At 39.7% G+C, this 501,293-nt stretch overlaps 21 protein-coding genes and 1 long non-coding RNA gene across 32 annotated transcripts; 9 read left to right on the top strand and 13 right to left on the bottom strand.

The window, feature by feature from the left end:
• The first annotated feature begins 93,494 nt into the window (after positions 1–93,494).
• LOC137257662 (uncharacterized) lies at positions 93,495–95,051 on the top strand. The gene is made up of 3 exons (XR_010954601.1): positions 93,495–93,565; positions 94,179–94,340; positions 94,894–95,051. It is a non-coding gene; the product is annotated as an uncharacterized lncRNA (long non-coding RNA).
• Positions 95,052–98,882: 3,831 nt separating this feature from the next.
• LOC137257721 (protein MTSS 1-like) lies at positions 98,883–387,216 on the top strand. Of its 9 annotated transcripts, XR_010954602.1 has the most exons (16): positions 98,883–99,310; positions 119,685–119,746; positions 124,549–124,622; positions 162,231–162,315; positions 163,036–163,127; positions 163,361–163,435; positions 177,779–177,936; positions 178,454–178,615; positions 180,761–180,904; positions 182,755–182,871; positions 186,008–186,446; positions 187,085–187,233; positions 191,431–191,617; positions 193,678–193,806; positions 194,886–199,306; positions 387,202–387,216. XR_010954602.1 is itself a non-coding variant. In XM_067795122.1 (15 exons), the coding sequence occupies exons 1-15, from the start codon at positions 99,233–99,235 to the stop codon at positions 195,773–195,775; spliced, it is 2,832 nt and encodes a 943-aa protein (XP_067651223.1). In that variant the 5' UTR covers positions 98,883–99,232; the 3' UTR covers positions 195,776–201,148. The 9 variants fall into 9 exon arrangements, 8 of the variants coding, with proteins under 8 accessions (XP_067651223.1, XP_067651222.1, XP_067651220.1 ...); XM_067795122.1 differs by lacking the exon at positions 387,202–387,216 and having other exon boundaries at positions 178,454–178,609; positions 180,764–180,904; positions 194,886–201,148; XM_067795121.1 differs by lacking the exon at positions 387,202–387,216 and having other exon boundaries at positions 178,454–178,609; positions 194,886–201,148.
• LOC137258189 (NADH dehydrogenase [ubiquinone] iron-sulfur protein 3, mitochondrial-like) lies at positions 201,640–208,937 on the bottom strand. The gene is made up of 6 exons (XM_067795767.1): positions 208,847–208,937; positions 208,259–208,324; positions 205,096–205,343; positions 203,938–204,063; positions 202,747–202,866; positions 201,640–201,968 (listed from the first exon to the last, which is right to left on the bottom strand). Exons 1-6 carry the CDS (start codon positions 208,905–208,907, stop codon positions 201,804–201,806), a joined length of 786 nt encoding a protein of 261 aa, XP_067651868.1. The 5' UTR covers positions 208,908–208,937; the 3' UTR covers positions 201,640–201,803.
• Positions 209,106–222,688, top strand: LOC137257739 (cyclin-dependent kinase 10-like). 2 transcript variants are annotated; one of them, XM_067795155.1, is made up of 17 exons: positions 209,106–209,197; positions 209,451–209,631; positions 210,274–210,346; positions 211,322–211,393; positions 211,925–212,027; positions 212,589–212,670; positions 213,323–213,390; positions 213,716–213,768; positions 214,095–214,164; positions 215,053–215,112; positions 216,544–216,667; positions 217,037–217,086; positions 217,514–217,603; positions 218,695–218,747; positions 220,044–220,125; positions 220,564–220,621; positions 222,563–222,688. In XM_067795155.1, the coding sequence occupies exons 2-17, from the start codon at positions 209,530–209,532 to the stop codon at positions 222,581–222,583; spliced, it is 1,161 nt and encodes a 386-aa protein (XP_067651256.1). In that variant the 5' UTR covers positions 209,106–209,197; positions 209,451–209,529; the 3' UTR covers positions 222,584–222,688. The 2 variants fall into 2 exon arrangements, with proteins under 2 accessions (XP_067651256.1, XP_067651255.1); XM_067795154.1 differs by having other exon boundaries at positions 209,116–209,179.
• LOC137257365 (ubiquitin-conjugating enzyme E2 variant 2-like) lies at positions 224,316–238,882 on the bottom strand. The gene is made up of 4 exons (XM_067794692.1): positions 238,678–238,882; positions 229,045–229,190; positions 228,286–228,408; positions 224,316–226,932 (listed from the first exon to the last, which is right to left on the bottom strand). Exons 1-4 carry the CDS (start codon positions 238,706–238,708, stop codon positions 226,792–226,794), a joined length of 441 nt encoding a protein of 146 aa, XP_067650793.1. The 5' UTR covers positions 238,709–238,882; the 3' UTR covers positions 224,316–226,791.
• On the top strand, positions 244,540–285,901 carry LOC137258581 (uncharacterized). Its single transcript, XM_067796290.1, has 26 exons — positions 244,540–244,937; positions 246,922–246,983; positions 247,623–247,729; positions 248,153–248,281; positions 249,224–249,275; positions 250,681–250,733; positions 251,985–252,119; positions 252,305–252,373; positions 254,158–254,226; positions 254,405–254,525; positions 255,012–255,110; positions 256,926–257,091; positions 258,253–258,388; positions 259,235–259,293; positions 259,912–260,062; positions 267,291–267,476; positions 268,632–268,808; positions 269,867–270,003; positions 270,595–270,640; positions 270,881–271,035; positions 271,590–271,713; positions 279,476–279,595; positions 279,824–279,965; positions 281,222–281,412; positions 282,406–282,472; positions 283,274–285,901. The coding sequence occupies exons 1-26, from the start codon at positions 244,540–244,542 to the stop codon at positions 283,354–283,356; spliced, it is 3,234 nt and encodes a 1,077-aa protein (XP_067652391.1). The 3' UTR covers positions 283,357–285,901.
• Positions 287,182–297,035, bottom strand: LOC137257725 (uncharacterized). The gene is made up of 5 exons (XM_067795133.1): positions 296,316–297,035; positions 295,568–295,773; positions 294,425–294,510; positions 293,964–294,138; positions 287,182–287,464 (listed from the first exon to the last, which is right to left on the bottom strand). The coding sequence occupies exons 1-5, from the start codon at positions 296,860–296,862 to the stop codon at positions 287,348–287,350; spliced, it is 1,131 nt and encodes a 376-aa protein (XP_067651234.1). The 5' UTR covers positions 296,863–297,035; the 3' UTR covers positions 287,182–287,347.
• LOC137257730 (membrane frizzled-related protein-like) lies at positions 298,712–303,320 on the bottom strand. Its single transcript, XM_067795142.1, has 4 exons — positions 303,166–303,320; positions 301,604–301,810; positions 299,316–299,456; positions 298,712–298,989 (listed from the first exon to the last, which is right to left on the bottom strand). The coding sequence occupies exons 1-4, from the start codon at positions 303,242–303,244 to the stop codon at positions 298,781–298,783; spliced, it is 636 nt and encodes a 211-aa protein (XP_067651243.1). The 5' UTR covers positions 303,245–303,320; the 3' UTR covers positions 298,712–298,780.
• LOC137257790 (uncharacterized) lies at positions 306,022–309,882 on the bottom strand. The gene is made up of 4 exons (XM_067795226.1): positions 309,627–309,882; positions 308,417–308,632; positions 307,509–307,649; positions 306,022–307,297 (listed from the first exon to the last, which is right to left on the bottom strand). Exons 1-4 carry the CDS (start codon positions 309,706–309,708, stop codon positions 306,843–306,845), a joined length of 894 nt encoding a protein of 297 aa, XP_067651327.1. The 5' UTR covers positions 309,709–309,882; the 3' UTR covers positions 306,022–306,842.
• Positions 315,400–320,715, bottom strand: LOC137257729 (uncharacterized). The gene is made up of 4 exons (XM_067795141.1): positions 320,553–320,715; positions 318,976–319,191; positions 317,847–317,987; positions 315,400–315,913 (listed from the first exon to the last, which is right to left on the bottom strand). Exons 1-4 carry the CDS (start codon positions 320,635–320,637, stop codon positions 315,666–315,668), a joined length of 690 nt encoding a protein of 229 aa, XP_067651242.1. The 5' UTR covers positions 320,638–320,715; the 3' UTR covers positions 315,400–315,665.
• Positions 324,428–329,916, bottom strand: LOC137258411 (uncharacterized). Its single transcript, XM_067796085.1, has 4 exons — positions 329,742–329,916; positions 328,215–328,445; positions 327,007–327,153; positions 324,428–326,731 (listed from the first exon to the last, which is right to left on the bottom strand). Exons 1-4 carry the CDS (start codon positions 329,833–329,835, stop codon positions 326,472–326,474), a joined length of 732 nt encoding a protein of 243 aa, XP_067652186.1. The 5' UTR covers positions 329,836–329,916; the 3' UTR covers positions 324,428–326,471.
• On the top strand, positions 341,925–348,919 carry LOC137257864 (uncharacterized). Its single transcript, XM_067795351.1, has 4 exons — positions 341,925–342,140; positions 344,160–344,396; positions 346,032–346,181; positions 347,216–348,919. Exons 1-4 carry the CDS (start codon positions 342,062–342,064, stop codon positions 347,455–347,457), a joined length of 708 nt encoding a protein of 235 aa, XP_067651452.1. The 5' UTR covers positions 341,925–342,061; the 3' UTR covers positions 347,458–348,919.
• On the top strand, positions 350,410–356,756 carry LOC137257863 (uncharacterized). Its single transcript, XM_067795350.1, has 5 exons — positions 350,410–350,671; positions 352,884–353,120; positions 353,698–353,841; positions 354,092–354,324; positions 355,061–356,756. Exons 1-5 carry the CDS (start codon positions 350,581–350,583, stop codon positions 355,124–355,126), a joined length of 771 nt encoding a protein of 256 aa, XP_067651451.1. The 5' UTR covers positions 350,410–350,580; the 3' UTR covers positions 355,127–356,756.
• LOC137258060 (neuropilin and tolloid-like protein 2) lies at positions 359,855–366,715 on the bottom strand. The gene is made up of 5 exons (XM_067795609.1): positions 366,553–366,715; positions 364,354–364,593; positions 363,915–364,061; positions 361,953–362,185; positions 359,855–361,320 (listed from the first exon to the last, which is right to left on the bottom strand). Exons 1-5 carry the CDS (start codon positions 366,626–366,628, stop codon positions 361,228–361,230), a joined length of 789 nt encoding a protein of 262 aa, XP_067651710.1. The 5' UTR covers positions 366,629–366,715; the 3' UTR covers positions 359,855–361,227.
• LOC137257728 (low-density lipoprotein receptor-related protein 3-like) lies at positions 369,455–376,533 on the bottom strand. The gene is made up of 5 exons (XM_067795140.1): positions 376,186–376,533; positions 373,793–374,026; positions 371,912–372,058; positions 371,031–371,257; positions 369,455–369,963 (listed from the first exon to the last, which is right to left on the bottom strand). The coding sequence occupies exons 1-5, from the start codon at positions 376,259–376,261 to the stop codon at positions 369,904–369,906; spliced, it is 744 nt and encodes a 247-aa protein (XP_067651241.1). The 5' UTR covers positions 376,262–376,533; the 3' UTR covers positions 369,455–369,903.
• LOC137258847 (neuropilin and tolloid-like protein 1) lies at positions 380,570–385,659 on the bottom strand. 2 transcript variants are annotated; one of them, XM_067796544.1, is made up of 5 exons: positions 385,564–385,659; positions 383,627–383,863; positions 382,827–382,955; positions 381,839–382,074; positions 380,570–380,998 (listed from the first exon to the last, which is right to left on the bottom strand). In XM_067796544.1, the coding sequence occupies exons 2-5, from the start codon at positions 383,856–383,858 to the stop codon at positions 380,927–380,929; spliced, it is 669 nt and encodes a 222-aa protein (XP_067652645.1). In that variant the 5' UTR covers positions 383,859–383,863; positions 385,564–385,659; the 3' UTR covers positions 380,570–380,926. The 2 variants fall into 2 exon arrangements, with proteins under 2 accessions (XP_067652645.1, XP_067652644.1); XM_067796543.1 differs by lacking the exon at positions 385,564–385,659 and adding an exon at positions 385,159–385,236.
• Positions 387,217–390,977: 3,761 nt separating the features above from the next.
• Positions 390,978–395,827, bottom strand: LOC137259042 (low-density lipoprotein receptor-related protein 3-like). The gene is made up of 5 exons (XM_067796748.1): positions 395,752–395,827; positions 394,706–394,948; positions 393,568–393,699; positions 392,095–392,330; positions 390,978–391,301 (listed from the first exon to the last, which is right to left on the bottom strand). The coding sequence occupies exons 1-5, from the start codon at positions 395,825–395,827 to the stop codon at positions 391,221–391,223; spliced, it is 768 nt and encodes a 255-aa protein (XP_067652849.1). The 3' UTR covers positions 390,978–391,220.
• A 6,245-nt stretch (positions 395,828–402,072) lies between these two features.
• Positions 402,073–406,468, bottom strand: LOC137258452 (neuropilin and tolloid-like protein 2). The gene is made up of 5 exons (XM_067796137.1): positions 406,267–406,468; positions 405,120–405,353; positions 403,954–404,097; positions 402,963–403,201; positions 402,073–402,322 (listed from the first exon to the last, which is right to left on the bottom strand). Exons 1-5 carry the CDS (start codon positions 406,340–406,342, stop codon positions 402,248–402,250), a joined length of 768 nt encoding a protein of 255 aa, XP_067652238.1. The 5' UTR covers positions 406,343–406,468; the 3' UTR covers positions 402,073–402,247.
• An 8,791-nt stretch (positions 406,469–415,259) lies between these two features.
• On the top strand, positions 415,260–423,891 carry LOC137258764 (neuronal acetylcholine receptor subunit alpha-7-like). Its single transcript, XM_067796452.1, has 6 exons — positions 415,260–415,374; positions 416,168–416,310; positions 416,507–416,551; positions 421,843–421,952; positions 422,589–423,124; positions 423,493–423,891. Exons 1-6 carry the CDS (start codon positions 415,284–415,286, stop codon positions 423,756–423,758), a joined length of 1,191 nt encoding a protein of 396 aa, XP_067652553.1. The 5' UTR covers positions 415,260–415,283; the 3' UTR covers positions 423,759–423,891.
• Positions 423,892–426,660: 2,769 nt separating this feature from the next.
• Positions 426,661–433,250, top strand: LOC137258323 (neuronal acetylcholine receptor subunit alpha-7-like). Its single transcript, XM_067795958.1, has 7 exons — positions 426,661–426,987; positions 428,389–428,714; positions 429,313–429,455; positions 429,925–429,969; positions 430,841–430,950; positions 431,731–432,269; positions 432,591–433,250. Exons 2-7 carry the CDS (start codon positions 428,660–428,662, stop codon positions 432,902–432,904), a joined length of 1,206 nt encoding a protein of 401 aa, XP_067652059.1. The 5' UTR covers positions 426,661–426,987; positions 428,389–428,659; the 3' UTR covers positions 432,905–433,250.
• Positions 433,251–438,029: 4,779 nt separating this feature from the next.
• On the top strand, positions 438,030–448,892 carry LOC137258397 (neuronal acetylcholine receptor subunit alpha-3-like). Its single transcript, XM_067796066.1, has 6 exons — positions 438,030–438,130; positions 442,306–442,445; positions 444,882–444,926; positions 445,553–445,662; positions 446,402–446,940; positions 448,063–448,892. Exons 1-6 carry the CDS (start codon positions 438,070–438,072, stop codon positions 448,398–448,400), a joined length of 1,233 nt encoding a protein of 410 aa, XP_067652167.1. The 5' UTR covers positions 438,030–438,069; the 3' UTR covers positions 448,401–448,892.
• Positions 448,893–464,500: 15,608 nt separating this feature from the next.
• LOC137258901 (acetylcholine receptor subunit alpha-L1-like) lies at positions 464,501–480,613 on the bottom strand. Its single transcript, XM_067796598.1, has 5 exons — positions 480,482–480,613; positions 478,160–478,204; positions 470,980–471,089; positions 465,721–466,262; positions 464,501–464,952 (listed from the first exon to the last, which is right to left on the bottom strand). The coding sequence occupies exons 1-5, from the start codon at positions 480,599–480,601 to the stop codon at positions 464,501–464,503; spliced, it is 1,269 nt and encodes a 422-aa protein (XP_067652699.1). The 5' UTR covers positions 480,602–480,613.
• Between the last annotated feature and the right edge of the window lie 20,680 nt (positions 480,614–501,293).

Here is a 501,293-nt window from a genome sequence, read left to right as displayed (position 1 = left end):
TGCACCGGAAATTGGCCGAACCGGATACACGTGTCCTGTTGGTGACGTCACGTCCGGTGATTTGATGCCCCCTGTAAGGTAGTTTTGTTGCGATCTTTATCAGTCTGTATTTGTGGTGCAATATTTGAAGTGCTGAGACCTTTGACATCGAAACATGTAGGAAATATTCTCAGATTGATATTTTGTCAAAACAAATGTAACAAAAGGTAATCCATGTTCGGAGGAAGTAAATTGTCCTATTTTCAACCACGCTGAAAAGGAAAAACAAAAAGACAGCGATTTAGATGTCCAAACGAGAGGTTTCAGACAAAGATAAACAGTTTATAGTAACTACTTTTCAACCACAAGAAACAGCTGTTATAGAGTGTGTAAAATTGTAAAAGAATCATTCCTATGATTTCAGCTGAGAGAAGCACCTCCGGCATTAAGGAAGGCGTTTAATGTTTCTTTTGCGTCGATCCACGGCCCGTCGATACAGTGAACCGATGAAATATTTTACACTGTCGTATATCCCGATACGATACATCGAGTGGGCCACGATATATCGATGTTTTAAATTTGAATATTGCCGAAGCGCTATATCTGTCAAGAAACAAGATTCACTTTTGTTTGAGGATTTTTGCATGCTTGGTTGCTCTTCATTCTCTGCTTGGGTCGTGAACTGCATCAGACATACACAAACCGAATTATCTTGTTTTCCAAATGAACGTTGAACAACGCTGACGAAATTCTTTAAAATTGGTTTCGTATTGATCTTCTTGTGTTTTAAAGTCCCTGTTTAGTATCGCGATGTATCGTGTCGCTTGTTGTATGTCTATACCAGCACTCGTAACGGAGCGAGCCACAGAAAATCTGATAACATGTGAAAACAACCCCGATGTTTTCAACCACACATTTCCTCAATGTGAGCACTTCAACACTTTCCACCGTATATTATCCAGGTTTGTCTTATAAACAATCTAAATATTACCACCCGTGTCTGAGAAACCTTCAGCAAGATCCATATTCAAATTATTCAGGTAATTTTCTTAATGACAGAGAGGGGGGCAACGCCAAAAAGGCTATTACCCAGTGCTTCAAAAGCTGTTTTATTTTGATGACTAGGACGACAAATGGCCAAGAGTTGTTAGTTTTACACCAATTCATTCACATCAACCCTTGTAGTATTTACTCAATCGATTCCACATTTACATCGCGGATAAAGCAATGGTCCATCTCCCCTGGGTAGACATTATCAGCTGTTGTTAATTCCCAACCATCATGCTAAACCTGTAATCAGTGCTTTCAGTCATCGACCGATCAAATCCCATGAGATCGATGTGTTCAAATATCGACCAGCCACACGGAGCATCGGGTCAGCTTGACTCGACGGATGAGGTCAAGGGGTCATGATTTTATCGACCAACGACGTTAGGACTGCATGCTGCCGCTGGAACTAGATTAAGGGGTCCTCGTGACGCAACGTGGTCGTGGACGTACATCATCGATGACGTTCATCGGGCCGATGGGATTCCTATTATAGCGCTCGCTTTACTTTTGTGGTCTGGTTGTCGGTATCAGGGCCTAAGAATCGATTCCAGGAATTTAATCATGAAATTATGGGTTTGACGCTGGGAACAGACTAGCGATAAACGAATAATGGCTGGAAAAATCGGTGTATTATACAACAAAGGAGCCTGGTTGTGTTGGCATGGCTGATTCAGGGTGAACAACCGCGTGATTACGCCGATAATAAATCGCAGCGGTTTCATCTGATAAAACAAGAATATTTAAATACAGTCTCTACATGACGGACATTACACAAGTCGCGTTTCTCTTTAAAATATATTGTGTCGATGATCAGAAAATATTGTGACATTGGGAAATAAATATGTATATGAGTGTGTGTGTATGTGAACGCGTGATAAAATGTGTGCGTACGCGCATGTGTGCGTGCGTACGTGCGTACGTGCGTGTGTCCCATACTCATCCCAGCCTGTGTAGATCCGGATTAGATTCGGTCTTAAGAAACCCATGCTTGCCACAAGAGGTGAAATACCGGATCGTGTCGTCAGGCTTTCTGACTTGGTTGAAGCATGTCATCGTATCCTATTTGATCGCTGCTCATGCTGTTGATCACTGGATTGATCCAGATTCGATTGATTACAGGCCGTCGTCACATAAATGGAACTACCATGGCAATTCCGGAATTGAATGTATTAAAAGCAATTAAAATTCAACTGGAGACGTGCGAGTATAGTTAACCAATAATTGCAGCGTAGGACACTTTGTGGCAGTAAAGAAATCCCGCAGGAAGTTCATTTGTCGTACCGACATGGAACGTTTCCATTTTGACCGGTGGCAAGTGAGAAAGCTCCCTGTATAATTCATGAACGTTTTGAAGTGAGCATCTGCCCGCTGTTGGCGACGTAATCTGCCAAAGTTTCGATTAGATTTTACATTATTGATGTACATGCTGAAGCTTGCGAACTGTAGATTGCAGGCTGCTCGTGAATTGTGATAGAAGAGGAGAATTTCTTGGGAAATAATACCGGGCCAGAATATTTATAACCAAAACATTTTTTCATTTGCTGTGGCAAAAATGTCAGATGCTCTTGACTCCTCAGCAAATGTTTTTTTCAAGGGCAGTCTCTGCATTTCTTCGTTTCCAATTACGAAGGGGGTTTGGGGTCTCTGGATCCACTTACCGTGCTTTTGTGTCTCTTGGGCACTCCAGAAACATGTCATTGTTGATTCGAATCCCAGTTCTTAGGTTTGTGAGCTCCATGCCCCTGCTCGTTGCTTTCACAACAGAGGTAAAAACAGCATCAATTCTGGTTTTCTTCGCTCATACCTCCGACCAGCCATGACACAACTGGAGCGCCATTTAAGGGGCATTAAACCCAACTCACTCACTCACTCACTCACTCACTCACTCACTCACCCAATCAGCTTGTAATGCGGTGTAGTGTATTTTCATTCGACCGTAAAATAAAATTTTGCATTTATTTTAAAAGGAATGTGAAGGGACTGTCTTTCTTTGTGACATTTACTTGGAGTGAATGAGTGAGTTTAGTTTTATTCCGCTTTCAGCAATATTCCAGCAATATGATGGCGGGGGACACCAGAAATGGGTTTATTACATTGCACCCATGTGGGGAATCAAACTCGGGTCTCCTGCGTAAAGAGCGAACGCTGTACCCACTGGGCTATCCCAGTGTACTTTGTGTACTATTTAAACTGCACAGACTGAAGGTCCATGTTAGAAATAGTCCTCGGCATCCCATGATCAATCCTGAATGGCTTGGCCTTAGCGCGACTAGATCAAAAATATGTTAATTCAGAAATCAAAATAAGATTGTACAGTGCTATGCACATACTGGTCGTAGGTTCGAATCCCAGTTGGCTTCACGCTTTGTACCCATGCTAGGAATCGAAACTGGCGTGACGAGCGAACGCACAATGGCCACCCATCGCCACCGCATGTGATTGAGGTTTCATAGTTTCATTCCTATAGAGCATTGTACCGCAGAGTCGGCTTTTGTGGTCGTGGACATAGTTTACAAAACCTTTTTGATAGCATGATGATAGAATCCACGACGAAAACGTTCACTCGTTTTACCCATGTGGTATTCAAACCACGTACGAGCAAACCCCTAGACCACGATTCTAGTCTAAAGATGATTAAGGACAATGACATGACATTGATATGCCAACATCGAGCTACCCTTTGATTATAATATTGACATTAGAATTTCTGATCACTGAAATGCAACTTTTGCCACCTTGAAAAAAATGGGGGGAAGGGATATCATGAATATTTTATGAATATTCTTAAGGAAGCTTGAACAAAGAGTTATAGAAAAATACCTCAAAATATTTTTACTCCCCATTTAACAATCAGCAATTATATAGTTGTTCAATTTCCTGCCATTACACAACATTGAACTAGTCACAAAATGGTAAATATCGTCAATTTATTTCACCATTTATTTCTCAGTGATAATTACTTTTCAGGGAAATAGACCGTGATGGATTTCGTTAAAACGTCCTCTCTCCGACTAATGGTAACTTGTTTCAGTTCTTCGTAAATGTGGTTATCCTTCATTGATTCCATTTCCTTTCAAGAGTCTGCAAATTTAAACAGCTTGATGCAGAACGGAACAGCACCACGGGGGATGATGTAACCAGTGATTGATTGGTGAAATGCGTGCCCAAGTCCGCTTGTACATTTCACTTGGAACACTTCATCACATGCGTCTTGGCAAGGGCAGGATAAAATTTGGTTCACCGTTCCCGGGTGAAGCTAGTGAGTTTGTTTGGTTTTATTTTTATGCCCGCTGTGTCATTTGCTGAGAGGCCGTTGTTTTACGCCACTCATAGGAACATTAAAAACCCAGATTCGACTTCCTACCTGGGTACAATGTGGTAAGCCCATTTCTGGTGTCCTGGGCTGTGATATTGATGGATTATTGCTACAAGCGTCGTAAAACTAAAGTCACTCACTCATCTGGACATCATGGGACAATATCAGTGAGATCTACCATTTTGTCCAACCATTTCTCAGTTTAGTTGGTGATTACGAATAACATTACTAGGTTTTTCGAAAATATTCACAGACCGGAAACGCAACAGTAGAGCAGTGTTTGTAACGGTATCATCTTCTTCATCTCATCATCAATCATCATCATCATCATCATCATCATCATCAATGCTGATACAGGGTTAGGCGTTTCCGAGATTTCGCCTTCTGAGGTTTTGCCTAACAAGTATTGATCTGAATTGCGCCAGGTCACACTAGTGCTGCTTGTTCAAGTCCAACTCGAGATTAAACCAGCAAGAAATCTGTGACAAACACACTCATACAATACCTTCAACCTCAACTCCATCTTCTTAATACTCTGATGGAGTTATTTATTGCTATAAAAAAATCCTGGAGGCGATATGTCAGGGCGCGGTTGTTCTAGCTGTTTGAACACAACCATTAGATTGTTTATTGTTATGGTTAATGGTTTTTCACTCTTCTCACATATAGTTAAACCTGTTTATACTGAAACCTGTTTATACTGAAACCTGTTTATACCGAAACCTGTTTATACCAACGATCCACCCGATCCCATTATCACCTCTTACGATAAGCACATTTTCCTGAAGACCACCTCCAACCCGGATCATAACGGGTCATTAATATTGTGAGTGTGTGAATTTTTGTTTTATGCTGTGTTAATAATATAATGTAATTAATAATATTCAAATATTCAAACAGAGGAAGACGTCAGAAATGGGCTACACGTTGCACCCATGTGGGAATCCCACCGGGTTCTTCGTGATGAGCGAATGCCTTAACCACAGGCTACCCCGCCGTCCCTGTTATTGCATGTATGACTAGACCTGAATCAATCACCCACTGTCCGTATATTTAGACCATTTATCGGGCCAGTTTGGCACCGAGAACCTGGAGCTTGAAAAATCAAGCTCATCAGGATTTTGTGGTTATCTTTAAGTGTTTATTGGGTTGTTGTGTTGAATTTCGTGCAAATGTTTCCTTCTTCAGACGTGGAACGGTCAGCGATCATACGTCAAACTGCCAACCTCCAGCGGTCTCAAGTCGGTCGTATGTTATTTCGTAACATCTGCATAAGCGCATTAAATCGGGACATACACTGGCTTCGCATGCAAGTGGGAGAGAAAACGGACCTTAATTTATTGTCAAATTCTTCTTCTTTTGCATTCTTTTTCAAGTTCTTTTTTCCTTTTGTTGGATATGTGATTTTTAAATAGTTTTCTTAATTAGCTGATATTTATGATGATTATTTTTTAAATATTGCATGCACTTAAAACCCAATATAATATCAAACAAAAAACTGAAACATTATGACAAATTAATACGCTCTACTTCCAATTTGATTACATGTATATCCTATTGTTTGTGCTGTCATTAGTCGGGGCGGTAGGGTAGCCTAGTGGTTCAAGCGTTCGCTGGTTGCGGCGAAGGCCCAGGTTCGATTCCCAATATGGGTACTATGTGTGAAGCCCATTTCTGGTGTCCCCCACTGTGGTGCTTGCTGGAATATTGCTAAAAGCAGCGTAAAACTACACTCACTCACTCTTGTGTCATAAAGATGTTGCAGTTTATGGTTGCGTCCATTTGCTACGCAAGGATCCTCTAAACGCAGGTTTTAATATTTTATTCGGCCATATCATGTTGATATACTCTGAACTAACAATGGATGATCAACTGCATGGCTGGTGTTATATTTTAATTCAAAATAATCTTCTCAGATGTCCGATTATTCTGCGAACGGCAACAAACCGAAGCCACCATCTTGCAGCCCCTTGGAACACTGAGGCTGCCCGCCTCAAGGCAGCTGACGTGATATGTGTTTCGTCTGTTGTTTAGTCTGTGCCTGATAGTGGTGAGTTTATGACTTATCCATGGATATAATCGCTCACCTACATCAACTGGACCTGCTTCAAAACTACGTAAATTCTCGCGAGATATGATAACATAGACGACGCCGATGAGGATGATGTGAGGTTGTGACGTGTGTAAGCCGTCGATCATCAATAATCAAGTCGTGTCATTCATTTGCATTTTTCACACCGAAGACCCTGGTTCGATTTCTCACATGGGTACAACGTGAGAAGCCTATTTCTGGCGTCCCTCGCTGTCATATCCCTGGGATATTGCTAAAAGCGGCCTAAAAAGATGCTCATTCACAAGGGCTTGTTGGTTTTCCCGACAAATGTTTTACATGTGCTTTTTATTGCATTCCCAGAAACTGAAAATCTTGTTCAAAATAATATTTAACTTTACTCCCTCCCTCCCTCCCTCATCAATTTAGTCTGAAATGGGGTGGTGGAGTAGCCTTGTGGTTACAGCGTCTACTCCTCACGCTGAAGATACGGGTTTGATTCTCCACATGGGTACAACGTATGATGCCTTCCCCGCCCTGATATTGTTGGAATTTTGCTAAAAGCGGCTTAAAACAATGTCACTCACTCTGAGATGCTACACACAAGAGTCATTGACGATTAGTTCTGGTCCTCGTAATCGGTTCGATTTCCTATAACTCACACCGATCAAGTTGTGTACATAACATGCCCAGCGATCGTTCCACTCAAGGTGTAAGTGTTTATGCAGCCCTGCATGCAGAGTATATTGGATTCCATCGAGTACTTCACCCTTGGAGGTCGGCCCACGTGGTGTTATAGTGGACGACCATTTAATTTGTTGTGTAATCCAGAAATCGTTATTTCTTATTGACAGACACCGGCTGGTTTGCCATGGGTTTCTTGGTAAAGTCAAATATTTGAATTAAATGGCATTGGTACTGACAAACCAAGATTCATAATCAAATTGAATCTAGATTCGAACACAGCACTCAGGCCATCAGATAGGCCATCTGTGCCGCCTCGGGTTCGACTCCCCACCTTCGAACGTCTGAATTGTCAACACCTGAAGGTTCGGGTTAGACTAACGGGATCTGTGTGTGAACCCGGGTTTGATTCTTCTCATGGGTACAACGTTTGATGCCCATTTCTGGTCATCCCCTCCGTAATGTTGCTGGAAAATTGCTGAAAGCAGCGTAAAACCATTGGACCAACTTCCCTCATCCACATCCCTTGAAACAACATATCTGGTGGTCCATCACTTGCTCACTCACGTACTCACTTGTACATCGTCCCTAAGTCAATGAACATTCAATAGCATCGTCGCAGCTTCTTTGTCAATATCGAAATACAATCTATCGTTCAATGACCCCTACATTACAATAATCTATCAGATAATTACACATACTATCTGTTCTATCAGAATAAAGCACACAATTGCATGCTGAGCCAAGCTGCAGTTATTGCCACTTCATTGATAAACCATTAGCCTCCAACTGTTATGTAATATAGCCTGGTAAAATCCCCCGGCTTATTATGCCATTGCGTTGTCTGGTGTTACTGGGTCGTTGTGAAGCCGCGTTTGAGTGGGTGACGTAAATAAAGTCAATGTCAACAATGAACATTACAAACTTTTCATTTGCTGTATTTGCTCAGTCGGTTTCTGAATAGGTAGGTCGATCAATCAGTTTGTCCAACTGAGATATTGCGTGTGTGGAAAGAATATGTTTACACTTTTGTGTAAGAGAGATGGCGGGAAAGAAAGAAAAGGTGAGAGACGTAGAGAGAGAGAGAGAAACGGAGAGAGGAAGAGAGACGCACACAGGGAGAAAAAGAAGAGAACAAGAGTGACAAGAGGGGTAGAGAGACAGGATTGGAGAATGCAAAGTGTGAAAGGCGAAGAGGGACAGGGAGAATGGGCGGGGCGGGGACGGGGTAGGGGGAGGATAAGTGAGAGAGAAAGAGACTGTCATAGAGATACAGTCAGGGAGAGAATTGAGGGTTAGGGTGCATTATAAGGAGCTTGAGGAAAAAAGAGGGGAAGATAAACACAGAGAAACAAAATGACCGAGATGGAGACAAGGTGAACAGGGAACGACAGAAAGGTATAGAGTTAATTCTATCTGATTGAGTAGATCTGGTTAAAATGTCCGTTGCGACATGAACATGGGGAGAGTCACCACCGCATCATGTTCCCATAGTGTGAGGAATCGAACCCAGTTTGTAGCATGATCAGCAAACACTTTAACCACTGTCCAACGTTTACCTGACCAATACTCGATGATTTACACCACACCTTACCCTGAAAAATGTTTTGCGGCATGAAACAACGTTCCTTCAAGTACATGCGACGCATCAAGTATATCCACCGCATTTACGAAGAAGCATTCCCAGTGCAAACCAATGCCATTGAAATCTTTTTATTTATTTTGCACTTCAAACCATGTCAGCTCCAACAGTTGCGGAGGGGTAGTCTAGTGGTTAAGGCGTTCGCTCGTCACGCCGAAGGCTCTGGTTCGACTCCCTACATGGGTGCGGTGCGTAAAGCCCATTGAACCCGGATTTTCGGCTTGAAATTGCTGACCTATTGCTAAAATCGACGTAAAACCAAACTCAGTCTTTCCCATCACAAACTATTGTCATTGAACCAGATGGACAGCAACTGTGATGACCTAGTGACCACTACAAGCCCCACTCTACTGGCGACTGAGAAGACTCGTCCAGACCCTGAACACTGTTCTTTAGACCACATTGTAATTCACTAGGATGTAATGTCGCCTCGTTTGGGGGAGTTTACGTGTGATGAACTCTATTCTTGTAGTTCTGTTTCCTTTCGATACATTTACCGCCGGTGCTAGTCACTTGATCCAACTTCTGACAGTCTGACAGTGTTCATATGGGATGGTGGACTCTCTCATGGCTTGACCAGAATCTGTTTCCTCGAATACTTGAGACCTACGCTCCTGCTATATTACCCATGTTATTCAGTATGGGGGATTGGTGGGCCTGTTGTAATTTGGGACTTTCATGGTTTGGTTTTTGATGTTATGTGGCCGTTTTCGCTATCCTAAGAAATACTGAGATTCCATTTGGCGTAAAGGACACAATATCTGTAAATAGGCTACTGAAAATCAGCGATGACACAAGGTATTTGCAAGAAGGGAAGGAAGTCCTCTATTACACTAGCACCCTTCATTTACACAAACTCACAAAGAATGTAAGCATTTTCAACCTGAAGCAACACAGCAGTACTTTGGCCATGCGACGAGGGCCTGTGAATAGACCAGACAATCAGGTGATCGATGAACCAAAATGTATAGTTGTTAAGTTGACTAATCGATGACTTGTGTATTTCGGACAGATACAGGATCCAGGGTCATTGTGAGATTCAAACCCACGGCCATGAATTACTGACATGTAACCAACTGAAAGAGCAGAGACGTGGGCGGACCATCCTGTCATCCTTTACATCTTGTCATAACATCTTTGGGTAAAATCAGTGCAAAACTGGCTGAAAAGATTTACACTGTCTCGTATATAACGCTAAAATTATTTGCTTTCATGAGTGAACAACTATGAATCGGACTTCAATTCATTTAACCGAATTATACACAGAGCAGTGCACCAAAGGAAAGCTATTGTAAACTGCTGGTGTCATTCTTCCCGCAAGAAGAATCAAAGACAAGACCACAACGCACAGATCAAACTAGTATTCATCTTTCACGTAAGTGGGAGTAGCTTATGTCTAGCACACGTACGCATAGAGCAAATCAAAGCTCGCCGAGCACATTCCTGCCCAGTCAACAGATGAACACACGTCTGATTAAAATAGTCAGAGCAACGAGGGACAAAACATGACATGTGTTCTTTTGAGGAAAGGTCAAAGCAATTAATTTGACAGTGATGTCAGAATCGACTGCGATTCAAGTTTTAGCTTTGATCAGCATTATATATTTACAGCTCTTCCAACTTTGGAAGAATTCAGTACATCTTGCAAACGAAGTTTTTCTACATCATCTTTACTGTACCAGGAGTATCTTGTCTTCCACTGAGTGAGCGCTATATTTAAAATTCAATAGATCGCCGAAATGTAGATGGTTTATGACAGTTCTTTGATATATTGACTCGGGTTATGGGATGAAGCAACTAGCATGACGTTTAGAGACGATTTTATGTCATATATCTTTGTGTTTTATTACATCACTTTACAGTTTTCAAACTGAATTGGGATTTCGATATTCAGTTCTCGTGGGATTAGAACAGAGAACGTTGACTCCTGGTCAACGTTCAAAACAATACAGCAAGGTGAAGGTTGAACTTTACCGAGTGGTCTAGCAGACATTTCATTCACTGGGAAGATCCATCGCCTAATGTGTGTTTCTTTAATTTGATACAGTGGAATGGTTGAGGTAAGATTTAACCCTTTACGTTCAAGGTTCCACAGTTGTACACTCAAACTTCGAGCTATTCCGAAAATGTCTGGATATGGATCCAGCTCAGCAACGCCAATTCCAAGATGGCCGTCAATATGGCGGAAATCTCTGGTGAGTAGAGGACAGAAAAACAATTGTGCCAGATTATATTATGTATCACATAGAAACAGCAATACTAGTCATTGATAATAACACAGTCATTAAGGGTTCCGCAACATCTGGGAAGTCTTTTGTCTTCATAGTTGAGTATATACCTGGGCAGAATGACTGAGTGAACCAGAACGACATAGTCCTTTGCGCAGAATTATGACCCCTGAAGGTTTTAGAAATCTGTAGTGGGTTCTAATCTAGATTGCTACCAAGTATCAGATCCGGGGTGGCAATTCATTTTTCTCCAACGTTAAAGTGAAAGACAATAAGTGGTGCACTTGTGCCCAATTCCCATGTCTTTTTAACAATAAAATATGATTAACACCAATACTGGTTGGATGATATAGCTGGAATAAAGGTCCAAGAGTCGATGAACAAAACTCACTCACTCATGTTGGACAAATGGCACAACTCAGTTTGGGGCGGTGGGGTAGCCTAGCGATTAATGTATTCGTTCGTCACGCCGAAGGCCGGGTACCATTCTCCACATCGGTACAATGTGTGAAGCTCGTTTCTGGCCATGACATTGCTGGAATATTGCTAAATGCAGCGTAAAAGCCTACACAATCACTCACTCACCTACTCACAAGCTACATCTCAGTTTAGTGAATGGCATCTAGATGAGTTGAGATAAACGTGATCTGATGATTGCCTCTGCTATCGATCACCGATTTGTCTATTTTATTGACTACTCCCATAAAGCTTGAACACTCAAGCTTTTTTACTCATTCATTAATGTTCGCTCTCACGCACTCACGACGCTCAGCCCTCACTCATTCATTCACTCACTCAATCACTCGTCCACCCACACTCTCACTCACCCACTCACACAATTATGCTAAAATGTCTATGAATAATTTGGCGAACTATGCCATCTAGACAAAATCATGTTAAGCGGCAACATGACCTCTACAAAACCTCGCATTATTAGAAAACAGAAAGTAGATGACGTTTCCGCTCTATATCTAGCCTGCATCGCGACATCAAAGATGAGTTCCATCTTGGAGGCATCAAACAACGTCCAACCACGTCAGCGTCAACGGCAGTATTGCACCACCAAGGGCACGTCCGACGTCATCAACTCCCTTAAACGACGACCACCGAAGGCTTTCAACAACACGGTCTGTCCACTTAACCGAGTTAATAATAAACTCTATCACAATGGCCGGATTTGTCATGGTCACTTTATTAGCCCTCACTACCATCAAACAATGTTGGCCTTTACGATGACCCTGAAGGATATCCTCAACCATTTTATAGAATCTATTCATCAGATTACGGCTTATCTGTCTTAATGCTGCTTTATATTAATGTCACATCCTGGGGGTAGTGTGAGAAAATGGCGGATGTCCGTGGCATGGTCAAAGACCATTCTGGGCACATGGTCTGGAACTGAAATTGACAAATGATGGTCAAACATACACAGCAGTGAACCAACAGACTGGGACATAGAGCCCCTTTAAATCGATGTATTTAAGACGGTGTCGGATTTTGTTCACGAGATATCGATAATCGATAATACTGGCATGACCAGCTTTCCGCTTTCTACCACTAAAGGTAATTAGGTATACGTTTGGTGTATAGCCAGGTAAATTGTTGACAACTGACGGAGGTAGAACTAAAGAAGACAGGGTATTTAATTCAATTTTAAGTAAATTTTGGAACTGAGAACTGATAAAAGCAAGTTATGTTGGGCTTCGAACCCACAATCATAGGTTTCTGGCACGCTCAACTGACAGAACTCAGCAGAGTGAATTACCGTGACTTACACACCAAACACTCCTCATCCAGATGAATGTATAGTTGTGGTGCTTTACTGTTTCAGAGGATAGCGCCAACGAATGAATGAATTATGAAGACGCCTGTGTGGACAGTCTTGCATCATGGAATCTTCATCGATGAAATCTTCGTCTGGGATAAAGGGCTCCTACTGTTGTGGACAATCTTAGGCAATATTACAACAGCAATATAGGGATGCATACATGATCAAGTCATGGACAAAAGTCCTGGGGTACAGTAATGGTCATCTTACATTAATATCACACTCTGAGGGATTTGGTGATAGATCGGCTGATGGTTGCACGATGATAAGGCGCCTTGTTTTATTCACATTGCACTAGGAATAAATGTGTTTTCATGCCGATTTTGTCTTGAGGCCACATTGTTACTGTCATTTTGCTGAAATATTGCTCGTGCGGTGTTAAAAATATTTGAGTTTCAAGAGCATATTGCTACAGTCCAGATAAGATAGAACCCATTTAAACATTTGCACTGTCGAGGTGAAGACATCAGTGTTTCTCTGTTTTATGTTTGTCTTTTGAAAAAATATTTAGCAATAATCAGCGATATATGACGTTGGTCTGTAAATAATCGAATCTGGACCAGACAATCCAGTGACTGATATCATGAACATCGATCTACGCAATTGGGATATGATAACATGTATCGACCAAGTCAGCGAGCCTGACCTCCCGATCACGTTGCCTCTTGCGGAAAGCATGGGTTACGGAAGATCAACTCTAATCCGGATTTTCACAGGTACAGAATAGAAAATGAAAGAGTCAGCGAATCGATGACAACAGTAAGAAGATACCAACCTAATGTAATTCCACCTTCACTCGTCACAAAGCACGGGAATGTAATGCCGACCGTGATAAGAGTAAATTGGTGTGATGTTGAACATCAAAGTCTCATTTATCTTCAATGTGATGTCTAATCACATCTTGTCGCTGATTTGATGTCATTCCTGCAATAAATCAATGTATATATCAAAACCACGGCGAGGCGTCTTCACATGTCATGTCATCATGGAGAGCGGAGACGTGTACATTTCTGTCATGAAGAGATCAATTTCAGACAATGAATGTCATTAAGGATCCTAATAGGACACCCCGTTGACGTGACAGCCATTCCTGTACATTTCACATTTAACCACATGTCTTGGTTTACCTGAAGAATGAGGAGTATTTTGGTGGATGTACAACTTCTTTATTCTGCAATGGAGGCGTTTCGACATAGATTCTAACGTCGTTGTCAAGAACCTGTAAAAGAAGTTGTTTATCCATAAAAATAGTCCTCATTCTTCATCTACTCAATCTCTACTAAAGAAACGTTAGATCTGCGCTACTTGTGGTTTCAGAATCGACATGTATTTCAAAAAAATTTCTTCTTCTGAATTTGCGAATCAATTCTAATCCGGAATTCTCTTTTCTTTCTGAAAGCAAAGACAACTGTACTACGGCAGGTGTTTTTACGTAATATTCAAACACTTTCAGTTTTGTGAAAAGTCTTAAGACATGCAAACTGAAATCAGCCATTTAATTCCTTACATGAATTGAAACTGTTTTAATTATGACTGACACAAAGGTCATCTTATTTCGCCCACGCCTGACCGGCACGGACCCGAATAGCTGTATTCTCGGAGATTGGCTGTATTCTCAGTCCAAGTGGCTGAATATTATTGAGATAAAACGAGTGAACGACAATCGTCTGTTAATCCGTGGACAGCTCCACACACGGTACAGAGTGTGAGGATTATGTTTGGAGTTTCCAATCTGCGCAGATTCGCGTGAATCTTCGTCGTCAGCTCTAAGTGTCGAATAGAGCTTCTCCCCTGAACACTGGTTATAACGAACACCAGACGTACCACGATTAGAGACATTCGTTATTCCGAAAAGCTGAATAACCAACCGTTGGTGTCGACACTTGATACTTCCAACGCCTGGTGAAAATGAGAATATGTGGTCGACACAGGCATGAGCGAACATCAGATATAATTGATCCTATTGCCACTCAGACAAATGGCGTTTACAAAGTATGTGTTTCTTAGCTCACTCCTCCCAGCAGGACATCAACGGTTACACATAAAACCTGAAAAACCAGCCGATTGGAGTCGACACTGCTTATATCTAGTTCCACATACAAATGACCCTCTGAACTGAGCACTGGTTATACGAAAACCTGAAAAACCAACAGATTGGTGTCGTCACTGACTATATCCAGAACAGTAAATATGAACCGTTAACGAAATATGGCGTAGATTTTTTTAAAAAAGAAAATTCCTTGAAAATGCGTTTTGTTGATATCAAGAATCCCTTTCAAACTAAAACCTTTAAAAAGTTGTACTACCATCTTTAACTATAGCGTAGCCAATACAGTAACACTATAGTTATTGAACAAGATAGTTTGATTTGCTTTCGTGTTCTAAATTTATGAATATGTACAGCACTGTCACAAGACAACCCCAGAACACTGACATAATTACATATATCCGTAACTTGAACTATGGTCCCGAAAATCGAGGCGAAAGATGGAAAACGGTCCTTCGGTGCCTAGCTGCCGTGACCCAGGAAGCACTCTCTGGTCAGTGTGACCTTGACCTAGGGACAAATTATTCAAACTCTTCATTGTTTTTTTTTTCTTCTTGAAACGTGCTCCGAGTTCAAGTCGCAGGTTCCTAACTGACACTGCCCTGATACCTCCATTGTCTCACAGCGGTAGTAACAACTTCCATTAGACCAGCATAGAACGAGAAATTGATTCCTCTGTTGGTTGGAATTAAGATCGACTCACGGGTTCACAATGTGTGCTTGACAAGATGTCCCCACTGAGGTAGTTATTGGCATGTAGCGTGTCTTTGATGTTCCTGGTAGCAAAGTCCGGGGTGCTAGACTAACATCGCATGTTGGTTCTGTTTATACCATCAGACAATTGATCGCCGTGTTGAAATATTCCATGAAAGGGCAAGGTGCGATCTAGCGCAGCAGATTGAGAGCTTGTCATCTCGCGTCCTTACTCGTAATGGAACATGTGGTGATTGTTCCCCTAAGGTTCATTTCACCTCAAACTGGTTACAAGCACACTTTTAGATATGTGTTGATTTCACACAGGTTGTTGATCTCGTTAAAGTGGAGCCTGTCATTCCGGAAACGTCTCCTTACGTGTTGCGAGGTTTTTTTTTTAATTTTATCATTTAACTATTGCATCCAAAGCTCAGCCATGATCTTCAAGCTGGTTACAAGTACAGTTTTAGATCTGTGTTGATTTCACACAGATTGGTGATCTCGTTAGAGCAGACCCTATCATTGCGGAAACTTCTCTTTACGTGCCACGTTTTATTTTTGTTATTTCTACCATTTACCTATTGTATCCAAAGCTCAGTTTTGTATAATTTCGCACACTGGCTTTTAATTTATCTTTATACCAAAACATTGCTTTGTGTGTTCAGTTATTTTTAAATGCAACTTCGAATAGCAATTCCACCTCACCTCACTCCACCTCCCCCAATGTTGCTGCACTATGCAGGTCATCGGTGAGTGAGTGATCAAGGTTTTGCCCCATTAATTTGCTGTCTTCCACCAACATCACGACTAAGGACACCAGAAACGGGCGTCACACAATGTACCCATGTGGGGAATCGAACCCGGGTGTTCGGTGTGACGAACGAACGCTTGAACCACTCGACTGCATCCCAACCCCGATGTTGTTGGTGTCGTGCTGACAGTGTAGTGTCATGTTGCTTTATGTTGCTATCATAATGAGTTATATGTTGTATGTGTAACTATGTAGATAAACATCTCATATATCTTGTTCAACAAACAAAGGCCATGTTCCCATTTCCAATTCTTGACAGCTGACGTCTTGTACATATACATGGTATTAATTTCAGTATGACGTGAGAGTGAATATTGCTCAACGCCGCACCAACTAATTAACAGCCTTTCGCGCTAATTCGCTGTAAAGAGGAAAGTGAATAATTTCATACAGCGAAGATCTTTATATTGATTAAAGTCTTTCGAAAATATGTTATTGGTGTCTGGTGGTGTTCTGCACCTAGTAGCTGTTTGTTTAGTTATGTTACCCACAAATTCAGATGCTACGATGTAATTCAACAATCAACCACTAATCCTATTCGGAATTAGAAAAGATTAACGGTTGAGAATATCCGAATATCCCAGGATTCAGCTTGCACAAAGGACAAGCTACAGGTGCCAAACGGTATCATTTCATCACTGTGATTCCAGTTGTCCAATTGCCCATTTCCATTATTGTTATTAACCCCGGTTATATCGAACTTCGAGATATTCATGTCTAACAACTTGTTTCCTTTAGTTGCTAACAATAATACCACTATCGTTAGTTCGTCACAGCAATCTGTTCGTTACATTTGACCCGTGAAGATCAGTGTTAGAATGATGTGTGTGTGTGTGTGTGTGTGTGTGTGTGTGTGTGTGTGTGTGTGTGTGTGTGTGTGTGTGTGTGTGTGTGTGTGTGTGTGTGTGTGTGTGTGTGTGTGTGTGTGTGTGCTAAAACCAAACTCATTCACTCACTATTCGCTAAGTGGAATCAATTAATCCCAAGTCCAAATTCAAACGCAAGATTTTCAATCAATGTTCTTTTACAGAAAAGCCATCCATCGGTTTTGGCTCTCCTTAATCAAATCAAGAAGAGACAATCACCTCTAGGTGGCGGTGAAGGTCGTGGTGACTTCTGAAGGTCGTCTGGTCACAAATCCACATGGGCCCGCCTCAACAGATTGAACATATTCTATGCCAGTTTCCCATGCTCATTGCAGTTGGGCAGACATGTTGTTGTTTGAATGTCTCCTTTTTCGCAAAGGAGAATAACGATTATATACCTTGGTTAAGTTTATTGGAATGTGGTGACTTGACAGTCGACAGTTTGATAGCCTACTCCAGTTCCTTATCTCTGAAGCGGTGACTACCTTCAAAAGTATTGACGTGATTGATGAGAAAAGACAGAGAAGACGTATCGTGTGTTGTGTAACGACACACTCGGCAATATTCAACTTATATGACAGTCTTCTACATATAATCGAGTCTGGACCAGACAATCGTGAGCAAGACATTAAATCCCAATTCACTTTACACAAAATTTCAAAAATGTGTTCATCAAATGGTGGGCATCAGAGGGAATTGTCAAAATTGGACTTGTAATTGACTAGCCTGTGCGTGTGTCATGACTAATGCAGGATGCCCTCACTGCCTGCACCTGGACTTATCACTGATACTAACTTATATGCGTACAATCAACTGGACATTTGACTGAGGTTTCAAATGATGTGCTGGGAAACGTTTTTGTTGTTTTCATGTAGTTTAATGTAAAAGTGTCAACATGTTTCCACGTTTTCCATCAACTCTCCAGGGGGTTTTGCTTGTTATATTTTGTTTTCTTAAATATTATAAGCACTATCAATAGGAACTTCAAGTCTAACGATTCGTCAAAGCTGAAACTTCAGAAATATCGAATCAGTTCAAAAACAAAAACAAATTCTGATGATAAACGTCATTTATTTTTGCATTTTTCTTCAAGAAGATCTTTTAAGAATGTAACCATTTTCAAATTGAATTTTCGGACGATTTTAGATGACATCCCCAACAAACGGTGCTCCTGAGACAGGTGAGAACACAGGATAATGTCTAAATGCATTTATATAATTCTTCTTTATCGTCCCGTAATTGGACTCCGAGTGTTATTACGGAATTGATAGAGATGTGAAAAATAATTATCTTTTCATCACGTAAGCGTGTGCAACGTATCAGCTACTGATGAAATTGATACGGGCTGATGCAAAATCAGTCGCCATCGAAAGATGACGTCACTTCGAGAAATAAACCAGCATATCATTGCTGGTGAAGGTACATTACGAAATAGTTCATCACAGCTTGAGACTACACTATACTAGTTCCACTTGCAAGTGTCCTGACTCGTCGAATGGTCGTGAGATTGAAACATGCATAGAGTGTGTGATTTCCCCAACAAATTTCCCCAAATTCATGTCCATATATTAACCAAATAACATATCAGATCAAAACCTTTACAGAAAACCTAATACCTTATAGCACAATACGATACAACACACTTACACTCAATAACATACTGACAGTTAAGACAATTGCATATAAATATACAAGTGAACAATGCCCTGAAAACGATGAATTGTACAGTTCTGTTTTAAATAGCACTCCACAATCAAGCCATGTCCGGATTGGATCTGGATCGCGGTAAGGAACAGCTGTTAAACATGGATTTCTTGTTAAAACATCACATGAAAAACGTAGGTTATATATAGTTAATGCACATATGGGTCGTAGGCGGGTTTTAAATTTGAGCAGATTTCAACCAGCTGGCAATATTGCACTATTGAGAGTTTCTGGTCGAGATAAAACGGTAATCGCGCGACTCTTCTCGCGTGGCTATGAAGTCATCCTGAGAACCATCTTGTTTTTAACCACGCACATTCATTCCTCATCCTATCTATGGATTTCATGCTGTGTCCCTTTACAAATACATGTCTTATCAAAATAACTAAAATAAGCGTGCTTAAGATGTTTAATGATTTAGAAAATGAACATCTGGCATAGAGAACAACATCGTTTTTTATTGCCTAACTGTGGAATAAACGCAAAGCTGGTATATATTTATAGTGATGTAAAAGGATTATATTAGCAGTGTTTTATATGTTAATGGCAAAGAGTATTAAACATGTAATCTTTGGGTGTGGTAATAAAGATTACAACAACCTCGTGTATGTAGACTACCTGTTTAAAAGTATTATGAAAGAACCATCAAAAAAGATGGAAAACTAAACGACGGTGTTTCTTCTCAAAAAGTTTCCGTTCTCGTGTGAAGCTTAACGCCAAAAGTATATATTATAACTGCCCAAAACCCACCAGATAGGCTTATTATCGAAATAGCATTTTCCCATAACAGATTTTACAAACATTGATTTCTTACAATCATGGTTGACGCCTCGGTTGAGAAATATCGTGCTACTTTCATGCAACTACCCTTCTTTAATCAGATCAAGAAAGCGTCAGCTGAACTAACAGATAAAGCATGGCGGACCGGCAATTGTGTGAAGAGTTTTATGTGTTTTGACCTCTCACGTTTGCGGATACGATTTCCACGTCTAAACCAACTGATATTACTCGGCATGAAATATTATTTGAGAAATTTACGGCTCTATTGCCGGATTGAGGAAGCTTGTTTCTTACACTGAGCTCATGTGATTTACTTGAAACAGTCACGACGGATCGCATTCTCCTTACAACTAACCATGGTTACACTTGGAACAGTCTCGAACCGACGATTTTGCAAACATATCGATTTTGTTCTTTTTGGTCTGTTTGTTGCTGAACAACATTTGATCAGAAAAAGTGCAGGACAAATTGACTCTGAACGCTGACGCTTAAAGTGTTATTGATTGGATTTGATTAGGAACTACGGCAAAGATTTATGATATTTTATGCATGTTGATATTTGCAAGTGTGTCAAATAACGTATGATACCCAGTTCTGGTCTTCCCCGCCCTGATATTGTTGGAATATTGCTAAAAACCAATGTCGCTCACTCTGAAATGCTACACACAAGAGTCATTGACGATTAGTTCTAGTGGTCGTAATCGGTTCGATTTCCTATAACTCACACCGATCAAGTTGTGCACATAACATGCCCAGCGATCGTTCCACTCAAAGGTGTAAGTGTTTAATCAGCCCTGCATGTAGAATAGATTGGATTTCTTTCGAGTACTTCACCCTTGGGGGTCGGCCCACGTTATATTAGGCGATGATCATCTGTTGTGTAATTCAGTAATCGTTATTTCTTATTGACAGACACCGGGTGGTTTGCCATGGGTTACATGGTCAAGCCAAGGATATTTGCTATTTGAATTAAACGAGCATTGGTTTCGACTAACCAAGATACAAAATCAGAGTGAATCTGGATTCGAACACAGCAAGTAGATCCTGGTAAGGCTAACGGACGCAGTGAATTTCACACTCAAGCCATCAGCTAGACCATCTGTGCCGCCTCAGGCTCGACTCCCCACCTTCGAACGTCTAAATTGTCAACCCCTTGTCAAGATCCGGGTTAGACTAACGGGATCTGTGTGTGAACCCGGGTTTGATTTTCTTCATGGGTACAACGTATGACGCCTATTTCTGGTCTTCCTCACCGTGACATTGCTGGAAAATTGCTGAAAGCGGCGTAAAGCCATACTCACTTACTCACTCACTCACTCACTCACTCACTCACTGAGTTGGACCAACTTCCCTCATCCACATCCCTTGAGACCACATATCTGGTGGTCCATCACTTGCTCACACACGTACTCACGTACTCACGTACTCACGTACTCACGCACTCACGTAGGCACACACTCACTTGTACATCGTCCCTAAGTCAATGAACATTCAGTGGCATCGTCGCAGTTTCTTTGTCAATATCGAAGTCTGTCGTTCAGTGACCCCTACATTACAATAATCTATCAGATAATTACACATACTATCTGTTCTATCACAATAAAGTACACAATTGCATGCTGGGCCAAGCTGCAGTTATTGCCACTTCATTGATAAACCATTAGCCTCCAACTGTTATGTAATATAGCCTGGTAAAATCCCCCCGGCTTATTATGCCATTGCGTTGTCTGGTGTTACTGGGTCGTTGTGAAGCCGCGTTTGAGTGGGTGACGTAAATAAAGTCAATGTCAACAATGAACATTACAAACTTTTCATTTGCTGTATTTGCTCAGTCGATTTTTGAATAGGTAGGTCGATCAATCAGTTTGTCCAACTGAGATATTGCGTGTGTGGGAAGAAAATGTTTACCGTTTTGTGTAAGAGAGATGGCGGGAAAGAAAGAAAAGGTGAGAGACAGAGAGAGAAAAACGGAGAGTGAGACGCACACAGGGAGAAAAAGAAGGGAACAACGGGGAGAGAGGAACAGAGAGAAAAGGAAAAACTACAGAAACTGGCGTAGAGAGACAGAATTGGAGAATGAAAAGTGTGAAAGGCGGAGAGGGACAGGGAGAGGGGTGTGTGTGTGTGGGGGGGGTGTATAAGTGAGAGAGATTATATACAGGCAGGGAGAGAATTGAGGGGTTAAACTGAGCTTGAGTAAAAAGAGGGAAATAGAAAGACAGAGAAAGAAAGTAACCGAGAGGAAGACAAGGTGAACAGGGAACGTAAAAGCATACAGTTTAATACAACCATTCTATCTGGTTGAGTAGATGTGATTTAAACGTTCGTCGGAACATGAACATAGGGAGAACCACCACCGCATCATGTTCCCATGATGTGAAGAATTGAGTCCAGTTCGTGACATGATCAGCAAACACTTTAACCACTGTCCCACGTTTACCTGACCAATACTCGATGATTTACACCACACCTTTCCCTGAAAAAATGTTTTGCGGCATGAAACAACATTCCTTCACAACTGACGCATCAAGTATATCTAACGCATTTATGAAGAAGCTTTCCCAGTGCAAACTAATGCCATTGAAATCTTTTTTATTTATTTTGCACATCAAACCATGTCAGCTAGACATGGAAGGAAAAGCGATTTCTACAAGCATAGTGCTGACAAACCATATATCTGGGATGCAAACCACCGACTGTAGCCTAGTGGTTAAAACGTTCGGTCGTCACGCCGAAAGCTCTGGTTCGACTCCCTACAAGAGTGCAATACATGAAGAACACTGAACCCGGGTTTTCGGCGTGATATTGCTGAAATATTGTTAAAACCGGCATAAAACCAAACTTAGTCAGTGTTCCCATCACAAACTGTTGCCACTGTGCCAGAAAGACAGCAACTGTGATGACCTACTGACCACTACAAACCCCACTCCACTGGCGACTGAGAAGACTCGTCCAGACACTGGACGCTGTTCCTTGGACCACATTGTAATTCACTGGGATATGATATCGTCTCGTTTGGGAGAATTTACGTGTGGGGAACTCTATTCTTGTAGTTCAGTTTCCTTTCGATACATTTACCGCCGGTGCTAGTCACTCGATCCAACGTCTGACAGTCTAACGGTGTTCACAAGGGATGGTGGTGTCTCTCATGGTTTGACCAGAATCTGTTTCCTCGAATACTTGAGACCTACGCCCCTGTTGTACTACCCATATTAGTCAGTGTATTGGGGATTGGGCAATTTGGGTTTCTTTAGTGTTTGTTTTTTGTTGTTATGTGGCTTTTTTTTGCTATCCTAAGAAATACTGAGATTCCATTTGGTGTAAAGGGCAAAATATCTGAAAATCACCGATGACACCAGGTCTTTACGAAAAGGGAAGGAAGTTTACACTAACTCACAAAGAATGTAAGCATTTTCAACCTGAAGCAACACAGCAGTACATTGGCCATGCGATGACGGTATGTGAACAGACCAGACAATGAGGTGACGGATGAACCAAAATGTAAAGTTGATAAGTTAACTTATGCGTGTGTATTACTGACAGGTCCAGGATCCGGGGTCAGTATGGGATTCAAACCCACGGTCACGAATTACTGCCATGTAATTACTTTCAACGTTCGCCCAAACAACTGAAAGAGCAGAGGCTCCGGACCGTGTTCTAAAACCGACATTAGTATGACTAACAAGCGAACATGTTATTAGTTCTAAAAGGTCGACGTCGAGTTTTTACGTCCTGCCATAACAACTTTTTACTCTCTTTCGCAGGGAATGCAAATGTTATTTATTTTCATGAGCGAACATCGATGAATAGGACATCAATCCATTTAACCGAATTATACACAGAGCAGTGCACCAAAGGAAAGCTATTGTAAATTGCTGGTGTCATTCTTCCCGCAAAAAGAATCAAAGCCAAGACCACAACGCACAGATCAAACTAGTATTTCTTTCACGTCAGTGTGAGTAGCTTATGTCTAGCACATGTACTTATAGAGCAAATCAAAGCTCGCCGAGCAAATCCCTGCCCAGTCAATAGATGAACTCACGTCTGATCAAAATGGTCAGAGCAAAGAGAGAAAAAACAATTAATTTGACAGTGATGTCAGAATCGACTGCGATGCAAGTTTTAGCTTTGATCAGCTCACTGTGGAGCTCTCCCAACTTCGGACGAATTCATCTTGTAAACGAAGTTTTTCTACGTCATCATGACTGTACCAGGAGTATCTTGTCTTCCACTGAATGGCCACCATTTTGAAATTTCAGTAGATCGCCGAAATGTAGATGGTTTATGACAGTTCTTTGATATATTGACTCGGGTTATGGGATAAAGAAACGAGCATTAAGTTCAGAGACGATTTTGTGTCATATATCTTTGTGTTTTATTACATCACTTTATAGTTCTCAAACTGAGTTGGAATTTCGATTTCAGTTCTCGTGGGATTAGAACAGAGAACGTTGACTCTTTGCGAGTTCAAAACAGCAAGGTCAAGGTTAAACTTTATCGAATGGTGTCAGACGGAAGATCCATCGCAAAATTTGTGTTTCTTTAATTTGGTACAGTGGAATGGTTTAAGGTACGATTTAACCCTTCAGAGTCAAGATACCAAAGTTGTACACTCATACTCGAACTATTCGAAAATGTCCGGCTCAGCATCGTCAATTCCAAGATGGCCGCCAACATGGCAGAAATCTCTGTTGAGTAGAGGACAGAAAAACAATTGTACCATGTTATATTATCTACCAGCTAGCACGACATAGTCCTTTGCGCAGAATTATGACCCCTGAAGGTTTTAGAAATCTGTAGTGGGTTCTAATCTAGATTGCTGCCAAGTATCAGATCCGTGGTGGCAATTCATTTTTCTCTCTCCAACGTTAAACTGAAAGACAATAAGTGGTACACTTGTACCCAGTTCCCATGTCTTTTTAACAATAAAATATGATTAACACCAATACTGGTTGGATGATATAGCTGGAATAAAGGTCCAAGAGTCGATGAACAAAACTCACTCACTCATGCTGGACAAATGGCACAACTCAGTTTGGGGCGGTGGGGTAGCCTAGTAATTTATGTGTTCGCTCGTCACCCCGAAGGCCCGGGTACCATTCTCCAAATCGGTACAATGTGTGCAGCCAGTTTCTGGCTGTGACATTGCTGGAATATTGCTAAATGCAGCGTAAAAGCCTACTCACTCACTCACAAATTACAACTCAGTTTAGTGAATGGCATCTAAATGAGTTGAGATGAACGTGATCTGAAGAGGTTGGATGATTGCTTCTGCTATTCGTGTATTTTATTGATTACTCCCATAAAGCTTGAACACTCAAGCTTTTTTACTCATTCAATAATGTTCGCTCTTACGCACTCACGACTCTCAGCCCTCGCTCATTCACCCACTCACTCAATCACTCACTCACTCGTCCACCCACACTCTCAAGAAAAACACAAATTATGCTGCTATAAAATCTCTATGCCTCATTTGGCGAACTATGCCATCATGACAAAATGACTTTAGGAGTCAAGATGACCTCTACAATACCTCACATTATCTTCAATTAGAAAACAGAAAGTAGATGACGTTTCCGCTCTATATCTAGCCTGCATCGTGACATCAATGATGAGTTCCATCCTGGAGGCAACAAACAACGCCGAACCACGTCAGCGTCAACGGCACTAATGCACCACCAAGGTCACCCCCGACGTCATCGACTCCCTTAAACGACGACCACCGAAAGGCTTTCAACAACACGGTCTGTCCACTTAACCGAGCTAATAATAAACTCTATCACAATGGCTGGATTTGTCATGGTCACTTTATTAGCCCTCACTACCATTAAACAATGTTAACCTTTACGATGACCCTGAAGGATATCCTCAACCATTTTATAGAATCTTTTCATCAGATTACGGCTTATCTGTCCTAATGCTGCTTTATATTAATGTCACATCCTGGGGGTAGTGTGAGAAAATGGCGGATGTCCGTGGCATGGTCAAAGACCATTCTGGGCACATGGTCCGGGAGAAATTCCATTTGGAACACTTTCTCTGGAACTGAAATTGACAAATGATGGTCAAACATACACAGCCGTGAATCAACAGACTGGGACATAGAGCGCCTATAAATCGATGTATTTAAGGCAATGCCGGGTTTCCCCTCGAGATATCGGTAATCGATAATATTGCCGTGACCAGCTCTCTGTTTTCTACCACTATAGGTAATTAGGTTTGGTGTTCGTTTTTGAATAGCAAGGTTAATTATTGACTAACTGAAGTGGTTGAGGCTACCAAGGAGGGGATATCCAATTCAATTTCATGTCAGCGTTACAACTGAGAAACTGCTAAAAGCAGTTGTTTCTGACATTTTTTTTAGTTTATTACTGAAGACGGTACCAAATGAAGGCGTGAGTGTGTTTGGTTGTATGCCACCTGTAGCTGTGTTTCTACATTCAGCATTTCAATTCCATATACATCTTGACGTAAAAAGAATTCTGATGCAGGTCTTAGACGGTTACCATTAGGTGAAACCCAAGATCGCGACAAACTAAAACACGTGATAGGATCCAACTGGGATTCGAACCCAGAATCGTAGGTTTCTGACACGCCTAACTGACGAAACTCTGCAGAGAGAGAGTTACCGTGGCTTAGACTCCGGACATTCCTGATCCAGATAAATGAATGGTCGTGAAGCTAAATAGTTTCTGAGGATAGCACCAACAAGTGAATGTGTTATGGAGACGCCGGTTTTCACTCGGGTCTCGACAGTCTTGCATCATTAAAAGGATGAAGCTATGAAATCGGGGATAAAAACCCCAACTGTTGTGGACAATCTTAGGCCATATTACAACAGCAATATAGGGATACAGGATCAAGTCTTGGGCAAAGGTCCTGTGGCAAAGTGATGGTCATCTTACTGTTATATCACACTCTGAGGGATTTGGTGATAGATCGATAGATCATTGTACGATGGCAAGGCGACGTGTTTTATCCACATAACACTAGGAATGGAATTAATTACGGTTTTGTGTCATCCCTGGCAATTTTACGATTGACGATGTAATGATGGTGTATTTTAAGCCGTTTCTATCTTGAAGCCACAATGCTACCATCATTTTGCTGAAACATTCTTCTTGCAGTGTTAAAATATTTGCGTTTCAAGAGCATCTTGCTACAGTCAGTACTTCAGTCACCGCATTTAATAAGATAGAACCCATCTAGACATTTGCACTGTCGAGGTGAAGACATCAGTGTTTGTTTGTATTGTTTGTTATTTGTTTGTCGTTTAACGAAACACTTAAAAATAATCCAGCGATATATGACGTTGGTCTGTAAATAATCGAATCTGGACCAGACAATCCAGAGACTGATATCATGAACATCGATCTACGCAAGTGGGATATGATAACATGTATCGACCAAGTCAGCGAGCCTGACCTCCCGATCACGTTGCCTCTTGCGGAAAGCATGGGTTACGGAAGATCAACTCTAATCCGGATTTTCACAGGTACAGAATAGAAAATGCACTCCTTGTAAGTGTCAGCGAATCGATGACAACAGTAAGAAGATTCCAACCTAATGTAATTCCACCTTCACTCGTCTCAAAACACGGGAATGTAATACCGACCATGATAAGAGTAAATTGGTGTGATGTTGAACATCAAAGTCTCATTTATCTTCAATGTGATGTCTAATCACATCTTGTCGCTGATTTGATGTCATTCCTGCAATAAATCAGTGTATATATCAAAACCACGGGGAGGCGTCTTCACATTTCCATGTCATCATGGAGAGCGGAGACCTGTACATTTCTGTCATGAAGAGATCAATTTCAGACAATGATATATTATTGTCACAGGAATGTCATTAAGGATCCCGTTGGACATAGGACAACCCGTTGACGTGACAGCCATTCCTGTACATTTCATATTTAACCACATGTCTTGGTTTACCTTGGATCTGCTTAATGAGGAGTATTTTGGTGGATGTACAACTTCTTTATTCTGCAATGGAGGCGTTTCGACATAGATTCTAACGTCGTTGTCAAGAACTTGAAAAAGAAGTTGTTTATCCATAAAAATAGTCCTCATTCTTCGTGTACCCAACTGTAAGAAAAGAAGCCTTAGATCTGCTTTAACTGCTGTTTGAGAATCGACATGTATTTCAAAATATGAACGTGTCTGCCTACATTGCGTTTCAATTCTAAACCAGAATTTGGAAAGACAACTGTACTACTGCAAGTTTTTTTACGCAACGTTCAAACACTTTCAATTTCGTGAAAAGTTTTAAGACATGTCAACTGAAATCAGCCCTTTAATATGTCACTCGAAGGAGAAAAAAACGTTTTAATTACGACACAAAGGGCGTGTTATTCCGCGCGCGCTTGTGTCCTTACACAGGAATTGTTGTATTCTCAGAGATCACTTATCACAGTGACGATTGTGCTCTTGCTGTTAGAGGGAGTATGCACGTGATTTGTTGTGGAGTAGTTCAGGCTACAATACCACTCTGTTATTACTGAGATAAAACAAGGTAACTACAAGCGCTTGTCACACCTTGGTCACGACGAAGCTGGGGAATCGCTACATATTACCTTAAGAAGTTCAAGTGAACCTGTCTTCAGTTCTAAATGTCAAATAAATGTTCTCCTCTCTCTTCTCCTTATCACCACACCAGATATTCAACAGTCACAGACACTGGTTATACAGAAAAGCTGAATAAACAACCCTTGTGACGACACTGGCTATATCGAACACCTGGTACAATATGTGGTCGACACTGGCATGAGCGAACATCAGATATAACGATGTCAGCACTGCCACTCAGACAAATGGCATCAACAAAATACGTATGTCCTGACTTGACACCGCACAACAAGCACCTCTGCCATGTGTCGTCCACATGTAAACAGACCAGACAATCCAGTGATTAGGCTCCACAGATCTGGTCATACCACAGAGTATTTAACTGATTTTCTTGAAACTTCAGACGTTTTGATAGTTCTAGATCATAGCGGTGTGCGGTTAGGGATAACCTACGTTCCAACTTCTAATGGTAAAGAACGATATTCAAGAAATTGTTGTACAAAAAGAGAGACGGAGCGAAGTGGGGTGCGGTGTAGGTGCGGCGGGGGTGACAGTTCTCTTGTCTAGGTTCAGACATTTCTATTAATGGTTCAAACGCCAGTGTCAACTCCATTCTCTCCCATGCCTATGCTTTTAGGCTGTTACCGTTAATATGGAAAGTTACGATACTTTCCGAATGAACATATGCTTTCGTAACACATTTAGACAACCCCACACCAGAAAATATGTTTACTAGCGGAATATGTAAAACATAACTGTTTGACCTTAACGAAATATGGTTTAGAGTTTTAAAAATTCCTTGAAAATGCATTTTGTTTCAAGAATCTTTTCAAAGTGAAATCTTAAAATACCCTAGTGCCATCTTTGACTATAAGGTGCAGTCAATTTATAGTCAATACAGGTATTAAACAAGACAGTTTAAATAGCTCGTGTGTTTTATGAAAGTGTACAGCACCATCTCAAGGCAACCCCCCAAACACTCGGATCTTTTCGACAGTTTCCGTAACCTGTAACTACCGCGCGGAAATCGAGACGAGTGATGGAAAACGGTCCTTCGGTGTCTAGCTGCCGTGACCCAGGAAGTACTCTCTGGTCAGTGTGACCTTGACCTAGGGACAAACTCTTCATTGTCATTTTTCTTGAAATCTGCTCCGAGTTCAAGTCGCAGGTTCCTAACTGACACTGCCCTGATACCTCCATTGTCTCACAGCGGTAGTAACAACTTTTATTAGATCAGCATAGAACGAGAAATTGATTCCGCTGTTGGTTGGAATTAAGATCGACTCACGGGTTCACAATGTGTGCTTGACAAGATGTCCCCACTGAGGTAGTTATTGGCATGTAGCGTGTCTTTGATGTTCCTGGTAGCAACGTCCGGGGTTCCAGACTAACAGCGCATGTTGGTTTTGTTTATACCATCAGACAATTGATCGCCGTGTTGAAATATTCCATGAAAGGGCAAGGTGCGATCTAGCGCAGCAGATTGAGAGCTTGTCATCTCGCGTCCTTTCTCGTAATGGAACATGTGATGATTGCTCCCCTAAGGTTCATTTCACCTCAAACTGGTTACAAGCACACTTTTAGATATGTGTTGATTTCACACAGACTGTTGACCTCGTTAAAGTGGACACTATCATTCCGGAAACCTCTTTTTACGTGTTACAGGTTTTCTTTCTAATTTTACCGTTGTAACCATTGCATTCAAAGCTCAGCCATGTATGATTTTGCAGACTGACATTTAATTTATCTTTATACCCCCCAAAAAACCCATTGCTTTGTGTGTCCAATTATGTTCAACACAACTTTGAATAGCAATTCCACCTCAACACCCCTTACCCAATGTTGTTGGACTATGCAGTTTGTCGGTGTTAGTAGGTTAGTACCCCGTGAATTTCCAATCATTGAAAACGGGCTCCACACAATGCACCCATGTGGGGAATCGACCCGGATCATCGACATGACGAGGGAACGCTTGAGCCACTCGGCTCCCCTCACAGCCACGATGTTGTTGGTGTCGTGTTGACAATGTAGTTATCATGTTGTTCCATGTTGCTGCCGTCGTGGTAGCCAGGTGCGATATGTGATGATTAATTTCGGGCAATAGTCACGTGTTGTGATGTTGATGTATTAGGACATCCATTGTCATTGTTGATAAGCTTTATGACAGACACGGCCAGTCGATAATATTTATGTTCTCATGTAACATCCAGGGGTAACACTGTAATAAACACTAGTCAGTTGTGTGTGTATCTATGTAGATAAACATAATTTGTTCAACAAACAAAGGACGTTTCCCGTTTCCACCGACTGGCAGCTCTAGTCTTGTACATATACATGGTGTTAATTTCAGTATAAAGAGGGAGTGAATATAGCTCAACGAAGCACCAACTAATTAACAGCCTTTCGCGCTGATTCGCTGTAAAGAAGAAAATGATTAATTTCATACAGCGAAGATCTTTGTAATGATATAAGCCTTTCGAAAATATGTTATTGGTGTCTGGTGGTGTTCTGCACCTAGTAGCTGTTTGTATAGTTATGTTAACCACACATTCAGACGATACGATATAATTCTACCATCAACCACTAATCCTATTCGGAATTAGAAAAGATTAACGACTGAGAATATCCGGCCTTAAATATCCCCCCCAAAAGGATTATACTTGCACAAAGGACAAGTTACAGTTGTCAAACGATATCATTTCATCACTGTGATTCCAGCTGTCAAATTTCCATTTCGAGTATTATTATATTATATCGAACTTCGAGATATCCATGTTGGTTGACATATACTACCGACAAGAAATAAGGGTACTAATGAAATAATAGCGAATTTGAAACTGCTTTAAATATCCACTAAATCAATTTTAGGCGTCAAGTTCAATATCTGGTGTGTCCACCATGTTGGGCAACACATTCACGGCACCTTGATGGCATGCTGTTAATCAATTTCCGGATGGTTGCCCGTGGTATTGCCCGCCATTCCTCTTGTAGAGCTGCACCAAGCTGGGCCAGGTTGGCGGGTCCTGGGTCTCTGGCGTACACCCTTCGACCAAGAACGTCCCAGAGATGTTCAATTGGGGACAGGTCTGGGGACTTAGAGGGCGAGTCCAATGTCTGGATACCTTCTTGTCTTAGATAAGCGGAGACAATTCGGGCCCGATGTGGTCTGGCATTATCATCTTGGAATACAAAATTTCGGCCGATAACTCTAGCAATGGAGCCACAACAGGACGCAATATTTGGTCAACGTATCGCTGACCAGTCATGGCTCCGTTAATGATGATCAAATCTCATCGTCTGTCATGTGTAATCCCACCCCACACCATGACACTACCACCTCCATATCGATCATGGTCAAGAATTGCTGCTCTGGCATATCGCTCCCCGCTCCGCCGCCAACAACGTTTTCTGTGAATCTGTGAATCGTAGGCAAAACCTTGACTCATCAGAGAACATGGTGTAACGCCAGTGGCGCATAGCCCGTCCCTGATGCTGCCTAGCCCATGCCAATCTTTGGCGCTTATGGTGAGCTGAAAGGGTGACACCCTTAAAAGGCCGTCTAGCTTTCAGACGAGCTTGATAGAGTCGGTTTTTAACGGTTGAGGTTGAAATGCGTCTTCCAGTGAGTGTGCGGAATTCTTTATTGATGGCAGGGGCCGATTTAAACCTATCGCGTAGAGCAATTAACTTAATGAGACGATCCTGTCATGGTGTCGTTGATTTTGGTCTACCACGCCCAGGTCTCGTTGCAACCCCACCCGTTTGACGGTACTTATCCCACAGGCGTGAAATTACACTTTTTGATTTACCCATCTGCCGGGCAACTTCACATAATGATCCCCACAATTCTCCATTTTGTTGCTTCACCGAGATACTGCCTCGGAGGCATTTCTGTCGGTAAGTGTCAATCTCTATTGCATTAGTGATTGCGACTTCTCCAGTACATTTACAGGAGTTAACTTCTGTATTCACGTGTAGCACGTGCTGGGCATGCATTTTGCGAAATTCCATTGTCACTGGATGTTGCGTTTGGGAGATACGCCACGATAACGGACCCTGTCACAGTCAAAGTCATCTACATTCAATTTCTTGGTTCCCTTATTTTCTGTCGGTAGTATATCTCATCAGGTCCCATTTGCGTAGATCGATCTGCGTTGGATCTGGTCCAAACTCGATTAATTCCAGACCACCGCCAAATAGCTGGAATATTGCTGTATGCGGCGTAAACCTAAACTCACTCACTATTCGCGAAGTGGAATCAATTAATCTTAAGTCCAAATTCAGACGCAAGATTTTCAATCAATGTTCTTTTACAGAAAAGTTACCAATCGGTTTTTGCCTCTTCTTATTCAAATCAAGAAGAGACAATCACCGCTAGGTGGCGGTGAAGGTCAAGGTGACCTCTGAAGGTTGTCTGGTCAAAAATCCACAGGGGCCCAGCTCAACAGATTGGGCATATTCTGTGCCAGTTTCCCATGTTCATTGCAGTTGGGTAGACATGTTGTAGCTTTGAATGTCTCCTTTTTCGCCAAGGAGAATGACGATTATATACCTTGGTAAAGTTTTTTGGAATGTGGTGACTTGACAGTCGGCAGTTTGATAGCCTACTCCAGTTACTTATCTCTGAAGCGGTGACTACCTTCAAAAGTACCTCGTGATTGATGAGAAAAGAAAGATAAGACATATCTACCGGTGAGTGAGTGAGGGAATGAGTTTGGTTTAATACCGCTTTGTACAGTATTTCAGTAAAACTTGGTTTATTTATTGTGTAACGCCGCACTCGGCAATATTCATGTTATATGATGGCCTTCTATACGTATTCGAGTCTGGACCAGACAATGGTGAGCACGAAATTAAATCCCATTTCACTTTACCTTCTTCAGAATTTCAAAAATGTGTTTTTCGAACACTTTAGGAGCAAATGTTAAAATCAGTGTTTAAACACTTGACTAGCCTGTGCGTGTGCTATGATTAGTCACTCCGTACACTTGGTATTATCACTGATACTAATTTATAAACGTACAATCAACTCGACATTTGGCTGAGGTTTCAAATGATATGATGGGAAACTTTTTTGTTGTTTTCCTGTAGTTATATTTAGAGGGGTTAACATGTCTCCACGTTTTCCATCAACTCTCGAGGGCTTTTTGCTCGTTCTATTTCTTATCATATCAATAGGAGCTTCAAGTGTAACGATTCGCCAAAGCTGAAACTTCAGAAATATCGTATCGGTTCAAAAACAAAAACAAATTCTGATGATAACCGTCATTTATTTCTGCATTTTTCTTCTTGAAGATCTTTTAAGAATGTAACCATTTTCAAATTAAATTTTCGACGTATTTTAGAAATTAAGTGCTTTTAAATGACATTCCCAACAAACGGTGCTCGTGAGATAGGTGATAACACAGGATAATGTCTAAATGCATTTATATAATTCTTCTTTATCGTCTCATTTGGGTTTTTCCTCCCCGTAATTGGACTCCGAGTGTTATTACGGGATTGATACTGATGCGGAAAATAATTACCTTTTCATCACGTAAGCGTGTGCAACGCATCAGCGACTGGTGAAATTGATACAGGCTGATGCAAAATCAATCGCCATCGAGAGAAGACGTCACTTCCAGAAATAAACCAGCAGATCATTGCTGGTGAAATTATATTACGAAATGGTTCACCACAGTTTGAGATGCATTCCACTTTCAAGTGTCCTGACTCATGGACTGGTCGTGAGATTGAAACATGCATAGAGTGTGTGATTCCCCTCTTTCTCCGACGTCAGCAACAACTAGTGGTTACTGACGCGTACAGCTCATCGTGGAATCCTTTTAAAGAGTTTGGATCACGGTTCCCGCCAAATGGGATTAACATGGCAATAAATCGGAATGGGTTAGATGGTGACTGGAGAGTTGGAGCATGTTGATGGACATCTGTGTATTGACAAGGCTGCTGCTACAAGACAAAGGGGTGGTGGTGGTGGTGGTGGTGTGTGTGTGTGTGTGTGTGGGGGGGGGGGGGGGGGGGGGGTACGGTGGCTTATTTTGGGGATAGCGACCTCAAGCAGATGGATCCATTGGACCTTTTAGTGACATCCATATATACGTTGTTCAAAGGATGTCATATTGCTCTGTCGAATTTATAAATAATAATATAAAATAGTTATCGAGGGATCAGGACTGACTGCGCAATCGATAGAACAGCACTGTCTGTACAATCGACGGTGTAGTGCCTGGAGTCTTAGAACAGAGAACCTGACTATTAATGTAGTGTGGTATACAGAAAAATATAGTTTGGGGATATCGGCAGTGTTTTACACATGACAAGATATGAAACAATATCATGGAAACAAATGGAAACGTATTAAAATCACAATAATTGATAGCTATCAAGTATTTACAGTGGTCATCATTTGCAGACACACATCCCTCAAACAACTCATACACTAGGTTCAAAAATAGCAGTCAGTGTGAACATTCGATTTTCAAGCACCCCACAGACGCACACACGCAAAACCATTGTACCCACGTGGGGAATCGAACCGGGTCCTCGAGCAAACATTTTATCCACTGGGCTACCCTACCGATTACTGAGTAATCAAATACCGAGTCAGGTCATCGTTCTTTTGAGGACACCAGTATATGAAGTGTTTGTTATCTGTCCGCCTGCAGTCATTACGTTACTATCGTGTCCTTCTCATATCAAATAATATGTCAGATTAAATACAGAAAACACAGTACACTGTATCACAATACGATATAACACACTTAAATTCAATGACATACTGATATTTAAGGCAATTGCATGCAGAATGTATATACAAGAGAACAATGACCTGATAACGTTGAATTGTGAAGTCCTGTTTTAAATAGCACTCCACAATCAAGTCATGTCAGGACTGGATCTGGATCGCGGTAAGGAACAGCTGTTTAACATGGATTTCGCGTTAAAACATCTTGCGAAAAATGTAAGCTATATATAGTTCATGCATATGTGAGTCGTAGGTGGGTTTTGAATTTGAGCAGATATCAACCAGCTGGCAAGAGAGTTGCTGGTCGAGATAAAACGGTAAATGCGTGACTCTTCTCGCGTGGCCATGACGTCATCCCGAGAACCCATAATTTTTAACCACTCACATTCATTGCTCTTCTTATCTATGGATTTCATGCTGTGTCCCTTTACAAATACATGTCCTATCTAGATAACTCAAATAAGCGTGCTTAAGATGTTTAATGATTTAGAAAATGAAAACCTGGAATACAGAAAAAACATCGTTTTTTATTGCCTAACTATGGAATAAACGCAAAGCTGGTATATATGCATATGGATGTAAAAAGATGATATTACGAGTGTTTAATATGTTAACGTCAAAGAGTATTCAAACACGTAATCTTTGAGTGTGGTAATAACGATTACAACAACCTCGTGTATGGAGACTCTCTATTTAAAAGTAATGCAAGAACCATAAAATACGATAGAAAACTAAACAACGGTGTTTCTTCTCAAAATGTTTCCGTTCTCGAGTTAAGCTTAACTCCAATAGTATTTATTATAACTGCCCCCAAACCATCGGATGGATCTAGGATGGATCCACTACAGATTTTACAAACATTGATTTTTTTCAATCATGGTTGACGCCTCGGTTGAGAAATATCGTGCTACTTTCATGCAACTACTCCTCTTTAATCAGATCAAGAAAGCGTCAGCTGAACTAACAGATAAAGCATGGCGGACCTGCAATTGTGTGAAGAGTTTTATGTGTTTTGACCTCTCACGTTTGCGGATACGATTTCCACGTCTAAACCAAATGATATTACTCGGCATGAAATATTATTTGAGAGATTTACGGTGCTATTGCGGGGTTGAGGAAGCTTGTTTCTTACACTGAGCTCATGTGATTTACTTGAAACAGTCACGACGGATCGCATTCTCCTCACAACTAACAATGAGTACACTTGGAGCAGTCCCGAATGGACGATATTGCAAACATATCGATTTTGTTCTTCTGGGTCTGTTTGTTGCTGAACAACATTTGATCAGATGCAGAACAAACTGACGCTGAAGTAAGTCGATGCTTAACGTCTTATTTATTGGATATGATTAGAAATTAAGGTAAAGATTTATTATATTTTTTGCATGATGGTCGTTGCAAGTGTGTCTCCAGATGAACCGCGAGTTACACTGTGTGGCAAGTAAGCACTGGATAGTGTTGAGATGGGTATGTAGAGTGTGAGGATATTAAGAATAAATAATGGTAGGTAGATAAATGAATACAGGCATACCTCGTTATTCCGGACAGTAGCTTTATCATTCAAACTCCAAATGTCTATATTAACGCCAAGTGGTGCAATGAAATTAAGTGTGGCTGAAATGTTCAGAACCCGACAATGAATGACGAATGGCTAATTATTTTCAGGAACTACCAACCATGTCTGGATTCCAGCGGTGTAGAAGGCTTCCTGTAGGTGATGTAAATCGCTGTCTTCAGCAGAAATGGAACTTCTTGATCATTTACATAATGCATATGGTTGTCAGACCTTTCAGTTTTTACTTTTGTGCCATTCGTAACAACTCGCGTTATTCCGGCAAGCCGGATAGCGTCACGTACCCTTCTTCATTCATAACTACCCGTGTCATTCCGGGAAGCCTGATAGCGTCTCGTACTCCTTTCGTGGCCATACATATTTTCGACTGGGTCCTGTCTAAGTGCAAACGGGCATGGAGATGAAAATAGTCTAGTGCTATTATCAGGGAAAGATAACTCTGAATTTCCAAACATGGCTCATAGAATATCGTACATTCAGTGGACAAAGCAGCAATACGGTCATTACTTTGCTTATGTGTTTTAGTGTTGAAAGTTGTTCATCCTTTAGCTCAAAGTTTATTTTTAAAACGCGCTTTGCATAGTTTGGCGAAGTTTCAAACTTCAACAGTTCCGTCATTTTCATGTTTTGAAATCCGCTTTACTACGCGCGATTTGATTTCTTTACCACGATTCTTGGCAGCGATGGCGTACGAGAGTGGTACGGAAAGAGACGAGTTATTACGAATGACTTTTGTGCCTGAAGATTAAGCTGCCCACAACCATGGGAAGTATCGTTCTTATGTAGTAGTAGTAGTAGTAGTAGTAGTAGTAGTAGTAGTAGTAGTAGTAGTAGTAGTAGTAGTAGTAGTAGTAGAAGAAGAATCAGAAGAATCAGAAGAAGTAGTTCAAAATACACTGATCACAGAAATGCATTGAACAACAAACCGTCCACAAGGAGAATCTTTTTTTCAGAAACAGTTTTCTCAAATAAGATAGAATAAATCCAAAAAGTATCTTTAGCCTCTACAAAAAATATATTTGATCTCACTCCTGACCGACCGATCAGTTATGCAAGGTTATTCTGACCTGTAGAAAGAGACCAAACCATTCAAACTGTTCAAAATCTGTTGGGAAGCCCCGAAACCTGTAATGTCGCAGAGTGTCAGAACAGGATCCGCTCGTTGTGGGTTCAAATCAAGATTACCTCTGATTATGCTTCTTTGAGTGTTAGCACTCTGTACTGAACAGCAGTTGCGTAGCCTGCTATTAACCCGTTCCCTCGTCACGCCAATTGTCCGGGTTCGATTCCCTTTTTGGTATATTGTGCGACGTAAACAGCGTGGCGTGCTTTGACACAATTGTTTCAGACCCGTGAAGGTCCCGGGGTAGAATAGGCCTTCAGCAACCCATGCTTGCCATAAATGGCGACTATGCTTGTCGTAAGAGGCGACTAACGGGATCGGGTGGTCAGACTATGACTTGGTTGACACATGTCATTGGTTCCCAATTGCGCAGATCGATGCTCATGTTGTTGATCACTGGATTGTCTGGTCCAGACTCGATTATTTACAGACCGTCGCCATATAGCTGGAATATTGCTAAGTGCGACGTAAAACTAACATCACCCACTCACCCACCCACAATTGTTTCATCACGCCAACAGTTCGGGTTCGTATTCATTTTCGGTAAACGGCAGTACCGTGATAAGCGAATAACTGATTCTTTCGTCCCACCAAAGTTCCCAACACGATACACTAACTGGATAGTTTTCCAACGGTGCAAACAAAATTCACCCTTCACTTCAGCTGTCCTGTCAATGAAAGTGTGTTTGAGGACGATCACCACCGAACAAATTCACTTCCTCTAGCGATCAATGAAGAGGAAAGGTTCGCTATGCGTCCCTAGGGTGTGCTTGTCTCTGATACAACGCAATCCACAGTCTACAACTGCACCATCGACAGACAGTTGTGTAATCCAGAGATAATCGTTAGTGTAATACTAACCTATATAGCGTTAAGGGCCATCTTATCGTGACAACTTTTCTCAAGGGGGAAATCGTTCACATATACCGTGTATAGTTCACAGATACCGTGTATAGTTCATATATACCTTGTATAGTTCACATATACCGTGTATAGTTCATATATACCGTGTATAGTTCACATATACCGTCTATAGTTCACATATACCGTGTATATAACCCAAACTCCTTTAAGTCATGAAGGTAGTACTGTATCATACAAGGTCGAAAGTTGAAAGAATGTGTGTAGGTATTGTGCAGGATGTTGCATCCTCGATATCCCCAGGGTGTACGTTCTGATAAATCTCCTCTAGACCCTACGGCACGATGAATGTATTACCTCCCTTTTCTGGCTCCGCATCTTCTCAGTAGCCAATCAACTAAGCCGTGGTTACAACCGTGCTCAACAAAGATAGCAGTTGCAGCTACGAAGGTTTGTTCGCAGTGGGGAAACCATACTGACAAATTAACAGGTTTTACAACATACGCAAGAACTTATTCTGCCTCTTTCAGAGTACGTTTCCGTCACTTGTGTTGCCAAGTTTAACCGGTTAGATAATTTAATAAGCCAAAGTGAGTTATGATTGGTTCGCTCACCTTCCCAGTATAGACACCTGATTGGATAAAAAGTCAGCGAAGGGAGGTAATAAATTCATCGGGCCGAGCCGTAGATGCATTTAGGGTAAAGTGGAGATTTATGGGAACGTATAGCCAGGAGACATCGAGGATGAAGATATTGTTGAACAGACTGATCTGAAAAAATGCCGACTACTAAAAAATAATCATGCTATACTGTACCCAAATACGCACTTCAGAAAAGACCAGAGTGGTACAAGATTTCATTGTTTGCCACTTTAGAGTAACCGACAATAAATAGTCACGTCCGGATATACAAAGGACTGTAATCCGTGCTTATCTACAATTCGATATGAACAGATAATGGGTGACAAATTGGTCGCGATGACTTAATAGCCAACCTTTAACTCGTAGCAGAAAGCTCAGGGGTCATACATTCCTTTGAAGTGAGAACTAAGGTTTTACACCGCTTTTAGTCCAACTGTATCATGACATGAGGACGCCAGAAATGGACTCCACACACTGTACCCATGTGGAGACTCGAACCCGATCGACCGTTTAACACTAAACTTTTTGAGTCTACACCAACCACATAATTCATGTGAAGGTATCAATCGAACGGTTAATTCGCGGACGGTGTGGATACGCACACGGGAAGTGACACACAAGGTGCAAGTAGATATTAACACCGTTGTTTCAACACATATGATGATCTTCAAAATGCTATACGGTGTTGTGCCCCTTAGGCGAGCGAGGAACCAGTGATCGTGGGTTCGAAGCCCAGTGCTGCACCGACGATCATGCTTAGTTTATCACGGTTCCTGTACACATTGAATTCCCCAAAGATAATGAAATGTTACAGGCATGTATTATCCCGGGAGTCCCTCCCACTTTAAACAAACCACGATGTAACTGAACTACGATTCCATACGCAAATGACGTTCAACCCTCTTTCAGGAGTATTCAGATTAGCAAACTCGTGAACATATTATACTTGGTCGTCAACAACCCACACTTAGCTTAAGAGGCAACTGACGGATTCGGCTTATGAGGATCACTGACTTGGTTGACACATCTCATCGGTTCCAAACTGCGTAGATCGATGCTCATGCAGTTGATCACTAGGAAGTATGGTCCAGACTCGATTATTTGCAGACCGCCACCATATAAATTACCTGGACTATTGCTGAGTGCAAGAATTTAAATGATAAAGCTCTGCTTTTGTAACAGTAAACTCCCGCTGGTTTGAAATAAAGCCAAAACGTGCTACCTACAATCGTGATTAGACATACTGGCCCAGAATCATGCACGTTTGTTACGACTCTTTAAATATTTGCCTGCCTTCAACTCAGGACCGTAAAGTGGCGGGCGATATGGCCTCGTGTTATATAGATCCGAACATGACATAAAATGATGGTTTAATAAAGCATGGGTTATTTCTACACTATTGCCCAGTGTCGATTTATCATAATATGTTATTAATCAACCGGATACGGGATGAAATATACCCTTGATTGACGAGGCACTTATCGTTCAATCACAGTATTACTCCACAAGGCCGGGCCGTATCGTTATCACGTTGCACCAGCTGGTAACGACATGCTGCAATGTACACGTGAAATCAACAAGCTAGACGAATGGCGTATTTCCGTGACTGGGTCTCGCCGTGTTTCTGGACAAGTTTAAACGATGCTAATAATTCATCCTTAGTCCGGTGTATATATGTCAGTCCGTTTTTCGATACACCATAACGTGCATTTCCATGAAAATATACCGTAAATTAGAATTTCATGTGTGACAATTATCTTTTTATGAGCTATATATTGTTTCTTTGCAGCTGAGAACCGAATCAATGGTTTGGTGTTTGTTAGTTGGTTGTTGTTTTAATGCCGAATTCAGCAATATTCCAGTAATATGGCGGCGATCTGTACATAATCGAGTCTGAACCAGACAATCCATGCCAGTGATCAGCATCATAAGTATCGATCTACTCAACTGGGATACGATGACATGTGACAACCAACTCAGCGAGCCTGACCAGCCCGATCGCGTTAGTCGCCTCAACTTCAAGCATGGGTTACAGAAGATCAATTCTAATCCCGTTCAACGGGCTAGTAACAGGGCATCTACCCGGAAAGTGATAGGGCGGTTCTATCCCCAACCCAAAATCATTTGGATTTAATAGAACAATAGGCCAATGTACTTGAAGGGACCTTTTCGTTTTTACTGAAACGTAGAAATTGGTAATCAGATTGATTTGTTAGTCAAAAGACATGTCACTATCTTAGCAGTCGGTATATCTGTATAAAGAAGAAAGAAAAGAGAAAAAATGGCTATACAAATAAAGTCAAGAACGTGCACGCTCTAATAACGATTGAGTTGAGTTTTGTGCCGCTGTGAAATTCATTTTCAGCAGCGTCAGCCTGGGGACCGAATCCACAAGTGGAGCATGTGCATTTTTTGCTGAACAGATCTAAAAAAAAAATTGGGCGTGACAGGTATTCGAACCCACGGTACAATGGAGACCCAACTCTTCACACTGACAAGGCAACCTGCATCACCATCATTACTTCCTACTTCCCTGGTACGAAAAACCATAGCACTATAGCAATGACCTCATACACTATGAACGTCTTTAGACTCTAAACAAAAATACCTAAACTCGACCTTTATCCCATGATGTACATGTGCTCGGAGACCCAATGATGAAGGTGTTTCAGATGTATTTAATAATAAATACATATTTAGACTGCTTTAGATATTTAGATATTAATGTTATCTAAATGGGTTCATAATATAGGTGTTTAGAGACCAAAGACCGCATTGGGGTTGCCAAGTAGTTCAAGCGTTCTCCATCACGCCACACATCCGAGTTCGAATCTTATATTGATATGATGAACTGTCATATATAATGCTCATAAATGGTCACAATCTGTGTACGAGTGCATATTAAAAATAGCACCTATGGTAGAATACCCATATAACCCTTAGTATTTCAATTCAATTCTCTTTATTTAGTACAATGTGTTGGGCATCGGCCCTGTCTGCGACAACAAGGCCCATGCATTAAATTTATGCAAGCACAGTAAAGCTGTGGAGGCAATACAATCAATTTAGTAGAGGATTTATCCATGAAAAAATATAGCATTCCACAATCCTAAATGTCTAGTTTTATACTACCAAGTAAATAGACAAAAGTTTAAGACAGGGCCCATCGTACAGGACAGTCTATGCATCACACAGGAGTGTGTGCAAAAGCATCAAGGCTATATGATGATACAATCGATCGGTATTGCAAAATAATTATCTGTGTATTATCTCTAGTATTTTGGTAACGAAGATGACATTCACAATACTGTTTACACTCCATCACTGAGTCTAACAAAACCTAGTAAAAGGTCGCGTCAGGTAACCTTTCAGCGACCAATGACCGTCCAACCAAACGCGAGACTGTCAAATAGATTGAACCAATCAGACAATGGCTACTATTTATGGATCGGAGGGACTTTCAAAATATTCACGTCACTGGCACAGATCACTGATTCACGTCACTCTCCACAAACAAAAATCCGCATATAACACAGTTATTTGACCAGCAGTATATATGCTTTGGGGTTTCTGTTGACATGGTTACCATTAGCTAATATTTCCGCAAGGTAACACCCTTGAATATTGCCAAAAACACTATTTTCAGCGACTGTTTACTCACCGTTGTCATGGTTGTACGTGCGCCGTGTGCATCACCAGGAAGCGAGCGTACGCTAAAAAGCATTCGGAATCGTTCGGGTACCAACCTTGTCGAGATAAAAAGTTCAAAAGGTATGTGCGAATGTGCACTTTCGCGATTTGGTAATCTGTGTTCTCATTGGTCAATCTCAAAGGTTACCTGACACGACCTCCCATAAGGTTTAGTTAGACTCAGTAGTGGAGTGTAACGAAAAGTACTGAGGATAAGTTTACTTAGACTGCTGTTTTCACCAAGGGGAATTCTTTTTATATTTGACAGTGATGACATAATGAAAATTTTAACAATGGCATAAAGTCATTAAAGGTTAAGAAAACATAAAACAACACAACAAACAAAGTTAAGTCATTTAAAGTTCTAAAACGGGGCATTTGGTATTGACGGTTTGAAGGTAAAAGATCATGTTCACAAAATATAATGTGGCTGGAATCAGATATTTAAAATTCTCTCATCAAGGCCAAGAATTATTATAAAGCGAACGAAAGTCCGGAACAGACAGCGATTTTACTTACAAATAAAATGATTTGTAAGTACGATTTTCTTTTGATATTAAGAGAGCCATACCAGCATTGATTTGAAAAGATTAAAGTACTTTTAAAAAACAACGATAAAACTACAGCATCAGTTTTCTGCTTATGTTAAATGATCTACAGTTATATCATAGCCTGCAGAAAAAAAAATACACGTGTATCCTTCGAGAACTTTGTGTCTGGTGAAGCAATCTCCAGGGCGACGCCAGACACAACATCAGCAATGAAGATACTACACGTGCTTTACCTGCATACCGTGCTTCCTGTCTACCTTCCGGGAACATGTGTTTTTATGCAGTGAAATGTACATGATTGCTTCCCAGAGCTACAAATGTTTGCTTGTATAAGCATCGATACAGATCTGCTGGGAACTGCTTGCAGAAGCATTAACGATGGCCGAAAACACATTGCTTGATGTAATGGTGAAACTTGCCCGGTGAGCTGTTTCAACAACCCGACAAGATCGGATGGTGGAAGTTTTCGTCTCTGGTAGTAGCAATCGTACTTGAAAAACAGGACCGTGTTTCAAAGGGTTTCGTCAACGTTCCAATACTTCCATACGAAACGAAAATGTGGTTTGTGCTTGGAGAAACGATTCTGTAGATCGCTGGTGGGCTCGGTTTTGTCTTGGTTCCTTGTTTTTCAGTCGTTTTTCCAGTTACAGTGGAAGCTGTCTAAACCGGCACTCACCGGGAAGGAATAAATGATCCAGTTTAGACAACGTGCCGGATTGCAGAGCTGATGATAAATGTATATGTCATGGATGGTGTTGACAACTTACCTGATTGGACAGATTTGACAGCGTCCACTGTACATAAAAGCGGTCGGAAGAATCTGGACCAGTCAGGACTGGAGTACCAAGTCTCAGTCCAGTGATTAAAATCATGAGCATTTATCTACTGGGATCAAGACTGAGAAGGTCAACCAAATGTCCATTTCAGCTTTGTTTTAGTCAAATTTTAGTCAAAGTGAAAACAATGATCAGTCAGTCATCATTACGATACGTGGAATTCAGGGTATGGGTGACAGCATGAAATGTTTTCATATGCACAGAGGGGGTGTTCATTAATTGTCACTGTATTATCTCCTGACAAACTGTCACATCCACCCACTACTACTACCGCTGAGTGAGTATAGTTTTACGTCGCTTTGTCAGTATTCCAGCAATATCACGACCAGGGACAGCAGAAATGGGCTTCACTCATTGTACCCATATGGGCAATCGAACACGGGTCTTCGACGTGACGAGCGAACGCTTTATCCACTAGGCTACCCCACAGCCCCAAGTATGCAAAGAGACTTGTGCGTTCATACATGTTCTTGTCGTACCAACTGCTTGGAGTGAGGGAAACTGACTCATAGATTAACTCAGAATGACCCTCCACTGAGTGGGTTCATATTGTGTGGCATTTTGCTTTAAATAACCACAAATCAAATAAACATCAAGCTTATTAAGCATCGCAATGTATTATTAATATACCAGCTGTCACGGGATGTTTCAGTGGACGGAAAGGCGGAAAACCGAGGCGAAACGTGACAAATAAATTGCTAAAAGTCATCCTAAAATGATTCATCTTAAATATACTGAACAGCAAAAGAAACGTAACTCTGTTCTGTGTCAGGTTTTTGAAGAGATGACACGAACGAGTACATGCGTTTCTTTTTCTCTTCAGTGTACGTGTTTCATGAGTATTAGATTGGAGAGAGAGAGAGAGAGAGAGAGAGCGTGTGTGTGTGTGTGTGTGTGAGAGAGTGAGTTCGGTTTAAGAGTACTATGAATAATATTTCGATTACTACGGCATGTGGCGTCATGCATTTTTCAGACGTTTTACCGCCACATGAAAATGGATAAAGTGCAGATAAACATTTAAACATAGAAACATAATTAAAGAGAGTCGTGAATTGAACCCGCAACAACGGATTCTGGGGCGGCAAAGGGCCACAACTCTGTTCCAAACTGCACGGTATCTCACATAACTTGGCAGGCCGTGACCCCTATACAAATTCAAAGAAACAGAGTGTATTTTCAAAGACACCACAACTGTCCGCATTCATCGTTGCATTTTCAGCCTAATGTAAAGAATGTCGAAGAGCAGTTAATTTGTAAGTGACTTAATTAAATGTAGGCTGAATAGTTAATTTGCTTAATATACGTCATGCATAAGCAAAGAAATGTAAAACAAATACATGATTTAGCATGTACAATCCAGTGATCAACAGCATTAGCATCGATCACGTTTATTTATATACTGACGTACAAAAGAAACTACACATCCGTTGTTTTGGAATTATTGTACACATCAAACGAGTGAATATTTTGGAAAGTATCCAACATCACTATAAAGTATAGCGGATTGAGCAATAGGCGCACAATGTCTGTGATTTGTGAGAGACAATCAAATCACGTTTCAAAACATTTACGTCGTTTGGGGGAAAGTTCTGTATTTTGTTTTGTATAAGAACTTATGGCTGCCTTTCACGTCAGATCGACAATAAATAATAACCACGTGCATTTACAAAATGACATGTTTTGGATTGTAGGTACGCTCTCGTCGCCAAACAATTTTGACTTGTTATGACAGAAAACATACTTCATATACTATAACACAAAAACGTTACAAGCACAGATGATGTGTTCAAACATAGCTATTGTAATTATTAGACGTTCACGTGCAGTGAAGTGTGTCCAACCAGCAGCCGTAATACCGTAGATAACACGAACAATGACGCCTTAAGTCTACCTGATAAATAAATTACGTACGGTAAGTTATTTATGTAAGGGCTAGCTCCGTCAATGCTGAAACTTGTAAACCCTCTTTATAAAATAAACACACATGGGTGCGTTGTATCACTCGTTATAAGGCGTCAACGAACCGTGAAAGGTAAAGTAAGTAAAGTATGCATGAATGCAAACAAGCCCTAACCCTCTCCTCCCCATCCCCTCCCCCCCCCCCCCCCTATTCTATGCACCAGCCGAACTGAGTTCTTCACCACAAAAGTTCAGTGTATGTTTGTCAAGCCTGAGTTGTGCCTTAAATCGGTGTGTCTCGACACGATGCAATAGATGTAATAAATAGATTTAATACCCCAGGGTGGGACGGTGGGTCATGTCAACCGTGACCAGGTCTTTCTGTTTGCATGGGTCGCTGCCAAATTGTACGTGACTAAGATTTGCATGTTTACGTACGTTTTCAGTTTGTGAGATAAAGTAACTGATAATACGATCGTCCATATTTTCAGGAAATCTAAATCTGTGGCTTACATAAATTGTACAAAGTATGCTTTAAAATGACTATGATTCAACATAAGTGTGTGTATTTATCTTTGGTTTGACTGATACGTGTTCAGATAATGCTGACGCTCTTTAATTTCAACTCTTTTGAACTGTCTCGTTGATGAAACAGTGACTCGTATTGAACGTATTCATAAAACTAAAAGTGCTTTGTCAGTTGGAATTGATTGATTGATTGATTGATTGATTGATTGGTTGGTTGGTTGGTTGGTTGGTTGGTTGGTTGGTTGGTTGGTTGGTTGATATATCACTGCACATAACTGCACATACTGCAGTGACAATAGCGTCATCACATTTGCTAAACCAAACATGCTAACGATACCTAATTAATGTGGTCATTCATTTGCATGTGTCATGTGTGCGGTTTCATGGCACGAAATAAATATCAACGCAGGTGTCGGTGTTGAAAAAATAGTGGGGTGGGGGTTGGGGGTGGGGGATGTCATTGTTTACATTTCAGACGTCTAACGGCTTTAATGTCTCGAAAATTCAAATAAAGTTGTACATCTGTAAAGTAATGGTGGGCGTTATTCTGGTGACATGTACTATGCTGTAGTATCGAACAAAATGCGAACTAACAATTCTAACAATCTGTTATTAGCTTTTTTTCCTATGCATGTACAGCGGAAGTTGTCTAAACCGGCACGCAATGGGACTGAAGAAATAATCCGGTTTAGACAAAGTGTTTGGCTGTAGAGCTGATTATTAATATACAAGTCATGAATTGGACTGAGATTCTATGCCGGTGATGACAACTTGCCGGATTGGACAGATGCCGATTTTGACAGCTTCCAAGTATTTGGCGTGTCGCCCAGTAGTGGAGGCCGCCATTGTGCAGTCCTTGCTTGGGTCACTGAAGCGCAGGATATCCAGAAAACCATCGAACACAAATTTGGTAAAGACAACCAAAAAAACATTACTAGGGAAACCGGGATTCGAACCACCCCGGTGAGTTGGAAGAATTATTCGGTTTACGTGTGTCCTTTGAATGTTGGGGGAAAATAACACAGGAATTGGACGTTTGTAAAATGAATAAAAATATCACAATCAGAAAATATTCGGGATTCTAACACACGTTCAGCTGATTAAGGGATGCAACTCCGCACAGCAACTGATGGTAGGCAATAAAATCTTTGCACAAGAAAAATGATAAAATTAGTAGCATTAACTCCCTGGTAGTGGCCCCTTCATTTTACAATTAAAATAAAAAGTATTATCTTAACCATTCCCTTAAGAGAAAACAGTGTCAACTCCATTTGGATGTATTCGATTGGTTGGACACCATCTATAAATTATTATTGGTCGCGATGATAAAAGACATAACACATGAGCATAAACCATCCAATCGAAACGTTCCAAGCAGAAAGAAGATTCAGCCGTACTTATGTGACCTTTAATGTATTCGTTACCCTGGAGATTTAAGTAAGTGTAGATAAATGCTGAAATTACTAAAGCCGTTATTGCCAGGTCCCCAAAACACTCATTCATCTTCAGATAGCATTTCAACTGGTTTTACCAGTTACACTTTCAATGCTTCGTTCTTCCGTCTTTTTGCAATATGGTAAATTAAGCACTCAAAATGGCGATTCCAAAGTTACCAACGGGGAATAATTATGTTTAGTTATCAAATATGTCATTACTCATTACTGATAATAATCCAGAGAAAACACAAAAGGGATAAGAGTAGCTGTGTTCAGTGACGTGTGATGATTTACTCGGGCGTTGAGAGATTTCATCGATATATTGATCCGTTTAATTCTGCTTCGTCAGCAAATCTATTTACGCACTGACCTTGACGCTTTCAGGGCGACGTGGGAATTGAGTCAATGAACGCTCTAGTGTTAGGATGCGACATGTATTTGTATAACAAATAACTTGAGAGATTTCGCACTTTTTTAAAAAGATATAACTTGACAGCATCATTTGTTATTTGCACTTCAACAGTTATTTCATCATCGGATGCTTTTGAAGATTTTTTTTACACAACCCCTGAAATTGATTTCTCTTCTGCTACTGTAGTACTTTCTTATCAAGTGTTCGTATAGCCTTGATTAGATACAAAATATTTTATACGTATAAGTAGATTTGCCTTCTTTTATTCTATTGTACAAAACATATTAAGAGGGCATATATATCAGTCTCTGTCCATATACAGTACATTTGAAATTATATGGAGTGAATGTTCCGTAGCTCACCTTTTTCTATAGTATTAAAATTATATGATATATTATATATATATACACAACGGGACAACTATCAGGTTACGAGGGACAGAAACCACGTCGTCTTCTTTAATTTCCAAATATAGGTGAGCTACAGAACGTTTCGCTCTACATAGATAGATATGTTCTGTAGATGGGCACAGATTTAACGTCAAAAGTAATTAGGTTTTGTAGCACTGAATATAGAGAATAAAAAAATGGTACAAACTCAGAGGTACAAGCCATAATATTTACAGAGTCCTGCTTATCAAATATATCAAAACACGAAAAAAAACTGCTTGAGACATTGAGGAAATATATTTTCTAAGGCTGCCATTGTGGTCCAGTTAGAGGAAAATACTGAGAGATAATTTTCATTCATACCCATGAGTTGTTTCATAGCAACGGTGGGGTTGCCTAGTGGTTAAAGCGTTTGTTCGTTACGCCGAGGACGCGACTGCCCATATGGGTACAACTTGTGAAGCCTATTTCTGGTGCCCCCGCCAGAACAATGCTGGAACATTTCTAAAAGCTGCGTAAAATCATACTCATTCACTCATATTTCAGAGGTGTTGCGATGGATAACTTGCCGCTTGCACCTTCACGTGAATTGCAATTTGGACAATCAAATAGTCCTTCTGTTGTAACCTAACATTCTTTTTCTTCATCACCCAGAGAATAGGAAGCGGTGATTGCCACAAACAATAATCTTGTTGTAGCCATCATCCGTGCTGTTCATTTGTCAGAGAACAGAAAGAGGTGATTACGACAAACAGATAAACCTTCTGCTGTAGACTAACATCCGTATTGTTCGTCAGTGTAGAGAACAGGAGGCGGTGATTAGGACAAACAAATTTAATAATCTTTCAGTTGCTTCCTAGCATTCTCCTTCGTCACCAAGAGAACAAGAGGAGGTGATCACGACAAACAGACAATCCTGTTGTACCTTAACATCCTGGATGTTCGTCACTGGAGAGAAAGAATGCTTAGTGTCAGGGTGCACAACGTTATCGCATCCTGTTCATCGAAGATGTTTTCATTCTCACTGACATCTGTATCCGTAGATACGTAAATGAAAGCCCGACTGCTACCGCCGTCTCTGAATGTCTCAAAAAGCATCTGGCGTTCTTCAGCAGAGATGTAAGAAGGGCTGGTGATGACTGTCATGCGCTGCTTCGTCGCATCCTGTGCAGGAAGCATGTTTACATCTCATTGTAAGTAAACAAGGAAAAGAGACTCTGTTATCTTTGAATTGTAAATAAATAATGCCTCTGACTGACAACTAGTAGGCTAACAACTAGTCTCTGAAATGAACATATTTTGCTGAAAAAAGTTCAGAGTAAAAAACAAATAATATGATGAAATGGAACCCTAAGACTTTCTTCATTTTCAGAAGCTAAGGAAATATAAACTTGCCACATTTTCTAGACTTGCGTGGGCTTTCTTGGATATATTTGCTTCAGGGTCTGTACGACAGACTAACTGTCGCGCGTCATGGCAGTCTTGTGGTTGAAGCTTTCGCTCGTCACTCAGTAAACCCGGGTTTTGTACCCAAAATGGGTACAATGTGTGGAGCCCATTTCGGATGTACCCTATCGTGATATTGATGGTATGTTGTTAAAAGCGTCGTAAAACTAAATTCACCCTCTTCTTCGTCATATCATTGTTTCAAGCCATTGGTACTCTCTTCACTCGGAACACCGTAGTCAGCGCCTCAGGCCGAACAGCGATAGGTCGGTGGATCAGTGATACACGTTCACTTGCTCGGTCGTTCAGTTAAGGTTCGGACTATTACGGGGCACGGAATAAATTCGGGCTATAAAATATTACCCTAATACAGATCACGTTTTATCGGGACCTTAGGGTTTAAAGTATCACAGTTACCTACTCCATTGTTAGCGTTTAAAATGTAGTTTCCAGACGGCAAAAGTATATTCCTATATAAGTATATTCCTATATAAGTATATTCCTATATAAGTATATTCCTATATAAGTATATTCCTCAGATAAAGCTGTAAGCCAAGCGATGTGAGCATCACTGGTAACCATGACAACCATCAAATATAGACCTCGAAAGGAAACTTCAAGAGTATTTTATATATCTGAGTACACAATGAAGACGATGCGAAGCAGAAATAGCTGACCAAACACTGGTTATCACATATATGAACGAAAGTGTTCCCCAACATGCAGTAAATGTTCATTCGCGCAAATATATAAGACTGTTGATTGATGAAAGACGCCGACGTGTCAGATATGATAGAGCTATCGATCCCGACACACCCGATGCCTCCCTGGGATAGAGGTCACTTCCCATTTATCTGTTATTGTCAATTGATCATCGCCAGAACACGGATCGATGAAATTAGTGCACTTAAGCGGACGTGGTGTGCCAATCAGGCTGTGAACTAGGTAGACTATATCTGACTGCACGATCCTGGATCTTGAAGAATGGTTCAAAGACAATCAGGAACGATGGCACTGAGGTCATGTTCTGATCGGTTCAGGGTTCGGTTTTGATATACTTTACATATACAGTGGAAGCTGTCAAAACCGGCATCTGTCCAATCCGACAAGTTGTCAACACCAGTATAAAACGTCAGCCCCGTCCGTGACATATACATTTTCATCACCTCTACAATCCGGCACGTTGTCTAAACTGGATTATTTCTTCAGTCTCGATGAGTGCCAGTTTAGACAGCTTCCACTGTAGTAGTAATCAACTTCAGATGTATCAATGCTGTCTTAAAGAAAGCTGATATTATCTAATCAATTCTGTAGGGTAGCCTAATAGTTAAAGCGTTCGCTCGTCCACACGGAAGATCCGGATTCGATTCCTCTGTGGGTACAATGTGTGAAGCCCACTTCTAGCGACCCCGCCGTAATAGTGCCTGAAAATTGTGGAGAATGCAGCTGTAATCATAAGTCGGAGGTTTCAAAATAAATATTCCCGTGCCTCAAATACTCAATAACACCCGGAAATGCATGATGTTTAACACAAAAGTAAAGGGTTTTACTGCCTACACTCGTATACATCGAGTACAGGTACAGTAGTGAAGTGGCATCAGCAGGCCGTTTCAGCTGGTTCACCTGAAGTTGCTCATTTGTGACGTCATTCTAACTTTACGTCACAATATGATTTGAATGACATCACCACTGTTGATGACACAACAAAACAATTGTTTGCGATGTTTCTACGTGCCAATACGCTGTAAATAGTTTTGCAGTTTACGGGAATCTAATACCATTTGATCCACACTCCGGCGCAGCGATGACTTAGCATAAGATCACTGCCACAGGCTAATTTGCATATCACGTGATCGGACTTTTCTCTTGTTTACAAACAAATGTTCATATTCGTAGATAAGTTGAGACTGGCATAACGCAAGCGATTCAGCGAGGTTTTCATATTATTTTACACTGTTACATAAATATTCTTCTACATCTACGTCAATAAGGTTTATGACAATACATATTTATATTTCAAGCCGGCTATATCGTTTCTTCTCCATAAGGCTTCGATGACAGCTCGTGGAACCGTACAACCCATGTAAACAAAGAATCGCTGAGCAAATCGAAATAGTGTTACAAGTTTTAGGATATTTTTTCAGTGAAACTGAACCATTTTAACCACGATATGTATTTCACATGTGTAGACTCATAAAAAATAAAACAGTTATGAAATGTGCACTATATATTGAATGAACTGTGTAAGATGTGAGGAATCGTCACATCTTTCTGGCCTGTGGCAGAGATACTATGCTGGCTCGCCGCATGGGTAGGAGAGTGCATTTGATCATGTTTTTCAACCAATCAGATTGCAGAACACAGCGACTTTTGGTTTACAATTTAATATTTATTCCTAACTTTCTAATTTCTGAGTCGCAGTTACAGCCTTTTCTTCTGTGACGAGTTGGTCTCTAACTGAAGTTTTGCCTCCAGGCCATTGGGAGCAATGGTTCGTTGGTCGGACATACTGTTCGCATACAGCAAAGGGCGCTTTATCAACATGGCAGTGTTGTGGGAGTGAATTGTACCAGGGCTTAATGCGAGTGTGGTCTTTTAACCGCGGGGGTAAACAGTACAACAACAAACAACTATTACGGTCTGCATTCGCGAAGCAGCTAATAGGTTGAAGCTTCCGTCATCACGAGGACCAGACGTACAACCATCGGGGGTTAGCTCAGAGCAGTGCTGGCCGAATCAGTATTCGTACCATGGCTGGTGAGGGAGTGATGTTTCAATGGACGGATGGGCGGTGTTGGAAGTAAGACAAGGGGCAGTGTTGACTCATTGCCATGTTTTCTGTTAAGGAGAAGATATGAAGAAGAACATCATCATCATCATCATTATCACCATCATCGTCGTCGTCGTCATCTTCCCACTGTTATTAATACCATATAATCCCCTTTCTATACAAGTAATGGCAAGTAATCACGTGCTTCATATCACTGTCAGTGACATTTTCTGTCACCATTGACACCAATGTGATTGACACGATTCAGGAAAAACTGCATATATGCGGACCTCGCTAACAACAGGTCATGTTTGCGTCCTTAGTTACAAGGTAATAAAATAAGCTGTTTATTACCGTCACCGCCATGTTTGTGGTTTTGACTCGAAGTCCATCCATGGTGCGACTTTGAGAGGAGTGAGTGAATGAGTGTAGTTTTACGCCTCACTTAGCAATATTCCAGCTATATGGCGGCGGTCTGTAAATAATCGAGTCTGGACCAGACAATCCAGTGATCAACAACATGAGCATCGATCTGCACAGTCGGGAACCGATGATATGTATCAACCAAGTCAGCGAGTCTGACCACCCGATCCCGTTAGTCTTATGGCAAGCGTAGTCGCCTTTTATGGCAAGACTCTGAGAGGAAGAGGGCGTCGTGGAATATGACAACTTTAAACACTTTGGAATATCCCCATATACATGTACTTCGCCAGACGTATCCAACCCAACAACGCAGACGTTGTTGTGTATCATGAATTAATGAAATTATTCACACTATTGAATATTCAACCCAAATTTGACTCAAATGTGAATGACAAGTTTCAGGAAAAACAGGTGAAATGTGTGGATATCACTTATGAAATGTCACGTTTGTATCCATGTGCCATGTTTTCCGACTGCCTGTTGTTCTTGACACCTTAGGTTTGGTACCTCCCAATCTCATGACTAACGAGAGGAGACTGTCCATGTTTACTGCCAAGAACACAATCTTCTGACAATCTGGTTAATGCAGAAGCGAGTCTTTAAATCCAGCTAAATGTCCCTGCAAGTGGTAGGTTCGCCACAAGACATCGCCTCCTGGAAGACGGACATCTGTACAGAGGGTCAGCTTTCTAACCCACTCAGCCACTGCAGGTTACATTAAAATGGAAGTCCTACAACAGCTTATGCAGATCACGTACCTTGTACTTCGGACAAGTGGAAATTCGCACGGCGCCAATTGCCGAAGTTAAGAATAATACATTAAATAGAAAACTCAGTGTATAACATGTTCAAGTGTAGCATATGTTATATATAGGAGAACCGTTTCTCTGTACAGATTTTATAACTTTGGGGGTTTGCAGGTTTGGGGGGTTTACATCGTGGTGTGTTAGTGGACAAGTCCTATAAAACCAGCATATGTCTGATCTAGTACAAAATAAAGAAGATCATCCGTAACGACCTGTCATTCCTACTGCTTACAACTTCTAGAATACCTCTAGAACAGTTTAGTGTCATCAGCCACACCTACACACGTATCTACGTTGTTATATGAGCGAAATATTAAAATCCATTTCACCTCAACTTCTAAAAGGCAATGTGAAAACATGCAACCAGGTTTTCTAAACGACCGCTCCCCGGATGGGCGGGGCCAGTCATCGGTTGACCAATGTCCTGTGTTTGCGAGGGGATGTCTGACAGGACGTAAATCTGCCCCTTCCGGCTCGAGGGCTGACTTATGACACAGGGAGCGTGCCCCGACACCTTGTCTGCTCTGCAAAATGGTCTACACTCACTTACTTTTGTACGGTAACGTGAATGGTGAACCTGGCGTTTTACTTCCATTCACATTAATTCTCATACATTATTTGTCGCAAGGAAATAGTGGAGGCAGGTTCTTAGGCCTGGGGCGATGGCTGACTGTAAGACAACCCGGGGCTGAATCGTATCGAGAAGCTATTTCGATAATGCGATCTCAGAATCGACTATCGTTAAGTATGTGTGAAGTACGCCATTGTAATAAATAACGTGGAACAATTCCCAAAGCAGCTACGAAAGTACCGTAAATATTCTTATATAGCTTTAATTATTTGAATTAATTGTAATCAATGATTTTGTCAAATAATTTAATTCAATTTTATTGTTTATTGTTTCAAGGCCAACTAATCCATAATACACTACATTAAATGTACATGAATATATTCACATGCGTATCAAAGGAGGTCTCCATGGATACGAAAGACATTATAAAGATATTTTGCTAACATGAATTCATAATCACATGAATTCATGATTTTGTCAAATAAGTAGTGTAGTATGGCTGATAAATCACCACTTGCCACCTGAAACCTTAACCCAAGTTCAATTTAATTAAACTGCAGACAACTCGGCCTAGAGCCGCTGAAAAACAAATTTGAAATAACGCCTACTTTTAGAAAGTATAAACTTGACATCAGCTGAGCAGTTTACACATATTTCAAGTAAAAGATACATGCATAAATGAGAAGTACGTGAAATACGCAGTTTTTTCATTTCGTTACAGTTCATGTTACGAAGGCACCATCTAGATGTCATATTTGTATTTTGATCATGTCGAAGGATATTGATCGCAATAAAGTGCTTCTATGGCATCTAACCTCTCACCTCTAGGTACTGATTCCGTTGATGAAATTGGTATGTCTGGATGGGATTGCTAAGACGGGTCGACGAGAACAGGAAACAGTTCCAGATAGTCTGAAACACATGTTGGTATTTCTGAAATATTCCAGTATGTTAGCTGTTAGCAACGGTTTTGTGATATATACGGAGTTATGAAGTTTATGACGATATGAATGAAGATCTAAATTAACAGGAAGACGAAGTGATATAAATGAGAGAGAGAGATAGAAAGAAAGAAAAAAGAAAGAAACTAGCAACATGAAGTTAGAAACGGTAATCTTGTTTGAATGCTGGTTTAATATACTGTTGTTCACTAAGAAGGAATTTATATAAAGGAAAACGAGGTTTGGTACTTTTCAGTAAGTAACTGCACTGAAGAGAAAAGGAACATATTAAAAGAGAACGATAGGTCAAGTATTGCAAAAAATATATTCCAAGCCATTAACTGGAAAACAATGCCCACCACTTGTTTGTTTGTTTGTTGTTTGGCGATACAACCGCAAAATCAGGAATCGTGACCAAGCTTTTCTTTCAAGTCACCTGTAAATTCGACACATCACAGTTCGGCATATCCATGTGTAACTGTAGCTGAAATATTGCTGAGTTAAACACGAAACAAACAAACATGCAATGATGTAACCAACAGAACCACTTGGAGTTCCACAGACAACGCAGCGGAGAAAGAAGCAGGTGTCTTTATCCACTGTCGCCTTGCAAACTGTATTCCGTAATGTAGTGGTGGTGACGTTGTATCTGGGCATGAGCTTAACAAATTAACTGAAGTTGAATAAATAATAAATATGAGTAGTCCTCCATGCAAAACAAAAACAAAGATAAAAAAGTATATTCACTGTCTAAATATGTTGATGAAATGACAGGATCTTTTGCTTAGTGGTATGTATTAAATATCTAGCAATTATATTTTGTTTTAGAAAAAAACCAAAAAAAACCAATATGATGCTCGTTCAACGGACCGCACAAAATCAAATTGAAAAAGAAATGTAAAGACGATCTAAGAGCAACAAATATGTTTGGGTTATGTTATGCTTAGATTGTCTCATATTTTGCCTGACGCAATAACGTATCCTAATATAGCCAATGGGATGAACCGTATACGATGTTGGGGCCCAATGCTGCAGAAAGGGAGAATGCGTCGTTTTCTCAAGCACGGCACTTCTAAGATTTCGTCTGATGTCAATATAATGGGGACACTCCAACAGGTACTGACTACAACACAGAGTTAACTCCCTTGCTCAGAAGCTTTGTCTCTGACAGCGCTTAAGACACGAATTTCACCCACCACAAATATTCATTGACAGTTACCGAACGTGTTATTTCATCATTTGCCGCAGACAAAGGTTCGGAGACATCAACATTGCATTCGACATTAGACTACACCATATAATGCAAGAAACAATCTTGCCAAATCCCCGTCACTTGAAACGTACAGGATTCTTCCCCCTCGGCTCCTTCAAACAAGGGCAATGTCTACACCGTTGTCGACTTATTGACACACACGCCAGCGTGGGTTGTTTATTTGATGTTGAGACAACCTGCCTGGCTCGTGCATTCTGTGAAAAGTCATCGGATTCTTCACTTCCGGGTTGAGCAAACACCGCGAGGTGTTCGACAAGGAGCACGCTTTGGGCGTATTGTCTTTGTTGTTATTGTTGTAGCAGCCCTGAAAGCCAGTTTAAGTGTCCCTGGAAATTCATGTTTCTTGTATTCTTCTATTGGTGTCTGTTGAACACATTCTTAAAGTTTCTTCCTTGAAAATAAGCAAATTAGAGTTGTCACACTAACACATGTTTGGGGCAAGGGGTCGAGTTTAGTAGAAACGTTCACTCGTCACGACATCATGTTTAAAGCCTGTTTCTGGTGATATTGCAGGAATATTGTCAAAAGAGGCGACCCGTGAAGGTCCCGGGGTAGAACAGCCCTTCAGCAACCCATGCTTGCCGTGAAAAGCGACTATGCTTGTCGTAAGAGGCGACTAACGGGATCGGGTGGTCAGACTACCTGACCTGGTTGACACATGTCATCGGTTCCCAATTGCGCAGATCGATGCTCATGTTGTTGATCACTGGATTGTCTGGTCCAGACTCGATTATTTACAGACCGCCGCCATATAGCTGGAATATTGCTAAGTGATGCATAAAACTAAACTCTTCGCTCGTCAAAAGAGGCGTAAAACAATACTCGCTCATTCACCACGCATTACTACAAGCAAGGCCTTTAGTGAAAAGAGATTAATCAGTCTAGAAAGATAAATACAAAAACCACACAGGGTAATGTAATCCTTTTGTAGTTCCTCTTTCAAATAGACTTCTTATTTATTTTGTTCAAAACAGCTCTTCGAAATACACGCCACTGAATTCGCTTGAATTAATTTCAATTCAGATTCCACTCCTTGACGATCTATGCCCAAATGATTCTGCGGACGTCAGCTAACACAGACATGGGGTTGAGGGTGAATCTCGTTAATCTAGCGTTAAATATTATCAATTCATCTCACAACCCATCGCGGAGCTGCATGAAAACAGACCCACTGCGTTTCTAAACATTATTCCTGCCGCATCACGCTATTTCTTCAACAGAATTCCATCGATGCTATTTTTTCAGATGCTAATTTAAATGTTGCGACATTCCCAACACGGTTTTGATTTCACCCCATCGTTTGAAATGTGCTTCTTTCAAACACGTGAGGTCTATAATCGCCACCAGATGGCGCGGCACACGAGCTCCCACAGCAAGCCAATGACAATCCAGCACGGCACGAGCTTGTTATTACGTTACGTAATCGGCGGCAATGATGCAATGGCTTGTTTGTCTGCTCTGTGTATGCCATGCCTCTGACACGTAATATGTAATGGCATGTTTAGAAGGAAATGGTTTTAATATCTGCATTGGGATACCAGTATTTATATTTCTTGCAAACAAATCTTTAAGTAATTTCGGTAATATTCCCAGTTTGGTTGTTTCTGTGTCTTAATATCAGTTTATTTTCTGTGTTTGAGAGGATTGTTTTTCAAGTGTTGTGTGTGTTTGCAAAGAGTCTTTTGCATGTTAACGATCCGGAGAGGGTGCTTTGTCAATACAGGCAACCCCGTCGTCTACGCTTTAGGGTCGGTAAGGTAGCCTAATGGTTAAAGGGTTCGCTTGTCAAGCCGAAGACCCGGGTTCGATTCCCCACACGGTTGCAATAAGTGTGTCTCACTGTCTCAGAACCACATTATTTTTCGTACTGCTTATCCTCTATGCAATGCTAAAGTTTTCAATGAATCAAGTCTAGATTTCCCAAGGTTTTAATCTCTGGTTTTCCTGGGTCTCCTTTTTAATTTGTATGGGTTTGTTTGTTACTATAAAAATCATATATATTCAGAGACTAGCCATTTGTCTGGGGTACAGTGTGTGAAGCCTGTTTCTGGTGTCCACAGTCGTGATATTGCTGGAGTATTGCTAAAAGTGGCTTTTGAACTCACTTTACAATTTACATTGATTCTATATGAGAATAAAAGATAATAATACCGAATACATGTATATTACCGACTATTACCGTATATTAACACATCGCCCAATGTTCGCCTTTGGTGTTTTGAGGCCCGTAGGCCTGGTAAGATTCCGTGATTGAGGATTCGAACCAGGATTTATCCTGCTTGTCTGTAATATCTTACCAAGACGGTCAACATGTGGGATCTGCATCACATCGGGGTTTATTCCCACATGAGTGAGTGAGTGACTTTGGTTTTATGCCGCTGAGCAATATTCCAGCTATATCACGGCGGGAGACACCAGAAATGAGCTTTATACATTGTACCCCGGTTTTCTGCGTGACGAACGAACGTTTTAAACAATTCTACCCCACGTGAATCTTCAACGACATTATTTACTTCCAGCACTGCCCAAAGCAGCTTTAAAGCTCAGTCATCTGCCCAAATTACCATCACAGTGAGTCAGTGAGTTGAAAGGTAACATGACCAGCAATGAGACGTTGGGACGCGTGGTTGAGCTTCCGCTCATATGTACATGGATATAACTATATTCAATGTGATTACTCAAACAGACTCAGCTCAACAGCTGTTTTGTGGAACAAACCCAAAACATTTTTTCTTTAGAAGCAACTGCCACGAGTGAAAGGGAGTCATTAAGCTGAGTTATCATTCGACTCATTTACGTGGGTTAAGTGACAAATGGTTGTATGAAAGGCCCATGAACCGCAAATTGTTATGCGGCGCTTTCACACACAGGGGCTGTAGGTCACCAAGCGGTTAAAGCATTCGTTCGTTACGCCGAACACTCAGCTTTTACTCTCCATATGGGTACACTGTTTGAAGCCCACTTCTGGTGCCAGCAGGTATGATGTTGGAATATTGTTAAATGCGACATAAAACCCAACTCAATCACTCAATCACTCAATCACTCACTTTGGCACACAGGAAACCTGTGTTCGGATCCCAGCTTCTGTTCAGGGTTTGCCTGTACCATGCCCATGCTTGCTGGTTTCAGTAAACAGCTAAGACCTTCATTACCACAGGCGTTCCTCCCACATGAAGCTGGCACACCGTGAGTTTAGTTTTACACAGCAATATTAAAACTGTATGGCGGTAGCCAGTAAATAATCCAGTCTGGACCAGACAATCCAGTGATCGACCTTGAGGATCGATCTGCGCAACTGGGAACCGATGGCGTGTCAACCATGTCAGCCAGCCTGACCACCCGATCCCCTTAGTCGCCTCTTACGACAAGCACAGTCGCCTTTTATGACAAGCATAGGTTGCTGAGGGCCTTATCTACCCCGGACCTTCACGAGTCGCTGACACATGGTGATATACAGGGATAAAAGTGAACAAGATGCTAAACCAGTCTCAGTCACAGTAATTTGCTAGGAGTACCCATCTATATTGAGTTTTTGGTTTCACGGCGAGGCTCACATGTACAGTTCTGTACACATGCTTATTCATTCCCCCAGTGGAACATAATCTGTCAAAAATCCCCTTCGGTGACTAGATTGTTGATGAGGTGTTGAGGCACGATTACGTCATTGTATATTCACTGCGGAGTAAACTTGTAAAATACTGCGTTGTATAAGAATGACGCATGGCTGTTGTCACTGTTGTGATGACGTGCTGTCCGTCTTCTAAAGAACTGGAATGTAAGGTAAATATATATAAATATATATGTCCTTCCGTTGGATAATGCGTGGCATATATCATGGAGTAATAAGGACCTCGTTGTGTACTCTGGGTGAAGAGCATGTGACTGAGCTTAAGGTAATGAGACGTTTAACGGTAACACGACACGGGGTGAAATGTTGTCGAGACCCGAATGCTAAGTGCTGATAGAAGCTGAACATGTCGTGTGTGGCAGGGCATGGAGATGATAGTGTGAGATGGATGGATTTTGATGGATACTGTCCTCAGTATTACAACGTATCGTTTTCAACGTATCGTACCTTATGATGGGGCTGGAACAGGGGCTGAAATGTTGTGCTACAGAGTAAAAAAGAAGCTGTAACCAAGAAAAACATATCTGTGTGTATCTTTGTATATTTTTCTAACAATACGATGTTGACTACGATGCACTTTTCACTTCGTTACGATGAGTTTTAGGATGACACTTTTCTCGTATGGGACGTCAAGTCTCGTAAGGCGCTACTTCCGGTAGTAGGCTGGTTCCCGGCTCCCTTTACGCGAGCCTACATGCCATAAGCGAGACAGGGCCCAGCTTACTTCCGGAACCAGAATTGCGGTGACAAGGACCAGTTCTGGTTCCAAATTGCGTGACCGCCAAATATGACTTTGCCAGACCGGACCAAGTGAACAACTATACATCGCGGTCGCAGCTGTTGACACTCATTGTAGTTTGACTAATTTGTGGATAGTTAGATCGGAAATTTGTTATTCCCACAAGGATTATGGGTTCCTTACTGTCAACTGAAAACCAGGAAACCACTCAAAAAGGTATGGAATGTTGTTTGGTATGGAAAGATCGTCCTACGGAATGAGATGACCCACTAACGGTCTCTATTACGATACACGATATGTATTACGATACACGATATGTATTACGATACACGATATGTATTACGATACACGTTTCTCCATATACGATGCGTACAACGATTCAATTTTGATGCGTATAAACAGAAAACCATTTTTCTCACAGTAAGATGAAACACGTTATGAAACAAGATTTCGAAGCATGAAACATGATTGCATACATTCCACATTATCCACAACATCAGACCAAAATGTCGGGGAAAGAAAACCCCCGGCCATTAACACAAGGCGGCATACAGTTTCAAAAGTACAGTTGTTTCCTATAAATAACCAGTTGTCTGAAAGTGTTTCCAAGTGCACTGAATGTAAAACGGTAAGCTGTAAGTAAAGGACACGTTGTATCAGGCTCCAGACAGAAGGTAGGATATCTTGGTCTGATCGCCCGACATGCACGCGCTGTCTGTGTCACACGTGCTGTCTTAACTGTTGCCCCTAAAAGAGCATCACTGGCATGCCCCGAACATATTGTCTTGATCTGCCCGTTAGAAAGCTGACATACATGTTCCCTTGCAGGTTTCGCGAAGGAGGTGATCATGAAACGTGATTTAACGCCATTGCTGTTGGACGCGTGCATGAATCCGAAGTTCGTACGTGCGTGTGTGTATATGTTTGGTTGAATATTTGTACCTGTCCTGCCTAAAGCCGTCTTTAAAGTGTCAGCTTACTGACATACCCTGCCCCAAACTAAGATCGGCACCGCAGTTACACAGTATACCGACTCACAGCTGATCAAGGGCGAAGGGGTAGCATGCTCGTCACACAGAAGACCCGTGTTCGAATCCCCTAATGGATACAATGTGTGAAGTCCATTTCTGGTGTTCCCCACCGTGATGTTGCTGGAATATTGCTAAATGCGGTGTAAAATTAAGCTCACTCACTCACAACTGAATACTCTTTAGATGGCGAGCTCCAGTTAGGATAACAAAATATCGAACTGTCATGTACGCACGCAGGCACGCATGCATGCATGCATCTAGGCAGGTGCGTGCGTAGATTTGTAGATACACATAAAATTCATCATTATCTGTATATGAATTTAAATATTTGGAATATGGTATTTCAAGGCATCGTCATCATACGCACAAGACCACATCTACATCACCACATGAAATTAAACGTATTGGTCTTTCTGTGTGTTATCTTTACGACTGTATCATATATTCAAAAATATGGATATCATCCCCTGCTACTTTGATATCAGTATCGCCATCACGAAATGGCCATAAATTTATCTTCATCGTTCCATTACCGCAATCAGTATACAATACACATCTGCAAGACGGTTCACAGAGGACAATACAATCTCGCTATAAACCACAGGACGTCTGTATATCAAATAACAGATTGACCCACATTCATGGTAATCGTCCTATTAACGTGTTATTAGCTCCACAATGGACCATTAGCTTCATCACACCGCCAGATACACATTTGTAACGGAAATGGCCAAACGGTGTATTGGTCAGTGTTTTGGCCACAGACCAGGAGTTACTTATGTCTGGTAATGACCGAAGCTGGAATGCAGGACGTGTATTACAGATGACCTGAGCTGACCTGATGAATCATAGTTTCAGGGATACAATTACAAGACGTAGACGCACTCACCAGGTGTGGGAGGTTTGGGGTACCGTAAATTGCCGCTATGTGCTACCTTTGTTTTTCCTTCATTTTTGTTAGTTTGTTAGTGTGTTTGCTGTTTAAAGTCTACTAGAGATATTCCAGTTGTATGACTGAAATCTGGAAATTGTCGAGTCCAAACAATCAAGTGATCAACTGCATGAGCATCGATCTACGCAACTGGAAACCGATGACATGTGACAACCAACTCAGTGAGTCTGACCATCCGATCCTGTAAGTCGCCTAATACGATTTGTTGAAGACAAATTCTACTTCAGATCTTCATGGCTTTCTTCCTTCTCCTACTTCTTTTACTTCTACAGTGCTTCACGTTTGCAATATGCTAGCTGAATGACATTGTTTGTGGACATTCAACCTGTGATTGATGTTCTGAGCACAATAGGATATCCAATGAACCGTGCAATTTATCACTATACCGATAATGCCCCATTGATCCAAGAAAAGGGGTAGGGAGGGGGAAATTGGAAGAAGAGAGGGAGGAAGGAGAGGGAGGGGGAACGCAGAAGGAAAGAGTGAGAGAGAGAGAGCTAGAGAGGGGTGGGGAGAGGGGGAGGGGGAGGCACAGGTGGAGCGGGGAGGGGTGTGTGGCAGCGAGAGGGGTAGGGCATGCGAGTATGTGCGTGAATATTGCTTAACGCTGACGATGAGAGGGGGACAAGGAGACAGAGAGAGAGGTCGACGGTTAACATTTAACTTCGTCATTCCTAAGCCACAATATTCGTTTTCAAAAACATTCTCCTTTCTCATATTTCGCTTAAACAGTTTTATCAATTAATCATACATCAATATAGATTTCTGAGATTCTGAATATCATACATTCTGAGATACCGTCATTCGTCGAATTGCCAAATCATACTTACACGCCAGTCTTTCCAAGTACGTGTTCATTACGCAAGTACATACCTTTTCTACAAGCATCAAAATACTTTTCTCTCGCTACATTCAAGTGAGAAATATTTCTTCCTGTAAACAATACTAATTAATCAAAATACCAGTCACATTCCACCCCCTATTACGTAATTCATTCATATTTATTCTCCTGATCGCCGAGGAAGAGATTAGGTGGGCGGCCGTTTTGCATTATATACGGCAGTTCATATTAATAACGAACCCCACGCACACACCAAGCGAACTCCTTCACCCAGAGTGGGTGCCAAATATCTCGCCTTGATTACAAACATTAACGTTTTTAAGAAACAAAGGCAGGATGTGGTCTTATTTCATAATCAGAAACATCCTGGAGAATTTCTTTGAATATTTTTCTTGAACTTTACTCAGTCTATCAAGTGGTTTCTTGCTTTGAGTAAATATACTAAAAAACACGTGTGTTTAAGATCAGTTAAATAAAGCCGCATTTGTAAATATTTTTTCCATTAAAAAGGTGTGTTTCAATTAATTCTGATTTATTTCAGAGAATATTGACCTTGCAAGATTATTTTTACATGATGTAGGTCTTTTCTGAGCGTGTTGTTAAATATATCGTCATAATTCATAACTAGAGCTACAGGCTTTGGGTTGATGATTGCGATGAAAAGCCACAGCCACAGCCAAAGCCAAAGTCTTAACTAAGTTGAACAGACATAAACAGGTTCTCTTTAGCACACACGCGCAATCTTTTACAATCACACACTCTAAAGATCGCACACCTAAATTCACAAGAGTATAATTATTATGGTTCTTTTTTGGCAGTTTTAATGCGATCAATTTTACCTATTAAAATGTTTCAAGCCTGTATTTGCGTAAGTTAATGAATGCTGTATGACGCAGCAGATTTTCCATAAATCTTCATTAAAATGTGGGCCATGGCCCTTCTCCGCCAGCTTTTCCTGTCACTGTCTGAATTGCGCTAATTCCAAAATATACTGATGTACAAAAGAAGGTTCGCATATAGCAACTGTGATACACATATAGAACTGTGATAGATTATTTTCACGAAACAAAAGCAGCAACAACAAAACCAAAACAAATAAATATTTTGATAGAGGTCACTGTCAAAACACTTGACTGTTTTTCTTTAAAAATGATCCCTCAATACTAGAAGCGTACTTTCTTTCAAACGTCAGTATATGTCTTTGTGAAAAGGTACGAATATACACTTGACACCTTTTTTTAAAACCCCTGACAATTTGTGGGGGAGACTGTTATTCTTGAATATGTCACGGTGGTGTTTTATATGTTAATTCAGGCTCCAGAATGCTAGCGTAATGCTCCATAAAATATGACCAGACACATTCCTGTAGGCGTGAATAATGTTATGACTCCAGAGATCAGGGCTGTGCCACTAACCTACATCTGATGGTTTTTGTGCTATTATTATATATATTCTCCTCATACACCACATGGAAATTCGGAGCTAGTCTGGGGGCAATATTGCCATACTGAAGAACTAGTATTTACTAAAAAATATTCTGGCGATAACGAATATTCCCTTTTTGGCAGTTGTGAGTAATATTCGTTACTACAGGGCCGACCCGTGAAGATCCCGGGGTAGAATAGGCCTTCAGCAACCCATGAAAACCCGTAAAAGTCGACTGTGCTTGTCGTAAGAGGCGACTAACGGAATCGGGTGGTCATAGTGACAAAGACAAGAAGCTTTATTTGTTCTCACATTTATTTCCTAATACTTTACTAATTATCTGTACAACCCTTGAAAAGACGGTTAGAATTGATCTTGAGTAAACCATTCTTGTCATAGGAGGTGACTTACAGGATCGCGTGCTCAGGCTAACTGAGTTGGTTGACACATGTCATCGGTTCCCAGTTGCGAAGCTCGATGCTTATGTTGTTGATCACTGGATCGTCTGGTCCAGACTCCATTATTTACAGACCGCCACCATATAGGTGGAATATTGCTGAGTGTGGCGTAAAACTAAACTCACTCACTTACAACAGGGCCCGTGCGTGAGGCTCCAGGACACACGCACGCACACACGCACGCACGTGCGCACGCACGCACGCACACACACACACACACACTTTTTTGTCTCGAAAGTTTATTAAACGACCATTGAAACTCTCTTGAAAACGGGTGAAAATGATGTGGTGTGTACCCTAAGACCCATCTTGTTAAAATAAAATGAAGCATTAATAGAAGGAAACATCCAGGGCAGATTACAAGATATGCCTTCTGGCCAGGAGAAGTTGTTAAGTTCGTAAGAATCAATTCTGTTTCATTATTTTGTAACATTCTCAATTAATATAAAAACATTTAACCTACTGTTCATGAGAGACACGAACTACCCACATGCAACCGACAGGAGATTACACTATCCACGCTGCCAACTCATCTATTGGTACACCCGATTCGGGGTTCGTTTCAGTTGATATTTGGGACTGAGCACATTTTCCTTCTAATGATATCTTTTATCGAGTTATTTTTGTTCATTAAGTTACCTTTTAAACGCTGCCCTTTAACCAACAATTTTTAATAGACTAGCAGCTAGTCTTTGAAATGAACATATTTTACTAAAAAAGAAGTTAACAGTGAAAACATTAGTCTGTCGTACAGACAATGAAGTATATATATCCAAGAAAGCACACGCAACTCTAGAAAATGTGGCAAGGCTAGATTTTGATAGCTTCAGTCTGAAATTGAAGAAAGTCTCTGGGCTCCATTTCATTATGTTATTTTGTTTCACTATGAACGTTTTTTTCAGTAAAATATGGTCATTTCAGAGACTAGTTGTTAGTCTATGAAAAAGATAATATAATGGAATGGAGCCCCTAGACATTCTTCATTTTCAGAAAGTAAGGAAATCTACACTTGCCACATTTTCTAGACTTGCGTGGCCTTCCTTGGATACATTTGCTTCAGGGTCTGTACGACAGACCACACTTTTAAGACGTGGGATGTGTGGGATTTAGGTTGAGCAATGGGGTTCAATGAGATTCAGAAGTTTGGGTATTGATGTGCTGACAAGGGGCTGGCACCTTCATGAACTAAAAAGTTCAACAGGTCAAAGCTCTGCTGAGACGCCAGAAACCTTGCATAAATGTGTTTGAAACCAAGTTACAAAGCGGCGTAAAACACTATTCCTTCACGCGCATAAATATCGTTGTTTCTACTCGAAAGCAATATCCGACATTCTTTGTACCTTCTACCCATCATCAGACTTGTCGCCCTGTGGATGATAGGGTCAAAGCGATCCCTTGAATAATTACCATGGACACCACCCTGTCTGCCTATTGACGGAGTGCACACAACCGACCCACTGTTGAATTATGCAAACATTGTAGACCAGACATTCGTGTGTGCGGGGCGGACGCTGTTGCATCTGACTCACGTGTAGCTGGAGACGTTTTTAATCTGAAGTCTAGAGAAAATAATGTGGTTCAGGGACTTTGAGACAGACAATTGTTGACGCAGAGAGTGTTCAATTGGACGCAGTCGTGATCAAAGTCTTTAAAACGTCACGTTCTGCCTGATGATCGGCGGTTCTTTATTATTGATAATTCTGTATAATGTCTGTCAATGTTAGTCTGTCTTTCGGGGAACATAATGCGATGTACAATGGACAGTGACAGTGTCATCGGACAGTGTACGTGAAACATGTATTCTTGATAATGACCATTCTCTTCCCACAGAGGTTACTTGTCATATCTTCCTACGAACCTCTGTTCTAATACGACCATATTTCTCGGTTTTCATAAAATCCCCTAGCGGCAGAAAATGGCAGCAGATTTATCTCCCTTTTTTCTGTCCAATCAGAACACGTGTTACATCGACTTAGATTCAACTTGACAAATGCAAGCAATGTGGAGAAACAAAAATGACATGACTGAGATCTGTCTAGAAGAAACATTTGAGTATCGCGATCGGGAAGAGGTTCTAGTTTTCACGATGCATCCGGAAATTACCGAGATCTTTCGAACGATCACTTTTGAAACAAGGTCGCTGATTGCACTACTAAATCTGATTGCCTCCAATCACGAGTCTTGAATACTCGCACCATGAAAGGGTCGTATTAGAACAGAGGTTTAGTAGGAAGATGTGACAAGTAATCACTGTGGGAAGAGAATGGATTATGACTGACAAACACATGAGGTAATAATGTGGACATTTACGAAACGACTATTTATCATCACTGTGTATATATGCCTAACTGTTACACGAATTGGACCAGATAATCCAGCGATTAACATCATGAGCATCGGTCAGCACAGTTGGTGTATGATGACATGTGTCCAACAACACAGTTAGCCTGAGCACGCGATCCTGTAAGTCACCTCGTATGACAAGCATGGTTTACTTAAGACCAATTCTAACCGTATTTTCAAGGGTTGTACAGATAATTTGGACAGATACAGTATTAGGATATAAAGGTCAGAACAATTAAGGCTTGTTGTCTTTGTCACTATAAAATATAGATGTGTACAATATTAGCGAACAATAGAAAACTTGTGTCATTGTAACTGTAAAAATGTATATATGATATTGTATAATATTCCGAAAAAAAATCACATCAACTGACATTTGACATGAATGTAAATGTAAAAAATAGACTAATATCGAAACAAAAGTTGGCAACATCTCCAAACGGGGCTGCTGTGCAGACAACGAGACTCCATCGACCACAACAGCCAAATGTTTTTTGATCATCACGGAAAATGTGTTCCAATATAAGTCAGCCATCCGCATCCCCGTGGAAGCAAAGAGCTCATGAAGAGAAAAATAAATACGCATCCAATCGGCAAGAACTATTTCCCCGTCCAGCAATCATGTATTTCCCTCCTTAGCCAGCTTCCCCGTCGTTCTCCCATCGTAGCAATGGCCGCCCAGAGGAACACACAGACAAATAATTCAAGCACTAAGTGGTGCTCTTCAGCTCCCTGTGAAAGACACATTAAACAACAGCCAGCAATCAGTGTTCCTGTGAGGCAGGGCAATACATGAGTCTGGATTCTCTGCTTGCATACCGTCGGATTGTCTTATTGACAAAGGAACAACAGGGTTCAGCATTATGTCTGGAGTTAATGAGGATGTGGGATTTTCAGTCGCTTCTGTTCTAACCATTGGTTCTGTTTGGGAGGTTCTCTAGAATGGTCATCTAAGTTCAAGGTCAGGTCCTTAAAGTCGGGGGATCTGCATCCCTACCGTTGATACAAGCTCGCCATGAAGATCCGAGTTAGATTTGTTCTCTAGAAATAACGACTAATGAGATCGAGTGGTCAGACTCGCAGACTTGGTTGACACAGCACAAACTACTAAATGGATGTTCATGACATCAATCACTGATATTCCATGTTCAATGATTTAAAGACCGCTCTCCTGACCAGACAATCAATACGATGCCATGCGTCAACCAAGCCAGCGAGTCTGACCACCCGATCCTCTTTCAAACATTGGTTGTTGAGGACCAATTCTTGACTGGACTTCACGAGATCATTACTGGTTTCTTGTGTCATATTCCATAGTACTTATGAAAACAGCGACAAATTTATATACTCAAGTCATCTTAATAAACTGAGAAACAAAAGATATAATTACGACATGTTTGTTTTTCATGTTATTGAAACTGAAATAAATGTTGTTAATTTCTATTATGTCTATCTTACCATTTCCAGTTCCTGCAGCATTTTTGTTAAACTTGATATTGGGTGTAGAAATATATTGGTTTACCTTACGCAATTTTCACAATTTCAAAAAATGGAATTTGCAGCCACATAACGTCTACAATGATTGACAAACTCTTGTCTATTACAAGATAAGATATTAGAGATTGCTAACAGCATTTGAGCATAACGCGAATGATATTTTTAGCTTTTTAAAGTTTAAAATCAAATTACATCCCAAGAATAAGATAAGATTCAATGAATTGAAAAATCGTTTGAGATGTTACGGAGATCTGGTTTCTGACCAGTAACACTCAGTTTTGAAATTTGTAATCCAAATTAAGCGGATTTTGTTGAGTCTGTGTTGACAGAGACTGTATATGGATATTCAAAGGGTACTGTTACTTATGTCTGTTAGAATGGTGTTGGACAGACCTACCCATGATTCAAGAAGGGTTTACATAATGTATCATTTGAAGAACTGAACCCTGGTCTCCATCGTAACTGGGCTACCTTGCAAAGTGTTACGGAAGAAATGAGTGAGCCCAGAAATGGGCTTCACAAAGTGTACCCATGAGGGGAATCGAACCCGATATTTTGGCGTAGTGAGTAAACGCTTTAAACACATTGCTACTCCATCGCCCCTACTGAACAACACTTAGAAGCAAGAAATTTTATCTAGCTCAAAAAATAAACCGCCAGGCAAACATAAGTATGGCAATTTGGTGCAAAAATAATATACGATAACCGATAACACTTTGCAAGTCTGCAAACCAAAGGTCCAAGGTCACATGGTTCCATGCATTCTCATCGAGTTACTATTTCCTGGCTTTTTTATTTGTTTTTTATTATTTTTTTTATTTCATTTTATTTTTTTTAATTATTTATTTATTTATTTATTTATTTATTTATTTATTTATTTATTTATTTATTTATTTATTTATTTATTTATTTATTTATTTATTTATTGGGGGGGGTGTTTTGGGTTTTTTGTTTGTTTGTTTGTTTGTTTATATCATTCTAGTCACCATGAATTATTTGTGTATACATGTACTTTCGATCCATCCTACCTTCTTAACTTTCTCGAGATTCCAACCAGGATCCTGATCGTAACGAACCAACTCTCCAACCACTCAAATATACGCACTAAATGTTAACAATATTAAATGGACGAAAAACGTGTTTCTCCTAAAATATGTTGACTTTTAAACAATTACTGTCGCAGGCGTTTCTTTAATAATGCGTGTCAAATAATACCATTCAAGACAAGAAATTACTCTTTATTATGCGGGTGTGAGGAAGTGTACATGTTGGCCCATTATAAAGAAAACGCTAAACACAATGGCGCACCAACGTCAGTGTGTATGTAGGCCATCAAAGGCATTGTTAGTTAACATTTACACCACTATGCAGTCGAATGTGGAAAAGATTAACGAACCTAATTATAACCCATTAGACATTATTTTAGTCTGAAGAGGTCTTCCTTTCAGGATGTCAAACTTTAAGCTGACCTCAAACCATATGAGACCCTCGAGATAACAACTCGGTCGCAATGAGGTTCTAAGTAGTTTCTTGCTATTCTGTGCAGTCTCCAACAGAGAGGGGTTCTGGTGTTTATTAAGGTATTTTGCTGATTTACTTCTACAAAAGACGTTGTAAAATTGTACAGAGATTGTGAAGCAGGTCCAAAGAGGTCCAGGAAATATGTTCATCAATGATTAAAGGGAGAGGTCAGTAGATGAGGCTCATGAGGAACAACTGCGAGTCATAGCTTTGTAGTTTGGCTTGGATGTGTTTGTTGTTAGTGCCGCATTCAGCAATATTCCAGTTATATGGCGGCGGTCTGTAAATAATCGAGTCTGGACCAGACAATCCAGTGATCAACAGTATGAGCACTGATCTACGCTTTTGGGATTCGATGACATATGTCAGCGAAATCAGCGAGCCTGACTACCCGATCCCGTCTGTCGCCTCTTACGACAAGCATGTGGTACGGAAGATATATTCTAACCCAGATCTACACGGGTCTGAAGAGGTAGTAGAAACAAAGCGACGGACGCTCACCTACACCCGAGATATAGAGAGAGAGAGAGGGGGGGGGGGGGGGGGTGAGGGAGAGAGAGAATAGGAATGAAAGGGCAATGCCTGACACAGACACACCGGGGATGTACTAACAACAGAACGGTCAAAAAGAGGCACATATAGCAAGAGACACTGTCACACAAGCAACAGAACAGTCAAAAGAAGACACATATTGGAATAGGTACTTCAACACATGTGAGAGCGGATAATTCCCCGGAGTGACATTTTCAAGCGTGTTGTTCATATTCATAGTTTGTAACACATTCCTTCTATTTAAGTCTACCACTGAACATTTATGCATTTCAGTCATGTCAAACCGTTGATTTAAGATTGTATGTTACACATTTCTGAAATTCAGATGATATGAATTATAATGAGAGAAGTACGCACTCACATTCACTGACATGCAAAGGGTAAAACGTGTCTGATTGGACATAACCACTTGTACCGAGCAAGGACGACAACTTGTCTTCTGAAGAACAGAATATCAGTTTGTTTGTTAGTTGGTTTGTTGTTTAGCGCTGCACTCAGCAATATTCCAGCTATATGGCGGTGATCTACAGAAGCTCATTGACGTCATAACCTGAGAACCCATTCGCCAGGGGTGATGTATTTGTGAGATCAACCATTGAGACAATCAGTTGGCAATATATGAAATACCTCCCATTGTGTGATTAGTTTCAAGACTGTTTTAAATAAATTATACTGGTGCACATGACGATATGCAGTACTACAGCCCTGACCAAGCATACAACATTCGGTAACTGATATATAGTTTTGTGGTGCTGCCAGCGGCTATTGCAGTCAATGTCTATATTGAGAAACTAGGTTTTTGTCTTTAGGCGCTGAAATGTTTCAGAAGATATGTCGGTCAGCTGTCAAGGAAAGACACACCGATTTGTACTAGAAATAGTGCCAAGCGTATCCTATACTATACTATCCTATCCTTAGTACGTAAATCGTGGTCTGTGATTATAAGATGACCGGTGTTCTGCAATAGTTAATACGTCTTAACGGAAGTCGATCTGAACTGGTTCTGAGCATGCGTTAATTGCCATCACGATTAGGGTATAGACGCATTCGTAACTACTCATGCCATTCCGGCAAGCTTTTCGGTCACGGAAAGACACGAGTAGTTACGAATAGTATAGACGAGATCACATAAGCCGTAAATGTCATCAGCTTGAAGTTATGTTTGCTTTTTTATGTTCCACAACTTCACGGGGACTTTGAAAGTATGTGTTTTTTTCACAATAGCACTTGGTAGTCATAGCTACCAAAGGCGTGGCCAGATAATACTTACATATGGGGAAATGAGATAGTTGATGGACTGATGGTTGATGGATGGTTAATGGGTGAATTTTCGGATTGTTGGTGGGTGACTGAATCGATGGATGGATGGGAGTATTGTTGAATGGTTGAAATGGATGAATTACCGTATTGTTTAAGGGTGGGTGCCAAAACAGGGACATAGTGCGCGCTCACAGGTATCTTCTGAATGAATGGGATGTGTGAGAGAATATGGCTTTACACCGCAATTAGCAATATTCCAGCAATATCACGGAGGAGGACACCAGAATACAAAGTATTACATCAGGTGGGCAGACATGACGGGCAGATAACAGACCAGGTGAGTGATGGACAGATATACAGGCCTGGTGAGTGATGGGTAGATAACAGACCAGGTGAATGAAGTATAGATGATGGTTGATGAATAACAGACTAGGTGAGTGATGGGTAGATAACAGACCAGGTGAATGAAGTGTAGATGATGGTTGATGAATAACAGACCAGGTGAGTGATGGGTAGATGATGGTTGATAAAGAACAGATCAGGTGAGTGATGGGTAGATAACAGACCAGGTGAGTGATGGGTAGATAACAGACCAGGTGAATGAAGTGTAGATGATGGTTGATGAATAACAGACCAGGTGAGTGATGGGTAGATGATGGTTGATAAAGAACAGATCAGGTGAGTGATGGGTAGATAACAGACCAGGTGAGTGATGGGTAGATAACAGACCAGGTGAATGAAGTGTAGATGATGGTTGATGAATAACAGTTCAGGTGAGTAAAGGGTAGATGATGGTTGATAAAGAACAGACCAGGTGAGTGATGGACAGATATACAGGCCTGGTGAGTGATGGGAAGATAACAGACCAGGTGAATGAAGGGTAGATGATGGTTGATGAATAACAGTTCAGGTGAGTAAAGGGTAGATGATGGTTGATAAAGAACAGACCAGGTGAGTGATGGGTAGATAACAGACCAGGTGAGTGATGGGTAGATAACAGACCAGGTGAATGAAGTGTAGATGATGGTTGATGAATAACAGACCAGGTGAGTGATGGGTAGATGATGGTTGATAAAGAACAGATCAGGTGAGTGATGGGTAGATAACAGACCAGGTGAGTGATGGGTAGATAACAGACCAGGTGAATGAAGTGTAGATGATGGTTGATGAATAACAGACCAGGTGAGTGATGGGTAGATGATGGTTGATAAAGAACAGATCAGGTGAGTGATGGGTAGATAACAGACCAGGTGAGTGATGGGTAGATAACAGACCAGGTGAGTGATGGGTAGATAACAGACCAGGTGAATGAAGTGTAGATGATGGTTGATGAATAACAGTCCAGGTGAGTGAAAGGTAGATGATGGTTGATAAAGAACAGACCAGGTGAGTGATGGGTACATAAAAGACCAGATGAGTGGTGGGGAGAAAGCAGACCAGGTGAGTGATGGATCGATAACAGACCAGGTGAGTGATGGGTAGATAACAGACCAGTTGAATGAAGTGTAGATGATGGTTGATGAATAACAGTTCAGGTGAGTGAAGGGTAGATGATGGTTGATAAAGAGCAGACCAGGTGAGTGATGGGTAGATAACAGACCAGATGAGTGATGGGTTGATAATAGGTCAGGTGAGTGAAGGGTATATGATTGCTGATCAAGAACAGACCAGGTGAGTGATGGGTAGATGGTGCTTGATGAATAACAGTCCAGGTGAGTGATGGGTAGATAACAGACCAGGTGAGTGATGGATAGATATATAGGCCTGGTGAGTGATGGGTAGATAACAGACCAGGTGAATGAAGGGTAGATAACAGTCCAGGTGAGTGATGGGTTGATAATAGGTCAGGTGAGTGAAGGGTATATGATTGCTGATCAAGAACAGACCAGGTGAATGAAGTGTAGATGGTGGTTGATGAATAACAGACCAGGTGGGTGAAGGGCAGATAACAGACCAGGTGAGTGATGGGTAGATAACAGAGCAGGTGGGTGATGGGTAGATGATTGTTGATGAATAAGAGACCAGGTGAGTGATGGGTAGATGGTGCAGAATGCATCAGATATGGGTAGATGATGGGTGAATGAATGGTCGCGTGACCGATGGCTGATAGTTTTATGACGCACGAATAGTGGCCGATGGATAGACACACATACGTTAACAGCTACATAAAATATTTTGTAATAAAACATTACCATTCTACATACACAGACCCTAAGACCAGGTCAATACAGCACATCGAACGCTGATCTCCCATCAAAGTACGTTCTATTTACAATATCAACTTCACAGGATATCGGTCGAAAAGTGCCACACCTATGCAATGTTATTTCAACCCATTTACACTGTCACCTAATTAGCCATCTCACTCGAAATGTGTGAATAGAGATACTACCCGATAAACGAACGTGTTTCATTGACAACTGGAAATTCCAAATTGTCGCGTCATAATTGTCCTCACCTCGCATGTGTGAAAGGATAAGGTGGTGTGAAGTAGAATCGAGTGATCAGTGGAGACCAGGATATCGCAGATAATCTGACAATACGCTGACAATATTCTGACAATGGCAGACGCTGTATGAAGTGTCCCTGTGTTGGTAGAGAACATACATCTCTCTGTTTGAGTGGTGGGCAAATCCATATGTATTGTCAGTTGCACGCGTGCAGTTTTCAATCACTACTTCTTGTTTAAGATTTGCAAATGTTTCACGAATAGATACAATCTATTCACGCCACACAGAAAATAGTCGATAAAATGTGTAACCCAAGCGTGACTATGTGTCTGTATACGAGTGCGTGTGTGCGAGCGTAGTGTGTGTGTCTGTTTATGTTTGGCCCTCTCGTCCCGTCAATGCCAAGACACCCGTTCACCACCAAAGTTCAAACCGGTGAAGATCCTGGTCAGAATTGTTCCTCAGTTACCCATGCTTGTTGTAAGAGGCGACTAACGGGATCTTGTCTCATTCCCTTGGCTGCCACATTCCATCGTATTGTGTATATTGCGATGTTCATGTTGTTGATCACCGGATTGTCTGGATCAGATTCTATTCTTTACATACCACATCCATCTAGCTTTAAAATTGCTGACTGTGGCATTAGACAACAAATCAACAAAACCAGTTTATAGTTTATATAATATGCACACGCCCATATTGTCAAATCCCCACTGAGAGGTGGTACGGTATTAAGTCTAAAACAGCATCAAAATTCCCAGCTTCTGGATACCCATTTCACAGCTGGGCAGATGATGTTGAATGAAGTACATTGTCCGTGTGGCCAAATTTGATTTCTCAACCTTTTAATTTTACGTCAAATGATCTCCCTCAAACTCAACGACTGTAGAACGGAGCGGTAAAGAAAGGACAATGGTGCGTGATTGTTAAGATGACAGGACTAATTTTCAAATGACAAATCGTCTTTCGCTAACTACGAAGAAAATTGTTAATAACTGAACATTCAAGATGGCCGTCGTGTAAACAAGATGGTTGACAAAGTTCTTTCACACGACACGGTTTTGTTCTGAAATCTAATCATTCTGTAGTCGGATGTTTTGTGCCTCAATTTTACGATCAATACTTATGTCCCTCAAAGGGTGACAAGGATAGAATAATACTTTTTGCATAAACATTTACTCTCGCTGTGTGGGTATACACTGACAAGCACGACGTCTTCTTGCACCTTGTAAATAATAGACTGTGAACCAGACAATCTACGCAGAAGAGGCAGTTTTACAACTCCTGTCCTCCATTCGATCTTTGCACAAAACTGTGGTTGCTTTCTGCTCCACTTAACCATAACCATCACACACAAGACAAGGAAGATACATCATCGAGATTTGAAAAGGGAAAAATATACTAGAGACATCAAAGAAACGTGCTGTTTGTCTAGGCTTGTTCACATGACGCAAGCCCGTCGGAGAATAATCACCGTCAACCTGCGTATATCTGTGGGCCAACAATCAACAAACAGTTGACAATACTACTTTAATCAAACATATATCTGTGGCCAACCTCAAGGACATCACTGAGAGATGCGGCCAATGATAACAACGTTGAGGTCAGTATCACGCCGTTCTGACAGTCAGGACGGTGAGGTGACTCCTTGTTGGCCGTAGTCTGGTTGTCCAGGTGGGACGTTGATGTTGATGGCGTGTGTCAACCCGAGAACGCTGTGGTCACGTGTGACGATACACGCGAGGACGATGTATGTAGGTTAAGGTCCGAAGATAACTTAAGGTCGGGAAGACTGGCGCGCGACGATTGACAGTTCTGTCGTCAAGATCAAGCCTCCATGCTAATCTCGATATGACCGCTGGATATTTATAAGTTTTTAAATCTTAAAAGGTGCTTTAGGCGATCATCGTCACTGCCAAACAAATCTTTATTTTTATTTTTATTTTATTTTTTTTTATTATTATTTTTATTATTAATTTTATTTACCAGTTCTAACCCGGATCTTCTCTGGGACCATTTCAACTGCTTGCCATTACCAAAGTACAAAGAGTTAATTGTCTTCACGGGTCCAGATTCTGTGATATGACCAACGAACGCTATACTGAATGGTCTACCTCCCCTAAACCCTCACAAGAGCGCATTAAGTGCAGCGTAGATACAAGAATGCCTCATATCATTCATCAACGTCCACATTATTCCTATACAGTCAGTACTATTGTCTGCAATGTGAATCCTGTCGTATTTATCACCAAACTGTTTCATGGAGCAGACACGGACTCATGGACAACAAAGAAAAATCAATAGTGCCCTTGCTACGTTATGCTGTATCACTGTACAGTGTTGCCGTCACACAATTCCTCAGTCCAGATCTCAAAGGGAAATCTGGTGCAAAGTAGGTCCCTTGTTACACGCCTACTGAAATCCAGCCCAATCCATTCCTGACCACTCGCCTCTTTCTGTAACCAAGATGCCATTCGGATTGTCCCGGAATGAAACGAGTGATTACGAAAGGGACGTACATCTTCGTGTATGTATTGCCAGTCCCTGATTGGTTGCATCTCGCCTTTCCTGACTGCGGCTTAAAATAACATTCGCGCGGTGTTTGTAATTTTTAAACACAATAAATCACTTTCTCAGTAAGAAATAAAAAAACCCGACGAAGCAGAAGGATCTAAAAGCCTTGAGATATAAAACAATCAAACCGGCACACTCCTTTTCGAATTCGTTTTGCAGTAGACACGGTGAAAACAGCCCAGGCATCTCCAAGTTACTCTTCGATCAGGGCCCCGTTCCTCAAGGCGATCGTAGCGCTACGACAGTCGTAACTCCCATACGTTAACATTGACTTACGACTACCGTAGTGCCTCGATCGCCTTGAGGAACGGGGCCCAGGTGAGTTTCAAGCCGACTGACGTTACGATTGTCGTAAAACGAAACCCATTCACATGATCATGTGACAGAGTTTCAAGCCGACAGACGATTGTCGTAAAATGAGACCCTTTCACATGATCATATGACCGAGTCAGTCTCCCGGTTATGATTTCATTATCATCATTATGAAACAGCGATGACATCAGATGTTGGCGACAAGGTGCTTCAGTCATTTGCTGGACGAAAACGACACGCTCAATAATGGAATAGCCTCTCTCACTTAAATTATAAAATAATCAATTATAAAATAATAACGCAAATGTAGAATACATTTGGCTTGTGAAGATCGTTCCAGTTCTCTTACATTAAGCATTTTTGGGTTCCATTTTCTATTCGGCCATATAATTTAAGTAAGATATATTTATTTCAAAGACAAATGTTGTAGGGCTAAGATACCCATTGGAAACGTGTCCAGTTGCACAACGTAACATCGATAAGGTAGCGTAGCCCCAAATTCTTCAAGACTTAAGAGAGTCGTGTGGCTGAGTGAGTGAATGTGGTTTTACGTCGCTTTTAGCAATTATAGAGTTATACCACGGCGGGGGACACCAGAAATGGGCTGCTCACATTGTAACCATCGAATCGAACAGGGATCCTCAGCTTGACTATCCCATCGACCTGAGATGAAAATACTTAGTCAGAGGAATTGAAAGTACATAGCATTGCAAGTAGGTTTGAATATCACTTTACCTTTAGGAACTTGTGAAAAATGAACCCAACATTCAACTTTCCAAGTTTCTAGGTCCCTGCGTGTTGTTTACCAAGCCAAGGTGAAGGTCACGGGTTCAGAAGGGTCGTGTTCAACGAAACCGGAGAATGAAATAGACAAACACAGTGTAGGAATCAAATTAAACCCGGATCTTAAGATGTGGAAAGTGTGCAGTGGTTTCTGAATGTTGATTGTGTAAGTTGCGATCGAAACTGACTGGGTGGGAAAGTGTATACAAAGTCATGGCAAATCTGTTTGCATATCATGGCGTCAGAAGGTTATTGGATCTGCGGACAACTGTAATTACCTCCCTGTATGACTCAACACGATTCTCTAGCAAGGGAGTACAAAAAGCTTCGGGCACAATCTGTTTGGTCCGCGGGTCAACATTCAAGATTAGGGAATCAGTATCTCAGTGACCATTCTGTACCGGAGTTGTACACATTTTGATTTGATGTTGTTTGTTGTTTAACGCCGCACTCAGCTAAATTCCATCTCTATGGCGGCGGTGTGTAAGTAATAGATTTTGGACCAGACAATTCAATGACTGACAGCATGTTGGTTGGTTGGCTGTTTAACGTCGCAATCAACAATATTTCAGCTTGTGTGTTGGCAGTCTGTAAATAATCGACTAGACAACCCAGTGGTCAAGAGCATGAACATCGACCTACACATTTCATGATTAACCAAGTCAGCGAGCCTGACCACCTGATCCCGATAGTCGCCTCTTACAACAACCATGAGTAGTCGAAGAATATCTCTTACCCGGATCTTTACGGGTGGAACATTATGAATTTGAGCAAGTGAAGCAATCTGAATATTTCTTATTTGAATAATATATCAGTGTTTCATCTTAAATTGATAATTAGATATTTTCGGTTTGACGAAGAAAAACTGCGACTTTGTATTCACTGATTACAGGTTCGTATCGGTTTGGTTGGCTATTGTTTAACACTGCACTAAGCAGTATTCCAGTCATATGGCGACAGTCTGTAAATAATCGAGGCAAACAGGGATTCAAACATGCCGTCACAGGTTTCTGCCGAGCCCAAGGGACGCAACTCTGCCTATCAAATGGGGCACAGTGACCCGTAATGAAACACTGGTTTAATATGACAGCTAACTGGGGGTGATCTGTAAAAATATCTGGATCAGACAATCCAGTGATTAATTACATGATCAAAGGGAAACAAACACGAGACAGCATCCGTCTGCAGTCAGCATCCAAGCCTGCACAGCATCTGCTACGTTGCTAGGGTGTTTTTAACAGTGTCCAATGTTCCGAAGGAGTTGACGTGTTTCCCTATTGTTGTTAGGTGTTGACTGTGGTCAACTGTCATGTCGGCCACTAATCCCCATGTGGACACTGGGTGGCAGGCTAATCCAGGTGCAAATATCACAGGTAAACTCTAATTGTACATCTCGGCTGCTAGGATACTGGGTGTACTGCAACGCATGAGCGTTATGCATGTATGGAGATTTTCAAGTAGCGATGAATGAGACCTTCACAGTAAAATAATGTGTGGGATTTCACCTCAAGTTATACGAACCTGCATATTACCACACTCACATGTTTTAAATGTGAAATACGGATTTGACAAAAGTTTAAAATTAATTTGAAATGCTTTTAAACTTTAATTTTAATCATTCATTCTTTACTTCAAAATATTATGGGACTGCCTCGTCATTGTTTTAGTTCAGCTAAAACAGAATCAAACATCGAATGATAGCAATATTCCAGGTACCGCAAGAGACTCCACAAAATGGTCCTCCCAGACTGAGGAATCAAACATGTTTTCGATGCGACGAGGCAACGCTTTCTGCTCTTGGCTACCCAATCGCCCCAACCTCTAAGTAATAACACATGGGTTGATTTGAACCCGACAAAAAATATCTGTAATTACAGTGTATTTGACTTAATAGGAATGGTCACGGAGGACTCGTGTTCCTTTGAAAACCATCAGCTGCCTTGAACAGTCAGACAAGCCGAAGTATATGATCAATCACGACAAAGGGACTCGTCTACTCTCTCTAGTCTCTTTGTTGTCTATTATGCAGAATCACGCTACCCAATACTAGACGTACGCAAGTCTCGTAATATTATCCGTATCCTATTTGAGAACGTTCGAGTCCAGTTTTGCAAGTTGCCTGTGAACGAAGCAAGTACTCGTACTGTGGTCCTTGGACACAGTACTGCAACGAGTTACTATTATGGGCGCCTGTGTCACAGCTTGTTTGTATGTACATCTCAAGTTTACCAACTCCATGCAGGGCTGATCAGGACTCGGCGTTTGCGTCATACGACTTAAGGGATTTCGGCATGCTTAATCTAAAGTTTGTTGACATTTGGCTTGACTTTCATTCGCTTGTCCGGGTGTGTTGCTACCGCACAGAAAATAGCGATAGGGCGAGGTAGGCAAGGTCTTGATATTGAATGAAGGCAGTTTCAAAGGAATCACAGAATATATCATGGTGGTAAACCCAAAATGACGCGGAGCGAGACATTTAGCACTTGTGTTAAACACAAAAAATGGGTATGGTCCTGGCAAAAGGTCACAAGTTAAACGGGGTCGTGGTAATCGTGATCACTCGTGTTTTTACGTAACAGAATGGCTACCGGCAGTGAGGAATTGCGACAAATCATGTTGTCATGTCTACTGTCCTGTTGGCCATGTCTAGTGTCATGTTGTCATGTCTAGTGTCATGTTGTCATGTCTAGTGTCATGTTGGTCATGTCTAGTGTCATGTTGTCATGTCTAGTGTCATGTTGGTCATATCTAGTGTCATGTTGTCATGTCTAGTGTCATGTTGGTCATGTCTAGTGTCATGTTGGTCATACTAGGAGCAAGGAGGACAACTATGCACAATTCAGTTTATTTCAGTTCAACTGAGACCCGTGAAGGTCCCGGGGTAGAATAGGCCTTCAGCAACCCATGCTTGCCACAAAAGGCGACTATGCTTGTCGTAAGAGGCGACTAACGGGATCGGGTGGTCAGGCTCGCTGACTTGGTTGACACATGTCATCGGTTCCCAATTGCGCAGATCGATGCTCATGTTGTTGATCACTGGATTGTCTGGTCCAGACTCGATTATTTACAGACCGCCGCCATATAGCTGGAATATTGCTGAGTGCGGCGGACAACTAACCCCACTCACTCACTCACTCACTCACTCACTCAGTTCAACTGATATTTTTTTCTGAAACATTTCATATTTTGTAATCGTATTCCAGTCGTAGCTATATGCTCATGCTGTTGATCATTAGATTGTCTGCTCCAGAATGACGCCATATAGTTGCAATATTGTTGAGCATGGCGTTAAACAACTGATCAATCAACAAAGCATCTCAACGAGTGAACGCTTTTGCCCCACCATGCCTGGGAAGCATTGAAATATGTGTCCCATTTTATTACACAGTTCTGTGTAAACTGACACAGCGTTGACAAGTCACACTTTATTATTTGTGACCCTGCTTGTCACGTGCATAAAAACATCTGACAGATTGGGGAAGTTCGTTGTGGTAATATATTCAACCTTCAAAAATATTCTTATGTTATCTGTATCAAGTTGAGATACATTTAATCAATATTCATGAAATTATTTCTTCCTTTAAGGAAGGAAATAGTCCCCAATATGTGTCATTTATGCCAATTTATTATTTCATATTTATAATGCAGTTCACATAATATGTTAAAAGTCGAGAGTCGGGATGCAGTGAAGCTAATCCTGTCTGAAAGGTGACTGAGATGCCCTATGACTATGCGGCTGAGTTATGTTGAGACAGACACTACCGAACAAAAGAAAGTACACACAAATATCCGACTCTAGCTTATAACGATAAAATGAACAATGGTTATTCGACATAGTTGCTTTTCGACAGTTTGCAAACTATCGTCAGCTGTTTACAGTTTAATAGCGTTTAATAACATTTGCAAATATGCTTGTATATATATATACTTTGTGTATACTTTCTTTTGTCTCTCAGTATATCCTCGCTCTATTTCCCTTACATACCTCCACTTGCTGAAGTCTCGTCACCTCCTATCCCCATAGTGTGATGAATGACATCTGAATATCAGATCTGTGGTATTTAATGTTTATGACAGCTAAAAATATAACAGTTCTCTCCGCCATATTACAAGTGCCCGCCCCATTACGCGTCTGGGCGGTGGGGTAGCCTAATGGTTAAAGAGTCGGTTCGTCGCCATTATGGCATGGGTTCGATTCCCGATATGGGTACAACTTGTGAAACCCATTTCAGATGTCCCCCTCCGTGACATTGCTGGAATGTTGCAAAAAGCGACGCAAGACCACACTCACTCACGCCAAATGGCGTCTCTGCTACATGCGTCCATGTAGTAGGCGTTTGCTCTATACTTAATCCATACTGAATTTGATTCTTATATCACACAAATAAACTATAATCACAACCGTTATAAATACTTTGAATACTCCATCTTATGTTCAACGAATTTAAACCGACCTATAGCGTATTGCACAGCCGGCTGGGCTTTCCACAAATTTAAAAATTTCAGACGGTTTCACAATAGCCGATGTCTGCCAATAACCTGTCTGGTACATGTTTAAAATATTCATCTTCACCTTGTGTGATGTGAAAATGAAAACGTGCACTTTTGACTCCATCCCGGGGTCGGCATGGGAGCCAAGTGGATGAAGTGTTCGCTCGCCTCACCTAAATTCTTAACTTGGGAATACTATGTGAACTCCTTTCTGGTATCCCCCAACGTGATGTTGCTGCAATATTCACGTGGCGTTTAAACCCGATATTCCAGCTATTTGGCGACATATTAATGAGGGTGGACAGAGAGCACAGCAATCTACCTGATACCCGTAAACAGATGTGAAAATGAACGGAGTCACCAGACATGCACCCGTCTAGGGAATCGAACCCCGGATCGTTAGCGTGACAACTGATACTTTAAGAGCTACAAGGATACCCCACCGCCTCCTTAATATCTGAGAGGGCACACAGAGTCATAAATGTTTATGTGGCACATGCACTTTTAGATCTGCAATAATACACTTTTATTCGGCATGCCGTTCGCGAAATCCGCCATGCGGACTATTTTTTAACGCACAATACTTTTTGAGAGACTGACAAGAGGAACATTTTCTCTCAGTCAGGAGTGAGAATCAATCCAAGATTTTCTCTCTCCAATTCCATTAACTCGAAACTTAAAGGGAGACATCGATCTATGTTAAAAGGCTGGAAGACCTAAAGAAACATCTGACATAAATACGTCACAGTGGGATTCATCACAATTAGGACCAATGTGAACAAAAGCCCAAGACGCTAAAATTACACAAACATGTAAGCCTCGTTAAGGTATTAAGTAAACACTCTTATAACACACACGTACGCACGTACGCACGCACGCACGCAGACACGCACGCACCTTTAAACTTTAAGGTCCTGGTAGAATTTTTATTATTTTCACTCTGCTTGTCACGAAAAACGAATATCTGTCTGGTCAATGAAGTCGAACAGACTTGGTGAAAAATCCTAGATTATTAAAAGTCTGTTTAACCACATATATCTTGAAAGAGTACGATTGTGAACATTGTCGATCCATTTCTAGAGAACAAGTGCAGGTGATATTAATTTTATGGCACTAATATACCCATGTAAATATGTTTACTTTTTTAATCATTAATGCAGCATTGTCAAAAAAAATTCAAATCTCGTTAACGAAACTGTAGTTTCACAAAAGAGACTGTAAATGTTTCATGAGAAAGTAACATCATTTCCCTAACCATTTGAAACTACATACGCATGAAAGGTCACTTTGTATTGACAAAATCCCTAAGAAGACCTTTATTGCAAAAGATAAATAGATGTAGCAGTCAAATCTACATTTTTTGTAGATTATTTATCATATATATTTTCAAAAACAGTCGCGTACTTTATGTTTGACTATTTAAATTTACTTACCTGGGATTCCGATTTTGATCTCCCTTAATGTAGGGTCTAATCCAATACAGGAAAGAATTGCTTTGTGTTTTATGCTTATGCTGTTTGTGTATAGACATTTAAATGTTAATTAAATGCTTGGCGTTAGAATCATAAAATTGTGAATAGGGGTGTCAGACTGGGTGACCACTTTGATCGTGGGTCATCGTGTCCCGACGGCATTCATAATATCAACCACTACCCCTCGTCATACAACAAAAAGTATTGCAGAGTGCCAGTTTCAGCCACATATTCTCATACACCGATGGATGTGATAGAGTAACTGATTTGTGACCTAGAGTAACCTATATTTGTAACCTAGAGTAACCTATTTGCAGCCTAGAGTATCCGATTTGTAACCTAGCGTAAACTATTTGTAACCTAGAGTAACCGAAGACCCGCGTACGATTAACCAATTTCTGTGAGGACAAGTTCGGGTCTAACCCGCCTTCGTTTAGCTTGGATTTTGTAAAAGAAGCGCAAAACTATACTCACCCGCTCAGATACTGATATACAAGGAAAAATAACCAAGAAATCTGTATTATTTCCTGCACTATTGCCTGAATCTATCTGACCCCACACTTACGGATTATTCTCAATCTGTTTCATTGTGAATATATGGCCAACACAGCAGCTAACTAAACCTTTAAGAGACCCCTATAGGTTAAAGAAGACCCCAATACGGTTTAAGTGTCTATGTCCCTTTCATCCCACTGTTTCGTGGCTTTGGTCAGCAGGGGTCTGCGGTTACGGCGGTGGGCATGGATGTGTGACGTCTCCATGGAGCAGATATGATGGACAGTGAAGGTCAAGACGTGTCACGTGACAGCAGGCAGTACACTACACGTGGATGTAAACCGGAATAAGAACGGTGGATGATTTGAGCGCATCACATTCTGTTGTAGGTTCAATGTTGTACTTTAAAACTGATACAAAAGTGCAAAATAGGTATTTTCACGTGTATATGTTTACTTGTGTCATTTTATCTGTTTAGACATTCAGAAGTTATTGGCATAACTAACTACGGTCTTTACGAGTATATTTAAAGTTTGTGATAGACACGTTCGTGATATACACGTTTCAGTCTACCTACTATTCGTGTATAAGCACATTAATTCAAATCTGTGTTTGCTATAGACACGTTCTATTATAGCCACTCTTCGTTACAGACAAGTTCTAGCCTATCCATTGTTCGTTACAGAGACGTTTTACTATAGCCACTACTCGTTACAGACAAGATCTAGCCTATCCATTGTTCGTTATAGAGACGTTTTACTATAGCCACTATTCGTTACAGACAAGATCTAGCCTATCCATTGTTCGTTATAGACAATATTTACTCAAGTCACTATTCTGTGGAAACGTTTTACTCTACCAAATATTCGCTACAGACACGTTGTAGTCAAGTCTCTATTTTGCATGCACGTCGATATATAAGGTGCAAGTTGTATGCGACGTTAAACCATATATCTCCTACCCTCCTGTCCCTGGAATTCGAACCTGGTGCGACTAAGGGAAGTAATTCGTCATGTTACTTTAACTTTCGTTCTTTTGGTCATTGTTTTATGCCGCAGTATCCCAACTGTATAAAGATTGTTTGAAATTAATCTGCATGGCAACGTTTGGTACACTGATACATGATTACGTGTACATGATTACTTTGATCACAGAGTCTGAAGCTGTGGTTAAAGCGTCCGCTCGTCAAGCCGAAGACCCAGTTCAATAACCCACATGGGTATAATGTGTGAAGCCAATTTCTGGTCTCCCTCGCCGTGATATTGCTGGAATATTGCCAAAGCGGCGTAAAACGTATCCCACTCAAAGAGTCTGAGTACCCTATGGATGATGTTGCCCCGAAACGCCGGATGTATTATGATCATTCACGAAAATACCTGATCAAAGCTGCCAAAACCGGCATCTGTCCAATCCGGCAAGTGGTCAACATTGGCATAAAATCTCAGTCCCATCCGCGACTAGTACATTTATCATCAGCTTTAAAATCCACCACATTGCTTTAGCCGGATTAATTCTTCAGTCCCAGTGAGCGCCGGTTTAGCCAGCTTCCCCTATGCAGTGTGAGTAAGTTGAACAATAGTATTCCTGACATATCAAGCTTATGTAGGGGAAATTCCCAAGTGAAGCAGTCTCACCACTTTGTACAAGGGCACGGTGCCAACAAACCAAGAACCGAGAGTCGAACCTAGGATCATAACTTTGTTGCCTGCTATCACCTCTCCACATAAACAGCAGACTGGACTTATCCACCGTTGGGGTTTGTACGGAACTGACCACAAGTACATAACTGGGTCGCGAAAACTACAGAGACAGTAACGGTGTCTATACGTGAGGAATACACAATCATCCATTAACTCACATTTAATTACCCGATCATCTTGATGGTAAGTCTATTTTGTGGGTGTCCATGAAGAGTCACAATGGAATTGATCTTTAGCAACCCATGCTGGTCGTAAAAGACGACTGACGGGATCGTGTGGTCAGGATCGCTGACTTCGTTGCGACAACAACAGCGAGACCATCATTCGTGACAACAGAATATAGATCCTGTACCAGCGCTGATGAAATTCATACTGGCCAACCGAAACCTCAAGATTGTGATTAATGGCCTTACAATCCTTTTACATTACAGCTGATAATGTTCCCCAAACGACGCCCATCTTTAATAAGGCGCCATACCCAAAAGATAACGAACAGACATAACCACGCATGACAGTATTCTGTGACCTTGACGGTCACTTGCCAAAGGGAGATAACTGCTTCTCTCGACGAACAAATTACCGAGTAACTTCGGTTGAAAATGCAAAGCGACATTATTAAGTGGCAGTTGGCTGTCGCTCAGACTCGACCCAACAAATGACGGTAATAGTTATGTATGGTACGTACTTGACACTGGCAATAGGTCAGAGAATCGCTGTCGACACATGGTGGTGTTTCCGTCAAATACCGCCGAATGTGGACCTCCCAACAATCTCCCAATGTCATGTGTTAGAGCTGTGGTGACAACTGGCACACACGCGTTGGAAATATCCTGCGCTTCTGACATTAGCAATGCTCGTTACTAGAGATATTTTTTTTCGGATCCTGCCAGTTCAGAACGTGCATTTTAAACACACTAAACTGACACAACTGAACCTCATAATGAAAAATTACAAAGAAAACATGAGTTTGTGAAATCATTCGAGTTTTTTGCCTCTGAAAGTGGAATCAACAGGTTCTTGTGCCTTGGTACTATTAACGTATGTAATATTTGTGTATAAGTTGCAGGTATCATTTCAATATCATTGTATGTGATTGTGGGGCAATGAGAATAATATATATATAAATTTAAAATATAACAGGAGCACAAATCTTCACTCACTCAAGATGTTATACTACTTCTGACCAACATCCATGGCAAGTATGTTTCAAACATAAAAGAATAAGAACAAATATAATAGCCACAAAAAAACCCAAAAAAACAACAACCACAAAAAACAGGCTCTTGTGATTTCTCTGTTAAAAAGTATTTCTGTTTGCTCTAGTTCCTTGTGCTCGTCACGTTTTTGGCAAAGACAGTAGTCGGCTAGGCTGGTGGTTAAAGCGTTGGCTCATCATGCCCGGTTCGATCCCAATCTTGGTTATTGCTGGAATATTGCTACAGACTGTGAAAAATTATTCACTTGACCTTCCTCATCTTCATATAATCTTACAGCGAATGAATGAATTTGTGTTTTATTCGATTTTGGAAATACTCCAGCAATATCAAGGCGGGGAACATTAGCAATGAACTTCACATATTGTATCCTTGTTGGAAATCGAACTCGGATTTCGTGCGTGTTGGGCAAACGCTTTTACAACTAGACTACCCTATTAGATCCTTATTGCAGAGGGGCGGTGGGGTAGCCTAATGGTTAAAGCGTTCGCTCGTCACGCCGAAGACCCGGGTTCGATTCCCCATATGGGTACAATGTGTGAAGCCCATTTTCTGGTGTCCCCCGCCGTCATATTGCTGGAATATTGCTAAAAAGCGGCGTAAAACTAAACTCACTCAGTCACTCACTTATTGCAGAATGGGTAATTATGGTATGTGTATACAGGATTGGATCAGTTGACACCTGTAATTTTGTAACCGAAAAAATAAATGAAAGAGAATGAATGTTATTTTGGAGCGCAGTCAGCAATATTCATCGCAGTCTGGATTCACTCGTTGGGTCTGACATTGTTCGACCCGTATCGCGAGAAGTGGGACATTCTCAGCCCTCGGATAGCCAGTGGGCGCAGGGACAGTGATTAAAGCGTTCGTTCGTCACGCTCAAGATCTGGGTTCGATTCCTCATATAGGTCTAATGGATATAATGTATATTGCCCATTTCTGATGTCCCCCACCTCGATATTGCTGGAATATTGCTGAGCACGGCGTAGAACTGAACCCAATCGGATATTCATATGATACTAAAGGTACTGATCCGAGTTGAGGTTGTTGGGGTTTTGTTTTTCTTTCCTTTTTGTGGGACGGTGGGGTAGCCTTGTGGTTAAAGCGTTTGATCGCTACGACGAAGAGCGGGTTCGATTCCCCATCTGGCTAATGTGTGAAGCCCATTTCTGGTGTCTGTGGTGTTCTGGAGATGAGTGGTTCTTTTTTTTCTTCCTCTTATGCACATTTTTCTTCCTCTTATGCACACATCCCGACCAAGTTTCACACGATTTCAAAGCTCCTCCACCATAATTGCTTACCCTTTGAAATGTGAGTCTCTGACATCTCTTGCATAATACGCTCACTTCAAACTGCGTATCCAAATTTTAATGCAGACAATTTAAATTCACAATATCGTTTCAGTATTATTTTTTAAAACCTGCCGTGTAACGCTGTCTATACAGTTGTTGAATAAACACTTCCCTTTATGGATGTGCTGTTGAACCAGTACTTCAAAAACACCATCGCCGATCACTAACCTTTTCACATTATTCAACAATCAATTCTCACGTAAAGTTATTAGATAATCTTTGCCAAGCCGAGGACATTTCACCCGTCGCTACTGCTTACGTCACGACGAAAAGCTTGCAACCCTCTTTGAGAGCTTTCAATACGCTTAGCTGTGGAAATATCCTCCGGGCGTTTAAGTCAAGACACTTTCACAAAGAGAACTGTATCAAGTGTTTAATTTCACTGAGGCGTTGTTCGGATATGTGGGGAATATTCATTAAATACTTACTGCGCTAGTCGGTAAAGAGGTAATATAGCTTAGTTTAACAGTTAATCGTCATATGAGGTGGCAGAGACTAGGCTGTACTTCTGTATCTGAATGCTGCAATGCATTGTATAACAGCTTGTATAAAAGCCCGTTGTTGAAGGTAACTCCGTACTATTGAAGGACTAAGGGCGATATACAAATGGATTCTATTTCTGTACGTGTTCAGGGCGGTGTGGGTTGCCTGGGTTTACTACATGTTGTCTACACATACAAGACACGTCTGTCTGTCTGTCTGTCTGTCTGTCTGTCTGTGTAAATCTGTCTGGCCGTCGTCTGTTTGTCTATTTATTGTTTGTTGTCTAACGTCACACTCGGCAACATTAGGGACAGCAGTCTGATAACCATCGAGTCTGGACCAGACAATCCAGTGATCAACATCATGAGCATCGATCTACGCATTTGGGATACGATGGTATGTGTCAACCATCCACAAGCCTGGAAGACCCATTCCATCCCGAATCTTCACTGAAGCGTTCTTTATCAGTAAACCCACAGTTTTCTATTCCCCGCGTGTACAATGTGCCATTTCTGGCGTCCCCCGTCGCGATATTGTGGTAATAGTGCTAAAAACAGTAAAACCATACTCGCTCTATTTTCATGTATTCATGTGTCTTTTTCTGCTGCACAAGGCTGTACTTACTCTCCCAGAGCATAAACCTCTGCCTGGCGTTTGAGAAACGAAATGAAAGCTTAATTAAGATTTAATCCGGTGCTGAGCCAGTGTTGTTTGTTCGGGGGATGGATGGCACATTTCATCTGTTTGGAATCCCAATGTATGACAATAGATTCAATCAGTCATATTCTTATCATATTTTAGAACTTGACACATTCATAGTTACACACTCAAGCTATTCTTGGGTTCTTTTTTTTAACGTTAATATCCCAGCTTCATCGAGTCACGGTGACGTGTGCACCATGTGACAACGACTGACCACCTGGTCATCTCGACAAACATGGGTGTCTCTGACCCAAAGTCTCACTGCTAATGCGAGGATCAGTTTGCATAATGAAAGAAATCTGACCACAGAGGATCAGTTTAAAATCTTAATGCAAAATGACCATTTAATTATGCGTCTGGCCGCAGTTGTTACTGCTATGTATAAAAGGTGGACTTTTCAACTTGGATTGTAAATAGTGCACTTCTGACGAGGCACTGGTTACTGGTTGTTTTGTTTGTTTGTTCGTTTTTGGGGTTTTGTTTTGTTTAATTTTTGTTTGCTTGTTTTGTTTTTTGGGGGTTTTTTTGTTTTGTTTTTGTTTTTGTTCTGTTTGTTTGTTTGTTTTTGTTTTTGTTTCTTTTTGTTTTTGGTTTTTTTTATTTGTGTGTTTTGGGTTTTTTTGTTTGCTTGTTTATTTTTTGTTGTTGTTGTTATTTGGGGGGATGGGTTTTTTTGTTGTTGTTTTGTTTTGTAGTTGTTGGTTTGTTATTTTTTGAGCATACACAGGCTTTAAAGCTACATTCTCACTGGAACATATGTTATAATTGGGATCACTTGACTCTTATTGTATTCTGTGACCCCAATGATATATCGTGGCTCTTAGGCCTTGCTAGACTGGTGGTGTTTATCATGAATCTGCCCTGTCTGTATATCCATACGTTTGTATACCGCGTGACACGTAAATGAAATATTTACTTACTTTTACTTATATACATAATTTTCAACTCGATTTTTACCCACACCACGTAACCAAGCCGGACAGTTAGAAACTGGTAGAACATGAGTTTAGTTCCAGCAATATCACGGCGGGGACACCAGAAATGATCTACAAAAACATTGTACCCATGTGGGGAATCAAAATCCAGGTCTTTGACATGACGAGCGAGCGCTTTAACCGCTATGCCACAAGACCGCCCCGGAAAACATGAATTTCTTTATTGTGGTAACGTCCTTTCTGGGTTTAGTTACCTCGTAATATGTGCATCGATGTTTCAAACACCAAAGAAATCCTTATCGATAAATGTGTGACGTCAGATTGGTTACAATTTACTGAACAAACTACACAGAGATCTTGAATATTTTGGGGGGACATTTTTGGCAGTTCAACTCGTAGTTTCATAATTCACAATACTCACTCAAGCTACACAGGTTGACAGGCAGACGAAAATGAATGAGTGAGTGAATACGACAATAATCCAGCAATATTACAGCTGGGGACACCAGAAATAGGCTTCACACATACCCGTGTGGGGAATCGAACCCCGGTTTTCAGTGTGACGAGCAGACGCTATAACCAATAAGCTACCCCATCGCCCCAGGTAAAAGGAACAAGGATTGACAGACAGACAGACAGAAAAGCGTCCCTAATATATATCGTTGAATTTAATACATTGTCATTCAAGACTTGGCCTGATATGGCGATACACTGGGCCTAGGTTCTATTCAGCACAACAAACGCCTCCGTGTTCCCCCAACACTGGAATGTTTGCCATATTTTGCAGTAATTCCCCATTGTACTGCCAAACCCGTACATCCGAAAATAAACCCATGCATCACACACACCTCTAATGAGCAATACAACAAAGTGCGTAATACGTTCTATTCCGAACACGTTGGCGGGAGAATATTGTATGCCGAATACTTATCCGCCATCACAAATACCCCTACATGCCTCCCCATACAAGGGCAATACACGTTTGCTTTCTTAAGTTCAGTACAAACTCACTTTTAGGCAATTCAGATTGCTACCATTCAAACAAGGCTTATCGCCGGACCAGTTTGAATTCAAACTGTGTCACTTTGACACCGACACAGGCAATAGCCAAAGGCAGTTGTTATTATTGTGTTCGTGTTCAGGAAATGCAGACTTGGGCGGAACGGTTTTATCCGGAGATTGTTAAGGAGGTATTCTCTTAGATTGTTAATTTGACACTTCACAAATGTTAATTATGATATAATTAGATCTAACCCTTCTAATCAAAATAATTGTGGTTGTTGTATGAAGATAAATGCTTTACTATTACCGTAGGATACTATTTGACTTTACATTAACAATAATACTGAATGCATTAACCAGAAACCAATCCGATGCAGTATATAGCGAAATTGTGGGAACTAATAGTATTTATTACTAACTATCCACATGATACGTTTTTTGAAAGCAAATGCTCAATTATAACGAGGATATTATCGGAATAATATCAAAACGCCTATGTGTTGTAAAATAAAGAAATTAACCTAAATTGAAATGGACAAAGACAGCAACCCTAGCTGAGTCCAATATCATGCCACACAGAATGACGTACATCTCTAGTCAAACACACACTCGTGCACTCTTCGAAAGGACCTTGTTTTTCCTGAGAAAGAAGTATTTACCTCAAGCAAAGTCGAATTCCCCTAATCATTTGTTTGAGTTCCTTCTGCTCAACCAACCAGGCCGACCGGTCCTGCGTTTGTTTTGAATTTAAACTTTGCTTGCAACCTTGGCGGGACTCGTAGGTTGAGCATCTTTTTACAGGTTCAGATACAAGCATCACAGCCAGGCGTGCGTCATATCATGCGGTAACGGTGTCTGAAATAGTGCAGTCTGGACCACACGATTCTGTGACTGACATCATGAGCACCAATTCCCAGAACTGGGATACAACAAGCTACAACATAGGAAGTCAGTGAGACGCATGTTAGTCAAGGATATGTTTATTTTGAGAGTCTCTACTGGGATCTGCATTGCTCCGCAGATCCCACGAGTGCTTGGTTAGGTTTACTTTTGATACAAACAAAGGAGCACGTGATTTTCAGCGTCAGTTTGAGGGTTACAGTCATCTGGCATAACGTGTCTCTAATGTAATACATTTGACAAAAATCGAATTTTAAAAAGTCAGTGTTTTTTTTAAATTTTATTATGCAAATATGTCAGGTAATCTCCAGGGACCATGTCCATAAAGTAACGTTACGTCATAGGTTAACGAATGTCGTAGACCTACCAACGTCTTAGGATAGAGAACCAGTACACCAACGCCTTAAAGACATAGCTGGATGTGGATAGAATGATTCTAATACTGACATGGCAATGAACATCATAACAGTCATCAAAGCCAACTCAACCATTCTTTAGCAGCATGAAGGGACTCAATCCATTGCAAAAGTTCTGAGACATCTTGGGATAATTATCTATAATTTATTATGCCGGCAAAGAATAAAGAGATCAATGTACGATTCTTTCTTATCAACAGGTCTAATTTATTGGTGTCGCGCCATATAAATCTGTGGCCTTCATCCGCTCGGCAGACGGAATGGTCCCAGGGTTCCAAGGGTCAACAGGTCAACCGGAAGTCCATCCTGGCACCTGCGTGCTAAACTGACCGAACTAATAATTATTTAGATTCCAAATTTCCGCTTTTCTTACATAACTAGTCATGTGGTGCTGATATTTTATTCCGCCTTGATATAAATGTGAGTGTCTTTCTCCTTACTGCAATACCATTTTGATGAATACAAAACGTGGGCTGTTATCTTGAACTCTGAGACTTGAACAGTGGCCTTGTACATCTGTAAGGGTAACATTAAATGATCACTCCGAATTACGAAACTGAAAACAACATTCATTTTCATAACGGTGATGCTAAAAGACCCAAGTTGAATTTGTTGAATAGCCTAAATCTGTATTACCAATAAAGGCACACATACATTATTATATCTTGTTTGGTTATTGCTTAACGCAATAACACAATTGGGATACGATGACGTGTCAACCAAGTTCATGAGTCTGACCACCCGATCCCGTTGGTCGTCTCCCACAAGCATGGGATACTGATAACTCTCATCTTTACGGGCATGTACTCGAGGAGTTAAGAGGTCTTTGAGTTAAGAGGGCTTTGAGTTAAGAGTTAAGAGGGCTTTGAGTTAAGAGTTAAGAGGGCTTTGTTTCTGCCGTGCATTATACACGATGTCTCCCTAGGCAAGACACTCTGTTTTGAATTTGCCTCTGTTCAGTGAATGGGTACCCGGTGGGATGCAATGGTGGTGTGAGTGATAGCAGTATTACATTGACCCTTACAGGGTTTTCTCGCGGCTGCATACATTATCAATGAAACTACGTATACAATAAGTGTAAGAGACATCACCAATGAGACATTCAATTCAATGCTCCATGAATGCAGTGAAAATTCGGTTTAGGATTGGCCTTCAACAAACCATACGTATGGGCAGCTAACGGGGTCGGGAGGTCAGTTGTCTGTCGTACAGACCCCGAAGTATGTATATCCAAGAAAGAAAATGTGGCCAGTCTAGATTTCCTTAGCTTCTGAGAATGAAGAAAGTCTCAGGGCTCCATTTCAGGACATTATTTATTTTCACTATGAACGTTTTTTCAGTAAAATATGTTCATTTCAGAGACTAGCTGTTAGTCTAGGAGGTCAGGTAAACTGACTTGGTTCATGCGGCATCGTATTCCAATAGCGTTGAACCATTCGTTGTTGATCACTTGATTATTTACTAACTACTAACCAATGGATGACTATGGACAAACTAATGTCCATATGTAAACATACTGAACTTTTACGGATGAATAACCTTTTGTTCACATTTTGAAGAAAGTTGGGTATTATTCGCTGCCCACGTGTATGTAAACAAACCTACCCAGCTAAATTTACATCAGCCCTATAGGAGTGTATATTCTAGATCTGCATACCCTCTCCGTGCAGAAAGTGTACCTGTGTTGTACATATGCATCACTTCAACTGTAGGATGGGCTTTGCGACATATTCATATCACGCATTTGTACCGATAAGTAAGAATACACAATGTATGCGTTATACCTACACACAAACCTGTTGAACAAGGTGTGGGAGATTCACTGTGACGTAAACTTTCACGATGTGTAATGCGCATGTTTTTATTGTCGTTCGGCGCCGGGCAATAGCACCAGGGTGTGAAACTCGAGTCACGAATGTTCAGACTTACCTCCCGTTGTTTTATTGCCTCGCCATTGATGTAGAAGGGCAGGTTGGGTGTGACTGCGCTTTACGAGGGTGTGTTGGTTAAAGATTGGCATTCGTAAAGCTGAAACTCGTTAGTGGAATAATTTTATAGCAGATTTAGAGCTATAACTCCCCCACTGACTCAGCTCTGTACAAAGGTCGATAAGATTGTTTACTCCGAGCTGTGGTTTTATGTTCGATTTGAAGGTCGTGTTACAAACGTTTTGTATTGGGTTCATTCAAATATTACATTTGGGAAGGAGCTTTGGAAATACATTGCAGTCTAACATGTGTCTCTGTATGTGTTAAAGGGACATTGCGCTGTACGACTTATTTTTATATTTTGTAACGGCCATAACGAGACAGTGGGTAGTCTAGTGGTTAAAGCGTTCCTTCATCACGCCGAAGGCCTGGGTTGGATTCCGCACATGGGTACAATGTGTGCAGTCCATTCCTATTGTCCCGTACGGGAAGTTGCTGGAATAATGCTAATAGCGGCGTAAAACTCACTCACTATTACGTGTAAGATATACCAAATTTAGACACGTGTTATCGTATCCCAGTTGCGAGGTTTGGTGCTCATTCTGTTGATGACCGAATTGTCTGGTCTCCATTGTTAACAGGCGTTCTCTCATATTTCTAGAAAACACCAGGGCCATTTTGATATACATTAAACTTCGTTTGTAATGATATAACGAACCGTTTTGCATGGGTCCCGATCACTGGCAGGTTACCTAACTCAAAATGCGTATAACGAACTTCGGTTGTCAACAACTAACATTGTTGATCCCTTTGGGTTTTTTAAAGCCGGAATCGACCACTCCAAACAATACTCCAGCGTGATGTATGTGCGTGTGCGTGTGCGTGTGCGTGTGCGTGTGCGTGTGCGTGTGCCTGTACGTGTGCGTATGCGTGTGCGTGTGTATTTGTTTCTAGTCTGGACACGACACCCCAGTGATCAACATCAATATACGCAGTTAGGATACGAACTAGTCAGACCACCCCTTTCCGTAAGTCGCTTCGTCGGCCAATTCGATCCTGGATTTTCACGAGGTTCCAATGCGGAGTGAGTGAGTGAGTGAGTGAGTGAGTGAGTGAGTGAGTGAGTGAGTGAGTGAGTGAGTGAGTGAGTGAGTGAGTGAGTGAGTGAGTGAGTGAGTGAGTGAGTGAGTGAGTGAGTGAGAGAGTGAGTGAGTGAGAGAGTGAGTGAGTGAGTGAGTTTAGGTTTACGTCGCACTCAGCAATATTCCAGCTATATGACGGCGGTCTGTAAATAATCGAATCTGGACCAGACAATCAAATACGGTGCGAATATGAAAATAGTCTTACAGGGGGCGTATTATGATTTTGAAATACATGGCTTGGGGATATACTGAGACCCCCCTACCTATCATATCTGGTTCGACACAATGTGTCATTTCCAAACACACACTGCTTCATTGTGTTCTAGATTTGACAGCAGTTATATATGGGGCACGTGCCAAATGGAGGATATGTCTCTGACGAGTGCTGCTGATTAGCATTCTGCTCAGTTCAGAGCGTGATAAAGTCAATGTTACATACACGGACAAGTTCACTTGGACTATATCTATCCATGACATTGTATTCCTATCACGAATCTGAAATAGGTTTGTTGCTAAATAAATGTTTTTCTTTGAAGAAAATATTGGTATGAAGAATACTCACAAATGCCGTACACAAACATATATGTAAAATATTTGTTGTTTCGTCTGAAATTGTTGTGACGAATGTTTGACAACGGAAAAGAAATGAGAACATGAAATTTAATGTCGATTAAACTTTATTGTGATAATAAGTAATAATTACAAAAATCTGCCACACAACACTATAAATGTTTGGATAAAATCACATGGAGAGATTCGAAAAGTAAAGTTCACGATAGTGTTTCAGCACTTATTAATGATATTCCTAAACTGCAGAATATTCTTCCGCTGTTTATAGATATTATGTTATATACATTTATCAGTATATAATTCGTCGATTGAGCTATGGTTTTATGTATATTCGATGAAAGCGATCCGGTATCGTTCAATACAACTACATTAATGGCAAACTATGAAGAAGATACGATTCACCGGTATCACTGAAATCAATTACTTTGTGGTTTTATATATGCTAATGGTCATAAACCGATATTCTGCACCACGGCATAACCGATATGAATTCGCCAACCCCAACAAACCGAAACCCAATCAGCGAGCGCGGTCAAGTCACGTGACTCCAAAGGAAGCAGCTCTCGCCATGTTCACAAACCCGCATGATGGCGAAAGGAGTGTACTGACGGGAGTTAGGATTTTGTTGAGTTTTGACAGAACGTCATAATGTGCAGTTGTGCGATCGACGATGGATATTTCAGGAGAACTTGTGTACATTGTGTCTAGTGCTGGATAATATTTCTAGTGGATTATACGAAAAGGAGCGGCCTATTTGATAGTCTGATAGAGCACTCGTGCAACCTTCCATTCATTGTCAGGGTAGAAGATATCCTGTACTGAATCTTCAAATTTCAGACGAAAAGTCACTGGAATAATTATCATCGTCCTTAATTTGTGTCACTACACAGAAGCTCACCATGGATGGAAATATAAGTGTTGAGAAAGATTGCAGTGCCCTTGGCGGTCTTTTCCAAGCGGTTATCAACGATATGAGGGTAAGTTACTCAGATCTCGACAGCTGGGTTTTCTAACGCTACTGTCTCGCTCTGCTGACTTGCGGTTTACTATTCATTCATATGTTATTGCATGTTGATTGCGGCAGGTTATTCGCATTCTCCACAGACAACCACACTTTCAATCAACGGTCTTTAGTGCTCATTATTTTTCAGTTATGAAAGTGTTAATATTACAAACAAAGCGACCCTACCGGCTACGAGCATTTCCTGTGGTAGATGACTTGCCAATTAACCCCTTGACCCCTGTTTATTTTACTAAAGGGTTAAATGTGAACGAAGCATGTTACAAGTTAATATACAAGCATAGGTGTTAAATACTGGGAGTGATTTCACACCGGCTAGATTGTCCGTAGTGTACAACGTGTAACACAGTGACCAACAGAATTTGTGACCATCACAATTTGCGTTCGTCTGTACAGTACCCTTCTGTGTGTAGTGCACACACACACACACGTCTTTCCCAACCCCTGACTCTCCATTCATCTGTTAAGCCATGTACATGTACTGTCTTATATTTTAACTACTAGGCTATATTTAGCGCTATTGATCAGGAGGTGCATTCACTATTAATGATGATTTGAAAGGATTTTTCTAAATTATTTAGATGGAATCCCAGATTACAGGTGCTTATATAAACAGTTGCTAATTCCTTATCAGTGTATTATCACAAACCTGGTACAGTCATAATAGAAAGCTTATCCTTTGTAAGTATGGTTACATAAGGTCAGCACAACCTGGAAACAAGATGGGTTACTCACTGTGACATCACTATCTATGTGTGAACACATGCTGAATACAACTATCTTGAGTATCTACGGCACTATCATGGCTGAAAGACATTTGATGTCATTTTGAAAAGAGCTTCAGATAGCATAAACATGACTTATCTAATTCATTACAGGATAGAAATGCCTGAATTGTATTAAAAGCAAACATTTAACCTACTACGTTGTTAAGGACTGATTTGGTGTGATTTTATTAAATGTGTGTGGTTACATCCTCTGATATGAAGAGTCTGGGTTTAATGTCATTGGTTTTCTTTTCCAGTAATATATCATATATTTGTTTTTCTTTCTTTTGTTTTTTAATCGGGAGTGGGGTGGTGAGTGAGTGGGGAATTGTACAAGAGATATCATTGACATATTGACATGTCAGATTAAGATATGCAACCTCGGGTGGATGCCCTTGGAATGTGTTTGTTAATGCTACTATTAATTGTATTGATTTGAAATTTATTTGCAATGGCAGTAGATTTGATATGCATCATTATAAATTTTGTATAATGGGCTTTGTTTAGGTCCTATAGAGCTGTTCTACATGACTAGTTATGCTGAGTGATAGGGTTTAAAGAAATAATGGCCATGCACATTCTTTCATAATTGATTGTCACTAAGCGTATACCCCAGTACAATGCAATTGTTTTATTAAACAGTTAAAGGGTCAGTGCTTGTTTTGTGAGTTCTAGTTTAAAATGTTATTGATTGCTTTATTAGTTTAGTATTGTTGCTGTATTAATTCAAGATTCCATTTAACATGCTTGAACAAACCTAATGCTGAGTTATTTAAATTACAGCAATTCAGGAGACATTTTGGATAAAGCTTCACATATAATAGTACATGATTGGATTTTGGCCTTCTCAGTATTTGTGATATTTAGTATTTGTTGCAGGATTCATGAAAGAAAAGTTTTTGTGTAGAGTTCCCTTTTTTGTGGATACATTTGTGACTGAGTCAGTTGTTCATTTCTTTGTCCTACTCAATCTCAGAGTCCAGGGATGTTCTGTTAAAAGCTTGAAAGGTCTTATCCATGTAGATGTGCCTGCTTGAATTAAAAACAGTTTCATTGATCTTATGCTTAAATGTGTAATGTATATGTGCTTGTTTAAGTGGTGATTTAGTTTTAGATCATAGATGGCCTATCACCGATAATAAAAATGTTGAGTATTTATTTCCAGACTAGGAATGTCAATAAAGTGTAGCAATAAATCTGCAATTCTAATTATTCAAAATATTCAAAGAGCAATGCTTCCTTGAGTTCAAAATATGTAAAACCTATTCATCTGTTTTTGTTCTTTATACCTATAAGGTATAGGACTAAACAGTTAGTGTCCAGCCAAATCCTGGTCAGGGGACTTAAACCACTACCAGTGAGAGAAGAATAATGAGTAATGTCAGAGATATAAGACAAGGGGGCCCAAATTACTAACAAATGGTGGTCATTTGTATCCTGAGGCATGTTTGACACAACCCCAAGGCTATATGTCCTTACCATGCGTCAGTCTTTTACACTGGTGTGATGACTTTGGGTGAGTGAAAGTCATATTTCTCTGCAGTCAGCAGTATAGTGGCCATTCTGCAGCTGCTTGTAGATGAACTGATAAGACAATGAGACCTACCTTCAGTACCCTAAGCTTGTTGTAAGAGACATCTAATGGGATTGAGTGGTCAGGCACCCCAACTTCTTGATCAAGTTGATGCATATCATCATGTCCTACTTGGGGTGAATGTATGTTCATGATGTCAGTCACTGGTTTGTCTGATCCTGATTGAGTTATTTACAGCCTGCTTTATATAGTTGAAATGCTACTAAGTGTCATGGAGTAGTCTATTGGTAAATTCTTTTGCTCTTATGCTGAAGACCTGGGTTCGATTCTCCTCGTTGATTTAAAGTGTGAAGCCAGTTTCTGGTATCCTGCTTTGATATTGCTGGAATATTGATAAAGAGCAACATAAAACTATATTCACTCCCCCAGTAAGTTTACGATAATCCACATCACAGTCAAAGAGAATGTGTCATGTATTTCTTCAAGACAAGTGAAGGGTAGTGGTGCAAAATGCATGTGACTGATCTTCACAGTACGTAGCTAGTCATGATGTTATGACTTGTATTATCATCACAGATTGGGGAACTGGTAAATTGCTAGAGCTCTAAACTGATACTAGCCAGAAGGACCTTCTTCACAAGAGGGATGTGGTGAAGTCTAATTATTAAAGTGTTTGCTAGTTCTATAAAAACCAGTTCAATTTCCCACATGGGTACAATGTGTAAAGCCTGTGATATTGCTGGAATATTTCTAAGAGCCACATAAAACTTACTCACTCACTCTTTGCAAGATTTAAATTCTCTTCAGCACAAATTAATAGTTTTACTGACAGGAAAGAATTTCGAACCTAGGACCACAATCTGCAAAGTCACTCAGGCACCTGATTTCCTCATTAATTTGAATGTATATCAGACAGTTGTTTTATGAAAGCTTCTGGGGACCAGCCTTGTGCCCTATCTTTGCTACCTATCTTAGCTGCTATAACTGTCAGGGTATTGGGGTTGGGGTTGGGGTTGGGGGGGGATGTTCAGCTAAGACTCTGTACTTATGATAAAAATACACTGAAAATTATGAAACCATTGAATTATCTCCAGCACAAGCTGTATTAAAAATATGTTTCCAGACCATATGCAGAATGTGAGATTTATGATTGTAGAAGTTTATTAAATGCATAAGTAACCTTTTCACGTTTATTAGCCCTCCACAAGACAGATTGCACTTTCAGAAACACTGAGGGACTTTAATCCTTTAATGGGGTCTTGACAGAGTTGGGCATTGCACAGGAAGGCCGGATATTAACTGGGAGACAGAAAGTTGTACAGTGTATAACTTGCATGATGTTGAAATTAAAGAAATGATTTTATTTTTGGAGGAAAACAAGAGTTTACAGACGATAATGGCTGTATTCAAGATTGTAATACATCCTGGTTTAATATGGGTAACTGTTTTTGTTTGTCGGTGAATGAAACAGATACAACAGAGAAAATATATTTGACATGAGTGAATTATCCTATGTCTTGGGCCACGTGAGGTAGTCTAGTGGTTAAAGTGTTAGCTCATTACACTGAAGACCTGTGTTCGATTCCCCACATGGGTATGGGTAGCGTTTGAAGCCCAGTTCTGATGTCCCACACTGCATGATATTGGTGAAATATTGCTGAAAGTGGCTTGAAACTCACTCACTCAGTGTAAGAATCGGTATGTTAATGAAGTGTGTATAGGTGGATATTAAAGTCATGTTGCCCTTGTCGAATATTCAAATATTTTTCATATTGCTTTTACTTTTGTAAAACACAGTTCTATGGTCTATGGTGATGGTGTATGACTGATGATCTGGATCAGACAACTCAAATCAATTTTTGAAAATGTTCTTTTGAAAGTATTTTAAACATGAAAATGTCTTTCTTTACCACAAAGTCAGTTCCGACACTTCCAAGGACATGAATGTGTAATACAGTCCTCTTACAAAGCAACTAAGTATTCCTTGCTACGACTTCCTCCAAGTCTTTCACCTTCAGCCATTCATTCTTTGAAATGAAAATTTAATGACTTACATGGTCAATGTTCAGCTAACAGAAGGTATTTAGGTCAAGCAAAAACTGTATGGTAATCTGAGGTCTCGGTGATACAGGGCAGATTCTCAAGAACGTAACAACAAAAGCTTGTGTCCTCATTATTTCACCATAGAAGAGGCAGTCAGTATATCATTGAGGATTACGCAGCATTTTTAATCCAGATACACTCCTGTAACAATCCCTTCCCACTTGTCACCTGTCGTTAGTCGTTACTGGTGGGAGTGTTGGTTGCACCTGTCTCCCATTGTACCCCAGTGTAATCATGCAACACAACGGCGTATATTTCAGCAATGTATTGAATGCATCATCGTCTATAACATGTAGTTGTCACCTAGGTAGCTCTGGAGCATATGCCAGCTGTCAGGGGAACAGTACACGTGGTAGGGTTAGAGGTCATGGATGATTGTGTAACATTATGTTATCGCTTGTCAACTTGCTGAACCAAGTTTTTTGAATTTGTAAATATAAAGGGCTATGTTTGATTAATATTTGTGGGTGGTGGTGGGATAAGGGATGGCATTTGGATATTCATCAATGCGAATTTCTGTCTACTGAACCTGTTAAGGTATTTGCTTACAGGTTCTTGTAAAACATTTCAATACAGGTAGTTGCTCTTTTCTGAAAATGGACAGTAGGGTAGCTTAATGGTTGGTGCATTCTCCCATCATGCTGAGGACCTGGGATTGATTCCACACATGGGGACAGTGTGTGAAGCATTATGGCTTTCACTGCCTTGCTATGGTTGGAGTATTGCTAAAGGTGGCGTCACTCACTCACTCACTCAACCAACCACTCACTCAACCACCCACCCACCCACCCACCCATCCATTATCACAAAATGGTACAAGCCTATTCTGCTGTCTCTTTCAGAAAACAAAGAAGTTGTAATTAATTTTTCCCCCTATCTTGATATTACAGCTACTAGAGAATTTAAAGAATTTAAAAAGTTGAATTTTTATTGAAATCTTTTGAAGTGAAACATGATACAACTTTCTTCATCGCTTTGGCTTAGAAGATTTTCTGTAATGAATATCTCCCAGCTTAAGTTAAAAAATGGTTGCGGTACATTTGTTGTGCTGCATGTATTGTAATAGTGTGAAAGACAACCACCATTGTTCACAGGTGTAACAATATCTTGACAGTCTTTTTCCTTTGCTGATTTCTTGTAAACACATGTGACATGTATTATTTCATGCAGTGACATGATCTTGTAATGTTTGCTAAAGGAAAGTGAATTTGAAATGTGTTTTTTGGAAAGCTACCCCTGCACCTTACAATTCTTTTATTATACAAATGTGTATGCGGTAAGAAAGGTTTGGAAAACCAGTTTCAACACTGAAATTCTTTAGATGTTTAAACTTGCAGTGAAAGTGTATTGATAGGATTTTGAGAGCTGGCGGCTTGAATTGAAGAAATAGATGAAACTAGGTCAAGGTCGTATTGATTAGTTTCAAAATGAATATAATCTATTTCACCCAGGTACGTAGGTGTTATGACATTATTGCCTGACAAGGAAATATTGCCTATATTATTTATTGATATATGTCGTCAAGCTTGACCTTGTTTGGCATTCATCTATATTGTTTGTTTTGTTCAGTTTCCATGAAGATTATGAATACTCCTTGATCGATGCTTTTTGCATCATATTATGGGAAAAACATGACAAGAATTGTGTTGATGCTAATGAGGAGAGTGTTTCTGTGATATTTTTCAACAGGGTTGATGGTTTTAGTTTCAGTTTTAAATAGGGCGGTGGGGTAGCCTAGTGGTTAAAGCATTCACTCGTCACGCTGAAGACCCTTTTTTGATACCCCACATAGGTACAGTGTGATGCCCATTTCTGGTGTCATCTGCAGTGATATTGTTTGAAAATTGCTAAAACTGGCATAAAATGCAACTCACCCTTGATTCAATTTTAAGTGTGCGGTTGTTTTCCTAGAGGTTAACGATGCTGGCTGTGATGAAGCAGATGGCTTGTTACAGGATATGTGGGAATGTGAGAGGAAGTCTAGTTTTATTTCCAGTGCTTCATTGAAATTCCTTCTGGATGAAGATGAAACGCACATGCAGGAGCATGAAGCCTTTATCATATCCGGATATTTGCAATCACATTTACTACCTGGTAGACAAATCATGAGTTCACATAAACAGTCTGATGTACGAAGAAATACATTAGTGAGGTTGAAGTGTGTATGTTTTAGGGATATCAGTGGACGGACTTGAGGAGGTGGAATCTCGACTTCCTGTCTGCATTGTTCACAAAGATTCCTCAGAGAGACCCAGTTATGTTTTTCCAGCTGTGTCAGATTCCAACCCCTTCAGCCCCTCCTGATGCTCTGGTTCCCCCTTGTATCACTATCACCCCCTCCTGTCCAAATTGTTAGCTTACCTCTGGTTCACACTCCTGAACACTGACTAGGCTTACTAGATTCACACTCAGTCCCTGAATTCATGTATTTTGGACCATGAGTAACAAACAAACCCATTTATGTTAAAAGGAGCTCTGTGAGATGGGAGATTCTGATACAATCTAGACTTGCTCCATTTGGGGCTTTCATATTGCAAGGATGCGGTGGGGACAGTAATGCAGTTCAGGGACTGTGAGACAGAGATAGGCATATCTTATTCATAGTTTCATTTGACTTCCAAGTCCTTTAATGCAGCTCCCAGATTAGTTGAAAATCGAGCTATTATAAAAGTACATGAATATATCATTTTTGAAATTAAACATGAAAGGGCATTTGTCTGTGTTGTTAAAAAGCTCATGTTAAGGGCTCTCAGGATCCAGACTGAAGATATCGCTGACCTCTCTCCTTAGTGTTGGTCATGAAGATCAATGGATTGTCTGGTCTAGACTTGATAATTTACAGACCTCCATCATAAAGCTGGATTATTGATGAGTGTGGCATTATACAACAAACCAAACAACCATCCTGTGTTTTAAATTAAACATTGGGTATGTTTTAGAAAGAGAAAGCTTTTTTCTTGCCGTAGCAGAATGAGTTCAGCATTGTCTGTAGGCATAAAGGGATGAAATTTGATGTTTCATGGCACACTAGGCTGGTCTTCACCTTTGTTTCGGGTCATTTTGTGAGGAGTTGCAAGGCATGTGGGAATATTAAAAACTTCATGGATCATGTTTCATGGTGTATAAATAGTACTTAAATACAACTTTCTCGAGGTGCATTTGAGTTCATGTAAGTATATATAACATTCCAAACTGCTATGGTTTATTGAAGAATGACAGAGCCTGTTTGTTTTGGTGCAGTGAGACATGAGTTGTACTTGTAGGTCCTGCTCCAGCAGGCCTGTGATGCTACACTGAGGGTGTTGTAAGGGTAGGGCTTATGAATATTGTATTTGGTTGTTGTTCTGGACTCAGTTTAAGAGATGTCAACTTACTTGCACCAGGTGCAACCTTACATAGAATCATAGTTGCACCACCTAAATTCCAGATGGACTGCTTTTATTGCAATATGTAATGAAATAAATATTCTCTTGAATTATTTAGATGCTTTGATTTGAAGATTACTCACTCAGAAAATGACTTTCGCCTGGTGCAAGTGAGACTAACAAGAAGATTATAATATTGGGTTGCACCAGTGCAAGTAGCAAAGCACCAAACTGAACCCTGAAGTGTTGTATTCTGTTCTTTGCACTGATCCACAGAGTCAGATAAGAAAAGTGTGCGACATATCAATGTAACTGTTGTCAGACGAATAATATGGAACACATGGATGGCCAAATCGTCAAGGGCATTGCATTAGGTGAGGGACAGAGTTGTGTCCCTTGAGCATGCCAGTAGCCTGTGCTTGTTGGTTTGAATGCTGGACCTGTCTGTCTGTTTTATGATGTGTCTGGGCCATGCTTGCATTAGCAGTGGTGAATGTTTTTAGATATTGGGCATCACTTCAGTCATCTGCATGCTCTGATATAATAATAGTAATGCTTGCTTGCTCCCCTCCCTCCTTCCCTCCTTCCCTCACTCACTCACTCTGCCCTAAACAGTGACTATTGGGTGGTCAGGCTTGACTATTTACAGAACTCCGCCATATTGCTGTAATATTGCTGAATGCAGGGTTTAACAACCAACCATGCACATACCCACCCACCACATCAGCTGGAAAGTCCTGGTATTAAACAATTAACAAAACCAATAAACAGAAACCAGATATCACATCACACGCAGAGAATGCAGTTGTCAGTCTGCACCATTTCAAACTGAATCGTTGTTGGTTGTAAAAAATCTTGTTCGTGCCAACCAGTGGTTGCTATTAGCAACAATGCAGTCGTTGAGGTATCACGATGTGCAGTGAACCAAGCTACTTGCCTGACCACTAATCCCATTTAGTCTGCCTTCTCCACAAGCATGGGATAATAAGGCTGTGCATCCCGGGATTCTCCATGGCGTTAATGTCACATGAACATGATGTGCAATTAATATAAACCAGTGATGAATTAATGATAGTGGTTTTATGACTGATAGTCACCGTCTCTCTGACCTGCCCTGCCCTGCCCTGCCCTGCAGTCCCTCTAATAGTGATGCCACAGTTCATAAATACATCGATGCATCAATACTTTGTCTAAGATGATACTATTATCAGTACTTTCAAAACTGTATTTATATTTAGTTTTGAAAGTGTCAGTTTAAATGTGTTTATGTAGTGTTTATATTTTGCATTTTTATCATGCTTTTTGATGTTTTGAGTGATAATTGATTATTTTTCATGCACAGAGATGCGAAATTAGAGCATCAAAATTTTAAGCTTTTCATGGAGAATTAGATAATATATAATATTAATGTTCAAAATGCAAGTAAATTTCTGTGAAAATAGGTATCGTGACATGTTTAGGATCTTGACATGGGTGTCTTAATGTATGATACCATCTACTGAACTGCCCACCTCTGTGGTCAAGGGACGTTTGATGATTCAACCCAACCTGCATAATACCGAACAAAGTGTTTGTTGGCTTGTTGTTAAACACCTTGAACAGCAATTTCCAGGTGTATGTAAAGTCTATAAATTATCAAGTCTGGACCAAATAATCTAGTGATTGATATCACAAACATCTGTCTACGCAATCAGGTTATGATGACATGTGTCAACCAAGTCAGCACGTGTGAACACTCAATCCCATTAGTCACCCCTTTCCACAAGCCTGGGGTGCTGAAGACCGACTTCATGCCATGTCTATGCTGGCAACAAAGGAAGTTTAGAGATATTCATTGTTACCCAATAAAGTGCTTCGCAGTAAGTAAGAACGAGTGGGATCTGAGTCAGTGAGTGTCACCTGGCACTTTGTAACCACCATTAGCTGTGAATAGTTACATGGTCTGTGTAGGGTATCACATACAAAGCTGTGATGATCGCTATTCCAGAAAATGATTACAAGTATCTTGAAAAATGAGAATGCTTTGTTTCTGAATATCAGTGCTTTGTTTGGTTCAGAAAAGTTCGCAAGATAATGCAAGCAGCTTATATAAACAACAACACCTTTGTTTACTCATTGCAGTTTGCCTCTAAAATAGTTCATTTCTTGTTGTTTATCTGAATGTATAACTGCTTGCAAGATAATGAAGTTAAGATTCACTACACACTGCCCTTTGTGTCCTGTGTACTGTAGTGTAAACACTAACTGGTCCTTGTCAGGCACAAATCGGAATCGGATTACTTCAATTCATGGGATGACATGAAAATATTTGTACAAGGAAGAGGAACCAAAGGGTCAGCCTCTTGATGCAAGGTGGATTTCATTTTAACAGGAAGTCTCAATGCACGTCATAGTTGATTCTCCAGAGGTAAATCCCGTTAACTCTGTTTGAAAGATGCTATCACCCAGGGTTGCTTCATTGTCTGGGGTCTCTGTCTAAAAGAACTGAGTTATGTTCCTCACTGAAGGAGACAGAGATGTTATCAAACCAACGACAAATTGATTATTGCAGGTAGTCTCTAGTTGTGTCATTGTGTTAATGGAGCTCACCTATGGGGTTGACACAAAGGTGATAGAACCTCCGCTGCTTGGCATGTTATGGATCTCAAGTGATCTGGGGATTGTGAGGTTCTTAAGACCTGTCAGCATAGCAACAGACTGGTTGGATTTGGGAGGAATGAAGTTGTTAAAAGACTGAAGTAGAGGAATTGAGTGAAAGTCGAAGAAACATGTTATTTCTTATGCTGTAACCTTGTTAGTTATTAATATTGACAGACTAAGCTATACGCCTGATAGTTTAGTTGCAAAAGGTGCATCAGTTTTTATACTATATTACCGCAAAATGAACTTTGTAATTTGTAAGATTTATTTATTTTCGTAATTTGGACTGTGTATGTGTGATGTTTATGGACTGAAATATAATATGATTTTTGTGTATTTAATCAGGTTTTGGACCTTGGGTGATATATCATGGTACTGAAAATAGTGCTGCTTTATCAGATGATAAATATATCGATACTTTTTCGTCTCATGATGTACATCATTGACCTAAAAATTGTGAATTTTCACTAGGTTATGTCAAAATTTATACTGTTACTTGCTACAAACTATGCATTTTAAAGAAAATAACTGAAGACAGCATATTGTGATATGCATTGTTTCATATCGTTCCAAGATATCGCTATATGTATTGTGTTGTGAAATTTCTACATCGTCACACCTCTGTTAGTTTTGTCATATAAATGTCATACTAATGTCGCACATTTTGCGATATGAAATCTAAGTTCAAGTGAGTCCCTGATTTGCGTGTGAAGGGGTTATTTGTTATATTTAATTAGTTCATTAGTGAACGTTTATGACAGTTCCAATGACTAAATTATGTGGAATATTCTGTGTATATCATCTGCAGAGATGTCATCAAACAGAAGCAAAATGGCAACGGTGATAGGGTCATGTTTTTGTGACAGGGGAGATAATTGGGTTAATTTATGAGATTTGCTAATGAGATAATCATGTTGATGTTATAATGTGGTGTAGCCTGTCTGCCACATGGCTAATTACCTGTCACCACACTACAGAGATGTTGGTTTAGTGTCAGTTCGATAATGGCTTAATGCTTCCCTAAGCTGCTGCTTATAAATGAAGGAACCTTTTTTTATTGTTGCAGGAGAGAAATATTAGGGAGTCATTGTAAACAATTATAATTGGTTTGAAGATGTCAATTCCATTATGCAGCGGATCCGGGGTTTGATTCCCCACATGGATACAGTGTGTGAAACCCATTTCTGGTGTAACTCACTGTGATATTGTTGGAATATTGGTGTGTGTAAGACTAGATTGACATATTGACTGACTGACTTACTCGGAGCCACCAAATATTAAGTTTTATTTGTTGGAGACCATCTTCATAGAATGCTTGTGTTTAGCTTTGTTTTGAAAAATGTGTTCGATACACCTAGTCTCAGTTTAGGCAAGTATATTTGTTCAAACTTTCACCCAGCTGAAAATGGGTACCTAGTGGGATGTCATGTGACCGTTAACCATTTAATACTTCCAAGAAGGTTTTCTTATCAGGAGTAATAATGTGCTGCTCTTTGAATGGACTTTTGTACCTTACAAATGCACTTATAAAGAAGAAAATCTCGACTTGCATCATTTAGACTTTTGCATTGTAGAAACAACTGGGCAGAAGAGAAATTAATCTGGTTCACGGAGGCTGACAGACTAATAAATTTCCATTCTTCAGCATGTATATGCTCATAACAGCACATGTGTGTCTTGACAATTTCAAGTTTACACCATGGAGACTGATTGGATTGACTGCTATTGATTTTTGACACCTCAGTTCCTTTGAGTTTTTTTCAAGCATAAACTTACCTGATGAGATACCTGAAATTTAGTACCGTACAACATGGGTGGACACAATACCTGCCTTTTGTTCTCTGGCTTGTTGTATTGCGTGTGGCTTGACACTGGGGATAGCTCATGTCCTGAAATGGCCAGTGTCGCTAACGAGGCGAGTCTTTATAGAAGTTGGTCGTAAATCCTGTCAGAGCCTTGTAAGGATTGGGTTGTTAATGGTTCGAGTCTTATTTCAAGTGCAGAATGACCGAGGTCCAGATTGGTGGAGAGTACATGTAGTGAGGTGATAGTTGTACCCATTGTTGTGGGCCCAGAATATTTTGTTCGAGCATTCTTCAGTGGAGTTACAAGGAGATTAGGTTTTAGACAAGTATGCACACAATTTAGATAATTTGTGTTACCACTTATCAGAGTAGCCAAGCAATTTGGCCTGGTCACAATCCTAAATTTCAAGACTTCAGGGGCTTAGACTGTGAATACTGTCTGGAAAGCTTAAAGTGTCTTCATTTATGAAGCCAGATTTGAACCTAGTTACAGTATATGAAGAGCAAGCACACTTACTGCTAGACTATAACATCAATATTTAGTTGAATGTCTCTTCATGATTCATGTGCCAGTTCTTGTGGGTTTGTATTGGTTTTGTTACAAACTTTGGTATACAAGTTTAATCATATATCATTATAGGTGTCCTGGTGTGTGTAAACTGTTAATATTGTGACACAGATTTTAATCTATCATTATGGTTAAAATAGGTAATCATCAAACAGTATGGTCTGCGAGAGGCAGATTATGGTTGTCATGGTTCCTGATGATGTGGATTATTGCTCATAATATCAATTATTTGATCAAGACATTCGGATGCAGTGTTTGAAGCTGGTTGCTAATGATATTGCTGAAATATTGCTAAAGGGACATTATACTACTCACTCACTCACTCACTCACTCACTCACTCACTCACTCACTCACTCACTCACTCACTCACTCACTCACTCACTCACTCACTCACTCACTCACTCACTCCAGCCTTGGCAAGCACCAGTCATACTGCTGCTTACAACATTTTTTAAACTGCCGATCAAAGTTTGATTATTTTGAAAGGGCATACATAGCTTCACAGATACAGTTCTTTTATTTCCTGAGTACGGAGGGCACAATTACCTGTGGCCATGTGACTGACATTTGGTGGTAGTTCCCTAGTATTGGTTCATGTGGCAGTGCTGTGCCCCGGAGATTACAGGCTGTAGACACGCTAAGATTACATTGAGCTTGGGGAAATGTTTGATTCATCACCTAAATGCCAAGGGGAATTTCTTTGTCTACATGAAACCTATGCAGGGTAGTTATTACATGAACTAGGTGTTGCTGTAACCTGTACGATGTTGAATGTTTGTTATTGCAATTTAACAGAACAGTAGCTTGGAATGGAGCCTGGATAAGGTCTTGTATGTTACCTGCTGATGTTTGACAGTATTGTGTGATGTAACCCATGAAGACCAGTGTTATAATTTGTCAGTCACCAATGCTTATCCTAAGAGGCGACTTACTGGATTAGATGATTAGACTTGGTAACTTGGTGGACACATGCCATCGCATTCCAGTTTTGCAGATCAGTGCTCATGTTGTTGATCACTGGATTGTCTTTTTCAGACTTAATTATTTACAGTCTGCCACTATATAGCTGGAATATTGCTCAGTGCAAAATTAGACTCACTTGATCACAGTTCCAGTTGGACTTAAGGAACTCTGAGGACAATGATTGTTAAGAGCAGCCCACATTTGAGGATGGAGTATATGAAGGGTATGCGAGCAGCCCATACTTCGTGGAATGGAGCCCAGGTTGTCCCAAGTGTTCTGTCATAATGCCTGGTTCAGTATTCCATGTGTATCTCATCATATTATTGCTGAAATATTTGTTTTTCTAGAAGTAAAGTAAATTCTTTTTCACTTGCTCACTTACTAATTTGAGGTTACATTTAGTGAAAAGCAACACTTAAATGCAATTTCATGACAGGAAATAAATGTAAGGTAATAAAAAGTAATTTTTTTATGTTAGATATAATTAGTTGTATATTGTTACACATATCTGGGGTTTTCTCATCAGCAAAATAAGAAAGTAGTATAGTCTAACCTCATGAACATTTCAGTTCAGACAAGTTGGACTTAAATAAAGGAGGTATCATCAACGCTGTCTTGACTTCTACATTTGAATGTAATAATAATTGATTGATACTGCTTAGATTGGGATTGTCATTCTAAACCCATCTTCCACGATGAGAACGTTCCCTCTAGGCACGCTAGATACTCCCCTACCTGTTCAGCCGGCCCAACGTAAGGGTTAATAATACCCTGAAGGACCATCCTGGACAAATGATGCAGATCAATGTCCTACCTGCTGCAGGCACTTTCATCCACCTGCTCCCTTGATGCATGTCACAGTGATGGATGGACCTCAATCAAATTACTAGCCATTGTGATTCCAAACAAATCCACTGAACTAAATAATGAAATGCCAGATGTATCTTTAGGCTGTCTGGGCCTACCAAAACAGACCTGGATTTTCAAGAGATTTAGTAATACCAGTTCTTACAGATCAAAACTGAAGTTGGAATCGATATTGTGTTTGAAGTGGTTTTAATGCTGTTTTGACAGGATTTATGTCATTTTTATGTACCATTGTAATGATAGGTAATCAAGCATGAAAGTCAGAGAGATGTTATTTCTGATGTTGAATGTGTAAAATAGAGGTTGTTGTATTCAGATTTTGCCGAAAATACTTAGTCTCCTAGATCTCTTTCAATTTATTGATTAAACCTGACATATATTCCTACCCCTGATCTTCAGCAACCCATGCTTGTAAGAGGTGACTAATGGGATCGGGTGGTTAGATTCGCTGACATGGTTGACGCATGTCATTGTATCCCCATTGAATGGATTGCTTTTGTCTAGTCCCATCGATTATTTACAGACCGCTGCCCAGTAGCTGAAACATGCTGAGTGTGCATTGAGCAAAAAACAAAAGTATATTCCAACCTGGTCTTTGTTCCACAAATTAACCTCGTGTTTTTAATAATCCCAGTGTTCCAGTACTGATGCAATATGGAGTATTGCACTGTAACATTTAATAATTAATTTTATCTATTTATATTTCTTGTCAAGAATTTGGAACACTGAGTATTGTTGTACATTCTGGGGACACAATACATACTATCCATTCTATACGTTTCCACATGCTGGAGGTACATGTGTTGCTTATAAGCTTATTATATTCTGCCATAGTGTATTAAATCCAGTTCACACACTCATTACCTGTCCATTGAAACTGTTATCTGCTATAGTATTGATGTCATCCATCATTATTATACTGATGTTGGTTGGTAGCCATTAGGACGCGGACAAGTGCAGTAAATCGATAGTTTGATTCGTTGTAAGTACTCTCACCATACCCTGTGTAGAGGAGCTGTAGACCCGCACTTCCCAGACACCTCTGTAAACCTGGACAGTGCTGTATTTATTGGTTTGACCAGTAAAGGTGTGACCGAACACCAGTATGATCAAGGAACAATTTGGGCTATTTTGATCTTTGTGTCAATATTGGCTGATCTCGTCCAGGTGTTGTGTTATCTGACCTTTCACCTCACAGTCATAAGTTAAACACCCCTGTTTGTAAACTGTTTTCTTGTGCCGACTTTATGACTTGTGGGTAGTGAAGAAATATTTTGACTATTGGGGGTAAATGATTGTGGATTATGGAGGCAACATTTCTGTTAGGGAGTGAAGGATTTTTTTGTCCGTTGTGACTTATCACTTTGGTTTTAAAGTTTTTGTGTTACTGATTATTTAGAAATGTTAGTGGTCTTCCACAGAGGGATCTTAGCACAAAGACTATCATAAGTCTGTGCTAAGTTGTGAGAGTTAGGATCAGTGTAACAGTCCTATCATCTCATGGAATGGGCCCACCGATTCTAGATTGTTTTTTCTTACTGATTTGAAGGAAATTGTTTCTTGTGATCTTCAAAGTGGTGTTCTTTGTATGAACTGTTCTCATGGACATGGAACGATTTGTTGAACTATATCATGAAATTCATGTGGACAAGTTATGACTGAAACCACTTGACAGGTCCCTCATATAAGTACACTCTCACAACTACACATTTGAAGATAGATTGTTTGTAATTCAGATATGAGTGATTGTCCCAGTTTTGTTGCTTAATCTGTCAGCACCTGACCCATGCTCGATGTTGTCACAAGCATCATATATTTAAGCTGTGTCACAGTTCAGGTTTTTCTCAAAATATCACTGACCTACTGTTATGTAACTTGACTGTCGATCAAGTGGCATAAAATCCAACTCACTCACTCACTCACTCACTCACTCACTCACTCACTCACTCACTCACTCACTCACTCACTCACTCACTCACTCACTCACTCACTCACTCACTCACTCACTCATGCAAATAGTGTCAAATAGCGATAATACCTGGTTTCACAAAGTAGTGTAGCCTGACCACGTGCCAATGGTCACAAAGACTTCAGACCATGAGCAGGATTAGGCAACAATGTTAGAATGTCAACTGACTTAATATCAGACATTAAGCCAGTACAGCTGAACACATCAGTGGATTAAAATGTATTTATTGTCTGGAAAGGGACAAAGATTCCATATAATTCAAGCATTGTGACCAGACTGCAGGTAATGAGGAGAAGGTGTACATGTGCTGCCTGACTAACTTTGTATACTGCAGGAAGAAGGACACCATTGAACCTGTTTTCAGCCCTTTTGTTAGAATTGTATACCAAACACTAACAGGCATTTTAAGAATTTCCTGAACCTTTGACCATGCAATGCTGGGTATGTTGTTCTAGAAATGATTGCCCTCAGTGAACTGGTAGCACATGATTTGATTTTTGAGGTCTACATAGCCACCTGATGACTGAAGTGTTATGCTGTAGATGGTTTACTCAGTGCAGGCAGTGACACGATGGGCAAATGTTATCATAACTGTATGACAGCCAACACCTGCTTGTTCCGATAAGATAATGGCTACCACTAGGTTACCTAAGACAAGTTTCTGATCATGGTAAATTTTGGAAATTCTTAAAATCTTTTATAATTGATGGTTGGTTCATTACAGCCAATCGTTCATCAGTGATAATTGGTTAGCATTATTGATCAAATTTTCCTGGTTGTTTGTTATAAATAATAAAGAAAAAACATGTAGTTCTTCTGGGGTTTTTTCAAGTTGCATAAAATGCATTTGTAAATTTGACATCCTCAAAGGAACATAAATTTCCTGAAGTCTTTAAGATAACCTCAGTCATGACTTGGAATGAACTTATGTAGTGCTTATGAAATGTTTGTGAAGGGTATTCTTTATGCAAACAAGTGATCCAGAATTATTTGAGTTCGATTATGAGAAATCATGGTCGATTGGTTGGTTGTTTAGTCATTTTGACCAATCGTCGATTATTTCAATTTGTCAGACCAGCACAAGATCATGGATCTATCTGACATGTTATATTTGGGATTATGCTTTCGTAGTAAAGTGCAAAATCTAGTACTGAAGATAAAATCAAAGTAACTAAATATATTTCGAGTTGGCCTGGTAATCTCATTCTGTTGACCATGCTGTTTTAAGCAGAGTCAGCTGAAATTTGGGCATGGCTGATGTGAGAATACATGTGGGTTCACACCTGTTTCTCTTGATGAGTAATGTGATGAGTCTCATTGCTGGTGACTAGTTTTATGACCTTGGCCATTCTAAAATATTTTTGTGTTTTATTTATTATTTTATTAAAGTTGAATTGTGATAAATACACGGTTATCTTTGATATGTGTTAACAAGTATTTATCAGCACGGAAACATTGTGCCATACAATAAACAAGAGGTTGTCGTCCATATTATTTGCCTTTTAATAAATATTTGTTAGAGCCAAAATTATTATTGAGTCTATCTGACTTGTTTATAAAGTATTGAATGTTTGATTTTTGAGGTTTTTTTGCCTGGAATGGAATGAGAGAACAAAAGTTGACAGAATGTTTGGGATTTGTAGTGTTAAGACCATCTGACCATGCATATATTCCAGAATTTTGTAGTTTAGTAGTTTTCAGAATATGTTGAGCATATGGTAATTAAGAAAGGTATCATAATGGTATACATAATCTATTTTATTCAATATGTGATTCATTTGGTATATATAGAAATACATACATTCAAGAATTTTGTTGTTTTATACTTTTCAGAATATGTTAATCGTATGCATAATCTGTTTTAACACAACATGTGATTTATATTTTGCATACAGAAATGTATACGCCTTTTGGCGTATATCAATATGAATGTCACTGCTGACATGAGATTATCACATGATCACAAGTAGGACATCTGAGTACTTGCAATGTCGCCATGCTTGACGTGCCATCGAGGTCGTGTGTTCACCAATGTATTTATATAAACACCTCCTTACATTATAGGGCTTGCTTATCTTGCTCAAACATTCGTACATGTTGTCAACATTCCCCTGATGCAACTAACATAAACACTTAGGACAGGATAATAAAGGTTGGTGTTAAAGGGACATAGGTTGCTTGTCATTGTTTTGTTTTTTCAGTGGACACTGGGCAGAAGATGTTTGTCACTGCTTAGAACATCAAGGATTTATGGGACGCGAAATTTCAGTGTCCTGTACACATAAAAATTGACAATAGACACAACGAAATTTATTAGCACATCCACAGGAATGCAGAAAAAATCCAAATACTTGTTGAAAAAATTTCAATCAAGTGACAATGAGATAAGGTCAAACTTTAGGGATGAGCAACTTCTTTATTCAGGTGAAGCAACGTTTCGATACAGCTTCTTGTATCTGTGTCAAGCAAGTGACAGTGAGTTATCACTGAGTCTGCTACCATCTGGGTTATGATATTATTTGCAATTTAATCATTGTAACAGTATGATTATCAAGATACACAATACATTATCAGTAAATGAATTACAACAATGCTACAGCATAGCATTAATAATGATATTTAAGTGTTAAGAACCCTAATTTTGTAGTCCAAGATCATTTAAAATGAAAGTATGAATGGACCATCAAATATAGGACTTAAGGTAAATCCATGGGATAGATAAGTAGACAAAGAATACAGGTTGGGTCAGTCCCTATGTAGCCTTCTATTGTTGTATGTATCATATTGCATGTATTAACCCTTGTCTCATGATACAAACCTTTTGTGCTGCTGTCATAGTACATGATCAACACAACTGTCCTCTTGTGACAAGATTCCTATTTTTTATGTGAAAGATAGAAAAGTTGCTAGTTGAAGGGATGATTGAATGAGGTTTGATCGAAATCCAAAGTCCTCTTCTAAAAGTGATTTTATTACTAAGAAGGTCTAACAACCATACTTCAGCTCGGACGTGGTTACTATTTGAGCAATAAGAATTCAGTAGAAATTGTGCCATATTGTCTTATGAATTTTACATGTCCTTTGAAAATATATTCATATGAATATTCATAGCCAGATGTCACATTTCATAGCCTGTTTCTATTGTATATTGCTTGAATTTTGCTGACTACAACCAAAATATCTCATGTTACTATGTAATTTTACATATATTTACAATTAACACTATCTGGATATTCCATAACTTCGGTCAGAAGGAACGACAGATTAGTTTTACGTTGCACTCAGCAATATTCCAGCTATTTGGCGACAGTCTGTTGACAATCTAGTCTGGTCCAGACTATCCAGTGTAGATCAACAGCATGGGCATTTATCTATGCAACTGGGATTCAAAAACAGGTGTCAACCAAAGCAATGAGCCTGGCCACCCGATCCCGTTGGTCTCTTCTTACGCTAAGAATGGGTGAATGAGACAATTCTGTCCCAGATCATTTTTTGGTTTATGATGCATGTCAGTGTCTTGACATCCTAACTGTGTTAATATATATGCTCATGATGTCAATCACTGGATTTTCTGGTTCAGATTGGAATCTGGATTGTCTACAAATGAAACTGGAATATTACTGAGTTTGGCATTAATGACAGACAATGACCACAACACCATCATGTTTTCTTATTTGAGAGTTGAAATATGAAAACGTTTTGTCCCTGTAGCTGCCAGCATGTTACATGTTTTCTTCTTTTGTTTCAGGGAAGTTCGCCAATATGGGAGGATTTTGCTTACAAGGCAACGAAAATGCATTCTTCTTTGAAGTAAGTAGTTCATCATTTGTCAACAAAACAAATGGCCATTAATATTCTTTTTCAACCTGAGCTCAGTAAACTGGAAAGAAATTGTTAAGATTGCTGTGAAATGTTTCTTCAAGAACATCAGTTACCTTACAGACATATGTTATGTGAACAGACCCACGGTAGCAATGATGATGTCTTTTATGACGTCTGGTGGAAAACAGACACAGACTGAGTTTTATCATATTTATCTGATGTACATCAGCATACAGCCATCAAATTATCACAAGTACTGTAGCGGTAAATATTACAAAAATATCTCATGAAGCAAACAATTCTGTCCCTTGATGTAGGGTACCATTAACCTACAAAACACTTTTTGTAAAGAAAATGGCAACTGGGTTTTAAATGGCGGCCATTGATGTGGAAGTTTTGACACATTGTACTGAGTTACTCAGTGAACTCATCCATCTGTACCATGCTTGATGTTGCTTTGATGGTCCCAGACAGTGTTTATATCCAGCCTGTCCCCCTTGAATGGTCTAGGGACCTAATATTGTGGTGTGCTATGAGTCATCTTTACATTGTACTCACTGCTGTGGGCCTGTACAATATACTGGGATATACACTGTCTGTATTTGGAAGTTAACAGTCTGAAGGGATGTATAGTCTTGTACTGACCTAGATACAGTCATTGCTCTGGGACTCTGAATTTAATTACTTGTTCATTGTTAGTTGGCGAGATAGGTCTAAAAATAAAGATATGTGATATTTGGTTTATACTGATCAAAGAAATATGAAATGAGATAGATTATTGAATTCTTACATGTGTATAGATTTTCTGAGGGTGTTTGCAGTTCAGAGTCTGTATGGGAAACTAAGGATAACAGAGATAAATTAGGACTTTGATGTTTGTAGATTGGTGTTGATGACATTTGGTAGATTGCTTTTGGTGATGATGGTAGATTCGTGTTTATGATGTTAGTAGATTACTTTTGGTAATGTTAGTAGTTTGGTGTTTATGATGTTTATAGATTACTTTTGGTGATGTTAGTAGATTGGTGTTTATGATGTTAGTAGATTGGTGTTTATGATGTTAGTAGATTGGTGTTTAAGATGTTAGATTGGTTTTAGTGATGTTAGTAGACTGGTGGTTATGGTGTTAGCAGACTGCTTTTAGTGATGTTCGTAGATTAGCATTGATGATGTTAGATTGGCATTGATGATGTAAGTAGATTACCTTTGGTGATGTTAGTAGGTTGGTGTCAGTGATGTTTAGCTGATGGGTTGCTTTGAAGCTTGGTGAATAAAAGTCAGTGGGATGTTTAGTAGTTAGTTTTGAGTTTAATGGATCACATTTGATTCTGACAGTGAGTGAGTGAGCTACACACAGCAATATTCCATCTATATGGTGGCGGTTTGAAAATAATTGAGTTTAAAACAGACAATCTAGCAATCAGCAGGTTGAGCAGAGATCTATGTAAGTGGAAACCAATGACGTTTGTCAGCCAAGTCAACAAGCCTGATGTTTATGAAGTATCAGCAGTGTTTCGAAATGCCTGCTTGCCCAACTGCCTTGGATGGGTTATTTCCAACAAAAACTGCCAGATTCTCAAATTCACCTGCCTGACAGTCAAGTTAAAATTTAGACATGTATTACGAATTCATGTTTTTTCGTGGGCAGTAGCTTTTTTTCAGGGCTGACAACTTTCACATCTAACCAGCCTTGTCTGGCTGAAATTGTTTCGGAGTTTCATACCTGGATATCATTCAATCATGTTTAGTTTTGTTGCTGTTTGTTTGATAAGTTAGGACATTGCTGTGATTCATGAATTAGTGAGTTTGATTTTGTTTTATGTTGCTTTTAGCAATAATCCAGCAATGTCACAGTGGGGGACACCAGAAATATGCTTTACATATTGTACCCATGAGGGGCATCGAACAAGGGTCTTTGGTTTGACAAGTGAATGCTTTAACCACTGGGCTAACTCACTGCCCAGCTCAGATTCATGAGCAGAGAACTTGTGTACACCCTGAATTGAGAGGGAAAAAAAGAACATGTAATGGAATCCTAGGTGTAAATGGTCCCAAGAAAAGTACTTCAGGAATAGGGATGTCACAACAGGTAAGTTTCATGAATCGATACGTATCATGATACCTATTTTCAAAGCATTATTACATACATTTACCTACATATTGAATATTAATCTTACAAAAAGATAAAGAGGTCAACAGGTTTGAATGTCAGAGATTCTTATCTTAAACATATTTAATCCGATACTTTCAAAACTAAATATTGATACAGTTTGGAATGTATGGATAGTGGTCTTGTAGAAAAGGTATCGATGCATCATGGCATCCTTGTTTTGTAATACTACTTATAAGAAGGAATATGGAATGGATTGAGTGCGATTGTCTCATTGTACCCCAAGATCATGGAACACGGTCATGGAACATTACTTTAGATATTGATCATAGATTTAGTCTGGCTAAGATTTGGTTATTTATTTGTGGCTGCCATATAGCTGGAAAATTGCTGAGAGCCTTGTAAGACAACAAACAAAACAAGCAGTAGACTTGGCGGTCTTCAGCTGGAAGGAAGTGTAACAAATACTGTACTGGTATCTGACATAGAAGAACAAGAATCAACATGTGACAATGAAGTTCGGAAGGAGTGTTTTCTTTGAAATATGAAGCTTTTTAAGTTATCATGCATTGAGATATTAAGAGTCATATGTACTGTGAAAATATGATTATTCAGCAAGTCTTGCTTGGTTGTATTTTGACAGTGCAAACAAAACATACATTGAGTGACTACTTTTGAATGAATTGAACAGATGATTCACCTCTTCATGTAAGTGATTGTCAAAGAGCTTGATATGATCAAAAGATTTGTAAAAAAAATTAACAACATGGTGATAAGACCTGAGTCTCATGTAAAGATAGCGTTTTGTAAATGTTGAGAGATGTGTTTCTCTATGTACCAGTTTGTCGTGTGCATGTGCGATGTAATGAGTCATCCCCAGATATGTGAAAGGGAGAGAAAATGGAGGAATTTCCCAGGAATATACATGTCTTGTGCAATTCTACACCTCAACAAAATGATCTTTGCAGGGCAATGTGTGTGTCTCTTCTTTTTGTTCGGTTGGTGTAGAGGATAGAATGATGGGCAGATGTGATGCCACACTTTAAAACATGGCTGTGTTCCACAGTGGAGTGTTTGAAAGTTTAATTTATGGGTATTTTTTGAGACAAGAGATTACTTTTTCATGTCTTTAAATTTTATGTGTTTTTAGGTACTATATTTTTGGGGTTTCCTTTCTTTTTTTTTTGAGTTTGTTCATTCTTTCTTCCTTAATTTGTGTCTGATTCAAACATCCCAACTTATTTACATCCCCCAGTAGTAGTTGTTAAATTACAAGCCTCTACTTTCAGTTTTTCTCTGTATGGAAGAGTGATGATAAACTTTCATTCACATTCTCACTCACTCACACGCTTGCTCATCCCACTCACCCAACGCACGCACTCACTCACCCAAGTCACTGACTGACTGTATTGGACACAGTGCGTAATATCCAGAGTGCTGATGTCAAGTTTATAGTGTTAGCATCTCAACGTACTTTTCAATATGTACTTCTTCACTGCTGCCATGATGTTTCTTGTGGAAGACTCCAGTCCACAATTTTTGTTCGTAAGTTAAAAACAAAATCAGACTCCATCATAAACACTACAGGGCACTCATGCTCTGTATGCAGCAACATACAGTTGGTTTGAATGTGATCCCCTCTACAGCTTGATATAATGACCTTGTGGAAATATGATAGATCAGATCCTGTTAAATGGTGGTCTTCCTTGTTCAGCAGGTCACTGAGCATTCAGACAGTTGATTGTTTGTGTGTTGCATGTTGCACTAAGCGATATATGACCTGGTCTTAAATAATGAATCTGAACCAGACAATCCAGTGATCAGCATGACCACCAGTCTACACAACTGGGATATGATTACATGATAAACAATTCAGCAAGACTGACCACCAGATCCATCAGTTGCCTCTTGGTGCAAGATGTATTTGAACCCAAATCTTCACATGTAGTATTTGGACAGCAGAACAGCTTGTCTGTAGAAATGAAGGTATCTATAGAAGTGTAGCAGTTACCATCTGTTAGAAGTATGATCTTCTGGTAGGTGGGGTAGTCCATTGGTCAAAGTGTTAGCTTGTCATGCTGAAGATTTGGTTTGAATCTGTGCAAGGGTACACAGTGTAAAGCCCTTATTTGGTGTCGCCTCTGTTGCTGTCACTGACATATTGCTAAAAACAGTAAGAAAATGTTCATAATCCTTGGTTTTTGCATGACAAAACTTTGAGTCCATTATCACCATAATGAATAATGAAGAGTCAGCAGATATTCATGGTTATTCATGAAGATTTGAGTCTGCAAACACGTCAGAGCATCGCATGATCACAAAGCTCAGTCACCATGAGTAATTCTATGTATAACTGCTGGTATTACTCAATAATGGTCTACGGCCGTTGTTAGTCATTCTACCCCTGATATTTAATATGTAAGCCCAGACAGACAGTGTGACAGTTTACTTACATAATGTAACAACACTCGTACTCCTCCACCCAGGGAAAAAAAATCAATAACAAAATTGCCCATTTTTATGTCCATACATACTGACTTCTAGCTGTACATAAACATTTAAACACTTGATTCCCAGCTTCAAGTAGTATTTGATTTGTGTAAGCTTTTAGCCACCTGTTTATTTATGTCTGATTTACAGCCATGTTCCTCTAGATAACAACTGGTTGTTTTTCCTTCAGATCCACCCTCATAGCAATCAGCGCTTTCCTGGATGCCTTTCAGAAAGTGGCAGATATGGCCACCAGCTCCCGAGGTGAGTGAGTTCAAGGTCATTGCAAGGAATGCTTACGCAAGTGAGGATGATCACTTGCAGTCAAATTGAGTTCAGGTGTTGAATGAAGACGTCTGTTCAGACAGTGACTTCAGTGCTGGAGTACGTTATTCAGTGTTTTAGTCAATCAGTCAGTCATACGGCTCTTACGATACACTCACGTATTCGGTGAATTGAACCGTAGCACTTCATGAACGTAATTTGTTGTTTATGGTCACCTGAACCAAGCATGAATGAATATTTAAGATTTTTCATCTGAGCATGTTTTTCCTGAGACCTTAATTGAGATGTGAAATAATGGAATATGTACTAGCGTACCAGTAGCGCAAGTCATGTTAGTTTGCAATGTCTGCCCATGATACTGTGGACTACAGTGATCGAAATAACGGCCTGCCCGACTGCCTGTGGCCGGTAAATTGTGAATCGGGCTGCCTGGAAATTCTCTCCACGAGCCTGATTGTCTGGCAGAATTTTCTAAGGTTGACCTACTTTCAGTTCACTCTCAGGACGATCATTCCATTTTAATTAACATGTCATATTTTTATTTAAGAAAGATGAATGAAAGCTGTACTGGACTACAACTATTAGTGTATTACATACCAAATATAAAAGTCTTGTCAGATCACTAGTTAGTGCTACAACAAATTAACAGTCAACATGGGGTTCCATATTGTGCATCAATCACTGAACTACAATATTGTATTCATGAATAATTATTCGTATTCATTATCCAATATTCGTGATACATATCATATTTGCCATATAGTGTATTCGTTGCAGCCCTAGAAAGTTACTCAGGAAATCATAGGGCTTATGTCACTGGACAACCCCAACATGTTTGGGCTTTATGAGAGTGGTTTTGATAGTTGTGTAGCATAGCTGTTGTCAACTGTGTTGAAGTCTATCAGTCCATCAGTCAGTCAGAATATATTAGGCCATGGGATCGTATCCATTCACTGGACAACTGCAATGTGTTTGGGGTTTTTATGACAGATAGGTTTTGATAGTCGGGTAGCATAAACGGTTGACAACTCTGTTGTCACAGTTATGACGTCATAGTGTCGATGCCAGTGTGTCAGCTGATGAAGGGATCTGTAATGATCCCAAAAAGTTGTGTGGGAAAGAATAAAGAAGCTTAGTATACCTTGTCATCTACAATAACTTCTAAATGCTGCAAAAAGACAGCAACTCTATTGGAGTCAGTCATTCTGTCAAGTCTGTCAGTCACTGTCAGGCTGTGGACTCATATCCACTCACTGAACTCAAATTATTCCACAACTAATGTTTTCATTATGTAATTACGATCATCAACAAATAATCTCGAGTTACCAGATGTCACAGGAGACATCAAATAGTTTGTATGTCGTGATGAGGTGTATTCTTCACATGTTTGTAACCCAGACTCAGGTCAAGTACACAGCAATGGAAATTCACATGTCCTGGTTATAAAGATTACGAAATTCTAGCTGACATGGCACAATTTCTCTTCAAAGTTTTTCTTAATAGTCTGTGCTGCATTCCAAAAATGTCTTTCCCGCTTCTTCTGATTTGACATCTCCAAGATAGGGTGCAATATGACATAATTCTTTGAGCATTTACTTCATATCAACTTATGGTCAAGTAATGTCCATTGTTTGGATGGTGCTGGCAATCTCATTCTGCATTTGGCCAATCGGTGATCCTGTTCGTGGCATCCTCCGTAGTACTTGCTGCAATACAACCAAGGTTCACAACTTCTTGATACAAGCTCAAGAAAATATGTTGGAATGCTGTTTGCCGATGTTTATCTTCCAAAGATGACATTATAAAGTTTCAATTTATGCCCACATTTTCCAGACCACTGCAGATGTGAGTTAAAATTTTGAAATAGTTTTGAAATCATTTCATGAATGAGACTTGAAATGTGAACTAAAGTGACCCAAATAGCATGACGGTACGTTTTTCATGGCTAAAGTGCAACACAGTGTTCAAGTTCAACCCTTCAGGTTGACCAAAAACATTTTTGTATTCAGAATATTTTTGGCACAAACTTTGAAATTTGCATTATCAATGTGCCTGACATTCCATGACATTGCGAGAACTATTTTTGTCAAGTCTGATCGCATGAATGGCACTTTCTTAACAAACCCCTAATGCTACACAGAAAACAGATCCCATTGCTCAAATTAGCCCCAAATGTGTATTTACCCTGTGCACTTTGTTTGAACGGATGGGAAGGAATGCAGGGGTATGTTTTTATTTCTAGGGTATTGAAGATATTTGTGCAGACAAAGAAACAAGGCATGCATCGTACATGTGTGTCAGACAATTGTAGGATTAGCTGTTAGGAGCTTGGAACTCAGGGTAAACCATGATAGCACTGATATTTGAGCTTGTTGCAACCATTAGTCTTACACTTGCAAATTTGATTGTATGACATCAGTTTTATTTGTTTCAAGGGAATTTTTAGAAACTACTTTGGGAAGACATGTTATTATTTGAAGTTTTTATTGTGAAGGAATTTTGTTTAAACTGTTGAAATTTGGCCAGTGTTTGAAAATGTTGCTGTGCTGGGAAGAATTTATGGCTTTGTTAATCTTATGTCAGAGTGTTTTTGTAAAAGTGTAAAATTTTCGAACTATAGCAGATCGTATTTAAGCAATATCTCCACAGCCAGCTTCACACCAACTCACATCAAACAGAAATTGAGAGCTCAGATGCATGTGTTTCTTTCATCCTGGCCACTCTTGAGTGCTGGGCTGCTGATGAATCATTTTTTCGTGGTTGACAATTTTAATGGCTGTCTGTGTTTGTTTCTGTGCATGTGCATGCTCCACATCTGTTGGAAAGAGAGTTCAAGATGGCTGCCGAACCTGTTTCTGAGAGCAGATGTGATGACCAAATCTCATCTGAATCACACATGGCACCTGACCTATCCTACCTAGATGCTGAATCTTTGAATCAAAAATTTTGTTGTACAGAGCACTCTCACACAAATAAATATGCCGGCTCCTCTGTGTTAAGCTCATGTCTGAGCTGTGATTTTTGAAGGTCAACAGAAACAGTGTCATGAGTCAGATCACTGTGAAATTTGAAATTTGATAGGACTGTTTTCTGTCACTGGTCTTTGTCATAATGAAAGGCCTGGGTTGAGCTATGACTCAGAGTGTGTTGGAGAAAGGTGTTTATGGGCATGAGATGTAGTCTTATGAATGGATGATTCTGCAGATATAACCATTGCATCAAAAGAGCCTCCTAAAATGGAATATTGACCCATCAGGATGGGACTGTTGAAGGAAAATACAGATTCCCTGTCCCTGTTTACAAGAAATTCAGTCTTTAATCTGATTCATTGAGGAAGTTTGCACATGTGCCTCATGTAGATATGTTACTCAAAAACCCTGCAAGAATAACAAACAGAAATTACATTGTTGGATGGCCCAAGATTATAGTCTTTTTAAAAAAAAAATGGAGAAATCTTTGAAAGATGTCAGTGTTACATTTGAAGATATTTTGATTTTATCAACTGAACCTCAGAACCATTAGCTTTCATATTTCCTTTCCTTGAAGTTGAAGTTCCAAGCATTGTCCTCCTGTGTTTGGAAAATCCAGGAAACTAATTTGTAACATTTCTGTTTGTCAAAAATTGTTGATAAATTTGATATTTCAATATTTGCTTTCTCCTCTGTTGTAAGTGATAAAATTGGAAATAAGGTATTACTATAAATTCCATGTCAAAAGTAAGGCCAGGGCACATCCTGTAAATAACCTGATTCTCTTTCCTCGTCCAACAGAGTGGCGAATGGCAACAGTTTACAGATTAATCAATACACGCGAGGTGCAAAAACAGCATGTTGTCTTAGGAGGAGATCTCATCGACAAATCTTCAGTTGTCTGTTCAATGATTCCACAACAGCTCTATTTGAAGCGCTGGGCCAAATCTTTACTCTTGGCAATTTCTATTGCAGCATTCCCCAAGATTTGTTTTTATGACTTGGAGGGAAGAATGAATCAGGTCTTGAGATCTTGGTCCTTTGGTTGGTTCGCCTGAGTCTCCAAGCATCAGATTGTGTTGGAGATGTGAGTGCTCAAGTATATTGTTCTCTGTTAGTGGGGCTGCAACAGCCAGAGTGAATTGGTGAAGATATGTGTGGAGTGTTTTATCAAAGGTTCATGACATTGTGGTTCTCAAAACCAATGTGAAACAGATCAAGTACATACCAGACATGAATAAACCGTATGGTCGTGTGAGACAAGTTTTATGATACCTCAGAAATGTTGGATCCCTAGTTGAATGGTCAGTGGCATGACACTAAAATATAACATACTCTTTTGGTATTATTTTTTATCCATCTTTTTGATGAGTCTGAAGGTAGTTATGTTGTCACAACATTAAAATATTTGTGGGTGTTTTTTTTAGCTTTTTTGCATAACAGAACCAGTGTAGACATTGGGGTTTTCAGTATGTTTAGGAATGTTGCATTAATCTATTTGTGTTAACATGTTCCTGAATTTCAGAACAAAATCAGTTTTTTTCCTGACACCTTTACATGCCAGGCATGCTTCGTTTTATGTAGTAGATATATGCATGGATATTCATCTTACTCATTTGAGCCATGGTTTGGTTATGGTTTCTGAATCTATGTACCAGCATTTTCTTCTTTCAAAATGCCTGAAACCTGTCATGTGAAGAACAGTCCGCATTCAGTAACTTGTGTAAGCTTCTTCAGTCCTGAAACCATACCTAGTTTGATGGGTGTGTGATTGATACGTTGTGACAAAATTATGTATGACTTACCACAGAGACACTCAATCATCTGAATTAGAAATAGATTTTCTGACGTGTTGTCTGGGGCAACTACCATGAACCAGATACCTCACAGCGGTGATGTTGAAATGTTTTTATCTATATTCAATAAACATTTAGCTGTGCAATGTTTTTAAAGTATTCAGACTACTCAGTGATTGATATTGTGAGCAAGAACTTGTTAGGTCATGGCGACACCCAAACCATTCGACACCTTTTGGTAGCAGGTCATGACAAGCATATGTTGAATTGACCCTTCTTATCCCAGAAAATCGAATCTACATCATATTGAACATACATTGATAATGTTAAAAGAAATTCACACAACAGGGTCATGATGACACTCAATCAACCCTTTGGCAATTCTCAGTAATTATGACAAGTATGGTTTGCAGAGACTCTCCTTTAACCTGCCATCCCCCCACCTCCTCACCCCCTCTCCCCCCCACCCCCATTCAAATGTATACATTTAGTCAGTGAGAAATAGAGAATGTGAAAAAATGTCTGGGGGCAGTGCCGTAGCCAAGTGGTTAAAGGGTTCACTTCTCTGGGTTCAAATCCCAACTTAATGTAAGTGTAAAGCTCATTTTTAGTGTCTGCTGTTGTGATTTTGTTGAAATATTTTTAAAAAGACATTAACTCATACTCACTAACTGTTAGGTCTGTGGGTATTTACTGAGATTTGAATGTTTGATGTCATTACTGTCATTCAGTATTTTTACCCTTTCCTGACTCAGAAACTCTTTGAGTCCTACTGGCTTCCTGTCCAGAAAAGCTGCAACATTTAACTTTCACGCTTGATGTGGTAATACATCAAAAGAGAGTCTTTTAAAACAAATGAAGAAATACTGATGATGTTTGCAGATGATGTGAATGATTTGTTTCTTTTTCTTGACAAGTTTAAGCCTCAAACTACTGATCGTGAATCTCTTCCTCTGACTCAGCTGTAGCTAGATTGATTTCTCCTTTCACACTTGAATCTTCTTCTTGATGGAAAACTGTAAGAAAAACGGCTGATCTAAAGTTAAATGAGGGTACAATTACTGTCCGCCAGGTCTGGTAGGGGTGAGTGTAATCTCTGTCATTAAGCTAGTGCCATTGATGCTAATAAGTGGCCCTCAATTGCCCTGATATATTTGATGGGGAGTGAGTTTGATTCCTGATCTGACTACTTGGCAAGCTAGAAGGATCATTAAGCTCAGATTTGTAGTCATGTTGGTGGAATTTGTGGAACAAGTTTTTGTAAGGGTTGCAAATCCTGTCTGAGAATGTTTAGCTTCTTGTTCATTTTTTGTAAATTGATTTTTTAAGTCCAGGCTATGTCGAAATAGAGAATCTCACCCAAGTGTATACTGATATCAAATAATCAACACGAGTTGATAAACTAAGAAATATCCGAGGCCTGCAGAGGATATTTTTACCTTTATCAAAGAGTGTTGGTATAATTGACACAAGATTCTATTTATCGTCCGAAATCATTCTTCATTAGTTTTCAATAAAAAATGTACATCTCTGAACACAGCACTGGAATTAGATTTGCAGTTCAACGATGTCATAGCATTGTGACGTCATCAAGTTCTTGATGTCATAGAATTATCAGGACATTATGCAAAATCTACTGTCAGAGTGATATCTCTTTGGAGATATTGTCTGATGTCACACAAGCGATATCTCCTGTGGAACAGTTTTGGGTGATAAATATAGATTCTAGATTTGCCATTTCTAATCGAAATAAGATGAATGAAATTGTTGTGGTTGTTATATGTTTCAAAAATACCTTGTTCAGTGTATGATTAAGTCTCCTACCTACATTTGATGTCATTAATAATTTTCAATTTCTGTCATGCACTGCAGTGCATCTTTTTGGATGAAAGAATATGAATATCATAAAATAAGAGAGCCTAACAGTTTTGTCATTGCAGATAAAGGGGGTGGGGGTGGGGGTGGGGGTGGGGGTGGGGGTGGGGAAGCATAGTGGTTAAAGCGTACCCTTGTCACAATGGGTTTGATTCCCCACTTTGGCATGAGTGTCTCTACTACCACAATCCCACCGCCCCACCCCAATCTTTCCCCACCCCAGTTGTGATATTGCTGTAGTATTGCTAAAAGCAGGGTAGAACTAAATTCACTCCCTTGTTACGGCTATACCATTTCATTGTGGTTGCAATAGTAGTTGTGTCCGACATTGATATCCATTGCAACAGAAGTTTACAATGTTAGATGTGCAGAAAGATAATAAATTTGTGCCCACACACATTTTCAAATGTTGCATTTCAATTTCTTTTTCCATTTCTGCCAAAATGTAAAGAAATCAAGTTGACAGTGACATGTAGGATTCCCTTCTCTGGCATGTAATATTTATCTTTAAATGAATTCATGACAGCATCTGTTCCCAGCCATGATGTTTTCGTTGTCTGTGAACCAGAACCAGCGCTGTGTTCCTGAGTATAAATGTCAAAGACAGGATTCAGTGATGATAACTGTCAAGCACCTGTAACTTGAACAGTCCTCAAAATACACACAAAATGAATTTGTGCCTGAAGCTTCAGTGTTTGAGGATTATCTTGGTAACAGACAAAACTGGAAATAAAATCTTCTTGACCTGTCAGTGAAGTGAGATGACCCTGTCCTATTTTCATGACCTCTGTATTCAGCCTCCTTGTTCAGGTAATCAGGGGGATAATCGTCTTTGCCTTTCTCACCTATCGTGGTGACAAATATTGTAGGACTGATGATTTTGTTTCTCATGATGATCTTTCTGTTTCTCTTCATGAAAGTATCGTTTCTTTTCATGAAAGTATTGTTCTCCTAGTGACAATGTTGTGTCTCATGATGACTGTTGTTTTCATGATAGTGTTTCTCACAATGACAGTGCTGTTTCTGATGTCTGCTTATTTTCACGGGTGTTGTTGCTAGTTGTAATGTTTTTTTCTGCCTGACATGATAAGATATAGCCATTAAGTTCTGGGTTAGAACTGATCTTCACTAACCTATGCTTGTCCTAATAGGTGACTAACGGAATTGGGTGGTCAGACTCACTGACTTGGTTTACATTTTATCCCACTTTCGTAGAGCGATGCTTGTGCTGGATTGTCTGGGCTAAGTTTGATTATTTGTAAGATTATGTTTTATGATACGGTTGAGTTCAGGATGAGGTTGATTTTCATGATATGGATTTTCATGCTAACATGGTTTTTCATTCCAACAATGTGAATATTATCAAAACTATGTTGCTGCATGACATGTCAGTTTCTAACCGTGACAGTGCTTCACATAATTACAGTGTTGTTTTCTCAAATCAGTTGTTTCTATGTACTCCTAGCTTGTCAGCATGGCAAAACACTGAATCTGGATTTAAGGGAGCAGTTAATTTAGTTCCAAATAGCGATGTCTGTAAGCCTTGGTGAAGGAAGATTTATGGCAAAAACAACATGTGCCTTGTTTCTTGGTTGAGTTGAAACATTTTAGGATTTGCTTTAGCACATTATTTTACAGGACAATAACCTTTGTTGTGTTTTGTTCCTTTTCTTATCCATACCTAACCACATAGTAAATCTGTAATTGTTATCAAAAATACTCTTTTTCACTTTTTGACCTTTGGTCGTTGTACCCTATGTGACTGTAGATAGGCCCATTTTATAAGCTTCTATGTTTACCCTTCAAATCGGTAGCAAAATGGTTGGTTTGCTACATAAGCCGGACAACTAACTAGTGTATATCTTCTTGTTGTGGTCAGTTAATTATGTTGTTACAAGATCATGTAATAAAACAATCTGTGCAGATCTGGACTAATATTTGCAATGTAGTTTATTGATTTTATTGAATTATATTACTTGCAGCCAAATTATGTGGCCCATCTGATACATACTGTTTAACTCATTTACAGCAACTAGAGTCATATTGCCTCTATTCATGCCTGCACTGTTTTTCTGATCACTGCATCACATTCATATCCGTTATATTATTGGGTATGTTAGAACTGAATCACCTGTAGATTGGTGAAACGTGTGCACAGCTGATTGCTATTTCCGCCTCAGTTTACAAGGCAAATACACTCAGTAATATTAATCCTTGCATATAATAAAATGTCTGGCAAAAACTGATTGGAACTTAAAAGGTAAATCATCATTTCTATTGATGTTTACATGCAAATTTGACATCTCCAGTGACTAAGTCATTTTTGCTTGTTCATTCATACAGAGCAATGAGATGTTGGGCTTTCAAAACCAGAAAAAAGGTTTGGTTAAAGTGTAACCTTTAGATAAACCGGCCCCTTTCTACTGATTATGTGTGTTGGTCCTCGAAATTTAGCTTATCAGTGCTTGTATAAGGTGTATTTGTTAGTAACCATTGACATTGCCTCTGTTAACTGAGTGATTCTGCTTGTCGTATAAGGCAACTAATGGGATTGAGTGGTCAGGCTCGCTGACCTTGTTGACATGTCATCGGATTCCAATAGTGCAGGTCAATGCTCAAGCTGCAGTGTTCACAAATGATAATTCAAAGTAACAGGACATTCGGTCCTGTAAGTTTCAGATGTCTGTCTGCCCCATTGAAAATTCACAGAACCCACAGAATAAAATTCAACACACATTTCAGATTTAACATTTCTCATAATTGTCATTGAAATTATTAACATTATATAATGACAAACATTATAAACATAAATTTATAAACAGTGAACAAGTGTCACATGCCACAAATAACAACTTCAGACAAAGTTATTGTGATATATTCAGTCAGACACTGGGGCCAGCAGGTTGGGGACTTCAGCCGGATTTGTCAGAGGGTCAGACACTATTCGTGAACACTGATGCTGTTGATCACTGGATTATCTGGTCCAGACTCGATTATTTATAGACCGCCGCCATATAGCTGTACTATTGCTGAGTGTGGTATAAAACAAAACTCATTCACTCACTTGTGTTAACTGAAGTCGTTAGATAGTACCCTTCAGTAATTGGGTGGAGATCTTTATATATTTTACTTTAATGAGTTGATCAACACATGAGCAAGTACATGCATGTTGAAACACATGCATTCACACAAGTGGTACTGTAGCAGCCTAGTACAAGCTGACAGACACATATGAACACATGCACTTACATGTGCACATACAGTCCCTTCCCAGCATACACTGATAGAGGCTCAGATTCACATGTCACGATGTAAGTGTAATAGTCATGAATGCAGCTTTTTGACCTTACTCACACCTAAGTTTGGCCTGTAGCTAGGCAAATGTCATTCGATGAACAGTGTCCCAGGTAGACACCGCTTGTAAGGTCGGCAGAGGTAATCAGCCTAACGGTAGCAGGCTAGCTCCATGCTGGGGAATAGTAATCAACTCTAGCTAACTGTCTTCTCTTGGAGTCCCGTCATGGTGGACTAGGATTCCACATTTGGAGTTACTTTTGTGTGGAAATAATTGAAACAGTTTGCTGTTGGTTGATTTGTGTGTCAGACATACTTCTCAGTTTGAGTTTGCTTTCAGGAACTGTCACTGTCTGACAGGTTCAGGAATAGTTCTCTTCTTCAGTGATGGTTTAAGAGCTTTTGAGTAGACAGAAGATGGTATGTGAGAGTTGAGAGTTCGTTGGTGTGAATTTGACTGGTGTGTTAGACTTGTTTGGTTGTTGTTACACATCTCACTTTGCAGTATTCAAGTCTTGTGTGACGGTAAATAATGAAATGGCTGTTGTGGTAACCAAACAGCCATGTTTCTTTCTTTCTTAGTTCGTGTAACACTGAACCTCACAACATTCTGTGTATATGACAGTGGTCTGTAAATAACTAGTCCGATCCAAAGAACCCAGTGATTGATATCATGAGCATTCACATTCAAAGTTGGGAATGGGTAACAAGCATTATCCAAGTGAGCCTGATCACCTGTAGACTTTTTCAACAAGCAAGTCTTGCTCAACTCAAGTTCTATACAGATCTCATGCTGTTAAGCTTAAGCTGAATTACTCTATCCTATATGACCTGCATGTAATCACTGCTAATATACTTATATGAATTGTGTGAAGGCAAGAAATCAGGTGGGGCTGAGAGGTTAGATGGTCATGTTGAACTATGGTCATGTGACAAAAAATTCATTGAATCATGCAATGTCCATGTTAGAATCGGTCTCCAACAACATGGTCTTCAGTTACATTGTCTGGTCCAGACTTAATTATTTACAAACAACTGCCATTTGCTGTAATATAGCAGACCCGTGAAGGTCCCGGGGTAGATTAGGCCTTCAGCAACCTATGCTTGCCATAAAAGGCGACTATGCTTGTCATAAGAGGCGACTAACGGGATCGGGTGGTCAGGATCGCTGAATTGGTAGACACACGTCATCGGTTCCCAATTGCTTATGTTGTTGATCACTGGATTGTCTGGTCCAGATTCGTTTATTTACAGACTGCCGCCATATAGGTGGAATATTGCTGAGTGCGGCGTAAAGCTCAATTCCACTCACTCATTGTAAAATAGCACAGTGCAGCATTGAAAAAACAAACAAAGCAATCCATGTTCCTGGTATTTCTGAACATGTTATGTAAGGGTTTATTATCCAGATTAGTAACTGCAGCAGATGAAAGCCATCGTTCACTTTCTCGTATTTATAAACCTGATGAGTCAACAAGCACGACCATCACCTTTGAAAGGTTGCCCACGAAATATGTGAGCTTTGTACAAGCAAGAACCTGTTCCAGCGTGATCACCTACCTGTCTCGACACCTGTAAATTACCTGTGCGACACTCGTAATGTTACATCTGCAGGTAATAACTCACCAGACTGCTGCTGTAGGTGACCACACATCATCTAAGCTTGATGTATTGAGTGTCACCTTGCCTCCAGACGAGAAGCGCTTTGTGTGGGGGCTTGTCCTCAAGGAAGGTCTTCAGTCATTGGACTACTCCTTTCAAGTTTACAGATGGACATAAATTTATGTGTATAGGTTTTTCATTTTGTGCTGACAATGCATTTCAGGATGGTGGAGTAGCCTAGTGGTTAAAGCATTCACTCCTCACACCAAACACCTGGTTTTGATTCCCCACATGGGCACAGTGTGTGAAGCCCATTTCTGGTGTCCCTCTCCATAATATTGCTGGAATATTGCTAAAAGTGGTGTAAAACTATACTCACTCACTCACTCACTCACTCACTCACTCACTCACTCACTCAATGTTGGCATTTCTGGATTGTTGACTGCATTAAGTTGTTGTTAATGTCAATGACTGCTTAAGGCAGCCCAGTTTAAATTCTACACAAGCTGCTTCCCTACGACTGGAGCAAACATAAAACAACATTCACTGACTTAGTCTTATGTATTGTGTATTACTATATATATTCAATTTGTGGAAATTTGATGTTTCATCTGGAAAATGACACAAATGTCTGTAACAAAACGTCTGTGATAAAGTAGAATCCCTAGTGTTACGAATCATTTCAGCCGAATATGTTGTCCTCATTTTCTAGAAAGTGTGTTTCGGTAATTCAGAGTTCTTACAGGTGAGGAATTTTATTTTAAAAAATCTTATACCAGTGAATAATATCTTATATACTTAATGAGCCTGAAATGTTTGAAGTATATTCAGTTTAATTTGCTGTAAACCAGACAGCGTTGTATCAGGGGAGCTCGGGTTGACTTAATGTATATGGTTTGGAGATCCTAAATATATGGTCCTCCGAAATTAACATTAGGGTCACGAAGAGGACCCCTTGACTTACATGGTTAAATCTGAGCACTGCCATTCATCTGGATAATAAGCCACACACACAAAGATTTATGGTTGTTGAAGGTAAACACAGCTCCCCTGAGAGGCTTTCGGTGTCCTTCGTGAAGTCCAAAGCATCCATGCCATGTGAGCAGTCATTGTGAAGAGGCCATATGTTGTTAAGCTATGGGCCAGATATCAGACAGAAAAACAGTTTTATGGCTGGGATACCTTGCGAGGACAGGTCACCTTAGGGTTAACTGAATACATGACAAGAATGACCACTAATGATGGTCGTAGTGCTGTTGTTATCACTGAAGACAAACATTTGACATGGGTTTACGGTCATTTTGTCATAGGGTTATGAGATGGGGAATTAAAGATCTTTGACACTGCCCACTGCCGTAAGTGTTTGACTTGGTCTTTAGGGGTAAAGAGGACTTTATTAATGATGAAGTGGCCTTTCCTGACATTTGAAATGTGATGAAGTGGATGCATGTATGCTTGTTAAAGGAAGTTAATGGCTGCTTGATTCTTTTTAATTATAGGTATCTGCTAGGTTGTGCTTGACTTCTTTTGAGTAGTATGCTGGCTGTTTAAAGGCTTTCCAAATTGTGTGGGATCTTTGGTAGCTGAAGAGGTGTTGGATAACTGCTTGGAAGGTTCAATTTTGAAAATGATCACAGGAATGAGGATATTTTGGAATATTTCTATGTGTTAGTAAAACGATGTGTACTTTCAACTGGAGGCTAATGTCTGAGACTTACTGTGGTTCTTCTTCATTGCACAGAAGGACCAGTTTAGGAGATGATATATTAGCAACCCTCATTTTCCATGCTGCTGATGTATCTAGGATACTGAACCCACTCACTCACTCACTCACACTGAGTTGTTCTGAGGGTAATGAACTTTACATAAAGTACCTGTTGTAATGCCCCTGGTGGAAAGCACTGCTGTAATGATGGCTGACAGAGGAGAGACTAGAGCTGGAGTAGACAGCCCCAGGCAGCTGAAGAGATGGTGGAGTGTTGAGACAACAGCTATAAAAAGACAGTACATAGTGACAGATTTATCACACTAGATTCATTTGGTCATTTAGTCTGAGCAGTGATGCTTGTTGAACAGAGTTCTCGCCCTTTGTTGTATCAATATCTCCTTCCAATCCATCTTCTGAATTTAATCCATGAACTTTAAGCACTAATAGTGAGTGGTTGGGTGGTTCAACACTTAAATTTTTCAACATGTTTCTGAAACATCAAGGGATGCTGGGGTGGCCTAGTGGTCAAAGCGCTTGTTTGTCTTGCAGAAGACATGGGTTCAATAACCTCATGGGCACAATGTGTGAAGCCCCTTTCTGGTGTCTCCCTCTGGTATTGCTAAAAGTAGTGTGAAATAAGCTCACTTGCTCACTGAAAAATCAAGATCAGTGGAAAGATTGTGATGAAAGTGTCCATAACTGTCAAGTTGACCATTTATTGGAAGCACAAGACATTCCCATGTAGCAACCAAAAATACATCATCAGGAATGGTGATGAAAACCATGTTTGAATTTGTAGACTCAGGGCCAAAATCAGTAAATATTTAGCTTCATATACCGGTGTATTTTTTCATGGGTAACAGAAAAATGTTACAACTTAGAACTTCAGGGTTTCACTCACGTAGTGAGGTTTTTAATTTTCCGAAGGAATCATTTGACATTTTTCAGTCAGGAAGTTGATGGACTCCTCTCCACGTGCTGTTACCATCAATGATGTGTTTTTGGACATGTAAAACTTGAGCAAGATCTGTAACAATATTACCCCAGAATAGGTACACCATATTTGCCTCAAGTAAATAAACCATTCCCAGGAGAGTTCCCAATTGCAACCCATTAGTAATGATCAATGGATTTGCCCTTCCTCCAAGAGCTCCAAGAATCCCCTTGGGAACCAATATAGATAAAACTGAAGACTTTGCACCCATTGAGCCCTTCAGATATCTTGTGGAGGTGTGAAGAAACCCACTGTTTGATTTGGCCAATCACTGGATTTTCATGGATCATTTACAAACACAGGAAAGCCGTGTGGAAAGTAATGTTCTTGTTGATGATAGATTGCCTCAAAAGTGAAAAGTTGGCTCTGTGGTGTGTGCTGGTATCTGGCCATTTCAGGTGATAACCATTATATCGGTTGGTGCTGATAATGGCAACATTGGCTAGGGCTGATAACTGTAATGGAGAGAAGCAGTTTCATTGATGTTTTTATTCAAGATTCCAAGGGCTGAGCAGTATTGATTAAAAAGCATCCATTTTTTTTCTCTCTGAGCCAAAGTTTGTTAAATTTCTCAGGAGAGGCAAAGTTCTGTTTGTATTGTGCGGGATTTCTTTGAGACCCAGAACCTGAATATTTTGTCCTTTCTTGTGGATCTGGAGGGATTCAGTTTTCAGTTACTTGCTCTGGATGAAAGAAGCAACTTTTCAGTGACTTGGTTGTTGTCAGCTGATTGTGTCTGAACTGTGCTGGCATGGATGGTTGATCATGATGTCAACCATTGGTTTGGCTTGTAGAGTCCCATTTGAGTTGAATTATCTTCCTTAAGATAAAACATTAAGTCTTCTTTATGATAGGTTATAATTACTATACATTCATGGATGTATTCAGGGGCAGTAGGGTAGCCTAGTGATTAGAGTGTTCAGTTGTCACACTGAAGACCCAGGTTCGATTCCCCACTCTGGTATAATGCGTGAAGCCCATTTCTGGTGTCCCCTGCTGTGGTATTGCTGGAATATTGCAAAAAGCAGCATAAAACTTAACTCACTCACTCATGGACGTATCTATCATTCAGTATAGTCTTGGACCAAGGTTGTCAAGCTGGTGAAATTGCTCATTCGTATGCTTGTATAACAAGAATTTTGTTTGTAGTGACAATACAACTAGCGTTTGACAACCTAAAAGGATATGCTTATCTCATGATACTATTTCTGTCACAATATATCTGGAATCTGTTGCACAGCATTGAAGGAATCGCTTCATTAAGTTTCTTAAGGATTGAGTCAATCTGTGGCTGTTTAGCAAGAGATATAGTGATTACCTCTCAAGGTCGTTTTGTAAGAGTGCTACATAACAAAGCTGCACTCTTTTGTGAACAGTCCACAAAAGTCATTATTCATCCTGATATGACATAGCTGTTTTTGATTATATGAATTAACAATTTTCAATCTTTTAGATCATTTGTTGTACAAGATTTATGGGTGTAGTTGTTGTAGTCAAATAATGTCTGTTCTGAGTTTTGATGGATGTTAGGTTGTAGGATTAACTGTGGTCATGTTTCTGAATCAGGTTTTGGTTGGAGACTTCAATTATTCTTCTGTCATTCACGGGTTATGTCCAGGTTTTTCTTCTTGTCTCCACAGTTTCTGCTTGTTTCTGCTTATGGTCGCCCTTGTTTCTCCCAGTTGTCTCCTCTGTTTGTGCTTGTTATCTTCCCTGTTCCTGCTTGTGTATGCAGGTGGTCTCCCTTGTTTCTGATGGATGTCTCTCTGGAGAGCCAGTTCATATCACCATAACTATTTGATTTTAGTGCTGAGACTTTTGCATCCTCATATATATTGATTGTTTTATTACTTGTAGAACCAAGATCTTTTACACAGGTTTAGAGGACAAATGAGACTGTCCAACGACAATGCTGTCAATTTTTGATGTAATTTCACATAGGTAGGTGCTTGTCCTGTGTCAATTCATGAATTGTATTAAAGCTAGGTGTTGTTCATATTCAGGGAATTAATGAATATCTGTGTCGCCTGAGATGACATTTATTCACGGATATATGGTAATCTCTGTCACCTTGTCATGTTTTACCTCCATAAAGCAAGTAGCTGCAGACAGTGTTATATTCAAGTTAATGGCTGATATATACGAATATCTTGAAGGCCATTCAGTAAGCATCTTGATATTCTAGTTAAACATCTTGATATTTCAAGATAGCCCCCTGAAATTTCAATGTAGTATCTAAAAGCGTCAAGATAAAAACAAAACAAACTGAATGGCCCTAAGAGACTTTCGTAGATAGATGTGCTCACTTGTTTCAATATGGCACCCCAAGAATAAGTTACAAAAGGAGCCCACTTCATGTCCAGTGTCACTTGGCAAGTCTAGAATACCTCAATGCTGAAATATGGAATTGTTCTAGGCGCCACTTGGATCTTGATTTCATATAACAAAATTGTACAGATATACTTTTTAACAATTTGACATTTTTTCTGGTACTTTACCAGTCTTGGATATTAATAATAGATGATGGATACTTGTCAGTGTTTGAATGTATGTAACATTTTTTATCCTTAGCTGATCACCTGTTTTTGTGATGGTAGAGGAGATGAGTTTTATCATTCTGTCTGTGCGTCTGTTTTGGTGGTTGGATTGGGGTCCCCATGGTTATTAAGGGTGGAGATCTGAGGGTCGGGGCTGTTGGGTAGCAAGAAAATATGGGGTACAGATATGAAGTGTGGCTTGATCCCTGGCAGCTTCATATCAAAAGACATTATAGAAATACTTGTTTCTAGGTTGAATGGCACTCGGCTTCAAGATGATATAAAGTTCCCTGGGTGGCTCATCAGTTTAATGTGTCTGATTGATGCATCTTAGTCTGTCGTACAGACCCTGAAGTATACGCAAGACTAGAAAATGTGGCAAGTCTAGATTTCTGTAGCTTCAGGAAATGAAGAAAGTGTCAGGGCTCTGTTAATTATATTATTTTTTTTCACTATGATTGTTTTTTCAGTAAGATATGTTCATTTCAGAGACTAGCTCTTAGTCTAGATGCATCCATGCTAAACTGCAGCCTGGTAACTCAGTACCTCATAAAACCAAACTTAAGTCTGGATTACAACGACCTTCCACATATCGCTACATGACTGTAATAATCCTGAGCAAGATGCTAAGCCCCATTTCACCACAGCTCACCGCACAATGAAAGTATTTACCATACAACTAATTAGACCTCCAGTGATAGTTTTTCTGTGCATGATTGATGGCAGCCTAAGAGATGTGAAGAGAGTAGCTTAAAACAAGAAAAGAAATGGCAGAAGCCTTTGAAACTTCATCAAGCGAGTCAATATCCCCCGTCCTATCTGACAGGCAGTTTAGCCATGGATGTTACTCAGATCCCTGAAGCATTGCTTGAGGAGAAGGCTATCTGTTGTGCTCAGCGGAGATGCTTCTTGGCTGTGTTGGTTAGCACTGATGGAAGACATCACGCATGCAGGCAACAAAGTTTTGTTGATTTGTGATAAGAGTACTTATTATTTAAAAGTTTCAGAGCCTTTGTTGTATGGTATTGTGACCTAATACTTTTCGCCTTTCTTGCTGCACACATTTTCATTTTTTGCTGATAAACAGTTCCCTTGCATTGTCATGTGTTTGTGATGTTTGTTTTCACCTGAATTTCTTGTATCATCACTATTTGATAGTGATTCATGCTGGTGGTTTAGTACTGTCATATGAAATGGAATCTGCTTTTGGTGCAGACTTCATGTGATTGTTGAAATATTTTATGTTGCTTTTCATTTCAATGAGATTAGCAAATGCATTTATGTAGTTTTGAAAAGTTCAAGAGCAGCATGCCAAGACAGGTGCATTTATGTCTGATTGATTTAGGCATTTTTTGTCGCACAGAACTGTTTAAGATTGCATGCATTTCAGTGCAAGTAAACTTCAGTTCCATGTACAAAGTTGAAGATAAGTTTTGATTGATTGACTGTTTGGTTTGCATATTCCATGAGACATGTTGGTATTCTTGGTGAGACAAAGGTCAACTGGATTCTTTTTTGAAACCATTCTTAGTGCTGTGACCATTGGAGATGCCATTTTGTGAAATGACCCAGTACTGTATGCTGGTCATGAGAGCTGACTGAAAAGAAATATCACATTGTCACAAGTAAGAGCTGATTCAGTGGATTGGTGGTCATACTTTCAACCACTGGTTTGACTAGCATAGATATATTTACTTGCAAGCTATAAACATAGTTTATTCCTATCATAGGGTACTGAAAAGGATAGATCACAATTTGGCTTACAAATGACTTTAGATGATCCATCTGTTTTGGTTTAAGCCTGAATAAAGTTTTCATTATGAGGCCAAACTTTTTAATGGCTGACTTCTGATGTTGTCTTTAATGTAGCTACGCAGGCTTAGCCAGGTACTCAAAGACGTTTATCTGATACAGTTCTGAGAAAAATACAGCCATTAACCAGTTCAAGGGCTAGTTAGTCTGGCAGAAAATTGCATCCCAATATTGAAGTGTTAGTTTAGGCTGGATGTCAGTCTGAATAAGGACAGAGTTTGATTTGTGGCTCGTAGAGTCAGGTCTGGCCAATCTATTATGACCTGAAGTCCAGGTGTGCCGTTTTATGGCATCGGGGTTGTTGGAGGATGGTTGGGTTGAGGTACCGGTCAGGCATTTGTTGCGGCTTGTCTGGTAGACATTGACACACAAATGTAGTAGTGCTTACCTCCTGCTTGTGCTGCTGACTGATCGCTGATCTGGTGTGCACATGCGAGGTGAAATTGGACTGTGCCTTTTGATTCTTTTCTCAATAAATCTTCTTTAGTTTTTTTTGAATTTTGGACAGAAGTTATAGAAGTTTTTCATCATCTGTCCACGCTGTGTGTATTTTCAGATGAAAGTTCAAAATTGAGGGTGTATATGATTATTGTTCAGTTGACTTTTTGCTTATTTCCTTGGAAATTCAGAACATTGCTTATATCTGGATGGGGTTTTTGGTAGGCTTTATAGTTAGATTATTCAGTTTTTATGGCAAAGATCTGGGTCCCATTCCTCACATATGAAGCCTGCCTGTCGTATTCCTTACTATCAAGTTCCTGAAGTATGGCTAAAAGTGGCATACCAGGGTTCTGGTTTACTGTGTTCTGCTTGTGAGGGATAAGTATCAGAACAGACTGTTTTCTTTGGCTTTGGATATTCTTAACCTGCAAGGTGGTTGGAGTAACATACGTCTTGTTACGATGAAGGCCAGATTTGGATTCCCTGCATGGTGCAAGCATGTTCAACCAGTTCTTTGTGACCCACGTGAGGGTATAGCTGTTTTATTGCTAAGAGTGACATGAAGCCCTACACACTCACCCAAACTGCAGTGTACCGAGGAACTGTTGTCAGAATGGTGTCCAGTATTCCCGCTGGGCTCAATCAGTTCTCCAACATTCCTCACAGGCCATATGCTGGCCCTGACTTGTTATGGATAACTCCAGGCATCTGTCCCAAATTCTCCAGCCCTTATGTTTACAGGTGGCCATTTATGTGGTCAGAGCTGTGGGGAATTTGGCATGTGTGTTTCATGTGATCATTATCAGGCTCTAACTGCCCTGATCAGGGAGCTGGTGAGGTTTTCAGAAGATGCCAGTTGAAATCCCAGAAAGGTGCTATCGTTCAGTCACTGGTCTTCAGTAACCCTTGTGTGTAAGAAACAACTAAGTGAACAAGGTGTTAGGGTTTGTTAGTTACTATGGCATGTCGTTTTATTTCAGTCGTATAAATGTATGCTCATAATGTCAACCACTTGATTGTCACGAGTAGCATGAAACAACAAACAGCCATTCCTACACCCACATCTATCCAGTATACAGCTGATAAAGGTGACAGTTGTCCTGACAGGTCAACCTTGAACAGATTTTAGGTATTCTAAAGTAATGCAAAACATTTGTGATCAATTTAGTGGCTCATGTACTTGAATGGTAGGATAGCCTAGTGGCCAAAGTATTGTCTCATAACACCGCTGACCCAGTGTTTGTTCAGCCCCCACTGATATGGATGGAATATTGTTAAAAGTGACCTAAACACACTCGCACACTCGCTTTTCTTGTACTGGCGTATGTCTGTCAAAAATGGGTTTAGACCCCTGCTACTAAACAGCATCTATCAAAAATGGTACATTTTCTGGAAATGGCACTGGAGTATGTTGATTTTGTGAGTGTCCAACTTTTTTGGCTTCAAGGACAAGAGAGGCTGCAGGCTGACTGAGCATGACAGGAATAAGATGCAAAGGATTGCTGATATCAATGTAATGGGTGTGGTGGCGGCATGGTCTTCAGATGGTGTCACATCATTGATCATGGAAGAATGTGAACAGTATTGATCAATAGTAAACAGTATTATATATTCTGTCAGTCTTAGTTTTATCGACTCTGTTGATGTATTATGTTCAAGCTAAGCCACACCCAATGATATCATACAAGGGCTGATTATTTTTCCTCTAAAATGATTTGTTGTGGGTGTAGTTCCTGTTATCTGTCCCTGAAAGTTGTTAGGACAAACATACTTTTGTGGACTAATTATCTTAGAGATAAGTCAAATATTTCAAAAGAAAGTTATTAAGTGAATATATTTTGTTTCCAGAATTTCGTTTCCAGAATTTCGTTTGTTGAGCCATGATAATTATTGCTCAGGGCAGGTTTTATTTGTGTATATTTCTGCCTTAATGATAATTTTTGAAACCATCTCTCCATGGATGAAACAAATCCATTTCCCTGAATTTATTGGTCATTGCCAAGGGAACTAACATATTTTGCCTGAGTACTGCAGCTTTTCATCTTCCCCTTTGATGTGGGTGGCCATGGTTAGTGTGACAGGAGAAATAATAAGCCCTCATCTTGGGACAGAGCCGAAAGGATAATGATCCCGACACTGACATTCATACACTCTGCCAAGGGAATTACCTTGCCAATATCTCCTCCTGAATGAATACTATAGCTAGTGATGGTTTAGTCACCCTGGGTCGCCATTCCTTCTCCTTCGGCCTTGGCAAGCTAAACCCGTTTGTGATCCCAGTAGAAAGGCTTGCTGTTTCTGATGTAGGTACCAATATGATGCGACATTATTAGGGATTTCTCAGACCATAAGTGACAGGGATTAGTAGAAGGGCAGCATTTTCTTAACTTCTGCCTCATGAGACAACGGTGGATAGTCGAGCAGGCGGCAATTACCAGCATTGGAGGGAAACCAGTCTGGATTACATAATGGGTTTACCTTTGGTCTTGCTGCGTTTTAAGAGCCAGTTCTGACATTTGCAGACTTCAGGACTGACCTCTGCAAAGCCTGTTGGGTAACCAGCCTGCACTGCATGGTTTAAAGTCATGAGTAGAGGCAAGAGGATTGGACAATGATGAGCAAGCACAGGCCTTATGGTTGTCGACCTTTGAAAGGCCTTTCACAGGAGTATGTTCAGATGTGGGATACAGAGTAATCGCTAACATGCAGGAAGTGTTTACATGCCGGTTACATAGTTCCACATGAAACGACCTAGAGGATGATCTGACACAAGGGCAAGGGACCACGATTGTGATCGTGGAACGTTATTTGAGCAGGAAATGCAGCTTGTAGGGAAAACTTTGTGTAAGAAATCCCAGCCTAAAAAATGGTTTCAAGTTTAATTAGTCATGAATGCTATTTTTCGTCAGGGGGATGACTAACTGATGTAGACTGGGAAGTTCGTTAATTTGAAATTGCAGAAGTTACATGTGAATGTTTAGCTCTTTGATTGCATAGTTCTAACGTAGTTTGAGAAGATTAGTGCTCATAATTTCAATCACTGGATTGTCTGGTCAAGATGAGAATATTTACGGAGGGCTGTTGACAACTGGAATGAGTCAAGTGCAATGTTAATAACATCATTTTGCCAATCCTCAGTCAGTCTAATGATTTTTTCTGTGCAATGTTTTTGAAATAGGAAATGTTACATGTTATAATGTTTTTGATGAACCAGATCCATGCATATTGTGCTGTTAATGGTAGCATTTGAATTTGGTAAAAGAATGAAAAAGTTCTTGTGTTCATCTGCTCTTGAGGACAAAAACATGGGGTAAAGAAGGCTGTTACAAATAGGGATGGGTGGATGTAATTCCTGTAATTAGTTTATAGCAACTACATGCACATTGATAAAGTTAATCTGGTATAGTGTAGATATTCATAATGTCAGACCATTGGAATGAGTCCAAAACTGGCAAGGAGCAGGCGTCAAAGACTCTCCCCACACCCACTGATAGGATACATTCAACAGTGATGGGATTGTTTACATATGAATAAACACTATCATTGTAGAGCTATTGTCTTTGTTTAGAGTTGATGCTTGGTAAACCAACTACTGCCTCTGTTGTCAGTTAGGCAATGTCAGTGGTCTTTGAGGACTGCAGTGTTGTCATAATTTTCTTCATTCTTTGCCAGATACTAAGCAGGTGGTGTGTGTAATGAAAAGTTGGTGTATGGAGCTTGTAACATGCATTGTTGTACATAGCATCCCTGTGAATCACGTTGTTTAACAAACATTGCTCTTGATGAGTGACTATAGCAAAACATTAAGAGCTGCAGGACAGACACACTTTATTTTGAAAACTAGTGACACGAGAATGCTTTGTATTAATTATTCATGTTTGTGTGAAGTCAACATAATGAAATTTCGAGGACAATTGGAACTGAAAAAAAATGTTTGTTACTGGGAGAAAAGGGCCTGTTTAGAACTGACGCATTGTGGAGAAAATAGACAAAGTTTGCAGTGCAATCCGAGATGACAAGTCAACATAGAATGGTTACAAACAGCCTCAGTGTGAGCCTGGACTGAGTCATGGCAATGCTCCTGCACTCATTGATAAGACTTTCAGCTTCTTAAGCTTCTGTGCATTCAAGGTCGACAAGGTCGTTTACGTTATAGCTGATACAGCTTTTTCTGCTGCAAGTGGTAATTCAAACAGATAAACTTCAACCTGACTCTAACTTGTGATAAATTTATATGCCAGACTTATGTCAGTGTTGCCTCCTGCTCGGAGTGGAACTCTGCCAAGGTTTAATTGATCTGAGAGTTACTCACACACACTACGTACGCATCGCACACTACAGGTACAGATTACTGTCTGTGAGGTGTGTAGTGTACTGGTTACCGGGGAAGGTACAGTGCAATGTGAATCACGAACTGGTAGTCAGGGAGAAGGGATTTCAGTCCAGAACCATCCTTTATTGGGCTGGCAGGGAGTTTGTTTATCGTGTTTCATTCTTGCTGAGGAGGCATGGGGTAGGCTGGTTGCTGGTCAGGCAGAACCCTGCAAACATTGTCCTGGTGTTTATATTTCTTAGGGAATTGACCACATTTGTATAGAATGAAAAGCTCATGGTTAGTGATGCTCCCATGCTGTGTCTGTTACAAGGGTTCTCAACATGTATTTACAGTGTCCTACTCATTCTATCAAAGGATGGTCGGCTGTTAGCTTGAGATTTTATTTCAGCTTTTATTCTGAACACCTCTCACCTGGAACTGGATGATGACCCATTTCTGGTATTGCTTGCGGTGATATTGCTGGAATGTTGCAAAAAAATTGTGAAACCAAACTGGATGAAGTCCAGTTGTTGCAATATGTGCTTGCTTCATCATGTGTGCTTCTTGCTCATATTCAGTCAATTTTTCATAAAGCTAACATAGTTGACTCAGACACCTCCTTCATATAGCTTGACATGTGGAATATTATGGCCAGATACATTTTGAAATACTCACTCATTTATTCTTGAAATTATAGAAGGATGCTTAATGTGGAAGGTGAAGGTCATATCTGACTCAACACCGACAATCACTCATCTGACAGAGTTTCAATTATCCTGTTGTTTGATATGAGCATCAACAAAAATTACTTATGACATATTATGCATTCTCTGTCCAGGCTGCCCGTCTATATTGCATCTGGGATATCTGTCACGATGCATCAGCTCACCTTCTTATCAAATATTGAGTCAATATGTACATGTGTCATGGCAGTCGTGAATTATTCCACACGACTGCTGATACTAACCTCAGTCTCAAGATTGGTATCTTACTGCATTACCTGAGGGTTGGAAGGTCTTGGGCAAGTTGGGGTTACCATGGTGATCATGAAACCTCTGGTTGCTTGGTGACCTGAAAAATTGCTTCTTCAGGAATTTGGGTATGATTCATATGAGTGATCACAGGCATGCCCCATGATGGCTCCCTCATGAATAATAACAGTTGTGTGAAGTAGTATATGTATATATAGTACTACTTTCCTAAAGACTTAAAGTAGATGAGATCAGTATTAAATTGGGAATCACAAAAAGATGGAAAATACATGGTCCATGGATTTTCACAAGATCAGGAAATAGAATAATATTCAGATTTGGCTCATGTTTCTCAATGCCTACCCTCTTTAAGTTTAGGAAATAGTTTAACAGAATATGATAGCATTGCTAGGAATGTGTGGGGGCCGAGCTGGAATAATGCAACTGCTGCGCTCATAGCACCACCCTTTGCAGAAACCTAAGACAATTCTGCTGCTACCAAGGCTTTGTGAAACAGGGCTCTTGTCCATTCTCCTAATTAAATTCTTAAATTTTTCTACTGAGGCAATTTTCCTGTGAAAATAGACCTCCGAAACATTTTTGTAACCCCCTGTGTGAATATTGATTGCCAAGATCAATGATTCCACCATTCATATGCAGTCACTCGACATCAAAGTTTCTAGCAGCCATTGATAAAGTTCCATATCGGAGGAGAATGACATTGATTTTGTCACAAGTGTTTTGATGGCCTGTAATTATCTTAATCCTCTTATAAAATGCAGAAGCTTTAGAAATAGTCCCCCCTTACTCATCAATGAAGGTGAAGGGAAAACGAACAAGTGCGAGTTTGGAACAGATTGGATAATATAAGAGGGTTTGAAACGAGATGGATGAACTTTTGACCAGATGGAATGCAACTTATTAAAACTGGGTGGATCAATAGTAAATCTGATGTGACATGTGTTTACGGACATAATTGTTGGAGATGGCATGTCCTGCTCATGGCAAGCATTGATGAGATTGCGGATTTTAAACTGCAGCCATTTTGTTTAATTTGATCCATTATTTCAGCAATTGTTTCCTCAGCAGATCCTTTGGGAAAGTATTGATGATGTGGGGTTTAAAAGGATCAGACGTCTTTTATTGTCCTTCTTTGTGGGATATTTGAATTAAATGGTTGAAATGGTCTCAGATTTGATTTGGCAGTATTGAATATTCAACTGAAGTGAATCCTGCTGTTGGGTTTTGGATGCTGATGAGGAAAGCAAATTAGTCAAAGCAAGTGGAATGTAATTGTTTTGTGTCTAGCATGAGAGGAACAGTCAGTTATAGGGCTTTGTCACGGATCCTGATGCATAGGGGACAGTGATAATGCATTTGTCGTGTCGGAGATTTTGTTTTGATTCTGCGTCTTGATGTATTGGGTGAATAACAGGTGAATAGTGCACCATGAAGGATGGTCATTCTGATGCTGCACTGTGGAATGTGAAGCAAGGCGGTTGTAATCCATGGCCAGTCACTTTGAAGGACTTGATGAGGTATCAAGACTAGGTCACATTGAAGCAACTGGAGGGATAAAACCTTGATCCATGAATGACAAACATAAGCATATGACGAACTTTCCACACTGATACAGGCGGTTAGTTAGCCTAGTGGTTAAGCGTTTGCTTGTCATGCCGAAGACTTGGGCTCGATTACCCACATGGGTACAATGTGAGAAGCCCATTTCTGATGTCCTTTAGCATGATATTGCTTGAATATTGCTAAAAGTGGGGTAAAACCATAATCACTCATTCTACACTGATCCAGATGGTCACCAGAATTGTGATAGGTCTGGATCGACTAAGCATACAAGTCTCACATGCTCTTTTTGTACAGACTGAAAATGAAATTGCCTGGTAAAATGAAAATTGACACAGCCCAGGTTAGTTCTTAATGACATATTAAGATGTGCCAATCCAGCAGATAGGATTCTTTGTCAAGTGGTTGTCAAGGAGAGGATAAAGTTTCAGGGAGGGAGGGACCTTGGTAATGGTATCCAGGATGACCTTGAACTGTTGACTGATGCTCTTGATGAGCCATGGACTCATTAGAAATAGTAATTGACAAAATGTCCTTTGGTCTGACATTATTCTGCTTCTATTAATTTGTGTTCACTTGGAAAATGGGATGCTTTGTCAGTGGATGACCTGCAATTGCTTCTGTAACGATCCATTGGACCCTTTGTTCAATCTTAGGTACGATTGATTATTCCAGCAATTCATAATACATGTATGTTCTGTTATTGTCCTCCTTATCCAACTCGCTGCTTCGCAATGCCCCCAACCAACCCAACAATCAACTTCACCATCCTCTAACCCCTCTTTGCCATCATCCATGATCACCATCCTGTTGAGGTAGTGGGATAGCCTAGTTTGATCATCATGTCCCCATCATTGGTTTGATTTCCCACTTGAGTACAATGTGTAAATCCCATATGTGGTGTCACCCTTTGTTGGAATATTACTTAAAGTGCAAAAAAACTACACTTACTCATGCACTCACTCACTCAGCTCAAACTCAGCTTTATCATCTCACTTCACCATTCAACTTACTGGTTTCCACCCAACATCCTCACAGCGCTCAGGTTACTCCTGACTCACCCCAGACTTCCAACATTGATGAACATGATGACAGCTGGGTTTCTAAAACTAGTAACTTGAATGGTACAGTTTAGTCATACCCAGACACTTAGTTGCTGCTCATGCTATCAATCACTGGTATGATCATGCTTTGACCATACATTTCACCATTAGTTACAAGACTATGCCCTCATTAGTGGAGAACACTGGCATTAAGCCATGATTGTGATACCCCTGGTCAAAAGAGCAAGATACTGTTTCAGGTCATGCTCATTCTTTTTCTTCTGTGTTATTCATAATGTTCCTATTTCCTGCAGTGTTTTGAAGTGACACGCATTGCCTTTTGACAGGTTGTCTTTTGATGAAGTAGAGTGACTGACAGACCTCTAAAATAATCTGCCATTTCACTTTCACTCCGGTCCTGCTGCTTATTCCATCACTTTGAAACTCATGACAAAATCCCATTACACCCAGTCGTCATTTCCCTTAAAAGGAATCATATTGATTTTGAAAAGTTATTGCATTCACTTCATAATTCTGAATTTTGATTGTAGTCTGTCTGGGTTACATATTGATTTTTCAAGCCAGCATCGCTCACATGCTCCCAAGCCAACACTTAAAACCTTGTCACAAAGATGAAAGGATAGATGTTTTTCTTTCAAAATGTTTTTCCAGTCCTCACTTTTCTGCATTTTGTGCATGATTATTTTCCGTAACCTGAAATTTTCTTTTGAAAGTGAAAGTTATTGTAAATGTGCAACCAGTGGTATAAAGGATGTTTATATACAGAATAACCCTGTTCCATCACAATGTCATCTTTCTTTTCTTTTAAGAAGCTGTAACCGATGCACATTGTGTTGCAACACAAGACCTGACAAGCCTGGCATAATTACTTGTGTCAGAAGCAGTGGATTAAGTGCAGTGTTTTCTCAGAGGAGATCTGCATTGAGACCAACATAAGAGGGCCTTGTTGTCTTTGACTTTAGATTGATACAGCCGCTGCCGGAAGTAGATGAGCTCAAGGGTGGTATTATGCTTGACGGGACATGTTTGAGTTACATGGCCTAGCCAGCCAAGAAGGGTCCTTCCTGTTTATGTTTGTATGAAGTTCGGAACTGGACAGAAATTGAGATGTCGGCCTTTGCTATGAACATATAGTGCTGTAGGGCAGAGTTGTGGGTACCTAATAGGGAGAGCAATGAATTTCAGCTTTTTGCAATATTGCTGTATGTTGTTCATAGAGTCAGGAATGATGGAGGACATTGAAATCATGCTTTTTGTGTGTTTGCACCTCAGCGCTTAATTTATTTGTTGTTCGTTCAAAACAAATTTTGAGACCTTAAGATGTGATCGTCAGGGAGGTTTTTTTTTTTCAACAGTCCTCAGAATTCACTAACTGGAATCTTGTGTGAGAGTGATGTTTTAACTGGCTGATTGTGTCTTTCTGTCTGCCACCATTGGTCATTGGTCATGGCTTCCTGTCCTGCTGTTGTCATGACTGTCGGACAACCGGAATAATACAGGTCTGGTTCACTCATTTAGGTAGTTTGCTGTTATGTGTGCTAGGTATGCCATAAAACAACATTCAGTCAAACGTCCGTCAGTAGAAGGTATTGTAAACTTGTTTGAAATGTTAATGTTTCTGATCCAAAGGTTACTTTTTTTGGTAAATTCTCCATATTTCCTTGGAACAGAATATGCAGCCACGCTCATGTTCAGCACAGACTATGTTTTTGCTCATTAATCACCTCACAGATTGCTGTGCAGGTCAATAGCTTTCACATATCCTGTGGAATGCCAATGCATGTTCAAAATAGTTATGGCATAATCTGTCATCGGAACATGAACAGCCCACCAGGTTTTGTGCATTCAAACATGGAATTTTCTCAAACATTGTTTCTTCTCAAATTACCTTGGTGCTGAGTTTATCAGGTAAACACATGGCTGTTTTTGCTTCTGGAATGGATTAGCTCTCCATATCTGTTCGGTCTGCCTTGGAACCAGATACAGTCCCACCATGGGCAGGTTCTGGAATGTGAGATCAGAGGGATGAAAGCGAGAATGAATTGCATTTATGTGTGGAAATAGGTCCGTGATATGTCTGTGAGTTTCTTCCTGCCCACTCCATTACTGAACTGTAGACTCACCTTATGGCCTCATGTATCTATGGATGTAGAAAATCACACACATCTTGTCATGTTGACATTTTTAGAACACCACGTGGATGAAATCTGCTAAACGTTCATTGTTAATTTGAGTCACATCTGAACAGTTAATGTTAATGATAGATTATGTAAAATTACACGTCCCTGCATTGTAATGTATCAGGGATTGGGAAAGAAAACTTCGATAATGGGCCATTTTCAGGATTATTAGCCATTTTCTGAATATAGAAGGGGCCACTATCCTTGTGTGAATAGTAAACTTAAAAATTTTAATGGGCCATTTTCCATTCTAATGTGCAGAATGGCCCATGGCCCCTTCCTTTTCCAATCCCTGATATATTCAAAATTTGGATGAAAATGGATAGTTTGTTGTTGCTTTAATGTCAGTGAGAGAAAAATTGGTTATATGACAGAAATACTCCATCTATATATATCATGATTGGTGTCCTGAGTGAGTGAGTGAGTTAGTGAGTGAGTATAACAATATTCCAGCATTATCATGGCAGGGGGCACCAAAGACAGGCTTTACACATTTTACCAATGTGGGGAATGAAACCTGGCTGCTTCACAAGCTTTTTATGTGTCCTGCACCACAAAGTGCATGAGAGTAGCCAGTCAGCCATGTTGCAGATCAAGACATCCTCATCCAATCAACCCTGTGGCTGAGACTCCCCACAGAGAGGGAATAAGTAAATGAGACAGACCATAGAGTAGAAGCTTGAGACAGTCCTTGTTTTACTAGAATGGTATAGGATATATTAGTCTGTCAAAGCTGACCATATGATCAGATGGTTCTGCTCTGAAAATATGGCAGACAACAAACATGTCTTTCCCAGAGTACATCTTTCGTATGTTCTTCATTGTGAAATAGAGTCTGTACAATATTTTTGAGTCATGCTTGGTGAAGGAGTTTGTTTCGCACCAGAAACTAGATGATTTTAAGCTTTCCTGGTGTTGAAATGGTTGTAGGTGCCATACATTAACATTGACTGACAGCTATCTTCGCTCGAAGAAAGCTTTGAAAAACTAGGTCCAGTTTTGTCCAACTGGCAGCAACTTGACAACCCAGGAATAATACAGGAATCGGTTTCAGGTTTGAGTTAATCATGAGTAATGGCACCTGCTTTTAATGGATTCTTTTCATGTATTACATGTATTATATATTCATATACATCAGTGAATCTTTTGAACATGAAAGGCAACATCTGTCTGAATAGGCCACCATACAGTTCAGCAGCAGCTGAGTAATCCCTGTATCTATCTTTCACGAATTTGCTGACTAATCACTCTAGCTTTGGGCTGTCATCAAAGAAGCTAGGAATAACTGGGTATCTCCTTGTGGGGCTTTATCAGCCTCTTTGCTTGACCATCAGTATCAGCTCACTCAGCCTTGACCTTGAAAGGGTAGAGGTCAGTGAGTCAGGAAGTGATACTGTTTGGAGTAATATTTAGGTTGGTCAACATTCCTCGTGTTCAACAGTGTTGCCAACTAGACCTGAAGGGTATAGCCTGACCAGCTAGCAGTGTTGTGTCACTTGACAGGATCACCTGGAGCAACATGATAACTGTACTACTGTAATTACAGAGGTGTCAGTACAGGAGACCCTCACTGTCATCAGCCATTGTAGGACATTGACTGTTGGGGAAGGGGATGGGGGGTTAGGTTGCTGCTGTACTGTAAGGGGTAGCCAGATGTGGTATCCTGTTTCCATAGCCAGGTATGGAGAAGTTATCCAGTCCTAGACCCACCTGTTATCCTGATCAGTTTGGGTGGTGGAAAGGAATACATTTTTGTTCATTTTGGTTTGATCAATCATTTATGAATATGATCATGACATTGGATTTACGCTACATTAGTATGGACGACTGAGAAATGTTAGAGAGATTGAAATGTAAAGGTTGATCCTCTTGAATATTTGATAAGCTTCTGATCATGTGGACAAGTCTTCCTTTCAGTCATATTGCTAGTGTCTCGCTGAGATATTACTGAAATATTGCCAAAAGCTGTGTAAAGCTAGAACGCTCACTCACTCATCCTCTCACCCTCTCACTCAATTGCTGACTCACTCACTGACTCACTCTTTCTCAACTCTCTTACTTTCTGTCTAACTTTGTTTGAGCTAAAGCCTTCGTGTTGTTATGATGTTAATACAAATGTAAATGTCAAAGACTGATGAGTCTTATCATAGAGCAAACATAGAACAAAAATGTATTCATGGAATCAAATGTATTCATAGACCAGGTGTCTGGTATCTGATCGAAAAGACGGACAGATATTGCCTGATATCCATACAGGCGATCTTATACCATGGCTGTTGTATGAATATGGCAAAATATGGGAGTAGCATCATATTACTGGCAAAATCACTTTGGAACATGGGCTGTCTGTGAGGAAATCCAAAACATATTGTCTGTAGATTTTTTTCTGCTGTCAGTTTTGGTGTCTTATCAGCCAGTCTTGTTTTACTGGTGTAGATACCATGTGTGAGTGGGTTTTATCTGCCTCGGAAGCTTCATTAATTTCCTCAGATGCTGCTGTTTACAAAGGGAAAGGGTCTGATCTTCAGGAAACGTCTGTGATGACATGCTCAACTTTCCAAAGGCCATGTGTGTGCTTGTGTAATGTATAGATGGAGTGGATTCTTTATGGCGAGTTTGAAATGATAACACTGTTTGGTTGATGAACATCTGCTGGATGATCGCTTAGTGGAACATCTAAGGAACATAGGAAAAGATAAAAATTCCTGTGATGGTGAATGGGCATGAGAATAGGTAGGGTTTGCACTGCTTATAGCAGTATTTAGCAATATCACAGCAAGGGACGGACACCAGCAGGGGTGCAACAATTTAATTTGATTTGATTTGATTTGATTGTCGATATTTGACCCTCGATTTCATCATTTTTTATTCTATTCTTCATATAAGTAAAAACATCAGATTTCATGAACTCTCAGAGCTGGCTTTTTAACTGTGACATCCAGTGTCAGCTGAGCCGTGTCTGCTGACAACAATTTCCATTGGATGATTAGCCTGTCCTCAACCAATCAAGTTTTGCCTTATTTCAGTGCTCAAAACTGCCGGAGTTGTAGTAAAATTTAGTCTCGCTGTGTGGAAATGATTTGAATAAATATTCTAATATCGCACTGAAACAGTGATAATGGTTATTGGAAATAAAAATTTAATGTTTCACATTCAAATTTTGATGAATCGAATCGAAAGGAATCATTGCAACCCCAGAAACCAGAAAGTTTATGTAGACATCATACCAATTTAAGGAATCGATCCCAGCCCAACGGAAGGAGCAGATGCCTTAACTACTGTGCTACGATGGACCCCTACTCTCTATAAGGAAACCAAGGACTGTCATTTTATGAATTCTTCAAATTGCTCCCTCACTTGATTAAAATCAGAATAGGCCACCTACATTTGGTCTTGTTGTATTAGGTGGGTAATGGGAATGAAGATGTTCGAGTCACCTTGCTGTTTGTGAATACTAATGTTATCAAACACTGGTTTGCCTCTTCTTGCTGACTGCGGCATAAAATATAATCCACATGGATGAGTACTATCTTGAATTTGCATCATTTGTGATTTAAAAGACTTTAATAAATATCAAATTTTTGTTGATAGAAAAATATTCTATGTATTTCTATGTGAAAGCTTAACCAGTTTAAGTGCAGACAATTTTGTACATGTAGACATTCACTGTTGTTTTATAATGTTGAAGGAAACACTCCATTTGGAAATGCAACATATCCCAATTGTATAAACTGATGCTCATGATATTGATCATCAGCAGGCTGCTTTCATGTAGCTGGAATACTGCTAATTGCAGTGTTCACCTAAAGATCATGAAACAAACTATTTAGAAATGAGCAAGGGGTTACAGCCTGGGGTTTGTACCTGACTGTACAAACAGGGTCACCTGGTTGGGACAGGTGTTCGCTGTTACCTGGCATACCTGTGACAAGGGGAGGCAACACCTGTCTGTGATCACAAGGAGGTAGATAACTTTGTAACACAGTCATACTGAGAGATGCCTTCTGTGGGGTACTAACAGGGGTCAGCAATCTCCTCACCTCCATGCTGCTTGCCAGTGGTTTAAAAAAGTTAATACCAGATAAATAATAGTTGTTTCCTAACCAGTATAGTTTGTTTTCTGAAAGAAATTTGCAGTTTCTAAAGTAAGTGGCATTGAAAATTTCTTATATTATGGAAAAAAATAATTATTGTCAGGGTCTTCAAGGGGTCTTTTGATTTTAATGTTTTTGTTGATTTCTTCTTGATGATACTGCTGTTAAGATTTTTTAAAATTATATTCAGATGCATTAAATAAAGCACCACAAAACTAGACTGTTTGCACTTTGGCTTTGGTAACAAAAATACTGTCCACACAACTAGTTTAAACTTTTGATCTTAGCTGCATACGTTTATGCAAAAGGGATGAATGTGATTGTTTATGTTAGGTTGCTGTGAACTTGGCCAACAGTTGGTGGATTAACCTCTATACAAATTTAGAAATTATTCTTGCAGAAGACTTTTAGAGGCGATTCTGTTATTTTAAGAATGTCAGTCCACTGGCTTTAACTAGATCCAAATACAGGTAATACTCTTTTATTAGGTTTGTTTGTTTAGAAAATCTGTTGCAATCCATCCATCAAACATGTATTTTGCTTTAGTTATCTCCCCTTTCTTTTGAAATGTCTAGTTAAGCCCGAAGAGAATTACCCCCTATGAAGTGTGCTGTTACCTGTTAACGAGCAGTGGCTTGCCTGTATTGACACTAACCAGGTGTGCATTGATCACCTGTGTACAGACATAAACCAGTAGGTAAATAGACAGGTGTGTTTCATAGTACAGGTAAAAGATACGCTATCGTTGGCTGCGTTTGTCAATGAGGAGCCTGGGTGAGCTTCCATTGTGTCTGTGTTTGATATTGGTCGGACGGAGGTCGAAGGTCAACTGTTCAGACATTCATGATGTGCCTGGTGTTTGCACTGTCCTGTAGGGCAGTCACTGTTTGGTGATAGTGTTGCCTCCATGTAGGTGGTTGTCATCATGTCAGGAGAATGGTGGTGACAAGCGGGGATTTGGGAGACTTGCAGGATTTAAAATAAATTACAGTTGGTATGCAGATAACTGGTATTTTGTGACAGGAACTCATGATTCTATCATCAACTTTAAAAGGTTCTGTGTGTTTTGACACAAAATGGCATGATAGATGTGATTAGTAAAAATCCCAAGACTTATCCCGAGACTTATTCCAAGACATATCCCCAAATCTCCTAAGCAGGTCTGCAATACCTTGACAGGATAGATTTCTTCTATTTTCTGAAAAGATTCTCTGGGCTCCTTTCAAATAGAGGTATTAAGTGGCACTTTATTTCATAGTGTTCACATATTTTCATTATGGAGGCTTGGTAGGATTACCTGGAAATTATCTTTGTCCTGGCAACATAGTGTAAAAGGTTCAGTTTACAGTACAGAGTTGCTTCCCTTGGGTTAGAAACAGGTTGTTGTTGGGTTCAAACCCTAGTTTGGCCAGATTATGTTTATGGGCATAAAACATCTGAAATCTGTGTCACGTCTTACATTCCCACCACATTAAGATGAACTACTTAAGTATTGTTCAAGACAGTGTTAAACTCGTCTCACTCACTCACTCACTCACTCAAACTGTGATCCATGTCTGATTTGATCTTCAGTAACCTATGTTTGTCATAAGAGACGGCTAGCGGGATTGGGTGCTTAGGTAGACACGTCATCAGTTCCCAAATATGTTGATTGATGCTCATGATGTTGATCATGGAATGTTTGGTCTTGTCCTGATTTTTTTACAGACCGCTTCCATATAAAGGAAATACTGCTGAGTATGATGTAAAACTAACTCACTCACTCTACCTGTGAAGGTCCAGGTTAGAATTGATCTTCAGCAACATTTGCTTGTTATAATAAGCGAGTAACAGGATTGGTTGCAAAGACTTGCTAGCATTTTAGACATGTCATCAGTTCCCAAATGCATAGATTGATGTTCTTGATGTTGATCACTGGTTTGTCTGGTCCAGACATGATTTTACACACTGCTGCCATATAGCGGGAATATAGCTGAGGATGATGTAAAACTAAACTGACGGACTGTCTGACTCACTCACTCACACTCACACTCACACTCAGTCACACACTTTGTTGTGTCATCACACACTGATGAGGTATGATCTGGGATATTGATCAGGCTTGTCTGGTCCAAGTTTTAAGCTTCCATTGCCTGCAAGTTATAAGAGTACTGCATGAAAAGAAAAGTTAAAACCAGCTGTTTTTCTCTACCCTGCTTTCTTCTTTTCTTCCTTCATAAGCATTTACTGATTATCAAACAAATGGTAAAATGATTCAGTTACACGATTTATGTGTTTTGTACAAACACTCTACAAATATCATGTCCACTCGGGGAGCACAAACTCAGATTCCTAAAATTGTTCAATTCTTTGGTCAAATGAGCAGATTATATCTACAACTGTTTGTTCATTGTCTGTGATATGGACCTGTTCTACATAAACTGTGTAGAATTGCACGCCTACTACAGGTAATGGTCAGAACACCCATAATAAACCATGTACCTTAGACAAGTGTTCAAAGCAATCAGCTAGACGATCTAAACGAGAACATGCTCACTACATTCTTTACCTTGGGTTTACCTATTGAAATACATTTGACAATGAGGAACAAGGGACAAGAAGAAGATGTAATTTAACACCCATTTCACACTTAACTGCTCATTGGGACCAAATGTTTTGCAGCTTATTGTAGTTAGTTGTGAGGGGAATGTAATGTCGATATCTCTGCTGTTCACCAACCTTGAAGGTTGGCAAGAGGTCTCATGTTCGGTGCAAGCAGGGTTGTGGAAATAAATTCTGTGTTGTTTATACCAACATGGTAATGTATCTGCTAATGTGGCTGGAAAAATGTTGAAGTTTCACCTGAATTGTCCCAGTACTCTGTAACAGATGGTAAAAGGCCTAAAAAGAAAATTATTTTATTAATGTTTCCCAACAGATCTGTTCCACAAGCTCTTTCATTACTTTTTCATTTTTTAAGTTGTAACATGGATATTTTTCTACCTAGTGAAAAAATTGTTGTGTCATACAATAAATAGGCATGTATGATCTTTAGAGTGGTGAAACATGATTGTCCTCTGAAAGTAGTTGTTCGGGGGTGATGCCAATTCTGTATCTCCATTGTCTGTTAAAGAGAACATCAGAGTGTTTGATGATATCTTTCAGCATCACAGCATCCCCAGTGATTCATTGGGTCATATCAGTATAGTTTGTATCAATGTTAACCTACAGCTTGGTATCTCAGTTGGTTAACACTGTAAAACTGAAAGAAGTTCAGAGGTGTGCAGTGCACCGTTTCATGCCATGTGACCTCACCTCATTGCTATACTGCCTAATCCAAAAGGATGTTAGGGGGTAGCTCAGTGGTAAAAGCATTTGCTCATCACCCTGAATACCTAGGTTCCATTGACTATATATGGTTTCAATATGAGATGCCCATTTCTTGTGTCTCACTCACTGCCACACACAAGTATAAATTGGTGGTTATAGAGCTGGGTCTGGTGAGATTGCGAATTCCATGACGGTGAATTCTGGTCAGGCATCTCTCCGATTTTCCAGGCTTGTGTTGTCAGTCAATAGCCTTAGGAAGAGTATTTGAAAGAAGCATTTTTCAACTTGATAGTGTCTTGTGTTTTCATCAGATGAACATACAGATGCATTCATGAAGTCTTTGACTTAACAGAAATTGTGTAACTGTTTGTTTCTGGATTATGTAAGATAGTGACATGTTTGTCCAATTATTGATTTGTTGGATACAGAGATGATGGGAAGAGTCCATGCCAATGGTCTATTCTGTTGATGAAATGTGTGCAGCAATGCTGTTTCTTGACAAAATAAATCAACGATCGGCTGATGAAGTAACTGCTTGTTTTCAGCCCTTGGTGTGTAATTTCCCTGGATTGTGTAAATGTTGTTATTCAATCAGTTGATACTGTGATAGTAAATAGTGTTTGCTGACAACTGTTGGTATGGTCAATCATAGGGGTAGCCTAGTGGCTAGAGTGCTCGCTTGTCATGCCGGAGACACAGGTTCGATTAACCACATGGGTATGAAGCCCACTATTGTGTGAAGCTCATTTCTGATTTCCCCGCCATGATATTGCTGGAATCTTCCTGAAACTGGCCTCATTTAAAATGATACACCTGTTTCTTACAAATAGTTACTTCCACACAAGATGCCCCTAGGGACACAACTCTAAACCAGAATCTCCACACATGCCTCTTGACAAACCTATGATTGTTTTTACCAGATTCCATGATTCCATGATAGGAACTGACAGGCTTTTGAACAACAAAGCAGCATGTTGGTACATCCTTGTCACTGAGCAAGTATTTTATCTTTCCTATTTACTGATGATTATTCTTTGTTTTCCAGGAGCCACCAAGGAAATTGGATCAGCTCTGACCCGACTCTGTATGAGACACAGAAGTATAGAAAGCAAACTGAAGTCATTCACAGGGTAAGCATGCTGCTTCAACATTGATTGAGATATTAAAGATTTATACGATATTGTCCTCTAGGAAGATCTAGTGCTGTAGAAGCACACTGACCCAGTCGCTGGTCAGTTTGACCTGAAAGTGGTGACAACACTGACAGACTTCCTGTCCTATAACATCTCATCAAGTCTGATGTGACCTGTTGACATTTACCTTGTGGCGTTTTAGGAGGGAACAAGTAGGATTGAGTGAGTGAGTGAATTGGTAATTGTGGGAGGTGGGGTTGGCAGGGGAAGTGAGTTTTGGTTAGCAGTTGGTTTGGTTGTTGGTCAGTGCAGCAATACAACTTGAATATTTAATATACGCTTCATTTACCTCATCCAGCTATTTACTCACTCAGGTGGTAGGGTAGCCAAGCATTTAAAGCACTTGCTTGTCAAGCTGAAGCTCCAGGTCTGATTTCCCACATGGGTACAATCTGTGGAGCCCATTTTTGTGTCCACCATGTGATAGTATGAAAAGCAGCGTAAAACTCACCATGTCATGATGTAAGCAAGGATGAAAATGATGCAGTAAAATTGTGTGTGGACAGTTGTTCGTTGTTTGATTAATGCACCATTAGCTATATTCCACCAATAGGACAGCAACGTACACAGTAATAACTTAAGAATACCACATGCGGAGTTAGTCCAGTTATTCTGTCTTGCTGGAGATTTTATATTCCTGTATGCATACCTCTGTAGATGCATGTTGGATACCCTAGTGGCACCAATTCAGGACAAGCTGGAAGAATGGAAGAAAGTCGTAGCTCAACTGGACAAGGATCATGCTAAGGGTAGGTAACTCTTGACTGTCATGCCAATTAGCTTTTTGCTTCACAATACTGGCTTTCTTGGATTCCTGGTCATCTGGCTTTGAATACAGTGATGTATGATGTAAATGTTTGGATCTCACCATGCTTATGGAAGAAGGACGATGTTAATCTTTAAAATTGTTTTGCTTGCATTAGAACTATGATGTAAATGCTTGTTGTTGTTAGCTAACATATGGATGATGGTTGTGTTTCAGAATATAAGAAAGCCAGACAGGAAATAAAGAAAGCGGCTTCAGATACTGTCAGATTACAGAAGAAAGCAAAGAAAGGTAAGTTTAGCTTGGATGGAATAAAAAAACTGAATGATCTCTTATCATACTCATAAGTACTATATAGCCTCATTTCCTGTTATACCCAATCAAGGATGCCATCATGGCAGGAATAGCAGTTTCATACTACAGACAGTGCTCTGGGGTAGCCTATTGGTTAAAGCGTTTCATCGTCATGCCAAAGACCTGGGTTCAATTCTCCATGTGGGATGAATGTGTGAAGCACTTTTCTGGTGTCACCTGCTGGGATATTACTGAGATACTGTTGGGATATATCTGGGATATTGCTGGGATATTGCTATCACTGGCGTAGAACTAAACTGACTCACATTCATTTCACAAATACCCTGACAGAACCTCTGAGAATATATCCTGAAGCTTACCCATCCAGATTAGTTGATTTTCATCTCTCCCTCTGTGTGCCTTTTGGTAATTTGTGTAACCATTCCTTGTTATTCCTCTTCACAACCAATAAGTAAAACATGCTATTTCTGAATATGTCCACTGACATGGACCACAAAAGTGATACGGAGAATTTATTGAATAGAGAGTCCAAATATTGACGCTCTGGAATGGAATTGCTCCCTAACCACAAAATCCATGGGAAGTGTCGGTACAGCTTCAATTAAGGTGGCTGCCATATTGACTCTCCAACACAGGATTACAGGGTTAACAGCTTGGATATCATTTAGAAGAGAAGGCTGGAATAGCAGAGTATTTACTCTCCACTAACAGACAGTATCCCAGTCCAGCTTTAACTGGCTTCATGTGTTTGGTAAGAGCTTGAAATGCTGTGATCTGCAACACTTGGCCGTTAATTCCTTCTCTGCCTCGGACCAGATCAGTGAGCAGATTCTGGAGAGTTTGGCAAAGTTCATGACCTTGCAGTGTTCGACCTTAAAACTATCACCAGTTTATCAATATTTAGATGTAGGACATGGCACATTGGTCTGGGGAGTGGTGTTATCTGCAGTACAGGGTTATGTCTCTTTGTCATACCAGGATCAGCTAGTAGTGGACTTAAATGTTTAACTCACCCTGCTACAGTCGATGTCTGGAAGAATTTGGAAGTGTCTTTTAGGAACTTTGGTTCATATGCTCCAACATTTCTTAACATTGTCATTCAAAGTCATTCAGACTTACAAGAAAGAAGATTTGACGTTATTAATTTCATAAACAGATATGTTCATTCTGTTAGTTAGAGCGTGTTTGTTTACCTTACTGACCTGTTGTGTGTCAGTGACAACACACAGTGTCATTGGGATAATGCTGAAAGCAGCTTAAAATGTACTTACTTTTGGAACATAAAAAGTCATTGCCTAATTCCACCATGATGAGGCGATGCAGATACTGAACTAACATAGTCTGCTAATATCTTAAAAGCATTTCCTTAATTCAATATTTTTATTGTATTATATAACCTGTGTTAAAACGTAAAGTTAAAACACTTGTGGAGCATGTTATGGAGCATGGACATATGACTCTCGTTGGTCTTGGTGATATGACTCTTATTCCTATGTAAAAGTACAGCAAATACCACAGGTTCGCAAACCCCAACATGGGCAACAATGCAAATAACTTTATCTTACCTTCATACCAGAATATAGACTTCTGATTGGTTCCTACAATCTTGATAAAATAGTGCATGAGAGGGAAAGATATTTCTCAGTGGATGACTTGAAAAGGAGAATATATGCAATACACCACAAAAGGAATGAAAACTACATGTTTTGAAGTCACTTGACACAGTTTTAGTTAGCATAACCTGAAACAGCATTTATCAAATTTTAATTTGTTTGAATTCTTTTACAATGTCAGATTGAAATATGTCAGTGAGATCGATTGTTATGAGTCTCGTGAGGATATATGTGTTTTTGGGCATCTGTGTTTGGTTTTATACCACTTGGCTCATATAAAACCTGATGGGACTCATGAAAACACATATAGCTCTCAAGATGTTGTTAGAACTCGTACAACTTATATTAATCCTCTCAATGCTACCGTCGAACCCATTCGACAGGAGTGCAGGATAATGACATCTCCAAATAAAACTTGCAATAATTATTCAACGAGTCGGATTTACGTGTCATATGAATGATGTATGGAATGTGCTAATTCTCACCTTTTTAAATATGTAATGTTCAATACGTTTATATACCTTAAAACGAAACGCCCGAGAATTAAAAATGAGATCGCCGAATTTCTCGGCACGCAGTCGAAAATAACGGCCATTGTTGACTTCCAGCGCACCACGCCGTGTGGTACCCAGTCTAATATTTTCTTCATAATGAAATATTTTTTGATAGTTTAATCGATATTTTTTGTTCCTTGACGAAGAGAAAGCTCATAAGTTTCCCATTTTCTAAAAATTAGTAACTTTCGGCTCAAATAAATATAAACACAACCAATCTCAATGTTATATCATCGATTGGACGAATAGAAACGATCATGGCAACGGCGGTAAACAAACAACTCCACATGTATCGTGATGCCGAAGAAAATGTGCCATCCTTTTGACATATCCAGTTATTTTATCTGGAATTAATTACACGGTGTGAATAGGTAAATGTTATTGCCTCTGCACAGAAATTACCAGATTTAGCGATTTTATTTTGATTTGGTTTGATAAACCTTCCAACATTCACAAAGTTGACAGCCGTTGGTGACCCGAAAGGGCGCGGCCAAACTCGCGGTCTTTCTAAGTGACAAGATACGAAGGATGTTTGAAAATATGCGTTCATAAGCAGAATCTGAACTCATATACATTGCAAGAAAACGACTCAATACCTATATAATGCAGATCATGAAACAGTATCACAATATTTGTAATTGTACCCACCCTTGATGAAACCGGAAGCACGTACACGGCATGGCACTCGTGGAAGTAAAATGTGAACGAGTTGGAAAACGACCATTGATACATTTTCTAAACTGATTCAAATTCCCGTAAGATCAATACTATACACCAGAATTACCTTTCAGTCATCCTCAGTCATTTACTGTTAGTTGTGTTCAATAGCAGTTGTCATTTGTCGCTTGTGTTGTAGTATTTCTCCTGAAGTTAGCCGTCGATGTGTTGATCTTTAGTTTAGCAAATCCGAAGTCGATGATTTTCGCGGTCTATTTTTTCAAAGAATGTTCTGACACGGGGAGACATATAAATTGTCAGTGTGTCGTAACAATAACAGAATATTCTTCCGTGTATATCGTTACAAGAAGTACAATTTTGATGATTGAAGATGTCATGAAAAAAAATCATTTTTCCTTTTGCAGAAACGAACGAAACCAGAGCTAGTGTGAGAATGTAACGTACAGTAAATGTATTTCATAAAAATTAATTACTGCTTAGAAAACAACTGTCATCGTCTTTGTGAATCAGTATTTATTTTAGACATTAAAACAGCTAAACATCACATCTTTTGTTCACGAATTTGGAGCAAAATTGAAATTATTTTGTTACTCCAAACAGCAGAGCTTTCGGAGTTAATTCTGCCTAGTATAATGCAGGTAATGTTTCAGATCAAATTGTTTGACGTGTGTGCATATTTGTATTAAAAAATCATGTCATGTGGCTCAGTCCGTGGTTCCATAGAGCTTTTAGATATTGCACTAGTGCAATCTGAACTGCAAAATGTACCTCATGTTTATGGCCATACTTTTTACCTACTTGCACACTGTCTATGTTCATATTTTACTGTTAAAACAGACTTCATCTGGGAAACAGACTGATGATCCAAACTCTTGGAGCAGTGATTACACTGACAGTGATCGAAAGACAGACTTATTTTTTTCTTGTGATGAAATTTCATGAAGTAATATGAAATTATCATACCAGATCTAGAATAATTTTGTTGTAGTGATGTTTTGAATATGGAATATCAAAACTACAAGTGACAGATAATTAAGTGTTGAGTAGGAGGTGCAACCTATGTTAGTCTTTGGCATCAAGGTAATCATGTGGTGGCAAGTAAATTTCTTTTTTCCTAATACTGAGCTCTGCAGTGAGTGGTTTTTGTTGTCCAGTTTGGAGATATTCTTTAAGATTTCAATTTGGATTTTTTTCATTGCCATGTGTATATGGCAAAGACATATATATCAAATACTTCCAGATCTTTAACGGAAGACTGCTCAGTCCTTGGCATTTTGTTATTCAAGGAAGACTGTTCTTCATGTTTCTTGTTTCATGATGGTTTAGGCTATTGAACACTAAATAATTGGAGTATATCATCATCAGACACTTCAGCAAACAGAAACAATCCTTGAAAGTTCATTAGACCCATTTCATATTGTGACATTGTTCCTAAACCCAGGAAAAGACAATAAGGTAGAATAATATATATTTACAGAATATGAAGCCTGTTTACTTTCACCAGAGACAATATAACTTCTTATATGTATATGGTTTCTCTTTTATCAAATGATAACATTTTCTGATAAATTTACATGTACTGTTACTTCAACAACATAAATGACATTATTTGTCATGTGCGATTCAAAATAATTCAGCAAACAAAGTGGTACTGTTGAAAACAAAAATAACTCATCACCCATTTGTATTTGATGTACATTTTGGCACGATATTATGAAGAAATAAAATACACAAAATAATTTGTAACATCTATCCATATATTTTATGGCATACATGTAGTTGTAATAAAAAATTGTGCAAAACTGTCAGCTTTCCACATTACTGAAAGACATTAATTAAAATTTGGTTATTTACACGTTGCTAATGCATTGACAGATTTTAAGTGTCTTTGCCCTTGTCTATTTGAGAGAGAAAAATAATTGTCATATTATTAATATCATTTAACATATTAAAGTATATGAAAAGATTTAAAGTTGTAACCAGTTATGAAACATAAAGCACTGACAAATCTATCGTAATTATTCATTAAGAACGTTAATTCATTGCATAAAATTATGAATGTAATTCAACTTGTTCTAAAGTGAGACATATAATTTTCCCAATCATGTAATATGAAAGCAATTTTTATCAAATCATCTCCGATTTCATGTGAAACTATAACTGAAAATATATTTTTGTTTATAAAACATGTATACTGCAGTTCTTACTACATTACATCGTCATAAAAAGAAAAGCATGAATGTTATTTTAAAACACAAATGCCACGCCCATATCCGCGCACCTGTTGTTGAGAATGATGTTTGTACACGTTTCTGTGTTGGACCATGTGAAAAAAAGAATAAGCTGGGATCAACATGCATCACAATTATATCTTTGCTATCTTTATATTCAGTGGACAATAAAGTAATGTGCCTAATATGAACAAAAATTCAAATAAAAGATACTTAAAAACTTGCAGCTGCAGTGTTGATCGACTACTGTTTCCGGGTCACGGGAGCATACAAGGTCAAACTGGTTCGGCTATGTGCGAATTATATAGTCAAAAATACACCAAGAAAATTCTATGAGCTCTGATTAATCACTTTAAACAGTTATTTGTGCTAAATTCAGACGAAATATCTCCAACTTTTCTGTTCATATTCAATAGCGAATGAATTTCATCAGGCAATCCCCGTCTGTGACATCACATCCGGTGACCTTTGCACTTACTAGAAAACAAGTTAGATTTCACGATCTTAATTTTCGTCCGTCTTTCGTCATGCTAAACGGAAAATGATACATGGAACACTTGTAGAATGAGAAATTCTCCCTTTTTCACCAGGTCTTACACAGAAGAGTTCTGTAATCTTTCTTCTGACCAAAAAAGCTATATTTTATGTAGGAGTTCGACGAAGCGCGCCATGTTTGTTTTTTAGTATGCGTAACACGATTTAACACTGTCTTTTTGTGGGTTTGTGCAAAAATTAATGAACCATAAAGCTTGATATTTGCACTCATGAATGCTTATGAATCATGTATTTTATTCTGCTATTTTCATTACATGACACGTTTAAATAAACGTAATAGTGCCATTTCAGTAAGACCTGTCATGACATCGAAAATGTTATTTGTTTACGACGAACGTTTTCGATTATTTTTTTTTCAGAATTATTTTTTAATTTGTCGTCGCGCGGATATTTGCCGATACAAATATACGAAATTAAAGTCAGATACTTATGAAATATCAGTAGTAAGAATATTGAAATCGGTTTGCGATAATTGGACAATTTATACGGTTCCTAGTATAAAACGCATCCGGCTACCAATCGAGTAATTCAGGTAAATTCAGGAAAATGTACTATATTTATGTTTGTCTTGTAATTAATATCTGTACGTTTGAAATTATCTGGATATTTTTTGATAATAATGTTTATTTTTGTATGTAGTATTAATGAGCTGAATATTTTTTCAGTTGTCCCTTATTTAGTGACGCACTGAGTGTTTGAAATCACCCACCCTCTTATTAACGGCTTATGCTGAAATTAATTCAGCAGGCTAAAGGTTAAGAGGTAACTTCTTAGATTAATGATGCTTGAGATGTATGAGATGTTTAGTTTAGTGAACACTTTGTGGAGAAATCCAATTTCCCATTGTTTATATGATGTGAGAAGGTCGCTAAAAGGGAACATGCTGAATGAATAAACTCCCTGCATCTTGCCTCGAGGCTTGTGATTAGTATGCGTCCATTCATTCTCAGCCGAATCTGCAGAGATTGGAATAACTGTCAGTCCTTTATCATTAAATTGTTTTTAAAATTCTTTATGAAATTTGATTTGAATTAAAATTTAAAATGTGAAGTTTGAAAATGTTTCTTCTGAATTAAGCATTTGCCAAGTTGGACTTTATTTTAGGACAGAGGAATTGTTGATATTTGTCTTTGCATTTCTTTTCTGATCATGTAGACAAGGCAGAACAGGGCAGCTGAAGATTAGAACAGATTTGGAAGTCATCCTGTGGATGTATTCTGTTTTGGCTGATTAAAACCAGTGAAGGAAGCATTGTCAGAACAGAGGATCTTGGACCAAGTTCCTTTTCCTTTTTAGAGTAATGGTGGAACAGGCGTGGTCAAAGCATTTGCTCATTGAACTGAAGACCTGGTTTCATTTCCCCACATGGGTACAATGTGTAAAGCCCATTTCTGGTGTACACTGCTATAACATTCTCGAAATATTTCTCAAAGTGTCACCAACCCAACTCACTCACCCAGATATTTTTAGATACTTAATACAGATGTTTATTTCATACTATGCAAGTAGGCATTGTCGTCTGTGCAGTAATATGACAGAGGCAGCGGAAATTCAAATTGGGTGTACGCAGGATATTATCAGGACAGTAAGAGTTCAGTGCATGGCCAGCTGAAACGAAGTATGGTAGGACAGTCTCTGTTCAATGCCCATCTTGTTGATGTTCAATACCCATCTTGGTGATGTTCAATACCCATCTTGGTGATGTTCAATACCCATCTTGTTGATTTTCAATACCCATCTTGTTGATGTTCAATGCCCATCTTGGTGATGCTCAATACCCATCTTGTTGATGTTCAATGCCTGTTTTGGTGATGTTCAATGCCCATCTTGGTGATGTTCAATACCCATCTTGTTGATGTTCAATGCCTGTTTTGGTGATGTTCAATGCCCATCTTGGTGATGCTCAATACCCATCTTGTTGATGTTCAATACCCATCTTGGTGATGTTTTTGCTTCAGTACTCTACTATTTGAGAGGTTTTTCTTTCATGTTTTTAATGTGGGTATGAGTGTAGCTGACTGTAACCCAAGGCCTGAAGCTAGTGGTAAGACTTCTTTCAGTACAGTGATGTCTGGTGATACTATGATACTAATCCTGTGTCTGAGCCTTTGGGCTTTGTGGGTTAGACAAGATTCTCAGCATCCTAATATGATTGCTACATCAACCATAGAGATAGAGCGGTTAGACTTACTTGATTACATGAGTTCAGATTGTTGCTTACAGTATCGTACCCATGAAGGTCCAGTCTTCAGCAACCTGTACTTGTTGTAAGAAGCAACTAACAGGCTCAGGTGGTCAGGCTTTCTCACTTAGTTGACATATATCTTTGTATCCCAGTTGTGTTGATTATTACGGCAGTAAAGATCCAGGTTAGAACTGGTCTTCAACAACCCAGGCTAGATATTCTCGAAGCATTCGTAGCCCTATGAAAGGCCCTTATAAAGGCCCTGGTTTGTCTCAAGTGGCAACTAAAAGGATTGGGTGGTAGGACTCGCAGAATTGGTTGACTCCTGTCATCATAATTGGAATATTGTTAGGTACAGCATTAGACAACAAACAAAGCAAGCTTACTACATCAATCATTGGATTGTCTGATCTGACTTGATGACTTATGACCACTATAGCTGGATAAGTGCTGAGTGACTATGAGCAAACAAACAAATCTGTGTCTCTGTGTATCAAACTGAAATCTGCTGAAAGTAAGTTACATGACAGTTGGCTCAAAAGTCCCTAATCCTCCAACCTTACATAACACACTAGTCATTGCTCTGGGGATAGGTAGGAGGTCAAGTCAGTGCACATTCTTTAGTCACCACTACACACTGCCTTCAGTTCACAGGCAACATAACTATCTCTCAGTATAATCTTAACAGTTGAAGGCTCCATTGGCTGTTACATAAGGCCTCTGACCTGAGTGTGGAAGACTTGTGATGATATCAAAGGAAATTAGATATGTTACCATGACTGATGCAGACATGAACTGGATGTGACAAGGATTGGTGGGGCATCCATGTTCAACTACAGCTTGGTAGCACACTGCACTAGCTCAATAAATTTGGCATCAGTCCAGACCAGAACAAGCACACAGGCATGCAAATGAAATTATTGTGAATGTGACGTTGAACCCAATCTCACCTCAACAGAGTGATAACCATGCATAACTCCTATACCAGGTTACATTTAATCACTCGTGGTAGACTGGTGGTAGACATGTCATAATTTCCAGGCTGGTGGCTTCATTGTGGTTTGATTTCCTCACTGTCTGCCCGATTGTAGTCTGAGTGTGGACATAAGTGACATGTCCCAAAAGTGCGTTGACATCACCCCTCATAGCTACTATGTGTAAAACCCATTTCTAGTCTCCTGCGATGTGATATTGCTGGAATATTACACTCACTCACTCACTGACTCACTCACTCACTCACTCACTCTCACTCGTTCACATAATTGTCTGCGGAAGTCCTAAAGTACTGTAACATTTATACATCTGATACCTTATCTGCTTCAGTCCATCGGGGAACAGTTATGTGAAAAACATATATTAAGAACTGAATGTAAAAAGGGAACAGAAAGTATAGTGCTCATTGTTTAGACACTTAAATATGAAAAGAGGTTTTTATTTTCAGAAGTGGCATTGTGTGACTTCTTGTTGGGGCAGCTTGTTTCCGCAACTTCCAATTAGCTGAGATGACTTATTAGTGGCTTGTGCCTGTGAACGGAAAGTGAATACTTCTCTCAGTACCGCAGGCATTCGTTAATGTATTTCCCTTAAGCTTCCCTTGAGCTTCACTTGAACATGTGTATGTTTTAAATATGCATACATATAGTTATCTTGTGTTCTCAGAATATTGCAAGGATTTATGTTGAATTGATGATTAAAGGTATAACTTGGAATCATTTTTCATGTGAAATACATTGTGTATGATGTAGAACTGAACAGAAATGTGAAGAGCACAACATTGCAAATAATATGGAACAGCACTGTAAGTAACTCTTTTGTACACCAAGTCACTGTGGATAATAATGTGGAACAACAGTGCATTAGATAATACAGAACAACCGAGCACTATAGATAACAATGTGTCATGGTTGGTTTAAGTTTAATCCATAGTGACAGTGCCAGCCTGATTCATTGTAACCGTAACTTACCATTCCAGACACTATTTGACTAAACCACCAGACACTGTCGTCACAGTCCCAATCACTCCTTACCTTGTTGCAATTAAACAAAGCAATCTTGGTGCGTGGAACATCATGACGCCCATACTCCCATGCTCGTAGCACTGATTTACGATAGTTGTAGCACTATGCATTCTTTTTGCAAGCAGACTCATCTTTCCAAACACACTCTCTTTGTACACTGTTCTTTTCAGATCATGCTTTATAAAACACATCTCTCAAGATGATGACTCAAGATATTTTGTTGTGACCCACAGTCTGGAAACTGAAAATACTGACCAAAATTTTGGTTTTTAATGTGGTGTTTCCTTTTCTTATGTGATTAATTGATTGATAATATTTACTGCTGATGCATAGCCTCTGAAAGATGAGTCATTGCTGTAAGATCCATGGGTTCTGTTACGTCTGCTGCTGCTTGAATAACACCAACCTGTAACGTCTGCTAGCCACTCTGCAATATGAAGCGTTGTTTAAAACAAGCCTGGAAGAGTCTTGGGTAGAGGCATCAAGCAGTTGCTTGTTGCTCCAGAAAACTGATTACAAGGGTTTCGTCTGGGGAACTGACCACAATTTCTCCAAGATTGGGGATATTTGTTTAACAACAGGTGACTGAGAATGATGAGAATGTGTGCATGGGAAATGTTTGAAAATCAAACTCAGTAATTCATATGAGCTGACAACACATAAATTATCCTCATCAAGATTCAGATTATCAAATCCAGACCTTAGCTTGAATGAAAGCAATCCTGTAATCAGTATTAAACCATGGCTGTTTAACTGACCACCAAAGCAGTTAAACCCTGTACAGGAACTACTTTCTAAACAACAAACAAGTAATATGCAGTAAAGTTTTGTTGGGGATAATTTACATATTTTGGTGGTTCAATATTGAGGGTGATCTTCACACTGAGGTGAACACTGCTGGAGCAGCCACTGTGATGGTTGTAACAGTTTTTGGTAATGTTGCTGGGACACCCTGCATATTCTTCAGCTTAAGTGTACTCACAGGTACTTGCTACATCTTTGTAACTGCTTGAATTCATCGTAACATCCATATCCAGTCCTATTTTTGAAAATGGATTCGATGTCACTGTCAACTACATGTGCGTCCATACTGTACACATGCTCTGACCAAAGTGACGATATGCATGCACCTGTAGTGATGTATTCAGATAACAAATAATCACTCATGTTAAATGGACCAAGCAAAGTAAATAGCAGCCCGAAACAAGAAAAATTAATTGTTAAGAATTTGAGGTTGTTCGAAATGCATGTGCAGGTCATTTAAAACATGTTGGCCTGAGTCATTGACTTTATAGGGATTCACAATATCATGAGAACGAAACATACAAGATTTAGATTGTTCTTTTAACTTAAATTCACTGAATAATCAGGGATGTTAAGACCATCTAATGCTGGCCATGGTTTAAGCAGGCTAGACCACTCGGACTCGGTGTTTAACTGTTGAAATGCTGAGTTCAATTCCTCGGTACGTTTCAACTCAGCATTTCAAAGGTTAAACACGGGGTCCTCATGGTCCAATCTGTGCATAATCAATCTTTATATTGGTGTGACTCTTGTTGAAGAAAAGACAAACCATTATGTATACATGAATTTGATTAAGTATACAGATGAACATCTGAATACATTGTCATACAGTTTGTAATATTCGTAAGAATTATAGTTTACACACTGATATTAACATCCTACTGTTTCAAAGTTTTAGACATAAAACACATCTCACAGCTTCCCTTCAAATAACATTTCTGTGTGTATTCACATTCCTTGGCAACAGCGGAATTTTACCACATCTCTGACAGGAGAATTGTTCAATGCTGGTTGATAAATTGGAGTCCATAGATTAGTTCAACAGTGTCAAGGAAAAATTTGCTTCAGGCGACCATGAGTTCGACAGGTTTTTTCAGAGAACATTTTTAGATTTTTGTTCCGTGTTGATCGCTGATTATCAGTTGAAGCTGTTTAGTACATACAGTTATAAATACATAATATTCCTTTGTATTCATCAGAGGGCACAACACAGTACATTGTCTTATGAATCTTTAATATATCTTGTATTCAAGCAATCACTTTGGACCAGCTCTTCCTGAGGTCTAGAATAAGGGACATATATATTGATTAGGCACCATTATGTAAATGAAGCACCCCATTAGGGCTCTAGGAGCGATTGCAGTTTGCTGACATGCCTCATAATGGGTTAATTGGTTGTGTCTAGGAGATAGCCTGGTTAACCCTAACTACATTAGCTGATTAGAGCAACACTCTGGTGTTGCTGATTGATAATGCAGTGGCTATTTCCATGTTGGGCATGACGTAGAGATGCTCTTTTCTAAACATATCCTCACCCATGGGGAATGGGAATAAATCCACTTGAGTAGCCGTGGCGTGAAAATAGACCGAGTTTTAGCCATTAATTATTGGATGGCCTGGTGTGTGATGCTTTGTGATGCAGGGAATGCCTCGCAAGCTGCTTTATCAGTTACTTTTGTTTCCCAGAATTGATAGTGTTGTCATCCTGCAAGGAAAATCCACAGCCCAACGTGTGATCTGAATGAAGGTGCATGTGTCTTGCCAATATTGTCATCTCTGGGTAATGTCTGTCCTTGGGCCCTCAATGGTGATCAGCTGATGTGGGTTCACTCTGACATTCATGGCCTGCTGGCATCAAACCTGTACATGTTGGTGTTAACCAAAGTTGTGAAGCGAGTCATGGTTTTTAGCAATAATCCAGCTATAGTATGGTGGGCGACATCAGAAATTGGCTACACATATTGTACACATCTGGTGTATCAAACCTGGGACTTAGGCGTGACAAGCAAATGCTTTAACCATAACGCTACCCCATTGCCTTGGAGTGATGAAAGTCCACTTGTGTCACTTCAAAGTTTTGTTCCTACAAGTAACTGCTAACCAGTGATATGAACAGATTGATTAAACAGTTGTGAAAAATGTAACTGACCCTGCCCACTCTCTCAAGATCATGTCCTTAAATATTACAATTGAATGAAAAGAAGACTGGCTCCAGGTTTGAAAAATGAAGACGATGTTTCTCACCTAACATTTTTTGCTTAGTCATTAAAAGTAGTGTCTACAAACAGATATTGAGCTGAAAGATTCGTTCCCCTCTTGAATCACCTCAGGAAGATGTAACAATTGCCACTTCTGTTCAACGTCTGCTCTCTCTCTGTGGTAAAGTCATGTCTTTGATAAGAGAGTTTATCTACTGGATAAGATCTGGTGCATCCTATGATGGCCACGCTTCCTGTAACTGTTACTGTCACCTACAAGATAGATCTGCTGTCTGCCCTCCATTTTGTTTTTTGTTGTCTGCATGTCACTATGCCCCAAGAGCAGATGGCTTGGAACAGATGTGAAGCAGACGTCATCTTCAGCACTGTTGCTAGTCAATGAATACTGCTCACTGATTACAGGACTGTGCCAGAAGCATCAGCTTTGGTAGAAATAAAATGATTGTTGTCTTTGAGCAGACGTCATGTTCAGCCCTGTTGCTTGTCAATGAATATTGTTCACTGATTAGAGGACTGGTGCCTGAAGCATCAGCTTTGGTAGAAATATGATCATGTCAGGGATTGATATTGAATAAGTTCTTTTTTCATCATGTTGGTGTGGAAAATCAATATCAATTTGCATTTAGTATCCTAACCCTGTTTTCTCTCGTTTATGTTGTTAGTTTTTTTAGCATTGCCATTTTGTATTTAAGAAATATATTAATATTTTGGTAGGTATTATGTTGGTTATGTGTGCTTGCAAGACATATACCTGGGTCTGTCTATGGTTGTGTGGTGAGATCTTCTCAGATATTAGATGGTTGTTGAATGTAGAAATAATGGATTCCTGACTGATAACATGTTGAGTATTTCAAGTTGATTTCCAGGACTTTCACCAGTGTCTTGTTATAAACCTGCTACGAAGTAAAGGGGGTAATAGCGTTTATTCCATCCATTTTACTGTCCATTCTTCTGTCCGTCTTTCCTTCTGCCCCGGTGTGCGTGCGTGCGTGCATGTGTGCGTCTGTGTTTTTGTGTTTTTTGGGGAGGAGGATGTCGTAGATAATGTAAGTATTTTTCAGAAATCAATTTCAGAAAACAATATTGATTTAAAATATAAAGTAATGAAAGTAATCATGAAGTAATGAAGGTGGATGATTTTGTCCTGATTTTATCCTTTACATACATCATATACACAAAAAACGCCAACAGATGTTATATTTCGCTCTGATGGCAGCCTTGGAGTGCACTATGCTCTCTTTAAACATGATGTTCAGTTGTTAAGTACACCAGTCTTAAGACAGAGATATTAATATGAGGACAGACCACTTGAATATTGGTTCCTTCATGGTCTTGCCTTTGTTTCATGCAAGGTAGACATGCAGATGTGAATTGTCAGTTGCCCAAATGGTCTCTCTTGTTTCCAGGCAGTAGAAATATGCAGGTATCAGTCACTTCACTTAATATCTGCTCTTTGTTTCAGGCAAGGGGGACATTCAGAGCAGACTGGACAACGCCATGCAGGATGTAAACGACAAGTATCTTCTCCTGGAGGAATCTGAAAAGAGCTGTGTGCGGACAGCCCTCATCGAGGAACGGGCCAGATACTGTGTCTTTGTCAGTGCTCTCAAACCGTTTGTTGTGAGTAGAGCCAGGACTGAACGCTGAACCCATAACAAGATATGAACAGGAATCATTAGTTTCTTCAAATTGACTAGACTGTCATTTAGTTCCATGACAAGATATGCATCTACAAAATATACAATAAAATCCAAATGTATCCAGAGCAATGATTAGTTTTCTAGAGCAGTCTAGTCACTGTCTAGACTTGCCAGTCATACTTGATGTTGCTGAATTCCTTTCTTAGTGTATTCTTTATGCTTGGGCAGACTCTAACTGTTACTGATCAGATATATATTTCAGACTGCATTTAGTTGCAAGATTTCTGATGCAGATTTTAGTAACTCATTCTTTGGGGAAAATCTGTGAATTAATCAAACAGATTTAATTTCATTTCAATGAAATATCTTACTTTGGGTAATTTCAGTAAAGCAGAGCTGTTGAATGTAAGATTCTTTTTCTGAGTACAAGTGCAGTAATGGCTCACTTTTGGCAAGCGTGATTCCGCTTTGATAGTACACACGTCTGTGTGTTTCAGGACAGTGAGATCAGCCTCCTCACAGAGGTCACACACCTCCAGGAGATCATCGACAGCCTGTGTGCGCAAAGTTCCGACCCCAATACACTGCCGCCATCTAGTGAGCAGGTGATAATGGACCTGAAAGGGGTCGACCACAGCGTGTGGAACTTTCAGGTAAAGGTAAAGACCATCTGACAGGGAGTATCGTTTGATGTGACTGTGGAGTCCCGTCTCAGTCAGGATGTATGGTAGTAGTTGCAGGCAGACAAGAGTTCAGATATTTACATGAAGTTTTCATGCCTGAGAAGTCATTCAAATATATTGTTTCCAAATTTAAGTATGTCTTTAGGTCATTTTGGATAAGTCAATCCAAAAATAATGACTTTATTGATTCAAAAAGAATATTTAGGATATACAAAAATAATACATAAAAACATTACTTTTAATTAACAGTTCCAGATAGTGCATGTCTTGGACGTGTTTGATATGTACTCCTGTGCAAAGATAGTGTGAAAGTGTTATAAATGCTATCTTGTATCTGAAATGATCTTGTAGATATTTGGAAAATGAACCATGTCTATTCATGTCAACTTGGTAATATATGAACATGAAAGAATTTCTAAGAAATCTGGGAAACTCGCCATCAATGCTGTTAAATAGGGATAAGTGATATGTATTTGATCATCCTGGATGAGACATGTGTGGAGTTTGTCTCACTTTGCAAACTTTCTCTGCACCCTTTGATCTTTACTTGGTGTCTTCTCAGTTTGATACTCCTGTCTGATCCACTTCAGTCCTTAGATACCTCACTTCTCACCCAGTTCACTGGTTTGACACCCCTCTGCTGAACCAGGAGGTCATCAGATACCTCCTTTCTGACTTTTATAGCCCTATTCTATTTCTTCTGAAACCCCTCCTGACTTACATCAGTGGTGTTATACATCACCTTGGACCCAGTGAGTAACAAGCAACCAACCAACACACACCCATCATCACACATCCTTATCCGCCCACCCTCTCGATAAGACCTCATTATGAACCTGTTTTAGTGAACTACCATTTGATACCCCATTTTACTGCTTCATTGGTTTGATACCTCTGTGAATTGATACTCCTGATCCACTTACGCTGTTTGATACACTTTGAAGTGTTCCCACTTTCTAGCCCTGTGCAGAAGCTAATGGATGCTCTGAGGGTAGAGGTCTTTAGAATGGTTGTAGTTAAAACATTTGATAATCATCAGTTTCCATGTCTGTTTGAAAGAGCAGCATAACTAGAGACTTAAGCCGTGTTTACAGTAGAGTACATTACATTGGGATTTGACTGATCTGAAGAAATCTGCAACCATACGTAGTAATATTACGAGCCATGTTCTTCTCATTTTACTACATCTGACCAAAGTCATGATTTTAGTCAGTTTTGTTTTGTTTCACCAGTAGACACCATTAATTTATTCAGGTGGGTGGATGAGTGAGTTGGTGGGTGGGTGGGTTTTGGGTGAGTGAGTTTCAGGGAGATAATATTGACTAGTGGAATTAATGATGTAACAAGAACAACAACATCAACAACAACAACATAACAATGTGAAAAGGGAATGAAAGATATACCATGCATAGTGATATTTGATACAAATATTCAGAATGCAAGTATCGCTGACACATACACTACCAGATCTGACACACTGTGTGTTGGCAGGAAGGAAGTACTTGTCCTAGCGCCAGGCCGCCCTGTCAGCGGAAGCTGCTCAGTGAAGGCATTGTCCCTGATGCTTCTATCATTCTGTTGTGCTTCTTGTGTTCTTTGTTAACAGCTATTCCTTTGAAGAATAGAGTTGTTAAGTGTATTAAATATAGAACTCAAAAGAGGTTAAGAGACGTCTGATTCTTTCATTTGACCACAGATAATCTGACCTGGCTGCATAAATAGACCACAATTTATTAATAGACTCATTATGAGTATGTGTTTCTGAACAGCTTCAGTCTAGCTTAGAATTTGGTTTTGAATTAAATCAAAAAGACATTCCTTTCTTTTATTATTAACTTTCAGGAATATGGAAGTCAAGATAGTCATGGTTATGGGAATAAATTATATATTAAACATAATTCTCTGGAGGAGAATGTCTGAATTGTTCAAAGGGAGATAATTCTGTATAAACCTTTCATTCAGTTTTTCTTTGAATTTTCAAGATCATGAAAATAAGTCTGTCACTTGTTTTGCTGAAGGAGTTTGTGTGTCATTCTTCTTTATTTTGCTTCTGAATATTTAGTCTGTTGAAAAAATGACGAAAGACACTTTGAAGTCATGTGGATTGCTTTATTTTTCCAGCAGACGCCACCAAGTTCACCCAGCTCATTAGGATCGCGCAAGTCTAGCATGTGCAGCATCAGCAGCATCAACAGCTCCTCCAGCGGCTCCACGCAGTCGCACTCACCCAGCCACCACAACGTGCGCAACCGCACAACTTCACAGGTACACCTCCAACGTTATATCTGTCAGTGCTGGGTGAAATTCGTCCTGTGAAATTGTTTAACAATGTGATTTGTTAAACCATATCTTTGTTTGTTATACCATTTTAACACCTCTTTGAATTTGTGTTATACAATTCCAGGACTACACTAAACCATATCTCGCCTGGTGTGCCATTGCCAAACTGATTGCAGCTGTTGGTTATTGGCTTTTATTTAGATATAAGAAAGATGCTCATAACGTCAGATACATGATTTGGGGCGATGGGATAGCCTAAAGTGTTCGCTCATCTAGCGGAAAACTCGGGTACAGTTCCTGGGTTCACATGTGCACATTGTGTGAGGGCAATTCCTGTTGTTCCCAGCGATGCTTTTGCTGGAATGTTAGAAACTAAACGCACTGACCAACTTACGTGTTGGCACATTCAGGCTTATTTATTTACATTCGTATGACTCATGTGGGGTGTTATGCAACAAATAAGCACTTTTGTACAGTGTAGAGAAAAAAATCTTTGTTAGTCTGGTAATGTTTGATCTGTGCCAAATGGAAACCAGTCTGAGTGCTTACATCATGGAACACCCCCTTGCAATGTTACATGAAGTCTCTCTTACAGATCCCGGAGCATGTCTGTGGTATTTATCCCAGGTTTTACTCACTTCCCCTTTTCAGCTTGAGGATACTTGAGGGTTCCTTTATGAAATTTTTATATTTTCAGAGACTATGTCAATCTGTGTGATATGCTGTGTGAGAACACATTACATTGAAGCAATACTGTATCAGTCTATATTTGTATAGATGGTAAAACGTTGAGAGTTGTCACAATTTCTTATAAATATAGAACTATGATGACATCAGGGCAACAAGTCTTGTATTTTTGCTGTCATCAAACAACAAAAAAGAATTTTATGTTTTCAATTTTCAACTGAAATCGACCTCACTGTAATGTACCTATTACTAGTTCTGGTACTTTTACTACCAATAGTACAGTAGAATATACAGTTGTTTATTGATAATGCTTTTTGTAACCCCATGATCACTGTGTAGCTGAACGTTTAACAGACGTAAACGATGTTACTTCCTCTTCCCATGATTCCCTTCATCACATGATCAGTCTATCCTGGCACTGCATATTACCTACATGATTGCTGCATGCTTTCATACCATCCAGTCAATCATCATATCTGCTGAATCGTGTCGCCAGCTGGGTCGATGTCCATTTATTTGCAGATGTTCATTATTTGAGCTACGACATTGAGCTACTGGTGCATGCTATATTGAATCATGTTTATGGTGTCTGCAGTCTATGCATGTTGCAGTCAATCAAGACGCTTGCAGTATGCAGCGCAGCTGCTCGTTACGCTGTTAGGAAATAAAGCTTTCCAGGAAATTTATGTTTCTCTGACTGATGTTTCAGTTATAGATGAAGTTTGTAGATTTTGATAACGGTTCTTGTTTGTCTGAAATTGTCCTAATTGAAAATATTACATTTCAGTGTTTCACAGAAATGTAAGTCACATCTCTTAAAGATACCTCGAAAGATTGTGATTTTTGAACAATCTTTTCTTGAAACCATTTCTCATTTAATATTTGTGAGTTTTTGGGCGAGAACGTCATGAGCTGTCTTGGCAATTTTACCTCGTAAGATTGTGATTTTTGAACAATCTTTTCTTGAAACCATTTCTCATTTAATATTTGTGAGTTTTTGGGCGAGAACGTCATGAGCTGTCTTGGCAATTTTACCAATTTGCACCGATTTTGAATATAAGGCATGTACGAGCAGCTGTTCTGAATACCCATCAACCATCATGCATTTGGGCATGTGTATGCTATTTTTTCTCTCTCCACGCACACAGCAACCGACCGTGGGAACTCAACGCTTAATGAGCGTGTCGTCACAGGACTCCGGCTTCACGTCCCAGGATACGCTGTTCTTGAGGCCCACTACTCCCCTATCCCTTAATCTGCCACAGGTAGGCTTCGTCCCCACACTTCGTCTCGACCGTACACGCCAACAGTCGGCAAACTGCCTCTCAGCATCTAGGCGTTAGTCATAGATCTGCCTGGTTTTACCTTCGTCTTCACAGAAACCTTTACTCTATCCAAAGTTCTCAAATATATGCCCCGAGTGAAGATTACCTCTTTGCAGCATGAGGAATGAAAATGTATTCTACCTCTGTCATAAACTTGGAAAATGTTACACCATCCATCCCTTCCTCGAATGCAGCTGGTGATACATTGATATGAATTACTGTTCATCTAATCAGTACTATGCAGGGCCAAACATTGTTTCCTGTTTCCATCTTATGTCCTTCAGAGTCATTTGATCCCCCAATATTGTAAGCATATTCCTGATGATGCATGAGTAAGCACTATAGAAGAATGAGGATCCTTTTAGGGTATACAAATCAGTGAAAAAAGGGCAAAGAAATACTGTTGTACACGCAAGATGAGTCCGATATTTAGAATTAATACTGCTCTTTATTGTTGTCATACAACAGTTTTTGTATGTGATTAGGTTCGACACCAAAACCAGTTGGGTGTTTCATAACAAGAAGGGCGGTAGGGTAGCGTAGAGGTTAATGTGTTTACTAATAATGCTGAAGAGATTTGTGAAGGTCCGGGGTAGAATAAGTCTTAACAACCCATGCTTGCCATAAAAGGCAGCTATGCTTGTTGTAACATGCAACTAATGGGATCGGGTGGTCAGGCTTGATGACTTGGTTGACACATGTCATCAGTTCCCAATTGCGCAGATTGATGCTCATGCTGTTGATCACAGGATTGTCTGGTCCAGACTTGATTATTTACAGACTGCCGCCAAATAGCTGGAATATTGCTGCGTGCGGTGTTAAACTAAACTCACTCACTCACTCACTCACTCATAATGCTGAAGACTTGTTTTCAATTTCCCATGACCACATGGCTGCTCCGTGTGAAGCGCATTTCTGGTACATTCTCTGTCATGATATTGATGGAAAGCAGAGTAAAACCTGAGTACCTTCAAAACATGAATTGCAGTTTTACTGAAACGAAAGTGGAATGGTCCCTATGTCTCCATACAGACAAACAGTCTGCATTCTTGAAATAATTTAGTATTTTAATGTTATAAGAAGCTTCCGAACTATTTCCCTTTTCCTGCTTCAACATCATTTGTTCAACCCACAGCAATAATCATGTCTTTTCATAGCATCTTCATGGCAACAGGTGCCCCTTGGTTCTATCATGTCATATGCTTTGTCAGAAGTTAGCTCATTGCTTGCTGTGAAAGTGCCTCAGTCATCTCAGTCCTACATAACACTCATTGAGTCATTTGTTAAAGCAGATGAGCTCTGGAAATGCCATGATCTTTGAGACAAACAATTGTATCATACACATATAACTGCTTGCAGTTGTGGACTACTTTATGTTATGCCCAGTTTTGACATAGATCATGGTTACTTACCTTAGGTTCATTAAGCAAAGAGAGAATAAATTTGTTCAGCTCTTTCTTTCTTATTGAGTCTATGTATGCCATCGGTCGATAATATAATTATTTTCAGACAACCAACAAACAGCTAATATGCAACCTGTTTGCAAAAAATAAATACTTGTACTGTTTCTAGTGCAGGATGTTTAATGTGTTGCACAAATGTATACATGCATTTATCAAATAGGATCACATACAGAATGTCCCCTCAGCATTTCGTGCTTGTCTTTAGAGGCGACTAACAGTTGATGCTGATTTGTCTGATGCTTGTTGTCACATCCTAGTTGAGCGTAAGGATGCTCATGGCGTCAGTCACTGGGTTGTTTGGTCCAGCATTAAACATACACAGACAGCTGTCATATAGGTGGATTATTGCTGAGTGACTTTCAAAGAAGGATTCCTCCCCATTAACAATCACCACAGACTACTTGATATCCATTTGATCAGACGTTGCACACAAACTAAACTTATTTGTTTTTTCCAATCTGTGATCAAGTGATCAAGTAAAAAAGTATTGAACTGAGTTTTATTCATTTTTTGTTTATTGTGGCTGTTGTCCCAGTCTGTAACAAAACATAAAAGCGTCGCTAATCATCCCGGAGAGTAAAACCAGGTTTATAGTGCATTTTACTCAGCTTCCACTAGAATGTTCCTAACTACATAGACACTAGGCATTGATATGTCAAATATGGCAGGACGGGAAGTGTTTGAAATTTTTACAGGTGTTGGGGTCCTTGAAGTTTGCCACCTTAGTATTTGAGTCTAGGGTCTAGGGTTTTGAGTAACAAGGACCCCAGAACTTCACGTTTAATTTCAAACACTGTCTTGTGCTGCTTAGGTGCATTAACAGTCTACTTGCACACCTTCACCAAACTATCAGATGATTTTGTGGGTGTAAGTGTTGTATGTCCAGCTTGCATTTGACCACCATCACCTGCCCACCCTCAATGTTGTGCGTTTTAACCTCTAACTGCAGCTTGCTGCTTCTTAATGCTTTATGTACATTGATTCTGTAACGTGCATCGAGTGCATTGAGACAGACAAGATGAGACAGACCTCCGGTTTTTGGGTGACAGATTTTGATTTTTTTGAAAAAAAAAAGATATATTTCGATTTGATTTGTTACATGACAAGAAAATAAAGAAAATCTATTGTATTTTCTGATTTTTTGATTGCCATAACAAACATTCCTCTGATAATTTTGGTCAAAGAAATTTTTGCAGTCATTTGACTGGGTTATATTTGGGTTAAATTTTATCACTTTCCAAGTGGTATTGAGTATCGTATTCATATTTACAGTCATTGTTGAAAATGAAAAAGGCTTGTTATTCTGATATTTTCTCTCAGTTTGTAAGGTCAGTTGATTCATAAACCAAGCCAAAACTCAATAAAACCTTGTTTTCTGGTTAAGATTTAGTTCCAGTGTTGTGAGATGGTAATATATTGTTATTAGCTTACCTGCCTTAACATGTGTACCATCACCCAGTTAGCTGAAGACAGCAACCTGCCATAGAAAGTCAATGTGTTATGTATGGATCTGAAGTATGACTCTTGTTAGTTGAAACAATTGTTGCTTGTTCATGGTTTGATGTATTTGAATAATTGAATAATTTGTTGACAAGAAAGACAACTATTTTCAGAACTCGGACAAGGACAGTACCAGTACTGGTACCCCTGACGTTGACTCCACCCCGACCACACCCTCAGAACACTACCCGGCTACCCCGTCTGCAAGCTCCACATGGAATAACTGGCCCAACGCCCCCAACAACGCTCAGAAGGGAGAGGACTTCCGCCCACACACGATATCGTCTGCCTACGAAAAGTCACATCACAATCGCCCGGCTCTGAAAGCAGAACTTTTCCAGCCTCCAGCACCGGAGATGTTAGAAAAGCTGAAGGAGGCCGATAGCCGAGGAGCTCAGGGTGGAGCTAAACATGGACGTCCACACAGTACTGTGAGTGCATCGCCATACTCGCGACCGTCTGCTACAATCAACAAGATGCAGCCAGTCCTCCCACCGCTTGGGCCCAAACCCAAACCCAAGGCTGTGCCACCTCCTATGGTGCCTCATACAGGTGAGTTTTACAGGATGGTTTCATTTGCTGTATGGAGTTATGTCAATTAGTAATGCCAAGATATACTGACAGAGGAATTGTTTGACGAATGCCGATAAGTCAGAAGATGATGTATGTATTATGCAGTATTATTAGTTTAGTGGAAAACCTTTTAGGGAATAATTTAGACTTCTATTTATTATTGCCAAATGTATAAAGGGCAAAATCTGATTAAAAAAATCAGGGGACAGTGGGGTAGCCTTGTTGTTAAGGCATTTGTCATGCTGAAGACCTGGTTTGAATCCCCATGTGGTTACAAAGTGTGAATCCCACTTCTTGTGTCCCCTGCTGTGGTATTGCTGGAATGTCACTAAAAGCTACGTAAAACTCACTCAAAAAGGCTGATCAATGTAAAATGATTTTGTAATCCTCAATAGTATGGGTTGCTCTGTATATATTTTGTATTCTCTAAATTAATTGGGTTTGCAGTGTATGAATGTTTTAAATGCTTCAAAAAGTGGGTGTGTTTGATGTAGATTTGTTATTTGCATCATGTAACTGTGTCTTGCTTTTGTCAATAGGGAGTTGTGAGTGTGTTGGTCTGCACCAGTACCTGAATGATTGCATGTGTTACTTTTCTGTGGGTATCCCTGTTTCAGTTTCCCAGACGCCAATCTACGCCAATGCAGCCGAGATCGCACAGATGGCTGCCGATAAGAAGAAGGATGTGGAGCCAGTAATCGTCCACTCCCCCGACAGCGACACATCGTCCTCACCCCCAACTCCTTCAAATAATGCTGCTGCACAGGTAATGACAGGACTCTGGAGGCACCACCTGGCCATGTCACTCATATAGCCGACTCATACAAGACTTAACTACTAGGCTTTTGTGGATGTCACCAAGGGGGACAACTCCTACAGTACAAGGGGGACAGCTCTTACAGCTCAAGGGACATAAATCTTACAGTGCAAGGGGGGTAACTCTGGCAACCCAAGAGGGATAACTATTTTTATGCTTTATTAAGCTAATCATTAACTTTTACATTTCATCCTATGCTGTTATATGTTATCTTGGAGCTGCTTGTATACACATTTCATAAAGATACACATTTCATAAAGGGACATAAGATTTCTTAGACATCAAATTGCAACGGTCAAAGCCATCTTATCCTTAAAATGATTGTATTTGCGATATTGTTTCTCAAAAGGTTGTAGTTCGAAGATTGATTTTGGAGCAGATGTTATGACTGGGGAAACCTATATGCATTAAAATCTTTTCCTCATTTCTTATGAACTGATAAGGAAATTTTGTGTACTCCAAAACCAAAAACATCTTGAAAAACCCACAAAATTTGTTTCACTTATATTTGTTTGGTGCAGACTTGCATTTGAACCCTAACATGGTGTAACATGTTGTTACCTCCAGAGGCAGTGGGGAAGTGTAGTGGTTTAAATACTCGCTCCAAAGACGTGGGTTTGATACTACACGAGTACAGTGACTGACGCCCGTTTTTGGTGTCATCTGCCATAATATTGCTGGAATATTGCGAAAGTGGCATAAAACTAAGATCATTTGCACATTTGTTATCTCCCTTGGTGATGTTCACTACTTTATAAAACTGTCTCGCCATTATATGCGACTAATTCTTGTCTGATTGCTAACACTGAAACCAGGTGTAGAGCATGCTCTCTCAGTGAAGCAAGCTGGAACTTTCCTTTGTTTGAGACCTTTTTCTTTCAAACTCTGCTCTTCTGGAAACAGCTTGTTTGATCTACTTTTGTATGCTTCTAAGACCAAGATAAACTTTATGGAGATTCATTTTTAAAGAAATGTGTTTAAACACTGAGATCTATTTACTAGTACGAAAAATTAATATGGGAAGTAGTAGAGACGTTATATGGAACCCATTAATTTGAGCTGAAGTAATCCCAGCTTGACATTTTCTGATGTTTGGCATTCCTGATACATAAGTCTTCTCACTGATTATTTTTCTCACTAATTTTGTAAGTTTTTAGAAGCACATTTGAAAACTTAGCATCAAAATGAAAAGTGAAAACTTTGAGAAAGTTTTGTCGTAATTGGTCTTCACTTGAAATTCTGCTCAAATGAATGCTTGGCTTATTCTTAGTTTGCAAGTCTTGTGTTTATGCTGTTTTTTAACAATGTGTGTAGAGCATGTTACTGCTTAGAACGATGGACCTCAGAAGCCAACACAGTATGTTAATGGGTAATATGGGTTAATTCAGACTTTGACATTCAGATTGGGGATGAGCCAGACAGAAACTCATAGGGGCAGTGCAGTGGGTAAAGTGTTCACTTGTATACATTGCATTGAAAAACCCTCTGTGGTTGTTTTCTTGTTCAAGGATGTGTCCTCCTTTCTAAGCAGTGATATTTAGTCATACTTTCTTGTCGGACACGCATCCCGAATTCACTTGATCTTAGGTGTCTCCTTCACTGTCTCTCGACTCTTTTGCCATTGTCTTTGATTTCCTGGAAGATTACTGGGCAGCCATTAGTGTGGGAGGAAGGCCACATCCGTTTTCATAGTAATGTTATTAGACATTAATTTTGATTTTGTTAGGATAAGTTAGGTATCTTGATCAACTAAACAAATTATCTCTGATGTCTCAGATGTCTGCCTTAGTGGTCATGTTGATTAGTGTCAGTCCAAAGAGAAGGGCTCTCATTCAGTCCCGGACATTTTTTTTCAAAGTATGTTAAAAGATGGCATTTGTTGTTACCTTGCGTGGTATTTTGCACAGAGAATACAACAAGGACAGATTGCTGCCAAGTCAGTGTCTATCTTGAAACAGCATCAGTATCCATCTTAAAACCAGCCACAAATTCATCCAGGTAGCAATATAACTCCATGAAAGCTGTCCTCTCACACTAATGACTACATCCTTGGGTTTTTGGCAAACTTCGCCAAATCAAGATTATCAAGAAGACCTATATGTATTCTTTGGATTGAAATAGTGAGGTTGAAATTGTTAATTTAAAAGCAGTGTCTGACAGCAAAGTTCTCTTTTAACTCACTCTCTATAGGTTGAACATGCCTGTTGACTTGCCAACATGTTTTAGTTTCTTTTCGAGCTATCTTCTTGGTTTGACCTCTGACCTTTGACCTCTTACTCCTCTGAACAGCCGTCCCTGACTCAGTCAGATATGTTGGACCTTCAGGAGGCCATCAAGTCACTTGATAGCTGCACCGCAGCCTTAAATGTTGAATATGATAGCGAGGAGGACGATGTACATAAGGCAAGATTGATTGACGTCTGTCACCATCGCGTGTGGAAAGTGTGCGCTCCAGATCGATTTGCTTCTGTGGTGTCGAGGGTTTTTTTGATAATGCACATCTTTCTGGCACTTTTGGATTGTTTTGTTTTGATTCAATTTATAGTAAAAATTGTTTTAAATTGTTGTCTTTTTGTAACAGTCTGTGATAATAGATTAGAAAAAAATAACTATGTCAGTGCAGTATCTATAGTATGTCTTGTGGAATTTTTGTGAATTGTGAAGTTTTCAGTAATATAATTTCTTTTGACTTCTTTATTGATCTTTAACAAGACAAAGGAGTTTTCTTGTAGTGTTTTTTCCTTATACTTGAAATAGAAGTTCTTTGAGAAGGGAGAAATTATCCATGTTTCTAGATGCTGAAGTATTTAAGGAAAGCTTAAATCATTTCATTTCTCATTTAGATTAGAAACGGAAGTCCAGACAGTCTGGTAGGACATTTTTCACATTAAGACCAAACAAAGATGCTTCTCTTCCATCTGCACCTCTTCTTCAAGGTTCACTTTATCAAGGCCAACTGCCAAAAATTTAGCAGTTCATTTTATTTTCCAATTTATATTGACATCATAAATTGTCACAGTTCAACAAATAAAGTAAATTACTCTCACTTAGGGTTTATCAGTAATGTTTGACTGTAAAATTATAAAATGATTTCATTTTTTATGTCTCAGCATTCTTATTATTGTGAAATATTTGTGTTTAAATGAAACAAGGTAACAGTAAGGACAAGCTGATATAAATTTGGAATACATTCCCAGTAACCTCCCCTGCCTTTACACCTTTCCCCCATTTAAGTAAAGTTTGTTGTTTCTGGGCACAACATGAGAAAAATGACACATGTTCACTCACGCTTTGATCGTGCACTGCTTTTTGCTTTTGTTTCTGCACAACACAGGGCCAACTTGTCAGTAGTAATTGGAAAAATAACAGTGAACTAATATAACTAATTAGATTCTGTTATGAATAATTAAAATATGTGTTTGTAGTATTATTGTTGAATATTGTGGTTTAGTTTTCATGTGCTAAGTTAGCAAATATTGTGTGGTTCACACAGGTGTTATTAGTCTGTGAGAAAAAAAACAGTTTTTTATCCAGTGTTAGTGAATTCTAGTTTCATGTGCATCATAGTCTAAACAGAATGTTGACATTTTGACAGCTAACAGTTTTCTGAAAGAATGTCCATGTTTGTGCATGAATATGTTTGTCTCTTCTTCATTGTTACTGAAACAAAATACGAGATCATGTAATTGAAGTTTTAGATTTGTAAATATGTTTGTGAAAAAAAAAATGTATCAAGGTATATATGTCGAACACTCTATAGGTGCTTCATATGATATTTGCTATGGCTGTCACTGTCATTTCATTCTTAAATTTTTAACTAATTCATATGAATATCTGAAGTCCAGTTAATTTAATGCTTGAAAAAATTGTAACAGATTCATGAAGTATTTTCCTGTACATTAACAATTTATTTGAAATATTAATGTGAATAGAATCAGTTGAAGCCATGATATTATTGCAAATATGAAATTGGTGTAATCAATTTGAATTCCCTTTTCATTTACAAATCAAAAATGTCATATTAACAGAGGTGCTCCAGCTAACCTGTTAACTATTGTTGTGAGGAACATTGATCACATTAAACCTATGACTCGTGACTGACTGTCTTCAGCCAATGCTTCATTGTGAACTTCTGGTGTCTTTCAGCAACAAATGCAACAGAATTCTCTGGAGTTAGCAGAGGCAATCCGGGAATTGGAGGCGAGTACCGCTGCTCTGGAATGTACGTACGACACTCAGAGCCACACCAGCCACACATCTCTGCAGTGCTCCAGTGGCTATGGCACCATGAACAGTACACCGTCAGGATCAGAGGACACCATTGCCTCTGGAGGTAGGCAGTTGCCATGGTTACAAAGTGATGTTGTCGGAGTGAAATGATTAGCAAACTGTTACACTTTTTGATGAGATAACCTGAAAGGTATATTTTTTGCAATTTATCTTGTGATATTTTGAGTCATCTTTTTGTTTAGAATGAAAAATGTATTTTAGAAATATTTATAAAATGTCTTGATTATCTTAATTCGATGATCAGCAGGTGCTTTGATTCTGAAATAAATCATTTTAGAAATTGGTCTGCAGTTCAGTTAATCTGTACAGAAAGTGTAACAACTTAGTACCAGGTTTTTCCCCCTTGTTTTGAATAGCAGTTTTTGGTTAGGAGTTAACCCCCCTTTGCTTCAATAAGATTCCCATCTTATCCCTCGTGTTGAAGTTGTTGATTGATGTTAACTGTGCCATATAGACAGAATGCATGTTGTTGGATGATCAAGTGTTCATTTTTTGTTCATTTTCACGGATATGTCAAGCATATAGCATGTCTGCAGATATTTTATTTTTAGGAAATAATATTTTTCTCATGAATGCCAAGCAATGTATGCATGCAGCTCAAATTTTCATAAAATATATTCACATTTTAAAAAGACATGGCACCACTTAAAGGATCACAGCTTTTGGCATCTGGACGCCAACTTCAAAACATGGTACTGGATTTCGATAACTTGATCAATGCCATGGCAGATATTAATTTGCCATCCAAAGGTTTACTTTAAAAATATTCTTGGATTTAAAAAGTTCCTGTTTTAATGGTATGATGCCCCAAAAATTAGGTTTGGTTTTTATCATCCAGATGGTTGGTTGGCTCAGAACACACTGATTGATTTTCAAAAACTGGTACAAAACAATGGTGTAATAACCACACAAATATCTTTTTGACTATTGCTTCAAAATATATTAATTCTCAAAACATTTCAACAAGAACAAAAAATAAAAAAAAGAAAAAGAAAAAAAAAGATCAAAACAAATCAAAACTGTCAGTGCTGAAAGGTCAAAGGAATAAGAAACTAAAGTTTCAAGTTTCTGTCAACAAATCTTTAATTAGATAGTCTCAGAAATGTATTCACTATGGTTTGTGAAACCTTGATCAACTGTGCCTGCATGTTTGACTGTTGATTGATATTACTTGTAGCATGTGATTGTGATATTTATGAATGTATCCACGTTGATATTTTGGTCTTGCAGTGGTAGGCAACTGGAGTTTATTTTCTTGTCTCCGTGATAAAATTGGTATGTGTTTTGTTTATTATAGATACACAAATATGCTGAGTTACTTGTTAAAGAGAACACTCCCAGGAATCAACATTCGTGGCACTTGGAAATTTGGAATTAGATACCACATGAAGAAAGTGCACCTACGTTGGTCTTCTTTGATTTTAGTGTCGAGTAGTTGGGTTTGTCTTGTGATTAAAGCCTTTACCGAAGTCCCAGGTTTATTTCCTAAATACTAGTACTTGAAATTCTGGAATTTCTCGAAAGATACTTAATGTCCCTGGTAGGAAGATTTTGTCTAAAGTCAGTCTTTGTTCTAGATTGATTGTTTCTCATTTTCTGAAATTTAGAGACATCCTAATGCTTTTTGAGTCGGCATTAATGCATAAATATATAGCTAAGATTAAACAACTCCTCTGTTGATTGGTTCTGTTATGAGTGAAGTAAAAAAACCCATAAAACTAGTGATAAGTTGTATGTATTAAGATGAACTGAGAATGAATGAGTATGGTTTTATGCCACTATTAGCAATAACATGGTGGGGACTCCAGAAATGGGCTTCACACATTATGGAGAAATAACATGGTGGGGACTCAAGAAATGGGCTTCACACATTATGGAGAATGGAATCCAGGTCTTCTGTGTGACAAGCAAACTCTTTAACTACAAGACTACCTGACTGCCCAACATGTACTGACAAATTGTTTACTTGTGCATTCATGTTGCGGTAGTAATTGCAACCACTGGTTTCCTGGGACGTGTCACTCTCCCAGCAAGTACTGCTGCATTTCTTCACTGTTGCATCGTGCCTGGCTGTTATGTTTTGTTTTTTTGCTATGTTTGCAGATTTTCAAATAGCTCCTACAGGCGTCGTGGAAACTGATCACGAGAAATATTACACGATTCCGCGCAGTCGGGATGTGTATACTGCCTATCGTAGTGTATTGCAACCCAAACGCCCTGCGTCAACAGCAGGTGTGTCTCAGTGTAATGGACTATGTGTATATTTGGACATGGAGTAGTTGCTGCTCCAAAATGCCCGTAGAGTTTCGTGTAAGAATAGGTCCCAGTACAACATGCTATAGGTGTGACCACTGAGTATAGGGTGGTCACTATGATTTGGCTGAGTGTGTGTCTTTGTACCCCAATTTCTCATAAACCATTGTAGCATTGCTTTATTATTTCTGGATCAGTGATTATCAGGAGTATCAACAATGCAAGATATAATGTGACATATTTAATTCTCATGGTATTTATTAATCTAGAAATATTATAGCAACAAAACACTTGGACACAAATGGATGGACATGTGCTCATCATATTGAGCATCAGTTGGCCTACATAAGATTTGTAAACCCATGAAGATCTGGGTCTTCAGTAATGCAGCACTACAAGTGGGGTATTATGACATGTTTCAACCTAGTCAGCAAGCCTGACCACCCAGTCGCGATGCCTCAGATGGGTAGCTGAAGATCAGTTCTAATCCAGATATTAACAGTTCAAATTCTGTGTTTCAAGAGGGCCAGTAACGGAATTCAGATATAGCTGAATAGATGGCTGCTCCTGTAAAAAAAGTAATGCTTTCATACGTCTTTTACTTTGGGCTGTAACAGGATTGTCACACAAGAGTATGACTGAAATATGTTGAAAGTGGCGTTAAACTCTACTTACTGTAAGTACATGTTCAAAGTGAAGCTGACACCTTCTGCCACTAACACCTTGAACCAGCATGCTTTGTGTTGATGTCAACTAACATTGCCATTCCGTGCAGCTTGAGCCTAAACGTACATCCCATCAATCCTTCTGCTGCTTCCTGTATTATGATTATCCTTGTTGAAACATATGGATTATGTATTGAATAAGGAACACCTTTCAATTGTAATATATTATTAAGATTTACATCGCTTGTAAATATATTGCGATTCTTTAGTGTTTATTCAGAATACTGTTTGATAATGATCAGATTTCGAGATTGATAGTCATAGGGTTTTTAATAATATTCTATTGTGATGTGTAACCTTTTTCTTCAGCTGATTTTCTCCTTTCCACTGCAGGCATCCCGACCCCTACAACCAACAACAGTCTTTCACGCCGCACTTCTGCCAACAGCGCAAGGCCCCCTCCCCCTGTAAGGAGGACAGTATCTGTAACAGGCGCGTCCCCAGCAGCCCAGAAGGTCCGTGCTTCGCCCCCAAGGGAGATGTCTGCACCACCTCAGGGCCCAGTTATGCAGCATAAGCGGACTCCAAGTGGGGATAAGCACTCTGACGGCCCTTATGCTGAACTGCAACTAATCCAGCAGAGTATCCATGATACTAAATTGAGGCCACAACACCAACGACAAGTTCATCCTCATCCTCAAGGACACTCGACTGGCCACCCACAAGGTCGTGGCCATCATCAAGGTCACCCTCAAGGCCATGGCCCAGGTCATCCACCTGGATATCCTCAAGGCCATGGCCCAGGGCAACATCAAGGACATCCTCAAGGTCATGGACCAGGGCAACATCAAGGACATCCTCAAGGTCATGGACCAGGGCACCCGCAACGACATCCTGCATCACCCCACAACCATCATCAACAGAGACGTATCCCACAACATCACCGCTCACAGCAGCAGCCGCCGCACCAACAGCACAGTGGGGGATCAGCTTCGCCAAGCAGAGCGCCCCCAGGAAGTAGTCCCCACTATGCAGAGCCCCATGTTATACCAGAGCAAACACATGGACATGCCAATGTTATACAAAGCCTGACACGCAAGTTTTCCGAGTCGGTGGTAGAGGAGCCGACGGCAAACGATGACTTTCCGCTGCCTCCCACTGAGGAAGAACTGCAGGAGATGGAGCAGATCTACAGTAAAGCTCCGCCTCCTACCCGTGCACCTACTCAAGACTCACTTGTGTTAGAACTGAAACGAAGGGTTGCTGATAGTTCTGAAGTTTAATACATTGTGGCTTTTTGAAACTGTTGTTTTGCTGGAACCATTGCAGTTTGTTACTTTGATGAGTAATGTACGTGTGATTTGTCAGATATCTTCTTGAGATGTACATTGGGCTCTCGCAACGTTCTCGAAGTTTTGCAGGCAGTAGTTGGGTGCAAATAAGCATGATTAGCTTCGGCTGTGTGACAATGCTTTGCATCTTGTGAAGCAGGATTTATTCAACACTGTGTCAAGATTGATGAAATGTTGCATGGAATTTCTACTTTTGAATGAAGAAATATTAGTGTTTAGATGAAAGAAAAGTGTAAGTGACATCAAAGATGTGATGTTACCATGGTAACTAATTGCAGTGGAGTTAGCGCTATTTTCCCAAGAACTATTTCCACCAGCTGGTGAACTCGTCTAGCAGCAGTTGTATGCAGTCTTTCAATGGATCTAGTGTTCCCGGGGTAAAGGAACGATAGCAGTTGCAGAGGTGGCCATTTTCCATGATTCTGCAGGTTTCCATGGAATTATGCCGATTAAGTTGATCTGGAGCAATATACTGCTTTCAAGACGAGGTTACCCATGGAGGAGACGTTCCAGGTCCTGTGATCAGTGTCTTTGCTGTACAGATGATTCTAACAAGTGTCCAATGTAGTAACGGAAGCAGTGTTTCCTGCTGCCTTGAAAATACTCTTGTGATATTCAAGGGGAATGATACTGGGATGCTGAAGATGTTTTAGCGCAGTTATTTTAAATTTCAGATGACTTCTTATCCAATTTTACCACACTGCTTTTGTACAATGCTCTTACTCTTATCGCCAAATCACTTTAGTTGATTTAATTGTTAACTTTTTATTTACACAGATCTTTGTCCAGTTGTTGTAGAGGTTCTGTTATGTTTTAGAAGCATTTTTAATAAAGACCTATATGCACGTAGAGAATCATGCCATTGTATTCAGGTTAAGATGACTGTTCAATAGACAATTTATTTACGACTGGACATGAATTTTGTTATCTGAATTGGAGTTAATTGCAATAATCATGTCAATTGCGATTTCTCTTCGCTCTTTTTCATCTGAATAAGCATCTCATTCTGTATCAGTGGTACAGTAGTTATTTCATGTTATTTTCAAAGGTGCTTTTGAACGCAATATGTAGTCACATGATCTCAATGTATCTCCAATAGCAGGAATCTTCTCGCATGGACTCAAGAACTGTTGTTTGTCAACTTTGTGTGAAAGTGCATATGCACAAAATGTTGCAGGCTTTTGTTTCAGAAGGAAATATTTCGATCTCAGTGTCCTGGCGAAATAATAATTTTCCCAAATTGTGCTTTCTCAAGAGGGGAGAAATTTGACTTCTTTCATAGATAGCAGTTTATAATCATAATGTGTATCAAAGTTTTAAAGAGGCAAAATAAGTTCTTGCTGGTTTGTTCTAGTGTGCCAGATTCCTTCACTGAAACTCTGATTCTTGGTCTCTATGATCCCTTTGTGAGTGAATTATGTTTTACGCAACTTTCCTCAATTTTCCAGCAATGTCATGGCGAGATTCCTTTGTAATATGACTCCACACAACAGTTTATCAAGACTACTGTTCCTTGTCTGCTCAGACAACCTTTATGTACATCGATTATGTGAAGCGGTGAATAATATGCAATAATTACTTGTAATAATACCAGCAATTATGCAAGTTTCAACACTGTGTTGATTTCCATTTTTTTTTGCTGAATTTTCCAGAATTTGCTTGTTTTTCCCCAAAGGCTTGATACATTAAAAATGGCACAGGCTGCATAAACCAAATGAGATTATTAATGACTGGTTTTCATATATTATAAAAATATGAAAATAACAAATCCATGCTGTCATCACTGTACAAATTTAAAAATATATAATTTTTCCCGACATAATTCTTAGTCAGAGAATATATGCAGCTTGTATGTGCTATTTTTACGGTGTCTGTCAGTTTGATTTTGTCAAATGGTACGTTCCTGATGTTTCTTGTTTTCATTTTGTGGTGTATTTTGTGCAGTTTGTTGTCAGTATATAGTGCTGTGTTTGAATGAAAATGTTTTCATGCAGTCTTATGTTCAGGTACCAGGATTTTTCTGTTTAAATTAAAACTGTTTTCTCAACTTCACTCTCTGTCATTGTAGGGCATTTATTCCCATGTATAATGGCTGTTAAGGCTCCAATTTAAGATCTGTTTCCATATTCCAACCCATCCCAATAGGGAGCAGTTAGTTCAGGTTGCAATTTTTTCCTGTTTTGAAGTAATTTGGTGAAAGGCCTGCTCCACTAACATGATCTTAGTGCCACAATGGTGCACTAGTAAGCATATACGTATACCTTAAACAGACTTATGACAGAGTGCCATGATCATGTTCAGTGTTAGAGTTTGTTCATGTCTTCTTGTTGTGAAACAGAAACAAAATTGGTTTGAATTTCAGACAATATTGGGATAAGGACATTGTCGTGGAAAAACTCAACACTGTGTTATAGTCAGGATTCCATGTCGGGGTTGTTTGGAAAATGGAAAGGCATTAACAGGAGCCTTAACAATTTACTAAACAGTAATTAAACCAAATGTTTGTGTGAAACTATTCTCAGAAAACCAGGTGCATATTTTATCAGTTGCCGTTCCTGTACTACCAGTCATGTGTAAACTAGCTAAATGGGAAAGGACTTTTGATAATCAGTTAAACATTTTAATCAGAAATTACAGTTAAATAATCACATACCGGTACCTCATGATCTGTTTACAACTGTTAAAGGTCTTTACACGATCAATTCATACTCACATGCCATTGGGAAGACAGAAATGTAAGAGTTGCAAAACTCTGCAGCGACAAGGCACTTGATGCACTCCTTAATGTAAGCAAGAAATTTTATTATTTTTCTGAATTTACTAATACTAAAAGCTGTTATTCTGTATAATTTGGAATTGATCCTTATTGCAATATTTCCTGCAGTGTTGCCCCAGAAGTATCAGGTTTATTTATTAATCAAAGGATCATGCAGATATATCGGCCAATGGCAGATTGAGATTACCAGTAAATATAATACATAGTGAACAATGCAGGGATAGAAATTTGCTGTAGTCTTAATGTTAAAGGTATCCTTTATTAAGTAACAAGTTTCAAACATTTGGGAAGTGTTGCTTTAAATGTGAACTCTTGAGTTGTTAGACTTCCTTTGTTAATTTCTATCCCTGATTATTGTGTTTTTTAATACTGCTAGCTACAACAAATTACAAATGTATATAACTAATTAAAAGGATCGGTCTTGCCATATTACCAGTTTGATCGGACAAATCCTGGCTCAAGCAGTGTTTTGTGTTGTCAGGACCAAGGAGATTTAATTCCAGTAAGCTTTGAAAATGCCAATGCCATTCTACCTTAAACAGCTATGACATATATTGTACTATATGACTGAGAATTTTGATTTTATCATATTTATGAACTTTGGGGGGATAGTTTTCCCCTAATTCAACACTTACATCCATGATTATGGGTTATTTTGTAAATAATTATGACTCTTTTCCCCTGTTGTAAATATGTGTATTAACTCCCTGTTGTTCACGCAGCCACTTTTGAGGAGGCAATGCTTGGATTCCTAGAAGTAATGGATGATCTGCACTGTCACTGAACAAGAAGCTCCAGTTTTGAATTTGGAAATAAAAATGTTGAAATGAAGGTGGAATAATAGTATTGAACTGAATTTAGCTACTTGTTCAGTGGCAGTACAGAGTGCATCTTCCAAGTTTTGGGCTAGTTTTCACAACCATATGCTTTGTACAAATTGCAGCTTGCCCTGATGTTAAATGCATGATGTAGAGCTCAGGCTAGAAGCTGTAGCGAGCTATGTCAGCTCCATACAGGGTGCTGCTCAACAACTCCACTCACAGCTGATAAGGATGCCAATGGTTTGAGTGCAGGGTGAGACCAGAGGTGTGTTCAGAACCACAAGCGCTTGCAGGAGGCACTGAACGGATTTGAGTGCTTGCTTACATCCAACCATTTGTGACAAACTCGTGTTATTCCGGGAAAAGCGGAATAGCTTTTTGTCCTCTTGTTGGAGGTTACGGCAAGGGGCGAGTGATGACAAATTACAATGAACATGTATACCACAAAATGTTATGGATGTGAACTTCCTCTTTATGCTTTACACAGCATTTCTTGGCTATTCCTTGCCCATTCGTCTGGTGGATGCTAACAAATGACAATGATTTGAATGTTTTTTTTCTATCAAACATGGTCGCCATCTTTCTTTGCTTGGTGAGGCAGCTGTGAGGATAGTTTGTGGGCACTTGTCCGGGCACAGGCGTTCAGGATCGAGCGTTCGCGGGCGCTACCAATTCTGAACATGCCTCAGTATTCACATGTGTTCTGAGGTTTCAAATTGACATTTATGCAGTTAAACACTCATGCATAAATAATTTTTGCATTGACTAGTTTGACACAAGGTTTTGACAAAGTTGTTTTAGTACGCATTTAGTGGCATGATTTCATGAATTTGTATTGCATTTCTTTACTGACACCTACAGGCTGTTCAGCTTGACTGTATCAAGTTAATACTAATGCATTGTGTGACAGTGTCACAACTGGTTGGGTCTATTATTGTGAAGGGGTGTGCCTTTGTCAGGTGATAGTTAACATGTCCAAACAGCCGAGACAAGGTCGGCATTCGACATCTCAGTGTCGAGAAATTGTCAGTGTGCTTTCCTTAAACCATTAGCTGCAGATGGTTTAATGTTTCCTATTTGGGCTTTTAGGCAGGGAGCTCCCGTGTTTAATAAAGATAACTCGACCAGCTGTTTGACCTCCTGGGTCATGCATATATAGAGTAGCTCAGGTCAAGCTGAACAACGTGTAATTCTGTTAATTTATTGCAAACTGTTACAGCGCACTGTAACCATGTAACAGGCTACCATAATTATACAGAGGTTTTGTTTGCTCTTTTGTTTCACATGGAATAAAATCTCTATGTCAACACAGATTGAACAAGATGAAAATTGGTTCTCACACAGTCAGATTTATGCTTAGAAAATTATATCACCTGTTTTCTGAAGTAAAACATTACCCAGTGTGAATGTTTTTGTTTGTCAGGTAGCTAAGGATATTGCTGCAGTATAATTTTATTGAAGCATGGAAACTTATTTTTCTGAGAACCAGTTTTGCGTCATCAAGTTTCTCAATTTTTTGCATAAGCATCAAGTTTCAAACTAGTTTGTGTAGACACCATAGCCTGTGTGGGGGTGTTGAGAGTTGCCCTAGTGCATGCATGTACAATGTCGGTACCTGCAACAGTGCTGCACTAACCCTGGGGTTCACGCACTCACATGTTGTACAAGTTTTAAGATCATAATAAAAATCTGATGAGTGCTACTATGCATTATGAGTTCTGTTGTTTTTGAGTGTGAAATTGTCAGTCAAGACATGGAACAATTAATGACAGTTTGATTGTAAGATACATCAGCTGATCTATCCATACAAGTCTGTCTTTGGCATATGAATATGTCGCTATGGTTACAAGTGTGATCAGAAGAATAATCCATTAAAAAAACTTGAAACTTCGTTTGAAACAATGCCATCAAAAACTTGTGCAAAGAACTTGGAAGCCGTCTCTAAAGGAGAAAGGCTTAATCAATATTCAGCTGATTGGTTGCTAACAAGATTGAGATCAGGAGTGAAATAATTCATGAACAGGTCAAAGAATCATTTGCACCATGCTTACAAAACCTATACATTTCTATTTGACAATTTCACTTTATACAGTATCCAGTTGTCCAGTCTATTGTTAACTGCAAATTAATGTGATCTTAACAAATTAGAATTTCTCCTACAATACAGCTCTTCCCCAAATGACAATCCAACAAAACAGCAGTGTTAAGATGTTTAATTCACATTTTGTTTCTGTACATCCTAAACAACAGCCATCTCATCTATGAACCCTCTCATGGATGAAACCAGTGTGAACGAAACTTTCAGCACTAGAACTGGACACACATATTTACATAGAGCAGATTTCCTACTTCAGATAATGTCTCACTTCTCTGGTGCAGGGTCTTCTTTGATGGGAACTTCCTCCTTGTTGGCTTTGTTGAATGGTCCAAAAGTCTCCCAAGGCGTGGCATATTCAAACTTCCTGAACTCTTGGGCCATCTCAATAGGCTCGATGACTACACGCTTTGCTTCATCATCATAACGTACCTGTTGTGCCAAAAGTGAGCAAGGTTCTTATACCACTATTTCATTGGGGAGAAATGGGATGCACACTCTGTGCACATTAAAACCTATATTTAGGGCATTACAAGTGATCACTCAATCAATAAGGCTACCCTTCCACCCTGTTGTGCCATGAGGTTTCATTCTGGGATTCAACTCTCTACAACAAAATTACATGTCCTAAGGCAACTCCACCACCAATGCCCCAAGTAAAGAAGAGTGAAATTTGGGTCAATGGACCAGACAGTTTCATTTTGAAATTTAGACTTCAGCATGATTACTGACACAACTCTAAATGACAATTCACTTTCAAGAAAGGCTGACCCATGGTGGTTCAGATGGCTTACTGCACAGCTTTAGCATAGTGAAGGTACGGGGCTTGGACATCTGGAATTTCAACAGTACTACAGATAGATAATGGTAATGTTTATTCTTCATTGAGATCACTTGCCAGTACACAAAGCTCTTCCATCATTCTCTATATGGCAGAGAGTCAACAAGGTTGTACCCTGTCAGTTTAGTGCTGTAGACTGAAATGTCATATCAGTGTAAGCTTGTTAAGTAATACTGACTGTTACACCCACAGGGTTTCAGTTGGGATGGGTGGGGGGGGTGCGGAGGGGAAATTAAGGGATATCAACTTCTTATTGTAAGGAATACAACATTTTTGAGTTGATGCTAATACCACTTCTAATTTATTCCCAACACCTGTATAGTATTGGGGAGACATCATCCTAACTGCAGATCACAGATAACGGCTTACCTCTACATAACCTGAAAGGGGGAAGTCCTTTCTGAACGGATGGCCTTCAAAACCATAGTCGGTGAGGATACGTCTCAGGTCAGGATGGTTGGCGAAAAACACACCAAACATATCCCAGATCTGCACAATAAAAAGCACAATAACCTAAAATTTAGAACATGGACCTAAACCACAAACATGTTCTCTCGTTCAAGTCTGCCCTTATGACTGAGTGATGAAGAGAGAATGCCTGATGATCAGGTCATACAAGATCAGGCCACGCCAGACAGCCCTGACGTGTGACCTAGTGTTCTGAAGGTGATATGCTGGTGAACGGATGGCGATGAATGGGCTATGTTTACAAAAAAGTGGGGTTTTTTTCATGCTAGAAACTTTGTTCTTGGAACTTTTCCAAAGGAAGAAATGTATTCACATGGGAACCCAATGGGTACCCGGTGGGATAAGTCATGTGACTATTAACCTTCGCTTCACAGACAGCTTGGTTCATCTGAGTAATAATAATCAGATTGTTGTGCTTCAACTAGTTTAAGCATGCCCCGCCGTAGTGTGGAAGTCAGAGCATTACAAATGCCTTGTTATTATTATCAGTATAAAAGTATGTCATCTGTACCAACATATAGTAAATTGTCAGATATTCGTAACTAAGACAAGCTTTTCAAACTTCATGGAAATGAAAACATTTGACACCATATGAGCAGTTCCTTCTAATTGTATTGATAAGTCTAAGAGAATGAGTTAGTACATCGTTGTTACTGTTATCTGCTGTAGATAATGGTAAAGTTTTAACATGATGGAGTGGTCAAATCAGAGACTGAAATCATGAGAAACAATCCCTGATATCAGTCAGAGTCACAGAGCCACATGAGCGTTTATGCTGCTTTTAGCAACAGTCCATCAATATCGCAACACGGGACACCAGGAATGGATTTCACACACTGAACCATTGTGAGTATTTCACCTTGGGTCTTTGGCATGACAGGCAAACACTTCAACCACTCAACTACCATGCAGGTCAAGTCTCGAACAAGGAGCAAAGTAATGCCAATCACCATTGAAAACTAAACTGAAATTGCAAACATTGGAAACTTATTAGACCCACCAATTTTAACCTTTCCATGAACACTGCATCGTGTGCATGTTGTCTGGGTGCTATTTACATACCTGAGTTTGAGACATTTTGTGGACACATACCTCTCTCTCATACCAGTCTGAACCTTTGTACACCTCAAAGGAGGAGTCGAGTGGGGTTAGTTCATCTGTGTAGGTCTTCACTCGCACACGGGAGTTATATCGGAGTGACAGCAAGTTATATATAATCTGAAAACAAACATTGTCGACTCAGCATTTAATCTAACAGCTCATGCTTACACAACATTCAGATAAAAAACAACATCACGTCAATCTGTCCTCACTGCTAACTTTATATCATATTGATCTCATTCAATTTTACAGACTGTCCCCCAAATATGATTTCCTGGTTTTATCATAAACAAGAGGGTGAGCATGGTTTTACATTAATAACATGGCTGGTAACACAAGAAAAGGGCATAACATATGTACACAAGTACTGAATTGAACCCTTATGAGCACTGATTTATGCATTCAGGATATAATGATGTTTCAACGAAGTAAGTGAGTCTGACCACCCAATCCTGTTAGTCACTTCTTATGACAAGCACAGGTTACTGAAGATCAATTCTAACTCACTCAAATTAAGGCTTACAAAAAGACCTATGACTTTCTCCTTAGCATACACTTTGTGTAAACACAGATATTGTCATTCTCTAGAAACTCCTAAATTCTCTAAACACCATGTTATTCCTGTTCAGAATCATTACCTTAAATGCTGCAATTTTGTAAACATTGTCCAGTTCAAGCAGGACTAGCAGTAAACTGATGAGTGATCATTGTGCGGAGTGAATGAATGAGTGTGTGAGTGAAAGAATTTAAGTTTTGGCTGCAGTCTATAGATAATCGATTCTGGACCAGACAATCCATTGATTAACTGCATCAGCATTGATATGCGAAATTGGGAACCGATGTCATGTGTCAACCAAGTCAGGGAGCCTGACCACCCGATCCTGTTAGCTGCCTCTCACAACTAGCAAAGTTGCCTTTCATGGCAAGCAGGGGTTGTTTAGACTTATTCTACTCCAGACCTTCATGGGTCCATTGTGCACTGGCTGCAGTAAATGCATAAGTGCTGGAGTTACAACAGTCATAGTGGTATGACTGCTTTCATGGACACAGACAAATACCGCACTGCTAACACTAAAAATTGGAAAAACACACTACATTTCTAAGACTGTAAGTGTAGTGTAGGCTGGTGCATATGTGTACTTGACCTACCTCAAACCTGTACTCTCTCGTTGGGACATCCATACCAGCAATGTCTGCGATGTTGAGGTACTGAGCGTTGGTGTGATCCCGGAGGAAGGTGAGGACTGGGATAACCCCTTCAGGGTGGATCATGATGTCCAGCTCATCCCCGTTGGTCACTTCCACTCGCTGGACATACTTGGGAATACATTCAGCTACATACTGACCAAAGTCCTTCAAGTGCTGCTGGACCACTGCGTTTGTCGGACGTATCGTAGCTGTGGACGCAACATGGATATTCTTCATTCATAAAACATTAGCAGTGGCTGCTGGAAAAGATCATATGATGAATGGGATCTTCTTAAGGAAACTGCTGGTTTGATATTAAAATTATATTTTTTAATAGATATCATGACCATCGCAATTAACTACCACAACTTCCTGTATTAATGCCTGCAAAAAACTGGTGTAAAACCTGGATTTTCTCATGTTTGGGCCCACAAGCCAAAATTAAGATTATTTATTTCACTGTCAGGAGTGGCATCCCTTGGTAAATGGACATGGTGAACATCAGTTACAACACAGATAGTGCAATAAGGAGATTCCATGTGTACAGGGGCGGTCTCCGTGTTGTACTGGTTACAGCATCTGCGCAGAGGGTCGCAGGTCTGATCTCCGGACACGTCATAAAAAAACATGTAATCAAATCATACCTGTGCTTGCCTGGTGCTTGGAATTGATGGGTACAAGGACATGTCGGCTTGGGGTCAGTATAACGTGTCTGAGTGGGGTATTCAGTCTGAACTGCAGCATGGTATCAGTGAATGAAATAAGCCAAAATCCAGCCACAGCTTGTAAATTCAAAATGTTACCAGTCCAAAATGGATTAAACCAGACCGGACACCAACATATGGATTCTGATGGTTAGTTGTGCAATTCCCTATATTGACAGGCTCTGATGATCTTTGGCATTGTCTTGACAGGGGAATGGATAGAATGAATATTATTCTACAGATGGGCAATATACAGTCTAGTTTTCAGCTGCCTGTTAACAGCACATAAGCCAAAAACCCACCCAGACATCAGGGCTGGTAACTTCAAAATGTCATTAGCTCAACATGGATTCAACCAAACCAGACACCAAAGTTTACCCAGATGTATGGAACGTCTAAACTTTATACCAAACCATCAGGCTGGTTAGCTGTAATTTTAGATCGCCTGTGAGAAATCTAGCCTGTCTCTGACGGTCACATGGGCCTTATTTCATATTTCATATACCGCTGGTATCTCTGTGAGTCGGCACTATAAGATCAGCTAGTCTGGAATGGTACAAGCAGCCATACATACACATGCATGATGTCATAAGACTGATGTCATAAGACGTTAATCTTCATTTCACCTCACCTCCCCATGAGTACAGGACTTGCTAGAGTCCAGAGACATGACACATCTAAAAGTGCTATATGAGGGTGGAGGGGTGAAAAAGCCTTCCATTGCTAGACTGGCAGCTAACCAACTCAGCTACATCAACACTGCTATGAGTAAATTTTTCTAGTAGGTCCTAAGATGAGTGAGTGAGTGAGTTTAGTTTTATGCCGCACTCAGCAATATTCCAGATATTTGGCAGCAGTCTAACAGCAGAGTCTGGAACAGGCAATCCAGTGATCAACAACATGAGCATCGATCTGCGCAATTGGGAACCGATGACATGTGTCAACCAAGTCAGCCTTTTATGGCAAGCATGGGTTGCGGAAGGCCTATTCTATCCCTGGACCTACACGGGTCCGTTCCTAAGATGAATGGAAGGAGTCAAACAGGTACCCTCACAAAGAGCCAGAACTCGTCTTACTACAGTCAGGTCGCGTTAGTCAGGACCCCGACAATCCGATTCCCGCGATATCCAAACAATGACTAGCTGTAACCTATCTTGTTTACTATGTAAACTCATTACCTGTTGATTCAATAATCCAGTGCTTCACGCACCGTATATGGACGTTAATCAGCCGGTAACAGATTAGCTAATTACACATAGTTTTGCTTCATTAATCCGGCAGTACACCAAAAAGGTTTGGATAATCCCTTCAAACCATGAGCCCCATTCAGTGGTAATTGTTAAGTGACACTTCCAAGTTGAAGATGTTGTTAGTTTGTGATTTTGATCAATTAGTAGGTCTCACTTTTGGTTAGTTGGAGTAATACCTATCATGCTTAATTCCTCAATAAAACACTGATCGTGTCAAAATGAGATCAGCTGATGCTTGTCAGTCATAATGGCAAGTCCCGCCCCTAGGGGTAAAAGATGTGAAATTACTGCCGCAAAAAAAAAAGAGAAATTAGTAGATACAAAGAGAAAACCCTAAAGCCAGTTTTGATCTTATGTGTAAACATTTTGGTCAAGAATTCTGACATTCTATCTGCAAGAGCACAATTTTGGACTTCGGATATGTTTTGTGATTGGCTACGAGCATTTGACAGACAGATGCAATCACATGGTTGACACATGATCTTACTTTGTGACAATGCTGCCAGTCACAAAAGTGTGCCAATGTCAAACTGACCAACGTGAAAGTTAATTTCTTGCCCTCAAACACCACATTGCACATTCAGCCAATGGATACTTGCATCATGAGAACTTTCAAGGCCCACTACAAGAAATATCTCGTCAAGCATTTCATCCAGTGTGCCAACCGGCCACAGACGCTCTATCTCCGAGAAGCACAGAGAAAACTGCCTGGTCCGAAGTGAAAAGTTCCACTATTTAGAACTATTACTGTCATGTAGATTTCTTTCACAAGTGAGTTTTGTTATGTGTATGTATAATCTATCCAGAGACTCGCTCTGCTACTTGGTGCTGGTTTTGTAACCTGAGATTTGTTTACTTCCGGGCATATGTCCTGACTTCGTCCGAGAATGGATGGTAAAACTATTAAAAGCTTTAAATGGAAATAAAATCAGCAGGTAAGTGATAAGCAAGGTATTCTACAGAGGCCAACGGAGAATAAATTGGGCAGTTTTTTCAACGATCAAAGCTACAGAAGCGTTTATCAGACTGAAAACAAGACGAGGCGAGCCGGGCTGCCATTGTTAGTCTCACACCTTTCTATATCTTGTATATTTAGGTCATACTTCCAAATATGTACCAGTATCGAGCACCTGTGTGTAAATGGTAAGAGAAATCACAATATTCACTTACGTCTTGTTTCCTTGACGTCGCTGCTCATCCATCGTGAAGATGTTACAACAGCTGGTCGGGAGACGGCTGAAAATATACCATCACTGTTGATGTTGTTGTTAGAAAGGTATTCTGCTCTAAAGGAACTTCCAAAGCAAACCGGTCAACTTCTGAATGCTTAGAATACTGTTTAAAGAGGTCTAGGTGTAACACTGCATTTCCAGGCATGCTGGCACTCCAAGTATTGGGCGTTTTGTAGGGATGTAATTCTTCAAACTTCATTGGTGTCTTTGCCAATTGACTCATTGAGACACTGTTAAATAGAGCTGAGGGGTAGGGGTACTACAAATGCCCCCAAATATAGTGCGGGTTACAGTGTCATTTTGTGTAAAACAATCATTGTAACTGTTTCATTATTACACTAACAAAGCCATGCTGTCATCCCTTCTCGGCTTCTGAACACCGCAAAATTGAAAATGCTCAACGCTGAATCTTGTTGCATTAAGCCCTAGAAATAAATAACAAGATTAATGCGTTGCAACAATTTCTCTGTTAACTGTAGACGATGGAGATGAGAACATGACGAAGAGGAGTATTCAATTAATTTACCATGATTCCGTAACAAAGTTGTTGCGATAGGCCGCAAAGATCTCCACAACCTTGACGCCATTTTGTTGACCGAATGATTTCACGGATGGTTGTTACCGGGAGGTAACAATTAACACCAATATGTGCATCCAAAACGCCGTTCTGTTTTCTCATAAAGAAGGAATTTACATTAGTCTCTATTAACTACCAGGTCGTTTCATATCCGCTCACAACAAATTATGATTCTGTGCATGTGAATTAAGCAACGTAATATTTGCCCGGATTTTAACTTTGCAATCTCCTACCATAAAAGAGTTGGGAGTATGTACCGCACTCTTACACTTCTACCTACTAGTAAGTTGTTTAATAGCGGTATGTGCCTGTTTATTTCTTATCACATTACGTCATACACTTGCAGATATTCGTTTGCGGCTTAGCTGCATCTTTGTAACCGAGTTTTAGGCTCCAGATCCAAAGAGTTTGCCGGTTTGTTAACACTAATAACAGTTCTTAATTTGCAACGAAAATAGCATTTTAACTGTATCAAGCTATGTAAAAATATTATGGTCAGTTTTGTTTGTTTTTTTCAGCCATATATGTTTTCATTCTTTGTATTTTGTGAAAGGGGAGAAATGTGTCAATGATGCCTTGGAGTAACCTAGAACATCAGACAGAAGAAAGTAAGGCCTAGAACTTCATGATAAATGATGTCGCAAGATTCGTACAGAAGGAGCACGAGTCAAGAGAAGCCGGCCTTGTACTCCATCTTGACAGGGGAATGGATGGAGTTATCTGATTCTGCAAGGGTAAGCACAAGAGGTGTCAGGAAATAGGAGTTTTCCATAGTTATAACAGCCTTGGCCTTAGGTACCATGGTATTTTGATCTGAAATGGCTGGTGTTTCAGATACTTTATACCTTTCATTGTTTATAATGAAATATTCCCCCATCCCAAATAATAATCATAAATTGATACATGCTAGTTTTATGGACAAGACCTAGCACAACAATTACTATAGAGGACTCACAAAAATAACTAAAAGCCCCCAAATCAAGTACAATATATTGGATTGAACCACTTGACTTTGCGTTACCTTTGTTAATCTGCAGAAAAGAGAATATGGGAGAATGGAAGATCAGTGTTAGAATTGGTCTTCAGCAACTAATACTTGTTGTATGGGATGACAAATGGGATAGGGTGATCAGAGTTGCTGATGTGATTGATGTACCCAGTAATTAGATATATATCATTACTGATACTATCGGTATCAGTGGGGCCTCATGACTCAATCATAGTATCATGTGAGATATGCATATGTGGACACCCCATGGCTGACTGAAATAGAACTCAGTACCTCAGTACTATGGTAACATCACCAGAACAATATAGGCCAGTACATCACTCAGTCATTCAGATAATTTGAATACGAACCACTTCCTTTGTTTCAGCTTGGGAAGTCTCGACCTGTCACCGACTTTGAAAAACTGAATCGCGTGGGAGAAGGCACCTATGGCATCGTTTGTATGTTTACAGAATGTTGTTGCTATGACCAGTGAAGTAAATAAAAATGTGTTGATGGCAGCATTGCAAACTCCCACCTGCCTGACTGTCCAGGACGGTCTGTTTTGCAACCAGACACTCAGTTTTAAAAAGTTGCATGCCCAATCATGCCAATGGTCTTTGACAATTCTGACTTTGAGTATAAGGACTAAATCCTTGGTTTAAAAACATTAACCAGTTTCCCTCCTCTTATTTACCTTCTAATTATTTTTTTTAATCCGGAAAATTCTGAATGGGCAACAGTTGTCTGGCAGAAATTTTGGGGAGTTTACAACACTGGTTGATGGTGAGGTTTAAATGAAACCTTTCTTGGGGGGAATCCAGTCAGCCTTGCCAAAAGCCAAGTTTGGATAACATTTTTTACGAGTTTTGATAAAGTCTCAAAGGGACCCAAAATTCAGAATGTACTTTATTATTGAACACAGCTAATTAAGATCTTTTAAAATGAACAGCAGTCTTTGTTTGATACATGCAACGCCAATGATTACTTACAATGCCATCTTAATCATTTGTTTCACCACTGGCAAACTGTAGCGCAAATGGGGCTGCGCAGCCCATAGAATATGACAAGTCTTCTTGTATGCGAGCAAAGCGAACAAAGGTTGGCAGCGTACTTCCTTCGCTTCGGTTCGAAAATATTTTTCATGTCAAAATAAAATATCGCCACCTTCAAAAGTATATACCCATGTGTTTGTAGCCCCATTTGCGCTACAATTTGCCTGTGGTTTCACTAACACCGGTGTTTTAGGTTTAGTTTTGTAATGGTGGAAAGCAAAAATTGATTTTGTTTTGGTGTTGGCCTGTGCCTATGCCTTAATTTCAAATAAAAGTTTCTGACCTTAGATCAGTGACCATACTTTGAAGTTCAAAACACAGCAGTTCGTCTGTATAAGCTGTCTTTTCTTTTCTCTTCATTCCAACTTTTGTGACATCCAGATCGGGCCAGAGATACAAGAAGTAACAAAATTGTGGCATTGAAGAAAATGAGAATGGAGAAAGAAAAAGATGGTAGGTATTTGGCAGTCTTGTGCTGAAAACAATTCCCAGAAATAAATGTTGGGATGAAATCTATTTAAGAATATAATTGATATTAAGTTAGTGTATTTTTTGCATTAAATTATATTATGCAGTACTGATTCATGTTAGGAAAATATACTGAACCAGTTCAAATTCTTGATCTGGACAATTTCTTAGGAAGATGCAGGGTATAGTTATATACAACATAAATACAAAGTAACAAATACAATGTGTGGTCGATTATTCAAAACTAAATATAATCTATTCAAAAATATTTGTTGCTGGTACCTTTTCTTTCTGTTTTTTAAATATGTGTCTGGCTGTAAATTGTGTAAGTAAGATGTACACCATCAGATTGATCAAGAGACTGACAGTATGAAAGTTTATACAGAGTTGTGTCCCTTAGTTGTACCAGAATGTGATGATCATGTGTACAGTCCATGTTTACATAACTGATGATTCTTGGTTTTTGGACTGGTGAAGATCTGGGTTAGGATTGATCTCTGTCACATGTCATTGTAGGCATTCCTATCAGCGGGTTGAGAGAGATCAATATTTTGCTGAATCTGCGACACGAGAACATTGTTGAGCTGAAGGAGGTAGTGGTTGGCAAGAGCCTTGACAGGTACTGAATCACCTTATGATATTACAGTTGACTGGACGTGCACATCTGGTTTTCATGACATTGTGTTAGATTATTTCACAAACTGGTCACATCATATCTAATGGTTTTTGTACTTCATGATTAGAATCGGTCTTCAGTTACCCATGTTTGCCATAAGAGGCTACTAATGGTATTGGATGGATTGGTTGACACATGTCACATATATCTGTGCTCATGCTGTTGATCGCTAAATTGTCTGGTCCAAACTGAATTATTTAGCGACCACAGCCATATGGCTGGAATATTACTGAGTTCAGCATTAAACGATTCTTATATTCATGTATTTAAGACTGTGAGTTAGTTAACATCATTTGAGATGCATTTAGTAATATCCCAGCTGTATTGGGCACCAGAAATTGACTTCACACATTGTACCCATGTGGGGCATTGGACACAGGTCTGTAGCCAAACAAGCAGATGCTTTATCCACAATGCTGAGACTGGCTACTCCAGTGCCCCTCAGAGGACATGATGTTCCTGAAACCACATCCTCACTGGTGTTCTTTACCTGCCATATTTCAGCATCTTCTTAGTGATGGAGTACTGTGAACAAGACCTGGCTTCACTGCTGGACAACATGGCAGCCCCATTTTCCGAATCCCAGGTACGTCACGCTGTGTTGCAAGGCAACAGATCTTTCGTATATGCTTTCTTACAAGCTGAATGATGTTGGTCAGATTGTTCATCAAAACAATCTAATGGAAATCAGAGCTTTTACGGAAAAATCATCTTTGACTCTAAGGTACAGTTTCTATCAATGTATAGGGTACTTAAATGAACATTACAGAAATTGGTTAATTAAACGGCACTTCTTGGATCAGGACTCTTAATACAGAGTATGTGAATGTTCTTTTAGGAGTGAACTTTCTATACATACTCTCTACAGCACTATCCTTATACTTATAGGGGGCTTATAGCAAAATTTACAGATTGATCTGTTTGACGATTAATTGGCTGGGACCATATGTCATTGTCTCTGATAAGCCTTAACTGGTCAGGACTCAAAATCAACTGTATACAGTGGAAGCTGTCCAAACCGGCATTCATTGGGACTGAAGAAATAGTCCAGTTTAGACAGCGTGCTGGATTGTAGAGATAAATGTACAAGCCACGGGTGAAACTGAGACTTTATGCTGGTGTTGGCAACTTGCTGGATAGGACAGATGCCAGTTTTGACAGCTTCCACTGTATTGTATATATGTTTAGTTTGTTAGTATTTGGATGCGTTTTCCATCATTGACATCGTTACTTTTCAGGTGAAGTGTATCATTATTCAAGTGTTCAAGGCTTTGAGATATCTCCATGAAAACTTCATCATTCACAGGTAAGCAAAGACTTTGAACCACCCAGGGGGAGTCTGGATTACAACTGGAGCAACAGATCGGATAAAGCTACATGGCAGTTAGTGTCATCTGATGGTGTGAATAATTTCTCTTATCAAATACGTGAAAGGCTGGGTCCCCTTCTAGAGAACAGCCTTAACCCTTAACCTTATCCTTAACCATGGATACTGCCCCCACTCCTTTCTCTCTCCTCTCTATCTCGCACACTCACCCCAGGACCTGCATTCATCAGTTATCAGATTCAGTCCTGTGCATGCCGACAGGGCTTTAATGTAGCTGCAGCTGATGGAGACTTATGTGTTACAGGGATCTGAAAGTGTCCAATCTACTGATGACGGATAAAGGATGTCTTAAAGTGGGTGAGTCTGACTGCATTAGTAACTTCACTCCATCTTCAGGATCTCTATCTGATACTACTGCTTGTGAGTCCAGGATCTGCTATAGAACATCACCATGGCAATGACAGGATCATTGCAGGACGTTCACTTCAGAGCTATGTTATTAAAGCCCGCCCAAATGTTACTTTCTGTCTTGGTTTTCTAACAAATTTTGCTCTGTAGTCTTGTTTGTTTTCTGTCTGTACTCTTTGTTTTCATACAAGATGTATGTTTTATTTTCAAACCTAAATACTGTTGATGGTATCTTATTTTGAACAATGTTCAAATTAGTTGTTTTCCTGTTCCAGCTGATTTTGGTCTGGCGAGGAAACACATTCTCCCTGTGAGGCCTATGACCCCCCGGGTTGTGACCTTGTGGTATGTATTCATACTGGGCTCATCCTTGATAGTCTAGGGTATTATGTTGCTGCTGAATTATGGTAAATACCCTGGGCCCATTCAACACTATAGCTTGCAGGAAAGAAACCTTTAAAAAATTCCTACTTGACCTCAGGACCAGTGACTGGATTATAATCAGCAGTCCTGTCTGAATGTCAGTGGTGAAAAATAACATTTGTAGATTTACTCTGAAAATTTACTGGCCAACTGGACCACTGCAAACTTGTTATCTAGTGTTCATGAATAATGTTTACAAGCCAAGGACGATGGGACCATTGTAAATTTCTTACTCTTGTTTTGAAAGTGACATCACTTTAATTATATTATTGCCATCCTATTATTGTTATCATGAAACAGACTATTTGCTAATTGAAATGACTGTAGAGATCTATTCTTGAGCAGTATTCTCTTGTGGTCTACACATTATGGAAGAGCTAAGTTATTCCCCTATGTGTTCTGGTCGTTGTTCTATTTTTATTTTTGCTGCTTCAGACTCTTTAGTGTGCTTGGATTCTTTATTGTATATATATCAGTTTATAATACTATGTAATGATATTTTAATGAAATCACATTGTGGGGCAGTTTCTGTTTTTAGAGCGGAAAAGAGTTGGTGTGTTCTCTTGGTCACTTTTGTAGTGTCAGTTTGCTGCAGAAACACATAAAACTGCTGATGTGATGCTGAACAATCTTTAGTCACCCTAAATGTCAGTTGCTTGTAGTTGATTGTAAATTGTATTTGATTTTAAATAGATGTAAAATACATGTGTTGACTGTTGAGATGTGTGATCCCAGGATAACATATAAGGGCATACTTTTTACTTTGAGATAACACATCTTGGCATTTACCATCAGTTTGTTTGTCACCAGGTACCGAGCACCGGAGCTACTGTTAGGGTCTCAGATTCACACGTCAGCCATTGACATGTGGTGAGTAACCCTTCTGAAAACCCCCATTTTGGGGAGACCATATTCATGTCTCTTTCTGATATGTGACTCCCCCCTTCACAGCTAGGATTGATTGTTACAATGTGAGACCTGTCTGAATGTATGTCACTATGACCTGATGGTTAGATTGTTGTTCATGCTATCAGTCTGCGGTTTGCCAGAGTCAGTCAGAGTAATGAGGCAGACTGTGTTGAACATCTTAAACCATTCATGCACTGTTGCCAGTACTTAAATACATATCCATTGTTTTGTGTGGGGTATCAAAATGGACTCTGTCCATGTGGGCATCTGAGCACATTTGTCTTTTCTGGAGGGGAATTTTAAAACCATTCAATACTTCTTCACCAATCTTGGCACATGGATAGATCTGGAGGTGTACTACTGGTGCCTCGTGGTAGTTTGGATTTCTTAACATAATATTTTTGGCATTTTCATGGAAACAAGTTTGATTGAGACTGAAATTGGTGATAGTACTCCTTTCTGGAACTAACCCTTTCAATGCTCTTTTACCACTTTTCTACATACTCACAAAAACATTTGACATGATCATAACTTGTAGACATGTTCATGAAGACTGTTTTGCTATAGCATGGGATATTGATGACTTTGTCTCCTTGTTTGTATCTTCAATTATTGGCAATATTGAATTACAGCAGAACAGTTTCTAGAAAAGTCTAATACTATTTGATTGTCAATCTAAGTTTGCTTTAAAAATAACTGTCATAATGGTGTTGACTATGTTGACTATAAGGTAATTGATGAAACAATTTGCAGATAAGAAGTTTTGATGTTTCATTCATTCACAATTACATGAATTGTTACCAAATGGCCATTGTTTGTCATTATTCTCATAAGTCCCATGCCATCAAGCTATACGTTCCAACCTCGACAATGTGATGCAGAAGTTTCTGGTTCACTGTCCCATCTGATCCTACCAGGTACCCACTAACTGCAGTGCGAACACAGGCAAAACTCTCTGCAACTAAACTGACATTCTCCAAAGTTATAACCTTATGGCCTTATAGCCCAGTGATCAAAGCGTTCGTTTGATATGCAGTAGACACAGATTTGATTCCCCACTTAGGGAAACATGTTTGAAGCCCGTTTTGGGTGTCCACCGCCACAACCTTGTTAGAATCTAGCTAAAAGCAACATAGAAACAAAAGCCACTCACTCACTTATAAACTTATATCAAGCCCTGGGTTCACTCCCACTTTTCTAGTGCCTCCAAGTTAGGAGCTGTCTGAAGTTGAAACATCGTAAACTCAATCTCTGACTTGTGACCTTTGCATTATTTGGCTATTCACAGTTCCGTTCAAATGACTTTCATTTACCGTTACATGTTTTCCTGGATACATGTTTTCCTGGTTACATGTTTTCCTGGTTACATTTTTTCCACATGCTTCTGTGCAGGTCTGCAGGATGTATATTTGGGGAGTTGCTGGCACACCGACCTCTACTTCCCGGGAGATCAGAGATCCAGCAGATTGACCTCATTGTAGATATGTTTGGTACACCAACAGATGCAATCTGGCCTGTGAGTAGAGTCAATGATAGTGATAGTAAGAATCCAATTTAGCTTGATAGGAAGAATCCACTTTAGCTTCATAGCGGTGTAAGAATCCACTTTAGCTTCATAACAGCGTAAAATTAAACACCAAAACATTGCTGTATGTAGGAAATAAGAATAAAGTTGTACGCTTCATTACAGAGAAAGTAGATTCACATTTTCATTTTGTTCAGTCTCAATGACGTCAACTTCATTATGCCCTTGTAACACAAAACCAGGCTAAAATTTAATGTTCGAGGTCAAGGAGTATTTGTCTCTTTACCAATATCAAGATAACATTTCAAGAAATCATGCAGTGCAGAATTATTTTCGTTAAAAACAATCTTCTTGTTTCAGGGATTTTCAGAATTGCCAGCCTTGGAAAATATTACTCTACGAAAACAACCGTAAGTGTTAGAAAAAGAAGATAAATTGTAGAAAAACAGTCCTTTTATTATTATAGATCCTGTGAGAATCTACCCTTGTAACAGGTAACTAACAGGACATAAATATCTCAAGCAAGTCTCAGTAGCTTTATGAGAAAGAGACTAAGTAAAAACTAGCCAATATGTCATCGTTGTAGCAAATTACATGTGAAATAAATTGTCATTAGACAAACATTCTGTCACAACTAAAACATATTGGTGTTTGTTAAATTGGGAAACTAGGTTATTTGCAGGTCATTGTACCCCAACTACTTGAACTGATGTTTTTAATATCAACCACTGGCTTACCTTGCCCAGACTGGGTTATGTACAAACACAGCATACAGCATATATTAGTGTTAATCACACAACGAAGAAACAGATCTCTATGAGACCATACTGCCTTCAGGTACAACAACCTGCGACACACGTTCCCTTGGCTGTCCGACTCAGGCATCAGACTACTCAACTTCCTCTTCATGTTCGACCCAGCCAAGAGGTAGGTCTTTTGTATGCTTGCTTCAACAGACCCAACCTTTCAATTTCAGTCTTTGACAAATCAAACTCCAGTGTATCTATGCAATTTAAGCTTTAATCAAGATGACTACAATATTTCCAAGGATGTGTGACATGATACTGGATGAATAATATAGGGAGGGGGAAAATATCAGTATGTTACAATTTTGTAAAAAAAAATATATCAACTTGAAATTTGAACTATATTGAAAGGATAGGTGTTCCTTAATTTTTTTCTAGGTTTCATCATAAACTTTGTATCGCATAGCTTGTGAAGAAACCTTGAAAAATATAAGGAGCACTTGTGCTTTCATTGTATCCCCTAATTTTTTTCCCTCAGTATACTTTTGTTTTGTTGGTCTGTCTGCTTAGTTTAATGTCACTTGTCTCAGATGGTTTACATGTATGAAATCGTTTGTAATGAGGAGTTTTTGCAGTAAAATGTTCAGCCAGAGACAACCTATTTAATCAAAACCACAGTCATATGTATTGTTATTACTGTTGTATGGAAGAAAATAATTCCTAAAAGATCTGATGAGTATTTGTCTTGATGTGACTATTGCACCTAGCTGGTATCCAGATGTAGGCACACAAAGTAGTGCTGTGTGGTTCTGTATGTAGAGCTCAGGTCACAAATCAGTTGAGCAACGTCAAGTTCGGACAGTCCTTGGATGGGTGACCATGTTTGACCTCTGAGAGTTTCTAAGACTTCAGTCTTGCACAACAATGAAGCACTTGTGATACATGTGGTCTCACCCTAGGGCAAGTGAGTTTGTTCAAACTTGTCCCTGTTCACCCAGCAGAAAGTGGGTACCAGGTTGGAGAAAGCCATGTGACTATAACCTTCTAGAACCTAACAGGCAGCCTGGGTTATCTGGGGTAATAATCAGATTCAAATTACAACGTCCAGTGAGCAACTAGTTAGATGGATACTAGGCGCTATATATATGAATTATTATTATTAATAGTAAAGAAGGTTAAAATAATTTGACTTCATGAAATTTGGTAATATTGCAGATAATGCAAGTCCCAATTTGGCTTTATAATGTGGCCTGATTTGATTAATACTTCCAGGGCCACAGCAGAAGACTGCCTTGACAGCTCCTACTTCAAGGAACAGCCACATCGTAAGTATTTTGGTGGATCTTTAGAGTGTTTTCTAGTCTTCAAACATGTCAACTATGGGATTGTTTTTGTTGGTGAGTGTTGATATATCTGAAGGTTTAAGACGCCAGGAAAAAAGTATCTTTATCCTCCCAAATCATCTTTTTCAGTTTGTAAACAGTAGGGCTGTCATGAGTCTAGCCTGTATTGTAATTTGAACCATAAACTTTCATGAATACAATTAATTATTCATGATCACTAGAATTAGATATTCAAGACCTTTATGGAAGGTATTTTTTGTCGAATCTGGATGTTGAGAGTCTTTGAAGGGCATGTAGAAGTGATACACATAAAGGCAAGAGTTTTTTATGGATGAAAACTTCTTTATAGTGAAGAATCACGCCGTTTCGAAGTATATTCTTACTTTTTCATCAGGTGAATGAAACAATCAAGTACAGCCAGCTATTTATGTACATGTAGAAACAACAACAGTATAACAAAGAAAGCCAGTAGTTAATTGGTGGATGGACAGGAGTGGAAGCCAGGGGGTTGTTAATCCAGGCATGATTGATAAGATAAACAATAGGAAGCCAGAAGTGACTGGATATAATGGACAGAGGGAAGCCAGGAAGTGTTAATCCAGGCGTGGCTGATGTGGTAACAGTGGTGGCATGTAACAAGTAGTAAGAGACAAGTGGGAGTGGGCCTTATTGGCAGTAGGTACAAGGATGAAGTGGGCAGCAAGGATGATGAATTATCCCAGTATTAATAAGTCCCAAGCGCTAGGGAGATGTGTTCCTTGGTCACGGTTGATAGCTGGTCGGCTTCTTCTGATGTCTATGGCCTCTTGCAATTTCCTTTGCCGCCAGTTGCTGTTGTTGACAGATAGAGCCTTGGTGGCTTCCCATATGATGGTTACAGTCCTGGTTCTTGCTGATGTGTTCGGACACACGCAGATTTGCAGTCAAGTTTGTTGACGGATGCCTGGGTGTTAGTGAGATGTGCAACATCAAATATATTGAAACCAGGCACCATAGTAAACAATAGTCTTCTTCATTAATGAACTATCACTATTAACATGGTGAATACATGTCGAAATATTTATTTGGATTGTTTCACAGAATATTATAGATAATTCATAAACTGCTAAGTTATTTTATTTGTTTCGCATTATTTAAATTTGTTACCCATTATTCAAAAACATATATGTTGCAGTCGAAGTAAAGAGTAATTACTTGTTTCTTGACCTACAAAAGTACACCTAATGGCCTGTCTAGATATACGTGATGTTATTTGATATTTTCATTGTGTGCTTGAAGCGTGTGACCCTGAGTTCATGCCCTCCTTCCCTCATCATCGACTCAAAAGGAAAACCACACAAGATGCATCAAAGGACGACCAGTAAGTAGCTCTGCAACAGACTCGTGAGAGTACAACGTCTCCGTCAGATACTTTAAGTCTTACAGGATGGAAGAGAAATGGTATCATTGGATTACATGTTTTCAGAAGTCATACATTTTCAAATGTCAGTGCTCATATGCACTGTAGCAAGGCAAGCGAGGATTTCCCCAGCGATTTTGGTGCAGATTCATAAGTAGCTGAATATCAGACATATTTGAACCCACTGGGTTTACAGATCTTAAATATAGTAGGTAAAATCCACGCAGTTGTCTCTGAAAGTCTCTTACACTCTTGTGATTGTTTCAAACATCAAGGTCATAATGAGGGAGTCAATTATTGTTTCATTGTTTGTTACAGTTTGTTTTCCAGCATAGGAATTTTGTGTTTTAAAAATGTTATGTATTTTTTTTATTATTTCTTTTATGCTTGTGATTTCAGGAAAACAAAATCAGATTCTTTCAAAGATTTTGGAAGCAGTTCAGGTCTAAATTTGTCAGTAAGTACATTTTGTTGAAACAAAGTCAGTTTTGTCAACTTAATGTTGTCAAACAGTAAATACAGTTGAACCCAGTTTACTTGGACCCCAAATATCTGGAAACCTTGCCTTCCGGACGATTTTTATGTGAAATGAAACCTACGTTCATTAATTGTACTCGTTTACCGCACTCCATGCTTCCGGGCCCAGACGGAGAATTTTCAAACAATTCCCATAGAATTCCATTGAAAAATGATCCAGTTATCCAGACGGAGAGATCTGTGCAAGGTGCATATGCATTTGTCATTTCAATACCGTTTACCGCACAACTAATTGATTTCATTCTTAATCTATCAGAAGGCATTTGATTAAATAGACATCAAAACACAAGGGAAGCGTGTCACTCGGTTTCATTAGGATTTGGCAGGTGTGAGGACATCTCATCAGTAATGAAAACACATGCTAAGTAGGATTATGGTAAACTACACTGTAATTGTACTGTATATACCACTTATAAATCGACCCCTACTTTCTGTCATGATGGAAGTTAAAATTAGCCTGCCACATGATCTAAGTCATGTGATCCCGTGTGGAAGTTTACTTTCTGCAGGTAGCATACGTTCAACGCAATGACAAATGTTTTTAGGGCATTTAACATTTAAAAAAAGAATATGCAATTGGCAAAATAGAGACTTTTTGTCATCAATTTATGCCGTCGGTTCCAAAGGTATTCCTGGGCTTCAAATACTCAGTAACACCTAGAAATTGGCCAACACATGATGTTTATCTCCTAAGTGAAGGTTTTTCACGCCCCTCAAATATAACACCCTCAAGGGGCATCGATGGCTCATTTGTATTTCAATTCATGGATTCACTCTGAATATGGTTTGTCAGTACCACGGCCACCTACTGGTTTCTTCGAAATGGGTAATTTCTTACATGTCGCCAATGAATGAAACTGCCATTGGCCCACAGGCCCATGGCTAGTAATATTCCAGCAAGGCCAGTACATCTACAGTCACCGACAGGCTAGTGAATTTTAGAGGGGTCACTTTCTGACTTAAGTTAAAATACAATTGTAAATCATATAATACGACCTGATAAAAATGTTCATCTTATCTGCAGCTTGATGATGGATCCCTTATCATGCCGACAATATTTTATCTATTTTTGTAATCTTTGTTTACTTGCTACGTTCAAATTTTGGGCTAGTGAATTATATTGTGGGCTAGCAACTTTGAGGCATTGCTGTTTTGCACACTGCATGTGGCTTGCTGGTTTCCTCCAACAACTGACACAGACATGCCTACCTGGCGTATTTTGTACGATTTTTTTACTATTAAATATGATTATACGCCCACAGAGCTGAATGTCTGCCAGTTGAGTTATATTCGTCAAAAAATATTTTCATTCCACTGTGTAGTTCAGCTTTTATTATCACCCATCAATCAGAATGTCCTTGTCTGTTCTTCCACTAATGTTTATCGTCAACATGCATACCCAAGTCCTACCGATATATTCTGATTACTTAAGAATGGCAACAGAATGGCTCACCAAGCTTTGACAAAACACCGGATTCGAAAATCCAGAAGTTATCTTTTGATGGGAACTTTATTCAGAAATACACTTCCATCCCAGTAAAAGCAGGTCAACTAAAGGAGCCAAAAATGTGTATCGTACATATTGCTGCGCAGATATTAATGTTTTGCATTTGGGAGTCATCAGTCATCAGTTCCCAGCTGTGCAGATGGATGCTCGTGCTGTCGATCACTAGATTGTCTGCTTCAGCCTCGATTATTTTCAGACTACCACCATACAGCTGGAATACTGCTGAGTGTGGTGTAAAACTAAACTGAATCACTGACATGACACAAGTGGAATGGCATTGAAGGCACCATAAAACTTCCTTTAATATGTGTGGTAATGTTTCATGTCTAACAACATCTTCTCACATTTATACAGGCAAAGAAGAAGCGGGTATAACAGAACCTGAAGATGGAGTTGAACTCCTCATGATGTTGCCCAGAACAGACCAAGTCATTTTGTATCATCCTCATTTACTATTGTAAATAAATATCATCCAAACAATTCCCAGTTCCTTTAGTTCTTGGAGTGAGGGAGTGAGCAAGTTTAGGAATAGTGCAGTTCAAGATAACAGACCCACACTCTACCCATGTGGGGAATCTAACCCAGGATTTCAGCATAAGAGAATGATTTAACCACAAGGCTACCAGTTTCTTTGAATTGCCTTCGATAAACTAAACAGAAACAGCCTTGTTACACTATACCTGACTTAAATACACATCTCTGTTCTGAGCAGTAGATGCTTTTTCTGTGGAAAGTGTATGTTCTCTTGAGTTCAATGCCATAAAAGGTGACTATGCTTGTCGTAAGAGGCGACTAACGGGATCGGGTGGTCAGACTAGCTGACTTGGTTGACACATGTCATCGGTTCCCCATTGCGCAGATCGATGCTCATGTTGTTGATCACTGGATTGTCTGGTCCAGACTCGATTATTTACAGACCGTCGCCATATAGCTGGAATATTGCCAAGTGCGACGTAAAACTAAACTCACTCACTCACTTGAGTTCAAGCAACAGCTCACACAGGAATTGACTTCATGTAATGAACAGTCTGCAGAAGGTTTGAAAGAAATATTTTAATTTTACAAATAAGTTTAATGTTTGGAAGCATCCTCTTTATCTCCAGGGTATAGGTCCACTATACCCTAGATGCATCTACGGCCTCTGCATTCTGACAGTAGCCCATCAGTTATGATGCAGTTAAAACTTTGAACCCTTCTTCCCAGGCTGGCTGACATTTGGGGGAAATCATACGACAAATTGTCAGGTCCAAACGTTTTTAAAAAATATATTCAAGAACTCCTCCTACCTCTTTCAGAGTCCTTCTGCATGAATGGTGTTGCCAAGTTTATTCAGTAAGATAAGCGAAAGTGAGTTTTGACTTGTATGCGACTTGCCATTAGCGAACTATTCCTTCAAATTCGCATGATTTTAATTGTAGTCTTTAGATGGTTTGACTTGACATATCTTTGCCTATATTCTGTACATTCCCCTGGGACAAGTGGGCTATTCCTTGCCACTCTGTCAGGTGGATGACGACATCCGTAACATTTTGTCTGTTACTGGAATACTGACTTCGACATGCCTCTCAAAAACCTCTTCCCCTCCGTTATTTTTAAGATTTTCATGCACAGAGAAAAAGAAGCGATACAAATAACATACTAACCCTGACACTTACACAATAGGGCTCCAACTATTCACCAGGACCTCAATTCAATTTCAATTTGATTTTCGATAATGGACTCTCTGTTTGATCAATTCCAATTTGATTCGTCATACAAGTAAAACATTAGATTTCATTGAATTCTCAGTACTACCTTTCCTGACAAGGTATGCTAACAGCAACTGGCATCAACCTATTATGTTTCGCCTTATTTCAGCACTTAAAACTGCTCGAGGTGGATTCAAAATTACACTCTGGCTGTGGAATTATTTTAAATAGGCATTCAAGTATCAAATCAAAATTGTGACAATGGTTATTGAAACTTAAGGTGTTAAGATTCGAGTTTTGTTGAATCAAACCAAATCCATACCGCACAACTCAACAAGTTCTGTATCCATGCTTCACTCAAATCATTCCTGTAATGTTTTATAAGTTGTCTCTGCAAAGATAACAGTCTGCACAAACAATTTATTGAAACAAATGCTTTATTTGGGAAAGTGTATTTGAAATAGTCCAAATTTACAAAGGTCATCATACATATCATCATCATCATCATCATCCTGATCTATTGTCTACAAAAGCACAGCATTATCAGCAAAATTCCACCTCCATCCCTGTCCACATTCTCTGTACAGTATACCTCAAGGAAAGTTTATAATGAGCTACAAGAATAGGGTTTCATTATATGTCTAAAAAGAAAGTGGAATTTTGCTCAATGATCTATGGTCACTTGTTTTTTTTCTCCCGAGTAAGCTCATGAAAATAGCACTGATTTAAATACTTGATTTGAAATTTGTCAATTAAGAAAATTTACAAAAATATGTTTTAAGAATAATCATTTGACAATCGTGTGACCATTTGTTTTCTTCAGAAACTTCAGAAAATGTCCATTCTGCATTGCATGGATCCAAATAAAATTAATTTTGATCAGCAATCGGTGACTTTTCTAACCTCTTAATGCTTACTGACAATACTGAAATTTCACTTGTTCCAGATAAGTTATTCACAGAGCTGAAGCATCACTAAGTGGAAATATTGGTTACATGCAAATTACATGGGCATTACAAGTTAAATACAATGTCTATCAATATGATCTTAACATGTGACACCCTCAAACTCCAAGGATATTTGTCAAAGAGACAATGATTTACATCAGTATTACTGTTCTCAGCCAAAATAGTGGAACTGAATTACCAATAGCCTTGAACTGATAGTGCCACAATTTCTGTAAAAAACCACACTCAGCAATATTCCAGCTATATGGCGGTGGCTTATGAACAAGTTTGGATCAGATGGGCACTTATCCACATGTTCAGGATAGCTATTCTGAAAATGACCATAGCTGTTGAACTTCTTAAGCCCATTCATAACACATTGGCTACGATCAAAGCAGAGAATTCTTAGGTCTATGAACATTTAGAGGATAAGGGCCCTCGTTACACACAACTGACTTCATCGGAGAGTCGGATCACATGCCGAGCTAAGGCTTCAGGAATCAATTTTAACCTGTATTATCCTGAGTCCAAAACAGGCCATGACACTTGTCTTCCTGGGTGTAATGCCCATCCTAAAGCTCTTTGGCATTGTTGTGTCTATCTAGGCAAGTTATCTCAATCAAGCTTCGTAAAAGAGACAAGTATATCAAAGTTCAGAAACAAGACAAATGCCCAAGGACTTTGTGGGTGATGGAGTGGTGCCCAAAAGAATATTTTGCATTTTTCAGTGATGCACTCAAGAGATAGAGCAAACATCTAAAGGACAGATGAAAGATTGAAAAGACTCACAACAAAAGATACACTAAAGACATGTACAAAGAATCCTGAGTGCATCACTGGCCTTCTACACGTGGGGAAAGGAGGATCTTTGGTCAACCGTGGTTATACTGAATAGTTCTTTAAAGAGAATCAAGACTGAAATGTGACAATCATTGACATTAATTCTGAAAAGAACACGTGAAAGAGAAAAAATACAAACAAAGTGTAACAGAGGAAACACACAATCTGGAATATCTAGTACCAAAACGGAGCCTTGAAAGCTGAGAACCTTCTTTGGTCCGATATCAAACTTGAGAAATCAAACAATCTTTGTCACCTGACACGTGTCAAACCCTCTGAACCGAGGTGATGTATAACACAAGACAGAGCCCAGTTGAGTAACAGTACCAACTCAAACAAAAACCACACAAGGATTGAACATGTAGTGCCCATGTGTAAGACATCTGAAGTCTTATGATGACTTTCTACATGTACAACACTATTAAGGTGAGAAGCCGTTATTTAGTACACTGAGGAACTAGCTTCGAAAATGGACACATACCTCCCATGTGGCTATTGAATAAATACAGGAAATTGTACAAATAGACGAAAGTAAATTGGCTCAGTTTTCATAGTACGACTAACCAGTTGTTATCTTACAGAAGAGATTCTGTTTTTGAACAAAGAAACTATAGAATGTACATGGCCATGGATTTGAAAGGAAGCCATCCTTAGAAACAGATGGACATATACTATATGTACAGTAAAAATCTAAAAGTCCAAAAATAACACCTCTCACAATATTATTCAGAAAGGAAAAGCTATGAGCACATAACAATAAAGTAATGACAAATACAAAAGCAAAGTGTTCATCAGAAATTTACACATGACATGGGAAACATGGCTACACAAAATCTTTTACAAAGAATCGTTATTCTTCCTTTGTGTTCCATCGTCAATCAATTCTCTACATCTTGGCAATGTGATATGTCAATAGTGACAGGTACAGGGTGCCATGCTCAAATATCTATCCTTACGTGCGACAGCTTAACCCGACAACTGCATCTCAAACAATATTGTTACACCCATAAAATGACCCACATCAACCTTTCGGGGGGAAAAGATGATGCTGAGATGTTGCGCGATGTCAAGAGAAACACTGCAAAGTGAACCGTCATATTGTCTCTGGTTAGTTGTAGGTGCATCCTTCCGAGGGCTGTGTGTGTTTGCAGTTGTCCTTAGATGACATCAGTCTCCGTAAAGAAAGCAGTATTGTTTTAAGGCAGAATCGCCCTTTGTGTTTACAGTCATCAAGCTTTTTTAGATCAACCTGGAAATGAAGAAAAGAAAGTAGTCAAAATAAACACAAAGTTCCTACTAATATGCATCTACTCCAACGCACACCCTCAGAGTCAGGCACCTCATGGTCAGCAAGGTCAGCTGTCCAACCCACTCAGCCTCAGAGACTTTTGCAAAAACAGAAATTTCACAATTTGTAGTCTAGACCACCGACTTTGCGCACCCCTTGGACGAGTGTAAATTGACACAACTCTAATGGACAAAAGGTATGAATGCACAATTTAGGTAACTGACTGACATCCTTGATAAGCTCCTGGGTATATGTTACGATAAATCTCCACTATACCCTGCATACATCTATGGCATTCAGGTAATTTTATTACCTCCCTTTGCAGGCTCCACATTTTTTCACAGTAGCCAATCTGCAATGCAGCTACAACCGAGCTTGCCAGTATCAACAAAGATGGCTGTCGCAGCTATGAAGGTTTGTTCACAGTGCAACTCAGATTTGGGGGAAATCAATACGACAGGTCCGAAACTTAGAAAATATATATGCATGAACTCCTCCTACCTCTTTCAGTGTACGTCTGCATCATTTGTTAGATAACAATTGGTTAGATAACAAAAAATATGAAAGTTTGTAGTGATTGGTACGCTCCCAGCGCAGACACCTCATTGGACAAAAAGCCAGACAAAAGAAATAATAAACTCATCTGGTAGAGCCGTAGATGCATCCAGGGTATAGTGGAGATTTATCAGAATGTATACCCTATGGATTATGGAGGATGGACTCGAGGGTGTGGGTCCAAATCCTAAATGGGACTCAAACCATCAAAAGTGCTAGAATCTCTAGAAGAAAGTGTAATATAATGTGTTGCATCTGAGCAATTTCTAAATGACCTTGCGTTTTCAACGCTTGGAACAGTACTTCAGTCCTATCATGGCATATCGTACAGACGGAGAGCGAAGCATCTTGTGCGAGTTATCGTTCACAATATGCGAAATTTAGTTCTGTAAATAGATCAATCATAGATTGATCTTCAATCAAACCGTGTGCCCAGTTGCACAATGTCATCTTGTCACTACAGCTATCGTAAGCCTACATTACAGAAAGGGAGTTACAATCATTGTAGGGTTAAGATCACTTTATGCAAGTGTACCCAGGTCTTCACTGTGACAAGCCCATGCTTAAACCATTAGTCTACACAATCACCCCTATATAAACAGCACCCCCTATTTTGTATTCTAACAAAGTGGCACAGCATTTTACACCACAGAGTGCACCAAAGACTACAACAAATCTTAGCTGATATGCCCTGTCTTGTTGATCACTGACAATTGCACATTCCCTAGAACATGAAATATCTGTGCAAGAAATACTTACAACTCCTTTAGAATCTACACAGTTCAAATTGACTTTAGTAACAAATCTCAAAGTTGGGCATTCATCAGGGTAGTTTTCTCCACAGTAAATTCGCAGGTTGTATATTCTTCCCTCAAATGGTGACTGCAAAAAGACAACAAAAACAAGGTCAATGGTTCTCAAATTTTCTCAATACCTAGCTAAGAATAGATAATACAGCGATTATGCAGGCTACTTCAACATATCATTTTGGAATTTGGAAATTGAAACAATAAGTTAATATAGAAATCTTGTTATACAGCCAACAATTTCTAAAAACAAAAAATTATCTAGGTTTAGCAAACGATACAATTTTTTTTTGACTGTTTCATGCTCTCTCACGATATTCCAGCTGTATCACGACAGTGTGTAAATAATTGAGTCTGGACCAGACAATTCAGTCACTGACACTGTGCACTGATCCACACAATTGAAATCTGATGCATCAATTAATCCGGCAGTTTCACTTTCTGCTGCTTTTAGCAGATTCCAGCAATATCACTGCAGGGAACACCAGATGGACCTCATACATTGTACTTATGTGGGGAATCGAAAAAGGACATCATCTCACAAAGCTAACATAGTCCCACGACTGTCATACCTCCTATACTTCAACATCGACTTACGATAGTCTTAGAGATACAATAGTTTTAAGAAACAGGGACCAGGTTCTTTGGTGTGACAAGCAAAGCCTTTAACCACAAGGCTAGCGCATCAGTCCAAATGTTACAAACTAAATACCCTGGGTGGTCCAATGATAGTGCCAGTCCATCTGCTTAAGAGTCTGTCATCTTCATCCTCCAAGCCCCAACTGATTGTGCCATCACCATTGCCCTTCTGTCCTTGTTCAAGCTCATCTAGCAGGTAGAACCCTCGGGGCATCTCCACTGGAAACACAGACCAACATCATAACTTGGAAATAACAGAATAATACCTTAGTGCCTTTTCAGGAACTTGTGTTACATCAACAGAGCTACTGACAGTGACACATGAGAGAGATACCAATACACTCAAGTCTTGTTAATTATCGTCCGTTGCACAGCAAATTGTCGGATTAATGAGGATGTTGGACTTAAATGAAACTAAATTACATTTATTCAATTGTAACCAACAAAAGCATAGGATAAAGCCGATTGTCAGACAGGAGGTTGGATTAAGGTGACTCGACCATATGTAGCATCTATTCATGCATTTAAGTATCTGTACATTTGTTTTAGAGAGAAATGGTATTGGGAATAAAGGATGTATCTCCTGATATTCACAAATGGTGAAGTGGTGGCTTGAAGGAAGGAGGCTGTACGCCTAATTTCAGTAGCGAGTTGGGTAAAGGCCACCATTTCAACTTTGAAAATAGGGCTGTGAGAATTCTCAGATAAACCACAATACATTTAAGTTTGATAAAGCTATGGTATCGTCGACTGTTGTATCGACACAAAACGATACACATCCTTTTTTAAAAATAGTATTATCTTAAACATGTTACAGTAGTTATTTAGAGAAAAATATGCAAGTTAGTTTAGAACAATAGTGTTTATGTTATACACAAGTACTTTGAAATAAATCATTTTGAATCGTAATATTGTGTCATTCTTTCAAGGTGTATGTATTGTGATATGTATATTACAGGTAAAATATTGCAATATGTATGGTATCGTGACAGTGTGTATCGTCCCAGTCCTATTTGAAACAAGTCCACCATTTCAACTTCAAATTATGAGAGTGGAAGTCAATCCTGTGTTGATCCTTGCAATGGCGCTGCAGGCAGGACCTACTCAGACGCCACCAGTTTTTATGGTTTTTTTTGCTTCATATGCAAGCCTCGTTTTGAATTCTGAAAATTTTAATATTTTGATTTCCGAATGTTTGACATTAATTTCAATGAAAATAGTCATAGTTTGAAATTAATTACACAAATGATACATAAAAATGTGTTATGAATTACACATCTGTGCCACTGTTGGAGTATACATTTATGAAAGGAAAAGGTAAGTACCTACAATTAGCTGGAATCCCACAATTATGCTGTGTGACTGCAGCTCTGACCATTACAACTTTGAAACGAGTCCACCATCATAACCTTGAAGTAAGCCCACCATCTCAACTATGAAACATGCTAGTCAGTCAGTCTATGGTCCCAAAGTATTTTCATACCACCTTATCCACATCTGCACTACACTCAATATGCTTCAGCAAAGTACGTGTCGTTATAATACAACTTTATGCAACATTATTCACTTCCTGAGAACTTCTATTTAAGACATGATATCATTATTTCAAATAAACTTTGTGTAGGATATAGAATTAAATGGTGAATCAGTAATCTTGTGCTTTATGTCATACATGCGTAACACTGCTACTCTTGTGTAAACAAGTCGATAAACAATAACACAAGGCACTGGAAAAGGCATGAGCTATTGCCCATTTTGCATATTATAATAAAAAAAATTGCCCATTAAAATTTTGAAGGCTACTATTGACACAAAAGCAGTGTCCCATTCTAAATTCAGAAAATAGCTACAAATCCTGAAAAGGGCCCATCTCCGTCCCTGTAACATAATATTTTTTTCTTCAAACAAATAAATAAAATGATTCAAAGACTGTACACCACTGCTGTGGTGCATACCTGCTTTGTTTTCTAATTTATTTCCTACCACATTGTGAATATCTGTTGTCCAAACATATGCCAATATGGCCCTTTTCTGGTGCCTTGCATACTGTACCCATGTGGGGAATTGAACATGGGACTTGAGCATGATGAACCAACACCTTAACCACAAGTACCTCGTCCAACACAAATATCACATGGCATCCAGATGGTCTGCTGCCACATGTACTATTGATATGCTGTTTCAAACCTTTACAGGGATATACAAGCACATCCTCCATATTTCCAAGGTATATGTTAAACCAATCTCTACTGTACTCTGGATGTATCTACAGCTCGACCCAATGAATTTATTATCTCCCCCGGTCCGTGTTTTATCCAATCTGGTGTCTACTGTGGGAAGTTGATCATAGCCAACCCAATCACAACTTACTTTCGCCTCTTTAATCATCTAACCAATTAAACTTGGCAACACAAATCACGCAGGGATACTCTGAACAAGATATGAGTTCTTGCATATATATAGTTTTTAGAGGTTTGAACCTGTCAATATCTCGATATGATTTCCAAAAAATCTGTGAACAAATCTTCACAGCAGCAACCACTATCTTTGTTGACACTGGCAAACTCAGTTGTAACTGTGGCTCACCTGATTGGCTACTGTGAGAATGCTGAACCAGCAAAGGGAGGTAATAGGATTATCAGGAACTAGCTGCATACAGGGTATAGTTGAAATGTATCAGAATGTATCAGTGTTTGCCCTTGGAATGAAAATTTAGGCATCATCATGATTGTTTAATAACCACAAAAACAAGGTAAAGCAGGTCAGGTATCCAACGAGCACTGAGCAGTTACTGAAAAACAATAAACTAAGCAGTTTTAAACAAGATTGAATGAGTGAATTCAGTTTTACACTGCTTTAGCAATATCAGAACCTGTGACATTACAAATGGGCTTCACACATCGTACCCTTGTAGAGAATCAAACAGGGTTGATTCAAGCACTCAGCTACCCCAATGCCCCTACCTGTTTGCGCAGTTCTGACATGCAGTTACACTGGGTGCATGTAGAAATATAAATTGCATTTCAAAAAAATGAAAACGAAAGAAAAATATGCAAACAAGAGTTGACTTCTTTTCATTTTTAATTCACTGGTTTAAACACTAATCTGGAAGTTAATGTCTATTATGTTGTTGGGAGCACCAACTGTCACAAGAAATATACATTGAAATCAATAAATTTCAAGTACTTAGAACCATATGCTGAGATCCATTAATGAACACAAAATATGTCCTACAAGTTATGACTGCACTATTAATTTACATTTCAATTCCTTTCAAAATGTGAAAATTCTTAACCAAATTTATAATAATATTTGTTTTCATTAGATTTTCACAAATAACAATTCCAAAAAGCAAAGGAATTTCATCCTACATAAATATTTCACAAGTTCATTGTACAATGTTGAAACTTCAAAATATGTACAAATATGTGTTCACTCTCAGATAATAAGACTCAAAATATGTCTAAATCATCTACCTGCCACGGGAACAAAGCATGAATAAAAAGTCCTTGACAAACGCCTGAGTACATCGTCAGGTCAGGCGGTCTGTCTCAGCAGGTGGAAGTGGGTCATCATAATCACGACTGAATGTTGTTTATTTCTGCTGTCATGACTAAGCAATATTGCCGCCACATCATGCTGTGTAACTGATCATGTCATTGCCAGGACAATGAGTGATTGATCTGTGGATCAATGTCCCACGTTGTTACGGTACAAGTATAAGCTATCAGCCAACTCACCAAGCTTGACCAATTAACTAATCCAACATGGCTGCTAATAAAAGTGTAATCTTTTACTGATGTGCTGGTTATTATAACTAACTAACTAACTAACTAACTAACTAACTAACTAACTAACTAAATAAATAAGACAAAAATAAATCAACAAACACGTTTTACTTCTTAGATATTAAATGTGTTACCGTGGTTACATGTACTTTCATGTACTTTCATGTTTGCTTCGATCACAGATTAATGATAAATCATCTTGATCATCACTGAGGTTAGTTATTTTAATGACAAATGGGCAACAGACAAGTTATACCCTTGCATATTGTGTCCTCATCAACTGCATATTTTACTGTTTGGCTAACATGGGTCGATGGGATCTCTTTGAAAAGCAATTCTCAGAATTAATGCATCGTTTTGCAGGGTTTCATATGACAAGCAAATGCTCGTCCAAATTTAACAATGAGAGCAGTTATGTATATCATTTCATCCCCGTGTCCATAAGACCAATGATATAGTTTCCTACATTGTTACTTCACAGTACCCTCATACAGGGTTTGCCCTAGACATCTGTCTTTGGGGTTCAAGTAGACTCTCTAAATCTTTTGAGGAGTCAAAATCAAAATTTGAGGGTGAAACAATTTACAAAAATAATTGATTTTCAACTAATAATTTCTTTTTTTCCAGGTATATGCCTCTAAGTCCGTGAATATTAAAGAACTATCTCCCTTCAATAGTTTGTTAAATGATAGTGGTCAAATCTAGCAATTCATACAAGTTAACTAATTTTTAAATAAATGTTACACAAAAGCTAAGATTTCACTTACTCAATCCAGTGCCAAGTGGTCACTGATCAAGAAAAATGTTCGAACAGTTAACAATGATCGTAATACAAGAGCTCAAAGGGAACTTTATAAACTTGGTTTGATATACAGATAAACTGATAGCCAACTTCCAGGTATCTGAGTCACTCAACTTCTAGTAATTGAAGTTCAATTATTTACTGGCTACTTTCATCTTTGCTTTATTTGAAAATGCAGTGTTGCATCCAGGAATCTGGGATTAACTGTTCCAAAGACGGGGATCTGACACTAAGCAGTCCGGAGGATCACATAATGACTAAAGATAGGTATTTACTGTACATGCTGTCACAGCAATGCTTACGCTCATTCTCCAGAAATGGGAACATCTGATCATATCAAAAGTCAAAAAACAAAGTTAAAGTATATATGTTAACTATAAGTTTATTACAGAGTGGAGCAATAGGTACATAATATACAAGAGTTGTCAAGTAATCTTTGTTTTAAACATATCACTTTGTAACTCAAAGTAATGCATCAAGTTTCTAAAACTGCAGCTAAGTAATGAACGATACGGTGAAGGCGATTCTTCTGTACACAGATTAGTATTAGACAGAAGGCATTAAAGATATATTTTTGTCTTCCTTACTGTAGTGGAGAATATTCTGTCGATAAAAACCAAATAACTATCATGAATATCAAACATGAGTTGCAGATGAGATCTTCTAAGAGGACTTTTCTTTTCAGCCAAGAACCATATCCACAAAATTTCCAACTACATTTGGTTTGTGTGATCTTTACAAAATACACATTTGGAGAAAAATACATTTTCAGAAGTCGACACTATAATCTAGGCAATTATTTCAAAATGAAGCAGTTAAATGTGTTTGTTTCTTAAATGAATTCTATGAACATGTATACATTAAATGTCTGCCTATGTGTGACAGTTCTGAAATTATGAATTCTTGAACAAATATTATCCATTTCACTTTAACAGAGATAACAAGTAAAGAGGTAAATGCAACATAAATCATTTCAAGCAACTTTGGTAATATTTTTAAAGCGGTGAATTCATAAAGTGCATTTCTCACATCATGTTTGACACCACATTACCCCACCATGACTCCCATTCATACTGGACATTTTAAATATGACTGTGGCTTTATGAACTGTTACGCTCCATACAGTCAGTAAGGCTTGATTGAGAAACAAGCAAAAACTCTTTAATTATTCGACATATTTCACTGCACACAAACCTAACACTCTCTGCTTTTCAACAGCATCTAATTTCAGCATTCTTTGAAATCTGACTACAAGTTCATCTATCTTGCTCGAGAAATCAGAATCCATGTGACATCATCTCGTTCAGGTTTCTTGCCAAAAGGGTTATTTAACTACCTGTTTAGTTTCTTTGATAGGCAAAAGAAACGTCTATCATAGCAAAATACTACAGTCTTTTCTCTGGTTATCTGTAATGAAAATAATATTTGGATTGTCCTTTAAAGTGTGACAGTCTGGTACGTTTCAAAATCACTCTAAGTAAACTTTGCCCCAGTGTTATTCGTTACCTTTGTACACTGGGTCTAACAAAACCTAGTAAGAGGTCGTGTCAGGTAATCTTTGAGACTGACGGAACAGAGCACAGCTTACCAAATCGTGAAAGTGGACCTTTGCACATGCCTTTTGAACTTTTGCCCATGCAAAGGTTTTCACCATAACGATTCCAAATGCTACTGTCCCAACGATCACTTCTGGGCGATGCACATGGAGCACATCACAATAGTGAATGAACAGTTGCTGAAAATAGTGTTTTTGGCAATATTCAAGGATGTCAGCTTGTGGAAATAATAGCTAACAGTAGCTGGTAACCAGTTCAACAGAAACCAAAAAGCATATATACTGCAAGTCAAATATCAGTGCTATATGTGGATTTTCATTTGATGAAAAATCAGTGTCAGTGACTGGTGCATTTTGTAAGTCCAACATAACCCGAAACAGTAGCCGCTGTCTGATTGATTAAATCTGTTCAGTCATCTTGCATTTGATTGGATGGTTATAGGTCGCTCAAAGGTTACCTCACACGACCTCCTACTAGGTTTTGTTAGACCCAGGGTAGGAGTGGAACAAGTAACACCGGGGGCAGTTTTCTTAGACTGGTTTCAAAATTAACAATCAACTGGTTATATTCCATTTATTCCTGACATGTGGCAGATACATGCTGTTTAAATCTTTATTACTAATATTAGGGGTGGTGATATGTAACAAAATGTAAAAAGGAACCACTAAAACGGAAATACAGGAAAACACTGAGCGCTGGAAAACAAAAGCGCCATTTGATTGTGTGTGAATGAGTTTCCTAACCTGGCCTTTGGCTCAACACTTGTGAAATAAAGGACACTAGACAAGACTCTTTACCATTTCAGTTGCTTTTTCTTTGCCCTGTATCATTTGCAGGGATTATGTTGACCGTGTTTATTTTACCCGTATTCAAAGCCAGAAATACCGCTGTGCTCACGTTCCCAAGATTTACAAGATGAATTCTGATGCAGTGGTCAGGAAAATATTTAATTTAGTTACGTTTATGATCTACTATAGTACGGATAACTGTATCATTTTTCAATGGAAATCAATAGGAATAGTTTTGAAAATTCACTGTCCGGGTCCGGAAGCGCGGGGTCCAGTTAAGCGAGTGCAATTAATGAACGTATGCTTCGTTTCACATAAAAATTGTCCGGAAGGCGGCGTTTCCAGATATGTGGGGTCCAAGTAAACGGGGTTTGACTGTATATAAGCATGGACAGTTTTTCAATTTAATATGATACCTATGGTAGGAGGTATACTGAAGGTAACATCTGTACATCTGTACCTATCAGCTAAAGCCAGCGTTTCTACTGATATTTCAAACTGTCGGTACAGTGTACCAACTGCCATGAATTTTCTTGGTATGTTACAATTTTCAACAGTACTGTACCATAACATGAACCAGATACAAATCTCCAAAATAATAAATAAACGAGTAAATCCATTCAATTTTGGTACATAACCCGCGAAATTCATAAACCAGTCATTATTAAACCGCTTGACTGTCTTCTTATCACTAGTTGAAATATTCTGCTGTCATACTTATTACTAATGTCACCAGTTGCTTCCTCACTTTCATCAGCCTTACATTTCAGTGAATGAGCTTGACCCAAACAAAAAAGATGACAGTGTCGCCTGCTTTCGAATTTCCATTTCACATTTGCTTTGAAAGTCAGTTGTAACCTCTTGTATTTTGTGCCTGACAGGGAGGACATGAGGTGTTGTGAATCACTTTTTTAGCCAATCAGAATCAAGGAACATTGGCCTGTCAAGGTTACTTTGGGGACTTCTATGTACAGATCATGGGGATTTCCACACAATCGTTTTTTTCCATTGTGACAAGACCAAAAAGACAGATGATTTTATCGCTCAGGGCTTTCTTAATGTTTGGTTACCACCACTACTCTGATAGCCAACCAACAGCATATCATTTTTACCGGTATCCTGAACCGACAGAATTTGAAATTACCTATACAGGGCATATCGTATTGGTAAAATACTAAATACTAATTACCGGTAAACAGAAACACTGTGAAGCTGATAATGAAAGAACCATGAAAAGTTTTAGTGAGCCATGATAGTCTGGCATCCTTAAAAAAAGCCAAGCTCACAAGCCTGTGGGCCATGATTGTCTGGCATCTTTAAAATAAAAACCCAATGATCTGATTGCTGCGTGCATGACAAGAGATGTATACACACTACTAAGGGACCTGTTCAAAAGTAGTCGGGGTGAAACTGTATCCTGTTATAACTGTATGGTACATATTGCTCTATAAGGTCTCTGATTCAGTATATATATGAGACATGATGATAATGCAGAAAACTGACCAGAGCAAAACCTACATAGGTTCTAAAAAAATGATTCCATGGCGAGATATTTTTGAAAAGATTTAAAATGTTATTAACATGGGAAAAAAAAAACAACAAAAATACTGAAGTTTTGGACTGCATTAAGGCATACCGAACTGGATGCAAATACTACGGTTCCACTTATATCACGGTATACTGTTTCACCCCGACAATGTAGGGTAACTTAAAAATTCCTCCAGTTTTGAGAAACTCCCCACCCCATAACATTATTCTGAAAGAGAATGTTAATTTCCTTTAATTTTCAGATTCATGCTGCTTTGAAGAATGACAAACATATTTTACTACTGCTCCAAGGGCAATTCAGATAAAGAATGACAAATGAGTGTTGAAAAGTTCAGTCTGGATACCTGATGATAGAAAAAAGAAGATTGGTCAATTGGGTTGGAAGAGTTTGCTTATTTTAATTTAAATAATATGCAAAACATTAATATCATCAGCTAACCAGTTTTAGAAAGACTATGCGAAAGAAATGCTATGGTCACCAGGTGTGATTCATTTGTATCATGGCAACAGTCAATGTCACTTATGTGAAGACTAACATGCCAACGGAAAAGATGATGATTTTCACAGTTTCTGGGTTTATACGGCTTCATAAACAACAACAAAACTCAAATATTTCCACTGACTCTCATTTGGACAGTCAATAAGTTTCCATAAATTACAACCCAAATATTTCCTCACTGCTTCACGACCAAAAAGAAAACGTCCACTGTGGTTCTACATGTTTCGCTTAAATCAATTTGATTAAATTAATGCATTATGTGCTGTAAGAGAAGGCGTTTGTTTAGTTTGGACAATATCTCACATAGTATAATCGTCAACAAAGTCTGAACGAATATTATATCCTGATAAAGACATTGCTGGGGCCCCTTTGGGGCGTTACTAACTATTACTCCATTATTACGCACTTAAATCTAGAGAATTGTGCTGAATGGTCAAGCACGTAACCCTAACGTAAAAGTGAAATTATTAATTTCGCACAATAAATAGCACCACTGGCAACCGTGACGTCTTGATTCGAGAATTTTCTGCGATGATCATGTGGCTAAATTCATGTGCAAGAAAATGGCGGTACCATCGCTCAGCAATTCTTCGAGTAACTCAGTATCAAAACGACAGTCCACGATGGTGACATATTTTCCTCGTTTGTTCAGTTCCTTGTGTACTCCATTTACTTCTCAAAATGAGCTTTCTTTGGTACAGTTTCAAAATATATATTCCACAAACCTGAGTTCTGAGTCTGGTGAAACCCCGCCATTTTGTTTTCTCTGCTGTGTGTGGTGTTCCGGAATATTCAGTAAATAATCTTGTTCAGAATATGTTTGTCCCGAGCAGTGAAAAAAAAGACGTCTTTAAAAACATTCAAATTTATTACGTGGTGCTGCGCGAAATCGCAACTACTTTTCGCATAGAATAATTCAGTGCGGAATATGAAGACCGGAGTTAGAACCCGGGATTAGTCATAAAAGTATAAAAGACAGAAATCAGAGGCGAAACGAAATATGTTACTAAAACCAAAAACGGACGTTGGTGCGATTGTTACTTGTTATCCTATCACTCATCCTAGGAAACTGGACTTGAAAACCGAAAGATGTGATGGATTAGGCGGCAATAACAAATTGAGGATTGGGTGTCTGTCAGGGTAACATTGCTGGCTGACAGAATGCTGGACATGCATAAATGTTAATAGTTGTTACCCGTATTACTGTAAAGGGGAAGGTATGATACATTGGCACCTACAACAAGGCATCTGGAGAAATGAAGAATACTTGATGGCTCTTCTTAAAGGGAGTATGGTTCTATGCCGCTTGTAGCATTATTCCAGCAATATCACGGCGGGGGATTTCACCCATTATACCCCTATGGAGACTGGAACATAAGGTAATAACCTTGAGGCATCAGACAAATAGGTTGCATCTGCTGTCCAATATTATCATATAAAATGACTGAGTTTTGGTATTGATGGTTTGGAACATAATTTCAACAAAAGCATAATGGATCTGATAAGATCATGCAATCTTACTCAATAACACCTCACGACATGGGTGGTAACAGACGTCTGTTCGGGTGACGATTACAGTCCCTGATTCAAGAGTCTCGTTATCTTCTCCAGCTAAGTATTGTATTCTGTGCACTTCAGAATATTGCCGCATTTAGTGTATGTTGGTGGAGATATGAGGTATTTTACAGTCTCGGATTTCACCAGTGCTGGATATGAAATGCTTAAACCCAGCCATGTAAATGATGGTTCAACATTGGTCCAAACCTTATGCTTAAAAAGGTAGGGAAATCTGAACTTTCAATTTGGATTGGAAATATAAGTGTTAACACACTTTTCAAAGACAGACATCTGATGAACGCACCAACATTTCTCTTTATCACCACGCATGGGATGCATGCATGGGTTATCATTCTTGATTTTTGATGCTTGATGAATCACTTCCGGTCATAAGGAAGTGCAGGTTTACTCTCAAAACATTCCTTATTATCATATCAACATTGACCGCCTACAATGCATCTCTCCATTTCTTTAAACGTAAAGTAAAATGCCGCTGTTGTACATTTTGAGACTAGTAAGTCCATTATATCTAGTCTTTTGTAATGACCCCCGTCTATAATAAGTCAACCACTCTTTAAAACGTTCATGGTTTATTTTTTGTGTGCATAATAGAAGTTCACAGTTTTAGTTTTAAAACAAAATGGCGACTCTCACCTTTCACCTCGTCATATACGCCCAAGAGCGTCAGCGTCAGTGATAGCGCTGCACAGGTGGGAGTTCCTAGCTGTACTGCATGACATTAAATAAAGAATATTCTGTTTATGCCTGAAAACATAAGGAACCCAGATGTCCATGGTCCTTTTCTCATATCTTTTTCTTTCTTACAATGCTTCTCTCACAGCATTTAAACAAATGTGAGAGTGATCGAGTGAATATGATTTTACGCCACTTTAAGCAATATTTCAGCAATATCATGGCGGGGGACACCAAAAATGGGCTTCACACACTGTACCCACGTGAGAAATCGACTCGACGAGCTGAAGAGCGTCAGTGGAGCCCCTATGAAGGATACTGCTGGGCAACCTTTGTTGAATAATTTATCCATCCCGATCAAACCCTGGCGTTGCTACAACCAGCAACGGGCTAAATCACAATGGTTTTGCGTTAGTCTTGTTTTATTTATCTTAACATTCTCCAGACGTTAGGGTCATTTTCGCTAAAGTGCTGGGTCGGGGGCATTCGTTTTCAAATGATTTAGACGTTTCGTTTTTGTAGGGATAATCTGCAACAAGGATAGGTCACTCGCTTGCTTTCTTTACCATTTGTACTAATTAACGTGTGCCTTGTCAAGCTCCAATGCATTTAGTGACTTTTCTCGTTCCCAGCGCAGTTTCAGCTGTGTTTAACAAAACTTCAGCCAGTTTATTGTATCAGTCGGAATTTTACAATGAATGAATTTTAGTAATAATTAAGAGCAAGAAGTATGTGAATGAATGAAAGAAAGAAAAAAAGAATAAAAGAAAGAAGTACATATGATATGTGTATGAATGAAAGAATAAATGATACACTGCGGCCTTCCCACCCAAAAAAGAACGCAAAAGTATCGCGAGAACTCATGTGTTAACATCATCAGCTGTCCTTTTTAAAAAAATGTACTTTGCGACATTTTTGTTTACATTAATAATTAATTCAGATTTCTTATTGCATGATGGGAATGGAATTGATATTAATAAAATCTTAACTGAGTCTGCCACACACACCTCAAAACCAGAAGTTTAAAACTATCACAAAGCGTTTTAAAAACCTTTCCAGTTTTGTCAAACAATAAGGTCAACAAGACAGGAGTTATGGAACTATAATCCTCAAGCATTACAAGCATCAATGGCGGATCGGATTAGATCAGCGATAAGTCATATTTGCCACACACCTCAAATACACCCTAACATTCTTTTTTTAGATTTTGAAACTATCACTGTTACTTGCAAACACATTTCACCTGATAGTATATTCCCCTCGTAAGAATTAAAAGTGTATGTGAAAGATGTTTTTGAGGAAGTAACTAGGAATATTCAAACAATGGCGTGTAGCATTTCAAAGGCGGATTAGAACAGGTCGGTGATATGTCATATTTTTCACACACCTCAATTACACCCTAACAATTTTTTAAGTCATAAAACTATCACAATTACTTGCAAGTACCTTTCACCTAAAGGTATGTTTCCCTTCTAAAAATTAAACGAATGTGTCAAAGAAGTTTTTATCGGCACAATCTAGTCTGTCTTTGCGGTGAATCGAGAATGGAAGCCAGGGAGCTATAACATGACAACTTGAAACTTTACTACACATCTAATGTCCTAATACTGACATTAATACCAATAATTAGACATAAACTGAAGTGACAAAATAGTTAACTTATATTCTACAACACTCAGCGAATTGAATCAGCTGTTGAAAATAAACCGGGCTCAATCTTAAATACTACTCTGCCGCCATATTGGCTACACTGCTTACGTAACGACCCGAGACATACGTTCAGGGGCTTTTCGGGGAGTTTCTTCTCCCTCTATATATAGTCTCCCTGGTTTTTGAAAAACACAGGCGCTGTCAAGTACAGTATCATTTTACACTGACTGGTTTCTTGGCAGCATCTGTATTGCGTCACTTTTGTTCCTTTCGCAATTTATCGTAACCTCATAACATTCTGGAATATATCATGTTTGAGTCGAGTTACGTTTACCTCTCGTTTTTTTCTGTCAAATTACTATGTGTTGATATTTACTAATGATTTGATCTTGCATGTGCTATGTGTCATGGTTGTGAAAAAAAAGAGCTCACAGTTGAAACGTTCTATCTATTCCTATTTAGGGTGTGTAATCTGACAGATGATAGTTAACGTAATTACAAAATATAAAATCTCACAAGCACCAGAGATCGTGATAGATTATCTATTATATAGTCTCTGCATGCACTAACGATATTCAGCTCATGACTGAAAATCACCAGGCTTTTTATCTTCTTATTCCGTTTACCTTTTCTCTAACCATTTCTACTTTTTACACCACTCCATTCCGATGCGAATTTACATGTCCGGATTGTATTGCTAGTGACGTCATGACATATTTTGCTTTCGCGGGGATGTCAAAACATTCAGTTGTCATCGTTTTGTGAATGGGCATCTCACATATAATCGTGGCAGTGTCACCAGAAATGTTTATGTTGACGATATGAGAAATGTGGACGTCAAGATGGCTTTGATTAATTTTAATGATGAACTGAATCGTACAGTCGATAAATGTAGCGCACTTCTTCACGGGACCAAATGCCAATTCAGCTGTCATGTCGTTTGTTATAGCAAAGCATCACAGAGAAAACAGCGGTAAGCAATAACGTTATATTTTTTATTCCTTTATATGTTTATATGATTATCCAGCTCCAGTGTTTACATTGCCGTCAGTGTGGCAACAAGATCTCTCCGTGTAGTTGTACAGTTTGCCTGATAAAAAGTATGCCCCAGAAATGATTTGAGGTCAGTCATTACATGTTCAGGAGCATGTATGCATCACCTTTGGAAATACGAATGTTGTCATTGCTACTGGTTTCCACTTCATGACAGATTTGACTGACTGCATCACTATTTCAACAATTAATGACCTTGCTATTGATTGCTAAGGCTGTAGTCATGGATACTAGAAAATGAGAGTGAAAAATTATATTTGTTTCAGGGGCTGTATGACACATTTACTGGGTTGCTACCAAATAGCTGCAAAATCGTATGATAATGTGTCAAGGAGTATGATGCTATTTCTGCCTTTTTTTTTCTGCACCCCATTTTTCAATATTCTGCAAAACATTCTGCGGTTTAAACACTTAGAATAAAATAACAAAAACATTATACAGACCTTCATAGTTTAATTCTCAAACACAGAGGGGCGGTGGGGTGGCCTAGTGGTTAAAGCGTTTGCTCGTCACGTCGAAGACCCGAGTTCGATTCCCCACATGGGTACAATGTGTGAAGCCCATTTTCTGGTGTCTCCTGCTGTGATATTGCTGGAATATTGCTAAAAGCGGCGTAAAACTAAAACTCATTCACTCACTCTCAAACACAGATATAAAGTTAAGTCGACAGTACGCATCACATCTAGAGCACGTTTGAAGACAAAGCACCAACACCTTTTTCTGTGTTTGCGAATTAAACACTCCCTGAAAGTTATTTCTCTCCTGTCTTTCGTAACTTGATGCAGACGAAAAACTGGTTTCATGCAAATAGCACTTTCTTGTTTAAACGTAATCTGAAGTAATTTCTATTTTCAAAACGATTGATTTTGTGAATGTAACTGCAGTGTCAAATTCATCTAATTTTATTTGAAACATGCCTAAAACTTGCTTTATTAATAAACTATCTTTAGTGAGTGAGTGAGTTTAGTTTTACACCGCACTCAACAATATTCCAGCTATATGGCGGCGGTCTGTAAATAATCGAGTCTGGACCAGACAAACCAGTGATCTCAACAAACATGAGCATCAATCTACGCAATTGGGAACCGATGACGTGTCAAACCAAGTCAGCAAGCCTGACCACCCGATCCTGTTGGTCACTTCTTACAACAAGCATAGACGCCTTTTATGGCAAGCATGGGTTGCTGAAGGCCTATTCTACCCCGGGACAGGTTTTACTCAATTTTTAAAATAAGCAAATTCTGCGTCAGAAAAGTGGCATATTCTGCACGGATTCTGTATGAAAATGTGTCTTCCGCGGACCAGACGTATTTCTGCATGGAAAGGTAAATTCCGCAATTTTTTCTGCAATCACGGAATCCAGGAGGGACTGTAAGTAGGTGGCTGGTACACAGTGAGGATTGGCTGTCTTGTGGCTAAAAGTTTAATTTTCATGCTGAAAACCCAGGTTTCTTTTATCATGATGGTATGTGTGAAGCCCATATCGCTAATATTTGGTGTCCCCCCCTCCCACCTCTACAGAAAGTAACATAAGAACACTCACTCTTTTACTTTCAGAAAGAGTGTGACATGACACGGAGAACAAACCCTCAACAAAATCTGAGACTGGCAGAATTAGTATGTCATCAGTAATAATGTCAAGTGACAATGGTGTGCTCTCCAGCACATTCACCGAGGTCTTCGAGTGCAAGTCTCTGGAGAAAGAACTTTCATTATGGAAGCATGTGTATCAAAGTCTCACTCGTCCAACAGAAAACACAGAGGATTTCACGCTGACCAATCACAGGACAGAAGAAGCTGATGGTGGTCATATTGCTTCAACACCTGGTCCCCACATTCTCAGTCTTACACAAACAGAAATTGACAGTTTTGTGGTATACACATTCATGAGGAGGTATGGATGGTCGGAAGGGGTCAGGTTGAGTCAGACTGATGCAAAGATCGTGGTAGAGAGTGGTGTGCCAGAAGTGAAATTTGTCACAAAACACCAAAGACAACAGTTGGATTCACAGCTGGATATGATCATTGAATGGTGGGATTTTGCAACCTTATTTTCAATGTTTGCCAAGTCTTTTGTGGATATGGAGGCGGTGGGATAGAACAGTAGTTTAAGTGTTCACTCGTCACGCCGAAGACCACTAATGTAATCCTAGACGTATGTTACACCGCTTCACAGTTATGACGTCACAATGCTAATGCTACTGTTGCAATGGCACTAGACCTTGGTTGACTCACGGAAAGCTGAGAGTCATCACACTGTGGGCCATTTCTATCAATTTGTTTTGCTTGGTAATAAACAGAATACTAAACTCGCATCTGTGAAATGCCATTTTTATTAAACTCGTGAAAGATTTAGTATCAAACTCACTTTTGCTCGTTTGATACCAAATCATTAACTTGTTTAATAAAAATTGTATTAAACAGTAGGTCGTTTAGTATCCTTATTTTTGTTGTTCCTTGCTGCGATATTGCTGATATTGCTGGAATATTGCTAAAATTGGTGTAAAATCAAAGTCACATTTGTGGATTTGGTGAATCCAGAATAATGGTTACTTCTTAGTTGTAGAAGTACACTGTGAAAAGTATAAAATTGGCATTTTAGTTGAACAATAGATTAGCATAGTATGTACAACTAATGGCAATCAAGGATAATGTGGGTGAAATATTGCCATATTTGAAAACCCTCGGTAAGGGAATCTGTATCTTTCACAATGGTTGACTGCTGATCATTTGTAAGCTTAATTCCTTTGCGCAGTCTTGGCAAAGTAAGGGCTGTAATCATTTGTCCAAACCTCGATTCATTCAGATTTTTGATATTGGACCCATGCTTCAATAATTTTCGATTCAGTTCTTCCCACGAGTAAAAACCTCAGATTCATTTAACTCTCTGAGTTCAAGTGTTGAGGCCTTTGCGTCCGATTTGATTTTCGATGAGTCAAACCGAATCATGCAGCCCTAGAAATCAGTGACTAAGTAAGAGCAGTCAGCTCTCATCAGCCTGTGGGAGACTACACTCAAATGGATATGCAAATGGTGACAGAGGTGTGAAACTGAAAAGTTTTGCTCACTTTATGTGGCTTGAGTTTTAGTAGCCATTGCGTAGAATGTGTACACTTGACTTTAGGGATATCACGATACAGAAGTTTCATGAATCAGTACGTATCACGATACCCATGTCACGATTCTCTACTTATCATGATACCTATTTTTTGGGCATTATTGTGTAAATTTAATTCCATTTTGAACATTAATATTTCATATTTTATAATTGGCTCTGAATAGATTAACAGTTTTTATTCTCAGAGATTGAACAGTTCAAATTTCCCATCTTTGAGCATGAAAAATAATCATTTCTGCCTCTCCTAGCATAAAAAAACCATGTATGCAATTGGAAACTGTAAATGATACATAAAGATATTCAAAACGATACTTTCAAAACTAAATAACGACACAGTTTTGAATGTATCAATAATTGCATCATCATAAAAAAGTATTGATGTATCGTGGCATCCCTACCAGACTTTGATTCTATGACTCGGATGGAGATTTCTAAACTCTGTTGAAATTATTGTCACAGACTTCAGTTTGTTTACATGCAGTTATCTGTAAATCACCCACATGATAGAGAGCTCCCTGCAGTGATCACTGCTCACAGTATTACCACTACATCAAGCCACAACTCCGTACAGTGCATCACAAATATACGTGTCAATACATTTAGGATCTAGTGGATATTTTAGATGTTCTTCTCCTTGTACAGAACCATCACAAATATACATGTCAATACATTTAGGATCTGGTGGATATTTTAGATGTTCTTCTCCTTGTCAACTGGTGACACCAGTGTTACTGGTTTGGTACCATGTCATGCAGGATCAAACCTGGTGTCATTAGAAGGGAGATAACTCTGAGTTAAGGGGATAACTCTAATGAAGATTGGGACAAAAGCAAACCACCTGTCAGCTGTGAATGGACAAAGTTTGTCATCCTTGATAACATGCTTCTGTTTCCTCCAGGCTGTCCGAGCAACATGTGTGTTCTGAGTTACTGAGGAGTTTCGTGAAACTAGTCAATGAAGGTGAGTCAGATGGAACGAATCTAAAATATTGAATGGATCTATTTGTCTTTCTTGTTACACATAACTGGATGTCTTTTGTACACATTTTGTGACATCAGCTCCCCATGAAACTAAGGCTTAGTCTTGGGAACAATATATATTTGACAGAAGCAAGTAACAACAAATTGAAAATGAGCCCAAGTGATGGGAAATGCAGAGGAAATTCTAGGCTTGCATTATTTATGGGTTATGCACTGCAGAAATGGTTCAGTGATTGCGAGACGGAGTAGTTTCCCTTTGGTCCCTGTTGATGTCCATTTTTCAGTCTTGCATTTGACATTCAAGGCTCAGTCGGCAGTTCAGTGTTTTCTCTCTTGCAAGATGTTTCTTAGATTTGGAAAGAGTGTGAGTGTGATCAGGACTAACATTACAAACTTGACAGATATCATTTCTTTTGATAGTCAATCTTGATTCAACTTTCAAAATAAGTAAGCAGGAAAGAGGCACATTCTGCAGATATTCCGTGTGAAAATATGTTTTCCATTAAGAAGACGATTTTTCTGTATCGAAAGGTAATTTCTGTGACTTATTCTGCAGCCAAGGAATTAAGGGATCCAGGAGGGGCTGATATACATATGGTTGTGAATGTGTGTGTTTCAGCCTCAAGCCTGCCAATAGTGAGGAACAGGTCAGTGGTCCACACTCTCACCTGGCTACAAGGGGCAGGGGAACAGTTAAACAGAGCAGACGTTTTCCCACTTGTGAAGGTAAGCAATATGCTCAGCTGCAAATGATTCAAATATCCTCCACCTCACCATAAACGGTGGAACAAAATATCCTTTTTCATTCATTATGTTCTGTCAATTCTGTGGCCTCACACCAGTTGCTTCAATCATTGATGATCAAAGGTAAAAGGTGCAATGTTGTCATGATTGAGATACAAATTAATCTGGGCCCTTATTCTCGAAACATCCACAGTCCTGAGAGTTTTTAAAGTTGATCATAGCCAATGTGTTAAGAATGGGCTTAAGAAGTTTGTAGGACTACAAATGTTTTGAGAATTGCTAGCCTGGAACAGAGGTGTTTGTTGGTTCAGGCTTTAGGGCTTCTGGCAGTTAGTATGACTTTGAAAAATATTTTTATGTTTTTTTCAGTACTAATTTCTAATGTGAGCTAGTTTTCTTTTACAGGACTTCATATTAGCAGCGTTAACAGATGTCTGGTCAGCTATACGTAAAGTCAGCTGTAAGAAGCTGGGAGATATCACAGACTGCTTGTCTGATGTACATCAAGAGATGATGTGGAACAGCCTCATCAAGGTATGTGCCTGGAAGAGACTGTGCATCACTTCAGCATGGTTGGTATGTTATTAGTTGAGTAGGGCATGGGTTGATGTGCCCTTGATATTTGTTTATGTTCCCTGATACCGAACACCTCAATGTTAATTTTGAGCTGTTTGATGCATGGGTATCGGATCGCCAACCTTCAGCCATCCTTGTGAATCAAACAATTTTAATCTTTCATCCTGCTGTTTTCCCACAGGTATTGTCTAAATAAAGTTGCCACGGTGTAAATTCCCTTCTTAATATTCACAGGGACTACATTTGAATGTTTTTTCAAAATGTATCTGTTGGAATGTGAGGCCGATCTTTTCATGGCCATTGCTAGATTTTGCAGACGAAGCAAAAAAAACAAATTTAGTGTCATCTCCCTTCCATTGATTTGCATTAGCACAACATTGGTCATTTCTGTGTAACATGCGTGATTCAATGTTATTCAAGATAAATTAGTACTACAACGAAGTACTGAATGAGTTGCCACTGGCAGCAGGGTACATTGCAGTGTACCTCGCTTGTAAGTGGGGTACATTGAAAATAATGGAAGAGTGCTTAGCCAATCAGAAAGCGACATTTATGTGTGAGGTAAGATAAATGGTCTTGTTATGGTGGATGGGTATATATGGCTTTATAAGGATGGGTATTATGGCCTTGTAAGGATGGGTATTTATGGCCTTGTAAGGATGGGCATAAATGGCCTTGTAAGGATGGGTATATATGGCCTTGTAAGGATGGGTATAAATGGCCTCGTAAGGATGGGTATTATGGCTTTGTAAGGATTGGTATTATGGCCTTAAGTTTGGGTAATATGGCCTTGTAACGATGGGTATTATGGCCTTAAGGATTTGTATATATGGTCTTGTCAGACAGATGTCATGATGTGCATTGTTGCATCTCTGATCAACAACCATATTTCCTCCACAGGTCTGTAAGGATGAAGACGCATCCTGGCAAGCAGTTGATGGTGCCATGTTAGGTAGGATGACATCATATTTGTATGATTATTTTTGTGTTAGGACAGTTTGGCAGGACTGAAGAGTTCAGTCCCTTTTCCATGTCAGGATTTGCTGAAAGTGGGTGTGATTCCCTGATTTGTCATGGCTCTGATCAGCACCATTATCATGGTGGAAGCTTTCACCCGAGCAGTGAAGGTCTATGCTTAAAGGTCACATGCAACATAAACACAACTTTGCAGATTCTGATACCTTTCGTTATGCACGTACTAAAACAAATCATCAGAAATGCCAATTCAACCTATAAAGTTGGGATAAAATGTGACGATAAAACTATTTCCTTCAGAAAACAGGTGAATTTAAGATCAAATAATCCCCCATCAATGTAATTTTAGTCGCTTGCACTCACTTTGTAATTGTTCAAAGTCTGGGATAAAGTTAGGTCCTCAAACTTTCAATTCAACTCCATAACCTCACCAACATGGGAAAGTGAAAGTTGTTTCAGCGTCCTCCATGGTTGAGAAGTAAGTTTTGAAGACTTGAACGACTGAAAATGGCGTATATGAATTGACATTCATGACGTTATATGGTGCACTAATTTTCACACCACTTTGTTTTTAACACACTGGTACAAGTCTTTTACCCCAACCATGACTGGAGGTTCCTTGTGCCCTACACTTGTCAATCAGAAGCCAGGACAAACCGTATTATGTGCCAGTGGGGTGCCTTCACCTAAACTGTAATGGTATTTCTTCAGTGTTTAGTGGATCAGTAGAAAGCACAAAGATCAGATTTTAATGACAAGGTGAAGTCGTTAACCTGGAAGTCATATTAATATTATAAGCATGTACTGCTTGAAAGGTATTAGATAAGACAGTGCAGTGAATGCGTTTGTGACAAACAGGCAGGGCAAGTAATCTGGGCGAATACACTTGGTTGCTACATGTAGATTGTAGCATGTGCAATACATGCTGACTGTGAAATCAATACCAGTACTGTTTAATATGTGTCTCGTAGAGCAATTTAGTTCAGCAAAACACCATCACAAGATGATTTGCACAAAGAAATTGAACTTTTCAATATTTAGACGACAACCTGTTTCCTTCTTGTTTCAAATGGAATGTTCCTGATTGCGTTCCCATATATGCAAATTTTGGTCATTTGTCAGGTCATGGCTCATCTAATACTTGTCAAGCAGTAAAAATATATTGCATTTCTTCATTTCATTGGGGTAATTGTAGTGAAGTTTTTAGAAGACATACATTTCATCAAGTAATGGTAAGACTAGAAATATCTGGTCAGAGAAATTATCTCAGTTGCAGACATGGGGATGAAGGCGCTGCTTCTGCTTTTCCAAAATGTTTTTGAGACTTCTCTGATTACTTTGATTTGTCTACAATTATGTGTTTTCTGAATGTTTGTTTCCAGGTATCACTGCTATAGTACAGCATCTACACTCTGATGGAACAACCAATCGGAAGGTGAGCTCACTGTTGTCAATCACTCTGCTTCTTTCTCTGTTTGATCAAGGATGATGAGAGTTGTCTTCCTTGACTGTTAAATCTTTTATCCTATGGTTGTGGTGATGCGAGGTGGTTGTGGTGATGCGAGGTGGTTGTGACTTGTAAGTACATGATGATTGTTCTTAAATAGTGATGCATATATGTGTGTTATGATAGTATTTGTGTCCGTGAGAGTATGTTATTTCTATGTGTGTGTGCTGATTCAGCTTCATAGATACAGTGTGTCTATCTAACATTTGTTCCCCACTTAGACACTCACACAGTATGAGCTGGCGAGTCTTTGTCGACTGTGAGCAGTCATCACTTGTTTTATCCCCATCATGCTACCCACTCAGCAAGTTAACAGGATGTGCCATGTTTTTATTGTCCTTTGATGTGAGAAGGATGGGCGTCAAATCTCTAGACTTTGTCTCTAAAGACCCAGTGTTTGAATCCCAGTTTCATCCAGGTTGTGATCTTTGATTTCTGAGCTCCATGCTTGTAATACACCAGGTTGGTCAGAATCTGTGTTCCAGATCCTGATCCACAAGATTACATCACGTAACTCTGTGGTTCGTCATAGGCTTACAAATATTGTAGATCTGCAAACACCTTTTGACTCGGCTCTAGCCTCATTTAGGCTTTCCTCTGACACTATGCTGGTTTCTTGTTTGATTCTGCACTCAACATTATTCCAGCTATATGGTGTCGATTGAGTGTTGACCAGACAATCCAGAGATCAACATCATACGAATCCATCTATGTGATTTGGATACAGTGACATGTGTCAACCAATTCAGTAAGCATGTCCACTTCCTGTTAGTCACCTCTGACCCCAAGCATGGGTTGCTGAAGACAAATTCTGATTGAGACGTTTCTTGTAAGACACTAAACTGAAACAGTAAAATAGCTGAAATATTGGTACAAACAGCTTTTTGTCAACTCAGATGATGAATTCTTCTGTCAGTGACAACTGCATCTGGACCAGACAATCCAGTGGTCAACATCATGAGCATCAATCCTGCTGAAGACCAGTACTGAATCCTGATCTTAATGGGTAGAGACATTGCTGAAATAACCAAAATACTGGTCCAAGCAATATTATAGCAACTCACACACTATAAATTATGACAGTGTCAATTCCATTTTTATAATGTCGTCATTGACATGCTCTTTATATGTAATACAGATGTTAAATCCCTTATTATTTCGGCATTTTCTCTTTGACAGGTGTCTCCTATTCCTGGATTTGTACAAAGAGATATTCTCACAGTGGTGTTTGGAGTTATCTCCCATTCCCAGTTGCCCATACGAGAGTCGGCGGTGAAGGCCATGTCGGCCTACATTAGTCTAGTAGATAAACAGGTACATCTTTCCTTTCATCATCTCTGCAAAATTAGAAAAAATGTTAGGTCAGTTTAAAGGTAATGCTTTTTTCAACCCTTTACAAATATTGTTAAAAGGAAAATGCTACATACAAAAATTCCCTCTCAGTTTGGGGGATTGACATAAAACACTGCTGCACATTAATTCTGCATTGTATCATTCAGGAATCATTAAGAATCCTGGAGAAGACGTTAGACCTGTTGAGTGGAAGATATCATCAACAGGATGACCAGGTTTGTTTTCTGCTCCAGTCAGTGTAGTTTATATGTATTTGTCTCCTGGTTTCTGCTTGTTTGTTGCCAGTTGGTAGGTCCACATCATTCAAATATTGTATAAACCCAGTTCTGGTGTCTCCCACCATGATATAAGTCGTAATATTGCTAAAACTGGCTTAGACTTAAAGGTCACATGCAACGTAAAACACATCTTTGCAGATTCTGGTACCTTTCGGAATGCACTTACTGAAACTAATCATAAAAAATGCCAATTCAACCTATAAAGTTGAAAAAAAACGCGATGAAAAAAAAGCCCACGAAATCGGAGTTCAAACGTTTCACTAAATTCCCCCCAGTGCTGGGGGGAAAACTGGTTTCAACAGCTGTGCTGCCTTGCGTCCATAACGCATGCGCAGTGAATAGGTTCGCGGAGCTTAAAACAGTATGCATGCACATCGTCTGAGGTCGTGAGCTGTAGTCTCATCTTGGTTGTGCACACAAACAAATACATAATCTACTCGTTACGTAAAACAACTTGTTGATTGTGGTAAGCAGTCTCTGTCACAGAGAAAATTCAGTGTCTGGTTTATTCACACCTATATGTCTGTCTGCCTGTCTGCTAAAGACAACATGCAATACACAGCTTCAATCACTGACCACGTGCAATTTGAACTTAACACCTATCAGACTATACGACATACAGAAAATAAGTTGATTTATGACTCGTGCACCAGAGTCCTGTCTCTGCCACATTATGTAATTAGGCACGTGTGATACACATGACATGTTTTTATGTCTGTGGGTTGCAAACAAACTACATTCATGTTTTGCGGATGACTGGATCTGAGGGAAACTGGTGCAAACTCTTATCGGTTTCAAGTCCTGCGTTGTACTTGGACGAATGACAGATTCCAGCCACGCAGTAGTTTACCATCTCTACTGACATGATTTTTTATTGGATCGAGTGCAAATTCAGGGAACATGCATTTTCCAAACCCAACATCTCTATATACATTCTTCATGGATAACTACTTCTTTTCGTGTATATGATTTTGTTTGACAACAGTATATGAATCCATACTGAAACAACGCATCAAGTACACAAAATGAAGTTGTTATCCATAAAGAATCTTACTTTCTTGTGACTGGCTATACTTCTAAAATGCCCATCAAACAGATCATCTTTCTGTACACACAATGAGCCCTCAGCATATCAGCAAATGAAACAGCTAATCGGAAGCCGTTGTTACACTTGAGTGCATATGACTGGTTTCGGTCTCCTGATGGCTTCGTTTCGGGGGAAGTAAGCCCAAGTACAAAATATTGCACTTTTGAATTGCGATTGTGCGCTTATAATTGTGTTTATTTGTTTTTTTAAAAGCAGCAATGTATATTATATGTTATGAATAAGTGATAAATGTGTTTTAATTATATTTGATTTTTTGGTTGCATGTGTCTTTTAACTCACTCTCTCAGTCAAATATTGCGTTTTTATTCTTTTTTTTAATCTCCAATTATTAAATGAAATTATGTATTGCGTGCTGATAAACATTGATGAATTCCTACAATAAAGAGTCCATAGAGGTTGGAAGTTAACCATTCTTTCATGTAGTTTTAATGTCCACAGATCAAAAAGGCTGTAGGGATATTGTTGAATTGGAGGCTAGAGAATTGAGCACGAAAGGAGTTTTGATGGACAAATATGTACGTTGAAGTGCAACATTATCAGGAACTCTGGTCACCAATCTTACCTTTTATGGAATCTGAAGTTATTGATATGTTTTTTTTTCTGTGATTGCCAGGGAAGTCCAGAGTTTGTTGATGCCTACAAAGCAGAGGGTCTTCTCAATGTCTGCCAGTCTGTGATCAAGGTGAGAATGTGGTCTAGATTTGTTCATTGGCAGCTGTAGTTTTGCCATAACTTTGTTTGAACTAGAAACCCAATTTTTCCAGTGCCCTACCAAATGGATGTGGTGCCTCTCCTTAACTAACAAGGTTTCCTGTCCAGATTGTCCAGATTTTGTTATCGTTACATCTTCCCTGTTACAGAGTCTTTCGCTGCCCTCTCTTCTACCATGCTGGGATGGTTATCTCTCATCATTCCTCCATCACCTTGCTCATCCTGCATCCTCAGTTCGGCAGTCAGCAAGCTCCGTCTTTAAACTCTTGGGTAAGTATAGTCCTGTTACATTTATGTGTACTTCATTGACTAACTCAGGACCAGTGAAGATTTGGGTTGGAATTGGTCTATGGTAACCCACACTTGTAGTTAGTGGTCACTAAAAGAATGAGGTGGTCCAACTCATTGGGTTGGTTGGCAAATGTCATGGTATCCTAATTTGTGTAGATTGATGCTCATGCTGTTGATCACTGGATTGTCTGGTCCAGACTCAGTCATTTGAATAGATCTTGAATACCTCCTTACGTAACAATCTGCTACATTTTATATTTTTGCTGTGCTTTTCAAATAGCCTCCTCCTCCTCCTCCTCCTCCTCCTCCTCCTCATCATCATCATCATCATCATCATCATCATCATCATCATCATCATCATCATCTGATATGGTTGCATGCATGATGCAAGTTTAAAGTGACCCCTAGACTGCCATGCTTTATGTCAAACACTGCATGTAACATGTCTGCTGTGTTGTGTTTCAGTCCAGAAATCGAATGACAACGTTGTGTTGTTGTGCCAGGTTTTGCACACTCTTACTGAAGGCTGGACTACGTCTATGTGTGATGAAGCCCCGGTACAAGGTGAGAATGTGTGTTGGACAGTGTTACTGATGTGATTCTTCCGTTAGGGCACCTCTGTGTTTGATCTGATCAATAACCAACTGAAGTCATCTAGCAGGAGATGCAGAGATACACTTGACCTTATTGGTTTAGGAGACAAGTTATGTTGTCATGACATCATGATGCATTCACTTAGTTCAAGCAAATAAATTACAATGCAGGACCTAGATTATGGAAGCTGTCTTTGTGCGGTAATGTTAATGTATGGCACTATCTTAATGCTATGAGAGCTTAAAAGTCTAGGTCCTGTTTTCATTTGGGAATCGATTACGAAATCAGTCAGTGTTGCAACAAGTCAGTACGTAGGGGGATGTTACTACCATTAAAGGAAAACCAAGTTGTATGGATAGTCAACATTATTGCAATGAGTGCGACATTTCGGCGTCTGCACTAACACTGTTATCAAGCAAGTGATACAACAATTTGAAGAATATATACATTGCTGCTTACTGAGTATATACAATTATCAAGGCTGATGTATATTGGATATCTGAAAGTGATTTGAGCAGAGCAGGCTGATGATTGATTGTGAGTGATTGATTGTGAGAGAGTTCTGATTTTGATCCATGGACTCCACAAAGGGAAGTGAAAAAGAGTGTGGGCAGTTGGGGTCGGGGGTGGGGATGGAGCGGTATGGGTAGAGTACCAGCTCTGGTCTGATTAGGGTGTGATCGGCCTGAATATTGACATAGCCTTTATGATGATTCATAGTGGGGATTGAAGCAATGGATATTTATGGCTTCAAGGATTTTATTAATTTTGTAGTCTTCTCAGTTGATTTCCAAGATGTAATTGCTGTTCCATAGGATATCATGGTCAGGGTTGGCTGTGGCAGATTTGGAGGGGTTTTTAGGGCTGAGGTTTTATGTTCTTTAATATGTAGTGAGAGCAGGCAGGACATTTCACCAATATAGGTGGCTCCACATTCACAACGGATCTGGCAGACTACTTCCACGGAGTCATGTTTTGTTGTTGGCGGGAGTTTGCCTTTGGCTTGGAGGAGGTTCTGGATTGACTTGGCTTACTGGAACAGAATGTCCAGAGGAGGTGTTGTCTTAAAGCAGGCATTACCATGGCAATAAACCATCATTGTCCTCCTTTGTGAAGATCTTAGATAGAGATAGCATTATGTACGTGTAAATTTAGTGTCATTGGAGCATGAAGCTCCAGTTTGGTGTCAAGTTATTTATGGTAATGGCACTTAAGTAAATATGAGGATTCAACTATTATTTAGGAAATGCTTATTCTGATTGGTCAGAAGTCTCAAAAACGTTAGATTAAATCGGCTGATTTTGTGTGTGGATCACCACTAATACTGATAGTTATAAGAAATGATTTTAATGTCTAACTGTCTGTAGTTATTTAGAAATTTTGTCATATCGTATGATTTTGTACGATGAAAAAAATTTCACCCTTGTGTCTTCTGATATCAAATATATGAACACTTGTTGATTAAAGTGAAAATATACTCAGCAAAAGTCGGATATTTGTAACTGGAATCAACCCACGTTGACACTTCCATCAGAAGACACTTGAGTGAGATTCTTCATATAATTTACACCGTCGGTAATGAATGGTTTTGAACTAATCCCACAAGCGCTGCTTCTTTTTCTTGATGTCTGGAGTTTATTGTTTTACACACAACTAGTTTGAGTACATATTGGTTTAAAGGTAAGTGCTGATCCAAATCAACAGTTGACTCTAACCATTCGGTCGCCGCCATGCCTCATATGTTTGCTGCCTCTGCTGTAGAGTCCAGTTTTGTTTTGTCTGCAGATTCACAGACTCTTTCTTGGGAGGCTAAGGAAGGTCGGATGTTTGCCTTTGAGGTCATCTGTAGTTTCCTAATCAAGAATCACATCAGGCAGATGTTTTTAAGGAGGAAACCCAACAAGCTGGAGAGTGATCCCCATTTTCCAGAAACCAAGGTCAATCACCACAGGTAGAAACATGCCGTTTTCATAGTAGATGGCAACACATGACTATTTATAATGAAACGTATGACTATGAAAGAAGGAGATTGTTATACAGTTGCCTTTCAGAGATTTCAACTTACAACAGAACTCCAGCAACTTTTTTAGGTTAAGAAAGGGAACAAGATGGATTTGGTAGTCAGACTTTCTTGAATGCACATCACCGTCTCTGTCATGCATGTAATGGATCTCATGTCTACCACTGGTTTGTCTAATCCATTCTTGATTATGATACTAAATGAATAAATGGTGAGCGAATGAGTTTAGTTTTACGCCACACTCAGCAATATTCTATCTATATGGTGGTGGTCTGTAAATAATCGAGTCTGGACCTGACAATCCAGTGATCAACAGCATGAGCATCGATCTGCACAATTGGGAACCGATGACATGTGTCAACCAAGTCATCAAGCCTGACCACTCGATTAATCACCTCTTACGACAAGCATAGTCACCTTTTATGGCAAGGATATTGTTGAAAATTATTCTACCCCAGACCTTTACAGGATTGAAATGAATGTTTGAATGCAGATCATCCATCTATGTTGCATACTCCACAGGGACTAATGTAATTCAGTTTTAATGGATTATAGTGGATGAGTGAGATCAGTGTTATGCTGCTTTTAGCAATATTTAGCCTGTAAGTGGGTCATGGCACTTGGCAAGACCTTAATACTCTTGGTGATAGACAACATACCTTTGGTCTAGTAAAGTCATATTTGACGGTGGCACAATTTGCAAAGAGAACTGGTTCTTGAATATTTGTTTGTCATCGGAAATCTGGTTTGGGATGTATGCTCACATATCTCGAGTTGCTGAAAGAGCCAGGAACCAGTCGGTATCAGAGTAGTTCCTCACAAGACCTACAGGCCCTATTCCAGCAACTTTACAGCTGAGGGACATGATCAGAGGATCCTCGCGTAGCAAAGGGACACAACTACGAACTTCAACATCTTCATGACATTTGATTGAGTGAGTTTAGTTTTATGCAGCTTTAAGCAGTATTCCAGCAATATCACGTCAGGGGAGACCATAAGTGGACTTCACCCATAGTACCCATGTGGGGAATCAAAATCCAATGCACCAATATCAGGGGTTATATTCATGCCAAAATATAATGATTCTTCCAGTGACCGTGTATCTGGGACCGAGGAAGAAGGCAACATGGCCACCCCAGGACTCCAGGTCAGGACTGACAGCAGGCAGGAGTTTCCAAGCCTTTCTGTCATAGCAGCCCTGAGACTGCACAGCAAGACAGAGGGACAGGTCAGTGTGAGACTGCATAGGCCAATCCAGAGGGTGATTGCAAGGATGCACACCTACCCTTTTGTCCTGAAAGTTTATTAAATGACCATTGAAACTCTCTTGAGAACAGGTGAAAATAAAGTGTGCACCCTCCCTTTCAAAACATTTGGTCACATTTTCAACACCTTTGCATCATCTCTCACAGCTGTCATCCCTGACAGAATTCTGGAAGCATGATTGAATTATGCAGGTGAGCTACAGAACCTGAGGTAGTTTGTTTCTAAGCTGTCACAGGTTATCTCAAGGTTATCCCAATCTGTGGCTAAATTTCCATTTAAACATTGATGTGATGTTTGCATTAGTCTGCCGGCCTTTGTCTACTACTGCTAGTTTTACTGACATCAAGTAATGGAGAACTGACCTATACAGAGTTGCTTCCCTCAGCTGTCCCAGGCTCTGCTGTATCATTAAACAAAACTGTATTAAACACAAACCACACTACAACTCTGAATGAGTCTCTTGTTAATGTAAGTAATACAACCCTTAGTTAAAACATGCGGAGACATATCTGTTTTTTTTGTGTAAATTCTGGCATGTTTTGACATAACATTCAATAGTCATGTCTAACTAAAAATGACAACTTCATCCATTTTGTACCGGTATGCCTGGAATCCATGGACTCCACAAAGACACACCATGAATACCATTTGTTAAAAGTGCTATGCTTAAAATGAGGAATGATTTGATTCCAGTTTAGGCATGTTGCCTGAGACTTTGATTACTTTATATCTCATGCTCACTCTCTTATAGCAATACCTGAATTATGGATGGCTACTGAATATCTTACATACCGTGTATCTGTTGTAGATTCGGACTTCTGATGAGATCTCCCACAATTTCCCTTGTGCCCGAGATGGAGCTGGAGAGTAGGTTCATGATCATGGAAAAAACCTTGCCTTGTAGGGAGTCAGCCAGAATGGTGCAGAAGTTCCTGATGTCTGTTTTCAGAGATGTTTCTTCTGGAATTTAGGATTAGAATTGGACCCAAAGAGCCTAAACCTGCGATATGTTACAGTTGGTCAAGTCAGTGACTCAAGTGTCATCAAACCTTTTTTGGATTAGAATTTAGTCTTAATTTTAGTCACTGGTTTGGTAATACTCTCAATTAGTCAAGCCTTTTAAAACCATACATTATTCATGGTCAGTCTTCTGGAATATGATTTAGAATGAATTTAGTACAATCATATTACAGTGATACCTTTCACTTTCATATGATACCCTTCTCATCTTGATTTGAACTCACTGAGAAAGGAAAAAGGTAAAGAATGGGTTTTATGTGCCTTGGGTTTTACAGTTTGAGGTTACATCAAGGTCCTTGTTGGATAAAATTGGGCTGTGTCATATTTTGATTGAGAGAGGTATTGTAACAGAAAGAAATATCAAGTCGAAAATGAGGTTTCAAATTGATGAGAGGTTTCAAATCTGAGAAAGATATCTGATGAGATTGTGTCAAGTATAACATTGCTGTGTTTCTGGTTGCACAGGATTCTGTCAAGCCAATATCCAGAAAAGACACAAGCCAAATCACGAACCAAAGATTGTCCGAGTAGCAGCAGATTGTTTGTGACGATACTGTACCAGACCATGGAGTGTTTAGCTGACGGTCGTTGGGAGCTCCATAGAATTGCTCAACAGGTAAGGTGCTACCAAGGAAGAAGTGGACAAACACTGACCAGTGTTTTATGGTGATGTAATGTCCTGACAATATGTTCACAAGGAAGATATGACACTCTAATGCCCTACTGAAATTTGACAGGTTCTTCACAGATGAAAGCTGGTTCGTATCAGGACTGAAGTTACTGGAACAGTACTTAAAACAGAGTCAAATATCGGAGGATTTAATGTCTCCTATTTTCATGTGTTATCACAGGTCTTGAAAGACTGCTGTAGTATGGTGTCCACTATACAGTAGGGCTCCAGATCAGGGCTGTACCGGTGTATGTACGAACAAAATATATGCACTGAGGAAACAAATCAGAAAACCTAGCGGATATGCACCACAGCAATGGTGTAAGGTCTTAGATTCATTTACGGACGTATTTATTGCAAAAAGTATTGCTTTATTGTTTACTGACCTGTTTACACAAGAGTAGCAATGTTGTGGCGCATATATGAAATGGAAGGCGAGATTACTTACACGCCATTAAATTCCCTTTAGTAACTTTCACCTGTACTCATAATTTTTAACTTACCTTACCATAGGTCTTATGCATATTACCTCTAGCTTCGCTAAACGAGATCAGACAGTCGTTGATTCGCCATCCCCTCGATGGCTACCTCATGTAATCTACGAATGTAGTCACGGAAGTGACGTGATCTCTCCACTCGCGCGAGAGCGCAGAATCCAAAATTCACTTTTACCTTTAGCGTTCGTGCGAACGGACGTGTTGGTTTGCAGTTTTTTTTCCTACTGTGTGTAGTTTCAATAAAGTTGCTACTCCTTGGTAGGTATGGTTTGTATCCCCTCATTATGTATCAAAGTCAAGTCATACAAGCATTTAATGTGCTTACCTTGCTACCTCGTGTTGTTCTTTTCTCACTCAGGCTTGGCTTGGCCATGTCGGAGGTGAGAACGACATGGCGTCCATGAGGGTAGTTCATCTTGTTGGTGGTTTGCCCGTCATGTTTCTGCCCATGCTTGGTCATTTTCACTTGTGTTTTCGGTATTTAGCATACTTTTTTCTGCCATGAATTTCAGCGTAGCGAAGGCAGCCATTGTGGTTGTTATTTTTCGCTGCCCCGCACTTACGGGTGTGCCTATTTTTTACGTAGGGGTGCAACTACTTTCTACATTTTTATGTAGGGGGTTTTCCTCCTAGTATTGTATTAACATGTCGTCAAGTCGTGGTTTCTTGTCTGTTACAGTTCTGTGTATGACTCGACACTATTGTACTGTCTGCAAGGGGCAGAAATCAGCCAAGGACCCACATCCCTGGTGTCCGGATTGTGCGTCCGCTGTTTGTTCCATCGATAGTCGGTGCCTACACTGTCAAGCGTTATCTCTCACCGATTTCAAGACCTTTTTGGCGGTTCGGAGGAAACGTTTTACGCAACGTAAGAGAAGAATGTCGTCGCCAGCGTCTTCCTTGGGATCCTTACCTGACGACCAAGATCTACCACCACCTTCAATACCACTATCAACGCCGAGTGTGGAGCGCTCATCTATTACGCCGGCGCGCTCCTCTCCAGAGCCTACGCGTTCGGACGCCTTTGTAGATTTATCTCACCCGGATGCCTTATCCCATCCTGAAGTTCAGAGGCTTCTGCGATCTCTCTTGACGCCGGGCGCTGCTGTACTCCCTACCTCGGTATCTACACCTTTACCAACGACAGCGCCTAGACTTACGCCAGCGCCGTTGCCTGTACCAGCGCCTCTGCCTGTCCCGGCGCCACTGCCTGTCCCGGCGCCTTTGTTTACATCAGCACCGGTGTTTTCGTCAGCGCTTATTCCGACGCCAGCGCCTATTCCGACGCCAGCGCCTGTACCAACGCCAGCGCCAATATTGTTGCCGGACCCTGCTCCTATAACTACGTCTTATCGGATCCCCAGAGTGTCTCATACGCTGACTAAAGAAGAAATGTTACAGCGCCAGCTGGATGAAGATCGCGCTCGTCGTTTAGAGGCTGAGCGCTCCCGGCGCAGATCTCGTTCTAGGTCCCCGAAGGGTCGGCGCTCTCGTTCTCCACGCCGTAGCAGGCGCCGGCGCTCCCGGTCGGTTTCCCGCTCTCCAAGGCGCTCCTTAGAGGAAGACTCACGTACCAGAAGTAGACGTAGAGTGCGATCTCGGTCAAGATCACCACGACGTCTCTCTAGATCCCAGCGTTCGCGATCGCCGGAACCACTGCGGACTTCCGGCAAAGAATTTAACACTAAGAACTCTGCTTCCAACTCGAGTCAGCGACGAGAATCAACCTCTATTTCCTGGGAGGAACACGAGGAACAGTTCTTTTGCCCAGACTATGAGGAGGAACCTGGCAATGTTGGTGATAGTGATGGCACCTATCTTCCCTTAACTGCTGTCTTTGAGTGGATTGCCGACAGATTACCGGACTGTCCTTCCCCGTCTTCGGATTCAAACAACCCGGCGTCGATTCACTTGACTCCTGAGTTACTTATTCCACCACACCCTATGGTGGCGGATGCGATTACTTTGTTAGACTCGGACTTTGCGAAGTTATCCTTAAATCCGACCATCAAAGCGTCGAAGTCTAAGAAATCAGATTATAAAGTGCACAGTCTGGATTTTGCCGACAACGGGGCGGCGCTAGACGATTCAATTAAGAGGTTGTCAAGTTCAACTCCGTCATCTTACAGAGTTCAGGATTCAAAGTTAGCAGCTGTTGATACTGAACTGAAACGTATGCTTAAACCTATCTCGGCGCTTGCGTCAGCCACCTCCGCTGCAGCCTTGGATTTGTCAGAGGATAATGCCTCGAGGGTGGATCATTTAACTACCATTTTTGCTTGGCAAGGCAGAGTACTCCATGACCTACTTGGACACTTACGTGCGGCGCTAGCCATGACTACTACTATGCGCCGATCTGGATTTTTAGATGCTTGTTCTTGGCAAGAGGAATTTAAACGTCAACTTCTTCGTGCACCATTTACGTCTAAGTTCCTCTTTGATGAAAAGATACCGTCGGTGTATAAACAACATGCCGAACTTACTAACACGGAAGTGGCGCTGTCAACTTTCGAGGCCTTGGGCTCTGCATTTCGTGGCCGAGCCAGGGGTAATGCCAAGAAAAGATATGTACCCAGGAGAGAGTCGATCCGTTCCTCGTTTGGGAGGGGACGAGGTCGTACCAAAGACTCAGATGTCCAGCGCAAGCCTCAAGAACGTGGCAGGGATGCCCCAGCTACGTCCGGTCGAGGTAGGGGCAAGCGTCCCTACTCCGGCCGCTGAAGCCATGGACTACTACGACTGGGACCTCCCACCCCCAGTCGTACCAGTTCATCCGACCCCTGTAGGTGGGAGACTAGGGATCTTCTGGGCCAACTGGACATTCCTGGAAGACCCGTTTGTTTGCAAGATCCTGAGAGCCGGCTACAAGCTACCACTAGCCAGAGCTCCGCCGTTGACTACCACTCCCCTGTCACGAGGGTACTCAATAGATCAACAGGTACTTATCCTAGAAAACATCAACATTTTATTAACAAAACATGCTATAGAGATAGTGTCAGAACCCCATCTCTCCCCGGGGTTCTATTCACCCATCTTCCTGATACCCAAGAAAGGTTCCACCAAAATGCGGATGATTCACAACATGGCGACTTTCAACAACCTGTATTTAGCCGAGCCCCCGCATTTCCGAATGACATCACTGGATCAGATCCGAGCCAAATTGTCACCCGGAGCTTGGATGGCCAGCCTAGATTTACAGGATGCTTACCTGCACGTTCCTGTATTCCCACGCCACAGGAAGTTCCTGCGTTTCATATTCAACGGAGTACACTACCAGTGGCGAGTGCTGCCGTTTGGAATTTCTACGGCCCCGTGGCTTTTCACTCGGGTCACACTGCCTGTCACCCGGTTTCTGCACCTCCGGGGGATAGACTTCGATCCTTACATCGACGATTGTTTTCTAAATCACTGCAATCCTCAGTTGCTACGCAAACAACTGGACTTCTCCACACGCCTACTTCAACAGTTGGGATGGATTATCAATTTCGAGAAGTCGCAACTGAAACCAACGCAGGAGTTAACGTTCATTGGGGGGTTGTTCCTGACTCGGCTCAATCTAGTCAGGGTCCCTCCCGATCGATGGCACCCCTGCACCTGCATCAGTACCTCAGGTGGTGGACGGTAGAGTGGAACGTCTGCGCCGGTGTTTGTTTGACAAACTTCAACCACGACCACGAATTGTTTGTAGACGCATCCCTCTTGGGATGGGGTGCTCATTTGAACGGCCAGACAACCTCAGGGCTGTGGTCAGACGCCGAAAAGGAGTGGCATATCAACAGCCTGGAGATGCAAGCAGTCATCCTAGCGGTTCGCCACTGGCTACCGGTCCTAACAGACTCCAGACTCCTGGTAGCGTCCGACAATTCCACGGTCGTGTGGGTGATTCACAATCAGGGTACAACCAGGTCCAAACAACTTCTGGACCAGATGTTCCTGTTAGCAGATCTGGTAGACAGCAACGGCATCGTGATCGCGGCTCGTCACATTCCCGGCTGCAAAAACATTCTGGCAGACGCCCTGTCGCGCCCCGGCAAACCATCCCCGACGGAGTGGATGCTTCATCCGGACGCATTTCGCCAGATTTGCTGGCAACTCGGGAGACCACTGGTAGATCTTTTTGCCACCAGTTTCAATCACCAGTTACCAACGTACGTATCTCCCGTGCCGGATCCACAGGCGTGGGCAGTCGACGCGATGTCTCTATCATGGGAAGGACTGGACGCATATGCGTTCCCTCCTCCAATTCTTCTCTCGGATGTAATCGCCAAGATCAGACTGACGCAGAACCTCCGACTGCTTTTGGTCACACCTTGGTGGCCAGCCAGATCGTGGTTTCCCGATCTTCGACGGCTCGCCAGCGGAGACCCTTACAAACTTCCAGAGTGGTTGCATCTGCTTCGACATCCACACAGTCGACAGCTGCATCCGGATCCACGGCGATTCCATCTTCACGCATGGGTCATCTGCAGAGAGCAATAAAGGCTAAGGGCTACTCTGCGCACGTGGCGAACGTTATAGCTCGCGCGCATAGAGTTTCTACCCGTTCTTTATATGACGACAAATGGCGCTCTTTTGAGAATTTTTGCGCACGAAGATCTCAAGATCCCATGGCAGCATCTCCTCAGTTTGTGGCACAGTTCCTTCTCTACCTACGGAACTCTAGACATCTCAAAGGCAGTACCTTAGGCACCTATTTGTCAGCTTTGAATTCTGTCCTTGCTATCAAGTCAGATTCACAGATCTCCAAGATACCGGAACTTATTGCGCTTCTCAAAGCTTTCAAGCTGGAAGACCAGAAGACCAAGTTTCGTCCTCCAGCTTGGGATCTTAATGTTGTCCTTCAACATCTCAGAGGGCCGCCGTACGAGCCATTAGAAGAAGCCTCCTTTGAACATCTTTCCAAGAAGACGGTTTTCTTACTATCATTGGCAACAGCGGCTAGAGTCAGCGAGATCCATGCTCTTGACGTTACTCAGATCCGATTTGAACAGTCAAGACACGGACGTGCTCATTTGGGTTTGCTTTGGGATTTTGTGGCTAAGAACCAGCTTCCCGGGCAGCCTAACAGGTTATTCTCCATCCCTCCTTTGTCTACGATCTTGGGTCATCATGACTTGGAGGAGGAGCTGCTATGTCCAGTCAGGGCTCTCAGATGCTATATTAAAAGGTCAGCCTCTAGGAGACGATCCCGCAAAAGGTTATTCATTCCCTTTGCCGTGTCCTGCAAAGGTGAAGTAAACAGAAATACTATTGCCCTCTGGCTCAGATCGACTATCCTGGCGGCCTATGACGACAAGCACCTGCCTCATCCGGTAGCAAGTAACCCGCACGAGATCAGGGCCTTGGCGTCTACGATGGCCCTCCATCGGAACTGCACAGTACCGCAGATCATGGAGGGCTGTTTCTGGAGGTCATCAACTGTCTTCGCATCCCACTACTTGAGGGACTTGGCAGTTGAAGACGTGGAGGGATTACAGTCATTTGGTCCATTGGTGGTTGCTCAGCAACTTACCCGACCATCCGCCCATTAGGTAACTACACTTCTACTTACCTTTGGTCTTAAGATTAACCTCACCCCCAGGGTGCGTCGGTTTTTCTTTGGAGTTCTATTGGGTTGCTCTTTGTCCTGTTCCAGGTATTATCCTGAGACCGTTGACATTGGCTTTCCCGAGTTCTCCTGATGCATGTGCACTGTTTGCTGAGGGATGGTCCTCTGGAGTCCACACCACCATCCATCTGTCGAAGCCATATGCATAAGACCTATGGTAAGGTAAGTTAAAAATTTATTAAAATCTAAATATTTTAGATATTTAAATACTTACCTTACCATAGGGCGGTGACTCCCTCCCAACGCTGGATGCTCCTCCCCACTTTGGACTCTTCGGACCTTCCGGTTGACAGTAAAAGTGAATTTTGGATTCTGCGCTCTCGCGCGAGTGGAGAGATCACGTCACTTCCGTGACTACATTCGTAGATTACATGAGGTAGCCATCGAGGGGATGGCGAATCAACGACTGTCTGATCTCGTTTAGCGAAGCTAGAGGTAATATGCATAAGACCTATGGTAAGGTAAGTATTTAAATATCTAAAATATTTAGATTTTAATAAGATATTGGAAAAGTAAGGTGTAGGTACTCCTCATGTTGAAAATTATCTGGAGAACTGATACAGTGCAAACTGTGATGATTCGGGTTGGAACTGGTCTTCAACATCCCATGCTTATTGTAAGAGGTTACTAACGGGATCCGGTGGTTAGACTAACTGACTTGGGTGACACATGTCATCATACCCCAATGGCGTAGATTGATACTGATTGATCACGGGATTGTCTGGTCCTGACTCTAATATTTACAAACCGCCGCCATATGGGTGGAATAATGCTTACATTCAATTGGCACATTTTAAATGGACTTGCTATTATTTTGTTGAGTTTGAAGCATGTACTTTGTAGAGATATGACAGCTTATGTCCCACAGAGTGAATATGAAGGTCGAAACTTTGAAGTATGTCGGTGTATATTGCATAGAGACTCAAGTTTTTTGTTCCAGTTTTGTGATGTGAAAGCCATTTCTGGTGTCTCCCACTGTGATACTGCTTTAATATTGCTAAAAATGGCATAAAACTACATTCACTTATTTCAGTTTTATAGTGTACTCATGTATGTGTTTTATGCTCAGGTGTTGCCATGTTTGGCGGAAGTGATCCGGTGGTTTGACTGTGACTTGGTGCAGCACATCTGGGACAAGCACTTACGTATAGACACCAGTCTCGCGACGTACATGTGTGTGTTCTTATTGAAAGAGAGTCTCTATCACTGCATTCGACTGGAACCACTTCTTCAAAAATCCCTGGAGTCCGTCCAGGTAAGCAGTACTGAGCACATTTCAAACAAAATACCAACCATAAAGCCATTTCCAGGTAATGAATAGAGGTGTGACGATACAGAAAATTCACGATACGATGTGAGTTTCACTGTTATATCTTATCGGCAATATGGTAGCCGTATGGTAAATTACATAAGCTGCAGCAAAGCTCCTGTTTGGGTATAATCACAAACGATATCCTTCTGCAACTTCTTTTGATACAGTCAAACCCCGTTTACTCGGACCCCACATGTTCAGAAACCCCGCCTTCATTAATTGTACTTGCTTAACCCAGCCGCGGGCTTCCGGACCTAGACGTATTTTCAGATCATTCCCATAGATTTCCATTGAAAATGATTCAGTTATCCAATACCGTTTGCCGCATGACTTTATGATTTTATTCTTAATCTATCAGAACGCATTTGATGTGAATTGATTAATTAGCCATCAAAACACAAGGGACTTGGGTCACTCGGGTTGTTCATTAGGATTTGGCTTGTGTGAGAACATCTCATCAGTAACGAAAACACATGTTAAGTAGGATCAAGGTAAACTACACTGTAATTGTACTGTATATAACACTTATAAATCGACCCCTACTAGCTGTCGTGATGCAAGTTAAAAATAGCCTGCCACATGATCTAAGTCATGTGATCCTGTGCGGAAGTTTACTTTCTGCAGACAGCGTAAGTTCGACACGATGTTATATATTTTTAGGGCATTTGAAATTAACAAAAATACGCAATTGGCAAAATAGAGACTTTTTGTCATCTGTTTACGTTTTTCATCTAACTTACCACCTGAAGCTCCACACGCTACATGATTACGTCCGAGACAACCTAACAAATGGTAACCTGCGTTCCGCCGTCCATGTATTATTGGTACACTTATGTGTTATACTTTCACATAATTTTCACATTTTGCTTATTTGATCCAGTTAACTGGATGTCTCACTATCCGGACGATTTCTGAGTGAAACCAAAACATCCGGATTAACTCGGTTCGACTGTACTCATTGGGCCAGAGATCTATCATTCTTGTTACAGAAATGTTGCTCTTTTCCCCTCCTAGAATAGCTTACTGTGAAAGATGCTTGATGTTTGTAATGTCTGATACTGTGTTTTTAATGGCTGGTGTATTCTCCTGTTTGCACAGACTGTAGAGTTGACAGCATCTGTTAGAACCATACTAGAGTGTGTCAAGAGGAACACATCACAATATCTGCCTGTCGTTGACCTCCTGCTCAAGCGGCCATGTTATGACAGACTGTCCGTGACCTCTGCTGAGGTCATTGTCATGGCTCATCGACTGTTTGATATGGAGGCTGATCAGGTCAGTTGGCCATGTGATATTGCTGGATAGGCCACTAAATGTGTTCAAGTTTTTCTTCATATTGGTTGGACAGAGGTGATACCAAGTTTGGTTTGCCCCCATTTAATTATGTTTGCCTTCAGAAATGAACAAGAGTGGAATGAATGTTAAAGGGTTTGCTGTTCAAGCGGAAGACCCTAGTTCAGTGTGAAGCTAGTTTTATGGTGTCCCCGTGTGATATTGCTGGAATATTGCTTTTAGTGTTGTTAAACCAGGCCCAGTCAATCATAAATGGACATCAGTCAGTAGTATCGATGTGCAGGCACCTTTGTGTTGTTTAGAAGGGGTGCAAATGAGTGTAGGCCTGTGCTTTGTTTTAACCAGCATCTGCTAGTTCCAGTTATATGGTGCTAGCCCTTGGAGACAGATATACATGAAATCCCCCAGATGGAATAGATGTAATTCATCAAACATTCTTGAAACTTGAACAAGGAACGCTAATAGATACAACTGCATCTTTGGGAAGTCAATTTTACTGCTCTTTGTATATTATTCCACAGAGTTGTCCAAGCTGTTATGTGGTCTGCGGTGTTCATGAATGGTGTTTAAAAGTAACAGGACATTGGGTCCTTTAAGTCTCAGATGTCTGTCTGACCCAGTGAAATTTCACAAGACCCATAGAATAAAAATGAAACACACTATTCAGATATAAATTTTTTATAAATGGCATTGAAATGATTAACAAATGTAAAATCTGTAAACTGCAATCAAGTGTGATGTGTTGCATATGACTTATGACTTTATATCAGAGTCCCATAAATATATGCTCAGACACTGGGATTCCTTGGTATAGACTTCCATCAGACCATCAGCGAATCTCCCGTATCTGTCAGAGGGTCTTCTGCTATTCGTGAACCATGGGTCTGCCCGTAATGAAGTCATGGACAGCTTCAAACAGAAGCTGTCAGTAATGAATCTACATCATCACAGGACACATGTTCTGATCATAAATGTTTCAGAGGAAAATTCCCACTGTAATAGTGTTGTTGGATGGTAATATTTGATGTTATTTATGACAGAAACAGAGTCAGAGCTCATCTGTGCTGAGTTTCTGGAGAAGTGTGTTCATGTTCGCCCATCCTGGGAGTCGGATCACACGGCACATGGTCGAACCAGCACCCAGGCCGTTCATATCGCCTTATGAAGGATACCTCAGGTAAAAGAGGAAGGGGAATTTGTCATCTACTGTTGACTTGTTTACTATTACAAGTATGAATCAAGTTGTTTTTTTTGTTTACATGGAACACAGGATGACTTTGAATCTTGCCACAAGTTTCCACCTAATAATAATGAATACACAACGTTATTTGGAAAGTAGTGAAATGTAGCTCATGTTATATTTGGGATTACACTTTCTTAGTCTTGTCTTGTACTTTTGTTGGATTGAGTCCAATGCAGGATTTGACCTCACACTGTCATACAGGGGTGGTGGGGTAGCCTTGTGATTAAGGTGTTTGCATGTCATGCCGTCAACCAAGATTCGATACCCTACTTGGGTACAATGGGTTAAGCTCATTTCTGGTGTCCTTTGCTGTGATGAGCTTGATTATCGATAAAAGTGGCTTAAAAAAACTGACTCACTCCTGCATGCAGTGGCTGGGTGGGTTAGATTGCTGACTTTGTGTGATAGTGATTACATGGAGGAAATAGTAAATAAAGTACCAGCAGGCACCTTAAAATTTAATAATACCACTTTCGTGTATTTATTCCGACCAACTATTTAAAGATATCTGATATCTGTCAACAGTTGCTGCTTGGTGAAGCCAGAGGGAGACAGTCAGTGTGCTCGACAGGTAATACCATCTTGACGAGGTTGTGTGAATGGAAGTTGGCAATGTACCAGATCCTCATAAGTCACAACCTTTTGATGTTTTGTTGACGACCTCTTGACATTTGTCTCTTTCCTATATTGCCTCATCACAATTTAAACCAGCAAGGAATGCACACATGATGTTCCTACAACTTGTAACACTGACGTCACTTTTCACTATTTACATACATTGACTGGAAGCTTGTGTGATATTGTTTTGTAGGTTGAGAAGGTGTTTGTGAAGACTGTGTGCTGTCACCTTCAGTATTACCTGAGTTGTCTCCCTTGGACAACAGTAGCAGGTTATCTCCCCCTGGTCATGTACAACAGTGGACTCATTGTTGATGATACTCGTATCTGCAAAGCTCTTTTACGATGGTGAGTCTCAGTTGTGTTTAGATGTTTAGATGTTGGTTTATTACATATTCCTCTTTTCTAAATTATGGAGTGAGACAATGATGTCTTAAAACTACTGGGAAAACTATGCTCCAAGATGAAAACTGTTCACTGGACATGCTGCATGTTTCTGAAACTATAAATTTTGAGTTAAATGTGTTTGCATCTCTCTTTTAATGAAAACTATGTATTTATTGAAATGATGATTGAGTATTCAGTGTGCAAAAGTCACAGTCCCTTGGCACATAAAATGATCAAATTGTGGAACATTACTTATTTTTGTCAATGAGTTCTAGAGTGGTAAAATATTTGATCCCAAGTATTTTATAAACGTATTACAAAACCACTGTTTATATTTGTCTGTGATGTGAGCTGCCAAATGTATGTTTGGGTTGATAACTCAATGTGATGAATTCTGTTCTTATCAGTTGACACATTTACATGACAAAAGTATCTACTTTCATCATTTTAGTAAATAGGTTAAAGTAATATTTTGTAACTGACTAACTTCTAATCTTGGTGTTCCTGATCTTCAGTGTCAGCAGTCAGAGCTCTCGTGTTGTGTGTAACCTTTTGAGGGAAGAGTCGTCTGAACGCCAGTTCTGCCTCAAGTGTATCTACTACTCTCTGAGAGAGGCTTCTGGTATAGTGACTATGAAGGTGAGAGACAGGTATACCATCAGTATCTACTTCTGTCTGAGGGAGGCTGCTGGTATGGAGGCCATGAAGGTGGGAGACACATAGGTCATCAGTATCTACTACTGTCTGAGAGAGGCTGTTGGTATGGTGGCCATGAAGGTTAGAGACACATAGTTCATCAGTATATCTACTGCTGTCTGAGAGAGGCTGTTGGTATGGTGGCCATGAAGGTGAGAGACACATAGTTCATCAGTATATCTACTGCTGTCTGAGAGAGGCTGTTGGTATGGTGGCCATGAAGGTTAGAGACACATAGTTCATCAGTATCTACTACTGTCTGAGAGAGGCTGTTGGTATGGTGGCCATGAAGGTTAGAGACACATAGTTCATCAGTATATCTACTGCTGTCTGAGAGAGGCTGTTGGTATGGTGGCCATGAAGGTGAAAGACACATAGTTCATCAGTATATCTACTGCTGTCTGAGAGAGGCTGTTGGTATGGTGGCCATGAAGGTGAGAGACACATAGTTCATCAGTATATCTACTGCTGTCTGAGAGAGGCTGTTGGTATGGTGGCCATGAAGGTTAGAGACACATAGTTCATCAGTATCTACTACTGTCTGAGAGAGGCTGTTGGTATGGTGGCCATGAAGGTTAGAGACACATAGTTCATCAGTATATCTACTGCTGTCTGAGAGAGGCTGTTGGTATGGTGGCCATGAAGGTTAGAGACACATAGTTCATCAGTATATCTACTGCTGTCTGAGAGAGGCTGTTGGTATGGTGGCCATGAAGGTGAAAGACACATAGTTCATCAGTATCTACTACTGTCTGAGAGAGGCTGTTGGTATGGTGGCCATGAAGGTTAGAGACACATAGTTCATCAGTATATCTACTGCTGTCTGAGAGAGGCTGTTGGTATGGTGGCCATGAAGGTTAGAGACACATAGTTCATCAGTATCTACTACTGTCTGAGAGAGGCTGTTGGTATGGTGGCCATGAAGGTGAAAGACACATAGTTCATCAGTATATCTACTGCTGTCTGAGAGAGGCTGTTGGTATGGTGGCCATGAAGGTGAAAGACACATAGGTCATCAGTATCTACTACTGTCTGAGAGAGGCTGTTGGTATGGTGGCCATGAAGGTGAGAGACACATAGTTCATCAGTATATCTACTGCTGTCTGAGAGAGGCTGTTGGTATGGTGGCCATGAAGGTGAGAGACACATAGTTCATCAGTATATCTACTGCTGTCTGAGAGAGGCTGTTGGTATGGTGGCCATGAAGGTGAAAGACACATAGGTCATCAGTATCTACTACTGTCTGAGAGAGGCTGTTGGTATGGTGGCCATGAAGGTGAGAGACACATAGTTCATCAGTATATCTACTGCTGTCTGAGAGAGGCTGTTGGTATGGTGGCCATGAAGGTGAGAGACACATAGTTCATCAGTATATCTACTGCTGTCTGAGAGAGGCTGTTGGTATGGTGGCCATGAAGGTGAAAGACACATAGGTCATCAGTATCTACTACTGTCTGAGAGAGGCTGTTGGTATGGTGGCCATGAAGGTTAGAGACACATAGTTCATCAGTATATCTACTGCTGTCTGAGAGAGGCTGTTGGTATGGTGGCCATGAAGGTGAAAGACACATAGGTCATCAGTATCTACTACTGTCTGAGAGAGGCTGTTGGTATGGTGGCCATGAAGGTGAGAGGCACATAGTTCATCAGTATATCTACTGCTGTCTGAGAGAGGCTGTTGGTATGGTGGCCATGAAGGTTAGAGACACATAGTTCATCAGTATATCTACTGCTGTCTGAGAGAGGCTGTTGGTATGGTGGCCATGAAGGTGAAAGACACATAGTTCATCAGTATCTACTACTGTCTGAGAGAGGCTGTTGGTATGGTGGCCATGAAGGTTAGAGACACATAGTTCATCAGTATCTACTACTGTCTGAGAGAGGCTGTTGGTATGGTGGCCATGAAGGTTAGAGACACATAGTTCATCAGTATATCTACTGCTGTCTGAGAGAGGCTGTTGGTATGGTGGCCATGAAGGTGAAAGACACATAGTTCATCAGTATCTACTACTGTCTGAGAGAGGCTGTTGGTATGGTGGCCATGAAGGTGAGAGACACATAGTTCATCAGTATATCTACTGCTGTCTGAGAGAGGCTGTTGGTATGGTGGCCATGAAGGTGAAAGACACATAGTTCATCAGTATCTACTACTGTCTGAGAGAGGCTGTTGGTATGGTGGCCATGAAGGTGAGAGACACATAGTTCATCAGTATATCTACTGCTGTCTGAGAGAGGCTGTTGGTATGGTGGCCATGAAGGTGAAAGACACATAGGTCATCAGTATCTACTACTGTCTGAGAGAGGCTGTTGGTATGGTGGCCATGAACGTGAGAGACACATAGTTCATCAGTATATCTACTGCTGTCTGAGAGAGGCTGTTGGTATGGTGGCCATGAAGGTTAGAGACACATAGTTCATCAGTATCTACTACTGTCTGAGAGAGGCTGTTGGTATGGTGGCCATGAAGGTGAAAGACACATAGGTCATCAGTATCTACTACTGTCTGAGAGAGGCTGTTGGTATGGTGGCCATGAAGGTGAAAGACACATAGGTCATCAGTATCTACTACTGTCTGAGAGAGGCTGTTGGTATGGTGGCCATGAAGGTGAGAGACACATAGTTCATCAGTATATCTACTGCTGTCTGAGAGAGGCTGTTGGTATGGTGGCCATGAAGGTGAAAGACACATAGTTCATCAGTATATCTACTGCTGTCTGAGAGAGGCTGTTGGTATGGTGGCCATGAAGGTGAAAGACACATAGTTCATCAGTATCTACTACTGTCTGAGAGAGGCTGTTGGTATGGTGGCCATGAAGGTGAGAGACACATAGGTCATCAGTATCTACTACTGTCTGAGAGAGGCTGTTGGTATGGTGGCCATGAAGGTTAGAGACACATAGTTCATCAGTATATCTACTGCTGTCTGAGAGAGGCTGTTGGTATGGTGGCCATGAAGGTGAGAGACACATAGTTCATCAGTATATCTACTGCTGTCTGAGAGAGGCTGTTGGTATGGTGGCCATGAAGGTTAGAGACACATAGTTCATCAGTATATCTACTGCTGTCTGAGAGAGGCTGTTGGTATGGTGGCCATGAAGGTGAAAGACACATAGTTCATCAGTATATCTACTGCTGTCTGAGAGAGGCTGTTGGTATGGTGGCCATGAAGGTGAAAGACACATAGTTCATCAGTATCTACTACTGTCTGAGAGAGGCTGTTGGTATGGTGGCCATGAAGGTTAGAGACACATAGTTCATCAGTATATCTACTGCTGTCTGAGAGAGGCTGTTGGTATGGTGGCCATGAAGGTGAAAGACACATAGTTCATCAGTATATCTACTGCTGTCTGAGAGAGGCTGTTGGTATGGTGGCCATGAAGGTGAAAGACACATAGTTCATCAGTATCTACTACTGTCTGAGAGAGGCTGTTGGTATGGTGGCCATGAAGGTGAAAGACACATAGTTCATCAGTATCTACTACTGTCTGAGAGAGGCTGTTGGTATGGTGGCCATGAAGGTTAGAGACACATAGTTCATCAGTATATCTACTGCTGTCAGAGAGAGGCTGTTGGTATGGTGGCCATGAAGGTTAGAGACACATAGTTCATCAGTATATCTACTGCTGTCTGAGAGAGGCTGTTGGTATGGTGGCCATGAAGGTGAAAGACACATAGTTCATCAGTATCTACTACTGTCTGAGAGAGGCTGTTGGTATGGTGGCCATGAAGGTTAGAGACACATAGTTCATCAGTATATCTACTGCTGTCTGAGAGAGGCTGTTGGTATGGTGGCCATGAAGGTTAGAGACACATAGTTCATCAGTATCTACTACTGTCTGAGAGAGGCTGTTGGTATGGTGGCCATGAAGGTGAAAGACACATAGTTCATCAGTATATCTACTGCTGTCTGAGAGAGGCTGTTGGTATGGTGGCCATGAAGGTGAAAGACACATAGGTCATCAGTATCTACTACTGTCTGAGAGAGGCTGTTGGTATGGTGGCCATGAAGGTGAAAGACACATAGTTCATCAGTATATCTACTGCTGTCTGAGAGAGGCTGTTGGTATGGTGGCCATGAAGGTGAGAGACACATAGTTCATCAGTATATCTACTGCTGTCTGAGAGAGGCTGTTGGTATGGTGGCCATGAAGGTGAAAGACACATAGGTCATCAGTATCTACTACTGTCTGAGAGAGGCTGTTGGTATGGTGGCCATGAAGGTGAGAGACACATAGTTCATCAGTATATCTACTGCTGTCTGAGAGAGGCTGTTGGTATGGTGGCCATGAAGGTGAGAGACACATAGTTCATCAGTATATCTACTGCTGTCTGAGAGAGGCTGTTGGTATGGTGGCCATGAAGGTGAAAGACACATAGGTCATCAGTATCTACTACTGTCTGAGAGAGGCTGTTGGTATGGTGGCCATGAAGGTTAGAGACACATAGTTCATCAGTATATCTACTGCTGTCTGAGAGAGGCTGTTGGTATGGTGGCCATGAAGGTGAAAGACACATAGGTCATCAGTATCTACTACTGTCTGAGAGAGGCTGTTGGTATGGTGGCCATGAAGGTGAGAGGCACATAGTTCATCAGTATATCTACTGCTGTCTGAGAGAGGCTGTTGGTATGGTGGCCATGAAGGTTAGAGACACATAGTTCATCAGTATATCTACTGCTGTCTGAGAGAGGCTGTTGGTATGGTGGCCATGAAGGTGAAAGACACATAGTTCATCAGTATCTACTACTGTCTGAGAGAGGCTGTTGGTATGGTGGCCATGAAGGTTAGAGACACATAGTTCATCAGTATCTACTACTGTCTGAGAGAGGCTGTTGGTATGGTGGCCATGAAGGTTAGAGACACATAGTTCATCAGTATATCTACTGCTGTCTGAGAGAGGCTGTTGGTATGGTGGCCATGAAGGTTAGAGACACATAGTTCATCAGTATCTACTACTGTCTGAGAGAGGCTGTTGGTATGGTGGCCATGAAGGTGAGAGACACATAGTTCATCAGTATATCTACTGCTGTCTGAGAGAGGCTGTTGGTATGGTGGCCATGAAGGTGAAAGACACATAGTTCATCAGTATCTACTACTGTCTGAGAGAGGCTGTTGGTATGGTGGCCATGAAGGTGAGAGACACATAGTTCATCAGTATATCTACTGCTGTCTGAGAGAGGCTGTTGGTATGGTGGCCATGAAGGTGAAAGACACATAGGTCATCAGTATCTACTACTGTCTGAGAGAGGCTGTTGGTATGGTGGCCATGAACGTGAGAGACACATAGTTCATCAGTATATCTACTGCTGTCTGAGAGAGGCTGTTGGTATGGTGGCCATGAAGGTTAGAGACACATAGTTCATCAGTATCTACTACTGTCTGAGAGAGGCTGTTGGTATGGTGGCCATGAAGGTGAAAGACACATAGGTCATCAGTATCTACTACTGTCTGAGAGAGGCTGTTGGTATGGTGGCCATGAAGGTGAAAGACACATAGGTCATCAGTATCTACTACTGTCTGAGAGAGGCTGTTGGTATGGTGGCCATGAAGGTGAGAGACACATAGTTCATCAGTATATCTACTGCTGTCTGAGAGAGGCTGTTGGTATGGTGGCCATGAAGGTGAAAGACACATAGTTCATCAGTATATCTACTGCTGTCTGAGAGAGGCTGTTGGTATGGTGGCCATGAAGGTGAAAGACACATAGTTCATCAGTATCTACTACTGTCTGAGAGAGGCTGTTGGTATGGTGGCCATGAAGGTTAGAGACACATAGGTCATCAGTATCTACTACTGTCTGAGAGAGGCTGTTGGTATGGTGGCCATGAAGGTTAGAGACACATAGTTCATCAGTATATCTACTGCTGTCTGAGAGAGGCTGTTGGTATGGTGGCCATGAAGGTGAGAGACACATAGTTCATCAGTATATCTACTGCTGTCTGAGAGAGGCTGTTGGTATGGTGGCCATGAAGGTTAGAGACACATAGTTCATCAGTATATCTACTGCTGTCTGAGAGAGGCTGTTGGTATGGTGGCCATGAAGGTGAAAGACACATAGTTCATCAGTATATGTACTGCTGTCTGAGAGAGGCTGTTGGTATGGTGGCCATGAAGGTGAAAGACACATAGTTCATCAGTATCTACTACTGTCTGAGAGAGGCTGTTGGTATGGTGGCCATGAAGGTGAAAGACACATAGTTCATCAGTATCTACTACTGTCTGAGAGAGGCTGTTGGTATGGTGGCCATGAAGGTTAGAGACACATAGTTCATCAGTATATCTACTGCTGTCTGAGAGAGGCTGTTGGTATGGTGGCCATGAAGGTTAGAGACACATAGTTCATCAGTATATCTACTGCTGTCTGAGAGAGGCTGTTGGTATGGTGGCCATGAAGGTGAAAGACACATAGGTCATCAGTATCTACTACTGTCTGAGAGAGGCTGTTGGTATGGTGGCCATGAAGGTGAGAGACACATAGTTCATCAGTATATCTACTGCTGTCTGAGAGAGGCTGTTGGTATGGTGGCCATGAAGGTGAAAGACACATAGGTCATCAGTATCTACTACTGTCTGAGAGAGGCTGTTGGTATGGTGGCCATGAAGGTGAGAGACACATAGTTCATCAGCATATCTACTGCTGTCTGAGAGAGGCTGTTGGTATGGTGGCCATGAAGGTGAAAGACACATAGTTCATCAGTATCTACTACTGTCTGAGAGAGGCTGTTGGTATGGTGGCCATGAAGGTTAGAGACACATAGTTCATCAGTATATCTACTGCTGTCTGAGAGAGGCTGTTGGTATGGTGGCCATGAAGGTGAGAGACACATAGTTCATCAGTATATCTACTGCTGTCTGAGAGAGGCTGTTGGTATGGTGGCCATGAAGGTGAAAGACACATAGTTCATCAGTATCTACTACTGTCTGAGAGAGGCTGTTGGTATGGTGGCCATGAAGGTTAGAGACACATAGTTCATCAGTATATCTACTGCTGTCTGAGAGAGGCTGTTGGTATGGTGGCCATGAAGGTTAGAGACACATAGTTCATCAGTATATCTACTGCTGTCTGAGAGAGGCTGTTGGTATGGTGGCCATGAAGGTGAAAGACACATAGGTCATCAGTATCTACTACTGTCTGAGAGAGGCTGTTGGTATGGTGGCCATGAAGGTGAGAGACACATAGTTCATCAGTATCTACTACTGTCTGAGAGAGGCTGTTGGTATGGTGGCCATGAAGGTGAGAGACACATAGTTCATCAGTATCTACTACTGTCTGAGAGAGGCTGTTGGTATGGTGGCCATGAAGGTGAGAGACACATAGTTCATCAGTATCTACTACTGTCTGAGAGAGGCTGTCTATATTTTATTTCAGATGTATTAAAAGTTACTAAGAGTTGACACAAGACAGAAAGAGTTACTTTCAAGGATGGAAATTACCTATTGCCTGACGTCCCAGTCCAGTTTTTGATTTTCTGTTTCACAAGCAGATTTGTACATCATGCTGTACTGATGTCTAGTTGACTTTCCAGTGTTTCAGAAATCAACAAGAAAATGAACTGATGTAGTAGAAAAATGATGGCAAGTGATTTTTGCATGTGCCACTGTACCAAAGTACACTAGCAATCTTGAAGTTATTTCCACCCCTGACTAGCATCATCAGTATGACACACTGACATGAGTATTTATCTGTGATCCTCTCTCACTCACAGAGTCTCGACACTCAGCTGCTTCAGAAAGTTCTCAACATTTACCTCAGTTTATGTCGTGCCATCAACCCTACCAGACACCTCCAGATGATCTTCAAGGGTATCAGTGGTCGGATTGGGAAGGTAAACCTCTGCTTCTTCAAGACACCTGCAAATGATTTTCGGTTGGCTGCTGTCATTTCAGTAAGATAATCTTAAAATGGAAGAGAGAGACAGGCAATTAAGCATGAGTCAGGATAAGTGTAAAGTATCATTATTCGGAAAATTACATGGTTCATGATTTTGGGTGATAATATTCCCCCCATAGTGTCCAAAATATATTTCCTTCAACAAGCACTTTCTTTGTACCAGTCTACCAACCTGCATGAAAGCATAGACCTGTCTCCCCGACCTGACCAGGACCTGACTTTGTTATGGCAAGAATCGCCGATGTTGCTGTGTGAAGCAGACCCTGACAAGGTCGACATTGAGGAAGAGGAAGATATATTTGCAGGTAGACTTGCCAGATAAGACAGTGAACCAGTCTTTAGGGATATCATCTTATATTTTGTGTGTGTTGAGATGAATTTGGTTTCAACTTGATTGCATTTACGAAGCTGTGTTTGTGGATGTGGATTTAATAGTGTCAGCCTTATTAGAATACCATGTTCCATGGGCTTGTTTCACAAAATGTTTGAAGCTCTGCATCATTCAAAGCCTATGACAAGCTATACAGTTACAATAGCTGGTATCAGTACCAACACTGGATCATGACTCAGTTTTGATACTCTAGTCTCACTGATTCTGAGTGGAGCATACTTGTTCTTTCCACATATAAACCAAATTCAAGGCAGGGAAATAACATGTACCACACTTAATGTCTTTGATGTGACAAGCTTTATGTGATTAAACCTATAATAATATGTGCATTTATAATATGAGCACCAAACTCCGCTCTCGAGGTGAATGCTGATAGCGCTAACAGTCAAAGCAGACATATCCAAGCTGCCTGTTAGGTGCTAGAATGTTACAGTCACATGAATTAGCCCATCGGGTACCCATTTTCTGTTTGGTGAACAGGACTGAAGTCTTAGAAACTCAAAGGTGTCAAACCTATGACTTTCCACATTCGAGGTGGATAATTTTTCAGCTAAAATGTATTTGTAATGACTCATAGGGATGGTTTCTGTGATCCAAATAAATGATTAGTGAGATATTTAATGCATTCATTCTCAAGAGTTAGATAATCCATAATTTCAGTACGTTATTCCATACATTCGAGGGGGCGGTGGGGTAGCCTACTATTTAGAGTGTTCGCTTGTCACACTGAAAAAGCAGGGTTTGATTCCCCACATGGGTAAAATGTGTGGTGCCCAATTCTGGTGTGTCCAGCTGTGACATTGATGGAATATTGTTCAGAGCTTCATAAAACTTAACTCACTACTTACATTCTATATGTTACAGTCTTTGTGCAACTTTGCTGACATCAAGTAGTACAGTTCAGATGATGCATTGATATGAATTCGTTAAAAATAGTGAGAATTACTATAAGGCATATGTGCAAATCCTTACAAGTCTTGTAACTTGATTCCTTAGATGGCAAATTTGTTTGACAGTTGTCATTCCATGATATCAAACACTGGGTTGTCTGGTCCAGATCTGATTATATGCAGATGGATGTCCATAGCTTGAATGTAACTGTGAGTGCATAGTTAAATAAGAATCCAAAAAAAATGTTAAAAGTTGCTAAATGGCTTTTTGTTTTCCAAGGTGGAGATCTGTCAGCTTACTATGCTGAATGCCTTGCACTGAATGTGAGCAACACTAGTGGCCAGTTGAGTCTGTCTGGGAGACAACGGACAGTGAGCACACAGAGTGAGGGGATTGAGGTGCAGGACACACAGGATCAGAAGGAAGGGGAAGAGTCTGATGATTGGGACAGTTGGAGTGACGATGATCAGGTGAGTGTCAAGTTTAACTGAACAGAGTAGGTAGGTGAAGGTTTTCTGGTTGATTAGGGAGAGGTGTTGTAGAAGGACATTTGGGCTGGGTCCAGATTTTCTACACGGGTACCCCACCCCCTGTTACCCTACCCAACCCGCATACCCACACTGTTAATTCCTGACATCAAATTTGCAAGAAATTGCTATATATTCTTCGGCTCAGATTCTAAAATGTTTTTCATTATCTTAACCATATCTTATTCAGATTCAAAAGAAGTGACTGAATTATGTCAAAATCTTCAAAGACAATACAGCCCTTTAATCATAAGAGAATAACAAGTGACATTGTTTAATCTGTTAGTTGCATGATCATAACGAGTCCAACTCATTACCCACCCATCCCGAGTCAGAGATTCCAACCCTTTCGCTTTTTGCGTAATTACTGCAATTTTGACTAATTAATTATGCCATCACACTTAATATGTGAAATTGCGCTTTTGTACTGGTTTTACGAAAATGAATAAAGTGGATAAAATTTCACAAGGAAGTGTTTCGTTACACACTCCTGTTCTTGTTAAGAAATGGCCTTACACTGATAGAAATCACCTGTTCATAGAATATTGCTCATTCGAATTAATCTGACCTGACCAATAATTTTTGATGAATGGAGTTTCAATTTGATTTTTGACAATTTCTGTCAAGAATATTCCTTTTGTGAAAACGTGTGCTATGTCGAAGCGACCAGAAGACAAGTATTACACCTTTGGGTCTACATTACACTTTTTGACTTCCATTATTACACTTAGGCCCAAAATAGGGTTGGTATCTCTGCTCGGTATCCGGGGTACTAATCAAAACTCTGGTGCAGATGAAGGGATGTCTGATGACGGGGGACAATTGGAGGGACTGAATTGTTAGGGGAACTTGCAGTGGGGACATATTTTTTAAGTATGGCAAACAGTTATATCCAGCGGTTGGAGAAATTGATGATTGCTTGTGTTTTTATTCCAGGATGATGCTACAGTTGTTGAGATGTTTTCCACCTTCCTGCATCAGTTGAAGCGGTCCTTAGGGCAAGGTAAGAACATTTCCAGTCTGTGCAACAGTGTCACAAGCTCAGCACATGAACAAATGACAATAACAGAATGGCATTAAAGGTATTTTTGTATTCCAGACAACATAGTATTGAATTTTTTCTGGTCAGGCTAGGCGATTGAGTGAATTTAGTTTTACGCAGCATTCAGCAATATTCCAGCTATATGGCGGTCTGTAAATAATCGTGTCTGGACCAGACAATCCAATGATCAACAGCATGAGGATCGATCTGTGCAATTGGGAACTGGTGGCATGTGTCAAGCAATTCAGTGAGCCTGACCACCTGATCCTGTTAGTTGCCTCTTACAACAAACATAGTCACCTTTTATAGCAAGCATGGGTTGCTGAAGGCCTACTCTACCCTGGTACCTTCACGCGTCGGTCAGGCTAGGTGGCATTGTTCATAGTGTCAAAAATGTGGTTGGGTAGCCTGATGGTTAAAGCGTTTACTCATCATACTGAGAACCTGGGTTTGATTCCTCACATGGGCACAATGTGTGAAGCCTATTTCTGGTGTCCCCTGCTTTGATATTGCTGGAATATTGTCAAAAACCTAAACCACTCACTTATAATGTGTCTGTGTGACTTGACTCTGATTGATACTCATTATATTAATCACGGATGTGTATAGTGAAGACTGGATAATATATAGGCCTTTGAAATATGGCACCTAAACTGCTGAGTGCTGTGTTAAACAATAAAAGAGAATGATAAATTGCTTATAAAGGTGTATGGGGTTTAAGTGTTGTCACCCATATTTTTGTAGAAACTTTATGATCAACAGGTGCTGTGTCAATATTTGATGAAGAGCTGATGCTGCTTGATGAAGAAGAGAGACGATTAATTAACCGCTTAGTATCTGATTGACGACAGTTTGCACTGCCACAGTGTCAGCTCATACCATTACTAAATCTGAGGATGGTTCACGTTTGACTGTCTTCTTAACTTTACATTAATATTTTTACAGGAAAGAGAGATGTTAAATATGTCATGATTTATTTTACTGAATCAGTTGTCATTTGTTTTGATGCACTTTGTGAGTTGTTTTATTTTTAGCTATTGCCAGGCTGTTGTTTAGCAAAATGACCACAGGAATGAGATTCTCATACATGTATGTGATAATGATAAGGCCATTTATATAGTACAACACCACATAGGCATGCTTTATGCACAAAGAACATGATGGACATTTATATGATTTATCCTACCAGGTACCCATATTCTGCTAGGTGTCAGGGGCAGTTTTGAACAAACTCACATACCTAAGGTGAGACCATATGTGTCATGTGTATGGGAGTTACATCATCTTAGCGCTAAGATCAGTTTGTTTAATGGTGCCCTGAGACTCCATTCACACTGCAACCTCTACTTAAATGAACCTAAACTCCCGTTCTTTAACACTGCACTAAGGTTACCTTGGTAATAGTGCTGTGTGAAAAGGTAGCCCTGATCAACAAATGTGTTTATAAGAGGAACAGGGCCAGCCATTGTCGTCCTGGTTGTGTGACATGATGCAGAGTTGTGTCCCTTGGCCGTCCAGGTTTGCACAGTTATGTATCTATAAGATTGTACTGTACCAAAGTGAGACCTGCCTCACATCAGGTTTACCCAACATAAAGCTCACAAGCCTAGAGAGACGTGAAGATCAGGGTTGGAATTGATCTTCAGCAGCCCTTGTCGGTCGTAAGAGGCGACTAACAGGATCAGGTGGTTATGCTGACTGGCTTGTAATATAATTTTGTCCCAAGTGCATACGTTGATCAGTGTTTATGCAGTTATTTATGGACTGCTGCAATTTAGATGGAATATTGCTGAGTGCGGTGTTAACAATAAACAAGAAGACAGAATGACAGGACTCATAATGACAGGCGATTTTCAGCACCCTTTTCCCTCAGGAATCACAGTGTCCACCAGAGGTTTCAGAGCTTTATAGATCTGAATTACAGAATCACTTGGGAAATTATGACACTCTCTGTATAGAAGCACATAAAGTAGAAGTTTTTAAACGTTAATGCTGAATTAATTATTTCTTGTTTTCTGTTATTGGCAGACATGAATTTATTTTGAGGAGTGAGTGAATGAGTTTGGTTTTACACCGCTTTTAGTAATATTTCAGCAATATCACGGCGGGGGACACCAGAAAATGGGCCTCAGACATTGTACCCATGTGGGGAATCGAACCCGGGTCTTCTATTTTGAGGACAGAAGCAGGGCAGACATTGTGGGTTAAATCAAACTTGTCTGCAACTCATTTGGATGAGTGATTTGTGTCAACAGCTTCATTTAGTAGAAAGTAATGATGCTTTCCGTGTTTTTTACTCCTCACATACTAATGAAGAAATGGTGGTACCTTATTGTTTGTGGGCATTTTGTACAGAGTTACAGAGTTACATCCCTTGGCATGCCAGGAAGCTATGGTTTTCAGCACCACACCTGTGTTTGGTTTCACTGAGGTGACTTAAGGTATTCCTCTCACATTAAACAGACCGAACTGATCGAATTGAGATACTGTTCAAGAGGTCCTCTGGGGTAGCGTAGTGGTTTCAGTGTCCACTCACATGACAAAGAACTGAGTTTAATTCCCCACATAGGCATCATGTGTGAGGACGTTTCTTGGTGTCCCCCACCTTGAATTTGCTGGAATGTAGCTGAAAGAGGTAGAAAACTCAACTCCCTCTCTCTAAGTGGAGTTGAACGCAAATGACTAATGATTAGACTTGACTGTGTTCTTGTGACAATGTTGAGAAACAGGCATTGATTGTTCTTACACTGGTTTTTCAGCAGGTGTCAGTGTTGCCTTGGACATCTGACTGACTCTGTGCCCACATTTTTGAAAAAAAAAAAATTCAGGTGCAGATGTTTACACAAGATTAGAATACCAGGAAATATTGAATGTAATGTGCCCAATGCCTTGGAGGTGTATCCATCTGTCTTTAGTTTTACTTCAGTAACTGATGCTTGCCGTAAAATGGAACCAACATGTATAGATCAATGCTCATGCTGTTGATCACTGGATTGTCTGATCCAGACTCAAATGTATACATTGCATGGCCATATAGCTGCAAAATCGCTGAGTGCAGCCTTAAACAACAAACATACCAGCTTTACTTGGACTCTTTGAGTTCAGCAAATCTGAAGAAACTTTCTCACAAGCTGATTTAGTACTTTCAAAATACTTTCTTAAACAAATTTAATTAAGTGTCATGCTCAAAGTATTTATTTTATATATGTTTGCAACTCGTTATTGCATTGTATGTGTGAATATACCAACATTCTGTATTATTTTGTGTTGTTATTGAAGATATATCAGAAAATTTGGTTACATTAGTGTTTCCGTCCAGATGAATAGTTGTGAATTGTTTATGTCATGTATTTTACTGTACACCTAAATCATCCATGAATAAATTCTTCCAACAAATATTTTGTTCTCTGTCATTCCACGCTGTCAAGTCGCGGAAATCTCCCACGACCTATATAATAGCAAGTTCAAGTCCACAAATCCGTAATCTACTGTGAAAGAAACACTGAAATAGTCACAGTCAGTTGTTTGAGGTTGATATGAATTATTTTTCGAATGGATTAAGAAATTCTGAACGGCGATAGCCATTACGGTTGTCAGAAAACATCTATTTATAATGCCATGATTCCCTTCCACGCAGATATATAAAAATATGATCGGCAGCAGTTGACATAATTAATTCATTAATTACGAGCCCGAAGGGCGAATTAACAAACAAACCTCGAGGGTACACGAGCCCATGGCCCCCTCAACGTATACTGTAGTGTTGAGATCCTGTTAGTGACAATGGATACATTGATGGCGATTTCTAGCGTTAGAAGTCCCTGTGGCTTGAACTGAGAGGTGATAAACGGGATCGGGTGGTCAGGCTTACTGACTTGGTTGATACATCATCGCAGACTGATGCTCATGTTGCTGACCACTGGATTGTCTGGTCCAGACTCGACTATTTACAGACCGCCCCCATAGAGCTCGATTATTGCTGAGTGCGGCGACTATTTACAGACCGTCGCTATAGAGCTTGATTATTGCTGAATGCGGAGTAAAACTAAACGCACTCACGCTGCTTGTCTGTAAAATGACCGGACTATCACGAGCAGCCACACGCATTTGTCCATTTGACTGTATCAGTGATGATTGTACCTGTAACACGCCTTCACCGCTTCTTAGGAGTATTGCTCACTTGTATGGTATAGATGCATTTGAAAAATTTGTCTGATTGACATTCCTTCTAAGAGTAGCATCTTCCTGTTTCCTTCAGTTCAGCATGGAGCGGCAGGGTAGGTTATTGGCTAAAGCTTTATCTCATCATGCGGAGGACCCGTTTCGATTCCTCACGTGGGCTCAATGTGTGTGGCCCATTTCCGGTGCCCCGCCATGTTGGAATATTGCCTAAAGAGACCTAAAACCACACTCGCTCAGTTCTGCAACTCAGTGCTCGCTCGCTTCACTTAGTGATTGAGTAAATATGGTTTCATATCTGAAAAAATTCCAGCAAGGGGGACAGCATAAATGGGCTTCACACGTTGTACCATGTGGGGAATTGAACTCGGCGCAACTCTTTACCCAACAGGCTACTTGGCTACTTCACCGCCTCCACTATTGTTTGTAGTATATATCGACGTCTGTGATGCTAAAATCTGAATCCTGATACAAAAGCATGATGAAGCATGTTTACGTTCGTGACGTCAGGACGGCTTTATTTCACCACCACCAACAACAACAACAAAAATACTAAAAAGAAACAAAGAAAAAAAAAAGAGAGACCAAAAAAAAAAAAGTAAAAAGAAAAATCCCGGATCGTATCTCCGTCATGCTGACAGCCACCTTTGGTCAAGGTCATTGGATGTACGCCACTTCCTTGATTGTGAGTGCTCTACTGATGACCAGCCGGCCAGTGTGGATGGACGGGTATGTGTTGCACTGTTCCCCGATGAATTCTCCGTTAACTATCACCTGAAGTGATAAAATATGTTGCCAGACTTGATGCCGCAATTTGAGAAAATGTGAGCATTAGAATTGGTACTCAACAACACGGACGCTCGTATTACTGCGAGGATTAATTTTTTTTTTAAAATAAGAAAATTTTGAGATAACCCCCAACTTGAAACGCTTCACACTACAATATGTTGCACTGTGAAGCCGTTCAAGTCGATGGTCATCTTGAAATTTTCACGTTTTACTCCTCGCAGTGACACGCCTGTTTTCAGCAACCTATAGTTGTTGCAATAAGCTACTAATAAGCTGCCTGTCTCGCTGATTTGATTGACACATGCCATCGTATCCCAGTTGCGTAGTTCAGTGTCCATACTGTTGAAAACTGGATTATCTGGTCCAGACTCATTACTGACAGACCGCCGCCTTCGGGCTTGAATGTTGCTGAGTGGGACGTTAAACAATAATCAATCAAGCAATCAACTTAGTGACATGCTTGTTAATATTAAAGTGTTCGAGTTACGGTTGTATTAGTTTGAGTGAGTGAATAAGTGAGTGTGGTTTTATGCCCCTTGTAGTAATACTTCAGTAACATCACGGCAGGTGACACCAGATTTGGGCTTCACATATTGTACCCATGAGGAAATCGAACCCGGGTCATCAGCGTGACGAGCGGGCGTTTCAACCATTAGACTACCCCATTAAGTAAGTGGGAACATCTCTTTGTTGACATCGCCTTTCTTGTTAACAACTGGAGTAGTATAAATATTGGGGGTTCTGGACCAGCCCATAATCCATAATATAATAACCTATCCCCCCCCCCCCCCTCTCACTCATCTTAATTTATAAACCCCATAACATGATCACTTTTCATCTTCCATGTAAAAGTGATAGAAAATGCACTATGAGTGATTTTGGACCATCCCCATATAACTCATGATATAAAAACATATCCTTCCTTTACTCATCTCAATTTATAAACCCCATAATACGACCACTTTTCATCTCCACTGTAAAAAAGTACCCAACAGTCTCCCTAGTGAGAGGAAGACTGTTGTGGTACGGGACTAGTTTATATAAGATCAATCTTAAATATTGACTTCAGCGAAACAGTTTAACATGTAACTTCTATTATGTCATTGGTTTTTGTAATAAATGTTTGTTGGACTTGTTGTATCCCTTGTTTTATATATTTTTTTCTTATTGCTTATTGCAGAACTGTTTTTATTACGAATCTCTTCTTTCATTTTGCTGTATTTTTTAGTTCACTTAGTATCAAATGAAACTCTTCTTCTGAGATTTTATTGTCATTGAGTGCGGTGGAAGTATGATCTTCTATAGTGTTTACCTTTGCTTCAGCAAGTATTCTAATTTCATTGTGTTTCTTTGCTTTACAATTAAATGTTTGTTATACAGATTTAAACACCGTCCCAGCTGTTCCTGTAATTATAGCTGCAAATTCACCACAGGTGCGGGTACGATTGTTGTCAACAACGCAACTCCTACTGCTCCTAATCCCATACTAGTTGTCATTAGTGTGTTATCGGCACCATCTATATAGTGTAAAGCTCTATTGTATTTTTTATGTACTGATGCTCGATTATCATGCTCTTGTTCTAGCTGTCGTTTTGTTTCACATATCTGTTTAAGTTGAAACCCTTCTATACTCCCCTTTACATTTCCTTCTTCATCTAGGGCTGGATACAGCCCCATTCTGTGTGTCTATAATATATTTTATATATTATTTTTAATTATCTCTAATTTAATTTTTGATTAATATATTTAAGGCTTATGAGGTTTAGATTATCGTACAGGTAAATGGGTGAAATATTAATAGGTGTGTTTTTATCTACAATGCGAACCCCATCTGGGTGTATTAATATCTCATAGCCTTGCCTTATTATAATTTGGCAACGTTTATTCTCATGTCTTTTAAACCAAATTATTCTCAGTCCATCTAAAAGTATTCTTGGCTCGGAAGTCTATGTGAGATATACGTCTATAATTAATGTGGTGTTTGGTTTCATACCATAATTTGAATCCAAGAAAAAAATCACGTTTGTAATCATAAATACTGCGATTGATTAAACTGGTATTCATGTTGACTGGCGCTAACATGTTGCCAGTGTGACCTGGTATTCGTAATACTTGTATCGTATTATCTTTTAAGGGATTAAAGGATGTGAGAAGGATCCCGTTGTTAGTAATTTTGGAAACAAAATAATTTTGATTAAAAAAGATGTAAGGGTTGGCTAGTGTTATTTTAATTAACCATTCAAGCTCTGTAAAATCTGCTAATGGGATTCATTCAAATGCGCCTTTTTTTAAAGTTTAGGAGGTATGGGGTGTCTTCTTCACCAGGTGAATTAAATCGCTTTGTGTCTACTAGATCACAGAGTGTTACATTGAAATGATTGCTTACCATTGTTTATATAATTGTTAGAAAATAGTTTCCAATTGTTTTTCTGATAATGTCTTAGGCATGAACTTCAAACTAATCAAATTTATGTGATTGGATAGAAAAGTCTTGGTTAGAGATATAGTGTCTTCTGAGTTAACGTGAACACCTTTCAGGATTGTTTGTGATTCATGCATCACCCGCACATAAATAGAGCAAACTTGATTCTGTTGTTTTGTTTCCCAAGAAAGTTTGATTCCCTTCATGATCTCAATAAGTTCAAAGCGTGATTGACCAAGGTAGACCCGGATGGCCAGCGTTGACTTCTGCGGTAGTTTTTCCATTAGGGAATACACACCGATAACCAACTGCAATACTTCGTTTTCACCGGGTTTACCTGATAGCATGTGAGCTGCCATATTCGTGACTGGTTTAATTAATACACTTTGCCTCTGTACTGGGACGTAAGCTACGAGCATGATTCCATTATTTACGACTTTGTTTAGGTAGTGGTCTTTGTTTTCCGTGAAAACGCATGGTGAACTTAGTGTTATGCTGAGAAGCCAATCGATTCGAGATGGTAACATCATCCTCTTGTTATTGTCAGTGAGCATTAGATAGTATGGTTTGTTTTGTTTAACGTTCATTCTCTTAAAGTCTTCTAAATCGAATAATTTACCACCAAACAATGGGTATATTCTCCATTCATCATCGTTGTTGTGAACTATATCATATCATGTGTTGCTGATAGATCTTGATGTATCTAGGTTAAAAGTACTACCAGAATCACCACCGAAGGCGGGAACTTCAATGCGTTTGTAAATGTTGTTCATAGGCTTAAAAGCGTATATTTTGCCATCTATTCCTGAGTCATCAAACCCTCTAGTATCTCCTAGGTCTGATACACCTACATTAATGCATTTTTTGTTATTCGCATTCCTTGACCTTGATTACTAGCCATCATTGTATATGTAGTGTTACACTTAAGTATCCTATATTTATATTATTATTTTTTGTATCTAAAATTGATATTTTTAATTCAGAAATATTACAATTTATCAATTTCTTATACTATCTCGATGAAAATGACTTGGTTCGTCCATCATTGTATTTTTCTGTTTTAACCAGGATGGCCCACAACAACTTGGAAGGGTTTTCACGTTTTATGTTAGCAGTTGTGCTAAGCTGATCGAGATGAACATATAGCTCACCGTATGGAACTAGCTCTGGTAATTTCCTACCGGTGACGGTAATATGAGGTTTTATTTCCTCTGATGGTAACCCTAGTATATTCGCCAACGGTCGGCCTAATCTCAGTTTGTTTGCACCTGGGCCTCTATAAATAACGAGAGTGTTAGTTTGTCCATCGCAACAAACAACCACATACCCGAATCCACATGCTTCATGATCCTGTTCTCTTTGTGTGAAACTTTGATCAGGGGATTGAGATACGGTATCAATTGGTTTAATGACAGCTTCGAAATCAGCGTAGATAATGTATGGTACTGGCATTTTATTTTTATGGTTGGTAAATTCCAAAATATTGTTGTTTTCTTCCGGCATATCTATTTGTACGGCTGTCTCCCCAACACCTAGGCAATCATCCCTGTGTGAATCGAGTAGATCTGACGTAGAAAACCCTTGAAGGCACCTTTCACAAAAGTGTTTCTTTTCCCTGTGTCTCGATTGATTATACAACAGTCAGCTAAATTGCTTGATCCATGTGTAGTGATATTTTTCACCTTGTTGTACCATAAATATATTGATAATTTTACGATCATCCTTATACATTAAAGGACTTATCCTGTGTACCACTACATTTTTATCTTCATGTCCGAATACATTTATACCTAAGTCTGGATTATGTTTTTCTATTTTGGGGACCTGAGAGATAGGGGTGGGTTCATCGATACCTTCCCAATTGATTTCATCATCTTCTGGATAACTGGAAAGTCCATCAGAATGTTTTTCAGCTTGAAATTTAGCAGATCTTATCACTGTCCTTATATAGTTATCACCAGGGTTTTTAACGTTAACCATGTTTTTACTTAAAATACTCAGGCAATGGTAAGTATTTTCCACCTCTCAATGGTACATAGTTTGCTTTACTCAGATAAACCATGTTAATCTTATCAACAACCCAACCAGACCCCCTGCTGGTGTAACGTTCTAGAGTTTCTCGATTTTTTCGAATGATCTGCCTATAGAAGAGTTGATAGTATCTGCTTGCGTTGTAACTTCTTGATTACCTCTGAAATAAACATTGGTGTATTCAGTTGCTTTATTCACCTGTTGTTTCTCTAGTGGCATCTTTAATGTGAGCTGAAATTTAATACCTCTTAAATCTTTCATTTCTTGGTTTACTTTGTCAAACACCAATTGTTGTATATCTTCAACGTCTATGTTCCTTTGAATTCCCATCTTCCAACAAAATATTTACCTACAGCATTCTCAGTAGGCGTGAATTGTAATTCTATAGGTTTTTGTTCTTGTAGTAAACGAGAATGACCATGGATTCCTCGTTCACAAGCTTGTTTTATAAGCTCTTTCACAGTAGGTGTTTTTTGATACTTTAAACCTAACAAATCTAATAACGCACAGCGATTATAATATATGTGAAATAATTCTCTAAATGATTGATTGTGTAATCTAATACTCTACCTGTTAAATTAAGCTTACAGTTCTCAGAGCATGCTTGCTGAGTACAGTTCAGGTGTGTGTTAGTAATCTAAACATTCACATTTAGACTTTTATGTTTTTATTACTATGCTATTACAACACACGTCGTGTTACCGCTTGTGAAAAAGCAATTGAAAATGATACATTACCTGGCATGTTAACGTTTGATTGGGATAGGGTAACAACAAGGAATGACACAAGTTATGTTAAAATTTATTTTAAAAAAGAAACTACTTAGACCTAGGTTCAAAAATGAAATACAAGCAAACAGAATTTTACCTAAAAATGACAGACCTTATGGCTTGACTATCTCAATAACAAAAACACACACAATTCCAGATTCAGATGAAAGTCCACAGGAGTCTTCATTATTTAAAGCTATTTCATATATTTCTAGGGCAATCCAAAAAGAAATTACAAAAAAGTGATAGATAAAGCTTTATATTTTCCACACAAAGAAAAAGATACTGTTTTACCACGGAATGGAATAAAAATTTATAAACTTCAACTTTTCACACAATTTAAAAAAACTGTTAAAAATGTAAAAAAATGGTACCCCTTTAGATAATCCTATTCTAAGAATTAAATTACACGAATTACCTCATTAATCTCAATTAGCTGATTGGGTAAAATTATACGATAAAAATAAAACAATTATTATAAATGGGTTACTATCTGGTTATTATCCATTAAGGGAATATGATAAGGAACCTGATCAGAATAATATTCATAGACTTCTTATTAAAGGCTAAAACTATTCAGGGGTTGTTGATGTTAGTTCTTTATGTATTAGTAGCTATGGTACTTCACTTGAGTTAAATTTCAAACTGTGATTGTAGAAAAGGGCGAAGATAAACAAAGAGATACTTTAGATGAATTACTATATGGTGACATAGAAGAGAATGACACTGAAGTCAATTTTTTAAATTGAAACTAGTCCCGTACCACAACAGTCTTCCTCTCACTAGGAAGACTGTTGGGTACGTTTTTACTGTGGAGATGAAAAGTGGTCGTATTATGGGGTTTATAAATTAAGATGAGTGAGGAAAGGATATGTTTTTATATCATGAGTTATATGGGGATGCTCCAGAACCACTCATAGTGCATTTTTATCACTAATCGAAAACTTTTACGTGGAAGATGAAAAGTGATCATGTTATGGGGTTTATGAATTAAGATGAGTGAGGGAAGGATAGGTTATTATATTATGGATTATATGGGCTGGTCCAGAACCCCCATTATTTATACTTCTACTGGGGTGGTAGGGTAGCCTAGTGGTTAAAGTGTTCGCTCATCACGGCGAAGAACTAAGATCGATTCTCCACATGGGTACAAGGTGTGAAGCCCATTTCTGGTGTACCCCGCCATGATATTGCTGGAATATTACTAAACACGGCTTAAAACTAAAGTCATTCACTGTTAACAATATTTGATATAACTCACTTGAAAGGAGTGAACTTGTCGAACTACCACCAGCCGGAACTGCGTGCCCACTGTAAATGGATGTATGTTCAACAGACTTGATGACAGGTAGACCTGGGGGTAGATGGATGAGCTAACACACCGGACTTCCATGTGGAACAGACGGATGTCAACGGAGACGAGACTGATCGTGAAGCTAATTGGAAAAGGGTTAAATTAATAATAATTTAACAACAACTTAAGGTAATAATTATACTGTTATACTGCTGCCGTAAATAGTGCAAAGAGAGAGAAAGAGAGAGAGAGAGATAGATAGATAGATAGAGAGAGAGAGACAGAGACTCAAGTTAATAAAAATAATAAAAAGTACGTGGAAATAATGGCGCACAGAGTGATATAAAGCCTTTATCTATGCAGCACAATCACAAATAAGAATCCTATAGTTAACATTACGAGTATTAATACAATCGCTCAAAACGTACCTTTGGCGAACCGTTAGCGTGGCTACTATCTCGAGCGAGTACTGGTTAGTGACACCCCAAGGTAGTGACACGTCAAAATCAATTCCCTGTAAGTTAAAGGTTAAGTAACATCATGTATTCAAGCACATATTCAATGTAAAATGAATAAATATAAAACTGCCCCTGAGAGTAAATCGTATCTGATCTCGCTTATTTCTGCTAAATATACTGGCTTACACGAACGGTACATACCCGATGCTATGGAATTATTCTCCCATCTTACAGGTCACAAACATTGTGTAGATGTTGCCCAGACAGTGTGGGAAATAACCATTGGTCCACTAGCCCGTGTCTAGTAAAATTTCAAACGGGCAGTAAATTTCCACACGGGTTCGACTAGCTAGTGAATTTTCATCGCACCTTTATGTACATGCACCATTCTCTATGACTCGCTCAGTTATAATACATTTTGAATCGTGCAACATTATGTCTGGATATAAATGTTTATCATATTAGGAGCTTAATGATGAAACTCTTGCCTGTCTACAATATCTTATTCTCATGAATTTTTGTAATCTTTTGCTCAGTTTCTACATTCAAATTTCGGACAAGTGAATTACTTTGTGGATAAGTAACTTTCCGGCGTAAGTAGACCGACTGGCAATATGTACCAATATATAGCAGTATATAGCAATATATAGCAATATATAGCAGTATATAGCAATATTTGAAGACTATTTCTCACAGTGTGCCCAAACAAAACGAAAAAGATCTTTAACGCCAGATGTATGCTTTCTTTTGTACGTCGATATATACCACGGACCAAAACCAACTCTCGTACACATACAATGTTATATCTTGATAAGTAATTCTTTGCAACTCTGGGCCTAGATTTTCGAAGCTGTCTTTTCGATAAGATAGCCGTAAGTTAATGCAAGGCGTAAATTAAGTTAATGTAGTGAGTTTTACGCAGCACTCAGCAATATTCCTGCTAAATGGCGGCAGTCTTTAAATAATCGAGTCTGGACCAGACAATCCAATGATCAACAGCACGAGCATCGATTTGCGCAATTGGAAACCGATGACTTGTCAACCTAGTCAGCGATCCTGACCATCCGATACCGTTTGTCGCGGAAAATGCAAAAAAATCAAATGCCCTCCTACCTGCTGTGGTTTGTCCCATCTTGTCCTGAAGCACGATCCCTGGAGGCCTTCCCACTCCCCTGAGCTGGAACACCTGTGTTTGGAACTTCCCCCACAGAAGACGTAGTCGGGACGACACATGTATGTTGCCGTTGCCCCTACGTAGCTCCCCTTGTACAACACGTCCGCGTTAGGTAAATTAGGGGGAGACCCACATACATCTGCGTCTGTAATTTGAAATCTCTTGCTTTGTATGACTGCATGTATGCATGTTGTTATGCCTAGCGTCTGTATTACGCAAAGTGAGTCAGTTTAGTTTTACGCCGCTTTTGGCAATATTCCAGCAACGTCACGGCGGGGAACACCAGAAATGAACTTCACACAATGCACCCAAGTGGAGAATAGATCCCGGACCTTCAACATGACGAGCGAACACTGTAACCACTAGGCTACACCGCTGCTCCTTACTCGGCCATTCTATGCATAGATCTACACATTTATGATTTGTCTTTTTCGTTTGATTGTTGTTTAACGCCGCACTCTATACTCTAGTAGTTATAGTTGAGTCTGGAACACCGTCAAGTGACAGTGTAATACCATGACGTGTCGGCTAAGTCCTCGAGCCTGACGTCCCACCCCGTTAATCGTCTCATATGACAAGCCTGGGCTGCTACAGATAAATTCTAACCCGGATGAGGTTCAATTCTAACTTCACATGCATATTCGCGGTCCATGATCCCTTTAATTGTTTAAGATGACAAAATATTACCTGGATCACATTCCCCGAAAAGAGGTGTAACGGCCTGTGAGCCCGTGTTCTGGCAAAGGCTGTCGTCATCCTTGTCCTTGCGGTCAAGAGAGAACGTCAGGGAGTCCAGCTCCACCCCATACCTGTCCCCGAGCACACGGATGGTCAACTTGTGATTGCCCGCAGCGGCACTAACTTCATCACCGAATTGTTCCACTTCCAGGATCTGGTTCCACAGAGTACCGTCTCCAAATTTTTGTCGCGTTGTCCATCGTCCAACCTCCTCGCCATCGAGGTCAAAGGTCAGAAGGTCGGCAAGACCGTCATTGGAGTATCGTAGTTTTTCTAGCGAGAACGATTTTCTTTTCTTCAGACAGAAATTATGTATCAATATTTCGTCATCATAGAGGATCACCGTTTCGGAATTAGATGCATTTCCACGTGGTCGCAAACGACAATTTTCAACACCAGCTTTGGAAGCGAGTCGATCAAGCTCTACCGTGACTTCATGGGCTACCGTCGCCTGCAGCAGAGGGAGCAACAGCAGAAAGCGGCACGCTGTATTCATCTTCCTGTTAAGCTGTTCGAAACCTCCTGTTAAGCTGTTCTATACCTCAAGTCCACTTATTTAAATATTTATGGAAGATCCGGTATAATACAGATGACATGTTTTGTCCTTATAAGGACATACAAACACAGCTTCATACCTCACCTACTCAGAATTTCTTCTTGGATAAATTTAGAACAATATGTCACCTTATCGGCATTTTTAACTCTTCATTTTTAATTCTGCCGAATAATTGCCGATGTCATATATTCTTCGATAAATTTCCGACAGGAAAATGAGTATTCTCAAGATAATTCATGTTAACATATGATACTTCTATGATTCATATCTAACCTGATCTGCATTTTTAACCTTAAATAGATGTTGTCGAATATTTAGTTGCTTTAAATATTCTTTATGTCACGATAATCGAACGATTATTCTGCAGTAAGTCTACGATAGCTTTATGGCTAGTTTGTGGTAATTGCTTTCAGTAATGCTTCCGTGGATTTTTATCATAATTTTATCCCTTCAGTTGTAATTTAGCGAATCATATATATGTAATATCCAAAAATACATGTTTGTTCGATTTCATATTGTATCAAGCTGCAGGATGTAGGCCCTTTATCATTTTAACTCGGTCTGTTCAAACCAGGGGCCATGGTGTATAGTGGTGAGTGAGTTTTGTTGTACGCTGCTTTAGCATTATTCCAGCAATATCACTACTGGGGACACCAGAAATGAGCTTCACACATTGTACCCTTGTGGGGAATCGAACCCATGCCTTCGACGCGACGACCGAACGCTTTGACCACTAGGCTAATAATAGCCTGGTTGTTTCACTCACTCACTCACTCACTCACTCACTCACTCACTCACTTGTGACATGTGACAGCCTGTTCGTAAATGCGTTCGATCATTGCAGCAAACCAAACAGCGACCACCGGGTTTCGATTCCCCATATATGTCCAGTAAGTGAAGCCCGTTTCTGGAGTCCCCCACCGTGATATTGCTGGAATATTGCTAAAAGCGGCGTAAAACAATATTCACTTTAGAATGGAATCTGTGGTAGCGGATAGGACCAAGTCATTCTTGCTTGGGAATTTCAAGTCAGAAGAAATTCCATTAAAGCAATGATTGACATATAATATCCGTCATTACGCAAATATTTCTGATCGTGATGGAGGATACATGTTCACCATTCGGAAACAACGCGTCCTGTTTATTTGAATTTGATCCACATCAACCACTGTTCAACCCGTGTTGACCCGTGAGGATCCGGGTTGCAAATGGTCTTCAGGAACCCATGCTTGTCGTAAGAGGTGACTGACGGGATCGGGTGGTCAGGCCCATGCTCATGCTGTTGATCACTGATTCGTCTTGTCCAGACTCGATTGTTTACAGACCACCGCCATTTCACTTTCCCCATGTTCACCCAAACACAAATGTTTTACAAATGTACTGATGGGCCGACGAAACTACACATATAAGTTAATGTATCGTATTTATGTTTGATTGGGGGTTAAAACCATCCGAGATAGCGATTTAACATTTATCTTTATCATATAACGGTGATAGCGACAAGCGAAACGCAAAAACACTAAGCATCAAATAATTATAACTATAGCTGTGATAGTGATTGGTATAAGGCAGTATCATAATGGTTTTAGGTCGCAATATTCCAGCAACGCTACGGCTGGGGACACCGGAAATGGGCTTTACACATTGTACATATGTGGGGAATCGAACCCAGGTCTTCGGCGTGACTGGCTGGCCCTTTAACCATGTAGGTTACCCCACCGCCTCTGGTACAACGTAAACAACACACACACTTTTGTGTCTTAAAACATAACAATGTAAAGACGGCACAGAGAAGGAACAAATCTGTACATTCAGCAAAAAAACCCCGAAAGTAACGAAAATATGAGAATTCAGGGAATCATGTTTGTCCTCCAAATGAGCTTGACATCCATGCCAGAAATGTCACAACCGCTGTGAATAATGGCATAGAGGAGAGACGGGCCTGTGAACTGTCGCAGCCCCGAGTTTCGTCCGAATTATCAGCGCATTCGTCTACACCATTGCAGACTAACGCCTTGGCTATACAGAAGTGGTTGCTGCACCGAAAGGCGTCGTCAAAGCAGCTTCCTGGAAACAACACAACAACATGAAGAACATGAAACAACACAATGATGGAGTAAAACAGCATTGGTGGTCCACAGACAAATGTTTTCATAAGTAGTCGACTTTGTTGTACTATAGACAATGAAATTTAAGCATGATGTTTCCTTTGATGTTTAATTTTTCTTACATTATTTTAAAGAGTAACCGTTAATTACCTTGTGACTAGGAACATCATCCCATTAGCATGAATCAACACAGTTTGGATGCGACATCGATGCCATGGATCACCAGATCACATCAATCAAATTTTATTTTTACCATTGTACCTCAGAGGTAAACTAGGAAGTTACCTATTGGTCCTCGTTTGAGCGATGTCAGTATGATACTGAAGGTAGCGTCTGTATCCGAAGTGTCTGTCTCATACTGCAGCTCAACGGAGGGCACGGAGGTGTTGAACACCTTGGTGGACAATTTGGTGCCACACAATTTTCCTGTTTGGTGGAGAAAAAGTACACTTTATATACACACTCTCAAATACGTGTAATAAAATATGCTTCATTTAAAAAAAAATAAACTCACTTTGCTGTACGGTTTTGAAAGAATTCGCCAATTTTCACTGATTTCTATCATTTATTGAACTCATAACAGTAATTTTTTCAACATTACGAATTTGTTATACAAAACATCAGTTCAAGTGTAAACGGTACATTTAAACAGTATGGAATATTTTGCAATAGTATGTTGCAACAGACCACGGCTATCGCAATAGTATGTCGCATTAGACTACAGCTATCGTAGACCACAGACTTTCCCAATAGTATGTCGCATTAGACTCCAGCTGTCGCAATAGTATGTTGCAATAGACTCCAGCTATCGCAATAGTATGTCGCAATAGACTACATCTATCGCAATAGTGTGTTGCAATAGACTACAGCTATCCCAATAGTATGTTGCAATAGACTACAGCTATCGGAATAGTATGTTGCAATAGACTGCAGCTATCGCAATAGTATGTTGCAATAGACTACAGCTATCCCAATAGTATGTTGCAATAGACTGCATCTATCGCAATAGTATGTTGCAATAGACTACAGCTATCCCAAATAGTATGTCGCATTAGACTACAGCTATCGCAATAGTATGTTGCAATAGACTGCAGCTATCGCAATAGTATGTCGCATTAGACTACAGCTATCGCAATAGTATGTCGGAATAGACTACAGCTATCCCAGTAGTATGTCGCATTAGACTACAGCTGTCGCAATAGTATGTTGCAATAGACCACAACTGTCCCAATAATGTGTTGCATTGGACTACATCTATCGCAATAGTATGTTGCAATAGACTGCAGCTATCCCAATAGTATGTTGCAATAGACTACAGCTATCGGAATAGTATGTTGCAATAGACTACAGCTATCCCAATAGTATGTTGCAATAGACTACAGCTATCGCAATAGTATGCCGCAATAGACTCCAGCTATCCCAATAGTATGTTGCAATAGACTACAGCTATCCCAAGAGTACGTTGCAATAGACTACAGCTATCGCAATAGTATGTTGCAATAGACTACAGCTATCGCAATAGTATGTCGCAATAGACTGCAGCTATCGCAATAGTTGTTTCCACCTCAATAGAAATGGGCTTCACATATTGTACCCATGTGAGGATTCGAACCGGGTCCTCCGCGTGCTGAGCGATTAGCAATAAGCTACCCCACCGCCCCCTGATCTTACCGAGATCCAAAGGATACCAAAGGTTTGATGAACGTTTCTTAGTTGGACGTACTCGCACATGAATCTACCTGCACATGAATCTACCCGCACATGAATCTACACCCGCTCATGAATCTACGCGCACATGAATCTACCCGCACATGAATCCACCCGCACCGGTAAGAATCCGTTTTAGGTTCCTTCACGTGACTGTCACATAACTCGCACGTGAAGAATTAGGGGTGTGCTGAATTATGTACTTCACATCGCTGTCAAGTCTACATTTACTTACTATATGACGGTTACTTGCGTTGTTGCAATAAACAGATCAGATCAGTTTAGTGTCTTTATCCGATGAAGATGACGTCACATAATAGGAACTACATGTAGTGCTACACAAAACACAAAATGTTCTGACAACGTTCCCAGTATGCTAACGCGTGCGTTTCGCAAACGTGTCGCCGTGTCTCTTTAAACAGCTGCAAGAACATCTTATATCAGAATTATTAAACTGCGTTAAATTAACTGTTAAACTGATGAGTATAGTCGTACTATCCATCAGTGTCTGGAGGGAGACACCGAAAATGAGCTTCACGCCTTGTACTGATGTATGAAACAGAACATAGGTATTTAGTGTGACAAGCAAGCGCTTTACCCACTTGCCTACCCTCCATCCCTTTAAAATCAAAAGAAAGGCACGGCAAGGTAGCAATGTGTAATCAAGTTAATCATCACTAGTGGTTGCAGCGTCCGTTCGTCACGCTGAATTCCTGGGTTCGATTCCCCACATGGGCACAATGCGTGAAGCCCATTTCTGGTGTCCCCAGCCGTGATATTACTGGAATATTGCTAAAGACGGCGTGATACCATACACACATTTCAAAGTGGATCCCAGTGACTCATTAATGCAGAATGTAATTTACCGGATATTCGAGGTCCAAGTGGATGTACGATCTCCAGCGTGGTGTTGCATTCCGGGGGGAGGCTAAAGGATGTGATGTCGATGAGGAGGCCCAGGGCGTCTCCGTCTGTGGCCACGTCCATGCTGCACGATGACGTCAGATTTGAGCCAGTCAGGATCATGCTGTCCGAGAAGGAAAGTGTTTGGTCACAGTTGCTCTCCATGGAAACTGCAAAGAGCGTGAGGTCCGGCTTTGTACTTCGCGGATAGAATGCAATATTGCCTCTGAAGGTCACGACGGGCTGTCAATCAATTCTGTTCGAATGGGGCCGTTGCATTACTGTGAGTGAGTGAGTTTAGTTTAACGCCTATTTCAGCAAATTTCCAGCAACATCACGGAGGGGGATATTCCAGCTACATCACGGCAGGGGACACAAGGAATAAGCTTCGTTGAAACTAATCATCATTAGATAAAAACTGTACATGTTTGTTATATTGATGATTTTTATGGAGTTGCATTACAAATTACAATGCGAATGACTCCCCCAAAATAATGTACAAAGTAAGTGACCCCCCCCCCCCTGCTTGCCATGTACAAAATCAATGAAACTACCCCTTCCCCACCCACCCCCACCCTTCAGAACATCTGCACAAAATTGATGACGCTCCCTACCTCAAGAAAACAAAATGGATGACCCCCTATAATCATCAAACCCCATCCCCATCCCACCACCATCATCACCACCAGCCTTAAAGCATGAACGGGCCCTAAAGAGTTGTCAGTTTCCTTTCTTTGACCTTTCGTTGTTGTTCTATGCATCGCTTTCAGCACAACATTCATCCAGCAACATGACTGCGGCCTGCATGTCATGGGTACAATGGTACGTGATAAACCCAATCATGGGGCTTCCCTATCCTATACCCTATGTGGTTGTGTTGTCTAGTGGTTATAGCGTTCGCTCGTCACGCCGAAGTTCGATTTCCCACATGGGTACAGTGTGTGAAGCCCATTTCTGGTGTCCCCCGGTGTGATATTTTTGGAATGTTTCTATAAACGGCATAAGATCAAGTTCACCCACTTACTCTAACCGGTGTTAAGCAAACAATTGTTATCGCAGTACCCAGGCACGGTGGGTGGCCATGTGGGTATAGTGTTTGCTCGGTACATCAAATATCCGGGTTCAGTTCCTCATACTGATATAAAATATATTTCTAGAATATTTCAACAAGCGGCGTAAAACTAAATTCATTCACTGTGCCGTTTTTTGCCAATAGCCCCGGCTACTCGGGATGTATGGAGACATGGATTTAATTTACAGTTAATTACTAAAAACATATAGTCAAGAAAATATAATCAGGAAATATAAAATCATGTATTCTCAGTGAACCGCTCTCAAAGAGGACTCAAACTTCATATGAAGAGAATGAGAGTTCGCAGGTCGTCTCTTGCGAACCCGTGAAGATCCGGGTTAGAATTTATCTTCAGTAACCATGCTTGTCGTAAGAAGCGACAAGTGACTATCCGGGTCAGGGATATATTTAAGCAAGGGCATAATGTTGGCTGTTGTCACAGTGTTTACTTACATGTCGTTGGCGTCTTGGCATCGGTAATGCTGCATGTTGCCAAACTCAGCAACAGAAACATTAAAATATACACAGACATATTATTGCTAGAGTGACGAATAGCAGACAGGACAACCTGAATATATCATCTGTACATTGTGTATGCTGTGATATCTCTGCATGAAACGGTGTGATAACAAAGATACCTCGGCTATTGCACGCAGGGTGAGTGAGTGCGTTGTTTGTAAAGCCGCTTTGGAACAGTTTGGTGACATTACGACATGTCTGCATATTTTGGAGTGAATTAGCGTTTAGTGTTACTCCGAACTCAGCAATATTCCAGCTGTCTGTATATAATCGGTTCTGGACCAAATAATCCATTGATCAACAGCATGAGCATCGACCTGCGGAATTAGGAGCCTATGACATGTGTCAGCCAAGTCTCACCACGCGATACCGTTAGTCGCCTTTTACGAAAACATTGGTTACTGAAATAGTATTCTAACCCGGACCTTCAGGGGTCTTAACTTTGGAGGGAATTCCGGTGTGTTGGAGGTCTTGACCATTTACAGTTTGGGTGAACCCCCACCAACACGGGTACTGATAAAAATAGAACATAATTAGGCAGCTAAAGTGATCGGGTGGTCAGGCTTGCTGACTTCGTTGAGACATGTCATAGTAAACCACTAGCATAGATCGATGCTCAGGATTTTGATCGCTGGATTGTCTGGTCCAGTTAGGTTTCTGGTGTGATAACAATAATAAAAACATCAGAGTGTGGGATTCTTTGACGTTCTTGCCATTCTTTCAGCTGCCATTACACCATCTTGGTGTAGGAATCAGGCCTTGATACTGATTGTTTACACAGCCTACAGGTATAATGCTTACAAAACAGCGAATCTTGGGTTCGAACTGTCATAGAATTCTTACACGCATAAGGGACGCAGCTCTGCTTAGTTTGTTTCCTTACGGTACTGGGTGAGTTTAATTTTATGAAGCTGTTAGCAATATTTTAGCAATATCAATGCTTGGTTTCATAGACTGGCCACACGTAGGGAATCGAACCCTGGTCGCATGGCGAGCGAACGCTTTAACGGCGTTATGGTAGATCGAAAAAACCCGAACTGTATGCCAATGAGTGGAGAGCAACGTCTTTCACTCATCAAATATTACAGTTATGTTACACCGCTGAATGTTAATGTTCGAATCTGAACCAGGGAAACCGCGAAAAACAGAGCTAATACTGTTACATCAACCGAGCCATGAAATGACAAATTCTAAGTAATCTCTTTCCTAAACATGTTAAACAATTTATGAGACTGAACAGGAAGGTGTAATGATAACGTTCTGAGCGAACCTGTGATGTCATATCTGTGTTATCGTATCTTCGGGTATATATACCTTGTCTCGTCTTGACAAATACACAATCAACAATTATGGTAGCCTACTTTGGTCATGATGATACAGGATATCGGTTGTCCTCTCGATTCTCGCGTTCCATCCGTACCCCGGGCTTCCTGTCACATCGGGGCGGTGGAGTAGCCAAGTGGTTAAAGCGTTCGGTCGTCATGTTGATGACATGGGTTCGATTCCCGACATGGTTACAATGCGTGAAACCCATTCCTGGTGTCTCTGTCGTGAAGCTGTTGCATTATTGCTAAAAACGGAGTAAAACTGCTCACTCACTCCTCTCACTCCTTCCTCACATTTTATTTTGTGAGTGCGACGTTTCGGTACAGATCTTGTACCATGGTCTGTGAGGAACGTAAAATGGAGGGGATATTTTTCGTACTTGGTCGCTGAAATCAAGGGAAAAGGGGCCAGCACTCAGATATACATCACAGCTCTACGATGGTTATTTTTCTGGACCAGACAATCCAGTCATTCGCAATTGTGAGCATCAATCTCCGCAAATGGTATACGATGCATGTGTCAACCATGTCAGTGAGCCTGACCACCTGATCCTGTTAGTCGCTTCTTACGACAAGCATGGGTTAGACCTACTGAAGACAAGTTCTAACCGGTATCTTCACGGGTACCGACTGTTCGAATGATTTGCATTATTACTATTGGATATTCATATATCCATGAAAGTAAGTGCTTGCTCAAGGCGCTGATATATGTTTCCCTCCATCACTGGATGTCAATCTACCTGGGTAGTATACAACTCTTGCTGCCACTAGGCGCGCCGAGTTTATTGTGGCTTTCGCATCCTAACGGGGTGCCCAAATTCTGGGACACAAAGCCACAGTACTTTGTCCAAGTTTGCTGTACCCGCAACTGGGTGTTTCTTGGTATTCATGTGGCCACTATCTGGTCATATACCAACGGATTCGAGGGTTCTTTTAAGTGTACAGGGTTGTGTACTGTACACTAGAGGTAGTGACAACACTGAAAGAGTCTGTACACAAAGCTGACTCCAAGGTTTTTACACCCGGTCACAGGTGGGCTCGATCCCGACACCTCATTCTCGCTGCATCACTGGACTGTCCTTTTAGCCGGCTCACCCATCGCGCCCTTACACTTATTGCATGTATTACACTTTAGCTGAAGGTAAGCGATTTTGTCAGTCTCCCTACTGATGTTACATGGAGATATTTTAAGATGCTACCCGGAGGGTATCGTTTCGGAGTCAAAGCCGTCGAGATATTAACTGATGCTATTGTAACCAGTTGTAGAACTAGTAGAATGCGCCCAGTGACATGCGCACTGGCCTGAAACATTGCTCAGCTTATCTCAGGATGGTTCCCTGGGTCCGTTGCGCCTGCGCTAACGTTCAATGTCGGAGCGTCGGCGCTAGCGCAACAGACCCATTGAACCAGGCTGGGTTTACCTGAGTAAATGATGTGTTAAATACATTTCAAGTGAAATATGTTATTAGATCATTGGATATTTTATTCAAAATCACTGCTATATTCATAAAGTAATTAATTTTTATTTTAAGAGACAATAAAAACATAAGAGCCGTGAAAGAGTACATTGTACAAGACACTCGATTTGTGTGTAAATCCAGACACATTCCAAGCGAACATCGAACTGGCAGGCATAATACATATCTGTCTTTGCACCTATCATTTAACCCAGCATCGTTAATCCCGGCGGTGGGGTAGCCTCGTCTTTAAAGCGTTCGCTCGTCACGCCGAAAATCCGGGTTCTATTGGCTGCAAGGGTACAATGTGTGAAACCAGTTTCTGGTGTCCCCAGCCGTGATGTTGCTGGAATAGTGCCAAAAGGGGCGTAAAACCATACTCACTCACCAATCCTATACCTATCCGGAATAACAAGGTCTCATTCTGTTACAATGGCAGCCTCCATCACTCAAATCATGAATGATCTACCAATATTATCATTCTTGTAAGAGTAGAGGGTCGGTGGGGTAGCCTAGTGGTTAAAGCGTTCGCTCGTCATGCCAAATGCCCAGGTTCGATTCCCTATATTAGTACAATGAGTAAAGCTCATATCTCGTGTCCCCCGCCGTGATATTGCTAGAAAATTGCTAAATACTGCGTAAAACTCGACTCACTCACTCTGACACTGCATGATTATCAGTCACCATTCCGTTATAAAATGACAGAGTAGAGCTTTACGTCGTTTTACCAACATTCCAACCATATGCGACGTATAGTAACCATAGTAACCATATACTGGTTGCAATTAGTTGCAAATGTTTTACAGAAATTAGTCTCTTGTTGTTACCTTCATTTGATAACTGAACTTATCGCCGGCTTGCCAGACCAGAATGACAATGCCGCAATTAGACCCACAATCCACAACTTCAGGGAGGTTAATGGTGGAGATGTCGATGTTGGTGTCGGGGTAGGTGGGGACCGGTTAGATGAAGGCGATGTTGAGGAAGGAGGAGATATCGAGGAAGAAGCTGATTTGGAAGTAGAAGCTGATTTGGAAGTAGAAGCTGATTTGGAAGTAGAAGCGGATTTGGAAGTTGAAGCAGATTTGGAAGTAGAAGCAGATTTCGACGAGGAAGATGTCGAGGAAGATGCAGATGTCGGGGACGGTGTTGTCGAGGCTGCGGTTTTATGACAAACAGCTGTTTCGTCAGAGTCATCAGAACACTCGTTGTAATTGTTGCAGACCAAGTCCTTAGAGATGCACAGTTTGTTGTCACACTGGAACTCCATCTCGGAGCAGGATCCTGGAAATGTAAGCCACACCGTTGTCACAGAAATAGAAAAAAGAACCCCATTAATACCCGTAATGGTGCTCGTGTTTTCATGGCATCCTGACTTTATAATCATTGTTTCCATGACTTCCGTATATGTATAGCGAGACGTCCCTTACCTCTGGAAAATGCGGAAATGATAACGTAACCGAGCATATGTGACTATTACAGCCTAAACACTCACCCTCGTTGGGGGTGGTGAAAGCAGTGATAATTATTGACAGTGATTTCCCCTCAGTATTCGGTGAGTCAGTTCTGTAGTCAAACTGAGCGATGTTGCTCGGCGCTTTGAAGACGTCGGGGCTTCCCTCCTCGCATAAAGGACCTGCATCATATAGTAAATCAATATTATTCGCCCGAGTGAGTGAGTTTAGTGTTACGCCGCACTCAACAATATTAGTCACCTCTTACGACAAGCATAGTCGCCTTTTGAGGCAAGCCTGGGTTACTGAAGACCTATTGTACCCCGGATCTTCAAGGGTAGTGTGTTTTGTATCATTTGGGATGCATTGTCACTTTATTCAACAAATTCATAACTGAACTGTTTGAGAGGCATTCTAGAAGATGCAAGTAATCACCACCTAAATCCTCATGATTCTAAACGGTAAAGGTGTCAATACCGAAAGGTCGCTTTTGCACAATAGAGAAGCTGATCATCCATATAGACTTACATCATGAATAGCTATTCATACTTTCAATGTTAATCATCTTGCTGCCATTCATTGTCTTTATGAGCCCTCATTTACCATATAGTGGGCGAGTGGGTTTGGTTTGTTTAATGCCGTTATTAGTAATGTTCCAGCAATATCACGGCGGGGACATAAAAAATGGGCTTTACACATTTTACCTATGTGGGGAATCGAACCTGGGTCTCCGGCTTGACGAACGAACGCTTTATCGACTAGGCCTCACGTACCCTACATACATGTATGTATTGTTGTACCCATTCGCCGTCTCATGATTTGAAAACGGTAAAAGCATCTATATCGAAACGTCGCTATTGCACAACAAAGAAGTTGATCACCTACAAAGAATTGTCTTTCAAAACATAGAATTCGGAAATATTTCTGAAATTAGACCTGTCAATAATACCTGCAATGCTGTTTCCTAATGTATCCACGATGTCCAGATAAGTGTTGTTGCAGCTGTCGACGAAGTTTAAGTCGATGATGTCAATGAGGAGCCTGTCGGGGTCCATGCTGCTCTGTATCACGAGGTCGCATCGTTCCACCGTCGATAGATTGGACATAACCAACACCATGCTCTCTGAAAAGGTGATGGTACCATCACAGTTTTGATCGAAGACATCTGAAACATATACAGACAAACATTATAGTTTTTTAAGTTGAACGGACCTACGTAAGTACTTCGGGATATCCGGGATTCGACACTGCGCAAAGTGATGAGTATGGAGTACACAGTCAGGGGCGTAGCTACCATTATAAAATTCTAGGACTTACTCGTGATTGTTTCTAAAAGGTTGGGAAAACCGTCAATACTATTTGACCACTAGGCTTTGCAACATATCGGGCTTACACGAACACAATTGGTTTGCTAACAGGGGCCCGGTTTTACTTCGTGACAACCGTCAGTTCGACACATCAAAGGTCGACGCAACGGTGTTTGGTTGGAAGTAAAATAGGTTTGTGGATGACAAATACGCATTGCATTTGATGAAAACGTTCAGTACAATTACATCGATGCAGTGTTCTGACCGTCAGCACCATCAAATATATTTCATCCAGAGGGAAATCATTTCAATAAATTCATAAAACAATGTATCAATACCACCACCCACCACCCACCCCCACCCACTCCACTCCCACCTCTGAACGTTCTTTCTGGCATGGAAAAATATGAAAAAGATTACCTGATATCCATTGTCATTGCTCTTTCGGAAACTCATACCAAGGCGTGGCAAACAGAGTTCACCTGCCACACTCATCCCTGAATGACTCGTACTTTCATACTCAAGAATCATTTTGATCTTTGCTCTTTATCTACTGTTATGAAAAATGCCGACGACTTGGTCTCTTTCATTAATAATTATGATTTGTATTATCAAGTGATATATGTCAAAATATGAGTGAAACGTTATTTTAGATTTTGAAAAATAGTTTTTTGTCACCGTTCTCTTGCTGGTTGCGTCGGGAGAAGAGAAACACACACTGAAGTACCTGAATGGCCTAAACGAATCTTGGTGAGGGAAGAAAAGTTGTTGGATATATCGGATAAAGCTTTTTGGTCTATATTGCGCAAAAACTGAATATAGCTAGACTGGAATAGACAAAACATTACTTACATTGTTTTGGTGTGTAAGTGCCCCACACGGACCCCTGAGAAACAAGTGCTAAGAACAGGAGAACGATCTCACATGACGCCATCTTGAATACAGGCTGGAGATAACATCAGCGGTTTCAGATACCAGGGATGGAGCTCTGATAACATGTGATTGTGTTCATTTGTTATCAGTCAGTACTGAATATGTGAATATGTTTGTTGTTGAACACCGCAATATTCCAGGCACACACACGCTGGGCTAAAGAAACTTATCTCCTGATGTTGTGGCTCATAAAGATGACTCCAAGACATATATGACAGTAAAATTGTTTATTATACAAAGTTTAACCATTTACCAAGCCTGAAACAGCATGTCCAATCGATAATAATCTGGTTACAGATGCCAGCACAAGAGACGTGGGGTCACGTGATATGTTACCCAGTAACATATCATCCAGAATGTGTATTGCAAACCACGTGATGGAACTGCTGTTACGAGAGTGTGTTTTCTGTAAACTGTATTACTATTTAAGTAATAATTATTATTTGGGTCACAATGTTTAAAGTTTTAAATGATAATTATTATGAGTCACATTTCGTATCATAAATGTTCAGTACTTTTCGTATGTTGGCAGCAGGCTTTAAGATAAAAAAACGTTTTAGAGTTACTTCCTCTTGAGTTTGTGTTTAGATTTAATTTAGTAGAGCGTTCTTCCGGGAGATTACGAGAGAATTGTACGTTGATGGCGATGGTCGTATGTGCTCGAAAATTCAAGAACTGGTGACTTTGTATATAAAGGCTGGTTGTAGTGTTGAGACACGGACACACTGAGATTAACTGGTGTATGTCAACCTGCCTCTGTCAACGCTTGACCAACATAACCGCTGCCTGACCGCCCGTTGTGTTACATTCAGTAAATCAGTTTCTCACTCTCACACCAAGACTTCGGTGAGTTGATATTATATTTGCGACCCATTACTTTAGAAATGACTCAGTTGTATTGCACATGAAACCTCTCTTGTGAATCTTTTGTATCTTGCCATTGTTTTTGCTGAATACAAATTATTGAAAATATTAGACTTGTCAGTGTTATATTTTGCTGGTTCTGGGGGGATTTCTTAACCTTTTGTCACGTTAATTATTCAACGTAACACTGTCCAAGCCTTCAGCGGTGTGTGTGGTGACCTCTTGAATCGATGATGCCAAAATACGTCTCCTCATGGATGTTAGTCGCCGAATGACGTCATCAGGAATTCTGTGCCACAGATCCAACGGAACTTGTTTGAGCTGGTATCGATTTGCTGGTGGAGGTGCCGTTGTCTCAGCTGTCTATCAAGGTGATCCCAGAGATGCTCTATCGGATTCATACCTAGAGATCGTGCTGGCCAGGGCAATAGCTAATGTTCACACTGTTGAGGTAGTCTTGTACGAGTCTGGCAGTATGTTAACGTGCATTGTCCTGTTGCAAGATCAATCCCTCGGCAAGTGACGTACCGATGGCAACACAGCTGGTCTCAAAACTTACTCTCTGTACTTTTGAGCAGTCAAATTTCCATGAAGGATGATAAGCCGTGTTCACTGCTGACCACACATCCCGCCCCATACCATGTCATCGACTCCATCAAAATGGTGCACCTCTTGCATACAGTTTGGCGCCCGTCGCGCACCCATACGTCTGTAAACATGAACTCGCCCATCATTTTGGAAAGCGTGTAATCGACCCTCGTCTCTAAACAGAACTCTCTCCCAATCACGTCGCTGCCACCGACGAACACTTCGAGCCCAAAGTACCCTGCGTTGACAGTGTTGACGAGTCAAAGCCTTCCAGGAAAGGGGCGGTGAGCTCTGATACCAGCCATACGAAGTCTCAGTAATTCGGTTCGTCTGCTGATGGAGTGTCCCAGAGGCCGTCGCCGCCGTTGACGTCGCCTTGACGAATCTGTTCTGCAGGTGTATTGTCCGGATGTATCGGTCTTCAGCTGACGTGGTAGCTCTTGGTCTAGCCGTTCTTGGGCAGTCTTGTGTTTTCCTGTCTGTTGTAGCGGCTCAGAAAGCTGCTGATGGTTGCTTGGCTGCAACTGAAGACTCTTACAGTGTGATGTTTTGAGGTCGCCATTTCTACCAAACCAGTGGCTCTGTCACGTTCGGGTTATGAAAGTCTCTTTCTGTCATGTTCTTTATACTGCATGGCTGCACTGTTCCATGTTTTAAGCAACAGTTGTGCACGGGTAATTTCAGCAATGTTCATCAATGCTGTTTTTTTCATGCAAGCACTGAATTCACGTAATGACGGACATATGCCTTGCTACTCGACCACAGAATGTGTTTTTGGCAAATGTTTTCTGAAAATATTTCACTTTGTGGCAGTATCTGAAATTGCAAAAACGTTCATTTAAAAGTTTCCTTTGCCAGATAGCTTATATGGTGGGCGTCTCTAAATAACAGACAGTCCTGTGATCAAGACCACCGACGTCGATCTACACAACTGTTATTCGATGACATGTGTCAACCAAGTCGGTCGCCTCAACAAGATGGGTTGCCGAATATCAGTTAGGAGCTCATATGATTACTTTCATTTTATCCAGCCTGGTACCTGATAGTAGCTTGGAGAGCACAGATATTGTTCTAATAGTGTCATTTGAATGACAGTCTGTTTGTCTCAACGAGGACGATGAATCGCAAAATAACTCAAATTCGGGAATTGTCAATTAAATGTCAAAACAGTAGAAGAGCTTACCGTCTTCCGACAGCTCCTAGAGTGGGGACTTTACTCAATATTTACATAGTATTACACATTTGAAGTGACAAGGAGCATTGTTGGTACAAAACCGAACTAAATAGGTTATACAGCCTTGTCAATATTATTCAAATGTACCCAGCCCACTTTCCGGACGAAAAGAAGTGAACCTTGCAACTTGCCCAAAGGTGTGCACCACCATTTATGACGTCACGTGGATCCAGAGACAGCAAGTCGAAGCATTACATCTGGCATCATATAGCTGAGCCAAATTCTATATTAAAAGTTAACTTTTAATATTATTCAGGGATGGTGTAATAGCTTTTTGGTTAAATTGTTGATTTGTACACACCTAAGATCCGGGTTCGATTCCTCATTTTTTTACAGCGTATGAAGTCCATTGCTGGTGTCCCCACTGTGATATAGCGGGTGTACTAGCCACTATGCCGTAAAACATCACTCACTCACATTAATTTGATTTGGTTCATACAGTTTCCAGATCGATTTTGCTTTTGATACCTCAGTGAACCGACAATAAAGGCCTCTGTCAATTCTTAAAATTAAATTCGACACATATAGTACCTACAGTAGTTTAATCAAAAACAAGCACATAAAAAAAACAGAAAATTAACGGGCGTGACAAACATTACAGGCGAAGAAACCATACTATGGCGTCAGATTATGATCGTAACTTGACACACCTATGAAATAAGTAGCCAATCAGCAGAAAGTAGGATCAAATCAAAGTACATTGGGGACTAGTACCCATCTCGTTTTTACGACTGGGCCTTGTCTGAGCGCCAAAGGGCATGGAGATTAATATAGACTAAACTCATGGGCAAAAGAAACTTATCACTTTAAAGTTTCCATTTACGCTTCTAAACAAAACTGAACTAGGTAAAACATACTGAGAAAACATTCGCTAAAACACATTTTTAAGCTGAGTAGCAAGCAAAAAACCCGAGATATTGTGATTTTCGTGAAAGCACGAAAAACAGTGAAAAAGGTTTTTTGAGTGTAACCAAAAGTTCTCGTGCACATTGGTTGCATAAATACAGCTGTTCGACAGTGCAATCATGCATTATCAAAAAGCATATCAAAGTTATGCCACGACTGTCATCGGAGCAACGCAATAGGGCCATCGGTATGGCCCATATGGGGGCGTCACAACGTCAGATTGCCAGAACATTCCACTGCAGCCAGGCAACAATCAGCAACCTCCTGAGACGTTTTCAGCAGACAGGTCAGACCACTGACCGTCCAAGATCAGGTAGACCAAGGGTTACGACGCCCGCCGAAGACCGCCATATCCGTACGATACACCTACGGAACAGATTCGTCACAGCGACGTCAACGGCGACCACAGCCTTGGGACACCGCATCAGCAGACGAACCGTACTAAGACGTCTCCGTGCTGCTGGTATCAGAGCTCGCCGTCCATTCCGTGGAATGCCCTTGACCCGCCAACATTGTCAACGTCGGCTGCAGTGGGCACGAACAGTACGTCGGTGGCAGCGACGTGACTGGCAGAGAGTGCTCTTCACTGATGAAAGTCGTTTCAACTTGTACAGAAATGATGGCCGAGCCCGTGTATACCGACGTAGAGGTGAGCGATTGGCGAGGAACTGCATTCAAGAGGTGCACCCATTTGGAGGAGGTGGTATCATGGTGTGGGGTGGGATTTGTGCTGATCAGAGGACACAGCTTGTCATCCTGCATGGAAATCTGACAGCCCAAAGGTATAGGGACGAAGTCTTGAGGCCAGTTGTTTTGCCCTTTGTGCGTCAACAGCCAAGAGGTGTTCTTTTGCAACAGGACAATGCACGTCCGCATACTGCCAGAATCGTTGAAGATTACCTCAACAACGCCAACATCAACGTTTTGCCCTGGCCAGCACGTTCCCCAGACATGAATCCCATTGAACACCTCTGGGATCATCTCGACAGACAGCTAAGACAACGACAGCAACCACCAGCAAATCGCCAACAATTGGAGCAAGTTCTCTTGGAACTGTGGCAGAAGATTCCTCCTGACGTCATCAGGCGTTTGACGACATCAATGCGGAGACGTGTACTAGCGTGCATTGATTCAAGGGGTGGACACACTAGGTACTGAGTGCTCAGACACTTCCAAGATTCAGTTTTCCACACACTCTGTGAATGCAATCCTCTGTGTAAACTTTCACGTCCACCCCATGTGTCATCTACCTCACTTCCTGCATGCATGAACATTGACAGGGCATCAACAAATACAGTTTTTGCTGTGTAAATGGCTTATCTTTCTTATATAAACATTCTTTCTGACATTTTTTTGTTTTTGTCGTTTTTAACACAAATAATGTCGGGTGATAAGTTTCTTTTGCCCATGAGTTTAGTTTAAATCTGAATTTCCATAGTTAAGCGAGGTTTCAAAGTTCGAAGATGCCGGCATTTTCATGCTTCAAAATGTGTCATCAATCACCCACGCCACTGAATCGGGAGGTCGAATCCCCTAAACACCTCACCCCATCACCCCACGGAACTGATATGACGTCATGGAGAACCAGAGATCCGCCAGTACTCTTTGATGCACTGCATGACAGATCAGAACTGGTGAAAGTAGAGATAATGTAAATTTCATTCTTGTCACTGAAACATGTTGCCGTTGTTCGTTGATTGGTTTATGGGTTAACTAACTTGGCACAGACTGGGTTTAAACACAATGTGTAAGCGTGAACTTGCACAAAAATGTGATCTATTGTGATTCGTTAGTGTCAGAGGATACCTGTGAAGATCCCGGTTAGAAACGGCCTCCAGAATCCCATGCTTGTCATTAGAGGCGACTGATGAGATCGGGTGGTTGGACTCATTGACTTGTTGGCACGTGTTTTCGTATCCCAGTTGCGTAGGTCGATGGTCATGATGTTGAACACTGGATTGTCTGCCGCCCAGACTCGATGAGTGCTGCCATATAGCTGAGTTCGGCGTAAAACGGCAAACAAACCTAAAGATGCCACCGGACCATTTTGACTTCGGGATTAATTTGGGTAGAATTTACAACACTACTCCGAGAGACGTATTTCTGGTAATATATTTTATTTATTCTGATAGAAAAATATAAAACCCTCAAACAAAAGAGTCATGCTGTCTAGATCGTTGGTATGCTGATCGAATCAAACGTATCACAGTTGATTCCTTTCACAATAATATTGCACTCAAAGACAATTCACATATGAACCGACATTCAGTCATACTGGTAAATGCTTGAAGAAATTGACAATATGACAAAATGTTGCAATCATCCCGTTGCAACATCTGCAACACCAGCATCACTTTAAACGTTGTTCAAACACTGTCGTAACCGCGCTGCCGCTTAAATCGTATAAAAAGGTACAATGCCGTCACACCGACGACCAGCAGACAAGCGATTGTCACGCCAACAATAAGTCCCGTGTTCTCGCCTGGGGGTGTGTCACCTGGGCCACAGTCTAACTCATCGGAGTTGTCCGAGCACTCGTTGAATCCATTGCACACCAAGTCTTTGGAGATGCACAGTTTGTTGGCGCATTGGTATTCAATAGAAGCACATTTTCCTGTAAAAACATCAAAAATATTTGATGAAATACACATGCAGTATTATCTTACCTCACACATAAATGTCTCTGTCTGGTTGGCTGAGCGCTCTTCTATTATTTTCAATGCACCCTGTGTACAAGTGAGGTGTAGTGCCATACAACTTATAAAGTTAGTGGATAAGTCGGCTTTTCGCCGCTTAAACACCATTCAAACAATATTAAGACGTCAGGCTCAAGGTATATAGTGTCCTTTATACCAATATGAGGAATTGAACCCTGGTATTTGACGCATCGAGCAAACACTATAGCCACATGACCACCTGCCGGGGTTAGGTATAGGAAAGAATGAGATTATGATACTGCCATAAGAACACCTGTTTGCTTTACAACGTTGTGAGTGAGTGAGTTTGGTTTTACGCCGCTTTCAGGAATAATCCAGCAATATCACAGCGGGGACACCCGAAATGGACTTAACACAATGTGCCCTTGTGGGGAATCGAACCCGAGACTTCAGCGTGACGAGCGAACACTTTAATCCCTGGGCTATCCAACAAACGCTACAGCAGTTAGAGCTGAAGCAATGGAACACATTAGTTTGCAGAGTGAGTGAGTATGCATTACACCCGTGTAATCAATTGAACCCGGGTCTTGGGGGAGACGAGAGAAGGATGCACCAAGGAAGGTATACATGTCATTAATTGTCAGTTACTTTGTTTAAAGCCACTGTCCGCAACATTCCAGCTTTACAGTCTGTCGGTAAATATTCGTGTATTGAGACTCTAGTGATCAACATCATGAACAACAATAACGTAATCGATATTTTGTTGTTTGTTACTGGATATTTATATAGCGCACATATCCATGAAACTAGTGCTTGCTCAAGGAGCTGATATTTGTTTCCATCGATCACGGGATGTCAATCTCAACGTCACATAGCATTATCAATCTCAACTCCCTGGGGAGTATACAACTCTTGCTGCCACTAGGCGCACCGAGTTTATTGTGGTTCTGTCATACTAACGAGGCACCCATTTCACAGCTGAGTGGACAGGGACATATAGTCACAGTACTTTTTCCAGGTTTACTTTTAAACGTGTCTGCAGGTATTCATATGGTCAACATCTGGTCACATACCAACGGATTCGTGGTTCTTTCAAGTGCACCGGGCTGTTAAAGGTTAAAGCCTTTGCTCACAATAGCAAAAACACGGGTTCAATTCAGATCATTTCTGTCCTCGTCGCCATGCTATTACTGGTTTGTTTAGTAAGGCTATATTCACTCATGGACAACTAACCCGTTCATGGAGCAATCTCTAGAGATAACTAATTAAGTTAAAGCGATGATATGATGATGTTGGATATTTTGTGAATGATTTTGCTAGGTTATGAAGAGACTTGTTTATACGTGGTGGTACCCGTGAAAGTCCCGGGGTAGAATAGGCCTTCAGCAACCCATGCTTGCCATAAAAGGCGACTGTCCTTGTCGTAAGAGGCAACTAACGGAATGGGGTGGTCAGGTTCGCTGACTTGGTTGGCACATGGTATCGATTACCAATTGTGCAGTTTGATGCACATGTGATCACTGGATTGTCTGGTTCAGACTCGATTATTCACAGACCACCGCTATATAGCTGGAATATTGCTGAGTGCGACGTAAAACCAAACTCGAACTAGTTTGGTGGTACGCTATGATCATTTTTGAAAAGGTTACCTCCCTTGGACCGCCATGCGCCCTTTAAAATTACAACCATAAAGAGCTGGCAGACAAGGAAGGAACACATCGTGACGTTTTGATTGTGAATGTGAGTGAAATTAACGCAAATTAGCACATCATCGTGTTAGCATGTCAGTAGTGTATTTTTTGTGTATCGGCCGCCAAAATAAACCCTAATTCACAGTCTCGTTTATGAATTTGTCACGTTCTCTCACGAACAGATGGGTTAAATAGTTACCATTAACTCCTTCGTTAAATGAGGTGATGATAATCGACATAGTTTTCCCCTGGGTGTTAGGAGAAGTTGTCCTGTACTGAAACTGGGCAAGGTTGCTCTGTGCCCTAAACACTGTTGCGTTTTCCTCTTCACATAATGGGCCTGAAATATAAGATTGGCTATTAAAGTTTAAAACAACAACAACAACAACAACAACAACAACAACAACAACAACAACCGTTTCCATGGTGCTGTGTTAACAGTAGGCACATAAAACTTAACTTTTGTTTTTAGTTTAAAACAGAAATTGTAATTAAAAGGAAACAATGCTTGTTTGTTTGCTGTGTACCGACGCACTCAGCAATATCCAAGCTAAATGACAAGTCTGGACTAAACAATCCAGTGATGAACACCATCAGCGTCGATTTACGCAATTGGGATACAATGTGTCAATCAAATTAGAGTCTGATCATCCGATCCCGTTAGTCACCTTTCACGACAAACTTGGGTAGCAGAAGCCCAGTTCCAAGTTTAGTTTTCGCCGCATTCAGCCATATTCCAGGTACATGGTCTGTAAATAATCGAGCCAGGACCACACAATCCGCTGATCAACAGCATGAGCATCGATCTGCACAAATGGGAACCGATGACATGTGTCAACCAAGTCAGCGAACCAAACCATCCGATCTGGTTAGCCGCCTCTTTCGACAAGCATAGTCGCCTGTTATGGCAAGCATGGGTTGCTGAAGGCCTATTCTACCCCGGGACCGTCACAGGTCAATACCGCAGTGGAGTTATAACAGTTTAGTGAAGAGATATTACATTTTACCGTAGTGTTAATGCTACTTACTGCTGTGTGTGATAGTTTACCACAGTGTATTACCATTTACCGCATGTTGTTACAATTTACAAATGTTATTACAAATCGCCGCACTTTTTAACATCTTGCTGTAGTGGTATAAATGCATTTTAAGTGGAACAACGTCTGCGTTAACAAGAAACCGTTGAAAAACCGTCTATCGACATGTCTGTAAATGCCTACATTTTTAAAGGAAATATTTGTACGTTTTTATCCTGTCTGTAAAATATAGCCCCAGACCTGTAGGATATGATCCACCCTGGTGGAATAGAAGGGACCTCACTCTCGTACCTGCTATGCTGCTTCCGATGTCGTCGAGGATGTTCAGTGTGCTGTCGGTGCAGTTGTCCACAAGGTCTAATTTTGTGATGTCGATGAGGAGTTTGTTGTTGGTGATGGTGCTTTGAACGATGACGTTACACTGACCCACTGACGTCAGGTTCGTCACAACCAACACCATGCTTCCGGGGAAGTTGAGGTTGTTGTTGCAGTTGTCCTCAAGCACTTCTGTGGAAACGAATTATTTTTTAACAAAAACAAACAATCAAATTTCTAATTGTTAAACGACATAAAAAACAAGGAGCCTGTGTTCTTTTATAGGAGGGGCGGCGAGGTACCTTTATGGTTAAAGCGTTCGCTCGTCACGCCGAAGACCACGGGGTAGAATAGGCCTTCAGCAACCCATGGTTGCCGTAAAAGGCGACTGTGCTTGTCGTAAGAGGCGACTAACGGGATCGGGTGGTCAGACTCGCTGACTTGGTTGACAAATGTCATCGGTTCCCAATTGCGCAGATCGATGCTCATGTTGTTGACCACTGGATTGTCTGGTCCAGACTTGATTATCTACAGACCGCCGCCGTATAGCTGGAATATTGCTGAATGCTGCATAAAACTAAACTTACTCGTTCACTCACTCATAACAGTGATATTATCAAGAAGTCACGCATATGCGAGCGACCCGTGAAGGCCACGGGGTAGAATAGGCCTTCAGCAACCCATGCTTGCCATAAAAGGCGACTATTGCTTGTCGTAAGAGGCGACTAACGGGATCGTGTGGTCAGGCTCGCTGACTTGGTTGACACATGTCATCGGTACCCAGTTGCGCAGATCGATGCTCATGTTGTTGATCACTGGATTGTCTGGTTCAGGCTCGATTATTTACAGACCGCCGCCAAATGGCTGGAACAATGCTCAGTGGGACGTAAAACTAAACTCACTCACGCAGATGTGAGTGGTATGCTGGCCCACAGGCTAAACCAGTCACAAACACCTGCCAAGGCAGGTCAAGTAAAACATGCTTCATATATTTGATTGACTTCAGTAACCTGATCCACTGTAGAATCACGGTCATTCTGGTGGATACTCTACTGTAACACTGTAGATATATAATCTCATCTACAATCATCGTTATCAAGGGTCTAGCGACTGAATGTAATTCACACTGCAAACAAGCAGTCAGGGTGACCTGTGACCATATCGATGTCACACCATGACAATGTACCCGGTCATCCAATCCACTTTAGTCAGTGTGCATCAGGAATGAGTACGAATGACGTATTTTTCCATTGATTCAACGACTGTCTGGTAAAGTGACCAATGTAAAAAATCAAACATGAGTGAGTTTAGTTTTATACCGCTTTTAGTAATATATCGGCGGGGGACACCAAGAATGGGCTTTACACATTGGGGATTTGAACCCGGGTCTTCGACGTGACGAACGAACGCATGAACCACTAGGCTACCCCACCTTGACAGTGTAAGCAGAAACGTGTACATGGATTAAACAGTGCATACTCCAGTAGGTGCCGAGGCTTGACGAGGCAATTATCTTAAATAAATTCATCTGTAGGCATAATGTATGTACGTACCCTGTTTAGGTTTTGTCCCGTCACAAACTGACGCCGTAGAAATGAAAATCACACACAGAAAAGGGACCACATAACAGGAAGCCATGATGGACTAGGAGACGCAAACTGGGCCACGCCGTCCCTGTCACAGAGTAGTCACATGACAGAGGGCAAATCTTGGATCAGCCGTATCCAATGACAGTAGCGTGATACCTGTTGCCTCATTGCAGTGATAACAGGTGCGGTAGCTGTTTAGATGTACAGGTATTCAGAATATATTTGCTCAGTCATGCAAGGCTTTCTGCATTTAAGTAGCCTGTGCGGTAATAGTACGTGTAGTGTCTGGGCTCGTTTGGTTGGTTGGGAGGGGGACTTGGGTGGATTTTGTGTGTGTGGTCGATTAAGGAATTAATGATGGTGGGGCTATGGGCCCTTTTGACGAAGAAAACCACACAAGCGTTGCTGCAACTTGCGGTCTTGAGGGAGTGTCTGAAAAGCATGTTCGATTGTGTCTCCAGAGTTGTGAAACGTAGATACGGACGTATGAAAAAACGCATAGGATCTTTTTCGTACATTTTGCAAGTAAACCAGGTATATTTACAACCACCTATATTTACATCCCGGGTATAAATGTCATTTAAAATCCACCCCACCCCACCAGCCACCCCCACACTCGTGACACACGCACGCGGGCATAGACACCAGGATAGTATGGCCAGTAAGTTACAATCACTCCGACTCCGAGTTGGAGCAACGGTAGTAAAATCATAATTCAGGTAACCCGTGAAGGCCCAGGTCAGAACTGGTCTACAGTAACCAATGCCTGTCTTAAGAGACACTTAACGACATCGGGTGGTCAGACTCCCTGACTCGGTAGACACATGCAAATTGCGTAGATCGATGCTCATGCTGCTGATCACTGCATTGTCTGGTCCAGACCCGGATAATTAGGTTTGCGGCGTTGAAAATTGAACGAACCAAGTAACCTAGCGTCCAAACGAAACGCCACCAAAATAAAATTTATCATAAAATGTCAAAATAATTTCCAATCTGCTCAAAAACGGCTAAAAACACCTCCCTCGAACACATCCTGTCAGTGAACAAGTGCACGAGATGTTGATTATTGTGAGTTAAATGAATTCGCACAGAAAAAAGGAAATTGTGCACAAAGTTACCCGTATGGCAAGAGGAAATAAAACCGGACTGGATTTATTCTCCCACATCATACGATTAACAGTAGCCATCTTGCCTCGACTGACCAAAGAACCAGAGAGAAAGAGCAGTTGGTATGCTTCAGATGGGCGCAAAACAGGAGCACGTGGCCAGGATGATTGGATGCTGCAAGACCACCATCGCCAGACTTGTCATACGTCACAGACAGACTGGCAGTATTGCTGACAGACACAGGAGTGGCAGCCCCAATGTCACGACCTTGGGAGATTGCTGTTTACGGGTCATCTGAGAAACCACTACCTCACTGTGACGCCATCAAGCGTCAATAGCCTTTGACATGGAGTCAGCAGATAGACCGTGGCAAGATGACTCCGTCAGCTTGGTGTTCGTGCCTATCGACCTTTCAAGGGCATGATGTTAACGTTCCGACACCGACGTGTCAGATTGAGGTGGGCCAGGACCCTAATGCAGTGGCGGCAGCGAAACTGCCGAAGAGTGCTCTTCAGTACGAGAACAGGTCCCTACACTTCAAAGCTGATAGTCGTGTTCGAATCTACCGCCTTCGGGGCGTACAGACGGCACCTGCTTGCATCCAACAAGTGGAAGCGGTGGAAGCCTTATGGTCTGTGGCTGAATTTGTGGGGACCGGAAGACAGATTTCGTAACCATCAACGATTATCTTCCCGAACATCGTTACATCGACGAGCTTTTACGGCCTGTGGTGCGGCCTTACCAGCAAGGACGTCACCCAAAGGCACTGTTTCAACACGACAACGTCACACCTCAGACAGCTTGGATCACGAGTGACTTCCCCAACACTAACAACGTTAACCTGCTACAGTGGCCAGCGAGATCACCCGATCTGTCTCCAATCAAACACCTCTGGGGGAACGTATTCGGAAACGTCAGCAACTGCCATTGACTAGGAACGCCTTGGCAGTTGCCCTCCAAGAGGAATGGCGCCGAATTTCCAATGATGACGTCAGAGGGCTCGCATACTCAGTTCGACGCCGCGTTAGAGCCTGTATCACAGCTGGGGTGGACACGAACGATACTGAATCATCTATGTTGTTCAGGACAGTTTAAGACCTTAAAGACGAACCAGCGTTGGAGATCGAATACCGGACACTGTGTCATCCATGTGCCTTTGGAGCACGAACCGTTTCGTTTTGTTTACTGAAACTTTTCAAGAACTGTTGCTGAATGATTGTATTTTACAGTGCAACACTTCTTGTTATTATGGTTTGCTTTTGTTGTATTTTAGTGAAGAATACATTTTTGTGGCGTTTCTTTTGGACGCTAGTTTACCTTCATATTTCAGATGCCCTTGTGAGACCTGTTCACAGCATTGGTCGAAAAACTGTTCATTACTCAAATATCTGAGTATGCCCGTTAGAAACCCAGGGACATGTATCAAAGCTATGGCAGCGCTTCTACTGTCGTAAGTATATGTTAAAGTGTGGGAGTTACGGTCACCCTAGCGCTACGATTGATTTTTGAAACGAGTCCCTGATCACTCATGAGATCGATCAAAGATCAATAGATAGATCTGAATGTTACAGGCTTTTCGATTATAAATTTGAACTGTTGTTGTGTTTATGATTAATATCATTTCGACAGTGTATTGCTATTAAAGCCAATATGGTGTCAGTAAGTAGTGTTTGTCCTATAAAATATTGAATTTGGTCACTCTCAGTACTAAACTACGGTGTTTCTCTCTGAGGTTTCCGTACATACTGCCAAACCCTAAAGTGTCGAATTCGGTTGAGACGGATCATTGGTTGTGTCGAACACATCTCTCAGTCCTTGCCTATTTCCTAATACATACCATTATTCTGTGCTGACGGATGTGTCGAACACCCGGATAAGTCGAACAGTTCCCTTGGTCCTGACGAGCTCGACACAACGTGGCTGGACTGTAGTACTAAAATTCTTAATACTCAGTTTCCATGTGACAAAATCATTTCTCTTTACTAACCGATACAAGGAAATCAGTTCTATATACAAGACAAGCATACAAACAGGCAATGAAACCTGCAAACACCGACACTTGTCAAATCCGGCTCGTTGTCACAACCGGTTTAATACTTTGCTCCCGCCATTTCGCAACGATATTTTGATCATTAAAACATCATCTAATCCGGCACTTGTCTATTCCGTACTCAGGAACGACTTTCCGGTCCCAACAGGCAGTTTTAGCTGTAATTAACGCTGTCTAAACCGACATGGGTATGTGCAGTCCGATGAAGATCCGTAATCCAAAACGATGAAGATCCCTTAATCCAAAACAGTCCTCTCGGCACGATAAATAATCGTGAAGTAGTGTTTGAAGTGGTGTATAAAGAGAGGATGTCATACTTACATATCTTGTTTTTGAAAAAATGTGAAATGATGAGACTTAGTGTGTTGACTTGACAACATCCCAGCAACATCAGGACGGGGGACACCAGGAATGGGCTTCACACATTGTAGCATGTGGAGACGCGAAACCGGACCTTCGGCATTTCGGGCGGACGCTACAGGTACCGAGATACTCCACCTCTCCCGTGAAATGTCGAGGCAAAATGGATTTGTTGTTGATATATTGACAGAAATTTCCGGTTGGATTCCGGTTACTCATTTGCATTTTTTATATTGCATCATTAGCTTTCTTAAGTATCATTATATTTCAAAATCCATCTTTCCAAAAACATGTCATCAATCTTGACAGAACAAATACATCATTTATAAAGAAATATTTTGTTTATTTATCTGAAATAGTAATATTTGAACACTTCGGCCAACAGTTCAGTAAGGAGATTCCCAACTTCAATGGGTAACATCTGCCAATCTGGAAAAGCAATACCTTTCTCCCTCATATCTTTTTATAAATGTTGATCTATATATACTACCTATCAAAAACGTTAAGACTCACTAGTGTAACTATAGTCACTTAATTCAGGCAACTGTTCGAAACTAAAATTGGCTAAATATTCTATGCTGTAAAGGCATTGTTTACACATGATCTACTGTATTGCAAGAAAACATTCCTAACGTTGATACGATTAGTGCCATGAGGTCAATAAATGATAAAAATTAGTGCCAATTGGCGAATTGTTAAGGAAACTTTACACCAAAACGCAGTTGTTCACTTACATGATGTTTACACATGCTTTACAGCAAGTTGACCCTTGTGCAATTCATCTGCATAACGTTTGCAGTTGGTTCCCCTAAGTCAGTGGAGAATCAGTCTTCGACGTAACCATATTTGTACACAAAACGCCAAAACAAAGGTTACCCTCTTTCCTTAATGAAGGAGATACCTATCTGCAGGTGGGGTTTTAATGGACATCCACTTCCTTGTCTGTCTACCATGACCCCAGTCTATAAGTGACTCTCAGTAGGTCTTACATCCGTGATACGGTGGCATCCGAGGGCGTTGGCAACAGCTTTATATGTCGACCCCATCTACACCATCCAAATGTCTCTTCCGCTCTCTTCAGCTAGTAATCGTGGTATACCTGCAGTACTTGTGTATCACATCATGTATTCTAGTGTCTCTCTACACCCTATAAAATTATCCTACATTTGGAATGGATGCACATATTGGTTGACTATTGTTACGTTTTGGTGACTGATATTGCCATTTGTCAAAAAAGTTACTTTGCATGCACAAATGTCCAGAACGATAATTTTAGATATCTCTAAACGCTTTTTCACAATATCAAAGACACGTTTTACTTGTTTTCACTAATGCAAATCAACAGAACATATTTGAAAGACTGAAATCATGGGAATGATTCTTTTACAATGTCTCTACAACAATTGTTTTTGTTTTTTTAATAGCTAAAAAATGGTGACTTTAAATGGTTTATCTATGTCACCAAGCAGAATTATATTTCAACCTTTCTTTTGGACATCTAAATCACTGTTATTAGTTTATTTTGGGGTAATCGAAAATAGGACAATTTAATTTTCCTGAAAAAGATGCATCAAACCTGAATATGAATGCATTTGAGAATAATTATTAGTTTTAGCGATATACATGAAACTGTGTTGTTCAGCTTTCTTGTAATGCCTTCTAACATATCTTTGATAGATTTTCAGTGATTCATAAAGTTAGGAGGGTAACGTTTAATTAGGCGTTTAGTATATACATATCACATAATGAGTGTATAAAGTGAGTTTAATCTTTTAGAAGGAAGCATTTGATGGTGTGAATTATGGTAAAACTATATCAGAAGTCGGTTACGCGTAGTGAATGTACTACAATTCCATTCGGGATCACTCGCAGAATTTAAGGATGGACTGAATGTCGGCTCGCACGATAATCAACTTTGTTCCGTCTTCCGTAAATGGGCATATAGAAAATATACACGTGAGTTTCTTATTTGTTATTTGTAAGCATATATTAAACTGTAAATGTACTGTATTCTGAGTCGGTATATATCATTTCATACAAGCACAAGATATAGAAATATATTAAGGAGGACCAGATCATATATTTGAGCATTCTGAGTGGTGTTCAGAAGAAGGTGGCTGAGTGAAATTTGTCGAACGCATCAACAGCAATTTTCATCCATACGCGGCGATTACGGATTGAGTGGCGACGAATGGTATATAACACAAAAACATCTGATTATAATTAATCTCTTGTGGCATGTACTTAACTTCTTTTGAGTAATATGTGTGCACTGTTTTTGTAGATTGAAACAGTGGCTGTAATAAAATCACACACAAAAAATATCAACACAATTTGTGTTCGTGGCTATACGCTGTTGGCACTAATCAGTCCACAGATAAATAGGCCCCGCGTCTGTTCCTTGCTCGGTGTATTTTAATGGCGAAGACACAAACAACAGCGAACAGAAACATCCCACAAACTACTGACACAATCACAATTTTCTTCATCAACTGGTCCCCATCGGTTGTGTGGCAGCCTATCGTCTCATCGGAATTATCGGAACAGTCGTCGTAGTTGTTGCAGGTCATGTCGCTGTCGATGCATAGGGAGTTGCTGCATGTGAAGTCGTAGGATGCACACGCCCCTGTAGCAAAGAAATCTTTCTTATTACGCGACTCGGGTATTCAATCTAAAAAGGTCAAAGTGAGTCAGTCAGTGGGTGGATTGATGGGCGGTCAGGTGGTCGGTTTGAGTGAGTGGGTGAGTGAATGAAACGTCAACGACGGAGTGACTGATTAGGTGCGTGAGGGAGTGAATTGAGAATTAAGCCACTCTAAGCAATATTCCAGTAATATCAGCGTACCCTCGTGTTGGAAATAGTAACGTGTGAGAAGTTCTGTTTTACTTAGTAATACCTACCGTTGACCTGCTCGTGAAAGGATGAGATAAGTAGCGTGAAAACGTCTTTGGCAACGTCCTGGTCCTGGCGACTGACCTCGTACTTCACTTTCACTGACTGGCCGCTGGTGTTGAACACGGGGATGCTCATATTGCCGCAAAGATTTGCTGGAATGAAAAAAAAATGACATAAGCAGACACATTTTCACAGGAACTGCATTTGTGTAATTACGTTTTAAAGAACATTTAAAGATACAAGTAGCGTTCTATTGGGTTGAGACCATTTCTTAGAGATTTCCTCCCACACTGAAGGATGATTGGGTAGCCTAGTGGTCAAAGTGTCCGCTCGTCATGCCGAAGACCCGGGTTCGATTCCCCGCATAGGTACAATGTGTGAAACCCATTTCTGGAGTCCCCCGCTGTGATATAGCTGGAATATTGCTAAAAGTGACGTCAAACCAAACTCACTCACTGACATTACACAAAATGATGACTAAGTATTGAATAAACAGGGACCCGGTTTTACTTCGAGTCAGCCATCAGTTCGACACACCAAAGGTCGACGCACAGTGTTTGGGTATAGGTAAAATCAGTTTGTGGTTGACAAATACGCAATACGTCTAATGACAAGGTTCTGTAAAATTTATTGATGCACTGTTCTATCTCGATCAAATATGTTTCAAACGGAGGATAATCATTTCAGTAAGTTTCATGAATCAATTTTTCGATCAATGTTTGTATTGACTGGAGTCTTTTTTTCAGTATGTGAGACACACTGTCACATTTTAAAAATAAAATGTCTAATTTCTGTTTATTCTTGTTCCTTTTTCCGTTGAACCGGAAGCTGGCGGGTAATGGAGGCGAACAGTCTGATATGACAGGTGTCTATCTTAAAATGTTGAATTAAACATATTGTACGTGAGTCATTCTAAAACATGAGGTTGGAAATCTGACAGCACAACCCAGTGAGGAAAAGAGTGTCTTTCTTTGATGGTGGCAATTTTGTATTTTAATATTAAAAATATTTCGAACCAAAGCGAGGGACGTACGTTGCCACCATTTGCTCGCCTCGTTCGCATACATACAGAAAGACTGGTAATTTTCTCTTTGTTGCGCATCCCTATTCACGCTACAGTTTGCCTGTGCTTGCAGACAGCCGTCATGTAGCTGGAATATTGAGCGTGGCTCTGAACAACAAACAAAACAAATAACGCAGTTCCTGGTCTCACCTGCAGAATGTTTGCCTTCCATCTCATACAAGCTGACCCTGGCCTTCGAACATCCTGGACTTTCAGTGATGTTGATATGGAGGAAACGTAGTAACAAGCGATTGCCGTCCACATCGCTTTCGACCATCGTGCTACACGCATCTCTTTTTCTCCTGGTCTTGTTTACAGATAGTTGCAGCAGCATGTCCTCCGAAATAATAATCTTCTTATCGCATTCCTCGAACAACTCAACTGAAGGGACATAGGATAACATGGCAATATAAAAAAGTCTCCTTTCCTGTCAGCGATATCTAATATACGGTAAATACTTTGACTTCATTTTGGATAAAAATAGGAGAATAGAAACTAAAGGCAAAAGTATTAACATAAAGGCAAGAATTTATGGATGCCAACCTTTCTATTTTGAACACAACGTTTCGGAGTGTATTCTTACTTCGTCAGGAGAATATACTCCTAACCGCCGTGAACCTCAAATTAAAGTTGATATCCATAAACCCATGGCTTTATGTGTAACACTTCAATTCGAAGCCTGAACGATAAAATATGTGGCATAAGTGATAAATGGAAAAAAGAGAGAAATTATGAAGAATTTTGAAAACCCACAAACTATAAAGTATAAAAAACCCAGTACAGACAAGGAAACAGTGACGCAGTAAAAAAAGGGTCCAATGTGACACAAAATGTAAAGAGGACTTGCGATGTCAAGCGTCTCTAAATAACGATATGCCATGTAAAAACAATATGATGTAATGCCGTTGAGTGTTATGAACAATTGCCTTGCCTTTGTATGTGTTTGTGACGAATGTCACCGTGGGGTGGGATAGCCATATGCAAGATCCATCTGATGCATACTACAATCAAAAGTTTAGACTCACTAGTGTACATGTAGCCACTTATTCCACTCGACTGTTCTAGACTAAATTTTGCAAAATATTCCGTACTGTTTAACGGTACCGTTTACACATGAACTGACGCACTGTGATTCGTGATGTTGAAAATATCGTTGTCGTGAGTTAAATGAATGATGACACTCAGTGATAACGATTCCTTACGCTCTTCACACGCACGATATTTGCATAATTATGTTTTTTTAGCAATGTGATGCACGACCCTCGTGCAATTTATCTGCTCAGGGTTTGCAGCTGGGTCCCACACATAGTAGTGAAATTCGTCTTCATTATCATGCAATTCATCTAAGATGTCAAAAGCATCAATCTATACTATACACATCATGTTTTGCGGTACACAAAACTTTTGTAGTTGAGGACCGATGGCATTCAGGCACAATACGTAAGTCCATTTCTGGTGTCCACTACCGTGATGCTGCTGGAAAAGTCAAAAGAGGCGTAACATGTCACTCACTCACTCTGATGTGTATAGAAATGGTTTCATAAATATTCATTCGTTCGATCGTTCATATACGTAAAACTTTAGTAAACATAGCTGGCGCTTCATAAGGAACGCACCGCACTCTCTTGATTTCAATGTAACTCATAAATGCTGGACAAATGGTAAAACAGTACTTACAAGTCGTTGGTGTGTACATTTGAGCCACGCTGACACCGCAAGTGCCAATCATCACCATCACCATGATGTTTATGTAAAACTCCATTGTGTTCATTGTGTCGTAGTACAGTCCACATACCGCGCGTTGTCACTGTACAGATTTGGTGTGACAGGGTATAAAGGTTGCTTGAGAAGTAATCAACCAGGCCTTGATAACACACGTAAATACGGACCATGTAGCACATCTGTTGTTATCGTAAACAGCTTACAGAACGGCTATTTTTGGTGTGGGCGTGTTGTGATCAGTCAGTCGTTGAGTTCGAATCCTTCCAAGGAATGACCTTTTATGACGCGTGGTATTTGTTGACGATACGGTTGTAAACACGTTATTTTTCCTCATTCTGAAAATATCAGGTTTGCTCTGAAAACACGACCATTGTGTTGAACATGTTCTGAACATGGATTGATTGACTAATTGGTTGATTGATTTTGTTCTGAATAACATTGTTTGACCGATTGAAAATGTTCTAAATGATATCGATTGATTATGTTCTGAATAACATAGATTGAATGAGAATGTTCTGAATAACATCGATCGATTGATTGACGCTCTGAATAACATTGTTGGGTTGATTGATTAATTGAAAATGTTCGGGATAACATTGATTGATTGATTGAAAATGTCATGAACAACATTGATTGTTAGATTAATTGATTGAGAATGTTGATTGATTCGCCGAAAATGTTATGTAGAACATTGATTGATCGATCGATCGATCGATCGATCGATCGATCGATCGATCGATCGATTGATTGGTTCGTTTGTTCGTTCGTTCGCTCGCTCTTTCGTTGGTTGATTGGGTCAAGATAACATGTGAATCTGGGTTCCATTTAGATCGTAAATCCAGTCTTTGATATGACCGTGATATGACTGAAAAATATCAGAACGGCGTAAAACAAACAATGATAGATATAAACTACTTGGTTATGCTTGCTGCACTTAAGGTACAGGGCTATTCTAAGTAGCAAGCTGGGTTTTTCTAACTGATATTCAGTTCGACCTTGAACTTGAGATATTGAGTGAGTCTAACTGTTTATAAGGCTACACTAATACTGACGCCACACAATTTGTATTCCATAAAATGAAAATCCCAAGCGTCAGAAAAATGCCCTTTTAAATACACGTCCATTAATATTTTTAGAGGAAATTAAAAAGTCAGATGTATCCATTTTTGAAGCTGTACTTTTCATCTGGCAGAACGCGCGTCAAAGGGTGTTACAGCTAATGTTAAGTTGCACACATCTAACATGCTCTCGCCACATCTGAAGTCAGTTCACAACAAATATTTTGTGTGGAAAATGGACCACCTATATATAAAGCATCAAGTCGGTTCATAACAAATATTTTGTGTGGAAAATGGACCACCTATATATAAAGCATCAAGTCGGTTCACAACAAATATTTTGTGTGGAAAATGGACCACCTATATATAAAGCATCAAGTCAGTTCACAACAAATATTTTGTGTGGAAAATGGACCACATTTATGTAAAGTATCAAGTCAGTTCATAACAAATATTTTGTGTGGAAAATGGACCACATTTATGTAAAGTATCAAGTCAGTTCATAACAAATATTTTGTGTGGAAAATGGACCACCTATATATAAAGCATCAAGTCGGTTCATAACAAATATTTTGTGTGGAAAATGGACCACATTTATGTAAAGTATCAAGTCAGTTCATAACAAATATTTTGTGTGGAAAATGGACCACCTTTATATAAAGTATCAAGTCAGTTCATAACAAATATTTTGTGTGGAAAATGGACCACCTATATATAAAGCATCAAGTCGGTTCACAACAAATATTTTGTGTGGAAAATGGACCACCTATATATAAAGCATCAAGTCAGTTCACAACAAATATTTTGTGTGGAAAATGGACCACCTATATATAAAGCATCAAGTCAGTTCATAACAAATATTTTGTGTGGAAAATGGACCACCTATATATAAAGCATCAAGTCAGTTCACAACAAATATTTTGTGTGGAAAATGGACCACCTATATATAAAGCATCAAGTCAGTTCACAACAAATATTTTGTGTGGAAAATGGACCACCTATATATAAAGCATCAAGTCAGTTCACAACAAATATTTTGTGTGGAAAATGGACCACCTATATATAAAGCATCAAGTCGGTTCACAACAAATATTTTGTGTGGAAAATGGACCACCTATATATAAAGCATCAAGTCGGTTCACAACAAATATTTTGTGTGGAAAATGGACCACCTATATATAAAGCATCAAGTCGGTTCATAACAAATATTTTGTGTGGAAAATGGACCACCTATATATAAAGCATCAAGTCAGTTCATAACAAATATTTTGTGTGGAAAATGGACCACCTATATATAAAGTATCAAGTCAGTTCACAACAAATATTTTGTGTGGAAAATGGACCACCTATATATAAAGCATCAAGTCAGTTCACAACAAATATTTTGTGTGGAAAATGGACCACCTATATATAAAGCATCAAGTCAGTTCATAACAAATATTTTGTGTGGAAAATGGACAACCTATGTATAAAGCATCAAGTCGGTTTATAACAAATATTTTGTGTGGAAAATGGACCACCTATGTATAAAGCATCAAGTCAGTTCACAACAAATACTTTGTGTGGAAAATGGACCACCTATATATAAAGCATCAAGTCGGTTTATAACAAATATTTTGTGTGGAAAATGGACCACCTATATATAAAGTATCAAGTCAGTTCACAACAAATATTTTGTGTGGAAAATGGACAACCTATGTATAAAGCATCAAGTCGGTTTATAACAAATATTTTGTGTGGAAAATGGACCACCTATGTATAAAGCATCAAGTCAGTTCACAACAAATACTTTGTGTGGAAAATGGACCACCTATATATAAAGCATCAAGTCGGTTTATAACAAATATTTTGTGTGGAAAATGGACCACCTATATATAAAGCATCAAGTCAGTTCATAACAAATATTTTGTGTGGAAAATGGACCACCTATATATAAAGCATCAAGTCGGTTTATAACAAATATTTTGTGTGGAAAATGGACCACCTATGTATAAAGCATCAAGTCAGTTCACAACAAATACTTTGTGTGGAAAATGGACCACCTATATATAAAGCATCAAGTCGGTTTATAACAAATATTTTGTGTGGAAAATGGATCACCTATATATAAAGCATCAAGTCGGTTCATAACAAATATTTTGTGTGGAAAATGGACCACCTATATATAAAGCATCAAGTCGGTTCATAACAAATATTTTGTGTGGAAAATGGACCACCTATATATAAAGCATCAAGTCGGTTCATAACAAATATTTTGTGTGGAAAATGGACCACCTATATATAAAGCATCAAGTCGGTTCATAACAAATATTTTGTGTGGAAAATGGACCACCTATATATAAAGCATCAAGTCGGTTCATAACAAATATTTTGTGTGGAAAATGGACCACCTATATATAAAGCATCAAGTCAGTTCATAACAAATATTTTGTGTGGAAAATGGACCACCTATATATAAAGCATCAAGTCAGTTCATAACAAATATTTTGTGTGGAAAATGGACCACCTATATATAAAGCATCAAGTCGGTTCATAACAAATATTTTGTGTGGAAAATGGACCACCTATATATAAAGCATCAAGTCGGTTCATAACAAATATTTTGTGTGGAAAATGGACCACCTATATATAAAGCATCAAGTCGGTTTATAACAAATACTTTGTGTGGAAAATGGACAACCTATGTATAAAGCATCAAGTCGGTTCACAACAAATATTTTGTGTGGAAAATGGACCACCTATATATAAAGCATCAAGTCGGTTCATAACAAATACTTTGTGTGGAAAATGGACCACCTATATATAAAGCATCAAGTCGGTTTATAACAAATACTTTGTGTGGAAAATGGACCACCTATATATAAAGCATCAAGTCGGTTCATAACAAATATTTTGTGTGGAAAATGGACCACATTTATGTAAAGTATCAAGTCGGTTCATAACAAATATTTTGTGTGGAAAATGGACAACCTATGTATAAAGCATCAAGTCAGTTCACAACAAATACTTTGTGTGGAAAATGGACCACATTTATGTAAAGTATCAAGTCGGTTCATAACAAATATTTTGTGTGGAAAATGGACCACCTTTATATAAAGTATCAAGTCAGTTCATAACAAATATTTTGTGTGGAAAATGGACCACCTTTATATAAAGTATCAAGTCAGTTCATAACAAATATTTTGTGTGGAAAATGGACCACCTTTATATAAAGTATCAAGTCAGTTCATAACAAATATTTTGTGTGGAAAATGGACCACCTATATATAAAGCATCAAGTCAGTTCATAACAAATATTTTGTGTGGAAAATGGACCACATTTATGTAAAGTATCAAGTCGGTTCATAACAAATATTTTGTGTGGAAAATGGACCACCTATATATAAAGCATCAAGTCAGTTCATAACAAATATTTTGTGTGGAAAATGGACCACATTTATGTAAAGTATCAAGTCGGTTCATAACAAATATTTTGTGTGGAAAATGGACCACCTATATATAAAGCATCAAGTCGGTTCATAACAAATATTTTGTGTGGAAAATGGACCACATTTATGTAAAGTATCAAGTCAGTTCATAACAAATATTTTGTGTGGAAAATGGACCACCTATATATAAAGCATCAAGTCGGTTCATAACAAATATTTTGTGTGGAAAATGGACCACATTTATGTAAAGTATCAAGTCAGTTCATAACAAATATTTTGTGTGGAAAATGGACCACCTTTATATAAAGTATCAAGTCAGTTCATAACAAATATTTTGTGTGGAAAATGGACCACCTATATATAAAGCATCAAGTCGGTTCACAACAAATATTTTGTGTGGAAAATGGACCACCTATATATAAAGCATCAAGTCAGTTCACAACAAATATTTTGTGTGGAAAATGGACCACCTATATATAAAGCATCAAGTCAGTTCATAACAAATATTTTGTGTGGAAAATGGACCACCTATATATAAAGCATCAAGTCAGTTCACAACAAATATTTTGTGTGGAAAATGGACCACCTATATATAAAGCATCAAGTCAGTTCACAACAAATATTTTGTGTGGAAAATGGACCACCTATATATAAAGCATCAAGTCAGTTCACAACAAATATTTTGTGTGGAAAATGGACCACCTATATATAAAGCATCAAGTCGGTTCACAACAAATATTTTGTGTGGAAAATGGACCACCTATATATAAAGCATCAAGTCGGTTCACAACAAATATTTTGTGTGGAAAATGGACCACCTATATATAAAGCATCAAGTCGGTTCATAACAAATATTTTGTGTGGAAAATGGACCACCTATATATAAAGCATCAAGTCAGTTCATAACAAATATTTTGTGTGGAAAATGGACCACCTATATATAAAGTATCAAGTCAGTTCACAACAAATATTTTGTGTGGAAAATGGACCACCTATATATAAAGCATCAAGTCAGTTCACAACAAATATTTTGTGTGGAAAATGGACCACCTATATAAAAAGCATCAAGTCAGTTCATAACAAATATTTTGTGTGGAAAATGGACAACCTATGTATAAAGCATCAAGTCGGTTTATAACAAATATTTTGTGTGGAAAATGGACCACCTATGTATAAAGCATCAAGTCAGTTCACAACAAATACTTTGTGTGGAAAATGGACCACCTATATATAAAGCATCAAGTCGGTTTATAACAAATATTTTGTGTGGAAAATGGACCACCTATATATAAAGTATCAAGTCAGTTCACAACAAATATTTTGTGTGGAAAATGGACAACCTATGTATAAAGCATCAAGTCGGTTTATAACAAATATTTTGTGTGGAAAATGGACCACCTATGTATAAAGCATCAAGTCAGTTCACAACAAATACTTTGTGTGGAAAATGGACCACCTATATATAAAGCATCAAGTCGGTTTATAACAAATATTTTGTGTGGAAAATGGACCACCTATATATAAAGCATCAAGTCAGTTCATAACAAATATTTTGTGTGGAAAATGGACCACCTATATATAAAGCATCAAGTCGGTTTATAACAAATATTTTGTGTGGAAAATGGACCACCTATGTATAAAGCATCAAGTCAGTTCACAACAAATACTTTGTGTGGAAAATGGACCACCTATATATAAAGCATCAAGTCGGTTTATAACAAATATTTTGTGTGGAAAATGGATCACCTATATATAAAGCATCAAGTCGGTTCATAACAAATATTTTGTGTGGAAAATGGACCACCTATATATAAAGCATCAAGTCGGTTCATAACAAATATTTTGTGTGGAAAATGGACCACCTATATATAAAGCATCAAGTCGGTTCATAACAAATATTTTGTGTGGAAAATGGACCACCTATATATAAAGCATCAAGTCGGTTCATAACAAATATTTTGTGTGGAAAATGGACCACCTATATATAAAGCATCAAGTCGGTTCATAACAAATATTTTGTGTGGAAAATGGACCACCTATATATAAAGCATCAAGTCGGTTCATAACAAATATTTTGTGTGGAAAATGGACCACCTATATATAAAGCATCAAGTCAGTTCATAACAAATATTTTGTGTGGAAAATGGACCACCTATATATAAAGCATCAAGTCAGTTCACAACAAATATTTTGTGTGGAAAATGGACCACCTATATATAAAGCATCAAGTCGGTTCATAACAAATATTTTGTGTGGAAAATGGACCACCTATATATAAAGCATCAAGTCGGTTCATAACAAATATTTTGTGTGGAAAATGGACCACCTATATATAAAGCATCAAGTCGGTTTATAACAAATACTTTGTGTGGAAAATGGACAACCTATGTATAAAGCATCAAGTCGGTTCACAACAAATATTTTGTGTGGAAAATGGACCACCTATATATAAAGCATCAAGTCGGTTCATAACAAATACTTTGTGTGGAAAATGGACCACCTATATATAAAGCATCAAGTCGGTTTATAACAAATACTTTGTGTGGAAAATGGACCACCTATATATAAAGCATCAAGTCGGTTCATAACAAATATTTTGTGTGGAAAATGGACCACATTTATGTAAAGTATCAAGTCGGTTCATAACAAATATTTTGTGTGGAAAATGGACAACCTATGTATAAAGCATCAAGTCAGTTCACAACAAATACTTTGTGTGGAAAATGGACCACATTTATGTAAAGTATCAAGTCGGTTCATAACAAATATTTTGTGTGGAAAATGGACCACCTTTATATAAAGTATCAAGTCAGTTCATAACAAATATTTTGTGTGGAAAATGGACCACCTTTATATAAAGTATCAAGTCAGTTCATAACAAATATTTTGTGTGGAAAATGGACCACCTTTATATAAAGTATCAAGTCAGTTCATAACAAATATTTTGTGTGGAAAATGGACCACCTATATATAAAGCATCAAGTCAGTTCATAACAAATATTTTGTGTGGAAAATGGACCACATTTATGTAAAGTATCAAGTCGGTTCACAACAAATATTTTGTGTGGAAAATGGACCACCTATATATAAAGCATCAAGTCAGTTCATAACAAATATTTTGTGTGGAAAATGGACCACATTTATGTAAAGTATCAAGTCGGTTCATAACAAATATTTTGTGTGGAAAATGGACCACCTTTATATAAAGTATCAAGTCAGTTCATAACAAATATTTTGTGTGGAAAATGGACCACCTTTATATAAAGCATCAAGTCAGTTCATAACAAATATTTTGTGTGGAAAATGGACCACCTTTATATAAAGTATCAAGTCAGTTCATAACAAATATTTTGTGTGGAAAATGGAGCACATTTATGTAAAGTATCAAGTCAGTTCATAACAAATACTTTGTGTGGAAAATGGACCACATTTATGTAAAGTATCAAGTCAGTTCATAACAAATATTTTGTGTGGAAAATGGACCACCTATATATAAAGCATCAAGTCGGTTCATAACAAATATTTTGTGTGGAAAGTGGACCACATTTATGTAAAGTATCAAGTCGGTTCATAACAAATATTTTGTGTGGAAAATGGACCACATTTATGTAAAGCATCAAGTCGGTTCATAACAAATATTTTGTGTGGAAAATGGACCACATTTATGTAAAGCATCAAGTCGGTTCATAACAAATATTTTGTGTGGAAAATGGACCACATTTATGTAAAGCATCAAGTCGGTTCATAACAAATATTTTGTGTGGAAAATGGACCACCTTTATATAAAGTATCAAGTCAGTTCATAACAAATATTTTGTGTGGAAAATGGACCACCTATATATAAAGTATCAAGTCAGTTCATAACAAATATTTTGTGTGGAAAATGGACCACATTTATGTAAAGCATCAAGTCGGTTCATAACAAATACTTTGTGTGGAAAATGGACCACCTTTATATAAAGTATCAAGTCAGTTCATAACAAATATTTTGTGTGGAAAATGGACCACATTTATGTAAAGCATCAAGTCGGTTCATAACAAATATTTTGTGTGGAAAATGGACCACCTTTATGTAAAGTATCAAGTCAGTTCATAACAAATATTTTGTGTGGAAAATGGACCACATTTATGTAAAGTATCAAGTCAGTTCATAACAAATATTTTGTGTGGAAAATGGACCACCTTTATATAAAGTATCAAGTCAGTTCATAACAAATATTTTGTGTGGAAAATGGACCACCTTTATATAAAGTATCAAGTCAGTTCATAACAAATATTTTGTGTGGAAAATGGACCACATTTATGTAAAGTATCAAGTCAGTTCATAACAAATACTTTGTGTGGAAAATGGACCACATTTATGTAAAGTATCAAGTCAGTTCATAACAAATATTTTGTGTGGAAAATGGACCAGCTATATATAAAGCATCAAGTCGGTTCATAACAAATATTTTGTGTGGAAAGTGGACCACATTTATGTAAAGTATCAAGTCGGTTCATAACAAATATTTTGTGTGGAAAATGGACCACATTTATGTAAAGCATCAAGTCGGTTCATAACAAATATTTTGTGTGGAAAATGGACCACATTTATGTAAAGCATCAAGTCGGTTCATAACAAATATTTTGTGTGGAAAATGGACCACATTTATGTAAAGCATCAAGTCGGTTCATAACAAATATTTTGTGTGGAAAATGGACCACCTTTATATAAAGTATCAAGTCAGTTCATAACAAATATTTTGTGTGGAAAATGGACCACATTTATGTAAAGCATCAAGTCGGTTCATAACAAATATTTTGTGTGGAAAATGGACCACATTTATGTAAAGCATCAAGTCGGTTCACAACTAATATTTTGTGTGGAAAATGGACCACCTTTATATAAAGTATCAAGTCAGTTCATAACAAATATTTTGTGTGGAAAATGGACCACCTATATATAAAGTATCAAGTCAGTTCATAACAAATATTTTGTGTGGAAAATGGACCACATTTATGTAAAGCATCAAGTCGGTTCATAACAAATACTTTGTGTGGAAAATGGACCACCTTTATATAAAGTATCAAGTCAGTTCATAACAAATATTTTGTGTGGAAAATGGACCACATTTATGTAAAGCATCAAGTCGGTTCATAACAAATATTTTGTGTGGAAAATGGACCACATTTATGTAAAGCATCAAGTCGGTTCATAACAAATATTTTGTGTGGAAAATGGACCACCTTTATATAAAGTATCAAGTCAGTTCATAACAAATATTTTGTGTGGAAAATGGACCACATTTATGTAAAGCATCAAGTCGGTTCATAACAAATATTTTGTGTGGAAAATGGACCACATTTATGTAAAGCATCAAGTCGGTTCATAACAAATATTTTGTGTGGAAAATGGACCACCTTTATATAAAGTATCAAGTCAGTTCATAACAAATATTTTGTGTGGAAAATGGACCACCTATATATAAAGTATCAAGTCAGTTCATAACAAATATTTTGTGTGGAAAATGGACCACATTTATGTAAAGCATCAAGTCGGTTCATAACAAATACTTTGTGTGGAAAATGGACCACCTTTATATAAAGTATCAAGTCAGTTCATAACAAATATTTTGTGTGGAAAATGGACCACATTTATGTAAAGCATCAAGTCGGTTCATAACAAATATTTTGTGTGGAAAATGGACCACCTTTATATAAAGTATCAAGTCAGTTCATAACAAATATTTTGTGTGGAAAATGGACCACCTATATATAAAGTATCAAGTCAGTTCATAACAAATATTTTGTGTGGAAAATGGACCACATTTATGTAAAGTATCAAGTCAGTTCATAACAAATATTTTTGTGTGGAAAATGGACCACATTTATGTAAAGTATCAAGTCAGTTCATAACAAATATTTTGTGTGGAAAATGGACCACATTTATGTAAAGCATCAAGTCGGTTCATAACAAATATTTTGTGTGGAAAATGGACCACCTATATATAAAGTATCAAGTCAGTTCATAACAAATACTTTGTGTGGAAAATGGACCACCTTTATATAAAGTATCAAGTCAGTTCATAACAAATATTTTGTGTGGAAAATGGACCACATTTATGTAAAGCATCAAGTCGGTTCATAACAAATATTTTGTGTGGAAAATGGACCACCTTTATATAAAGTATCAAGTCAGTTCATAACAAATATTTTGTGTGGAAAATGGACCACATTTATGTAAAGCATCAAGTCGGTTCATAACAAATATTTTGTGTGGAAAATGGACCACCTTTATATAAAGTATCAAGTCAGTTCATAACAAATATTTTGTGTGGAAAATGGACCACCTATATATAAAGTATCAAGTCAGTTCATAACAAATATTTTGTGTGGAAAATGGACCACCTATATATAAAGCATCAAGTCGGTTCACAACAAATATTTTGTGTGGAAAATGGACAACCTTTATATAAAGCATCAAGTCGGTTCATAACAAATATTTTGTGTGGAAAATGGACCACATTTATGTAAAGCATCAAGTCGGTTCATAACAAATATTTTGTGTGGAAAATGGACCACCTTTATATAAAGTATCAAGTCAGTTCATAACAAATATTTTGTGTGGAAAATGGACCACATTTATGTAAAGCATCAAGTCAGTTCATAACAAATATTTTGTGTGGAAAATGGACCACCTTTATATAAAGTATCAAGTCAGTTCATAACAAATATTTTGTGTGGAAAATGGACCACATTTATGTAAAGTATCAAGTCAGTTCATAACAAATATTTTGTGTGGAAAATGGACCACCTTTATATAAAGTATCAAGTCAGTTCATAACAAATATTTTGTGTGGAAAATGGACCACATTTATGTAAAGTATCAAGTCGGTTCATAACAAATATTTTGTGTGGAAAATGGACCACCTTTATATAAAGTATCAAGTCAGTTCATAACAAATATTTTGTGTGGAAAATGGACCACATTTATGTAAAGTATCAAGTCAGTTCATAACAAATATTTTGTGTGGAAAATGGACCACCTTTATATAAAGTATCAAGTCAGTTCATAACAAATATTTTGTGTGGAAAATGGACCACATTTATGTAAAGTATCAAGTATATCAAAATCGGACACGACGACTATTAAATCCGCCAATTAACCATATTAATATTGAGTCGGTTAGGTGTAAACAGATCTACTGCAACAGTGTTACTACGGGTGATTATGCATTTTATTATCGAATCGGTAAGCAATAAACACGTCCACTTTTCAACGGGTCATTTTTTTCAACAGTCGAAACGACAATCTGTAAACAATACTATTATTTTATCGGGCAATTAAATAAACTGTATCAAATTAGAGTACCGTTCTATTTCGAGATTGGCTAAGACGCGTAATAGAGTCGGTTAGGTGTAAACAGTACTATTGTTACAGCGGGCAACTAAGCAGCATACAAAAGTGGAATCGTTTAGGTGTAAACTGCTCTACATGTGCATTGGCAATTAAACCTATCAAAGACGAGTCGGCCAGGTGCAAACAGTAGTACTATTACTTTGGGCAATTAACAATAGAAAAGTGGAATCGGCTAGATGTTAACAGTTTTACTTTTACGTTAGACAATTTAGCTTAGTAAACTCGAGTCGGTCAGGTGTAAACAGGCACAGACTACGACAGATAACCAGGCACATGTCATGTTATTGTACTGAGTTATCACCATCATATATGTACTGATAACGTTCGCAGTCTGACCCAGAGAAGGAAACTTGAACATGACGAAAGAATAGAGTCTACCACCTCGACAACATGGCTGCTAAAATTGCCATTTTATTCAGCTGGATTGCATTCTATAATTTAGCAGGATGTACTTACACACCATCGACATGTGAGTATGACTTTGGAATTGTTTGATATGGACCAATAGCGAACTGCCACGTGTTGTTCAGAGTAATGCTGGCAGTGTAACAATGGCGCAGCAGTAGAACGATTGTGTAAGGATTGTGATTGTACGTGCAAAGTTACGGTTCTTGGTAGTGCCTGGATTCTGTTCTAATCGGTTCGAATCTCTGTTTATGTTCGTAGATTTGCCAGCACTTTAACCTTAATCGAGACTTCACCAGCGTTGTAAACGTATGAGACCTGCTTGACCTGTGGCTGTTTTTTTCCCATGAAACCTGTTTGTTTCTTGTTTAACGTGTTACCAGAGTGTATTTGCTGTAGTTTGTATTGTCATCGATTAAGTGATAGTTATTACTAGATCACAATGTTTAGAGCTTTGAGTGGTAGTTATTATGGGTCACAATGTTTGGAGCTTTGAGCGATAGTTGTTAAGGGTCACATTTCGTATCACGGTAATAAAATTTAGTATTTTTGGCACTACGCACCCAGCAATATTCCAGGTAGATGGCGGCGGTCTGTAAATAATCGAGTCTGAACCAGACAATCCAATGATCAACAACATGAATCTCGATCTGCACAAATGGGAGCCAACCAAGTCAGCTAGTCTGACGCACACAGGAACCTACACTAGGAGTAATACTGGCGTTGTGTCATCATTCGACCTTCCTGTATCTGTCTGCTTCTTCGTCAACGCTTGACCTGCATTCAAAAAAGGTCGCTGTAAAAGATTTAGTAGAACGGTTTCTCACTGAAACCCAAGACTTTAGCGAGTTGATATTATATTTGTGACCCATTACTTTAGAAACTAGAAACCTCTATTGTAGATCATTGTATCTTGCTCTTTGGTCAATACATATTCTTGAATATTTTAGACTTGTCAGTGTTATATTTTGCTGGTTCATGGGAGATTTCTTATACCCTTTGTCACGACGAATGTTTAACTGTACCAAATGTCGCTTTCAGGAATATTCAGCTATGTCTAGGCAGTCCAATATCCAGACAATCCTGTGACCAACAGCATGAGCATCGATCTACACAATTATGATAGACGTATGCGCAATGTCAGGAACCAACCCCGGATCTTGGTACTTCTTTGCAAAACAGTTGCGTCACCTCCTCAATAATGTATTCACACACCAGACAGTCAAAGAGGAAGCGTGGTTTGGCAGATGTGAACGCATGGGGAGGCCTTACACGCTACTGAAGATCTGAAGCAGTACATAAAATTCATAGTAACTTGGGTAGCCTTGGGTTAAGGCGTTCGCTCGTCACACTTTGTTTACGCCTTTTATTGACCAATTCTGGAACTACATGGGACCGAGTTTTGACATTATGATTATTCTCTTCCTATCGCCCTAAAAAAATAATCGATAGCCTCTAAACCACATTCTAGTGTTCCTTTCTCTTATATAATGTTTTGATAAATGGGTGTAAATCGGTATATGTTCGCAGAGACAATGAATTAAGCCAAAACAGCTTCCTTCTTCGTAATTCAGTTTGATTCGGTACCTCCCGATCTCTTGGCATTGATCAGGAGAGTGCCCGGGTTCTCCGTCGGGAGCACAGACAGTCCTCCAGACAATCTGGGTAATGCAGAAGGTTGCAATGTTGGGAAGCCTTCATATTCTCCGGAAAGTTCTTGGAGGGTTTGACAGGGCAGCACTTCGTGGGACAAGTCCCTTTCGCTGTCTGGACTGCGTGGAGAGGGGCAATGGCCTTGAACTGATGATGAGCCTTACCAGCCCGACTGCGCCAGGATCATCGCAACTCTCTCATCTTAATGTGTTAAACTAAATAATAATTTATTCATCAAGCGACTAATATCCACCGTAGAGATGCTCAGCTATAAATCAACGTACACACATGTATTTTTACCAAATTGCCAAACGCCATCGAGACTCCTATCAGCTTTCTTGCCTTTGGATCAGTTGTCGGATTTCGAGAATATGATTTACTGTATAAATCAATGTTACTTTTTTAGTTTTATGAACATGTTTTATTTCAGTTTATTTCGACCAGGAATGCGACAAGGTAATATCATTCACGAAGGACATGCTACTGGAGTTCACAGAGAATACCACACAGGCAGACTGGTCGGAGATGTCGTGTAACGTTGTCGTTATGACGAATGACACTACGAAGCGGCTCTTAATAACCCCTATTTATCTTAATGTAACATCGAGCTACCTCTGTAACGAGACGTCACTGAACATTCTCAACTCTGATGCTCAACCGCTTAATAGTAAGTGAAGTAATTTATCTTCTCTATGATAATAACTGCTTAATTGTAAGTGAAATAATGTGTCTCCTTCTTTAGAACAAAACTTGAATAGTAAATAAAGTAATGTATGTTCTCCATTGTATCTCCAGAAATATATCCGTTTTCTCCATTGTAGCAAAGGCGTAATTGTAAGTGGAGAAATCTCACCTTATTTATTACAATTAAGACTTAAGCACAAGTAGAGAAATAGTTCCGCCTTCTCCATAACAGGAAACACTTAATAGTAAGTGGAGAAATATTTCTTCTCCAGTGTTATAAAACATACCATACTAAGTGGAGAAAAGTGTCTTGTGAATAAAGAGTTAAGATTTATTGGTGTGATCATACATATGTTTTGTCCATTGAAAAGGCTTTAGCATAAATGTAGTGGTACATGTACATCTGGAGTCTCCGTCATAGCAAAGGTTTTAACAGTAAGTGGAGAAATATTTCTCCTTTATCGCAGTAAAGGCTTTAACAGTGAGTGGAGTGATATTTCTCCTCTATCGTAGTAAAGGCTTTACCAGTATGTGGAGTAATAATTTCCCTCTATCGTAGTAAAGGCTGTAAGAGTGAATGGAGAAATATTTCTCCCCTATCTCAATAAAGGCTTTAAGAGTGAATGGAGAAATATTTCTCCCCTTATCGTAGTAAAGGCTTTAATAGTGAATGGAGAAATATTTTCCTCTATAGTAGTAAAGGCTTTAACAGTGAGTGGAGAAATATTTCTCCTCTATCGTAGTAAAGGCTTTAACAGTGAATGGAGAAATATTTCTCTTCTATCGTAGTAAAGGCTATAACAGTGAGTGGAAACATATTTCTCTTCTATCGTAGTAAAGGCTTTAACATTGAATGGAGAAATATTTCTCCTCTATCGTGGTAAAGGCTTTAACAGTGAGTGGAGAAATATTTCTCCTCTATCGTAGTGAAGGCTTTAACAGTGAATGGAGAAATATTTCTCTTCTATCGTAGTAAAGGCTATAACAGTGAGTGGAAACATATTTCTCTTCTATCGTAGTAAAGGCTTTAACAGTGAATGGAGAAATATTTCTCCCCAATCGTAGTAAAGGCGTTAACAGTGAGTGGAGAAATATTTCTTCTCTATCGTGGTAAAGGTTTTCACAGTGAGTGGAGAAAATACGTTTTCATTATCGTAGTAAGGTATCGTGGAGCGCTATAGTGCAGTGGTAAGGCGTCTGCCTATCACGCTGAAGGTCCAGGCTCGACCCACAGTGGCAGCACTTAGGTTCGGGTCCCGAGACGGGCATATTTGCGTAGTATCCTTAGAGAAGATACTTACATCCACATTGTCTTAGTTCATCCAGCTGTACATTGATAGTCGTAGGGATGTGCTAGCAGTGTGAGTGTTTAGTTCATCGCGCCTAACACACAGCGCAAACGCTTTAACCGCTGAGCTATCCCGCCGCTCGTGCATGTGTGCGACTTGCTTGATAACGGTGTCAACATATACACTGAAACGTAATAAACACCGTCGTTGTGATAAACAAGCTTGTAGCCACTGAATTATCTCCCTTGTTCGTCCTGCTTCAGCTTGGATTTTGTTGTTGACAAAACCACGGCGTTAATTAACATTCACTTAATAATGTTCTATTCCAGACCCTCCAGGGATATGTGGCAAGCATCTGTCCCGACCCACGCTTAACACCTCGGGGGAGTACTCCTGGTGGGAGTACCACAAGGACGAGGGGGTGACGGACCCCGGGGGGTTCAAGTTTCTCGTATCTGCATTCAGGCTCGCTAAGGATGGTGAGAGGATGCTGCATTTATTCAAAGCTGATGTCTTCTCTCCGTTAATTATTAAATTATATACTGACAGTAGAAGAAGCGCAAGTTTCGAAAAAATGAAATCTCATAAAATTAAGCTTTCGTTTTTATGTCATCCATTTTAAAACTTAAAAAAACAACAACAACATTATGTTTCGTTTGGTGTTAAATTATGCCTACTGTAATTCAATAACGTTGCATTGTAGCACCTGGGTAGTCGGATGGTTAAAGCATTCGCTCGTCACGCTGAATGTCAGGGTTCTATCCCACATGGAAAAATCCGTGAAACCTATTTCTTGGATCCCCGTTGTCATATAGCTGGAATATATGGGGGTTATTTAATAATGTGAATTATGTGTCGCCATTTTATTCATTAATTCAAAATAAATATCAGCTATTGCGTTTTAAAGCTACTTATGAACAATACTTCGAAAAAAATGAAATCACATGAAACCAAACTTTCGTGTTTACGTCTTCTATTTTAACACTTGACAGAGCGGCATTTCTTTTGCTCCTTGGTATATTTATACGCTTATCAATAGTTTGATTTTGATACCCGTTGAAATCTGCAGATTGATACCTGTTGGAATCTGCAGATTGATACGTGTTGGAATCTGCAGATTGATACGTGTTTATTCTTTGGTCTCATTGTCGTTTAGAACTTTTATTGCATCAGTGAGTGAGTGTCACACCTTTTCGAGAAGTATTCACGTTATGTGAGACAGCTTAATGTGGGACTGAAACCCGTTCTGCTTACCTCTTTCGTTCAGACCTACAACCACGGTAAGTGCATTGCGGCAACAATCTGAGAAATCTTGGTGCAGATTGGGATTCGAACCCATGATATGTGTATCATCTGATCCCAAGGGACGTAACCCTGCGCAGCTGATTGCCACCCTATGGCTGCAAAACATATGCAATGAAATATTTGATTGTCGCCCATAATAGATTTACTTCTAAATAACTGATGATAAATGTAACCATTACTCTATGTTACACACTGTTACACATTTCAGGGTTTTGTGATCATCACGAGTACCACTGCAGCAACGACAACTGTGTCTCAAGTGACGTCATCTGTAACAACTACAACGACTGTGGCGACAATTCCGATGAAACTGTTGCATGTCGTCCGAGCATTTTTGAGATTCTCATCATCTGTTTTGGAGGTATACTTTGTCTCGTCACCGTGGCCGGCATCATTGTCGTCATCAGAAGGAGGATGAGAGGACGTGCGCAGTACATGCACATCCAGTGAAGAACTACTGGGGATTGGGTGGCCAAAATGTGTGAACACGCTGTGGTTTTAAAACATTTTACAATGGGCTATTGCGTGCTGGATATGTATTAACCACTGGATTGTCTGGTCTAGTCTTGATTATTTACAGATCGTCGGTATATATAGCCGAATATTACCCACTGCGGGGTAAAAAAAACGATGTCGACAAAAGGGAGATCGGATGGCCAAAATGTGTGATTTTGCTCGTGTTTATAGTTGATTATTAGCATGTTGAAGTTGTATTTATACGCCTTGAATGGTCTCATCTGAAGCCAGTTGCTAAATGAATGTAGACTTTGTATGAAATAAGCACGCGCTGAAGCAATTTCAGTCTCAGAAAGGAACTTGAAGCCCAGTTAAAACAGTTCAAACCATAAACTCAATGAAACTGCAAGTCTGCTGCTAAACATCCTGTATTTTGCGCTGCGCATTTATCAATGGGAACCAGTTAAAACTATCCACAGGTTTTCGTTTCTGGCACCGATTAATTGCAATCAATCGATTGTTAGATGCTTCGTTACCGCATACTGTATACTATATACAATATTGTTAAAATTGGCCAAAAACCACACTGTCCCATAACATGTTCTGGCATAATTGCAGAAATGGCTTATTTTTTGAAACCAATGCAACCTTCTGACTGACTGACAAGAAATATCAGTTACAGTTAATGGTAGTTTTATGTCATATGCTTGGTATAACAGACAAACAGATGAAACAGATTTAAAAAGTTGAAGTGACATTTTTATAGCGCTTGACACATTAAAATTTTAATACGACCCCAAATCATTACACGAGAGGTCGTTTAGTATCCTCTATGTAAACCACATTCGTAATGTTGAAAAAATTATTGTCATGAGTTCAGTAAATAATAGAAAACAATGAAAATTGGCGAATTCCTAACAAAAACTTTACAGCAAAACGCAGTCGTTCAAATGCACGATATTTGCACGTGCTTTTCAGCAATTTGATGCATGATCCTCTGTTGTGCAAAATTCATCTAACTCGCCAAATATCATTACAAGTATGATTCGGCCTCTAGGCAGTAATCACTCTGAAGTTCTTCCAAATGACTCGCAGTGAGTAAACACCCATAGTTGGAATATTGTTGAAAGCAGAGCAAAGCAATACCAATATAAAACAACAAGAATACAAAAAAGAAAGAAAGAAAATGGGCGAAGAGCAGAAAACCAAAACAACGAGAACAACAACAAAACAAAAGTATACAAAGCAAAACAGAACAAAACAACAAACAAACATATGCATGAATCTGGCTTTCAGTATTTCATCTCGTATATATACTACTCACACAAAATAGGGGATATTGGAAACAGAGGGGAAACAGAAGCAAACGTATGTTTAATTGTCAGTGGGGAATACTTTTTACGTGGAAACAAACATGTCTACCACCAGGTTTCAATAAATCAACTTTGATAACGATGCAGATGTTCTTTGTAAGTACTGCGAAGTTCACCATGGGTTGTAACCCAAATATCACAAACTTGCTAATAACAGGTTAGCCTACCATTAGCTGCCAAACAAGAATGCCATCGACGTCTCATACTCCTACTGAGGTGACCAGTGTCAACCTGAGGAATTCTCTGGCATTCCTCTTGGAGGGCCACGCCCATTTCTACCAAGCCGCCCTGCACACGTCGTCCAAGCATGTCCACACATGGTGTATGGGGTTAAAAGGTGGAGAGACATCGCTGGCCATAGACGAGTTTGGATTTGGTGATTCCGGAGATACGTCAAGGACAACGCGAGCACGGTGAGCTCTGGCGTTATCATCCTGGAAAAAGAATCCGTGCAAACGGCACTACGTGTGGCGTGATGATGTGGTCACGGTTGTTGACACTAGTGACTCTTCCTTGGCAGATGTGTAGATCGGTCCTTTGATTTTTCCCCACACCATAACAGTCCCCCTTAGCATTTCGATCATGTGGAACCATGACGGCTAGTTGGTGGCGTTCACGAGTGCATGGTCAAACACGGTGACGATCGTCATTGAAGACCAGGGTGAAACTTGGCTCATCGCTGACCATCACATGGGGCCACCGAGCATTGTTCCACAGCTCATGACGACGACACCAGTTTCTCCTGGTCTGCCAGTCTCTCTGACGGTTTGTCAGGGATAACGGGATGTAATTATAAAGTCAAAATTCTCGAAGGTGTGCGGCATAGAAACGGTTCCGTAAAGTAGATTCCCAGAGGCCCATCTGGGTAGTTGAAGCTGTACCGCACTTTGTTGACGATCACGGTCGGCTCAAGTGATGATCGGCTGGTCATCACGTCTGGTTGTACATCTCGGTGGGGCCACTTCGAGCCTATCCTGAACTCTTCCAGTGGCAGCTTAAGGCGCTCACAGTCGGCTGACTACAGACTGCGAGACACCCAGATGTGCTGCAGTGTGGGTTTGTGTTCTTCCGGCCTGGAACATCTCAATGGCACCAAGTCTTTTGTCTTCTCGTAATCTTTTGTGGAAAGTGGTGAAATGATAGGTGGCCATGGTCCTAGACCGACATTTATAGTCATCTTTGCATATTTATTTTGCCATTTGCACGAGTGAAACATGGTATGAGTTTTCGCACCAACCCCTGGTGGCTTTGGGTCTAAAGTTTCCGGATCTAAGGACACCGGGTGGTCAATGTGCAACATGCTAAGGTGGACCAATGGTTATCCTCAAATATACCTAAGGAACTTGAAGCAATCCATATTCCTGTGTTGGTGCCCTTTTAACTACAACATCCATTACTTTTTGTGAGCAGTATATATATCCGTACTTTTAACTGAAAAAAATGTTATCTTATATTTATCGTGCTCACGTGACTTTGACAAATAATAGTTCTGACTAAACTGCATCTGGGTGTTGTTATTGGTCTCCAACCCGTACACAATCGCCGTATCTATAGCTCACTAACATCACACCACATACTTACAACGTTATCTTATCGCTTCGATGAGCAATGTATATCTCATACATTCGTGTTCCACATCAGACATCGCTCTACCCGCATCTAATCAATATCACTTCTACCGTCCTATATTTCATTGTCGTCACTTAAAGACAAGGATACTGCTTCGGTTTCGGAGTTGACTGATATGGAAAAGCTGATCTGTTTCATGTGTGTTCTCATTGGCGTGTGTACATTTCACAACAGAGCAGAAGGCATCACCCATTTTCCTACCATACGTAAGTATATGTTGTCATTGTCACAGTCCCTAGCAACTATGATTAATTTGGTTGCCTTCGTGTCAGCGTAACCCGACGGCGTTGATCGTTGCTCATGATATCAATCACTGGATTGTCTCTAATTTTCAGACCACTGTAATATTGCTGGACTTTTGTTGAATTCGATTGAAAAATACAACCTTGCACACAAACGTGGTTAAAAATGAGTGAAAGTCTTTATATCAATTTCGTTTGGGGATTTTTTTTTATCCCGAAAGACATGGCATCAGTTGAAGGCGTCTTTATTCAATATTGTACCAGTAATGTATTTTTTGTATGTAGTAATTCACGCATGAAATGTGATGTAAATGATAGCAGCGTGCCTTTAGTTTTTGCATTGTAATGAGAATCCATTGTACTCTACGTGATTATGTCCCTCAGCTTCTTTGTACCAGTGACTGAGATTAGGGGGTTTACAAGCTCACAATGACACGCCGGAGTGAGTGAGTGAATATGGTTTTGCGCCGCTTTTAGCAGTATGTCAGGACTATAATGTCGGAGGTACCAGAAATTGGCATCACACATACCTATGCTGGGAATCGAACCCGGGTCTTGGGTGTGACAAGCCAACGCATTAACCATTATGCTACTGACCTCTCCCGAAATGTCGATCCAAACTGAAAATTTAATCCATTCCATAAATACTAATTAGCTATTTTCACCGAATTATGTTAATATGTTAGGGGAGCGTGTCCACGTCTAAATAGATTTTGACGATGTACGAAAATAATGCTTTCATCGATGTATCCGCCATGCTATCATCTACGGAGATGATACAACTTAAATTTACATATTTAATATAACCGGGTTTGGGAAACGTATTATCTACTATCGCATCATCGATTTAGCAACCACAGTAATCGAGAAAAGTTCAGGGTCTGTTTTGCTTAATCTTTGTATTTATTAATAATCTTATTTGTTTGACTTTCAACTTTCAACCGCTTCTCGAAAGAAGTAGTCTAAAAGGTTTGTCTAATGAACTTACGAGAGTTTATTTTAACGCTGACACTTTGAAATGATTTCATTAAGTTTTGAAAATAGAAAAAAAGGATAAATGAAAATAAATTAATAACTTACTCCGAATCATTTAACCAAATATATAGATATGAATTTGTTTAAACTAAATCCACCTAGGATCGGAAATTGGCGACACGAAATAACGGTAATATGTACACAGATAAGGTATTCCTAAGTAGATCAACGTATGTTCTACGTAGATTACAAATCCAGTTTACATTGCAACGCTAATACACTACCATGACAGTGACCTATGCTTTATTTGCTTGCAACGTATGACGAATGCAGACATGCAATACACACAAGTTGAAAGTCCTCGAATATAAAGACAACCACTCTTATCTGGCGAACAATGAGTAGACAGTGAGACGTTAGCGTGCACAGACGTGCGCGTGCCAATGTGCTTTTATCGTGGTATGACAAGAAGGACTATATGTGACAAGGAAACACTATTGCAATATCACTGTCATTATTATGTAACGTAGTTGCCGTTATGTGAACGGGAATTCCTGGAATGGCACAAGGCGTTCGCAAGAAGGAGTGAGTGAATGAGTTTAATCTGTTTAATCTTAAGTCGCTTTAAGCAATATTCAAGCAATATTACGGCGGGGGACACAAAAATGGGCTTCGCACATTGTACCCATGTGGGGAATCGAACCCGGGTGTTCGACGTGACGAGCGAACGTCTTAACCACTTGGCTACCTGACGGCTCCCTCGCGAGGTATTACAACGTTTAGACAACGTCAGGTAGCAGAAAATACGTCGCTTTAAGTTTCGTATCTTTTTATAAATCAGGGCAGTCTTGTGGGTAAACGTTACTTTGGTGCACATACAGGTTACCTTTTATTTTAAGACAGTTTTATTTTCAGATAAAAACAATGTTCTATAAATATACTGAACAGCAAAAGAAACGCAACGATTTTTGTCAAGATTTAATATAGAAGACATAAGCATGAACCTTACTTTTGTGAGGTTTCATTTCTTCGAAACTTGCTTTTCTTTTGCTGATCAGTTATGTCAACACCCATTAAGATGAACCCCCAAATTAATGGTTCCAGCCATAAATTACTGGCAGCTGCCATTTGAAATCCCCGAATGAGCATTATTACAAGCATGTACGCTTTATAAAGTGTGTTCACCTTTCTGATATTTTAGACTACATGAACGAAGAATGCAACCTGACAATCCGTTCCGTGTTTGACACAAGGATTCAGCTGACCGCTGACCCAGCCCTTCCACTCAAGGTCAACTGGACGTGTACAGTTATCGTACGAACAGATACGGAAGGGGAGATGCTTCTTATATTGTTCCGGGACTTCGACACACTCAGCAGTGAGAACTGTAGGACGAATGGACTGAATGTGTATGCATCTAACGGGACACTGATGAATGGTGAGTGCCAACCACATTCAGTCTTACTCCGGTCTTTGGCAACCCATGCATGTCTTAAGATGCGTCTAACGGGATCGGGTGGTCAGGCTCGCTCACTTGGTGAATGCATGTCAGCGTATCCTAGCTGCGTAGACCGATGTTCATGATTTCAGATACCAGCTTTCCGAAAAAAAAATAAATAAAAAATAAGCCTGCCCCTGGGCATGTCCAAAAAAGTTCAATTTCATCACTGTTCACTTATTGATGCGTCGATAAGAACACAATGAGAACACGTCATTCACCTTTTTGTACCCCTCAGTCGCTTGTACCATGACAGAACTTTAGCATTTGAGTCAGGAAGGCACAGGGCAAAGGGCACAGGAAGCAATTTCATGAGCATGACGTTTCGGCGCTGACCAAAGAGGTCTTTCCTGTCGCCTTGCAGTATGAAAACAATTTACTGACATGTCACGTGATTAGCTTCTGGGGTGTTTACCATCAAACAGGCACAGTCTGTGTTCGGGTTATGCAGTCTGAGCTCGGTTGCTATAATGGGAGATTTCCAAGTTTCTCTATATACGTCTTAGTTTTGTTCCAGGTCCCGATGGTGACTGTGGGACAGAGACACCTAACGGACAGTTTGAATCAGGGGGAAGCGATCTCACGTTTCAATTCCACACAGATTCCTCCGAGCAACGCGGAAACTTTGATATGCTGGTTACAGCAATATCTCACAGTAACGGTCAGGAATTCACATTGATTACTGGCGATCAATCTTCTTTGACATAATCCAACCCCAAAACCCTCAGTGTCCCTGTACAATGGTTGTGCAGATCAGTCAGTCCCCAAGTTGTATTTCAAGTTGGAAAGAAGTCCTTCCGTTGCCCCATATTATAACTTCCGTAGATTAACAGAGGTAACAATATGTGGTTCAACTCTATATATTGTACTTAACTTGTATTTTTAGAACACGTGGTTCTGTTGTGTTCCAGACACATGTCCCCCCGAAAGGTTCCACTGTAAAAACAAGCGTTGTGTGTCAGTATACGTGACCTGCAACGGCTTTGACGACTGCGGGGACGGGTCTGACGAGATACAGGGATGTGGGTACTCCTCCAAGATTGTGATCATCACCGTCGCATCAGTCTTGGTTGCTGCTGTTGTCGTTTCGCTGATCATCTTCATCGCCCAGTACAGGAGGAGGAAATACAGACGATTAACTCGAGTAAAGCCCATTCTATAATGTTTTCATCTTATTCACGGTCTTTGTTTCAATAGGGGCGTTGGTGTAGTATGGTGGTAAAAGCGTTCGCTGATGTTTGATTCTTTTCATGGATAGTGTGTAAAGCATAACTCTCCAGGCACGTAGTAAGCCCGATAGGTTTGCAAAGATTTTATTTTTAGATGATATACTGAAAGAAACAGGTAAGGGAACACGGGAAAATTGAAGTGTGTCTTTGATATTTTCCGGTTTTCATCACCAGCCTTGAATACCGCTGTGGGAGGAAATCTGAAAATAACTACAGGAACACTGCCATGAAGTGGTGTTCCCTTATGTCTTTCCCTCAGTATATTAGTATTGAGGCCTTGCCCATTCTTTATAATAATGGTAGCTACGTCTCTGCTCCTACACTGATTGTTTCAGTAACCCCTTTTTGAATATTCAAAGCAGGTCAAGATGGCGAAATTGTTCATTTGCCAAATTTGATATCGTACAAGAAATATGTTTTTTTTGTTGTTGTAAAGGTTATGTACATAATCGATCTTGAACCAGACAATGAACTGATTGATATCATGAGCATATCTCTACGCATTTGTGACACGATGAGATAGCTTAGTCGTCGGACGACTTAGCACCGATGTACGAGACTTTTTCTAGTTCTCACTTCTGAAAGAGTAATAAATATCTTCTGTTAACCCTCCTCGGTACTGTTCACAGACTGTTATTCGTTTCCTTCCAGAATTCCAGCCAACATGGCCCCCATCATCCCCATGGCTCCCACAGAGGAGGGTACCAGAATTACTGATACTGCGTCAGTCGTCCTTTTAACTCTTTATGTGGTAGATGTTCATCCAACCATGTCCACATCCGTCTCATGAACATTATGCTGGTGTACCATCAGTGGAAGCCTTCCATATCGTGGACAGTGGACAGTAGGAAGGACACCGCTGACCGTCAGTCCCATTATATCATAAGGCCGAAGTGTTCATTGGTTTTCGTCTGAATCGTGTTTGTGAACCATGTAGAGGACTCGTGGGCGTCCTGCCGAGGACTGCCGAAGTCTTCATCCAATGGTTACAAAGCTGTAACATCAAACATCCGTCACTTAAGTACTTTCTGTCGCTGAATCGGCATCCTGGCATCTGTGAAACATCGGGAGGAAGACACTGCAAAGTTACTGACTTACAGTTAATCAACTTCCCGTCTGGACTGGTGCAACGCAGTGATCCACCGTGCTGCGGCAGTGCAACTTCTCCAAAGGATTCAGTCATCACAAGGAGAAAAGAGATGACCAACATCACTCCAGTGCTCAGCAGTTCACATTGGCCCCCTCTTGGAGTCCTGACGTTACATACAAATCATTGTACAGTGACACTGAACAGTTGTATTTTACATCCCTGCTTCACAACGTATTGTCAGGGCAGCTCCCAACGCTCACACCATAGTCCCACACACAAACACCAAGATGGGTGACAGGGCATTCTCTCTGTGAAGGCTGAAACTTTGTGGAATCTGCTGCCACGAGAGATCACGAGTGCATGAACTTACTCATCATTTTGTAGACTTTTGAAAACGTCTTCTGTATTGAGGCCTACAAGTTCGATTTCTAATCCAAAGTTAATATAGTGATCAGAAACTTGTAATCGACTCTGAGGAGCAAATCTGGAAGGACGGCGCTAAAATTATTATTCATTTGTTTATAGTTATGTATTTTTTTATCAAACACCAACGCCTGAGATGGCAATCATTTCTGATATGGACTGACTGTAGTTATAAACAAGCGTAAGTGTATATGAATGTACAGTGCTGACTATTCGTGAGCATTCGATGCCATGATCTGTTCATGTCTCAGTGTGATTCCTTGACAGGAACACAACATGTGAATACAAATCGTCTATGACTGAAGAACTGTTTGTCGTTAGACCCCACTATCGGGATAGGGTGGTCAGGCCTACTGCCTTGTTGACATATGTATCCCAATTGCTTAGGTTGAGGCTGATGCTGGTGATCACTGGATTGTCTGGTCTAGACTCGATTATTCACACACTGCCACCATATATCTGGAATGTTGTGGTGTTAAGCAACAATCCACCCAACTGTCAATCTCGCCATTTGTATTTCCGTGTCCTGACAATGTTGAATTTGTGCTAAAAGCGACGTAAAACATGACCATCGTAGTTTATCCTTTCACGCCCGTACAGATATATTGATAGTTTCTTAAACAACTATGTTTCATTGAAAATACAAAAATAACACACACCAGATATTAGTGGATTCAAGGCATCCACCGCCAAGTACCATTGTGGCATAAACCAAAATATTCCCGAGTTTTATTTCTTTGCAAATCATCGTTTTCCTTAAGAGGCAAACGGCTCGAGGTTTGTTATTGCCTTTTGTTCCGTGATTGGTTTTTGGCGTCCGAATTAAACTTTGCCGGAGTTTTGTCATCAATTACAAACGCACCGAGCTAGATACGTTGAACTCCATTTAACCCGATCATTACACAAACATTACTTCTCGGTGTTGTCTGTGGCAATCACAGTCATTTCAAAAGTTACTTTTTGAACATTTTTTATCATTAACTTGAACGTGAAGGAATGATCGAGAGAGGTGTCGATGTTGCCGCCTGATCACCATGTGAAATTTAGCTAAACACCGCTCTTTGAATGTTGTCTCGAAGTAATGCTCGGTCCCTTGGAATTAAAAAGATAATTTATTTCGATTGTGTCGAACCGTAGATAGCTCGAAGCATTTACGTGGGTACCATCAGTTTGATATAACATTGGACTGTATGTTTGCATTAGTACAAACGTTTCGAAGGGTTAAGTCCCTAACCACAGATACTTGTTGAACGAGGCGACTAAATGCATGGGTCGTCTGTCTAATGGACTTCTCGGATTGCAACTCTTCATACCTCGCTGATGTTGGATATTACTCATACTCTTAATCACTTGCTTGTGTGACCTAGATTCTATTATGTCGATGCTACCACCATGTGCTGGATTAGACAGATGCTGGTATTAGGAGGTTTCATTGTATGTAGTAAATTCGCGTATTAAACAAGAAATAAAGAATAAGCAAACAGGATACCAGACTGTACTGATGAACGCCCCTCGCGGAGCACAGTGGTACTGACCAACATGAGCCTGGTGGGGTAGCCCAGTGGTCAAAGCGTTCGCTCGTTACTCTGAAGACCCGGGTTCGATTCCCCACATGGGTACAATCTGTGGAACCCATTTCTGGTGTCCCTCTGCCGTCATATCCCTGGAGTATGGCTAAAATCGGGGAAAAACAAACTCACCTGTCGAGGAAAATATTTTAAGACCAACACAGCTGTGCTGAATCGTCGCTTCCGAGAAAAGGATATGTCTGGACGAACATATTCACCCGTTTAATGAATAAGTCTTTGACATGACGAGCGAACGCTTAAACCACTAGGTTACCCCACCATCCCATCAACACAAAACAAACAAAACAGATAAACGACATGTCCATGTTGAGATTCAACAGATATGACATCGCATCAATAGCATGCTATGGCTCAGAAATATGGGGAACCTCTTGCTGTAAAAGTATTGAATCAATTCAGCTTGCTTTTTGTAAAAAGTATCTTAAAATATATGGATTGCCTTGTAATCCAATGGCGCTGGGTGAATGTGATAGATTGCCCCTGCAGTTTATTTATACGACTTGTAATGAAATATTGCTGTAGATTGTTACAACTTCCTCATGACAGATAACCTTTGCAAAGCTATTTTATACTTAAATCATCAGATGATGGTGGTAGAAGAACGTGGGCATCCAAAGTTGAGTCTTCTTTACAGTTTTGGTTTTGGATATGTGTGGTTGAGCCAAGATCTTGGCTATGTAAAGATGTTTATAAGCTTATCTAAACAAAGATTATCAGATAATTTAAAACAGTGCTCGTGCTTTACCATGAATAATTCCTCCAAATCCAACTTAAATCAGTATTTCATATCAGTGGGTCGGTGGGGTAACCTAGTGGTTAAAACGTTCGCTCGTCACGCCGAAAACCCTCATGGGTACAATGTGTGAGGCCCATTTTCTGGTGTCCCCCGCCGTAATATCCCTGGAATATTGCTAAAAGCGGCGTAAAACCAAATTCACTCACTCATATCAGCGTTAAATGTCATTTAACCTTTCTACACATTTAGGAGCTGTTTTAGCTCAATTCAGTAGTAGTGAGGTTAAAATAACACCACTGACTATAATCAAAGGTTTTGTTTATCATGTAAATCTTAAGGTCTATCCTATATTGAAATCTACCTGTGAAGGTCCGGGACAGAATAGGCCTTCAGCCACCCTTGCCATAAAAGGCGACTGTGATGGTCGTAAGAGGCGACTAACTGGATCGGGCGGTCAGGTTCGCTGACTTGGTTGACATGTCATGGGTTCCCAGTTGCGCAGATCGATGCTCATGCTGTTGATCAGTGGATTGTCTGGTCCAGACTCGTTTATTTACATACCGCCGCTGGAATTTTGATGGAATAGCTGGAATATTAATGGAACATCTGGAATATTGATGTGTGCGGCGTAAAACTAAAAGCACTCACCTCCTACTATATTGAAGATGAATTCCATGTACTGTTCATGTGTGATTCCTATTCACAACTACAAGAGAGGTTTTTGTCATAAAATTTGTTGAAAAGCCTTATACTGTATTCTTTAGCAAATCTTCTCAAGAAAACTAATGTAGACACATTAAAATCCGTTGCCGCGTATCTATTTTATGTTAAAAGGATCCTTTTAAACACACTTGAATGATTACTGTGCCACCGACAATAACAATCGAAATTCATTTTGAGTGTAGTTTGGGCCTACGGTCTTTTACTGGAAAAAAAACAACAACTATGATATCATCCCACATACGTGTAACGTGACACGTTGGTTGGTGCAATATCAACTGTGCACCAAGCAGATATTAATAACGTGCTATAAAACACGATACGACAGATAATTCAGATAGATAATGAACCCGATAAAGTGAGTGAGTGGGATTTTACGCCGCTCTTGACTGTGTTTCAGATATAGCTCTAGCACGTGAGCAAGAAGTGGGAGAAAAGCCGAATTTAATGTGAAATGTGTTGCTTTGGTTGTTTTATTCTCAAGACGTCCGTAGTCTAAGAATTTGTAACTTTGATCGTAGCAATGTGTTATGAATTGGCTTAAAACGCATAGTCCACAATACACTGATAAGCCGAAATGGTCAGATAGAATCTGGAAACAAAGGATCACAGTTCAGAGGTTAGAATACATGACAGATCCTTAGTCGATAGCAACGCCTAAAGTGGACCGCATGGGCGGGTTGTCTAATGTCTCATTGCATGTTGTCACTTCTCACTGGTCTGGGCTGCTTTGAATTAGTCACTGGCTCGTATGGTCCAGATTCAGCTATTCAAATATGATAACGTGAGTTAGTTCAAAAGTTTACTTTTCGACCGTTTGTCGTCATATATAAACAGACATGTTACCAACACTTTAAGGAGATTTTCGCAATCCAGAACACTCGGTATCGCAACGAAGAACATTTATTCCAAAATATACAACAAAATGTATGTACAAATGGCTGGAAAGTGATGTCACGTGGAATTTCGAGAATACTGACATTGAAAAGTAAATACACAAAGTGTATTTGTTGCCAAGACAACACTGATACTGTACTGCGACGTTGATAGTCACTGCAGGTCATAGTCACTCTCCCGATGGTCACTATCAGATGTCTGACCAGTCTGGTTGACCTCTTAAGTCCGATAACGGTCTGACTAGTACAGCCGAACATTCTGAGATTATGGCTGATCGAAACAGACCTGTAACGTTCTATTGGGTCGTTTTCGATCGACCCAATGCTGATAGTATTGGCAGTGTTTTCTGTGTCTCTAACAGGTAAACTCCTAACAATCTGCGTCGACTGTATCTCTTACTGCTGGTGCATATCATGCACGTGCGAGTCAATTCATGAATTTCATGATATCCAAGGTAAAATATATCGACTTGTAATCACAATACACACACTTTCCAAAACATTTACGTTGTCTCTTTTGAACATGCTGGTAAAAGAATAGGCGTATACTTTCTTTTCAACGTCAGCTTATATGGTGCATTGGTGAGTCTTATCAGAAGGTTGGTAGTGGTCCCGTGAGTTCTTAACATGGCACTGATATCGGTGGATCTGGTGGTAGGTGAATCGAAGGTGTTGATAGTAGTCATTTGGTATGACGGTTGTTGATAGTAGTTCTTGGTATTGCAACGCGGATTGGTAGGGATATCAGCAGGTCTGGTATGGTGGTTGTGGCGAATGGCTCTGTGTGTTGGTAACGAGGGTTTTTGGTACAGACTTCAACAGGTTTGGTACGAAGATTATGACTCACTGGTCCGTGTGTTGGTACGGGTATCAACAGGTCTGGTATGAAGGTTGTGACTGACTGGTCTGTGTGTTGATACAAGTGTCAACAGTTCTGGAATGGAAATTGTGGTTGACGGGTCTGTGTGTAGGTACGGGTATCAACAGGCCTGGTATGAAGGTTGTTGCTGACGGGTCTGTGTGTATGCACGGGTATCAACAGGTCTGGTATGAAGGTTGTGACTGACTGGTCTGTGTGTTGATACAAGTGTCAACAGTTCTGGAATGGAAATTGTGGTTGACGGGTCTGTGTGTAGGTACGGGTATCAACAGGCCTGGTATGAAGTTGTTGCTGAAGGGTCTGTGTGTATGCACGGGTATCAACGGGTCTGGTATGAAGGTTGTGACTGACGGGTCTGTGTGTTGGCACGGGTATCAACGGGCATGGTATGAAGGTTGTGACAGAGGGGTCTGTGTGTTGGTACGGGTATCAACAGGTCTGGTATGAAGAATGTGACTGACGGGTCTGTGTGTATGCACGGGTATCAACAGTTCTGGTAAGACGGTTGTTTATACTGGGTGTGTGCGTTGCTTGGGTAGACCGTCGTCGTGGTATGCACAGCTGGGTAGGGCTTGGCCTGGAAAAATATACACATGACATAAATGTACACATGACATTGTCGTTCTCATTATCAACACACAACAAAGACTACGGTGAAATAAACTGATATAATCCTAAAACGCCAAAGTCATACTTTTTCGCTATTTAACTTTGAATTCTCATTACTATAGTAAACATGTACTGGCTAATCGATTACTAGATATTAGACAGTATAGGCAAGCAGTGAAAGCTTTTGCTTGTGAAGAAGATTGATAGAGTTCGATTCTTTATATGGGTACAATATGTGAAGCCCATTTCCAAACGTCTTGCTGGTGGAATATTCTAAACCTGGCGTGAAACTGTCCTCACTCTCGGAACGGTGACATAGAGTCTTTGTTAAATCATAACATCACGATGAATACACGGGTTCAGTTACTAGATGTCCCTCTTCAAAGGGGCGATGAGGCAGCCGAGTGGTTAGAGCATTCATTACGTTTCACAGCGTTAGATGCGCACACAAACGAAGAACTGGGTTCGATTCCCCACATGGGTACAAGGTGTGAACCCCTTTTCTGGTTTTACCCGAAATGTGGAAAGCCCATTAGAGGTGTCCCCGGCCTTGATATTGGTAGAATATTGCCAACAGCGGCGTAAAAAGCTCACACGTACCTCGCAAAGTCTTTGGTAACGTCTCCTTCTTGCTCTGCCGACGACAGCGAAGAAGGTGCAGATGACCAGGAAGACGATGACGCCCACAGCTATGCCGGCTATTGCCCCTCCACTGAGTCGACAGTCGTAGATCTCATCACTATCATCACCGCAGTCGTTGTAGCCGTTGCATGTCAGGCTGTTGCTGATGCAGAGGTCGTTATCACAGACAAATCGACTTGCAGAACATGTTCCTGGAAGCCAATAAAGGTAATTAAATATATACAGGTACACGATTTACAGAAGATATGTATTTCACAAAGAAATACCTAGCATACTAGTACTTTGACGCTTAGTCCAAAAGCATTTATTTGAACGGAGATCGTTTCAGAGCGCCATTAATGTCGATACCGTATCAGTAATAACGTTCAAATTAATTCAACACAATTTGTTTTTCCTACCAGAAATAAAAATAAACATGCTTCATCAAAACTGACGCCAGAACAATTATTCTGAACCCTAGAAAGCATGTTTGTTCAAGAAAAAAACTTTGGAGAAGATTATCGTAACCCTATGACGAAGATCGATGCTTATGTTGTTGATCACTGGATTGTGTGATCCAGACTCTAATATTTACAGACTGTCGCCATGTAGCTGGAATATTGCTGAGTGTGGTGTAAAACAATAAAATCTTGGATGAATGTCAGGATATTGGGACATTGGACCGTTTGTTTTAACGTCATATATAATCGGCTTTCGTACGAATTTCGGTAAAGGGGTAGCCCAATGGTTAGAGGGTTAGTCCGCAGACCCGGTTCGATTCCAGTAATAGGTACAGTGTGTGAAACCTTTTTTATCATGCCCCCTTCGAGATATTGCTAGACTGTTGCAAAAATCATATTCACTCACGCTCGTAAGAGGTGATTAGTGAGAATTGGTTGGTCACAAGGTAGGATCTGTTTGATGGTGTACAAACAGTGCGGTTAGAGCATGCATTTTGTACACCTAGTTTCATACATGAAGATGATGCCATGTAGGCCTGAAGACCCGGATTCGATTCCCTGTTTAGATACCATGTCAAAACATTGATTACAGAACAGTCTCGTTTCCTGTTTACTTGGTTCTGTCCTATTGTGCAGCTTAATGTGATAACCAGTCCAGTATTCTTTTACTATGTCATTTAACTGGATGCATAAATATTAATCAGTGTGATTTGATAAGTCTACGCAGTTGTATATTGCAACACTAATCTCCTTCTAATCCTAGTAAATACGCCGTACGGCGTGCTATGTTGTACAGCGAGCTCTGATAAACAGAAACCTGGAAATCGTGGAAATATCAAAACGAGGCTCTGCCGCTAGAAAAGTTTAGCGGTCTCTGACGGAACTGATATTACATCAACCTCATTGTGCGTTACAGAACTACGCTCAATAAGCTCAAAACAACACATAACAGGTTTAACCAGTGAGCCAGATGCATTGTAAATCGTTTTACGACCTCATCAGACAGTGGCAGTCTGCGATTCCATAGTTAAGGTATGCTGCTTCAACCTCGACATATAGTAGAGAATGACGGTGCAATTAAAGTTTAAAATTGAAATTCGTTTGTAAATACCATGTTTTTATGAAACAAAGAATTGGAATTCAGTTTAACCAGAGTTGTTTGTGGTGTCAATTTACACTTTCACACGAGAAAATTCGGATCATCTGAAAAGTAGGTCATTTTCTGAATAGGTTATTGAGACTTATGTTTCGGTATGAATCTGTGAAACGTTTCCTGATGTCCCCACCGTGACACTGGAACATGGCTAGAAGTGGCGTAAAACTAAACTCATTCACTTCTCACCATTGTTACCTGTTAGATGATGTCATATCAGACCCTATTCAATGTTCTTCCATTGAGCTGAAGAAAGCATTTCTGATGTCCCCGCCGTCAAACTGGAATACGACTAAAAGCAGCCTGACTAATCAGTTCACTCCTTACCATTGTCAGCTGTGTTGAAAGACGTGATGAGGATGTCGAACTGGCCATACTGGAAAGTGCTGTCTGTTTTGAACTTGAATGTGACGGTATTTCCACTTGTCTGGTATGTTCTGGTGCGCACTACTGTACCACAGTCGCCATATGGCCCTGGTCGTACAAAGATGGTACTTCAGTGGGTACAGTGTACAATGTGGAGACAGATTCCTCCTCCTCCCAGTGTCCTCCCTCATCTAAATCCCAAATATTATCTCTAAATCTGTTTCACACCCTAATCTCGATATATGATAAAACCATTCGTCTAGTTCTAAGAGGTCTGTCAAAAGAAAGCGATTTGAAGTTAAATTATGACACAAAATATAATTATGTCCGTATGTTTAACGCAAATGGCCAATTAAACCCCGTATTATATTCTTGTTCTTTAGATATGATGATAACTTACCGTTCAAAGATGTCTGTGTATTGCTATCAAGTATTTGCAAGGAGTTTTTTCGGCATCTGGTGGATGAAAGAGTGTCTATGGTCCTCAGCCGAACCTGCAACCTGTCCCCTACGACACTCGTCCTGAATGAGGTAGTACACTGCCAGTTCAAGTAGAGATGGGTGTTAGAGTGGTAGGTTAGCCTCAGTCTCGCATCCTTGGAACTAGTTATCCTGAAGCCACATTCTTCATCCATGTAGTCTGTTTTCCGAACACAATGCGACGAATAATTAATATTCTAGCATACTTAAATCTTATTGGTCAATCAGAGGTTTCAAATTTCATTAAGAACCTTTGAACGGTCCCTATTAGTCAGTCAGAGGTTTCAAATCCTGATAACAGCTCTGACACGGTCCTTCTGGTCAGGCAGAGGTTTTAATTCCCAACAACCTCTGTTTGACACGGTCCTTAATGGCCAGTCAGAGGTTCAAATCTAAATAACAACAAAAGCAACAGCAACGTTTCAGACGAGTCTTATGAGTCAGTCAGAGGCTTTAAATTTCAGTAACAACCTCGTTTTGAAACGGGTCTTATTGGTCAGTCAGAGATTTAAATCTGAACAACCTCTGAGACGAGTCTTATGAGTCAATCAGAGGTTTCAAATCCCAATAACAACCTCTGTTTTTTGAAACGGCTCCACCCTTTCCACTGCAAAAAGTCATATTTATAAAAAAAAAACAGAACTTCTTTGTTAGTCATTCTAAAGCATCTCGAAAGTGCCGTCGGTGCCAAATCAATTTAGCGGGGGTCGGTGAAGATCCTAGTTAGAAATGTGTCTTGTATCCAATCATGAAAAATGGTTCCCAAGCAGTTGGTCACTACAGACAGCCGCCATATCGCTGCAATATTGAGAGTCAGGTATAAAACAACACCAGACAGTTAAGCAGTGTACTCTCTAGAGGTAACTGAGCTGTACGTTGAAACTCCATCTTGTATAGTTCATAATTTTCTAACGTTTCTAATGTAGATACTGACGTACTGGGATTGCAAATGAAACATGTAAGGCAACCATATACAGTGGAAGCTGTCATAACCGGCACTCATTGGGACTGAAGAAATAATCTGGTTTAGGCAATGTGCCGGATTGTAGAGCTGATGATAAATGTTCAAGTCGCCAATGGGACTGAAATTTTGTGTCGGTGTTGACAACTTCCACTGTACACTTTTTGTAGCCATCGTAGCAGCTAGAGTTGCATTGAGAAGTTTATACGGAAGGTTCAGAACTATTTGTATATTGAATAATATACCTATGTAACTCATAGCTATTTAAGGCTCTTGAAACAGTATTAGCTTTTCCGTTTCATATGATGTTCCGAATTAAAGCTGACAAAATGAACATTTCCCGTACATATTCATGAAAACATAAATAGTTTCCTGACGGGTTTTTTCTGCTCCGGGACACGGTGCCAATATCACTGGTTTGACGTTCTGAATATTCAGGGATCGAATCCAGGGAGGGAACATGCTTCAACATATAATTTCACGTTTGCGATCATGAGACGTCGCTTAAGTAAACGACGCTGAAGGAACACAATTCCACCTCACCCCATGTATAGTGTAATAAAGTATTATTTCCTGCACTAGGTCGCCCGCGTCTCACGATAATGGATCTAAGAAGATACTTCGCTAGAATAATGTTTATAGCGCCCACACGTTCTGGTATAAAGTTAGGACTGTCCTCCTTATCTTCTGTTAACCAAGACAACATGCCGGAAGCAGGATATCAACCGATTGCATATATTCATGTCTGATATCAACCAGGGCTGGGTGTGTACAATACTCTCTAGTTATACCTAATTCTTCCTTGTACCTACTTCTTAATTACATCCAATCCCTCATTATACCTACTTCTTAATTATACCTACCTCCTCATTCTACGTATAATGAAATCGGGGGCGGTGGGGTAGCCTAGTGCTTAAAGCGTTCGCTCGTTACACCGAAGACCCGGGTTCGATTCCCCACATGGGTACAATGTTTGAGGCCCATTTACTGGTGTCCCCCGCCGTCATATCGCTGGAATATTGCTAAAAGCGGCGAAAAACCAAACTCTCTCACTATAATGAAGTCGGTTCAGTGAGGAAGTACACATATTTCCTGCTTATACACTCACTAAGGATATAAATGTAGACCCTGTAAGCTACACAAGAAACATGTACTCACAGGTAGTAGGTGTGTAGCCGTGTGTACTGATGATGCAGAGAGTCAACGCGGTAACGACGAGACGAAAGGAAGCCATTGTGGTGTTGTCCCAGACGATCGCACTTACCACAAGTGTGTTATCCGTCTAACTAGCACAATGGCAGGCTAGTGATCATATGACACTGCAGTGTCGTATCCGATATCAATTAAGTAGGCGGTGACGCGTCCAGATCAGTTGACACGGGTCAAGGGTCATGTATATGAATGCATGTCCTCACACGTAAGAGCTATATTTAATGTACGTTGCACGCTGTCGGTCTTTACCCGTGAAGAGTCCGGGGTAGAATTGATCTTCAATAACTTGTGCTTGTTAGAGGCGACTGTCTGGATCATGCTGTTGATCATGTTTGGATTGTCTAGTCCAGATTCGATTATTTACATATTCTGAATATTCATAGAATATTTCTGTAGATGGCGTTAAACTATAAACAAACAAACCATCGGTCATTGTATTTGTATGTTTGCCTCCCATTTATAAACGATAATACAGTACGTTAGCTTATGAGTAATGCAACGATACTAAGGGGATCCGCACTAGACAAACCAGTGACTGATATTGTGAGCAACGCCCCACACCGACAGGCTATGACGACACACAATGAAACAAGCTACCCAAACAGGTTAACCTTAACTATTTTGTTCTTTTTACAAGCAAACATTATTGGTCAGTGTGGCCTGAACCTGTTGTGAGGAATCCCTACAGGATAGAAGCATAGGGGTCAGGCTACATTAGACAGCATTTGTTTGTTTAACGCTCCACAACAATACTCCAATATTCCAGCTACAGGACTGTGGTCTATAAATAATCGCGTTGAACCAAACAAGCCAGTGGTCAACATCGTGAGCATCGATCTACGCGATAGGCATATGATAATACGTGTCAACCAAGACAGCGAGTCTGACCACCCAATCCCTTTAGTCGCTACGAAAGCAAGAGTTGTTGAAGATCAATTCTAATCTGGATCTTCACGGGTCAGTTAGACATCGCATAAACGAATGCAGCTATTAACTAATTTGACATTTGTGTTTGCAGTCTAAGAAAAACTATTCATACAACAAAAAACACTTCCTTCAGACTGTACGTTGGCGTGTTCACTGTAGTGCAGGAATATAAACTGTTTCCTGTCAGTAAATTAATATATGCGACATTTTATCGCACATGCAACAAAAGATACAAAAGTACTCCCGTCATATATTTTCTCATACCACCATCTGGTCTCCAACTCGACATTCAAAGCTTGCGAAATCGTCTACCACATTTTCCGTCATTATTTTCCTGGTACCTTTAACTAGACACCTCAAATTACACTTTGTCTCGAACTCATTTCATCCACCCAAACAGATAAGATAGCCGGAAATACCAATGATAACACGAAAAGTTCAAAAATCTTTGTTTATGGCCCATTCTTGGTCTCATCATGATTTCGTTAAATATGAGTAAAGAATCAGTGTTGAATTCAGTGCTGCGTCAGTATTAGATGAGCCCTGACCTGACAAATGACCCAAATTTGCATATATGGGAACGGCCTCCAGAAACATTCCATTTGAAACAAAAAGGAAACAGCTTGTCGTCTAAATATTGAAAAGTTCAATTTCCTCGTGCGAATCGTATTTTGATTGTTCTATGTCATACTACCGAACACGTGTTAGTCTGGCAGAAAATGTTTCAGGACGGTGTTTGGTAACTTTACTTTAAAACTATAAGTGCTATCCGCTTCCAGTTTGGTATGAGGCTTTATAACTATTCTACCATTGAGGATCTAAAATGTCATAATTTATCACTCGATAATAAGACAGTTGTCTATAAGAGCTGTCATTATTTCAAGTCACAACAACACCTCACATGTCAAGGGCGTTGAGCTACTTACCGGAACAGCGACCCGGTGCTAGGAGATATCGTTTTGACAGCAGAGTTTGTACAATTACCTGACAATGCTATGACGTCATGAAGTTGATGACGTCACAATGCTATGACATCACTGCACTGCAAATCCAATGGCAGTACTGTGTTCAGAGATGTACATTTTTCATTGAAAAACTAATGAAGAATGATTTTGCATGACAAACAGAATCTCACCCTCGTGTATACTGATGTCAGTTATATCAACACTTGTTGATAAAGGTAAAAATATTTGTTACGTTATCAACTCGTGATGATGTATTTGATATCAGTGGACACTTGTGTTAGGTTCTTCCATATATTTGCTCATTATATATATTTTACTGTAACATGTACACCAATATAAGTTGCTCATTGGTCACGGGAGGTGCATGGGTTGATGTACCCTCGATGTTTGTTTATGTTCCCTGAATACGAAAGGAGAGATGAACACGAACAAACATGGAGGGTACATCAACCCATGGGCCCCGAGGGACCGGAAAACAACGTGTTTATCTTACCGAACACCTCAATGTTAATTTTGAACTATTTGAGTGAGTGAGTGAGTGAGTGAGTGAGTGAGTGAGTGAGTGTAGTTTTACTCCGCTTTTAGCAATATTCCAGCAATATCGAGGCGGGGAACACCAGAAATGGGCTTCACACATTGCACCCATGTGGGGAATTGAACCCGTGTCTATGGCGTAACGGGCGAACGCTGTAACCACTAGGTGACCACACTGCCCCTTGAACTGTTTGAATCACGGATACTGGATCATGATAAGGAGTACCGGAGTTAGGCAACACGACTGACACGAAACCCCACAGCTCGGCATTTCCAGCGGGTAACCTTGTAAATTGTATTCACTTGTAAGCGGGGTAAATTGTTTGGTCAATCAGAAAACGGCATGAAAGTGTAAGGAGAGATAAGTTCAGGTGTACAGGCGGCCAGTGCACGCCTTTATTTGAATAGTCAACACCAGCTAGTTGCATTTGGAATCATTCTTTACTGTATACAGGTTGATATGTACAGGAATACATATCACACACACACACACAAAAACAAACAAACAACAAACAAACAAACAAAAACAACAAACAAACAAACAAACAAAAAAACAAACAAACAAAAAAGCACACACACAAACACACACACACAAACACACACGCGCGCGCAAGCAAGCACACATACCTCATACACACGCACTCACACACATACAGACACAAACACCCCTCCCTCACTCTCTCTCACACACTAAGTATGGACACAATGCGGTCAGTTCATATTCTGAAACAGGAGCAACCACATATGTAGGATCTGCACTGCAAGGAACCTGCCTACTGTTCAATGTTCTTCTCAGTAGTCAGTTTAGCTTGGTATCTGTTCATGTAATCACGTCTTGTTCGGATGAGAGCCACTGGTCAGGGGACTGATTTCATCTGTTGAATAAGCTTCCGTATCGAGGCTTCGTCTGGACATCAGTTGGTATTCTGGCCTGAAAATTGGTGAAATAGTAGTATCAGTGAGTGAGTGAGTATTGTTTGAAGCCGCTACTAACACTATTCCAATAATATCACGGGGAAGGGGAACACCAAAAATGTGCTTTACACATTGCACCCATGTGAAGAATCGAACCCGGCCTTCGACGTGACAAGCGAACGCCTTAACCTCTAGGCTACCCAGCCGTCTCTGGTAGTATCAAACTAAATACGTTTACATATGTAAGGCTCTTTACACAGATATAAATCTTAAATATTGGAGAATTCCAAGCATCCCACACCTGGTCGGAACAGGTAACCTTTGTTTTTGGAGTGGTTAATATGACTGGGTGTTTGCTCAAAGGGTGAACATGACATACCCTACCGTTCAAAAATCACATGGTTGAAATCTTCAAACGTATGAATGTTTGCCCAGTCCTTTTCATTAACCGGTCAGATTGAGGTCCAGAACGCTTGTCCCTTGGACCTGGACAGTATGGTTCTGTGCTTGTGATATTAACCACTTATTCCCCTTGCTACGATATGTGGGTACAGCTGCAGTGATGCTGATTACTCGCCCTCTGGCCATTCACTCCCTCGTACATCCCACAACCCACTCTCTCACTCACTCACTCTCACTCACCCTACCAACCAGTCCTGGTACTTACCCACTCATCCAGTCCGACAAGTCATCCACCAGTCCCACCGCCCACCAACCAATCTGACCACTCACCCGACCACCCTATCAACCAGCCATTCTAACCACTCACCCACCCATCCTACCACCCCCCTGACCATTTAACCACTCAATCATCAAACTTACCGCCCGCCAACCCATCTAACCACTCACCCGGGAAAGCTACCACCCACCCATCTAACCACTCACCCGAGAAAGCTACCACCCACCCATCTAACCACACACCCGCCCAAGCTACCACCCACCCATCTAACCACTCACCTCATCACCATCACTCGCCCTACCTACGAAAACATTCAGCCATCCATCCAACCACCCATCCACCCCGACACAAAACCGCGCCTATTTCGCCCATTCCACCCGTAACTCGACTACATTTATATTTACCCGAAGCCTCTTGAATCTCTTCCGTCTCACTTTAGCGACAATGACAAGGAAGACTATGACGAAGCATATAAGCGACCCAACAGCTAATCCACTTATGGCAGCGACACCGAGACCACAAGAGTCGAGTTCATCACTGTTATCGCCACAGTCGTTGAAGCCGTTGCAGGTAACGTCCCAGCTTACGCATCGGTTGTTGTCGCAAAGGAAGCGATCATTGGAGCATGTACCTGTATAATGAATAAAAGTTGAATAGGTTAATGTAGATGCAAAATACACTTATTGTTCATCATATCATATTATCATAAAATATTCAAATAGAAATATCAAAATTGTCGCTTCATCTCTAGGTAATCCTGTGATATGTACAGCGTACATGTCCTGAATAAATTCTTTTGATGTTTGAAGGATTATGATATAAAACGAAGGATTATTTCTCAGTCTATGAAATAGAAAATAAAAATAAACAAGTGTTATTAATATTGTATTAAAAGAAGAGCTGGTCACCAAATTTAAAAGACAGGGTACCGTGCCTGCACCCTGCTAAAATGCATAGGGGAAACACTATAGTTATTCACGGGATCTAAATTAAAATAAACAGATACATTGAAATTGTCACTGTACACCTGTAAATACTACGCGTTAAGGCTATGATGCGTGTCATCTGCGATTAATATCTGAAATATATGCTTTAGTCGTAAACGGCAAGTTACCATGTAAAAATATATACATCCATGGCGCCATTTTCTGTTTCAAGGAAGAATGTAAATAATGCTTGTTTGTTGAATTTGACTGGTTTGGAGTGTGAGGCACGGAAACACATAAAACTGGCAATGACGTATCATCTATTCCAGTTGAAATTTCCTTGATATCCATACACGTACCATTAATAGATAGACTGAAGGATGTCACGAGGATGTCGAACTGGCCATTTTGGGTGGTGCCATCTGTGCTGAAAACAAACGTTACTGAATTTCCATCGGTGACAAAACTCCTTGTTGATGGTGTGGAACCACAGTCCCCGTGCTCTCCTGGAATAACGAAGATATACTGTAAAGGGTATGATGTGTGAAGAGAGGCACGATCTAAAAAAAGTGAGAGTGACGTTAAACAAAGTTTAGCGCTACGACAGTCGTAAGTCTACGTTAAGGTATGGGAGTTACGATCACCTTAGCGCTAAGATCGATTTGTACAACGGCACCCTGGCCACAAGATGCACTCAGGACGTTTCGGCGAATACAAAGTATGAGCTTGGTTAATTCATACCTAACACACCCCACCTCCCCCACCTTTGAAACAAGATCAGGGCAAACATGAATTTAAAAATTTAACTCTGATCAGAATTGTCTTTAACTTCATCAGAAAGGATTAATTGTGTCTCTTAAGATGCCTACTTATTCGTGTCAAAAATGACCGGTGTAAGATCTTACCCATACCCTCCAAATTCCAAAGTGGTTTGTTATAGCTAGGAACCCGTGAAGGTCCCGGGGTAGAATAGGCCTTCAGCAACCCATGCTTGCCATAAAAGGTGACTATGCTTGTCGTAAGAGGCGACTAACGGGATCGGGTGGTCAGACTAGCTGACTTGGTTGACACATGTCATCGGTTCCCCATTGCGCAGATCGATGCTCATGTTGTTGATCACTGGATTGTCTGGTCCAGACTCGATTATTTACAGACCGTCGCCATATAGCTTGAATATTGCTAAGTGCGACGTAAAACTAAACTCACTCACTCACTCACTGTTATAGCTAGGACAGGTTCACGAATCGTATCAATAAACGAATTTCAAGGCTATCTTCGTTTCTCACGGTTGCCCGTCTTCCTCACGATTATCTACCTTTCACGGGCAGGAAGCGCATGTTAAAAGTCGCGTAATTCTGTATAAGAATTTTGGGAAGAGCGGTGGGTACGTGTCAGTCAAATGGCGATAAAATGAAATTTGTCCCAAAAAATATAGGTGATAATTATTTAACGGCAGTTTCAAGTCTGCGACGAACAAATTTGTAAATCTTGTGATCATTTCCTTATAGTAATTACAACAGAAGGCGGGGAAACTTCCTCAACTTCCGGGACTGATGCTATACCAGCAACCACAGATGTCATTTTAATTGTTTGGTGCTTGAGTGAGTGAGTGAGTGAGTTTAGTTTTACGCCGCACTCAGCAATATTGCAGCTAAATGGCGGCGCTCTGCGAATAATCGCGTCTGCGCTAGACAATCCAGTGATCAACAACACGATCATCAATCTGCGGAACCGATGACATGTGTCAACCAAGTCAGCGAGTCTGACCACCCGATTCCCTAGGTCGCCATCTTACGACAAGCATGGTTTGCTGGAGGCCTATATTCTAACCCGGCAAATTAATACTAGCAGACCTAGACCCCGTCGTCATACAATTCGCCGAAATCCATACAAATATGGACCCGTGAAGTTGCAAGTGAAAATTGGTCTTCACCAATCATTGCTTCTTTGTTTCTCGGAGGACGCGGCTTACGTCATGGGCGGATCAGGTTAATATTGCTAACGCATGCCACGTTGTAACCGTATCCTGGTTCCAGATCGGTGCTCATGAGTCAACCATCGGATTGTGTCTTCCAGATTACATTATTCACAGGTCGACGCCAGATAACAGAAATATTACCCAGTGCGGCATTAAACAACAAACATGCATCATTAGATTATGTGAATTACCCAGGATCATCCCTTGTAACTCTACTCCACCAGCACAGGATTACGTATGGAATTAATATAATAGAACTAACCATTTAATTCTGTGTGTCCATCAGTACCGATTATATTCAAACGGTTTTCACTGCAGTTGACAGACGGTGATGTGTTCAGATTTCTGATCTGGACCAGCAGCTGATCACCTTCTGTATCCGCCTCTAGAGTTGTGGAGCAGTTCCAGTTGAGTAGCAGGCGGGTGTTGGACGTTAGCTGTACTCTTACATCATTGGTGACAGTGGTACTAGATCCGCACTCATCGTGCATGTAATCTGGTAACACACACACATCCAAATTTATCATGCAAACCCTTGTCCCAAAAGAGATGTTGTTCGTATGAGATAATACGATTTTTCCTAAGAGTTTTTTAACTTTGACAATTAGGAGATGTACATGCTGTTGGAACATCAGAGATATATCGCGAAATGATAATAGCTCTAAATTTGCTTTAAAAGCGAACGCGTAGTGTGATTTTCCAACACAGTAATTTTATCTCCATTCCACCAGAACCGCGTTATTAAGAAATACATAAGGTGTTGAAAAATCAGAGCTGTATAATGATGTACCTCTAAATGACTTTGATTAACCAATAACAATCCAGCATTCACTGGAGTCATGGTAGAATGGATTTTGTACAATGTCTTGACAATGCTAAGACGTCATGAACTGAATGACGTCACAATGCTAATGTCACCGCTGTACTGCAAGTCTAATGGTAGTACAGTGTTCAGAGATGTATATGAAAAGTAAACGTGAATTTTAATGTTAGATACAATCTCAGCCGCGTGTCTGCTCATATGAACTGATATAAGTAAACACTTATATATATCGGTAATCAGACATTTAACATCCTGCAATTTTGAGTTACAATTTTCGCCCGAAGTTATTTTGAAAAATCTTTTAAATGTGTAACTTATATATCTTAACATCCTTTGATCCACTATTGCGATTGCAAAATATACTCTCAAAGTAGGAAGAAATACCACCCCTTCTTAATAACCATGAGAAATCCCCGACTAATATACTGAACAGCAAAAACAAAAACAAAACCCAAACAACAACAACAACAACAACAACCACAGCAAAACCAAATAAATAAAATCAATAAAAAAGACAAAACGTTGCGTTTCTTTTGCTGTCCAGTATGACTGAAACTATTTCGGTATATCTTGATAAAGGTCTTCAACCTTTTGGAGTTGGCGGGATGCACAAAGGAGAAAACTCTCTCTATATAAGAACCTCTTTGTTTGTTGTTTGCTTCAACCTCTACTGTTGTACCAGTCTGCCATCATATCCACACGCACATAATCTCTTTATCTATATCACTTGCTCGATGCTGGTATAAGTATCGAACGATCATTGTAAAAAGATGCATATACACAGTTATCTAACTCTCTCAAGCAGTCATGTGTTGTGAAGCACTAATTATCACTTTTATGAAGCACTAATTATCACTTTTATGAAGCACTAATTATCAGACCAATGAACATCGGGATGAGAATTGTTCTTCAGCCACCCATGTTTGTCGTAAGTGAGGCATCGAATTACTCATTCTCAAGAACCATTAAATGTGTAAGTTTGTTGCTGAACCCACATCCAGCGACATTCCAGCTGTACGGCGGTGGCCTGTAGCAGTCGAGTATTGACCAGCTAACCCAGTAGTTGATGTAATGAGCACGTCATAAACATGCTGTCAAACAAATCACATTGTCTGACCTCCCCACCCGTTATGTCGCGTAGGATAAGGCTTTTTGGGACTTGTTCCTACCAAGAATACCCACTGACCCATTCAGTATGTTATCACAAAAATTGCTTTATTATTGTACAGTCTATCTATAATATTTTCATTTCCCTTCCTAAATACAAGCTGACCGACAGATGAAACATTTCCAAAGAAATGGAATAAAATTGTCACATTTTCCAATATTGTTTCTTCATCAGTTTCCTCCTTGGTTATATCATGTGCATTTTATCAATCTTGTACATCCAATATCCCCTACTTTTTTTGAATGGTATATAATCATTAGAATAACTTTATTTATCTGTCAGTTGATCTGAAACGCCTAGATGAATAAATGTTTTACGTTGATAGGTGAATTAGTGTCCTCAGAACGACTTAAACGAGGCTACTATTATATGAATATTTAACAGATTATCTGACGAAACTGTTACCATTTTTAGCATAAGAAAAGAAGATAATGCATGCATGAATGAATGAATGAATGAATGAATGAATGAATGAATGAATGAATGAAAATCACCAGTGCTGACAAATAGGATAAGCGTGTCTCTTCTACCTTTGGCACCCTATTATATTTGGACAAAACCATTTCTTCGATAATTCTATACTTTATTTTAATAACCTAAGACTAATGGAGCAGATTGTATTTTTACTATGTACTGAGCTATGCGGAAACCCCAAAGTACTCACAGATGTGAGGAGAGTGAGCTTCAGAGATCGTCATCCAGAGCGTTGCAACAGCGAAACACAGAGAGGGCGGGACCATTATCCTGTACGTACGTATTTGTTTTGGAATCTTCTATTGTTCACATCAATATTTGTTGTCGCATAATCCTGATATATATCACAGCGTGGCCCCACGTGACGTAGCCCTGGGTTAAGAGACACACGATAACATAGGTATACCTACAATGTTATCGAGGCCATCACATACAGGTCGGGATCCAAAGTCTTGTTGAAAAACTAATAGGCTATGAGACGTGAAGATATGTAATTATGAACACATTTCATGATTCTATTGCAATATACATTAATAACCCACGCGGTGAAGATATAGGTGATAAGATAATAATTCAAAAGCCATACGTCACAATGATGGTATAAGATTTGATTGGATGAACATGACCTCTGTGACACCGGAAGTAGATTCAGAGACAGTAACGAGAACTCATTCGTACTTCAAACTGTTGACCAGCATGATTGTATCTCAGGAAATCGAAATATAGTTAGAAAGCATTTGTTAAACGGCCGTCACGCACATCAAATGTGATACATATGCTATTTATGTTAGTTATATACTGAGCTATATATTTTTTTCAAGTGAGAGTTGTTCGATTTCGTTATCGCAGGTGTCAGTCATCCTGATTGTTGAGAATAGATTTCATGTGAATAATCTAGACCGTAGCACAACATACCATTGCACGCTGAGACGAGACGAGATGAGGTGATAAATAAATAAATAAATAAATAAATAAATAAATAAATAAATAAATAAATAAATAAATAAATAAATAAATAAATAAATAAATAAAACACAACCAAAATCAAACACATTTTTAAGAGGTATGGATGATCTTGCATGATAAGAGAGTGCAGTAGGAAACTCATTACCTTTGATGTCAGTTTACACTGCCCTTGACAAGAATTTTTGTTCCCCTGTTTATAAAGAGAGGAAATATAGGATATGTTAACGAATCTGTCTAGTCCTCTCTCTGAGTAGACCGAAACCGCTGAATATTTGTTTATGAACCTAGAAAAATTATTCCATTGGTCAACTGGTGCCTTTAGATGGTTTGGATTTTTTGTTTTTAAATTTTCAAGTTGGAATTCTCCTGAAAATAAGGTAAATGCTGGTTTCAGGATGCCTTTTTTTAAAAGATACTGAATTGTGAGTTTCTCCATTGAACTAGACATTATGGCAACAGAACAAAAACTGCTCCTTTCTGGGGTGCAATATATATTCATTAAGTAAATACATATTTGATCTTAACGTTCCATGTCAACTGCCGTGCTAAACTGGTTATTGCCAAACGTTTTGTGTAAGTAGAAAACTGGTTTCAGAATTGTGTAATGAACCAGTTTAACACTGACCAACAATCTAGTCCATACTGAAACAAACCGGTATCATTTGTAATTGGTATGACGACATTAATATGGACACTTCATAGAGAAATTTCAGCCAACAGGGCTAGTTAGGTATGAAACTTTCCATCCATGACAATAATATAACTGCATACAAAAAATACCAATTTACTTAGTATAAATTAAAATCAATTTAGATTTGTGAAATATTGAAAAAAACTCATGCCAGTGCAAGAAAAGAATTAACCGTTTATTTCATAGGGAATTTAAAATAATTTATTATCCTGAAATGTGATGAATATCTTCATATACATGTCTATATTTTAACGGGCAGGTTAATTAGAGAATCTGGCAGTCCATGTTAAATATAACTTGTCCCGGGAGGTGGGGAAGGCAGGTATTTCTAACGCAGCAGTGTGATGTTGAACCAATTCTCTCTCTCATCGATCGATAATCGGGAGAAGATGACGTTGATGAATTCGAACGATTTACCAGTGTTCTGTCTAATACCCCAGAGCTACTTCCATGTGGGATCTGCATGTGTAGGATATGGGTATCCGCGTTATCAAACAGCCAAATGGAAGCCTTGATTTCGACGTCCATGATGATTTAACGTCAACGTCATGATGAGTGACGTTGTGGGTGAGTTTGGTTTTGCGCCACTTATTCCAATATTTATAGCAATATTCCAGCAATATACCAGCAATATTCCAGCAATATTCCAGCAATATTCCAGCAATATACCAGCAATATTCCAGCAATATTCCAGCAATATACCAGCAATATTCCAGCAATATTCCAGCAATATTCCAGCAATATTCCTGCAATATCACGGCGGGTGACACCCAAATAGCTTCACACAATCTACCCAAGGGGGGATTCGAACTCGCATCGACACGCGAACGGTCTAACCATTAGACTGTCTCGCCACTACGAGTGTTATGAAGCAATCTTTGACACTTTTTATCAACTATTATGGATGATGATAAAACCATTTCGATTAACTTGGATAATTATACAGACGAACTAAACTAACAGGAACTACATTCTGCAAATATGTATATAATATTATAAAATAGACTTAGTTCGCCATAATACAATTGGCATATCCATTATCTGACATTTATGCCAGGGACATCGATATATCCCGTGGGTACACTCAATCATGTACCGACTAACCTCTACACACATATAGAAATACAGACCGAGACACATTAATGTCAAATATTTGGCCCGTATGTTAGAATCTGGTTATCTCCCAGACGTCGGTGTTACCTTGTCTTATACAGTGGCAGCTGTTTCTGAAAACTTTATTGTTCTAACTTTTTGTTTATTGCCTGTTGAATATAAACACCAACGCAAGAGTAAATCGGCAGGATACAAAACAATATCCAAATTATTTGAACCCGCTTTGAATTATTCGATATTATAATGTTCCGGACACGAGTGCCCCACGCACCGCTATTCGTTGTGTCCCTTGGCTACTACCAAAACACCATTCGTCATCACTCGCCGCTTTCCGTAGACTCAAAGAAGACGCTATTCGGCTTGTCCCGGAAAAACACGAGTGGGTCAGGAATGCCCGAAACGCATGGTCGTGGGTTAAAATGTCCATTCGCCCACAGTATGTTTTAGCATTGTAATATACAGCCGCTCATACCTTCCACACCTGACTTGCGTCACTGCGGGCTTCCCTCCCACATGAAACAGACACTCTCTGGTGTAGCTGGAAATCATTTCAAAGTCTAATTCTGTTCAAAGTACACTCGGTTACTGTCCATTGCGACATTGCTTATGAACTTATCTAACGTGTATTGATAAATGTTCGATTATAATCTGAGTTGTGTAATAATTGTTTATTTGTGGATTTCGATTTCGAACATTCGCTCCCACTATTATAAATCAGGAAAACACCGGAACCTATCCGCTCGAACGTTACCTTTCCGAGTGAGTTACTAATTGAGGTTCATATAATTAAGGCTGCTTGGAACAAGACACAGGTCGTATCTCATCTGATTACTGTGGGAAAAAGATTCGAAGCAATGCAGGTCCTTGCTGGTGAAACCTACGGGTGTTATGCTGCCACTTCTGTGTCTATGAACATAGGTTCCTGGCATGCTCAACGGACGTTACTCCGCGAATAGTACAACCATTTCAATAACTGAATAATTTTCCCACATGTAAGCGTCCGGACAGGGATTCTGTGCAAGAGTGAGTGGGTATGGTTTTCCGCCGCAATATTCCAGCAATATCACAGTTTGGGGGAGGGGTGGGGCACATCAGAAATGGGCTTCACTCATTCATTGTACCCATGTGGTAATCGAACCCAGGTCTTCAGCCTAATGAGCGGACTCTTTAACCATTTGCCTACCCAACCGCTCCCGTTCAAGAAGGGTTGGCAGTTGCAGTGTGTAGTTGTTTTAATTGCCTGGTATTGCCTTGCCACTATAGCCTGCTGCTTGGAGATGTGACAACACTCATACAGTTCCCTATTCTAACATCGGGGAATTCGTTGTGTTTCTCAGGAATGACCACAGATTACATGAGTACCTTATAAAACAACTGAATAATCGTGTGGAAACCACATTACCCTTTAATGAATGAATGAATAAATAATGAATAATAAATAAATAAATAAATAAATAAATAAATGAATGAATGAATGAATGAATGAATGAATGAATGAATGAATGAATGAATGATGATGATGAAAAAGGGTAACACTCCGGTAATATTACGCTCTTGTTTGATATGGACAATACTTGCCTGTGTGATCACAAAATATGCATCTCTGGTGCACATAAATTTAACTGTATTTACAACGTTAAGCAATTCTATCAGTCTGGATACAAAACACATCTTATGGATACCGACTTCTTGATTTATTTTTCTGTGTTAGTTCTTGCCCCTTTCTTCGTGTAGGTCCCTCCTTCATCCACCCGAAGAAAAGGGCAAGAAATAGATGAGAAAAAAATAAATCAAGAAATTGTTATACATGAGATTTGTCTTGTATTACAACAACTACAAAATGCTTTTGAAGATTTGAAATTTGAATTTCATTGTAACACAAACTAAACTTAAAGTTACAAAAAATAAACCCAAAACAAAAAGAAAGGAAAATAAAACCTTTATATATTCCCCCTGAAGATTCTGGGACACAAGGCGATGCACAGTGTGGCCATAGTTGAGTCATGTCAGCAAGAACACAGGAAATTCCAGCGGTAGTCTAATGACTGAAGTAGATTTGTGATCCATGTGATCATCCATGATCCATCCATCCATTTGACCCATCCATTTTTGAGAGTATGAATATCTATAGAGAAAGGGTGGAAGGGTGGCTTGCTGTCTCTCAGTACCCATAGTGCATGTTAGAAGGGTAGGCTGCAGGAGCAACCGCTTGTGGGTCGGAATAACAGTGGGTCTGTGAAAGAGAAAATGTATTAAACAGATAATCAAGAAAACATATAATATTGCAAGAAACACAACAGTGCCAATATGTGTGTGTGTGTGTTAAATGTAAGGTGGTATTAATAGTTTTTAGCAATATTCCAGCACATTATCACGGCGGGGGCCACCAGAAGGGGCTCCTTGGGGAGTCGAACCTGGGTCTAAGGAGACGGGCAAACGCTTTAACTACAAGAGTTCCTTATCGCCCCTGTGTAATTAAAATAGGACAAACGTTTAGATTTCGTGTGAAAAATTCTGGGTTTTATGTTCTGAAAACAAATAATAAAACATAACAGAAATAAAAAAAATTAACCAAATAACCCTCATGATACAGTCGGTCCCTAACTATAAAATTTGGCATTTACAGAATTACGGGTGACTCGCTTGCTGCTAAACAGGAGGGCAAATACGATTCTTCTATGTGAAATCTGAAGTTATACACATCGACTGCCCCACTGCAGTGTACAAAGGGTGGTGGTTGAGAACCGTTCGTACATACAGTTGAGGTATATTTCATCTTAGATTGTATTGTTTTTGCACCGCAATATTCCAGCTAAATGGCGACGGTCTCTAAATAACCGAGTGTGGACCAGACAATACTGTGATCAAGAACATGACCATCGATCCACGCAATTGGGATTAGATGTCATGGCAACCAGGTAAGTAAGCCTGACCACCTGATATCGTTTGTCATCTCTTACGACATGTATGGTTGCTGAGGATCAATTCTATCCCGGATCTTCAAGCGTGTTGAATAACGTGTCATTGCGTTACAATTAGCTGTCATGGTCATATCTCCCCTGACCATACTCACGTCTGTAACGCAGTGTCTTCTCCTGTGTCTGACGACGAGAGCCAAGACCACCACGATTACAATGAAAACTATTGCTCCTACAGCTATGCCCGCAATAGTGCCTGTTCCCAACGAACCGCAGTCGGTGTTCTCGTCCGAGTTGTCACCGCAGTCGTTGAAGCCGTTACATGTTAGGTCCGGGTTGACACAGTGATCGTTGTCACACTTGAATCTGCCGTATTCGCACGGACTGTCGGCTGTAAATACATCCATATTATTTAATCCTTAATAAATAGAAAGAAACACAAGGACCAATTATCAAAACTAAAAAGGCAGTTTACCAAAGCATAAGTTGTGATGCGCCATTTCCACTTAATTTTTATATAAACGGAATGTAATAAGTAATGTTTTATAACAAGTCGAAAGTGCTAGGTGCGTTCGTGTTTGTTTGTTGGATAAAGCCATATTAAAATTCTATAAAAAATCAGTGCAAAAACCCACAACTGTAATCTAATGACTGAATGAGTTTAGTTTTACGCCGCATTCAGCACTTTTCCAAATATATGGCGGCGGTCTGTTAATAATCTAGTCTGGAACAGGCAATGAAGGCATCAAGAACATAGATCTCCACAACTGGAGCGAGCCTAACCACCTGATCCCGTTAGTCGCATTGGCTACTTTTTGTGCATGTCTACGCTTACGTAAGCTTGGAAACTATCAACTAACAACGGTAACATATTTCACTGTCATGAACGAAACTTACACACTAGCCTTTTACGACAAGCATGGCTTACTGAAGATCAATTAATATTCTCACCCGGATCTTCACGGGTACGACTTTTACAGAGGGGTCCAGGGATGTCATATCGTAGTTAAAAATCTAGCTTTGATGAGATTACAGTTTCTTCAGACTGTTGATCCTTCTCCAAGTCACACAACAGAGGTATATGTGCGATTGATGTTAAATTAACACGTTATTCATAAATTGAATAAAATACCCTTTACTCACAAAATGCCGTCAGAAGGATATCGAATTGGCCAGTCTGGGTTACAAAATCAGTTTTAAATCTAAAGGTCACAGACCCTGTTGGCGCTGTATAGACTTTGTTTGTCACCACTCCACAGTCACCGCTATCTCCTGAAATACACCATGTTACAAATAAAATATATTTACAATAATCATAAATATTAATCACAACCATTTATGTCTTGGAATGACCAGCCTCTGAAATAGGCGCAAAGCAATGTACATAGCTTCAATGTACATAGTAGCTTTAATGTATATGTTAACGGATGTTAACGGATCACTTCTATGGATATATAGGCATATCATATAATCTTGATAGAAAAAAAGAAACTTAGTCCCACTGTGATCAACCTGAGGAAATCTAGACTTGTTTATTTCAGCTTTGCTGAAAGAACTAGGTTAAATCGAAAATCATGTAATTCGTTGACAGAATAGCACCGACTTGCACATTTTGCATAAAAAAGCAAAAATCTTTGCGTGATACAATCGAAGCCCCTTTTGTATCCAGTTTGTAAATGTGTTCCACATGTGTACTTTTAAACATCATGAAAACATACTTCAACATATGTAATGTTCCTCAAATGTTACCTAAAATATATTTGATATTCTTCAACTGCTATCTAAAAGATATGTATTGTTCTCCAACTGCTACCCAAAATATAATTGATATTCCTCAAATGTTGCCTAAAATATATGCAGTGTTCCTCCACTGTTACATAGAAAGCATTTAATGTTCATCAACTGATACCTATAAAAGTGTAAAGAAAACATGTCCCTTGTACCATTGAGGGGGTTGACATTCTCATCATCAATCTGAAGACTGTTTTTCGTGCAATACGTTGACGATGTTGTGTGGAAAGATCTGATCGTTATCATCAGCCTGTCTCCCGGAACCTTGGCGTCCAGCATCAGGAAGCAGTTCATGCCCATGTCCAGCTTGGTGTTGGTGTACTTGGTCAGTTTCAGTCTGAGGTCCTTGCTGACCGTCAGGGACGATGTACACTGCTGGTCCATATAATCTGTCAACAATTCGGTTGTATAACTGTACCATTAACCTGACAAATTAGAGTGAAGTGTTTTCAGGTTATTCATTGGTAATTTAAAATTGGATTGATCGGCGTACTTACTCTTGTAGCAATGTGCGCGTGTGTGCGTGTGCGTGTGCGTGTGTGCGTGTGCGTGTGCGTGTGCGTGTGCGTGTGCGATGACTGGTCAATATTACCATTTTGCAGTAATTCATGGACAGACATGTCATACTCTAAACACACCAGTCTTTGTTTATCTCCATACAGCTAAATGACTTTTATGTTTCGTGGATGGAGTCGTTCCGCCAACCTTCCTTCTCCAGGACAAACGGTCTGGCTAATTCTACGGTCGGTTATGTAATAGCATAATTTCTCATCTGTTGTCCATGGGTATTGGTCAGGGTAACAGCCGAATGGAGATCAGGTGGACACAATGTCCTTATTGTGTGTACAGTAGGTGAGGCACAACTTGATCATCATCCTCATCTAAGTAAAGACCTATGTTTATCCTTGAAAATTAGCAGTAATATTTAGATGTGTGATATGTTAAAAATCAAGCCAACACCAGGTGACCCAGAGATTGATATTATGAGCACCGCAACGTTTTAGATGATAGAGCCTGACCACCCATTTTGATGGCTAATCACATCCATCATAGACCTGTGAAGATTCGGTTTGGAATTGATATTCAGGAACGCGTGCTTGTCGTGAGAGGAGAGTAACAGGATCAGGTGGTCAGGCTCGCTGACTTGGTTGACATATGTCACCGTATCCCAGTTGTGTAGATCGGTGCACATGCTGTTGATCAGTGGATTGTCTGGTCCAGGCTTACAGATCGCCGCATATGGTCAAGCTATTGCTGAGCGCGGCGTCAAACACCAAACCACCACCCATCAAAGGTTACTCGGACCAGCTGTAACTGTGTGTGTGCAGTGTCTTATATTGGATGTGTCCTCACACAAGTATTGTCCATATCAGTGGAAGCCCTTTAAACAGGAAAAAGAGGGCACAGTGGTTTAGAAAACTTGTAAACATAAAAATGTATTTAGTAACACAATTATTGCAAACTGTTTAAAAATGATTGTGTTTAATAATGTTAATTTAAAGGAAAGCAGTCATGCTCAAAGATAAATCAAAATGGGTTTCAAGGTTTCATAGCATGTAAGGATTTGGCAATGTTTTAGTTCCAGACACATTTGTTTTCGATACATCCGGGGTAACTATTGCGGCAACATCTGTAAATATTTTCATAACATCATCATAACATTATCCTATTCTTTCATACTTACAAACACGAGGCGTGTATCCGTTAACTTGGAGAACACAGAGAGACATAACCATCACGCATTGACAAAAAGAAGCCATGATGAACTGCTGTGTTTGTTGGGACAAGGTGCACTATAAGGTGTGTGGGTTGAGGTACTCGGCCGATTGCGACATGATGTAAGATTACACAGGAGTCTCACTTTACAACATGGTTAGGATGTATCATATGCCCTGTGCAGTGTTATCTGACAGTTGATAACTGGATTACCTTATGCTGATACAATTGCTTTAATTATACTGTCCATCAAAAGTTTAGACTCACTAGTGTAAATATTGCCACTTACTCCAGTCAACCGTTCTAAACTAGATTTTGCAAAATTGCAATACTCCATGCTGTTTAACAGTTCTACTGATGATCCTCCACATACCTCTAAGGAATTTGATGCATGATCTCCGTGAAGTTCATCTGCCTGCCTGCCTGCCTGCCTGCCTGCCTGCCTGCCTGCCTGCCTGCCTGCCTGCCTGCCTGTCTGTCTGTCTGTCTGTCTGAAGCATATTTACAGTTTGAACTGTTAGTTGATCCCAAGATAAATGCCAGAGGGACATATATGCGCCTCGCCCCTTGAGTCAACCTATCCACTGAAGTCGAACTTTAAAATATATACTACTGGAAAAACAATAACTGTGTGTCATTTGCTGTTATGCCATTTTATAATGCACACAGATGATAACATGATTTGGGCAAGTATAAGGACAAGCTCTATGATTAACAACGTTTTTTTTATTCAGATAATGCGACGTTTCGATACAGATTCTTGTATCCTTGTCAAGCATACTGTTTTAGTGTGTATTTTCTATATATTTTTCTTATTAATTAAGTAATAATTATTATTGGGTCACAAAATTTAGTGTTTTGAATATTAAATATGATGGTCACATTTCGTTTTAATAGCTGGTAAACACTTTTAGCATTCTGGTTTTCCGGTATATATATCTGCTCCTAGTTTTCTATGTGTCTACTTCCGGGAGATTTATTCTAGTGCATTCTACAGTGTTGGTGTTCGTTTGTGCCCGAACTTTCGGGAAATGGCTTAGTAAATATATATAAACGCTGGTTGCCGTGTTGAGGGCGAAACTCACACTCACACTCATTAATAGTTACATCACTTCCACGCTTGATCGTCATAACCCGTCAACGCCTGACCTACATTATCTGCTGTCGCACCGATCGCTGTGTTGACATTCTGCCATAGTTGATTATCTCTGACACCAAGACTTTGGTGAGTTTGCTATATTGTATTTTTAAATTGTTGTCAGGGTAAATTTTGAACCGAAACAAAATGTTAAAGGTCACATGCAACGTAAAACACAACTTTGCAGATTCTGATACCTTTAGGTATGCACTTACCGAAACAAATCATGAAAAGTGCCAATTCAGCCTATAAAGTTGAAAAAACGCGATGAAAAAAAGCCCGCGAAATCAGAGTTCAAACGGTTCACTAACCCACCCACCCACCCCAAAGCGCTGGGGGAAAAACTGGTTTCAACACCTGTGCTGCGCTGCGCCCATAACGCATGCGCAGTGAATCTTGGTCTAATCTTGGTTGTGTTACACAAACAAGTCAATAATCCACTCCTTACATAAAGAAGCTTGTTGATTGTCACAGAGAAAGCTCAGTGTCTGGTTTATTCACACCTATAAGTCTGTCTGCCTGTCTGCTAAAAACAATATACAATACACAGCTTCACTCATTGACCACATGCAATTTGAACTTAACACCTATCAGGCCATACGCCATAAAAAATGTAAATTGATTTATGACTCGTCTCTAAACTCGTCCAGTCTCTGCCATATTATGTAATTAGGCAGGTGTGATACTTGTACACATGACAAGTTTTTATGTCTGTGGGTTGCAAACAAACTACAGCCATTTTTTCGGATGACTGGATTTGACGCAAACTCTTTCAAGTCCTACTTTGTACTTGGACGAATGACACTTTCCAGTTACGCAGTAGTTCACCATCTCTGCTGAGATGATTTTTTATTTGATCGAACTCAAATTCAGAGAACGTGTATTTACAAAACCCAACATCTCTATATACATTCTCTAGGGATAACAACTTCTTCTAGTGTAAATGATTTTGTTTGACAACGGTATATGAATCCATACTGAAACGATGCATCAAGTACAAAGAATCTTACTTTCTTGTGACTAGCCATACTTATAAAAGGCCCATCAAACAGACCATCTTTCTGTACACACAATGAACCCTCAGCGTATCAGCAAATGAAACAGCCAATCGGAAGCCGTCATTACACTTGAGTCCACAGCCACCCGCTATGACTGGGTTCGGTCTCCCGAGGGCTTCGTGTCGAGGGAAGTAAGCCCTAGTACAAAATATTGCACTTTTGAAACGCGATTGTACGCTTATAATTTTGCTTATTTGTTTTTTAACAAGCAGCAATGTATATTAGATGTTATGAATAAGTGATAATTGTGTTTTAATTATGTTTGATTTTTTGGTTGCATGTGACCTTTAATCTGTAAAGTTGCCACTCAAAGAAGTTATGACTTGGGGTGATTTCTTTAATCACTTTTTTAATTGTTGACAGGATAATATAGATATCTGACACCGTGACACGCTCTTGAAGAGATGTAGTGTGAAAAGTCATATCACAAATTCAGTTTTGTGTAAGTCTACCTTTGGCGTTGATGCAGGTTTGACAACGACGACGCATTGTCGAGTCTGTTGCGACACGGAGCTGAAGAAAACTTGTGGAATGTTGTTTCATATCTGACCCAACCATTGTCCCAATTCAGCTAGCGTCAATGACTGATGCTTGGCTTGACGTAATCGTCTGACCAATTCATCCCATGCATGCACGATAGGGGGGTCCGGAGAAACAGCTGAGCAGGAGAGTACCGGAATGTTGAATTCTGGACATCTGTCACAACAAGAGAGACATGTGAATAGGTTGAAGCGTGATGTTACGTCTCATGAATGAACGGCTGCTCATGAGACCCATTGATCTCACTCCTGTGTGGCACAACTGTCAGAATGCCATTGCCAATGGCAAGCTGTGTCTGACGATGAAATGTGATGCTGCCCCATACCATAACGCTTATGACACCCAACTGTCAATTGTGAACAACGAACGCCTCAGCATACCATTCACCTCGCCGTCACTACACCATTGGCCTGTCATCTGAGCTGTCCAGATGAAATCTCGACTCGTCAGCGAACACCATCCCAATCTGGATTCCTTTACCGAGCAAAATCGGATGTATTCCAGGCCGTCTTTGTCGGATGTTGTGCTCCCTTAGTCAGTTCCGTACAGACTTAGAAGCGATTGGATAATAGAGGAGTAGTCCGAGCAGTCAAACTGGCAGTCTGAAATTGATTCCATAGGCAGGCAAACGTGGTTGTCTAGTTGGTGTGACGTCACGCGTAGACGGTTGGTCAGGGGTAAATTTCACGTGTTCCCGCTGTGTTGAAAAAAGTCTCCATAGAGATGAGATAGTGTTTCCATTGCCACTTCTTGTTGGGCCGTTCCATGCTCTTACAGATCAACGGCTCGATGACGCTGTTCTTCTGTAAACCGTATTTTGGTTGAACACAATGAGCACGTGCAATGCGCGAAACGTCAAATTACATGTAAAGTGCTTGCTTACATTTTATAACTTTTCAAAGACTTTATTTTACGCAATTTTATGTTATGCTAAGTTACTTTGCTTTCGACACTATATGTTATGAAAGAAAGTAAAAACTTCCCGTTTGTTACTTTATGTTCCATGAAGATAAAATATGTTGCTCGTGGGCAAATCTGATTTATGATACTGCTTAGTGTACACTAAAACAGGCATTTGGTTCAGATGCATTTGGTGCACCCACCACAGCCAGTAGTAATATTACAGGGTAATTTTGTAATTCCTTTGCCACGTATGCTTATTCGCGTGACCAAACCAGCGTTGTATCATTGGCTGCCCGTGAACACGGCGCTCAGGGCCCCGTTTCACAAAACTCTCGTAAGCTTAAAGTCGCCTAACTTGTCTCGTAGCATTCGTACCCCCTGTGTTACAGTATACGATGTACGGATGCTGAGACAAACGTTACGAGATATCTTCTTATGAGAGTTTTGGGAAATGGGTCATAGGTCTTGAACATCATGTAGGTGACGTTTCAAGACAAGACGACTTCGTCCAAGAGCATTCCATACGTGTTCCATGAAACTGGGATCATGTGATGTCGACAGTCACTCGATGACGTCAATACCCACATTTCTCAGGTGGTGATGTACGCAGCGCGCGCCAGCGGTTTCGGGCGGTCTTGGCAGATCCATGACCCACAAACAGTACTTTGCTGGTTGTGTTGTGTAAACCTAATCTTACCACTGGCTTCAATCATTGTTATCATAACTATCGGCTTCCTATCAGTGCTTGTTTATACTGGCTTCCAGCTTTTGTTAACCCACTTGTTACTTTGTTATTGTTTACCTGTACATATAAAAATAGCTCTGTGCCCCATTCTCATTCACCTTATGAAGGAGTAAGCATTAACTCCGAAACGCTGTGTTCTCAGAATAAAGAAGTTGATATCCACAAAACCTTCATTCTTATGTATTTCACTTCTAAATGCCCTTTAAAGACTTGGTTGACGTTGGTGTCGTAACACGCAAATGACGTCGACAAATTTGCTTGTGTCGTCACTTGGCTAACCTGGTTGATTGGATGTCATACTCGTTACGTGTACACAGGTCCTACGGCTGTGAATTGCCGGTCCACCTCATGGCAACATTAACAGACCGGCCAGTCTGGAGCATGCCAACTGCAAGGTTACGTTCATTTTTGAAAGGCGTGGCATGAGCATTTTTGATCTCTCAAGGATTGTTAACCCGTTTTCTTCTAACTGCCGGTTCTGCATACGTGATGGTGGAAAGTCACATGATGTTGTGGTCACATGGGCCTGAGCGAATGAACTGAAGTTTTATTACTACGAAATTCTATACAGTAAGCATGGCTACGAAAAACATACAACTGACTTGTCAATTAGTTACGTAATTGATACAGGAGCACGGTTTCCGTGGAATATGTATTTTGGTGATTGCTAGGGGCTGTTGGGTAGACTAGTGGTTAAGGTTTTCACCCGGGTTCGATTCCCATCGTGGTTACAGGGTGTGAAACCCCGCGTGATGTTTCTAGAATATTACTAAGAGCGGACAAAAACTAAACTCACCCACTAGTGGCTTCGCTCTGTCTAAGCATTCGTTCGTCGTCAATCTCGTTATGAAAGGGTTATTTACCTTCATAGGAATCTATACCTTTGCAAGAGTTGCTTCTTTGGACCACCTTGCTCAAACTGAGTGAAGTTCAGGGATTGCTTGTTTTGTTTGATTTAAATTGCATTCCGAATTAAAAAAAATAATTAAAATAATGAATGGTGTCATAACGAGATTTCATTACTACTCATTGTAAAAACAGTGCTTTTCTGCAATACCAACACAGCATGTATAAACATACAGAAAGTATCTCTCTTTCAGGTCAATGAAATCTTTTAATGGACTTACAGAATGTTATTGAAGTGTAAGGCTGTGAACAAAGTTATGTGGGCTTCGAACAATAGCCAAATTGTCGAAGTTGGCTTGAAATCAGTGTCTCAACTACTACTGGGAATAGGACAAAACGATGCTATTATCAGAATACTCCACCTTTACATGCGTCATTACACAACATGCACTCCGTGTCTTCAAACCGCAAAATAAATTGCATTTAATCGAATACTTGAACATATATTTAATATTACTTAAGCTATATAAAAGTGGTATACAAGTACAGACGAGTCGTAAGGAAAAGACTTTATTTAAAAATATATATACATGTATGTATACCCATATGAAGATAAAAACGCAGATTTCATCAGAAGGTGCCCATGGTTAAAAGTCTTTGGATAGGAACACTTGTATGAAAATCGATGGTGTTTAATGACTGAAGGAGGCTTGAAAAAGTGTGTAAACTGCAGCATCCTGCTGTTACATGTAGCTTTCAATATCCAGTAATGCATGATGGAAGGTAGCCTGCTGTGCGTATCAATATCCATAGGGCATGTTGGAAGGGTAGCTTGCTGGAGTACATGGGGAACACACCGGTGGACTGGCGTGACAGTGAGTCTGTGAAATAGAATCATTTTGAGACAAGATGTGTAAGAAAACATCACCTCTAAATATTTTCTTTTCAGCATTTCGTCTAGGGGAAATACAGAAAACAGTGCCCATTTCTACGATTGTATATACTGTGACGCCCAAAGGTATATTGATATTTAGTGATGATGTATGTGTGATTTTATGAATTTATACGAAATTGTAGTTTTTGTCTAGTTTTCTATTTTCCCAGTAATTGAAGTTGGTATTTGTTTATATTTCCATAGAATTAAAAGTACACCTCGCATATGACCACAAATAACCACAGTGACCACACTTAATGAAATTGCCTTCTTAAACTTTCTATCAGTCAGTTTCACCCGCACCTGCCTGTTACCTGCATGTCACTCTGTTTTGTCCTGCAGCTCCAGCCATTGGTGCTTACGTTTCATTGCACAAAACGACTAAGTGCGATATAATTGGAACATAAGTATACTTTGCAACTTTTTGGGAATCTGTACGTATCCATTTCTGTGGAAACTAAAGTGGTTTGTGAAGGATATTAGACGAAACACATTGCTTGGTCAGAACAAAGGAATTGCCCTTGTTCATCGGTTGATAGAACACAAGCAACGGTGTAGACAGTTGGGATACGATGACATGTGTCAACCAATTCAGCGAGCCTGACCACCCGACCCCGTTAGTCCTCCCTTACAAGCATGGGTTGCCGAAGATCAAGTCTAACCCGGATCTTCCCGGGTGTCAGATAACGAAGTGTCATCATTGAGTCACAAACGGCCTTGTCTTCCCTGACCATACTCACATCGGTAACGCAGTGTCTTCTCCTGTGTCTGACGACGAGACCTAGGACCACCACAATCACAAAGAAAACTATCGCTCCTACAGCAATGCCCGCAATAGTGCCTGTTCCTAGACTGCTTTTTCCACAGTCACTGTTCTCGTCCGAGCTGTCACCGCAGTCGTTGAAGCCGTTGCATGTGAGGTCTTTGCTGATACAGCGGCCATTGTCGCATCTGAAGCGACTCTTTGTGCAATTACCTATAAAGATGAACAAACATGCAAGTGCCTCTGACTAAGGACATAACGCCTGGAACATATAAGCAATACCTTACACTAAGAAAACTGATCAGGGTAATCGTTAGAGGTCGGAAAGTGCGATAGATGGTACAAACATACGCTCATAATATATTGTACAATCAATACAAAAATAAATTAAAAACAAATGTACAATTGACTCAGTTTCTTATGAATTGTGAAAGGGTTTTATTTGGTAAAGATCTACAATTCAGTATTATAACTGGATACGGGTTTGTTGATTAATTGCAAACTGGCTTTGAAGATAATATATTAATACTGAATTATATCGAATAAGGCAACAACCTTCACGGTAGTACATGATAGCAATGGCCCTTGTCTGAAAGTTTCCACATCCATAAACAGATCTACTGAATGTAAAGTCGATGGTATAATTACGGCAACGTAATGGGCATGTGTCTGTGAATCACAATCAAATAGCACCAGGTGATGGCACCAGGTGATGACACCAGGTGATGGCACCAGGTGATGGCACCAGGTGAAATGGTGAAATGATGAGAGTATCCCGCATCACTACTCATAAACATATAGTACGGAAATTCAGGAACAGGGGTTCAGTTTAAACAAGGAATGGAATCGGAAATGAAAAAGGTCGAGGAATATTACTATTGACAACCTCCCCCTTGTAGGTTTTGCTGTAAAAACTGCTATAGGAATCCAGCTATTTCACTAGATGTGGAGCGCCAATACAAAGGAATACCCGTTTTTGACTTTCCCGAGAAACAAATTCCGTTTGGTTTGAGGGTGAAAATAGCTGTGAAAAATATGAATGAATTGCTTAAAACCAATGATGACACCAGGTGTCCGCAAGGGGGGTAATCATGTCCCGCTCTACCGACATACGCCATTCACAAAATGTACCTAAACATGGAAATATTGTTGCCTGACATAGTACAAAAGTACACCTAATACTCTATAAACATACTTGCCGGACTGGAACATAATGAGTGAGCGAGAGAGTATGGATTTACGCCGCGTCTAGTTTAGAAATATTCCAGCCACATCACAGCGGGGACAGCAGAAACGGGCTTCACACGTTGAACCCATACAGGGAAACGAACCTGGATCTTCAGCGTGACGAACGGACGCTTTACCAGTGTGGCTAACCTGAGGTTACTTGCTGCTATTGTTGGTATTATAAAGAGATATGTAGATATATAGATACATCTATCATGCTTACCGAACGACACCAGTAGGATGTCAAACCGACCATACTGCAGACTAATGTCTCCTGTCTGGAACACAAATTTCACTGTGTTTCCGCTTGAGATGTATATTTTGCTTGTCACTGTCCCGCAGTCCCCGTCAAATCCTAAAACAACCGTTGGTATGAATATCATGAGAGTGTAAAACGTAATAAAAGAGAAAACGAGCACATATGATTAACTAAAGCTGGCTAATTGTACTTTTATGCCGCTCTTAGCAATACATTGCTTAGGAGTGTGTTGGTCGTGTTTTACTGGGTACATTGAAGCATATATAATTAATGACAAAAGAGAAATGTCATTAATAAATGATGGAAACAATATCATGCACATGTTTATGTAAGGTCTTGTACATAAATTATTGGACCTCTGAAGATCCCAGCTAGAACTGATTTTCAGCAACTCATCCGTATTGTTAGAGCCAATTAACGGGATCGTGAGGTCAGGCTCGTCGATTTGGTTGACACAAGTCATCATATCCCAATTCCGCAGATCAATGCTCATGCTCTTGATCACTGGATTGTCCGGTCCATATTATTTACAGACCGTGGCCACACAGTTGGAATATTGATCAGTTGACGGTAACAACGAACAAATAAAGCAAACATTTACGAAAATTAAAACAGTGATATTCAAATATCCTCCACTAACATACATTGCCCACTGATAATGCTACAGATGTTTAGGCCCTTGAGTGAATACAGTCTTACTCCGCATATACTTACAGGATTCAAATGTCAACATACATAGCCATGAAGAATCCTGATGATCCCAAATACTCTATCCTGATAACATTTTCCATGTATTAAGCCCATATTGTCACATATTTCAAAATCAACTAGGCTTTATGGACTGCTCTTTGATGTAAATTGATCAATGAGACCAGGGATCATGAAATATTTTCGCATTTATTTTGCAGTGAACATACACTTTCAAAAAGAATACACCCGGAAAAAATTAATGACACCTAACTTCATTGTTCAATATATAATTATCCACTGGCACCTGCAATAAAAAGACAATCAATTTTAGTTTTCTTAACTCCACTAGATGCAAAAAGGTGAAACTGAAGAAATAGACGTATATGAGGCACTGACTGTAAATTTTACGCACCATTGAGACTTGTTTGTGTGTTTGCACCGTCATATATCTTGAGACTGTTCCTGGTACAGTCAGTGGTCCGTATAGTGTTGAACGATCTGATGTATATCATGAGTTTGTCCCCACGGGTAGAGGTCCGCAAGGTTAAGGAGCAATGCCAACCTTGATTCAGAGGGGTGCTGGGCAGGGAAGTCAGTTTAAGTCGCAGGTCCTTTGTCAATGTAAGAGTTCCCGAACATCTGGTGTCCATATAATCTGAGAATAATCACATTAGTTATATACTGGAGAGAATGTTGTTGCACTGCACAAGGTGTAAGCTTGTCATGACTTGACAAAGAAAGCGTATTGATCAACTGTTCTTTCAGGGCGCTCGGATCACGACAAACACTACCTAATTAATCAGTTCTTAAATTATACGTTACCGCTGAAAAATGAACCATATAGGGTAATACCATACAGGGAACTATAGCTGAGAATGATAATGATTGATAATTAAATCATTATCAATGTTAATGTGGAATTTCTTTATCTTGCACATGTATTTCTAGCCAGTAGACCCTTGGGTGAGTGAACGTCAAATCGCCATGTAACATATATCAAAGAAAGGAACTCATACATAGATAATCCCACCCAAGTATCTAATGACACGAGTTGATATAGTAACAATATTTTTACCTTTATCAACAAGTGTTGACATAACTGATATCAGTAGACACAAGGGGGAGATTCTATTTATCATCCAAAATGATCCTTCATTAGTTTTCAATGAAAAATGTACATCTCTGAATACAGTACTGCCGTTAGATTTGCAGTGCAGCGATGCCATAACATTGTGACGTCATCAAATTCATGACGTCATTGCATTGTCAGGACATTGTGCAAAATCTGCTGTCAAAGCGATATCTCCTGTGGAACACAGTTTTGGACGAAATGTTTTTCTTCTAAATACTAGTATACAATGAATCATTTAAAAATACACAGCGTAAGGTAACTCCGTCAATGACCACTCGTACATAATGTGTATAAATGTATATGCGAGTGTGTGTTTTCATACTTACAAGTAGAGGGGATATATCCATCCACATGAACGATCCAGAAAGCCATCAACAAAGTACAGTAATTCAAACACGCCATGTTAGGCCTTTGTGTCCTGAAACATGTGATGGTGGAATGTATAAGACTTACATATTGCGACACAGCGATGAGCTAACCCAGGTCAAATCGCCTTATCGGTGTCATACTCACTGACTTGTGAAGTTTTTTTTACCTTTATAGTGCGAGAAATTGAAGATGAGCTGAGCAATATTCCAGTATTTGAATCAAAATGTAGTTTCAATTTAGTTTTCTGTAGGACAGAGGTATGTATTGTGATAATAGAATCACAGAATCGTAATATCGTAATATATATAATGCTAAATTCAGATTCACCTTGATTACTTTGCGTTTGATGGCTTAGATAGATGCTTATGCCGTTAATCACTGCATCGTCACGTCCAGACTTGACTGCCACCATATAGCTTGAATACTGAGTACGTCGACAAATTACAATAAGACCTGCAGTACTTCGGGATTCCCTCCCACATCAAACACACAATTCATCAAAATATTGAAGCACCGATACACACACACACGCACGCACGCACGCAGACAGACAGACAGACAGACAGACAGACAGACAGATAGATAGATAGATGGAAAATAACAAAGATGGAATTAGTTCCAACACGGTTAAGGTAACCATACATGTAATCATATATGGGTACGTACTCGATACATTACACATATTTAGTCACCAGAGAATAAAAGTGAATAAGGTTTGTGACTAAATGTAACCTGACAATATCTTCGCGTTTACATTACAGATCATGTTCAGTAAAGCGACTTTAAGTGAAGTGAAGTGTAGTTCGACAAGTGACAAGGGTGTGCTCGTCGGCTGGACAGTTTTCGTCATATGCACGCACACTTACGCATATGCAGAACAACAACAACAACAACAACAACAACAACAACAACAACAACAACAGCAACATAAAACAAAACAACAACAAATACCAATCAAAGAAGAACAAAAATTAAACTTAAACAAAAGAACAGCCCGCAGTCCCCATCCACCAACCCCCAACCCCCGAAAGAAAAAAATAGTAAAAACAAAGATAAAAAAGCCCCCCATAATCCAGTGTCCCCCAAACAACAGCAGAACAGAACTGCAGGAAACCCGGCTAATTCCATTTGCAAATTTCTCATGTTTTATACCATTATTCAAGTGTATAGAAGCTGGTTTATATAAAAAAAATCCGATTGATCTGAAGAGGACCTTTGTAATCTTTCCTCATCTTACTCTCTTTCCTTATCTCTGTATGCTGTTACTTAAATATGCATGTCTAGTCAGGAATGCTATTACCAGAGACGTATTGGCTGTACAGTCATTATGGTGAGTGAGTGACTGAGTGAGTGAGTTTAGTTTTACACCGCATTCAGCAATATTCCAGCTATATGGCGGCGGTCTGTAAATAATCGAGTCTGGACCCGACAATCTAGTGACCAACAGCATGAGCATCGATCTGCGCAATTTGGAAACGATGACATGTGTCAACCAAGTCAGCGAGCCTGACCACCCGATCCCGTTAGTTGCCCCTTACAAGAAGCATAGTCGCCTTTTATTTTTCTACCCCGGGACCTTTGACCCATGAAGGTCGGGGATAGAATAGGCCTTCAGCAGCCCATGCTTGCCATAAGAAGCGACTGTGCTTGTCGTTAGAGGCCACTAACGGAATCGGGTGGTCAGGCCCGCTGATTTGGTTGACACATGTCATCGGTTCCCAGTTTCCCAGATCAATGCTCTTTCTGTTGATCAGTGGATTGTCTGGTCCAGACTCGATTATTTACGACCGCCACTACTACTACTACTACTACTACTGCTGCTGCTGCTGCTGCTGCTGCTGCTGCTGCTGCTGCTGCTGCTGCCGCTACTGCTACTGCTACCGCTACCACCACCACCACCACTACTACTACTACTACTACTACTACTACTACTACTACTACTACTACTACTACTACTACTACTACTACTACTACTACTACTACTACTACTACTACCACCACCACCACCACTACTACTACTACCACCACTACCACTACTACCACTACTACCACTACTACTACCACTACTACCACTACTACTACTACTACTACTACTACTACTACTACTACTACCACCACCACCACCACCACCACCACCACCACCACCACTACCACTACCACTACCACTACTACTACCACTACTACTACCACTACTACTACTACCACTACTACTACTACTGGTACTACAACAACGACGACGACGACTACTACTACTACTACCACCACTACTACTACCACGACTACTACTACCACTACTACTACTACTACTACGACTACTACTACCACTACTACTACTACTACTACTGCTACCAACACTACTACTACTACTACTACCACTACTACTACCACCACTACTACTACTACCACCACTACTACTACTACTACGACTACTACTACCACTACTACTACTACTACTACTACCACCACCACTACTACTACTACCACTACTACTACCACCACTACTACTACTACCACCACCACCACCACTACTACTACTACTACTACTACTACTACTACTGCTAGTACTACTACTACTACTTCCGCACTCCTATATAATCGAGTATGGACCACACTCGAGCCCCCGGCCATGACATTGCTGAAATATTGCTGAATTTTACGCCTATTACTACTGGGAATATTTTTCAAAATATGTACAATGGCAATAGACTAGAAACGAGGTATAATTCTATGAAAATGTTAGTTATCTCGACTTAGACCTCTACATTAGGAAAAAACGTCATTACGGGATGAAATGGTCACACAAATACACCTATGTAGCACACAAACACACCTGTTTAAAGAATATGAATCGAACGATTACTCAATGCCGTTTCGAAAGTGGTCATATGTGTAACACGTGCTATTCTTGGGATTACACTTTCTTACTGGACACGGCCAATAAAAACTATCATATTCCTGTGTAATCAACTGTTAGGCGTAAGGCGAGTTCTGACATGCATGCAATGTACACCTTGACCCTGAAACAAGATTAGTGTCATATAGTATAGGCATCTAAATATGTATTGGTAATAGACTCATTGCTTACAAACAAAAGGGTAATATCTATTGCCAGATGTTAAACAAAGAAACGAAAAGAGCAGAACACTGACCATGTTTGACTAGACTGGTTATCGTGACTGAAATGAAGCTATTAATGGTAGGAATACGCCCTGTTTTCGGTTGATTGCCATGTGGTCATCGTATTCAGGTCCGACCAGGACGTGTCGGACGCTACCATCTCGATTGCTTCACATCCACCTGTTACACGAGACGATGAGCAGGATGTTTATCACTGACGGAAAAGGAGCCTAGTGGTTAAAGCGCTCGCTCGTCACTACGAAGACCCGGGTTTGATTCCATCCATAGGTAAAATATGTCAATCCCAATTCTGGTGCCCTCCGCCGTGAGTGTGCTGGAACAAAGGCGTCCTATATCATTACTCACTTACTCTGCAGTCCAGGACAAATCTAATAACAACTGTACTTAATGATAACAATTTAGGAAAAGACTTTACGAAATAAGCTCCCTATGAGCACTACTTCATGTCCATTCTGTTCCGATCTGTTTAGTTAAACATATGACTCAAACTTTCAGCTCGAGTTGGCACGGATCAAAACAACGTGTTCGTCAATAACTATCAAATATCCGACTCCATTGCATTGCTATGGCATCTAAATTACGGAAGCCTGGTGATGCCACATTTGTAACCTATTTATTTTTCAACGGCTGTTCTCCTTGCTTTGATTATTTACTCATTGTCTCGACTATTCAAGTTTCCTTCATAAATTTGTATGTATTCGTTGCTTCGATTAATTGAATTAAGTGCAGTGTTTATGACAGAGGAATCGTTGAACTAGGATGCGTTCTTTTATACGCGAACATTTAGTATTATCAACACTCTCAATAACTTACGCTCAAGAGACGTGCTCATGGTAATGTGGGGACTGTTCGTTGGACTATGCTTTGATTGACACCAAAATACGTGTCAGTATAATGTCCACTCTATCATGCTTCCTGCCGCCATTGCAGAAATGGCTTAAATACTGCCGATGTGACTAAAAACTTACCTCAGTCACTCACACCACCACTGCACGTCAGGGGTTCTGCAGTGCTGTCTAAGGTTATACATTGACAGTCAACTCCGTTTTTTTTCAGAGGTTTCTTACAGCTGTGGAAAGGGTTTTGTCGCCTAAGGTTGACATATGCTGACCAGCATAAGAGAGCAACTCTGGCATTTGGTCAAGATAAATAGATGACATAAACAGGAACGCTTAATTCTCGAGAATTTCGAGAAATTGCATCTCTTTTGCTGTTCAGTTTATGTTATTACTTTTCGAGGTCACCTTACGAACAAGAGTTCATGTTTTGTTGTGTTGATGTGCTAATACTGAACTGTTTTATATTGATATGGGGCTGAGTGTATCCATGGAAATTACTTTCGATAACATAGTGAGCAATATCTTACGTCACTTTGAACACCATTTCAGTTCCAAACTGTCTAGTGTAATCATCCAAACTGTCTAGTGTGATCATCCAAACAATCTACTGTAATCATTCAAACGGTCTAGTGTAATCATCCAAACGATCTAATGTAATCATCCAAACTGTCTAGTGTAATCATCTAAACGGTCAAGTGTGATAATCTAAATTAAAGGATCTAGTGTAATCATCCAAACGATCTACTGTAATCATCCAAACGGTCTAGTGTAATCATCCAAACGGTCTAGTGTAATCATCAAAACGATCTAGCGTGATCATCCAAGCGGTTTAGTGTAATCATCCAAACGGTCTAGTGTAATCATTCAAACAATCGAGTGTGACCATTCAAACGGTCTAGTGTATTCATCAAAACGATCTAGCGTGATCATCCAAACGATCTAGTGTGATCATCCAAAAGGTCTAGTGTAATTGTTCAAACGGTCTAGTGTAATCATCCAAACCGTCTATTGTGATCATCCAAACGGTCTAGTGTGCCCAGCAGATGGAACTTCTGACGTGCCGAAGAGATGGAAATAAGAATATCTAAATATGACAAAGTATCACAAATCCCCCTCCCCTCATTGTACTTTGTAGGATAAAACTTGATATTAGAATTTGCGCAACATATGCTTTATATTTGGCTGCGCTTGAAACCCCGTGCTCTGGTGAATGCTTCAGAGGAAGAGGAGCCGCGGGGTGTCTTATTGGTTAAAGCCTTCTCTCGAAGACCGGGGTTCGAGTCCCCACATGAGCACAACGTGTGAGGCCCATTTCCCGTTTCTCGCGCCGTGATATTGCTGGAATATTGTTAAATTATACTCACTCACTCACTCGAAGAAAGACCTTCGGGTCATAAGCAGCCAATCAAACACCTGGAGTAGTGTGCACGTGGTGTGTACAAACCCAAAACGTGAACAAGGATATGTTCTGCACTGTCTGATGACTTCGAACTTTGATGACCTCATGGTATTTAAGACATCGTGATCGTAATGCTATCGTAATGCATACGGAACATTTGCTAGCGTTCCAACGTCAAGGAGGTTTGCATAATAAGGTCGTCATGATATCTGCGTTAAAATCAATTCATTCTCATTATTTTTACTTCAATCCATTTCTGACGGAGCCCCTCCCTGATCTGGGATATAAAATGAGCGAACGAAGACCGCCACAATAGCTGGAATAGTGCCGAGTGCAACAGTCTTGGGCCATCCTTAGATATTCTCTTGACGATTTACATCAAATTCAGATGCAACGTCTTGGCATTACGTTATACTGAAGGTAGGTGGCAATCAATCGAACCGGGTTTACGTCTCTGTCCCATTTGTAAGACGACTGTAGAGGACGAGTATCATTTCACACTTATATGCCACTTGTAATATGAACTGAGAATAACTTTTCTTCCGGAACACTTTTGTAAATTCAATTCTATCCATAAATTTGTAAGTCTCTTATGTACATTTCAGGAGAATATAATCAAACGTACGGTATTATATTTACCATGCATATATATAAAGAAATATGTATTTAGAAACACTCTAAACTTCACCTGTGTACTCTTGTCAACTATATATATGGTATATCTTGTATATGGTCCTTGGCCTCGTTACAAATAAACTCCTTTGACTTGACAGTGATATAAGTTTATAGTTCGATGTTTTTACCATGTTCCCGTGTCACTCTTTCCAACCAACCAATTATCGACAACCGTATATCATAAACATCTGTATAAATGGTGTTGAATTTCGTCATAACAACAGTAATAGATAACAAACAATTTTATTATGAAGATATGCATGCCCACCAACTCAAACTTTCGATTTGCAGATGAAGATTCTCAAAGATTCCTTTCAGAACCTACGTATAGTTGAAACCTTAGTCCATGGTCAAGAATACAAGAACGTCGAGATGAACACTGGTGCCATGGCCAATGCCATATCAGTATCCGTACGCCATCTTGGGAGGATAGCTTGCTGGAGGACTTGATGTTGTGACAGTGGTTGTGACTTGGGTCTGTGAAACATAAAATGTGTGTGAATATCGGATAATTCTAAAAAAAACCCCGAAAACCAAAATGAATACAATCCATTGCTCTAAACTATGTACCGGAGTTTTGTGGTAGGTTAATCAATGATATTGTTACTTAAGTTAAGCTTTATTTTCAACAATGATTCAGATATCGGTTTGTAAATAATCAAATCTTGAACAGACAATCCAGTGATCATTCCAGTGGTTTGGAATAGCTCACTTTGGGCGTTCCCCCAAATCGCTGCTGCAAGCAGAGTCCATAGATACTACGATTTCGACTGAAGGATACACTTTGTACGTAAACTTAAAACAACCGCCATACTCTTGTACACACGTTTTCTCGGTCAAGTAAGAGCGGTGCTGTAACATAGGAGTTAAAGCGTTCGGGTGAAGATCCGGGTTAGAATTGGTCTCCAGGAACTCATGATTGACGCAAAATGCGGCTAACGGGATCGGGTGGACATTCTTGGTTGACACATCGTATCCCAGGTGCGTAGATCGATGCTCATGCTGTTGATCACTGGATCGTCTGCTCCAGACTCGATTTTTCACAGACCGCCGCCATACAAGCTACGATACTGCCGAGTGCGATGTTAAACAACAATCAATCAATAATCGTACTCACCGCAGCAAGGAAGCGCCGTCTTCGGTAGATTCTGGCACCGATGGACAGGGACACTACGATAATAATAAACACAATCGCTCCTACAGCGATCCCCGCGATAGATCCCGTGGTGATTGTGATTGTACTGCAGCCGTATTCTTCGTCCGAGTCATCTCCACAGTCGTCGTAGCCGTTACATGTGAGGGTGTTGCTAATACAACGGTCGTTGTCACAATCAAAGCGGCCACTTGGACATACACCTGTAAGTGTAAGAAAAAGTAACATACATGTAGTTGATAAATGAATAAATGATGAGAGAAAGTAATAGACTAAGTGAAAAAAGGAACTGTATCAGACATAACTGTTGTCAATGATTTGAAAATAAATAACACAGATGTTTTAATCGTTTTAAAAATAGTTGATCTGTTTACTAGAATTGGCTGGATATGACATAACAACTAAAATATGAAAAGGCAGTAGGCCTTATGTGTTGTTTTAAGGCTAACAAGAAATGTTCATCGACCTCCGAAATTCCAACAAAGCGTTTGACGATAATATATATTTTTGTGTTGACTATGATACATACAGTTGTGTATATTTTTATGTGCACTTCCTATGAAAGTTTACTTCATTTATTATTTTTACTTAAACTTATTAAACGACCACAAGGACTTATGAACACTGTGTAGATTGCAACCTTGCTTTATACATGTACTAACAGCTGGGTACTGACGTAATGAGCACACTGTGTATATTTAGACTGCAGCATCTGCAATGACAATAAAGACGAGTGGCACTGACCATGCAAACTCGCCGTTTATTGCAACTATGCTTTTCGTAAGAGGCGACTAACGGGACCGGGTGGTCAGACTCGCTGACTTGGTTGACACATGTCAACATGCTCATGTTGTTGATCACTGGATTGTGTGGTCCAGATTCGATTATTTACAGACCGCCGTCATATAGCTGGAATATTGCTGAGTGCGGCGTAAAACTAAACTCACTTACTCACCGTTTATTGCGTTCTTGAATGACGTCACAAGGATGTCGAACTGGCCTGTTTGATAACTGCCATCCGTGGTGAACTTAAACGTAAGGGAATTTGTGGTTGAGGTGTAGGTCGTGAGGGGCGCAAAACCACAGTCACCGCTTGCTCCTGAAACAATTGTAGAACGTCTTTCAAGTCTGGATCACAGGTTGAATAAAGCCGCAAGAAACATATTCCGTTGAATGATATTTAGTTTAATGCACTTCGAATTAATGTAGGTTTCCAAAAGTACTTATAATTTTGGTGAATCTATAAGTACACATGAAACAGAATCAGGGTGAATCGGGAACAAAACCGCCCATACGATCCTGACTCGACCAAGGGACGTAACTCAGTATAGTGAATGACGACGTGATAGTTGTCCAAGCCACCTTCACGCCCAATCTTAATAGTTACAGTGTTGCTTCATGCTCAACAAAACCGCCCATACGATCCTGACTCGGCCAAGGGACGTAACTCAGTATAGTGAATGACGACGTGATAGTTGTCCAAGCCACCTTCACGCCCAATCTTAATAGTTACAGCATTGCTTCATGCTCAGCATATTCAGTAATTGTCAACGTCAACAACGTTTGGACGATCCTGTATATTTATCCATATCTTATCTCCTTTGACCCTCTAAATGTCTCACCATAAATCCCAAAGATATGAATATATGTGTCACTCGATCTTTCACATATATCAAACATATGCTACTATACATCGGATAATGTGCTGTGATGGAATTTGGACCACTGACCTTTGATCAAAGACACCGTGTCCATATGACCAGAGAGACCAGGCCCATTAGTAAACTGAGAATGTAAGTGGATAAGGATATCCCCACATAACAACTAATGTAACCTCTTACAGTAAGCGTTCATGTTCATGTCCTCTATGTAAAAACATGACAATTAAAAAAAAAGTTTAAAAAATTCAATGATTTAGCTATTTAGTATTGTTTTATGCTCCTCGGTTTGATGTAGGGAATCCCAATTAATTCTCAATTTTTATGAATATTTTTAGAGTAGTTGGGCATATGAAACAGAATCATAATCGGGGATTATGGGGGTGGAAGATATTACAGGATCCTGGTGCGACCAAGGTACGTAACTCAGTATAGCTAATAACAACTAATAAGCAAAGTGCACCATTTATAATTGTACTGCCGTCCATGATCTTGAGACTGTTCCGAGTGCAGCCAATGGATGATCTGGTGTTGAGCGACCTGATGTTTACCAACAGTCTGTCTCCCGGCGTCGTGGTCTGAACAGTCGTGGTACAAAGCCAGTTATAATTCAGATGTGTGTTTGGAAACACGGTTAGCTTCAGCCGCATGTCCTTTGAGAAGGAGACAGTTCTAGAACATTTCTGGTCCATGTAATCTGTCGAATACAAAACCTCATCATCAGAATCTATCAGTCTTCATCATCCGCCAAATAGACTGCACTGTGCGTAAACAGTAAATAGCTGTAAAATTGTTTATATGTGTTTAAATGCATAAGCATATGTGTTTTAAAAAAGACCATAGACAAAATACCAAACAAATTATAGTAATAATAATGTTATCAATAATAACAGTCTACTTGTTGAGCGCAGTTTTAGTCCTTTTCCACTTCTGTAAGAACTATCAACTAGCACAGATGTCAGATTATAGCAAGAGTTTATGTTTCTAAATAAGTATCAGACAGCGTTGACATCAACATTTCTAAGGACAGTTAGTCACTGAAATTCGGGTGTTCGAGGTTGTCATCAATTATTTTGGTAAAAATGTCATCCCCTGACCAGGGGGATAGATATAGACGCACATATTTTTTCAAATCACCTGAATGGTCTGTTAAGCATTGTTTTCATGATAATAAACTAATGAGTGAGTGAGTATGGTTTTACGCCGCGTTAGCAATTCTCCAACAATATCACGGCGGGGCACATCAGTAATGTGTTGAAAATATCTATAGCTATACATATAACCTACCTAAACATTTTATGATAATTATCGTTGTAACAAATGTAATTGACATATTACCTTAAATTATTATCAGCAAAATAGTAGAATAATCGCTTTGTTGTAATGTATTTAACCAGTTGAACCTTGACATAAACAATGGTATATGCTCAAGTACACGAATTCAAATGAAATGCACACTATGATATTAATACTGACATGTACTTTAACCACCTTAAATATAGGGTGCATGTTGACATACAAGCAATGTGCACTTTAAGTCTGAAACAAGATTAGTGTCATGTGGTATACAGTTCATCTGAATACGTATCAGAATTAGATTCAGTACTTACAAACAGAAGGATAATATCCATTGGCAGATGTTAAACAAAGAGACAAAAAGAGCAGACATTGACCGAGGGATGCCATGTTTGACTGGACTGAGTATCATAAATGAAATTAGACTATTTATGGGCGAAGATCGACCTTTGTTCGGCTGATTGCAACACTGGTGGTCATCGTGTACAGGTCCGGGCAGGAACTGACGTGCTGACTGTCAACTCCACGTGACACACCAATGGTATATAGCTGTTGTTGTTGTTTTAAGATGATTAGGACGTTTATCGCTGACGTTGTTGACTTTCATATTTCATACCTTGGTACGCTTGGTGTAGATACTGTAAACTCGTCCGTTCGATTGCTTGCATACGGGTGGCGAAATCAAAGATCACAAAGGAAGAAATGCGTATCTTGCCTCAGACGACTGGTCCCCTGTTTTCATGATCCAGTTAAAGAATGACGAGCCTAACGTTGTGGTTCATCATCATTTCATGTATCCGATAAATTACGCAAATATACTGAAAGAAACAGGTAAGGGAACACAGGAAAATTGAAGTGTGCCTTTGATATTTTCCAGTTTTCATCACCAGCCTTGAATAGCACTGTGGGAGGAAATCTGAGAATAAATAAAGGAACACTGCCATGAAGTGGTGTTCCCTTATGTCTTTCCCTCAGTATATGTCGGGGGACGCTCAAATAACGCTCGGAACAAGCATGGTTGAATATTTGTAAATACTCAATATAGTTTATCCTACCTGCGTACAAACACAAAATAGATAAAATAACTGAGTTATACTGAGAGGTTGTATTTCAGCACATGATTTTGGAAACTTGCAGTCTTTCGCATCTTTTCTCGCATTACAGAACAATCATAAATACGAAACACGTAAACCAATGATTGAACTCTATTAAATGTTAACAAGTAATGGAAAATGGCAAAACAACTGAGTTACGTTTCTCAAAGAAAAATTAGAACAGCCGTTTGAGATTAACACAAGCGTGTACATAAGTTCAATGACCCAAAAAGTTATTTGTAGCTCTGTTATATCATATCATGTTTTATGTCGGCGTATAGGTAAAACAGTAACTGCTTTACATTGACTTAGCAACCGATTTGTTCCTGAGCCATACAAGGACATCCTGCACGTTTAGATCACATTCTAGTAGTTCCTTGATCCATGGTCGGTCCTCATCCAAACAGTATTGGCGCCTTCCGCTAAACGCATGTTCCCTGCAGTAGTCTACGATCCGCATCCCACGGAACCAACATGTTGCAACTGTGATTCTGTCAGGAGATTGGTTAAGCGCTAAACGTTACTGTGCACGACCTTTTATAACTCCATTTTATCCGAAATTTTGTTAAAGCATTAATAGATTCATTCCACGTTTTATGTCCACCATAATCTCAAGTATCCATGTATCAATGCTGGACATGAGGTGAGTCAAGGATGCTGGACATTGATGCTGGACATTGATGCTATTGATGGTATCAGTCCGTGGTATCCTTGTCGAAACTTCATACGTGAGTGACTGAATTAAGACAAATAGTTCAATATTCCAGCCATACCGTGATATGCACTACAACTATTAAAGCTCGACTGCAAAATCTGTCAACAAAAGTCAGGAAAACACACAGTTTCTAAACTAAAGTCTAGTAATTTCCTCTATTAATAGTACTATACTGCACTATGACATTTGCAGACCAAGCGACCATGGGGTATTGTTGCTCCGAGGGACGTTCAAAATAATTTGTAACCTCAACATACGACAAAGTCGCAAAAACATTTTTTTGCACTCACATTTTTCCAAAACAATCTCCATTCACACCAATTCACTTCATCCATTTTTCCTCAAGCTTTTAATACCACTTTCAAAAACATCCGCAGAATGGCCCTTTAATCACGACTCTGCGTTGGGCAGATTGGCCCATGTTGTTCAGATGAATTTGCCGGTACAAAAAGGGGCTAGATCTGGGATGTAGAGTCACTCAGAGCGTTTTCATGCAAAACTACAACGCCACTTACTAAACTAGTTGCAAAACGTATTGAACGCCCCTAGTACTTGCATAGACCGACACATCATTGCGCGAAATATCCAATGACCCGCGAGCCCCTGGCTAGTAAAAATCCAGTAAATCGCAACAGTCACTAGTCCGACTGGCTCGTTAGTTTGTAAATATATCACTCTCTCGGGCTTGTAAGGTATAACAGACTTTTAAATCATGCAAGTTTATTGCCTCATGTAAATCTTCATCATGCGATGAACATTGAAAGGACGGAATAGAGAATTATGTTGTGGGCTAGTAACCTTCAGGTATACCTAGCCGGACTGGCTCGTAAAATTTCGAAACTATTTCGCACACTGACAGCGATGGGTACACATAATTGGCGATTATTGAGACCATTAGCCAGAGAATAAAAGAATATACATACTGAGACTAAAATGAAGGTGGATGAAAAATACTTTGAATGAAATGGAACGTAATTCCCTCTCAGGGTAAAACTGTTTTTAGGCATCTTTCCTACAGCTGTATATTTGAGCGTACGCCGACAGTACACAACGATAAGAGGTCAGATAAGGCAAATTATTGCCGTGACCATCATGAAAGTATCATCCAGAAAACAGATGTCAAACATAACCTTTATCACTTCATATGTTATGAGTTTTTTCTAAATATCCCCATACGGAGCATGATTTTGACAGGAGACGCTATTCACCAACTAATACAGCAGAAGCTATTTACAGCCTTCTCCGGACACCCGCGAACGAAACAATCTAGCGAAGATCAGAGATCATAGTTGATAAAGCTTGATAGAAAGTGGAATGCCCCTGTGGAAGCTGCATCCCTCGTTTACTTGAGCGATTAATAAATACAAAGCGATCAGCAATTCATTAGAAATGAAATTTTATTTTATTAATATCACAGATATTAATGCATGTTATATTACTAATCACACCTCTCTCTCATAATCTCCACAAATTGACTTTAAGTAATCCCACGAGATATTCCACGCCAGACATATGAGACACATCTCCTCGGTGACTCTGTCCCTATATGTGTCGGGGTCATTGACTACAGTTACACTAAATGATCATCTGCCTCGAAATTGAATACAAAATTCAAGGCGAAGCACTTAAAGAATAGACTAAAATGTCCCAGTCTCATCTCATTAATCTCAGATTGGATCCATGGGAACAACAATTGTGTTATAGTTTACATTTCATTAGTACACCAGTAGATAAACGTGATAAATGAGCTAATGGAATGAAGATCGACAGAGCAAAATGTGATAGCGAAAGGACTATGAATACTCCACAGGCTTTGTAACTCGATAATCAGTTAAGAAGTGGCGCGCTATTCTTACTCGTTTCAATATCCTGGCAATCCCTGATGATCCTGCTTGAATTACCTGTAACTATATGCACTGGCTACCAAAGCTATCTAGTGGTTAAAGCGTTCGAAAAACCCACGTTCGATTCCCCCCATCGTGTAATTTGTGAAGCCTGTTTCCGTTTTCCTCCGCCATTATGTTGCAGAAGTATTGGTAAGAGCGGCTCCAAACCTCTCTAATTGAATCGCTGACAGATCTAAACATGCGAAATGTCTATATTTTTGTTACGGAGACACCATGTACATGCATTTGAAATATCGACGTGTAACTGATACACAAAAGTTATACACAGCCTATGACGTTTGACCAGCCAGACATTTAAGATAATATGACACTTTTTTCGACAATAGAAAGATTAAAGGCACAAGTGAGATATATAGATCACTTTAGATCACACTCACGTGAACAAAAGTATATTTCCTGATTCAACAAGGACAGAACGACTGGGTACATTGTGATAAAGTGAGACCCCCGCCTCCCTCGAAAACACATAAACAAATAAAGAAATCCTACAAACCTCCCCAAAACAAAACAAGACAAAACAAAATAACCCCACACACATACACAAAAACACACACAACCTCCCCCCCAAAAAAACAAACAAAACAAAAACAAAAACAAAAACAAAAATAACAAAAACGAACAAAAAACCCCCCAAAAAACAAAAAAACAAAACAAAAACAAAAAAAACAACAAACAAAACAACAACAAAAAACAAGAAAAGGCAAATAACAAAACAAAACAACCCACACACCGCACACACGAAACTGTATTGAAGTTATCACAACGGCTGTCGTCTCTTTCACAGGAGCAAACAATTTCTTGTAGTCATTAAATCGCATTTAAGTGGTTGGAAAACCTTTGGGAGTTTGTCTTATCACAGCCTGTGTAGAAATTCCTTCGTGTACGAATCAGGACAACATATCAGATTTCCGGATATACTTAGCAAAAAGTTACATATCACATCAAAGCGGTGTGTGACATGACCGCTCGAGTTATTTCTTTCAATTATCTGGTAAATTACCACGACAGGACTCTGCGAAACCTTGTACAGCAGATTTCAGGAAAGACAGGAATCTGCCGAAAGACATTCCAATGAGCAAATAGCAAAATTGTGAATCAAATTCATATTATATCATATGAAATGAGGTTTCTAGAAAGTAGGAGTGACAACACCCATGGATATGTAAACTTGTTACAGTACTAGAATATATTCCAATATTCCAGCCATATGGCGGCGGTCGCCTTTTATGGCAAGCATTGGTTTCTGAAGGCCAGTTCTACCCCAGGACCTTCACGGGTCTATACGGGACAGGAGGATTTTTGGGTTCGAAACTTGAACACGCTATTATCAGGATGGCATAATGACGTGTTGTCATGATGGCGACGATCCCCCCCATGTTCATGATACTTTATCATGGACTGGAGAAATAGACTTCTGACGTATTACAACGCCCTGTCTTGGAAACTACTTCTGCTTAAATCTGGGAAAGGGAATATTTTCAAGTGACAGAGACACAGTTTCTGGAAGTGTAATGTAGAGAAGTGCCCCTCCTTGCTCAAAAACAAGCACAATACGCAAACGTATTTTTTTCTGAACAGCCTAACCTGGTAACTAATACAGAAATCCGTGGAGATCCGGTTTAGAATAATTATTGTTCCTCAGTAACCCATGCTTAGCGTAACAGGCGAATGACGGGGTCGGGTGCTCGGGCTCGCTGTCTTTGTTGACATCGTATCCCGACTGCGTCCATCGATGCTCATGATGTTGATCACTCAATTATTTTTACAGACCGTCGTCATATAGCCGGAATATTCCCGGTGTCAAACAACAAACGAACCCAAAATCTCATACAGCAGACATTTAGAATTGTACATCAAATTTAGTTCCAGTAAGTTCTTTGTCCAAAGGCTTTTGCACTGCGGTTTACTGGTGTGAGCCGTGACATGACCTCGTTACATGACCCATATGAGGTGTTTGCTGTAATATCCAATGGCTAGTATGTAATGATTGAATTAATTTTATCCATGAATTGCATTCAATTCATCGTTGATTGGTAAACATTGTGTTACGGTTAAGAATTTACCGTGAAAACAATTTCAGAAATCCCCTTGTAAACCAGCAAAACAGAACAAAGACAAGTCGTTTACGTTTAAATTCTGTTACTATGCAACGAGAGCAAGGTATACAAAGTCACAAGTCCATATAACAATGCAGATTTCAAGTACAATTCAAGAGAGACAAAATCTAAGTCAATGGGTCACAAAATACAATGTAGCAAACTCAGCAAAGTCTTGGTGTGAGAGAGAATCAACTATGGCAGAATGTCAACACAGCGATCGGTGCCACAACAGATAATGTAGATTCAGGCGTTGACGGGATTTCAAGTGTTGGCAGTAACGTAAATGAGTATGAGTGTCCCTTCAACACGGCAACCAGCCTATTTATATATAAACTAAGTCATTTCCCGAAAGTTCGGACACAAACGAACATCGTCAACACTGTAGAATACCCTCGAATAGGTCTCCCGGAAGTAAACATAAAAAACTAGGAGTAGATGAATTCAGGAAAACCAGAAAGCTAAAAGTGTTGTCCAGCTATTAAAACGAAATGTGACCCATCATAATTAATATTCAAAACACTAAATGTTGTGACCCAATAATAATTAATACTGAATTAATAACAAAAATATACAGACAATACACACTCGTAACAATTGTTAGACACCAACACATGGTACCACGTGAGATACTCTACATGAGACATATCTCGGTAACTGCCCCTGTATGTCTCCAGGTCACTGTCAAACTACAACAGTTACACTGAGCAGTCATATGCCTCAAAATCGAATACAAAGTTCAAGGTGAAGCACGCAAAGAATATGCTAGAATGCCCCAATCTCGGACTGAACCTTTTGGAACGCCCCCCCTTGGTATATATTTAATTAGATCACAGTTTGATATCCCGCCTATTGAAACAGATAAACGTGGTAATAAAATGAACAACAACGTGATAGCGATAGGAGTGTGAATACTCCTCAGGCTTAATAATTTGATAACCAGTTAAGTAATGGTACAGCTACTCTGCCGCACCATTCGTTTTTACTCGTTTCAGTTTTCCTGCTTGAAATTCCAGTAACATTTACGCAATGGCCATTTAAGCTTATTGACAGACTGTGGGGTAGCCAAGTGGATAAAGCGAAAACCCGGGTTCGATTCCTCAGTCGTTATAATGCTGAAAAACTGCTAAAAGAGGCGTAAGACCTCACTAGTTCTAAACGAAACTAAATACAACATGCACAAATAGTTCAATGCATAAGTACAACTAATACACACAAAAATTATGAAAAAAATCTATGCATTATGTCCAATCAGAAATTTAAGATAATGGGACACGTTTTTCGGCAATAATAATAAAGAAACAAGTGAGAGGTGTAATAGTTTACACTCACAGGAAACAAATATAGATTTCCTGATTCAACAACGAGACAGAACGACTGGGTACACGGTGAAGTGGGAAAAATGCATAAAAAACGTTATTAAATAATAAAAACTTTTTCACAGAGGCAAGTGTTTCTTACGTTATAAATTGTAATTACATGACTGGAAGGCATTGAAGAGTTCGTCTTATCAAGTCACAGCAGAAATTCCTTCTTGCACAAATTAGGACAATACATCATATTTCTATGTGTTATGTACGTTGCAAAAGTTATACGTAATTGTAACATCAAAGCGGTGTGTGGAATGACCGCTGGCGTTATGTCTTACAATTATTTGGTCATTTACGATGACAGCACGATGCGAAACCTTGTAGGGAAGAATGAAGGAGCAATCATCGGTAATAGTCATTGTCAGTTAGCTGCCAAAAAGCATTCCACTGGCAGTAAATGGTAAAATAATGAATCAGATGAATATTATGTGAAATGGAATTCGAGAAAGGAGGTTTCGAGAAAGTAGGGGGGAAAACCGCACGTATACAATTGGACTCGTACTGAACTTCCACGATGCAGGACAGAAGGAAACTTGAACACCTTTACAATAATTACGAGGAATCGCTACAAGAGACGCTGTCGTGATAGCGACCGTCTCTCACTTAGTCATGCTGCTTCGTCATGGACTGGAGAAATAATCTTTGACGCATTTGCATCTCCCTATTTTGGAAACTATTTCTTCTTCTGAAGATGAAATATGGGAAAGGAAAGATTGTCAAGTGATAGAGACACTGTTTCTGGCAGTGTTGGAGGCCCGGAGAGATGTGAACATCATTACTCAAAATAAGCACAGCACGTAGACTTTTCTTCTGTACCTTCGGGGACGGATATTGTGGCTGTAAAAATACTTTCTCTCCGCTGAGTAACATGCCTTTGATACAAAACAGCTCATACCTTTGCCGAAGTTAAACGTATATTAGAACAGTTTTTCACAGGGATAAAAGGGGCTGGTAGCAACTCCGACAATTATGTATGTAACATGGCACAGCGACACATCGATGGGCATCAACATCCTGGCGCGGAGTTACGGCTCTGTCCTTGAATGAATGGCCCAGCGCTTAAATCCATGTATCGCCGACCTGTCACATTGCCATTGACAATGACAAGTTGTGTCCGACCATGAGATGCGATGTCTGCTTAAAACATAGCGTTTCCGCTAGAAAGACGTTGAACGAAGCTGCACAACGTACGGGCAAACAGGCTGTTCATCTCGTCGTCTGTACACCCTTGCTCTGTTATCGGATATGTCCAGATGAACTCTCGACCCGTCAGTGAACAAAACACGATTCCGAACTTGTCTCCTGCATCTTAGATGCTGTCTGCACCAGAAAAGACGTCGCCTGTCGCTGACGCAAGTGCAAAACTGGGCTTACTGCAGGTCGTCGTTGCTGGATGTTGTGCTCCTTCAGCCGGTTCCGTAGAGGCCTGGTACTGACTGGACGTAAGCCAGGAATGATGCGAGCAGTTAAACTGACAGTCTTGAATCGGTTTCCCAGGTGGGTCGGGAAATCTCTCGTGTTTCCATTATTTTCAAAATGTCTCTCTTGAGATGAGGTTGTTTCGATAGACACGAACATATCTGACAAGTTCATTTTGAATCATTCCAGTTTCCGGCATACCCTTAGGTGCACAGCCGCTGATTTTCTGTAAGCCGTGTCATGACAAACTTGTTTTCCACCTCATTCAGAGGCAAGAGAGTCATCAACCGTTCTTCAAATTTAAGTATGTGAACTTCAGGTGCCAAAAAGCATGCAAAACGTCACTGAGTTCATAATCGTGAATAACTTTAATTTTATGCAAATTAATGTTGCGCACAGTTACTTCCGTTAATGTATAATTAGTCATTTACTAACACATTGACGTGTGTTGTCTTTTGCGGCTGCATCACAACAGGGACAAGATTCCTGAATGCGTTTGGTTTGCGGTCCACCGCTCTTAATCCCATAACAATACCTGCCGGCAAAAAGAGAACACGCCATGTGGGAATGCATTTTGTCGTTTTCAATTAAAGAAACATCCATTACACAACGTGTAGGCATATACTGTGTCCTTCAGTGACAGTCAGAATAAGATACATTATTCATACGGAAGTTAACGTGAGCTCCCATTGAGGGTTGAGACGTGGAACAGAACGCTCGACAGAACTGAATGTCATCTGCTGCAGCACTTCAACGGTACACTTCAACAATGGCTCGTATTCTGCTTTGGGGGTTTGTGTTGCTATTTGTCAATACTGGAGGTAAGTGTTTTCTTTTCATTAGTGTATTTTCAACAGGGTAGCATGACGCCAAATGCCGATGAAACAAAGGAACGCTTCAACCATTTATATCGGTCTGTGACGCTGTGAGGAGTTGTAACCATTGACGTAACACGTGAAGGTCCAGGGGTAGAATAGACCTTCAGCAACCCATGCTTGCCGTAAGAGGCGACTAAGGGGATCGAGCGGTCAGGCTCGCTTACTTGGTTGACACATGTTTTCTGTTCCCATTTGCGCAGATCGATGTTCATGCTGATGGTTACTATATTGTCTGGTCCAAAGTCGATTATTTACAGACCGCAGCCATATGGCTGGAATATTGCTTAGTGCGGTGCAAAACTAAACTCACTCACTGTAACCATTGACGTAGATGTAACTTGTAACACTGCTTGAAAAAGTGCTCTCATTTCATGAATATATTTCCAAGATGTTACTCTGACTTAACATACCGCTCACGTACATCATCTTGTAAAATTTCAGAATGAAATACGTACCCAAACCAGTAGCAACACTCTATTGTTACACAAAATATTTGTGTGATACTTGTGACTGTAATCAGGAAAAACTAACTGCATCTCTACAAGTTTGTAGAATTATACAATCACTCACTAAGATACCATACCACAACTAAACGTTCATTCTTGGCGTCTCTTGCTGAAATATTTCTATACAAGCAGCGTCAACCCATACTCACTCCATGATTTAGATCAATTGCATTGAAAAAATTACAACGTGATGACTTCTAGTCTGACACCTGTGTGTTATGTCGTTACAGTAACCCCATACACGTCAAAGGACCTTAAACGCTTGACAGCCACTATATTTGCTGACTACGACGTCCATGTCCGGCCTACTTACAATCAGGGTATTCCAACGAAGATCAACGCTGTCGTCTGGATGAAGCAACTCGAGTTTTTGGTAAGATCGACGCCCTGCAACAGTTAACCGCTGCATTGACAATATATCGATTTAACATTCAGTGTGATGAGATGATTTCTGAGATATAGGAGACCCGGGTATGGGACCAAGTGTGAAGCATGTTTCTCTTGCTGTGATATTGCTGATATGTTGCTTAGAGAGGCGTAAAACAATACTCTCTCGCTTCATGTTTCAGGACACTAAGAGGCAGGCTATGAAGTCTTTGGGCCATTTTAGCATGGTAAGTTCTTGAGCCTGTTTTGAACACTCTACTCTAATCTTAGTTATTATTTACTAGCCGATTTTTGTTCTTGGCGAATATATGCCTCGCTTGAAGAAACTTTGGAGCTCAGAGTTAAGTGATGGTAGCAAGGTTAAAGACACCAGTGCTTTTGCTTAGCAGTACTAGTTATTTCCTTTTCCAGAGTCCTGACCGTCTGATAACAGAGCCCACCACCCACGCTTGCTCTCTTAATCGTATTAATCGGAGGGCGGGGTCTGATTTGTGTAGAGAGTCTTCATGATAGAATTTTATCGTGTACCCTTGCACACACCCATTTATCGGATGATCATCCTCTGGTGATGCATGTCAACACTCATGATGATGAAAGCAAGGAATTAGGTGTGGGATTCCTTGCTTTCATCATGAGTCTTGCCATGTAAAGCGTTAATGCATGTCACCATATCTGAACACCTGTAACAGTCCATTTTCCGCTTCGCGAGATGTTCTGATATTCTCGCTGTTTTTCCATAGCAACCGTTGCCAATGACGCGACAAAGGACACGCTATCGTCACATAATGGCTTCCATACAGTAGGAGGCAGCTTTTCTTCGTGTTGATATTCCTTCAACATCCATTTCCAGATCTTTATAGTGCCGAAACTAAAACAATTTCTTGAGGCATATGGCATTGCCACTACCGGATACCACAAAGAAGTGCTTACTGCGTTAGGAAATTGCGTGAAAGAACTGAATTTGGAAGAGGACCAGGCAGGACACTTGACTAACCTCACAGAGATGTTACAGCCCGCCTTCAGGAATTAGGATGCGAGTTCACGGACCCTTTCATGTTTTGTCGGATGATTTCACTCGTATTCCCGAATTTGGGTTGTATGAGACCTTCAATATTTTATTTGTCATTTCCAACCGGAAGAAACTGAAGGAGTTTTCTGAAGATTACCGTCTTTACTTCGATGGTCATGTTTTGGAAGTGGTATCCGATCATGTCAGCGAGTCAAGTCACATTGGGAAATCTAGGTGAAAAGGGAAACCAGCTTACGATCTGTGGTTCCTATTCAACAAAGAGTCCGGAAAGGTGAAGGTTGCCTATTGTCAGTATGTGTGTGTGTGTGTGTGTGTGTGTGTGTTTGTGAGTGTCAGTGTGTATGTAAGAATGTGCAGTAACCCAAAACCAAAACCACTGTTCTTGGCAGATATTTTGGTTATTGGTTTTCATTGCATGTATTTTTATTTGCTATTGACAAATATGGAAACCAATATGCAATAGTGAATCAATGCTTGTAGTAAACAATGAGAATCAAGGGTCCAAAACGTCTTTTTTGTGAATAGAAAATGCTGCAAATATTATAAATTTAAAAGGAGACAATTTTGCATTGCATATTACTGTAAAATGTCAATAACCTACAGCTTCGCTTAATAATGCAAGTGAAATGAGAAATGGTGTCATTACTGCTTCCCCATTTCGACGCATCCTGTCATGGAATAACACATTTCTCACTAATCCTACCACAGATCTCACATTGTGTAATGGGCATCGTTCTCCACCCCCAGAAGGTCTGCGTCCCTTGAGTGGGGTAGGAAGAAAGAAAGTGTTGCAAGGTCAATATATGCTAGAGTGGAGAGAAAAGACATTGTCATCTTAAAGTAATTATTCCTGGTCCCATATTATGTTCTCATGAGCCATATCTTGGATGTTCCACAGATTGCATTGTCCGCTGCACTTACACGGAGAAACTTGCACCCAAATTTCTTGAGGTTAAGTGCCCCCATTTCTTGAGACTGAAATCTCCAAGAGAAGCTGCCATGGACAAAGGTTGTGTAATGACTGCTGGTGTGTGGCATTTATCAGAGCAATCAGAGTATTTTGCCCAAATCCAAGGCAAACTTTTTTTATGAACTTCAAGAATGTGACCGTATCATTTTCATCACACAGGGTATCCATGTTGTCAGTGTAGTATATTTCAGCCAACTGATTCATAAACTTGAATACTTGTACATGCGTTTTTTGCACATCGGCTGCACATCACTTTCAGAAAGGTAACTGCAATACAACCATGCAAGTCATACGTGTTACAGTCAAATATGTTTGAAGTCATAGATTCCAAGAGGTAACAAGCTTTTTAAAAAGAAATGAGCTATTCATACGTTAAAATTTCACGATAATACTCTAATTCATCATTTATGTATAGTTCAATACGTTTTTGTAAAAACATCATCGGTTGTTGTTTCGAGTCATTATAGTTCAGAAATTTGGATTATCTGTTATTGTCAAACAAATTCCTATTAAACCATGCACATGTATTCCTGTAAATGCTACAAGTTTAAGAAATATGCAGTAAGGCTTTGGCTCCCGGTGAAGACAGATGTTTAAGAAATAGGCAGTAATGCTTTGGCCCCCGGTGAAGACAGATGTGTAAGAAATATGCAGTAATGCTTTGGCTCCCGGTGAAGACAGATACATGATGTGGAGAACAGTGATCCATTTGTATAGTATGACAAATTAACAGTCAACATGGGGGTTCCATATTGGTCATCAATCATTATTGTATTTCTGAATTGACACATATATTTGCAACATAGAGTATTCGTTGCAGCCTTATAAGTCACATGATATGCATTAGTATTATTAATGGTGTAGGATGAGTTCCAGATGATAATGGTCTGTATATCATAGGAATCTGTACGACCAGAAGTTCTTTATGAAATATATGGTTTCTTAGAACACAAAAATACAGTACATTTGGCACTACCCGTGTGAAACGCATATTGTTAATGTCTTGTCACGCTATTGACTGAGTGCCTACCTTATGCACTTGTAACAAACCAGACTCACATTTGAAAATGTCTAAAAGTTAATACATGTGACCTTTTCATATACAGTATTCCGTTGTTGTTGCTGTTGTTCGCAGTATGTTTCAGTCATGTTAAAATTAATGCACAGCATGGTTTTGCTGTTGATGGTGCAGTGAAACATAATTCCAGACGATAACGTTTGCAGAAGTCCAGGTATAGTTTTTTCGGAATGTTGAAAATAATATACAATAAGTCTTTAAAAAAGGTTAAGTACAAAGTACTTATAGACACTATCTTTAATTAACCAGTGCTTTATCAAGTCACAAAGCTGTACACACGGCTTGACACTTGGATTTCTGAGCTTGAATGATTTCAAAGGTAGGATACCTTGTAGAAATTCAAAATTCTTCAGACGACCAATAGCCCGTGTAACATGAATGCGATCACTGGCAAGACCTGATCTTTGTAACTGCAAAGCTACTCAATTGTCGACCATGACAACACTGTCAGCCATTATGTTATCCCCATGGCTGACTTGGTATAGGAATCCAGAATGCTGAAATAATCTGTGATCAGATGCAGAACCTGACCATAACTATGATACAAAGGTAAAGGCTCCGGATGGGGGACAAAGCATCTAGTGCCTTGAATGCATTGTGACTTTTACATTGGGACATGTAATCCTTTGAGACGAAGGAAGAGGTGGTCGTTGCACAAAAAAGCTATTATACCGGCTGTCTTTATGAAGTGTTTAAAAGCTTCAGGAAGACCATGTCTTACTCCACCCTGATTTGGTCATTTCATAAGAAAAGAAAGTTCTATATACAAGAAGTCTACCCATGTCTTGGGTAACGGCTGACTGTACGGGGAGCTATACCAAATAGATAAAGGACTTACAAGAGGGCTCCAAATGTTGTCACAGCTCGGCCACATCCTTCATGCTGCGCTGTTGGTATTTCCTTAAAAAGGAATAACTGTATGTTAGTTTTGTTAGAATAATACATGACAAAATATCTTTCTCTGAATCTGACAGAAAGTTATCAAATGTACACATGCATATAAAGATTTATGTAATGACGTGGACTGAAGTGCATCAATGCTTCTGTCAGCAGACTACATGCTGCTAAGAATGTACTAAGAATATTATGTGGGATGGGGGAACGTGAGAAACTCTTACCCAGATCCTACATTATTAAATTATATAACTACCCGTTTCATCTTTGAAAGGCATTTTAGAAGTTGTATAGATGAAGGAAAACCAAGTTCTATGGATAGTCAACTTCTTGTAATGGGTGCGACGTTTCGGTGCAGGTACTAACACCGTTATCGAGCAAGTGATAGATGGACTTGTAACATGGAAAATATATATACATAGCAGCAAATGTGCATATACAATTGAAAAGGTAGATGCACACTGGATTGCTGGTGAGTGAGTTGAGCAGATAAGGTAAATGTACACAGTGATGTACATATTGATTGGCTGTCATTACAATGCACAAAAGGGAGCATAGAAGCGTGGGCGGGGTATGGGTGGATTAGTGGCGATGCTTTATCAGGTGGTGATATCCTGATGATATCCTAATCTTACAGTCTGAGCGATTGGTTTCCAGGATTTGGATGTTGTCCCATAGGATGACATGGTTAGGGTTGGCTTGGATGTGGTCGGCTATTGCGGATTTGGAGTCTTTAGTTGTTCCTCTTTAGTTGTGGATGGGGGTTTGCCTGTGGCTTGGAGGATGTTTTAGATGGAATTCCCTTTCTGAAACAGGACGTCTGTACCTGCTTGCTGCTGAAGGAGTTGTCTTATCTGGTGGCTGACTGCTGGGACATATGGGATCCTTATTACGAAGGGCAATCAGGCAGAAGTATTCAGGGACCTTGTCTCATGGTGCAGGTCTCCGCACCCTGTCTTCAAAATTCGGTTTTCATGGGATCCATGTGTTCGGGGGCTGATCAACGCCCTCCAACAGAGTTGAGGGAGCAAACGTATGTTTTATGGGCGATGCTGTGTCGACCAAAGTTATCGACTCTACACAACAAGCCCGTAACCACCTGTCATATTTTTCTGAATTGGTTTTTGGCTCAGGGAACCGGAGAAAAAAAACCTCCATTCATTGATGGCTTTTGCAGACGCCTCAAGTAGAGCGTTCAACGCCCACCCTCCCTCAGTGAGAAGCTTGATCACAATATAGGTCACGCATCGACAGCCGTGTTAGCCATTTCGTCCTCTAGCGTGTCGCTTGTCACGTGATCACCACAAAGGACGTACCTACTTCAAAACTGCGACAAATTCAGCGGAAAATCAAGTATTTACCAAACTTCCAGTGTGTGGTTATTTAATAGTGATTTACAGACTCATGTTCCGACATCGTATTCCATGGTGTCCATCACTGGTTTAACTGATCATATGGAGATCGTTTACAGATCGAGATTTTGTGGAAATAGTTTATGTATCACATGTTACGAATAACTTCATTATATTTCGGTGTTACTTTTTAGAACTGGACTGACGAAGTTTTGCAGTGGAATTCTTCTGACTACAATGGCGTGAAATACATCACTATCCCCGAAAATAGAATATGGAAGCCAGACCTTATGATTGACAATGAGTAAGTAAATCCTTCTCAAATGAATTGCTATATGTTTGCAAATGTTTACACATGTGTACACAGATATTCCAGGAGTGTAAGGTAGATGTATTTTCTACCTTTGATATTAATAATTTGTATTATGTTAAAGGTTGCTTCAGAAAATGAGCACTTTCTCATTAATTTGACAATTCAATCGTCCAAAAAGAGTACAATCTGGAAAATCTAGCTTTCAAAGCAGTGGTGTTGCTGCAGGTATTCTCAAATTATGCTCATTCTTAACATACTCAGAAAGTTGTTGTTAATTTTTTCACCACACGTGAGATCAGGCTAATAAATAATCTTCAGTAACCCGTAGTTGTAAAAGGCTACTAACGTGATCGGATGGTCAGGTTCACTGACTTGGTTGAAACATGTCATCGTTTCACAAATGTGTAGATCGATGTGTGTTAATTTCTGGAGGTGTTACTTACTGGAGTGTCTGATCCACACGCGGTTATATGTTTGCAGAGTTAGTTGGGTCGTTAAAACTGGTTAAACAAACAATCAAACAAACAGGCAAAAAAACCAAACAATTATTTCTAGACCACCACCATATAGCTGAAATATTTAAATCATTTGCACTCACTAAAGTAATTCTGGTATTCTTCATTGCAGCGTTACATCCCAAAGGATGGGTGATGGAAACAGTTTGGTGGTCATTGAGTCCAGTGGCCATGTGTTGTGGGAGCCTGGGTTCATCGCTACTACAATATGTACTGTAAACATTAAATACTTTCCCTTTGACACACAGAAGTGCTCTGTGAATATTACTTCCTGGATGACATCAAATGCAAGTCTACAAGTCTACTCGACTAGAGGCATTTCTTTGGATGCATACACAGAGAATGGGGAGTTTGAGATAACAGACTCATGGGTTCAAAAGACATTTTTTCCAATGACGTACATAACAAATGAAACGTTAGAAGGATTAGCATTTTGGGTTGTTCTGAAGCGGAGGACAACTTTCTACTGGTTGTGTCTGGTGTCACCTCTCCTGACGTTTTCATTGTTGAGTCCTCTGAGTTTCCTGGTTCCTACAGACAGCGGGGAGAAGACCACACTGGCCATCACATCCCTACTCTCTATCTTTGTGTTCATGTCATCCATCTACGAAACGTTGCCAAAGCTGTCAAACCATCTGTCATTGTTTGGTAAGACATATGCCCCTTTTTCATAACTGTGTTTTTATAAATATGTTATCAGACAAACTGTATTCACTGTAGACTGTCATAAAGCTATCAACTCTTTCTCCGCAGAAAATACGACGAAAGTTTTTTAATATATTTTCAATATATTTACAGCAATATAACTGTATTTGAACTTGAGCCATCAAATTAAGCAGTAAGTCTGCTTTATTATCTTTTGAATCCCACATTAATATGAAACTAACACAGAACATGTTTGGGTTGTTACTATGTCAAAACAGTCTGGAATATAGTCCATATATTCTTCTCAAGATTTGAAACATAACATGCTATCGAATTTGAAGTTGTTAGTTGTCTCTCCAATTTTGTTTCAGTGCTGCTGACATCAATTCAAGAGTTCGTCAGTCTGTTAACTGTGTGCTGCAACGTCATAATATTGTTTCTACACAGGCTTACCTCTCACGACAACATCCCTACGTGGCTTTGCAAAATTGTCCAGTATGACAAGCCAACATCTTCTCCGGAGACTACGACATGGGCGATGGTTGCTGCATTCCTAGGCAAATTGTGTCTGGGGTTCTCAGTTGTCTGTACTACAGTGATCACCCTTGTGTTCGGAGTTTTAATGATCTCTCAATGAAAATCCGTTAATTTCATTGTTATTTCCTTCACATGAACGCTGTTGTGACAGGAGTCAATCTGAACTATTGATAACTGATGTAATGACGATTATCGGGGTTTTATTGTAGAGTATCAACAGTTGCAACACTGTGATGTCCATCAGTTTATTTATCTAGTTGTTTGTTTGATATTACATGGATTCAGAATGGTGTCATATAATATATGCTACGTTTGAGAACAGTCTAAGATGCTCTCAGAAATGAGCTTATTTATCACGTTTGTTATCTTACCACATTACATGTTGAACACACTGTTCTATAATCATACGTTCGTCCTTGGAGTCTACGTGTAGTGTTGTCTGCTTGAGTGTAAGGTCATCTGTGTATATTAAATTAAGATGTACACTTATGAGAGAACCCGTGTCATTGTGGGGTGTACTTGGTCTTGAAGAACTCGGGTAGGAAGACGTGCCCTCAGAAATGATCCATTTGTCAGGCCTGCTGACTGTACGTCATAACATAAGTACCTGTTGTGAGAATAATTCACTATAAACTGAGAAGCCGACTTTGTTTTGCAAGACAGGCAAAAGAAACTGTGTTAATTTTATTTATTTAATTTAACTACCACTCATTTCTATGAATGTATTGTAGAGTGCACTGTGTGTATTTCCATCTTGTCACTGACTGATGATTAAATTTCGACTTACTCTTTGGTATGCAGATTGCTACCAAATATATCACCAAGAGTTGAAAAAGTTGCAAATATCCGACCTGCACTGATTTGTCATGTCCTCTTGTACCTTTGAAGCTGCGGATGACAGATGTAAACAACAGGATCTTTTCGTCCTGACGTGGTTTTTGAGAGAGCATGAATACTATAATTACCTTCAGATATTTGACCATGATTCCTGAATTAATGTATGAAAAATATTATTTTTTATTGAACACGTGCTCCACCTCTTGCCACACCTGTAACGAGTTATTTGATGTTTCAGGGTGTATATTCTTCAGTTACGATGTGATCGTGCTTTGAATATTATTATAATATATTGTCAGTAATGGAATACTATATTTCGTACCCACTCAAGTTTGAATATTACTAGAATATAATATCAATAATGCAATGATTTATTTTCACCATCACATCCATTCATGTTTCACGTGGTTTTGGTACACGTGTAATCGCTGATGTTTACATTTAGAGAGACAGTGGGGTTTATGACCGCCCTACAGCCTAACGTTTTGGATGTAGACTTACATGATCATTGTATGCATAATAGGGAGGGTACGTCTGAAGCGAAATTGTGAACAATAATAATATAATAATAATTGTCCATTTATCATGCGCATTACTCCATGCACAATGCATGCTCGAAGCGCCCAAACAATCTTATTATTACTCCAGTTAACCCAAGCTGCCCATTAGACGCAAGAAGGTTAGTGGTTACATGACTTATTCCATTGGGTACCCATTTTCTGATGGGTGAGATGCTGTCAGAGCGACGTTTCGGTACCGTTATCATACTGCCAGCTTTTCTAGTGGAACGAATTAACAAGATCAGTTGGGTCGTGTGGAATTCATAACCAGCACCACCCATTTTGATTCTAATAAAAACTGCAAATTCATTATCAATACCCTTGCTCCCGAAGGGTTAGACTTGCAGAAAGTTATAAAGCGAAGATTATAAGATCTTTTTCAATATAACACAAATAATCATGACACCTTGTCCCTCTAGACAACCCGTGCCCATGTCATCTCATCTATCTCGTCTTGCTTATTGGAGGGATAAAATTTACTCTACATCCAGTACTGTTCAGTACAGACCTTAAGCAAACATATCGGTCTGTTGTACGTGCAATTGCATCGATGAACACGTGTTCCATGTTTCGGCCATGTCAAGTATCTGTCCCGAATCTGTCCCGAATCCATGAGTATTCCTGGATTAGCAGCGAAAATGACATACATTTGTGAGTAAAGGTTAATGCGATTCGGTATTCTAGGACCGATTGCAACGTTCCCAAGATAGGGAGCATCCTCGACTTCATTCATTTACTCTTCCACTACCAACCCAACATTTTTTGAGAGTTCCTGGAATGCGCTGTTCCATTCAATACCAGGCACTATCTGGCAGAGTGTTGAGCCCTACGGACAGCTGCACTTGCAAAAGTAGACGCAGGGAAGAATTCCTCCTTTCGAACTGACCTATTGACTTGCTGCCCGTCGTCCTATTAGTACCAGTAACATAGTCATGAGAATAAGAAAAATAAACTGAGAGGGCAACTTGTGCCAAGTTTGGTTTGTGCGATAATTAACAGAAACGGTGCCAAGTTTTATTTAGTCCATGTAAGCATCACTGCAAAAGTGTGTCAAAAATAATCTGTGGCATAACAGGCATCAGTGAAGTTTTGATGTGACGAACTTCAGGCTTGCATGTTCTTCAAGTTCTTTATGTAACTCAGAAACGAAGTCATTAACCCCCACCCCACACCTAGCTGTCAACGGCGTGTAAACAAGCTAACGTAGTTCCACCTATAGTCACATGATACATGAAAATTAATCCCTCACTCCTGCATCCGCTCGACCGCTCTCAACACACGCACTGTACTTGTAACTTAATTCATACGACCTAAATGCTGAGCAACAGCAATCACCCGCCTCCCCGCTGCGTATCCATGTGTTACACCCGATAACATGATAAAACATGAAACATTAACCGACACCAATGCCCTGTACTAATTCCCCTCTGGTTTGGATGGGTTCTTATCAGTTATGTACAGGCTAGGCATCCTGAAGATGTTCTACCTACTGAGACGAAACACGTACCAATGTCACGTCCCTGTAAGACCATTATGAAGCATCAATGCCTGAGCGCCGAGAATTCCCCCTCTCCCCATAGGTCAAAGAGGTGCTGGCATGAGCTCATTAGAAAGTCAGGTTTTCGCCGTGAGAGAGGGAGGATTTCTGTGTTACAAGCTAGAGCCGAGTTAGCCCAGAGAACACTGCACGCGACACATCAATATACAGAATACTGAACTTGATCTACTGTACAACACATGCCTACTGCATGCTTAGTGCATGTGCTGTTTCTAAGAATGTTTTCTCAATTCAAGCCATTGTGGGTTGGATGCCAACTTGGATGTAAGCATGGTACCATGGGAAGTGTTTGATCCTTTAATGCGCATCCATTGAAGAAGTTTACCTTTAACGTTTTTGAAGGTACGGTTTTTAGCTTTGGATCGTATCATAAGGTCAGTATTTAATCATTCGATTTATCAATTTTATCGATTAATTGAAATTATATTTACTGTGGGAATATATTGTGTATTTGTATGCAAGATATGATTGCATGGGATTGAGGATTCGATTTCTGCTAATGCTTATGTGAAATATACAAACTTACGGATAGCAACTTCTTTATTACGAAGAGATTACAAACGTTGATGTCCAAAGAGTTTGTCTCTATAGCCAAAAGACAAACTTTATGGATAACAACTTCTTCATTATGGAATTATAGAAGCTGATGTCCGTACACTTTGTCTTTATAGATCAAAACAATATTTATGGATAACAGCTTCTTTACTAAAGGTTGTCTATTTTGTATTTCCCAGCTTCTAAAATGCCACTCAAAGACGTCAACGAACTATGTATACAAAAGAGAAGAAGATATTTTTTCTTGGAAAAACTCCGTTATATCTCCACAAGATTTGTCGCCGTTCAACAGCTCTTCAGGTGGTTACTAGAAACTAAGTGTCGTCACAGTCGACGAACAGCTATAATCGATATGTCGTAGTATGTGGGGTAGTTGAAAATTCTGTTCATGAAGCAGTAAAATATACTCACAAGATACAAACACTGACACTGACTGACTCGATGTGGAACTTGTTCAATCATAGTTGGTTACCAAGCCACGTAGGCCTCTCTAGGAATACGATGGCCGATCTTGCTGCCAAGATGGCCCTCAATTGCAACAAATCCGTGACACCGTGACATCTTGTGAGTATATTTTACTGCTTCATGAACAGAACTACCCCACATACTACGACATATCGATTACAGTTGTTCGTCGACTATGACGACACTTAGTTTTTAGTAACCACCTGAAGAGCTGTTGAACGGCGAAAGATCTTGTGGAGACATAACAGAGTTTTTCCAAGAAGAAATATCTGAACTCATCTTTTATACATCTCCTACCTCTTCGGGTGTTCTCTCTCTCTCTCTCTCCCTCTCTCTCTCTCTCACACACACGTGTGTGTGTGTGTGTATTCAGTGCATTATATATAAGGTTTAAACGGACATATAACATCAGTACTAATATCAGTGTGTCGTATACATGTAAATCTAATTTAATGAATTGATGAAGTGAGCATAAATGTGTGAATGAAATTAAGTATACATGATTGAATGATAAATGCTCCGCTGCATGTGTACATATATTGACGTGACATATGGTAAAGGGGCTGAGCTCCAGTTTTGTTCTTTCATAGCCTATATATCATACTAGTTTCCTTTGAACAGCCGGTACTTCATCTGGCCATTTGATGTAACATCGTAACCCTATCCATTCCCACCCAGTGTATATGTGTATATCTCTGTTTATAACATGTATATTTTGTTTCATATCTCTTCTGTCATATATCTGATTGTTTCAGGACTGTTGGTCTTTCATGACGTGCTTATGGTAACACGGATTGTAACAGTGGCTTTTAATGAAGACCGCTAGTGATTATGAGAATGGATTTTGTCGTTTTTAATACAACCAGATCAATCGATTACACACGGTAGAGGCATATACTGTGTCATCGAATACCATTCAGATGAATATACATCATTCATGCTGGCTCCCATTGCGAATTTGACGAAGAACAGAACGCTCGGTGAATCTAAGCGTTCGCTGCTGACGCTCTTCAACAGTACAGCACAATGGTGGCCCGTGCTTGGCTTACTGGGTTTATACTGTTATGGGTCAGTACAGGAGGTAAGTGCAATCTTTCCATGAATTTGTGTTCCGTATGTTGCCATAGTTTAACGCCAAATGCAGGTGTAACACCAGAGCGCAGGTGTTGCTTCAAAGTTCTGTACACTGTGAGGATATGTTACCACTGACGTAGCTGTAACTTGTAACATTGCCACTACGCATTGACAGCACGTGTAGCCGTAACTAGCGGGCTGTAACTATGTACCAATAAGAATATAACGCTATATGAAATTATTCATGTTTTACTTGCGGAACTGTAAGCAGGAAAGATTAATTGTAACTCAATACCTTACTTTAACTGTAACTAATTCAACTGTAACCAAGGTTCAGAGTGTGTCTGTAACCTTGACTGCATCTGTAACCAGATTGTTGTAAACGTATTCTGCTCCTTCTAACACGAGATCGGTGGGGAACCATGGGTAAAGCTTTCTCTTGTGACAGGAACAAAGTGTCACGCCCATTCCAGGTAACCTTTTTGGGGACATTTCTATATAGGTGGCGTCAAACTGCACCCACTCATTGATTTAGTTTGATTGTATTGAGGACCCAAACACCTGACCGCTAAGTTGATGATTGTGTTACCGGTATGTCATTACAGTGACACCATACACGTCAGAGGATATAAAACGCTTGACAGCCACTATTTTTTCCGACTACGACGTACATGTCCGTCCTACATACAACCAGACTATTCCGACGAAAATAAATGCTGTCTTTTGGATGAAACAACTGGAGTTTTTGGTAAGATTTAGACAGAACAGTTGTTAACTGCTGCAATGATAATATGTATATTTAGTATCTGATTTGTTGCTGTTTTAGAAGTACACGCATTCCTTGTTGCCCACAGATGGGAATGAATTGGAATTTGCTGTGCTTGTTTACACCCCTGAGATTCTATCCTACAAAATGTATACAACAGTCATGTTTGCTGAACCTTTTGAGTTGGTTCAGACTTAACAGGTATCCATGTCCCCACTTTGGTACAATGAAGCCATGGGTGTGAAGCCATTTCTGGTGTCTCGCCTTGATATTGCTGGAACCTGCCAAAACCGGCATCTGCCCAATCCAGCACGTTGTCAACACCGTCACAAAATCAGTCCGATTCGTTGCTTGTACATTTATCATCAGTTCTACAGTCCAGCACATTGTCGAAACCGGATTAATTCTTCAGTCCCAACGGGTTCCACTGTACTCTCTCACTTTGTTTTAGGACATGAAGACGCAGGCCATGAAGTCTTTGGGCCATTTCAGCATCGTAAGTTCTTGAGCCTGTTTTATACACTAGACCCTAATCTTAGTTATTATTTAGTCACTGACTTTTAATTTTATTTGCATGTTTAGGATATGGCTTCATTATGTACAATGTACGATATGTACATAATATTTTCTGTGAACACCTTTAGGTCAAACTGGTATGTACAACTTATTCTATAGCTCCAAGTTGCATTTGATGAACTGGTGCTAGTATATCATTCTCGTATCCTGTGAAAAATCCCAGAATAGGATGGTTAGGTTCGCTGGTTTGTTATTGTCCCCAGATCTGAACCACTTTAAACGTATGTGGGTCGAATGTGATATGACAAATTTACTAAAATGCTTATGTCAGACTGCTGGGTCAGGATACCCTCAAATTAATGCAGTATATAGCACATACATACACACTATGTCGTGTATTTCATGGTGTCAGTTACTGGATTGTCTGGTCCAAACATGACAGTTCACAATCTCATGATATAGTCACAGTTGGAAAGTCGAGGCCGGAGATTTTTTAATGGATGTGGATTTTTGTATTTTTGTCTCACGTTTATATAAAGACTGCCTCACCCAATTGTCTACTGATATCAAATGTATCAACTCGAGTTGATAAAGTTACAAATATTACAAATGCTTGGTATGTTTGACATATAGGGTGGGATTGTCTTTACCATAAAAAATAATTCTTCACTAGTTTTCAATGAAGTATGTACAACCCTCAACACAGTGCAACCATTAGCCGTGCAGTGCAGCATTGTCAGGGCACTGTACACGATCTACCGTCAAAACGATATCTTCTAGGTGATATCACATGATCTCACACGAGCGGTATGTCCCGTGGAACATAGTTTTGGATGCCATGTATCTTTCAGAATTGGACAGACGAATTTCTGCAATGGAACGCTTCTGACTATAATGGAATAAAATACATCACTGTCCTCGAAAATAGAATATGGAAGCCTGACTATGTCATCAACAATGAGTAAGTTAATCATTCTTAAATGAATTTCAACACAGTGGAAGCTTTATAAACCGTCACTCATTGGGACTGAAGAAACAAATAAGCGCTTGATTGTAGAACTGATGGTAAATGTACAAGCTATGTATGGGACTGAGATTTTTATCCGGTGTTGACAACTTGCCGGACTGGACAGATGTCGGTTTTGACAGCTTCCACTGTATACTTGCAAATGTTCAAACAGATGATTTTTACCTTTATTATTAAGCCACGTTTTGCTAAATGTTGCACTTGTTCAGAAATTATTCATTCAGTAGTCCTATAAGAGTACAATCTGGAGGTTCAATTCTCGACTTTCATTGCAATGACGTTACTGGAGGTATACTCAAATTGTGTTCATTTACCAATAAATGTTGATTTCAACTCCACCTGCAAAGATCCATGATAGAATTGTTTTTAAAAAATCCATGCTTGTCGTAAGAGGTAACTAAAGATTGTCAAAGATCGCTGAGTTGGTTTACACATGCCATTGCGAAGATAGATATTCATGCTGTTGATCACTGAATTGTCTGGTCCAGACTCGATTATTTATAGAACTGCTGTCATATAGAATAGATATTGCTGAATGTGGCGTTAAACAAACAAACAAACAAGCAAGCAAGCAAGCAAGCAAGCAAGCAAACAAACAAACAAACCATTACTTCCAGACTACCTCCATATAGCTGAAATATTGCTAAGATTGGCGCGTAAAACAAGAAGCAAATCAAATCATTTGTAAAGTAATCATTGCATTCGTTATTGCAGCATCACATCCAAAAAGAAGATGGGTGACGGAAACAGTTTAGTTGTCATTGAGTCCAGTGGTCATGTGTTGTGGGAGCCTGGGTTCATCGCTACTACAATATGTACTGTAAACATTAAATACTTTCCCTTTGACACACAGAAGTGCTCTGTGAATATTACTTCCTGGATGACATCAAATGCAAGTCTACAAATCTACTCGACCAGAGGCATTTCTTTGGATGCATACACAGAGAATGGGGAGTTTGAGATAACAGACTCATGGGTTCAAAAGACATTTTTTCCAATGACGTACATAACAAATGAAACGTTAGAGGGATTAGCATTTTGGGTTGTTCTGAAGCGGAGGACAACTTTCTACTGGTTGTGTCTGGTGTCACCGCTCCTGGTATTCCCCTTGTTGAGTCCACTGAGTTTCCTGGTTCCTGCAGACAGCGGGGAGAAGACCACACTGGCCATCACATCCCTACTCTCTATCTTCGTGTTCATGTCATCCATCTACGAAACGTTGCCAAAGCTGTCAAACCATATGTCATTGTTCGGTAATGCATATGTTCTCCCTTATGATTTCATGTATACGATCATGATGAAGTGACATTTATTAACATTCAATGACAACTGACAACGTACATTTTTTTTCTTAAGATGGCATGAGGCCAACTATATTTATTGTCGACTGTTATGAAGCTCTACAGAAAAGTAACAGGAAGTCTAATACTCGTTCAATCCTATATTAACATGAAACAAAAATAGTATGTTTTTTGGGCTGATTCTAGAAAAGAAGTCAGAATTAAACCTAAGATTTGGTACATTTTATGTAACCGATCTGGAAATTGAAATTTGTCTTTCCAATTTTGTTTCAGTGTTGCTGACATCTTTCCAAGTGTTCATCAGTCTCCTAACTGTGTGCTGCAACGTCATAATATTGTTTCTACACAGGCTTACCTCTCACGATAAAATTCCCAGATGGCTTTGCAAAATTGTCCAGCATGAGAAACCAACTTGTAATTACTCAAAAGTTGACGGCAATGCTCCAGAAACAAGGAAGAGTAGTGATACAGCTGTCACGACATGGGCGATGGTTGCAACATTCCTTGGCAAACTGTGTATGGGTTTCTCATTAGTGTGTACCACGATGATCACGATGGTGTTCGGAGCGTTAATGATGTCTCGATGAAAACCCGTCAATGTCATTGTCGTTCCCTTTGCTTGAACGCTGTGGTGTCAGGAGCCAATCTGATGTGATGACACTTATCGTCTTATAACTTGTGAAGTGTGAACAGTTTTAGCACTTTTGATGATAACCAGTGTTACGTTAGAAGGTGTTAAGTTGATATTAGGCGGACTAATGACTGGTTACAGAATGGCGTCATATGATATATTGCCACTATTGAGAACAGTCCGAGATCTCAGAAAATATCAAGAGCATATCCACCACACTTATCATAGTTCTGTTATTATGCATCGATGGAATTCGTTGGCAAGTTCTGTCTGAATGTATTTATTTTCTTCTTTGTCGGTAACGCTGTGTGTTTGTGTTTATGTTCGGGCATCCGTATGAGATGTACATCTAAGAGAGAATCCGTGGCATTACAGTTTAGAATTATTGGATCCGTTGGTCAGGCTTGCTGCATGTCATCGTACAGCAAATTCATGGATTTGTTCTCAGTATTGAATACTAATGAGAGAAGTGCTTAAAAACATATAAACAAACTACTGAGTGAATGAGTTTAGTCCAGCTGTTTGACGGCAGTCTATAAATAATCGAATCTGGACAAGACAATCCAGTGATCAACAGCATGAGCAGTGATCTACGTAATCAGAACATATAATCATGACATGTGTCAACCAAGTCAGCGAGCCTGACCACGTACCGGTCCCGTTAGTCACCTTAACGACAAACATGGGTTACTGAAGATCAATTCTAACCGGGATCTTCATGGGTTAATATTCGAACTAAAAGAACGTTATTCCTATAGAATCTATTTAGCTTGAAAATGATATTATTGCTAAAGAGGTGAAAGGGTTGCTATCATATCATATAACGCTAAACTGGAACAACACAACTACGGTATTTTTTTTAAAATGCCCACTGTGCTGTGTGAGCAGATTGTAATAGGTCATGGTTAAGTAATGAACTGGTTCCGTAGATTTCAAAAGCTACTGACATTTTGAAATGAGCTACATATCAAAGGCGGCAACATACTCTGTTAATATGACCATTAATTGGTAAGTAAGTACACAATAATGGATAGCGTCTGTGCAGTCAACTCTCATTAGCAGGCGTGACGCCAACTGAGGGTAACAATTAAAATATTTAACTATAATTACAATGTAATGTACACGTTGATAAGCGTAGTGATAGTCCCTTCTATGTTTTGTCCCCAGATACAGCTTTATGTAGAGAATACGATTACGAGAGGGTTTTCTAGTTTCTATCTGCAGGAGCATATAAAAATACGTTTATGTTTACTTTAGTATGTGACAATAGTGTCTCCTTTCGACAAACACGGGTTTGAATCTTCATGGGGGACATATGACCCTGATTGCGAACGCACGGGGAAAAATGCTTTCTTTTCTCTGACGACGTGGCATTTGGTTTGAAAAAGCAGTTTGTCCTTCAGAAACTCCTTACTCTTGAGACTGCACTAGGAAAGGAAATTTGAGAAAATGCAGAGAAATCTCCCCCAAAGACATCTAGTTAATTACGACAATTTCAGTAGGTTGGTTTGAATGATTTGGAGGGTCAGGAAAACGCAATTACAGAAAGTCTAAATTGTACCCTTGAGATATGACGAGGCAAAGACATTAAGATTTACCTACTGACACATAACCGTGGTAGATTAGTAGAAGGGACTTGGTATTTGGGCTAATTTTTCTAGAAAGGTAATTTGTTTGGGAGAAGCACATCGCACGTCATGATACGCCATGGGTAAACGAAGCCGTAATTTTCAATCAAGTCCTTTCCATTTCGATCGATCATCGACATGCAAGCCTTGTGCGAGCAGTGTGTCATCAGGGTTAACATGAAAAACCTTAATTACTTTAAAAAAAGGATTCATGATGGACAAGAGGAGAGAGGAATGTGCTATTTTGACTTGTGTCCATCTGAACAAAATGTTTGATCGACATTCTATAAGTTGATGAGTCAAAATGACACTTTTAGCTTGATAAAAATGTATGGATCTGTCATCCATAAAGTGGTATGGTTTATTGTGAACTGAACACCTCTCTTGCCTTTCCACGTTTTCGTTGCGGGAACTATTCGTTGGTCATGAGTGAATACTATCACGTGGACTACTGATGACATAACTGCGATATGTGTTCTGGATTGTGCCAATTGTCATTGAGTTAAACCGATTTTGAAATAATATAGTGAGAATGGTTTCTCGATTCTTTAGCAATACTCCAGGAATATTACTAAACACTGTGCCCAGGTAACCATTTAACCATTCGGCCACACCAACATCTTTTTTTTAAATATTTCGAGAGGGATGTGTAGGGTCTGGGTCTTGGGGCAGTATGATACCATGGTAGTGTTATTCCTGTAAACCTAAAACCTTGTAATGGTACTTTTCAGGATTATAATATCGGTTAAATATTCTATTGGTTCTTTCTGACACGGTCAGAAAGAAGACACAGTAACAAATATAACACAAGAAGATACTATTCTGCAAGGGTCAGAAGGAACCAGTTAGCCACACCAGTCTTTTACAATGATCATCCTGATGCATGCAAATTAAAATGTCCTTAAGTTCAGTAAATGTCGGTGCAGTATCACCAGGTCTTGCAGAGCAAGAACCCATCGTCAATGTAGAGACCTTTATTTGGAATGCTGAGGTCTTGGTCTTAAGGGAAAGGGGTTTCATGCGGTCAACGCATTTGGTTCATTCCGGGATGAATACCAGTATGAGAATATACACACATCTCAAAGTTTCTAAGAGAGGGATAGTCGTGGGAAACTCTAAATATCGTGTTTGTGCGTTTCTCAGCTCCGAACTTGTAACTTGCCGAAGTTCTTTTTCATTGTATACACAAACACCACGCACCGAGACATGATGAATCGATGGTACCTGTCAGCAAGCACACCGCCGTTCCTTCGACCATAATAACTTTACCTACATGTATTTATCTGAGCCTGGTCTGTGTCATGCACGGTTTCCACTGACGACCTTGGCCTTCACATACACCGCACTGAACATAGCCGTCGGTCCTATTTGGTAAATACAACATGCCAATAAGATTTTTGTTGTCGCTTGATATGTTCAGTATTTCTCCAATCAGTATATGTTGCAATAATTTTAATACAAGGGAGATCGTCTTCTGTTCAGAAACCACGCTGCCATAACACGGGGGAAGTTTAAAACAGTGAACACTTCGCCAGCGAACATAGATAAAATACCCATCCCTCTATACACATCGACCCTATTTAGTGTACTAGTATCACAAGCCATTGACTTGTTAGGTTTTCACGATAAAAATAAACATAATGCCCCCCGTAAAATGATGTTTAAGTGAGGGAGTTCTCTGACGTAAATATGTGCACTTGAAACGAAGGTGAAAACAGTGCTATGGCGTTGTGAATGCGAGCAAACAGTATTCGAAAACACTTTTATGTGGTGAAAGCCCTCCCAAGTGCCAAACACAAATACAACGAACCGCTAACTGTACTGTTCTATGCTTGACTGCAACAACGTACAGGCAGCCCCAGTAGAATTCACTGAAGGCAGTTCTAGAGACAGCGGTAACGTTCCAACTGACACATGAATTATTACCGATGTGGGTTTCAGAAGCCATTCTCTTAGGGGCTTTGTAGACTGGATACTATAGCTGCTAAACCAAGCAGTGACACTACTACCATTTTCCTCATCAATATATTTACTTAACATAAGAATTTCGCCTTCGCTAGCCCTCAGATAATATTTATTATAGTTGATAAATATGTAGTCGCCCCTACACTAGTCAAACAGTAAGCGTTTTGTGTGGTTAGCCTAGGAAATGGTGATGTTGATTTAAATATAAAATCTTATTGATGGATAACTGAGTAGAGTGAGGAGTATTTTAAGGTGTGTATGAGATCGATCCTTACAAGTTTACAAATGTGTTCTGACATTAAAGTGAACATTTCAAAATAACATATCTGGCATATCATGATGCTGATTATCAATAAGTCGTGTTAATGCTAAAAATGTTTTTGTTAAAAACAAGAAAAGACAAGAACCTTTGTTGTTGTGCGGTCAAAAACAAGAACAGACAAGAACCTTTGTGGTTGTGCGGTCTGGGATCGTGGTGTTGAAATATGAAGACTATGAGGTGAATGTGAGCTACAAATGATATTGCCAAACATTAGAATTAAGATAAGTGTTAACGACAAAAACCCGCTCCACGGACGCTTATCTCTGTAAACCTCAAAACGCATCCATCTTTTTATCCAAATCATTTCTTATCACACAAATATTAATTGAATATTAGAACTGCTGTTTCCCTTTGTTTCATCCTCGCACTATTAGTCACATAGAGATCATTGTTTCTTCTGTTACTTGTACCAATTACACACAAATGTACACATAGACGCACAGAACATATCCATACTAATGATCTCTGCGCATATTTACGATGCTTGTGTGTTGGTGCACATCTAATTTGCCCCCAGTGACATTTGCCCCCAGCTACAGATGCGTGTAACTCATTCTTCACGTAGCCAGCAAAGGCAGGGTTGTTCACACATCATCCCGGAGTCACGACAACCAACACTGCATCTCTGTTCCCAACTTCTCCATCCAATCACCACAACAGCACGAAACCGGAAAGATTCAGACTCAATGGAGCCCTCAAAAACATACAAGGGCAACCGTCACTTACAGATGACTGATGATTCTGCTTTGCTGTCCATCGTCATGGTACAGCCGGGCACAAAGGAATAAGATATAGAAGGTTAGTCAGTCGTACGTCTGCTTAAAATGTGAGCGTTTATTCAACGCCGGATAATAGTAACCCCACAGTACCACAACTGTGGCATTTAAGTAGTAAATTCCCGTTCATCGCGATCACGCTCACTTGACACCACTCCAGCCAGCGTCCCTCTACGGATTAATCCACCTTAGCCTTTCTAACGCACAATATCTCTCTAGGCAGCCATCCTCTGAAGAATTAATGAATTGCTTTTATATATTGATGTCGGTACAACATAACATGACTCCATACCGTCAGTTCCAGATAAATATACATTAGGTTGATCTGAAATGTGTTCCCAACTGATATTAATTATTCATGCCAGTAACGACAGGCTAGGCGCTGCGGACGAGTAAAGAGAAGATACCAAAGTGGCAAGACGAAACGGACATGAAGGATATACGATCTATTGCCACGCTTATCGTCCTTATTATCTCGTTCAAGTATGGAGGTAAGACTCGAACTCAAAACGTTTCTTTAATGCGATACTTCAATTGTAATCCGCTAGAAATTGCACTGGACATCTTTTTAAAATCAGTCCCTTTTCCATGCTACCATTCAAAAACATTGACTATCAAAATTTGAGAATTGTACTTCTATGAGCATTTTTTCGTGTCAGAATAATGTAAGAAGTAATGTATTTGTCAATAAGTAATGGTTTTCATTTTGAGCTGATATTATTTGGGAAAAACTGTATAATAGTCCTGGATTTACAAATGATTATTCCATTCACCACGTGTGTAGGAATTGTTGTGTAAACGTTGTAAATGGTTTTATGCTGTTAACATCCAACAGTGTGATAGTAACCGTTCTGGGGGTATCTTAGTTCTGGTACTTTCATTTATTTACCACTTAATCAATGTCAGACATCTTAAAGTGAAGATTGCCTCGTTTGATATATACAGGTTTGTTTTGAAACATACACGTTATCAGTTCTATTCTTATCTTATATATTTTATTAATTCAATCTTCCCTATTAAGAGGTTGATCAGATTGATAAAATTCCGAAGCTGCCTATTACCACAATGTCACGCGCCAATTTCGATTTTAAGAGTTTAATAAAAATGTACGTCAATACTTTCAAAACAGTTTCTCATTGCATTCAGAGCGTTTACTTTCGTAATTATATTTTATTGATATGCTCCCAGTAGGATCATGATCTCTCTCTATATATATGGGATGTCCACGGGGACTTCGTTAACGTTAGAACAGTTCACATTGCATTGGGAAGTCAGTTCACAATATATTCAGTACAAGAATCAGTTTCACAATGGGTATATAATTGGTTGTGCTGGAATTGAATAGACTGGACTCGTTTGGAATAGTATTGAATAACTATTCGTTTCGACTTTATTGTTATCAAGATGAACTAGACACTGCTTGATTACTTCTGGACAATTTCTGGACAAATATTGTTTTTCACTGAACTTTGATAGCTATTGCATGTTATTGACAAATATTTAGGTCATGGATTAAAAACTATTATGAAGGTATTGTGAAGAAAATAGACATATTACCCATACCATTGCAACGAAACGGCATACCATTACAACTTGAAATCCTCTGCAGAATTAATGCAGAATTAATGCGTTGCTTTTATATACTTATGTTGATACAATATAACATGATTCCATTCCATCAGTTCAGATCGAGATAAATATACATTAGGTTGATTTGAAATGTGTTCCCAACTGATATTAATTATTCATGCCAGTAACAACAGGCTAGGCGCTGCGGACGAGTAAAGAGAAGATACCAAAGTGGCAAGACGAAACGGACATGAAGGATATACGTTACGATATACGATGGTTGTGCTGGAATTGAATAGATAGGACTCGTTTGGAAAAGTATTGAATAACTATTCGTTTCGACTTTATTGTTATCAAGATGAACTAGACACTGCTTGATTACTTCTGGACAATTTAGAATATTGTTTTTCACTTAACTTTGATAGCTATTGCATGTTATTGACAAATATTTAGGTCATGGATTAAAAACTATTATGAAAGTATTGTGAAGAAAATAGACATATTACCCATACCATTGCAACGAAACGGCATACCATTACAGCTTGAAATCAGCTTTATTAAGAAAAGTGATAATATATAAATGACAAAAATAAAATTATCATGAGGATGAGCTTATGAATCACTATCTCACCCTAAAAAAACGCATAAGATTTCTTGCGTTAAGTAAACAACAATTATTTCATGTCATGTCAATGGTAGAAAGGTGCAAATTCACATGTCTATAGACACTGGAACAATTCCCTCTATCAGTCCGTAATCGGACACATATGACGTGCAAGGATTTCGTTTATGTTGAGCTTTGATCGGATCTTTATGTACTGGATATCGCACCCACACCATGACACTGTCCCCACCGAATATGTCGACATGTCGAATGCAAGTTGGGGCAAAACGTTAATTTCTTCCACAGTAAACGCTCTGTCTTCCAACTTGTTTCTAGTTTCTAAGGTTCCAGTGTAGGACTTTACGACAACATCTCAAGCGAATGACCATATTTAAGTCTCGCAAAACAGGGGCGACAACTGGCCTTCTTGGTCGAATTATTTTATTATTTATTATTAAAGGATATTCATATAGCGCACATATCCCATTCTTTTCCCACGGAGGTTACTTGTCATATCTTCCGACGAACCTCTGTTCTAATACGGCCATATTTCGCGGTTCTCATAAAATCCCCTAGCGGCAAAAAATGGCAGCAGATTTGTCAGAACTCGTCAGATGCAAGCAATGTGGAGCAACAAATACGACATGACTGAGTTCTGTCTAGAAGAAACATTTGAGTATCGAGCTCGGGAAAAGGTTCTAGTTTTCACGATGCATCCGGAAATTACTGAGATCTTGCGAACGATCACTTTTGAAACAAGGTCGCTGATTGCCTCCAATTACGAGTCTTGAACACTCGCACCATGAAAGGGTCGTATTAGAACAAAGGTTACGTAGGAGGATGTGAAAAGTAACCTCTGTTAGAAGAGAATGCACATATCCATGCATATAGTGCTTGCTCAAGGCCCTGGTATATGGTTCCCTCGACCATTGGATGTCAGTCTCAACGTCACATCGTATTATCAGTCTCAGCTCCCTGTGGAGTATGCAACTCTTGCTGCCACTAGGGGCACCGAGTTTTATTGTGGCACTCTCATCCTAACGAGGTACCCAATTCACAGCTGGGTGGACTAGGACACATAGTCACAGTACTTTGTCCAAGTTTACTGCACGTTGCAGTACCCGCTACTAGGCGTATGCACATATTCGTGGAGCCATCATCTGGTCATACACCAACGGATTCGTGGGTTGTTTTAATTGCACAGGGTTGTGTAGTGTACACTTCACACTATCGATTTCTGACAGTTTGGGCAGAAATTCTTCTCAAAACAGGGATACGTTGTGCACGGCTGTGGCCGAGACGATGACGCAAGAGAGCAGCCAGGAAGTAGCCAGGTAGTAGTGGGCTTGGGTTGTAACTCTTGAATGGTGGATCCTTGGCAGGCCATGGGCGGAAATGCTTTTCTGGAAACGATGTCAAATGTTGAAAGATCAGGCAAATGCAGACTCCCCAGTTTCAGTGCGGCCAGCGGGGATGTTTTAATTGGCGGCACTCAATCGAGGCATGATGATATACAAATGATGACAAAATTAAACACAGCCTTTTCCTTTTCATTGTGATCGATACCGCACGTTTATCTGCTCACGTTTATTTTGCTTGCATGTTTCCTTGGTGACATTTTGGCGAATGTTTCTTCAAACGCTCTTAAAACAATGGAAAGGGTTAAAATTGCCGCGTTTTTCCCCTAAAGACGTTTACAATTACAAAAAGATGACGTTCCAGACAGAAACAGTATATTTCAATTGGTATTGCTTGCGACACATGATATCCGATATTCTCCAAAGCACCTGTGAGTTTCGTTTTTGTAGAGTGAACTATTTGCTAAATTACCCCCAAAATGTTATCTGTGAAAGTAAGTTTTGTCATACCTAATCTGTAAATAATCGAGTCTGGACCAGACAACCCAGTTGTCAACAACATGAGCATCGATCTGCGCAATTGGGAACCGATGACATGTGTCAACCAAGTTAGCGAGCCTGACCACCCGACCCCGTTAGACGGCTCTTACAATCATAGTCGCCTTTTATGGCAAGAGTGGATTGCTGAAGGCCTATTCTACTCCGGACCTTCACGGGTTGAACATTCAACAAACAATATGTGTTTTCCAAGGACCCAATCCCATAAGCGTTCGTAGCTCTACGTCATTGATACAGTATAAAGTTACCTTGGGTCGTAACGTTAAGAACGCAGTGTGGATCTCGTGAAGTTTTAATTTGTAATTACCAACCCGTCCTTTCACATGTCCCAGAAGAAAATATAGAATATGTACAGTGGAAGCTCTCCAAACCGGCATCTGTCCATTCCGGTAAACTGTCAACAACGGCATAAAATCTCATTATCATTTGTTTCTTTTACATTTATCATCAGCTCTCCAATACGGCACATTATATAGAATGGATTATTTCTTCAGTCCCGATGAGTGCCGGTTTAGACAGCTTCCACTGTATGTTAATTTGATAACGTTTGTTTTAAATTTCCAACTTCTTATTACAGTTACGAAGTCTGCAGAAGATGTGCACCGGCTACTGAACACTTTGTTCAACAACTACAGTGTTCTTGTGAGGCCCTCTTACGATCAGGACAGGCCAACGCATGTGGATGTTGTGTTTAGTATGATGCAGATGGAACATCTGGTACGTTGGTACCGTATTAATGTGGAACATCACAACATTTGTATTATTATCCACACGCACTTGCATTTATTAAGAGTAGTTGAATATCCTTAATGGACAACGAATATAATATAAGTAGCACTGAAGATGCCTTGAAGCATGTTGTCAATTATGGACCTTATGCTGGGTATTAAATGCATATGCCTCTTTGAGATAGACCTGTCAGTGGCTTTCCAGTCAAAAATATTTACAAGCGTTACTATATTATGTCAGGAAGGAAAACAATATATGGATGAAGAACTTCTTTACTGTTAAGAGAGCCACGTTTCGGTTCTAACGTCGTTATCAGAATGAGGATAGAGAAGCATAAATGCACGTTAAGGGAGATGTATCCAAGAGGATTAGGACGGGAGACACGGTCCCAACACATGGCCTTTGAAAAAAGCTTTAACAAGTGCAGCCTGCAGTATACATAAGGGGATAGTGGAGCCCGTAGCATACATAAATGGGGATTACAGATGATGAGGATCTTTGATGAGTTGATGGTATGCGGGTGATATGTAACATAACCTTGGTCACGAATGACTGACGGCTGGAGTCTTTCCTCTGTTTCCTGAGTTTGAACTCTTTCATGTTGATGGTTTGGGTAGTGACGCTTTCCCACTGAATACCGAGGTCGGGATTGTCTTTGATGTGATCCGATAGGGCTGATTTGGAGTCAAGGTCTGATGCCCCGAGATTGATGTTTCGTCTACATAGGCCTATACACAGTCGCATGGGCGTGGTATTTTGTTACTTGTGATTTTTTATTTCTGGCTGGTTGGTGGTTTGCAAGTCACTTTGATGGTGATGCTGTTGTATCTCTAAACACCTATATATCTATACTGAACATAAATTGTTAGGTATATATGTAAATTCTGAAATTCTGACTACCGATCCATGTATAAATTGACACACTGATAAAATATCAGTCATAAAAATACCAATATCCCTAACTTATTTTGTTTAGTATATATGTCTATATTGGCCCTATTTTTTCAAGGGTCTCTGGTCTTTGTGGAAGACAGTTGCATGACAATAAACCTGCGACAGATTCCGTCAAGGACAATTACTGTAATCTCAACGGTTTTGAATTTTGGTGCGTCTATGAAGATATGTGTGCATGGCTAGGAGACCATGAAGTACCAAGATTAATAGAAATGTTAATAGTTAAATGGTTAATGTGTCTCACTAATGTCATATTTGCTAGAAAAGACAAGGCAGTGATACGCTTAGAGACATTTGAATGACGTTCTCACAGTGGAACATGCTTTAATAGACGAGGCAGGCCGGCTGCTCAAACAGACCTGAACCACATTTTATGTGATGCCTACAAAACACTATTTTCGTTGCTTGGAAACCGTAAAGGGAGCGTTGAAATGTACCACAATGCTTTATTTTATAGAGCACAATCAAGCAGATGTTAATATCAGTTTGAAATTGAGGTGTATATTACTGTGTTCAGATGCATGTGATAATGACGAACCATCAGAACACCGATATTAAATTCTGGTACTGGTCGATACATCCAGTTGTACAGGCTTGCCTTTATCGCAATACATTTAAATGACATGTGATGCCGTGCTTGTGCGGTGTGGCGAATGGTCATATCAGAGGAGGTATAATCAGACACGTATTTTTTCACCTGATTCATTTTGAGCAGCCACTGCGTATTGTTAGTGAACACTCGGCACAAGCATCATCGTCAGACTGACTTTCCCCTGTCAATGCCTTCCCAGAAAAGAAATATACTTGAGTCATTTGCAAATATAACTAGGCACCTAAATGTTCGTTGAAGAATACTGAACACAGATTTACAATTGAAACGGACACGGATGTATTTTCGTAAAGTCAACGAGAAAACGAGAAAATGATAAGGCTGTGTAAAAGCAACAAATACTATTCATACCCGGTATGTCTCTTTCCACGAGGGACTCACACTACTGGAATATACGAATGTTTCGTGGATGAATACAGTGTTATATTAGGATGTATGACAAAATGGCTCTTAATTCTTGATGGTCAATATCGGCCCACAGGTTTGATATTGGGATAAAACGGGTTAAAACTGCCATATAATTATCTACTCTTCTCCCACCTATCCCACTTCAGTCGGTAATCTGCAGCACGTGAGTGAGTGAGTGAGGTTTACCTCGCACTCAACAATATTCCAGCTATATGGTGGCAGTCTGTAATTAATCGGGCCTGGACCAGACAACCACTAATCAACAGCATGAGCATCGATCTGCGTAACTGGGAACCGATGACATGCGTCAATCAAGTCAGCGAGTCTGACCACCCGATCCCGTTAGTCGCCTCTTACAACAAGGCGTTTACAACAAGGTGTGTGAGATATGATCATATGGGCACTTCACCGTACAGTTTAAATGTTATATGTTTTATGATTATTTCTTGCAGGACATGAAAACAGAAACAATGAAGTCGCTGGGATTTTTCACCATTGTGAGTAGGATTTTAATACATTCCCTTTTCCTTAACATGAATCTTAAACACTAACGAGTTATATGGATCAGTGTCTTGACATGACACTTACCAATACGCACTTAAGAAGTTGCGGTATAGACCCAGACAAATTATACATATATGTCTATAATTCAGCACTATAGCAATTATGTTTCTAGTTCTAGTTATCATGTAATCTATTCAGCAAGGGCTTTCTTAAATAAGTAAACGTGAGTGAGTGAGTTTAGTTTTACGCCGCACTCAGCAGTATTCCAGCTATATGGCGTTCTTTAATTAATCGAGTCTGGACCAGACAATCCAGTGATCAACAGCATGAGTATCATTCTCTTCCCACAGAGGTTACGTAGGAAGATATGACAAGTAACCAGTGTGGGAAGAGAATGCATGAGTATCGATCGGCGCTATTGGGAACCGATGACATGTGTCCACCAAGTCAGCGAGTCTGACCACGCGATCCTGTTAGTCGCCTCTTACGACAAGCATAGTCGCTTTTTATGGCAAGCATTGGTTGCTGAAGGCCTATTCTACCCCGGACCTTCACGGGTCTAATACACAATAGTAACATAGTGTATGTAATATATATGTATCAACATTTTTCCTCTCAGACCTGGAAGGATGAGTTTATGGTGTGGAAACCCGAGGACTATGGGTTTGTTAAATACATCACTGTCACCGAAAACATGATATGGACTCCAGATTATGTTATTGACAATGAGTAAGTAGCTGTGGTATTGTGGTTTTGGTTTTACTGATTTATGAGTATTTTGAAACTCAATTAACATCAGCAACATTAAAATATAGTGAAACATTGTACCCATAAAGCAAAACTGTCGACAAGTTCAGTTATGAACAAGTACTTCTTAACAGAGAGGAGAGAAAGAATAACTGATTTGAAACCTTTGGGTTCCACCTAGAGCCCGAGATATAAGCTTCAAAGAATGCTCAAACTATGCAAGTGCACTTTACCACTGAGAGAACGAAAACCGAGACGAACTTTACCTTTCCAAATGGCCAAATCTGCTTGCAACCAGCTAGTAACAATGGGCCCCATATTTTCAACATTTCACGTACCAATGGTAATTTGTGTTATCAAGGACAAAGACAACAAGGACAGGTTCGCAAGACTAATTGCCTTTCTTGAATACACAATGCTATTTACACTATAAAGGTATACACAAACTTCGTCATTTTAACTACTACTACCTCCATTTTGGTTACGATAGTTGAGAGGGGCAGACAGCTTACATTGTGAGCTGGTAATTGAGTAAATAAATTTTAATAGTGTGGGTTCTAATCCTGGATGGGTCTCCTCCTCAAATGTTCAAGAATCGTAACTTTAATGACAAAGTCACGATATTTCTTAAATTATGTCGATGTGACTTCAAACGTTAAATCACTTACTCAATCACTCTTACATGAATAATTTATACGAAACATGATGTTTGGTGTTACAGTGTTCGTGTGAAGAAGCGTTTTGGAGACGGCAGAAACTTGGTGATTATCAAATCTAACGGCACTGTGATTTGGGAGCCAGGGTACGTGTCTTCAACCACCTGCAACATCGACATCACATACTTTCCCTTCGACACACAAGTATGCTCCATCGACATCATTACGTGGATGACGACACATTTGTACCAACGTACGACTTCGACAAAGGGTGCTCGTCTGGATTTGTACACTGAAAGTGGAGAGTTTCAAATGATAGAGGCGTGGGTCAATTCAACGTTGCATGAAGTGACTTGTTTGAACAATGAGATGCTTCAGGGTTTACAATTCGTTTTTGTTCTGAAACGGAGGACAACTTTCTACTGGTTGTGTCTGGTGTCACCGATCCTAGTATTTCCCTTGTTGAGTCCGCTGAGTTTCCTGGTTCCTGCAGACAGCGGGGAGAAGACCACACTGGCCATCACATCTCTACTGTCAGTCTTTGTATTCATGTCGGCCATCTATGAAACGTTGCCAAAGCTTTCCAACACTGTCTCGCTATTTGGTACGTAAATTTAGTATGGTCTATCTGAATGTATTATAAAAAATACGTACTGGCTTTTGGGTAGATTTCCACAGGTGTCCAGAACGTTCACTTCAGTCAAGATGTTTCAACGAAACACTTACTGTCAGCGGTCTGTGCACATTTGTAAGTGAGTGAGTGAGTTTAGTTTTACGCCATACCCAGCAATATTCCAGCTTTATGGCGGCGGTCTTTAAATATTTGAGTTTGGGCTAGACAATCCGGTGATCAACAACATGAGCATGGATCTGCGCAATTGGGAACCGATGACATGTGTCAACCAAGTCAGTGAGCCTGACCACCCAATTCTGTTAGACGCCTCTTACGACAAGCATAGTCGCTTTTAATGGCAAGCATGGATTGCTGAAGACCTGTTCTACCCCGGACCTTCACGGGTCGCTCACATCTGTAATTCATACTAGTAGTTTGTTGGGTATGCACTCTTAGGGGCGATGGCGTACGATCCGAGTCTCATTCCCTACATGGGCACAATGTGTGGAGTCCATTTCTCGTGTACCCTGGGTGATATTTCTGGTATATACTCTTAAAAAAAGTAAGGGATCTTCATTTTTTCCGATTAAGAATATTTAGAAGGTTTATCGAAGTCAATCAATGTTGATATGATATTATTGAATGTTTTGAGAGTGCATCATCATTTGCACTTCCTTACAACCATAGGTAATTGGAATGTAGTCGCTTTTTAAAGATGATTAGTGTATGGCACGTAATTTGTCATTATAAAACAAAAGACTAGAGACAAACACTAACAAATGTGTGATGCAAGATGGGTGTCAAACTTAAAGTGATTCCTCGACGTCAAAATCAAGAATGGGACCCCATGCACATGTATGGGGCTACTGCGTGATGCACCTGCATGTCATGCGCTGTGTTTAGGGGTGGTAATAGAGGGAAATGGTGGCACGTTAATAAGATAACGCCGTTAACTCACAGAAATAATGGTCTGCCATGTCTGCTTTGAACCTTTTAACTATTGTTATCTGAAACGAATCCACGTAGGTTGTGGTCATTGAAACTGTTTCAGAGAGAAGGATGACGTATTTATAAACTGCATATATTATATATATATATATGTTTTGGTTTCAGTGTTACTGGCATCCTTACAAAGCTTTATCAGCTTCCTCAGTGTGGTATGCAATGTCCTCATTTTGAGCATACACCGGCTCGGACCAGAACACCGCGTTCCCAAATGGTTGACAATGCTTGCAGCCAAACATAAGGACTTACCACCTGAAATGATGAACCATGTTAGAAGTAATGAGGAATGCGAGTTGTTCAACAAAGGTGATAGGAGTACCAAAGGTGAAAGCATGCCCGTTACCTGGCCCGTTGTTGCTACATTTCTAAACAAAATATGTTCTGTTGTTTTTCTATGTGCCGTGACACTTGTGACTCTAATATTTGGCTCAATGATGTTTTCATAGTTGTGATGAATGTAATGTTATTTTACGTCGTTCTTGATTGACACTCTGACCACTTTTAAGAGTTACTGACATTTGAGAACTATTAGAATAGTTTTTGCATTTGTAAATATGTTAAGGAACACATTAATTCGGTTTGATGTTGGATCACATACCTTTATATTATGAACGTGATTGCTGGTTTAATATTCCTCACAAATCCAGGAAGTATGCGGGTTAATTGAGAAAGCTCAGCCGATTGTTGATTGCATTCAATGGAATGCCTAATCTTTCCAGTTGTATGGCACGCTCAGTTGTTTCTTTATTGGAACAAACTGAATCATTAGTGCTTGGGAGTCTTTGTTGAAGTGTGGATCTTCAGCTTACATGTTGATATGTTTCATTTATTATCCACCGTGTGTTCGCTTAAAGCATTGTATTACATGAAACGTTGTTACATGTACTCATGCATATTCACGCGCCCACACACTTGCTGATAAAATAGATAGATACTGTCAGTGCATGCTTAGTTAATCTATTCTGCGGGGATCTCTCTATCGAGTTTCTGTCATGGTAAACTTGTATGTAATTCTCTTGTGTGTATGTTCATTTTCTGGGTATGAATGCTGGTGAAAACGTCTCATGCAAAATTTATGTTTAGTATGTCCATCCTGTTCCCTGATTGACCATTGTTTGTGGATAGCCTGGCTGACATTGTTTATGAGACGACTGGCTGTCATGCCCAAGTGTTTTATTTAGGCGGTACTGGTAGTTATAGCTATCTAACGCTGTTCCCCTGTTTCTCACTCCCCATTTCCATTAATTATATAAGGACAATACCAGGGAGACTTTAACAAAACACGGTCCTAAAGTATGGATGATTGTTGACAAATGATGCTTCTGTCACTGATGGTTTCCATGAACAATTCAGCATGATGGTACAGTAGGATGTAATAATACAATAGGTTAGCCAGTCTTGAATGTAGTCATCAGTCAGATGCTTTGGATCAATAAATCAAATATAGCACGCTTTCAAATTTCACTGCGAGAGTTTGTCACAGATGTTTGTTTGAGAGTCCTTTGTAGATGCACCCAATATTGAAGGTATAGGTCCACAGGCAGTAAATGATCAGAATTTTGATAGTATTTAGTACTATTCGCATGGCATGCATCAACCCAGTCAATGATCTTAATCACCGCTGTTAGTAGACGAACTAGATTTCAATACAAAACCGTTACAACTGTATATATCAAAATATGCTTGCTGAAAATCTGCTCGATATAAAAATGAGATTGGTATTATACTCGTAGAAAATATACTTCGTCAAAGAACTATGAGGGTGTGAAATCAGTTCTGTAAGGTTTGTATTTCGAAAGATTTTCTACATCTTTCCTCATTCTGATTCACTCATGGCAAAGACATATATATATATATACCTAATCGTAAAGTGAATTGGTATGAACAAGAGATGGTGTCATAAACGCTGTCATTGTGATCAGGCCATGTACGCTCAGTTTTAAGGGAAAAAACCAAACACTGTATTTACTTTATGCTTCCACGATGATGTCATGTCTGTGTCTCCACTGGGTAAAACTTCAGCTGACTTTGTATCGACAGTCTTCAAATTAGCAGGCCTCTTTTCGTATTTGATACACGGAAATATAAACATTTGAAACCCGATAGTGATATTGGTTCAAAATGAATTTCAAGGCATCACATATTTAAGAAGAAAGAAAACACATAGGTAATTTGCATATGTAGGTAATTTGCATATTCTAATAGACGTGATACATATAAAAGTCAGCATTCAAGACGACCTTGCTAGTGGAATGCTTCCATATATTGGGCAAATAGGTGAAAAGTCCAAACATTAGGCATTTGTAATCAGCTATCCCACATGTGATTATCAGCATGATCCCAAAATAAGTACTTTGGTTAATTTCCCCCTTGGGTTTAACCATCCAGTCACAACAGCATGGGCTAACGATTACATTAACGCTGGAGAATGTAAAGGCAAGACAACGTGTTGGTTGGGAGCTTGTTTGAAAATGAGAATCGTTTTTTTTTATATACGATACAAACTGAAAAAAAACCCAATTATGCTTAGACCGATGTCATATATTTGAAGTGTTCCTATATATAGTGAAATAACAATAAATCGTCGTGGTTTACCGCTCAGTGAAGACGCCAGCCTTCCAGCATTATCGGTGCTGAAGCGCTTGATGGCGGCTTGTTCGGGATTTAATGAGCGCTTCAGAAGGGTAAAATTGTCAAGGAGAGATCAATCAGGGTTTCAATTTCAGGCGTCCTCGATTCTCACTGTCTCCCTCTATGTCACATTATATACTCGACCCGTGAAGGTCCGGGGTAGAATAGGCCTTCAGCAAGCCATGTTTGCCATAAAAGGCGACCATGCATGTCGTAAGAGGCAACTAACGGGATCGGGTGGTTAGGCTTACTGACGTGGTTGACACATGTCATCGGTTCACATTTGCGCAGATCGATGTTCATGATGTTGATCACTGGCGTGTCTGGTCCAGACTCGATTATTTACCGACCTCTGCCATATAGCTGGAATATTGCTGAGTGCGGCGTAAAAATAAACTAACTCAATTTAGGGCGACGGGAGAAACTTAGTTGTTGAGGCGGAGTAGCTTCCCTTTCACCGCGTTTGTCCTGCACTGCAAGTTGTGTGAAGCTTGGCGTGTTGGTTCTCTTTTGAGTTTCCCTTATATCACCAGATCATCTCGATGCTTTATGGTACATTAAAACATTGAAGAAGGACGGGGTTGGAAGGCAAATACGTGATTCTGATTGTACCGCCCACAGTTGCAAATAACAGTTATCTCCTTCTGATCAAACCACGAGATTTAAACGTCCGCTTCACTACGTATAGTTTCATACTTTTGAAGCTCAGGTCTTAGTTCGCACATCATTTTTAATGTCGTTTCCGAAATGGAAAAACATGTTTTGAATGGGCGAGTGAATCTGGGGGCAGATATCAGAATTAGGCTTAACACATTGCACCCATTACTGCATTCAACGTGACAAGTGAACGCTTAAACTCCACCACCCAAACAAAACATGATCGAATAATTTTGATGACAAACACATTAGTGTACACATATTTACATATGATATGCTCAATCATCATCACCATCATCATCATCATCATCATCATCATCATCATCATCATCATCATCATCATCATCCAGAAACCAGCTAACCCGAACCTACGTCAATATCGTTATGCTTTGACCATCATTTACATAGTTGAAGCATCTTTACTTTTGTATTAAGTGATATCGTTGACCTCAGATTTCCTCAGTTACAATACATCTTTCAGTTATAACTGGACGCCTTGCAAGAGTATGCAGTAAAGTCGGGTTTGGATTTGCCTTCAAGTACCCAGGTTTGTAAAAGGCGACTAACGAATCGGTTGGCCAGGCTGGCTGTCTTGGTTGACACTTGCCACTGTATAGATCTATGCTCATGCTATTCACCACTGGAGCGTGTGGTCCAGACTTGATTACCTGTAGCCATATAGCGGGAATATTGCAGAGCGGGCGTAAAGCGAGACTCAGTCAAACAATCAAATCTCACTAGACTAGGAATGTAACTAGATAAACCAATGGCTGATCAAGTGATAAAATTGATCCATGTCATTGAACTGAGGATAAGCAGTTTCTTTAGTAATCCATCAAATGATCTTTTACTCCTGAAGATTTCCAAGAGCAGCCCTGGTTCGCAAATCTCAAACCACAACTTGGCTTTACCCTGTTTGTACAGTTGATCTGCATAGGATTTACCGTTATTGTTAAACACGTTCCCTGTTATCGAATGGTGGTAAAAGAGAAATGCTATAATTAATAAAAACGACTTTGGAAGTAAACGTTACACCGGATGAGCTAGGTGAATGACTGATTTTAATCACACAGTGCTAATGAAATATCTATCAAACTCGCTGATAGACGGTGAGTGAGGTTTAGTGGAACCACTTGTAACTAATGAACAAATTTATTTGTAACATTAGAAATTCTTCAAGTGAATTTCAATTCAAAATTAGCACAGTTTTCTTTAAATGTCAGTATCCCAAGCTGGAAAAAAGCCAGCTTGAAAGTTTTCTGATATGTCCCAGTTTCAGGAGGATAATTAGGAGATAAACAAAATCAGAGACACGAAATTATAACAGGTCTAAATTTGATATAAAACGTTTGTATTAGAGCTATTATAAGTTTGTTATATACCTCTGATTTTCCAACACAATACGTTTATCTCCATTCTACCATACCCGCATTATTCAAATTTTAAACAAATATATAATGTTTTGGAAAATCAGAGGTATATAACGTGATTATATACCTCTGAATGACGTTGATTAACCAATCACAATCTAGTGTTTACTGAAGTCATGGTAGAATACAGCGGTAACGCCTTTGCCCAACACCCCAAAGATTCGGGTTCAATGCCAAATTGGTGTATTATTTGTGAGTGTGAGTAGGCAAGAACCACAATTTTCTTTCAAGGAATATCTTGTAAAAGTCGATGTAAGATAGGGCTGTATAACATATGCATGTTTATAAATGACTGGAAAACAGCTTTCGTTTGATGTCTTTCATTTGAAGCTACTTGGATAGTTTTAAATATCAGTATACACTCACTCACTCACTCAGGACACAATATTAATGACGGTGTTCTATGGAATGTTTAAATGGTGCGAGACGTTTACCACTGATATGGTGATATGTTAGAGACATGCAGTAGAAATTTAATAACCCGCGTAGATCCGGGTTGGCATTGGTCTTCAACAGTTCATGGTTGTCATATACGGCGACAAACTGGATCGGGAGGATCAGACGTCTTGACTTAGTTGACACATGTCATCGTATCGCAGTTGCGTACATCGACCCGCATGTCGCTGATAACTGGATTGTCTGGTCCTGACTCAATCATTCATAGAACGTTAAACAACCCAAACAATCCAACAACATAAAACATAATATTATCAAAAATCATGATCATCTGCTTGACGCGTTATCATGGACCGACAATGGTAGGTCTGATCCAGATTCGATAATGTGGAACCCGTGAAGATCCGGGGTAGAATAGGTCTGCTTTTCACAAAAGGCGACTATGCTTATTGTGAGAGGCAGAGAGCAGAGGCAGGCTCGCTGACTTGGTTGACACATGTTATCGGTTCACAATTGTGCAGATCGATGTTCATGTTGTTGATCACTGGATTGTCTGGATTGATTTGATGTTCATGCTGTTGATGATCGGATTTTCTGGTCCAGACTGCACCACCGCTCTACAGATGGAATGTTGCTGAGTAAATTTAACAGCACGCACTCAGTCATTCGATAATACGGTAACTAGAAAACATTAAATTTTGCAATACTGCGGCGTTATACAATATTCACTCACCTATACCCGGGTTTCGTATTCTCACCGAAAATGCTACCTTTGCTCCTGTCAAACGAGACAAATGCTATCAGCAATGTCTTGGAAGACTCCAATATACTCAAGATCAGGCCATTCGTATTGTGACCAAGCCCCAAGATAACAACAAGACACATATTCCCTTGTTCAAGGCGATGAACAATACCCATCAAATAGAATAATTGAATACAACGTTCATAATAGCAAATGCATTCTTGTTACAGTACCGTCATTGGAGTCTGTAGCTGCAGTTGTTTGTGGTTGGTATCATCTTCACTTACACGCCTTCCTTTCTAAGTCAGCAACCGAGTACCGGAGTAATTTTCTCCATGGAAACTATTTGAAATAATTAGATTCTTTAACTGGAAACCCTCCATACATTTGAATCTGAACTTCAGCCACAGTTCTTAGGTTGATCATTTTAACTTAACTTACAGAGAAAGTAATGCTGATTAAAAACCCAGTTGACACTTGTGTACGCTCTAACACTGTGCTTAATGTTTCAAATAATCACGCTGTTACTAGATGCTTCTCAGATAAGTACGAGAATATATCTGGCCATTAAATACTGTGACCAAACTTTGAAACACTTTTTCTCCAAACAACGATCCATAGTATTGACTTCTTTTCTATGTACGGTTTGAGTATCTGTGCGTGCATATGTATTTCTTGTATACATGGCTTCGGAAAGGGTTATGTTCATGCATGAAAGTGCTGATATATCATTCATAATGATTTCGTGTTCGTATCATTGTGGGTCGTTGACTTAGCAACGTTACTGTCTGGATTCACAGTCGTCAGTGTTAACCGGCATTGTATCCATTGAATTTGAGAACACGAATTTCCAAGTTTACATATCTGTTATCGATGTAGTTGGGAGCATCCCATTCTCGGTGCAGGAAGCGATGATCACGATATCGAATCCTGAATTGTTATTATTATCGTGGTTTGTTCACACACAATGATAAAAATAAAAGTTTGTGGTGGACTGGTTGGAACGAAATGATAAAAGACCGCTACCCAGATGATAACTTTGCTTGTTCTTCATACCGATACGCATGGTTGTGTGCCTTTGTAATAGTAAGATATGCTGTGTCATTGTTCGAATAAGTCCTGATTCGTAATTAAAATGATTTTATTGAGCCAGCAGCATATACGTGCTCCGGGCTTTGGCTAATGTTTACTACCATTATATCCACATGACGTCCAATACTATTCCTTAAACTCCCAATTGAATTCTGTTTCGCTAGATAACTGATGTTACACTATCGATGGCATTTTGCACTACAAGTGAGTATCTGATGACCATTCAACAATGTGACAGTTCAGTACAATTTATTCAAATGATGGAAACTAATTCTCATATTAAGTGACTGAATGACTAGCCACTGCGTAGCTTATAACTGGAAACATATAGTTTCATCGTAGTTCCTTTGATATAACGATTGTGTCAGTATAACGCCTTCGTTGCTGACAATTGTTGACAGCATTCTTGTAAAACTTAGAATGAAGTTCCTGACTCTATCACTAAGTAGGATAAGGTTACAAATGTATCCTTGGTCTAATGGATGGAAACGAGATGCTACATTACGTGACTGAGTGAACAGGATTTAGCGCCAATATCCCAGTAAAATCATGGTGTGCCAGTTTCATGTTGGAGTACAGCTTCATGCATAGGTCTTGGTTGCCAACAAATATGTTGATAGCATGAAGCATGAAGATGACAAATCAGGGATTCGAACTCAGGACTGTGTGTTCCTGACACTCCCAACTCCATTTCTGTCCTCAGTGACCTGCAATTTTGCAAATATTTATTTGAGACGTATGAGATGCGAAGAGGATGCCTTTTTCATCACTTCACTTTCCGTTTATGAATCGTTTGAATCATTTATGAATCATTTCGAATGTGGCATTGGTAAACGAGCAGACTCTTTAATGTAAGGGTAGCATCAAAAGTTGCTTCTGATGCAGCAAAGAATGTGTTGGTGCAGACTCGATCACTTTCATTTTTTGGGATTAGACTGATTACTCAATTCTCCCTTTATTACCTTAATGTGGCAACATGTTTCCATGGTAACTCATGAACGGACCCCAACATATATTCATCAATGTTCATGGCTTTCACCGAACTTAATACTGCACTCCGTGACAATGCATCATCTTGCAACATGAGAGTGTCTTATTACAACAAACAACACATTCATGATGTCATGATGTTTATTTACAAACAATTTGATATGGTGATAGCATGTAATTAATGGAAAATTCTGAAAACCATTACAAAGTGCACGTATTCACATCAATATAAAACCCATGTACAGTATTTTCAGAGGTATTTTCAGATAAGGTGACGTTGTTTCGTAGAATTGGTGCATTGTGTAAACCCTTCCTAAGAACTACAGAAACACACATTTCGATGTCTTAGATGGACAACCATACGTACATGAATACATTTCACGTTTTATGGATAACAGTTTCTTTTTATTCTTTACGTTTCAGATCAAAATCTTGCTTCTTCATCGAATGTTGAATGTTCGTTCAACTTTAAAAACCTTAACCATTAACATTACCTTCAGAATAAGTTATCAGGTTCAGTTCTACCATCTTTCTAATCCTTCTTGATTACAGATGTAACTGTTGTTTAAAGAAATATCGCAGTATCTTAAATTAATGTCAAACACAAAATTCTCATGAAAAAGTATCTGTTTGTCAAAGAAAAAAAAAATGTATAACGCATACACAAGCCTGCCATCTGTGAATTATATTGTGTGTCATTTGCCTGTGTGTCATTTGCCTGAAATCGATGCTCTCTTGTATTATGACATAAAAACATTTCATATTCATATTTTCCATAAGCATTTTAGTTTCTACAAATGAACAAACAAATCTTACGTTCGTCTAAAAAACATTACTTATCTAGAGAGTAAAGCCTTGTTTACATGCACCCCATTTGCCCTCGTGGGTATTTTACCCCCTTGGGTAAATTTACCCATAGGGGTAAAGGGCAAAATTGGGTCTGCGTTTACATTACAGGTATGGGGTAGGGGGTACTGATATTTCTTGTCACTTCTCTTTAACCATGGAAAAGTATAGACGTCTGTGCAAAGCCAGAAGACGGAAGAGATTTGTTCAAACTTTGATATTGTGCGTGGGTTCATCACTACTTAGAGAACGCCTTGTTTGGGAAAAGGAAAGGAGTAGATTTTGGTGGGAGGTAACGGTACCACATTTTGATGACGCTCAGTGGAAGGAAAACTTCAGAATGTCCAGAGCCATGTTTCAACGCCTCTGCGAAATGCTACATCCTTACATTAAGAAAGATTGCCCCATTCGAGATGCTCTGACAACGGAACACAGAATAGCGGTGACAATTTACTACTTGGCAACAACAGTCGAATATCGCACAGTTGGTAATCTTTTTGGGATTCACAGGTCAACAGTTTGTTGTGTAGTACATGAAGTCTGTTATGCCATTTGTACACACGTGTTTCCAGATGCTGTGAAGTTTCCTACGGGCACGGAACTGAAGAAAGTAATATCAGGGTTTCAGGAGAAATGGAGGTTTCCGAACTGTGGTGGTGCTATTGACGCCACGCACATCCCTATCATTGCTCCACAACAGTTTCACGCTGACTACGTGAACAGAAAAGGGTGGTATTCAGTAATACTGCAGGCTGTATGTGATGACAAGTACAAGTTTACAGATGTGTGCATTGGGTGGCCAGGTAGAGTTCATGATGCCAGAGTATTCTCTAATTCTGCATTTAAAGCTTCAGCAGATGCTGGTCGCATCTTACCACAGTCTCCTGAGTGGAAGAAAAGAGTGGGCACTGCTGACAATGTAGTTGACATGCCTGTCGTCATCATTGCGGATCCGGCCTATCCCATGTCTCAATGGCTCCTTAAACCTTACAGCAACAGGGGAACTCTATCAGATGAGAAGTCATACTTCAACTTTCGCCTCAGCAGTGCCCGGATGGTCATTGAAAATACTTTTGGACGCTTCAAAGGAAGATGGAGGCGCTTCATGAAGCGTATTGACCTAGATGTTGACTTTGTGCCAACTGTGGTTGCAGCCGCTGTCGCTCTGCATAACATGTGTGAATCAGACCACATGTTCAACCCTGACTGGTTGGATGAGGTCGAAGTACATGCTGACGACCAAGGACCGCAAGGCCAAGAAGATACCACTGGATCTGCTGTGCGAGATGCACTAGCATTACAGTTTGCTGAGGAGCGATAAACCAATGTACACCTTCATCGGTCTTCTCTACACAAAAAACCCTAATCTACTGAAGTCAGCATAAATTGTTTACCTCCATCTTATAAACATGACAATACGTACAGTGTGTACAGGATAGGTTTAACTTTATAAATTTGTTGAAACAAAGTACAACAAGACAAAGAATTTCAATGATTTTATTTCCATAAATGTCCAATGCAACAGAAAGGTTGAACAAGTGACAAGCAACATTTGTATTTAATGTTCAAAATAAAATATTTTCCTCAAAACTTTTGTCATCATCCTTTGTTTATTCTTTAAAGGGTTTTAAAGAACACCAAAACTAAAAATGATTATGCTCACACATCATCCCACAGCAAGTTAGATATTGTAGTAGCTGTTTCCGTCCTCTTCTTGAGTGACGCTGCCTCTAGTTCTTCCCTGACCATGGTGAGGGGCATGGTTCTTGGTGTAGTCAGAAATGACTGGAGATGTAGCACCAGAGCTGGTTCCAGGGACTGTGTCCTGAAAAGGATCATATACCGGATCAATAGGAGGCCGAGGCATTGGTGGACACTGGGTGGATGATGGAATGGCATATGGTTGACGAGTGTTCATGATTAACTGTAGCATACGCAATTGGTGTTCTCGGTCAGAGGCTTTCTGTCTTTCTTCTTTATCCAGTTTTCTAAGTTCAAACTCCCTTTTTTCTCTTTCATCATCGATTTTCCTCATTTCCAGGTCAATTCGTTTCTTCTCCAACTCAATTTGCCTTGCTTCAATGTCTTCATTAGATTTAGCAAACTTGTCCATGACAGTTTCCAAGGTTGTTTGCAGTTTGGTTTTTCTTTGTTTTCCTTTTTGTTTCATCTGAGTTTCATCTTTTGTTCTGTCTGTTTTCATATTATTGTTTTGTTGGTCATTTTTAACATTTCCAACAAATTCATCATCTCCTGGGTCAGTAAGTTCGACATCATCAGCAATGGTGTCGGTAACATGGTTGTCAGTAACTTCAGGATCAGATAGGTCCGTGTCCGATGCAACTGACTGCTGGAGACTTTCAATGACCTTCCCGGGTGATGTCGCAGGTCTTGTGTCCAAAATTTCATTTAGCTCTTCATAAAATTTGCAGAGCTTCCGAGGTTGTCCACTCCTCTTAAGTGAATCCCTACACTGTCTGTAGGCTTTTTTAAGTGTTTTCATTCGTTCTTTGCATTGTGTGGCAGTTTTCACAAATCCCAGTTCATGCATGGCCTTGCTCACCTTTGAATAAACAGCTGCATCAGCTTTTGAAGGGCTGTCCAGTTGTGACTGAATGTGCATGTCTCCCCAGATACTAAGCAGACACTTCGTCTCATCATCTGTCCAGGCATAACCACGTCGTAAGTGCTTGGTTTTCGGAGGCATGTTGTTTCCAGTTTACAGCTGCAGACTACTGACAGGGTTTATAGCGAACAGCAAAAAGTTGCATCACAGCTATATTTAGATTTCCTGGAAAACTATTCCATTATAAACAGGGGTGGTAGGATATACAAATCCACCTTTGGTTGGATTAAACTTGATAAACCGTTTACATGACACGTTTACCCCCTGGGGGTAGAATACCCCCAGGGGTAACTGAATTTGCCCCACCTCTTGACCAGGGGCAGAATACCCCCTGGGGGTAAAAATTTACCCCCCTATTAGACCTGTTTACACGACAAAAATTGCCCCACGGTGGTATATTTCCCTCCAGGGGTATTTTACCCCCTGGGGCAAAGGGGTGCATGTAAACAAGGCTTAAGATACCGTCATTTAATATCTGGCTTGAAAACAAATATTTCAGACAATTGAAAACAGAAAGTAGCAGCAACAAATGTAATTTCTACAAACTGGTTTTGATTTTTATGTTTAGTCTCATAGTTGTAATTAGGAAATATATTTGTTTTGTTTTTGTAGCAGTTTCAACGTGTGTAATCTGCACTAATATACTCAAAATGTCCTTCGATGCAAAAAATGTGTCTTTGAATGCATGCTAAAAACACTCTCGATAGACAGGAATTCTGAGATTTGAGAAATAAAATATTACACCCAAATTGTTATGAATGTGCCTGTCTGGATCTCTGTAATGAGAGAATCAAAATAATTCCTTTTATTGTATCCAAAATGCATACTAATCAAACAGCACATGAAAGTACTCTCGAACCAGATTGTAATTAATCAATGGTCAATTATACGACGTACAGGTCATGTAATCTCAACTCGACCTCTCGATTGGACGATTGTCTCCTATGGTCGCAATTAAAGTACTCCGTGCAATTTTATCTGAGCGTCATGATGGCGTCCCTTTTCTGTACATTAATCTGCCCTCCTATGAAGACTACATCTGAAACCAGCGTTAGCTCTTGATGGCTCTACAGCCGTGTAAAGATCGTTCTCGGGACACTTTGATGTAATCTGCAGACAATGATTAGTAAAGAAGAACATGTAACACATCATTCACCGCGTAACTGGAATCTGCATTGCATCTTCATTTCATCAGGACATACTCTCTTTAGTGTATCATTGGCGATTTTGTGCACGGTTGGACCAACAGTCCTATCTTAACGTAATGCTTATTGTCTGTCAGTCATAAATCACTCCCACAGCCAGTAACCAAAATAATTATACCCAATGGTATTCCTGAACAATATTTGTATGATGAAACAAAAAAAATCATTTCTCATATTCCTGCTTATGTTCAGATCTTTAAATATACATTGAAGTGCAGCTAAATTAGAGAAATGAAACGTTTTAGATCATGTGTTAGTGTCATGTGTTATTTCTAATACGTATACTGGCAAGGTTTATATGAAAGCTTTACTCGAAACGAATTAATTATTTTGATTCTTTTATCCGGTTATGAGTTAGGTCATCTTATTGCTTTACGTATCACGTAATCATACGTACTCACACACTACTGTCGATGTAAATATCAACATTATTTTCAAATGAAATCAAATGTATCATAAACAAGCATAACCGCTGAAGCTACATGTGTCTGTGTCTATTGGGCGGTGTATACTTTTGGCTAAATGAGTGAGTTTAGTTTTACGCACTCAGCAATATTCCAGCTACATGGCGGTGGTCTGAAAGTAATCGAGTCTGGACCAGACAATCCAGTGATTCACAACAATAGCTTCGATCTACGCAACTGGGATACGATGACATGTGTCAACCAAGTCAGCGAGCCTGTCCACCCGATCCTGTTAGTCGGTTTTTACGACAAGCTTGGGGCAAGCATAAGATCAGTTCTAACCAGGCCAGTTCAGGCAAATGTCCCAGGTGGCCTTTGTAAGACCTGTTTGGATTTTTTAGAAATATAGCTAAAAGCAGTAAATAATACCCACAGTGTATAATGTATTAGAATTCACGCGATAAATATGTAAACAAAAACGACGACCCCTTTTCATAAATCTAAGAAATTAGTTTTGTATGTATATTTTTGGCTGTATATTATGAGCTTGCGTTTGCAAGTAGGATAAACGCTAGCTGAAAGAACTGCAGCAAATATAACAGCAAAGATGGAATAAACGGCTCACTAGTATAAGCAGCAAGAACTTTAACACATACCCCTCCTTCAGCTATTCGCAGGATAATAATTGCTAATTAGTTTTGCACTACAAAAGTTCGACATGATAATTTTTAATCCCAAACTGAAAGACCATTTTACTCTCTAACCTGTTCAAAATATTTCCTTAGCTTACTGTTAGTTTTTAGATCAGTGTCAGTTTTGCCTGGTTTATATTGAAAATGATCAAACACAAATATTATTCATATAAACACTTTAATCCATCAGCAACCACCATTCTAGTACTTCGAAGTCACTTGTCAATGGAATGGTGCTTTTTGATGTATGATCGTGTTCTTTTAGCCGCATAAACTACGACCAGTAATAAAACTTATTTAATACATAATGCATGGAAAAGCTTTATTGGATAGGAATTACACTTCCCTAATTTTCCCTGATTGGACAAACGCTTCAGGAAAATTGTAAAGTTAAAACAATTGGAGAATGGAGTTAAGTGGTTTGAACTTAAAATTGGCAGACCTTTCACATTTCACTTTTAATAATGTCAACTTCTTTAGAATTCATGGAAAATAAGCATTTCAACAAAGGAAAATCTAGTCTTTTAACCCCCAAATTACAATGTTTTTACAGTTTTAAGACGTTTGATGCCTGCGTGCAAAATATAATATACAGGTTGTGTGCCGTGATTACTGAATAAAATCGAGGTCATTGTTGAGGTAGAGGAAGGCTTAATCCACCCTCTTACATTTATTACTTCGAATATATAGAACAATTCTTCGACAAGAACACATTCCTCTAGTCAGAGATCATGTCAGTAAACATAGCGTACTGGCTATAAGATGCAGATCTGTGCGCCTGAAAGAGCAAGACAAAATGTGAAAGGATAATAATTATGTCAACATAAAATTGTAGGTGTTAAAAATAATGTTGAAATAGAAAATGTAAAATAAGTGCATGATCATGAAACTGTAATCATATAACTCAAATATTTATCTAAAATGATAAAATACTTCGATGATCTCACGATGTTTAATTAGTACAAGAAAAAGGCTGCGTTAAACCTAGCATTCTCGAAACTAATGACTGTTTAATCCGTAGACATAATCACGGGAGTAAGAAGAATCACTTCCTGACAAATCGTCAGCTTTCAGACGCAGTCTCCTAAGTCAATTCATGAACACGAACCCCACCGATCAATCCTTCGCGCTCCCGTAAAAACAGTATTTGCTCTTTTAGACATTCTTTATTGGCTGTAAAAACGTTCAATTAAGATTTTCCCTGGACGTTAGAAACATTCAATAACACTTTTCAATGCAATTCATCAATCCTAGGTATTCAACCTTGGGTGGCCTTCTTTCAGAAGCAAACCTTAGTGGCTCGACTTACACGACTTTTATAGATTTTACACAGAAACTTACGAGATTGCTTTTGTCTGTCTGTGTGTTTGAAAGGGCCAGAGAAAAACACCGAGGGTACTGACAAAATGCTTCTTCCTAAGTTGATTCTTCATTGTAGTTTCAATGACTTCACAAAATGATCTGTTCTTGTCCTTGATGTTCCGGCATTGTCGATTTCAAACTGTGTTGTTAGGAATATTTGAGAAAGCAGTCGATATGTGATGAGATTGTTGAAAAAGATGAAAAAAAGCTACTTTTCTTATCAAAGTTTGAAACATATTAGTTTTTAGCAATTTATCGAAAGCGAGAACAGAACTGAACCTTTGGCAGCTAGACAGCACTACCGATGAAGTGAACTTGCAGTCGGCATGGCCTTCCGTATCAATACAATGTACAATCCTCTTAATGGTTCAACAGCTTTAACATCATCTGAGATAAACCGTTTTTTTACAAACATGCTTCAAACGATTGATTGATCGATGAGAAAAATTGTTTGGAGAACGAAGCAGTTATTGTAGACGAGTGACAATGATTCACTGTGGAAAGTCCAATAAGTCCAATAAATGGAATCAAATGTGCTCCTAAATTATCTTATATGAAAATGCTCTTGAAGTCGTAGTGAGTGGAACTGGTAAATGTGTTTACGTCATCATTACCTATCTTCATTGCGCATATACATGACTACGCAGATATATATACACATGTATATCTATCAGTTCCGTCGACGTTATCAGTGTAACATTTATGAAAGATCATGTTTGCAAGTTCATTAAACCGATATGTCATTTATTACTGAATGATAAATAACTACAAAAGACACACATATTTATCACCTATATTTTCCCCCGAAATGATAGGAAATCAATTTAACTCGAAGAGCGTGCTATAACGACATTTATATTTCATTATTGAGAGCATTTAACCTGAAATGCTTAATCTAACTGTAATATTGTATTTTATAAGAGAAATGGTTTTATTTATCAACTGTTGTGAAACTAGATACCCCTAAAGGATAATGATAATGGTCTCAAGTCACCTGGCCCTATTTGCGACTGTATCTGCATTGAATATCCTTCATCGTCCTAGGGACCTTGCTAGCACAAGACGCTCTTAATGTCTTGTATGTGTAACGTGCGTTTCAACGGTGGATTGTTGAATCACTTCACCAATATCACTGTGACGATTCTCCTAACTTACCAATGGAACCCCCAAAACACACGCAGATCAGGGGCGGATTTGGGGTGGGTTCAGAGGGTTCGAACCCCCTGACCCCCCCCTTTCAAAACTCCTGGATCAGCCCATGTAGATACTCTTAAGCCCTTTCTGCTATATACATGAGTGGAATCTATTCACAAAGTGTTCCAAACAAGTTCTATACGATTCAATATCCAGTCCTCCTTTTCTGAGAAAGCTCTGTCAACACATACAACAGAGACCATCCATCGTATTGAAACACAAGCTCAAGTGGGGAATATTGCATGGAATAAATTCAACAGAAACATAATCCAAAAACAACTAGCTAACAAACAGCGTTAATATTATACATGTTATTGTGTTTGTAACGATAAAGAACAGCCAGAACAATGCTCCGTCCAAGGACTTCCCAATGTCGTGCCATGATATCTCGTGAGTCTTCATCTCCTCAACTTCTTTGACGAGTCTTTGACATTCGTGTGGAAGAACTTTTTCACTATTGTTGGGTTCACTTTCACCGTTTTCTTTGCACTTGCAGTCGTTCATATCCTCCGTGTAACGCCTGTGGGTGTGTATGATAATTCCATCATTTAGCTGGGCATCCGCTTCTATCATCTTATCCCTGATGACTGACCTTCGATGTTGTCCACCAAGGATATACTTAACAGATGCGGGTATCGGAGTCTTTGGATCCTTGTGATGAATGTTCAGTACTACCCCCGCACACAACACTGACAATGTACTCATTGAGAGGAGTGAAGTCAAATATACAGCTGAAATATATAAAATGAAAATTGTCAGTTTACCGCAATAAGTCTGACAACAACAAGGCAGCGAGATGCGATGTTTATGTCACATATTCTTGATACAACCTCGTGTGAACTTACTACGGGATTCAGCCTACATACTTCCAGGTCATAGGACACATAATGAATATTTAAAAAAAATATAAAAAAGTCTAGCATGTCATTTGATTTGTTTGAGAGGCATTCAAGAAATTGGTGATACAGTGATGACAAATCTTTATGGATGATCAGCTTCCATATTTTCACAATAGCGACGGTTTGGTACAGATTCTTATATGGTTTTCCCCCATTAGCTTGAAAACGGTGTAGGAATCTATATCGAAACGTCACGTGAAAATAGAGAAGTTGATTTTTCGTAAAGTTTTGCATGTCTAACATTTCGTAATTGCTTGGCCTGAGTTACACTCTTAAGTGTCCCAGGATTCGAACGCTTGCTTTGTCCAGATTTCGACTGTGTTGGTGTCAACACGAGATTTATGAGTGAGTAAGTTTAGTTTTACGCGACACTCAGGAATATTACAGCTATATATCGGCGGTATGTAAATACTCCCTGGATCAGACAATCCAGAGATGAACAGCTATCTATCAGCACACACACACACACACACACACACACACACACACACACACACACACACACACACACACACACACACACACACACACACAAACACACACACAAACAATGCAAACAGTACCAATAATGAAGCATAACTATAAATTGTCTGTACATACCCAGAAGTGACAGACTTTCCGACGTCTTTGGCATAACGTCACTTATTATCCCCAGGTAGACGGTAAACGACAGCAGCACGGTCACGGCCAACGCCATACGTTCTCCGCAATCAGCAGGTAAAATGAATACCAGTACATTCAGCAGGGACAACATCACCACTGGGATAATCGTATTCAATATATAGAATGTCCTCTTCCTACGAAGGTGTACCTGGAACGTAACGCCAGTGTGTTCTGTACCATTACGGTACGTTGATGGGTATGCATAGCGTTCTGCTCTTGTATTAGTGATATCCCATTCGCCATTTGGCAGGGTAGCTTCCAGGTGAATTTCGTCGTGACCCGGGTCTACCCGTAGTGTTCTGTTTGTATGCATCCAAGTCAAGAATCGAATATCACAAATTTGAGAGTCAAATGGGTATTTTCCTATATTTACTGCACAGCTTGTTTCAACAACTATTCCGGGCTCCCAGACTATGAGGCCGTCGCGGTGGACGCTTATTAGCATGGCGTCGTTCCCAAGTTCACGGTAATTCTGTGCTCTGTAATGATAAAAAACGATTCACTCTAATACATGTAAATGTAGGATTAAAAAACTTTGTATCAGTTGTTTTCCTTAATACTATATGTTACATGACATCAGTGTATAAGTTGTAGTGACCATTCTGTGAGGCGATAATAATTAATTTTAATATTTTCATTGACTTACAGCAATACAAATGACATTTTTCATTAGCCTTCACATTCACATTCAAAACACGGGACTACTTCCTTTAACACTTCAGGCTGTTATTAATTGCAAATGCTTAAAATGCTGCATGTTTTAATTGGATAAATGTAAATAGATTTAAACCTTCAAAAGGCCATTCCACAAACACATACTGGCTTGATTTGCCGATGCTAACGCTGGAATTTATCAACACTATTGAAATGTAATATTGGAGACATGACTGAAAATATGTGACATTATCAAGAAGATATATAGTGTGGGATATTGGATATATATATTGGATACATGAACGTACTATGGTTTTCGTATATCAGGACATAATCCAGTATAAATTACTTCATTGGCATTTATGCTTACCAACGCTGATAATTTGGCGTGTAATGATTACATGTTCAATGATGCACTAGCATAGGTTACTTCGGCTTCTCTAAAAAATCCAAGTATCTAAAGTGTCTGTCACTGATGTCTTTAAATAAATATTTTAAAATCATGTGCATGTATGTATGTATGTATGTATGTATGTATGTATGTATGTATGTATGTATGTATGGATGGATGGATGGATGGATGGATGGATGCATGCATGCATGCATGCATGTGAGTGAGTGAGTGAGTGAGTGAGTTTAGTTTTACGCTGCACTCAGCAATATTCCAGCTATATGGCGGCGGTCAATAAATAATCGAGTCTGCAGCAGACAATCCAGTGATCAACAAAACGAGCATCGATCTGCGCACTTGAGAACCGATGACATGTGTCAACCCAATGAGCGAGTCTGACCACCCGACCCCGTGAGTCGCCTCTTACGACAAGCATAGCCGCCTTTTATGGCAAGCATGGGTTGCTGAAGGCCTGTTCTACCCCGGAACCTTCACGGGTAAAGTGTGTGTGGTGTGTGTGTGTGTGTGTGTGTGTGTGTGTGTGTGTGTGTGTGTGTGTGTGTGTGTGTGTGTGTGTGTGTGTGAGAGTGAGTGTGAGTGTGTGTGTGTGTGTGTAATATGTTTCAACCAAAATATCACAAAACTACATACGACGCAGTTTAGTGACAGAGTCAACTTGAGGATTTGATGTGATCGGAAAAGAACGTTTCATAAGTCAACTGTACAATTATATTTGCCAACTATATGGAAAGGAAGTTTTTTCACTTTTTACATATGGAAAGTTCAAATGTGCAAAGGGTAAATGTCAATAGACACGGAAGTTATTTTCGTAACCTTTATAGACCAGGACGTTGAACAGTTCGTTGAACTGGATGGACAAGGAAGTTACACAATTCACCGGACACATGAAGGTAAGGACAAGAAGATTAAATGTGTGTCAAGGATAAGAAAATTATATATGTAAACGGTCAAAGAAATTATATAAATGACCAGACTAGGAAGTTATATATGTCAACAGTACGGTGAGGTGAGGTGAGTTGAGGCGAGATAGGGTTTTACGTCGTTCCTAAAAGATATTTCGCTCATATGTCGACGTGCATGCGTATGCAGTTATTTGTACTAACCCATCTGAGGTAGTAGTGTAAAATCACGGAGATATCATGTCCCAGTTAAGCAAGAATATCAAACTTAGACACATTATAAGGTCTCAGAGCCCACCAGTCATCGTGTTACCCATAATGCCGAGCGTCAGGCAGGCAGGGACCAACAAGTACCATATTTGAAAGTCTTGTATGACGATTCCGGAAATCGAACCCATGACTTTCCGCTCTCAGGGTTCACGGTCTAACCACTACACCACGTAGGCGATCTTCAAGTGCATGGTGACTATTACGTAAGTTACATATGCCATAATGCAGAGAAGGCTTATATATGTCTAACAAACGAAATGCATTTCTATCACGAACAAAGAAAGTTAAAATTTATGTCTGAACGGATTTATATTTGAGAATGTTGTACACGTAAACGGACATCGACAATACAGTTACATATGTAACATGAAGAGGAATTTTCAAAACTTTTGAGCATTATTGAAATGAGACGCTATTCCCACAAACAGTTAACCGTAGCTTAAAGTTGTATGAGTCCATGATGTGGAACCAAAGGAATGCTTTTTGTTGTCCGAAAAAAATTAGACTTTACTCCTGCTACAAATTAAGCTGTGAAAAGGACAAAACGCTATAAATCCAAAATGTGGGTAAATGCATCTAAAAAATTAATCATTTATTTCTAATAAATTAATCACTTATTAAAGGGAATCTTAATACTGAGCATTCATTTACACACCTTATGCCAAAGAGATACAATAGTTGTCTTATACGAATGAAAGTGTTACGCATGTGTAATGTTTAGACACATGGTAATATTTATCACCAAAATTTCTCTTCACACATATACTGATTTAAATTTAATTTTGCACGCAGTTGAAAGAGCATAAATAAACATATTAATTGTTTAAATGAAGCTACTATACCCCTTGGCATAACGTAAAATGCCTCCATAGCAACTCGTTTACCAGTCTCAGGAACAAGAATGAAAATATAAATTGTAATATGTATGACCAACATATGAACGACATTTCCTTTAACACAAACGTGGGTATATTTTTAGCTTTACATCCTGTTGTACGTGTGCAATTGTACATATTTTGTGAAATAATGCCTTTTTTCTATAAAGTAAATTGGCATCATTGTGAATCGTGTACGGAATCCTAAGATGCAATTATGTGAGCAAATCCATGGCTTCATCGCATTTATATTTACGACAGTGGGGCTTTCCGTGACTCTACATTGTGTAGACTGGTCATATTAATGGCTCACAGATGACATTACGGCAATGAATTATTGTCCGTTGGACGTAATGTGCTTGCATCCATAACAAGACTCTATAGAAGAACGGGCAATGCATTTCGTACAAACGAAGCAATGACCCCGTATTCAATAGACGGTAATTATACAATGGTCTTTCTTGTGGTCGAGACCATTAACTGACCAATCCATTGAAACGGTCATTGGTGTCACTTTGACCACAATAATAAAGGCCAGCCATTATCTAATTGTGGCACAAGCGAATGCAATTTACACACTGTATCATTTACTGATTTCACGAGGTAGTAATTTTTGTTTCATGGATTGTTTCGTAATCTATAGAGATGGCGTGTGCCCAAATACCAGACATTTTACAAATCAGTTGACTCATGTCTATGTCGGGCGATTGTTTCGTTCCGCTATCTGGACTCCATGTCCGGCAATAAATGGCAAGTAATTCATTTCAATTACACTTAATGGCCACCATTACGATTCTATTTACATACAACACTATGACTGTATTTCATAACACTTTCGGCTGAATATTATTTTGATATGCGACCAATTATTTAGTAATTCATATCGACGTGCATGGGAATTTTAACCAAATCAGCCAATCTCAGCGTTGTATAAGAAGTGTCATGATAGTGTCCTTTGACCTTTCAGTAGACTGTATGTCTAATGAACTTACTGATTCAGTATTACCTGGTAATCCATTGGGCTTACGCAATTAACCCGCAGAAGAAATATCGGTCTGGTCTTACACTGGTAGTTAGTGACACAACATTTCAGAAGCATTATGGATAAGTCTCTGAAAGATTCATTTGCAAGTGTGACAGATTCTTTACACACCATCACTATCAAGATTTATATACAATCGTACTGGAACTCGGTTGTGTAATACTTACGACAACGCGTCATGCCTTTGATTTGGATGTCTAGACCCGGGTGGGCTTTTCACTGTCGTGTACTACATTTATACACACACAGATAGAAACCCATCAGAAACACCACAAAGAAAAACACACAACTAAATTAAAATGAAATAAACAACATCCCTCCCCCCAATCAACCCCCTCCCCCTCCCCAACCACACACAGCCACAATAACGCATGCAAGTGACTTCTTTAGTTCTTTTTCATGATCGCGATCCCGTTTCATCTCACCTGACTCTTGACACGCGCCTGTATGCGTAGAAAACGTGCTGTCAAAGGCTACGAAAACCATGCAAATATGAATCAAATGAGCGAAAACTACATTTGTGTCAGTGACACATACACTTTTTTGAGTTTAAGGTCTTTGAACTGATTTTAGAATTGGAGCGGATAAAAGGTGTAAAATTATGGATGCCAACTTCTTTATTATGAAGTTTCATCATTCGCCTGATGAAGGTGTAATAATGTACTCGTGTTGCTCATTATAAATAAGTTGACATTCACAAATGTTGTACTTTCAGTTGTGTTGTTTATTCCTAAAATTCAGTACTGCCTATTAGGTTCGACGAACAAGAAGGTATTGTTATCAGCCATACTTTGTTGTACCTCCAATAAACGAATAACGTTTCGTTAAGTTTCTTACAATACTATACTGCAGCTGCTCGCGGCTATGGTTTTAAGGTAGCCATGGGCTAGTGGACTCATATGGGTCTGACGGATTAACAAAAAAGTACATATCGGTACATGTTCAAACCATGTCCAAATTCATGTATATGTCAAATGTATGTCGTATTGTATATTTGAGATGCGTGACGCATGTAGTGACGCCCACAGTGACCAGAATACTTACGTGTTCTCTACAAATAAATCTGGAAGCCAGACTTCTCTTTGGAACACGATGACTTCATCAATGCCACCATAATCAGTCTCGTTCCAGGTTAGGAACTGGTCCAGCCATTCCTGTAAGTAGACACGGGGTAGTAAATGCAACACAACACGGGTGAGGATTTATTCATTAATGTTCAAAGTATCACTGTTTCAACTAGAAAGTAACTAAGTATTGTACATGTTTTACGTTATCCCATAGCGTGGCAGTCTGATAGGGTGATGGACGTATGGAATGTTGCAGGTATACCACATGGATGACATCAACGGGTATGATGCTGGATTCAGGCCCAGTTGTTTCTGCGGGTACCAAGGAACGGAACCTTGCAGAGCCAATGACAGTCCCTAAGATAACTGGCCACCTCCTGTCCATAAGTAAAGTATCCATGTACCATAGTTTCAAAGTTTGGAAAGTATTCGTAAGCCAATGCAAAAAATAAAGAAAAAATAATAACCCAAGTCATCAATCAGGTTTACGAGCCGAACAAAATCTCCAGTAAATAATGGATTGATAAACAGAAGTCTATTCTTGAGTTAAAACTAATTCCATTCCTGTCATTCCACGGGTCTCTGGCGAAACCTTGATATCGTGATTCCAATTTTAGATTTATTGCTGAAAATGCTCCAAGCTTTCTTACTCCTCCGTTGTACTGGGTTACACCAGGACGCTTTTTCTAAACGTTTCTCACGAGTAGGAGAAATATTAAGAAAATTACAATTGGCCTTACTTTCGAGAGAGAGAGAGCCATACATCATTGGTAGACCCTGTCTTGTGAGTAAATCAAAACGTCTGGAGCAGCGTCCTCCAAATGTTTCCCATAAACAAGTTTTTGTCTTCACTGTTATTTCGCCGGTCGATGGTAACTGTCCCGGATAACAGACATAGTGTCTTCTAATACTTCATACCTTAAATTGACATGTTTTAATCGAATTAGGCGTGTGGTAGATTCCTTTAAAAACTGATGTGCTCATAGAATAGGATATTCCTGAATCTATACTTATGTATACTATGATTAATGTTTAAGATGGATAACATGGTGGAAGAGCAACACAGAAATGACATTGTTGAAATATTAGTAAATTTCAAAACACTGCGTTGTGTGTCGCATGAGGCATTAAAATACATAATATATAGATTCTATATTTCATATGTAATTGACAGTTGGAAGATTGGCTTGTGGCAAACTTTGTATTCCATATAAATATGAACACTCTGGTTTTCATGTGAATGACCTTCAAAAGAGTCATTTTTGACATATCATGTTTGAAATAGTCATTGATGGAAAACAAATGTTTACTAACTTTTCAATGTGAATAAGATGCTTTGTAAAAATCTGATTTTTCCAGAAAGACAAAGACATCAGATCATTTCGTGAAAGTTTTAATCTTGGGAGTTAATGGACTCCACAAACAATCAGATATTATCTTTAAGCTTCAAAATAGGTCTGTGCCTGCTATTGTCATTTAACACTTTGTCATTAAGCTAAAAAGAAGAATAGATGGAAGGTTATTAATCTTGAATATGACCGATAATTCTCCATTTCAGTTGATAAAAACTTGCGGTCATCATGCATGTCCCTGGCCCTTAGACGCTGTTATCAAGATTTTAATGATAGCTTCGTTACGAGAATGGACGTTGCTATTCTGATATACCCTATAAAGCCGTGGTTATCAGAAAACTACTTAAGTCAATATCGTTCGGCAAAATCACCATAACGACGAAACGATGTTGTTGACTATCAAGGTGAACTGAAGAGGCAGTAAAGCTGACTGACATTGTGCAGGATTGCTATGTGATTTGCAAAAATAATGAAATGATTTTTTTCTTCCCAATTAGCAATACCTGGCGATGAGATTATACGGGTGTGTTGAATCCATATCGAACAGCACATAAATCTGATACTGAGGAAAAAGCCGAATATGAGCCAAGTTTGTAAGCCACTAATATACAATCACTCGCTAACGCGCAACGGTAAGACACTATACCAACGGCAAGAAGAAATTGCCTTCGGGGTGACACATGTTCACGAATTTCAATCTAAAACCTTTCTTGAGGACAGTACCAATTTGCACAGAGAACATCTGACAGTTATTGACTGTTGGAAAAGGGGACTATATATCCTCGGTGCCGAAGGCAGGGGAGGGAATTAATTGAGGAGCTACTCAAGGTGACACTATGAAACGTGACTAAAACAATAAGCAGTGGCCACCTTCAGTGTCTTCAGGGTGCATGGACTGAAGACTTTGTGGGGGGAGTCCCCGGGTTAAATCCCCACAATCAATAGTCCCCGGGGGTACGTCTGTGGGTTGAAGATCCTATTGTCCACAACCAGTTGGCGATTAAGTAATTTTGTTTGGTCTGGGTTAAATGGGATGAATTTCTTACAAGTTGTGTATCTTATGAATAGAGTCAGCACGCTAGAGGGTGGACGGATCTGTCATCTTGAAAGACACTGTTGTTCAGACTGAATTCCCGACTTACCCTTCTGAAATAGGTGCATCACCAATTGTCACCATGTTTGTCGCAAGCGTTAGGTCTTGTCGACTCCACCATTCCTTAAAAAACCGTTAAGGTCGTTGACGGACCTTTATGCACTTTGTGGCAAGTAATACACTAGAGTCAGACTTAGGTGTCAACAGTTCCCAACGTTTTGGAGTCAAATAGACCGCTCTGTTGGCAAAGATTATATGCGACGTAGACGTTTGGTCAGGACATTAAATGCCACAGTAAACATGGGACGGTCTTTTCATTAGTTGATGTATCTCCGATCTTATTTCCTATTTTGACGTGTGTCTCATGTTGGCTTCATATTTCAGAGGAATTTTTCAGATGCCTTGTATGTGTTTGTGACGGACACCGCCGGAGGGGCAGGATTCGCTAACCTAATCGAGGACACGTTGTACAACTTTACAGCGATACGTAGACGCGGGAGAAGGATGTAGTCGGAATATTGACTTTCGACAATGACAGCGGCCACGTGTAGGGCAAAGTAATCTCCCCTTTTCTTAAACTTATGTATTGATGTAGCAAAGCAGGCGAACGCTGCTGTAAGGATTACCATTTCCAATATTTCTTATGAATAATGTTTACGCAATACATTTGACGATTTTTGTTTCAGGCCTCATAATACCAATTCTTAAGTTCTGTCGCTGATCTCTAACTCGTTGGGTTGGCCACAGATGTAGTTTTCAAAACAATTTGCTGTTGTATTAACACTTTAACGACAAAGAAATAAACATCCACAAAGACACAACGATTGAAAAGAAACATCCTTTAAGAAAACATAAATATCCACAATCATTATATGTTGTGTTCCTGTGGAAGACAAATCAAGTTACAGCTATATTTGAAACGTCAATGACAAGGGAATGTACATCCTCTAATAAATGCCAATTGAGAAAAAAAGGCCTTTAACAAAATATCAGCATCAACAAATATCATATGATGATTTCATGTGAAGGACATTACATTGTTGGTAGAATGCATTTCTTCTTAAAGAAGGGCAATGCCATGCATTGGAGTTTTCTTAAAAGACCAGGAAGTTTTTATTCGACAAAAAAACTAAATAGAAATGACGATTACAAAGGAGGAAGTCGTTTATCTGAAGGAGCAAAAGATTGAGTGTTTCAACTTACGGCACTCACAATAACGTATGCCAACGATGATAATTTTCTGCGCAATGCCTACCCTCTGTGTTACTGGGAACAAGGAGCAATCTCAAGTACAGTTAGAGCACAGTATCAACAATGATGGGCTGAATCGCCAACGCTGACCTTCTTCACAGAGTTGTGTCACACTCATGACGCTTGGGAAGTGGAGTACGAATTTTTCAGGTGTCACCCTTCACAAGGAAAAAACAATTTTATGATCTGCTCTAAATATTTTTATATTTGACAGCTATAGGATATTAATACTTTTAATTTACTAAAATTATTTCATTTATAACATGATAGATGTTTCCTGATTATACAATGACAAATGAGAAATATTTTTGTTATGGACATATGATGTAGCCCTGTAAATACCCTAGTGAGGATAACCCTAGACTCAGTGGTTGATGTCATGAGCAATGTCATCGGGGATGACACAAAATGAATCAAGTCTCAGCGTTGAAACAAATCACATCATGTTGTTAATAAGAATATCAGTGTTTTGCTAGCCACAACAACGGGGATGATGATTGGATGTGCCCTCAGAAGGAATATGGACAGCCCGTGTTTGGGCTTACTTTCTGTATCGACACCGTTAGGATCCCCCGATTGTATGGAGATTTCTCAGCGCGTCATGCGACTATTGCGGAGATGCTCATCAGGACCACAAGCTACAGGAACTCAGGGAAACCTTCGATACGTTTTCTCGTAGGTACATTTCCAAATTTTCGTTTCCAGTGAAGCATATTATGTGTCTAATGGAATTGTTTGCTTGTTTGCATTTTTCAGTCGCACAATTGACTTGTATTTGCATGTATTTGTAACGGGTACCATTGGATACAATAAGTATTTCGCTAGTATCTGCTATCGCCATTACTTCATTTTGATGCATAAATGGTCATGACAGAGAATCGAACACTCTCCTTTGGCCAAATATTGCATACATGTTAAGCATGTATTAGAATTTGCAGCCAAACAGTCCACATTGGTCGTAGTGAGCACTAAAATGAACTCGCTGATTAGATATAGGCATTCCTGGTAGTGTTTAAACGACACGGATCGTTTTCATACCATCAATCTCTCGTTTAATCGTTCCAGAATTAGGGTGCTTACAGGCAGGATGAAATATCGATCCGTGCAAACTGACATATAAATACACGAAAAGAACAAATAAATATATACCCACCCACTAAGCATTGAAATATACACATATCTATATTGCAGTGTACAATGACGTACAGGTATTATGTTGCTCTGTATCTGTTATCGCTGTGGCAAACTCAGCCCTTATAAGTATATTGCATTCGATTAAATGTCACGGTAATTTTCAGAGCTTTCCTTCAGTGACCTGTTCACATGGCTGGCTGTGAATTTATTAACTAAACGTGTTACACGTTAGTGCGCAATTACTGCGCTACTGTATGTATCTATCACCTAACAACTTAAGACACTAACATGAGAGTTGGACATCCTTCATGACAAACAGGCATATATTGATATATTATACTAAATTACTGTTCGTATTTTTGGTGATTAATTTCTATATTTGTCCGAAAAAGTATTTTTGCATCTTCAATAAAGTGCAGAATATTTATGCAGGAAGTAGTTTCCTATTCAGACTGAGTTATTCCGTTGTTTTGTTCCGTTGATTACTTGCCGATATATACTGCCCATTGAAAGTTTAGATATACTTAAAACACTCACTATCTGTTATGATATATATATGGTTACATGGAAGATAAACTTCTCCAATGACTTGGGGGAACCAACTGCAAACCTGATGCAGATTAACTGCACGGTCATGCATCGAATTGCTGAAACGCATGTGCAAATACCGTGCATGTGAATAGCTGTGTTGTGATGTAAAATTTTGTGAGTAATTTGCCAATTTCACTATTGAACACTTTTCAACGTTACGAATTTGTTTTACATTACACCACCTCATGTGAAGTGGCGTAAACAGTGTGGAATATTTTGCAGAATATAGTTTAGACCTGTTAACTGAAGTAAGTGGCAACATTTACACTTGTGAGTCTGAACTTTTGATGGGTGGTATATGCGTATAAACGGTATTGTAATTTTCCAACCAATCAGTAACCGTCAGAAACTGTATCACGTTACTCCAACAATAAGCAGGTGCATCTGAACGTGAATATAATTGGAAATGGCGTGTTAATCTACTCACTCACACTCGCAAGAAAGTGTTTATCATTTTTCGAATTCAGACGAATATTCCATTTTCACTAGACGCTTTCATTCGTAAATGTATATACGTTGTCCGGGCCCTTGATACAGTGAACAAGATTAACCAAATATTCTCTTTGTGAAAATTCAAACTGATGAAATATATATGAAATTTATGTCGTAATGCATACGATGCACATGTATTGAATGTGTTTCCGAACATCAAAGAAACTGTTTCCTTTATCCTTCCGTTTCATTTGTTGGACATGTCGTGGATCTGACGCAATTCTGTGATGGATAGACACGCATCAGTAGAATTACTTTTGTGTTTTGAAATACGAATATTACGCATTGGTACTTGAGGATATTAATGGAACAGTCCAAAAGCTCATTGTAGGATGAAACAAACTTCCTTCAGTTGTTAGACAGACCCTCGTCCCCTAAAAACATTATCGTGAAAACTGTGGTAAAGATTCATAAAGTTGGTACCTCGCCAGCGAGTTGGACCTTACCCATTTTAAACACAAGGTTTTTTTTTGTTGTGAGTGAGTATTGTTTTACACCACTTTTAGCAAACTTCTAGAAAAATCACGGAAGGAGATACAAGGCATGAGCTTCACATATTCTACCCAAGTGTGGAATTAAACCCGGTCTTCGGTAACACGAGCGAATGTGTCACCATATGGCTACCCCCATCAACACTTTGTCCAGATATATTCATTTTAATTATATTTAGTATCTGTATTGATTTGTGTTATGAATCCCATGAAAATTCGAATCAGATATTTTCTGATGGAACCTTATTCCAGCCAAAAAGCTGCCAATAATAGTAATGATATTCGTCTGACGTTGAGCTTCTAAAATGCTCCCTGAAGTACATACTGATGATTGTTGGTGTACGTGAATTGTATGGAATTCATACTTCATTGAGAGGCTTTAGTCTTTCACATCTACTAGATTTGATCCTTGCCTGACACAACATTAATGGTCCCGTTAATTGGTTCATGTGATGGACGTTTCCGAATTGGACGCATCAGACAGAAATGATATCAATTGATATTCTCTATTTTGATCATTAACAAATGTTGTGGTATTTGTTAGAATAACGTGAGCTTGCGTGTGTTTGTGACCACCGGTAGACAGGATACGCTAACTATTTTGCGATCCCCTTTAGTCATCCCTATTTGATAGTGATCCATGAACACATATATAGTCACAATATTCATAGTTAATATTCTTAATAATAAAAACGCCGTTGCTGGAACAATGCTAAGTATATATTAACACTATCATTTGAAAATCATACTTACTATCTTTAACCATCCACTTGCTGTAAGCACTTGATTTTTCATATCCTGAAAATGGAAGGATTCAGTCATGAGGTTACACATAAATATCTACGTATGTAGATTACAATGTAATTACAGTAAAGAACTGCTTTTACTGCATGCTACATTGTCCTTAATAACCTCTGTCCAGATTAGAGAATCACTTGTAACAATGAGATCACGGAATACCGAGAGTTCACCGTTTCAAAACAATAAGCTGTGCATTAAGAATAATGAACTTTACTGAGTGAGACTTTGTTAAAAGAAAATGTTTTTAAAACTTAAGCTGAAAAAGGAAATAAGTGTAATGGATTCAGATGCACGAGACATTCCGATAATTTGTGCCTTAGAAGCATAAAAACAATTCACTCCGTCGAAACTAATGCATAAAAGTAGAATTGATGAAAGTTTTTAAAACATTAGCCTTAATGAAAATTGCCTTGTATTGGATTATTTCAAATTGAGTTAATAGTTAAATTCAAATTCATTCGCAACAACGTCTTTTCCTCCTAGTCTATCATACAACAATGCCACTCCCTTTCTTTGTAACATATTCTTGTGTTGTCGTACTATTGAATTTCACACATTAGTGTGCAGAACAACGCCACGCCATAATATACTGAGGGAAAAATGCGGCATCGCAATAAAGCACAAGTGTTCCTCTATTTTTAACGAGGTTCCTTCACAAGCTGTGCGCTACAAAGCTTGTGATGAAGACATGGAAAAAATATAGGAACACTTGTGCTTTCATGTGATCCTTTATATTTTTCCCTCAGTATATAAACGGTTTAACGTGAATGATCTGTGGCTGCTCAGTTTCATTTTGCAAAAATAATTACAATTGATACAAGATCATCAGAGAATAGTCCTTGAATGGCATTTAGAATTGATGTAAATAGGGGAGATATTTATAGATGTCAGCTTATGTTTAATATGAATAATGCGTTGGTTTGGAAAGTGGGCTGACTCTTACAACCACTGAAGGGTAGGAAAGAGATAGGAAACATGGTATATAATTATGCATATGAAGCCAGATTTTGTTAGAGTGTTGTTTAACGCCACACTTGGCTCGAGTCTGGACATCATATTCCAGTGGATGATATCATGAGCATCAATACGTAATTGGGATACGATGACTAAGATCCAAGCATCTCTGTAAGAGGATCACTCAGTCTAGGAAATGAGTGAGTTTAGTTTTACGCCGCATTCATCAATATTCCAGCCATATGGCGGCAGTCTGTAAATAATCGAGTCTGGGCCAGACAATCCAATGATCGACAGCATGAGCATCGATCTACGCAATTGGGAACCGGTGACATGTGTCAACCAAGGCAGACAGTCTGACCACCCGATCCCGTTAGTCACCGACAAGCATAGTCGCCTTGGGTTGGGGTTGCTAGTCATGGGTTGCTGAAGACTTATTCTAAACCGGACCTTCACGGGTCCCGTTACAGTGGAAGCTGTCTAAACCGGCATGGGACTTAGATTTTATCCCGGTGTTGACAACTTGCCGGATTGGACACATGACGGTTTTAACAGCTTCCGCTGTAAATGCAGAAACTGAGTTGTGCTTTTCACAACGTACCATATACATATTATATGTCTCACTGTCACTCTTAGCTTGATAACGATGTAAGAATCTACATCGAAAGGTCGCTTAACACAATAAACATGAAGTTGTAATCCGTAAAGTTGTATGTTTCATTTTTGACTCACCAACTTCGGGAATGCCGATCAAACAATGAGTGAAAATATACATGTTCATTTCATTATGAAGGTGAGTGAATAGCAAAACCCTTTGTGTCAGTTATTGGTGACAATTACTATGATGTGGTCAATACAATCATTATTTGTTGTCGCATAAACTCCTGTTCGATACATTAGATATTATTTTAAAGCTTGACATTATCAAGATAATTAGGAGAACGATGTCATCACTAATCAATACTGAAGGCAAAATATTCTCACCCAGTATCATCTGTTGACACAGAAATATCTCCCTCACAGTTGTAATTTGAAATCATCACCGAAAATCCACAAAAGTTTCACTGACCATGGCACCTCAATCATAAACGCTTTACATGCATAGAATAATTCGTTGTAAATTGCGCTGTTGCGAATAGAAGCAGAAAAATATATTAAGGGAACAAGGATGGCTGGTTTTGGTGACGTTTGTTTTGAATGATGTGGAATCATCAGCAGTGACAGAAACGATTTACGGTAATGTAAAAACGCGGAGAGAAAGCCGGTTCTATGAATTATCAATCGGTTAGTCATTAATCTGAGACAAGATGCCAAGCTTACCAATTCGTGGATCATAATGAGAAAAAAGTCCATATGAACTTGGGCTGATTCGCTTTGGTTATGAACAGGCACAATTCCTCGACTATAATTTGAGAATAAATCCCTCCTGAGTCGCACCATATCCTGTGCTGTCGCCGTGGAACCTGTTAAAGAGACAGAAAGTGACATTAGATACGAGGAGGTACAAGAACGGTCTCCAAGGGCGCTATCAGCCTTATAAATCGCACCTCTGCATCGCCCTAAACGATACTTGTGGCATGTCGATGGTGCTTGTCCCATATCTGAAATGTCTTTTTAATAAAACTTCTTTACTTAAATTGTGGTCTATGTACTTTCAAAGCTTCTCATTTAATGACTGACGAGGAACTATTGCCATGAAACGTATATCAATTTTAAAGGTATACGGTAACATCACGCACTGCGGTAGCTGTGTTTATAACGAACACGTACATAAAGACGTTTTGTTTTGTGTTCAAGCTATTTAAAAGGCGTGTATCGAACTACCGTTATAACTATGTATACTGGACAAAAATAGGTAGGGGTGTATGTAAAATTTGAAATTATGAATAATGATGTACTTATTTATTGACAATCTGATGAAATATGAATCATAATAATTCCAATATCCCTAAACTATTTTGTCCAGTATAGAAATGTGGTCACTTAGTGTTCGCTATAAGCCTAGTTTTTGTATATAGTACTTTGATTAAGTTTTGAAACAATGGTGTTTCTGTGTCACTTTCAAAACAGTGAACACGCCTCTGGCGCGTGTGTTTGGGTGGGTAGGTGTAGAGATGGGTTGGGTGGAGGGGTTGCGGGTAGAGGGGACGCATTATTTACGTTTTAGATACTGTACGTATCAGTGCTGTTTCATAGTATTGCATGTGAATTCCACCAAGACGCCCTCTGGGAAGAACGTATCATGAACTCACACTGGTTTTTAAAAAAAGACCGACAAACCGTTTACTTTGATAGCATAGATAATTCCACATGTGTTTCCGTTCGTACAGTCAATATTTTTCTCAGTTCGGAAAAGATTGTTCGTATTTTGTTAAAAAGTCCAGACGATTTTTGATTAAAAGAGCTGGCAATCAAGTATGACAAACGATCAACTGTGTAATCTTTTGTTGGTTCATTCCTCACGCATCATCTAATGGTGATCTTCTGCGACTGCCTGTTTCCTTCTGAGCATCTTACCGTCCATAACAGTGAAATCATTTGTTGTACACCCCGTAACGCGGAACGGGGAACTATATAATCAGCAACGTCCATGCATCCGTCCGTCCGTCCGTCCACATACGTCGTAATTCTTGTTAACGTGATATCTCATGAACTATGGTGACCAATGTCTTCAAATTTGTTGGTAGCCTGGGGGATCACACGGACGTCAGTGAACTTGGGTGACCTTGACCTTTTATTGCCTTATTTCCACGGTTAAGGTCCGCTCAACACTTTGACCAGCTGTCACATTGCATTTCAGGCATCTTGTGTTAGACACAAAAATAAAAAAGTTGTGTATATGTCGTAAAGATTAAATATTAAAATATTAAAACTCACATAATAATACTCATCATATGACAAGCACGGGTTACTATGGACCAATCACCGTAATGTCTTGGCCATGTTGAGGCCATGTAAACTGGGCTCCTAAAATAAAAATGCTTTGATTTCTGTGAGAAGCACGCAACACATGTACAATTTATTTATTTATTTATTTATTTATTTATTTATTTATTTATTTATTTATTTATTTATTTATAAACTATTTCAAATTTGAAGAAAACTTACATCAGACCTAGGTCATTTTATTGACAGGTGATCAGGTTAACTTGACACCTAGCTAAATATATTTCTCTTGATTTTTCTCCACAGAGACAGGCAAGAAGCCTCCCGAAAGCTACGGGCAAAATCTGATGAAGACAAGAAGCTCCACCAGAAAGAATCTCCCACCTGTACCGAAACTCAATTCACTTATACGTGAACAGGAATCATGATTAGTTTTGACCGAACGCTGGGTGATGTGGGTCAATGATTATATATCTGTCCTGTCTAACTACGTTCCGACGTTGGGCAATGTCTGTGGAAGTTATATGAAACCCGCCCTGGACCACCATCGGAGGCAGCTGCAGTGCTGTCGAATGTCGAATCTAATGTATGACGATCACATGTCTTTCTATAGAATTGGGGCCATGCACTAACTCGCTGGCAAGAGACGCCCACACACAAGAAGGTTAATCGTTATTGGTAAGTTAACTATGTGTTTGTGCAACTTGTGAGACGGGTACGTCTATTTCGCGAAGACGTGTGGTGTTGTTTACGTGATAGTACTATAGATATTGAAAGACCTCTGGGTACTTGAATTTAAAGTGCCTACGTTGTATTGATGGACTATTGCTGAATTCGACGTTAACTAAACTCACTCACGAACGTTAAAGTGTCCTTACAGTAAACAGCGTCTATTCCGAACGCTTTCATACCTAACTGGTAGTTTTAATGACTGGCTGTATAAATTTAGTTGCATCGGACTCTGGACGGACCTAAAAATTTGTGGTCCATTTGAGATGGTCATGACGGTAGTTGTCTGTGAAAAAAAAGATTCTTTCTGAAATGGACATATTCTACAGATAAAACGGTTTATAATTATGTTCATGAAATATATTTTAAAATGCGCCCAGAGACTTTCTTCTTGACTTCCTAAAGTAATCTACACTTGAAACATGTTTCAGACATGCTTGGTAAGCATTGGGAACTTTTGTTTCAGGGTCTGTATGAGAGATTCGGTTACCATAAGTATGACTCCAGATTGTATAAACCGTTACAAAGTAAACTGTTAAATCTTTCAGTAAAATGTCTAAAAGTGGTTCCATGAAATGACTAAACCGTCTAGTAAATTAGAAATATGACGAAATGTTTTCTCGACAAATTTATGTATGTAAAGAAGAGGAGATAAATAACTTTCACATCTTTCATTGGTGCAGAGTTATCAAACAGTAATTCTTTCATATTTTGCACGTCATACGATCGTTGTATACATTCTAATTCTCATTTAAAATGAAAACAAAATAAAGTTTTCTTCAAATGAGCTTATGTCGTTTCAACTGGTTTCATTTACGGACTGAAGACGAACCTTTTCGATGAGGAATGGTTTATGATTTTCAAGATGTCTGTTGAAAACTTTGTTTCGCAACATAATGACTTAGATAATTTGACAGCAAATGGATAAATTTATACCTTTTTTCTGTGAAATGTCAGTTTCAGACAGGAGATTCCGGGAACAAATGTCAAATTAATTTCTTGAGTTGACGCCATTCATACAGTGTACTCATTATTTTCAACCCTGTTCATGAGTCACGTCTCCCCTGATCTAACTGCGGTACAAGTACAGCAGTACTGCCGTTATATCTATATATTGCCACATCTCCTCACAATGCGCTCTGCTGCTAATACATGAGGATTGCTTTATACATTCTTTGCACATTATGCACCCTTGTCATAGGAGAGGACGAGTAAGTGGTGTTAGGGCAAAGGATGTAGAACATAGGGAGATAGATTTAGCTAACCCTCATTCTATTGTAACTAACCTGCTGCTCCTTTCATGAAACATCCTTTACTAAGATTAACCTTACCTCCCATTCTTTAACGTTGCACTGCTACCTTAGTGACTTACGATCACCTTAGCGTTTTCAGAAAGGAGGCACTGGCACACATACAACATGTCGATGAACCCTTGTCACTGAGGAAGGAACTCACAACTCGAGGGGGCTTTGGGGTAGCCCATTGTTTAAAGCAGTGTTCCATTCCCCACATTACCAAAGGCGGAGTAAAACCATACTCAATCACTCAAGACGTCATTACATTACACGTTATATTTAAGATTAAACTTTCTCAGTAAGGTACAGAATCTGGAATATTTTGTTCGGCTAATACACCTAATCGCTATCACACAAAGTTGGCCATCTACCTCATTCACTCACCGCTGTTACATTTGGCCACTTTCGAAACGGTATTGTGTATTCAAGGCTTCTCTACGACCCCGATGATACGTGTCGGTATCTCGTCTTTTGGCAATCTCGTCACAAGGACTTGATTGGTTCTACAATGCCTTCCAGATGTTGGCATAGTTGGTTTGTATATCGCTTATCATTTTGTCGTGAGCCCCATGTCTTATACCAATGTGCATTCTTTGACTGAATGTCACAGGGATCTCGCACTATGATGTTGTAGAGTTTCGGTTCATTTGGTAAAGGGCGAAGTTAATCTGCACCTCACAAATGACCACAAGCCAGGGAGTGTATTTATGAAACAGAGTGAGTTACAAGTTAGAGTATGTGGGATTGAATTGTTGTTTGTCTGCATACTATCGGCCATGTCGCTTAAAACGGACCCCATCAGTCTTGAACTCTCATGAACCGAGGTGCCAGTTCATGTCTGGACTGGAAGCTCGAAATTTATTGTGCAAATAACTGCTCGTATTCCTTGAATTGTTTCCCGATCCACATCCCACAACTTTTGGACTGTAATCTAATGTTCTGACTTGTGCGTGGCATTTACAACAATAAACGTGTCAGGCAATGTCCAAACTACACGAAACAGACGATCATGGCGACTGGCTGAACGCTGAAACAGACCAGTAATTAAAACAAGCAATTATTTAACGTCATATAGTCTTACACTGGAACCATTTCTTCTATCCCAGAGGGGTTATTAGAAAGGAATTAGGCAGATGTGGCTGGAACTCTCTGGATTTGACAAGATCTAATGGGTTTAAGGGTGACTGTCTAACTAATGAACGTGGTTAAATACACTTTCAGGCATTGGTTTGTGGGCATTATCTGTGTCGCTTGACTTCATTGATAGAATGGACCTACGATGTAGTGTAGGTAAGGAGTGAGGGTGGTTGTAATGGCTTGTATAGATATAGTCTGTTGCACCAGCATTCAAAGACAGTCCTCAACATGGATACAGATATAGACTGATGATATTTAAAGTGCTGTCTGTAACTGTTGCAAGCCTTCTTTTCTTGGACAAAGCCAGACGTGGTGAGTGTTGCATTGTATACCATTAAAAAAAGTAGGGGTTATTCCATTTTGCGAGCATACCACTAGGCAATACCAATGAATATGAAAAAGGTAATGTATATCCATACAGATGAAACATTGCCAAAGGAATAGAATAATTTGTCACATTTTCCTATAATTTCGCTTCACTGTCTGTTTTCCACTTGGCTTAGTCATTTGCCTTTATCAATCTTGCATATCAGACATACCCTAGTTTTTGAATGGTAAACCTTGTGCTCACCAGCCCTTTCTTAGGAAAGACCATGGAATCTAGAGAAAGTCTGTTGCAGCTTCAAAAGACCCTACCCACCCACCTAAAAACAAAAAAGAAACCACAAAACAAACAAAATACAATACAAAAAACAAAAGCAACAATAACAGACAAATACACGCACATACACATACACACACACACAAAACAAAAACAAAAAAAAACCCAAAACAAAAAAAACCCCAAAAAAACCCCAGAAAACAAAACAAAACAAAACACAACAAAAACACAACAACGCACAGAAACAAAGATTTTTCGAGATTATCATTTTTCTGGGCACTTGCTACTTTTGTTCTCTGTAAGAAAAAATGCTTGGATCCTCCCTGTATCATTAAGGTGTAGCTTTATACTAGTAGAATAACTGGGTCCTGGTACTGGGAAAGTGACTTCTATGTCCCAACAAGTATGCAAACTCCACAAAGTGTGCCAGGTTTTGACATACCATGCAAACGTTGTTCGGAATACCAGCTATTGACAACCACGCGGACTTTGCAATCCGTATCAAGCTTAGACACAAAATGCGGACTCAGTAAGGCGTGTCAAGCCTTGGAGTTTTCTGTATTTGTTTGTCAGGATCAAAGCTAGTATAGACACAGTCTGTCGCAGTCGCAACAGAAGGTATGGAAGGCGGTTACAAGGAGCTGGTGTAGACGTTGGTGTTGGAGAAGGCAGGACCTCGGAATATTTGCATAATTCGTGGCATGCCTTCACAAACAGTGCAAACTTTGCATTAAATATACCAACCTTGAACTATTATGCGGACTTTGTGTCAAGCTTTGAGAAACCGAACACTAAGCCTGAAAAACGAGTTCTGTGCGGTATGCGAACCTGGTGTATGTGACCAGCACTAAACTTGCCGATTTACAAATGTCCACAGAGCTCACACTTCCCACACAACGTGTCCGTATAAATCAGTGCCTCAATTAAGTCACTAAAATAATGGTAATATAATATATTTCTTTATTTGCATGAGCTCACACACGTTCTGGAAGCTTATTGTTCCACCTCTTGCTCTCACTTCTCATTATTTTCATCTCATCACTCGTATAGGCAAGGTTGTGCAGTTGCACATAGAAAAATTCACAAAACCAATTTGTTTTGCATCATTATGTAAATTCTGTTACATATACCCAACGTCTTGTCTTTCTTGTGACGTATTACAGTAAACCTGACTTGACTTCAGTAGACAACGAAGAGAAGCAGTTGAGGATAATGGTCCTATTTTTTCGGTGCAAATGTACGTCTGGAAACTGTCCATCAGACACTTAATGCTCAGCGTTATCTTGAGTAGTTAAAGATTATTCCTATCAACTCGTTAGAATCCAAATGAATCAGCTCGTTGCTGCTGGAATGGATATTGGCAGTCCAAAGTATATAGAGATTGAAACATCACTCTTTGTGAGTTATATTATGACGTTGTCCAGTATAGAATTTAACATACAGTATTGTGTCAATGAACGCTTAAGCAATTCATAACATCAACGGACAGTCTTATTGATATAACATTAAATTCAGCCAGACAGTCAGCACTGTGAATATCTACTGGTAATCAGGCTGTGTGCTTTTTCGAGCGAAAAATTTGAACTTCAATTGTAAACTACAGAATTAATTTCCATTTATCTGCAAAGGTACAACTTGTTAAAACCAGTCGTGCATACGTGGTAATTGCAAATAGTTATGAAGTCATTACGTTCTAAATTGCATATCAAAGTACAAACCCGCTTGAACGAGCCCAGAGGCGATCTGGTACCTCGTTGATATGGATTTCCAAAACAAACCACTAACTGAGAAGGCGATCAAAGCTATCAAGTCTACTAAATCTAAGTAATTACTCTACTACATGCCACCGTAGGTCGCTAAAGGCAACTGTTTGTAATAAATCCAACGAAATGTGCCAGTTCAACTTTCTAGTCAACTGTTTTCATAGTCATTTGAACTCTTAATTTTTCGAGCATGTATTAAAAAGCTAACACACTTATGAATGTCGTAAACTTTGTACCTTGTACTATGCTTGTCGGAAATCTGGTTTACGATTGCCGTAAATCCAGATTCGGCTTAAAATGTACAAATTCATGGCAATATAGTGTTGCTCTGAATTCATTGAATCATGAACTCTGTTTTCCCTATTAATCCCGTTGATTTTAAAGTGACAGGTTTATATTCAACAGAACCACATAACTGGCCGTAGCTGACCAATTCGTTCACGTGATTATTAAATAGTGACGTAAAAAAGTTGATTGTACATGTACATGTCAAAGGTCATACTTCATACCAGGGAATAAGTAATTTATCGCCATGGAAACGATAGTACAACAACGTAATGTTTGGGAATTATCACTGCCCTGAACATGTTTATTAATTCAAGCACTTTATGGCCTAGTTGATTTGTAATGAGACACCAGAACTTGATTTCTGTGCTTGAAGACCAAAGACCTCACCATTTATCAGACTGTGTAATGTAAGGATGATTAAATATATGAGCAATGACAGCTAGGTGAGTGGTTGGGTGTGTGAGTGATCAAATGGGTGAGTGAATGAGTGTGTGAGTGATCAAATGGGTGAGTGAATGAGTGTGTGAGTGATCAAATGGGTGAGTGAATGAGTGTGTGAGTGATCAAATGGGTGAGTGAATGAGTGTGTGAGTGATCAAATGGGTGAGTGAATGAGTGTGTGAGTGATCAAATGGGTGAGTGAATGAGTGTGTGAGTGATCAAATGGGTGAGTGGCTCGGTGTGAGAATGGATTGATTTGTAAGTGAGTGAGTGACGGGTTGAGTCAATAAAGTGGGAGATTGTTAAGTGAGTGTGTGATTGAGTGAGGTTTGAAAGAGAGACTGAATATGTGTGTTGAAGGGGAGGTTGATTGCAAAAGTCTCATGTCGCATTTTTCGAATAAACAACCATCAACAATACGAGAAAGGTACTAAGAGAATAGATACAAGGGAAGTGCTGAAACGAAGACATTCAAATTTTCTCAGAATTCTCTCGTGCAAGAAAATACCCCGATGAATGCCCGTCCAGACGTTGTCACGATAAAGGAGATGCCAATGGACAATCACCGAAGACAAAAGCCCAAATTACATACTGAGGAACTCACAAGGAAAGCCGTTTACCGTTATTTTTATAATCCATAGCTCTAAAAATAAAGACGCATAATCACTGTCATATTTTGAAATGCAGCAGTGAGTGAATGAATATGGTTTTACGCCACTTTTAGCAGTATTCCAACAATATTACCAGATATGTGGGGCTTCGGAAATGGACTCCGGACATCGCAGAAGAATCGACTAACCTACCCCATCGCCCCTGATTTCCTGGAGATGACACACTCTTTACGTCTTCAACGATGGTGTCATCAGTGACTTCCAGTAATCCATAACAAACATAAACTGTTTTAGAGGCATTTTAGACGTTGCTGAGCTAAAGGTGAAGGAACACATTTTATGGATTGTATGGATTCTTATACATGCCGGAAAACGATATAAGAATCCATACCAAAACGTCGCCATTGTGAAAATAAAGAAGTTTATCATCCACAAAATTTGCTCCCTCACCCATAACAAACATAACTGTCTCTCACACGAAAGGGAATCTGTTTATGGAAATAATCTAGATGTGTTTACGTTTCGCATCTTTTCGCTGCTTCGCATAATCCTTTGGAGGATTCACATATTAGTGGTCAGCATTGGAGCTCCCTTCATGACGTTCCAGCTTGTTTTCAACTCTACAGTCTCCCTATCACGCTCCACAAGTCAACATTCTACTTATCTACTGTACAACACATTTCAGTTCTAGAATTATGCAATCCTACCCTCCTGGGGGAAAGGCACAGTTTTCCAAGATTCCTGGAACTATTTTGCATACCGTGAATGTATTCTTTGATCGTGGATCCGTGCCACGGTTCGCAATGAATATGTTTCCTGTTTTTTTACAGAATATGTCTTTGTTGGTTTCAAGAAAGGTCTATGACCTGCATTACTTCGGGTTTCCTTCCCACGCCGAACCAGCACACCGTGTTATAAATGAAATACCGTTCACAGCGTCATAACATCACACTCACTCATTACCATTTGCGTGAATTCTCTCATATCTTGCAATAACAATAGAAGTGTGGCAATATCCTAACGTTTCTAGCAAAGGCAGCGGTTGTCCGATCCAAACATAAAGCTGATCCCTCTGGTCTAGGAATGCAGAACGAATGTACTGGCTACAACAATCAAATTACAAATAATGCACTTGCAGTACGTAGTTTGTTGACTGTTTTTTTGTTTACCACCACACCCATTGTTTAGCTCGAATATTCCAGCTGTATGTCGACGGTCTGTACATAATCAAGTTTAGACCAGACAATCCAGTGATCAGCAGTCCATCGATCTACGCAACTGGGATAGGATAACATGTGCCAACCAAGTCAGCCAGCCTATCGCGTTAGTCGCTTAATTACGACAAACATGGTGGCTGAAGACTAATTTTAACCCTGATCTTTACATGGTATGCAGTAAGTATAATGAGGCTACTGAAGGCTGGGAATTAAACAAAATGGTGAAACATTCCCACGCAGCATGTGTATCTTTCTTGATATACACCATGTGGAGGTGATATTTTATTGTCGCAATATTGTTGTTGCCATCAAGTCGTAATCAAATCTAACCACGATACCCACCAGCTTGTTTGCTTCATACAGTAGTTGTAACCAATTTGCAATGAGGACACAAACAACGATACTAGAAAACCTCTTTGCATCAACATTTGAAACTATTTTCCAGTTATTATCTGAAACATAAATATCTGCAGACACTTCAATACACGTAACTTGTCAACATATCAGTTTACGTAGTGTCGTATGATAGATGATCCATGAACAACATTTATTGGCAAGGAAACATGCCCAAAGTACATAAAGTCATGAACATACCCACACAGTCACACGACATGGAGCCTCGAAACCTAGGTATTCATTCAAAGCCAAACGGCCACGACATAGATAATCACCAAAATTTAATCAGGCGTATTTCACTATTAATTAATAGGATGGTCGCGATGAGCATCCGTACTGCACACATCAAGCTGTATTGAGAACCCTGCGCTAAAATGCCATGATTTAATTGGACGTTCCTCGCCCATAAGTCAAGAAGGCAATAACAAAGAGAATCTGACAAGTTCACATCTCGCCAAACAGATATGCCCCAGTGCGAGAAGAGACCTGTCAGGGACGGCCGACCCGTAGAGAACCAACCGATAGACCGACAAATGTCTTCACAAGATGTGTTTCTTGGATGATGCCAAGCTCAACTGAGAGCGCTTCTTGGGCCAATCAAACAAGGAAGACAACTGACCTCGATTTCCTTCTGGAATTAAGACTCGGCTCAAAAGCCCCGAAATAAACCACAAGCATGCTGCCATAAGCAGTTCTATTAGTTTCTAAGTAGACATGTTATTTTAATGCAACGTACTTCACTGTGTCATTTCAAAATTTCCATTTCAGATTCGTAAGATTATTGTTTGAAATTGGAAAATTGAAATGGTATGAGTGTATATTGTTTGGATATTGATTTTTTTCAAACCATTTCTCACAAACATTTAATTTCGCCGGTCCACGATAATCTATAAAACACATTTCTTTGTCAGTTTTTTAAGAACGCCTGAAATCGGCAATCCATTGTTTAAAGCTAGTTATGCTATTGCGAGAAACCAATGTTTCTGATACCAGATATCGATGCCAATCATCAGCGTGTGCCTTCGTTCATGTTCCGAACAACAGCTAAATCGTCATCAGCCGAAGATGTTACAGAAACCTGAAATATAACATGCTAGAAAACCATCGTATTAATTTACCAGTGCTGAAACCTCGATGACATAGCTATATGTGAAGCATCAGTCACCGCATGTTCCTGTATCTTTACATGCACAAGAATCGAGCGGTCTGACTGACCACTGGCCAGCCTCGATCTTATGAAACAAAACCCAAAACACATATTTTAAGTCCACTGACCATCTTGGTGTGACGTCAGGCAGTTGTCGAGTCTGAATGAACCTTTTTCGGTGTCACAAATAGGTCTTTTCGTTGTGAACGCATAATGAAAAGTTCATTCAGCTCCTACGAATGCCTCTTTTTTCACTCTAACCATGTGCGTGCCACACTAAAAGCGAATGTTCTATTACTTTATGAAATCTCTGCTAAAAACCGTCATACAATTCTAGGTACATATCAAAAGCTCGTTTTTATGAAGATTTTTAAAATATCAATGGCACAGAGGGTTTTCGAACCCACCGGTGGCATTTGGGTCAAAACACACACAGAAACATTGTAGACGGTTGTAAATATTAGGGATATGTTGGAAGCAAATTGGACTTCATTTTAGTTATTAATGTCTCTCCTACTCCCTCATGTCTGCTGTGAAACCACTGAAAGCTGCACGCAGACACTGCATCCTGCTACCATGATCAAACATCTTTTGACAAAGACATGTACGTCATACACAGACTACGATACATCTATAAGGACGATCATAAAGCAAATCCAGCTGGACAGGATAGTTACAGATATCAGTTCCAGACAATCTTGGAAAAGCGTGTCCGTGACCTGACTTCATCTGTCGAACTTCAGACCCTGACAAAGAACTCTTGAAAAGCCATTCAAACACGGTCTAGTCGTGATCGTTCTACCACACACTAATTTCGAACATGCACATGCACATGCACATGCACATGCACATGCACATGCACATGCAGACTTTGGTCACTGGTATGCATGCTTTGTGTGTTTTGTTAAGTGCTTAACGGCGCTCTCGGCAGTGTGCAGCCTGTGTGACTGTGGTGTACAAATGATCGACGGAAGAAGATGAGGGCAGTAGTGGTACGATGACATATGTCAACCTAGTCTGAGTCAACAAGACCTACCACCTTCTATTACAAGCATGGATTGCTGAAAGACCGATTTTGACACGGGCCGTCGCTGAAAAGCGAGAGTAATAATTTCGTTATCGTTGCCTTATTTTAAGTTGGAGACTCGTTTTCATTTCTTGAAGCATCTTTAGAAACCGCATTTGGATGAACTCATGTGTGAATCGACTGAACCATCTATGGTGCAGCATAACTTGCAAATGTTTCTATACACCCAAACATCGGGAAACGGCTTTCTGAACTTTCAGAGATAACAGATTAACCCCCTGGATGCCGAGGTTTTTTTCAGGCGCAAATTTTCTTGAGGTTTCAAAAGAGAACGTTGTGCGAGAATTGCGATCTGCGTACTGCTATAACATTACACAGAAATGTAGAATATTTAAATTCCTGTCCGTTGGTATAAGTATAACTGCGACTTCCTCAGGGGTTTGAGAAATAGCCACTGCTAAATGTTGTCCAAAACTTTTGTGTGCGTTAAAAAAACAGTAAATTTCTCCTTTTTTTTATCGCGCACCAATAAAAGCACTCTGCTACGATTTATTTAATTTGTCATCTTTGGGGAAAGTGTGAGCGAAGAAAATACAGCTTGAGACCTAAACGACATAAGTGTATATGAGATGGATTTGTGTGCTTATGCATAACATCATACGCGCAAAATAAAATAAAAACCGCAATAAATGTCAAAGGTCGATTTTCTTCTGACGTCAAACGTCGACAGAGAGGTCATGCACGTATGAAGATAAGGGGGCATAACTCCGCTATGCTCTACATTAGATCAATGTAACTCAGCTCACATGGAAAACATTTGCTGTGGATACGGACAGTAAATTGTCGTTATGTTTTGTTCACAGTGAACCAAACTATTGCAATACAAAGTTCACCAATGTGAGAATTTGTAAGAAAAGATGCCAATTTACTACGTCAGAAAGCAGTTAATGGCGATTTGGATGGCCCTATACATAATTTAGGTCTTAGATTCCCATATTCTCCTGTTTGTGTAGATGTATTTTGATTAATTTTGCATCATTATTAACAGAGTAATAGACACATTTTCAAATGTAATGAAATAACTGGAAATAATGCGACATTTTAGTTGACGTCACGACATGTTTTGTGCATTTTGTGACGTCGGAAAAAGATGACACGGTTTTGCTGATTAGTATATATCTAACCTAATTTCCACTCACTGTGTACAAGATCTCGGCTTCTGTGTCAGAATTCAACACTTTTTAGACAAAACGTAAAATGAATGGTTTTATCACTGAAATAGTGTCTTGAATATATCAACAATTAGACGGTTTTACTACGTATTGTATTGTGAGCAACACGTGCACCTGTCTGGCATCAGTTTAGCGTAAATAAAAAAATCACAACACCTCATTGAATATTCAATTAGGATATAAACCTCTCTTCTTATGATTATATACCTATTTCACTTCATACGTATGCAATGAAAGGTACAAAGAGATCACTTTTTACTAAAGAATTTTTAAACGTAAGGTTTGTCCAAATTAAGACATGACCTGGTTTATATTTTTAAACAATTTTCGCATATTATTGGAGATATTCTTCCTTCAAAACACATTTTAATCGCATTTGTCTTGACTTTATTATCTAAAACAATGACAATGAATCATAAAACGTTTTGACAAACTCGCACCTGGTCAGTCAATTTTCATAATTGTCTTGTATTGTCTAAAAAACGACACAAACCAATGCAATGAACAAGACAAGTCCTTTAAATATGTGTGCCTATACATTTCATAAAGTGTACAAATCATTTTCATTAATATTATCAGTTTTACTGATAAAGTTTAATTGAATCGCTGTTTATCAACATGTTCATATGAAATTGCAATATTTGTCCCAATGAATGTTGACATGTACATCACATGAAGTAAAGCACATGTTGAAGTAATGGCTACGGGTGATCTTCCAACAGACGTAAAATGTGGTATAGTACACTTACTGAGTCAATTTCACATGTAAATATTATTCAAACAATCAAAAGCTTCCACAGAATAAAAACGCAGCTACATCCACATATGATATGATGTTGAACATGGATATATGTAGATACTGAAATCAGTTTCATGAAAAAGCATTTAACGATATGCAAAATATACACTACAATACTGAAAGTGCAATCGGAATGATATGGTCATTGTGTTTACTCTTTTTCAACCGACCTTCACCTCAAAGAAATTGCTTAATATGTGCAATAATGTTGACGTGTGACATGACTATCAATTTCTGAATCACGATTTTGTATAGTGTGAAAAATGGCGACAAGTACGATGAAGCCTATTTTGAAAGGCAATTTTAAGCACTTTAGCTTGGTCTGAGATAATAGTGGATGGTATCAAGAAACCGTGAATTTTCCGCAGAATTCAAAACTGTGAAGTATATATATATGTGCGTGGTATGTTTAGAATTTTATTAGACCAATGTTAATGCTATGATGAATGTGCACCCTATATACATGTTTCGCTTTGTTTTGTTCTAAAAGTGTGAGCAGTGAATATGTGAAATAATTCATTCTGTGTTTTCTGATTTAAGTCACATTATTTCAGCTGCGTGCTGACTGTCTATGCATAAACGCAAAACAGTGATTGATCCCATGAACATCAATCCACGCAATAATTATACAATGACATGCAAACGATGTATGAAACTTATCAAAACTGTTTCTGTTTTGGTCACATCCATGAAATAATGATGACTGACCGGGGAAGCGTGATATGAGATGATATGTAATCAAGCCATCGATGTATGGAGCTGAGCAGCACTTGTACATACATACATACATACATACATGCATGCATACATACATACATACATACATACATACATACATACATACATACATACATACATACATACATACATACATACATACATACATACATGAATGATTGGCATAAACGGTAAAACGAATAATCGGGTACAAGAGGTGCACATCAGTAGCCATGTAATGCTAATGGTGATGATATTGACGACGATAACGATGATGATATTGACGACGATAACGATGATGATATTGACGACGATGACGATGATGATATTGACGACGATGACGATGATGATATTGACGACGATGACGATGATGATATTGACGACGATGACGATGATGATGATGATGACGACGATGACACTTCTGTAACGCGTCAAATTCCCATTACATACATATATCCACACAACTGACCGAAAAAATACACTCTTTATACCTTCAGCTGGCGATGGTGCTGTAGGCTCTCCAGACATCACCAAAAGGTGCGTAAAGACGGCAAAGACGATTCTTGAAAAGATCATAACAGTAGCTGATAACAACTACATCAGAGTCAATACCTACAGTCGTTCAGAGGCAACATACACAGTAAATGTCACTGCACACCAGTGACCAAGATAACAGAGGGATGACTTAACATATTTGTACATTGATTGTCACAGTAACTGACAAGAACAGATGCTAAAGTCTATACCTCAGCATGTCATTCATACACATTGCATTATGTCACCTTCAGGTGAACTGACAGAACATGAGAAATGTCACTGAGCATAACGCACCAATGAAATAGGTAAATGACATGAGATCAATGATGTCGGATCATATATCTTCACCGGGGGAAGCATTTCCATTGTCGGGAAATAACACTAATTAAGAAAAAGACATTGCAAGATTGAAAGATTATTACGTAGGATGAATGGCCGCATCAAATTATGGAATAAACTATTGAGCTGTGTGGTAATTGTCATTGAATTCAATCTGATATTATTTTCTCCGACGTATATGCAGGTAAGAAGGTATTTTCAGTTATTCTCAGCAGGGGTCATATTAACTCTTCCTAAATATTGTGTGACAATTGTTTCAATACGTTTTGTTGAACTATTTCAGCAGCAGTAGTAACAGATAATTGACAATAGGATTTTCTTGCCCATGCATCACTTGATTGTCTGGTTTGTTTACAGTCACATACCAGGAGCACTGCTGTAAATTTTCTTTGTAAAGGGATTCTTCTGTGAATGCCAGATGTCGCCTGAAGGAGTGGAGTAAGTGTGGGTTTACACTGCTTTTAGCAATCATTTGGACATCACCGGGAAATGGAGTTCACACACTATACATATTGGGAATCGAACCCGTATTGTCAAATGTGACGAGCGAATGCTTTAACCACAAGGCTATTGCAACGCCCGAGGATGTTGACACCAAGTGTCATCACGTATTTACAGTAGTCCAGTAATACAAGTCCGGTGATTTCCAGAGATGTAATACAGAATGCTTCTCTGACTAAACAGGACAGGGTATTCCTTTATGATGGCGTGTTTTAATTTGTGGCAACGGCCACATTATCATGACGTCATCAAGCCATTGTCCATGAAAGGGACATCATCTGTTGCAGCTGTTCGTGTTGTTAACTCTCTAAGGATGCCAAGTCTAAGATAATGCGTTATGTTAATCTTCGCTTCTCTTATGTTATTCCCCAAAAGTGTAACTAAACCAGTTTTAGTACCACCTTAACATGACGTCATCACATGAAGGCATTGTCCATGAAAGCGGCATCATCTATTGTCTTTTCATGTCTCCATGACGCCCGTAGAATGCAAATCGCTACTCTTATATTATTTTCTAAATGTGTAACTAAACCATCCTAAATAGTGAAGAAAACCCTTCTCGTATGCAGTTCAAAGCGCAGGCTTGATTGACGATGCACAGGCTGGTAGCTAATGCTACCCTTTATCATGATATTTAGACATGGGATAGACTGCAATTAAATCACAACAAAAAGTCCTGACGATGCCAGCAAGAATTACATTTCGCGTGCAGAGTTGCCTACCAAATGATGTAACGCGATCAATACCTCATGCGATGATATTTGCCTCAAATATTTGAAATTCTAAGGATTTGTCGATTTTATGTAAAACTGATTGGGCAATAAAATGAGCTTAATATCTGAAAGTCATAATGTTTTGCCGAGTCCAACTGATTGAGGGTGTTACTGTTTGAACTGGGGAAGGTTATTGATGCGTATGGTTTATTATCTATGTCAATGTAGATGAAAAAATTAAACGACCAACTGAACCCAGTAATAATTCTCTCTTAAGATATTCAAGGAGCAGAGAGTGATGCATCAGTTGAAAAACTGTTATCTGCAGTTCAACACCAATCAGGCTTCCAGTTAAATTATAAAAGAAACTACATCGTGCATTTATCGATTTTTGGGTTGTATTTTTTATACGGCCACAGTCAGACATATTCCAGTTATAACACAGAGGCCTATAACGAATAAGATCTGTGCCACCCAAACCAACATAAATGACACCATGCTTATTTAAAGTGATAACATGATACGCCTTTCAGACACTAATAAGGTTTGTGTGTATAATATATAATAATTGAAAGTATTTTTATACCAAGTTTTGTCGAGGAATTCATAGTGTGTCTCCGGTCTAGATCAGTTTCCTACACAAACCTAGTCACTGGGATATGTTCGGTCACGTGTATATATAGATGACTGTTGATAATCATAGTCATCATGGATGACTGTTGATAATCATAGTCATCATGGTTACACGATGCCATTTTTAGGAGGTGGTCAAATGCAACATATGTCATATTTGGGATTTCACTTCCTCAGTAAAGTACATATTGTGAGTCCCATCCGCACACCCAGAGTCAGGCACCTAATCGCCAGCACACAAAGTCGGCCGCCTAACCCGCTCAGCCACCGCGACTTCCACAACCCGCTGAGCGGGTTAGGCGGCTGACTTTGTGTGCTGGCGATTAGGTGCCTGACTCTGGGTGTGCGGGTTCTGGAATCCCGGATGGGACTCAACCAAAAAAGTACTAGAATTTGTACTTTACTGAGGAAGTGAAATCCCAAATATGACATATGTTGCAGCAGAGTCATCATGATTAAAACTATTGATACCCAGAGACATTATGATCAAACTATTGATGATTTGATTTAAACTTATCTTATTCATCAAGAAAAGGATTGTGCACAAGTTATCCAACTTTGAAAAGCCCTCTCCCGATAATTACAAATTCATCTTACAACATACACAAGTGACAGACAGAGGTTAGGATATGTAGAACAGATGTTAACTAAGAACGCGTTTTGTTTGAGATATATAGATATGTACACATTTGAAAACATTCTGATTTTCAGTAATTGAGACACCTGCATTGCCATGTAAGATGAGATTAATATCATTCAGTGTTCTATTGTTAACAATATTTTCTAAAGATTTTAACAGATTATATAAAGGACATCCCATAAAGTAATGCAAAACATTCTCGCATGTGTGGCCACACTGACATGTTGCATCATTTTTTTTACATTTATTATGAATAAATCATAATTGAGTGTATTCGTCTTATATTTTAATCTAGTGTGCAAAACATTTAGCTTCCTTGTTCCATATGAATAATATATACGTGCGCATTTTCCTTTCACTTGGATTGATGATTTAACAATGGAACAGAGTTGCAATTTCTAATAGCTAAGGGAATATTATTCCATAGTTTTACTGGTGATGGAATAAAAGATGATGTTGAGTACCTCAGTCTAGTACATGGTTGAGTAGTTATCGGAATTTCTTAACTCATAACTTGTCTGGTTGCCTACTACAGGTGGGAGTAAAACCCTGGTGTCAGACCTTTTTGAATTTTGTAAAAGAATGCTAATTTTCGTTTTCTCCTCCTCTCAGGCATTGTTCTATCAAACATCCATCCCATACCTCGCATGCGTACTCAAGGTGTGGTCTTATGAATACAGTGTATATTTTGGATAGCGTTGTTCTATTTAGTAGGAACTTTAATTTCCGAAATGCACCAATCATTTTAGATGTTTTTTGGACAATGTTTTCAATATGACGATGTCAGCTTCCATTAGACGTAAAGGTTAAACCCAAATGTTTATGAAAGTGGACTGCTTTTATATTGCAGCTAGCAAACTTCAAATTGTTGTCAATTCGGCCATCTTTCAAAGGAAATAATATAGCTTTAGTTTTTACCGGATTGTAAGAAATTAACCAGGCCTTTGTCCAATCACTTAACAGTTCAAGATTTTCATTCATGATCCTATCCATCACCTGTTTGTCATTTGAAAATGTTCCCAATGAAGTGTCGTCAGCGAAAAGCCGAGTTATGCAATGTAGCTTATCGGCTCGCTTACATACACAATAAAAAGAAAAGGGCCTAAAACTGATCCGTGGGGAACTGCTTTCAATACTACAGGCTTGGATAGCGACCCATTAACAAAAACTGACTGACTTCGAGCAGTTACATAACTGTTAAACCAATCAAGGAGCTTTCCACGAACTCGATACATCTCTAATTTAAGCATAAGCCCTCTGTGCCAAACTCTATCAAATGCCATTGATACATCACAAAAGACCATACAATAGTAGTTTTTGTTTTCAAGTGATGTACAAATTTGATGATAAATTTCTACAAGTTGTTGCACGGTAGAATGGCCTCTCTGGATGTCACACTGGTAATTGTATAAAAGATCAAACAATATGCACAAGACTGGACTAATGGAAGTAACAGTTTTTCTGAGTAATTGGTGACTAATCTGGTCTGGCCCAGCAAGTTTCTTAAGAGGTAAACATGTAATGATGTCTGAAACCTTATTAACCTCGATTTTAATGTTTTCTAATTTCTCATCGGTACGCTTGTCAAACTGTGGAGGACAAGTGGTATCTGCACCATTTAAATTTGATATAGACTCATTATTTATTTAACATATTAGCCTTATCAAAATCTGAAAAAGCTGATGGACCATCTTCGTCATCATTTCGTTTCAGGGCGGGAATGAAGGAAGCAGAACCTGACGTCTTGATCAAGTTGCGTAACATTTTCCAGTATGATGATCAAAACATGATGATTAAAACTGTCGATGTCTAGTGTCGCAGTGATAAAAAAATGTTGGTAACCAAAGGCATCATGATTAAAATTGTTCATAATCATTGTCACCATAATTAAAACTAACAAGCCATGATAAAAAATACTGATAACCAGAGTCGTCATGATCAAAACTTTTGACAACCAGAGTCATCATGCTGAAAAACCCCAGTTAATAACTATTGTCATTATAATAAAACCTGTTGATGATCAGGCTCATCGATGATCAAAACTGTTGAGAACCAGAGCCATAATGCTAAAACCTGTTTATATCCTCAGTCGTTATGATCAAAACTGTTGGAAATCAAGTCATCATGATAAGAAATATTGTTAACTTGTGTCATCATTGAAGTTGATGAGTGAGTCACAACTGTTTATGTGGTAGAACCTTTCACCGAAAGGTGATGGGTATTGCCCCTTTTCCATAAGCTGATTTGTGAATAGGCTCAGCATTTAGCTACAGGTCTGTTGCCAAAGTCAAACCACTGTGGGTCTCTACTTTTCTTTAAACCTGACGAATACCTCCACTATTCATGTCAGAGATTGTATAATGTAACTGAAAATGCGGATAAAAAACATTCTTTTGAGATGTGCGTATAGGCCAACAGCGACTTATGCGTATCAGATATACGCTTCTCGCTTGTGTTTGGACTTGGATCAAGGTAATATTTCA

Source organism: Haliotis asinina, chromosome 12 (genome assembly GCF_037392515.1).
Source record: "Haliotis asinina isolate JCU_RB_2024 chromosome 12, JCU_Hal_asi_v2, whole genome shotgun sequence".
NCBI lineage: Eukaryota > Metazoa > Mollusca > Gastropoda > Lepetellida > Haliotidae > Haliotis > Haliotis asinina.
Note: the sequence above shows the minus strand (reverse complement) of the source record. Positions and strands in the feature narration are given on the sequence as shown.

Excerpts from the sequence above, each read along its gene's own strand:
- LOC137258189 (XM_067795767.1), bottom strand. The coding sequence starts at position 208,907 with ATGGCGTCAAGGTTGTGGAGATCTTTGCGGCCTATCGCAACAACTTTG. Across the intron at positions 208,325-208,846 it reads AACTTTGTTACGGAATCATG|CCGTCTCCCGACCAGCTGTT; the intron begins GTAAATTAATTG and ends GTATATTTTCAG. Across the intron at positions 204,064-205,095 it reads CGAGAGAGTACAGGTTTGAG|ATTATATATAACTTGCTGTC; the intron begins GTAGGTCAAGTA and ends GTTTGTTTTCAG.
- LOC137258397 (XM_067796066.1), top strand. The coding sequence starts at position 438,070 with ATGAAGGATATACGATCTATTGCCACGCTTATCGTCCTTATTATCTCG. Across the intron at positions 445,663-446,401 it reads GATTATGTTATTGACAATGA|TGTTCGTGTGAAGAAGCGTT; the intron begins GTAAGTAGCTGT and ends TTGGTGTTACAG. Across the intron at positions 446,941-448,062 it reads CAACACTGTCTCGCTATTTG|TGTTACTGGCATCCTTACAA; the intron begins GTACGTAAATTT and ends TTTTGGTTTCAG.
- LOC137257721 (XM_067795119.1), top strand. The coding sequence starts at position 99,233 with ATGGATGGAAATATAAGTGTTGAGAAAGATTGCAGTGCCCTTGGCGGT. Across the intron at positions 163,436-177,778 it reads ACAGAAGAAAGCAAAGAAAG|GCAAGGGGGACATTCAGAGC; the intron begins GTAAGTTTAGCT and ends TCTTTGTTTCAG. Across the intron at positions 177,937-178,453 it reads GTGCTCTCAAACCGTTTGTT|GACAGTGAGATCAGCCTCCT; the intron begins GTGAGTAGAGCC and ends TGTGTGTTTCAG.
- LOC137257729 (XM_067795141.1), bottom strand. The coding sequence starts at position 320,637 with ATGGCTTCCTGTTATGTGGTCCCTTTTCTGTGTGTGATTTTCATTTCT. Across the intron at positions 317,988-318,975 it reads CATCGGAAGCAGCATAGCAG|GCCCATTATGTGAAGAGGAA; the intron begins GTACGAGAGTGA and ends CTTATATTTCAG. Across the intron at positions 315,914-317,846 it reads ATTTAACGAAGGAGTTAATG|GAAAATGTGCTTCTATTGAA; the intron begins GTAACTATTTAA and ends ATGTTTTTACAG.
- LOC137257725 (XM_067795133.1), bottom strand. The coding sequence starts at position 296,862 with ATGAATACAGCGTGCCGCTTTCTGCTGTTGCTCCCTCTGCTGCAGGCG. Across the intron at positions 294,511-295,567 it reads GATGGGACAAACCACAGCAG|GGAATTGATTTTGACGTGTC; the intron begins GTAGGAGGGCAT and ends TTTAACTTACAG. Across the intron at positions 294,139-294,424 it reads ACGCTAACGGTTCGCCAAAG|CTTCACGATCAGTCTCGTCT; the intron begins GTACGTTTTGAG and ends TTTTCCAATTAG.
- LOC137257863 (XM_067795350.1), top strand. The coding sequence starts at position 350,581 with ATGGAAAAGCTGATCTGTTTCATGTGTGTTCTCATTGGCGTGTGTACA. Across the intron at positions 353,121-353,697 it reads TAACGGGACACTGATGAATG|GTCCCGATGGTGACTGTGGG; the intron begins GTGAGTGCCAAC and ends GTTTTGTTCCAG. Across the intron at positions 353,842-354,091 it reads AGCAATATCTCACAGTAACG|ACACATGTCCCCCCGAAAGG; the intron begins GTCAGGAATTCA and ends GTTGTGTTCCAG.
- LOC137258323 (XM_067795958.1), top strand. The coding sequence starts at position 428,660 with ATGGTGGCCCGTGCTTGGCTTACTGGGTTTATACTGTTATGGGTCAGT. Across the intron at positions 429,970-430,840 it reads CTTTGGGCCATTTCAGCATC|AATTGGACAGACGAATTTCT; the intron begins GTAAGTTCTTGA and ends TGTATCTTTCAG. Across the intron at positions 430,951-431,730 it reads GACTATGTCATCAACAATGA|CATCACATCCAAAAAGAAGA; the intron begins GTAAGTTAATCA and ends TCGTTATTGCAG.
- LOC137258581 (XM_067796290.1), top strand. The coding sequence starts at position 244,540 with ATGTCAAGTGACAATGGTGTGCTCTCCAGCACATTCACCGAGGTCTTC. Across the intron at positions 247,730-248,152 it reads ACGTTTTCCCACTTGTGAAG|GACTTCATATTAGCAGCGTT; the intron begins GTAAGCAATATG and ends TTTCTTTTACAG. Across the intron at positions 252,374-254,157 it reads ATCATCAACAGGATGACCAG|GGAAGTCCAGAGTTTGTTGA; the intron begins GTTTGTTTTCTG and ends TGTGATTGCCAG.
- LOC137257365 (XM_067794692.1), bottom strand. The coding sequence starts at position 238,708 with ATGGCGGGGTTTCACCAGACTCAGAACTCAG. Across the intron at positions 229,191-238,677 it reads TCACCAGACTCAGAACTCAG|TGGAGATGCCCCGAGGGTTC; the intron begins GTTTGTGGAATA and ends CTGTGTTTCCAG. Across the intron at positions 226,933-228,285 it reads GTGTAGATTCTAAAGGAGTT|GTTGATCTAAAAAAGCTTGA; the intron begins GTAAGTATTTCT and ends CTTCATTTCCAG.
- LOC137257730 (XM_067795142.1), bottom strand. The coding sequence starts at position 303,244 with ATGTCTGTGTATATTTTAATGTTTCTGTTGCTGAGTTTGGCAACATGC. Across the intron at positions 299,457-301,603 it reads ACTTGGACCTCGAATATCCG|GAAAATTGTGTGGCACCAAA; the intron begins GTAAATTACATT and ends TCCACCAAACAG. Across the intron at positions 298,990-299,315 it reads GCTCAAACGAGGACCAATAG|GAAGCTGCTTTGACGACGCC; the intron begins GTAACTTCCTAG and ends TGTTGTTTCCAG.
- LOC137257790 (XM_067795226.1), bottom strand. The coding sequence starts at position 309,708 with ATGGCGTCATGTGAGATCGTTCTCCTGTTCTTAGCACTTGTTTCTCAG. Across the intron at positions 308,633-309,626 it reads CACTTACACACCAAAACAAT|ATGTCTTCGATCAAAACTGT; the intron begins GTAAGTAATGTT and ends TATATGTTTCAG. Across the intron at positions 307,298-307,508 it reads TTTCACCACCCCCAACGAGG|GATCCTGCTCCGAGATGGAG; the intron begins GTGAGTGTTTAG and ends TTACATTTCCAG.
- LOC137258060 (XM_067795609.1), bottom strand. The coding sequence starts at position 366,628 with ATGGCTTCCTTTCGTCTCGTCGTTACCGCGTTGACTCTCTGCATCATC. Across the intron at positions 364,062-364,353 it reads TACACAGACATCTTTGAACG|GGCCATATGGCGACTGTGGT; the intron begins GTAAGTTATCAT and ends TTGTACGACCAG. Across the intron at positions 362,186-363,914 it reads TTTCAACACAGCTGACAATG|GAACATGTTCTGCAAGTCGA; the intron begins GTAAGGAGTGAA and ends ATTGGCTTCCAG.
- LOC137257864 (XM_067795351.1), top strand. The coding sequence starts at position 342,062 with ATGGCTGCTAAAATTGCCATTTTATTCAGCTGGATTGCATTCTATAAT. Across the intron at positions 342,141-344,159 it reads TACTTACACACCATCGACAT|TTTATTTCGACCAGGAATGC; the intron begins GTGAGTATGACT and ends GTTTTATTTCAG. Across the intron at positions 344,397-346,031 it reads TGATGCTCAACCGCTTAATA|ACCCTCCAGGGATATGTGGC; the intron begins GTAAGTGAAGTA and ends GTTCTATTCCAG.
- LOC137258901 (XM_067796598.1), bottom strand. The coding sequence starts at position 480,601 with ATGGTGCGACTCAGGAGGGATTTATTCTCAAATTATAGTCGAGGAATT. Across the intron at positions 471,090-478,159 it reads CAAGTGGATGGTTAAAGATA|GAATGGCTGGACCAGTTCCT; the intron begins GTAAGTATGATT and ends GTCTACTTACAG. Across the intron at positions 466,263-470,979 it reads GATTTATTTGTAGAGAACAC|AGCACAGAATTACCGTGAAC; the intron begins GTAAGTATTCTG and ends TTATCATTACAG.
- LOC137259042 (XM_067796748.1), bottom strand. The coding sequence starts at position 395,827 with ATGGCGTGTTTGAATTACTGTACTTTGTTGATGGCTTTCTGGATCGTT. Across the intron at positions 392,331-393,567 it reads CATCCTACTGGTGTCGTTCG|GTAATTGCACAAAGAGTCGC; the intron begins GTAAGCATGATA and ends TCATCTTTATAG. Across the intron at positions 391,302-392,094 it reads GAAGACACTGCGTTACCGAT|ACTCACTGTCACGCCAGTCC; the intron begins GTGAGTATGGTC and ends TCTATTTCACAG.
- LOC137257728 (XM_067795140.1), bottom strand. The coding sequence starts at position 376,261 with ATGGTCCCGCCCTCTCTGTGTTTCGCTGTTGCAACGCTCTGGATGACG. Across the intron at positions 372,059-373,792 it reads TGGACACACAGAATTAAATG|GAGAGCACGGGGACTGTGGT; the intron begins GTTAGTTCTATT and ends TCGTTATTCCAG. Across the intron at positions 371,258-371,911 it reads CTTCAGTCTATCTATTAATG|GTACATGCTCCAATGATCGC; the intron begins GTACGTGTATGG and ends TTCATTATACAG.
- LOC137257739 (XM_067795155.1), top strand. The coding sequence starts at position 209,530 with ATGATGTCGCAAGATTCGTACAGAAGGAGCACGAGTCAAGAGAAGCCG. Across the intron at positions 210,347-211,321 it reads AGGCACCTATGGCATCGTTT|ATCGGGCCAGAGATACAAGA; the intron begins GTATGTTTACAG and ends TGTGACATCCAG. Across the intron at positions 213,391-213,715 it reads GAAAACTTCATCATTCACAG|GGATCTGAAAGTGTCCAATC; the intron begins GTAAGCAAAGAC and ends TATGTGTTACAG.
- LOC137258764 (XM_067796452.1), top strand. The coding sequence starts at position 415,284 with ATGTCATCTGCTGCAGCACTTCAACGGTACACTTCAACAATGGCTCGT. Across the intron at positions 416,311-416,506 it reads TGAAGCAACTCGAGTTTTTG|GACACTAAGAGGCAGGCTAT; the intron begins GTAAGATCGACG and ends TTCATGTTTCAG. Across the intron at positions 423,125-423,492 it reads AAACCATCTGTCATTGTTTG|TGCTGCTGACATCAATTCAA; the intron begins GTAAGACATATG and ends ATTTTGTTTCAG.
- LOC137258411 (XM_067796085.1), bottom strand. The coding sequence starts at position 329,835 with ATGAACACAATGGAGTTTTACATAAACATCATGGTGATGGTGATGATT. Across the intron at positions 328,446-329,741 it reads AATGTACACACCAACGACTT|TTGAGTTGTTCGAGGAATGC; the intron begins GTAAGTACTGTT and ends ATGTCCCTTCAG. Across the intron at positions 327,154-328,214 it reads GGAAGGCAAACATTCTGCAG|CAAATCTTTGCGGCAATATG; the intron begins GTGAGACCAGGA and ends TTTTCATTCCAG.
- LOC137258452 (XM_067796137.1), bottom strand. The coding sequence starts at position 406,342 with ATGGCATCCCTCGGTCAATGTCTGCTCTTTTTGTCTCTTTGTTTAACA. Across the intron at positions 405,354-406,266 it reads TGGATATTATCCTTCTGTTT|ATTACATGGACCAGAAATGT; the intron begins GTAAGTACTGAA and ends TGTATTCGACAG. Across the intron at positions 404,098-405,119 it reads CGGCAGTACAATTATAAATG|GAGCAAGCGGTGACTGTGGT; the intron begins GTGCACTTTGCT and ends CAATTGTTTCAG.
- LOC137258847 (XM_067796543.1), bottom strand. The coding sequence starts at position 385,234 with ATGGCTTCTTTTTGTCAATGCGTGATGGTTATGTCTCTCTGTGTTCTC. Across the intron at positions 383,864-385,158 it reads CGGATACACGCCTCGTGTTT|ATTATATGGACCAGCAGTGT; the intron begins GTAAGTATGAAA and ends AATTGTTGACAG. Across the intron at positions 382,956-383,626 it reads GAATGTCAACCCCCTCAATG|GAGATAGCGGTGACTGTGGA; the intron begins GTACAAGGGACA and ends GGTGTATTTCAG.